General features: G+C 40.0%; 6 protein-coding genes across 18 annotated transcripts; 2 read left to right on the top strand and 4 right to left on the bottom strand.

Moving 5' to 3' along the window:
• Positions 1 to 3,816: 3,816 nt before the first annotated feature.
• Positions 3,817 to 18,980, bottom strand: RNMT (RNA guanine-7 methyltransferase). 3 transcript variants are annotated; one of them, XM_038163218.1, is made up of 11 exons: positions 18,889 to 18,980; positions 17,308 to 17,571; positions 14,984 to 15,116; positions 13,380 to 13,502; positions 12,230 to 12,345; positions 11,120 to 11,301; positions 10,359 to 10,523; positions 9,105 to 9,222; positions 7,293 to 7,394; positions 5,785 to 5,818; positions 3,817 to 4,519 (listed from the first exon to the last, which is right to left on the bottom strand). In XM_038163218.1, exons 2-11 carry the CDS (start codon positions 17,539 to 17,541, stop codon positions 4,482 to 4,484), a joined length of 1,245 nt encoding a protein of 414 aa, XP_038019146.1. In that variant the 5' UTR covers positions 17,542 to 17,571; positions 18,889 to 18,980; the 3' UTR covers positions 3,817 to 4,481. The 3 variants fall into 3 exon arrangements, with proteins under 3 accessions (XP_038019146.1, XP_038019163.1, XP_038019155.1); XM_038163235.1 differs by having other exon boundaries at positions 4,057 to 4,519; positions 17,311 to 17,571; XM_038163227.1 differs by lacking the exon at positions 18,889 to 18,980 and adding an exon at positions 18,518 to 18,654 and having other exon boundaries at positions 4,057 to 4,519.
• A 458-nt stretch (positions 18,981 to 19,438) lies between these two features.
• On the top strand, positions 19,439 to 39,010 carry FAM210A (family with sequence similarity 210 member A). Of its 4 annotated transcripts, none has more exons than XM_038163258.1 (5): positions 19,439 to 19,476; positions 31,940 to 32,045; positions 33,260 to 33,732; positions 35,846 to 35,957; positions 37,000 to 39,010. In XM_038163258.1, exons 3-5 carry the CDS (start codon positions 33,284 to 33,286, stop codon positions 37,396 to 37,398), a joined length of 960 nt encoding a protein of 319 aa, XP_038019186.1. In that variant the 5' UTR covers positions 19,439 to 19,476; positions 31,940 to 32,045; positions 33,260 to 33,283; the 3' UTR covers positions 37,399 to 39,010. The 4 variants fall into 4 exon arrangements, with proteins under 4 accessions (XP_038019186.1, XP_038019195.1, XP_038019177.1 ...); XM_038163267.1 differs by having other exon boundaries at positions 19,444 to 19,476; positions 31,943 to 32,045; XM_038163249.1 differs by lacking the exon at positions 19,439 to 19,476 and adding an exon at positions 19,494 to 19,621.
• A 9,659-nt stretch (positions 39,011 to 48,669) lies between these two features.
• LDLRAD4 (low density lipoprotein receptor class A domain containing 4) lies at positions 48,670 to 333,400 on the bottom strand. Of its 4 annotated transcripts, XM_038163288.1 has the most exons (7): positions 333,256 to 333,400; positions 289,714 to 289,844; positions 231,543 to 232,001; positions 197,897 to 198,037; positions 71,279 to 71,433; positions 60,617 to 60,670; positions 48,670 to 59,364 (listed from the first exon to the last, which is right to left on the bottom strand). In XM_038163288.1, the coding sequence occupies exons 3-7, from the start codon at positions 231,580 to 231,582 to the stop codon at positions 58,822 to 58,824; spliced, it is 933 nt and encodes a 310-aa protein (XP_038019216.1). In that variant the 5' UTR covers positions 231,583 to 232,001; positions 289,714 to 289,844; positions 333,256 to 333,400; the 3' UTR covers positions 48,670 to 58,821. The 4 variants fall into 4 exon arrangements, with proteins under 4 accessions (XP_038019216.1, XP_038019225.1, XP_038019237.1 ...); XM_038163297.1 differs by lacking the exon at positions 289,714 to 289,844 and having other exon boundaries at positions 333,256 to 333,380; XM_038163309.1 differs by lacking the exons at positions 197,897 to 198,037; positions 231,543 to 232,001; positions 289,714 to 289,844; positions 333,256 to 333,400 and adding an exon at positions 74,963 to 75,038.
• Positions 333,401 to 357,361: 23,961 nt separating this feature from the next.
• On the bottom strand, positions 357,362 to 414,665 carry CEP192 (centrosomal protein 192). Its single transcript, XM_038128665.1, has 44 exons — positions 414,425 to 414,665; positions 413,824 to 414,044; positions 412,935 to 413,057; positions 411,237 to 411,391; positions 409,671 to 409,717; positions 408,177 to 408,309; positions 406,953 to 407,101; positions 405,780 to 405,920; positions 405,189 to 405,525; positions 404,714 to 404,854; positions 402,205 to 402,269; positions 401,932 to 402,123; positions 400,259 to 400,382; positions 400,003 to 400,133; positions 397,373 to 398,390; positions 397,140 to 397,263; positions 395,884 to 396,055; positions 393,679 to 394,576; positions 392,337 to 392,485; positions 390,433 to 390,663; positions 388,855 to 388,980; positions 387,717 to 387,851; positions 387,461 to 387,524; positions 386,674 to 386,813; positions 386,458 to 386,550; positions 385,529 to 385,644; positions 383,839 to 384,015; positions 381,952 to 382,042; positions 381,062 to 381,238; positions 380,293 to 380,553; positions 379,934 to 380,049; positions 377,772 to 377,881; positions 376,360 to 376,501; positions 375,606 to 375,778; positions 375,169 to 375,292; positions 373,293 to 373,398; positions 371,723 to 371,927; positions 370,323 to 370,402; positions 369,341 to 369,436; positions 367,787 to 367,906; positions 363,956 to 364,077; positions 362,941 to 363,064; positions 362,411 to 362,469; positions 357,362 to 357,865 (listed from the first exon to the last, which is right to left on the bottom strand). The coding sequence occupies exons 2-44, from the start codon at positions 413,991 to 413,993 to the stop codon at positions 357,727 to 357,729; spliced, it is 7,596 nt and encodes a 2,531-aa protein (XP_037984593.1). The 5' UTR covers positions 413,994 to 414,044; positions 414,425 to 414,665; the 3' UTR covers positions 357,362 to 357,726.
• Positions 414,666 to 418,231: 3,566 nt separating this feature from the next.
• On the bottom strand, positions 418,232 to 429,493 carry SEH1L (SEH1 like nucleoporin). 4 transcript variants are annotated; one of them, XR_005256004.1, is made up of 10 exons: positions 429,335 to 429,493; positions 427,597 to 427,647; positions 426,437 to 426,583; positions 425,816 to 426,027; positions 425,004 to 425,102; positions 423,821 to 423,961; positions 423,389 to 423,546; positions 422,547 to 422,697; positions 422,350 to 422,448; positions 420,282 to 420,637 (listed from the first exon to the last, which is right to left on the bottom strand). XR_005256004.1 is itself a non-coding variant. In XM_038129326.1 (9 exons), exons 1-9 carry the CDS (start codon positions 429,443 to 429,445, stop codon positions 418,792 to 418,794), a joined length of 1,260 nt encoding a protein of 419 aa, XP_037985254.1. In that variant the 5' UTR covers positions 429,446 to 429,493; the 3' UTR covers positions 418,232 to 418,791. The 4 variants fall into 4 exon arrangements, 3 of the variants coding, with proteins under 3 accessions (XP_037985254.1, XP_037985256.1, XP_037985255.1); XM_038129326.1 differs by lacking the exons at positions 420,282 to 420,637; positions 422,350 to 422,448 and adding an exon at positions 418,232 to 418,981; XM_038129328.1 differs by lacking the exon at positions 422,350 to 422,448.
• Positions 429,494 to 449,658: 20,165 nt separating this feature from the next.
• Positions 449,659 to 480,205, top strand: PTPN2 (protein tyrosine phosphatase non-receptor type 2). Of its 2 annotated transcripts, XM_038126977.1 has the most exons (10): positions 449,832 to 449,900; positions 452,423 to 452,513; positions 460,003 to 460,103; positions 460,738 to 460,836; positions 461,997 to 462,134; positions 468,824 to 469,033; positions 470,383 to 470,541; positions 473,009 to 473,199; positions 474,736 to 474,837; positions 479,370 to 480,205. In XM_038126977.1, exons 1-10 carry the CDS (start codon positions 449,832 to 449,834, stop codon positions 479,389 to 479,391), a joined length of 1,182 nt encoding a protein of 393 aa, XP_037982905.1. In that variant the 3' UTR covers positions 479,392 to 480,205. The 2 variants fall into 2 exon arrangements, with proteins under 2 accessions (XP_037982906.1, XP_037982905.1); XM_038126978.1 differs by lacking the exon at positions 479,370 to 480,205 and having other exon boundaries at positions 449,659 to 449,900; positions 474,736 to 475,513.
• The last annotated feature ends 2,611 nt before the right edge of the window (positions 480,206 to 482,816 follow it).

Here is a 482,816-nt window from a genome sequence, read left to right on the forward strand (position 1 = left end):
AAAGTGTTTTGCAGCAATTTCTACCACTCTGGTGTGTAAGTCACAAAAGCAAACTACTACAATATAGCACTGATATAACACATTTCCTCCACAAATACAGTATCTCATTTCATTGTTTTTGCTATAAGGTTTCAGAATATTTAAACAAGGAACAATTACCTCTTTTTTAATACAGGATTTTCATACCTACATTTTCATGGCAAGCTGAGGTGTTTCCTGCAGCAAGGAATCTACTTAACCTAAGCACAAAACATTTTCTCAGATCTGCTGCTCTCCGCCCCAACAACTACATGCTGACCCACTCAGTTACAGTTCTCACACAGTTCTGAACTGTTTGCCATTAGGGAAGAAACTAGAGGAAAAGGTGGCATGTTTTCTAGCTCCTATTCCCAACTCATACATCTCACCACCTAGTAGAGGGAGGACAAAATGACCTACAAAGTTCAGTTGCCATTTCTGATTTCCTTTATAGTGTAGAGTGATTTTGAAAATTGAACCACTTAACTGGTGCAGCACCAGGTATCACTCCTACAACTTCTTAATTCAGAAGATTACCAAATGCCTTCCATTGCAAAAAATCATCCAGCTCAGATGACCTTAGAACTCCCTCATCTTCAATGTCTCATCAGCAGTCCTGAGAACCTAAATGCTCTGCTCACCTCTAATTGCTTCTCTAAAGTCATACAGTTCTACTGGGAAGATATGTATTGATCAGGAAATGTTGCAGGGTTATGATCTCGCTGAAATCATGGAGAAATGGTGAGATGACCTGCATGACTGGAGCCCTGCAATGAAGATTTTTTTACAGAGTAAGGACTGAAGAGATGACAAGTACAGGTGACATTATAGTGGTTGTTTCCTACAAGACACCTGAACAGAGTGAAGTAGATGAGGTTCTTCATGGCTGGAAGCAGCTTCAAATCTACAGCCCTGATCCTCAACAGCTACAGGAGGGATAACACAGCAAGATAAAAGCAAGTAAGAAGGTTCCTGAAGAGCATCAATGACTTCCTGGCCCAAGTGATAGAGGAACCAAAGTGATGCTCTGCTGGACCTCATACCACCAACAAGGAGCTTGTTGAGGATGTGAAGGTCAGAGGCTACCTTGGCTGCAGTAAGCATGAGATACTGGAGTTTAGGATCCTGAGATGCGTTAGCAGTGCAAAAACCAAGCAGAACATTGGTCCTCAGAAGAGCAGAGGTTTGCCTCTTCAAAGGTCTGCATTGTAGAAGCTGATGGGATAATATCCTAAAGAGGTTCAATAAAGCTGATTACTATTTAAAGGTCACCTCCTCCAAGATCAAGAGAGGTCTATCCCCATGAATTGGAAGTCAGTCAAAAATGCCAGGAGACCTGTGTGGATGAACAAGGAGCTCCTGACTAAGTTCAGACACAAGAGGAAAGTATACAGAGGGTGGAAGGACAGACAGGTAACCTACTCAGACTACGCAGTCAGGAGAGCCAAAAGCCCACCTGGAATTAAATCAGGCCAGAGATTTCCAAGGCAACAAGGGCTTCTACAAGTGTATGGATAAAAAAAGGAAGTCTGGGATAAAAGTGCAGAATGGGGCAGGGCACTTGTGACACAGAGCATCACCTCTGTCTCTGCAAGGAACAATGGCCTTTCAGGAATCTCAGATGCAAAGAGCAGAACGAAAGGTTGGAACATGTGAGATGTGTTCTTGGTTGAAAAGGATCAGGTCAGGAAATACTTAAGCAAGTTAGACATGTGCAAGTCCATAAACCCTGATGGGATACACCCACAAGTATGGAGGGAGATGACAGGTATCAACATGAGTCCACTCTTGAGGATCTTTGAATACTCATAGGTGAAGTGTTCAAAGACTGGAGGAAAGCAAATGCTGCTCCTATCCTCAAGAAGGTCAAGGAAAATGATCCAGGGAATGACAGTACCATCCTCACCTCAATGAGGTGATTGAACAAGAGATACTGGAAATTATTTCCAGGCACATGAAGGACAAGAAAATTACCAGGAACAGTCAGCATGGATTCATCACAGGGAAGTCATGCTTAACCAACAGTACAAACTTCTACAAGAAAATAAATGTCTGGCTTGATGATGGAAAAGCAGTGGATAGTCTACTTTGATATTAAAAAGGGGGTTTTTGTGCATCCACCATCTTGGATGCACAGTGAGGGGGATTGCAAACTGAGTAGCCAGTCCACAGAATGGTGATCACTGAAACAAAGCCTAGTTGGAGGTCACCAACAGTGTATGCCAGGAGTTGATACTGGGTCTAATTACATTCAAAATCCTGGAACATCTCTCATACAAGGAAAGGCTGGGAGATCTGGAGCCAGGAGAAGGCTCAGGGCAGTAATCTTATCAATGCATTCAAATACCCAAAGGGAGTTTGTAAAGATGGGTCTAGGGCCTTTTCTGTGTGCCCAGTGACAGGGCAAGAGGCAGTGGGCTGAAACACAGGAAATTCCCTCTGAATACCAAGAGACTTTTACTGTGAGAGTGACCAAGCACTGGCACAGGCTGCCCAATGAGGTTGTGGAGTACCCACCACTGGAGCTGTTCAAAAGCTGTCTGGACAAGGTCCTGGCAACCAGCTCTGGGTGAACATGCTTGGGCAGGGGTGAGGGGTGGACCAAATGACCTCCAGAAGTCCCTTCTGAACGCAACCATTATGTCATTATGTGATTGATATGTTAAGATTCACTTAAAAGAGGAAAGACACTTCACTGTACTCCCTCTGTTTTTATTATTCTTATTTCTTCCAAAAATAGCATAACAATGTATTTTCAAATGAAATTTGATACAAGAAATCCAGCAAAACTAGCTTTGACGCACACAAATTTCAAAGAAACATTTCAGCACTTCTAAAGTGTCATCATTTTTAGCTAGTTTCATGAGTACTAATTCTAGCAAACAAGAACATCTTATTGTCTTAATTTCAGCAGCAGAACTAACAGATTCTACTGCTTCAGTGAAGGTTACAAGTGTTCTTCTAGACAACAAAAAAAATAGGAGTCATAGAGGAAAGAGTACAACCTAATTACAGGGGGAAAGCAACACAACTAAAAACTCTTTTAATTTGAACATTTAAGTCTTAACAGAAATGTTCTCTTCTAGGTTTGCTATAACTTTTCAAAATACTCATGGTACCACCATCATTTCATCTCTATGTTAAATCTATTGGCCAACAGCAGCCATCAGCTACTGTTAGCCCAAAATTGGAGAGAAGAAACATGAAGTATTCAGGCCTTCTAAGTAATGGGTGGCTACAAGCACATGGAAAGTCGAGCTAACACCATATAGAAACCCCTAAGCCAGCTCTAAGAGACTAACAAACAGTTATGACAGTAGTTAGGCACAGTTCTGCCTACTGGTATCATTTGATTACGTGCCCAAACAAAATATGTGTCTCCAATTTGGGGATTGTTACCCACAGGTACCAGAGTGTGTATGCACATACACAGCCCTCCCTTACAGAGAGAACTGCTGGTATCTTAAACAATACACAGGCTCCCCTTTTGGTTCATGATCCATGACGTGACCATGTTTTTTATGCCTTAAGATTGCGATGAGGTCCCCATCACCACCAACAGCTCATTCTACTGCCAAGCCCATTTGGAATTTTATGAAACAAGAAAGAAAGGCATCCTAAGATCTGTCTAGCAAGCTTCAAGAAACACTAAAACTATTGAAAAGTCAAGAGAGTCTTTAATACAATAAAAAATGTTCAGTAATCTAACTTGAGCAGTTGTTAGTGATTACCGCACAGCCATATTTGGAAAACAAAGTCGAGATTTAAAACGTTAGAAATTGAGTACTTTCAGAGCAGTTTTGTATAGAACAAACTCATTTAATCTTAAAAGCACCATGAAGTGACACTACGTATCAGCAAGCAGGAAAAACAAGAACATCATGGTTTTTTACCATGTAAAATACACCATGAATACCACTAAGGTAGATTTACAATGCAGGCTTGAGCACAGCACAGAGGTTCTCAAACTGACTGGGGTATTTTTTGCTTTGCATGCTATGTAGGCATACCCTCTATGCTGAATAGATCTCATTATGAATTAACTGAGCTCTGCAGAACAGTATTTAGGCCCTCATTCTGCATTATCAAAGTCAATGTTCTTCCATCAACTTCAGAAAGTGCAGGGTCAGGCTCATATCACAAACATACTTCTACAAACAAAACATTTGTTCCTAACAAAGTTATGTGAATTCAAACACAGGTTTTGAGAGCATGCAGATTGCTTACAAATGCTTAAAAAGACTGGTTCAGAATCTTTCTTATATATACACACACAAGTCCATCTGTCACAGACAGGCAATGTAACTCTGAATCACGAGCTTGCTCTAGTTTTTGGTAGTGTCCTGCACACGTCTGATAATTAAAAAATAAAAAATAAAAAAATAGTTGCCACGATGGATTTCTGATCATTCCAACTTGCACATGGGTATGATCCCTTCTTGCTGCATCCAGTATGTGAAGTTTCATGGCTGCTTCTCAAATGCAAATACCAAGTAAATACCTAAAAAAGAAAATGGGAGTATTTAAAGTTTCAGCTTTCTTGGTGATTTAATTAAGTTTTCAAAATGTAACCAGGTTGATATGATGCCCAAACAACCTGTTAGCAGGTTATTGAAATGACAAAAGATCTTATGATTTTCCAGTGAATAACTCTAGCATTCCACTCCAGCATAGTTTTACATGCTTTCAGAAATGTGAATCAAATTCATAAATTACTGTGCCATTCTACATATAATGAACATTCACTAGAACCCAAAAGGTCATGCAAGTTAAGTTTAAAGGAGTCTTTAAACTTAACTTGAACTCTAAACTTCATATTTGCAGTAATGGACAATCAGGGTTGAGATTATTAACTTCATTTTTAATTTAAAAGTGAATGAACTTGTGATACATATTGTCAATTTTGATGGACAAAGATGGAATTATAGCATTTTTTCAAGTCCAGAACAGTATGATTCTATTAATGGATAGAATAATTCATACAATCCACACCAGCACCCTTGGAAAACTTAGCTGGCATCTATTCAATGCCAGGTATGCCAAATATTCCTGTGCTCCACACCAGACAAATATGTTAAACCAGTTACTTGAGACCACATTTATAGATTTCCACTTCATTCCAACTTTTATTTTAATCAATGAGGTGCCATAGCTACTTCCAAATCTTTCAAGACAAGCTTATCAGACACTCCTCAGCAACAATGCAAAGTTCCATGTAAGGAACAAGCTGTGCTTATACTCTTATCAGAAGCTCAATACTCCACATGTTTCTGGAAAAACAGACTTCTTAAGAAACACAGTAATCACTGAACTTCTAAAGGTATAAATTTTTTTTTTAGGTATGAAAAGGTAAAAAATTATATAAAAAGCCCCTCTCAAATAGCTAATTGAGATAATACTTCCAGATTGCAGGAAATTTATGTCTACTTTATAATTAATAGATTCAAAAATTAGATAATAATTTAATAAAGCAGAGTAAAGATTCTTCTCACCTGTGAAGTAAACAGCATTTTTTGGTTTTAAACTACTAACACAACCAGTATAATGGCCTGCAAAAATACAAATCCTGGTTGGCTGCACTTATGCATTTCCCTCACAATTTCTTGAGATGTGCACACTACATAATCTATACACAGACATTTTGAATTACACAAATAACGTCTTATTCTATTTAAAATCTGGAGTTTCTTCCATGACTAACAAGCTATTTTACACACTTTTCAAAGCAGTCATTCAGTCAATAGTGTTTCCAAAACCATTACTTACTTGTTGCTTCCCATTCAGATTTACTCAAGGTTCCCTAGAGGGGACAAAAAAACCACACAGTTTCAACAAAAAATAAGGAAACAATAAAACACTGATTAAGCTCCATTTTTCAATGACCAAGGTCTAACCACCCACACTGACTGGCTATTTAGGGGCAAGAAAAGCATTACTGTAGACCACAGATATTTACAACTCCACTAACTACGATGGCTGGGAACTGGAAGATCCAGATAATGGAACACACCTAAATGAAACAGGTACAGGAGAATGGGTCAACAGTCTGTTGGTCTGGATGCCTCTGCAATGCAGAGCATGCCTCATGGGTCCATCACCACACACCAGTGTGACCTGACCTGGATCCAGGTGCTGTTCAGACTGAGATGCCCAGTATTTTTGCAGAAGTCAGGAAAAGGCGTTATACCACGGTGCTGCCACCTTCCTCAGGAACACTGCCTGCCTCCACCCAACAACACCCCACAATCCACAGAAACTCTATTTGCAAGAGACTAACTCTCACCCTTACTCACACACTCTGGAAAAACAGCCTGCCTTCCAACCTAGGAAATTCCCAGCTCAGCTGATCAGATGAAAGCAGGGCAAGTTCACAAGTAAAAAGCTGCTGCCATTTACCCCACCACTTAAGAAACAATGCGACAACAAGAAGCTGATTTTCTGCTCTGCCCACTCCATCCCCATGCAAAGAGTCCATACTGGGGCCATAATTTAGTTCATATGCTACCCACAGACCAAACCTTCACCTTTTAAAATAGCATTTGGCAACAGATGATTTTGGTCTGATTTGGCCGTTCTTGTGTTCTTAAGCCTATTTCTTAAAAAAAGCATTTTTCTTTTTAAAAATTTTTGATTTTCAAATGTGGAGAGCAGGTTTCTTTTCTTCCTTGATGCAGGATTTTTATATGTGCAGTAAGAGGACTACATCTTCAAGAATTCAGAACATGAACAGTAGATGAATCAATGATTAAAAAAAAAAACCCAAACAACAAAACCAATTGGAAAAACTTTAAAGCTGACCACCTTCATGCTGTACTGATGAAAATTGAAAGAATTATTTCAAATATATAGATATTCAAATATATAAGTATTATGAAGAAAGCTTTGAAGTCTCCCATCAGAGGATTGGAATTAATGCTTTAAATCAGTATTGTGAAGATCCAGACATGTAAGAAGATTCCTCAAATTAAGAATAGTTAGAAGGAAGAGCTGTCAAGTAAGAAGGAAAAAATATCCTTTCCCTTCTGCATTATTACAAATTTCTTAACAGCTACCAAATAAGGTGAATTTGATTCTTTTGAGTATGGGATATAGGTTAGATGAACCCTGCAGCTCTAGAGCTGCAGATGAGCCCTGCAGCTCTACAATTTTTCATATGCAAAGAGACACTCATACCAACTTCACTGCAGCTGAAATGAAGAAGGCAGCAGAGTTTGAAAGATCAGGACCTCAATTTTAAGACACCATTATCTCCAATGAAGTATAAAGCAACTTACCAATGGTAACTTTGCCTTGCCATCTTTGATAAACTCTTTTGCATGCTCATAATCATCAGGTTTATCAGAAACAAGCCTGGAATCACCATGTGTAGAATATGGCTGGAAAACATAGAATAGTTTGATTACATTAATCACATCAAGTAAAGGGTTTGTCACAACACAGACCACAACAGAAGTCAGTAAGTCTTAAAAATATTTTAAATTTATGTCTCTCCTTTATAGCACCCTCAGGAACAGGTCTGATGTTCCCTACTTACCAGAAAATCTGACACCCAAGAATTATAAATTAAGTTTTATCTTTATGTCTCTAAAGCAGGGGAAACAGAATAACTACAAACTCTCTTATAATTATAACTTATACTCTTATAACTCTCTTTCATGTACAGCTCATTATAAGCATTACCCAGATATACCTTCTTTTAGAAGAGCAACTATACCAGCAACTCTTCAGCAGCAGTGCTAAGAAATGGGCAAGTACAATTTCAAGCAGAACAATTAAAATGCTTCAATAACACACAAGCTGTAACAGAAGAATACAACAGGTTCTTCAAAACTAAGACGTATTTATTAAGGATCCCAGTTACTAGTGATCTGTGTAAATAAATCTAATCATATAAATGCAATCCTCAGTGGTAAGTGGCCACTACCTTAAGATAACTCTCTCTTTCCTAAGAAGGAAGATGCTAAGTCAAAGGCTATGTCTCTGTGCTACTGCCAGTGTGAGCCCTTACACAGCACCATCACTTTTAGAGTCAACAAATGCAGTCAAGTTGCAGTCTGACTCAGCTGAGTAAGTCACCAATTAGTTGATCTGAGAGTTTTCTGCAGGGGAATCCTACTGTTTGAGGGAGAAGCACAGATAACTGCAAGTAAAACCAAAGCCTCAGAGGTGGCCTGGAAAACCTTCTCTGAAGCTGCTAAAGTTATCCAGGGTAGGAGTTGGAAGATAAAAAAACACATACAAAAACATTGGGCAAAAACATATGCTCAGTTACAGTTAAGTACTATTTTCTTCTATGAACACAGACTGTCCTTTTCTTCCTACAAAGATTCCTTTCTGTCTTTTCAGTCAATGTTCCTTGCACAAATATCCAGCTTTCAGTCCCTCTGCTGAGGAAGAAATGGATTACAGACACCACTATCTGACACTTGGCATGATTTTTGGGCTTCTGTTTCCTACTTCACAAGAACAGAAACTTGCCTCAATATTGAAATATTATCTTCAAAACTTGAATCATCTATTGGGTGGGACCTGTGCTGGACCAAGAGAAGAGTATGAGAAAGAAGGAGAGGCAGAAACAAAGTGTTATGAACAGACTACAATCCCCCTTCCCACGAAGAGGAAGGAAGAGGAGGTAGAAAGGTCCGGAGTGAACAAATGAAGCTGAGCCTGGGAACAAGCAGTGGGTGGGACAAAGGTGGTTTTAGATTTTCATGTTTCTCACCTTTCTACTTTTTTTTTTTTTTGTAATTAATTAAATTAATCTTCTCTAAGTTCAGTCTGTTTTGTCTGTGACAGTAATTGCTGAGCAATCTCCTTGAATTTATCTTGACCCACAAGTTTTTTTTTTTCTATTTTCTCCCCCCATCCTGTTGGGAAGAGGGAACAAGAGTGCAGGTCAGTGGGTGTCTGGCAGCCAGTCAAGATCAACAACCAGAGTCACATATTTTAGCCCCAGGAACTAAATGCTTTCTATTGGTGGCCCTTAATTAACTGTAAAATGTTCACAAAGGGAATTTCAATTATTGTGCAAAAATTAACAAAATGTAAAATGCTATTAAAATCAAACAAGTCAACCCCAAATTTACCTCCAAGGCCTGCATTCTCCTTAACAGCATTTTATGCTCCTCGTTCTTGATTTTTTCTTCATAGAATTCCCGAAATGTCATTTTGTAGACTAATTTCATACCATGCTTCTTTGCCATTCTGTCAAAATAACAAGCTTAATTAGGGAAGCCACAAAAATATTGTAGCTTTATTTTCAAAGGAACAATTTTAAGCCATAGTGACATCTTATGGTATTCACTAGAATAACACTTCTTTACAACTTTTTTTCTTAGTAAAGACATTTAGATGAAAAAAGCTGCAGGTCCACCACAAATTGCACAGTTTTGTTTTTTTTTAATTAGGAAAACAAAAATCTACACAGAGGTAATTTACAAACATTTTAATAGAAAAGATCTCTCTCTCCTGAAACATGTAAGTTCCATGTGGACTTCCAGAAAGACTACACTTTTCCCTGCAGCATCTATCATGTCAGATATTATCAATATATTTAGAAAACTTCTTTCTATTGTATTTAGTGGCTTACATCTCAATTATATGTAGACACTGTGGACATGCAACACTGAAGTTACAGCTGTCAGTGACAGATGCTGTTATTTTTCATAGACTACAAATGAAGCTCTTGAACAGGCTTGAAGGGAAAGCTTAATACTGTTTAACCATACTGAGCTTGAATAGCAGGAAAAAACCCAGTATGGAAAGATTTGTCTGTACCTCAGGATACAGCTGGGAAAACCAAATCCGAGGTCACACAGAGGTAACAGCAAAATATATGCTCACAGGTGAAGAACATTTAGAGAAAGAAAAAAATTCCTCATAGGAAAAATCCTATGCACATCTAAGAAAAGGTGGAGAAGACAAGAAAGAGGCACCATGATGGAAAAGATGCACAAGAAAGCTTACTGAAAGACTAAAAAAGGGGTAGAAAGAAACACCTCAAAAAGTTACAATTAAAGAAGAAAAAGCTGACAGTTTTAAAGGTTTGCTGACAGATCCAATATATCAGATCAGATGGTCCCTTGTGAGACATAGTTTAAGTCCTCACAGCTTCTGACCAGAGCACCTTCAACAGAGTTCAATGGACAGATTACAATTGTGGATGGAAATGCAAGAAACCTCTGTATTTAAAGCAATAACAAAAAAATAAGAACTGAAAAATAAAGTAAGAAAGCCAAAACATAATTTTCTTCAAGCATTATGCAATGACACATAAACTAAACAAATGTTTATTCTTTTCCACAGCTTTTATTGTATCATAAATTTAAAACTTAACTTACTCTTCCAATAAGGGAAAGTAAACCAAAAACTCAGGGACATCAACCACTTCTTCCAAGTGAAAATCATATTTGCAGCCAAATAAGGGATAGTCTCCCTTCTTTTCAAATTTTACATTGTACACATCATTCCCAAATGAATTTGTTTCTGAAGCTTCGAGTCTCTTTCTATAGAAGGAGATATAAACAAACATTTATTGACCAGTATTGAACAGACAGAGAAAACTACACATAAGAAGCCTGAAAGTATTTCTCCCAGTAATACTCAGTGATCTCTCTAGTTTCCCCCTTCCCTTATCTCATAAGGCAATGAAACAATGAAATGAAGCAGCATACTGGGCTTTAACACGTTATTATTCCCATACAACACACCAAGGACAAAATGGATCTAAAAGATGAACCTTTAGCCTGGACACACAGACAATCTACATAGACAAGACAGGCTTCTAGAAACAATCACAAAACCTTGACAGTTTTTCCCCAGGCTGTGGGAATTTTGACACTATTAAAGTCATGACAGAGGTATGAAGTATATGAAGACCTGTACTCTCTAACAGAAGAGCCATGAGGACATGAGACAAGGTTAAGTATCGCTTTACCTGTTTGAGTCAAGTTAATGAATGAGATTCTTTTTTATTAGAATCCGAAATTGTTGCAAAAATTGCTTTTGTTTGCACAAACATATTGGAGCACTGTAAGAACATCTATCACTTAACAACATTTCACAGAGTTTTGGAAGGCTAACAGGATATAAGAGTACTTACACAAGTTCAAAGCTGTTTGGAGTTGTGCCAATGAAATAACCTCCAGGAGAGAGGTTCCCACAAGCATTTTTAAGCATCATGTCAGCCTGCTCATATGTCTCAAATGAATAGTGGTAAACAAATTGACAACTGCAAATGTCAAAGCGCATATCTGGATCATTGTACTTGGAAGATAAGAGATCCTGCAACGGATAAAAAAGAAAAAAAAAACTACAGAAACAAGCATGATTCACTTAAGCCTTCTAACAAATGTACTACATTCATGGTAGAGATCCAAAGTCAGGGAAATTTAACTTTTGTGTACAAGGACAGACAGAACAAAGCATGCAACAGAAAATACATATGCACCTAAGACTGAGCTGCAAGAGCAACATGAAAATATCCCTATCTTTCCTGGCCAAGTCTCTCTTTCCTCTCCCTAAGTTGAGAGAGATGACATCAACTTGTAACAGACTATTTCTCAGAAGAAGGAAAGGCAATCAAGAATTCAAGCAAACCCTTCATGCAAGGCTGAGAACAGGTTCAGCTTTTCCACAGATATGCTGGAACCAGGTAGGTTCTGTCTCACCCTCTACCAGCAGGGCACTCTCAGCCTGCACTTCTAGGAAGCAAAAGCAGTTCTGCTTACAAGACTGTCTCCTAAGCCTCAGTCATGCATTCACCACTGCCTCCAGACAGCCTAAGAAACCTGCTCTACCACATTATAGTAACCAAAATGCCACTAGAAAGAAAAAATTCTAAGTGTTAAATCAGTTTAGTTAAATCAGAAAAGGTCCTTTATATATTCCAGCATTCACCAAAATAGTTTCCAACATCCCATGCTGTCCCACATAATTCCTAAGATAAATTCTGCTCCCCTTGTTGAGTAAAAGATAGTGAAAGTACCAGATTAACTATCTGGAAAAGAAATTCAGGCTTCAGGAATGTTACACTGTACAACAGCAGCAAAATGCACCAAAGTACATCTTAAGCAACCTTCCAGTAACCCCTATGGCTGATTCTCCTGGCAGTACAATAATCCAACCTTAAAAATGTATATACCCAAATTGTTACAACACCACCACAGAGAATATTAAATCTCCAAAATATTACAAAGCACAGGCACTGTACCTTGGTACTATCTGCTTGTATGAATTCTGCATCAAAAATATGTTCATTATACCGACATCGGGATTTCATTTCTTCATAGCGGTGCTTGCACTGTTGCACAGAAATGTCAGCAATGTCTATATACAGAAAGATAATAAATATAATAAATGAATTCTTTAAAAGCATGTACACTGCTCCAGACAAGAAAGCAGGAATGATTACTGGAACACAAAAGGTACAATACAGCAGGATAAAAAAATCAACTTCAGTTCCATTAAAACAGCTCAGCTCCCTGGGATTCTTAATACTCTTAAAAATATAAAAGATGTTGAAATGCATTTCTGATATGTCACATTATGGGAACCTTTTTAAATTCTAAGACTGCTTCTTTCTCAGTCACTGAGTTTCTGACAATACGCAATAAATTTACCTAATAACTTTGTAAGTAAATTAATTAAGTGTATTTGAATACTGAATAATGCAAGAAAGAACTGTAAAATGTGAAGTACAAAAAATAATTCCCACTGAAAGACTTTTAGGGAATTTTAGTACCTAATTAAATTTGGAGTTAAGCAATTCTTTCTCTGATTATCCTTGGGATACTTTCTGAGAAAAGGGAAGATGGTATCACTCTCCCAACATCTAAGCCAATTATTCAAACCAGAAACTTTTTTTAATCAGCTTTTAGCTCTTCCCCATTTCTGAGGGGAAAATCTTTAGTTGATTGTAACGCCCAAGACCATTTTTTCTCACAACATTGCAGGGATTGTTTTTTCAAATGCAACTCTCCTGTATGTGTTTCAGAACAATTAAAAATACTACGAGACTAGATGTGGAAGAAAAACCATAAAATAAAAAAGTTGGTCTTTTCCCCAGGGCCACATTTTCCCTAAGGCAACCTGTGGCAATGGTGTTTTTCTTTAGTGATACCAGTTTTTATTTAGGAGTTGAACTGAAAGCTAAACATTGATGATTCTTATATTTCTGCTGGCAATCAAGTAATATCTTCAGATTAAAAGACAAAACAGAACTTTTTGCACAAAAGGTGTACATTACATTCTTTGATGGACCGGAAAAAAAGAAATAATAAAATACTGGAGGTGTTTTATTATTTCTTGGTTTCCCATAAAAGCTGATGTACTTTCCCTAGAAAGTTATTGTGTCTCCTTACCAGTACAGACGAGTTTTTTAATTCTGCCTTTTTTCCATTTCAGTAAGTCTCCACCTTTCCCACATCCTAGATCCAAAACAGTTATGTCACTCTTCTTCTGTCGTACCCGGTCTATAAATTCACCTAGAAAAATAAAAACCAGGAGCATATAAACACATCTCTGCACCTAATCTCTGCATGTGTATTGCACCTAAAAGCCTAAAGAATCAAAAGGAGTTGAGAATTTTAAAACACCTCAGACCTTACTTTGCCTATAAGTCTTCTTAATAGTACAAACTTAAATCCCTTTTCTTTCTAGAAGGATGAAAGGAACCACAAACTTTTAAAACTGTGGAGAAGACTAATATTTTCTGTGCTTAATGTGCTCTGCATGTAACTTGACTGAGGCTCTGAACTGTTTCCCTGGCCAAGACAAAACTGCACATGGCTAAACAACCACCCTGGACACATGGAGGGAAACAGGGTTCCCTTTCATTAGCATTATAATGAATGCAGATGTTATTTGAAAGTATGGGAAAGCCTTTTGCAAAAAGAAAAAGCCAATTAAATGCATCAGCCACAACATCTCCTCCCAGTCACCTTACAAAAATGCATAATGTTTTTCACTCACTCTCCCAGGCTTTGCAATAACAGTAGCTACTCCTTAGTTGTTTTTCTACCCTACATATACCAGTCACATTTTTTCTTCCCCCTTGAGGCTGCCGAGATTCTCTCTGCTCTGACTGATGTTGGCATATTATGTAAAACATATCAGCATGCTAGCAACTTTTCTTCACAGTAGGAGACATGAAATATGTTTTGATACAACTGCTATAAAGCCACACTGCTGAAATTCTTTATGACAGAAAGGCTTCAACACAGGCTTGAGAAACAGCTTTGTAGAAATCTAAATATTGCTTCTAACTGCTCTGATATAACACAACAAAAAGCAGCATGCTAAGACAAATGGTGCCAACATCTTCTGGCACAGATCCCTCTTCATGAACCTGTGGTGCTGTGCTGATGATTCCTTTGTTGGCAGATATTTGATGGCTTTGTTTCCTCAATTTGGAATTAATTTGTGGAACAGCAGACTTTGCCTTTAAATAAAAACCTGCTGATTCTTAAAGAACTACATCCTTTAGCTTTCCATCTTTTCAACCACTGACTATGGGTAATATAGAAAATATTTATGTGTTCAAGCTTCCTGCAGAACTGCTTAACCAGGATCTGAACAGAGAGTGCTTTGAGAAAATGCCTAAGAAATTATTTCAGATAGATTCGAACAAGAACAGCTCAATCTAAGAACACTTATATTCTTTATGATTTAAAGCTGTACTTTTCTCTCTAAAAATGCCATGGAGAAGAATAGTTTCCAGTATGAACTTTGTAAGCCAGTTGACCTTCAAAACTTAAGCATATGCTTGGCTCTCCAACAATACAAAACACTATCACAAAGATTCAAATTAAACATAAATATAGACATTTTATTGCAGCTGAAAAATTTACTATGTATTATGAGACAAAGTGTCACACTCAACACCAGAAAACAGAAAAGGTTACATTTTGATACAAAAATTAGTTACATTTCCATAATGTCTAAGCAGTCAGTTTAGGAAACTTACCAATGAGGACACTCTTCGTCCAATTATTAAAGTTTCGGAGGTAGAATATGCGAGACTGGCTACGTTTTTCCAAACCAACTTCTTGGAGTTCATTATAATGTGCAGCTACAGCCTGCCCATGGCCAATCACAGGCTGCAGAAAGGAAATCACACCACAGAAGGAACAGACTCAAACAGTGAATTCTTTTTATTACTTAGTCATTTAATCAAAAGACACATGAGTTCACTTCAAGGATTTAAGAAGGCAAACAAGCAATACTATGAAGAGCACCATCATTATAAAGAGATTTCCCATATCTGTCCTGGTACTGATGACAGTACTTCACTTATCACAGTAACACTCACAAACCTAATCCCCTTTTCAATTCATTCAAGCAGTTTCTGGATGACAGATATTGCCCAGTATCTTTCCTTCACAGAAATACTTAATTTTCTGTTCTCTAATACTCTCTACCACTCTCAAAGAGCACATTTCATTCTTCTTAAATCTGGGACAGAAGAAGATGATGTTCCTTCCCAAGGAACTTTGAGCCTCTTCAAAGAGCCCGTTTCAGAAATTCAATGTTTTCATCTGACAGAAGTGTATAAACTGCCAATTTAACCAAAAGGCCAATTGGCTGATGTCACATTAAGGTCCAAGTGGATGACCCCACTGCCAGAGATTTACACAGACCTTGATAAAGGAATGAGAGGAATAATTTGACAACATATTCCATATAATGCTTACAAGATAGCTGTAGAAATGTCTCTGATTTTGCCTTAACTCAAAATACTCCAAGAGATTTCTGTCCAGCCTTAGCTTTAAGTACTACAAGACACTTCTCTCCCCTGTTATGCAGAGAAGCATCCTATCTACATCCAGATATTATGCTCCCAACACTTCTTCACCTTGAAAATAATCTTCAACTATATACATAAAGTGAAAATAAATTATAAATTAAATCCAAAGTAACAGAACAGACACAACCAGCATCAACTCTATGAGGTACAAAAGCATTTGAAATAACAGTACAAACCAGAATGAAGCCATTAAAAGCATTCCTAACAGTTTACTACAGAAGTCAATATCCCTGCATCTTACTATTCAAATAGTAGTTCCTCAAGGGAAAAGAAGGTTTGGCTGATTCATGTGAACTCTTCAGTGTTTCACATACTTTTGGAAACATTCAGAATGAACACAGCCTTGTCTGAAATCTTTATTACCTCATCATCTGTTTGTTACCACACTGGGCTGACCGATACTAACAAGTATTTTGACAGCTTCTATTCTTTTCCAGGGTAAGCACAGATGGCTCCCTGAATGGCCACTGAAGGTGACAGAAGCTAGAACAGCAGACTCAGACAAGTGTGGTGGACATACTGATACAAAGCATTAACACATCTCAGCTGCAAACAGCCATCAGCAACAACACCTAGATGGTGGCAGCTACGCTCAGTCACCTCTCTCCACCCTTAGGCTACACAAACCCGACGTAGTTCTTGCTCATTTAAGCCTTATCCACCCTTATTAAAAGGATGAAAGGGTTAATAATGTTTCTACCACAACAAAGGACACCCTTTATTTTGCCAGACTGCTAAGCCATATATTAACATACTGAGAAAATTCTGGGTAGATAAACAAAAACATCAGGTCAGACATTTTCAAATTATATTTAAATATCCCAAAAGGATGACCTAGAGTGGATATTAAAGCATCAGCTTCTACAAGCTCATACATAATAAAGGACAGCATCGTGTAAAACATTACCCTTTCACCCTCCCAGGTGGACATATAAAAGGACATACATTTCCTGCTGCTTTTGTAGCCTTAAAATACAAAGAAGCACCTGTAAGTCTTTCACTGCTTCACTTTGCCAAAAAATCATACTGAAACTGCATCACAGAGGATGCAGCCTGTTGAGTTTTGCAAACTATACAGTACCTCACCAAGGAAATAAAAGGACAAAATTGCCTTATTGAAGAACCTCCCAAGCACAGGTAACTATACAGATAAGCAACATACATGAGAAATGAGCTCAAGATATGGAACTTGGAATAATGCCAGTACACCCTACACTACACTAACAGATTGCTACCACATGGAGGATGGAACAGTCTTAGAATTAGACTAAGTATGTGCTCAGATCATCATTCTAATTGCCAGCCGTCTTTCTCCTCTGTGAAGCCCAACATCACTTGTGCATCTGTTACTTCCCTAAGAAACATTTCCATACTTGGTGTTTTGTGTTGACTCACACGTTTCTAGCATAAATATTTTCAATCTTTTCTTGAACTAAGGCTTTGAAACAAGGATTTGAAAACAGCTCAAAATAAATGATACTCACTACCTTCTTAGAAGGTTCATCTTCAGAATCTAAATTCTTCCTCTTTGCTCTGCCATCCTGATCACCACTATCAACTTCTTTGTCATTCTCAGTGGACTGCTCTGCACCTGAAGCAGAACTATTGCCTTCACACCCAACACCTGAAGCTGACTCTAAAGCATGAGGCGTTTTCTCCACTTCTTCATTCAAATTCTTCTCTACTTGCTGTTCTTCTGTCTTGGTTACTTCAGCCATTTTGACTGGTCCCCTGATCAGAATGGAAACCTGGAGGGAAAAGAAACAAACCACCAAGAATTTTCAGTGCTGAAAATTTCACTTACTTGTGATTACGATCATGACTTTCAAACATAATGTTGGCATTTCACCCTAGGCAACATATAGACTTCAAATTTGACCAGTTGTTTAATAAAGACAGCTCAATAAAACATGGGGAACTTTAAAGTACTCATTAAATAAGTTCAAATTAAGGTAAATTGTTACTTTTCATTTTAGAGTTATTCTTACATATCTTTATTGACTCAACTGCCAAATGTTATTAGTTTTTTTCTTTCCCTACCCATAAAAGGTAACCTACAAATCAGTTTATGTTTAGAAACACAGAGAGATTCTCTCAAATTAGTAAATTTGTTATTTAAACTGATATGCTTTGAAATGGATGTCTTCAAATAAAAGATCAAGATGAGTTTTTACGAGCAAATTTTCTTACCAGTCGTGGATTTTCCAGTTTGCCAAGAATACCCACTATGCTCTGAGCTTAACTAATGTGTGGAATACTCAGTTGCACCTGTATTTCTACATCTTCACCTCACAAGTATCAACAGGGGCTGCAGGACTGCAAACAATTCCTACAAAGCTCATTTGGTCTCCAGCACATCCCAGCCTTCTTTACACCAGCACTGGAAAGCAGAGCACCTACTTTTTAACAAGGCATGGGAGAGGGCAATAGGGCACCTCCTGTTCTGAAACAGTGGCCTAAAGCACCAAAAGAAAAAAAAATTAAAATATTACATTTAAATCCACCGTATCCAGGCTCACCTCCTAATGAGGCTAGAACACATCCACTGAGTAGGCCACTACACAGAGGCACCAGAGCAGCTTTCCTCAAAACAAATGGCCTCAAAGTACGACTTACAAAAATAATTCTTCCACTACTGCACAGCACCATAGCGCTTGGTTTGCGAAGCAGCAGCAGACCCTTCGTTATCCTCACCCGGCTATTCCAAGATGTTTTGAAAGCCCAAATCGTGAAACGATCCGACTTTCACAACTAGCGATGTCAACCAGAGGAAGCAGCAGCTCCTTCAGCCAGAGCGCTCAAAACGCCGGGAGTGATGTGGGAACGGCCCCGCCGGCCTCGAGACGCTCCCGCCCCCTCCTTTCTCCCTTCCCTCCTTCCCTTCCCCCACGACGCGGCTGGGAGGCCTCAGGGCCTCCGCTCCCGTTAACCGGGCGGCGGCGCCCGTGGCTTCCCTGCGGCCCGCCCGGCCCCGCCGTCCGGCGAGGCCGAGGGCCCCGGGCCCCGCCGCCGGTCCGCCCGCGGGCAGGGAGGGCAGCCCTGCACCGACCCGGCCCGGCACTCACCCGGCTCAGCGCCCCGCCATCCCTGTTTGCGGAACTGACGAACTCCCACGGTGGCGTCACGTCCTGGGAGGGACCACGGGGAAAGGGAGCGGGAGGAGACGGCGGCGCGCGGTGTCCTGTGAGGGGAGGCTGGGGAGCTGGGGCTGTTTAGCCTGGAGACGAGGAGGTCTCGGGGGTGACCTTATCGCTCTCTGCAACTGCCAGACAGGAGGGTGTCGTGAGCTGGGACCAGTTTCTTCCAACGTGCCTGCTCTGAGAGAGGGGAGATTCCGATTACGTACTAGAACAACTTTTTCACTGTCGGGATGCTGAAGCGTTGGAATAGGTTGGCCAGGGAGGTGGTGGAGTCACCCTCCCTGGAGGTGTTTAAGAGACGCCCGGACGTGGCGCCGGGTGATTTGGGTTAGGGGGTCGCAGTGGCAGTGCCGCATTGTCGATTGGACAGGATGCTCTTAAAGGTCCAAACTTGGTTCTGTGGAAGGCGGCGGAGTCCCAGCCGGGGCAGAGGGACTACGAGTCCCAGGGGGCTGTGCGAGAGGGAGGCGGTGCTCGCGCCTGCGCAGTGGGAGGGCGCCGCCGGGCCTGAAGGTGATGGTGGGGACGGGCGCCGCCGCACGTTGCGCGGGGCGGGGGGGAAGGCGGGGGGGGCGTGTGACGAGAGCGGCCGTTGGTGACAGCGGCGCGTGCCCGAGGCTCGCGGGGCCCCTGAGGAGCGGCGCGGGCCCGGCACGAGGTACCCGCGCGGCGGGGGCGGGAGCGGGAGCGGCGGGACCCGCGGGATCGGGACGGAGCCCCCACCGCCCCGGCTTGTGGGGGGATTGGGCTGCTGGCGCCCCTTCCTCCCGGCTGCCTTCCCTTTGACGAGTCCGCCTTGCCCGGCGTGGAAGGATGTCGGCCGCGCCCCAGGAAAGTGGGGTGGAAAGAAAGATTTCTTGGCAGGGAGATGACGCTGGATGGGCCTGGATGTTCCGTGGTGGGCTGCTGCTGCAGCATCTGGGTGGAAAGGAAGGGATTTGGGGATGGGAGCTCAGGCTGTGGAAGGGCAGCGGCGATCCCGGCTCCCCGGTGCCCAGTGACAGGAGCCAAGGAAACGGCACGAAACTGTGTCGGGAAGTTTAGGCTGGGTATTAGGCGAAGGCTCTTCACCCAGAGGATGGTTGGGCACTGGAGCGGACTCCCCAGGGAAGTGGTCACAGCACCAGCCTGGCAGAGCTCAAGCGTTTGGCCATAGTCTCAATCACAAGGTGTGATTCTTGGGATGTCCTGTGCAGGGCCAACTCCTGGCCGTGCGCAGGACATCGATGATCCTCATGGATCCCTTCCAAGTCAGCATATTCCATGGTTCTGTGTTACCACTGAAGGACCGCGGGTGGCTTATGTCCCTTAAGGGGGTTCTTTTCCTAGACCTGCCTATGTCTTGCCTTTTCAGAAAGCTTGAAGTGGTTGTACAAGTGTTTTATTGTCCATGTTATGTTTCTCATTGCTCCTGTTAATTAAGTATATCCTGGGAGTCAGACAGAGAAGTCATCAGAATTTTTGTTAAGGCTGTTTAGTGAAACATGGATCTATGTCATCTATTACAAACTACTTCAGCCTCACTAATGTCTATTTCCAAACCTCCCTCTACCAACTTTCCTGAAAGAGAAAACCTTACTTTGGACAGCAGTACACGAAGTGTCCTAGAATTCCTTACCAAAGCCAGTTCTTAAACTGAAAGTGTTCTTCAGCTTAACCCCAAGGTGTGATTGCTGTTAGAAGTATAAACATTAAATGGTTTGCCAAAGTTTTGCTGCTTTGGGAGGAGATAGGGCGCAGGTTCCTCGTTTGGAATGTGTTCTGCTGCCTGTGCTTATATGACTTGCAGCTGCTTCAGTGTGGGTATTGCATGCCCAGAGGATAGTATGTCACCACCATCTATCTCCTGTGGGGGGTGACAGCAGGTGTTTGTCTCCTTTGCTGTTTAATGGCTGTTTGAGGTAAAAAGCTCAAAAACGCTGACCCTTGTGGCAGCGTTACTGAATTGCACTCACTGCCTAAGAGGCACTTCCATCAGGGAATGAAAAAAAAAATTGTTGATTTGGGCAGGTGGATATCAGGTGGCTTCCTCATGGCAAAAACTGAATAGATAAATTCAGACTGTTAAAGAGTATGTTAGGAATGAAGTTTTGATCTGGTTTGGTTTTTAAAAGTTTCTGTGTAATTCTCCTGCTGTAGATGGTCTTTTCTGCAGGTAAACTACATCTTGTGTATGCTCATAGGTATCACTTGGAAACTGAAGTGTGTTTTTGCAAGACAGGGAGTTCTTGATGTCCCCTAATGTCAGATAAGGGCGCTCAGTTTGCATCTTGGCACATTTCTGGACCTGTAGGGAGTTTTTCCTCGTCTGGAAGACAAGGGCATGAGAAATTCAACAACAAGAGCAGGAAGAGCACTGATTTTAAAAAATGTAAAACTGTTAATGGAATCTCAGCAAATTCCTTGTAATCAGTTTAGTCCTGCAGGTTGGAAAGACAATCCAACATAGTTCTTTTTGGTGTTGAATGAGACAGTTGAAGATGAACTTATTTTCAAAATTAGATGCTGAAGCAAATTCATAATCATCAATATTTCAGTATTAGGAATGGAATAAAATCACTGAAAAGACTGAGACCTGGGCCCAAAACCTGATGGAAATCTTCCTGGACAGCCAGGTGTCATCAGAATGGATCATAAGGATTTTACTTTGATATGCTGAAAGGTAACTACCTAGTTCCATTACTTTATCAAAGTCGGGGTCAGAAATTCTTAATGACTCTTATGTGCCCCTGGTAGATTTTTTTACTTGAGATTAATGAATTGTGCCATGTGACAAGAACAACAATAAAAAAAGAGCACTGTTTAAGTTACAGAACTTTTTCTTAATTTTTGAGTCTTGAGTCATGACACCTCTAAAAAACATACATAATTCTTCATGTCCCTGTCGCTATAATAAAATTCCAGTGAGAGTAAAATGTTATTATTCAGTTTAAAAATCCTGATGATCTATTCTGATGGCACCAGTGATTCTATTTTCATAAATTTAGTTGAGTCCTGAAGGTACCAGTACAAGTGTGTTAAGTCCAACACACTTTGTCCATTGTAAATTTTGTCCAGAAAATTGTGATTTCAACAGGTACTGACAAGCCAGAGTGGTGTGCCTACTTAGGACTTTTTGTCTGGTAAGGACTGAAGCCACATCTTCTTTTAGGCATTGGCATTATACAGTAGGATTTACTCTGTTTGGAACTTTGTGCTTCCTCTAAAAATCTCCAACCCTTTGTAGACCAGTGCCTTCCATCACTCAGTTTTCTTCTCATCCTCTTCAAAAGAGCCACGTTTTTTGTTATGTTTCCAGACATGACCCTGCCCCTTCAAAATAAATTCATCTGAATGGTTAAGCTCTGTTTGTTCCCATCAGGAAATGAAAGGGACACTTAGATGGGCTATAAATTTAAATTCCCTGCATCTACTGTTTTATCTTGTCCCGAGAATTGACCTTGATCCCGTGTAACAGTTCTTATGTAAACCAAACAAGTTGTGGCTGTGATTGTGGCTTTGTAGAACATTGCAGCAGATGATCCCCTGCAGCTCTTTAGGACTTGCCATGTCCTTGAGGAGGGAGATGGAGGAAGGGAATGGTTGTTAATACAGTCAGATGCCCATAAACAAATTATAAAACAAATCAATAGCTTTCCAATGGATGAATTTTGTCAGTTGGAAATAAAAATGCATGAGTGGCTTCACAAGAAATCAGTGAGTCTCTTCCAAAAGTGGCTGGTGAAAGATTTTAGTAAAATGTGACAGCACTTAACTTTATCTGCAGTGGTAGTGCTTAGCCCCAGCATGTACCAGGCAGTTAACTGTTCACTCTTAATATTTTGTGAATTTAAAAACTGGCTTTACTGATGTTAAAATTAGATGGCATCATTTGCTTCCTGCTGTCTCAGACCATAGGATAGTACTTTCTGATGAGAGATGTTTCTGTGCTGAACCACAAGCCTTGGCCCTTGCTGATGACATCGGGCAGAAAGCAGTGTGCTTGCAAAGGTTGCAGTGTTGCAGTCACAGGATTCCTTTCCCAGTCTGAATACAGCAGTGTTGCAATGCTGCTGCTTCAGACTGTGAATAGGAATGTTATTAGGGTTCTAATACTGAAGTCTCATCAGAGCTCCTTCTGGTGTAAAGACAGCTCTCTGAATCTGATGCACTTTCAAACGCTTGTAGATGGTGTAATTTTGTTGTTTGCATGTGTTCTGTGCATGAAATGCCGTGAAAGGCATTAAACTGAATAATGGGCAAGAAGGTGTAGCCACTCAAGTATCGAGACCTTAATAAAAATAATACTCTCTTGTAAGAACTGTTCACGTTCATTTGTAGAGATGTTGGGAATAGCGTTTACTGAAAATTAGATGAAGACTGTGGTTTTGAGTGTGTGTGTGTTCTGTAAATGTTATGATCAGCCTCTTCACACATAATTTTTCAAGATATTCTGATTGATACTGCACATATTTCCCCATATGGAGAAATTTGAATTCACAACAGAGAATTCAGCACTTACTTTGAATATTTAGAAAAGATTTGTACTGGAAGTGAATGTCTGCCAACAGTAATTCTGCTGAAAGATGAACGTTCTGTATTTTTTGCTGGGAAAAATGACAGCTTTTCAGTGTTTGAAAGTGTGAAATAAATGTGGTGAGAGAATAAAAGAAAAAATCTTGAACCCAATGCTTCCACTGTGAATTCTGTTTTTATGGAAGCTGGGATTTTTTTCCAGTTTCACATTGGTTTACTTTTATTTCTACTTTGTTTCTAATTGTAAAGCTTCAGAGTTCTTCCTTGAGAATGTTTTTTGGACATCTTTAGAAGCATTTTGGGTGAATTTGATGAGTAAGAGACTTGGTACTTCAAGGTTGTTGTTTTAAGTGTCTTATAAAATTATTATATAATATAATTTGCACTTAATGTATTATTACAGATAGTACTGTTGCTGCTGTTGGGTTATGGAGAGAAGAAACAACAATGAGGCAAGACCTGTAAAGATCCAAAGTGGCAAAAATGGCATTTATCAAGGCTAGAAAGGAAACAGGTTTGGCAGTCACTGTGGAAGGTGGGGCAGAAGGCTGTAGAAAGCTGATTCTAAGATCGAAGTTTAAGCATATTCCTAATAAATGCCTTTTATAAGTAGTCAAGATAAAGTATTTGAATATCTAAGGTTGTATTGTGTAGTTTGGTGTGGTGGTTTGACTCTGGCTGGATGTCACTTGCCCACCAAAGCTGCTCTACCCCTCCCCTCCTCAGCTGGGCAGGGAAAAGAAAATACAATGAAAGGCTCTTGAGTTGAGGTAAGGGCAGGGAGAGATCAGTCATTGCTTGCTGTCATGGGCAAAACAGACTCAATGTGGGGAAATTGATGGAATTTATTACCAATCAAATCAGAGTATGGAAGTGAGAGGTAAAACAAACACTAAACATTTCTTCCTGGCACTCCTCCTTCCTTACCAGGCTTAACTGTACTCCCAGTTCACTCCCTACTCTTCCTCTCAGTGGCACAGAAGGACAGGGAAGGGGGGTTACAATCAGTTCATCACACCCTGTCTCTGCCACTGCTTCCTCCATAGGAGGAGGATTCCTTCCCCTGCAGCCGGGGATCTGTCCCATGGCAGACAGTCTTCCACAAACCTCTCCAACATGAATCCTTCCCATGAGCTGTAGTTCTTCATGAACTGCTCTAGTGTGGGTCATTTTCCACTGTGCTCTTTGCTTCAGGAGTAGTCTATTCCAGCATGGATCCCCCATAGAATCACAAGTCCTCCCAGCAAACCTGCTCTAGCATGGACTCCTCTTGCCCCAGGTCCTTACAAGACCTTCTCCAGTGTGGATTTCCTACAGGGTCACAGCCTCCTCTTGGCATCCACCTGCTCTGGCGTGGGGTCCTCCACAGGCTGCCGGTGGATCTCTGTTCCTCTCTGGACCTCCGTGGGCTGCAGGGACACAGCTCCCTCACCGTGGTCTGCATCACAGGCTGCTGGCTTGTCTCAGCTCCTGTGCCTGGAGCACCTCTCCCTCCTCCTTCACTGACCTTGGTGTCTGCAGGCCTGTTCCTCTCACATGTTCTCTCACTCTGCTCTTCCCTGGCCTCATTTACATCTCTGCTACAGTTTTTTTTTCCCTTCTTAGCTGTTTTATCCCATGGCTCTACCACCATCACCGATGGTCTCAGCCTTGGCCAGTGGTGAGTCTCTCTTGAAGCTGGCTGGCATTGGCTCTCTCAAACACGGGAGAAGCTTTGGCAGCTTCTCAAAGAAACCGCCCCTATAGCCCAGCCTCCACCAGAACCTTGCTGCACAAACCCAAGAGATCTGGGCAAAAAGGCTGAACTTTATTTGTGTCAGCACCATCTGTTTTTGTAAAAGTCACTGTATCTGCAGTGTGTCTCTAATTGTTTTGTTACATTTTTCATTAATAAATATTTTATTGCAATTCCAGAGACTTTAAAAATTAATTATTATAATCCACATTGTCTATATCAGTGAAGTGTTGAGTGACCAGAAAAACTATGAATTAAAAAATGAGCTTGGCTACGGGAATCCAAGTTGCAAGTAGCAGCAAATCTTGAGCAAGAGTTCAGTTTTTGGCAGCAACCTTTTGATTCATTGATGACTATTAGTGAAAATTAGTATGCACTGCAGCTCTGAATTTCATCGTAAAAGAAATATCTGAGCTCTGAACATAGAACTAATAACCATATTTCCAATGCATTTCAGCGTGTGTTAAAGTGTAGAGTCAAAACACGAGATGCTTAGTGAGTTGAAAGGGGCGAGGAATTTGTCAAATGAAATACAGTGCACTATTGAGAGGGAAGATCTTAAGAGATTCTCAAATAATGTTTTAATGAAGTGTAGAAAACTGATCTGTGTATTTTTTTGTTCATGTTTTAGCATCTAACCCCTCATCAGTTCAGTTGTGGGTTGTTTTTTTTTTCTGAGGGAGTTCAGAGTCATATGCAGGAAACTGCAGATCTGAGGCTTGCTTATGTGAAGTCCCTTTCCACCCCCTGTTATCCAATAGAAGCTTTCCACTGCTTTGTAAACCAGACCACTACACACATGCCCCATCAGCTACCTGCATGTCAAGGGCCCTGTGGCTGAAAACCCTCTGAGAGACAACCACAAGTGTTTTAGGAGGAATCACAAGTGTTTTAGGAGGAATCAACTAATGATACCTTGGGAGATACAAGGACGGAAGAAGCTATTAGGATTCAGAAAGTTACTACCTAAGTGGAATAGAAAGAGAATCAGATCTTATTTTGATCATTAGCCTAAAGTGGAAGGTAGTGTTAAGAAGCAGATGAATACAGCCCTGCTTTTAACTAACATAAGACTTTCTTTGACCTTTTTTAGCATAGATATATAATATGCCTATTTTTAAGTTTAGTTGCAATCTCTAGGCATAATTTCTCTGCCTTGCTTGTTGCAGACATGTCTGTAGAGTGACAAATGGACCAAAAGTAATCAAACCAGATAGCACTTTAAAAGCCAGATTTTTCCTTGACATCTGCCTATAATCTGAGAGGCTCTGGAACTGATACAGAGGATGATCCAGCAACACTTGTTGGACAGAATCATACACAGCAGAAACCTTTTGTGTTAGTAGTATGAGTTGTACTTACACAAAAATTCAGTAGAGGGCAGAACGAAACTTGTGAAAGAAGGAACCAGCGCTAACAGATGGAATAGCACCAGTTATTAAAAAAACAGAAACCACTACAGCTGATTGTGATCCTTTCTTTTAGAAGCATTTGAGAGAGAGCATTCACATTTTCATACAATGGTCAGCTACATGCAGTCTTAAGATCCAGTACTTCCCATCACAGAGGAAAATGGAGTTACCATGGACATATTGACTGTGCTGTTAAGGCTCCTGTTAAGCATTCCAGATGTATAATTCAACACACAGGCATTACATTACGTTCTCCTGCTTTATTTTTCTTCTGAATCCAGTGTGCAGACTTTACACGTGTCTGCAATATCTTTTGTTCTTCCTAAACTACTTCTTGTTCTTTTTAATATTTGAGTATTAGAAGATTGTAGCAGTGAAGATTACTCGGTGTGTAAGGACCGTGGAAAAGTTTATTTTACTTTTTTGATTTTGCTCAGGGTGTTTTAGCAAGAAGAGTAGTTTAGGTAAAATAAGAGTAATGAAGTTGTTGGCTTATCTCCACTTAGCATTATTGAGTTGTAATAATACGATCAATTAAAAAATTTATAGCATAGCATTTGCTAAGTGAAAATAGTGTAGAGGTAGGGTGGGGCTAATGCTTTGGGGTCATCTGTCTGCAAAGGTTTAGTCTTTTATTTGTTTAGTCTTTTATTTTAGTCTTTTATTTGTATTTTCATAATTCTACCAAGTTTTAAATAAATTCCATTGTGACTTATTTTGCATTACTCTCTTTAACCTAAAATGTGGTGTTATATTTTTAGACAGTCCTGAGTGGTAGACAAAACTACACAGCTAGTGATGCCCAAACTTCAAATTATAAGCAAGTTTCATAGTTTAGAATGAATAACAGTTTGAGTGGTACTGCAAAAGTAGTAAAGGTCAAAATAGAAATTCTAAATGTTCATTCGTGCACTCAAGGTATTAATACAAAGCATAAAAAATACCTGTGCACTGCCACTTTCCCATCTGTGGTTAGTGACTCCATGCTGTACCAACCCTTTGCAGTTACCAAGAGGTTTATAGTTTTATTTTACATTGAATTTAAGAAAAACAATGCTTTGCATGTATTGCATTAGTCTTAAAATGATTTTAAAATATGTACCCAGATTTTTAGGACACACATATATGTTTTCAGTTCAGTTGTGGTTTTCTTATTTTCTTGTTTTGGTTTATAAGCTTGACAAAATTAGTTTTGGGTTTTTTTGTATATACCATCAATGAGTTCTTGAAAAGAACAAGTTAAATCTGAAAACAAGTTTTGGGGGTTTTTTATTATGTTTAATAAAAATGTAAGCAACATGGTGGTGTTGTTTATTAAACTGAGCTGCTTGGATGAAATCTCTGTATTTGCTTTTTATGCAATCTGAAAGATGAGTTGAAAAGGATTTCTGAAAACTTGGTTTGTTTCCTTTCTAAATTCTACTCTGTCTGCCACACACAATTCTCAAAGTTTTCCAGATTTTACACTAAATATGACAAGAATGTAAATTAATTCTCTGTTTCCATAGAAAGGTGCCTTGGGAGTAGAAAAAGCTCATGGATTTTCATGGGGAACTCTCCTGTGGTATAATTAATGTTCTTTTTTTAAACAGTAACAGAACAAGCGAAAATGCTTTAAAGTCATCCATATTTACATATTGTGTCCAGAGTGTTTCTGGTATAACTGAGAAAATGATCCAGTGTTCTCTGCATATAGTATATGTATATACTATACTTATACAATTCCCTCAGATGCTTTCTGACCTCTTTTACAAACCAACTTAACACTAAAGTTTTTGCCATCTTTATGCACCCCCACCTTCTTATATTTTAATTTTTCTGGTAACTCAAAAAACTGAAAATAATTGTATTAGGGTAACCATATTTATACAAATTATCCTGATAAAAATTTCATCTGACAGTATCTCTGATGTGTTTTCTCTTTCCAACAGTATATATCCACAGCAGCCTTTGCCATACCTGTATTGGCCAGGCTTGTTACTTCTGCATTTTCTAAAGATTTCCTGGAGTTTTTTTTGCATAGAATGTGTTAGCACACATCCAAAGCTTTGTGACTTTGTGACAGTCACATAAACCAGCTCTGTGGCATTTAAAATTCCTGAACTTTTGTTGTCCTTGGGAACAAAAAGCAAATCTAATATCTACTTCCTAATTATCATGGGAAAGTAGAGCAAATGCAAGAGCTAGGATGCTCTTGTAGTATATCAGATTTATGCCAAAGCTGACCTGAATTGTAACACAAGTACAGAAGTTCCCTAAACAAAACCTCCAGCACTGCAATGAGAAGCTGATCTATACTTTTCCTTAAGAGGCCCCTAGGGTACTCCCTTTATGTCAGAGGCCTTGTTAACAGCTCACCATGAGACAGGGGTGCCTTCAGGAATTAAATGGATATCCAAGAAACCCAACCAGGAGTTTGTTTTGAACAGCCAATATCTCTACAGTTCAATTTACAGTCTGCTGGAGATCCTACTAAATTGTTAGCTGGGATGTGACACTGCTGAAGAGGAGACCATATCACAAGTGTTTGTACAGCATGTCATGGTTTCTGTAGCTAATATCTATTCTGTCACTGACCACATGGAATTCTTGGAGCAGAGAACTTTAGTTATTTTTATCCTTAGACAGATTTTTTTTCTTTGTGGCATTTTTTAGAGATGCTAATAAAGTAATCTAAGATGTTTTAAAACACCTTTCGCCCTGCTCCCACCCCACAGACAAGAGCTTTTTCACCTTGGTATCTGGAGCTTGTACCTCCTTGTCCTTTTCTGTACCTTTGCAGCATGATGTAAGAGCAGGAAAAATGTTAAACACGCTAAAATGAAGAAGCAACTTTTGAAAAGTCACTAGGTGCAATTGTGGATAACATTCAGGTAACTGTCCTGACTTCCTTAGAATCTGAGTGTTTTTAACAACGTAAAGTTACAGGGGCAATTGTATAGCTTGTGTAGCTCCAGTAATTCCTTTGAGAAGTATTATGCTAAGAGATGAAATTAGTGTCTCAAATCCACAGGCTGACACACTTCCTGCTGCCTGTTGAGTGCATAGGGTTTTAGGAAGTTCCGCTCACTAATAGTTTTAAAGGACAGGTTTCTCTGTATTCATCTCATGTTTTAGAGGGATGAAACAGTTAGTTTCATATTTATTTGGATCTCCAACCATAATTATTGTGCATTTTATATATCCTGATAAAAATTTGTTTGCATTGTTGAGCCAAGTAACTAATGTATAACAGTTGAGCGGCTGCACCCATTACCCCTGTAAAAATATTTGTTTCTTTAAAATGAATTTACAAAGTGCATGCAGTATTAATCTGTTACTTTATTCATGTGCCTTTCCTACATCATGCTGTAATCTTTATCACAGTTCCCTCATGCCAGTGCTTTTGGATAGCAGTGTAATACTCAATGTACCGACACTTCAAAAGGTCTCTCCTTTGTTCATTTAAATAAGCAAAGCACTTCCCTGTGAAACACAGTAAGGTCATTAGGAAAATTTTTACCTTGTTTCAAAAAATATTTTCATTTATCCTCTCAAACATAAGCACTGTCATATCTTACCCTTTCCTTATCTATCAAGCTATTGTGCTTCTCCACATTTTAAAGTGGAGAAACAAACAGTAAGCCGTTATGCAGAATATCAGCTAGAACCATACTATCTGCTTATAAGGTGCAAAACCTTTTTAGGTTCTACTGTAAATGTTTAATAACATTCCTTTTGACCTGCCAGGGCATGCATCATGGAGAAAAAAAGCCTTTAATTAATGACCTCCAAGTCCATCTGAGAATATAGGAATAAAAAATGGCAGGGAAAGTCTTGTAATAGCCCCAAAACTTTCTCTGCTCTAAAGCCATTGGTGACATTCTGTTTTTTAGTTTTACATGGTGCATGTAACTCAGTGAGCAAAGACCTTGAAACTCATTTACTGATCACAGCAGTGTTATGTGTTGCCTGACAAGCATTGGACACAGTGGTGACCTACACTCAGGAGAATGGAACCATTTCCTCCCCCAGTGTTCTGCAGCCACTGTACTGGGTCAGAGGTATTTGGACAGTGCTGGAATGCAAAACCTAGAAGCAGTGTTCTGAGAAGTGCTACTGTAAATACACTACAAGGAATGGAAAAATTCAGAAATGCTTGTTCAGCTTCTCAGTCCTGTGCTGAAGAATGATCTCTTCCCACGGCTGCTAGAATACAGTGTCGTGTTAATAACATAAATGACTCAAAATTATGGTTTCCCTCATGCTGTATGGTGGCAATTTGCAAAGCTTGTTTAACCCAGGTATTTTTCAATAGGGTACTGGTGAACAGTAGAAGTCTGACTCAAGAGCCTCCAGATTCCCATAGGTGGATGCCTTTTGCTGAGTCTGCTGGCTGGATATTGAGAAAATCTACTTAGGGCAGACGCTCAGTGCTGTGTACTATTAGTGAGAGGGGAAAACTGTTCTCTGTGGAGAATGTTATCCCTCAGGAAAGAACTGTAAGTGGCAGTAGGCAAGGAATGCAGTTGTCATGTTCCAAGTTTGTTGTTACAATTTCTATAAATCAGTTAAGTAGTTGGCATATGATAGAGTGCCATCTGAACACTTGAGTTTTACTGAGTGTTTTCACTACTTCTTGTTTTGAGAAGCAATTGCATTTGGATTTCAGAAGTAAGCAAGAATCTCTGCTTCTGGTAAAACTAGAGCTACCACAAGCGATTGCTGCTTCCAGTGAAGTCTTACAGAAAACTGAGTCGTGGAGGGCCAGTACCTGTAGCTGATTTACTGCTCCATGAGCAGCAGCAGCAGCACTTCTTGACTCCCACCGAGTTCATAACTCAATAGGACAGAGTAACTGCTTCTTTGTATAAAGATACAAGTTCCTTTTTCCCTGTTGATGCAGTACCTCCTGTTAGCAGGAGTTCAACAAAAGTGTGTGTCTGTGTGTCACAAGCAATGCAGATGTTCCCAGGGAGTTTGAAACCTGGGAATTCGTCTTCTCCCCACATCAAACATTGTAATTCTAGTAATTTCCATTAATTCAAGTACAGCAGTAGCATAAAACTACCGAGAAAACACACAGGCAGGACTGTTCCAACAGATCAATTTGGATTATGAAACTTTGCTCTCTTGGAGGAGAAGAGTGATTCAAAGTTGAAGAACTCCTAAAATTACACAGAAGAAATCTCCCCTTAGCATCTCAGTATTCTAAAGGGAATTAACACCTATAACTTCTTCAATTTCAAGGTTTCAGGCTGACCAGAAATAAATCTTCATAGGATTAATTTGCTCTTGTTGCTATCTCTCTAAATGTGCCCTTTTTTCACTTTAGCAGGGTCCTCAATGTGTTCAAGACATATTTGAAAGGTGGGGAACTAGTGGAAGAGTTGCAACTTTTTGAAGACACACACCTTACCATATCTAGAAAGTAATAAAGGGTATGTATGGTTTCACTTTTTTTCTTTTTTTAACTTCTTCCTGTGTTAGGAAGTATTGATCATTTTCTGCAGCCTAGAAGAATTCACTGCTAAAGCACCTGGTATATATCTAAGGTGAAGGGAAAGCAGATATGATGTTTAAATTACATTTCAATGATTTCTAGTTTGGATAAAGAATTGTTGTGACAATTAAAAATGGGAAAGCGTTAGTAATGTACAAAACTTGTAATGTCACTGACTTAAGGGGCATTTGTTACATCATTTAGCGTCACTTTTTTTTTTTTGAAGGGAAGGAATGTTAGTTCTGTAACTTGCAGCCATTGAATAAAGGAAAGGAAAGTATTTCACAATTTCAAAGCATGCATTTCGGGGGGTGAAATTATTTCTTGATGTCTATGCATGCAAAACTAAATTCCTTTCTTCTTTGTGGGGAAGCTCTCAATAGTCATTTCAGACTTTCAGGAGTAACTGTTAAGTATTCAAAATCATAAAATTAACTGGGTTATTCCACAGTTTTAAAATATTCTTTGCATTGCAGTGTTTGGAAAATTGCAATTCAGTTTTGCTCATGTTAATATATGACATTCAACAGTACCTTCCCCATTCCTGATAGTTGTTACTGGCAGGGTTTTACAGTTACATTTGTTACTATTTAAGCTATTGCTTGATTATTAATAATTATTTCTATTGGGGTTTTTTTTCAAATTTTATGAACCTCTACTGAAAATAGTATAGAACATGAAAAATTTTACCAAAACTAAGAATGCACTGACACCAAAAATAAATGTTAATTGCAATTACTTCAGTGAATTTGTAATGCATTTATGTAGGCTCAAAGTATCACTCAAGTTATCGGATGCTACTGTAAGTGAAGTTTAAGGGTAACTTTGCAATGGCTGTGCCAGGTTTTATAGATAAAATCAGTAGATAGTACTAAACTCCTAAGAATGTTTTTTGCGAGTAGAGTGATGATTTTAGCAGTGGGGAGCAGAGTATTTTAAGTGAAGGGGCTATTTTAGTTCATAATGCTGAAGAAATTAGAAAACTATTTCCTTAATTCTGGAAGGTAACCATTTCTGCAAAGAAAGATAAGGAAAACCTTTTTAAAGTAGAATAGAAAGCCATTTAAAATTTGAGAATTTTAAGTGGCATTGGAGCAAGTTGAAATCACACCATTGAAATGCAGTTTGTTTACTCTTGTTTCTTCTTTATAGAAACTTCATCCACACTTCACCAAAATGCAGCGGAGTCTGTTACACTCTGCATCTCAGCTGGTGCATGGGACGTGCTGGTTTTTCCCTCGCACTGGTGTCTTTCAGTGCTTAAAAGGACAGTCTGTGTTGCCTGATGTGAGATGCAAAGTGATTCTGGCACTGGACCCTCCTAAACGATGTCTTCATGCAGGTGCAGCTCACTTTGCCTCAAAGAAAACTGCTTTTTCATCACAGCCAGCAGACACTTCTCACAAAGTACCAGAAGAGAGAAATCCTTTGCCTTTGGCCACTGATGCACCCAAGCAGAGCCCTGCAGAGTCAGATTCTTCAGAACCTGATCCATTACAAGATAAATCAATTAGTCTTGTTCAGAGATTCAAGAAAACTTTTAAGCAGTATGGGAAAGTCATGATTCCAGTGCACATTGTGACTTCCACTGTATGGTTTGGATCCTTTTACTATGCAGCCATGAAGTAAGTTGGTATTTTGTTGCAGTGCCCAATACCATGGTTGAATTGAGATCTACTAGTGAAAGGACATGTAAATTATTATTGCGTGTTTAAAAGTGCCTTTATATTTAAAAGAGAAATGTGGCTACATTTTTGACTAAAGCATAAGGTTAATATTGAAAGTATATAGGATTCATGAGAGTGTCATGTACATACTATTACCATGCAGTTACTCTGTGTACCAGGTATGGTGCTGACATTTAAAGGAATGCCCATCTCTCCAAAATGATGAATGGATGTAAACAGCATTGAAATTATTAGTAATCTCTCAAAAGCTAAAGATAGGGATTTGGAATCCTGATTACGAATGGCTAGTTGAGATCTTTGTAAACCTTTTCTTTTTTTTGCCCTTGGATTTCAGATTACCACTTTCTCCCTGCTTCATCCCCAGTCCCTCCTCATAACTGGATTTCCATTTCATGTATTTACCTCACTTAGTTGCTCACAATGTGTATCCCCTCCTTTTTTTTGTTTCTGTTTCCTGTCTTTCCTGCAATCCAGTGAAAAAAATGCTGCTGTAGACCATACTTTTTAACTGGAAATTAAATATTTGTGTGATTTAAAAAAAAAAAAAAAGCTTAAGTATTCTAATTTTAGTTTCTTTTAGTTACAGCATGTATTAGATACCTTCTGGAAAACGGCATTTATCAGAAAAAACTACTACATCATTATGAGCTGGTAGTTTGCTAGTTCAGATGAAAGAGGTTTTATTTATCTGGAAATAGTTTGCTAAATATAAGCAAATGTTTGTCTCTGGACTGCTGGTGTTGTATATTTAATAATAGAAAGCATGAAACAACGAGGTTTGTGGTGGCAAGGATGGAACTCTGACATCAGAATGCCTTACTGCACAAGTGTTTGTTTTAGTTACTCTAACCAGCTGGCATAATTGCCCTTTCTGGGAGCTATAGATCCAAATGTCATTCTAAATTTAGCTCATGTCAGAGGAATAAAGGTCTTGAACTATAAAAATATTTTGCTTTGAATAAATTCAGGTTGATGCTTATGTCCAGACATTTCACACTGAGTGAAGATTACTTTTCTTGAAGCTCTAAAGCCTGCTGCTAAAGTAGGTATTTGGCAGATGAAAACAACTGAAATATTCAACTAGAAACTAATTAAACTAATTATAACAAAGCTTCAGTTTGTTATGCCACAGGAGCAGTGCCCTCTTGAAGTGGAAAAATAACTCTCAGAATGACTGGTCACACAAGACTGAGCAGCAGTGGTTTATGAAATGGCACAGTTAGAGCTGTCTTTCAGCTCCTACTAGATCTCCTATCCCTGCTCTGGGAATAGGCCTTCAGACTGTAGGTTCTAGCAACTGTCGGTAAATTACTGCCTGTTACTGTTCCTGATGCTGAAGTGAATGCATGCTCAGAAGAATGCTTAAAATGTTAGATAGAAATGGATAACGGTACTAATAATATAAAATCTCTAAATATTGGAAACTCAGGTCTTCTATAAATGTGTGTAGCTTTCTTCTATAATATAAAGATGAGGTTTCCTTTCTCTTTTGGTGTTTTCCTGGATGTCAAAGAGAAAGAAATTGTGATAGGAGCTCCCTCCACCATCTTGACACCTTATATTGACACAGTAGAACAACTGAGCACAAAGCCCCTGAAGCCCTTGTCCATGTAACATGTTGTTTCCTTTTCTTTTGCCACATTCCATGTTTGATATATTTAGAAGTTAATGGAGAACACTGTCTGAAATTTTAATAGAAACAAAAGGTAATTTTAGACAAAACAGAGCGTGAAATTGAACGTGCACAGCTGGAACCTGAGTAGCTGTCTTACCACCATTACATCTACTTACCTCAAACACAAACTGGGACACAGGTAAGTTAGAAACCATTCCACTCAACAGAGATAATATAAATGGGTCACCTTCTGTAATGCTGAAAAAACATTAATTTTTCCTATGGTCAGAAACATAAATCCTGTAAGTTTATTGCTTAGATAAAAAAAAATTTGTTTTCAAATTATGAAGTTTGTGTAATAAAGAAATAGTACTCTAAATTACAGTTCAGGTTTCAAATTCCCATTCAAGTTACCAATGTTTTTCTCTTTTATAGTGGGGTGAATGTTGTTCCATTCCTAGAGTTGATTGGCTTACCAGACAGTGTAGTAGACATCCTGAAAAATTCCCAGAGTGGAAATGCACTAACTGCATATGCACTGTATAAAGTAAGTATAATTATAGTTTGTAAATAAGCTCTAAGTCTTGCCTGGTGAACTAAACAGGGTTTACTTGTTTACAGCAGAAAGAATTAATTAGTTTTCTTCGATAGCTACATGTACTTTAGCATGCATTTTGTGGTAAAAATAGTCCCATGCAAGTTGATATGTGTTCTGTGTTCCTTCAAGGAGTCTATCTGTATTTCTAAAATAACTTCTTTGCTGCAGAAGTATTGCAGCCTTCTGAGATGACAATTAAGTTATTCTTCTGTATCTCTGATGTAATTAGCAGAGACAAAGAGGTTAAGTCTAAACACCTCATTGAAATTCAGATAAAAGGACAGTTATTTTTATCCTAGATGATTTTTTGTCTTCCCCTTAGATGTCCATCACTCTCAAGTATTTTCATTGCCATTTGAATCAATTACTTACATTCAGGTTTGGGTTTCCTTTTATTGCTTTATGTGTGCAAAGTCTGTGTTTGGGAAATTTGAAACAATTCAGACCATTCAAAAACAAGGTACAGTATTTGCAGTACATGCAACTCAATTTGTTTTGTTTCTATAAGTGATGTCCTTCTTGCCTGTTTTCAAAGGGGTCACTTTTCCAAACAAAATGTGAAAGTACGATTCTTTCCAATTTTTCCTGTGCCTAAAAGAGACCAATAAATAAATATGGTTAAATATAAAGATGTTGTTGTAGCTGGGAGATCTGGAAGTGTTGGAAGAAACTCGGTGTTCACATGCAGTCTGTTTTGAATTGCATCAAGATGCCGAATGATTGTCCTACAAGCTGCACAGGGAGAGTTTGTGTGTTGATGAATTTTTTTAAGGGAAGTCTAATGTCCTTGCTGGCTCTGACAAAATGATACTTTAAGTAAAAGGTATGCATTTCTAGGGGATGCACTGTAAACTGGCTTATTTCCTTATAAATTGAAGATATCTTTAGAATCTGACACTGGTCAAAATAAATTTTCAACATAAAGAAATACCTTTTGCTGGATGTTATTTTCTTGTTTTATCTATGTGGTATATTCTCTGGTTTCTTTAAGATTGCAACTCCTGCCAGATACACTGTGACTTTGGGAGGAACATCTGTCACTGTTAAATACCTACGTAAGCATGGCTACATGTCCACACCACCACCAGTAAAGGAATACCTACAAGACAGGATGGAGGAAACAAAGGATAAAATTACGGAGAAGATGGGGGAAACAAAGGATAAAATTACGGAGAAGATGGAGGAAACAAAGGATAAAATTACGGAGAAGATGGGGGAAACAAAGGATAAAATTACGGAGAAGATGGGGGAAACAAAGGATAAAATTACAGAGAAGATGGGGGAAACAAAGGATAAAATTACTGAGAAGATGGGGGAAACAAAGGATAAAATTACTGAGAAGATACAAGAAACCAAAGATAAAGTTTCATTTAAAAAAATAAAGGAATAGGAGAGATGCTTAATTTTTGGATATATCAAACTTAGCACTTTAACCCTTTGTGAGGCAGGATATGCAAAGTGCACTTCTGAGCTTTTTTTTCTTTTATATTTTTTACCCTTTGTCTGGAGACGACAATTGCTACGTGGATTTAAAGGTTAAAGTTCCTTGGGGAAGAGGTTGTGACCTAAAAGTTTCAATTTTCAGAAGGAAAAGTGAATCTCAAATTAGAAGTTAACACGTCCCTTGGTAATAATGTTAAGAATTACTCTTCCCTCTTTTGTTCCCACACTCTCCTCCTCAAAATGAAGGCGATTTCTGCCAAGAGCCACTACTCTGTTCTTCTCCCATCATAGTGCACAGCCATGGTTCCACTAGACTGAGTCTTCCATTAAATAAGAATGAAGATTTCTCTGTTGGGAAGATCAGCATGTTTAGGTTTTTAGAGAACGTGGACTCAAGCTTCTTCAGTCGTGATCATCTCTCAGTTTGGAGCAGACCATTGTCACTGATACTGCACATGAAGGAATTGATGGATCAGCTACTCAGCAGGAATTCATTACAATGGCTTCCTTGGCTTCAGCCAGGCTGCTGTGGTTTACAGGCTGAGACTATGAATCTTTCTTGAACAGTGCATCTCTTCAGAAATCTCAACTGAAAGCTATAAGAAGATGAGTTAATCACAGTAGCCATACTGTCAAGTATACTTTGTTTCCTGAAGCTGATTTACAGTACAAAGTCATTAAAATCAATAATTGTATATTAAACACTAGGATTTTGTTCATTGTGTTAAAGTTTAAAAACCTGCCCTATTTCTTTTTTGAAACAAAAAAATTTGAAAGAAAGTTTATTTGAGAAATTGCTATACTAAGGGGCTTTTTAAACACATGGAAAGTTAGTGTTAAACCCCAAAGTTCCTCCTCCTCCCTCAGTAAAACAATTTTACTAAAATGAGCATGATTTCTGAGACAGCGATCACAGTCTACCAAACTTTTTTCCCCTAGATTAATTCAAGCAAACACTTATTCATACCTGAAGGCTGAAATGCTGTCTCAGATGTCATAAAGGACTAAAGTTGAAACTGTTCTATTTGGCTGGGCAGGCAAACTTCTCTCAGTTTTATTCAAATGTAGGCAGAATTGGAGTATTTTTTTCCTATTTCTACTGCAGATCTCACTTTGTAGCAACTCAGCATGTGTAAGTTGTTTAACAAAGGTGCTTTTTTCAGGGGGATATGGGGAAGCAATAGAATTGGACCCTGAGCATTCCAATTGACTGGAGTGAAAAAAAATATAGCTGCTGAAGTATCAGCTCTGCCCTACTGTCCTGTTCTCATTCAAGTCACTGAGGGCTTCTCCATGTTTAAGTGAGTTGAACTTCATTAACTTAATTGTGCAGGATTCATTACATACTTCTCTGCCTCTGCCCACATGTTAAATAGTGACTGCAATCTAATGCCTACCTCACAGGGATGTTGTGAGGAATAATCATTGTATATTCAGTGACCTGAAGATGTAAAGTGCCATGTTTCTGATAAAAATTATTTTAAAAAAATTCTGTGAACTCTCACACTGCTAAGTACTACTGTTAAGGACTAGAGTTAATAGATGCTATTTTGTTTCTCGCTTTTAGTGTGCTTTTCCTTACTGTCCCCCTGTACACATTCTTCTGATATTGGCATTTCTTCTGATTTCCCACTTTTGGGGGCAGTATTACCCACATCATGCAGGACCCTGCAAAGCCCAAAGTGTGCCCCAGTAACATTGCATGGTCACTCTCAGTCTGGGGCCACATTTGGGACCCTTTCAGTGCAACTCACATGATCCAGCTCTTTACACATGGCAGGGATTGCCCAGGGGCACCTTGGTGTCCTAGGATGAGGTTTTAGCCCTTGGACAAGTTCATTACACCATCTCTTCTTGCCCTTCCCCTTGCCCAGCTGGCCTGGGACTACTCCAGTGTTTACATGCTCTATCTCTACTAATGCTAAGTACAAAAGCTGATTGACTTGAAGTTGACTGTCCTGTGTGATCATTTCTGTGGCTGCAGGAACAACTCACAGGGACTCTTACCAAGTGCCTTCTCTGTGTAGGTGGTCAATTTTGCAACATGGAGAAGCTTGAGGACTTTCTGGGACAACCACTTCCTCCACCCAGCATGTCAATTGACAAAGCACGTGGCTCCATTTATACAAAGTTAGAGGGGAAATCTTCAAGACTTTGGAAGTCTGACCTGGACAGCTTTTGTGACAATTAGTCACCTGCTTGGTTGTACCGGTGACCTTGTCTCAAATTGGCTTTATATGGAACCTCTGCCTCATTAGTGGCATTAGAGAGCACCTGGGGAGTTTCCTGGGCTGCCCAGGGAATGAATGTAAGGCCGCCTGGTGCCCAGCAGGTACCCAGGCTATGCTGCAGTTTTAACTAGGCTAAAGTTGACTTTCATCCTGTATCTCACTTATAAATTATCTTGCCATGACACTAAGGTGCAGTTCTTGTTAGTGACAGTCAGCCTTAGCATGAGTCGGCATGGCTGGCAGCCAGGGGCCACCACCCTTTGAAGAGGCAGTGTGCCTGCACTCTGCTGGCAGGCTGGGGCAAGCAAGGGGCACCTGGGGACAGCACAGGGTCTCCTGGTACCCAGGCCAGCACAGTTGGCACACGCATGTGGCAGCAGTGTCCCTTAAGGTGGAACAGCATCAGTGAGTGCCTTCAGCAGCAGAGAAGGACAGGGGAGCAGGTGCCATGGCCTGGGAAAACAGTTTGGCCACAGCACCAAGAAGCCCTGAGGCAGCCCACTAGTGACCCAAGCAAGGGAGTGCCCAGCGAGTGCCAGGAGTCCTTGGTGAGGTGAAAAGCCCAGACAGAAGCCCAGCAGCAGCTTTGATTGCCTGTAGGACCATTCAGTCAGTGCTACCAGGGCTTGCCTTTTTACCTCTTGCTGATCAGCATCCTCGTGGGAAAGGGTTCTCCCTTCAGGCTCTAGAGGGTGGGTGGAGGTGTGGGTCCCTCCACCTCTGCAAAGCTTCAGAAATCTGGTGAGACCAGGACTGAGACATCCATCACTATGTGTACAGCAGGGAAATGGCTGCTTTGGCAACCTCTCCCACTGCTGTCTGCTCTCTGCCTCACATGTAACACCGCTGCACAGCATCACCAAGACACAACCTGCAACGAGGCTGGACCTGAAACTGGGACACTGCTCAACTGTAAGCCTGAGCAGGCTGGGCCTGCAATTGGGCATCCCAAGATGAGTCCAGAGTACATGCTGCGATCAAAGCAGGGAATCTGTGTCAAAACTGGGGCCACAGGATGGAAGTGGAGTAGATGTTAAGGTCCAAGCAGGGGCCAGACCTGAAATCACAATCCAAGATGTGACTGGACCTGAAGCTGCAAACCAGTGCAGAGCCAGAGCCAACATCACAACTCACTACTTGGCTCAGGCCTAAGTTGCTGCTCAAGGTGGGGAAGAGACAAAATCAAAGCCCAAGTACTGTCCAGAGCCAAAATTGCAGCTAAAAGTGGGCCCAGAGTCAAGATAACATCCCTGCTGGGACTGGAACAAAAGCCAGTATCAGGACAGAACAGCAATCACCACCTGAGGTAGTGCCAGAGCCAAAAAATTCATAACCCAAGATGGGCTGGAACCAAAGCCATGGCCAGAGATAGGAGCCAGAGCCGACACTGCTGCCCAGACTGCTGTGGCACTCACTGTCTGAGCATGGGCCAGAGCCAAATTTGAGTTGGAGGCAAGTAGTGGTCCAAGACAGGGCAGGAACTGAAGATGATGAAGTTTTAGCTCTCATATTTTTCAGATTCTGTACTGCATTAATATATAACTCTGAACTTCATATGAAGTGTTAGCAAGTGCTCTTCACAGCTGATACAAAACAATCCTTTTCCAGCCTGTGAACCAAGGTCACCAGGCTCTTGTACTGCCCAAGGTGTTACCTTTGAGAGCCTTTTTAATAAATACCTACTTTATTTCTCTTCCTCTGTCTAGCTTCTGATCTAGGTAACCTCTCTAGCCATCCAAGTCACAGCCGAATATTGGGCCAGAGCTGAAATTGTGCCCAGAAATGCCACTGAGATGAAGCCACAGCTCAGTATGGGGCTACAGCCACTGCCACAACCTGCTATCCAGCCCTAGCCACAGTCACAGACCAAATAGGTACTGAAACTAAAGTAGCAACCTGTTATTGGGCCGGACCTGTCTTAGAGGTCCAAGATGTGTCTGGAACAGAAATCATGGCCTGAAATTACAATGGAGCTAAAGTCACATCTAGAGATGCAGCCAGAGCTGAAGCCATGGCCCAAGATTTCCCCTAGAGGCAGAAAACAGCCCAAGATATGACAAGGAACATATAGCAACCCAAATAGGGGCCAGAGTCATAGACATGATCTGAGATTGAGCAACAGCCAAAGATACAGCAAAAATGGCACCACCACTGATGTTACAGCTCAGGGTGGGGTTGGAGCTAAAATCACAGTCTGATATAGGGCTGGAGCCAAACTTGTGCCTTGAAATGAGGTCAGAGCCAAAGTCACAGCTCAATATGGAACTGGAGCAGAAGCCATGATATTCACCAGGGATGGAGCAGGGACCAGAGCTGAAGCCCTGATCCAAAAACTGAGCCAAACTCATGGCCTCACAGTGGACAGGAGCTGAAGACGTGGCTCGAAAATAGCCACCAGTCATTGAACAGGGAACAGGGCTGAAATCACTGCCCAAGAAGCAAAAGTTGCAGCCTGAAATGGGCTAAAGCAGAAGTCATGAACCAAGCAGGGACCAAAGGCAAAGTTGCAACTGAATATCAAAGTAGAGACAAAGATGGCCAGGTGGCCAGAGTCTTGGTCACAGCTTGACACAGGACTGAAGCTGAAGTAGTGGCCCAAATAAGAGCTGCAGTAGCCTCCCAATCGGGGCCAGAGCCAAAGCTGTGATCTACCATCAAGCTGATGGCAAAGCATCTGGCCAATATCAGGCCAGAGATTAAGTCACAGCCCAATACCAATCCAGAATCAAAACTGCAATCAGAGCCAAAGCAGGAGCAAAAGCAGGAGCCCAAGATGGAAATGAAGCCAAATTTGTGGCCTGAGCAATAGCAAGCCAAAATTGCAGATGAAGATGTGGCTGGAGACAAAGTCACAAGCCAAGACGGGGCCAGAGCCAAAGCCAGGGCCCAAACAGTGGCCAAGTCACAGCAGCCTTCTGAGATCCATAGCCTGGGCAAATCCAAAGCAGCCACCTGAACAATAGCCAGAGCCAAAGTTACGGCCAAAGATGGGGCTGATGCAAAAATCTCAACCCAGTGTTGAGCCAGAGCTGCAGTAGCAGCCTGAGGTGAGCCAGAGCTCAAACTGCTGCCACAGATGGGAGCAAATAAAGTCTCACTCCAGTATCTCTACAAAGCTGAGGTTAATAGCTCAATTTGGCACCAGTCACAGCCCAAGCAGGGACCAGAGCCAAAGTTGCTGCCCCATGTCAGGCCAGACCCAAAGTCATAAACCAAGAAGGGCAGAGCAGAGTCAAAGACCAAGCAGGGGCAGAGCAGGCATGGGAGCCTGAGCTGGAGCTGGAGTTAGAGCCCTGTATCAGGCTGGGGACAAGCCTGTGAGCCAAGATGGTACCAGAATCAAAGCTGTGGCTCAGGATGGGTCCTGGAGCTGCGACCATTGCCAAAGACAGGGCTGGAGACATGGTAGAGGCCCAAGGTGGCTCTTGATCTCTACTCACAGCCTGAACAGAGGTCAGACTTGCAGTCACAGCCTGATGGGACCAAAGCCAAAATCATAGCCCAGCCACGGGCCAGAGCTGAAGCCTGATACTAAATTGGAGATGAAGATACAGGGCCAAGGAGCAGGGGCTGGAGCCCAGCTCAAAGAGTGATATACAGCCAGAGCCAAACCTATGACCAACTCTGGGCTGGCACTCAAGTATTGGCCTGAAACAGTCAGGAGAATAAGTTGCAGACCAAGATGGAGCTGAGTGGAAACAGCAGCTCAATATAGGGCCCAAGCTGAATTCACACCCTGAGCAGGACCCAGAGTCAAAATCATGGCCCAAGATGGGCTCAGAACCAAAGTCAGAGCCTGACAGGGGAACAGCTGAAGTCTCAGCTCAAGAGGAGCTGAAATCTTGGCCTAAACAAAGGCTGGAGCTGAAGGAATCGTGAAAATGGGACCAGTCAAAATAATGGCCTGAACAAAGACCAGAGCCAGTCACAGTTGAAATTAGTGCCCAAGATGAAGGTGCAGCTGAGCCTTTTGAGCAGGGTTGGTGCCAAAGCTGTGACCCGGTAACAGGCTAGAGCAAAAATAGTGACTCAAGATGCTGCTGGAGCCAAAGTTGAAAAAAATTCCTCTGATTGTGTCCCCTTCGGGGTGTCAGCTTAGGGCATTGCATCACATTCATCCTTGTTCATCACTTACCATCAGCAACAATAATAATTAGAGAATTGTAATTATCCCCTGGCAATTAGCTGCCTATTTTTATGATCTTCTCAAGTAGAAAGAATACATCTTGATTTCAAAAGCCCGCAGGGTAACATGTAGTGTTAAGTTTGGGCTTGAGTTTGATGAATTGATTGGACAATCAGAGAGGAGGGAACACAGGGGAGGATATTCAGGCTTGTTTAGGAATAATGCCCAAACATGCTGCTCGAGTCAACTCCATTGCCAGTCAAGTATTGAATAGTTTGTGTCCTCCTCTCAAACTCATGCTGAATCAAGAATCTTATGTACTCTTGCAGTCAGAATAAAGTCATAAAACTGATGTAATTTTCACCTGAAATGCTATGCTGAATCCATCAGAAATGCAATTGGCATCCTACATTTAATATGAATCAGAACTGTACTGCTGGGAGGCTGGTAGTAGAACAGATCTAGCACTGGTAATTTCAATGGGCTGCCTTGGTGACCTAAAGCAGGCATGGAGAGCACAGGCTCCTTGTGAACACTGCCGTGACCTGGCCCTTGTGCTTACTGATGACCTCCCACCTGGGGTCACAAAGCAGGTGGAGACAAAATCCAGCTCCACCATCAGGTTCTAAAAACACAGGCTGCAAGTTTACCTCACATCCTTTCTTAGTTATCATTTCACATGGATTTGTTCATAGGCACAAAAAGAGTTGCCAGACCTTGTAAGGATGTGGATGTGAGCATGAGAGAAGGCAGAGATGAGCAGTGATGCTGTACTTGCCCTTCAGCTGAACAGACTCTGCAGTAAGTGGTGCCGAGTCCCCTCAGCTGGCACTGTCAAGCACTTCCACCAGCGCATTTGCACCAGCTCTTTATCCAGCCACTGCCTGAGAGCTGCCTTGGAGCACCTTTCCCCCAAAAACAGGTGCCTGCACACAGCTATCTCCAGCTACCTCCCAGATGTGGCAGCTGTGTTTTAATGCAGAAAGAGACCTTTGGATGAATTGTAGTGGAGAAAGAAAAATTTCTCAGCCTTGGCTAACCTACGACTAATGATATAGCTAAATACCTGAATAAAGTTTTTATCCTGGATTAGATTAGAAAAGCCATGAGAATAAAGAGAAGACAGTGTAATTTTATAGAAGTGAACTCAAAGTCCTGCCTAATGTACTAACAGTGTATTTTCTATTGCTGGATTGCTGTGCACTAGCCCTCACACCTCTACACAGATGTACCCACATACAATCTTCTTCAAAAAAAAAAGGAGTGCCAGTGCACAAGCAGCACTCAAGCTACAGCTGCACAGTTTACTCTTGAGTACAGTTTTACTGCAGACAGGCACTTTACTTCTGTGCCCCTGTCAGGTGGCGATTTTAGTGCACCTGATGCCATTTCCCTGACAGAGCACAATTTTCCAGTAAAGTGTCTGATTGCCCTAGCATATGGCTGGAGAGAGCAGCATGCATATTATCTACAGGTATAATAATATGAGAGGGCTTGCATGCTGAGTATTTAATGCAGTTATCACTCAGCCACAGGGCTTTTCATGTTTGCCAATGCACCTCTTGCTGAAAAGCTGTGACACCCAGTACTGCACCTGTAACTTCCCAAAACAAACACAGTCAGTCACTATCAGCACCTTTGATCTGCAGAAGGAGGGGGGGGGGGGGTCAAAGAAACCAGACTGACTCTGCAGTGCCTCAGTCAAGCCTTACCTGTTAGGCTTTTCCTGACAGTACATTAGTTGAAGTTACCAGCTCATCAACTTTTCCCCCAAGAGATATAAAGTTTGCAGCATAAGCAAATTTTATAGCACTTACAGTCCTAACCCCATTGTCAGGAAAGAACTAGCTCCTATCCTTTTTGCTGTTGCCATAAACCCTACTGAGTGGTTATGCAAGCACACTTGTGCTTTTATATTTGACTTACATGTCTTCTTCACCAAGTAAAGCCAACCAGGGCAAACTTGGCTCAGCTCATGAAATATTCACAGCACTGTAACACAATTACATGTGTATGCATATACACTGGGACATGTAATAAGGAGGAATGTTCTCACTGCTTTGAGATGAAAACCACTTTTTTCTTTTCCCCTAAGAATTTCTTGCTGCCCAGGGTTAAATGTAGGTCAAGCTGTCTGAGCCCATGTCTGTGGCACACAGAGCAGGATTAAACTGGAATTTTCCACTCAACTCAACTGTCAATCACTATAATGTCTGCAAATGTTAAATTAAGCTGGAATGATCTGGTGTTGGCACTGACGGGGGCTCAAGGGTGGCATTTTGGCCTCCATGAAAAAGATGCCCTCTTTCTCTGAACAAGGGGTGGCTATGTCCTGGCTGCTTGCTCAAAGCCCTGCCAAACAGAAAATAGCTCTGTACAAGACAGAGGGATGTGTTGGAAGCCAGCAGAGAGAAACTATACCTCGCAAGTAGAGGGACTGGGAATGGTGGCAAGGGAAAGGTTATTCCCTGTATTGCCCCAGGCTGCGCTGAGACCTGGCATGTACTCCTTCATGTGTGCTTCCTCATCTTCAAAATACTTTTGGCACCTTTCTGCTGCTGTTCTGCAACACACTTCAGAGTGGAAACCACTAAAGGATATAAAATATTTTGTCTGATTTACAGATTAGCCCCTTTATTAAGGAGAGCCAGCCTTCACACGTCCCCCTCTAGCCACAGCAGAGCATCCACAGGCTTAGCATGTGCCGGGTATCCCTGGGACGGATCACGCAGTCCTGCCAAAATAAATAAAGTATTCAAGGCAACTTGGAACACCTAAGGCAAGCAGAAATTTGCAGTTACATAGTAAAAACTGCAGCATATAGCTTCCCCCTTATGTTTTGGAACATTCTAGGAACAAGTAGGGTTACTGTCTATACAGGACACTGAGAAACTCAGCTCATCAATTTTACCACATGAAAAGAATTCAGTGTTTCAGCTCTAATCCCCATTCTCAGGCTCTCAGGAGCAATCATTTGGCAGCCAGTCTGGAAAAAAAAATGTAGAAAACAAGCAAAAAGAAAAAAATCATGCAAGTTTTTAGTTTTCTTAATCAATGCTAGAGTTCTGCAAAAGCAGCACAATGCAAACTGCACAAAAAGCAGGGCATCGCCGCAGTAGAAGCGAGCTATTAGAAGAGGATTCAGCAGTAAGGGTTTTAAAATGTGCATTTTAATTAGAACTCACTTAAAGCACAACCGATCAAAACAGTGATAATGAGAGAAGCCTAATTAATTTTTGTCTAAGTAACGAAGTCTCATTACAGAGGGGTCTTTGGAAGAAAAGGGTTTGGGATGTTAAAAACAGGGTGTTTGTAATGAGACACAATACTGCTGGGAGCCTGGAAGCCAGACCTAGAGGTTTCACAGGACTGCAGCAGCCACTATATTAATCTTTCAGCAGAAAAAAAGTAACCCTACTGAGATGAGACATCCCATTTACAGCTGAGTTGCAACCATTGGCAGTGATATTAAAACACAATCAAACAGAATGGCATATTATAAACTAAATATAAATACAATTAAAACCAGATTAAGTAAAAGATCAAAGCAGGCTCAAAAAATGCAGTTTCCAGGGAGTTCAGGGTTCAGACAGTAGAGGAGGAGCAGAAGCTTGGAGATTTAGAGTACTTCTAAGAGGAACTAGCAATCTTCTAAATACTAAAGAAGAATTAAAATGCTGAAAATGGAGGAGAGCAAACTCAGGGTGGTTATACGAAAAAATATGATTACTTTTGACTCAAAAATAAGTACTGTAACATTCAAAGAACTAAGACGTTTTAAAAGAACAGCAGCAAGGGGAATCCCCCTGGCCCCTTTCTGAATGGAATGTAAAGGCAGCTCCACAGCAGGCTGTCAGAAGTGGGACGGACCATGGCTCCCACAGCAGACCTCTTCCTGGAAAAGACCTGCAAGAAAGCCCTAGGTTTGAAGTATCAAACTCAGCATCACATCACAGCAACACAGACATCGAACTCCAGCAAGCACAGGTACAAAATATAAACCAAGATGACTATGCTATTAATAATCATGCTAAATAAAACATCACTTTATACACAGAATGAACAGAAATTATCTGCTCTTTCCCAGTTTTGTTAAGCTTTAGTATGGCAAAGTGGCAGGTGCCAGCCAGGGATAATTTGATCTACCTTGCAAAGATCTGTATCGCCACAGACAAATCTTTGTGTGTTTCACAGGACCCTTTCATCTGGTTTCTTACTAAGAGCATCATCCCTCTCTTCACCCCAATACTGGATCACAACTGCTCTTTTTTGTAAGCACTGGCCAAATCATGTCTCAGCCTTCTTAAACCAGGTAGTGAATCTCCCTCCCAACTAGCCATATTTTGCACCTTCATTTTTTAAAGAATTTTTGCAACTCAATGCTTCGGGGGCATTGCTCATCCCCCCCGCTGGTCAGTCAGCACTGCTGTGCCAGAGGCCAGCACCACCAGCAGGGCTTTAAATGAGATTGAGGCGGGGTTGTTATCTTAAAGGAATTGAAAGCACGAGCTGGCTTAGATTAAGTGCCTAGACTGAACGCCAGTGTGTGACAGGCTGTCTCCTGCTCCAGCCCATCCAGTGGCAGAGGCAGGGCAGGAACTGTCCCAGCATTAATCACCAGGGTGTGAGGGTCAGAAGGCTGATCTTAAACCCTCATTAGACACCCACTTCCCAGGGCCCTCACAGAATGCTGCAAGGATTGAGTCCTCTCTCTTTCCTTAATGATCTGCTACCTGGTTGCCAGCAGCAAAACAATAAGGGAAAGAGACAAGTACTTACTTTTACCAAAGCCACTCTTGTGTTCCATGCTTTTTTTGGGTTTTTTCACTTCAAAGGGAAAATAAATCCAACAGGAGACAAATGCATTTAATAATTTTTAATAATTTTGTGCCATGGTTTAACCACAGCATATTAAGAACAAGCATAAAATCTGTATTTAAAACTAACAACAGCACTTAGAGCAACATCTTCCTTTAAAAGTATTGCAATAAACAGACCTTAGGTCTAAAAACTAGGACATCACCATTTGCTCAATTAAAAGAGTCAGATACACAACAGTTGAAATCTTTTTCTGTATATAACTGGGAGTTACGGTGGAAAATAAGCAACAAATTAATTGTGTTAAACACAAAATAAAATTTAAAAAAATAAAAAGTAAAGCAAGCCAGGTTTGTCATAGCATCACATGAACAGCTATTGAAAAATTCCAATACAGTTGTAAAAAGACTTACTGTTCTTAATAGCTTTGTTTTACAACAATAAATTTTAAAAGAAAGATTAAATATTGTTGATAGTGCTGTACATATTTCAGAATAGCTTGAAAGAAAATGGACAAAATAATAGATGTGTTGAAAATGTGATCTTGAAAGCCACAATGTTGGAAATACAAAAAAAAAATTAAAATCCATACAGCAATAAAGCATTTTACACTGTAAATTAACTAGCAAGAAACAACAAAGAAAGGGTAACACTCTAAAAACAGGCATTTGATGGTTAATTTTGAGTGTAACAGCCTGACTGATGTACATACCATTGTGAAATGCTCTGAGCACAGCAGCATTGGGCAGTTGAGTTATACAAAGATAAAACCCCTATTCGACGCTTATGTAGTCTTCATACTATGAGTAGAAAAGCTTTGTTAAAGAATACTAAAGTGATTTTTAAAAAATTATTAGTATTATTTTTGCTGTCCAGGTCTATGATGCCTGAGGCTCTCGTAACTTCTGCTCATAGTCCTTTTGAAATCTTGGCTGCCTGCTGTGCTTTGTGGTAAATGGAAAAGCGTGAACACAGCTGTGAATACACTTGATAGATAGATAGTCTGCTCTTTCCACTGCAGCTTCAAAGCAAATTAGTGCCTCTAAAAGAAGACATGCTCGTGTTTGGTCCACTCAATATGCATGTTTTGTTATAATAAGTCCTACTCTAGATTCCTCCAGCAGGAGGTTTGCTCTGTACAGTCTTCCTAGTGAAGGCCCGGGGTTTTTTGTTTGCTTCTCTTCCTTCATGCACAGAAGTGGTTCTGCAGTGCAAACAGAAACATGAAGATGGCCAGGCAAGGCACACTTCCAAAACAATTACTCCAAGCCCTGACAAACAATAAATGAATGAACAAGTGACAATCACAAAATATGAGTATTTACCTATGGTACATGCTTACTGACAGAACAGCCCAACATAGAGAAAGAAGGATGTGATGATACAAGCTACCTATAAGGGCATGATGATGCAGAACTGGCCGTAAGAAACTTAACACACTTTTTTAAAACAAAAAAAAAAGCCAAAACAACATTCAGATACAGGACTCCTGGGAGGGCTTTTAAAAAGATATTTACAGACAAAGGTGTAGATGCTTCAGGTTGACAGAGAAGCAGCAAAGGACTGTGCCCCAAGGCACCATCCTCCAGCGTGACGGACCGGGTTGAAAGCCCACTCAAACCAGAGGAAGCCCCACCACTGACTTCACTGGCCCTGGGTAAGGCCCCCTGAGTTTTAGCACAGCGCTTTGCTAATCATCTGAAAAACCCAACCAAAATGCCATCTCAAACATCGCCCAACACCTTGTTACCCCACATCTGTGGTTAAAGCCTGGCAAGTATAAAAAAAGCTACATACAGACAGGAGAATCTATGAAAGATTAGTTGGTATCCATCTGTGAGAGGACGAGTCTGTCTCGGACCGATAAACTTTTCTATCACCTACTGTCCTGGGATAGTTAGAACAAACAGTTTAGAAAAATAAGTACAGCATCTTCAAGTCCCTACACTAGAACTTCATGTTGAGTTTTCCTGAGGTATTTGCTTTACCGAAGAGCGTGCAGGGGCACGGGAACGGAGCGCCAAACACGGGGAGACGCCAGGGGAGAACCAAACTGCCAAAGGAGCCTGGCAGGAAGCTGAAGCGTAACATTGCTTCCCACACCACTTCCCCTATCGGGTTTGAACAGCTCTAAGCATTTCTCTGTAATCTTAAATATGAACCTGTGTAAGCCATTGCTGTCAGAAGCCAACACGGCAGCAGAGCTGCCAACTCAAAGCTCCCACTCAAACCTTGCATTCAGCTCGCTACCAGCTGGGGCCACTCTTGTCCACCCTGCAAGAGCAAAGGTCAGCAGGGTCCACACCCTAAGCCCAAGGACAGTCTGTAGTGGCAGCATGGTGCACCAGCAGTGGGCACAGAGCAACGGTTGGCTGTTGTCACAGAACTCTCATTGGCCTGGTTTTGATTTTGCAGGGATGGTTTGGGTCAGTTCCCACTTGTCTGAGCTTCATTTCAAATCTAGGATGTGATTTAAAAGGTTTGAAAAGTTTTAGCCCACTTCTAAGTTAAAAAAAAGTAATCAAGGATAGTAATAAATAATGTATCTGCTGGAGAAGTAGTAACTAATACTGGTCCAACCTAGCAATAGCAAGGCAACAATCAATACGTGAAGCATTTAGTTGCAAGGTTAAAGCTGTGGAGGTTTTGCTTGTTTTGTGGTTTTTTCCTTTTTTTAAAGTGACACATTTAAAAAAAAAAAGAAATCTTCACAGCAAAGATGCATCAAACGACTAATTGCTATACACAGGCTTGTCAAAAAGGATTTGTTTAACCTTCTTCCCTTATGATATTATATTGATATTTAATAGGAAAATAAAATACATAGACTTTTTGTCATTTGTATGCATTCATTTGCAAACTTTCTTACAAAAAAGGACCAAGCACAGATTGGCATTCACAAAGTCTATGCCATTTTTTTGTGTTAAAATTGGTATCATCTGTACACTATCTTACAGTATTAACAACATCTATTTGTTTTCGTATGTTTGTTTGTTCTACCCATTGGGTAGGATATGTGCATAATATATTCAAGTTATACACAGCACCATACAAAGAAAAAAAACCAAACCAGAAAAAAAGACAGACAACTGAAAAAGCACCATTTTAAGTGAGGCACAACAAAGGTGGGAGTGTAAGGCCAGATGCAAAGCCCCCTGAAGTTGGCAAGAGTCTTCCTACCAACTTCAGCAGGCTTTGGATCAGGCCCTCTTGAGTGCAAGGGGATTCCTATCTGCTCAGACCTGAACATGAGGCACCTTAGTTGCTTACAAACTACGGACATGCAAACCTCCTCAAAATTATATCTAATAAGGACGTATTTAATTTATTAGTAAACCTACCACAGCAGACAGACGAGCACAAACCAAGGAGAGAAAGGAAGAAGAAAAGAGACAGCTTTGTCACACACGAGATCCTACACACACCGTGTTGTTTCAGAAAGCTCACACACCAAACCACTTAAAACAGCAGCAGCAATATAGCAAAGAAAATAGCATCATCTCCGGCAGCAAATCACACATCTGTCAGAGGGAAGGAGAAGTACATCTAAGTTACAGTTTTGTTTTTCTATCATTAATCAACATAAAAAGGTAAGCTCTTTTATAGCAAGAAAGCAACACCAGCAATACCCAGGTTGCTTGTGTTCAGTCTAAAAACAGAAGAGACACCAGCAAGGCAGAAGTAAGAGCCAGGAGACTTTGTGACACAAAATGGTCCTTGATCTTCCCTTTCAAAAGCAGAATTGTACTGGGTGGTTACCAAAACAGCATTAGCATCCTTGAAATACATTTAATGCCAATGACAATTTCAAGAAAACATCAGTAGGCCCCTCCACTGCATGTCTGTGGTACTAAATAGTGCAGCAAAGCACTTCATCAAAACACCTACACTTCAGTTTGCTGGGAAGAGGCAATGCAGGTCTCAGGTTGGTTTTGGAGGATGAACTTAGTGGTGCAGTTTCTGTTTATTCCCCAGAGCTGTACCAAGAAAACTACTCTTTTTTTTTTTTTTTTTTTTTGCTGGTGCCAAGTGTGCCCAATGGGGCTTTTGCCAGCCCAAAAATGCAATCAGAGGTGGCTCAAAAGGTAATTTACATCCCTGATTAGTGAGGACAGGCTGGCAAACAATATATTAACTACAAAAAATATCCTGCCAACATTTTCAGTCAGCATACTCTCAAAACCTTAAACTTGAATTTCCTAACAAAACATTGAGACCAGTTTTTGGACGGGAAACCTCTCTGAGTTCAACACATCCTCACAAGGGACTATTCCGTGTTCTAAAAGGCCTCAGACAACTCAGTAAAACTGCCTCTTTCCAGGGACTGAAATGATTGACATATTTGGGGCTAGTGCAGGAGAAAAGTTGTAACTGTACTGGTCGGCAAGCAGGTGACACAGCGCAGAGAAAGACCAGATATGTGTAATTAAATTATGTGCAACAGCCTTTATCTAAAAAGCAAGGATGTAATCAAAAGCCAGACTTCATCTGAACCCACTGCACAGAAGGATCACTTGGTTCTCACCATCAGCTAAGTCTGGAAAACATGCTTATGAGATTGAGGGTACACTACGTGTTACTTTCTTCCTGTACATCAATACATGAGGTCTGCATTGGAGTTATCCCAAAGAACAAAGATTTTTCAAAGCTCACCCAAAAGGAGAGAGAGCTGTTGGATGGGAAGATGCATGAGCACACCAGGTCACAGGCAAGAACTGGTGCAGCAAGAAAGCCCCCTACTGATAAAAACATAGGTCATGACATTTACAGGACTGAAAAGCAAATATTCCTCAGGCTTCCTGCTGTTTGACAAATGACCTGCCATTGTTACTGAGAGCACAACACAGAGCCATTTAGCACTTCTGGAAAGTGACCATGGAATAGAAACTGATTCAGACAGAATCAAGGGGACAAGTCTGCAAGCAGGTCTGTATGTGCATGGACATGAACTATCTGCAATGACCAGAGAGAACCTGTGAATAATCCTAAATACTTTCAAATGTGCCAGCAAGCCTATTGTTTATCCTTGGGAAGGACGGGGGGAGGGGGGGAAAGGGGCAAAGAAAAATATTTACATATATCTATTTTTTACCAACTTACTATTTTAGTTTTTCTTCGCCTACAAAATCAGGTTACCTTAGCTACCGTGAGCGTTCAGGGATAGAGTCAGAGAAAGGTTAGCAATCAGACTTCTCCAAAGCATTCAAACATTGCTTACAGATTAGAGTGTCAGTTCTAAGGCCCAATATCTCACTACCTGGCAGGGTTAGAAATGACCACCTCAGATAGCCTCTGCAGGGGGCTCTTCAGCAGGACAAGGATTTCTTCTCTACTGCAAAGAAATGCATTCCTTAATAAACAATGCAATTCTGCTCCTTACCCTTCCCTGCACCTCATTCACAGAAAAAACGCCAAGAACTCTCAATGACACTTTTTAAAAAAATGTATCTGCAACAAGAACTTTCTGGGAGTTGGCATAACAGAAGCAGCTTCCAGCTGGGACAAACTGGTGTAAGAAGTGGGCAAGCAGTAATAAAAGGCCAAACGAAGCACAGCTTAACTCATGGCTCCTGCAGATTCCATGAGCTCAGGAAAGCAATCATCTTCCTCACTAGCCATCAGGAATTTGTACATGGGGTGTATGCTTGAGCTATCATACTCCCAAGGGAAATTCATGCTGTAATAAAGTCCCATCAGCCCGAGACTGGCCTACATGCAGAGTTCATCAGTGACAAGACTAGGAGTAGCATAATTAGATCCTCCCTGATGAAAACACCCTATTATGCAAACTCCTGTGAATTCTGCACGTGCCACACATGCCAGGAAAAGGATCTGAACACTGCACTGTTTGCTGGTACCCCTCTTCCTGTCCCTCACTCACACCTTTTAAGCAACACCCCACTCAGTCTGCCTGTCCAGCACTGAGAGGAGCCCAACCACAATTGTTCTAGACATAGGTACAGAATTAGAGCTAAGTGCTCCACTGGTAAACTGGGAGAGAAACTGGTTTTTGCCTTTGCTAAACCCCCTGCCTTTCCTAGCCCTGAAAGATCATGCAAAAACATCAAAGATGGGACATATTCAACATCAAGAGAGCCATGCCAGGGAAAAATTAGTCTCTGCAGTAGGACAGAGGTCACAAAACCTTATTTCATAAAGGTGCATTTAAAATAAAAAATAATCTTTTAACCTGAAAATTTCTAAAGTAGGGACAACACTATACTGAATTTTGGGAACATGAGTTACTGGGCAAAGTCAGAAGATGCAACCAGAATTCAGGCAAATATGATCCATCACATAGAGAACACCACACACGTAATTATGTGGGTTTTGTGCATGAGACACATACACCAGAAGATCAGTATGGAGGCAAAATCTAGACAATTAATGCTACAGTGTTTGCAAAAATCTTTTATAATTTATACAAAGTTTCATTGAGTGGTTCTGGAATACAGTCTATCAATTCTGGATATTTTCAAAGCTGGTCTTCCATAGATGCTTCACAGAATTACCCATCTTCAGAGCTCACCAATTTCTAAGCCTACAAAGATTGACAGTGCTATCTAATTCTGGTATTTCTTTTATCATTCTGTTCTGTTATCAAAAGCAGATTTTCTACCAAGTCAACGGAAGAAAAAATAGAAAAAAACAAAGCAAAAACAAAGCGTTTCCATGTTACACTGTTGACTGCCTTTCCACTGGAGAGCACTAATATCCATCAGAAAACATCCCATTCACTGCTAAAGGAGGCCCCAAAACAGAAGATTGCAAGCTGACCTATAGCAAGTAAACTAGTCACTACACTCCCAGAGCTGAGTCAGCACATGACATGTGGGAAAGCAGAGCATGGCATTAAAGCCATCAGAGAGTGTCCAAAGGAGGGCCATGAGGATGATGAAGGGTCCCAAGGGGACTCCATATGAGGAGTGGCTGAGGTTACCTTCTTTGGCCAGCCCAGAGGAGACCTCAGTGTAGTTACTACTTCCTCGTGGGGAAAAGAAGAGGGGCAGGCACTGATCTCCTCACCCTGTTGACCAGTGACAGGATGCAAGGAAATGGCTGGAAGCTGTGCCAGGGGCAGTTTAGGTTGGGTATTAGGAAAAGATTTTTCCCCCAGAGGGTGGCTGGGAATTGGAACAGGCTCCCCCACAGCACCAAGCCTGACAGAGTTCAAGAAGCATTTGGACAGTGCTCTCAGGCACATGGTGTGACTCCTGGGGAGGATTCTGTGCAGGGTTGGGAGATGGATTCAGTGATCCTGATGGGTCCCTTCCAGCTCAGCTTGTCCTATGATTCTAGGATGAGAAGACAAAGATGCAAGAGGAGAAGCAACTATTAGGTGAACAAATATTAGGCGAGTTATTTTTAAACGAATCTCTTCTAAAGAACTGGAAAAGGCTGCATTTTCCAGACAGAAAAATTTTCTCAGCCAAGAAAAATTAAGAGACAGCATACTGGATAATGTTAGTGAGAAATGCATAAATCCACTTGCATGCAGAGAGGGTAAAAGATGGCTAAGGGCAGTTTTCAAAGAAAGAATGTTCCAAAGAGGCGACTTTGAAGGCAACTTCAAGGTTCACTTTGCAGAGATCCACACAGGGTAAAGTCAGTCATCAACCAGCCCAAGCCCAGGGGCCCAGTCCAGGTGTGCTCTGCCATGACAACTGAGTTCCAGCTGTTCTCTCCTGAAGGCTTCTCAGCTAAACAAACCTCATTTAGGCAACAGCACAGTATCAGTGTAGGCACACACATTGTCTGGCTTATAGGCTCACTCCTCAAGTGACAAAAGTCACTGAAGACCAAAATCAACATTTGCTGGCTTTGTCCTCTGGTTGGGTTTGTTTGTAGTTTTTAATTAAGAATTACGTTCATAGGTTCTTTGCAAAAATCTAATTTCACAGGTTTTATTCCCAGGAACCAGACAGTGATGAGAGCCCCAGCTGACTGAAAGCCACCTAGTCATCTTCTAAACACCTGTCCTGCGGGTCTGAGAGGAAAAAATATAAGTGAACCCCACCATACAATCTCTATCTCTCCCTTCAATTAATACATACAATAAAAGGCAGCTTTACTCTACATTACCAGCATGACTCAGACCAAAATAACAATTACAGAGACAAATGGGGCTGTGTATTCAGACTAACAGTTATACAAATGTTTTCTAAACTAGAATAAAATCAAATTAACTTATGAAGAAAACAAATCTACACTGAGGCCCAAAAGACAACACACGCGCAGACACACACACACACACGGTTTTGGCATTAAAACTCTGCATAGATCAAAGATGCACTTCAGTTATCAGAGTCCCTCGTGTACAGAAGTCCTGCAGAAATCCAGCCTCCAGCCATGGGACCAGGGCATCGGTGCCCTTGGGGCACTCAGCGGCTGCTGCCCGCAACCAAGCACAAGGCTCAGGAAAACAGAAAAAAGTGAAAGATCTTAAAGTGAAGAGGTCTATGACACACTCATACACCTATATATTAGAAACTATTCAAGCTAAGACTCTAAAGATTCTTACTTTTAAGTCCATTTCCAAAATGCATTTTAAGTGCAATTTGTGCTTTTTCATGTGCTTGTGATGCCACTATCACCTTCTGTCAACTGAGTTCCGGCACCACGCGTGCTTCCACATGGGAACAGCCAGTGGAGAAACACCCCACGTGCTACGACACAGGCAGGGAACACTTCCCAACTACTCTCCAGGCCAGTATAGCAAAAACCAGGGCTTACAGACACTTGGTGAACGCACGAGCCACCCCTACCCATGAGCACAGTCCTGCTGGTGTCATGCAGACCTCATGCAGCCAGAAGGGTTTCTGCAACAGGGCCCAGAGCAAAATGGTTTTTGGAGAGAGAATGGTTTGCAGGGAGAATTCCTGGTGCTCCCATGACCCTGCCAGGGATGCGGCAGGAGCCAGCACCAACGCCATGAGTGCTCTTGGTACTGCTGCAAAAACACCACCGGGGGGAGGTTTAGCCACAAGGGCCCCCTTCTCTTCAACAGGACAGACCTCCAGGACTGAACTTCAGCATCTGAAAGGATGAAACGGAGAGCGAAAACCACAACAGCCTCACATACTTGAACAGCGGAGCAGGGGAAAAAAATCCCACCCTGCATTTTCAAACTATTTATTGCATAATGTCATGATATGTGACTAAATACATTTCAGGCTACAGTGAGGACAGAAATCTCTAGAACGGTAAGTACTGGTGATACTGCATTATGACAAGGAAAAGAATGGCAGCACTTAGAATCAATATAAATCAATGCATCTGGGAATTGCAGTTTTGCCATTTATGAAAGAAATAGTCCACACTGCAAAATAGCTAAACCTTAAGTGATGGAAAATGCTGCGATTTCATATTTGCCTTCTTCCATCCAAAAGTCTCCAAGACACTTCATTGATACACTGTTATTTGAATGCAAATTATTGCAAAGACAAGTGTCCCTGTATTTTTTTAATTGTAAAAGTCAAGAGATGTTAGCCTAAGTCCTGTCCCCATCTTTTAGCAAACCCGGGGGGAGGGGGCAAACTCCTCCAGATTACTTCTAGGGGTCTATCATTATTCCACAGGTGAAACGACAACATATAGAAGAACTTCACATAAAACAGTTCCCTCATATATATTTTTTAAAACAGTAAGATAGTGCAACTTTTTAAAACACATTTATCACAACACAAATTAATTCCTTGCATTCATCTAAGTTCTCAACTTTATACCTTGGCACACAGAACAGGAATTTTGTTTCATATTTAAAAAAAATTCACATCCCGGGAGAAAAAAAAAAGCAAACTGGCCAATTCTTCCCCCATTTATCTAGCAAAACCACCTTCTTCCTTCTGCCATTCAGTGAGTATAAAACAGGCTGTACGAGCCTCATTTCTGTGCTAAGTTAACTTTTAGAATTAAATAATTGAAATAGTTTATTAAAAAAAAATAATATATCCCCCCCCCCTTCCCCTAAAACACTGCTCATAGACAAACCGAATGGAAGTTTGTATTTCTTTCAATCTGCTTTGCATGCAATTCCCCTGAAAGGAATCAGAAACAAAGAACTGGTTTGCACGTTTGGTTTTACTCAGTTGTACCACGTGAAACGTAACAACACTGTGCACCGGAGCACGGGGTCTTCCTCCACCGCCCTGCTTGGGTCTCCCGTCTTCAATCCAAACGCACCTGGGCAGGTAACTTACACCAGGTTTCCTGGCTTCCGGTCCTGGCCTTTGCTGGGGACTATTGTGCTCTCTGAATTGTTCTGCTGAAACTGAAGTCTGCTCCCCCTCTGCGAGGAAGGAGGCATGTTGCTGTGCTGGTGATGGAAAAAAGAGGAGCCTGGGTAATGCCCCATGACCTCGCTGTACGTCGGGGGTGGTCCTTCCATCCTTCCATTACTGCTATAGTTGGTTGCACTTATGCCCGAATTGCTGCTGGGTGGGCAGGGACCCCCATTGTACATGGAGATGTCTATCAAGTCGCTATCAAAAATGGTTCGGTTGGGCGGCGCCCTGACGGATTCCCGGTTGAGCTCCATCTGCTGCTCGGGGTCCCGGAGCTGCAGGGTGCACGGGCCCTGGTACGGCGGTGGCTCTTCGCCGTCGGAGAGTGAGATGGTCGGAGGAAGGTCAATCTCATGCTGCATGTAAGGGTAAGTGGGCTGGAAGCGACTGAAACGGTCCCGCTGCATAAAAGATGGGGTGGTAAACCTGTCCCTGGACCTTGGGGCGTACATGATCTGAAACGGGAAGAGAGACACACGTGACTCCACCTCTGCGCAAAGCACTGCAGGAGCTCCAATCCTCACAAAGCATTGATAAAACACAGAATGCTTCTTTTTGCCACCTGTCTTGGAGGTTAAACCCAGCAGATACCGTGCACACGTGCAGCCAGATGCCTGCAGGTGAAGAGGCAGGAGGTGCAAGAAGGATCCAGCACACTCGAGAACAGCTGCACAAAGGAAGTACAAGACCCCACACAGCTCCTTATGACATTAAAACATTCCAAGCAAAAACAAATGATTCTGTTTCTGAAACCAGGAAATTAGTTCTAGCTCTACAACAATGCCCCAATACTGAATTTCAGATGCAGTCTGAACTTCCCCTTCCTACTCAGAGTTAATGCACCCCCAAAGAATTCAGATGGTCATTTTAGTACAACGTGTAAAGGCTCAGCATATCTAACGCCTTCACCATCAGAGTGTATCAGGTGTCCTCCTCCCCCTTAGCTCTCAGCCAGAACTCAGCCTCTGGGGAAAGTCTACAAAGCTTCTGCATTGTGATGGAAAGTATGTCCCTGGTATATTAAAACCCTGGAGAAGGACAGGCTTTGCAAAAGGAAGCGTTAAAGATACTTTGTGAGGTGCTGTTGCTCCTCACTTGGTCTATCCCACATCTGGACAGACACAGCAGCTTCTCAGATCTAGAGTTATCAAACTGCTCTTCTCTTTTCTGGAACCCTGCAGGGCCTTCAACCCCTGACTTTCACAGATGCAGGGCCAACCACCAGGAAGTTCTGCTGCTTGTCAAAGGACAGCTGGACCACTCAGCAACACACCCACAAATTATTACATAGACAAGGAATCTGTGCTAGCTGGAAGAAGGGAGACAGTGGTGACAGGATATGTGTTGTAAATCCAAGAGAAGTTTAGAGACAAGAGGAACTGGTCTCCCAGCTTCCAATGAATACTCAAATTACTGAGCCACTGTGGCAAAGGGACACACCTCCATCACTTACTTGTGAATGCCTACTATGACACAGGGAGTTGCTGGTGGAGATGAGGTGTCAGGTAGGCAGAATTTCATTCTTTTATGAAAAGGTCTCAGGAATTTATGAAATGCATGTTAAGACGGGCTTAGATGATGGTGTGAACTACACTGAAAAAGCTTCCTTTACAAAAAATAGATGCATGTTTTTGAAAGGAACCAAATATACATTACAGGAAAAAGAAAGAAAGCACTTGGTGAAGATAGTCAGAAATCTGTCAGTACCTCTGAAGCACCCTGGCGTGAAACCGAGCTTTCTGAAGGCCACAAGCACCCCTCCTGAAATGTGGAAAAACAAAAAAAGAAAAATTAATAAATCACATCACTATTCTGCCTCATTATCACAGCTCTTACCAGCAGTCATCTTCTAAGGACTGGCTGTCTCCAGGAGCTAAACAAGCACCCCTTTCTTTCATCAGCAAAGAGCAGTTCTGCTCCCAGGCAAGTCAAGCTTGGTCCATTTTACAAGTGCCAAGATGTCATCCACAGCACCCAGCCCCACAGGCCATAAGGATGCAGCAAGCTGGTGGCATCTGAGAGAGTGTGGCAACTCATGGAGATGACAGGTGACACCTCAGCACCTGTGTGCTGAGCAGGTACATGTCACCTCCCAAACCAGCAAGGGTGGCAGGTCTGACAAAGGTCTGCCAGCCAGGATCCCGATTTTGCCAGCACAGGCAAAACAGTTCACAACAAAACCTGGCGTCTGTAATCTCAGTGAAGTGACAGACATACTAAACCCAGGGATAATCTGGTCAAAACTGCCAGTTGCCCAATTCCCACCATAAACAGTAGTTAAAGCAGCTGAAGTTTCAGCCTTCAGTTTTTCAAGCACTGCTCCAACCACCTTCTCAGGTCAAAATATTTTCTCTCTCATGCCTTGAAATGCTGTTCTGACATCGTACCAGCACACAGGGCAGAATAAAGGGATGAAGAACAGTATGTCAATAAGGGAAAATAGCTTAGGGTGTATTATTATTTTTCTTCTCAATTAATTGTTTAGGGTAGCAGTAACTCCCACAATGAACTTATTTTATTGAAAAATTTTGAAGCTGAAAAGGACATATCAGAGCAGCTATAAAGCACAAAAGTTCAATTTCAGTGCACAAAGAGAAAATCAAAATATTGATAGTCACGACTATTTTCTTGATGCTAATTCAAGTTTTGCATACATAAGAAATTTCAGGAACTGGAAGGAAAATGCATACTGTCCCCAAAAGCATTACCATGTATAGACTGCTTCCAAATCCTACTGTACTGCTTCTTCTCACCATAGCATCTTTCAACATATTTCAGAAGTAAAAATAGACCCAACTAGATGTTCATCATGACACTCAGAGACCAAATGCTGTCTGTGATCTTGTCAGGAGAGTCCACTGCAGAGAAAAGCTGCTCTAAGAGGACTCTCCCACAGGATTCAGCTGCTAAGGGAAATGCTCTGAATAGCAAAGCTGGTACACTTCTCTTCCGTAGCTTTAGAGAGCAAAGACAGAGAGAGGCTGACAACTGCAATTATTTACAACTTCCCCAAGTATTCCCCTTTGCAAAGGCATGAAAGACCAATCTTACGCAGATTCATGTATTTCAGCGCCTAGATGTGGTTCTGTCAGTTGAAGAAACTGTAACTGTGGAACTATACACATACGTGTATATGCATACTTGTGTACACATTTCTTGCCCTTCCTTCAGCATCCAAGTGCCCTCATTTTGAAATATCTGAGGCTATGTTTGCACAATTAAAGGCAATCAGGTGATCAGCAGTTGACCAAATGGGCTCCAAACCCATTGCAACTGTTTGCAAAACGTATCAGTCAAAGCTACAGTTCTCAACTGCTCCTGAGTTACAGGCTCAGAAGAGAGGAAAAAAAAAGGCAAAACCAACAAGCCAACCCAGAAAGAAATAAAATCTACCTCCAACACTCACATTACTTAAACTCCCTTATGAAAAGGAGCTGCTGATGACGATGTGGAAATGACTTCCATTTAGGGCCCATCTCCCCAAAGGCAAGAGGGTAAGATGAGCTGAGAGAGATGGTGCAGCATATGGAGAAAAACTCCTCACATGGAGATGGAACAGGACGTGCTCACTGAGCCAAGACTCCCAGATCTGCTACCAGCCATGCCTAACAGAAATAACTTGTTAGAAGAGAGGAGTTGCCTGTTATTTCTACCACTGATGCCTGAATTGCAGAACAGGCAAAGGCCCTGCCTGGAGCACTGCAGCTGCTACACACTGAGTGTAACCAGGGCACTGGGATAATCACACCTAGATGAGACCAAAGGAGCCCAAAGCTCTCCCCACTCTGGGACAGGTACTTGAGGAGGTAAACAGCTTGGGATGCAGTTGAACTCCGAGGCTGTGAGATCCTTAGAATGTGAGGATATGTAACCATGTTGTTCCTGTGACAGTATGTCCTACACTTCACCTGTAGCTCCTCCCTTCCCTAAGGTTTCCCCCAGAGAGAGCAGCAGACTGAATAAATGACTTGGCAGCAGCCAACCCCCAGCAAGATCTCTATCCCAGGAGCCAGAAGAACTCCCCAAGCAGATGGCTGGGTAACATGTGCTCAGCATGCCCACACTTGGAAAATACCAGGCTCAAACACGTGCAGACCAACCTCATGGTTGGTCCAATGACACAGCACTGAATCCTCTCCTTACCGAGGCCAGACTAAGTGATCCAGCACAAAATTTCTGCCCTCCTGAAACCACTGCATCTACCACAGGAGACTTACTACCTACCTTTCTGAGTCTTTATTTAAGGGAAATTCCCCTTTCCCTGTATTGAGTAGATACCACCTAACCCTAGGATTGGTGCCCACCAACTCCACTAATCTTGGGGTGATGGAAAGAAGTGGAGATGAGAAGAAAGGGCTACAAAAGAAAAATAGCCCCATGAATACACCCCGAGACACAGATTTAGGAAATAATGTGCTGGGACCACCCTGACCAATCTGGAGTAACTTATTCAGAGGGAAAGCATTAATTCTTGCTCCCTGCTTGTCCCTGTGCTTACAGACTTTCCTTTGAAAGCTAAAATGCTTCCCCTGTGCTCATATCTGTGAAAATCAGATGAGAGCTGACAGGATTTGTATTTATATTAGGGATTTGTACGAGTAGTTATCAGGTATGTGCAAACAAGGCTAAACCTGAGCAAATGCAATTTACCCGTATTTTGATGAGGGCAGTACCTCATTTACCTGCTTCTTATAGACTGCCAATAGCTAGGCCACCTCAATGTGCTCCTTGTTCAAGGAACTTCAGGCATGAGCTTCAATACTTAAAAGTAACAAGGAGAGAAAGCTTACGCATTCACTCCCTGCAGTGTATTAATTTTTAACATTGTTGGGCTTTGGAATGAAGATCCTAGCACCAAGCAAGAAAAATCTTAGGGATCCACCTATGTCTTTTGCTGACCATTGTCATTTTTGGGTTTCACCATAATTTACAGAAATTAACTTTGTGATTAGGTTTTGAAATAGCAGCATCATTTAATAAATCCAGCTGAGTGATTACTTAATTATCTCATGGTGATGATTATTTAACTCAGTATTTAGAGCTTAGGAGACTCCATAAGCCTAGGATAATTTGCTATTTCATATTTTACAAAGCTTTAGAGCCTCCAGAATTAAACAGTGTAAGAAGATGACTTTTTGAGGACATTTTTAAACACTGGAGCACACACTGTCATCCAACTGCCTCAGCTAAGCATCAGCCCATTGACAGCCAGCAGGAAAGACATTTACCAGAAGAATGATTTTTAACTCAGGAGAAATTATAGATAAAAAATTTACACTCAGCAAAAAGTTTTCCTCAAGCTGTAATAAAGCAAAAGGAGCCCTGTGCTTGTTAAATCTGCGATAGAGTTAATTTCCTTCACAGTAGCAAGTATGGGGCCATGTCTTGGATTTGTGAGGGAAACAGTGTTGATAACCCAGGAATATTTTCATTATTGTCTTTACACATAGTCAGGGCCTTTTCTGCTCCACACCTCACCCCACCAGCAAGGAGGCTGGAGGTGCACAGGGAGCTGGGAGGGGACACAGCCCAGACAGCTGACCCCACGGACCAAAGGGACATTCCAGACCATATGGCATCATGACCAGTACGTAAAGCCTGGGGAAGAAGGAGGAAAGGGGGACTTTGGGAGCAAGAACATTTGTCTTTGCAAGTCACTGTTACACACCATGGAGCACTAGTGCCCTGGAAATGGATGGACACGTGCCTGTCCCTGGGCAGTGGGGAATGAACTCCTTGTTTTGCTCTCCCTATGAAACTCTCTTGATCTCAGCCCAAGAGTTCTCACTTTTACTCTCCCAATTCTCTCCTCCAGTCTGCTGGGAGCAAGTGGCTGTGTGGTGCTTAGTTGCCAGCTGGGGTTAAACCATGACAATCCCATATAATCCAAACTTTTCTTTTTTTGCTGACTGTTAAGGAGATTTACAGGCTTTCTCCACTATTAAGTTTCTGCGAAATAGAACTTTGCCTGAAATGATGTTTTCTGAGAAACAAAAGTTTGTCTTTCACTTTCTAAAATGCATTACAATTATTAAGAAGGTCCTTCTTTTCCCCTTAACACAGATTTTTAGTCTATTTTTATACAAAAATTTACACACACACACAAATACACTCATTTCTTTTGCAAGTGAAATGTTCCAGATAGCAGTGTAGTTTCCGATTTTGGCCCTAGGTGGTACATTACACCACATTAAAGCAGTGGCTTGCTGAAAACCCTCCAGGAAGGCACAGCAGCTCATTCCTCCCCGGATCTTCCTGGGTGATATAGACCACCACAGCTTTGAAGATAGCAACAAACACAAGCAAAACAAACTACTGTGTCGTCCCCAACAGCATGATGAGTATTCCAGCAGGATTGCTTGCTCCTTTAAAAGCAATTCCTCAAGGGCAGGAGAGGTGACACTGTCTAACAGAGCAGTGCATGGTACCAAGCAGGAGTACTAGAGAATTACAGAGAGTGCCAAATCTCTCACACGTAATCTGCCTCCCTACACTTACTGCAATTATTCCTGTTACTTAATGCTTTAAAACTTTTATTTCCCCAACTTCACAGCACTTCATCACTTTAAGTAATCTTCATTTCATTCAACTGAAGGGAGTAAGTACTATTATCCTTCCTCCTTTGTTTGGAGATGAAGCAAGTTGCCCAAGGTGACACACTGAGTCAGGTGCCACCCAAAGCCAGCGCTCCTCACTTCTAGTCCTACCTGCAGATTTCCTGGACAATCCTGCCCTTATTAGACATATAATGACTTTACTGTGGGAGATTTCAAAGAGTAGCAGCCGAGCTCGCTGTCCCTCTTGGCAGCACTCCCTGAGGAGAGTCAAGCCCATGTCCCTCAAGGAGACAGCAGGAGAATACAGTGCACATCCAGCCCTTGCCAAATGATGACTGGTACAAACAAAAAGATTTGGCAAAGCAGGGTGGTCTACAGCACTCACACTCTCTACTGGCTGTAGAGTGGGTTCTTGTTCCCAATAGGATTTTCTTTCTTTTGCACATGTCAGTAAGAAAATGAGAATGAGTGGCCTAGGGACACCAGCAGGGAACAGACCGAATAATGCCAATGCCAGTAGGAAATCATTTAGAAGACCAGCAGGAAAGACTAACATTTGAAATAATGACAAATCCCTGAGCTGTCAATATTATTGAGTATTTTCTGTCATCTTCCTGACATTCCCCTTTTATTCTGAAATAGCTGGTACAGGACAGAGGGGAATATTTTTTACAACTGTGCTCCAGGAGCTTGGCATCCAAGACTGGCATTCCCAAGGCAGGTTCTAATGCAAGCTGAGCAGCAATGCTGCCCTCGGTGCTGGGAGGCAGGGGCTGGTCAGGGTGAGCATCTTGTGTGATGGATGCAAGGATTTGCTGCCAGGAGTAGGCCTGGGGCAGTACAAGTGTTCAGCACTCATTCAACATCTACTTTATAAAAGAAGACAATGCAAAGACACCAGGATAGGGAAAAGGAATGAAATTAGGAACATCAGAAGCTCATTAAGTACCTCTCTGTAAGTCAGTTAATCTCTTTCCCCTCAATGTCCCAGTGGAAATCACTGGTGATGACATTAAGAGTTATTCACTGGGAAGCAAGATTTATATTTGGTTTGTCCCAGCAAACAGCAGAGCGCCACAACAGCAGCTCAGCTGCAGCTACCTACATTCCAGCAGGACACTTTTGGTTACCAGCAACAGTGCCCTCCTGATCACAGGTCAACAAAGGCACAGCCAGCAACGCTGCAACACGGATCTCCCTCCCCTGGGGTATCAGACACACACACCCTGTGCACACATGTGCCCTACCAGGGCTGCCACATGGCTCTGCTCCAAAATCCCCCAGCACTGCCACTAGCATCACTTGCTCCCACACCAGAGGTTCTGCTGTTTCAAAGTGAAGCAGCCCCTGGGCAAGCTCCTGGTGTACTCCACATCCTACAGCTTCTGTATCCCTCTCAGGTGTTCTGCAATCCTTGGCTTGCTCCCAGCTGTGAAGCCAAACACTGCTGATGGATAAGCCAGCAGCAGGAAACGTTCAATATTTTATCCATTGTGATACAGACACTGTTCAGCACCTTGCAGGCTCACTCCAGGCTACTGCTCATGCCAACATGGTTATCGCTCAGCATCTTTCCACCTCTCATAATTAGGACCCCAAAACTCTTCTTTCTGCTAATGTAAAACCAGGGCTGGAATGCCTAATGGCCTCACTAGGAGAGGGCAGGCAGCATCCTCAGCACTGCAGCAGAAGCGCCCACTGCTCCCGGGCACTCAGTGTTTGTCCTGCCCTTGGCTGTGATCTGCTTAGGGCTTGGCCCAATAACCAAGGTAATGAAATACCAAAGATCAGGGAAAAGACGAGAAGATGATACTTCAGAGGAATGAAAAAAAAAAAAAAAGAAAAAAGATAAAGATGAACAGAAATCTGTATTTTCAGAACAGGCACGTAAAAACAATATTCAGCGTGCACTAGCCAAAGAGCTGCTTTTTTTTTCTGTGACTGGTCCTTTTTCTGCCCTTCAAATATTACTTCAAATGCTAACACTTCTGATCACAGTGATTCCATCTTTTTAGTATTCTAATTTCTGACTTGGCCTGGAAGTTGAAATTCTCATTATCATCCTCTTTTATTTTTGTTTTATTTAAGGGTGTTTTTTCAGGGTTTTTTTTTGTTGTGGCTTTGTTTGTTTGGGTTTTTTAATTTGTTTGTTTTTGTGTAACCATGAAGAAGTCCGACCAGAGAAAGAAATCCACTAATATCTCTCATTTCATTACTTCTGATGCCTAACCCATGAGTTTTATAGGTGTGAGGCTGGTAATAAAGGCAGTTGGTAATTTAGCTGATCACTCCCATTATATTCTGCAGAAGAACCAGAATAAGAGAGATCATTTGTTCAACAGTTGGTCTTTATGAGCCCAGAAACTTGTGCAGTTCAGCCACCACTTAGCTGGTGGAAGGCATGATTATCTAGAAACAGGACAGGCTTAAAGAAAAAAAAAACTGAAGGTAACAAAAGGATAAAAAATAAAAAAAGTCCCATCTGAACAGGAAAGGCTGGATTGTACATTTTGATACACCTCTGCTACCTCAGTTACATAAAAGGGCATTCACTTCAGAGTTCACTACAGAACTAGCCAACAGTCAAATAATTTGCTTCACCATTTTCTTTCAAGAAACATGTCTGAATTTCCTCTATTTCCATTCACTATTTCTCTACCAATAAAAGACTTAAGTCACAATAATATTTTCTTCAGGCATTAGTGGTTAACAAACATTTATATCTGTTTTCAGAGTCTATATACCATTTTAAAAAATTGCCTGGCAAGAAAATCCACTTGGATAGCATGTGCACACAGAACAAGGTGTGCCTGGCACAAAAAATGAATTTTAGAAGTGTATAACCTGCATCTCACCACTCACACTATCTATTATCTTGTGCAAGCCACTCCACTGTGGACAATGAGAATAGACTGGTCATTTGCAGTTTCTCACCACAGAGCATTTACTTTAGTTTTCTGACCCTCATTCTCTGCACATTGCTTTTAAGGTTTGCACTGCACAGCCAGTTTCTATCAGAATTTCCTTCTAACACTGGACACAAAAGAAAATTCAAAGTTTTTGACATCTGAATTCAGAGACCTGTAAATCCCCATTCCCCACAAGTATGACCTTCTTCTAAGAAGAGCTGCAGCTTATCAGAAATTCAGATGAGTAACAGTGATGACAAATCTATACCAAAGGCTTTCAGAGGAATTAGTAACTGGTTCTTGCCATCCCCTCATCAATTCCCATGAAGTGCTCACTTGGCTGTGATTATCATTACTTATAATGGTGACATCAAACTAAAACTGAGTCAGTGTTTTAAAAATGATTTAAGATCAGTTCTGGTACTAAAGCAGCTCCCAGGTCCCTGCTGCCAAACTGCATGTTCTTCTTCACAAAAAGGCAAAGTTTTTTCCCTTGTGCCCAAGAGAAAAAAATACCAATAAAAATCACTGGCTCTGATAACAGACAATAGTAATGAACCATACAAAGGAAATAATAGGTTGTTTCATGCATTTGACAGCTTACTACAGTTTAAAAAGATTTGTGAAGATGAAAATGCCTTTCATTTATCTCAAACTATTTCATTTTAAGCATCTGTAGCAATTATAGCTAACATTTTTCAGACAGAATTGTGGTTCTTGAATTACAATGTCCATTTCAAAGCAACATTCAAATTAATCTAGTCAATTTTTCCAGTCCTCAAGTCCACGAGGTTAAGGTTTGACAAGTTCCAGTTTCATCTGTAACCAAATTACAGCTAAGCATTTGTACACTACCGAAGTACCAGGCAATGAGGCAGACTCTCTTTGAGGAGGCAGCTCCTTTCCTCCCCCTGCAGCCTCCAAGGAAAGAGCAATTCACCCCAGCAAAACGGCACAGGTGATGCACTGAGAGAGGGCTTTGGGAACCCTGCATTGTCTCATTGTACAGCTGACTTTCAGGAGGGAGCTGCCAATTGCCAGTGGGGCAGCTCCACAGCAGCCCTGGGGCATCTCTGCCACCCCTGCTGAAATCTAACCATAACAAAAAAAGCAAAAGCAAAAAGCTAGCAATTAGTGTTCAGCCAGAGCAGTCCCCTGAGGCCTCTCACTATTACCTTGGCAGCTCCATAAGGAGCACAAAGAGGGAAGAAACATAAGACCGGAATGGATAACAAGGTGAGACTGTGGTGTTAGAACTGGTGTAAACCATTATGATCACATCTCTCAGTTACAATCTGACTTTTTTTGACAGCAAGGGGAAGCTGTGAGCTCAGCACTGCTAGCAGGAATTCAATGCATCAAAAGGTGACTTCATAAATGGCCTCTTGGGCATCGCTGTCAGCAAAGAGGCCAAGGGCACCTCTCTGGGAAAAGCACATCAGAAGGAAGGACCTCCCTGCCACACCACAGGACACTTTGTGGCTTGTGGGGGATATCCCAAGGTCAGGGACACACTGTGCTTAATCCTCACAAGGGAGCAGAGCATCCCACCCAGCAAACTCCTAGCTCACAAGGCAAATTAGGTGCTCATTTACTGCTGGGTTGACTAAACACACTCTTAACAAGTACTGACTGAGATTCCATCTTAAGCCTTTGACTCAGTAACAACACATCTTAAGCACGCCAGGTCCTTGAAGAGATCCTTTTTCTAGTCTCTTCTTGTTGTTTTAGTGAAACAAACATAACATTTTCCTGGACCTGTCGGAACTCAGAATGTCCCACAGACATTCTCAGACGTTCCAGACCCAGGTCAAAAGCATCTGAGACCCTGGCATGCAGCCAGAGACCCCTGTGGCTTTGAACCTGACCCATGGAACAGTTTACCAACTTTGCAGGAAGAACAAGAAGTCACAAAAGTTTAGATATTGCAGTAGAAGTAGTCACGAAGTAAAGGGTAGGATTTCTGAGTGCTGTACAGGGGGGTTTTAGGCCTTGTACGCAGGGGTCCAAGTTTTGTACAGGGGGGTTAGGAGATCTAAGATGGAGGGACTTGGGTGTGCCCTGTCCTCCTTTCTTTCTCCTTCCTAGCCTCCATGTCTTTGGTGATGTTGGCACTCACAGATTGGTTTAGAGTAGAAAGTCACTATTCAATATAGATAGTAGGTATTGGGGAAAAAGTATAAACATGTAGTACGTAATATATGATATAAAAGATGGCACCAGCCCCCTGGGAGGGCAGTGTGCCTTTGTCTGACCTGCTGAACGGGCCACAGCAGTTCAGGAGAAGAATCTTGTAGATAACCAACAATAAACAACCTTGAGACCGGACAACAGAAGACTACTGAGTCTTTCTTCGAAGGCACGGGTTGGAGGAGGGACTTTTCCATCTTTTGGGGTCACCCCAATCCGGGGGTGAAACCCCACATGGACCCTTACTGGGACAGTGGTTGTGATCCACCAAACAGCCGTGGCAGCTTCACAAAACAGTAACAGAAATAAAACCCCAGGATATCGGACAATATATGTAAAGTCATAACAACATGCATTTCAAATCTTTGCAGCCCAGCTAATCACCATTCATTCCCCTTCCACACTCCCCTCTCAAATTACAGCAGCAGCAAACAAGATGTCCCATCTAAGCCTCCAAATGCAAAATGAATAGAGGCTACATAAAACATAGCAGGGTCTGAAAATAACTAAAGACAGTGTACCTTACGTTTGCGTTCCAAATTTGTTTGCTACTGACAAATACAACTTTGGCAAAAGATCTAACTGTAGGAAGTATTAAAAGTGTTATCAGAAGTTTTTCCAGCAGCTTCCCGTACCAGAGCTCTTTGGGAGGCTTTGCTGCAGCCCCATACAGCCCAAGGAAAATGAGTTTGGTGCAAGGGGCTCACACTCACCGTCTGCAGAGTTTCCTCCTGTCTTCTGCTTTGGCTCTGTCGGTTGATAAAGGAGCGTGTCGAGAGTTTGTAATGGTTCAACAAGCAGATGATCACTACCACCATAACAGTTATAACCACGATTATAATGATGATTTGAACAAACTCCAGTTCAGCTAAAACAAAGAAAAAAAGAGGAAAATTTGTCATTAACACACAGAAGGTTAACCATCAAAGCAACAACCTGAAAAGACCCTCAATATTTCTCTGAGACTGATCTGGCTTGAGATACTCTTGCTGTCCATTCTGCAAAGTTTTGCGACGAAAACTGTTCTAAAAAGTATGAAAACTATTTCATTTTTGCCAGAGCAAACAGATCAGCATCAGTGGCTGTAGATCAAACTAAGAAGCTTCTTGGTGATTCTTCTCTGCAGCCTCCACAGGAAATAAACTTTTCAACATAAACACCACAGATTAACCTTTTGGACAAAACAATTTCACTGAACAAAAAAACCGAAGAAACCTCATACACACAAACCCCATTCTATTTTAGTAGCCACCTGTAGTACCAATAGAAACCAGAGGGCTCCATGAGCTTCAAAGCCCAAGAGGAATCAGGAAAGTGATTATTTAGTACACTACCCTTAATTTTTTTATCAAGTAAATAGCATGGGAGCTATTTAATTAGAGTGGAAAACCTTAAGCCAATTGAATCTACATGCAGTGTCTTTTTCAATTACCATCCTCTCTCCAACTAGTGTAATGCTAACTTTTCTAGGCCTTTCCCAGGCAGGTAAAAATCTAAAAAGAGCTCTGGTACTCTAAAACAAGAGATGTTCCACCACGGATAAAAATGAAACCAGGGCCCTGGTTGTTGCAAGAGATACAATTACAATGAACTCTGTCAGAACCCATCATCTTATCTGAAGCCCTGCCTATACCACAAATATTAAGTATATTTAGAAATGAGTCACTCTTGCACCCTTTTGGCTACACTGGAGCAGCAAGGATGAGCAACGTAAGGGGAAAAATTGCCCTTTGCAGTTACCTAGTTGATGATATTTCTATGGAAACTGCATTGCTAACTGGGGATGCTCTCATCTTGAAAGACAACTCCAGTAAATGGGGGGAGGTCTTTGGTTGCTAGGCTGGTAGAAAAAGCAAAGAAGCAGCTCAAGTTGCTCAGTTTCAGTTCTTTCCAAAAAGGGCACTACTTTCTGGATGCAAAAACATGAACTTTGGGGAACCGATACTAAATTTCTGTTTTAAAAAGTTAATGAGGAAGGAGAGATGCCATACGAAAATGAAAGGACAGAACAAATATCAGAAAATAAGCCCTTTTTCCCCCCCCCATCTCTAATTTGTAGCCATGCTCAGCTTTCTGTGTGACAGCCGAAGACTTGTGCAGACACAACACAACTGTGAAGCTGAGCTAGAAAAACACCACTCTAACATAAAACCCAAGATGAACCTGCAGTGGACCTAAAGAAAACCCAAGGCTGTTTCATTATTCTAAAATCTCTTGCAAACAAAATGTCAGACTACAGGAGCTGCAAGCATGCTGGTGTCCAGTGGGGGCTGGTGCCAAGGTCCGGGCGTCTGTCACAAGCTACCGGCAGGCACAGCCACAGCACCAAAGTGCTGAGGGTCTGCAAACGTCTCCTGAGGAGTAACTAAGCCTACTTAAGGCTAAGGAAAGGGTAAAGGGCAAAAATATGTCTATCACTTTATCACTCTTTGCTGTTAAGTACTTTCCACTCATCATTAAGACCACCAGCATTTTCAAATGGTTAGTCAGTGCTTTGTGCTCTGCATTTGCTATCAACCCCACACGCAGGGCAGCGATCTTTCTTTTTCCCCTCTCTTGCATCCCTGGAAGCTAACAATGTCAGCACCAGAAGATCAAAAAGCCGGAAGAACAGAATTAATTAAAAAATAAACCCACCCAAACCACAGTTAAGTTAAAAGTCTTGTCTTTTCTTGGCTCAGCAACACAGAGCACAGACATTACACAGCTGACAACTTCTGCAATTCACGTTCTGTGGCTACTGAAGTACTAAAGGGTTTCTTTATCCAAACTTTCTTTTGGTCCATGTCACACTTTAGACTGGAAACTGAGAGACTGTTGCTAAAGGGCAACATGCAAAACAACCAATGTTTATTTAGGCTTTCCTAGAATGCACAGTTCACTAGAATGACATGTTACTTCTCTATCTGCCAAGGACAGAGTCTTCTAAAATTATCAAGACCCCTACATTCCAGTGGCGAGAGACAGTACCTCTCCCTTAGAAGTGATTGATTTGGTCTGTGAGCACTTCCCATGGGAGGGAACAATTTGAAAAGGTTTGATTAAAATATGGCCATACAATAAAGAAAATAAAAATCACAGCACACAGCTGTGAGCACATGGGATTTCCCACATTCAGTTTATATTGTAAACACCAAACTGCAACAGAACACCTTACTGATGTTCAAGAAGATTTCCTCAATGGAAAGCACGGGGAAAAGAAAGATAATTTTAAATCCCTTCTTCCTCCTGAGTGACATTCCTGCTGCTCATTAGGTTATTAGCAGTAAAAAGCAAAGGCAGGCTGCAGCAGCAGCAGTCTGTATTTGCTGGCACTGATCAAGGCCATTTAAATAGTTCCTAGAGGCTGCTGACAGGCATTGGGTCACCCCGGCCCCCATCACGTCCCCTGCCCAACACCTGCCAGGCGAGAAGGGCCACCGCCTTCCAGACAGGCATCTCCTCCTCCGCACTCTTCCTATAAATTGACTGGGAAAGAAACCGGGCAAAGCTTCAGGAAGAGAAATGCATTGGTTTTACTACCCTGAGCCTGTCACACTCACATACATCCTTACGCGCAAGAAACAACATTTCTAAAAAAAAAAAAATCCAGTGGAAAAAAACCTAAAACCAAACACAACGTTTCAGGGTAAACGCCCAACACGGAAAAGGCGACACGCGGAATCAAATTACCTTCTCAGAAGAGCTCGAAAAAGAGAGACATAATTTACAACCCTACCAGCAATCACACCAGACCGTCACCCCGAACCTCCCCCCGCAGCTCCGCCGGCGAGCGCTCCCGGGCTCTGCGGTGCCCCGGGCCGCATCCCGCGGTCCCTGCCCCTGCGGACGCGCCGGTACCTCTTTCCAACAACAGGTCTTTTAACCGCGCATCCTTCACCGCTGTCTTGTTAAGCCGCTCACTGGACATGCTCGCCTCCGCCGGGCGGGGGGCTCAAGCCGCTCCGCCAGCCCCCGCGGCGGGCACCGCATCCCCGGCAGCCCCGGGCTCCATCCAGCGAGGGGACACGGTCAGGGAGGCTGCCAGGGAGCCTCCCGCCCGCGCCTGTCCCGGCGCCCGGAGCGCGGCTGCCTCCCCGCAGCCGCCGCCGCCGGAGCGGGCGGGCACGGCCGGCACCGGCCGCTCCCGCCCCGCCGTGCCCCGGCCGCGCGTGTGCGCGCACGCACGGACACCAGGGTCCCGCCGGGCTCCGCGCCCGGGGCGAAACGAGTTAAAAAAAAAAAAAAAATCCCAAACCAGAATAACAACAAAAAGAAAATTAAAAAAAAAATTAAAAAAACAGTCGACCGGCGAGAACAAGAAGAACGGAAAGGCGCTGCCCCGCTGGTGGGCGAGCCCCGCGGGGAGGCACGGAGCGCAGACAGGGAGGGAAGGAGGGATGCAGGAAGGTCCGTACCTGGCCCGCGCCGCCGCCGCTCTTTAAGCCCGGCCCGGCGCGGCGCGCTCGGGGCGCCCCGGCTCCGCCGCCTGCCCCGGCCCGCCCGCGCCTGCGCCGCGCCCGCGCCGCCCCCGCGCACGTGCCCGCGCCCCGCCCCGCCCCGCCCGCCGCGACGGGACCGCGCGGGGCCGGGCGCGCTCCCGGCCCTGGGCGCTCCAAAGGGCGCCGGCAAGCGAAGCTCGGCCCCAGCCTCTCACCGGCAGCGAGAGTGATCCCGGGATCCTCCCAGCTGCGCGGCCGCCGCTTCCTTATTGAGAGTTTCACGGGCAGTCGTGTGTGTGCGCGTGTGCGTCAAATATTAGGGAGCCGCATCCTGGAGCTATACCGTAAAACCATAGCCATCAGAAGGAACAATGCCTGTAACCTCAAGTTAAAAAATCAAATACAACCTAAAGAAGGAGGGGAAAGAAGACCACGGGGCTCCAGCCGCATGTGTGTTTCTTTGGCAGAACTCCCAGCTCCAGCAGTGCTGCCTTCCTCTGAAGCCCTGTGCCTGCCCCTAAACTCCTCTGCCTACCCCAGAGCCCCAGTGCTTATCCCTGCACCCCTGTGCCTGCCCCAGCCCAGCCACTGAGCCAGCCTTTGTGGTGCCTTTCTGGCTGAGGAACGCTGCCAGATGGGTTCCTCATCCCGCTCCCCACCTGTACTCGCCCTCAGCACCACAATGGAGGCCAGCAGCAGTGACTGAGGGCTGTCCCTGCTGCCGCTGTGCAGAGGAGCAGCACAGTCCCACAGCGTCTCTGCCGTGTTAGGAAGCACCATTAGCACCGTGTCCCTCAATTCCCAGGATATTCGTTCTACACTGGCTTCACCATCATGGCCAAGACTCCTCCCATTCCTAGTTATTTCTCGGATTATGGTGGCATCCCCGAAGCATTGAATGAGGCCAGTGTGTTTACGTGAACAAGAAAAGTGAGTTCACCCTCTGGTCCACACTTGGCCAAGGCCTTGGAGCTCCTGGAAGCAGAGGAGATGGGCTGCAGCACTGGGGGGCTCCATGCCCCTCTCCCAGCTGGCTGTGGCTGGCTCAGCTCAGCTCACAGCAGCATTGCTCTCCCCCACACCCAGCACAGGCCCCCAGGACACGCTGGCACTGACTGTGGAGGGAGACCCACTGCTGCCCACCCCTCTCATGTTTGTCAATCCCATGCACCAGCCTCAAATAAAAAGATGCCCTAACTCAAAGTCAAAGAGCAAAAGCCAGGAGGGGAAAGAGGCTGAGAGGAGTGGGCCTGCTTGCAGTCACCTATCAAGCTAGCACTATGAAGAGCCAGGGGGTTAAAAATATTAGGGAGACATATCCTGCTATATATATCCACAGCACACAGCAGGGCCCCTCTCCTGGTTACAGGCTATCCCCACTGTCTGGATTTATTAAACTGTTGTTGACGTTTAGCTTGATACTGCAAGGTCTAAGGCCTCAATCCAAACACAACAATCAAGCTGGGGGACAGTGATTGTGGACTGTAAGTAAATATCCTATGAGAGTTCCTAGAAGAGCAGAATGAGTTTAAATTATCTGTCAATAGATTGCTTTTGTGCAAGTGGAGTATTAACCAAGTACAGCACTGTTACCAGCAGAGATAAGTAATTCAGTACAGATAGCAGATGTGGAGCACCTTCAAAATTACAATCTGATTGTCCTTAAACTACTTTGAAGACAATTAATTCAACAGACCAGACTTCTGAACATGGCTGTTGTGTGGGCATATCCATTCAATGTGTACAGAGCTGCTGCTGAGGCCAATTACCTTTCTGTTGCAAACTCTTTGTTTTCAAGGACTTTGTAAGGTAAAGTTTCTGAGCCAAAGACTGACCTACATACATCATTCCCCAACCTCATGTTTAAAATGAGAAGCTGGTTTCAGATGAGTGCAGTTTAAAGACTACAAAGAAAGCAGAAAACAAACCAAATTAACATATTGGCATTAATGGTTCTCCTTTACTTTACTCATACAATTGAACTGTAGATGTTTAGAGTCTTCAGTTTCTGACGAGCATTAATCCATGACATAAAATTGCTTTGGCAAGACTGGGGACTCAGCTCATAGACTGGTAACTAACACCCGTTACTCCCTCTCTAGCCCAATACCCACCAACTATTATTGTACAAGTGCAAGCACAATGACTGCAAAATGGTTACAGACTTCTGTATCCGTAAGTAGCACACCTGATAATCATCCTCAAGAACGTCCTCACAACAATATTTGGCTCATCACCTATTTATTAAGAATTTATCACAAACCTTTTAATGTGAATCAAGCCCTGTGCCAGAGAGCCCATATAAGCTTCTCTGTCAACAAGAATGGGGGAGCAGCTTCCAGCTAATATTCCAAGTAGCAGGTTCCACCATGACCTCTGAGCAGGACGGCTGCTCTGGCGTCAGGGTTGAAGCTCCTTAAGCAGGTTCTGGCACAAAGTCATAATGCTTCTCCACAGGCCATTACAAGTCTAGCATATTAATGATAAAACCAAGGGCTAGTTAAACTTGGTAACAGGTGAAATTTTATGAAGGACATGTTCACTGATCTGTCTCCTCAGATCATTACTGAGAAAACTAAAGACTCATTCTGGAACCCACAAGAACAAAATCTGAATTTTTTATTTTACTGCTAGTAAAGATGTTAATCTCAAGTGTAAAGAAACAGTCATGCTTTGGTGACCAAAACTGCACAGATACTGCTTTCTCAATATGACTTTTGCATTTCTGCTACTTCTCCCTTTTTTTTCTCTGATTCTCTAAAGACATTACTGACTGTGGGCAGGTTCTTGGCCAGTTGTGATACTTTGAAAAGTAAGAGAAAACCCGCAGTCTTCAAACTGGACAATAAGGGGGTGTTTCCTCCTGCCTGCAGCCAGCCCCTTGGGGTCACTCACTTGGGGAGCCTGGACAGTGGCTGTGTGTGCAGAGGTGCTTCCTCCTCCCTGCACTGTCAAGCAACTTCAAGGCTTCAGGCAACTGCAGATGCACACATTGAATGCCCCATGCCCCCACCTCTCAAACTGCCTCCACCTGGGGGAAATTTTCACCTTTCTGATTAAATCTGAAGTTTGTCAGAAAAAAGACAGAAGAACAGCACCAACCGTGGGAAAGAAAAAGTGCTTTTTTCATAGGCAGTGAACTCAAGTAACCGATTTGCCAGCAGTATGTATCCAGATGTATTATGTTGTATTTAATGTGATTAGGTGCAAGGAACAAGCAGATGGGAGCACTGTGGAGAGATTAGCAACGCAACCCAAAAGAAGTAAAGTTGGTGGAGAGAAGAAGACAGTATTTAAGGCCTCTAAATTAACTCCCAGTTAAAGCTGTTCTTTACTCTGCAGTAATAAGGATTAGGAAATTCAAGCGGTCCTTCATATGCATAGTTAGTTGCACAGCCTGAGTGATCCCTGTGCTGGCCACGCATGCAGTGGTTTGTTTTCCTCTGCTGGAAGGAGGGTTCAACCAGGGACACTGAATTATAACATGCTGATTTAAAAGTAATCACCGTTTCAGACCTGACTAGCACTGGCTCTGTTTACACTGGCGAGTGAGAAAATCTACTTATGAATTATCCCCACTGCAGTTCTATTAGTCCTCACGTGTTGGCTTGACATAGGCAATTTACAGTCGTCTGTTCCAGCAGGGTTAAATGGTACAGTGAGCATAATGCCCTGGCCCTGCTTACCCTGGAGATCACACTGCTGGTAACTTGGATGCTCCCCTGCCACTGCTGAAAAACAGGTACAGAATTTCCTGATGCTGATGCTTGAGGAATGAGAAGCTCTGGGCAGGGAAAGGCAGCTGTAAATATGAGGAAGATAATCAACCCGGATTATTCAGACCAGGAAAACATCTCCAAGGGGACAAAGTCACCGGATGTCTGAGAACCAAAATTTCCCACCATTAGGGTGAATATTGTGATACAGCGGCTTCCTTGTGTTTTCGTCATTGGCTGCTTCAACCCTCCACTTAGTTCTGTCCAAAATTAGTGAACAAAATCAGCTGCACTGAAAATACTGCACCTCCTTCCACCCTTAGTTTTGATCACATTCCACAGCTTTTGTCACATTTTGAGCTCAAATCAACTAAGTGTAAAAATGAGCTATTTAAGTAGGAGAAAAGACAAGAAAGGATGACAATATTGTTTGTTTAGGGTTTTTAAAATTCTGTTATTATTCAGAGCTCTCCCAGCAGTACTTGCAGTTAGTACCTGGTACTGGATTCTGTGGAGTCTCTGGTTGCAGCACGACTACCCTGCCTAAGCTCCCTGTGGTTTCCAGGCAATTCCCAGCAAGTACAGGAAAGAATCATCCCTCAGTATTAATTTTTTTTTTCTGTTCAAGCAGGAGCTAGAAGAAATGCACTAAGGACCACATTAAAAAGCTGAGAGATCACATCATGCATTATCCTGCCATAGGAATGGATGAAAGTTAAATGAGGGATAGAATTAGCATTGATGCTAGAATTAAGCATATGCAAAAATCCACCTCCAACACAAAACTGAAAGCCCTGTTGTAGAAGTACAGGTTGCTAAATAAGCTATTAGTGGTATTTTAGACACACAAAGAACGTTCATTCTTCCACTAAAGAAAATACTTCAGTTACAGAGAGTCTCCTGCCAGGTGGATTATTCGCTCCATAAATCTCAATTGCCAGCAAACTCCCTGGCAGCCAGGAAAAGAAAACAATGGGCACTCGACTGCAGGTTAAAAGACTATCAAATATTTTTGTACTTTCTGACTAAGGTGTATGCAAAGACTTCAAAAAGCTGGACAGTGCAGAAAGATCACAAGGAAACCCAGTAACCCTGGTCTAAAATAAAAATAATTTCAGGGCAAGACCGAACAGAGATAAGAAGGGAAAGCAGAACTAGGATTACAATACAGTACTAAAAATAAAAGTAGAATGTGAAGAGCAGTATTTTATTTCTGACATTAATATAATCAGCTAGTTTAGAGATACAAAGTTCTGCCTCACTGATGGTGCTGTCTTGTACCTGAAAGTAAAGGATGAAGAGAGAACCTGGAAAAAGTATCTGAAGACATATGGGGAACAAAGGGAATCAACAGAATGCAAAATTTGAGGTCAGCGATGACATAAAAATAATGCTTTTAAAGAACTACAATGCCAATATAAGCTAGTGTTAACATTTAAAAGTGAGCAAAGGAAAGACTTCAATACTGGTAAATGAATCTACATGCAAAACAAAGGAATTTGTTTTCTTTCATCCTGCAGTTTTCTTATCATTTGTCTTGCAGCATTTACATACATGCTGTCTGGATGTGTAATCATAAGGGAAATTAACCCTGGATAACCCCATGCTGCAGCACGTTTACAGAAATTGCTCTAGAGAAAACAACTCTAGGAATAAAATGAGGGATGTTCAAACCATCGGAAATCAAGTGAGTCACAGACACGATAGGTCTGAAGGATGGGAAAAATCTCTTTATGAGAACATGCCATTAAACATTACAATCAAGCATAAAATTGCTCTGCCACAGTATTTTGTTTTATTTGCATTGTTAAATTTCTTCTCCTAACAATAATGGATAGTTTATAGCACTAATGATTTATACAAAAGGAGCTGTGTAAATGCATCCCAAATGGGCGCCTTCTTTCTTAAGAACCACAGACTCAGTTTCCTTCAGCTTGATCGCAGATCAGTGACTCACACAGATTTCACATCTGCCTCAGGATACAATGGCGCAGCTTCTAACGAGGTTTCATGATGGATTAAGCTCCTATGGTGCAAGAGAGGTGTAAAAACTTATGCCAGTTTAGAAAAGCGCACTGCATTTCCACGAATTGCCATGGTGCAAGAACTACAGAGGCTCTGCCATTAACAACTGTTATCACATTGCTAAGTTCATTATTTCTGGCTTCTGCAAGCCCACTTAAAATAAAATACAGGACTGGCATACAATTCGCGTATGTCCATGCACAGAAACACAAATTTTCCCCAATAAATCAATGTCATTGATCACATTGTATGAGAATCTAAATGTGTCTGCAAAACACATTCACCTCATTTGCAGTGCACCCTCAAAAGAGGTGAGGATTGAGATTTTTGGTGGGCAAAATGATTTGGATTTGCTCTTGTTTATAACCCTCTTTATGATATAACAGAGTAATCTATTCCCAATGCACAGCATTCCAAAACAGTAAGTCAGGCTCCCTCAAATCAGAAATCGGAAGAGTGGCATAAAACATCCCTGTGGGATCCACCTAGATCTTATCTTTCCAGAGTGTCCTTGACCTTTATGTCAAAATTAAGGTATTCATTCATGCTTGATTCCAGCAGCTGAAGCATTAAGAAAATCATTTAATTTAAGGCAAAATCTTGAGAAAGGACAACACTGGGAATAAGAATCAGAATCTAGTCAAGATTTCTTATGCCAGCAAGAACGAGAATAACTGCAGATAAAAAGTACTCAGGTCATGGGGAAGTATCAGGAAGTTTGTAATGCACTTCTTTTCTGACTAATGGTCTAAGTGAGTGTGTGGACAATAATCCTCAAACAGGAGATGTGAGGAGGAATTAGGAGAAGTCCACAGAGAATGTCAGTTTTCAGATGCTTCCTGCAGTTTTTCCATAACCGCTTATCGGGAGCCAGTTTTAACGCATCATCACAGGCATTCCTCAGCAAGCAGCAGCGTTTCTGTCACTTCCTTCAGACTGGAAAAGGAGTAAGACTTCCCAAAAATATATCTTCTAGAAAAGAGGAAATTAAGCTCAGCACTCAATGGGAATGGGATACCTCACTGTTACTTGTGAAAAGCAGACCTCTGAGTAAACCACCAGCGAAACGACAACCACACTGCAGAAGCTACCAGGATATTTTTACCACAGCAGAATATGTTATCTTTTCATTTTGTAGAAAGGCAATAAAAATTCATAAGATTCATGCTCTGCATTTAAAGAGAAAAGCTTGGTAATACAGCATTCAGACCACATGGTTTTTAACATTACCATGAATGGTCTAAGTTCTTCAGTCTTCTGACATGTTCACAGGGATGGTGTTTACATTGACTTGTTCATAGTACATCATATCACATTTTAATGATTCAGTTCACTCTGACAAAAGGAAACATCTGCCATAATTTTTTTCTTTCGTGAACTTTATCACAATTAAAAATCTGACGTTTCACCAGCCTGTGTGCCAACTGAGAAGAACGCCAAGTTCGGCACTTCCCGATACATACAAATGAGTGCGGCATGAACAGCTAGTACCAACAGCACCAAGCCATCACTGACTTGTCAGTTCTCACCACAAAAGAGGAGAAAGATCACAGTTTGTGGGCAATAGTTTTATAATCTTGATCTGGTTTCCATATGACAGAGTGCAAGAGAGAGAAAGCAAAAAAAAAAAAAAAAAAAAAAAAAAGATAAAAAGAACGTTTTGCAGCTCTGTGTGGTGACAACATAAGATTTCTATGTCTTGCCCTATTGCAGCCAGAAAAATATTAAAACAGCATGTCAAAACTGGCATCGCTTCTAAAAATGATTTCCAAACATTGCTTGATGGACAGCACCCTAGCAACTCAATACAAAGCTTAAATCTGCATCTATTTTACATAAAATGAGACCATTCCCACCCAACGCAATGACAGTATTCTCATTTTCAGCAGAATTAATGGTATTGACAAACTCAAGCCACTTCTGAGACACTAAACGTGACAGGAAGGCAGCCTGACCATTTACCATGAGTATCCTGTGTAAGGGCAGGCTAACTTCTGTATTTTTAGGCAGTTTAAATTACACTGTCATTTCAGGATGGAAGCCAAGAGCCAGAAGCAAAACCAGCAGCCATGCAGTGCTAGCTCATACATGGAGTAGCTGAGTCCCACTCTACCGTGATGTTACTGAGCGCAGGCAGTCAGAAGGATGGATGTTTCTGAACAGAATCCAGGACAGAGCTGGGGTCTCAGTGATGGTTGAGAGGTGTTTTCTAACACTGCTGCTCCATCCATTCTTTCTCTGTAGCCCTAACATAATATTGGATCAGGTAGGATACAATTAAACTTGAAGTGTCTCATAGGAGGTACCAAGACAGGAAAAATGACCCTGTATACAGAATATACAAGATTGCATACAAAGTATGGCATAGATGTTCAGGGAGATGCATCATCTACTACCTGAGAGATCAGACTGAGACTGAGTTTCTCTCCTAAACTCCATCACAGACCTGTTAGTGACCTAAGGCAAGTCTTTCAGCTCTTCCTGCCTGTCATCTCCATTCTTCTCTCTCTTGGTATCACAGCAACACCTACACAGCGCTTCCACAGAGCACGGCCTCACTCACCTCAGCCTTCACACGCTGTCCACTGCCAGTGCCATATGTCATTTGGGCTGGTAAGCTGCTTTTGAAGATGACATGTGAGCATCATAATCACAAAGATGCATTTTCAAAATCTGCCCAGTGGTAAGTGGATGGGTACCTTTTCCCAGTTAGCAAAAACTGGTCCCAAGGGGCCGCAATGGTATTTTCCTGTGTGTGACAGCAAAAAAACCCAAAATTTGCTTGAAATCTTACCAGATGCACTGGGAAATGATAGCTAATCCATCTTACAGTTGGTTGGCTGGTATTTTTGGATGGGAGGCTGCATTGCAAACTACTTCATCCTGTATTCCCACTCTGTACAACTGCACATCCGACGTTGTACTGACTCACCGGTAGCATTTTTGTGCAGCCCACTAAAGAGATAACACTACACCCCATTTGGGTGGGGCAAGGCTTTCTGGGTGAACTGACTTGTTGGAGAGGAAGTTTTGAGAGTAAGATACTTGTTTTCAGGGTCATAGAGAAACCGTGATCTCCTGTCCATGCATGCAGAGCAGGAAAAACACATCCACTCCCTCTCACTTCTCCATGGTACCCCATTGGGGCAGCAAAACTTCTGATGCTTCACATTTGGTACAGCCCTAATTTTTAATATAAAATGTGGTTTTTCATTAGGATTAAGGTAAAGGGTTAAAACCAAATAAATCCAAGTTCTTATGCAGCCTTCAGGGAGAGGGCTAAGCTTTGTGCCCAGCCTAGGAGGGGATGCTGCCCACACAGCACACCTTCCAGACTGCCTCCAGGCAAACCCAGGGCAGACAAAGCCTTCTGGAGAAGCAAAGGGCAGAGAGATCTCTCCATCATCTTTTCCACTCTGGGATCAGGGGTCTCTGCCACACTTCTGATCCACTGAGTTTTAAGTCAAAGCTGCAGAGAATTGGCCTGAGCCAGGCAAGCGTTTTACAGCGCTGCTCTGTGATCCCCTGCCACCGGCGCCGCTTCACGCATTCGTGCAGTGACTCCAGAAACAGCCTTGACTGCTCACCCATTAACTGTGAGGTGCAAGTCAGGTTTGCACTGCTGGGAGACAGGCTATTTTTACCACACTTAGGATGTGCTGTCACAACGTTAAATCCCAGTTGCAGATTTACCAAAAGCGCTAAGGGGATTTGTCCGGGATTTCAAGATGCCGGCATCCTGATCTGCATAGCAGCTCAGACCAGGCTTTTTGCCATTCATAAGTCCCAGACAAATGACTCGTGAGAGTGTGCAGCTTGCCAGCACAGCACATACCCAGCGAGCACGCGGGGTCTGGGATGCGTCTGACACTGGAGGCATGTGCTGGCCACCTGCACACGGCGTCCCAGCCCCCCCACGCGCGGCGTGCCAGACTTCACCCAACACCTGGCTGCAGGTGTGCACCCTCTCTTCCGTGCACCATGCATGGGCACACCACACCACCAGGACCACACATGTGGCATGTGGGAAAGGCCTGGCCACACAGCCCCTGCCCTCAGGCAGGGCAGTATTTACTCCCTGTACATCCCACGCCATTCCTGCTTTCTCTAGTCTCGACCAAGTGCAGCACAAACTTGCAGTTTCTTCCCTTATAAAGTTTACACCCCTGCAGCGAGAGCTTCCCAGCCACTTCTGCCCTCAGGGATCCAATGCCCTGGGTGTAGTAGGTACTCAAAAGGGTCTCCTGGGAGAGACCATTGATGGCTCATGGATAAAGTCTGAGAAATATTGCTGTATGACACTCAGGATGGTGAGGCTGAGATGCTGCCAATACCTTACCTGCCGTATTTCCTGCCTTGAAAGCTGCCTGTCATCATATCAGCACAGTTTTGCTAAGTGAATTAGAAAAGGCACACCCTTTGCAGACTTTATCCTGGAATTTTTTTAGACACACCAAATACCTTGCTGTTAATGCATCTGTTCTCTGGTTTACACACCTAAGGCAGGAAGAAGGGAATTGCTCAAGCCAAAGTTGTGCATATAAGAAGCATGAATCGGTCATACAACCCAAACTGGCTCTCACTTCAATCTGTCCTTTTTTGAGCAGAAACAGCTTAGACATTTTGAATTTAAAAAGACTGTGCTATTTTTTTCCTTATTTCCTCTCATATTTCTTGCTCTGAAGGCTCAGACTATGACTTTTTGTTCATTGTAAGTGCCTCACCGAAAGCCAACTTAAATGTGAAGATATCTAAAAATTTTCAGGAAGGTGGTTTTTCTGTTTGGCTTTGGGGTTTGGTTTTTTTTTTGTATTTTTGATTTTGAGGTTTGGGGAATGGGAGGGAGAGGGTGGGGGGGAGGGAAGGTTTAAGAGTCTTAGAGTTATGATTTGTGGTTCCCAGTTTAAATCACAAAATTTTGAGGGTCTGGTCTTCTGCTAAAAAAAAAAAAAATTGCTCTTTTTTTTTAGCCCAGTGTGAATTTTTGTCACCTAAAGAACTGAGTCCCAGTTTCCAAAATGTTCATATTTTATCTTTTCTGCTATATTCCGCTGTTTCTTCAGTTAATACTTTAACATCCTGCCTGAAACTGAAGCAGATTTAGGTTCTCCATTGCCTACACATTTTGTCATTTCTAACACGACAGTTCTGTAACCCGTTTGTTTTCTCAGTGCGTCTTTGAGCATTGCTTGTACTTCACAGTGCAGATGTCTAATGCAGATCAAGGCGGGTGCTGCAGCATATTCTGTTCCAAAAGACATCCCCACCTCCTCATTTGTTTTGCAACATGGCTATCAAAGCACCAAATAAATAACATAATAGTTAGCATATATCCATTGTCTTACATATTCTGCATGGTTTATACATGTTACCTAATTTCTTTACTCCTGTGGAATAGATACAGAGGTGATATCTTTTTATAAATTGTGGATACAAAACAAGTTAATAGCTAAACTAAATAATCAGATCAAAGCCCTTTCTCAAATCCCATTTATAAGAAAGAACACCAAAAAAATTGTAGACCACCTCTTGCAAACAAATGAAATGTAGGCTAAAGTTTGATTGCAGCTTTTTCTCTGTGAGCCTCTAGCCCAAATCTGACACCTAAGTTCTCTCCTGTAAAGCTCACACCCAGAGGCATGGCTCACTGGTCAATGCAATCTTCAGAATTTCCCATCTTGAACAATTTATTTTCAGGAACAAAGCCTGGAAGAGATCCAAACCCCCCCGTGTGGATTGGCAGCAGCTCAGGATGCTGTCTAGGTGTGTCTGGCTTGCCCAACTAACAACTCTTTCCAGTTCCTCCATGCAGAGCACACTTGTGTTTCACTGTACTGCAGAAAGCCACCCATAAACTTCTATTTCCTCTTTTCTAAAAAGGACACCAGTTTCTCCCACTAGATCCCCAGCATTTGGGGCTGTCAGACACTTTGGGGTTTATTTGGTGGCTTCGAATTCAACAGCAAATGTACGGTTTAGAATTTACAGCTGGGAAAACAATTTCCCAAAATATCTGTATGAATGCAATGCAGAAATATGCCACATTATAACAGTGAGTATTCTTTCTCAAAATGGAAGTGTTAAATTTCAAGCACAGCCCTATGCCTCAGATGAGCCAAGAAACTTTTGAAATGAGTAGCAGGCCTTGCTCAGCGCCCTGTGTGCAAAGCAGCCTCTTCCTTCCTGCTCCTCTTGCCCCTCCAGGTAGCCCTGGCACGGCAAAGCAAAGTTTCTCAGCTGTGCTGTTAAGCCAAACTCCCCTCAACATTGTTATCAGGACAGCGTTTCCTAGCTGTTACCATCAAACTGTTAAATCCTGAAATGGGTCCATCTGAAGGTTATTTGTATCATAAAATCATTTAGGCTGGAAAAGACCTTTAAGATTATTGATTCCAAACACAAACCAATTTTTCATCTGCAGGAACACATAGGGAAACAAACACTAATATTAATCTGTTCAAACAGCAAGAAGTCCCCCCCCTCCCCTTCCCCCATGCACGAAGCTGCAAAAATTAAATCCATAAGGACATTTATAAAGCATATCTTATTTCGGGGAGAAAACAAAAGTGACTGACACAGTTATTTGTCAGCGCTGGTAAATAAATTTGCACGGCTTACAGTGTTTACCCTGGAGTACAGCTGAAAGATCCATTCGTGCTGCATTAGAAACCCGCCTCAATGACAAACTTCAGCTCCCCGCTCTAGCAAAGCTGATGTATTGACTAGACAGGTAGATATTAGGTGCTCCGACTGTCTGGATGCTATGGAAATCATGCCGCATGCATCTGACCGTTGTCAGCGGCAGAAGACAAGCGCCGGCCTCATTCTTATTCTAGCCAGGAAAAAGGCCTCGTCTGCATTAGCCTTTTTACTGAAAGGCTGCCATATTTGTCAGTTCAGACGCATGTAAGATAAGCTCTTTCCCCGTTATCTAATATTTCACCAGGCAGTGGAAACGAAGGATAAGCAGAACCTAATAGTCTATGTGGGCAGGAGATCTTGAATGCTGTCAAGCTCAGCACAAGGCCTGGATGCCCTAGACAAGGGGAAGTTTACAGCAGGAGTTAATCACTTCATTTTGAAGAAAAACTCACAGGGATTTGGAGAAATGGCTAGGACTTATCCTGGCTATGCAGCAAGCTAGGAGACAAGCGTAAAACCCTTAGTGCAGCATTATACTCAAGGCCTCTCCCCTCTTGTAATGTAGGTACTGCTTGGTGAGAATTCCTGCCCAGTCAAAGGGGATTAGAGAAGGCAGCTGGAAAACCGCTGCTTTTCCTAAGCAGCTGGACAAAACAGAAAGGCAGGCAGGGAGAAGCAAACTAAAAAACAAAACTCTGCATTCTTGAAATGTCCTGGGCCAATCAGTCCCTTGTACGGCAGCTAGCAGAGATGCCAAAAGTACTGCTGCAGTCTGATTTACCTATACTTCTACACTCCAAAACTGCCCAAATTGCATGCAGAGTTGGTTACAGCCTGGCAAAGAGATCAGAAAGGCTTTTGCTCAGTCGCAGGACTCCCTGGCAAGCACATATCTTAACAGGCTTTTCTGCTGCATAATGTGAACACAACCGCGCTAAGTGAATTCCGAATAAAATTAAGATAGCCTGTTTCAGAGCTCACAGAGTAAGTCTGGTTTAGCAGCATGTATTCTTAAGAGATACACCATTTCAAATAGCAGTGACTATATGGTCACACTGCTCCCTTTTAATGCGCTGACATGAGAATCCAACCATATTTGGTGCAGCCCCAAGTGTAAGCTTTACACGCTGTTCTGGCTCATCCTGAATGTCCAAGCTCTAACGAAACAATTTTGTGGGTTTTTTTTTCCATCTGGCAAAAGTGGAGCTTTTGGGCATAAACTGTTCAGAGGTGCCCTGCCAAAATGTATGCGACAGCCTTTAAGGGAAAGGTTATAACACACGTGTGGGATGTGGTATCCAGCATCCCTCTGCTGCCTGTTCCCAATCCACTATGCACTCTTTAAACCACCACCTAAGTGACACGGTGAGCTGTGCTCTGTGCAGGGACTCCTAACGTCAATGCTGCACTTAATACCTCATGTGGTCACCAATAATAATTTTGACCCTCCCTGGAGTCAACAACGCTTTGGCTGTCAACAGCAACAGTCCCAGGATAGCTGCTGTCAGCAGCGCCACACCACGTGTGCCCGCACGTGACAGCAGCTCTGCCGTGTCGCCCACCTGCTCCCACTGTGTGATGATGGGGACTACACAAAGTCACAAGAAACCTATTCCCAGGGAGTCAAGTGCTCCTTGGCGTCAGCACTCATCGTCCTCAGCGAGTAGGCCAACTGGGGGAAGACGCATGTGGCATGTGAGCCTGCTAGGAAAACAAAGCCTAGCCTGCGTCTAATTTTAGGTTTGGCAGCCCTAAGGATGTTCTGGGCTGTCTTTATCTTTGGCTTTTCCAACTCCTCTTCCTTTAAGGTCATACCCTTAAAAGCTGTTGTGCTGCCTCTTGCCCCAGGTCTCTTTCCTTCCCCACATCAGCCCAGTCAGAAGGTACAGCAGCTTGAAAGCCCTGACCCCCTGGAAAGCCTTCCTTTCAGCGAGCTGGCAGGACAGCCATCCAGGAAAAACCTTCCAGCCTGCCGGCTCAGCTGGGATAAAGAAGGGACGATCCCTCATGCTTTATTTCATCACCAGCTGGCTGCAAGGCTTTCTGAATCGCCCTTGTCCTCGGGTCAGTCCAAAGTTTCTCTGCCTTTTTTCACGTGAACCTTGCAGTGTACTTTTTCTTTTTTTTCAATCATGTACTTCAATTAAGTACTTCAATGGAGGTGAATGAATCCCAGTTTCATGTTAATGGGAAAGGAATGGGAAGGTACCAGGAGCTGATGCCATATGGCCAAGCTCCATTTCCCTCCATTTCCCTTTAACCCCTGTCCAACCAGGCTCAGATTCCCCCATTCCCCACATAGGAACAAGATGCCATAGGCTAGCTCCGCAGAATTTGCCAGGAGGGACAGGTAGCATGACACCAAGTATCCTCCTGCTCTATGCAAGCTGCAAGCTCCCTGCTGCAGCATTTTGGGGGAGGAAAGTGATGCTGGACCACCCTCCCCACATGGGAAGGCTGCTCATTCCCCAGGAGCCTCAGCCCAAGACTGATCCCACCATCTAGGGCCAGCTCCAAATGCCAGCTGCAAGGAGCATGTACACAGCAGCAATGCTGCCAAGCCTGCACTCGCAGCACCAACATCCAGCAAAGCAGTGCTCCATTTTCAGGGAGTCTAGAAATGCAAAGCAGAGAGAAAGGCTAAGGTGGCTTTCCAAAATATTTTTGTTTCACTCCTAATTCCCTAAAATGGTGCAGGGATTTATTTAAAACCTGGAAGAAAAATATAACCTAAAGGTATTCCTTTATCCTTTACAGTATTCCACCTGTGGCAGTGTTTTCCACCCATGCTCAGAGAATGCAGCAGATTACCCAGCCTGACACCAGCACTGCATCCCAGCCCCAGGAGCGCTGCACAACCTCCTGCCCACCTCTCGTAGGGCTGAACAAAAATACCAGCTTCTGGAGGAAAGTGTCTATGGTGCAGCCATACACCATGACCTCTTACTTCACATCCCAGCTGCCACTCTGAAGCTTGCACAGAAATGAATAATCTTATTTTCTCTGCTTTTTAATTTTTTTTTTTTCCAGGGGGAAGGGAGAAACCTTGATTAGATACATGTGGCTACTTAAAAGCAGTCTCTATAGTAAGTCCTTTCTCGGCTGGAACAACTGGGGCAGAATGGGTCTCTGTTAATGTTACATTTAGTCATTAAAAATGTGCATTTGTGATTCTAAAAGCTGCTAGAGGCAAAACACAAGAGAGAGATACATACTCAGATTTACATTCAGTTTCCAGCCGGGAAGACTCAGTGAAACTAAAATTAACATCTCTACCTTTCATATGCATTTCTGGACAAACATATATTGAGTAATAACCACCACTGCTGTACACATTTGAATCCTCTTTCAGCAAAAGCCTAAATGCCTTTTGAAAAACTTAAATAATTTAGCACTGTGATAGTGTGAAGTGTGTTAAGACACTTTTATATACTACTGCATCTAGCTCTGGGGTACATCACAGGAGACGTCATCTTAAAGGAGCAACACACAATGGCTTTGGGCAGAAAATCAGTTAACAGATAAAAGGAACAAAAGTACTTGCACTGGATGGGAAAATATCACACAGGAATAACAGATAATCAAATAAAAATAGTACAAACTATAGAGTGGAATCTTTAATTATGACTCACCAAAGACTTTGGTTTCACATTTGACCTATGCCGGTTAAACAACATCTTGGTAAAACTAGTGCTCTTTCACCTTCATTTGTATTACTGGAACATAAAGATCCTTCAGTCAAGGATCACAACTTTAGTGGCCTGAGCACTGCACAATTAAAAAAAGACAGCCCTAGGATTTTGAGGTCTGGAACTATGACAAAGAAGATGACTTGCTTATGAAAAAGGAGGTGAGATTAAGGCGTAAAATGTTCACATCCACTGCAAAAAATTCTGGATATTCTTAGCTCAACAGCTGCCTAGCCAAAAAAAAAACCAAAAAAAAACCCTAAAAAAACCCACAAAAAAACCCCAAAAAGTGAAAAAAAAACCAACAAAACACTCCAAGGAAAGCCTTTTCAGGACTTTGACATCAAGTAGTCTTTCCCAGGGATCAGTGTAGGGGCCATTTACTGAATCACCAAGACAGTTTTCTGTTGCACTGGGTCAATCCCCCACAAAGCCACATCCAGTAAATGCACAAGCAGACCAAGGGGATTAGAAGAAGAAATTGGCATTGTATTTCTGTATTCCAAATTATTTCTATCCTCTGTTTTCCTGAGCAGTAAAAGAAACTGTAAAAACAAGGTCCAGACACTACCTGAAATAAAGCTATTTCCTATTGTCCTATTACGTAACTTTTAATAGTATTGGTGTCTCAAAAAACAACACACGCTAGGAAATAAGTGAGGGTTTAAAAACCCAGAAAGACCAACTAGAAGTAAATTAATTAGATGGACACACAGTTCAAATTCTGTGCCCTCAGGCTGGACCCAAGTCTCTCCTTCATCACCAGCAACTGGAAGAAAAAAGATCTTAAAGCTGTTGCCTTTTTGTTCTATCACCCAAATTTTGCTTTGTTTCTAGGTTATGGGGATCAGAAACAGAAAACTATACCTGCTTTTCCTGTAACAGTTTGCAAATTTCACAGCCCATTTCAAATAAATTCTGGCAGATTTTTCTTTTCTTCCCAGAGCTCCTTGGAGCAGGGAAGCTTTAATAATTTGTTCATGCAATACCAAGCAGAATACAATGATGAAAAAAGAAAGGAAAAAAAAAATCACCAACAAATAAGCTTCAATGTTAAAAAGTGGAAAAATAAATAAGGTGAAAGTAAGGGGGTGAGATGAAACAGGCACCCACACAGGTGCTCAGAAGCGATGATCCAATGGTCTCTCCTCTGATTTCACAGTTCAGGAGTTCCTGGTACACCCCTGCCCTATCTGCAGCATCTCCATGCTAGAAAGAAAAATCCCATCTACAACTCATTTATTAAAAAGTGGCTCTTTAGGCTATCATAATACACTAATTTACAGTGCTTAGGTTTACTCTGTGCTTTGTTGCTGAGGAGAGCAGAAACAAACTTACTGTTCTTCTACAGTGGTTAAAAGCACAGTGCAATTTCAAGGGCAGATCAAAGTTAGACTAATTACTTCCTTTCTGTATATCACACAACTAAATGTAACAGGTCACTAGGGAAGGGGGAAACAAAAGATGAATGTATTTGCACACACCAACAGCAAACACCGAGAAACAAGGACATTATTTATATAATAAAAAGATGCATAAGGGAAAACATCAAAGCCTATATTAAATAATACAAACCCACAAATATATCACCAATGGTGCCTAAATAACTAGGGAAATGAACTGGCTGCTCTCTTCTCCACACTTCACATTAAACATAACTGCTGAGGTGGTTATATCCTTCAAGAGCCTTTAGCACTACTGATGATGAAGGTTTGATAATTCTAGTATTGCCCACTTAATGTTAATCCCAATACTAAAAAAATACATTGTTTTTTGTTGTTTAGAAACATTTGAGTTTACTCAGGCCATACCCAAAAGATTTGGTCTGCAGTCAGGAAGGCTAGAAACATGTTTTACTATATTTTTTTACTGTATTTTTTTAATGAGACTTGACATTCTTATTATACAGTTCCAGGAATCAGAGTTTTAAAATACTTCAGCTATCATGTGAACTGAAGAGTGGTCAAGAAAATAATTTGCCTGTAGAAACTTGCAGAAGCAAATAGCTTCTGCTCTGCATTAATTCCTCTCTAGGAAACTTTATATTCCACTTATGGCATATTCCACCTATGCTACCGTTCCTTTGTCCTTTTCCCAGGTTACTTCATCTGCTAGTTGAGAGACTGCAAGCTTTGAGGTAAAAAACCCCAGTGTGTAACTCCAGTGTGTTGCCTACCTGTCAGCAACTGCACAAGCAGTCTCCATGGCCTATCCTCAGCATTCCTACTTCCACCACAGCTTCAAAGTACCAACAAAAAGTATGATGGCCCCAGCATACAGCGACTCCTCCAGACAGAACACAACACACAGTGGCATCTGTCAGGAGTCAGGCACTGTCCAGCTTCTGTTAAGACTAGTTAAATTTTCTACTACTCAGGACAACTTTTGGTATAGGAGCAATACTGCTCCTTGTTTTGAGATCTTCCCATGAAAACCATGTTCTTGGACAGTATGTTTTTCAGCTCTCAGTGGATGAAGAGGTTCACTGGAATAGGAGGAGAAAATGATAGGGGCCTTTTCAAGGCATGGAACTGGGGCTCTTCAGGGAAAGCTCTTCTGAACCGAAAGGTGGCACACAGGGAAGGTCCCTGACCTGGACACGGGTATGGTCACAGCTGCATGGAGCACAGGGCCACATCCAGCAGCTGGGCCTCCAGGAGTGTCAAAGTGTGCAGTGCTGCAGGAATAATACTTTGATATTTATTGGTCTTTTCTTTCACTCCTGGAGCATCGGGAAGGTTGTTGCCTGGCTCACCTCCAGAGAAGGTTGCATGGATCAGGCCGAATGCAGAGAACTACAGCCTGGCATGCAGAGATCTGAGTGGCACACCTAAGTTTCCACAGTTAAAACCACGAACAACCCTGGGCTCCATCTCTACACACAAATAAAAGGCCTTTTATTTGCTTGACAGTGCTCTTTATTTTTTCAGTGTGTGCCCTTTACTGTTCTTTGACTAAGAGTACAGATACAGGCATTTCTCGCCCACACAGTACTCAAATGACTTTCAAACCTTTGTGTTAGCTTGTCATTTTTTTTGGTAGCTTTCACACCCCTATTGAAACAAAACTTAGACAAACCCTGAAAACTAAGGATCTCTCCAGACATGTCTAGACTCTCTGTTCAACCAGGCACAATATTTCTGAACTCTCTAACCTTTATGGGAGGTGACCAAAGCCAGCTCAGACAGACTAAACTGACACACTGCCAGCTAATACCCTGAACACCTTAAAATGCAAATAGCTCTAATCGTATTAGAAATGATGCAATTCACTCTACCACAACAGTAAGAGGGGGTAGGGAAGCAAAAATACCGTTCTTAGCACAAGCTACAGTTCTCATCAGACAAACAAAATGGTAAAATTTATGAATTACAGCCATTTACAGTTAAAAGAGCCAAAGAATTAGGATTTTTTTTTTAATCCATTTCGAGCCTGGTAAAAGACTATATCTAGGCTATGCGTGGGAGGTGAAGAACTGCCGCCATCTCCCAAAGACATGACTAATACAAGATTTGGTAAGTCAGGATGACAATGCCATCTTTCCTCATACTGTACAACTTGGATGAAAGCAAGTATGTAGGAATGCAGCTAGAACATGCCAGAGGAGGCTGAAGCTGTACCCAGCTACTATAAGACAGGCATCTCACTAACTCAGATGGAGCAAACAACATAGAAACAGAAAAAAGTAGCTCTTTGCAAGGCAGAGCTGCCATGCTCTCCTCCCTCCTACCTCCACTGTGGGACAGCAGGAAAACTGCACCGTGCAACGGAGGAGCTGGGCAGCTGTGAGCCAGTTCTACTTGGAAGAGGCATTGTGCCACTGATGTGGTGAGCCTTGCACACCACCTGATTCAAATTGCCTAAACCCTGCTCATTTACAACCTGTTAAAGTACAGTCTTGATTTCTGAACATAAGGTAAATGACGACTGGTGAAAAGTTCCTTTTTTCTGACGGGCTACTTGTATCCAGTACCCTGGAAAAGTAATGCTGCCTTGGATTTCTGTATGCTCTTCTGGCAAAGAATTTCCAAATTCCTCCCAAAGACTTCCAAGTCCTGAATCTGTTCCTCAGTGGAAATACCTCAAGTGAGGCTCATGAAGCTCATGATGGAACACATTTCCAGATACTGAATTCACTTCTTTTCCAGGAGCAGAAATGTATGACCAGCCAGGGTAATTAAAGTATAAAAAAGGACACTGATAATGAATTGGTTTCTATCTTGCCATATCAGCCAACAAGCTGTGCTGCAGTAGCACGAGAGCCTTTCAGCCATGCTAACAAGCAAAGGCACATGGGAGAAAAGACTGCTGGAGTTTTGGAAGCTATTTGCTGTGGTAATCTGCAACTGGTGTAGAGCAGCATGTACAGAAGGAGTGTGGCAACTTGACAGAAAGTGAGTAGCAAGCTGCTTCTCTTTTATTGCGGCTTTGCTCAGCTGGGTTGCCTTATGCAACCACCACAGGAGCAAATTCACCATGGGAAGCAAGAGAAAAAAGATTGATTTATCTTAGGCCCTGTAGAGCTCCATTCTCAGTTTTGCAAAGAGTGCAGCCCCAAAGCATAGATCCTATCACATGAAAGACCCGCCAAAAATAAAAACCCTAATAATTCTCTAAACTCTAGGGCATCATCAAACATAAGTTTGTCTCTAGATTGTGGATTACTGTTAAATTAGGACAAATCTCTTTTCAAGTGACATCTCAAAGTAAAACAAAACCAGCCACACCACCGAAACCCAAATCAACCAAAAGCCCTACAGCCTCCTCTCACAACCAGACACATATATATCCATGTTTCTGTCTGTTTTGGATCATAAGAGCATAAATATGAACCTATTGTCAGACAAGCATTCCTATGGCATTAAAAAATTTGCTAACCAATTTTCCACACTGAAACCCCTGGTATAAGTCAGGTCACAAAAGGATGGAACAGTCTTTGTAAGCGAGGTGGGTTTAGCTACTCCTTTGATGGATTTGCGATTAGGGATCTGGTGACAGTCTGGCAGTCATCAAATAAAAGGCCAGCAGGAATGTCAGCAATTAAGGGAGACCTGTGAGGAACAGGCAGGATCTAGAAAAAATCCTCAGTAATGAGAGTAAAGTTTTCCTGTGCCATGCTAGCTGGAAAGCAATTCTCTCCAGTGGCTGGTGATCTTGTAAAGGGAGTTTCAAAAACTGTGGACAGCACAACGAGCACTGTCTCTCAAGTTGCACTAGGTCACAAAATTCATCAGTTCCAATAATAAAAAATGAAATTTTGCCGATGTGGGGCACTTCGAGCAAACTCCACTCCATGGCTTGTTATTCCTCCTTACATAAGGGTCCAGCTGACCAGAACTGCAGCTCTGCAGAGAAACTTGCATGGCTTCTGCTAGTTCAGTGCTAGCGATCTCAGTCTCCAAATTACTGCTGAGTGTCATTAAAGTCCCAAAATAAGCCATCATTCCCATTACCATTTGGATTGCTTAACTTTTTCCTACAGGATCTGAGCATTGACTTGGAACATGCTGGGTCTTTATGTTGGTTTTAGTCTCAGAATGAGTTGGGCAAACAAAATGTGAAATCTGAGTGAACAGTGGATCACCGGGACAGCAAGAAAGGAGTTTCAGGATTTTCTTCACAGCCTTGCAGACTCCACAGAATTCAAGGACTCAAATGGCAACAATGTTGGAACAGGATAGTGTAAAAAAGAGGGGCAGGAGGGCTTCCAGTTACAAGCCCCACCTTCAAATTGCTAGAAGGACTTAGGTCAGTCATTCCAAGTCAATAACCTAAGACCCCAAGTGTGGAGCTTCTCCCAAGGAAAGCATTTTGCTCACGTCTTTTGCTCCTGTTCCTTGGCTCTGGCCCCAGTGCAGCACTGCTGACTGTCTAACTCCCATAATCTGGCATGTAGAGACAGGAAATTGGAGAGGCACCACACTATTGGGAACAGAAGTTGTGCCAGCACAGCGACAAAGAAGTAGGATGAGAGATCTCTTCTGTAACACCCCATGAACACGTTCAGCAAATCCATGTGGACTACCACCTCTGTGCCACAGAGAAGGAAAAATATCACCCCCCCAAAAAAAAAAAATAAAAACAATCTGAGCACTGAAAGAGGAATTGGGAAATTCTGTATAACTTTCCTTCATGCTGCTAGCTCATTGAGGTTACTGAGTGCAAGGGAGGGATGGTGGATGGAGCACAACTGTTCTGCATGGCATGCACTGCTGCATGTCAAAGACACAGCATCAGAAAAACAACAGGAACCATAACAACCTTTAAGAGTTTAACAGTGCTTCAGCAGTTAGACATCCACCTTTGAAACCTGCCAGGGATGGCAAAATGCAGAGGAACCACAGTGATCACAACATGAGGCAGAAGAGTGATCCAGGCCCTTAGAAGACATCTGTGATACAAAATAACTTTTTTCACCCATTCAGGCCATTTTCTTGGCTCACCTTGCCAGCACCTATGAAAGCTACACAAGTCATCTGATGCATACAGCACACACTGCAGCATTTACTGCCCATGAACTGGCAGAGCCCTGCCCAGAGCCACGGAATCCTTCAGGCTGGAGCGGTCCTGGGAGGTGCCGCATACGATGCTATGCCCAAAGCCAGGTCAGCACTAGTGTCCAGATCAGGTTGCAATTTATATTCTGCAGATCGACTGTTAAAAAATACCCTTTAATTCATCAGGACAAGAAGAGAACTCCACTAACTTAAATGAGTCCACTTTTTAAAAGGTATTCAGTTGGTATTGTTTGGGTCTAAGTAAGGCTGGCAAGGGTTTCTGAAAACAGGACATCTTGGTCACTGAAAATACCTCTAGCATGAGAGCACTTTGACAGAGTTCATGAAGTTATGTGAGTGACTGTCTCTTACCCTTACACAGACTACATGTGCAAGGAAGCCCTCAGACAGTACACTTTAGACCTGTCTCTTGGAAGAAACAAGCTACACCAGCAGAATTTTTTTTTTTCAAATAATTTCATTTATCTTCCAGGTTCTGCTGGCACAGCTGAATGTGCTAGGAGAGTGATTTACGCACAACCCTTGCTGATGTACCATTTTCTAGTGCAAACTAAGCTGCAGTCATTAACTGAGAGAACTTCAGAGTACAACAAGTTTAAAGGAGCTTCCCAAATAGTTCAAGCATACATGCCAAGCAATTAATTTTTAGAAGTGTAGGAAACAAGTTACTGATAAACACACAGTGTGGGTATTACGACTACAAGCTGATCTGACAACTTAAAAACTCTCCAGGTAATATGAATTCATGTTTTCAAGTGCACCAGTACAGCAACAGCTCTGCTTACAGCTTACAACCTTCTAGGGACAAAACAGTAAATAGGAAAATTTTCTCTTTATTTAATTTAAACAGAAAAGTTCTCAGATCTGTCAAGGAGTTATGTTTGTGCTACCAAGGTAAGCGACTCTCCAAACACACTAGGTTCAAAGCTGCAGCTTCCTCCTACACGTGGGATTCCTGAAACCTCACTGGAGTGCTACATTTTTTTAGGAAATAATTACATATGCTTTCATTATTTTACTTACTCTGCTCTGTTCTGCTTTCCAGAGGGTTTGTTTTCCATTGCCCCGAATGATCCATTGCCACTTGCACAGGCTAAAATTACACATAGCTGGCACATACACTGAGAAATATGAAGAATAATTTTTAAAGTGATTTGCTTTTAAAGGCAAACCAGCAGTTACTAATCGGTTGACCTATTTCTACTCTAATTTACCACACTTAAAACACACAACCCAAAAAACCCTCTACAGAAATGAAAAACCACCTCAAAACTTAACTGGGCTAGAGAAAGAGGTAAAGATGCCATTACCTATTAAATTTCCTAGGGGAAAGAAAATTGGTATTTAGAAATAAGACTAACTATAATAAAAAAGAAGAAAAGAAAAGCTTAGGGAAACTATCCAGGTCATGAGGATGGTATTTCCAATTTTTTTAAAGCTGCAATGCAACATTCCCAAGTTGAGAAAAACCTGCTCCCTGCCCTCATGGCAACCCCACCACAGAAATGCCAGTGGCCATCTATCTCCTGTTCCAGTTCTTCGTGTCCCACACCTTCAAACGCAGGGACTGACTCTTCCAACTAAGCACAAAGCTTCCCACATGTCTGAAGGAAGACTAGCAGGACTAAAGACATTCCTTACAAAACACATCCCTATGGGTATTAGCCAGACTATGTTTTACTGGTATCATTATTTTCACCTATTTGTTCCTTTCCTTCTTTTTTTTTTCTTTTTTTTTTTTTTTTTTTTTTTTTTTTTTGTTTTGGTGTGTGTGTGTTTTGGATTTTGTTGGTGGTGATGGTTTTGGGTAGTTTTGTTGTCTTTTTTTTTAATTCTTCCTCTTTGGGTAGGCCATAGCAAATGCCTGATCAGTTTCCCTCTTCTTTGCTGGCACAGATCCTGGTCCCAGTACTGGGGCTGGCGAAATGCCTGTTGCTCCCAGTGGGAAGAGGATCAGGCCCAGTCCTGCAGATGTTACTCATGCAAGTAACTCCAGCTCCACCCTTCATTTCTCACATCACTCCATGCTCTGCTGCTTAAAAAAACAGGGACAAAAAAACCCAGGGCCTCTTATGCCTTCTTGTCATTGTTAGGTGATGCCCCTCAAAGCTCTCTGTCCTGCTGATGACATCCAGCATTTCACACCTGGGACTGCCAACACGAGGCCATTTGCAAGCGGATTTTGGTAGGAGCCACACACCATCATCTTTATTTGTCAAGCACCATCTTCTCCTGGTCTGTGGGAAAGCAGAAAGTCAACAAAACCATCTCGAATGCTGCAGCATTTGCTCACTCTTAGAAGTCCCAGTCCCTGCAGTCATGTTTCTTCTCGAGAAACTTGGATTTCTTTTAAAAATGGAACTTTCCGGATTACCATAATTGCAGAGAATAGCCTGAAAATCTGGCTTCAGAGTTTCCCAAGAGAAAATAAAAAGCCAGTAAACAAATAAAAAGAACTGGAAGTTTCTCTTGGTCAAATGCAATTTGTTGATTTTTCTTAACATCACTATTTTAAACAATTCTCTCTTTTTTTTTTCTTTTAAATGTCTTGGCAATTTATTTTTTAATGCTTTAGAATGGCAATTTGCTCTGACCTAAATCCTGATTCAGACTGTCATCACTGAATAGTAAAAAAATGTTTCTTCACCTATTTGTCAGCACTATCCAACAATAATTAATTATATTTTTATATAAATTCTTTAATAGTAATGATTTAAACTGCTTTATGGGATTAGAGACATACTTGGGAAACAAAGTCCATTCCCAGTCTAGAATGCCCTCAAGGCAACTTAGAGACTTGGATCTTATTTTATGCTTATGAAGCTGGTGTAGGAATTGTAAATATATACCTGTGAGACATTCTACATTGGGAAAGAAAAGCTGACTGCCGCCCCTTCACAACTGCACAATCTACAAATCACTATGTAATTGGGCTCTAGTTGCTGACCTGTGAAATGTGCATTATTTCACTATTTCCAACTCAAATAAAATGATGCTCATTAGAAAAATGTTTGGCTTGCATTATTTGAATACTTGAAAGTGCTCTTCCCTAAGCAGAACTGAAAAAGCAACAGAGATATATTTTATTTTCATATGTATATCTACACATACAAGCAGGGTTGTTTTTTTTCTAACCACACTTTGTGCCTTTAGGAGAGCAAGAAATGCAGCTTGGACAACTGCAGATGTCTAAGAAACTCTTACAATCCTTAAGGAAAGAAAGAAGTGAATTGTATTTGCCTAATGTCTATGTATTTTATGCACGTGGGTGCAAGAACACATTAGCTATGACCCCCACTTTGCATTGTTGATCTACAAAAAAAAAAAATACAGAGAGAAGAATGAGACTTTCAGTGCAGCTGGGTCAGCCCGTACCATGGGACTGGTATCTGGCACTGGCATGGCCCAGCTGCACAAAGTATCTCATGCCAGTGTCACAACCCAGCTGCTACAAGCGAGGGCTATTGTGCAGTGGTCACAATCTTGAGCAACAGCCTGCTGGGGCTGGACACATGCAGCCCTGTCCTGCCCCCCACCACCTGGAACCATGCCTGCCTGCGAGAAGCTCCTGCTCACAGACTGGCACTGACTAGGACTTCCATGCTCCCAGAGTTTATGGCCTCTACACTCTGTATGCTTACAGCAGCACAAGAGGTGCTAGCTGGCTGTGCCCAGCTCAGCAGGGCAGAAATGCTTCCCCCACCCCTCAAAAGAAACCCTCTGTGTTCTCTCCTGTGCCCAGCCCTGACAGCCATGCTTCTCCATGATCCACCATCATAAAACAAGCTGCATTCTGAGAAAAAATCAGGAGCAATTTCATATGATTTTTGGTTTTACCAGAATCTGAGCATGGGGTTCCCAAAACACACCCATGAAGATCTCTGGATTGGCCTCTTGACAAAGTATATCATCATAGCAAAATGAACATGCCATTGATTTAAATTTTTTGATGCCAGAAGTGAGAAGCAGGAGGTTGCAGAAAAGACTTTCAGGAGCAAGGAATTAAACAAACTTATGAAAACCACTCATAACAACAGTGCAGTAAGCTTTGAGACAACTTTAATATAATACATTTGATTCCAGACCTAGTCCTGACAGGCAAATATGAAAACTTGAAGATATGTTGGGAAAGTCAGGCTTGAAAAACTAAGCTGGAGAGTTCTGACCACCCCACCAAGCCTTCTGGGTTTTTGGTGTAGTTTTTTAAGGGAAAAGTTAGGAAGTTGTTCTCCTGGACCTTTATGTGAAAAGTAGAGATGCCTGAAGAAGACTGCTCTGGCTTTGGTGTACAGACAAGCGAGTGAGACTCAAGGACATATTTCTGATAAAAATAATAGCAATGTATACTGCTCTAGCCCATCAGGTGATGGAAAAAACAGCAAGTGAGTTTATGGAACTGCCACTGCCATGCAAATAATAAGGTGTTGCAGACAGGGGAAAAGATGGGACAAGATAAAAGTACCAGGACAACATGGTGCTTTCAGGACTGACTCCAAGTTTCTACACATGCAAAACATTCTCACATTCTCATGGATTAACATTAACACACAGACTTTTACTTAGGATTTTAATTCAGAGCAAATAAACTCAAGAGTAAACCATGTAGAAATTAAAAATTATCAAGGTCTTTCCTTTTCAACTCTCCCCCAATGACTTCAGGTCTAATTTAAGCATAAAAGACATTTAATGCATTGAGACGATTTCTTAGTGGTGAACTATAATTTGGGGGCAAAACAAAGACATTTGATTCTTCTGGAAAATACATATTCCCTTTTAAAATGGTTGCAAAAAGCACCTGTTTGGAATGTGCACAGACTCAGAATACTGCTTGTGTTTACAACACAAAAAAGTAACATATCAGGCCGTGCTGAGATGTCAGGAACTGTCGCCAACTGACCTCACCATGACTGCACATGGAGGAATTTTCCAAGGAAAAACTCCAAAGAATTTTCACATACTGAATGTAAGGTACAGTTTTGAGTGGGTTTTTTTTGTCCAGGAAGATTCAAATAATCTTTTTCTGGTTTGTTCCTGAATTTTAAATTAGATCAGTGTATGTTGTATATGTTCTCTCAGAAATGCTTACATTTAATCAAGTAAGCCAAACACTCCCCAAGATTAGGCCAGTATTTACAACTACACAGAGAAAATTTTGCAGTGCATGCAAATCCTTCCTCCACTAAACTGCTCAGCCATTAGTATGTTCAAGTAGTAACAGTCTTGAGGACCTGAGGAACTGCAGTTCTGTAAAAACCAGCAAAAAGCCCCAACCAAACATATGACAAAACTCTTTAACCTGATTCCCACATTTTGTTTTTCTCCTGTTATACGTGTTTGTTTCACATCATCCAGATTTTTTTTTTATGCAGAGAAATCTGAAAGTGTCTTATTCCATATATTCTTTTACTTTTTTTTTTTTTTTTCTGTTTCTCTTTGTTTTTCTGAGAATATGGGCTAAGGAGAGGAGAATTCTTTACATCCACATTGAAACTGGACCCCAATTTTGGTTTCTCCCATAATGGCTGGAATCAATAACAAGCTCAGTGATAACAACTGAGTTATTTTGGTGGAAACTTCAGAAAAAAAAAAGAACTAGGCTATTGCTCCACTACAGAAATAGATCAGTGATGTGTGTTTATGCAGTGGCATTTTTCAACCATGAACTAATAAGAACATTTAGCTTGAATATTCCACAAATTCCTTAAGATCCTGCTGCCTCTTCCTGGCACTAGCTCTTTGTTAAATTTAATGACTTCTTAAAAGAGAAAAGAGAAAATGTCCGTACCACCTGCTAGCAGGAGTGAAAGCTACCTAGGTAGCCCTGGTCAAAAAAAAATTATACTGGAAAGTTCCTTGCATTCAGTGGGATAATGAGTATTTTCTTGAACACATGAAGAGAAAAAAAAAAAAAAACCAACCTGTTTCAAGATAAATTCCTGTCTTCTCCTTATGATCATCCCAACCCCCAGCCCAACCCAAAAATGTGATTTACCAGAAGGAGCTCACAATGCTGCTCTGGCTGAGAAAGTACACTGAGAACTTCACAGGAAGCCCAAAATAGCCTGAAAAGAGGAAATGGGTGGGGGTGAGGTTCTTTCTTCTGCTCACAAAGGACTTCGCCAGCCGATATAGATCAAGTAAAAACAGTCCTGACATGCGGAGCACACTTGGTGACAGTCCTCCCCTCTTTTCCCAGTCTGGTCTATTTTAAGATCACATCACAGGAAACTTGGCAGCTACATGCTTCCGAAAGTTGCCCCTGCCACTTCCACAAGTTCAAATCGTTTGTAAGGGCACAGCTCACAGCACAGAACATTCTGAGGGGACACAAATGGTACTATCGAGCTACCGAAGGCGAGTCATTCAAAGAAAGAAGACAACAATTGATAATTAAATGAAGCTGAATACACCCTCGCTCTCCTGTTCTGTATTACTGGCTTTTAAAGAAATATAACATTGACATGAGCCATCCAAGTGCTGGCAGTACTTGTGGTGGATGCTGTCTGTGTGTGTCTGTTCAAAGAAAGAAGTCCTCTGCACCAAGACATTCAGTTGTGTGGGCTGTGTCCCCGTTATTTTTATGAAGGACTTACTCTCGCCTTCTTATCGTTTTTTCAGAAAATTTTAACACTGTTAGTTGCAAATTTTAAAAGGACACGTGTGTGTATGTGTGTGAGATTTCATGCAGACACATAACCAGGAACAAAGAACAATACGGTTGTTTCGTGTCAAACTTCAACTCCGATTCCCATTAAGCATTGAGTAGGAGGAATGTTAATGGCATGGTCTGGTTGGAGAAACTGATGATAATTAGAATACTAACAAAAAATGCAAAAGTACACAAACATTGCCAGAGCCTTCACCCTACATTATAAAACCAAAAGCAGCAATGGTAGATTTTCTGAAATTAGGAAAATGAGCAGCAATTATAACTAATAATGAGCTCCTATGCTTCTATTATTTTATAACCATATTTTTTACAAATGCCAAAGTTTCCCAGTCTCCCTTGTTCAGATAACTAGGTTTCTGAGTAAACAGAGCTCACAAAAACTGTTGGGAAAAAATATTCTGCAGAAGAAAGATATACTACTTAAGCTTATTGGGTAAAAAAAAGTCAAATAGATGTTTATCTCCATTTCTCAAAGTAATTTATTTCTGGATATGGGAAGAGCATTCTCATCCCCAAAAGTCAATTTTAAGATATCTGTAAATACAAAATACAGGTTCTGAAGTTCAGTCTTTACACTAACATGACTATTGGAACACCATAAATCTTGAGTGGCAATCTAAATCCATTTAAAAAAAAACAACTGAAAACTAACACTGTCTGTGAAGAAAAAGAGCACAGCCTTGCTGCTTTATGATGAGTAAACATACACAAAAGCTTTCAGGGAATTTCATGTGGTTGGTATTTTGTCTTTCAGTGACATCTGCCTCAAAAAGAAGGCCACCAGAGGACAGGAGTATTAGATCTCCTCTTCAAAGCTCACTCACTGCTCCCATGCTGAATATCACTGCCCCCTCATGCAAGGGCTCTCTGCTCAGCTTCCACACGCAGACAGATTATCTTAAATTGCTCTAAATAACTCCTAGTTGCTATTCTTGAGCCCTTTATTCCAGGCTACTCTGTATTCTTAAACTGTACCTGAGTCACCTTCATGTGTTATCCTTGTTGCTCTGGGAAGCTCAGGGTTTAGTAAACAGGTTAAGCAAATGAAAAGATTAGTCAGTATCCATTCAAATGGATGCAAGATGAGATTACACTGAAAGCAAGTATAGGAACAAAGAAAGTTTTCCAGAATCTAAATAGCATGTACTGCACAAAAAGAAACCACGTGCAAGTTTTATGCTTGAGCCTTCTTGACTTGGTATTAAAGACCATTACCAACACTGCCAGCTTAATGGGCAAACTGGGATCTTTGGTTGCCATACAGGCTAGACAACATGGATGTTATGAGTTCCCTGTGATTGAAATGAAATAAATTGGAAGGAACTGAGATTAAGGTGGAAACTAGTATTATTTATGGAAGACAGAATAGCACAGTGTACTTACATTTACTCCTCACCATGTGTTAATGTGTATTGCTACATCAAACAGTGTGAACTTCAATATACTGAAGTACTCTTCACTAAACAAAAGAACAACTAAGGCAAGTTAAAGCAAAGCTATTTAAGAATGAATACTGACATTTAAGAAAGGCTTAAGATAACACTTCATTGTTTTTCAGGTTTCCCTCCCCTCAAACAAACATGCTAGTGACACTAAGGCATGACAAGTCACCACCAGTTCAAACTCAAAGCATGCCAGGGACAAAAACAGTAGGTGGGAAGCAACATGATCCAACCAGTACGGCAATGAACAGGAAATCTACAGAGGCATGGAAGCAATCCAGTCTCTTCCATTCTTCTCGGTACCTCTGTCACAGTGAGTCCAACCCTCACCTCTCCACTTTCCACTGGCCAAGAGCTAGGCCATAATAGTTATTTATCTATAAAAGCACTTCATAGGCAATGTAGAGAAATTCTAAAAAAGACGCTTGTATTCCTATGTCCTAAAAATAACTCTTCACATGAGCTGGTTTACAGTCTTAGTTTGTCCATGTTATATGGTCTCTCAGCATGAACATGTTCAAGTTCTGGTAATGAGGCCACCATCTCTATAGAGGGATCATCCATCATCTTGAATTGCTAACAAATCAGCATCCTCAAAACTGAGAAGGGCAAAGGAAAGGCTAGAATGATTTCTCCCCTGAAAATTATCTGTTTGGAACAGATGAAATATCTTGGATGTAAATCTGATCAAGCAGAACTTAAACTGGCTAAGTTTTCAGACTGAGGAACTGCAAACTGACAGGAAATGTTTGGTGCAAATAACCCAGCCCTCTTAACAGTTTTCTCCTGCAGTCCTTCAGCTGTGAGATAAGGTGACTATTACAATCACTCTTTACACAAGCAGAACCCACACAGAGCTGAAGAACGTTTTCCAATTCAGTGAAATCAAAGAAAGGAAACCCCCACACTGACACCACTGCATGTAGCAGCACTGCACCCACGAGCTGCTGCGGTGCCGCACGCAGCCCACGCACACCGTGTGGCCATAACTAATTAAAGTTTCGGTGGGTGATAAAGGCAAAGGCTGGGTTGAGAAATAGGCACAGCAAGATGAACCCACTGCCCTGAGCACCAGCTGAAGGCACATGGAAAAGCCAAGGGAAAAAAAACGGCTGTGTCTATACAGTTGTAAAATCTGACTCGTGGAGAAGCCGTAAGCATGACGCATTCCTTGCCTTCGATATACAACTCTCACTCCGTGCTTGTCCTTACTCCCATGCCATGCAGAACACCATTTTATCTTCTGAGTTATCTGGACTGCCACTTTCTCTCTTTTTTTTTTTTTTATTTTTATGACATACAGTAATTTCATCTAGTGGGCCACATTTTCAGAAGTTCTCAGCATCCAGAAATGTTGAGCTTTAGAAGACCTCAGCACATGCATTTTCTGAATATGTAATGACATATCTACAGATCTGTCTTGCTCAAAAACCTAACCTAACCTTGGTAACCTCCCTGGAGATTACATCAACAGACACAATAAGAAGAGCTGCTGAAACCCCTCCTCCTCCCCACCCTCCCCCCGCCGCAATTAAAAGAAAAAAAAAAAAAAGTTTAACATTACATTCTAGTTTTTAATAACAGCTAAAAGTTAAACCCCAGATCTCTCCTGGAACTCAAATGCCCCTTTCACAGCAAGTTGCAGTGAAATTCTTGCAAGGGTGCCACCAGCTCTGTATAACAACTTCTATGGTGGCTCTAACCTTTTGAGCCTCTTGGTTAGCTCGAGGCACAGTTACAGCCATGTACCCTACCAGTATAGTGTTCACACATGTACACTTTTTTTTTTTTTTAACAATTTTTCTATAGATTTTCAGAGATGCCCTGTTTCCCATCACTCTGTTTCCTGTTAGCTACTCAAGATCCTCCTCAGGAGCTATTCATGGATCCTCAAAAACCCAGAAACTAGGCCACAGACACTTCAGCACTGACCCAGTGCTCCCTGGGGTGACATCTTCTGCTCATTTACAAAAGTCAAAGTCTTCCAAAACCAAAGAATGCATGAGGATGGAACTGTGTACACAGAGGTACTGTGTCTACACACAAACATTAAAAAAACCCCCAAAAATCCTAAAAAATCTGTCTACTTTTAATACGTTGGCAATCATATTTAAAAATGCAGCCTATCAGAGATATGTCTCATGAAGTGAAGGATCTGTTCTGCACCTAGGAAGGATTTTCAAGAAGAGAACGGCCACTGTGGTAAATGCTAAAGAACATGGCATTCACCCCACCAGCTCAGCCCCAGGTGTGTTGGCAGGCTCAGCAGAGGGGCTGTCAGCTGGGGAGAGATGCCTGGGGCACCACTTGGAGAGGGGCAAAGGCAGGTCCCGGAGGACACCTGCATCCGTAGTTCTTGGAAGGGATGAGAACGTGCTCCAGGCAACCTGGTAGGCTGGGACACACTGTGCTGAGCAGGGACTGAAATGTTGAAACGTGATGCCAGCAGACAAGGGGTGAAGAAGAAAATCTGGCAAGCTAGGATAGATACCGCCAGCATTTCAGATAGGTGATGTCTGTCCACTCCTCTTTAGCCTCCCCTGTTTGGATTACAGGATGTCTGTCTCCTGCTGATGGAAAATGATTGGTGAAACCGAGTCCGCACTGCAGGCTCCACAGCTGGGAGCTTTCTCTACCATTTTCCCTCAAGTTCTCTGGGTGGGGTGAGCATGTCCATGGTTCAGACAGCTTTGAGGAGCTGGCTGGAAGCCTTCAAATGGGATGGGGGGGGGCAGAGAAAGGGACTAAACAACCGTTTAGTTATGAAATATCTCCGTTTAAATCCTATCATTAATTATTAAACAGTACGAGGAATTTGATTCATGCTTATTTATTGCCAGTAGGTGACGGTTCAGGGTCGCCCCCACCTCTTTCCCCGAGCCCGGAACACTGCTGTGCTGCTTCCCGGCTGGATGAGGAGGGAGGGAGCCCTGGCGGGCCGGGGCGCGGGAGCCCCGCGGTGGCGAGAGCCGCTCCCGGCCGGCGCCGGGGACACCTGCCGGGCACGGGCAGCGCCCCGCAGCCCCGGGGCCGGCTTTTTCTGGAAACATGACAGCCGGCCCCGGCGAGCCGGGAAAGGGAGGGGGACGGGGGTGCCCGGCAGGACGCGAAGGCGCGACGTGGCGACGGTCGCTAAGGGAGTGACAACAGAGCCATCAACAGAGGGGCTGGTGCGCGGGGAGCGCGGCTGCGAGAGCCCGCGCTGCCCGCCAGCCCTGCCCGCCGGCCCCGCACGGAAATAGCCGGGCCCGGCCAACGCGGCCGCCCCTCCGCCGGCAGCCCACCGCCACGGGCTATTTTTGATCGGTCCGAGCAAGATAAAACTTGAATGAGGGAAGCGCGGCTAATTTACGGCCGCTGCGAGAGCTGCGTGCTCGGCTGCGGACGAGCTGAAGGCTTCGCAGCCTGCGCAGGAACATCTCCCGCGATGCCAGCGTCGGCAGAGCGGAGCGGCTCCGGCTGCCCAGCCGCCCCCAGCAGCCCCGGCCATGCCCGGAGCTGGCAGCGCTTTTGCCCCACGGCCACGTTTCCGTCCCGCAGCCTGCGTGCCCGCCACGGCTTGCCAGCCCTTTTAGGAGAGGAGCGGATAGGTGTCCGGGCCACAAAACCGGCTGTGGGATTGCCATCCTCCCTCCTGGAGTTCAGAGCTGCATCCGCTCCGAAAGCTGCTGTGCCGGTTCGAATCTAAGCCTCTGCACCTGGACAGTGGGGATGGGCGACTAAACCCAGCTTGCTTAAGCTCACGCTGCCACACCGTACCTTAGAAAACAAGGAAGATGTGGAATCCTCTCATGACAAAATTGATGTTCTGAACTGCAGCAAATGTCTTGACAGTCAAAGTTATGTTCCAGCAAAGCACTAGCAATCATCTTCACTGCTGTGGCAAGGCCCTGAGTTGTGTTACATACACTCTTTTTTTTTTTTTTTTTTCTTGTTGAAAAGGAGAGGAGAGAATTAGGCTCATTTACTAAGCTTCCATAACAGCAAAGGATTGGGTACCTTTAAAAAAATAACAGTATTTCGATGCAAATATAAACTTATCACAAGCTTCCTGAGGCACATGCAGCATAAAGGCAGTATCACTGCAGAGAAGGTATCTGCTTTCAAGGGGATTTGCATTCTCATTGAATGCTGGACCAGGTCCAGACCAGCCGGAGGATAACCACCCTCCAACCTCCCTGCGGAGACTTACAGAGACGAGACTGAAGCAGTATCATTTCTGACAGAAATCAAATCCTGGCTACTGCACTGCTGGGAACACTACAGACAGGAAGAAAAAAAAAATAGGGAGGAATTGGAATTAAAACAATTCTGTGAAGCACATTTAGGTAGTACCTTGTCAAAGGACCTGAAAAGGGAACGCACTGCATATTTACTGAATGAATGCAGAAGTTAAGCGTCTCCTAGCATAAAATACGATTTTAACAAATGGAACATGCAAATGTTAAAGCTGACCAGTTATAGAACATGGGCTCAGTTGCATGCCTAGGTTAACCAAGCTAAATAATACATCTGGTCAAATCATACATGAAACAACAAAGAGTATTCAAAAACCACAATTTTGTTCAAATTCCCATCAGTCCCTGTCACAGTACTAGCGTTCTGGAGGACAGGATAATTCCTAGTGATGTGTCTCCAAAGATTCAAAGACAAGTGACCTTAATGGAAGCTTATGAATATTAGGATATTGCATTATGGGTGCTGGGCACATATTCAGTACCTCCTTCTCGATGTAATGCACCCAGAGACATAGATAAGAAAATCCCAGGACAGACTGATGAGCAGCTTCCAGGAATTCCCTATCTTGCTGTACTCATTCTGATGTAGTGGTAGAAACCTTGGAGCAGCCACACAGAACAAACTGGATCATAGAAATTGTAAGCAATTTTGGAGTGCCAGCAAAGCACAGGAGGCAGCACAGGAATGGGAGCAAAATGACTGCACAAGGCAGCAACCACTCAGTTCTGTCAATCTGGCCAATAAATGAGTAATGTTCATATATTGTGTTCAGGGTCAGTAAGCTCTAAGACTGTCCCAAAAGAAGAAGCATCTGAATTGTATTAAACCTACAGAGACCCTTAGCTGTGGCTGGACTGTCTGTGAAAATATGTCTAGACTACAAGAAAATGCAATGTTTTAGAATGTCCCAGATGGCTTGTTTAAGCTGTAATACCAGCAACCCAAATTACAGATATGCTAAACCCAAAAGACAGACAGATATAAAACCATTACCAAAACATTATATGCAATTTATTTTTCAACTGATGCTTAAATGTGTACTTCTTTAAGCCACAGTTTAAAATACTTCTAACTAGAATATTGTTTTTATAGTTTTATAGCATTTGTAGCAGAAATCTTAATATTGGTCTGAATGCATGAACAGAAACAGTCTGTCAGTAAAAGCAACAGCAAGGGCAATAGAGCAAAGTCATGGGAAAAACCCCAAAACATTTTGAGAACCATAGACACACTGATAGCAATCTAACAGAGAAGAACTGAGGAATGTGGTGTTTGCACCACCAAAAATTTGTGCCCTAGGAAGCCCACAGCATGGATTAGCTGAAGACCTGTGCCCTGACAGGGGGAGGATAGCAGAGAGGTTGCACCACGCTCTATGTGCCCCTTCTTTTCCTCTTCACCCGAAAGGGAAGATGACTGTAGCCAGGAAGACACCCACAGCAGGCAAACCCAGGAAACAGCCTGCAAGCTGAGATTCACCTAGGGTGAGGTAAGCAAGAACAAGAGGTGAAAGGATAACAGTGTGTTTGATTGCCAAAAGGTAGAGCAGGCTACAGAGAAAAAAACAAGGCATCACAGATGCACAAGTGAAGCAATGTGGTGACAACTTGGTGGGTGTCCTCCAGGGACAAAACTGATGCTGGCCAGATCACTTCTTGGGCACACATCCCTTAGGCCCCTTCTTAAAAGCATGGGGGTTGTGAGAGTGGGAATGAAAATGGTAAGAAGGAAGTGTGGGACAAACCAGTTTTGTTTAAAACAGATACCACCTTCTCTTTCCATAACGTCTCTCTGAGGGTTTTTTTGCATTAATTTTCTTGTGTTAACAAGTAACATGAGCTTCTCAGATAATTATTAGAACTTCAGAGTTGAAACTTGCAGAAAATGGCGGAATATACAATAAAATCACAAGAACTAGCAAGCAATACTGCGAACAATTGAACACACTAGCACATAAAAAGGCCAAGTGATGGAGAACCCCACTGCTGTTTATTTTACCTAGTTAATGATTTTTAAAATACAATTTTCTCTATCAGAGTGTTTAAAGAATGTTTGCTTAAAAATACCTCACTTTCTTCCCTGTTTTTAAATGGCACATTTAAATGGGCTCTATGCAAACCTCCATCAGCAGTGCAGTTAGACAATGTTTAGGGTCTGATTGTATGTTAATTATTTGCAGAAAGACATTTTCTGAAGAGACAGGAGAAGGAATATACAGTAATTGTGGCCTGCATCTAAAAATGGGACAGATTTACCAGAGGGGACAGTACTTATAACATCAAGAGACCTGTCAGTGTTAGTGCTTTGCCATCACATGTCTGTGTGGGTTCTTTCTCTGCCTCCACATCCACAGAAATCTGGGGATGTTTGCCCAGGGAAGGCAGTTCTACATCTGACACAGAATTCAGGAGCTAATGCAGTTTGCTGTTACTTGAGCCGAACATTAGGAAAGGCAAAAACAAACAAAAAAAAGGAACAGGGCAATCTTGTAGGAAAGAAAACCTGGAACAATTCTAGATTAACAATTTCCTCACAGAATTAAACTGAAACTTACCTGAAAATAAATTGACTTTTATGCTGAAATGAATTGGTCCCAAGGATTTGGGGGGAGAGAGAGGGTGCAGGGGGTGAGTGTCACATCAATATAGCTACAGCTGGGTAACCACTCTGCTAATGCTGCAGTGCAGATCCTCACAGTACAAACTAGCTCTAAGATATGGTCTGTTGTTTCTGCACAAGAACACTTGGTTCATTTACAGGTGTGAGTCCTACCTAAGCGGTTTCCACCAGCACACCTGTAATACAGACACCTCTACAGCTGTACGGAAGTTTCTCTGAGATGCTACATCTCTTCCCATATGGGAATACTCTGATAGTGGACAGAGAGAATCAGCACTGAAATCAAACTGGCTCACATTATTTTCAAAATAATTTGTTGCTGTAGAATGCCTGCTTCCAAATGCTGGTTGCTCTTCAAGCACCGGTTGCTGTTTTCTGGGGTTTTTGACTGAAAGAATTAAAACCAAAGAAAACTAAAATAGATCTTCAAAGGATACTAATAACTCCTTCAAGATCTGACACATTCTAGATCTTATTATTACAGTAAAATATTCTTAAGGTAATAGATATGGCTCTCTAAATTTAAACATTTTTTACCAAAATGTAAATTCTAATTCATTATACAAATATCCCATATCCCAAACAACAATCCACGCAAATGTTAACTAGGTGATCATTTGCTCCATTTGTACATATATTTAAAGAGCAGCTGAAAATTTGGGCCAGTGTAAATGTATGTGCATGTCATTGTTTTGTAAACGTAGGACTAATGCCCTGGAAACACTGAAATGCCCAATGGCATCAGTGGGAATTGAGGGATTTCAGCATTTGGCAGAACTGAGCTTTTTCTACATGTGGGTATAAACGCGTTTGCTTGCACATTGAGACATTTTGAATGAAAGGCAGATGGACAATAATTTCCTATTCATCTGGACACTCTCAGAGATTACATTCCTGACCACAGTTTTAATGTTATAAATTAAGATTTGGTAGTGCCTTTAAACATAGTTCATTTATTTTCTAAGGATTCTGGATTGTGGTTCTTAGCAAATTAAGAAAACATATTTCCAGCCAGCAGACCAATCACAATATTAACTCTCTCACACTTGCCGATAACCTTTAAGGAAGCTTTACTATTTATATCACAGCCATGCGAAAACATCCAAGAAGCGCATTAATTAATAGTGATAATAAAAAATAAAGCCTTCAGTCACGCATTCCATTCAGTCACTTGTACCCATATATTTTTAAAATGAACAAAATACATTTGCAGTTTGACAGGGAATTATTTTAAGGCCCTGGTATCCCTTAGAATCTCTTCTCACGTCTTTAGATGTCTGCCTTTCGCTCGCGCGGCCTGAAATGTCTAGACATCCAAATTAAGGAGTGACCAATCACTGACAGACTGATCTCTCTGCCTACAAGGTCAGCACTACAGAGGCACACACGCTCGCACACGCACACATGCTGGCAGCAGGCACCGCGCAGCAGACCTTTATTTGTGCACAAAAATATTGATGTTGCTAAGTGATACGCAGGCAGCCACTGGCCCTAAGTCTTTGTGTTTGTTTGTTTATCACTGTGACTTCTTCCCCGAGTAAACAATGCAACGGTGATGCCGAGATGGAAGAACCTGTCTAAATTAAAACAGCTATGGAACCTAATTTATTACGTCTGCATGGTATCAACCTATTGCCTTTTTTTTTTTTTTCCCTGATTTTGTTCTGTTAAGTCAGAAGGAAAAAATTTAGGAGGAACTTCAAAGCACACATGTCCCGAATGGTCCCAATCATCCTCCATCAGTTAACCAATAAAAACAATTCATTTGCAAAGGTCCCTCCGCATCTTAAGTTTGCTGACACCACATTTAAGGAAAATTTTTGTTATTAAAATAAAGGCCCTGTATTAAATTCATATGTCTAGTCAGTGGAATAAAGGGCAACCTGACAATAGTATCTCATCATACCTCATAATAAGTGTGGATAGACTTTCCTTATCTAAAAATTCAGTCCAGTTTCATCCAGTTCAATCCTCCCAAATGGAACGCACACACACGCACGCACACACACAACTTTTTTGAGTCATCCCTAATTTGAAAAACTATATTTTGTGGTACTAAGAGTAGGTTTTCAGAAGCACAGCTGTCCACGACAGGGGTCCTGTTCAGAGTTTTCAAAGTAAGTTAGCTTTCTTGACTTCAAGAGAGTCAGACTATGGAGAAGCTGGGTTTCCTTAATCACCTCCCCTGGCTGTCTTGCAAAGCTTCTAGGGCATCCCCAAGCTTGTGAGCCTCCTGATCCAATGGAGCTCCTCAAGGGAGGTACCCAGGTGAGATCCTGGGGAGCTCTGCAAATGCAGGTCCCAGACTTCACTGCACTGTCCGCAAGCATGTTGGGAGGGAATTGGCCTGGTCTCCTCCTGGAAGCTTCCAGATTCCCAGAAATTTTTACAGTCAACATGGTAGATAGACCATTAGATTGCAAATCCTTTTTTTCAACAGAAAAATATTTCACAGAGCTTTGGCATAGCAGTGGTGCCAATGAAGCCAGGCCCCTCTCCCTCTCACCTAGAGCAGTGCTACTGACACCTGGAACGACACAGAACTTAATATTAAGAAAACAGTGAGTGTATTTTAACTTAGATTTTATTTTAGGAGCAAGTTACGAAGATGACTACCAATGGCAACTGGCTGTGGGAAGCACACCTTGAGGAACACTTCAAAACTTCTTACATCCTACTGGAACAGCAAAAGCCTGCCCAGCAATATAAAGATGAAAATGAGCTGAGAACTAATGTAAAGCAATCATTCAAGTAACTTGGTTTTGGTTTTATACTAGCTTCCTACAAGTCCTGTAATAAATCACAAGACACCCGAAAACTTCTGGGTTTAATTGTCGTGCACATACCAGTTTCTCTCTCTCCCAGTAAAGCAACAGCCAGTCTACAAACCCAGTATTCTGCTGAGTGACTACATTTTGGATGTCTTGATACGCAACCATACCAAAAGCAGTGCTGCTCCAAACCATCTTCCTTCCATTCAGCCACCTGAACCATACACGGCAGCCATCAGTCCAGCAGGGACAGGACAGCTCGGTCCCTTTCTCCCAACATCCGTAATTTGCTGGATGAGTCACCAGTCCTTCTTTGTCCCAGTTTGTCCATCTGTACAATGTAAACTGTAACAATACCTTCCAAGCAAAAAGCACTGCTTTAGATTCCATAGATGAAAGATAAAAATGCCCCTGTTCTGGACAAAAGCAATTCTTTACATTACTCATGAGCTGCGTGCATGGCCAGCACTGGGAGCAGCCCATTCCTTCAGGAATCATGAGGTAAGTGTACTAATCCTTAATCACCCAATCAATACTTTCCATTAAAACATTATTTCTGAAGATGTGCTCTGGACAAATACTTCAGTTGTGGGGTGTGCCCTGAACCAGGACAAATACAAATGAGAACATAAATAAGACAGGTTTTCATCAGAAAAGATGTATCTTAATTAGAAATGTTCTTTTTTAAGAGACTTCTATTTGTAGTAAGAATGGGATGCTGCAAAGAGCAGGCACTACATCGAAGGGCCTGACTTACCTGAAATTACAATATAACCACACAGGCAATCAACACAAACTGAAGAGCACATAATCACATGTGAACTTATTTATATTGCTCTTCTTCCTCTTTTCTTAAAAAGCATTTCACATCTCACTAAAATTCTAATTGTCCTACTGAAAGTTCATGCTTCTGATTTTGTGCAGAGGAGAAAGCTTATTCACAAATAAACCTTTCAGGATGGAAAAGTGACAAGGAAGAAAAGATCAAGTCAGACAAGTGTAACTGGACACTCAGATGTAAAGATTTCAAATATTTCAAAAGATGCCTTGATAGGTATATTCCCACCTCATTCCAAGCAAATAAGATTAGCATGTATTACAGAGAATTTTATGCCTCAGTAGAAGGCCCTAATTATATTTCACACTGCTCTGAAGATTCCTGTAATATACACACATCTTTAATGTGGAATTTTATACCCTATTTATAGCATATAGGCTCTTTTTGATATTATTACTTTTCTATGAAAGTTCCTTTGAAGTCAGGTAATTACCTTAAGCGAAATATTTAGCCTGTTGTGAGAACTGAACCATAAGATTTGTGTAGAACAAGTAAGTCATCCTGTAGCTAAATATAAAGGTTTCCGAGCCACAAGTGGGGATGGAAACATTAATTATGAAGACAAAGACAAGCATGCATTTTAGAAGTAATTTAAAGTGAAAGCTGATAAATCTGTATGGTGCTATACCATGCTTCATTCACATCCCTAAAAATTATTTGAGCTAAGAACTAAAGAGAGAAAGCATTTATTTACTAGTTACCATCCTTAGTAAAGCCACAGACCTGGCCAGAGTCAGGCTGTAACTGTGAAGAGCTCAGGGGGAGTTGCTATGATGGCTAATAATGATCTGCAGAATCTTATCCCTAACCAGAAATGGTGCATCATTTAAGACTTGTAAATCTCAATTGTTCCATACTAGATGAACATGTGTCACTTTCTCTGCAAAGCTATGAATCTCTTTAGTGGGAAAAATCATAGAACCAAATTATGGATGGCTACCATATATCAAGATACAAAGTTATGTCACTTTTGTATTGCATATGATCTAGGACTGAATAATGACCATTTTTATTTGAGCAGTGCTTTAAAGAGACATCACTTGTAGTGAGAAGTCACCAGCAGATTCCCCTCTTCACCTCCTCAGGCATAGTTCCTTGAAAATACCTAAAAGTACAGGATGTTAAAAAACGATGCCATATGGGTTTGCAATTTGTCATGCGAACGTTGTCCCTCATAAGCAATGCATAGCATAACACATGAAACCAAAACTTCAAGATGTAACAGAACCATACATACTGTGCATACACTCACACTTACACAAACACACAACACAAAAAGCCAGTCAGGCAATGCAGGACCACAAAACCAATTTATTATCATTTTTTACAGGGAGAAAAATTCACCTAATCTGCTGCATCCAGACAGGTTTTCCCAATTGCATGCACTTCAGTAATCTGAGAATTAAACCCACTGTTTCTCTTAAATTTTTTGCCGAAGCAAAAGTCTAGCTTCATATTAAGAATGCTTAATAAAACCAACACACATTAAAAACAGTCAGCAGGGAGTGCTGCAATTAGATGCTTGCACAGTGCTTCCCTCTGTGCCTACATGCAAATAATTTTCATCTTATATGGACTTTCAGAATCTTCATCATGGTGCTGCAGTGAGAGAGACCTCCTCCCTTTTTTGTTCATGTGAGGTGTAAATGTAAGGCCGCTGATGCTTATCACCATTAGTTTATAGAATATAATTACTTGGAAATTGGCTAAAAATATAAAGCTCCCCACTCCCCGTGGGATCTTGTTATAGTGTAATTGAAGACACTGATACTGTGGTTTCATCCCCCAAAACTTAGGGGTAGAGAACTACAATTAAAAAGGGAGATGAGCTATGGGTCCATAAGAATACAAAAGGCTGGAAGAAACACTTAAAATGACAGAAGTATCTGCATAGATTATATGAAACGTTTTCCTTTACGGAATATAAAAATGCTATTGAGTATGTTCTTCTCGGGAGGGGGTGGGAGGGGAATGTTTGGACTAATAAGGGCAAGATAGGGAAGCCAGGCATAGAATATCCTCTCTATTGAGCTAGTCAGATGCAAAATTCACTCTGATTGCTGTGGGATTCTCTATATAAAGCTGGAGTCTACTGAGTCTACGGAATGCTTCGTGTTCTCAGAGTAATTCCTTCCATCTGAGCGAACGACGCTCAGCATTTTATGGGAGGCACTCTTCCATCGTGTGAAATTGGCTGCACATAACTTTGTTACAATGTCTGCAATTCTCTGTATTCGTATTCTTCCTTCCCAGAGTGACCTGCTGAAGGGACTGCAGCACGTACATGAAAGAAACTGAACTGTCAGGAGGCAACTTTAGGAGAGAATAGGAGAAAGGCTCTGAACTGCAGCCTCACAGAAGGGTTGAGGGAAGGAGGGACCTCTGGAGGTCATCTCGTCCAACTTCCCCCTGCTCAAGCAGGGCCACCCAGAGCCAATTGCTCAGAGCTGTGTCTGGCTTCTTCTAGCCTTGCTCTGGCAAATGAGGGGCTCAGTTTGAGGGGAATAATTGCAGCTGTCTCACCTCACCCCAGGGATGCTGCAGGACACAGTCCTTTCCTAAACCATTTCTACAGTATATCTTTTCTGAAAAGTTCAACCTTTCTTTAAAGGCTTCCAGTCAGAGCCTGGTGGCATTTGACGTCAGCTTTTCTGATGCCACAGTCTGACAAAGGAGAATTCCATTTTGTCAGAGCTTTGTTCCCAACTGCCGTATCCTGGCCTGCAAACATAGCAAAATGTCTCTACCGGGAGCGAGTATGCAAACAAACAAAAAAATGCTGCAAAAATATTCAGTGTGAAAGAAAGCCACACCCACCATCTAGGTCTGTCCAAGTCCATCTTTTCAATGTATTTATATCCTCATGTTGCAGGTTTGTCGGTTTATTAATTGAAAAATTTGTCTGTGAGAGTCTCTTGCACGTTTGTTACAGTCTTTATAAAGATATTCCTTGCAAATGCCTTGAGGTCACACTTAAAACCGTGGTGTGAACTATGCCAGACATCGAATTTGTGAAGGAGCTTCTCCCAGGCCCGTGCGTGCCGTCTGCCTCTCCGCGCAGAGCGCTTCCGAGGGGAGCTGCAATCACAGCAGGGCCTTCCCTGACGCCCGGCAGCCGCCACGTCTGCTCTCGGTCACGGCTGATTCCCACGAGATGCCAGGGCACCATTTAATCTGAGTTTAATCTGAGATTTTTAACGATGACTCCTGCACTGACGCAAAAGTCTGCCGGCGCGCTGCCTCGCTGCACATCTCTCACGATTCACTTCCCTCACGGAGTGTCTGCAATTTTCCCCGGATCAAAACACTGCCGGTCTCTCCCTGCTGACAGCAGAGCACTTGTTTCTTAAGAGCTCTTCTGCAAAACAAAGTTGCAGTAACTTGGAAATAAAGGTAGTTTTAGGTTGTGTGATCTACCTGAACCACCACTCAGGCAGTGAAACATTGAAATGGTAAAGAGTTGAAAAAAAAAAGGGGAAGAAAAGACAAAAAAAAAAGAGTGTGGTTTTGGTTTGCTTTAAGGTTTTTCAGCTTTGATTCTTGTCAGTGCTACTAGTGCTTTGATTTAAATCAGTCTCAAAACAGTCTTGAAATCTTTAGTAAGAAATTTAAACTGAAATGGAAAATTAACACTGGCTCATCAGTACAGCTCCTCAGATACACAAAATCTCCAATAATAAGTTGGAAAAAGAAGAATACAATGCCATTTCTTGTAGCCATGCGTGAAGTTGGAGAGAAAAACAACCTTTTGCCAAAAGCTAAGTAAAGATTTCCCCTTCTTTTCACTACCTTTATGGTTTCTACCCCTTTTTCTGCCTGAGACAATACTTCAGCTGGGAGCATTCTGCAGAGAAGCTCCCGCACGGCTGGATGTGTCCCTGCCTGTCCATGGCTGGGGAGAAAACAGTTAAGTTCAGCAGCAAAGTGACAAGAGAGGCAGCAGCCTCTGGCAGCCATGGGAACAACAATTTCTACAGACTAGAGGCTGAAATTTCAGAGGGAAATAATCCCAACTGTCATAGCCAGGTCAGAGAGCAGGGCCCCAATGGCACTGGCTTGAGTTTTAAGGCAAAATGTTACCAGAGACATGTGTGGACCTGACTTTACCATCCTCTGAAGGGCCATAATAATGACATCCACATACCTGCAAGAGGTAATAAAACAAAGCAGGAATTTTGCCTGCACAAAATGTAAACATCAAAACAGATGGCGCAGTTATGTTAATCAGTTAATGTTTGCAGAGTGCTTTGAAGATGCAAAGCTCTGTAAAGGTACTAAATACTTACAGTCTTGTCTAGACATCATCAAGCTCATTTTTAGACTGCAACCTTTCCAGGCCAAACAAAGCCTCTCTGTATATGGTTGCACTGTTCCTTCTGTAGCAGCCTCCAATCTCAGGAGGTATTTGCAAGAGAGGAGTAACAGAGGAGCAGCTCCTGCAGATGGAAAGCCCAAGCCAACAGTTCCTGCTAAAGCAACATGAAGTAGCACAGCAGAGGGTAGGGCTGAATATCATCAGGGAATCAGATGGAAGTCAAAATGTACTGTACCAGATTTCACCAGAGAAACAGGTAAAGATTGAGGCTGTCACAACAGATAATCCCTTAAAAAACAGTTTGCCACAATGGTGAGAACTGTGTACTTGTACTAACAAGCTCTGATGAGAGACACCCATCTTTGACAGAATAAACTATGTATGTAGACCTAACAGAGCTGTGAGAAGTGCAGAGGCAATCTTCATCACCCATAGTCCAAGTATGGAATTTAACAAAGTGACTTAAGAAAAATGAGATCACAGATTTTTTTGAGGCTTGGGAAAAATCCATCTAAACCATTTCAAAACTCACACTTTTTATTTGCTCGAAGGAATGTGGAATGCAAATAAAATTAAACTCCAGGGGCTTATTCTGCAATAAGCAAGCCTTCTGTGTCAGACTGCCCTGCAACCTAACCCAAACCTTACTATTCTGACATTAGGAAACCACAGATCTCAGAAACCTTTTCCACTCACATTTCCTCATCAGCTTAGACTTTAAATGGGGAAAGAAGTCTGGTGTTACACAAAAGGTGCAGACAGCCGAAACACGTAATCCTTATTCATGCCCTAAAAATAGACCCTAACTGACCACCCAGTGCATAACCAGTGCTACTGAGCATTGAATTGGAGATTTCAGTTCAGCTGCTAGCTTAGGGCTAGGTGAGGAGCTGGCACGTGGAGCCAGCTTCCAATCCCTCTGAAACAGCCCCTTTGACCCATTCTGAAATAAAATTTACAAGATCCACAGGGGAATAGTATCCCTTTGCCTTGAACAAGAAGCTCAGCTCTGGTCAGAGGGCTTGGAATCAGGATAGAAAGGAAGAGAGGTGTGTTTGTGTTGAGGAAATTGATCTTTTTTACCCTAAAAATAAAACTTGGGGGTATTTTAACCTTTTTTGTCTGTAATTTCCATACTGGGGAGAAAGATGGCTTTATTCTTGTTCACACTTTTGAACCATTCCCCAAAATCTACTTTCTTACTCTGCTGGGGGAGTATGCCAGGGGTCTGCAACTAAGTCACTATTCCCATAAACAGCTGTATAACAAAGGTCCTGTGCTGTCAACTCACTTGAATCCTAATGACAGGTAAGGTTATTCTCCTGCTTTTGAGGTTTTTGCCTATTTCCCAGCCTCTTCACTTCAGTTGTTAAACATTAATTTCTAAGCAGAAAAAAGCTTTATTATCATTATAGCTCTTATTTATCAATTTCAAGTTCTCAAATAATTTCTGTCACCTTCACCAAAAGAAAACTTTAATTGGAAATGGATTAAATTAATAAAAAAAAAAAACTTGAGTCCTTTGTACTGGTAGAGCACATTAAAAAGCAATTCCAATGCCATACCGACTTCTTTCTTTCCAGGGAAAGCACTGCTTCTCCCTCTTTGTCTCAAATAGCAGGTATATATAATAAGTCAAATTTTCAGTCTCATCTTAACTGGGTTACCAACTTTCCTTGCCCATAATTTTGCATATGCTCAGATAATTATGTCCTGAAATTTGCAAACACAATTACTTGCTGACACACTTTGTTATCTGAATGATGAAGTATTTGATTGTATCCAATGAAAACAATATTAAGATGGGGAAGCAAACGTGTTTTAGCAAACCTAATGCACCAACTTAAGCTTCTGTTGTTTTATGGAAACATGATCCTCTACCAGCATGTCTACACCCTGTAGAGAAGTATTGTCTGGAGACCTTACATTAAAAGCAGGAAAGCCACATGGCTGCATTACCACATTTACACTTGCCTGGTAAGAAATAGAGCTACTCAGGAACAATCACCTTTTCATTCTTTCAAAACAGAGAAGTTGGCTTGCACAAAAATCATCAAGTTAATAATGACATATTAATGGAGTCACAAAACAACTAACAAAAAGGTGCTGCCAAGTTAAACTACTTTAGCATTCATATTGCACCTTGGTATCTGTAGATTCCCTACATGTAATAGAACTTCTTGATTTCTCTCCCTAAGAGAAAATTTGCAAAAAGTGTTAAATAAGAACCCCTGATCAGGAGAGCAATTGTCAAGATACTGGGATACAGTTTAGCAGAACTAAGAGGTTTGTGACTGAGTTTAGTAAGATTTGTCAGTAACTTCTGAAATTACATTTATTTCTCATCAGTTCAAATTTAGCAAATATGCTATTATTAAAATGGAATAGGAAATCCTTAAAACTGTACACTGGGTCTCTGAGAGGGCTGGCCCTCTCTCACCAGTTTCACAGAGCTCCTGCTGGATTTCCTAGTTTCCTAAATGCAAACAAGTAACTGGAAAATCCAGATGGGGTTCAACTGTATTTCAAGAACAGTTATGACATAAGACTTTCTTGATACAGAGCTCAGATGTGATGCTGAGGAGATTACACTAACAACTCTTTTTGGTTAGCAATTTACAGGAGAGACTGTGAAGCAGGGGTAAGCAGCCTGTCAATTATGTTTAAAGATACTATAAAGAAAAACCCAATTAATTAAAAAATACTGGTGTACTTACATGCTTTATCAGTAAGATCATGAAGAAAAAAACTTTTCATTAACAATATCATTCTCTGTGATTGAACATACTGTCATCAATGGAAAAACAACTACTTAGAGCCTGAAGTCATTTGTTTTAGGTCTTGAAAGTGGCACTGAATAAAAACACAGCCAAACACAGTGAGAGCTGTTTAACAAATTAATATTATATGGAATCAATCAACAGAACATGAGTTACCACTTCAAACTACTCAGAAATTGTGGCAGCACTTCTATCAGCAGAGCTTAAATATTCTTTTTTCTTTAATTTTATCTAGTTTCAAAGCCTTCAGGGATCATATGTTTAAGCTTTTCTTTGCAACTGAGAGAGCTGGAAATTAACCTTTTTTTACAGTGAGACCAAAATTCGTAAGTATTCCTATAATCAGTAGCCTTGAAAAGCAGGTTTTGAAGAAAATGCAAATCAATGCGTGACTACAGAGGAGGACAGTAAGAGTTGGTAACTATAATCCAGCAATGACAACACACCATAAATTGGATATTAACTTCAGGAAGAATCAAACAGTGACATTTCAGTGGAGTCTTGAACAGTGTCAGCCTCCAGCTGTAATCCAGAGTGTCAGCACCATGCTGGCCAAACCAGAGTGCACAGTCAGAGGACAGGTAGCCACTGGAAGCTGCTCAGTATTTACAGCTCCACTGGACACCAGTGTTAATTTTACAAGGGTCAAGACTCCTTTGTCCCCATAGCCCCTCGGTGACCATACTCAGCCATCCACATCTAAATGCTCCAGCAGCTCAGGAGGAAGCCTGCACTTCAGCAGAACCCTTCATGGGACACATCCTACCAGCGCTCAGTCCTTGGCCTCCAGGGACAAGCACAACACTCTTCCCCATGGGCTGCCAAGTGTTGCTCCTAAAATCAACCTAAACTCGTGTTTGTGTTCCAGACTTTTGTTCCCATTGGAGCTATGCAGGATCAAAAGGTGTTTACTCCTTTGCTTTAGTAGGTTCTACACCAAGGAGATTTGAGGAAAATGTGCCAAGACCGCCAATCAGGGCTTTCATGTTGTTGTTAGAGCCTAGGGAGGGATGACACAGTGTTTACAGCTCATGCAGCTCTGAACTCTCCAGTTCCCTGGGCAGGAGAAAGACAGTCATGATCACAGTCCCCCGACTGCAGCTTGCATTTTGTTCAAATGTTCAAATCTTTGCAACCTTTCTGCAGTATTCAATGCATTTTGACCAAAAAACTGCTCCAGAGTGCAAGCAAAAACACTTGGGAAAATATTAAGCCTCTCCTTATGCAGTGAGAATAAAAATAAGAAAATACAGGCTGCATTAAATATAATAAATGTCTAAGAAATTCATCTTTGAGTTGATACTTTGACTCTACTAACTACATTCACAGGATACAAATTATTTTGGCATACAGAGATAAAAAACTGTGTCAACTCAAGTTAACATTGTACCACTTATTATCAGAAAATTATATTTTGACCTTTAAAAAAATACAGTATTTTCAGCCTTTCACCCACTCTTAATTCTAAGCTCTATGCAACAAATCTTGCAAATTAGACACATATTTTTATTTTGCAGACAAGGAAACCGGATAAAATTTTTAAGTGGCTTCTCCAAACCATAACTAGATTTGAAGAAAACTTCAGAAGACCCCATCCTGTGACTTGCATTATCCATTAATTAACATTCCTGACAGAGTATGTAAGTATTACCTATCACCCCTATAAATATTTACATTACATCTACAGAATGGCTACATAAGTTGAATAAATTGCAGTAAACTAATCTCTTACTGGGCTGCTTTCCTGTTGGGTCAGCATTACAGTCTAGGTCACCACACAGCTGTAGGAGAACTGTCACAAGGAAGTGGGCAAGAACATGTGGCCGGAGGTAGAGAGCAAGACCAAGTGCAGACAGAGATAAAATTAGACACAGAGAACAGACAGTGATCTAACAAAGTCCTCTGGTTAAGCCACAGGGTGCTGTAAGGGCTTTTTAATTCATGCATAAAAACACAGAAATATGGGGCTGAAGAATTCACATATTAACTAGGCCAGCCCTCCTAGTCTAAGGTAAGAACAAGCACATGCACATTGCCCATGGCTGATGGTTGTCCAAGCTGTTCTCTCCTCTTGTGAGGATACTGCATTGAGCAACCCTCAGGTGACCACTGATGATGTTTTATCATCTCAGTAATGGAAAGATCTAATAGACTTTTAGCCAAAATCATCTCTGTGGCACATTAAATTGATTTCTTTGCTTCCTCTGGAAATTACGGCAAGCCATTGATTGCTGACACTTAAATACTGACATTTTTCATATCAAGGACTTCTGTCCTTTCTGGTCTCCTTTTTTCCCAATCTTTTCTCTGTGGACACCTATTTGAAATCTCTTATAATTCAGAACTTTGTCCCCTTCAGTTTTGTCTCTTGAAGGGAGGGAACTAAAACCAAACACAGTATCCCACTGATGAGGATCAGTGCCAAACATAGCAGCAAAAGACTTCCATTGTCTGATAGTTGATTTATCCTTACATGCAACAGTAAAGGCTGAGTGAATTCCAACAATGTATTTTTATGTGGAGAATAAAATTAAACGTGATGCAAGGAAAGTCCCTGCTCTACTTTTGAAACAACATAATTACACACACATTCTCACACACATTATAATCTGGCTAGCTACCTGTCTGACCTACAAATTTCATTTCTTGTTTTGTGCTTTTATTTATTCAACATTCTTCATTGTTCAGAAATGCTGTGTGCCATGACCTTGTCACTACAGTCAGGAGACTGAGTAGGAACATCCTGGATGAGACAAAAGCTGCACCTGTCAATAACTGCAAGGACTTTCCTTTCAGACGTGGCCTCTCCGGCCACTTCAGAGGAAAGAAATGAAAAAGGAGAGCAAGGCTCCCAGCAGCAAGGCTTCCAGTGAACACAAAAGAAGTGGACCGAGTGTCAAAGGTTCACTACTGCCATGAGCCAACATAAGCAGGTGTTTGGGAGCAGGTCTTTCTGCTTTCATAGGGCTACCCATATTGCACACTGCCAGTGGTCAAAGGGACTTGCATACACAGGTTTCTTTGCCAACTTCATATCTTTCTTTCAAAGATGGACCTGAAAGAACTGAGTACTGCAAGCTGCCAGAAAAACAGGAATGTGGAGAAGTGTCTGCTTAAACTGGTATGTGGACTGATCAGCACTGGCTCTAATGCTCTTTGCTTTTTTCCTAATTATTTTTCTGACAAATAAGTTCCCGGAAATACTTGACTGTAGTGGAAAACACCTGCATTTGCACAGCTCAGGACAGGAAAGAGTGGCTGAACAGCACAAGCTGAAGTCACCACCACTGACTCAAATGTGGAACCAGAGTCTTCAGTCCCTTTGGTTAGGCCTGAGAAATACCAAAGAAAATCAGGAAATCAGTTGAAACAAAACTATTTTTATATCTTAAAACCTGCAGATCCATTCATATTGATTATCTGAATATTGCAAACTACATGTTTTCTCATGACATGCTACACGTGTTGGGCTTCACTCAAATTGCCTCTCATATCTCATCATAGCACAAGCAATCTATCATGTTTTTGCAAATCAAGGCAATGGATTTCCTTTAATTTCAGCCAGCAGCTGTTGAAGCAGACCAATAAACAACAGCGCAGTTCCCACTGAGCTCCAAAAAAAGGCTGTAAATACATTTAACAACCTGCAGCATAAACACATCTTCTGCTTTTAACCCCCACTGAATACCTTTCAGAAAGTGTTTTTATTATGTGTGTATTTGAAGAGAAGAAAGGCTTTAAAGGACACAAATGAAATGCCTCTTTTTCCAACGGACACATCCACGCTCCCTGCTGCATTGCATCTCCCAGATGAATCAGCAATCCACAAATACCAGCAGCTAACCAACATTCTGAAAATGAATTCAGTAATCAGCCTGATTAATTTAACATTTACGTATTTTAACGTGGAAACTTTAACTTGGGGAATACGTGACAACTGGTGGAAGTCACAGCAGCCTATAATTGTGTCTTGGTCGGTTGAAGGTATTTCCATAACACACTCCCACTGTCAGCACTTACACTAACTCAGACGTCTGAGTAGCGTGTGGCGTTTGACACGTCGCTGGCTATGGCACCGAGCTGCTGAGGTTCCAAGGGTGCCCCTCACGTGGACTCACACCACAGCTAGCCACCACAACTCTTTGTGCCCCCATCCTGCAGAACGCATTGTTGAGTCGGTCCAGAATAACAATATCCAGCTTGTTTTTTTCTTGCAGAGCTGTTTTTCCAGACACATCTCTCCAGCAATGGCTCGGCAGCTCGGCCTTGCCAGCAGCCCTTCTGCCAACACCTCGGTGGTGGCAGGCAGATGCAGAGCCAGAAGGCTCTGGCGCTGCCTTTGCCAAGGAAGCCACCGTCTTACCGAGTTACACTCTCAGGAGCCAGCAACCCGAAAACACCCCTTGAGCTAGCTAAGAGATGCTGCCACAGCAGCATCTACAACGTGCTGAGGCAGCTTCCAACTTAAAAAAATGCACAAATAAAAAAAAAGAGACAGAAAAATCAACCTGAAATACTAAAAAAGAATGAAACTTGAATCAAAAATTAAATTGTGTTTCTTTATAGCACTGAGGTACCTGGTGCTTCACCAAAGATGCAGTTCATCCAAGAAGCACTAAATTCGTGAAAAATTAAACTAATTATAGTCTTTGCCATCTTTACTAAAAGTGATGGGCTTCAGGAAACTATAACCCGCTGCCTGGGAGAAGAGTCCTTGAGGAGACATCTCAAACCAAGAGATGCAAGCCAAGAGAGCTGGTGATGCAAGCCCCAGTGCCTCCTTGCCCCTGAGACCAGTCTGTCGCAAAGTCTGGAGAAATTAAATCAAAGCCAAACGTTCCCTGTTGCTGGTGCAGAATGTCACACATTCATACCAAGTGAAAACTGTGCCTTAGATTAAATCTCGGAAAAAACAGGATATGCTGGGGAAGGGCTGGTGTACATCTGCTTGCCATTTCAACTCCACCTCCAGCTGGGGTAAGCAGGAGTCACTGGGAAGGTATTAACACAGTACTTCAGCCAGGACCATCCCACCAAGGATACATAAGGAATGACTAACAAAGGAGACATCTGTTTATGCAGCGTGGAGTGTCTCTGGGAAAATCATAGTTTTGGCTGTGTACAAATCCACTCTTCAGTGTAAGATTGTAGATCTTGGTATGGTGCTGGACTCAGGAGAGAGTGAAAGTCAGGGGTTGGATCAGGTGGCAGAGTCTGGCATTAATGGTCAGGCAGTTAGTGAGAAAATCACTTTGCTTTCTATCTCTGTTTCCTTCCCTTGCTCTGTTCCTCATCTATTTTTCTTTTGTTTTGCTTTGGTTTTTTTTGTTTTTTTTTTTTTATTTCAACACGTTGAGGCAAAGATTGAAGACTTCTGTGCAGCTGTTTAGCACTGAGGTTGCCTGGCCATTTTATGACTTGTTTTCTGTTCTACCTTGCTGTTTCAGTTTTTTACTGTTGCACAGCGTTCCAGTCTCCAGAGAGTTTCTGTCCCTGTTCCTAATTGCAGTGCATGTAAAAGGTGCTAAATTTTCAATAAGAACAATAAATCACTAACAAACCCAGAAAGAAGAATTTGAAAATGTTTTTCCTTTAAGCAGAAATTAAATTACTTAAGGGGGGAGTGAGGGAGAAGCAAAGGCTGATCAGAGAAGGCTTACAAAATCCCCTTCCAAAACAGAGAGCACTTACCTGAGCAAGGAAAACTGCCTCTGGCCAGCTTTAAAGAAAACACTCGACCTTGGGCTCCCCAAGAATCCTTGTCAGGATACAGAAGGCTCTGCTGACACCTGTACCTGCTCTAAGTGGCAACTTCCACCAAGCAAGAACAAGACACACTATTTGGCGCAGGCAGTGACTCCCCATGTGAGGCTCTGCTGGGGTATGCAGGAGATCTAAGGAACTAGGAATAACCTGATTCATCTCCAGTTCTACCTCCATCTACAAAAAGATCTTCAGGTAGGCACTGCACTGCAGCTCTTGTGTTTCCTTGGTTTTCCTAAGAGTTTTCTGTAGGTTCAACTACCCTTGACTCCAACCCAACGCACAGAAAGCACATGGTAATGAACTACAGCAGAATACCTTGTTCCATTGTAAATGTTTAACCTGCTCAGAAAACGCCACGCAGAGAGTAATGAATCATGCAGTCACTATTGTTACATTGCAACTGAGGAAAAGATAGCTGCAAAGACAAGATTTTGCTACTGTTTGATAAAGGGGATGAGAAGTGCCTTAAAACACGGCAGTGTGATTTGAAATGGTATTTGTGCAGTAACTAACACTATTTTCAATGCAAGTGAGTGGAAACACAACCATGCTCAGCTGCAAAAACAAAAACAAACAAACAAACAAAAAAGTAATGTGCTTTGCTGCTGTCAGAAAACCTTCAAGCAAATTCTTTGTACACTGGAAGTCCTTTGGTTCTGCTTCAGTCAAAGGAAAAAAGTCAGTTCTACACTGTGAAACAGCCCAAATTAATGCTCCTAAAGCACTGACAGAAGAAAACATGGGGGGGGGGGGAAGAATTTGTGACAGTTTCTTGATTTTATTAGCTTAGGCATTCAGCTTCTGGAAAAGATGTACAAATTACTATCTACAGTGACATTACCTCAGCTACATACTTGTTAGAGAGGCTGAGCAGCAGAGTCTGGGAAAAGTGTGAACTATTTCTCAAAGTAACCTCTTGTCCGTCTGGCACATTTCAGGGGACAGAACGTCTGGGTCACATAGGAAAGAAGCTGGAGTCCCTGTGAACATTGACAGAGCCATGTTGCAAGCTGCACGAGCTGCTTCAAATGAGGCGGCTGTGGGGGGAAGGGGAGTGCCACCCTAGATGTCTCACAAAAGCAATTAAAATACTGTAAAGCTTCTAGGATAAGAGACTCAGCATTGCCGGCCCTTGAAATTTTATTGCAAGTCTCATGATCCTCTATTTAAAGTCATAACTTTTGAAAACAACTGATTACCTTGGAATCAGCTGACATTAAAGAAGGCCTCCAGCAGAGCTGACACAGAAGAGCCTGAAAAGCCCGAGCAGGCTACAAAGACTCAAGAAAATAACCTGTTTATTAAAGGCTCGTGATCTTTAAGCTGATCATGATTTTGACAGACTGGCTCATGACTTTAACAGTTGGTCTAAGCCGTATCAGAGAGGTGAAAAAGCCCCAACAAACCCAGCCTAAAAACTAAGCCTAAATGAATTCCTCAACAGCATGAGAAAATTGGCAGCAGGAATGGAAAGCTATCTCCACATTGGCTTGCCTTTGAAAGTCTCTGAACCGAACAAAAGAACATAAATCTCATACTTCTCTAAATCAAAGGGTAATAATTAAAATCAGCAGAACTCCAGAACTACGTTGGGTTTATGGAGCCATGCCCAGAAGGAAAGGTAATAAAAAAGTGGAAGAGAATCTCTGACTTGTTGGTTCCAGCACGATAGCTGGAGCCCGGCAGTCAGCTGCAAAATAGGTGCAGCAACTTCAGAAACAGGAGATGTGGGAGCTGGTGGAAAACAGATGGATGGTTTGCCTACTATGCCAGGGAAGGTTATTTTTTGCTGCTTCTGCTTCCATCCACACAAATTATAATATACATCCTGTGGATGTTGACTGTGAGGGAAGTGGGGCGAGAGGATCAGGCTGCGGCCACAGCAGTGGGAGAGAACCATCAACACTCATCAAAGGAGCCTGGATGGGGAAAAAAAAACAGTCTTCAAGTAGGCCAGATCAAGATAACAGAGATGTAACGCCATGAATAAACTATCACTTCCACCTTTGCTACATTTATCTCTTCCTTCATCATTATTTCTCCACTCCCCCCCACCACTCCTTCAGATTTTCAAGTAAGACAGAACATCGAGATGTGCACTTTAATTTAAAAGGGAAGGCAAAGAGGAAGACACAAAGAGATTAAAGCAATCAGACTTACTTCTAGCTTGAAAGTTTTGTTTTTACAAAAGGGAGGAGGCTGGTTTGATTTAAGTCAACCGTGTTTTGTCAGGGTATCATTGCTGCAAGCACTGGAGCACCTCTAGCCAAGAGCAGCTGAGCCTGCTGGCGAGAGCCACACCAGAGACAGGAGCAAACAGGGCAGGAAAGTTCTTCCCATCCAGCCCATTTGGCACATCACCACGAAAGAATAAGAACGGTGCTTTTCCCGCAGGAAAAGGGTCTGTTTATCTCTATTAGACACTGATAGGTATATCCTTTTCATAGTCCTCATCTCTGTAAAGCTGCTAGCATGCCAAAAAACTGTTAACAATAAAAAAGCACACTTTTTTCTAAGATGGAAATTAAAAATAGTTACAATCATACAAAGAATTCCTGGCAACTCTCAATGCCTGTTAGGTCTATCCCTGCTTAACTTGCTGCATGGAAATAATTTAGAGGTGGAAAACCAGCCAGGCAACTCACAGGAGACTTGTAGCCCATATTTTTCTAGATTTTGGTCAATGTCTTATTTCCCATTTGTTTTTAATATACCCAGGATTCCTCTCAGACCTGCTAAGCTCTGCATCGCTTTTGTTCATTCAGTTTAAAATCTGTTCCACGCATACCAGAAAAAAAAACGAACAGGAAAAAAAACTTTGGGGAATGAAGCACAGCTGCCATTTAAACTGCATTAAGCTTTACCAAAGGCAGTTTCCCTGGCCCAAACCACCTCTGGATAATGACCACAAAGCAGAAGGTTAGCAAGCCTTCCTCATATAAGTGACCATACATCAAAATGGTTAGAGGGAAACACAGATGTTGTCCTTAAAATGAGCCCATGGACACGTATCAGCCCTGCACGCAACAGCAGGGCCCAGCTTCAGCAGGGAGAAGGGACTAGGAAGGAGCAGTGGGATCTAGTCCAACCTTTCATCCACCTGTCCTGCGGTGAGCAAACCAGAGCGGCTCAGTTGAAAAGGGCTTGTGCCCCTACAAAACCTGTGTGAGGCAGCTACTGCCTTGTACTGGTGTTGATAACCACCCCTGAAGCTCCGGCAGATGTTTTTACTTTGGGCCATCCTTGTCACAGGTCCTGCCCCATCACCCTCTGAGAGCTGAGCTGGTCAGGGCTGGAGGGAAGGATGCAGTGGTTTCCAGGAGCAGCTTCTGCAGAGCCGGCAGTTGCTCTGCCCCAGCTGCAGAGATGGGTCTGCTGTTTGAACGCAGCTTAGCAAGGCTTTTGAAAGATGTTTTTGCTTCACTTGCAACTGTTTGAGTCAGTCACTGATCAGGCACCGGGAACTTTCCACTGTGGAGACACCAGATAAATTGCTAGTTTACTGGACCCTGTAACCATTTGGAAAACTGGGATGGTTCCAGGCCCAAGCTCCAAAGTCAGGTAGATGTGTTGCTTGCATAGTGTATGCTCACGCAATAACACTGTATAGACTGATAAATCACTGCATGGAATCTATTTATATGTTCCTGCTGAGATATATACTACCAGGTCGAAACCTTGCATAAATGTAAATATTTAACAGCAAAACAGGGGTAAGATTGTGCCTGTATCAAAATATTTTCAACCCAGGCCTTTGCATAAAACCTATAACAGGCCAAATAAATGCTACTGCCTGCTTTACAGAATCTGCGTTCTGTTGGTGATTATTATTTGTTTACTAAAAGACTCCGTGTGCTGTTTGAAGCTGACAATTTGCTACATACAACAGTCCTCAGAGGAATGTGCTACCCTCTTTAATATTTCCTGAAGAGTCCCAGCTCTGCCCTGTGCTACAGAGGAGCGAAGATGAGGCAGAGGTAGGATGGTGCCATCACACACGGTACACACAGACATGTCATGCCTTACCAGGAACTGATAAGGCCGAAAGCAATTTTCATGTAAGCAGCTCGGTGCTACAGATAAAAGTACACAAGCGCCTGTGTTGCATAAAACTTTTCAAAGACTGTGTGTAGTAAGATATGAAATCAAATTAATGGCCAACACGATATTGTGTAAGCATAATTATCAAGATGATGGGATGTATTAAGATAATTTAAGGAATAGTAACAGGTTCGTAAATCTTGCCAGATATATTTATCAGATTGGAATATTTTGAAAACCTCACCAAACAAGCTCTGACTTTAGAAAGAGGAAGATTAGACTCTGCTGTTGCACATCTCAAACAAAAACAAAACAGAAAGGTCAAAGCAGTGTGCCTAACATAAATTGCACTTGGAAATTTCATTACGGATTGGCACGCACTCTATTCACAGCATCATCTAAAGTTACCTTCAGCCAGGAAACGAAAGATAAAAGCTTCCTCAATATTCAAGAAGTATAAAAAAAAGGAAAACAGTATCTCAAGTGTAAGCTGTCCAAAATGCTCAGTAAAACACATTCCATCTATGAAAATTAGGTTCTAGTCAAAGGAATATTTAAGGACTGTTCTGCTTCCTAGCCTTCCCACAGGACCCAGCCATGCTTCCCAGGCTCAGATCATGTCCTAACTCAGCACATAGTTTTAGCTCTAATAACACAACTGCAACTCCTTTTAGCCTGAGCTACACAGACAAAATTAAGCATGCCATAACTTAAGATTTAACAGTATCAAATTAATTCTTTAGCATAATTGTAACTGTAGTTGATATAAGATTCAATTTTGCCCATAAAGTACTAAAGGAATTTTAGCATATTTTGGGCAATGATTCAACCACTGAGTAAGAAGAGAGTTTATGTCATATATAGTTTAGGTTAACATCCACACATACCATACCAGGACCTCTCTGATGCAACAGATTTTATTCCATTCCATGCTATGCTGTCAACAATAATGTTTCAAGGCTTATTGTTTACAACATTTTAAGCCAAAAATAACTAAGTGCGTCATAGGTGCTTAGAGAATCATGGAAGTTAGGAGGAATATCTACACCAATGCTTTTCTCCTCTAACAAAGCAGAAGAATGTGCTTTCTTCTGTGCTGATTAATGTGAAACAATAGGATGTCCATAACATCTTAGGTGAAACTTCTGCAGTCAGGGTTAGGGACTTTCTCTTGACTTAATTCTTGGAATCAGTTTTACTTCCAACCATGTACTTTTGTTCATCTAAGACATTCAATAGCTCAGTAATAATTTTAAAACCATTCCTCTGTGCAATAGCTTGAGTCAGGTGTTTCACATGGTTTTAAAGAGTCGTCTAATTTGAAATCTGGCCACATCATTTAACAGACCACCAACTCTAACTGAAAGGTGGAACTCTCTTCCAGGTTCTGTGAATTCCCCCTGCCCTTCCTCAGCTTCACAGATTCAAAACAGATGCCTTTCCATATGTTGTGAGGATTAGTATTTGTTTGCTATTTTGGGCACGAAAAATACCATAAAGCATGTGTCTTTATTCTAGGTGCACAGAGCCATACCATTCTAGGACTCTGCAATCACTACAAAGCCTGACACTGGGCAATCTGCAACTTGACCAAATCTAAACTAAAACAAGGCTTACTGGGCCTTGAGAAATACTACTGACTACTTTCATGAAAGGAAACACTTTTCCCTGCAATATGCAGATGATGGTAGAATTGGCTGCTGAAGGCTGTTGAGGGTAAGAATTTCACAAAGTGTATGATGACATCTGCACAGATCAAAAGGCTGTCCAGAGTTGCAACAGTTAAAAATTCAGCAAGAATATTAAGTATCTGACTTCTGGGTTTAAGCCAATCATGATGAGAAATCAAGATGAAGCTCAATATGGAGCACTTTTTTTTTTTTTTTTTCCTTAAACATTCCTCTAAAACCTAATGATTCACTCATGGACAATTAAGGCAGATTTTCATTAGGGGGGATTTTCATTCCTATCCAGCTGTTTTATTGAGCCAAGGGTGTTCCAGAAAGAACATTCATCTCAGTCCCAGCCATGGTGAAGGAAAGTATGACACAGGCTTCATCACCTCTCCAGCAACAGGACAACAGGACGAGCTCTCAGTGGGAACATGACACCCTGTGGCTCTGGCACCCAAGAAAGAGGCTCCCAGTAAACTCACATTGGGAAAAGGTGGAGCACACAACACGGATCATGCTGGGCTGTCAGGCCTTACCAGCTCCTGCTCAGCATAAGCTCTTTGGGACACTATGGTGCAATCTAAGGGAAAGGGCAGCCCAGTTCAGGCACAGAGGCAAGCCCTGAGCTATCTGTGTCTTATGGTACCTAAGGCACCAGAGCTTGAGGAGATCAGTGCACCACCCATGTTCCTCTGCAAGGAGTCAGCCCAATGGCCACCAGGCCGTACATAGCTCAGTGCTGATGACAAATGATGGCATTGCTGAAATAATCTGGAAAAGATGTTAGCTAAAGAAATCCTTTCAAGCCAGAAGGGGCTCTGCAGGGGGAAAAGGGTCTATTCCTGATTCCTCTTAATGTGCCACACAGGTAGTTGAGGTTGACTGAGTGCAGGACTCCGGTGTTCCTTATCCATAACCTATTCACCCTGCCTCATTGCGTAACATCTCCTCCTGCATCCTCTGACTCTACTATGTGCTGAAATCTCCATCTTTTGTCTTTCTTTATGTGCTTATGAAAGAGCTGTACACAAGCAGGGAGCTAAATGATTTACATGACTCACCGGGGATGAAGAGGGATTTGCAAGTAAAAAAGTATCATTGAGCTAGACAGATGGCTGTACTGCAAGGGGTTATGGCCAACGAAGAGGCAGCAGAGGCTGATCAGAAAAGGGAGGTCCAGACGAACAAATTGCCAAGCACAGGTTTGGCAAAGAATGCTTGACTGGGGCAAGATTTATGTAGGAGGCCATCCAGGTAATTTTAAGGCTGGATCCCTAGGCAAAAACATAGGCAAAGGACTGGAGAGGCTGCTTGTTAGATAAGGGTTAAGTATGCCAGTTTTGCCAGTATGCAAAGTCTGATGAATAAGCCGTGTTGCAGAGAGGGCTGCTAGCAAAAACTCCTTTCTCCAGCTGTGTAAGCCCTGCAGTCTCTGAGAAGACAAAAGATGAACACTGAAAGAGAGCAAGAATGCAAGGAAGCCATCCAGTGATGTAAGACAGAAGAACACCCTGACCTCATCACAGCCAAGTTTCTGCAGACACAACAGCAAGGGAGACTTCTGAGAAGGAAGGCTTCTGTAGTGCTCAGGGGATGTGCCCCTACAAAGGGGCTTCCAGAAAAGAGCACTGGTGCTGAAAGGACAAAGCTAAGGAAAGTTTGCTCATGTCACTCTTCTTCTAATCCTTCCACCAATTCCTCTTCCTCCATAGCAAAACTCCAGCACATAAATTGCTTGCTTTTGCTTTCAAGACCTATTCATTTCCTACCTATCACATCTCATTTCTCACTGAAATATCAGCTCCTGTCTCTGATCAACCAGTGATGCCAACATTCATCACCAACTTCAGTGACAAGCTGGGACAACAATCTTTGCAGGAGAATTTGCCATGGATATGAGCAAGACTGTGTTTGTCAGGGCAAGAGAAAGTACACAGCAGTAGTTGAAACATGAAAGTGAATTTTAGTTAGATGAGAAGGTGGATAGAAACAGAAGATGTTTTGAGAAAATTCTAATTTGTCTGAGACTCTTCTCAGACTCTTCCTGCAGCTGTAATTCCACATACTCTCTTCCAAAATCAAAACAAGTTTGTGTTCTAAGATTCTCATTACTTTTGTAGTCTTTCCTTGCTTTTGCTTTATTGCAAAAAAATTCCATTGTTTTCTAAAGGAAGACTCGGCTACCCAAACAAGTATAATGAAAGGTAGTAAAACAATCATATAGAAAAAAACAGAGAATCCAAAAATCTTAACAGAGACAGTAAAATTACTGTAGTAGATGCAGGACTCAATGAGCTACGGACACACAGCATGGAAACAAACATCAGAAGACTTTCAACTTCGGATTAAATTTCAGGTTTAAATCCCAGCTTGAGTTGGAACTTGACAAATACTTGAGACATCCAGAAAGCATTTAATGTTGAAGAAGACAAATATCAAGTATTCTGCTGTAGCACTCTGCAAGGACTAAGTATTAATCTATCCTTTTGCCAAAATGTTCTAATTTACACTAAGAAGAGATAGTGTGAGGAGCAAGCAAAAAAATTATCATTGGCTCAGCACAAACCACACTAGGCCAACAGAAGTATTTCACTTGAAGATGAGAAATTATTTGCTGAAATTCTTCATACAGTTAGCACTTGACAGGGGATTTTTTTTGCCCCCGAAATCATACACATCCGATGATAATAATCTGCCAGCAGATCTGCCAGAATGGACCTGACATAGCAGCTATTGCCAATGAAGCACAAAGCCTTTACAAGATGAGAACCAGCAAAGCTATCTCGTCCTTCAGGACTGGCAAGGGGCCAGCTGATGATGAGTTGCCGCCTTAGTACTGCACAGCCCACCAAGACCACGTAGGTCCAATCTAACAGGCAGCATTTCAGCAAATAGAGCAAAAGAAACTTCTGCAATCCATCTCATTAAAATATCAGTTCTTTGATGGGCAGAAACCCTCAGACAGGCAATGAGGTGCCAAGGATAATGGATACAATGCAAGAATTCAAGTGGAGTAATCACTGCAAGAATGATCATCCAATTTTATAACCCAGTCTGTATTTGAGCACTGTGTTGAAGTACAAGAGAAGGCTTTAATACCACATTAACTGCAAGAAAGTAAATAATGTAAATGTAAATGTAAAATAATGTCTTCTTTGGCAGAGGAAGTAGGGGATCTGTTCCACATCATGGAAGAGTTGCTGGTTACCAAAAGGGCTTTTGACTGTGTGGAGTGAAAGAACTTTTCAAAACTCCTGAAGGATATATACTGCTATTTAACTGTGAGTATGCTTTTCTTTTAGATATACAAATATAAAAAAAAACAAAAAACCAACAACTTTTTGTGGAATAGTTCTATTTCTCTACCATTTGAAGTACTTGAAAATATTGCTCACACTACTATTTCAACTTGAAATTTCTCCTGGGAGCAAATGAGAAAAATAAAAAAAAAAAAAGCAATAATATGAACAATCAAGTCTATAAAAATTGTACGATGCCAAAAGAATGCTGCAGCCACTCCAACATTCTGTTATTGATATTTAGAGGTTGGTTTGCTGAATCTTAAGATATTCAAATTAACCAAGTATTTGATGTCACTATTCTGCATTCCTGGGTCAACCAAATCTGAATGATAATTTAAAGTGAACAAAATAAAGCATGCCCTGATTAGGTAATGGATGATGAAGTACAATTAACATCACTATTCCAAAAAATGGTTCAGGTTCTCTTTGCTATAGAATTTCTGCTTGGTTCAGCAGGAAGGAGGGTTAGAAAAACATTTACAGCTCCCTACTTATTTGTCCAGCCTTGAAATGCAGACAAGCCTCAAATTTGCTTTAACATGCAGCAGAAAGAAAAACTCAAAACATCCTCTCTCAGCTAAAAAGAGATGAAGTACTTAACCACAGCTTCTCCCTGTCTCCACCATGCTGCCTGAAAATACTCCTGTCCTAGGATTTGGTGAGGATGGCATCAAGAGTAACCACCTTAGAACAAATCTCCAAGATATATCTGAACAGAGCCCTGTATAGGTAGCTGTGAGGACAGGAAAGATGAACAAATAGAAAAATATAATGCATTACACTAACAAAAATTATATTAACAGAAATAACTGGATTTTGTAGTGCTGCAACTACATTGCAATACAACAGCAAAAATCCCTGGAAGAAATTATACAGAGATTATTAACAAAATAAAATTCCAAGTAATTTGAATTCAATACAAAGGAAGTAGCTGCCTAGGAAAATATTAAAAGCAGGATTAAAAACATGAAAGTGCAAGCTTTTATATATTTTGTCTTTTTTCTAGTTCCAAAACCAGACAGCATTACCCTTACAGAAAAGACAGACACATTAGGATATAAGCAGGCATTGCACCAGACACCATACAGCTGTGGCTGCTGAATCAGAGGGTTCAACAGCCCATGGACAGGTAACACAGATCTGTGCTCCTTTCCTCCTCAACAAGTCTCCATATATCACCAGCAATAGTTTTATCTGCTACGCAACCCAAACCCAAGATGTGGCTTTAATAAAGCTTTTTCTGTTAGTTTGGTGTTTTATTGTTTTGTTTTGTTGTATTTTCTCTCTAATACCACATAAGCACTGCCTTGCTTCTCAGTGATCTAATACAATGTACTGGGCACTTCTAATTTGTAAAGAGAGCTTGTTTAAATGGAAGAAAAAATAATTTATACACACATACACAAAGCTACTTTAGACTTCTTTTGGGAGTTTCTATTTGTACAAAAGAAAATGTACAGGATAAGATCTTGAAAAAAATCAAAAGATTACACAACTTACATTTGAATAAGGTTTAGACTTTCAAAGCAGACCATTTTGTAAATTATTGTAATGACATAAACACACACACTTTGCCCCTCTTCCTCTCTCTACCATTTAGCTTTCATAATATACACATCAGATGCATTTCTAGAACAGTGCCATTCATTCTCCAAACAAAAGGAAGACATTTGACTTAGAGTTATGGTTGAGAAGACATAACTACAGTTTAGGAGAAGGAAACAAAAACAAAAACAAAAAAAGAGAAAGGATTCTAAGGCATTGCAAAAAGAAGCAACTTTAGAAAGCAGAAAAATTCAGAGATCAAGCTTGATGTGAAATCTGTATGTTTAAAGGCTGTGAAGATGCATAGCTGACAGAATAGAAACACCTTAACTCTGTTCTCTAGGGAGGCCATTTACCCCACCCCTTTCTCCTCTAAAAATCTCTAGAGAAAATGTAATAACCTCAAGAAACTGTTACGGAGGGTGGAAAGTGGTAAAGCTACTTCATTCATAGCAAATTCATTAAATGCTTTATAGAAAGAGGGCATGTCAAGAAGGAAATCACAAAACCGGTCAAAAAACTGTTTGATGCTATCCCACTTCTCCTTCTTTTAAAAAGATGAGGCTGAATACAATATATAATTAAGACGTGGTAAAGTGTTAACCAGATAAATACTTTGGTATCTACTGTTGGAGGTAACAGAAAATAAATCATGCCAATAATTTGTATTCATTCTCGGCACAGAGCTTCCCTGCCCCAAAGGTTCCATCTCAGAATTAAAGGTGGAGGCATAAGATGCTGCAATTGCCACTCTCTTATACTTTCTAAGAGTACCCATTTTTAATATAAATGCTCTGTGTGACACTGGATGAAAGCCAAGAGGTTTTTTTGAAAAAACAAAGTTTATCATGCAGGGTAATTGGGTAGGACTGCACTTCAATTACCTTCTTAGGTAGCAGTGGAAACCAAACACAGGAACTCAACATTCCAAGAGATGTTTTGCATGCCCCAACTTAATACCAAACATTTCATTTGTTTACTAACAGGAACCATCTGAACAAAGCTGCAGTGCAGTAAGTTACATGGGAAGTTTGACGAAGGTCAGGAGATTGCTTGATGTTTCACTTCTACTTGGCAACAACCCTGCTGCTGCTACTCCTGCAAAAAGAGTGCCCTGGAAGGGAACTCCGTGCTGAACTGCTTCTCAGCTTCCCCAGCTAATTTATACCTGAAAGGTCTTAACCAGTAGTTACTGAATTGTTCCTGATGCAATTTACTCAATTTCTCTTTTCTCAGATTTGTTTCCAACATTATAATGAAGAGTTTCAGCCCTTGATTTGCTAACAGGAACTCATATCTTTAAGGTTTCAAGTATTAAGAACACTTCCAAAGAAACTCAACAAATATGTTTCTAAACAACTCATCCATTTCATATTGTGTATTGATTTAGATTTGCAAGGGCCTGGAACTCAGCAGGAATTTCAAATGCACAGGAACCAAGTGTGCTCCCATCAGCCTGCTGGTACCTACATATGTTGCTTCTGAAGAAGCTGATGATCCTGAACTGGCATCAAACAATTCTCTGGCAAAGAGATATTATCCACAACATTAGATACCAACCACCAGCCACCCAGAGCTGCCTCATCATCACTCCTTGCAGGAAATGTCTGGTCTCAGAAAAGACCAGCAAGGCACTGGCGCTACCCCTGCAGTGACTCAGGAGGGGTTATCAGCTGCTGGCTCCTTTTGAAGGACTTAATACAGTCTGAGCCGTTCTTCTGTATATATAACATTGACGTATATCAGTACCATCATCAGTTGATTTCAAAATTTCATTTTGATGACTGTTTTTACTCTCATCTTCTCAGTAAATAAATACCTAATAATTGAAAAGAAATATCAAGAACAGACAGACATTGTTTATTTATGTGGAGAAACATTTCAAGCTAGAAAATCTCAGAAGAAATGTTTAGTCTTATCTGCTGTTTATAGACTCACATCTTACCCCCTCTCTCCTGCTTTACTAATCTCCGGTGCACATGCCACACCTCTGGACGTGTGGTAGCATGATCCTTACAATGATGTGAACCCCTCTAAAGTCACATGTCTTACTATGACTCAAAACCTGTCAGAACCACAAAATCTGGCAACAAAATTTCTAAGGCATTCTGTTCCCTTTCCTTCTGAAAAGGGAAATGCTTCCAGTCAGTCAGCAACGTCTCCACCATTCCCAATGCGTTTAGCCCTCCTGGATTGCTTTCATTGCTAAGGTGCTTTTTGCCCAGCATGGAGTGACTGCATCATACTGAGCAAAATGACACATCACAGATTCCATGGGGGACTGCAGACTAGTACTTGTGACACTGTGCCCAAGTGACGTAATTTTTGTGCAGTATTGCTTTGATAAGCAAATAAAAAAGAAAAGACATAGGATATAAAGGTCTGCTAAACAGCTTCAATCCTTCCCTGGAACTTCAGCAATAAAAATAATTCACCATTTCACTGCTTTAGTCATCAAATTTTATTGCATTTTTGCTAGCATGAATGTTTTTTTCTTTCTAACACTCTGGGACTCAGTGATTTGTAAGGTCTCCATGTTCAGCTTTGAGCAAAAAAAAGGTGCAAATGTTAATACCTATTACAGTCATTCCTCTCTACTCCCTCTTTCCCTGTGCCTGAGACATTCAGAGCCTAAAATACATTTAACAAACTGCAGAAAAGCATTTGCAAGACACGGGGTGCTCTGAAGAGCCATGCACTAAAAACATCACGTACATAAACATGGGGCTACAGTCCCAGCACTTTGCCTCTACAGTAATGGCACCAGTTTTCTGTTTTCAGAAGCAGAGTGTTTGTCTTTGGGGTTTTTGTCCCTCCCCAACATGAAGCTTCTTCCAATTGCACTTGAGTGGATATTTTCTTTGGGATTTTTATTTTTTTCCAGGAGACTTTTTTCACTTCCAGAGAGCATCAGAGGAGTCATAAGATCTGGTATTCAAACCTGGAACTACTGAAGTGATGGCAGTGTGAACCCAATTGCATATACAGCCACACATTTTTAATTTCATATGTATGATCACACACCACTGTCTTTGTATAAAGCAGAGAACAGACATTTTGAGAGTAAATTTAAGATGTGGCCCTTCAGTTAAGTGGATGTGCCAAGCCAAAAGTCAGGTTGGAAAGTAGCAGGCCAATGTGATGTGACATTTCACCTTTCTCTCTATGCAATCTTCCCCTATTCATGCATTAAAGGTTTATGTAACTGGATTTCAACATTACATAACACGTATGAACACATAATTCAGTGTTCACAGCTGAATCAAGTGAGTGCATGCATTACCAATGGTCTAACAGTAATTTTCTAATGGTTTTAGAGTTAAAAGCTCTGGAGTCCAACTTTAATGATGATTACCTCCAGAACACAGAAAAACACAATCTCTTTATGTATCACTCCATCTGCCATTTATAAAAGGGGGGTGATATGATGTCAACCCCACTTTAAGTGTTTTCATGGCAGTTAAATTGCTATTTGTGAATTATATTAAGAGCTTCAAGATAAGATGTTTCAATTAAACTTGTTAAACTGCCACATTCAACACATTATCATTTGTCTGTATATCTGCTCTGTTACTCATTAAACGAGCAGTGATTTGCACAAGTTCACAGTGCATAAAAGCTCTTGGCATGAGATCCAAGAAACCTCAGAAGGCAGGAGGTGACTCTTATTCAAGATACACCAAGTGTAAGGTTTGTATGACCATCAAAATACAAGCACATAGCTGTATCTATTCACATCTGCCTTTTTACTACATCCCTAGGATCACACAAGCTCTCTTACCTACTCTCAAACACTGCACAATCCAGAAAAAAAAATTACTACAGGAAGCAGCTTCATCTTCCACTGATGCAAAACCATATGACCCTGGTCTTTGGGGAATTCATTAAATCTTTTTGTAAGCAGTGTTTTATTTGAGCAAGGGTAGTAGAGGGCATCCCACACACAGCTCTGTGTACATGGGGACAGATGCACACTGAGTGAGATCTATGAACACTTTTAGAATTGGAAAATTATTGTCATTATTTTCAGATAGATCAGAAAACTTTATGAAAAGTATGTTCTTCTCCTTAACTAACCTCCTACTCAACATTCACCTCTTAATTCAATTTATACTATTTTAAGCATCGTTCATAGTACCTTCCATGGCATCTTGAAAGATCAGAAAATGTAGACTAAAAAATGTAATGAATCAACAGACTTGAAAGAGGCCAGTGAGAAAAATAAAATCAACATTTGGGGCTGCCCCCTAGCAGAGGAAAGCTCCCAAAGGGTGATGCATTTTCTTTCGTACCATATTTTTACCACTTTGGAAAAATACTGCCCACCTTTGGTTATGGCCAAGGCTAACTCCTGTTTCAGTAACTAAACTGGGCTTTCAGAATTCTCCTATAAATGGCAACTAAAAAGAAAAACAGGCCCTAAACCCCCCTAAATTCTTACTAACCGCACCACCATGTTAATGATTAGTAAAAGCTAAAGCACTTAGTACATGTTTTTTGTCTCCTCTTTAGAACATCTAAGTACATAGGATATTGCAAAACCATTTCAATTAAACCCTGGTTTCACTACCGTAATATAATTTATTTAGCCATCCTTTCTGCCAATTTTTAAAGCTTAAGAAAAAACCCACTAATAAAACTTTAACCTATTGTCCTTCAGTATCTGAGATACTTAAAAATCCAATCTCTGTTTTCAACAAGATACAGAAATGTGAAGAAAAAGGAAAATCTACAATAGATGTTGTGAATTGAAAATCAGTTATATCAGAACCACACCTGAAGCATGTTAGTAAGAAAAAAGTACCCATGGACTCTCATATCACTCCTCCCTCCTTCTGCCCCCAAATCCAATGTGGCCAGAACACAGTTTTTCGCTCCTAAATTGCCAATTCAAATCCATCTTTAATTGGTAATAACTGAAATGAATTGTCACCTTGAAGGCTTTTTAGATTATATTAAAGAAATCTGAGGTCCAAGTCTAGCTCCTGGAGCAAAAGTGACCACAATGTGCCTGTTGACAAGTGATTCAACTTGGCAAGTTCCTTTCCTGGCTGATTCACAAATACAAGAATAAATGGATATGGAAGGGGAAGCACCTTCGAGCTTTTGCAGGCAGCAGCAATTGTGCCTTTTGAAGAGCTCTGATGAAACGTGCAGGCAAGGCACGTAGGCTGTTACTCAAACTCCTTTGCTATCGGAGAACACGCAACTCTGAAGATACAAACATGGCAGTATTCATTCACCCTACATGTTCTTCAAAGATGTTAAAATCACACAGGAGTCTGTGAACAGCTGAACTAATGACATCTGATTTGACCCAGAGCTTTTTGGTTCAGTAAGACACGAGCACTAAACAAGAGTTCTTCCAGTACCTGAAGCATCCATGTCATCCCCTTCTTGCCCACACGCTGGTGCTGACTGGGCATGGGGCTCTTCCAATGGGCTTACTAGCAAGGACACTCTTTCACCTGCTTCTCACTTTTGAAGAAACCATTCCATCTCTAAGACCTGCTCCTCTTTCAGGGAATTCTTGGTTCCAAAATACTTGAGAAGGGTGTGAAGCAGGCAAACAAACAGGTAAATGAATGTCTACGTATGCATACACACACACATGTACATATGAACACAGGGTTCACAGACTGTCACCAAATTCTTATTTCTTTGGGAATTTAAAGCAGTGAAGAAATTTTTTGTACTGGGTTAAGTACATAATTTTAGTTTACTTTTAAGTGTCTGGAACATTATCAGAAGGAAATATCCAGAGCTTAGCAGCATCTGGTAAACACAGCACTGCGTTAAAAAAGCAGTTTGAGCTTTGTGAAGAATGAAAGTCAGCCAGAGCTCCTGGCTCAGTGGAGATGAGTGCTCAGTTTCCCTGTCCCCCAAGATAGCAACTGAGCATCTCTCCATGCAGCTGCAGGAGCCTCCTGACACTTGCTCCCTGTCTGTGCTGGACTGCAGATAACACTGCTGAGCACACAGCGCACCCTCCCACCGCAAATACCAGGAGCACAGCAGCTGGGAATCAGCTGAAAATTCAGGATGTTGAAGATACTCTCTTCCCATCCAGCCCTCCCAGAGATCTGGATGCCACTGATGGAGTATGGTAAACAAAGACTCAACAGGCTCTTCTCAGATCTGAGCTCTGTCTATTCCACTTCTGTCTGCAAAGCACACGACAGTATTTAAATTCCTGCTATTTAACCTTATGCAAAAACCTCTTCTCTTACAAAAGGCATGAAGGAAACTCTTTAGTTTTGTGTTCTAGTGCAATGTGCCAAATGACTTTATTTGGAGTTGCAGTTTTATCACTAAAACGATAAGGAACTGACAAAATCAGATTATCAATATCCGAAGTAGAGTATGATCTGAAATGCTGATAAGTGAATGAAAACAATAATCTAAGGAATTGAAGCTACATCGCACATGGACATTGCATATCCATTTGACAGCTGCTAATGATACTGCTATTTAAAAAAAACAAGCTCTGTATTTTATTTATTTGTTCCTTATTTATTGATTGATTGATTGATTGTCTATTACCTATTTATGAAGGTAAAACAGGATAGCTGTTACTTTTTAATGGCACGACGTCCTAGGGTAAATATCACTATGTAGTGAGCTCATAGGATTTGTAAGGAAGTGGTAAAATAAAAGAAAACATTTAAGTCAAAAAAATATAGAGAGATACAGTTCAGGAAGGGGGTGGAGGCTGATGAGCTGATAATCATCAGGTGAAAGGATAGATCAGCTTAATGCAAAGGTGCCACCCCTTAGTCAATGAATCTAGGAATCCACAGCCACAAAGGATATATATTTAAGAGGAAGTAACTTACTCAGTGCCAGCCCTGTTTTGTCATATTGACGCAGGCAGAGATTGCTGATAACCATGCCATGCTGTTGGCAACCTGCTGCATGTCCAATTTAGATGGAGATGTAAATTGTCAGGTCAAAAGATAAGCCACAGGACAACTTCTACATGCATCAAATTTTTGAGTAGAAGCAAAAGTGCATGCCAAAAAGAAATGTGTAACCAGTACCTTACACATTTTTTGGTCTGAGCCCTAAAATTGAAAACTTTTGTTTGGAATATACTGAAAAAAAAATTTGTTCACTTTTGGACGATCACTGGCCAAAAAGCAGCACAGGTTGTGCTGGCACTGTACATCACTTCTGAAATAACATAATATTTTCTGTCACGTCTTAAGCAATGCTGTTCTTTCTTTTGCCTTAAGTGAGGAAATATTGTTAAAAAAACTCGAAGATTATGTTCCGCCACTGTTTTCCCCTGAGAAAGATTTAGAGAGCAGTGTCATAACTCAATGTCCATTCTTCTCATCTGCAGATGACAGAATGGAAAATGCCACTTTATTTCAGAAATAAGCTACTTTTTTCGTCTTCTGTTAGTCACTCCTGCCTGCAGGCACAAGGGTTATGGAGATGACGCCTTTAAACTCATGTTTAGAGTACTAGTGCTTTTCCCATCTGACAAGATAATGCTTGTATACTCTGATTACTTACACAGCTCAATCTTCCAACAAACCAGCTGGCCCCAATGCTATGGAAAATTTATTTCTTAAATCAGAAAGCCAAATTACTTTTATAATTTAGGTACAAACTAACATCCAGAAATATCTTTGCAGTCTACTGGTACTTTCATAGAGAGGGCAATCTGACTTTGCCAGTCTTTTATCACTTCAATAACCTGTCACAAACATGTTCGATTGAGGTCTTCTGCCTACATCAACCTAGTTTGAATCACTTGTAACAGGAGAGTGCCCTTTGTTTGACTATGAAGTATTGGAAATACAGGAACAATAACAGACTTTGATTATCTTTTATATTGCAGAGGAAAGAAAAACAATTAGGTCAGAGACTTCCCTCAGATACTTTGGTGAAATACAGAGCTTTGACATAATTTACTGAGATCAAGCAAACATCTTTTTCCTTCTCTGCTCCAGAGGCCTATAACCTTCCACGATTCTCTTGAGGAATGTCAGGGCATAGCTCTCCTTTTGCTGATGGCATGTCTTTTACACTACTGCCTCTTAAACCATCACTATAAAATGGTGCTGTTGTCTCTGAAAATGATAACAAAATCCTCATAACCAAGGTTGAACGTTAGGTTCCCTATTCCTTTTGTGACCTTTCTTTAACATTTCTGATGGAAATCTTAAGTGCTGCCTAACCAAAATGATAGCATTACAAATTAAAACATTCAGTTCTAGCAATAACTGGAGAGTGGAAAACCAATTTCCACTTCTGTGTTTTTGTAGTGTCTTTAACCCTGCAGCTGAAAGACAAAGGATTTGTTTTTCTTTAAAAAGGTTTTCTCCTCCTTTAAGGCACTCAGGAGACAGCAACTTGCTGCTATTTACCAACAGAAAACTCCCCTCCTGAAAATAACTCAGCCATTATATGGGTCTATTTGTCCTGGACTGTACATCTCCAGTTCCCACACCATTTCCAGGAGAGTGATGCATGTTTTGGCATACACTTTCTCAGAATTAGGACCAGTAAGTGTGAGGAGAAAAGTTACTTCCAGAGTTTGGCCACCCAGTAGAGCAGCTCAGGTAGAAGCCACATCTGTCCTGGCAGGACAGAAGAAGGTGGAAGAGGCCAATCAGCCCAAACCTTTTCTCCATTGGGTAAGTTCCTCATCCTTTTCAACAGCTGAGCAGACTGACCTTTAAAAATACATCCACTGATCGAAACAGATAGGAAATCTACTGTATAAATACTACTTCAGATTTATGATCATCAAACCAGAAAAACAAGAGGCTTCATTTCACTGTGACTTTGCTGCATGTTTTCTTGATAGTGCAAGCAATGGAGCCAAGTCAAGAAAAAGCACAAAGGTAGTGGAGTGTGGGAAAACGCTGGCATGCCAACACCAAGGGAGAGTGACCTATGGACATCTGCAGCTCTTGAATTCACAAAGGCATTACTGTAAGGACTTGGACAAATCAGTAACAGTGATACTGTATCCTGGAGTCCTTGAACCTTGCTATGGAAAAAAGAATAGTGGTAGCCAAGCAGGTGGATGCAAGAGTACGATGCTCTTTTAAAGGTGTTGCAACAAAAGCAACTGTTGTTTTTGCTGGAGGTTTTTTTCCCTCCACTTTGTTTTTTTCCTACTACTATTTTTATTACTACTTGTCAGACTACTTGTCTGAAATACATTATGAGGCTTAATTTTTTAAGGAATATACAGCATGCTGGGAGTCTGTGATAGAAGACACTCTACACAGGCCAACTATCATAATTATGCTATGATTTTACACCCAGCAGGAAACTTATGATTTACCACCCAGGAACAAAGCTAAAGAAATGATCTAAGGTAGCCAATTAAAGTTTTCATAAAGAAACCCTCATCTATTCTCAAAACCCCAAAATCTCCTTTTATAGCACAATCCTCTTAGCACTTATCTCTCCCTTCCTCATTAATCCAGTTTCACCTAGCTGGCACCGACACATGCAGACACGAGGAGGCAGATACACATATATACACACACTTTTTTTCTTCTGTTCTTCTTGACCTTTCTGATTTGGTTCAGCATTTATACTAGCCCACCTGTCTGGCCAACCTCCCCTGCAACGTGCCCTTCAAGATGAAAAACATCGCTTGATAAGGCACGGTGACAAACCTTGCAGAGAGCAAGCGTGAGAGCAAAAGGGAGAGAAAGCACTGAGGGAAATCGCTTCTAACCAGGATCTGCTGCTGCACAGCTAATCAGGCAGGTATTCAGTTGTTCACTCCTGCAGACTTGCTTAGCATAGAAATAGGCTGTCTGCCCAGGAAGATGAGGTAATGTCTAGGTTTAATGCCAATCTCTGTAACTGGCAGGACACATCGGGTAAATATTTCTGCTGCAGGAGACCACATTAATTTGATTTTGCTACCAATTTTCATTATTGTTATTATTTCTATTGATATGAATATGCATGAGTTTACCTGCTAACACTGAGGATAGAGGGGGCACAGGGCTCCAGGTGAGGCAGCCTTCACGCTGCAGCACTGTTCTCCCCCCTCACACTCCTCCCCACACTCATTGCTGAACACTTTGTCCTTTCATCTTCTTTATGAAGGACCAGGTATTTGTCTGCTCAATTATCTCCTCTAGTGCATTTATGCAGTATTAGATCCCCTTTTCCACTCACAGCAGATGTTTTTTCACTCCTTATTGTAACACAGAAGCCACCTTCCATTCAGTACTGCAATACTGTGGTCATCCACAAGTGCTTCTGCTCTACCTGCATATTGACACAGCCAGCTCTTCTCTCAAACTGTCAAACATGAACAAACCTCCATCAAACAAAACTTCTCACAAAACACTGCCCAGCAAATAGGCTGAGAGATCTTTCAACCCTCTTTGCTCTCTTCCCAAGCAGAAAAGATCTTGAAAGGGTAAAGTGAAAACATAAATAAGAAGTGAGGGTCAGTCTGTCTGCCCCAGAACTTCAAAAACGTAGCCAGAGCTCTAAAACTTAAGAGATGTTTGAATTAAGTCAGCAGCATGAAAGCCTGCAAACAGAAGCAAGAGAGAAGTGGAATAATCCTGCAGGAACAACACTATGAATGATTTCTCCATGACATGGTGGCTCCAAAATGAGCAGAGTTGTTGGGGAAAGGTTTCATGATAGAAGAGAACATCAACTTATGGTCTGAGCAGAGGGCTGCAAACTAAGAATTGCCCAAAGTGACTCATTCTTGGCCTTAATCATGCTCTCATTTCACGATCAGTTAGACCAAAAACAACTATCTGTGACTTAAAAAAAAAAATCCCCCAAACTCTGCCCAATATACCACATTTTCCATTTCTAGATCATTTGCTTTTGAGCTCTACAATCTACTTGAAAACAATATCCTGAGGATACAACAGTGCTTGTTGTAGGTTCATATTTGCTTAGGAACAGAGACAAAGGCAAAAATTTGGTTTTGGCAACTGTAAAAATATTCAAAGTCTTAATGTTGCCTTTATTCAATTGTAAAAGCCTCAAATATAAATAAAAACAAGTATATTCCTCCCTTTTCATGAGGTCTCTCCAGAGGAGCAGATTCCAACCACCTAAATACTCTCCATATCAATTTTAAATCGGGTTTCTCAGCATAATGGGTACAATCACACTTCTGAATGATACCACACTTGGACACCACACTCCAAGACAGTTCCACGCAAACTTGTTCCAGTCAGGAGAGACTGTGTCAGCATGGAGCTCAGGCAGAACACCCCTCTCCTCCAAGGGGGTCTGCCAGCTCCAGCGGTGGAACGCGCTCACATTGTGACCAGTTCCCTGGTCAGAACCCATCTGCAAGTCCCCAGTTCAGACCCACCATGCAGGTGTTTGCATCCCACCTTTCAAAACACTCATTTATATTTCTTAATATAATTTCTTAATAATTCTTAAATTTCTTATATATTAATTGTTGTGCACAATTATATGAATTTGGGGTAAAATCAAACGTGGTTATTTTCTTCTTTTCAGAAATTTACTGTGTTTAAAACAATCTTCTCAGTAATAAAACTGACCAAAATATTTGAAAGCTGCTAGCAAACCTTATGCATTAAAACTACATTTTTTCCTTGTCCTACCTTTCATGTCTTGAATGTCAGCACATATTTTAAATCATATAACATCAAAGAGGGCGAGAATATGTTTGAGTTCATTCTTTTACCTTTGATACCTGTATATAGACCGTATTTCAGTTTTAAATCTGTTACCACTTGTGATCAGCATCCAGACACTGAAAACAGCACTCCAGTTCCTCCCTCCATTCCTTTGTGCTTCAGGACATGCCCTCCCTTCAAACCATGCTGTTCCACTTGGTTCCACCATAACCACTCCTTGCACCAGATTTAATTTAAAATACATGCTCTACCAGATGAATTGCTTCTGTGGGGAATCTAGGGCAGATATAATACAGACTTACTCACTTTTACCAGATACATGTATTTCAAACAAGTTCTTAGTAGCTACTGCTGAAGAAACTGCTCAGGCATCACACTTCTATTACAAATTTGTTTCTGGTTCATCACTACCAGCAATTCAAACACATGACAGGAACATTTTATGTAGAGGAAGGCTAAAATCTTCATGAAGATGAGAGGCAGAAAGTGTCACCATTTCTTCCAGACAACTTTTTGTGGCAAACAACAAAAACTGAAATGGAGGAAACTTATAGAAATTGTCCGACCAAGGCGAGGCATGTGTTCTTTCCTCTCACGTGCGCTGGATACCAGAGATGTTTGACAAACCTGAGACAGAGAATGAACCAGGGACCTTTGTCAGAACTAGAAAGAAACGTGACTCTGTTTGGCAAGAATGTGGTGACTATTCCCAAGCTGACTGCAAGCCAGAGCATGAAGTGAGAAGCCCATTTTCAGTATTAGGGATGGGCAGGCACAGAAATCCAGCTTGAAAGGGAAAACATCTCCCCCCACTATGAAGCACAGCTAAAATAAAATCTGCAGGCTTCGTGGTACTGGGACCAAGACTCTTTGCCCAGCAAGCCTCAGCTACTTGAGCTGACAAGACAAAGGTAATAAATGTGCCCTACAAACTGCTTTTCCTGATAGGATTATGTTTTCATATCACGTATTCAACTGAGGCCATGCCCTGGCAAAAAAAGACCAGCACAGATTTGACAGGTGACATATTAAAATAAATTTTCAATATTTTGTAGCAGAAGAATGTGTCTGTTTAGAGAAAGGCTGGATGTGCTGGCTGCAAAACAGTAATGGTATCCAAGTTTTGGACATTACCAGATTGCACTGTACACCAAAGTGCTAACACACGTCCTCGCCTGCTTCTATTTGCTGCCAAAAACCCAACAAAACAGGTTCTCATCTCTAGGTCCCTCAAGGTAGCATGTTTATAAGGGACAATTTCATTTTAAAAGACTGGAATTATCTTCAGCAACTCCAATTTTAAGCCATGATGTCACTGATAGACAGTAATCAAGGAGAGCTGCTTTTGAGCACCAGTACCCTGACAGGTTGATGATACCTCAGTTTTATGCCCTTAAGTCCCTCATTCTCTCCTGTATGAAAGCTCCCTGGAGAGCTTCTTAGCAGAGACTTTCAGTTCCTACGCTTGAGACAAACTCCCATGACAAGATAAAAAGAAGACACAACTCTGACAAGATTCCTGTTGCAACACTTGGACTTCCCAAGGATGCCCAGGCTCAATAAATTTTCATAATTATGTCAACAAGAGAGCACGTTCCTATGAGTGTTTCTGAATTTATTTATTAAAATGACAGCAGCTTTGCAAAAAACAAGGAGAAAGAGGTGGGAAAAGGAGTGTCCCAGCCAAAACACAGCTCTGTGTGGAGAGTTAACACTCTGCACTGAATAGGCCAAGTTTGAGACAAAACCCTGCCCCAGGGTGTCCTGCCAGGCTGAGGAAAGGGAGCAGGGCAGGTGGTGGGCATGCCCCGTTCTCTGTGACACTTGGTGGGTGCAAGCAGCCAGAGCAGGAAAGCCATGGCCAGGTCTCTGTGATCACTGGGGTAGCTGAGACAATCAGATGAGGTGGCAGACAGCAGGGTACCTTCAGGATGTAGGAAAAACAAACGGGTCTCTTCTTTGGCACTGCATGGGAACGCACAGCAGAGCTGCACAGCTGGAAAACAGGGATCAGGCAACTTTACTGAGCAAAGGTTTTGATAACTGGAAAAGAGGTATGGTGGATACAACAGGGGCACAAGGAGAATTTAGTTTACAAAAAAAAAAAATTAAAAAACCGAAAACAAACAAACAAAAAAAAACCAGACAAAAAACCCAAACAAACAAAAAAACACCCCAAAAACCAAAAGCAAAAACCTAAAAAAAACCCAAAAAACGAAACTGAAACAAAACACCCTCCCCCCAAAAAAACCCCAAAAACAGGGAAGAAAAAAAAAAAAAAAGATGAACCAAACAAAAACCCCACACCCAACCAAAAATCCCCACCAAACCAAAATCAAGAGGATTTTGACAACAGGGTGCACTAAGGGCATCTACCACTAAACAAATCTCACACATACCTCTAGGCTGATGTGAACTTTACACTCTCCCCTCCAATCTGCTGAAGAAATTCTCCCAAACCCCCTCAAAGTGGTGACAAGTACTCTTATTCCTGCTGGCTGCCAAACTTCCTTCCTCCCCCAACCTGTTAGAGCAGCAATGCAGGAAGAAGATAAAAGAGGAGGAAATAAAAGAGCCTCTAACATGGCTTTCCTAAAACAAAATCACTGAAGACCAGGTGGATGGATCTTTCCTGAGAAGCTTCTTATTTGCCATGTTCTAACTGTGCATCATAACCATGGGACTACAAAAAAAAAATTCAGCTTCCTTCAACTCAAACAGAAATCAAGCAGCTGAAGATAGTGAATTAAGTAAATAGCAAACAAAGAAAAGCTCTTTTTTATTTAGTATTTAAATATTTTCCAACATATGTTGTCTTGTAAAAAATATGTGAAATTTAAAACTTAAAAAATTCTGAAATGAAATGTTTTGACAACTTAAAAATTGAAATACTGGAATACTTCCCTAAAAAAATTATTTACCAAGTGTGACAGAAATTTTTGACAAGACTGAATTAGCTGTAAACTCTTTTTCTCAGCAAGCTTACACCTCACCTTTTCTGTGGTTCACACTCCTGTGAAGTTTAGCTTCTCAGTCCATCTTCAAAATCAATTTTTCACCAGCAGGTCAGACTACATAGAAGTCCAGAGATCCATGAGAAAACTTGTATTGAGATTGGCCTGTTGCCTTTCAGAGCATCAAGACATTGTTCAATTCCCACTGATGTTAGCACAGAAAGTCCAAAATTCAAATTGTTTCTTAATTTGTTAACTAACTTTGTGGCAACTTCAAATACCAAACAAGATATTTCCTAATTACTTCCTTCACATAAAGCCACACGTTTTGTTTAATGCTGAGGTTTTGTGAAAGCAATCAAACTGGTTTTCTACCCTTGTTAAAAATCCTACTACACCTGATTTATCACCACGTATCCTTCGTGACAAACTTGTAAGGGGGTTTCTCTGAGATGCCCCTGAAGCAGGAATGAGATTCAGATTTCAGAAGGCTTCTTCACATGTCTCTACTATGTGGATTTCCAGGACTTTTAGAATTACAATTTATTACTTCTTAAAAAAAAATGCCTTGATTGCTTTCTCACCATGTACTCCCAGCCCCTCTTTTGTGTTCCTCTGTTGTACCCTCTGGGTAGCAGCCAAGCAAGAAAAAGCATTGCAGACATTTTCACATAGCTAATCTTTATGAACCATCAGTGTTTCTGACAAGCCATTACCTACAAACTATGGCTATTACCAGAGGAAAGACATTTTTCAACTACTTACAAGGATACAGCAACAGCTCAAAAAACCCCTGACAAGAACATTGTATGCATCACTCCAAAACTTTACACAAGCCTGTATCATCCCCCAGCAATCCTAAGTCTACAGGGAATAATTTTTCTTTTTGTTCTGCTTAAAGGCTTCAGGTATGCACACACAGGCAGTAAAATCAGGCTCTTGCCAGAAGGTGAACAAGTTAATTCATTGGAAGCAGCAAACCTAAAGTTGTTCATTAGGCTGATGGAGAGAAGACATTTGTTTTCTGAAACCAGTAAAAAAACAGTAATTTTTTGATAGCGGGAAGCTCTAATTTTCAAAAGGCTGTTGACAGCTATACCTCAAATTCATTATCTTTGAACTAATGAATTAACTTTAAAAGTGTGATAGAAATGAATAGTAGATTATATTAGCCCTTTCTCCAATTCCTTTTGTCCTTCCACAGATCTGTGTGATCCCCTTGCCCACCGCCTGAAGGTAACATGCGTAGCAAAGGATGGACACAGTGGCGAGTCACCACCAGGAAAATAATGGCTCCCATAGAACCAGCCCGACTGATTTGGCACCATTTCAGCTCAGACAAGATCATATGAAGAAAAAATGTGAATGATGCTTTCAACCACCCACCCGTGCCCACTCGTGACACTGTTTGCTCACACTACCCACGCCGCAGCGCGCGGATCGGTTCCAAATTGCCACCTCTGAGAGAAAGCGCCAAGTGGAAAGTTCCCCAACTGTTCCAGAACAGTGTGGTTTAACATCAAAATACCTCAGCATACAACAGTACCTTCCTCACTGCTGACCACATTTCTTTCCTACATGGTTATAGACTATCACATTTTACACTCCCATTTTCCATAACAGCTCATGACACCACCCCTTCTCTAGAATCTTTAGTGGAACTCAGCATACGACAGGAGGATCACAGACATCTGTTGTATCAAGGTCTAACTCAGCCTTGTGAAGCTATTGCCATTGAGCTGAGATGGCTGAAGCAAAGTCAGGCTTTCATCAGGGGGAAACGCACCAAAATTTACTCTTTAAATAGAGCACGTTGTAGGCTGCTGTTAAGTCTCAGGTCTTTCACTACTACGATATGTTTATTAAAACCATTTTTTAATATGGCAAGCTCATCAAAGTTTTAATTTATAACAAAATGGTTTCCACTGACAACAACCTACCCTTTATTCTTGACAATCAAACTGCTGTAAGCCCTTAGGACCAGAACGGAAGTCTCTTCCGCCTCTCAGATTTTGAAGGCTACATCTGCAACATCCCCAAATAACAGATCACTGTTATTTGGGGGGTTTATTTCACTTTGTTGTATCCAGGGGAACACAGACAAGGGTTTTTATTTCCCTTTTTCACTGAATATACATTCTCATGTCAGCCAGAGTGAAAGCTAACACAGTTGGAATAGACTAAATGTCAATATTTAATCTGGCCTTTCCTTTTCAATTTTTTTTTAAACCACAATGCATCATCTCAGCATGATTAATAACAACTCTTCTGTTGCTTTCCCCAAACCAACCTGAGGCATTTTAGTTGCTAGGTAATGTTTTGTTGCAAGCTGTCCTCCCAACTGTAGGAAAGATTAAGAGATCTCAGATGGAACCAAAGACAGCATGCCAGTAATCACAGCTGAAAGACACTTGCACTTGACATCTTGAGATGGGAACAACATGTCTATTGTTTGGAGCCATCAGTCCTTTGCTATAATGCATGACAGACAAAACCACTTACCTTGTCAAGAATTGGGAACCTTGTCAAGAAGTTATTTGTACTGATTGGATAAACAAAAAGGGGAATCTGGAGAAGCAGGTTCATAAAAGCAACAGAATGTCCTAGAAATGGCCCACATTCACCGTTACATTCCAGAGAAAAAAGGAGCTCTCCATCTACTTTAACTGCTCCTAGGAGGATCCAATACTCATAACGAAATCTTGCATTGGCCTCAAGCTTCCACAGCAGCTTTTATAAGAATACAATGCATCACTGCCAAGGGAGTGGGTTTAGCCAGAGAAAAGAGAGTTTTGGCCAAGACATTCCTCCATCTGACTAATCCTTGGCTTTCCAAGAGCCTGTCAGAGCCACTGGCAGCTGATTCAAAAAGCCTAACACCTTCTTAGTCCCAACCTATATGAGATAATATTTCAGCAGCCCCAAATCAGACAAACATGGAGTCATGCTGCATACTTCCTCCAGACTTTAACTATTCCTATTCCTTTGCCTGCCCAGGAAATTTATTTGAAAACACTTTGATTTTTTTTCTTTTTTTTTCTTTCTTTTTTACTTTTTTGCAAGGATCAACATTCTTATTAGCATATTTACAAAAATAAAATACATAGCCATATCTCCAAGTTTCCCAGCAATACCCTTGGCAGAAATAAAGGAAGCCAGACTGATAGAAGAGTTATACTCCAAAATTACTATGCTGTGTTCTTTGCCAAAGGGTAATTTGTCAATGCAGTTGACAAATTGAAAAAGGGGAACATTTTTAGTGCCAGCCCCAGAAAACAGCAGAATTGAAAAACAATGCTCAATCCCTCACTGAAAATATCATCACATAGCTTCTAAGATAAGGAGAGGAAATATAAGGGAAGAAAAGGAAATCACTGCACTGAGGAACCTAACTCCCTAATCTTATATTCTCTAAGACTATCCAAGTGAAGAGAAACACAGTTTGCTTTTTCCATTTAACAAGTTATTTGTGCATTCTGGTGGCACCAAGGCTCCCATAAGAGATCTTTTTGTACTAGGCACTGTAAAAACACTTACTAAAAGGACAGACACCCCCAATGGCTTTATTATCTAGAATAAATAAATTACCATGACTTACAAATGAATTCTCTAGTAGGGTGGGTAATTAAAACCTGGAAAGGTTGCCACATGGTACTGACCATCATGTGGAGTCTTGAAGACTATGTTTCTCTCTAAAAAATATGCTTTCAAGTAACTTAGAGGAAAAACTAAATGCCTAGCTCCTAACAGGGAAGGTCAAGCTGAATAATTACAGTGATCAGTTCTGCTCTTTGAACCCATGAATCCCCTCGATTCAACCTCTTACTGTATTAAACCAAAGGCAGATAATTAACAGTACCACACTCAGCTGCTACTAATACCCACGGTTCTGCATAAGGCAACAATGACAAACACAGCTCAGACCCTTGGCCACCAGGCAGGAGTGCACCCCAGTTTTATTTTCTTCTGCACATTAGACCAAAGGGTTATGCCACAGCAAGTTACTGCATTGGATGGAATGATATTCCACAGTAACACGATATTCCACAGTAATTTTACTTTTTCAGTCCTTAATCTCACAGGTGTTATGGCTGTACCTGGTTATGTTGGCAGCATCTCCCAGATCTAGAACACTACAGGAATTTTCCTGCAGTGGTCTAATGACACATTTGCTTCCTTTTTTAGCAAAGTCTGTGAATCACTCGGTTCAAGCCTGTATCTCAGCTTATCCAGATGGGCATATGAAAGTTTTGATGTGATCTCTGTTCTGACTTCTTTTCTGAATGTGGCATGCAACAATTTATTCCAAGTAACACCTCTGGAGTCAATATTATGAACACTATATACAGGGAATTCCACAGCCTTTTACATCCTCAAACTAGTCAGTGTAATGTAGTCCTTCAGGCTCCAAACTCTCTGGGGTTGATAAAATGGCTTCTCCATGAGCGAAGGGCACCAAACCCTTCTTTTCTACCATCTATAACTCTTACTTTCAGTTTAATTAATACTAAACCGCTTAATCTTCATTATATATCTCACTGTGTCTATGCAACTGCCTTGGCTACTTGGAAGCACTAAGCTGCTTGTCCCTAGTGACTTATTAATGAACTGCATTCTCCTATTGCATGTCTGAGAGCTTCTCTCCCTTTATTATTTACAGACCCACGTGCACAGGTGGTCATAAACAATGTGCTACATCTATACATTATTCATATGGTGACACAATATTAACAAAACTCATAAACGCAGAGCAACCTTAAAATAAAATTGATTTCTTCACAACAATGTCCTCATGATTTAATACAAATCTCTGTGAGACATTTTGCTCCCTTAGGCCCTCAAAACCTTCCTGGACCAAAGCAGAGAAAAAGCTTCAATATGACCTTCAAGATTATACTGGGTTTTGTTATTGCAGCTTTAAGAAAGCTGGCAGACTTGCTTGCCACATCCCACACCCTTCCCACAGCCCTGCCAGTTGTCTTGAAGAGTGAAGTCAAATTAACCTTAAAAACCTGAAGTAGTTGGCCAGCAGCTGTGGAAATACTAAAAACAAGGAGTGGTTGAGCCAGCCAAATCACTTCATTTCCTCCGGCAACAGCAAAGAGAAAATGGAATAGGTAAAAACCCTTTAGGACCTGATGGACTTTGGGTATATGTATTTGTACTGGAGAGTGAAGTCCTCCCTTCCTGAATCAGAGAAGGGAAATAGATAAGAGAAGTTGGTGTTTCAGGTTAAAGGAACGTCAAAACCTCAAGTAAACCACCACACTCAAAATTCAGCAGTTCTTCCATCTTCGCTTGAAAGTCATTGACCAAGTATGACTTTTATTATGTTCCTATTCTAGTTTGAATTCCAGACACGATACAAAGCACAGAGAACACAAACTCACCCCCATCAAAGAAAAACAAAACCAAAACCCAACAAATCACATAACCACCACTTTTTAAAACAGGTCTGCTTATACAACATTAAGGGAAGAATCATTTGTGTCCAAATGCCATTTGAACTGGCATTGCCACCCAGGAACACTGCCCAGTATAATCAATGAGACAGATTCTAACCTTCAGGGATATTTTAATCATCACAACCATCCATGGTTATCAGTTCAAATTATGTGTCCACCCCTAAAACATTCTTCAAGGAGCTTTCAGTGTTCTGGCACTAGTTTTAGGGCATGTATTTTATGACACAACAAGTAGATACAAGTCTAAGACGACCATAACATTTGCAAAATGGCATAAGCATGCCACCCTCCTATAAAATATAATAAAAATCTATGTCAGATCAGTGCAGGGGCTAAAGTTTTATGCAGAGCAGACATCTGCTGGCAATCACCACCAGCAGAGATCCTGGTTGAACACTGCAGCAGGAACATCTTAGGTGCTATTTGTCCCACAGGGGTAATGCTGGTTTCAAGCCTAAGGAGGCTCCATCAGGGCAAATAGCAGCTTTCCCTCAAAAACAAAAAACCAACCCAATGCAGTCCACCCTACAGTGATACTCATGACAGCTGCACCAGAGTTATTCAGCCTCTCTCACTGGTCCAGAGAGGAGCAAGGAGCAAGACCAGACAGCTCTAGAGAGGGAACATCCAGGACAGCCCAGGCACTCTCTACAGGAGTGCAATTATCCAGATCTACTCATCTCATGTCTGCAGTTCAGCCGCTTGCACTGCACTTTACTGTAACTGCCATCTTAAAAAAACCCACCAAAGCAAACCAAACCAAACCAACCCCCTTTCAGCTGCAGATAGGCATCATCTGCTTAATATAATCATATCACTCCTTTCCAAACTCGAGAGATGAAAGGCTTCTCCTTCCAAAAGCTGTGAGACAGCAAATTAAACATTGTGATAAAAGAAGTTTCCGATCAGCAGGTGCCTCCTGTGCTGGCAGCAGGCAAAGATACTCCTGTCTGTCAGCAAACACGGCGGCCCCCAGACAATGAGGGCTCCCACCTTGGGGCCCCTGCCAGAAGCTTGATCACCGCCAGTATCAAGTAGCTGACAGCAAAGTGTATGAGCACAGATTGCCCCAAGGTCACCGAACATTTACCTTATGGTTAAAAGCCAAAATGAGATTATCCCCATGGATGCCACCTAATAAACACACACACCAAGCTGTAAGGGATGCCAGCGTGTCTGGAGCGATAACCACCCACAGTGCTCGCACCGGCTGGCAGCAGGGAAGCACGAAGAAGGAGCCTGCCATGCCTGCTCAGCCCCTTTTGGGAGGAACTCTAGACAGCCCCACAACACACCTATGGCCCGTGCATTGTGCTTTGCTTTTTAAAGCCTTGTCCTGTGCACAGGCCGAGTGGCATCGCCTGAGCTGCCTCAGCGTACCCAGAGCAGCGCTGTTTCTTTTCAGCAGGAACTTTGTTAGCTGGGTATTTCAGCTGAGGTCTACAGATTGGCACGTGAGTTATTACACAGAAAACCCATGCAGCAGACACCTGAAGTGTGGGAAGTCTTCAGAAAAACAACTTTGCTGTTAGAATGAGCACTGCAGAAAAGATCACTTTGCATAGACTCCAAAGGTATTATTTTTTATAATAAAGAGAAAGGAAAAAAAAAACTCAAAGTAAGAGGAAAAGCATACAAAAACTATGGAGAAAGGGGTGAATTAGATTGTTTGTTATTTTTCTTATTTTTCAGTTGCAAATATAATTTCTATAACGATGCATGAATGTAAATAAATAAATAACAAGTGGATGCCATGCCAGGAAGAGATATTACTTCACAGCAATTCAGTAAGTTACTATCATAGACAAAACCATCCAGCACAGGCCAGATGCTAAAAAGTACAGATTACAAAATCTCCCCATTTCTGAATAAGGCACCATTTTGTCCTGAAACCTCCTCTGCCATCCCAATGTGTTGACAACTGAAATTCTCAGGTAGCTCCACTGCCAACAAGGAGCAGAGTTTGCAGCTTGTCCTCTGCCAGCTCCTCTCGCTGTCCCTTCCCATCCCCTCAGGAATGGCCCACACCAGCACCCCCACCTGCTGCATCCCCATTGGTAGGTGGGACACCAGCAGCACACCTCACACACATCTAACAGCTTCTACAGCCAGTCTGGGGAAGTACCAGCAGAAAAATAAATAATCTTGCTCTGGCAGCTCAGGATTAGATCAGTTAAACATGTCTAACTGCCCCTGGGAAACACTCTCTCTACTAATTATTGAGAGGTAGGTTTGAGTTGTCTAAATAATTTTAGGTGCAGCCACTCAGGTTCTCAACAGCAATTAAAGGCAGAGAGTACTGGTCAAAAAAAAAAAAAAGGTTAAAACTTTTTAGGATCATGCCCATATTTTTAGCAAATGCCTTTTTAAAACAATTGGCAGTTTGAATTTGTTGCCTCACAACATCAGGAAAACAAACGTCACACCTCACCCCAACTAATAATGAGCTGACTTCACCTAGTCAGTGGACAGACATTTGTGTGGCCCCAAGAATATCCCACTGTTCACCCTACACCAGCAAAAAGCACCATATGGCCTACTATATTGGTGTCATATCTAATTTCTGAAATTATGTAGGGCACTCTTTCAGAGAAGTAGGTCGCTGTGATATTTTGGATGCAAAGGTCTTCCACTCTTGGAGACCTGAATCAAACTTTCATGTAAGCACAGTGCTTGTTGCTATGACATAATTGCAGGCTTGTTTATGTTATGAATACTGTGTAATGAAGTCTGCATGCAGTCTCCTCTATTCTGGGATTGAAAGTACTTTGACTTATGAATTATGGCAAACATTTTCAGTCTGGGTATCTGCTGTCACAGAACTATTTGGAACGCAGTAGGGCAGAAAGGCGTGCACAAGGGGAAGGTGCTCAAGGACGTGATCAAAGGAACAAGAGTACTACTCAAAAAGCAAACTCACCAAAATAAAAAAGTGCATGAGGTAGAATGTTCCTTACATTGCTCTCTGCTGAAGCCAGGGTTATTCCTAGTAGCCCCCTGCCCCTCTCCAAACAAAACTGCTAACTGTGCCTAGGAGTCACTGATCTGACTCATGCATACATCAGTCTCTAAATACACATTAATTTAATTTGAGGCAATACACCAAGTCATCACTATTACTTCCCTTCCCTGTGGCTGGCACAGCCCTCTAGCCCTCCCAAAGGAGTGGGGTATTACCAGAGCAGGAAACATTGGCATAACCTTTCACAGTTAATTTGCTCTTAGATCTCAGTGCAGGAAAGAAATATTTGGGCATATATTATTATAACGATAATTCCCCCACCCAAGGTGGCAAAGGGAACAGCTCTGCTCTCACAAATGCTTTTGAGTACTGATCTGAAGCTTAGAGACATTGAGATAGGTTAACATTTTCTTTTCCAACTTGCATGCTCCCATTCCCAGAATACATAAGGGGAAAAGCATTATTGTCCTTCTCCAGCTGACTCCCTCACAAGGACAGTAAATACCTCAACAGGGTAACTTCACCTGCAGAGTCATGGGTGAGTCTTGGCACAGTTAGCATCCTCCTCTGACCAAACCAGTATTTTTACTCTTCACAGAGATGTCTGCAACTTCATTTTAAATGAAGTTTCAAAAATTGTGAACTACTTCAAGTGGGTAATGGAGAAGGGAAAAAAAGAAAGGAGAGAGAAAAAGAGACACAGCAAGATAAAGGCGATTTAAAAATCATTCTATAGCTTTAAGAAATAATTCTTCAGGAACATGGAAAGAACATTACTTTGGAGTGGAGTATTCAGCATCACAGCATTAATTGCTGTACCTGAGAGCATAAAAATAATTTAGCCAGGCTTCTGCTCTCAGTGTGGAGCCAAAAAACTTGATTTCATAAAACTGAGTCGCAGTACGAATTTATTTTCACAAGGAAAAAGTACCGATTTTCTTTTCCTCCAGAAAGTTATATTTTCCTTGAGTTTGTAATAAAAGGCAGTGGAATTAAATATCTAGTCTGTCTAGGAAGAAAAAAATCCAGGTGTCAGGAAGGCCACAAAACTGTATAAAACTGTTTTCAAAATGGAAGTTATGAAGAGATTAACTATATGGCATGCTCTAGTAGGGAAAAATAACGGAGAGACTAAAGCTACATTCAATGAGGAAAGAAAAAACGTCAGATTATCAAAGGGCAAACCATTACTCAGATCTACTTCAGGGTTTGGAAACCAGATTGAAACACTGCTGAAGGACTGTCTCCCAGGTGCAGACAACAACCCAGAATGGCCAAACTCCAGTCACTACTTTCTCTCTCACATTACACACAACCACACACATCCCACCACTGCCTGATTCTCCAAAAGCCCACCTTCCCAAAGATGCTTTTTCGGGAGAAATCTGTCTGTTTTTCTGGGCATTCAAAGTAGGGAGCCAAAATGGTGGGAAGGCTTTGAAGGATCATTGATCCTCAAGTTACTTGGCCTATGTCCTCACTGCAAGGTGGCTGTAATACTGGCCTTGGTGAACAGAAGGAGCTGAGCTCTTGGCTCTCAATCCTGCTTCCAAGAAATCAGTCTGCCTGAGGACAAAGCACCAACAAACTACATTGAGAAAATTTTATGCATAGATAAGAGCAAAGCTAAGGGCAACACCTGAGAAACCAAGTTAAGCCAGAACATGGAGTGCTGAAGAGGTTGTATCCAAATCAAAAGGAAAAAACATTTCCTCCTGGTATTCACATTTTTAAGGCAGAAATAAACACGCAGAGCACCTTTAACAATAGCTCCAAAATCAAGAGAGAATAGTTATGAGAGGGTGAGTAAACCAGAAAGCACTCATTGGCAGAGATTTGCATTCAGCTGGAGGAAAATCAAAACAAAATGTAAGTGCAGGGTAAGCTGAGCGCTAGAGGGGTGCCAGAGGTCCCCATAAGGTACTGAGGTACGCTGACTGAAGCACTTAATAGAATACCACGAGCTCAATATTACACTATCATGCTTTTTCAAAGTCAAACTAGAAAGCCACCTTACAGCAGAATTTATCTTCCTGAACAAGACTCTGTGCCGCCTCTGGTGATTTGCATATTGTCTGCATTGTTTGCCAAATGCCATCAACAACCTCTCAGGGCCATTTAAAATTGGTAACTTGCTATATCTGTTTTAAATTAGCTGTGCAGGTGTATATGGGTTCTTTGGAAAAGTGGTTCACCTTAAGGGGGAAGAGTAAAGCCTTTAGTAAAATGGTAATAACTGGAAGATAGCCATGCATTTGAAAAAAACGCCAAGGCAAGAGAATGACCTCCAGCTGCAAGTCCGAGCAAGCTAAGTACAAAAAAGCACCAAAGTGCATTTTGCTGTCAGCCTCTATGGGCCAAATCATGAGAGGTACTGTAGGGAGTGTTTATTTGCCAGGGACAGCAGTTACACAAGGCCCCCTTCCTTTCCTGCTGCCTTACGTAAGCTTCCCTGTCTAGACACAAGCTTGACTTTGACAGAACATGCTGGTCCTACATTTTTCCTGGGACTTTCCTCACCATCTGGAAGCTACAGGGGAACAACAATGCGACTCTGCCTCCCCTGAGCTGCTTATATAAAAAGTCTGGGCTCTTAAGGCACTCAGTGGAGGATGTAAAGAGTAAAAATCTAACTGCTTGGATTTAATTTCTTACTTCAGTGAAATTTCCAAGAGGTTGAGCTGTCATGCCCACATAGACAAGAATCAATATTCCTCAGTTACTTCTGCAAATAAAAACCAGAATCTGCCTAAAAAATAAACAAAGAACAAAGGGAAAAAAGAAAAGAGGGGTAATAAAGGACAAGGAAACTACACATAAGCAGGTTATATATAAACTGTTTTATATAAAACACCTTTTATACCCCACACACTTTTTCAATGCTTCCTGGCAATAACAAATGGCATTTTGTTCTCTGGAAAATAACATAGCCTAAATCAATGACATGCTGAACTCTAATACAAGAATGCACTGAAAGTAACATACAGGTTTGGTTGAGGTCACAATAATACCTTTGCTATACAAGCTAAAATACCACCTTTTACTGGAGTTCCAGGAGAATCTGGCATCTTAATAACTCTTAAGGCAAAATTGGGGTAGAAGAGCATCTGTGAGACATCAGAAATTGGTTGGAGTTCATGTCCCAAGTTCTGTTGTCCTTTGACTCAAAACACAGACAGACAAAAACAAAAACAAAAAACGACACAGCCAATATTCATAGCTACTGAAAATTTGTTTTTTGATAGGAAGCAAACAAACAAAAAAAAAAAAAGATAACAAAGTTGATCTCTTAGTTGAAAACACTTGGGCATCACTTCGACTGTTGTCTGGGCATTGTTTGCCCATCCTGAACCAGTGGTCTGACATGAGCCAGCCTGTGCTCAAACAGGTGCAGCTGGACTACCAACAGAAAATATAATTTTGCATACCTTAACAAATTTCTAAATGCTAGCCAAAAACTCAAATCCAAATAGGATTCTGAAAAGTATCCTCTGGATCCTGTGCAAAGCAAGGCAAATATCATTTGAGACAGGCCATAAAATTTAAAAAAAAAAAAAAAAGCTGTAATAGTAAGTGCCTTGTTAGTGGAGCTCAGCAGCAACGAGGAATTGATCAAGTTGGCTGTCACCAGTGGGAACCACTATAAAGGTTTTTGGCAGAGGGACTAGGATGGGATGATGAAGTATTTACTTAACTAAGGAAAAGAAAAATAGTAATGTTTAATAAAATATATATTAAAAGATATTCACAAACATGTTTCATGGCAACTCTATAAACGTGAGAATTTTCTGCCGTGACACAGGAGGACTGAAGGATCTGATGAAAGGTGGAACAAAAAGTATTTTATTCTTATGCATATATAATAAATAACACCCTTGGCTTTTGTAAGAAGCCAGTTAAAAATTGTGTGGCATCTCTCAAGATTCCTCCTCTTTGATCTCTCTGCCAACATGATCCATACTAAATGAAGAAGCAGAGCTTACACTATATATCTGTCAGTAAGATTTGGGAGAGGCGTTGGGAGAGGCATCAGGAAGGCACATCACGACATTTTCACCTATGTCATTTTTGCAAATTAAGGCAGAGCTTGCTATACAAGGAAGAGGAGGACAAAAAGCCATCACCTCTGTGTGCAAGAGCTGTTAAGTAATGGATGAATAATGCAGAACAATATGATTAAACAAAACGCCATTGTTCACTTACACATGTGGAAGAAGGGGGTACATGAACACATTTATGCAACTGTCCTGGTCACAAAGAAGAAGAAAAGGGTGCAAGTGTTTTGAATGCCAACATGAAACTTCCATCATCCTCCCCAAACTGACAGTGTTCATATCAGATGTGATTCTCAGTTCTTATAATCCCTCCATTAAAGACTGATAGTCTCAGCACAGCAGTCTCAGGACAATAAGGAAATCAAGGAAAGAAGAGTACAAGTGACCCTGTAACAGGAATGTAAACCAGCCAGATGTGGACACACTGGCCCATTTATTCTCACTGGCAACTTCACAGCTGAACAGTGGCCGGGGACAGTCGGTACATGCCACCATAAGAAAATGCAGAGAAACTTATTTAAGGAACAATAAAAGTGAAGTTAAATAAATGATGGACAGACCTTAATTATTCTCCATACAGCCAAAGAAAATGTCTGGCCATATAGTTGTTAAAAAAAAAAAAGTGATGAACTAGTGAGATCTGAATGTTTGTAAGAATTAGGAGAGGAAAGTGAAAAGCCAAATATATCCTGTATCAGCATCGGCTTGAACAGTGTTAAAATTGTTGCGAGTGGATAGCTTTTGAACAGCCTGCATGAGATCTCACCTCTCTGTGCATTGTACAAGTGTCCACAGTACAAAGCCATCAGCCCAGCTGGCACCCTGACTGTTACAGCAAAGAAGTCAATAGTTGTACCTGACCCGAGGACCAAAGACATAAAAGGTGTTTGCTGCCGAGACACTAATGCTGGGCAAGCTCGTAGTAGCAGTGTCCATATGTTCTACCCGCTGAAGTACTGCCAACAACAAATACTCAAGAATATGAGTCAGATGTCATAAAATTCCACATTTGGCATAAAAACAGACATTTCTTTTAACAAATAATGGACTTTGACATTTTATTTCCTTCTAATCTCTGAGCACTTACAGCTTCTAAGCATTTTTCAGGAATGTAAGGAATGCACTCTTCAAAAGCAAGAGCTGAAATCTTCCTGAAATCCCAGGATGCTAGCAGACAGGCTTTCCAATAGAAAAGAAACATATACCATGAGAAAAGATGCAAATCAGAAAGTTAACAAGACTTTTACATAAGCAACATCATCATCCACAGAAAGTCAAGAGGACAGGAGTGCATATCTTCCTTGCCTGAAGTCCAGAGTTCAGAGCCAACAGCCCATTTTAATTAAGGCTACTTCAGCTCTTGTACAATAAGTGATTTACTTGCCCTTCTTGAACAATTTGTGATTTTGACACTAAAATTTAACAATGCCACTGTAGGTTTAGAACGAGGCTTGCAGCTCTGCATACAAGCACACAAGTGAGTGCTTCCCTGCTCTCACTGGGGGAAAAGAAAAACGAAGAAATTTTTATTTTAAAGGGAACTGTAGCTCAAACAGTTTGGAAACTGTTTAGTTTTGGAAACACATTCCTTATGAAAGCACTAAATGATCAGAAAGCAGCACACCACACCCAGGTGAGCACCATCATTCTGGGAATCACCAGATCTCTCTCTGCCAGCCCCACTGCACAACCCCAGCTTTCCTTTGTGGACCAAAAGCAGTTCATTCTTCACTCTCAACACTTCTTCAGCCTGATAAACTCAAAACTTGTAAAACTCAGTTAAATATCCTGTTATTGAAGAGAGCTGATGTCTCCTCTGAAGTGAAAATGTGCTACGACTTGGCTACCTTAGATCTCTGTGACTCAGACCTGGGAAATCTGCAGTTTCACATGATAGTGTCCCTTTAAATAACTTTTTCTCGGTTTCATTAATTTGTGTATTTACTTTAAGGAACATTTCTTCACATCAGAGTCAACAGAGTACTGTGAATTATTCCTCAGTGACTTCTCATCATACAGACAGAAGTGCTTCCACAAAGAGGCAGTGGGTGGGCAGCAAGTCAGCTGATTATCACCCTCCCGTGGGAGCTGCTCTCCTGGAAGCTCCCCGCCCAGCAGAGCGGACGCTGAGGACCTCCCAAGCAGTGACCCAGGGGCTCTCTGTTGCTCCACAGTTGATGCCACTGACTTAATTCACAAAGGATCCACTGAGACAGAACAATTTGGTTCTCTTCATCCTTGTACGAGCAGTGTTACCACTGTGTAGTGAACAAAAGCCAAACTATGACTATGTCTGATCAGTTATTAGCAAGTCCACTTCTCCCCTCCTCTCCTCACCCAACAGAAGCTGTTCCCTCTATTATTCATTACCACTATTCTCTGTGGTCAGGCCCAGGCATAGAGGGGACAGAAGGAGAGAAGAAACAAACTTGGGGAAAAGCAATGGTAAGAGTGGCCACTTGTGGACTATATAAAAGCCTGAGGGACTGGCAGGGTCCAGGTACCCTGTGCTTGCTGTCTCTTACAGACCATCTTGAAGGCACTTCCCATTTGCCACCCTGAGGTTCCCCTCAAGTGCTGCCCACCTCAGCATCCACCAGCTGCAGGAGTTCTGCCCTCCCAAGGCTTCTCTGGTGGCCAGCTACCCCTGGCAGCTTGGGTTCTGCAGGGATGGCCATGGGGGTGACCACAGCACATCCCTGCAAGCTACAACCCCAACAACCCCACGGATCTGAGATTTAACATGACTGCAGTCACAGAATCAGGTCTGAGTCTGAGCTGGATTCACATCTTCAAGCAGCTGGGCAGAAGCTCATCTTCTCCAATCTCCTCTCTTTCCAGAGCCTCAGCCCACGCAGGTATCTCTGTGCCCGTCGCAATTAGAACTCCAAATTGCCAAGCAGGCATGGCAGTGACAAATCTCTCTCCGTGCCTTTACACTCCCCTCAGCCTTTGCCAGATCCAGCAGAGCCTGTGAGATGCAAATGCTTTCACACCTACGTGTTTTGTTTAATCAACCACAGATGCTCAGATTGATTGAGCAGTGATTTGCATAGATTAGCGTGATGTCAGTATTTATAATACAGCAGGAATATTATGCCAAAATCCACCCCTGAGGAGGTATCTACTCACCAACTAAACTAATAATTGGATGCAGTTAATATCAGAAAAAGAGACTAAAATTAAAAACTGGGAATCTTCAAGTCAGATTGATCCGATTTCCCCAATCTTCTTCCCTCTTGTGGGTTCCTTTCTTCTTATCTGTCTGGTGACATTGGAGATTTTCCTCCACACCTTCCCTAGAACAATTACAACAGCTGTCAAGGCTGTCGTTGTGACCATATCTACTTTAAGTAAAGAAGATATACAGCGCAAAGTGGGTGTTTCTACACATCATAATTATTACCATCCTTGGAGCTAGTTGTGGGTGAAGATCATAAATGTTCCTATTAAAATATCTATGTTTTAACAAGAGTGAAAAATAAAATGGAATTTATTTCCAAATTCAGTCTACAATCAGCAAGAGTTGGCCAAAATAGGTCTGAAATCTGTAAGAGTTTTTTGCAAATAAAAACTCGGTGTTTAAGCAAGACTTAATTTCAGAAAAAAAAGAAATTGTTAACATTTCTAAGCAGCACTAATCCTTTTTCTCCTGGCCTAAAATACAGATAGCTACAAGATTCACTTCTGTAATCCAGTAATTTGCATGGTGACTACCTTTATTAAAAAAAACCAATAAAATTAAATTCCTAGAATATATTACTCAAGAAGATGAACAAGAAACACCTATCAAAACAGCAGGGTAGAGAACTTCACTTGCAATGTGAAGCAGTTACCATGACCAAAGGAGGAAAGTATAGTCAGCTGTCAGGAGATGCAAGTTGTACAAACAACCCAAACCCCAGGTACTTCAAAGACTAGATCAGATGTCGTTTTGCAGAGCTTCAGAGCAACTGGCAGCATTACTACCACTGTACTGACATAGAAAACTAAAGGGTTTTGTTCCCCCACCAGAGTTTCAAAATAAGATTTGGCACTGACTTATCTATTTTACTGTGTGTTGCCAATGACCAATCTATTTTTTCCCTTCTTTTTTTCCCCTCCTTTTCAAAAGAACAGCCCAGGAGGAGCACATTTCAAACATTATACCACCAATAGGCACCAAAATCCAGAACCACACAACGTAGCCCAGGCATTAATGTCATGGCACATTACCTACACTTTGTCTTCTTTTTCTTTCTTGGTTTACCTCCTCAGAGGATGACAAATGATTTCCAGAACACTAAAAACTAGCTTGGGGTTTAAAAACCCTTGTAACTTGTTTTGAAACCCAAAGGTATTCTGGTAAGGCTGAATAGGACTCTCAATTTTGCATTTGAAGGTTCTTGTAATATTCAGAGTAGTACAGGGACATTTTGTTTTCTAAACTCTTCTTTCTTTTATTTATTTAATAGTAAACATAGTGAATCAACAATTAAGTCAGAGTGTATTTTATCTATATCTATTTAGGTTTTACTGTAAGATGCTGCCCAGTTCAATGCCCTAGCACTCACCTAACATAACCATTCCTGGCAGCAACAGTTATTACTGACTGATTTTACTGCCCTCTTGTAGAGGCTTTGTACCAAAAAGTGTGTTTTACCCTTGTTTTCACATGAAAGTTGTAGTATTTCTAAGAGTAGCAAAATTTTAAATGGGATTTTAGCTGGAAATTTAAATGCACCTTTTGCTCCCATTAATTTTCATTGAGCATCGGCATGCACTGATGAATCTGCCCGTACTTCCCCTAGAGAAAGCAAAGTTGTTAATAAACCAAAAGAATATATGAACGAAAAAATGAAATGGGAAAAATATCCCCAAATACACAATCCTGTCCCCAAACATCAGGATAACACTTAAAAAGTGCACAAATTCTTGAGGATAACAGGCAGAGTAGGACAGGACTCTGTGTACAGTGATGCCAGCAGAAAAAGCATGCATTCACTCACTGTTTCTGAAGTACATGAATATGCACTTTCCTGGCTATAAATTGACCAATTTACCATTCAGAAAAGGGAGAGTGATAATTAATGTACAAGGTTAAAGAGAAAGGAAAGAAAAACAAACTCTTTCAAGAATGCAGCAAGAGAATTTTCTGCCTGCGGCTACATTAGCCCAAATAAGAACGTCCACTGTACAAGATCTCATTTCATGCATGAATGCAGCTCTGGGTCACAGCTCTACACTCTCTCCCTCTGAAGCTTCCCCATTCACGCCTCTACCCCAGCCTAAAATACTGCTATTTATAAATGGCTTGGAAAACTGGTATCCCATCAGCCTCACAGGCTTTATAAACAAATGTGTCTGTCTAATCTGATACTGAATTTGTAGCATTTTTCAACCAGGAGCGGTAAACAAGATGATGCAGAAGGCCATTACTTCCAGATTCGGGCAGAATGTTATTGACAGATGAAAAACTGCTCCTATTTTTGCCTGCAGAATTAGGAACTCTGCTGGAACAAAATGAAAACTCCTTCCAATTTCCATTAACAATCTTTTTTCGTTTAATGTCAGAACTCAGGTACGTTTTTGGGAAACCATCCTCCTCAAAGCCAATTAAGATATGGTTTATCAGGAAAAACAGTGTTATTTCTTCTATTTCAGTTTAGGAACAGCAAAATTATTCAAATACGTCCTACATCACATCCTGGGGAGTTGAAGTCTGTTGAAGTAAAATGAGGGCAGATACCAGACTCCAGAACAACAACTGCAGGGCTGACTTACACAGGACAGCGCAGTAACATGCATGAGCAACTAATTACGTTGGACTTTTTTATCCACATTAGCACAGCATTTTCCTAGACTAATGCAATTATGCTTCTGATACTTAACAAGTTTTCCGAGGTATCTCAGCAATCTTGACTGCGTCCACGTGGATACATCTTCTGATGTTAGGCTGTATAAACAAACTGATTCACAAGTTTCAGCCATCAGTGGACAGTCTGCATATGCAAATCAGGCACAAGCCAAGAGGGAAGGCAAAATGAATCCAGTATGAACTTGCTCTGTGCACCTGTGGAATTGCTATGACTGCAAGTCAGATAAGCTGCAAATAACAGTTTTATCTGTCTAGACTAAAGGTTTAGATTGGCTTGCAATCAACTGCTTCAAATAAGGCAAATCTTTGGAAAAGAAAGATGAAAAAGAAGAGGGGGAAATTAGTATAGAAGAACTCCTTTAAAGACACGGAATCACAGAAGGGTTGAGGCTGGAAGAGACCTCTGGAGGCTGGTCCAAATCACCCTATTAAGCATGGCCACCCAGAGCTAGTGGCCTGGGCTGTATCCAGGCAGCTTCTGAATAATCCCAAGGACACAGACTCCCCAGCCTCCTTGGACAGCCTGTGCCAGTGCACAGTCACAGTGAAAAAAAGCATTTTCTTATGTTCAGAGGGAAACCCCTTCATTTCAGTTTGTGCCCACTGCTTCTGGTCCTGTCACTGGGAAGCACCTGGCTGCATCTCCTGTACACCCTTCCTTCACTGTATTAATATACACTGATGACACCTCCTGAGCCTTCTCCTCTCCAGGCTGAGCAGCCTCAGCTCTCTCAGCCTTTCCTCAGAAGAGAAATGTCCGTCATCATCTTCACAGTCCTTTGCTCGATTCTGCCTGGTAGCTCCACATCTCGCTTCTACAGGGGATTGCTAAAAGACACTTTTTTCCAAAAGACATTTTAAAACTCTGAAAGTAGTAGATGTTTCCAAATTCAAACCAGCAAAGAGTAAAGATTTACTTGGGATGGTTAATACAATTCACTTTCTCACCCAAAGATATTAAGCTTTTTTTTTTATAAGGGGTCAGTACTACTATTAGACCTACAAAAACCCAAAAAAGTCTCTAAACAAAATTGTTGATGCATACCAGAGACATAATTTATATGTCTTTTTCACACAATTTATAACTGTCTTCTAGAAAAGGCTTGAAAATGACTAAAAAGGAAAGTTTATTAAATTGTTTACTGTTCAAATACATTCTGAGGCAAAAATAAATGCCTTGCCAGCTGGTGTTCCTGTGCTCTGTGCAAAGAAGCAGTGTTCGACACTTATCTCATAGGACCCAAAATTCTTCCTTCTGACTTTTTTTCCCCCTAAAGCATCAGTTGTTTTTTTCCTTCCATTTCCTCTTTTAAAAAGCAAGATCAATAAATAAATTCTTGATGTAGCTGTTTGCATAATGTCATCAACACTGTGGGAGAACACAAAGTGATCCTTGAACTATCCCTTGCTGCCCAGGGCAGCTGGGGCTGGGAGCAGTGCCACAGGAGGGAGCAGACCCTGTTGTGTCCCAGACCTGAAGCCTCAGGTGCCCATGTTCTTCAAATAGGGAGCTTTCCTAAGCCTTTCCAAGTCCTGGTTCTTGAAGCCTGAAAGAAGGGGGAGAGGGGAAATAGCAGGGAAAACACATATGCTTGAGTCCTCTATCTGAAAGGAAGTAACTTGATAAAGGGTTGTTAAAAAACAGCATTTTAATGAAACCAGAGACAGGATATCAACTTTTAAACTACTCTGTGCACAAACTTTTCCAGTCTATGTTGGGGAAAAGTAACAGCAAAAACATGCTAATCTTGTTCTGACTTACTAGGAAGTTATTTATAACACACTTCAAAATTTTGGAAGGTTATGTTACGGAGGAGTTGTATTGTCTATTGTTTTACAGGCAGGTGCAGGAAACTCTAGCAGAGCCAACATGCTTACTAAAAAAACCAAAACAACCAAAAACCAGAAACCTCTGGGTTGTTGAACTTGCTTTTGGTACTTAATCTCACATATTTAGCAAATGTAGATATGCCATAAGTTAATATTTACTAAACAGAAATGGAGACACCATGCCATTGTCCTTATGTTTTTTGGGAAGCTCCAAACTTACCTTAAAATTGTTCCTTCTAGATGACTTAAGGTGATTGAAGACATGTAATTTAAAGCAGCTTTGATAGGGAAAGGCAATTTTTTTTTTGCAATAGTCTGCTCTCTGCACACCAAAGCAGAGACTAGAAATCTTCTTGATTTTCTGAAAAGACAAGCAATAGAAAATTGTGGGGGTTCTTTCTTTCTTACTCAGTTCTTGCTACCCAGGAACAGGAGTCACCTATTGAACACACCTCATCTCACTGGGGAGGGCATTCCCCAGGTCCTATAAAGCAGAGAAATCCAAGCACAAACAATCCAACAGCACAAACACTATGAAAGGAGGCTGTATTTTAGTCTAGGTGAAAAAACACTGACTTCAAGAAACAGATATTGAACAACCACAAGATAATTATCAGACAGCTGACAATTCTGAATGGGATGCTTCTCTGATCTTGCACATTAGCAGCCAGAACTTTGTTTAATTTTAGTGTTAGGTCAGGTAGTTGAACACAAAGCCTGTCTGGGGAATCTATATTTATGTACCACTTATCTGTCCTTCCCCACAGAAAATTCATTACCCAGTCTTCCTTCCTGCTTAACCTTAACCTCGACTTCCAAAAAAGTACCAAATTCTGCTTACCTAGTGTTCTTTATAATTAGACACAAATTGTTCAAGATGTTCAATTATAAAGTTTTCTGCTCTAGCATCTAAAAATTCTGGATACTAATAAAGTTTTAATCATCTTGAAAAAATACTATGCTATCACAATTCTGTTCTGTGTTTTAAATTCCTCTGAGCAGACAGAAATATGAAGACTGATATATTAATTATTACTACTCACATAGCCATCATTCTGTGAATTTTAGAAGCTGGATTACAACAGTCTTACAGTGTTTAGAATACCTCTGTCAATTGAGTTTTCATCTATGGTGTTAGATATAGTAGAGCTTATTTTGTACTATACTGTATTTTTTATTATTTTATATATTAATTCAAAAATTTAATACTCTCTATTACATTCTTTTGTGTTGTTATTACTTTTTGTAGACATGTATTATAAAACACCATACAATAAACCTGTGCATATGTGAATGCACATCCATATATGCATGTGAAACAGGCAAATGAGGCATTCATATCTTTAGTAGCCTTTGATAGGTAAGGCACACACAAGACCAGTGAAATTCCTTAAATTATCCAGCCTCAGTGTTTAAGTACTTAAGAACCAGGTAAGGCCAAAACAACCTACCAAACCATACACTGTGGCTAACAGAGATTCTAAGACATACAAACTGTCCAAAAACTGTTCTTTAATTTCTGAAGATTTTTTCATATTAATACACATTATGTATTATAATATAGGCATTGAGGGAGTTTATATTTAAGTACATATTGCCTTGATTTTTTCTCTCGCGTCTCAAACCTCTCTCCTTCAAATCTGCTGTTTGCTAGCAGGTCAGTCTCCCATTCCCAGTTTCCACATTTTATTTCTTTGGTCACTGGCATTCCTCAAAAAAATTTATTTCACTGGCACTCGTCAACAAAATTTACCCACTAACCTGCTTGCTGATGTTGACCTTTTCCAGGAATATGTGCGTCACTGTATGAGGAACTTAAATAAAATGGAAAAAAAAATGCAGATTTCCTGGAAGATGCTAAATTAGTTTGTCCCTCATGCAAAGTCCCTTCAGTTACACAAAGACTGGGCACCCAGTGTAAAGTCCTGCCAGATAAACTCAACCTCTGCCCTTTGCTCTTTCACATCAAGTGGCTTTTTCCCTCACCAGCTTCTGCTTCCCCAGGCCTGGGCTTGGGAGTTATATATGGCACTGCTGATATTCTGGAGGATGTTTTGCTTTGTGTCTTGGTTTAGGGTAAATTTTGGGAGGAAACTTTTGAAGGGGTTTGGTAATCAGTTACAACGGGTAAATACAGGAATGGATCACTGAATGCTGGAGAACCCTCTTGTTCCCTGTTTAAGGGAAGCCTTGCTCCCTGTTTTTTTACATTTACTTCAGGAGCTTCTGGGCTTTTCCCCCTTTTATTTCTTTGCTGTACAGCTGGCTCTGATCATTAACAAGGGCAGACAGTAGCAGCTGTTCAAGGGCCAGCTATGTTTTCTTGCTTTTCAACATACCTCTCTGCAGTTTTCCTCCTACCTATAAGTTTTAGGTTGGAGAAAATGGTTTTCATGATGGCTTCCTTAGGAGAGGATTCCAAACCTAAACCAGAAGGTTTCTAATTTAACATATGCTCTTTGTTTCCTTTCCATGGAGAAAAAAAAAAGGTGTTAGAACTACAACTGGACAGTCAGTGGTTGATGAGGCGTAGGATAGTCACATATCCAAAAGACAGAGTGCCCCTTTCCCCGGCACCAAGAACATCACACCCGATCTGAAGATACTCAGTGTTTCTGAAAATAGTTGGAACACATGCATGACCCAATGAAAATGAGGGGTGCAGTGACATCATGTGACTGGACACATTTCTATTTCCAGCAAAGAACTTTACATCCCAACTAGCACTGTTGCACTCACTCTATAGATCATAATCACACCTCCAACATGAAAACATTTGCACTGCTATGTGATGAACATATCACAATTTACCATTTTAGGTAATTTGGATATTTTTTGTCAATACAGGCTTCACAAACATAAACAAAAAGTTTTTAGTCTTCCCGTTTACTCAGAATACATACAGACTTAAAAAACAACCTATTTTACAAGTTTATATCATAGGTCACATTTTCTTTTAACAAACGTTTACCCGACCAGAACATTATTTTTTTCAAACAATAGAGAATTAGGACAAATAGTCTGAGCCTGAGGACACAACAAAACGATAAAAAACAAGGACCCAAGACAAGCCAACAAGAATTTTGGGGCACTTCACATGGAAGGCTCTTTGGGAGAAGATGAGTTTCATTATAATAATTCTTCGTTTCAAAAGCTTTTTTTTTTCCAGTACTCTTGTATGCAATTTGTTCTAAAGTGTAAATTTGACCTTCTTGAAGTCAGTAATGAAAAACAAACAAACAAACAAACCCACAGAAGAAAATATAACCTGCAAATACTTAAGTACAGCTACACCAGCAAGAGGTGAAAGATTACACTTTCCTCAGGCAGCAAAACTAGTCTGTGCTAAGTCGACTTAGCAAAAAAACACCATGCCATATCTCCTTGTAATCAGTTGAAGGAGGCAGATCTAAAGAGATAAATGAAATCCAAACAACACAGATCCAATGGCGTTTTCCAAGAAAAAAAAAACAAAAACAAAAATAACAAAAATATTTTAAAATTAAAAAAACACAAAACCAAAAAAAAACCCAAACAAACAAAACGAAAAACACAAAACAAAAAGAAAAAATAAAGGAAGAAATCAGCTGTGCGTAATTTATTGAAAAGCATTAAGAAGTATTCCAAAAAGCCAGTTTCCAGGTTGTTTTTTTCTGGACTGAATGACTAAAACTACCAAACAGGAACACTCTGATGGAGGCATGGTGTAGAGAGTACAAATGCACTTCTTCAAGAGCAATGAGGAGGACCTAAATCCAATCACACTTAATTTTAATTAAAATTAGTTTATTAGTTTGTTTATAGTAGTATTTCGATTGTCTTGTCTTTTTGTGTAAATGAACTTCAGCTGACATGCTCTAAATTTTTTTATTACTCTTTTCCTCTCATGCCCTTTTCAACTTAGCAGTTTAGTTAGTATCTATTTCTCAGAATACGTGCCATCTTTGAGAATTTAGCTAAACATGCTGAATGAAGCCTGTTTCTGAGAAGACCTTTAACAACACACCAAGCTTCAGTGGAGTTTCATTTCCCAGAGCACAAATCTCTCCTTGAGCTTGCTGTAACATCTGACTTATCACTGGGAATGTACAAAGTTTACATTATGTTTTGTGGAAAAAAAATATAGAAGTCAGGTCAAGTTAATACAGACCCAAACGACCTTCACAAAAAAAAAAAAAAAAAAAAATAAAAAGAAATCTTAAGCTTCCAGAAAATAGCTCTTTGTGATGAACTGGGTACTTTTTCAGCAGATTCCAGCTCTATAGAGCCTTTCAGTAAACACTAAACACTCTGCACTCCCTTCCAGCACACTGTGGAGACTGCCTCTTACTAAGGAGATAATATAAATAACTTTAAATAACATAAATATATTGATAAATAAGATATAAACTTTTAAAGCTGGAACTGCTCCTTACACAGTGGCAAATTCACACAAAGCAAACCTGTGACCTGACATGGGTCTATGAAATCCAGACTTTGACCCTGAACTGATTCCTGAAGACTCCTCCTACCATGGTCATGTGGGATGATGTTAAAGAACAGGAGAGTGGAAAGGGAAGAGAGAAAGGAGAATGGAGGAGGGACCCAAACTTCCAGTTAATTTTCTTCATTAAAATCCACATGGTTCAAAAACCTGGTGTACAACACAGGACAGGGTTACAATTCAGCAGATACAGTATGAATACTTCTTTGTTCACTTTATTCTTATATATTATGCCCCAAAGAACAGAAGCCATACTGTTAGACTGGAATATGTCACCAAACTTGATTCTTTCATCTGAAACTGAAGTCTAAATGACTCCTTTTATCTTCCTTGCTGCCTCATTGTCCCTTTCCAAGGGCCTGAATGAAAGCAAGGAACCTCAAAGCTGTCATTGGACACTGTAACACCCACACTTTGACCAGAAGGAGTTGGATTGATTTGGCAAAAAGGATTTTAGGAGGCAAAACATCAAAGGATGGCAGGATACAGGAAGAAAGAGTAGAGATCACTGGCTAGTTCCATCCTTGGCATCAACTGAATCAAAGGGAGACGAAGCCATATTTCATGAGTTCCTTTCACTTCTTTCCTGAGCAATGGGCAGCTGAAAAAAGTAGGTAGGATTCAGTGAAAGGAAGCATTTTACCTAAGTTTAGTACTTTTACCTACAATCATGAATTCAAGTTCTCACAACCAGTACCAGCATACCACCTACCACCATCCATGTTTTGTACATGTTTCTTTTCTGCACCAGTTCCAGTTGGCAGTGTATCTGTTCACTAGGAGAACCACTGTCCTACAATCAGCAAGTCCTCACACCCTTCTCTTCTAACCCAGAATTTGCTGAAGCTTACCCAATATATAGATTTGCTGTGACATGAATTAACTACACCAAGCAATGCTTCAAGAGAGCCCCCTTTATGCTACCAGGTCCCAGTTTTGCTACTCTGGTATGTCCATATTAAATAGGCCTCCCTGGATGTGTTCTGTGTGTCTAGTTCCCAACTTCTTTTGAAATTAAAATGAAAAAGTAGCAAGCCCTTGTACTATATTTGCTGAAGTAACTGAAGACATGAAGGAATTTACACTACAAACACAAATACTATTAAAACACAGGTTCCTCCAAAGTCACGCTTTTTAACCCTCCCCACCAGCAATGGTGGCAATCTCTAACTCGTCTTTTTCCTACTCCTTAGGCCCATCAGCTTGGTCAAAGGAGCTGCAGCTGAACCACAGCCATGCACACACTGCCAGGTCCCTGGTATTTAATCTGCCAGTCACTCATAGGTCTGAAATACTTTCAACACTTGAAGCATTTTATTTTTTTTTCTTTTGTTTTTTTTATATTTAAGCATATTTACTACATTTAGTACTTATGAAATTAACAGTCAGGATGAATCATTAGATATCCAGCACAACTAAATCAACAAAGCTTCTTTCATTGTGAGGTTCTTCCCACCCAGCCCGATCAAAGGGCCCCAGACAACTTCAGTTATAGATCTTTTTAATCACTGCCTAATTTAGGAGTGTAAGGAATGATGCCACGAAAGAAAGAACAAGGTCTATTTTCACCAACCTGAGCTGAGACACTATATATGAGCAATTAGGACCCTAATCCTGCAGCACTTAATTTCCCAATTGCTTTTACAGGGTTTTTAAAATGATGGATTATTGCTTGGTGTTTCTTCATGAAACACCGACAGTACAATTAGGTGTTCCAAATGCCCCAAATCGGAATAAACGAGGATTTGCAGTGCTCCACCTGGAGCAGCATCCTCACTACCAAGATGCTCATGCAGAGTGGCTGACTACAAACCCAGGACCATGAGCCCCACCGCTGCCTGCTATTGTTCCTGCAGAAACAGCAGGACCCAAAACCCCAGGGAGTTACAATGAACTGACTTCGGGACAAGCGGCAGGAAAGGCACACACGCGCACACTGCGGGTTTTGGATGGCAATTGCCAGGCAAGGCAGGGCGATGTCTTTGGGAACTCCAGCAACTTTTTCTTCCCACAACCTGCCACACCTCCTGCTTTCTTCCCACCTACTGACTTGTCAGGCAGCCTCACTCTGCCTACCACAAGTTATCCATCTTCCAGTCTCCCAAATCTCACCCAATCTGTTCACTCTCGGACTAGTGCTGTCCCTGTTTCTCCATCCTTCATGGACACACCTAGAAAGCCCAGGTGTTTGTTTTTTGAGGATTGTCACTGTTTAAACAAGTCAATGTAGCATTTTGCAGAAGTCTCAACTCTTTTAAGCCAATGTACACTACAGACATGTAATCCAACAAATTACAAGCTCTGACAGAATACAATTACTCCTATAAGCAGCAGAAATACTGTGCAAAACTGCAGTGCATCATAAGGGCTTCATGTCCATGAAACATGTTTTATCCATGCCTAACTTCAACACACTGCCAAAGGCCAGCAATTAGGCTGTGAAGGAATCAAATGGAGGCTACAAAGTCAAGACGGGGCTTTAATTCCTGTTGAAAAAATAAAATATTGACAAGATTCAAAGGCCAGCAGGAGGATTTAGAGACCAGGGCTGATGCCTTCAGGAGAGCAAGTGATTCAGTCACGTAGAAAACAAACACCCCTGCAACTAAAAGGATCAGATGCTTGCTCCTGTTTGTATTCAAGAACCTTTAAAAGACCATCTTCTACCCCAGCCCTCTACCAAAGATATGAAAAACCCCCAAAACACTATTCTACCATCTTCAAACACTCATGTATTTGTAGCTGTTTTCATTTTTGTTTCCCAGTGTTCATGCTCAGCCAGCTCTCCTTCACAAACACTGTACTTCAGTACAGAGAGCGAGGCACTGTTGGCAAGGAACTATAATGCCATGTGAAATAGAAGGTGTTTTTTTTTTAAAGATTAACTGTTTAGGAATGTAGGTGATGTGGTATCATCACCTATACCTGTCCATTTGGAAGTAGCACTTTAAACCCTGATTTCTAACACACAGTGCCTTGCCTTCACTGTGTTTCCCACAGAGTAACATTTTGTCACTGTGGATCATGGATAGATGCAGCTTCATGCATAACATGAGGCTGAGAAACCAAAGTCTTTTTCTGATATTTTCTTTTGGTTTTAACTGACATAAGTAGATCACTAAGAAAATCCCAATAACTGCATTTCTTTTTCATATTCATGTGATGTTCAAAGATTTTTAAACCTCAAAAACCTATTTCACATCTGCAGATTTCTAGCAGTGGCCCCACTCTGGAATCAGATTTTCTCTGGAAAATCACCTCTGGAGTTGTTTTTTTTTCCTCCTCCACTGGTAGACAACTAAAATTAATTAGAAGAGAGGTGTGTGTGCGTGTGTATGTGTCTGTCTGTCTGTCTGAATAATGGAATGAGACACAGCTGGTAAAACTAGCAAAGCATAAATGTAATGTCTTGACCACTTGCTGCTATTACAAAATCCTATGGCATTTTTCCCTTGTGTATTAGTCTTGCAATGGGGATAATTACATTCTGTCTGCTTAAATCCTTAGCTTAAATAGCTACTATGGTCACATATAGAACACATTTGTGTGTCTAGCTCCTACTTAAATGACTTAACTGCCGTTGAAATCAGGGACAAATATACCTTTTGACTGGGGCTTATATATGACATAATTAAAGAAAACAATTTCTATAAAAAGCCTACGCAGTCTGTAGTTTACTAACGTAATTTTTCTATTTAGCTGGGAAAAAAAAAACCCCAACACATTCCCTATAATAACCAGTTATCCACCTAGTTAAAAATATGCTATAAAGTCTGTGATTGCTCTTTTTCAGTCAGAGACCACCAGTGTAATGAAAACGCACTCTGCAAGCAAGATTTTAATATTTAAATAATATTTCATCTTTTTCACTAGAGAGGCCAAAAATTAGAACTATTCAAAACAAAAAACCCTGATATGCTTCAAAGCACTAAGTTTAGTTAGCCCTGCAGAATGGAGAGAGGAATCCTATTTATTATTATTATTACTATAATTTAATCCAGCTCAGTATATTGAAAAGCACTGCAAAATTTTCTATCTGTGGGTGCAATTCAAAGGTCTCTGAAATCCATTTTTATTGTGCATAAACATTTTTGTACAAAATTATTATCATGGCAGATGATGTGTTTGTAGAATCCATACTAGAAAGTATGGCCAGGTATGTAACTGAAGTGTTCCAGGCAATATGGAGAAACAGTTTTGCTCACACAGAAATTAGGCTCTCCAATAGAGATCTCTAAAGCCCCATTTGTACTTGAAAGACACGTCTCTTGTTTTGCTTTATTCTTTGCTAGCCAACAATCATCTCATCTGTATTCTGCAAAATAAACCTTTCAACTGTGGGAGGAAAAACAATGTTTTAGCATTCTGTGGGGAGGGAAGATAAGCAGGGAGAGAAGGGGAGGGGGGGATGAGGGATTATTCCCCCAGTTACCTGGAAGTTTAGAAACAGTCTTCTAATTCACAGGCTTTTTCAATGGATAAAGAAGGAAGTTGTTCCAGGAAAGCATGAGAAGCATTTTACAAACGCAGAAACCGGATCAGAGAAAAATCATCTCTGTATTTATGTTCTGGCATCACATTCAGAGTCACTCTTTCTGATCTACAGATGTGCCTTGTACCTGGAATACAGCACAGTATAGAGCAGTAGATAATTTATAACCCCAGTGTGGCAACACTAATTGTGCTGTCTGCTACTGCCTGTTCCTATAATGATGTGCAGGACTGAAACATATCTCGGTTCTGGACTTCACAAAAGAAAAAAGTCTGTTCTAAGAATATATGCTCATGTGTGTGCAAGCATGCATGGTTTTTTTAGGACATATACAGCTGGAAATACTAATACTTTGCATCAAAATTCTTCAGAGATAATACAGCAAAACACAAGATAAATTGCAGTAGGTTTCCTAAGGAGCTGCTTGTCACACAGGTAATATTATCCCATAATTTCCCCAGCTATGGCAGCTCAGAAATTGGCTCCTCTTTGCTGTCTCATCACTGAAAGGGGTACAGTGAGAATCACCAAGGGGGTAGTTTAAAGTTGAGATGGCACACACTGGGTTCATTAGCATGACAGGAAGCAAAATGGATGAGTCAGATTTCCCCTCCAGTGTTAACCCAAATGCTAGCCCTTCAAGGGCACAGAAAGCTGACGGCCCTATACTTACAGCAATCTACACCAAGAAATGAATCTGTTGTAACAAGGAAGTTCTACATACATCACTTTCAAAACAATTTTAATTGAAGCATGTTACTTATGGGACTGCACAGCGATTGAGACAAGTGTGAAAACCAGATGCAGGACTGCACTCAAGCAATCACACAAACACCAATGTTATTCAGCATTCCAGGCACTAATTAGCAGGAGGATGGTATCTGAGTAATAGCTGGCTGGTGCATATATGACCACACAACTGTTTCCCACCTCTCTGCATCACTCTGCATGCTCACAGCCTACACACATTTCTCTCCCAAAGTCCTAATTAATGGAGAGCTCGTGTTGCAATAGGCAAAGAAACTGTTATCACCTCCTACAAGAAGAGACCAACAAGTGCTGTCCACTAATGTTGGGCATTTATATATGGAGTTCAGTACATCATGTTTAAGGAGTAGACATTTCTGAGAATCTGGTTTATTAACTGCATGAGTTGAATGGACAGAAGGGCTGCAGGAAACTTCAAAGAATCAAATACCAATCCATATTGCGACACATTTCATTCTAATTCTTGCTTGCTTAAACCAGCTTCCTTTGCAATTCCTAGTAAACTCTTCCCAACAGCGTGCTCTCCTGTGCTGAAGATGTGCTCAACACCCCTCCCAGGGCTATATCATGGTGTGCAGTAGGAATCCAGCACAGGCTGGCAGAGATACCACAGTTTTCACTTGTTGAGCAACTCAGTTTGCCAGCCTCACTAGATAACCACCTTCTATGAAAGATGGATACACAAGACAGTCGAGATTTCTGTGTTGAAATATAACAGAGGGTTGTTACATGCAATATCAGTAAGTACTTAAGTCAGGGAAGCTGCACATAAGGATTTTGATCACAGCTGCCCTAAGGAGTATTACAAGCCACTTATTATGGACTTCAGTTTCACACCAAATTTAGGAGCCCACATGTAGTCTTCCTGGATAAGGATGCTCAGTTCTCCAAAAGAATGAGAAAATGTCCTCCCAAGCTCTCAACATGATCTTGTAGCTAGAAATTACCTGAATGCCTGAAAGGTCAGCCTTATACATTTCTTAATGACTGGATAAATTACACACAAGTGGACTTGGTTTTGAGAGGCTTCCTTTCTTTAAGTATTGCTAAATCCTGGCCTCAAAAGCATTGCATGGTAATGAGGTATACAGCCTGAAGACAGTGAAAAGATTTCTTTTGTATCAGCTTTGAATTGCACTGAATGATCTTGTATTGTACAACGTATCTTGAATTGTACTTTTAATCTTACCACACACACCAAGTGCCTGAGCCACCTCTGTTCCACACCCATAGTTCTCTATGGGAGCCTTTTTATTTCCCCACCCTTTACCTAGACTCAAAAGCAAATTATTCCAAACTATTTGGGCTCTATACATATCCAGGTCTGTTCACAGCTTCTTTCTGTTTTTTTTTTTCTTTCTATGTTTTCTACATCCACAGTATGTTTCTGTGCTGCAGCAACACAGCATTCTAAATAAAGGTTAAATGTTGATTTATGTAGCAGCATCATAACATTTCACATCCTATTTTTATTGACCCAAAATACTTTATCTGACCACAACTCTATTCTCCAAAGAGATCTTCATTCAGCCTTTCATAGTGATGCTTTTTAGTGGTCCTTTTCCTTAAATTACACAATTAATTAGGACCTAATAAAATATATAATACTTTGCCCTCCAGTATGAATTACTTGCATTAATCAAGATTGAATTTCATTCATCATTCTGTTGACTGGTGACCTCATTTGATTAAATCCTTCCAAAGTTCTTTTTCAAACTTCACTAACACACCACCAAACATCATTATATTGCATTACATTCACCACATTTTAGGATATCCTGCTTCAATTGTGGAGATACAGTTGACTGATAAAACTCTCTCCTCATCTTTTGCCTCTACTCACATTTTAATACAAATTATGTACCAAATTTTTATGTACCTACTTAGAAACTATCTAGCATATCCATTTCTTTGTTGCCACACAAATGAAAAATTAAATATACATGTATTAATAATGTTCAGAATGTGTCAATGTTAATGTACAACACAAAGCACATACTTTCAGTTTTTTTCATTCTCTCTGTCAGCTTATAATTGCACTTTTTTCCAGTACATAATACCCATTTTCTGAGACTGTTACAGCCTAACGTTTCTTTTAGTGTTTTTCAACCACATAAAAATTTCATCTTCTTTTATTACTTCTGCAAAGCAGATGAACATCATTATCTCCCTTTTTAAATAAGGAAATTCAGAAAGAAAACAAAGAATTATTTCATCAGGATTGCACAGGAAGTTGGTGGCAGAGATGTCAAGCAAACTTGGAACTGGTGGCAAGCCCTATTCACTAATTGACAAGTCTTCCATTCCTCATATCATTTCAGTCCTTCCTTTAGTTTTCTAACATCAGTGAAATTTCTTTTTCTTGCACATTATCTAAGATGCTTGTCAAAAGGGGATATGGTTAGAAACCTGTGCTCTATACTGCAGCAAATTTATTTGCTGGAGGAGCACAACCAGCCCTGAATACTCAGGGCCAGTTGACTGATCACCTCCATTGTAACAGCCTATCAAAAGTGACAGGTATTCACAGCGAGAGATGCATCTTATTACAAACAAAAGCCACGTGCTCCTTTCCTGCTGGTAATTAAACAAGCCAATACTTTTGTTAGAGAGGGAAAAAAAAAAAAAAGGAGAGGTTTGCAACATAATGATCCCCATCAACGTCCAGCAAATCTTTGAGTGGTACAAAAGGTAATTTCTTCAGGAATATCTGAATCTGCTGGAAGTAAGTCAAGATCATTTCCTATTGAAAGAGCTGAAAGGTTCCACAGGATAGCAGCATTATTCTCATTAGCTGCAAAGCCCTGAACACGAAGGAGGAGTATGACCATTTGAAATGCCATGAGGTGGGTGGTGAGGCTGAGGCACTGGAGTGGAATACAGGCCATTGTGACTGTTCTCCAGGAGACTAATGACTCTTCCCTGGGAAAAACTGGGGGTTGAGCTTTATATCAGACTGTGGCTCTACAGTTTCTCAAATCAAATGGTTTATTCTGGCTAGATGAGCTCGGTTTTGAAACCAGCAACAATAAAACAATCTGAAATTTAGTAGGAGATGTGGAACATGAACTATCCAAGACCTGGAACAGCAATCCCCATCACCAAACACAGGAGTACACCGATTCTTACAGAACCCCTATTTGAATAAATATGGCTCTAGCCCAACCAGCCTTAGTCATACCAATTTGTTTATACATTTGTTATTTTAGACCACAAAAAAGAACATTCTAACTCTTAGTAAAATATCAAGGAAAGGAAGATTGTTTTGGAGGACTGTGCTGCCAAGAACAAAGTAATATCACCATCAGCCACCACACATTTGTTGTTGCATTCAGCACAAGTGCTGGATTAACATCTGCACTGTAAAAATTAAGCCCATTAGCTCCTTCAGCTTGTTAGCATATTTTAATACTGTGATCACAGCTTTCTATTTCTATCAAGGTGCTACTAGGTGTCAGACTCAGTATTCACATAATGCATCACTATTATCTCTACCCCCCCAGATCCCTCATGTGTTTTGGTTTCATGAAACTATTACACAGTGATACTGAACAGAAGGAAAGAAGGAGGAAACTAAGAAGGAAGGAAGAAATTATCAGTGTAGCAATACTGCTGGAAAGATAAGTAGACCCGTGATCTTATCAGGTATGGTTGGACAATGCTGTGTTTGATAAATCTCTAGCACCTTAGACTGCATTGTTAAGTCAGAAAAGTCATCTAACACACAGAAAACACAATTGATTTAGCAACTCACTGTCCTGATCTGTTTTCTGTTAGCTCCTAACAGTAACTCAGTATAAAGAATTGGTTCCGCTGTCTCATTTATGGTCTAAATAGAATGTGAAATTCTCTTTTAGTCATGATTTTAAGCCTTAACCTGTAATTAAAAGAACAGTTGTTTTTAAACAAAGAAGAAATACCAATTTGTGTTTTCAAAGAGGCTGATTATAGATATTTCTATGTTGCTGGTATTTTTCTTAACTCTAACCAGTCTGTATTCACTCCTTAGGTTTGCACACAACATGCATGTATAGAAAACAAAAATAAACCCAAGTCTGCTCTAAGATACACGTGTACTCCCACGGTATCTGATGCCTGTGCGCTACACGGTCACAGGTGACAACTGTGTTTTCTATGTGCAGTAGGCTTTGTGAGTGCATTTGTTTTCTTAAACAGCCAAGACAAATTTAAGCCTGCAAGATGAACTTGGTTCACCATTAACTATAAAGCTGGCACACAGTCCACAAATCCTGACTAAAACAACCCACAACATGACTCAGAAAAAAACAGTAAACTTAGAGAAACTCAAAGTCCATGTTCCTCACAAATAAGTGAAAAGACCCAGGCAAATAGTCTTTCCAGCTGACATGAATTCAGCACTTTCTAGCTCATGCCCTACATTCAGAGTGCCTTAACATGAAAAGTATGCTCTGCATACAGAAGAAGCCAACGGTGCCCACACATCTACTGGTTAGCGAAGGGTTGGTGGATCTTCACTTATTCTCACACTTCAGAAATGAGATGCTTTCTCTTTACCCCAATTCTGCCCTTTCTAAATGCTAAATTCTCTCCAGAGGACATAAACCCCATGCTCTTCATGCAAAGCACTGAAGCATTTCTCCAACGAATCAGGTTTACTGGGAAAAGCAAAACTGTTTATCTAATTTGCTTTTACTCTTTCACTTAGCATCTGCAGTGCTAGATTTGATGGTGAGCTAGCTGGGCCTTTGACCTGACCCAGGAGAGCTGTTCCTATGTAGTAATTTAACTAGCTAGCATTATTCCAATAAAGCCCCATGACTTAAGCCAAGCTGCACTTGGATAACCAAGTAATGTACAAAAATGGTATATTACATTGTACTAAACTGGGTTTAGTCCAAAAGAGCCCAAGCCCATGGATGGTCTTGAGAGACCCAGTCTGATGCTTCACTCTTCTGTTTCATTTTTCTATTACAAAGAGTGACAAATAATGAGATTTTCAGAGTTATGGAAAAGGGAGAAAGCAACTGTTAGCTCTTAATTCCCAAACTCTTTTGTATTCAGGGAAATGTCTATCAGCATGTACTTTAGAGGGGCAGGGACTAAGGCACAGAAACCTTAAACCAGTCAAGGATAAGCCACCACTAAACAGAGCCACTTGTATCCCCCTCTGCTTTTGTGCAGGCACAAGAGCCTGCACAGCTGAGCTGAGAACAGAATCAAGGACGTGACACCAGCCAAAACAAAGTGGAAGTTTCTCAGAGCTCATCAGAACCAGACCAGTCTCCAACCCAACCCCTGTGTGCCTGCACTAACACTTGCCCAGGAGAAAGTGAAGGAGCAACCACAGGAGGCAACAGTGGCTTGTGCCACTTTCAAGCACTTGCAAAACTAAGGAGAGCATAAGGGTTTCTCAGGCTTTCCAGTCTGAGAAAAATAGCTCCACACTAATGACCAAAGCAACATGCTTTGGTTAAACACTACATGATATGGAAAATCATCATTTTACTCACAATACAGACCATTTTACAGATCATTGAAAAGCATGGATTTCTTTGAGCATGATGCTGTTAATTTACATAGAAACTTCAGTCAGAAATATTTAAGTGTGCATGTATTCTTATCAGAACTTACAAGCAAACTCCCAATTCACCTTGATCTCTAAAGTTGTTACTTTACAGCAGAAGTAGAAGATGAGCCTGCTCAAGAAAAGGTAAAGTGGTTCATTTCATCAGGGAGAGGAAGAGTTTCTGGAGATAAATGGTCAGATACACATCTGCAGAATGAAAAGCAATCAAATATCACAGTCTGCAACATTCTTAGAGAAGGACGGTGATCTAGTCTGACTTCATGTCCCCTTCTTGTGAAGGTTTATTTTTTATTAAACCTTAACAAAAACACTTTCAACTAAGAAAATACTAGTTCTCTTCATTCTGCCTAAACACCTGAACAGCTGCCAATGCTGTATAGAAGAAATAGTTCCCAGTGGCTCCTACAGGCTTGTAGTAGCCAAGTGCAAACAGTACAAATGCAGTGCTCCTCCTAAGGAGTATTTACCAGCAATAACCAACGTGGCTTGAATGAATAATGGTGAAAGCTGTGGCTGCAAAATTCACACAGCAAGATTTCAGAACTGCATCTAAAACTTACAGAGGTTTAGCTAGGCAAACCTAGCTGTCTAGTGCACAGTACAGTGTGACCCCTGCAAATGAAAACGTAGCAGGGAAGGGCAGCAATGGACAACACTTACTAATGAGGACTGAAAATAAAAGCAACAAAAGTTGCTCAGTTACAACCTAAATGATTTCTGATGCCATGTTCAAGCACCTACTAGGTGTATGTGAAATAATGTCTGAAACTAATTGTCTCACAGTTTATTCTCTTTCCAGGGGAAGATCTTGCCTGTGGTATGAGACTGCACTATGGCTTTCATGCTTGAGTTTTACACCCACATTGATGAAATGTTTATGGCACCATGCGCTTCTGGTGGAAAACCACTGTGTAAAAAGAGTGCCCTTAGAGTGTGTGGGAGGTGATCTCCCAGGCTCACAAAGGTCCAGGAGGAGCTCTGGTGACTTTAAGAGCCAAGTGTATCTGTAAGATACAAAGTCTCATTGTGCCTGGCAGTACTGCTCTGAGATTTCCAACCTGAAGCTTAATCACTTTCTAAGATACATAAAAATCAGTCTTTGAATGAAGACTTTATTACACAGCACACTTTGAGAGGTTACAACTTGCATTTGTAAGAAATCAGTAGCCAAAAAAGGGACAGGAGAAATCACACCCAACAAGATCCTTCTGAGAAGTAATGTTTAGTAATGGATGAAGTTTCCTAGAACTTGACAGCAATTGAAGGAAGGGTGAATGAAATGTGCATGAAGAGCAAAAACAAACAACTTTGAAGAACACTTTTTTTCTATATCTTGATTAAATGTGGTACAACTGACTTACATACTTTGAGAATGAACAGAAAGCATTTCAGAGCTACTGAGATTCCCACATTTTCATCTGCACAGTATTGTGAGTTTTTTCTTTCTCTCTTTAACCGTAAATATGTTATTAATGTTCAGCTGTAAACTGTGTGAAATAGAAATTCCTTACCAGGAGCCCAGTTGAGCCCTGTTCATAAGCAGATGCAAACACCTAATTTTGTACCAGCACATTTCATGGTTGTTATTGACCATATATATGTGTGGGTGTGTCTGGCTTGTCCAAGTCACTCACAGTGTAAGGCCTTTGAGGAAGAATAGATAAACTCCAACATTACTGACTTCCACTGCAGTTTTGTTACAGCATTCGTGGGACCAGGATTCTATTCCTTTTATTAAAAGCCAGGGAATACAGTATTTTTTAAAATACAAAATTTTAAGAAAATAATATACAAAAGTCACTTTAATGTTTTGCTCTTTTTCAAATTTTCAAGATCATATAATTGCTAACGTTCCATAATGTGCTTTAAAAATATGCAAGGAGGAAACTATTTCAGAACAAAGCACAGAACCTGATTATAGCACTTCAAGAAACAGGACTGCACTATGGGCTGAAAACCAATTGGATTTTCTAAGTAAAAATATCTATCTAGTATTTAGTGACATACACACAGAACTAAAATCCAAAGTAGTATGATTTATTCTGCAATCTGAACCCCAGAGATTTTTAGATAACTTAGCCTGCTTTTTAGATAAGTTAGCATATGTATCAAACTGAGTTTTTGTTAAAACTCTGCTGGTCAAAAAATATTTATCACTCCATCGACATTAGAAATTTCCCTATCATTAATTGTGCTTGGTGACAGAGAAGGGACAAGTAACAGCATGAGAGATCACTAAATAGCACAAGATGTGCCCTAGGCTGTGGGTCTCACCTGGTTACCACAGCTTCTCCTTTCCAAAGGCAGCCTCATCAAACCTCATCTTAACAGCCGGGAACACTGGGAGCCCCGGGTAGGGAAACAGATGAATCCTTCTGAGCAAGCGGCCAAATAAAGAAAACATAAGCAAGTAAGTAAGCATTTTCCAGCGTACACTGTGAGAAAGCAGCTGATAAATACAGGTGAGCACGCAGTCTTTGACGGCGTGCGCCTTTATGGCCAGATGATGACTGTCCCGATCCACCCCCTCCCGGGATCTATACTCCCCGCTAAATCAGCCCGCAGTCCCTGGGCAGATGCGGCTGAAATCAATAGTATCGTAACAGCATCCCTCTCCTTTCCCCCCCACAGCCCCGGAACAGCCAAGTTTCAGCTGAGCTGGGTATTGAGCGGCTCGCAGCCCCGGCGGGCAGGCTCAGCCCGGCTCGCTCTCTGCCGAGAGGGGAGCACGTCCTGCCTTTCCCTAGTCACTTAAGCCGGCGTCTCACTGCTTGTCCTTAGAGACCACAGCTCCACTCAGGCAGAGAGCGTCTAGACAGTATTCATGATCCATCTGTCTGGCACAGCCAGGCTGATGACAAACTCTATTAGAGCCGAAACAATTTTTTTTTTTTCCTGCTCTTCCCTCCTCCCATCTCCCTTTTCCTCCGAGAAGCAGTAATCTGACACTGAAAATTACTATCATTGTTGCAATGCTCAAAATAGCAGTGCCAGACTTTCATTAACATCAACGCTAGACTGCTAAATATTTAAAGAAATGGATAAATTTCACCTGAAGTGGGACAGCCCGGCACACATGAAAGCAGAAGCACAATCAAAATGTAAATCTAAGCTCTTGTTTTTATCTGCACAAATTCGGTGTCACAGTCAGAGGGGGATGCCAAAGGTCTCTTTAAACAAAATATTTTCCTTTGATTGAGCTTTTTGTTTTTAAAACAGAATCATTCTCCTACCCCCTGCAGATCCCTACAAAGCTCAGAGCTGACAGCAGTAGGTGGGGGTGGTGAAAGGGAGAACTATATATTTGATTTGTTTGGGTTTTTTTACCTTGCAGAGGAAAATGAACTCCTACAGCAAACTCTTCTATGCCAAAACAGCCATGACACATCACCTCCATCAATGCTGACAACTTGAAATTTGATGTAGACATAATTTGCACATGACAAGAAGGATTTGTTCTCACTTATTTTATTCTTCTGTAAATTCTCAAGCATGTCAATATTTGTGTTTGATATGCCCACAAACACATACAGATCACAGCAAAGGCAACTACCTGTACTGTTTTCCACCAAACAATTAAAAACCCTGAAATCTCCACCCCACAACCCTTCTCAGTAAGACATGACTTGGACACTGCAGTCTGCAGACAACAGACTACACTTCCCATTTCAAAATCTAATTACTTTTAGCAGGACAAGGCAGGCTGATCATTTGTTGTGAAACAAAGGGAAATGCTCAAACAAATGAACTGTGTCCTTCTAGATGCAGGCACATTGTTTCAGTTCTTTGGAGTCCAGATTCTCCAGCTCACATGGAGTGGCAAGCTGCTGCCAAGGCCAAGTCTGCAATGTTTAAAATCCTACTCTTTGCCTCATTTTTCCTATCATGGCTTTATGCTGTTAAATACACCCTTGACCTCCAAGTAGTCTTAAAAGAACAGTCATCTCCATTATCTCAATCAATAAGTCTTTACAGCTGATGAAAACAAAAACAAGTAGCCCTACTGAATGCTGCCATGGGCTCTGCACAAGGCGAGCTGCAGGGAGAGATGCAGTAGCACTGGGTGTCCTCACAGAAGAGGGGAGGTGTGCTTCAACATGCATCACCAAACCTGCACCCCGGTGTAAACCAAGCAAGCTGTCACCTTAACATGTTCAGCTTAAATGCCTTAGCATGTATTTTGATCAACTTGCTGGACTGCAGCTTGTGTCATCTAAAATCAGACTCTAACACACCTTGGATTTTCCCAGCTGTCCTCCCATTTCTCTGTGTTATACAGACTGAATCGCCCACACAGCAGCCTAAGGCAGCCCTACGTATAAATCAGCAAAGGAAAATTAAGACAACCAAAGGGCTTCAGGGATACACTTTTTGTTTTCCTTTGCACACACTGAGACATTGAGTTCAGTAGCAACATTTTTACAAGGGCATGTAGTGATAGGACAAGGGGGAATGGCCTGAAGGAGAATAGGTTTTACATTAGGTAGCAGGAAGAAATCCTGTACTGTGAGAGTGGTAAGACACTGGAAAAGGTTGCCCAGAGAAATTGTGGGTGCCCCATCCTTTGGAGCGTTCAAGGCCAGGTTGTATGGGGCTTTAAAGCAACCTGTTCCAGTCCCTGCCCGTGGCAGAAGGGTTGCAACTAGATGATCTTTAGTATCCCTTCCAACCTCAACCATTCTATGATTTAAAAGACTGAATTAACAGTGAGCACACTGGAGCCATATAAGAATGGCAAGGAGAGAGGAACACCAGATCTGGGAGATGTGAACTCCTCTAACAGTAAGATAGCATCTCCTATAATCATGAGATCCAGGGAGAAGGTCATCCACAAAAAAAAAAAAAAAAATCATTCTATGCCATTGCCCATGCAACTTCACTAAACTGAACAAGAAGCTCCAAAAAGACATTCTGGATTTGGCTGCTGGCAAGAACACAAATGAGAAATGCTTCAGCAGCTGGGAAATATGGGGTACCACTAACACGGCACATACTGCTTAAATAAACTAAAGCAGAACTTTCATATGAAAATTTATTTATTTAGACATTGAATATTTTTTCCATCACAGGAGGACAGAAGGTTCTAATACAGCCTGACAAAGGGATTCTTTGAACAAACAGCAGAGGGGAAGGCATATTGCTCGTAGTGATGATGTGCTGTAGGTAAAGACAAGGGCAGTCCCAGGGAGAAACAGGATACCCTGCTTGGATGTTAACCAGCACAAACTAAGAAGTGGCTCCTTTCAACAGTTTCTTTCCCACTTAAGAACTGCACAAAAGCAAGAAGAGGCAAGAACAAAGCTTATATGTAACACTGACCAGAAAGAAATACCTGGTTTAACATTCCTCAAGTGATTTTTTTTTAAATACTAATTTTCTTCTTATTGAGCAGTATTACTGTCTTGTTACTAATGAGACAGCAATGAATGTATGTACTTCTGCGTTGAAAGGCAGCCTGCTCAGCTGGGACATTTCAAGAGCATACACTGTGGTGTACTCTGGTAGGGATCCCCATTAAAATCATTGAGCAAAAGCATGCACACATTTCTTAATTCAACGTGTCATCCCTCTAAGGCCTGGGGACCTCACTTCAGCAAGTATTCTAAAAACATTTTTTCAAAGCTGGAATAAACCAACACAACTGACGTGTCCATAGTAATCTTGTTTCCTATTACCAACTGGCACTGATTTCTACCATGTAGCAGTCTGTTTAATAGCCAGAACATAGTAAATATAATTTAAATACAGTTTATGGTTGTATTATTTTTCTGTCTGGCTTTGATATTTTTCTCTTTGTTTCACCATTAGGATCCTGTTTCACTGGGATTTGGTTGGGTTTTTTTATACTTAAAACCAAAGTCCCTTTATTTAACAGCACTTTTCACACAGTCTCTATTGCAGCCAAACAGTACAGTCCCTGTCAATACCCCCAAATGCAACAAATCATGAACTGCTGTATCTGCCACAAGGTGAGCAAAAAATTAAACATTTCCAAATGCTCCTAGCAATGCATCCAGTATTTCCTCTACAAACTCCTCATTTCCAATGTTATTGCAAAACCAGCAAATACGGTTCTTGAAAGACTTAATAATTAGACTGTTTATGTAAATACCCCTCTTCCACTTGGACTCCACTTGGGAGGTCTCAAGTAGCAGGCCTGTTGGACACCATATTTCAGAAGCAGTCAGAGAAAATGAACAACTCTAACAGATTTATGGAAACATAATTCATACGAATGAACTTGGGGGGTTTTGTTTGTTGGGGGTATTTTTAACACCCATGGATGGGTGGTAACGGCCCTCACAGCTGTAAAAGGCTGATTAGAGGAGGAAGCTGACTGTCTTTCTCCAAGTCCACTGAAAAGTAAGAAAACTGCTGCCAACTTGCATGACTTTCCAGAGACAGGATCATGAAACGCACCAACCGCAATTCTCAGGAAAGCAGTAGGGAACCTTGTGCTGAAGGTTTTTCAGAGACACATTTTGTTTGGTTTGGTCAGCACAAACTTCATGTCGCTGGAGGCTAGGGGGATGACTCACCAGCTGACCAGGCAGGCCTGTCTTCATGATCTACAGCAGGACCAGAGGGGACAGATGTGACTTAGGGGAAGACCAGGAAGTCTGCAGATGCTGGGTCAAGCAAGTAACCATTTATAGAGTCCAAAGGGCTTTTGAGGAGAAGGTGCCAAGCTGATACCTGATTACTGCAAGACTGCCACCAGCACAGAGGGATACTGCAAAACCACCAGCACCCTCGTTGTCAGACCTCAGGATGAGGAAGGGTTTGGGAGATCCACCTAAGAGGCTCCACCTGTGAACTCACAGGGTGCCACCATTGCACTGCAGCTGTGCAGGGCAGCCACCTGCAATGCCACAGCCGCTGCTCATCACCAAAGCGCTTCCCTCCATCTGCTGCCACTGCTGGTTTTGTGGCCACTTTTGGACAAACAGTTGTGCTAGCTTGGTTTAAGAGAAGAGCTGTACGGTAACCCAGTCAAAAAAAAAATCCTCTGTTTGAACTTTACAGATATGCTTGCAAGTTTGCATGAATAAATAGTAAAATGTAACTTTTTTAAAACTCAAAAGCCAACATTATAGGCAAACGTGACATTTTGATTTGGATGCATCACCAAAACCTATGTCTTGTCTAGGACTTGGGAGAAAGTTCCACTCAAAACCAAACAAAACAAAAATAAAATGAAATAGCCTAAAAGAATACACAGATCATTATTGTTTCAAAGCCCCTGAAATCACTGCAGAGGTACCAAAGTAACAGAAAGTACAAGATTTAAACAATTTAGAGTAAAGCATTTAGGAACATGTCCACTTGGAGGTTAGAGGATACAGGAGGACAGATACCCAGCACCTGACTCCATCTTCTGTCCTGCTTATAGCCCCATACATTAATTAGAAAAATTACAGATACATGCTGCTTATAATTGCTATTACTAATAACAACATGACAAAACAGATATTCCTAAGACTTAGTCACAACCAGAAATGAAAGAGAATACTGAGGGATGTCAGTATGGGCTGAACAAAACCATCTGGAAAGCAAAAGTAACATAACATATGTCTATTGTACCTGTGTATAAGAAACCTTATTGGAAAATTTATCACCCATCCAGAAAGCTAAATTGTGGTTTAAAAATAGGTTATTGAACAAAAAACAAAAGCAAAAGCAAAGTCTGATTTCAGTGTACATGACTGAGGACAAAGCACTAAGAAAGCAATTCCTGTGACAAACTCTCTTACTCTGAGTGCAATATTTATGCACTGAAGAATAGCAACTAAAGATATTTCAAATATATACATGCAAAGGTCAGTAATCTACCAAATGATGCTGATATCAGCACCAATAAAACTAACAGGAATTATGAACAGGAAATTATAATTTTCTTGGTAGTCTTAATAGCATTTAAAGACTTTTACACAGACAGAGCATAGAATATTTTGTAGAATCTTGGAAAACAAATATTTAATTGTGCTTTCTCAGAGACCACATATGATCCATATGATTATAACCACAATGCCCATAGCACAAACTCCCTTGGAATAACTCAAAATTTGCATGTTTAGAATCCTGGGGAAAGTGTGTCACAAATCCCTGTAAGTTCCGAGAAAAATATTATTTACTTTCTCTGTCTCATACTCTCTTGATATCATACTGCAGATCAAGTTTCCACAAAGACTGATTTCTGAGGTAACCAGACATATTTGACATACATGGATGCACACAAGGAGCCAATACTCACAGCTAAAGATGCCTGGAGGTGGATGCTCTGTTACAAGCAGGCAGTTCTCCTCATCACTGTTATCCCCACAGTCATTCTGTTGGTTACAAATCAGTGAACCAAGATACAAGCATTTACCACTGGCGCAGGTGAATTTGCACTCTGAAAGGCAAAAACAAAAAAAAAACCAAAAAATTTGTGAGAAAATTGATGCCTACCCTTCTTCAGTGCTAAAATGACAATCTTTTTCAAGTAGATGCTATAATGGTGGGTGGGTCTTTGGCATTTCAACACCAACACAAACAATTTTGTCCTTACAGCAAATTTTGTCCTTACAGCATTACATGTATAAATATATACATGACACATTTCTGATCACCAGAATCAAACCATTAGTAAACCAGATTTGCCACTTGGGAAAATACACCTTTTTCACTAATATGTGATATTTTTTGCAGTTCATGTTGATTATAGTTCACTTTGGACAAAGACCATGTTCTCATATATGTTTGTGTGGCACCTAGCATATCTGGGGCAAGACAACACTATTAATAAAAATAATAATTGTCCCACATTAAAAAAAAAAAAATCTTGCATCAGCTGTAAGGCAACAGTATAGTTTGTAGCTGTGAACAGTCCTGTTCAGACACAGACAATTATTCCTTAACTACCTTCCCAAAGCCAGTTTGCCAGTCTCCCACCTAATTACAGTCAAGCACTTGGTGTCTGCACATTAAAATCCCACATGTTAGTGTTCTTTAAAAGTTAGTAAACTTCTAAAATGCCTATAAGATGTCTGAATGCTAAATGCAGGCATGCTGTAGCTTTTACACTTCGTTTTTACCAAAAAAAAAAAGGAGAACAGTTTCCCCTAAATATGATTCTGTCATGAGAACAATTCCTATGAGACCAAGTATACTTTATAGCAAGTACTGGAGATGTAATTAGGAAATGTTCACAAAAATATACACACAAATATGAAAAGCTTTCTCACTAGGATTGCTCCAAAGTAAAATACATATACAGAACAAAGAACATACTATATCTAGACAAACTAAAATTTAATGATTACACTACTAGTATGTTGACAAATTCTGGTGATTGTCATTCACAAACAGAGGAAAAGCAGACAGAACTAGAAACTCTCACAGGTAGTTTACTAAAGGAGTGCCCATTCCCTGAACACTGGGCTTCCCTAAGATACAGTATGGGTTAGCTGATTCTGCTTCAGAGAGATGATTTCTGGTCCTTCCCAGCAAAGAGGTAGAATTTGTTCATCTTCAACAGTATCAGCAAAATACTTTGCTTCAATCTTAACTTAGTCTGAACTGAGACAACAGGACCTCCAATGCTAAAAAGTCCCTAAATCAGTTACCAAGGTGTGACACTTCCTCACATGTGTCTGTTATGTAATGCAAGCATGGTAAGAGCAAAGGAGAGGGAAAAGAAATTGAGAAAGGGAGAAAATTCATTCTCATTTTTCATTTGCTTTATAGGTAAAAGCAATTTTCAGACTTCACTCTGAACACTTTTCAAGAGTATTAATGATATTTTGGTACACATACCGGCAAGAACCTGCAATAAAAAATTGTATGCATAAATATGTGTAACATATAAAATGTTTCCTTAGGAATATAAATAGAAGGTATGAAAAACAATGAAAACAAGCATTTCCTGTGGGGAAAAAAACTAATCTATTTTGCTTGGTGGAAGTGTACTTATAAAATAAGTATTTGCCTAAGTGAGGTCCTCAAATTTAAGCTTTTTGTCAGTCCAACCCTGCAGTCCCATACCTATTAAAATTGTAGAATAAAATACTGTACAAACAAATTATTTTCTTCTTTTTGTTACTCTGTTTTTCTCTGCAACAACAAAGAACTGAAGAGGCATTGAAGAGCTTAGATTCATTCTGAGTATAGACTATAAAAAAATCATAACCAAATGAAGTAAGCCTTTGAAACCCATGGAACTGAAAAGGTCATTAACAATTACTTCTGGAAAGGAGACTTAAAAAACAGGCTCAATATTAGCAATCTGATAATTACAATGCTTTAGGACTCATTTCTGCAATTTCATGAACAAAGTGGAACAAAAAATGAACAAAGCTGTCTTGGAAGGTTAGAAAAGTCACCTTGAAAGGATTCAAAGTTCCCAGGTATCTTAAAGGAAGAATATCACACAGAGTTAAGTTAGAGTGGTAAAGAACATAATGCTTCTATTAGAAAGAAGCAATCACCATATTGCAGTTAGAATATGTTGCAGGCTACTTTGGCTAGCTTTTACTGCTTTCCTGTAATGTAATGTTTTCCATGCTTCCCCCATGGCTGATATAAAAGGCTCAAGCAAGATGTCAAGTCAAAAGCAGTTAAAGCTAAGAGCTCAAGGTGTCTGCCACCAGATTATATGGTTTTCACACAAAAGACTAGACGAAGCATTACATTTTTCATAGCTATATTAAAGTCTTAAAAGTTCTGGGGTTTAACTAACATTATCATAAGAGGGCTAAGCAGAAGAAAGGATTTGTGATTTAAGGTGATGGGGGGGTTGTCATAGATAACAGACCACACTGAAATTTAGAATCAAAAAGCAGACTCAATCAACTTTTCTTGTAGAATATTAAGGCGACTTCCTCATTCCCTCACACATGTGAAAATAGCCATTGTGAAGGTGCATTAAAAAAAAGAATCATGAGGCCTCTTGTCCCCTTTTTGATGTGCCCACATTGACTGGAAGATTGCTCTCAATACCATGGGAATTCTGTGTTGATTTAAAAATGGGGCGTGTTGTCAAAAATCATGTCGTCTTCTGATCTCCCACCAAATCTATTTGCCAAGGAAGCAGACATCCTCCACTGGCCCCGGCTGGGATGGAGTTAACCTTCTTCCCAACAGACCCTGTGGGGGCTATTTGGATTTGTGATCCAAATAATTAGTGTTAGACAGTGCTGTAGGACAGTGTTGACGTCACAAGGATATTTTGGTTGGTGCTGAGCAGTGCCTGCATATCAATGGGGCTTCCTCTTTTTCTCACTCACACATCTGCAAAAGTAACATCTATTTTAACAAAATGTAATATCTAATGGAGGACACAAATTTGCAAAAATTATTCTGCCTAACCACATTCTGTTGAAGTCTGAAAGAAATATTCCAAGAAAAAATGTATTGCAGGAAGAGGATAAATTAATTAAACAGATTATCCAATGAGAATACAGATACTTCTGATCATAGAATATACTTAGCATCTGGTATTTGCAACTTGTGAACAAAAATTCAGTACCTTAAATTAGTCTGCTTAGTGAATGCATTCAAGCAGTGTTTTTACTAAAACCAGAGAAGAACCATTCCTTGTAAAGCAAAATGGATCAAAGTCAGGTTGAGGGAGGGAGTAGAAAGCAAATATTAGAGTATTTTCAAACTGAAATAAACCTGCAGAGGTCTGTACCAAAATACAAGGAGTGACCTCAAAACACTCTGACCAGGGAATCCAGACCAGTCCAGACTAAACCACTGTGCCTAATGACACACCAGAGAGCCCTTTTCAGTACAAAGTCTTGTACTTGGCCTGTCTAGACAAGACGGGGGGAAGGATCCTGTTCTGAAAACATGCCAGCATGATCCTTCTTTCATGAATAATGTTTCAAAGCTAGACAGTTTCCCTTTTCATTTTCAAGTGGCAATTAGTGAAACATCAGTCAGTTGGGCAGCAAGGCTCTGACTACTCAGGCTCAGCTAAACCTGAAGCAAGATGACAGGTACAGGAGGTTGAAAAATATCAACCCTTCTTATAATTATGTCTTACTATGTTCATAATTATGTCTGGGGCACACTTAAAAAAAAATCTGTATGATACAGTGGTTCTTCAACATAAAATTTTAATGAACGTACTTCCAGGTAGAACTTGGCTATCTTGAAGAAAAGGGAATTCTAAGAATACTATCATGAACTTTTCATGTTTTTAGAAACTGAATGCAAGTAGTATAAATAAGCATATTGCACACATGTTCAAGGTAAATGCTTGTATGCATAAAACTCTCTACAATTACCAATATACAACTGCATTTCAAATCGTTTCAAATAGTTGATTGAAGGTTATGTTTCTGTTGCTACAGCAAAAGGTGGATTTGCCTCGTGATACAAAAAAAATACCCTGATGAGATTTTTTTACTGTGAAATGCAAGACCTGATGTATTGGGTAGGCTTATTTTATACTTTCTGTGCCTAGCCAACAAGATAATTTTATCCTTGCATTCAACTTAATTCTTTTAGACTTCATTTACACTTGACTTCATCCATATGAACAGCATTCCCATTGTTTTGTCATCCCACTTACCGTAGGGCATTTTTAATTATAGCTAAGTGCTGTTTGTTTTTCTAATGTAAGCCCAACCACGGGCCAAGGAAAAAAAGCAACAAAGTGTCATATTGAAAAAATATGGTGGTTTAGGCCACTGTTATGATGCATGTCACAGCTGCTTGTTTAACGGGTCTGAGATGATTATCTGACCCAGGGGCAGAATTCTCTTCCATCCATTTGAATAAAAAATAAAACACTCTATATGCAGACAGTGACTCCAAACTGTTGTGACTAAACTGCAGGAGCATGGTTCAGATGCACAAAGTGAAACCCCAAGTGATGGCTGGGACTCCACCGGAGCGGAAAGGCACTCTCCCAAAATCCAGCAGACTGGCAGCTGCCCGGGCAGCTCAGCCAGCAGAGGGTGATCAAATACCCTACTGAAGCCATGTAAATGGAAGGTAAGGATCTCTTTGCCTCCAGGTAGGTAGACCTAGATCTCCAGAATAAAAGCCTAATTTCTAATTTCTTACGTAAAGACACCATTTTAAGTGCATCATCATAGTTCCTCATACTCCTGCTCATATTGCAGCATGTAAGAGCCTGAAAGAAAATCTGTTTAAAGGGCACCATCACCTGTTATAAGGATAATAAGAGGCAGAAGCAGTAAATTGGGGAGGGCGGGAGGAACCACACTTCACTAGAGATTAAAGAAATATAAACCACAAATACTAGAGTCAGTACAATAAAACCCTGTTCAGCCTCTCATAAACATCTGTCTGTGTATTATTTTTAATATTATAGATTGTAGCTTTATAATGGGAAGTAAATCATAAATAGGAGACATGCACACAAGGAGCATGTTTATTTGGGAAAAAGCTCAGTTAATAAGGAAGATGGCAGGCTGCCATGCGATGTAATAAACCTCCATTGGTGCAGGGAAGGGAGGGATAAATAGGTCTCTACAAAACAAAAAAGCACTTCACAAAAAGAATGCCAAGCAGAACACCAACAAAAATGAAAGCGGATCAGCTTATGCAGGGTAAGAAGCAGAGCTGTAAGCCACAGTCAGTGGCCTGCCCTCAGTGCCCACAGCCTCACGCAGGACCAAGGAGCGAGGCTGCTCTCAGAGCCATGCAACGTGGAGACAGAGACCTTCTCTGCCCAGGGAAGATTACAGCCTTAAAACCAGCCTGATTGAAAGAAGATTGTTACTGCTTCACAACCAGTCTCATTTACTCTTACAGTCCCCCGTGCTTGCTTGCTTATCCAGCAATTATCTTTTCATCTACTTCTTAAGGCAAAGCCTGGAGCTATGCCCTTTAACGAGTTACTATTTATGTCAGTAGCTAAAGGAAGCAAACACAGTATTCTTGCACACAGGTAGTGAAATCCCCTGCTCAGTTCACCAGTTCAGGGCATTAGGACTTATCACAAAGCTCACCTTAATTAATAGCCTGAATAAAATTACCCTAGACATCGTGGGGGTAACCAAAAGAGCTCCTTTATTTTGAGAGTGGTCAGTGAGGCTAGTTTTTGCCTGTGATCTTTCTTCACAGTATATACCTGTCTCTAGCGTGAAAATAAAGAGAAAAATCTCATCCTGATGGCCACTGGGGCATTGAGAAAAGATTTTTTATCAACACTGGAAACTAAATTCAGGAGACTCACTGTCACTGAGCCACCATCCTGCCCACACAGCAATTCTCCACAGCTTCACCTTGGGGACCAGCAGCAGCCCTGAGCACGTCCCCTCAGGAGCAAGACAACAGTTCCCATCACAGCACTCATCACTAATGGACAAAGCTTCTCCAAGGTGATCTCAAAGACTGTCAAGCTCACACAAATTGCCGATTCTGCCAGCATAGAGAAAAGCCAAAAAAGGAAAGGCTCTTCTATTGCCCCCTTCATAAATGATTGTTTCGATTTATCACTTACCTTCCCATAAAACAGCAAGGCAGTAAAAATATGAGGTTCCATTTTCTGCCCTTCTACCCACTTGCTTTTCCTGGACTGGCAGTGTTCTGCCTGCTTATGCCCACAAAGAACTGAAATGCCAGGACTTCTCAACAGAAGTGGAGAACTGTGTCTCCTTCTCCTCATTCACGTGAAGATCCTTTACATCCCCACTAAAGGCCCCTGACCCCCTCTCCAGCCACAAAGCTTCTACAGAAATCTCCTTCCAGCAGCGTGCCTGGCACTCCCCAGCACAGGGACAGGTGCCAGTGCCAACAACTCCACCAAGTCACAGTCTTGACACTGCCCCAGGACTCCACCTGGGTCAGAGCCCACAGACAGAAGGACACAGCACCATGGCAGACACTCACTCAACCTGATAGGAAGAAATGACCTGTGAGGAGGGATGGGTTTCCAGAAGCCATGGGGAAAGCCTCGTGTCTGTCCTGACAGACCCCACAGGAGCTGGCTGTACTTCTCCATATGCACCAGCAAAGTTTTCTAAGTCAAGTACAGGGAAGGGGGGAAGGAGCACTGGTGACTCAACTAATGACACTCTCATTTTCAGTTGAGAAATTACATGAGGAGACAATTAAAGATACATTAAGCATGTACCTTATAATTTTTGTCAAGCAAAATGTCATTATCATGGGCAAGTGCAGGTAAGAAGGGTATATGCAAATGAGATTTTCTTAACATCTCATCCTCCTTAATCATAATTCAAAGAATTCTTGAATTATGGTAAATATTTTAAAATTATCTTAGTTGGTGTTCATCTTAAGAAATCTCTAATAATCACAAGCAGTGCCACTTACCAGATTTGTAGAGTACTGCATATGTAGAGGAATATAAAATAAAAATAATCACATTACTGTAGCAGCTTGTTGTTTTTCCTTCAGAATACTGTTTGCCTAACAAACAGCTCAAGACAAGACCATTTTATCAGGCAACTTCGTAAACTTTGAATCCACAGAAATACAGACTAAACCATGTCCCTTCACAGATGCCTTGCCAAGTTTTGACTAAAACCAGGCCCAGATGAAGACACACAACAGTCACTGCAACACCCAAGGTTATGTGGGGTTGGGGAATATGGTTTGATTGGTGGGAAAAAGTGTTGTCCTTATGTATTTTGTTGTTAAATTAGGTCACATTAAGACCGTGACCCCTGTAGGGCAGGAGCTGTTTTAAGTTAGCTCTCCTGGGAGGTACTGAAGTACAGAACAAATACCATTCTCATCTGAAACGGTGTAATGGAACTGAATCAAGGAAGGGTCTGAGAACAGACCTGAGAACTGGACTTTTCATAAAAGCAATGCATAATGCAGGCAAGTGTGGTTGTGTTCAAGGGTCCCCAGGATGAGGGAAGAGATGAGAATCTTGACTCCATGTTTCAGAAGGCTGATTTATTATATTATATTAAAAATGCTATACTAAAACTATGCTAAAAGAAATAGAGAAAGGATACATCCGGAAGCTAGAAAGGAATAGAATGGAATGAACAACAAAAACCCGTGACTGCTCAGAGCCTCGACAGAGCTGGATCAATGATTGGTCATCAAGTAGAAACAATTCATGGGAGACCAATCAAAGATGCACTTGTTGGTAAACTATCTCTAGATCACAATCCACAGCTATTAGATAGCTATTGTTTATATTTCTTTTCTGAAGCTTCTTAAGAGAAAAAATCCTGAAGAAAGGATTTTCATAAAATATCACCATAACAGGCAAGAGTATACTGTGTTTCAGGTGGCTCTTCAGATATCAACCTAATACTGATGACAGTATTTTTTTTAATATGTCTCCCTGAGCACAATGTGCAGAAAATATAAGAGAAATTAATGTATTTACTGTGTGTCAAGATACAGGACAGTTATGGAGTTTCCACTGTAACTGGAGTTCCAGATTCCAATGGACAACAGCATTCTTCTTTCATTTCTCAGTGGCATTTGAATTGGGCAATGCACACTAATGTGAGTAATGAAAAGTCTGTTATCATCTGGATCATGTTCTCTGATCCACACCTGCAAAGATTTGCATGTTCCTGCAGTAAATACCTTGTCACTGTTAGATTTTGTACTTTAAAAGCAATTTTAACTAAAGTCCAATTATCTAAGTGTGTAACTCAGTTCACTGTGCCTCAGGGTTCACATAAAAATATTAATAAAATAATACCTAGATTACAGGGAAACAGATTGCTCTCAGTGGTTTGCACCATACAGCATGGACAAAGTTTTTTACAAACTAGTACTGTCTTGTATCAGTTCTACTAAACTCTTCCCTCCTTATTCATCTCTATCTAAAAAATGAGTCACACATTCTATTCACCTGAGTATTCTTCCCACAAGTCCGGGGGTTTTTGGCTAAGCATTTTAAAGAAAATAAACAAAATAATTCCTTTCTACCTTTCTTTAATTCTTCCTCTTTACCAATTGCCATGAACACTTCCTCTCAGGTATGTACTGTACTGCAAATGTATACAGACTCATACATTTATGCATTTCCATATAGTGGAGCTGGTATTTATTTGGTTTGCCTAATATTTCCCACAATAAATACCTTGGAGAATCCCTCCTATGTTCACTGCACGCAGCAAGTCTGTGATGCTGAGCTGGAAAAATACCCCTAGCCTACAGAAGTGCCTCTTCTATGCCCCAAGAAATTCTCTTCTGCTTTTACAGAAATAAAAACTGTTTAAATTTAAAAAAAATAAAAATAAAAAAAAACAGTTATCTTCTTATTGTCTGAATCAGGGGAGTCTCTAGCAGCACTCCAGCAACACCACTGGCAGAGCAACAGCCCAAGCCATACTGGGACAGCAGGGGAAGAGGCAGATGAACTGCAGCGGGGAAGGAAGGTGAGCTCGGCTTCCCCTCACTTTCACACAAGATTTCCACTTCACTTCCAGGTACAGCCAAGTTCAGCCATTACTACAACCACCAGGTGCTTCTCTTCCCTCCCCAAGTGCTCCCAACATCAAGTGCACGAGACAGACAGACACAAAGAAGAAATGTGAACAGAGAGGCAGTATTTTATGCTTTGAGAATGCCTCATTTAGCAACCTGTGCAACATAGTTTTAATAAAGATAATTTCAAACTACAATTATGAGATTTTCTTTAAGCATCAGCAACATATTTGACCACTATGCAGGTATTTAACCAAGATTATTTAACTATTTCCATGGCCAAAGTGCTTACAAAGCAGACTGTGCAGACAACACTGATACAGGCATCACAAAGAAATCTCTACCACTTAGATCTTTCTGTTGCTGCAACAGTATCATTTAAAAATGGACAGTGTGTTTAGGACAGTGCATTTCAGGCTGTGAACGTGAACACACTATTAACATGATACTGGATGGTGCTGAGTCTCTCCCTGCACCGTGCATTGTCTTGGGTAACTTCACAGCAGAGAAAATCAAAGCAGATTACTTCCCTTCCCTAATCTGTACTCAACTTTGCAGATACACTGAGTGTTTAAGTGAAAAAGTAACTAATAAGTAGGCCCAAGCCTAACACAATGCAAAACTTGAATATAAACAGAGGCTCTACCTCACAAGCTCAGGCCACAGCTACACTGCAAGTGAAAACCAACAAAAACAAACACAGGCTGGAGCACCATGTCCCCATAAGAGAGTGCTTTTGGCTGGCACTGCTGCCTGGGGACAGCTGGGGGGACATGGCACAGACTATCCCCCACATCGGCTGCAGTTCACATCCACGTGCAGCCGCTCCTCTAGAAAGAGATAGAGAAACTAAGGAGGTTTCTGACAGGTCTGCTTGAATCAGGAGGACCACCTGACCCAAGCTAAGTGTTGGCATGGTGAGGAGGAAAAGACCGGAGTGGGGCAGCCAGGGAGGATTGATGGTGCCTGGGTGTCCAGGTGTGACAGTAAAGGCTTGTCTTCACATCTACACATCTGGCTTGGGTGAAGCCACACGGCCTGGAACCCTCTTGACAGAGCTGGCTTTGAGAAGTTAACCATGCTTGTCCCTTCCTAAACACAGCTTTGCAAAAGGAGCTCAGTCTAGTGGCCACCTGGTATGCACTGAACCAACACACCTGAGCAGTGCCCACCTGCAGGCACACATCCATCTGTGACCTGGCCTTGGGGTACCACTGATGGTTGAAGCTGGCTTTTCTGATAAAACGTGCTTTGCATCTGAGATCCAAGTAGCACTTGATCTACAAACCACACTCCAAAACCCTGACACATTACCTCACGCCTACGGCTGTTCTGGACACAATTTCTGTCTGTGGTTTATCTTAATACTGGATTAGAAACTACTGTGGTTGACATGCAGATCAGTCATGCCAGCCTTGAGACAGCAACGTCTGTCAGAGAGGCAGTGTAGGCAACCAATAGCAATAACCATTTCAGACATCTAATTTAAACCTGCCACTGTAGATCTGTCAGAAGCCCCACAGGATTTTTTGGGTGGGGACAAGAGAGTGGCCTAGGATAAATCTCCAGTTACAGCACAAGCTATCAGTGGATCGATGACAAGTTAAAGCACGTTAAAAATTGTACAAATGATGTGCTGAACACAGAGAACCTCCCAGCCATGAAAGAGAATAAACAGCCAGAACACTGGAAACTCAAGAGCAACTCACTGTGTTTTAACTCTAGGCAAGGTAGTTTGTAATACTGTACCAGCTCATTATTCATAATCTGTTCAAAGATGGTGATAATTTTCTGTGTTTTTATAAGTCAAGATAATTGAACTGAGGTCAGTTTCATAGAACTGTTCCCTCCTCAGAATACTTCAAATAAGAAGCTCATAGTAAAGCAAAAATCCAGTTAATACCACACTGCTCATTTTCTAGCAACAACAAAGGAACAAAGTATTTGTAAGAGCTTCCTAATAACCCTCTAATTTACAGTCCTTATGCTTAAAAAATTATTGAGACACTAAGAAACACCATCTAAATGGATCCATTTTCCTTGGCACTAGGAGGTATTTCTATAAAACATAACATGTCTTACTACTGAATGTGACACTAACATACAAAAAATACTCCTCCAGAGAAGAGCCCAGTCTAAAATCCAGGATACAAATTAAGAATATTTTATAATCTGCAGGCACTGGTTTCAGATACATGAATATAAAAAGAATGATCTTCAAGAAAGAAAAAGGAAGTCCAACAGCTACCAGTACTAGGCAAAAAACAATCTAGCACACGAATCTTTGGAAATCAAATTCAAAGGTGAGTGAAATTCTACAGCAGTGTAATATAGGGGTCCCTGATTTTTTCCTAGTGCAGTTCTCAGATACTTACTGAGACATAACAAAGGCTACAATTAAATGAACACATTAGCACATTCTAATGTTTGTGCATCTAATCTGTTGTTTTTAAGGCCTGAGCTGAGATGTGGTTTCCAGCGTGCAAATGTCATCTGTTGTACACAATATTAAACAAAAAACATTCACCTAAAGTACTTCAGCAAAAGTATTTTGTGTTACAGTGGATTAGAAACTACCTAGAAATGTTGCAATTAACAACAGCAGGGAAATAACAGTGAAATATGTCTTTTTATACTTCATGAAGTAACTGTCTTTGAGTTGACAGTAAAATATTTAAATGTGCTCTACTGCTTATAAGACAGAAGCAGTGATGGCAGGACAACACACCCTGATAAAAGGTCATTTTAAAGGGTAGGAAGTCCCCTTCATAATGGATTAGCATGATAAAAAATGTAAGAAAAATTTCCTTAAATGACCTATGCATAAGGGGATTTTGTGAAGTTCACCTATTTTGAATAGCAAACAAACACTTTAATACTTATTGGTATATGACATGCAGTCATCAAAGCCTTCAAAATGGGATTAACCATTTTAAAAAGATGAGCATGTTTGTAACAGATAGGCACATATAACAGTAATAACTTACAGTCTTCTGAACATATTGCTCTTGTTAAACTCATAGCTGACACGGTAGAACATTTGAGAGAAGAATATGGTTTGGGTTTAATCATGCTTTCTAGAGTTCCAAATGTGACCTCACACACCCAGTTTTATTTTTGTCAAAGCTTAAAATACGGAACGAAACAATCTTACTCTTCAAGCACATACTAAGCAGACCATTAATAAAAGAAAAATTACATTCTCTTGTGAGTAAAACACTAACATTCACATGATGTGATGCAGCAGAGTATCTGATTACTCTTCTTGAAAGGCAAAATTTTGGCAGAGCTGCTGTAAGCTGAGATGGACTCAGTTTGCTTTGAGGAACACTGCTCCTCAATGTTATTCCTCAGGATGCAATCTTTGATTTCCATGGCAATTTTTTGGGAATACAGCTGTAGGGTGCTGTTCCTTGAAAACCTTAATTAACTAAGTCAGGGCAAACCTAAATGGCAGGTATTTGAGAGATACAAAGGAATAGCTGAAGAAAAGAATTCACTCTATTTCAGATTTCCGAATAGAACGTTAGGATCCTTCAGAAAATCATCAGATTACAGCTTTTAAGAAGCATAATTCCATCAGACAAAAAACTGGGTAAAAATTAATTCTCTTTGATGACATCAGTGATGGAAGAAATTCACATACTAAGCATCAAAGAAATGGGCAGTGGGTATGGAAGGCTAGGCATCTTTCTAATAGTGTGCTGATGTTTGGTAGGTCTGTCTTGTTTTTGACATTTTGGGGGCTAATCACATGTATTTTAATGAGAACTCGCTTCACTGAATTCCTCCCCTAAACATGTATTTTAAATAACTTGCTCACTATTTGACACTAAAGGTGACCTATATATGTTAAGATTGTGAAAAGATACTGTGAATATATAGAGAGAGATATAGGAACGTGGAAATGGAAGATTAAAAAAGAGAGAGGAATGTTTTGCCCCTTCTTATTTTTTTAGAACATTAAGTATTTCATTCTCTCATATTACAAGTACCTAGAGATGAGAGAGGACTACTCCTTAAATCACTTTAAAACTCTCTAGATAATATCTTCAACTTTAATGGGGCTTCACATATTTATTTCACTTAAAGCTTATTTATATCACATGCCTAGCAATCAGCAGCCTACATCTTGTCTTTTGCATAAAGATTTCTCCAAGTATCTTCTAAATATTTTTTCTCTCTCAAGCCACATATCAACAGCAAAACAAGGAAAGAATAACCTGATTTTAAAAAGAATCTTATCAGTGTTCTTTTCTTATAAAATAATTTCATTTTTTACAACATATAGGCAAGTACCTTGCAAAGAAATAAAATCAAAGAACAAAAAAATCCAATCTTTCCATATCCTTTCCTTACAAAGTTCACCTTTGATTCATGTACCATTATATAAAGAAACATGTACTTTCACATGAATATATCTATCAGCAAACACAAAGCACAGGCATTGTAGGCCAAGGTTTGAAGCAAAATTTGGCCTAAGATGTATTGACCTGGGGATTCCTTCACAAAGTACTCAGCCTGTGAATTATTTCATAATTCTTAAACGCAAGGACAACCTAGTGTTCAAAATCTCAATGGAGAACCATCTTAAAAAAAGCACTGGCTTGCTTTGTATGGAAATTTCCATGAGTCAGTAGGATATGCATTTTTTATTTTAAACGCAGTATCAACTGACTTTGAATCCATGTATCAACAACATATTATATAACCTATGATGCGATTAGGCAACGCAGGTTGCAAAAGCACATTCCAAAAACACATGGAACAGTCCTGCCAGACTGTGCTACCATTTCCCAGCTTCCGTTTTAATACTTGATGCCTGCATACAAAACCAGCAGGCCAAACAAGAAGACTGGCCTGAACTATTTTCATATAATATTCAGGAGAAAAGAGATTTGCTGGCTGCTGTACAAGGCAGCTGCCTGCAGTACTGCACTATTACCATGTACGCAAGTATGCAAGACTCAAGTCCTGAAGAACATGGAGCAGCAGGAAAGGAATGCATAACACTGTGTACCAAAAGATCCAGGGGGAAAACTATTATGCTGTCTTAAGTAATAGTTGTAGAAATTTTTCTTTCAGTAAAGTCACAGAAGGTTTTGTAAGATCTTGAAACAAAAACGTTACGATTCTTTTCTTAGCTGCAGTTTTCCCACAGTTTATATGACACTGGGCAAGCTGCTTGGATCTTCCCAAAATACCTAGAGCTGTAGTAGTAATAATAATATTAATATTAATATTAATATTAATAATAATAATAATAATAATAATTTTAATTTTTTTTTGCCACTACTGCTGCTGCGAAATGATGTAGACATGTAAAGCTTGTGATGACTGTAAGAAGGAAAGTATTGAGGCAAACTGAGCAACATTACCATGTGTCACACTGTAAAGGAGAATTTCTATTGATTAATAATTTTAATAATTTTCTAGTTCCATTCGTTTTTTTAAATCTCATCAACTATTAAGAAATGTCTGTTATCTGCACAGATTTTCTCAATGGAAACTGTTTTAGTTGGGCCACCCAGACAGCTATAAGATGAGACATAATGCTCTTGCTCACTTCCATTTAACCCAAACATTTATCTCTAAAGACAAAGTAAACCAAAACAGTTTTATGTCCCATCTTGCATGACAAGCCACTTTTGTTTTTGTTCAGACATAGTTTCAAGCACCTCTTTTCAGCCAGCTACAGAGAACAATTAAATCAGTACATAACTATAGTACATAACTACTGCTGCAGTGCTCAGTGGAGTTTTACCTTGTTTATCTTTCATTTCCTGAGGCAGATACAACACCTGAAGAAGAAACTCTAAGCAATATACTCTTAGAAGACTAATCCATATTCTTGCTTCCCAGGACCTACTTACTCTCTGTTGTCCGTGAAGGCAATAATAAAGCAGAACTTCACTACAAGACTACAAAGATCAGGATTTCAATGAGGAAGACTGATTAGAAATTTCTTGCACCAATATACAACAATGTCTTTGTCCCTGATGACATCTCCCCTAAATATTTCAAACTGAAGTAGTCAGAAATATGAAAATGCTTTCTCTCTGTATGAAGGACATGAATACTAGCAGGGTATATGAGGCATCCTAAGGATAGAAAGCTGCCATAAGCTCTGTCTAAAATACTGTGCATCACAGTCTGTGTCAATTGTCCATGACCCTGTCACCCCTCCACCCTGGAGGCCATGAAATTGGGCCTGTCTGAGACAGCCATCATTTCGTGATAGATCGGGGACAGTTCAGAACATAAAAAATTATTGCAATGTTAAATTACTAATTTATTAGAAAGGTGCGAAGGTTTGAAAGAACTGCTCAGGGATTTCTGTTGAACCTGAAAAAGGTTTTGAACAGGAATAAAAATAAAGCACAGTTAGTGAACAACTGAATCTAGCTACAGATTGCCTTTGTTTTATTCCTTGCCTTGGTTCATTAGTCCACTCCACAGTATCTTAGGGAAGGATAATTTTAAGAAGAACTACAGATGAACAGAGACCAGTAATTCTTGTCTTAACTGCTACTAAAACCTGAACAGCAATTTTATTTTATTTCCAGTTCAGCCATTAGTACCAGTGGGTCAAGGGCTCAAGTTCACTTCCCTTTGACACTGTGTCTTCAGTCACAAACTCAGTCATGATAAAACTTCTCACCTGTTTCTCTCAAGAGCCCAAGCTGTAGGATCATAACAGGAATTTCAACAGGTTATAGGATTACACGTCAAAAGAGGGACCATACTTTTCTGTGACTGCTTGCAGCCCTACACCCTACTGATACTCTCTAACTCCAGTGAACAAGAAGTGCCCAATGCTGATGGAAAGGAGTCTCCTCTGTGGCAGCAGTCGCAGTTGTGCAGATGTACTTGCAGCACATGACAGATCCAGGTGCTTCTCCCAGTTCTCCTATTCCAGAAAAATGAACAGGATAATTAAGCATGTTGGGATTTACTGAGCTGGCAGATTTAGTACTGAAGGAGAACACCTTGTGCAGTAAGCAAAGTCCTGATGCATGGTACATTACCTGCAGGGCAAAAGGAGACAGCCTTATTTGCGTGTCAGCTTCCCCTCCATCTTGCATCCAGTGATTTCTCTACTTTCTCCTGCCATGCAGAAAACACCCTTATAATACACAAGTTCTCAGTCTAATCTAATATTGATAAGGTCACAGTTTTGCTGGCAACGCCAGTTAGCTTCTGAAAGTGAGCTTCATGTAGGTGTTTTGCTTTCCCTCTTACTACAGACAGCAAACAGGCACTGGTCCTTCAGAATCAAAACTAATTCAATCTTTAAAATATTAACAACTGTTTTTTTAAGGAATCCCATGCGCACACAAATCAGTGCCAAATATAATGAAAAGGCAAAAGTCAGAAGATTTTGTGAGCTGTGGAATTGCCATGTCTGGTTTTTTGCCATGACAGAAATAATGCACATTATATACAAATGTCATAGAGGAACTGCCTCCACTGCATTCAGTGGAGCAAACATTTTAAAAATTGATGAAAAGCCTATTATTGATATTAGCGTATTATTTGACAATGTCATAAATTATTAGAGGTAAAATTACACAGAAAGGTAAGCTTTGAGTTTCTTAGAAGTGCTCAGTCTATCTGCACTTAGCACCTTAGATGTAGCTTTCTTATAATTGACATTTCTAGGGTTTTTTAGGTATCTCCTTCCTTCCTCACGAAACGTAAAATCTACCATATGCTTTCTGTAAAACTCTAGTTTCAGAAAATTTTCTAAGGTTTCAGGCTACTGCTTCAATAATAAAAGCAAAAAGTTACTACAGAAACAAACAAAAAAACCCACCTATTTTAGCATTAAAACTGCCTTTCTTAGAAAATTTTACAGTTTTATGGGGTAATTGTGAGAAAATTTTAAATGCCAAATATGCTTAAGTAGTTGCAAAAAGCCACCACCAACAAAAGTGTCTTACATGATAGCTCATGCAAGGTCTCCATGTACTCTTAAAAAAAAAAATTAAGTTAATGAGTAACACATAATGTCAAAGCCCAGAATCCTGGATTTCAAGAACTACAACCCATTTCTGCTCCTACTGGTGCTAAGTTTTCATCATTTTACACACATTTGAATCACAAATACTTGCATACCTTGTAGCTGCACAAGGGAAAGTGTTAGATGGCATAAGCAGAGCCCCTCTGGACAGTCTGATGGCAGAAAGCTTCTAACTAAAGCTTACAAATCCCAATTTTGTAGGAAGGCTCCTTACACATGATCATCTCTCCTAGATGACGAAAAACGGTGGTCTTAAAAAAAGATAAAAATTTTGCTCTTCCTCAAAATGTGTTGTAACTCAACACACACACACCCACCAGTCCATGCCCTGCTAGAAGGGATCTCTCAATCACTTACTCCTTAGCATAGCTCATCCACAGAAACTGCTGCAGATGGCTTGGTCAGGTCTTCGCAAGACCACTAAAGCCAGCAGAAGCCAATCTCTCGGGCTGTAAGCTGGAACAAGAGGGTTGTGATGGCTTCCAGTAGAGCCTGCTGTTAGACTGCTGGTCCCTCTCCACGAAGAAGAGGGAAAAACACACACAGTCAGGCTCCCAAGCTACCAGCTGGACCACAACCCCTGAGAGGAGATGGTGAGTCCTAGCCAAAGGCTCTTCTCCTTTGGAGCAATCACCAGGAAGAGGTGAGAGATGAGCACATGCACAGGGCAGCTGCCCGGGAACTTCTGGTCCATGTATTGAATCCCTTGTGTGCCCTTCTGTTGGTCCCAAAAAATCTTCCTGAGGCAAAGGAACATACAAGTGGAATGTAGGCAGACCTCTGAGAGGAGCCAGGGATCAGAAAGTAGGAGGAACATTCAAACTGACAGAAAACTGCAAATGCTACAAAGAAGAAAGTGACTAACCTGCTCTAGGAAAACTCCCCTCGCAAGGACGCAAAGCTGTGTGGTGTGTCCCTGAAGCCAAGGTGATTTGACTGAGGAGCATGAAACCAAGCTTTAAATAGACTGCTTGCATCACATATGACAGGCCACAAAATAAATACTGTGGCTACCAATAAGGTCTGTAGTAAAGTCTGAGGGATGGGAACAACATAAAAAAACTGAAAAGCAAATCACAGGCTCAACTGCTTCGTCGGGTTTTTAGCACAACTTGATTTGAGCTTAGGTAAAAGAGTCAGCCCTTCTGGCTATACTCAGAGTGAGAAAAAGTGAAGGGAGAACAAAGCAAAATGGCTGAAAGTAACTTTAATTCAGGCACTTCAAAGAAAATAAGGATATGTGTCCTGAATAGCAAAGGCTGAAATTACTAAGCTGTGGTTTATTGTAGACATGGCAGTTTAATCAAGGTAAGCTTTATAAAGAGACAGGTTATCTTTTAATTGATCAACAGATACCAGGGGAAAAACAGGCCAAGTTTAGAGCTTGCAGACCTGTCATTCAGGATCTGTCTCAAAGACCTGAAGAAGGAGTTGCAATGCACTCAGATTGTCTATTTTCTCCAACTAAATCAGATGCTCTAATAAAAGAAACTACCACCTCCTATAATTTATGCCTTGTAGAAAGTACTGATATAGGGATGTATAGCTCCACATGATATATTTCACAGCAAATGGAACAGCTCTTCTCAGTAACAAGAACACCCATGAGATCATCAGACTTGCAATGTCTTCCAAAGTCAGCCTAAGTCATTACGGGGAAACTGAACCTCCAGATATCTAACAACAAAGTCCAGCAGAATAAATCTAAGAATGAACATTTCATTTGACACACTATGCAGACACACACCTGCTAATACCAATATCTAAACTCTAAATCACATGCAATCGACTCTTCATGACACCTACAACAGTCAGTCAGGAGGAGACACAGGGCCATTAAGAAAGTCAGCATTGCAAATTCCAATTATACTATCACAGGAAGTAAAAAACACAGTCATTTTTTTTTTCCCCAGAGAAAACACACTGAAATAAGGCAACTGTTATTATTACTGAGAACCAAAAACCAATGTTATGTCCTATCTCCAGAATGACAATTGTCATAGTTTTCCAATCACCTTTAGTTTAGTCTTTGTTCCTTCAATTTTTATTCTTTTAATTTCTTGTTTTAATATAAAACTATTTGCTATCTTAAGGTGCAGTTTGAATTCTCTGTAATTCTAATATACAAACTCAGACAGCTAAATTTAATTGATTATTACTTGTTCAGAATACAGAAATCTATTAAGTGACCCAAGTAACATCTTGTGGAGTCTTCTTTTGTTGCAAAACTTTACAGAAGAAAGAAAAAACCCCAACAGTATTATTAATTAGTATTATTTCAATCAAACTGCAGAACAAACTTAAAGTAAGGAGGGAAGCGTTATTGTCTCACTTCACACTAAACTATTTAGTCATTCTTAAGCAACAATGGTATCAGTGGCAGGTAAGAATATTCTCACTACATTAGACCTATCTGCACAGTGCTGAGAGAGTACATTTCCACAGTGGACCACAGCAGTAATGCATCTTCCCCTGTATATCTGAATCTTTATAACACTATGAAACTTGAAATGTTCTTTTCTAAATCGACATATTTTTCAATTTTGTCTCTTCTGCTAGACGCATTTAGCAAAACTAAGTGTTCTTAACTGTTCAAGTTTTATTAAAATGGGATTTCTTGTACCATTTACTTGAAGATTACCTTGTTCTTTATTTCATTTCTAGTTTCTGAAGAACGGTCTTGAAAGATTAGAGTACAATAAAGGCATGAGGGTCTGCAGATATTCTACACATCACCCTCACAGTTTAAGTTGCACTTTGGAAACCTCGTAACAGTCAGAAGATATTGACAATATTACATAATATTAATCAAAAAAAGAATTCACTTTGGAATGCCTTTGTAAAATTATTTCTATTTTTATATCTCAAGGATTATTGCTGCACTCAATTTAACGATTCATTACTACCACAAAAGTAAAATGAACTTGTGAGGTTAACAGCTATAGCTATTAGGTGTAACCTAACCAGCATTATACTGCATAATTGATCTACTTTCTTCAAGAATAATATTCAGGAAAAGGGAATTACTACTACCATCTCTATAAATAGTACAGAAAGCCTGGGGCAAGTGTGTGGGATAATAGCAAAGATGAGAGACAGGAAAATGGGAGCGCACCAAGAGTTTATTTATAAATATCTGGGAACTCATTGCTTGGCATCATGTAATGTCTACACAGTCTCACATTGATGGAACTTTTAGACTGTGGCTCTATATTTAAGAACATAAAAACTAAGAATGAGCACACGAGAACTTCTGACACTCTTCCCCAAAATGAACGTAGCTCTTTCCCAGTTGAAACTGTTTCAAGACTGTCACTACAGGGATAAGATTTCCAGACTTTGTTCACTGTACAAGTATTTAAGTTTGTTCCCTGTACAAGTATTTTTCTGATCCAGTGTTGGCAGAACTTCAGTGCAGTTGAAATGACAGCAATCACTGTTAAAAGAATCACCATAAGCACTGTGCGCACATCTCATTTTATCTTCAGCTTCACCTTCTGCAACCATCCCAAGTCAGGCTTTGATGTTCCTCTGCCTCCCCAAGAGCACTATATCCAGGTGGCAGGCTCAAGCACATATTTCTTTCAGGATGGAACTCCACAAGTCCAGTTCAGTTTTAGATATCGTCCCTAGGTCTCACTCCTCTTGCCTTCTATCTCGCATTAACATATCCAGCATCCCATTGCCTCTTCATAAGGTACTGAACAGCTGGAAAAAAGCAATTTCACTTTCTCTAACCTCCTGTTAGCAGGAGGCTACTGCCTACTCTGGTAATAATAAAGCTGTCTTGTGGGCTGAACCACAGTGCCATGAATGGGGACAACTGGGGGATTTTGTTCACAATCACAATACTAATTGAAAGCAAAATGCTAATATGGCAACAGCTGATTTTACTTGCATGAGGATTTTCTCCTTGTTGCTTGTCCATTTCTGGATTTAATGCTGTTTGGTCTATGTAGCACAAGATGTCCCTTAGCAAACTGAGGAATCTTGAATGCTTATTAAGAGATTTCCTGGAGATGAAGAGCTCACACGCCTGAATACTTGTGGGGTTTGGCATCTTGTTTGTTTGCCTTTCAAACAGACCACTAGTTGTGGTGTGAAACAGAATCTTTCCACAAAGCTTGCCTTTTTGTCCTTCAGATAAAGCCCATAAAACCCAGGACTTTCTGAGGCTCTTCAAATGATGTCTTGAGATACCGCATCAAGTCTGATCCATAAGTTTATAAAGCAACAAACCAATGAGCCCGCCTGCATTGCATTAATGAAATTATATTTTGCATTTAAAGACCTTTGAAAAAGAAGTGACACTAATATGGACAGCTTTATTTGTATTCATCTCACTAAATTTTGTTCTCATAAATTTCAATAATCCTACTCTGGAGTTAGCAATTCAATGACAGAGTTTTTTTAAGCCTTTTAGTAATAATACCCCATATACTTTAAGCAGTCTGGTATCCCAGCACCCTCTTCTTCCCAATGCACAATTAATACTTGCAGATGAGAAGGGCTGTTTGTGTCACATATTTTATGGGCAGCTGTAATTCTTCTTCAGAGAACTTCTTTCCAGCACTGCTGGCATAAAGCAAGCCTGCAGTTTCCACAAGAAATCTTACCAGCTTACATTCTTCTCCTCATGGCAGAAGGTAAAAAGTACAGAAAATACAACAGAGAAAATATGAGAAAATAGTGCACTAGGTACATTAGTACTTTTTGTTATAACCTCACCCTTCATACCGGGTTTAAATTCAGAGGCTGTAGCCTTAGTCCTCAGGTCTGCTAAGCTCCCAACTCGCCTCACATCAATACTGCATCAGTGTCTCAGGTGCCTGTCTGCAAACACTGGACAGCAATACTTTTTCTTTCTGCTTCTATCTTGTCTTTTTTAGATACTGAGGTTTTAAAAAGAGCTGTCCTTCACTGTTTTGGCACAGCAGGGTCTTCATCTCAGCTGAAGGCTCTTTGGTGCAGCACTGATCACGACAAGTAGGAGTCATGCCTGAGAGAACATTATCTTGTTTATCTCAAAAACTAGAATAACATGGTTTTAAAGCAGTGACATACTTGAAAGATTGTACAAAAGCCACTAAGTCAATGCTATGGCACTTTCTCCACGCATATGCTGCAGAAGCCACTGAATAAAAAAATCTTCAAGAACCCTACTTGTTGCCTTTCTTGTTTGGGCTTTCTTTTATTTCGCAGAAACTGTCCCACAATTTATATAAACAGTCATGGTTTGGGCACAAAGGTTACGATTGCTACAGAAAAAGAAAAAAAAGAAAAAAGTAAGTATCTTCAGTTTACAGATGTCACCTACTTCTTGAGTTAAAAAGAGTGAGGCTTTTCTGAACTTCAGCATTGTTGTGGCAGGTCATGTGTCTCTTCAAATTCTCGCTCTGAGCAACTGGAAGCAGATATTATCCTGAAAGTATTTCTTTTGAGATAAACAAATCAAGAATAATAAAGATCAGAAAGAGGAAAAATGGAGACTCATGCCCAAATTCCAATTTTTTCGTTTAAATCAAGGACTGACTGAGTGCACAGCCAGGCTGTGAATCCATCTTCAGCCAGTATAAATTACTGGTTTGTATAGTCTGAGCCTCCAGGATAAACAGACAATTCTTAAACAATCCCTGTCCAAGCCAGTCTTCCAGGCTTTTCTGAAGCCATTACCTTGTCCTGAGTCTACCTACCACCACCTCAGCATATGTACACCTACAACACAGGCATCCAGCACTGTCAGCCATCAAATGGCATTGAACAAAGTCATTTTACCCACTAACAACACAGACAAATTTATCCTCAGAGGCGTGGATTGAAGGCGCTGCTTAGATGCTGGCTGTAGAGTAGGATTCTTCTTGGGCTTTTTCATCATGAAAACTCTTCATTGTTAACTTCTCAAAACTCAAACAAAGCTTCCTCTACTCTTGCCCTTAAATCAGAAGGGAGTGGCTTTCTAGTGAAGAAAGTGAGAAAGTTAAGAACACAACAGGATAGAATTTTTTAAGGAAAAAAATCAAACTCTACAGAATATGAGAGACATACTGCTCAGTCTGTTCTCCATTGCTAACAGTTTGTTAATCCTGGCATCAGAGAGAGCATGGAGACAGACCTGTGGCTCTGAAGAACAGGGAGAGCGTCCCAACTTGCCATCCACGTACCAATACATCTGCTCAAACCCCTGGGAAACTCATCTTCATGGCTTTCAAAGTTTAAGGATTCAGCAGGCCAACTACTGGGTAAGTTTCATAGGCAAATGATAGTGGTGTGATCATAATAAAGGATTCAACTATGATACAAAGGAATTTTGGTTTGCTATCAAACTCCAAGTCCCTGGGCTCCAGATACTGTCAAAGCCTTCCTGCTTGAAGCCCCCCTTGGCTGAGAAATCAGCACAAGCACAGCCTTGGAAAAGCAGCATTGTTACTACAGCTATATCATGGTGATGTATTCTCACAGGGAAAAGAGTCTCTTTGGGTGTTTGTAAGAGGCTAGAAGGGCTTGAAGGCTACACCATATTAACAAGTAATGATCTTACCAGAAACTGAACATGTTGGTTATTCACTGTTGCCGAGGGCTGAGCAGAAATTAAAAAGGGTGTGAGTATCCCTCTAGAAAGGTTTTGGAGCAGAGGTTGGGCAGCCCGCAGGGAGAAAACCTGGGAGAGGCACAGCGTGGGGTGCACGCCTGGGTGGATCCATGCTGCTCCCTAATGAAGTGCTTCTGCTAAGAAAGGCAAGCCCCAGGACGAGAGGTGCAGCCGATACGGGCACCGGAACATGCGCGTTCACAGAGAGGCTCAGAGCCAGGACTGTGCCCACCCAAACCAAAGAGCAACAAAAAAAGGCCTAGCAAGAAGTTAATACCCATGAGTCCTGGCTTCTTCTGCTAAAAAGCAAAAGGTTGTAAATATCAGAGAAGTGAATGTAGCATTTAATCTGTATACAGGGTATTACCTTCTCCTCAGTAACTTTTAGGCTTTTCCACCACATTTACCCTGTAATGTCAACTTTCACTTCTCTGCTTATCCAGACTGCAGTCTCTGATTTGTAAAGGCAGTACTACAGCACAGAGCAAAGAAACATAACACTAATCTATACTATTTTTTTTTGGCGGTAAAAGAAAACTGAGAAAATATCAAGTCAAATGGGACTGCTTGACATTACAGAAAAACCAAACAGCAAAACATTAGACCAGAACTTCACCTCACCTCAAGACAAGTGCTTGGGAATATCCCGCATCCTTTTTACATTAATAAAATTCCATTTTTTCTATCAACGTTTATGTTTCTAATTAGCCACTGTATCTCTTCAGCTTCCAACACAGCAACGTCAAGTGCTTCTGTATCTTTGCACTGATTTGGGGCTTAGGCTTCCACTTTTAGCACTTTTAAGTCTGTAACAAAATGCATGTCGAGCCTGCCTCACACTGGTGCTCCAACACAAGGAGGCAGCCCTGCTCCCACTGCTGGAGACCACCAGCAGCAAAAGGTAAAAGGCCTTTTCAGCAGTAAAAATGCACTCAGCCAGCCATGGGCACAGCCAGACTGCCTCTTTTGCCCTAAAAATAAATTAAAAAAAAAAAAACCAAACCAAAAGTAGCCCATCTAATTAATTAGAAGGAATTAACAGAAAGCATACACTGCTAATTTAACAATCGATTTTCACCACTTTTAAATTTCTGAGCTTTACTTGAGGGACGATGTGTGCATATTGTCCTTTCAAAAAGTCTGCCTTTTTATTATGATTAAGCACTGAAACATAGCATATTTACAGCTGAATTTATTGTCATGTTCAGTCTGGAATTGGCCATTTGGGTGACTAAGTTGTACCACATGAAGGCACCGTGACATGTACTATTAAGAAACCAGAAATGGCAGATGGGCATTTCCAAAGAATCATCAGCTTTGCAAATGGCAGTGCTACAGCTGAATATCATCTGCTAAAAATAGTTATCAAAGGTGAGGATCCAGGCTTCACATCCTCCCTGAACATGCTGGAGCACTTCCTCCCACTTTGGGAAGAAGTTTGCCATTTCCAGCAAAACATTACTTCATAAAATAATTTTAATAATAGCATTGGCCAAGATATTTCTCTCAATTTGAACCTTCTTTTGCTCTGGTGTGCCCAAACCACTGCTTTTCATTTGGCTCTGGACTGTCAGAACAAGCAGCCCACACACATGTACCCAAAACTACACCTAGACTGAAAACTAAAGGATGTCTAAATGGAATTTAAATTAAATCAAAAATGAATGAAATTCAATTTAAAATATTTTTAAAATATTCCTATATCAGAGTAAGTAGGATGTTGCTTGATATGAATGGTGTTATATCATGCAGTAGTCTGCAATTCCAGGTCCGTGGAGAATCCTTTTCCAAGTCCAGGGACTCTCAAGTTGCTTCACAGGGCACCACACCACTGAGCTTCCTCTGGAGTCTCATTGGCTTCTTTTCTGCCTTTTTTTCATTGAGCTGCTTCACTGCTATTCATTGAGCTGCAGGTGGTTTCCCATGGCAAGGCCTCCTTCTGGTAGTGACTGCCACCCAAATTGCTCCCCTTGCAAGTGCAAAAGGATGTAGTACTTCACTGAAACAAGCAAACAGGGAAGGAGGTCTTGCACCCCAGTTAAATACAAATTTGAAAGGAGAAGCATTTGAAATGTGAAATCCTTGGCCTGTGTGACATGTCCTTCTGTTTCCATAAGGACTGCCACAGTTCAGGAAGCAAAGGTAGTATCTGCCCAGTTGGAGATTAAACAGTTCTCCAACCAGACATTTTGAGAATTACCCATTTTCTTGAGGTGAAAGGAAACAAAGAAGAAAACACAGTGTTTCACCTACATAACATTTAGGATCAAAACTTAAAAGCCAGCCTTCTAGGCTTGAAGAAAAACCTAAAGCAGAAAGCATTCTTGTTCGAATCACTGATCATGAGGACAACAGAAGAAGTGTGTTGTGGCCAAAAGCTATCACTCTCAGGTGCCAACAGTGCTCTCAAATTCATTTTCACAGTTTCCCATTCTTCTATAATTCCAATAAAGTTTTTAACCCTGAAGAGGAGACTTCCAAACAATGCAATACTATATTTAAAGTACTGCTGAATGCTACTGAATGTCACATATTTAGATGGCTAACTCTTAGAGATCATGGTTATATCTTCTTCATGTACTTTTGCTGAGAATACTATCTGTACTCCAAACATGGCTTATCCTAAATAAAATACCTAAGGAATACAATGGAATATGATCTGTTACTATCTGTGTGCTGAGTAAGGGGCATTGCAAAAAAGCAATCTGTTTCTCACAAGAACTAAGACACGGTCAGAGTTTTCTCTGAGTGACACAGTAACCTTGAAAATTCCTAAAATAAGAATGCATTTTTAAGAAAATTGCAGACATTTTAGTAACGCCAGACCAGTTTCATGAAGCAGATGAAAACAAAACTGGAACAGAGAGGGGTGAGAATTCTCTGCTACATATTCAAGCTGAATTTTTAAATTAAATGTTTATCTGTACTTGAAAATCATGCAAATAATGACAGCAGCAATGTGGGAGATCTGTATTAATGTATAAATTAATTTTCAACTGTTTTCAATATTAATTACACTATATACTTAATATAAGACATTTCAAACCTGTTTTTCTATTTTACATTGAGCCTCAATTATAATTCTGAGGAAGAAGGCTACCTTCAGCAGCAGATATACCAGTTACAGATCAGTTTTGCTTACAATAAAGAAAACAACCTCAGGGGATTGTTGATTTGGCTTTGCCCTATTTTTGGTTATTCTTTAAAATTACCTTTTAAATATGCTTACTATCTAAGAGTGGCAAAAGTGTTTCTTAAAATACTTGCATATTGTGAAATGGAAGAATGGATGCAGCATTTCTGTAACATTAAAATATTTCTATACAAGTTGCACAGACATAGAAATATGTCACACCCCCAAAAATAAGACATCTAAACAAGGCCAAGCTATAAGGAAAGCAATGGAGTAATATTCCAGCAAAAGGAGAGTTAATACTTTAAACACCCACAACTCCTAATCTATTTTTTATCAATTATTCCAAGAGCTCAACAGAATCTACTTAAACACTGAGATGATAGAGTAGTACAGGTGGGTTACTAACTTTAAAAATGTACATTTATTATCCAGGGAACCAGCAATAAGAGCATCATTTTTACAGAAAAGTAAGGCTGGAAGTGCTCTCATGAAGTCCATTCCACTGCCCCAGGGCAAAATCAACTATACATAAACCATTCCTGACAGATATTTGTCTAACTTGCTCTTAAAAACCTTCAGTGACAGAGGCTTTGCAACCTCCCTAGGCAATCAGCTGCAGTCCTTAACTATCCTTACCATTAGAAAGATTTTCCTAATGTCTAACCTCAATCTCTCCACTACAGTAAACCTGACTGTTACTTTGTGCTCTATCCCCAGCAGAACTGGAAAACAGTTTCTATTACTTTACTCTTTACATGAAATTTCCATATATTTTTAAATGGTTATCACATCTTCCCTCACTCTCCCATTCCCTAAATGCATAATGACCAACTAGGTCATATGCAACCTGCTGGAGCAATTTATCTGGTCTCCCATGTAGTCCCCTCAAGGAGCCTCCCTGTTCTGGCACTGCCACCCCTGTACCACAGACATCTCCACCCAAAACGCAGGCAGGTAAGCAAAACAAGATGCAGGGAGAGAAGCCAAACTGGATGGCAGCTTCTCAGATTGCCTTCCTGCAAAGAAAGGTCCCACACAAACCAGGAGAATCCACTGTGGAAGAGATGCGAAGTGGGGAAAGGTACTCACCCCAGAGAAGGGCAGATGAAGAGAGGAAGGGTTCAGTCTAGAAAAGAGGGAGAGGGTCTCTTATAGAACCTGGAAATAGGTTGCACTTAGTTGTCTGGAAGTGGGAAAGGTCTGGAAACAAAGGTGAAGGAAAGCAGTGGAAAGCAGGAAGATTACCAGAAGAGTAGGGAATTTGGAAGAGAAGTGAAACCAAATGTACAAATGGGGAGGGATGAAGGAGCCTCAATACAGAGAGAGGGGAGAGAGGGGATGTTGGCACTGATGGGAGAAGAGGCAAAGAGAGGTTGGGATAACATGAAACACAGGAAGAGATGCAGCAGAAGTCCTGTGTGCCAGGAAATATAGCACAGAGGTGGGGACACTGGAGAAGCTTCACCAAGTTGTGTTCTATGAGCATGAGGATCTTCTTACAGATGAATTCTCTTTCTCTGCTACAGCAGGGCCTGCGGGAGTGCCAGCCAAGCTGAGGAGCTGCTCCTTGGGAGTAACCTGGTCTCTCTGGATATGGCCCAAGGTCAAGCTTCAGTGACAATGACTTTGAGACATAAGGCTGCAAAGGATTACGGAAAGATTTGAGGGTGCCATCACTTTCCCAGGGAAAGGTGTGAGGGAGAAGATATGCAGCTATGACAGAATGGGATCAGGAGATGACAGGGAAAGTCAGTGCTAGATTGAAGGGCAGAAGCACAGAGCCTCTTACTATTTATTCTGGTTTCCATAGTGCCAGAACTAATAATCCCTCCAGCACTGCTGAGGGTCACAGGGCAGGAATGCCTCTGAGTCAGCCCAGGTCTGACAGAGCTTGTGCTGAGATGGAGTTAATAAAATCCTGATGAACCTAGGCTGACCTTGCAAGGTCAGGAGGCTTCATACACGGATTCCTAACCCATCCCACAGTGTTCCCATTATCCTTTGATCATCCTGGATGTCTCTGTGCCACACACTCCCCAGTGATGGAGGGCAGACTTCAGAATCACACTGTTCTCCTAAATGAGGACTCAAAACACACACTAGTGAAGAAATTGGCTGATTTTAAAAACAGACCTTGGCTGTCCAGAGTTGCCACCACTGTTATCCCAGCACTGGCATGGCAATGGGAATGGCCAGTGCAGAAGGTACAGAACTTCACGTGCAAGCGAGAAGGTCCTTCTGACCATCACCCCAAAGCAGTGCTGTGTCACAGCCACATCTTGTCATGCCCCTCAGTGCATCAGACATGCCTTGACACAAATCTGCACTGCTTCTGGGAAACAAGGAAAAAATCCTCAGACAGTTTGGGAGTTACTGCTCTAGTCTGAAAAAGACCCTTTTTGCAGTACCCAGGGGTCATGTTGTCTAGACCTCTGGCCACTCATTCTGCTCTTCTCTGGATGCTTCCAACAACCCCACAGAGCACTCACTGCTCAGAGCAGAAATAGTACATCAGCCACACAAATGCCAAGTAGAGTGGAAAAATCATTTTGCAGGCAGACTCCTATCCATATATTCTAGAACAATATTCATGGTATAGAATTGTTAATTCATAGCCATTTTCTGAGCTCTTGCAACTGCCTGTTTTCTGCAGACCTGGTGTCTCACCAGTTATTCTACATTTTGATTTGCACAGCTGATTATTCCTGTTGAACCACAATTTAGAACTTGTCCTTGATGAACTGCATCATATTTATTTCAGATCAGTTCTCCAATATATCACATTAATTTTGAATTCTAATCCTGTGCTCAGAGGGTTTACATCCTCCCCCTGGTTGGTGTCATCTGGAAATTTTGCATGCAGATTCTATCGTCTAAATCATTAATTAAAATATTGAATATTTTCTGGCAATCCAGGGCAGAATCCCACTTGACAGATCCTTCTGGTTTGACTGTGAATCACTAGTAATTATTCTGAGAAGAGCTTTCCAGCCAACTGTGTACCCACCTTGTAGCCCATTGTGCCACCTTGTTTATGAGAAGCTGAAAAGACTTCCAAAAATCAAAATATATTATTTCTCTGCTTACAGGAAAATTAGGCTCTACTGACAAGGTACCTTCTGGGGGAAAAAAATCCATGCAAATTAATTTATTATATTATTATCTACAGGCTAATTATTAAAAAATTCAGTTGACTATATGATTCAAACTTTTTTTTCCCCAAGAATATAAGATAAGCTAGCTACACCAGTGGGGATATGGAAGGACCAGGAAGAGTTTATACATAGATGCAGTACTTGTTCTTTCACAGATTTTTTGAACCTAAACTGTCCTCCAAATGTTCTCCAGTGTAGCCACTAATTGTTCAGAGATTGCTTCAGCTATTTCACCCAATGTTGAAGAGATAATTTAATAAAATCCATCTTGTTCTAAAACACCCATTATCCTATCTCATTAGTTTATAATCTGTTCTTTTCTTGCTTTAGCTGGAATTCTCACCTTTCTCAAGGTCGCAGTTCTTTTCCTGCCACTTGATTCCAGATCACTGTTTTAGGCGAAGAATGATACAAAAGCTTACATGAACTACTCAGTCCTCTCTGCACCATCAGATTATGAGGTTTTTAACTGACATTTTGTAATTCCCTGTCAACTAGTAGCCCAGAAACTCAGTCTTCCCCTCATTACTACTGAGGATGTAGTATGTTTCTTTGTTATCATACCCTTTATTAGTTGTACCTTGTTCTGTGAACTGGCCTACCTGATTTGACCCTTGCATTTCACTCATCTTCTTTTACACTCATCTCCAGTAACATACTGAATTTCCACCTTAGGTATGAGTCAGATTATCAGACCATATAATTTTGTCTCTTCCTACCTTTTTTTACTGGAATGCCTTTCATCTGGCCTTTTTTTACTCTTTATTTTGACCGGGAAAGAAAAAGTTATTTCCTTTAAAAATTGCCAGAATCTCTCAGGTTTGTATCCCAAGAAACATTACCTATCAGTTCTATGAGCTCAATGCAATATATTTTCTTGCATACTATTGCTTTTATTTTCAAATTCTCTCTTCTCACCTTCTGAAGAATGGCAGGCTCACTCTTTCCTGATTGCTACCACTCAAATTGCTTTTTACCATCATAGGCTCACCATCTCTTTCCTAATCAAGCCTAGGAGAGCTTCCCTTCCACTGCTCTTTCTACATTCTGTAATCCTGAGCCTGCTATACTCCCATGATCTACTGAATTCAGTACTTAGCACGTAAAGTGGAAATATTCTAAACATTTGCTATTGTTTGGTAATAGAACATAAAATGATTGGGTGAGCCCATCTCTTGGGACAAGAACCATCTGCAAAAAAAAGGGGATCTTTGGCATCAGTGCCAGTAAAATGAGCATACAGACAGGATCAAAATATCTCCTAGCCATAACTGCAAACCTTTCCAGGTAACAGCAAATAGCAAAGTGGAAAGGAAGTTTAGGAAATACTCTGACCATGGCTGCACAGAGGCACTGTCCTCCCAAGCTTCTTTTGCCAGCACTCTGGTTAGCTGTAAATTGAAATTATTACTCTGGTTGTTGCAATAGCTGCAATCACTTAGCATGTCTAGATTCAGTGTTGACACCACACAGGCTTCAGATATCAAAGCTTTTTTGTACAAATTAGTTCCCTCCTCATGTGGCCATGCCCCCTCTGCTGCTAGCAGATATTGCTCTCTCCTGCAGCTAAACTGGCACTCCAACAAAACAAAAGGAGCACTACGGCAAGGATCAGAGGAGCAACCATATGCACCTGCCATTACATTCTTACTGCAACTGTTAAATTAGCATAACACAGTCCAGTGGATTTCTCTGAGAAATACGTACCTACCTGCTGTTTATTATTGCTGAGTACATCATATAAATCTAATAAGGAACAAGAAAGATCTCCAAAAAGTAAATATAGATATCAATTTGATACAAGTTGGAAGTTTTCTCCTCATACAAAGGAAATATAATTCAACTTGTTTCTTTAACAAGTCTCCTGAATGTTTGGTGCACCTTAATGTTTAATAATTCTTTAATACAACTGCCAAGATTTGAATATGTTTATTAACATCTTTACCTAAGGGCAATCCCAAAGGAATATAAGAATTTCTTACAGGAGACTAAGCAATCTTCATGCCATTAAGTCTCCAGAATAGGTCTGAATCTGCTGGGTGGCACCACTGTCTGACTGTTGTCCTGGGCTTCCAGGGACCCCAGTTTCATCTCTCTGAATTTTATGCAGCTCTGCTTGCCAGGTGTTTTCCATCCAGCAGCAACCATGAAACCTCAGCTTTCCGACACACCCCTGCCCAAGCACCCTGGTCACAGTGCCAACTTCTGGGAGCTAAGGGGCAGCAAACACAGTGGCAGAAGAGTGTAAAACTGGACAGAAAATAATATAGTAATGCAAGGGTGTTAGAAGTAATAGGGTTTCCAGCAAAGGAGAGAGGCAGGCTAAGGAAGAGAGGAGATATCCTCACAGTTGGGAATTTTGGTGGAAAGCAGAAGAGTGACAAAAACTCCTAGCAAAGAGCTGAGGACTAGCAGAGAGCAGCAAGGACAAGAACAGCAGTGGGGAGCTTTAGGAGTGTGCTGCTGGCTAGACAGAGGAAGGAAAGCCCTGTGGTTGTCCCAGACTTCACCTCTCCCATTAGCACTGGAGCACATATGGAGGAGAGCTTCCTGTTTCCTCTCCTTCAGGACACGTCCCACTGGCACGCACAGAAACCAGGCTGTAAATCAAAGCAAGGCAACACAGACAGTTCAGAGCTGCACCACCACTCCAAACTGCTCTGCTGGTGCAGACAGCTGGACACAGAATCACACCCATTGCAGCCAAAACTCCTTCTAAAGGCAAATATTTTACATTAGAAAAATAAATGTCTCACACATCACTAGTTTACACTGTAGTACTAATCCCTTATCTAGACCTACCTAAACAAGAGCAATATCCAGTTGATTTTCTATGCATTTTTTGCTGCATCTCAGCTGGCTGGCAGACATAGAAACAAAGCAGCAGGATCTGCTCATCCTCTTTTCCTCCTCCTGCCTCAGAAACTATCCCATACAGGGAAAGCAGGAAACGAACTCCAGCAGACTTTACACTAGAGGGAGCTTTCCTCAGAAAGTCACACCACCGTGGCATCCTCTTTCTCATTACATTATTTTTAATCCATCTACAGAGAAATACACCGGACTGAGGTGAAACAGTTCCCATTCAAACTCTCCAGTTTAGACAGTCCAAGCACTGCAGCAGGCCAGTGGTGCAGAGGGGGGAGTACAGAGAGAGTGCCTGGCAAGTTCTGCCCAGGGATGTGCTCCAGCAGACAAGATAAAACTCAATACTGACATGTTGCTGAGAAGCCTCCTGATATGAACCATGTCCATCTTGCAGCCCCACCAAACTCCTGTGTTGAGCACAAAGAGCAACTTTACAGACTACATTTTATACTGACCCAAGAGACCACTTATGGTTAAGCTGTTAATGAGCACTTTAACGAGAAAAGCTGAGATAAACTTTCCCCAAGGCTCATGGCCCTCCATTTCTGAAGGCAGAAACATGGATAACTGTGTTCCTCACTGCTAATACAAGTGTTGAACTGGTCTTCAGGTGAATTGTTTTAAAATACTATTTAAGCTGAAAGTACTACAAGGTGCTAACAACAGTCAGGACCTATTCATTTTCTAAACTCCAGTAAACCATCCCAAGAATATGAGTGGAACTAGAACAGAAATCCTTACCTGTGAAAGCATTTGTGGCCTGAAAACCAGCTTCCTGCATACTGCTCTTCCAGAGAAGCTTGAGATTCCCGTCTCAACCTGACCTTACTGGAGACAACTGCTGAGCTTGTTGCTGTCAAGTCACTTCCATCTTAGCTCGTCAGAGTCCATTTCTCTTTCCATTCCTGTATCTGGCACCATCCAGTTCCCACCTGTTCCCAGGTCTTTCGATGTGTAAGCAGAAGGGATCTGCACTGAAACTAAGGAGAAGTGTTGGACAGTCCCATCAACCAGCCAGCCAGAGGATTTGTGCCATGATGAATGTGAAAATGAAGCAAATCTCCTGTCAAGACTTCCCTTCCCTTTTACAATTAAGTTCTAATCCTCTGTTCATCCAGCACCATTTTTTTCAGGTCTCGGCCAATGGTGATGTTCAATTGTCTCTCCTCTCTTGTGCTCCTCTCCCCTCAGGCACGCTCACTGAGAAATTAAAAAAGAAGAGATTATGTTTCCTGATGACCTGTAGCAACACTAAAATTAACAGACTCCAGGGAACAAAAACCCAAAATACATTATCAGGGATTGATTGTACACATTAAAGGAGATCTTCAGAAGGCAAATCTTGCGATTTTGCTGAGATGCAAAGTGTGACCACACAGCTCTTTGAAGTGCAAAGAGGAACAGTGCTGAGGGTGTCATATGCATCTCTGAGAACATGATATGATTTACATTTCAAAAGCCATATTTAGCAGAGATGGGGGCAGCAATACAATAACAAAATTGCAGTTAAAAGAGAAAAGGAAAAATACTCAAGGCCCTCAAGTCTAGTCTATTCAAAACCACAGTGAAACTATTAGCATTTCATATAGCTGCTTCCCTCCTTTTCTGGAGCAGGAAAAGAGCTGTGTGCCAACACTATATATGCCATTCTTACAGTCTTCTGCAGTTAAAACCTCTGCATTTCTTCCTGTCAATTACCAAACTTTGTTTGTCTTGCTGTAGATTATTTTATAAAAATCTCAGTTGTAACACAGATGATACAATTCAGATGCCTTCAGACATTCAACCAGGTTGGTTAAAAACACCCACAGGCTACACAGGCAGAAAGGTGGTTACATTTTACTTGATACTGCTACTTCTATATAGCATGGCTACTTACAGCTCACTGAAAACTACAGCTTGTTCCAGGTCCAGCTTTTAAAAACTAGGATAAAATTACTTTAATGGGGTGAAGGTGAACAGCAGACAGGCACATGCTTAAGGAGAAGATTATTTTAGAAAACAAGGGAAAAAGAAAAGAGGACTTGGAGGAGAACCCACTCCCTCTCCAGCCATCCCATTCCTTGTGTAATGATGCTCAGCTCACTATCTCTCAGCTCAGTGGCACAGGCAGGTTGAAAATATATCTGTGATGATCTCATGACCTGATTTTAGATGATGAGTCCAGCCAGGGCTTGCAGTACTCGACTGGACCCAAGGTCTACCTGCTGGAGCAGCCCCTGTCAGAGTATGGCAGTCCCAGCAGCTGCTGCTTTGCAGAGCAGTGCAAGAGCCAGCTCAGAGAGCAGGTGGCAATAACACACTGCTTGCTCCCCAGCCCCACGTCATCCTTCGCCCTGACCTGCAAGATCTGGAGATGAGCTTATATCTGAAGCACAAGCCTGAATCCCAGAGAGCCCAAAACTGCAGAGAAGATTCTCATGCTCCTTGGGGTGCATCAGCCAGCCCCTGAGGGCTTCAGTAGGCACTCACCTTGGGTGAGGGACAAAAAGGATCTCTCCTCAAGTGTGCCACTGAAACCAAGTGAGCCTGACACCTGATGAGCATCATTTCCCTTGCAACACAATGTATGAAAGCTAGCTGCTAGCAAAGATGAATCTCAATGGTATTGCTTTTTCCCCCAATTTTGTAATGCCACTATTACTGAAGAACACATGTTTTTGTCTCAACACACAGCACAGGAACGACTGATTAGTTACTTGTATTCAAATCTACTCATTTGCATTCAGATCAAATAAGGTTACAAAACAGATTTTAAATGTTTTCCCCATTTCTTACCCAAACATCTCAACCTAATAGAGAAGAAAGTGGAAATTAAGGGAGAAAGAAAAAAATTATGTGTAGTATCTTTTATCAGAAAACATTGCATAAAAATTTTTAGAATAGTGTTTAAAAAGCCATTATTTCTGAATAGTATATAGGTCCTTGAAATACTTTTCCAACCCTTTGAAGTGCTCTATGCAACTAATAACAATTTCATATGAGGCTATTTTATTCTAAAATATATATAACTGAGCAAGTATATATACATACACAGCAGCATATAGTTCTTTTGGGTCTTAACATTGTGCTAATTATTCTATAATGACTATAGGTGGATGCTGCACTCATTTCCCGAGCTTTCTCTCTAGAGGCCTGAGTTTCCTTTATATTTATAAGAGGACATCCATATTTGCATTTACATTTTCAGTCTCAAAAACTTTCGATTTTGGTTTATAAATCCAAAATTTTGATGCTTCTATTTTCAACATTTTCATTTCACATCTTAGAGATGCTCAAGAGATGTGCAGTAATATGTTAGCATCCAGGGAAATTCTCCTTTTTTTTTTAGTTTCTATATATTAGATATAATAAACTTCTAATTCTTAAAAGAATAGAGTATTTTCACTTTACTGAAAATTAATATTTTATTAAAAGAAGAATAATTGCTCTCCACCTCTTCAACAGTTCTGCTAAACTAGTTACGAACGCAGTAGTGCTGAAGAAACACTACAGCACAGGCACATTCAGTAACCATTGCTTATTCACATGGAAAGATGAATTTTAACAACATTAAAAGAAACTGAAACATTTCAAGAGTCTATTCAGACCTTAATATTTAAAGGATAGTGCATTGCATCAGGTTTAAGTCCTTCCTTAAGGACTCATGTGAAAGCAGATGCTGGTATCTCTTGATTGCCCTAAGTGAGCGTTTTCTATCACTGCCAAAGTGCTCTTCTCCAGTGCCAGATAAATTCAGAGGTGGCTGGCAGGATCAGGATGGAAGGAACAGGAGTAGGATGTTGGGGCAAGCCTGTGCAGTGCTCAGCACTTGCTGAGCCTTGTCACAATTCAAAACCAAGTTCAGTACTTACAAAATGCTTCTCCCTTACAGCTATGTGGCCTATTTGGTGATCCTTTTCATTAGTCAGACTTTAATCAGTCACATTTGCACAATTTCAGGTTTCCCAGATTACAAATGCATCCAGGTGAAGATGACAAAGCAGCTCAAATGATACCACAGCAAATAAGGAAAACTGAAAATTCTATTTAAAACAGCATATATAACTACAACCTTTCTATTGTACGTCACGTTATCCAGAAATTTTCCACTAAAGCTGAGCTTATGTTTAAAGAGAGGAGGTTTTTGTTTGTTTCCCAACACAATGCACGTATGGAAAGGGTCAGGACTTCTGCTGACACATTTCAGTATGGCTCAGCCAACTCCAGGGAAGCCACGTGTTTATCCTTTTCTACCAGAGTGCTGCAGAAATGCTGAACCAACCTGCTTAAGGGCCCAAAAAGTGAAAATACCTATCTAAAAAAGAAAGAATAAACAATACTGATAGACCTATAAGAAGATGTGATCTTTGATGTAACTTTTTTGCAACCTGCAGAAACACCAGTGGGAACTGATTAGATGGCAAGAGAAAATGTGGACTAGAAAGAACAGAGATTTTCTCTTTGCTCATCTGTTGCCTTCTTTCCAGTAGCAACAAGAACCCTGCTTCCACTTCTGGTTTCATTCATCTACTCTGCAGTGTTATGTGAGTCTCAGAAGCAAACCAGAGCAAACCATTGTGCTGTATTAATATGTAGCTGTGCTCTAAGGATTTTTGGCTACTATGCACTTACACAATGGAATATCTAGAAAAAAAATCAAATCCACTTGTTTTCATCCTCTCCACTTTTCTCAGATTTGGTCCTGAGAAAGACACCACCATCTAAACCTCACATGAATTGCAAACAGAAAGTATTTTGACTATTTACCACCTTATGTGTCTTACACATTCTCATGTTGTATTTAGCTAATAAACATGTTATTTCCTTTTTCTAAACATTCAAAGATGCAAAAGAGTCACGGTAAAAAACAATCGGAGGGAGAAAAGTAAGCAAAGAGTGTAATTAAATTCTGCATTAATATCTACATTTTACGAAGTATTATGCAACCATCAGCCAGGACAAGACTGGAGGAACTTGTTCTGAAAGAAGAAGTGAAATATTGCTTTTTCCAAGACTGATATTTCTGTAACATCTTGAAAAACTCAAAAGCACGGGCTGACACGTAAATGCTGCAAATTACTTTTTTTGTTTGGAGAGGGGATTTTTCCATTTCCTTTCACTATATAAAGTTTGCTTCTCTGGCTCATGCTTTGGTTCCCACACAGGCTTGAAAAACTCAGTGTGTTGCCAGAAGAGCTACATCCATAGGAAACACTTCCTGTGATAGCCCTTGGCATCCTTTGGGATGCTAAAGGACAGCATTTCACTAAGGTGTACAACACATTTCCTAACAGGAATATCTGTACAGGGAGCCCACGCATTCATATTTTTAAGAAAGTTACGGGACAACTTGTGAGCAGTGCTTTAAATTAAATTAATCAAGGGAGGACTCACGCTTGGATTTCTTGCTTTCAGATGAAAGAGTGTAAAAGGGGAGAGAGCTGGAGCTATCCTGCCCTGCTCTCACAGGGACCACTGGAGCTACCTGTCCCTGCAGAAGGTGGGTGCAACAGGGGCAGCCCCCACTGGGAGCTCGGATGCTGCCGGCACCAGCACTAGCTCAAGGGGAGATGGAAGCACATCTCCAAGGAAAAACATCTTCTGAATGAAACCCACACAAGTACTGAACTATCAGCATGCTTAAACACTTTGCTGAAGTAAGGCCTATACTTCCTATAGGTTAAGGCAGCATATACTTGGATATTTCTCTAAGAAGTTTCTGTGTAGAAAAACACTTGCAACATTTTTTTAAATTGAACTGGTTTTTTTCAAAATATCTTCTAAAGTTTGCTAAAGCCATTTAAAATGAAGCTCTTATGCACACATACAGCTTACTTCTCCAGCTCTTTTTGGATTTACCAAGTTTTCCAGACTTTGGTTTTGCTTCTCACAGAGATTCAAAACTAGATAAATTAATAGCAACCAATTATACCTGACCTTTTTTCAGTGGTAAGGCCTGCATTTTACTATGTGATCCTCATTTATTTTATTTTATTTACTTCTATCTATAATTTGTCTTCCTTCCAAGATAGCATTGCACCAATGCTAAGTAAATCCTACTTGGGAAATACTGTGTTCCATAACTCAAAGAGCACTTAAAAAACTCAAGGCGACTTTCACAGGAGACCATACACAAATCAAGCAGAAAACCAGATGTTCAAAATATGTGTATCTAAGCACATCTTTCTCACACACATGCATGCACATATATAATTTGTTTTTACTTTCATTCTTCAATATTTGCATAGGTCAGATGGGACTTTTTAAACAGCTGCTGTAATTTACTTTTTTGGTGCATTTCAGTGACACACAAAATGAGTTAGTATATTATGTTATACACTTCTGTATTCCTACAGATATTATCAGATACTCGTAGGCTTGTCAAGGAATTGTGTCCAAGCTTCTTCTTACTTCTTTTTTGTTACAGCACTCCCTAAGTTGGGGGAAATGGAGAACAAGCAAAGCAAGGTGGTCTTTTTTTATTAGCTGAAGCAGGAAACTGGTCTTGAGAAGAGGGCTTATGGCCAAATCCCAGTAGTGTTTTTCCTAGCCTGTTAAGAAAATGTTCTATAAAGCAAAATATATCCCAAACACCAGCACCCAGTGCAGAAAACATTGCAGACAAGATCCAGTTAAAAAGGAAAAGGATAACTGTTTCAGTACAGTACTTCTCCTCCTCTTCCTCCTGTTTATTTCTTTCTGGAGTGAAGCAACAAACAAGCAATAGCAAAAAATTTGTCTGTCTGGTAACTTCATGCTGAAGTAAGTAGCCTCTGGTAGCCATGTAGAAAGTATTATTTTCCAGAATCACAGAATATGCCAAGTTGGAAGAAGAATTATCGAGTCCAACTCCAGGCCCTGCACAGCACCATCCCCAAGAGTCACACCATGTGTCTGAGAGCACTGTCCAAACAGTTCTTGAACTCAGGCAGCCTTGGTGCTATTACCACTTCCTTGGGAAGCTCTTTCACATGGGAAGAAATCCTATAAATAACCAATAACGCAAACGAACATGCCACATTCCCTTCCATTCATCTTGTTAAGAGAAATAATTGAATCGTCTATTTGTTATCTCTGCAAAAAAACTAAGCCATACATTTTATTATAGCTGTCCTGACAGAATGCAGTCAGTGGAAATCTTTACTAAGATCTCCATGGCAAACTACTGGATTTGGATGAGATAATTATTGGGAGAAATTGTACAAGCTGTGTTACGCAGTGCAAGTAAGAAGATGGTATTGTTTATTTTTGCAACTTAATAAAACTATAATTATCAGAATCTGTCACAAGAAATTATTAATCATGCTGCTCTATAAACCTGACCAGTCAAAGAAAAACCTGACCTCTGAATTTTATTTGCCAAAATTACAAAAAAAGGTAGTAAGAGCAGAATCCAGTCTCAGTATTTTTCCAGAAGGGTCACTATTTGAATTTGCAGAAGGCTGGTAAAAGCAAAAATTACACTGAACAGTAATTGAACAGATTGAGAAAAAGATGACAAACTTTTGACTGGTGTTTCTGTGACTTGTTTGGGAAATGAGCAGTAGATAGAAACCATGGGAATCCTGCATATCTCAAGACTTGGAGTATCCAACATCCAGCTACAATCCAAAAGGCATTTAGCAACACTGCACACCACTGGAAAAACTGGTTGTTAGTCACAGCTGCAGAACCTGACCATCCTGACAAGCAGCAGTAGGACAAGGAAGTGACTCATTTAACCCTGTCATGCCACAATGGATGTATGAGCAAGGAGGGGACACCTTAGGAGAACACAACACAGCCACTGCTGATCTGCTGTCAGACCATCATCAATGCAGAGCTGAGCATATGATGAGACACATTTGTCTCCTTCTCCACTCCCACAGAAACCCATGGCTGCTTCAACAAAATCTTTCTTCAGGCTCCCTTTCACCTCATCCTGAGAACCCACCACACAGACTCACTCACTGTATGTTGTTTACAAGCTCTCCATTTGCCAAGTTTCTGGTTTTCTATCAGCCAACACAAGCTCCTCAAGCTCTTTATTTAGACTTTTAGGTGGAACAGGAGCACATGGTTATTTGCCATCTCCGTGCATTTCTGTAGCACAATAAAAGCAAACGGGCAGTGCTTCTTTTCTGGAGCAAATTACGTCATACATGCCCATCATCCCAGAAGATCCAATGTCAGGCTTCCCCTCTCCAGTGACAGCATTTTCTGGGCAAGGGCATCACATCCACCAAAAAAAAGGTGCACACATGATAGCAGCTTCTCCCACTGTATGGATAAGAGCAGCCAAAACCCCTATTACACACAATGAAGATACAGACACACACACACCTACTTGGCTCAAAAAAGTCAGACTTGTGTGGATCTAGCCAAGCTGCACTTTGTTTCTGAAGGCAGAAATATCTGCACATTGTTCTGGAAAGAAAATGTAGAAGACAGTATCTCTCATGTGAAAATCTCAAGCATCTTAAGGACACACAATGGCAGAGTCCTCCCACAGTACAGGGGACCATGGAAGTAAAAATATATGGGAACCTAAAAATTTAGGAGTTAATAAGAGTTACCCAAAATTATTCCAATTTCTGTCAAAACACAGGGTACAACTGAAAAAGCACAAAACTATGCTCATTTTGACAAATGCAAAATGCAGAAGAGAACAGTTCTAACTGTAATGAAAAAAGAACTGATGCTGAAGAGACACTCAGGGACGAGGAAGCTGCTGGAGAATGAAACTACTGTCTTGGAGTACAAAGCTACTACTTGCACAGCACCGGGGTTTGCTATGCACGACTTGGGAAGTGAGTGTGCTCAGCACAGCCTCATAGCGTCCAGTGCACCTAGGCCATGACCAAAGCAAATCCTCTTCTGCTAAGGAGTCAAATATGAATTATACAATTGAATTAGCATAAACTGACATCATACTATTTGAAGAAACACTGATAAGAATGGCCTAACTTTCTGGAATGCTCTATCAGTCAATGCAATTAACGCCCATCTGCTGTGATCAGCAGCTGTTCAGGACGGCAAGGAAAGAAAGAGGAAAGTCCACCAGTATTTTATGCACATTACTACACAAAACTAGTTCTAGCTTCCTGTGAATCAAGCCATACCACAAAACTTCATTTGGTTTACTGACAGTGTCTCAGGAGCCAGCATCATCTGCATGCTGCGTGAAGAAATGCAAATGGAACATTATCCAGACAAGAAAAACCCAATTTGAAGAAAATGTTGACAGCACTGAGCACATCAGCTACAGGGTGTTCCCAGCACTACTTGGAGCAGCACAGGAGACACAGGCAGTCTGTGCAGTACAGACTCATGTGTATGCCTCTCCCAGCCTAAAGAAGGCGTGCAACCATTTCTGACTCCACAGATCCACTTTACTTCCAGTACCACAAAAAACTTAAAAGATGTATGACTGCATCCAAAGGGACCCTTGTTATAACAAATACCTAAATCTTCTCCTATAGCATGGCACCAGATTTTAGATGACTGAAAATCCATTATGTTTGCTGTTACATACTCTACCAGCCTTTTCACACTAAACTACAACCATCTACATGAAGTAGTAAGAGTTTTAAATTCCTGTTGTTTGCCTCCATTAAGACCAGGTCTCCATTTTGACCAGTATCTAACCAAACTGGTATGTTTAAATTGCATCTCCATCATTATATTGTGGCTGAGCTCTGAAATTAATGGAACAATCCATATGGATCCAAACCATTGCCTCAACATGGTCTCCTGCTGCTATGCTTTCCAGAGCATCCACTTGAATGTTAGCCTCTGAATGACACTAGATATCAATGATATTAATATGTATCAGAAGCCATACCTAAGCAAAACTTTCTCCTGTGTCCATGGTGGTTTTGTCCATGACAGACTAAGGAAAATGAACTTTGCCCTATTACTCAATAATCCAGATAACACTGAAAAAAGTGCTCTTTCAGCATTTTGAAGGTGTGTCCTTTTGACCCCTACAGAAAATTGGGCATAAGTAATTGCCTCAGCAAGTCTTAGCTACAAGTAACAACACAATTTTACTCCAACTTTCAACACGTAAATGAGAAAAGGAACAAAATAACGGGTTAGCATTTCTTGTATTTTTCTTGGACTTGGTACATTGGACTTCGTATTTCTGGGCATGCTATCTGATCTCTCTGGGCTTCAGATCAAGTCACTAAAGTACATATAACTTCTACCTGTGGATTAAGGAGCTATAAAAAGCTTAGGGAACAGAAGTGTTACTGGTAAAACAGACAGAAAATGCTAAAGCAGAGCTTTGATTAATTTGATTTTGTTCTCAAGAGAGTATATCATTCTGCCAAAATCCAAACCAACTCTATTAACACTGTAAAATCATGACAAAGAAAGAGTTTTAACTAAGGTAGAGTCAATGATTCTTTATTTCCAGGTAATACCAACATACATACTCTGCTTCAAGTCTGGCCTTCTTAAAAAAATCTACTGGAAAACTGCTCCAAAAACTTACAAAAATTCACATGAAAAGCACATCAGGGAAGCAGTATCCTGAAGTGATCAGTTAAATCTCATGTCGCAGAAAACCACAGTTCATTCTCTCCAATTCCCCATTACTCAAGATACAAAAAGCAAAGAGGTTTTTTTCTTCCTGTGCTTGAAGAACAGCTTTTCACATAAACAAACTGCATAAAGACATGGGTAGCAATGCTGTTACCAGTTAAATCTGTGAAATTCCCGAGAAGTTCTTGCTTAGCACAAATAAAAGAGAATCTCAGCTCACTCACTTCAGCTTTAATTCATGAAGCATTCCTAATCCTAACTGGCAAAACCAAACAACTCATTAAGAACACCATGTTTGTGTTTATGTAATCTAGTGCCTTATCTATTTTCTGCCAATGTTTTTTTTTAATAATAGATATATTTTAACATGCCCTTGTTGTATTTTAAAATCATTCTTGCTATGCTCACGTACAGTGTCTGGATGCAGCTGAGGCCTGTGACTGCATGGAACTAAAGAAGAGTGTTACTAACACAACACTGACAGCACTTCCCTTAGTAACAGCGAGGGGAGGTTGACCAAAAAACTCAGAAATTTGCATTATTATGAAGGAAAATTGGGCTAATTTGTTTTTTTCAAGCAAACATCCCATTCAGCTATTCTCTTCTCATACTCTCCATGCATACCATCCCTTAGCTTTGTTTTGTGTTTTACAACAGCCTTTAAAGTACAAACCCACAACTTTTACTTTCAAATGCCCATGAGATTACATGTCAATATTTCAAGCCTACCTGTCAGTCCTCTCCCCCACAACCATAACCCTCTGCAATAAAGACAGATTCCTATAGGAAGGGCCTGCATAGTCGTAATTTATCAATAATTGCAAACTGTAATTAAAGCTTCACAGCCCCAAACAGAAACACTGCAATCTCATATTAGAAGAAAATAATGATCTCTGTAGATGAACAATCATTATCTTCCTTGTTCAGTCATGGAGCTGCAGCTTTGTATTTCCCAGCTGTTAACCTATCCTCAGTCTTACCATTAAAAAATAATACTTTTTGCCTTTCAACCCCACCCCCCCCACACACCCCCCTTTAAAACAAGTGGAAAATTTAATGAGAGTCTGACTTTGTGCCTTTGATACTTAAGCTTCCAATATCATGGAATTTGTTCTAACAGGAGCATCTGCTTGCTCATTGCAGCCCTACAGCTAAGAAAGCATTGGACTTATTAATAAAATACAATAAAGAGCTGAACATCTGGGTGGGAGAGATTCACAGAAAGGGAGAAGCTTGTTTTCCTCTCAAAATATTTAGGAGACAGCAAAGCTCATCCAGATAAAATGTAGTTTTTCTGTTGAGGAAGCAGCTGGAATCAATGATGCTGATTATTCTTATTGCACTATATCCCGCTGTAAGAAACAAACCTATTTAAAGGAAACAGAGGGGAAAGCAGGAAAATCCCTCCTGTAATAATCTACCACATAGTTAAAAGCTCCTGGTAGTGCAACCCATTCCCATGCCCAAGGAACAGGCAGATGGGTATACATAAGTTCTTTCTGCTAACAGCGCTGGCAGTAAAGGGCTTCGTATCAACACTTCAAATACTGAAAAGAGAAAACAGGACAAAAATAAAACAAGAAACACTAAGATCCCAGAAGAGTTAAATAGCTAGAATTTTGGATCAACAATTTGAGCATCTTATATAACACAGTTCATCATATGGTACCCAGTCACTCATGCATCAAGAGCAGAAACTGGGTTAACTACAAAATTTCTCAGAAACAAATTGAAACCTTGATTTTAAAACACTTCTAAATGTGCCAGATACTTCAGTACACTGTTCAAAGTTAATTACCATCAAACTAAATATCTGTGCCTCACATTCTTTTTAAATGCAAAATCCGTGGGGCTGCATGCAGATCCTGCAAATGGCACTCACTTTCTGTAAGGCTATGCAGTATTTCTTTGCACCCCTGAGCTAAGGGAACGTGAAGGTGTCAAAAAACCCTTCTGAAGGACAATGGTCATCCCAGAACCCACAGGTAAACTGGAATCTTCTGTTCAGCAGTGATGCACACACTTGACAGCATTGCCCCACCTCTGGCTGAAAGGGATACACCCCATGCCCTGGGGACCACTGCCTGCCCTCCTGTCTTCTGGGACAGCAGAAAAACATTAAGGGCTACTGTCACTGAGGGGACAACCACAGAGGAGCTGCATCACGTCTGTCTTCCTATGGCAAATAGAAGAATTACTTTCCTGAGTCCCATTTTTTGGAAGGAGTTGTACTGGTTGCTACCCAGTACATGCATAAGCTAGCAAGACTGATCCTGATTTATCTAGACATTTTTCTGCCTCTTCTTATCTCTTCTAGCTTAAAACTCCTTGTCTGGTGTTTGTTGGTGTTCTTTGTTCTTAAACAAGATGCAAGAAAAAGCAACCAAAACGATGTGTAATATCTGTTCCCTACCATGTTGACAGAACGAAAACCAAATCAACCAACCCCGGCATGTTAATTCAGTGCACATTATGGATTGGCAATGGGCCATTTTTAGTCACATATATCTTCACAATTTTAAAAGTCAAAGGTTTTGCTACTGTTTGCATCATCTTATACATAAAAATATGTCAACGTAAACCCTATTTTTTATCTGTTGAGACTTTGTTATATGACTGAAGCTCCACATTTATTTTAGAGTTCAGAAAAGGCTCTGGGCTTTTTTATGAAAATCATACAGAACTCACAAGGAAAAAAAATCAAATATGCATTTGCAGAGAGAGCTGTGTGGATTTTTAACAAATAACCAAACCAAATTTACATTGTAGCCAGAAGCAAACATCAAAAACTCCAGTTCAGAGGGGTACTTTTTTAGTAACACAATCACTTCAGGAAACTATTAAAATAGCACAAACTTAAAAGCAGCATAGGCAAAAACTCAATGTAGTTCAATTCCAGTTTCCAACTCAATACCTTCTTTTGCATACATATGCTTTGCCTTCCATTCTCCACTGCATATTATAAACCACCAAACGGCACTTATAACAAGTATGAATTGACAATGCCAAATTTTAATTGAAACAAATGAGAGAAGTTGGGCAACACATAAGCATTTTACAGGGAACTTAGCAGCAGTCACAGCTGGGATAAACCTCCACCCCTACAAGTGAGAAAGGGATCTAGTTTCCTCCTTTTATTTTAATCCTTCCTTCAAAAACCCAGACAAATCTGCTAAATTAAAAAAAAAAACTGCAAAAGAACAGTCTGACAAGTAGTGACTTCAATAAAAAGTTATCTTCTCCCTCTTAATGAATGAAAATACATTCTCCCAATTCAGAGGCACTTTCTTGCAGCCTTTTTATGTCAGCAACTTGCAACAACCTCTTGTCACTGTTAAGTGCTACGCAAAATGTCTCTGAAAACTGTTGGTGTATCTGTGTACACACTTGTGTGGAAATTTCTTTGTACAAAGCCCTGGATGCAAACCATGCCTGCTGTAAATGCTCTTTTAGAGCACTTCATGGCACCACTGCAGACATTTTTCTGCTTAAAGAGAAGACTAATTTACACTAAAAGAAAAAATCACCTCACAAGAATACAAACCAATCTTCCTCCAGGTGTTTTTGCTGCAATTAATAAAGCAATTTTGTCGTGAAAGTGAATGGAATAGAGGCAAAAGAGACTAACAAAAATATCAGGAAGTAAACACACAGCATTCAAATTGAAATCTATTAGCAACACCTCAAATCTAACTTATAAAATCCAGACTTCTCTCTGTTATTCCAGTTAGGTGGATGAAAAATTCCCTGCTTCACTATTATACCTGCTCCTTAGGAAAGCATGCCCATGGATGACAAGGCTGGGTGGAGACAGCCCAAGGTGGCTGTCAGCCATAGAACTGTCAAAAACGTTTGCTTATACTTGGTTTTGGGAAAGCAAAAAGATCATCTGAGAGGGAGGAGGGTAAATCTGTCTCTCTTTCCAACTGGTTCTTGACTCCTTGGGTGAGCTCATCAATAAAACATCACTGCTTATAATAGTCATGCAGTCCACAGAGAACTACACTACGATTATGGATGTCACTAAAAAGTCACAGCCCTAAATTATTTTACAAATGTATTTTGCAAATGTAAGTAAATGTATTTATTTCTGCAATCAGCTGAATCATAGCAGAAGTAAACTTCCAGTTTTGTTTCCTTACCGAATTTTTAAACGTCAAATTTCACATGCAATCTATGCAATACATTATAATACAGCTGCACAGAAAAGCACCTCTATAATGACAGTGACACCATAAAATGTAACTGCTGCACCTGCTCCCCTTGGGAATGCTGAAGATGCTGGGCAAATGCCCTTTGCTCACATCATTAAAACAAACAAAGCCATTGTCATGAAATCATTCACTGTGCAGAAATTTTATAAGTTCTTCTATTATCTTTTATAGCTTAATTTGAGCACTGAGAATCTCTAGAGTGCTTTGCAGCACATTAATAAGAGACTTGCTTTATAAAGTTTATCATTATTACTGTACAGCCTATGTCAGCTCATTACACTAAAGTTTGGGGGTTTTATTTTAAAAAAATTTTCCTCACCCCAAGACTTGACTTTTTCACTGAATGGTAAAGGCGGTGGTGGTTCCAGAGGTCTCTTTCAAAGAACTGCTGCTAGTTCATTTTCTATACTGCTTTAAGAGCCCATTATATCTAAAACTGCTGGAAGGATCTTCTCTGAAGTCATGAGGCACCAGACCTTGACTGCACTGCTATTTCCCTCACTAAAATCAGGGACTACTAGAAGTGCTACTGGAAATGAAGAAAACAATACCGGACGTGGCAGCCGGCAAACAAGGGAATGTTTCAGGTTTTAAACAAACTCCAGTGTTTCATACAGCATTCTGGCTACTTAAATACTTCAGAGCTGACATCAATCTTTATCCCATAAGTAAAGCTGAACCTGATCTGGAGTCAGTCATTTGAGGGGTTTGAAGACAGACATGGAGGAACACAGAGGCAGCAGAGGCCAGACCGACACCAGCAGCTTTCACCAGCCCCACAACAATCCCTCAGGGCCTTTCCTGCTTCTCTGCCAAACTCTGTGTGCAGGTGGATGCCCTAACACAGCAGTAACAGTACAAAAACCCACAAGCGGCATGGCTTGGTTCAGCCCCTGAGGGCTGAACAACCCCTTGCCCTGCAATCAGTTCCATGTCGGCGTTCCCAAGGCTGGTGCAGCTCAGCCGTACTGGTGAGCCCTTCCTGGCTCAGTGCCCAGGTGGGAAACACAGGTGAGGTGCAGCACTGGCTCACCCAGCTCCACCCAGCTCCCACTGGGAAGGATCCATTGGGGTATCATCAGTGGGGACCTCGTGTTTCTGGAGCCCTCCCCAAAGATGGCAACATCTTTGTTGTGGAGCACAAGCCGTAGCTCAGCACAAGGCATTTAGTGAAGCCTTCACGTGGTGACTTACAGGTATCATCAGTGGGGACCTCGTGCTTCTAGAGCCCCCCCAAAGATGGAAACATCCACCTGGATGTGCAGCACAAGCTGTAGCTCAGCACAAGGCACTTAGTGAAGCCCTCACGTGATGACTACAGCACATCAGAAGCGCCGCTGCAGTGCTGCAGTGCTTTTGGCAGAACTTTCCTGATGTCTGATGCTGTGCATGGCTGGTGTATTCCTGTAGGACGCCCAGCAAGCAGAGCTTGGCCTAAATCTGCAAACAAACTATTTCAAACAAATCAACCACACAAAGTGTTTTCCAAATCATGCTTCACTTTCTTAACAAATACTGGCTGTCAACACTCTTTAGTGGGTTTTTTTTCCTTAATGCTGCATCCCAACACATTAACCATGTTGGACTTCTCCCAAAAGGGGTACGAGACGGGACAGAAAGCACATGCAGTTTTGCTGGACCATCAAAGACATATAACATTTTTCATTTTTCTTACACAATAAAAAGCATTATTTAAACTCCCATTTCTTCATTGAACTTCTTTGAACAGAATTTATTTACTCAATTAGTTCTAAAACCCAACTCCCAAAGCAAATAAATGATTGCTTAAATATGATGATGTTTAATTAATATTGCCAGAATATTAACTCCTTTTTAACTATGAAATCTCACTGAATCATTTTAGAGACACATAAAGGCAAAGAAATTTTTCCTCCATTTCTACCCAGATCCTTGTGTACTCAAGAGAGTGCAGTTAATTGATTCTAAAAAATTAAGAAATCTTAAATCTCTTTATGATCAAGAAATATAAAAAAAAAAAACTTAAAAAGTGGCCTTTTTCTAGTTCTGGTCTGATAAGGCTTGCAAAATTTCTCCATGAGCTCTGATACTCTCAAACAGTGGAGTCACATCAGTCTCATGTTGATGAAAGCATCATGAAACATTTCTCTTTCTGATCAAACCCTTGAAGGCACAGTATAGAGAACATTATTAAGATGTTCAAATCATGTACCTAAAAATGATCATGTCGTCCCTAGTCTATTTGGGAATATGCATTAAGCTAATCAAACTGACAGGTGTTGCAGCAGAACCCAAAACAACCCAAATCCTGCTGTTCCTGGAGCTCAGCAGTCCAGAAGCTCAGATCTTTTCATATTGACTATGTCTTCCCAGTATTCCCCAGCACAGCATTTACTTTAACACAATTTGTGCTTTCCTCAGAGTCCAGGACAAAAATGCTTTCAGAAATGAAATATGAATGCCTGATACTGCTTTTTTTTTGTTGTCCTCAGAACACTGCCTCAGTCTAACAACTCTGTTCAAACCCTGCTTTGACAGGAGAACCATGTACCCCCTGAGGGGCTTTTAACAGAGTTTCTTTATTGCATCAGTTAGATGTGGGTACACTTAGGTGAGACAAGGAACACTTTACTAGTATTTATTGGTAGCACTGGAAAGTTAAGAAGCAAAAACCAAATTTCTGCCCAAATTTCTAAATAAGCAAGGACCATAAGGTGCTCAAAAAAAAGTTTGCCAGAGTATTTCCTTTTCACAAATGCAGGACATGCTTTATATTAATCCCATTATTGTAAACCATGGAGCCATTCTGACTAAAATAAAACACACCGGAATGCAGGCAGCCAGCATGGAAAACTTCAGTCCAAAAGTTAAAGACATGTGAATTAATGTGCAGCTGAAAACAATCATACAATAGCAAATATTTAATAAAGAGCAGTAGTTAGATTACACACAGTTGTTTTACAGTATGTGCATGTGTATAATTCACACACATTCCCTTCTCACTTTGGAACCCTGAAGATTACCAAAGCTTCCCTGGAAAACTTCTACAAGAGGTGTTTCCCCGAATAGCAAAAATTTTCATTAATAATACAGAAAAAGGAATGCCAAGAGTATGAGTGTAAATCCTTTGACAGTAAGCAAGGTGGTTACCAAGACATTATTCTTATATGAACACACAGAGCCCATCCAAACACGTACCAAGAGTCCATGAACTGTTTACAATTAAATCTGATGCATTTCCTTGTATGTGTAAAATATGTATGTGAAAGATTCTAAACTCTGAGTTTAAAAGCCTGTTCCTGTCTAGTTGGGACGTTCAAGGAGATCTTCAAATCTCCGAAGAGAAGGCTTCCCTAAAGATGTTTCCAAGAAGAAAAAAACACACAAGGAACAACACTAACGTATTGTAACACTAATGTAATCTATTACAAGGCCATGCAAAAGAATTTTTAAAACTAATTTAATGTGGTAAGAGGGTAGCTCTTTGCTCCCAGTGGATGTGGATGTAAAACAATCTCCAGAGTACTGTCAGAGCACTTTCAGGAGCTATCACCAAGAGTACTGTAGTTACCAACCACCTTGCAGGCACTGCATCTTCCACTCTCCCAGAACAGGAGTAGGAGATAATGCAGGCTTGACAGCTTCTGCCTGCTTGTAGGGTGAAGGCAGATGTAGATGCTGTCATGATTCCATGGTGTCAGCATGACAACAAAATTAATGCAGAGTCCACTGACCAAAGACAACAAATTTTAAAATTTCAACATGCGAATTTGTTCTACTTAGAAAAAGTGGGGGAAACAGGATCCTCCGCAGCTTGCCAAAAGAAAGGGCAAATATTTTTCTCTCTCCTCGAGCTGTTTTCTCATGAGGTTAGTCAGAAGAGAGCTCTGCTATACTAAAACGCAGAAGTTGCCTTGTTAGCTAGTCCTCTTCAGGGCCAAAAATAAACTTTAGCACACAGAAAACAAACAAAAAAAAAATCCCTACTTTATGAGGCATATTTTTAACAAACTAATTGGTCAGGCTTTTAGAGTTCATAGCCAAGCAATTCTTGGCAAATATGAGGGATAAAAACTAAAGAATCTCAAACAGATCAATTTGTCAACCAGGAAAGTCATAACCAGACATTCAATAGAAGACTCTACTAAATCCAGATGCTAACTGCCTAATGCTACCTCCTAAATTTGACTTGTTAATCGTGCCCTTGTTTTAAGCCAGAGGTCTGATTAACAACTTTCAGGTTAGTGTTTAAGCTCATGACATAAAGTCAAATGTAGTTAACGAAGCAAGTTTTTTCATGTTAAGGAGGATGAAAATATTTTTCTTTTAGAAGGTACAGCCTCTGGCTATCTCCAAATTATAGAAAAACTACAAATAACAATTTAAAATAAAACATACTAGTGAGTATGTTACTAAAGACAAAGTAGAGACCATCTGAAATTGCCTAGAGGCAACTAAAAATACGTGCTGAGGTGAAACAAGCCATCTTTGCTCCAAATGTAAAACCACCTCCTGACAGCTCTGCAGGAGGAGTAGGAGAGGTAAGAAATACAATTCAGCTTTGAAGGATATGATCTCTTAGGGTTTGTGGAGAGCTGTTTTAGATAAATTATGAAAGAAGTGAGAGTAGCAGAGATGAAGGTAAGGCAAGAATGGAGAGAAAGAACCAAGCCAAAATGGTTTCCAACAGCCAAGGCAAATGCCTTTTGCCAGAAACTACAGGACAATCCCCAGTAAGAGCTATTTCCCCAAGCAGCGACGAACAACAGAAATTATCATAATAAGCATTGCTTTATAACCTTCTTAGCTGATCAAGCTGCTGGATTTTCCTTGGGAAGCTTCAGCCTCTCTAGTTTCTCTGTATGGGATGAGAAATGATTTTAAGCCTTTCAGTAAGAAAACAGAGGGAAAATCCATGTCCTCTTTCTCACCCGGCCCTCGCAGCAGCTGTGCACTCAGCAGAGGGGACAGGGAGTCAGGGACTCTTCCCACACCTACCATCCACAGAGTGGGTTTGTGCCCTTCACTCCTCTTCATGAACTCACAAAGGTCTCTCTGCAGATTTGGTCCAGGAACCACTGGGAGAATTTTTGGGACAGTTTTTCCTTTCCCCAGCATGTGTTCCAGCTATGCTAGTAACTCTGTCCCAGCTGGACACAGCACTCCCCACTGCTCTGTTGTCCCTAAGAGCGATAAGGATTGATGATTTTCAGACTCAAAGCACCTTTCTCAGGTAGTGGTGACTGTGAAAGTGAAGGTCCCACAAGCAGACTACTCCTCCCTGGCAGCGAGCAGGGCTTGTGTTTTGTCCCAGTTTTAAGTCCAGAGCTTAGGAACAAGATGTAAGGGATTTCTTTCAGGGCTGCAGGCTTCATGATGGGTTTGCTTCCGCTCCTCAATAACCCCTCCATACAAAGTATGAGAGCTGATAGCTCTGCTTTCATCAAAACAGGAAAACAATGAAGGCAGCACCTCCACTTTGGTTTTATAAGGCTTTTTTATGAGTCATCATACAGCATGAACTAAAACTAAAAATCTATGTTGCCTAGTCACTTAAAGACAAAACACAAGAAAGGCCTTTGTTTTACAAAATCTGGTTACTTGAATAGGGATAATATGAAGAGCTCCTCTATTTAGGATTAACACTTCTAATACTTTGTGCCAAGAGGCTGATGCTTTTAAAGGAAACGTAAATGGACATAAAAAGGTCATCAAACGAGGGGTGTTTATTAGTGCATCATCAATAAAAACAATCGATAATGGAACACAGTGAGCATTCATTTCTATAAAACTCACTCAACTTAGTAGTATTGTCTGGAGAGAGATGTGACTTAGTTTGAAGAAGAGTAAATACTTCTTTTTTTAATAAGGATGTAAAGTTTATGAGACAGACGTACCATATACTTTTCAAACATCAATTAGGGGTTTGGTTTATTTTTTAACCTTGCACTGGATTTTAAGTGTCCCGTGTGTAAGTGAAATTCTGCCCTCACCTCATTCATTGGGAATTTTACTAATAACTTCACTCTGAGCAAAATTTTACCTAGGGGACCCACATTCATTTCATAATTTTATAGGTAAACCCAAGAGCATTATGCCTTAAACAATGAGGAGAGAGCTTGAAGAAATCAGTAGATCTTCCATTTTATGCATTTTCCAAGCACGGATACTTAAATACACGAAGACTTAGGGTAGCACTGTGTATATTTACTTTAGTTTTCAGACAAGGATCAGAATGAACTCCTAAGCTTTATTTTCTCATAATCAGATGCAAACCTTTCTAAAACATTTGGCATGTTTCATCTGAGCATAAAAAGGTTTGCACAACTACATTACTTCAAAATCCTATCACAAATTACAACTTCATATTCACTATGGAAACAGACTTTGAGTTCACTTGAGAAATAACTAAGTCATAAGGATTTAAGTCCCCGTGCTATTCATTAAAAATTATTATTCACTGCATAAAGGCTTGGTGCTGAGCGAGTGAAGGGTCAGGCTGGAGAATTCCCTTCAGACATGGAACAGACATCTCAGATGCACCAAAGGTGCCTTTCCTCATGCAGCCCCCTTTATTGCTCAGCTGGAAAGACTATTTGTAGAATAAGATGAGACTTCAGACACCCATTTAGTTCCCCACTCCTATATTGGCTTTGCCGACAGGAGCACTGATTACCAGTAGACAATAATGATTTTTGCAATGCGAACATCTGTGCAACAGAAAACAGACTGAGATCAAATTAATGGCCTGTATCTCACTATTAAGCAGGTACCAAATAGTAAAGATTTTTTAAATTGCTAATAAACCTCAATTCTTACTGAAAATTTAGCCGATAGAAACACCAAAAGCTTTATAAATCTACAAGTGAGATGCTCTTCAATACCCTTGTGAAATAAAAGAAAAAATATTTTTTAAAAGTAAATAATCAAACTACTCTTTGGCAAAGCTCTAACTAAGGTCTGAACATATAGAAATCCAAATTATGTTAGTTATTGGTCTCACTGTAACAATAACTCAGCCATATTGCCCACGAGCAGCAATTAATTAAGTTTAATAAGGAATGGTATGAGTTCTTCCTGTTTTTAAAATCCCAGTCAGGGCCCTAAACAATGCTGCCTTTCTTATTCCAATTTTCAAATGTTTAAAAATCCAGTTGAACAAAATCATCTTCAATGTTGGAGAAAATCCCAATACATAAAAAGTCACTTAAGTGCTCTATTAAACAAACCAACCAAATCTACGTGGCAGAGGAAATGTCAGTTTTTAGCAGGTTACTGAACACCTCCTTTCAATAATAGAAATATAATTTATCTGTAATGACACACAGGAAGTTTTTCCCCATCACTAAACTCTGAATCAGGAATTCACTGAGGATTAAAAAGCAAACATTAGAAAATAGGAACCTGGTGTGCTGAAAATTCTCTAGTCACTTCAATGCATGCAGAAGATTTTTCCCTTTCTCTTTCCAATGAACAGGAGGGTGATCTTAAAAAGCCTGGAATTATCTTCCTCTCTACTATTTGAATATGAAACATCATCATACAACAGAAAGCCAAGGGAAAAAAATCAAGCATTATACAAGTCCATAGTACCCATCTAATTTCCTGGCTACTACAGCACAAGTGATAAATGGAAAACCAGAAAAAAATTTCCAACTGCCTTTTAGAAAAGCACATTACCTGAAAAGACAGTGTGAAAAATAGTGCCAAATGCTCTCTCAAAAAGTGATCAGAGACAGCCTTTAAAGGAGTAACATTACAAATTACTGCCTCGTGAGTAAAAAACCGTAAAACTACCAAGACAGGGACCAGGGTATCCCATCTACATTTGGAAGACAGGTTAATGTAATCAACACAAAAAATCCATCACACTGGAAAATCACTTGATTAATCCAGTGCATTACATGTTTATATTGTGATTTCTATAATCTGATTTTGTAAAACTCTCATCTTCTTCCTCATTTATGTTTATTATCAATGCCATCAACATTATGCTAAGATAGAAAAGTTTAACTAGCTTTGCAGAATTAGTACAGAAAATACTATAGCAGCATAAATTCCATCTGCTCCAGATTGGGGGGAAAAAAAAAAGCCTGAAATAAATAGGTAAAAATCGCCAATGGTAAGCACTTTGAGAGCGGGATTTATAAGTGCCGACAACTATCTCTCCTGAGAAATTCCTGTGTTTGCTACAAACTGGGGTCAAATTCTGAGGACTTTCAAGCCATATTCCACCAGGAAATTCTACATCAGATTCAAAGTCTCTTTTCCAAATTCCAGGTGCAGCTTTAGCACTTTTTACTTGTTCTTTGAGGAAAAATGTCTACAATGCTAGTTAGGACCTATACTTCCAAAATCTGCTTATGAAGGCAATCATTCCTATTCAAGCCTATGGCAGAGTTCCAGATGCTTAGAGTATGAAACAGGAACTCCACTGAAATGAAAGGTCAACAAGCCCTGCATTCCCACCAGGAACCAAAGACTGGAAGGGCTTTATAGCAGCAAATACCTCAGGGAGGATGCCCTTGCTGTCAAATGCCCTTGCAGACAGGTGGAGAACTCTTCCCAGCACTGTCAAAGGCCACAGGTTCCTTTAGACTCTGAGTTCCCTTGCCATGCCACCAAACAAGGATACTTACCCTAAAGGAATTACTTGTTAAAGGAAGCACCTCACAGACAACCTCTTTCAATCAGGAAGGCTGAGAAGAAAATAAAGAAGAAGAAAGCAGACGAGTATTTTCTGGCCATATTTCCCTTTGCTGGAAGCTTGTGTGCTCCCCTCAGTGCAGACCCCCTCTTGCCTACTCAGCCTGGGGACCAGCATGCCAGCAGCCATCAGTAAATAAAAAAACTGACTCCCAACTGCACATGTTATTTGCAGCTCAATAAAAAATAATGCTGGGTCTTTGACACGTGTTTATATAACACCTAATATAAAAGGCTTGTTTCTCATGAATAAATATGTGGCGCAGGCCGAAGTCTGGAAGCATTTTCTTACTAAGAAAATAAAATCTGTGAAGTCTAAACTCCAATTCAAATTTCTCCTAAGCTTTTTAGACCTAGGGTTCAAGTTTGAGACCATATGCAATTAAAACGAAGTAGACTTGCCAAAATAAAGCATATTTTGTGATGCAGTGATCTTGACTGATTGGGTTTGTTTATTTCTGCTTACACAGAATTTGGTAAACTGCGACAAGTGTCTCTGCTAATGCAAGACAGATTCATCCACCTGGAAACAACCAGTATTTTAATATATATTAATGAAAACGCTCTAAGAGTAAATAGTAGTCTTTCCTACTGGTTGTACTAGTTATTGTAGAGCTTTACATAGCTTAATCTCATCATGCAGCTTCTTCTTATCACACACTACACTTGGAAAATTAATATTATAGCACTTTAATCTTTATTATTCTCTACAGTTTGGAGTGACCTGCCTCTTCAACTTTATAAATAACCGATATACTCTGTATGCCTAATTTGCTATCACCATAGTAATTTTTTCAAAGGATGACTCAAATTCTTACGCCAAAATTAAACGCATTTTTTCAATCAAGTCTCTTCTTGCAGCACTAAAGCGCTGGACAAAATTTTTATTCAAAAAGCCCTTTCTTCTTCATGAAAATGTCATTACAGCAATCACAATAATCCTTTCTTTAACATGAAACACTAAGTCTTATATAAGATGTGTTTACAACATTTACTACCTTGTTAATTCTTTTATTCATGGAGCAGGCATTTGCTATGACACAGAGTCTGTCATTCTCAGCAACTCAGTGATTCATCTGCCTTTCCTACACTTATCTTCCAACCTGTCTTTCCTAATTTTTTGTTTCACTTATCACTGTTTTGGTACTGCTCTCCCTCTTTAGGTTCTGAACCAAGCTTTTTCCTTTTCACTTTATAAGGTCTAATGTCTGAAAAGCTTTTGAACTCTGCCAGTTGTGGTACTGTGACTCATTTCTGTAATGACTACTGTTTTCTGCAAAAGAAAACTAGCGTTACTTGCCAAATAATTATAAAGAGTTAACTTATCCAGGTGTTATCCAGGGTCACTGTAGTCACTGGAAGTCACAGCTACCAAAGTAAAGATACATGCAACTAAAGCCCAGGTCTGGAACAGGGTGAATTCCCTGATACAAGGGAAGGAGCTCTAGAAAGTTTAGTTAGGTCTGACCTCATCCTGACCATTTTGGATAAATACGAATACACTGGTTTAATTAATCATCCTATATATAGGTGTTTGCTTTGTTCAGCTGCTAGAGGATCTCTATAATAAACGTTTTTTCTTTTCCAGAAATTTGGATTTTTTTCATGGCTGTTGCTCTTACATGAGATGAAAATGGAGAGCTGTAGCACCCACATTATTTTCTTTCTTCTCTCCCTCACAGACACTGAACTTTCAACATTCAGAAACTACAGACATTTCCAATCTCATATTCATTTTCATATGCTAACATAAAAATAATACCACACCCCTGTTCTCACTCTGCCATTGTATATGGTCCCATTTTTTCAGTTTTAAATTAAAAGACCTCTGAAAGATAACAGAGTTCGAAAACTCTAAGTTTTCAAACCCCAAAATGGTTCAGAAACACTTCCCACATGGCTGGCTGGCACTCTTGATCCGTGACAAACTGATGATTGCACAAGAGGTCAGTTGCAGGACACTTTATTTTTTTCTTTAAAATAATCCTGGCATCACAGAACTTCACGCTTTTCAGACAAATTTGCCAGCCAAAACCCAGTGGACAAGCCTACACTACCTTCAGCTTCATTACTTCTTCAATCTGAAATGCAGGCTCACACACATACTTAACTAAAGACACTGCTGCAGATCATCTCATTAAAAGTAATACTATACTTATTTTATCTTACCCTTTTTTTATTGAGACAATTTATCTACAAGACCATCTTTGCTTTATCAAACAGTATCTCTTAGAAGTTGAGAATCAGTTCAGTGGGATTCTGTCATGCACTGCATTCACTCAATTTATATCTGCTCAAAAAACTACTGTCAGAGCAGTCACCTGCAGAGCATCTACTCTGACAAGCATGGAACAATCCAGGCTCTATCCCAGAAACACAAGCACCTTCCCACAGGTAATTTTTCCACATCCTTCAGATGGCATTAAACCCCCATCTAACACTAAATTCCCAGGGTTAAGGTAAATCAAAGAGAAGTACAGACGAACTGAAGTCTCAGGGCTTTTAGAGAACATCACAGTGGTATGCATCACCACAAGCCACCATAAAGTCAGAAGAGACTTTCCACTTCCCACACAGATGAGTGCTACTAGACTTTCTACTGGATTATGGATTACAAAGCAATGCATCTTGACATTTTTGAAGCTAAATTTCAAAGATACACTTAAAATACCAAAGATAATTGTTTGCCTCTTTCATACTTTCAATAAACATTTTGCAAAGAAAATTATAAACACTGAATCCCCTGAACATGTTACTACTTTTTTTCGTTCTAATATTAAAGCTGTTGAAAGAGTTGAGGCAAGGAAGAAAACAAAAAATACATTTCTGTTTCATAAACTGCAGCTAGAACAGACCTTAGGAGGACACGGTCTTGGCCCATCTGCCTCCCTGATGCTCCAGCAGAATATAAAAATAGTTGAAGAGCTCAGGAGAAAAGTCAAAATTATCCAAATGCCTGAGGCTGTAAGATGCTCTGCAGTAGAACTAATACCATCCAAAACCACAACTAACATTACCTTGCTAGCCACAGAAGATTTTTTTGCTATTCTTTCGTCTCCTGAAATGACAACTGAGAACCACAACCTTTCTGGCAAGCAACACAAAAGACAGATAACTGTAACAACATTAGAAGAGCTTTGAAAGACAGATGGAAAGAACGAACAGATGTAGAGCAGGTGCCTGCTCTCTGCTTATAAAATTATGGCTTCTTGGGGTCACTACTGAAATAACAGAAACCTGAAGCAGAATACAAATCCTGAGAAGGTTCCCCTCTTGAGCTTTCAGATATCAAAAGTGAGATTTCAAGCATTCACTGTTACTAGGTAAAGTCCAAGGGCCAGTGATTTTCTTACTAATTCAGGGAATGACCAAAAATAGGAGACAGCTGTTGGCATTCTTGTTAGAGTCAACCTATGGAGATCACAAATCCCAAGAAGGGTTCTTGCTTCTTCTCTCACTGCGGAGTGTCTGACATGACAATTCCCTAAAATTCCTACCAGGCACCATAATCCCATATCCTCCCTTCCTGGCAGGCCCATGAAAGACCAGCACCAAGCTCTGAGCCGCAGGCTGTCCTGACTCAGATGTGCTCAGTAACAACTGTATTAATTAGAAACTAATGAGGATTGAGCCACTTGACACTTCTTCATCACAAAATCTTGGTTCAACATCTTCACATACCCAATAATGATTTGCCTCATATTTGAGTTTCTCTAAATCACATGAGATGCTTTAAGCTGCATGAGAGGACACGTGAAGAAGCAAAATAGCTCTTGGTCCCATCAACTCTGCAAAGACATTCCCTTCAGATGGAATTTTGTGCCATGAAAGCAACTGTTTTGGGGATCTAGGATCTAACTTAGACATTGTTAGTGACTCTATCTCTGGTCTGCCCAAGGAAGCCGGGAGAGTTGTATCTCCTGAAGAAACAGAGAGCATCTGCTGGCACACTGCACCTATCACTAAGTGTTGATGTACCTCTTGACTAGTTACACAATGCAGGACACAAAACACCACAGCTGGGGCTGCAATGCTTGCCCCATCGCCCAGGGCCAGGAGATGCTGCAGCGTGTCATTAGATGCTGCCTGGTGTTGCAATGAAAATCCTGGGGCTTACACAGTCATTGTACACTGACCCACATAAAGATCCCATGGACCTCCTAGAAACCCTTTTTTTTTTTAATTAACCTTATGTTTCTGATAGATCATCTCTAAATGCATATGCACAAATTCACTTATTCTTCAACTTTCTTCAGCTGATACGCAAGAAGGAAGCCTCCAGTGTCCCTGGCAGAAATTGCCTAGCAGAGAATCCCCATAAGCTTTTAGCAGCCTCTTTCACCTGCTGAAAAGACTCTCTCCTCCTTGAACTGACACCAGGCTACCAGAGGACAAAAATCTTTGAAGTCTTCAACAGCTGCTTTTCACTGTAAGTCAACAAGGGGAATGTGTAAGCAAGAGAAAGAGTTTTCAAAAGAAATGGATACTATTTTATAATACTTTTCAGTCAGTGGTGGTAAGAATGACTAACGCCTTCCCAATGCTTAAACAAAACCTGTGTTTCATCTAGATTTTCCCTAGCACAAAGCTGTGTTCTTACACACATGGCAGAGGTGTGTGGTGAGATCCTGGGCTCTGATGACTAAGAACAACAATACCCAATCAAGGAGCAGAGAAGTATTTTTTTGGAGCTGAAAGCTTATGCAGAGAAGTTTCAGCAGCTCAGCAACTTCCTAGTATCTGGCTGGCCTCACTAAGCACAGCAAGATGAATCACCATGTTCTGCAGAAGAGATCTTCATCCCCTCCCCAGACGAGATTAAGACCATTCTCTAAGTCTTTTTTAGAGGAATGTGTTGTGTGGTAATATAGAACGGCTGCCTGTAACTTTACAGAACTACTATTGGCAAAAAAGGGAAAACCACTTGTATCAATGTTCAAGTGGCATAGAAATGTGCATATGATGATATCCACTAGCAAATATGCCTACAGAATCATAGTATCAGAAAATACCCTGAGCTGGAAGGGACCCAAAAGGATCATCCAGTCCAGCTCCTGGCCCTGCACAGGACAACCCCAAAAATCACACCTTGAGCCTGAAAGCATGATATTTCTTGGCTGTGAAATGTATTTTTAAAGGCAGTCATAAAGCATTCGTCTCTGTGAATATTTCTGCATAAAAACTTGTGGATACCTATGGGTGATGTGATAAAAGGGTTTCTAGAGAAGTTGTGAGCAGAAAATCATCACAGCCAGCATCTAACCAGCCAATAATACTGACCTCAAACACTCCTGCCACCACATACAGCAAGACCTAAAATAATTTTCCCCATTCCCTCCTGTTATTTTTCTCCCTGCTAAAATATCAGTTCTCTATTCCTGCAGCAAACAGCAAGAGCAAACAACTGGCTTCTTCATCAAAACACAACAGTGCCAGGTAGCTAAAAGCACCCACATTTTCAGACATTTCACGTTTTCAGACTACAATAATAAAACTGTACTTGACTGTTACCTGCTGTCAGAATTCAAGCCTACAACACAACACATGGTCACATACCCATTAGTTAAAGTACGAAACATATTTTTTTCTTCTAATCTTGCTATTTATTTGCTAGTGATGTCCCCAGTTCTCAGGTCATGTCTCCTTATCATTACTACAACAACAAAAAAAGCTGCCAGCAAACAAGTACAAAGATTTCAAAACTAAAACTGACTACAGGGAAGTGAAAGCTTCCTGCAGCTGCTTAAACGGAGGTTTTGTTTCATACTGTGGTCATACACCAGGACACTGTCACTCAACTCTGCTAAATTCAGTAATTTGAAATTAATTTTTTGGTGGTTTTTGGTGGGGTTTGTTTTGTTTTCTTTTGGGTTTGGTTTTTGTTTTTTTTTTTTTTTTTGGGGGGGGGAAGGGAGGAGTTTCCCGGTCTGTTTGTTTTAATATCCACCCCCAGTCCAACTAATTTTCATATATAACTTGTCAGGAGCAAAGAATTTAGTCACATGTGAATGGAAAAGCATCTAGCAATTGAAAACAAATTAACCTGTTTCCAACTGTGCCCAAGTTGAATTACTCCATTTGCACAGAAAATCTTTACAATAAGCACAGAAATCCCAGTAACATTTAGGGCAGGGATGGGAGAACAAAATTGGAAAAAGATTTAGCATCACTTGGCTGCTGTACTTAGGTAGGTTGACATCATAAGTGCCAGGATGGAAATTCTTGTATGCAGAGGAAACTACACTTGGAGGACTGACATTTGAAATATCAACAAGCTACCTTTCCCTTGAGAATAACATAGCTGCGTTTTGCTGGCATTGCAAATTCCTTGAGCAATTATCTGATCAGGGATTAACAAAGAAAAAAATGTAAAAATTAAGCATGCTGATCAGTCACTGCTGTCCATTACCATGCAATGGAAATATTTGCATTCAGCTTCATGAAAGTATCATCCACTTTGTAGATGAATCATGGAAGTCCATCAGTTGTCCTGTGAACTCAGTAATCCTGATTGAGTTATTCCTCACTTGTGATAGAAACACTTAATTGATTAGAAACACATTGGCATTAACATGCAATCATGGATACAAAATTATCCATGTTTTGTAAGTACTCTGCATTTTACCTCCTTATTTTTCAAATACTAACTTGCGTTGAATAAATGAGACAAAAAACAAAAAAGGCATTAAATTTAAGAAGCCCACGCATTTAAAGATTACTGTTAGTCTGGAAAGCATTAAAAAGGGGGACATAAACATTTAGTTCAGGTCTGGTTAAAAGATTTCCTGGCTTGTCATTAAAGAAGAGATTTTCTGAGAGGCCCAAGAAGACAGTCTTGAAAGTTAAGCACAAAACTGGGCATTCAGACAAGTCTTTTTCTTGCCTGATTCTGGGTGGGTTCATTTGACCTCTGGCAGCCCACATAAGTCAGTTTATCAAAAAGAGTAACTAAAATTGGGGTACTCCGTCTGAAAGATTTAAAGCCTGACAGAGGTGCTGAATCCTGTAGTTCAAACCTGAGTGAGCACAAGGTAAGAGCACAGGATTTCTCTTTAAGTCAAAGCCTCCCTCTGAAGTTTGGCACCCAGAGCTGATGCCCAAAATAGATTCTGTGAAAAATGTTAGCCTGAATTTCCCTTTCCCTTAGCCTGAGCACTTCAAACTGTCATCTGATGTGAAGTAAAAATGAAAATTATAAAGTATATTATTAAATACTTTAGAAGTTGCCTGGAAAGAATAAAGTTATATTTTGTGAAAAGCTATAGCTCCTATACCAGCGTGGCTGTGGAGGGGGGAAAGTTAAATGAAGCAAAAAGTAAACTGACTGCTGAAACAGAAGTAGGAGAACATCCTGACCATTTGCACTGGACTCCATCTATTCTGTGACAGACAGACAGACAGCTTTTCACCACTGTATGATATGTCCGGCAACTTGAATGTGCCAACCTGCTGTGATTATTATTGGGGTGTCAGGCAACAATGCAGAGACAATTGTCTAAATCAAGGCATTTTCCTTTTGTTTACTTCCCTCTAAATTCTTGCTCCAAAAAAATTAAGAACAAATTAATGACTCCTACTTTTAATAAGGCATTTTCATTTTTCCTTATAGCATGGCAATAATTTCACTAAATCAGTGGTCATTCAGAAATGGTACAAACAGCTCTGGATACTAAAACACAGCTTAAAAATAACTCCACATGAATTTTTAAAAAAACTGTATTGCTATATTCATCCATGCTCAAGATAATTCAACTTTACAGTTTTGACATCTGTAGCTTATTAGGCTCTTAAGTATGTAAAAACACCATTGGCATTTTTCATATTGCAAGTGTCTGGAGATAATGGCCGTGCAGATTTTGTACAGAACGGTGCAAATAAACTTGCCAAACTTTCATCATCACTCCTTCGGAAACTCTGAGGGGGCCGATTAAATTGGCATTTTGTTTGACATGTACACAGAATGTGCTTAGCATGCAGAAAAAGTATGGCAATAAACCTTGTCTTAACAGCTGTGTTATTTTAGCTAATGATAAACATGTATCCACATATCACCACAACTTAAATTGGTGAGAAAAGCTTAGTCACCCCATGGAAAGAGAGGCCATCACAACAGAGGAAGGGTTGGGTTTTTTTTTATTTCTTACTATGCAATTAATTGTCTCACCAATAAACACAAATACACAAACAGTTGTTCGAAATTAAGTAAAATTTATTATCATTGGAGCTTATACTCTGTCTCTGACCCTGCTGCATCTATTCTTTACAGACTCACTCCTACCCACGGGCACATGTGTGCAATTACCACTGATCTCAGTGGAAGCTGTGATTGCATAACTGAGCAAAGTTTATTTTCCAGAAAGTTTCCTTACAGTCAGAGGGCTTTGGAGGGCCAAAAGGCTCTTTTTGTAATCATTGTGGCTCATTCCATTGTGACTGCATTCAAAATGCAAAATACCTTGACATGTGAAATGCAGACGTTACCAAGCAAGACAGCATATTGATTTGGTTAAGCCATTTAATTTTGACAAACTGCCAAAACAACAATAAAAGAATCGCAAACCTGAAATATTGGAGATTTCAGCAGCAGCCTATAATGAACAGGGAGACAATGAGTACCCAGCAACCTCTAGGAAGGGATCGATGCTCTCCATGGAACTGCAATGACTGGGAATTTCAGACAGTACCCTTCGATTTTCTCTGAAATCTTATCTTTACAAAGTAAACAAACACAGGATAATAACCTTTAAAGTTTCCGCAGCCATTCATAAGGGGATTGGTCACTGCAGAACAGCAGCAGACATTCTATATCACACTCTCTGTTCACTGCATGGTACCCCCTGCATCACAAAACTCCCTCTTTTAAAAGGCACAAGCTGCAATTCCCAAAATCATGGCATTTAATAAAATAATCAGGGTGCCTCAGAACAATTTTCCAGTTTTTCTCTGGATTAAATTTATCATATAATGCACTGAGTCTGCAATTTGAAGTCTTAAAAATACACTAAATACTACCAAAAACACTGCAAAAACCAATGCCTAAGTTTCAAAATGGGAAAAATTACCATTATTGTAATCATTAAAAAAAAAAAAAGACAAAACTTGGGTCAGATTTTAAGATACTTACTTTTTTATGTAACTGCAATCAATCTTATTTTGGCTCCTATGTTCATAAATACCTGAAGCAAACTACCTATGACAGAGCTTTTAAAGAACACGTGCTTAAATATTACTGGACTCTATAGATATGTTAACTAAATATTTTAGAACATCCTCAAAATTAGGTTAATAGCTACATAAAGGCAGAATTTTTCAAACCCAACTTTACATGTCCATCTTCACTACATTAAAAAAAAAGAAGTATTTTACTGTAAAGGTTGGCAAATGCCTTCTAATTCCTTGGAAACAACAGCATTTAGACTACATTACCTCCGTATCTTCTTCAATCATAATTGTATAATTTTATTACATTGGATATAGACAAAGAATAAGGGGTAAGTGCTGCTACATTACTCCCTGTATTATTTTTACAGGAATTTGCAGGACATCAAGAATAAACACAGCAGTTTACAAACCCCATAAGAAAGGTCATTTACTCCAGAGAGCTTACAACTACAGGAAACAAAGCCAGTACAATAAACCTTCCATTCGAAGGAGATATGAGGACATTCCTCTTTAACATATTAGTGTATCATCATTAAAGGGATCCCTAAACCAAGCAGCGCCAAAACAGCACCAAAAATTGACAAAAAGGGGCATGTTTTTCTCCTTGCCCTTCCTTACTCACAATGTGGATCTTGTAAACAGCAGGCAGATGCATGTCAACTCACTTCTCCATCACAGGCCCAGAAGGGAAGGCATGGAAACATTGTGCCAGAGACACAAGTGACACCTTTCAAAAGAAGTCCTTTTTTTATTTCTAAAAGTCCTTTTTTTTTTTATTTCTTGGATTAAAAAATCTAGTCCTTAATGCTCACTGCTGAGGTGCATCCTCCTTTCAATTGAAAGAATCCATTCCTCCATAATCCAGGAAATTTCATTTCCGGCTTATGCAGCATCATCAAACTCCTCCTGCTACTTTTGAGGGACACACTTCATAAATCCTCACCTGCTACAGGCTACATGTTACCAGAATTTTCCCAGCACTGAAGAAAGCAAGGACACTTGGGAAAAACTGTGAGGGGACAAATACAACCTCCCATAAGCAGGACGCATTTAAACCTCTAGGTATCAGTGGTGAAGGGTGTCCAGGGAGGTCATCAGGGCCTTGAGCAGAGCCCTCCAGGAAGAAAAAGGATGGAGAAAGTAGGTGTGGCAACTTAATGTATGAGACAAAATAATGTTCTGTCTTAAAATAAAATACTTCCTCAAAATTATTATTGAATCCTAATCCTTTCCACCACCACCTCCAAACTCAACCCTACTTTCCACTCAAAAAACCATGGGAGAAATCTACCATTTAGCTAAGTGAAAAAAAATGGGAAAAAAAAAAGAGGCAGTGCAAACACCAGTAAAGAGAAGGTAAAAATGCTCAATATCTTTAGCATCAGTTAATTCCCAACAGTAATGATTAAGAAAAAATAATTACTGAAAAAGATGTTCCTTTTAAGAAATTATTTCCAGAGATCACTGTCAGACTCACCAAATATTAAGGTTTCATTTATAATTGATTAACATGGATCATCTCTTTCTATACCCATTGCAGACAATTAATTTTATATTATTAATCATTATAAACAAAATGTGGCTATCAATTAGCATGGTGTATTCTTTAAAAGATGTATAGCTGATAATGAATAAGGTATGAATACAACAAGGTCTCAATTGGAACTGTCAATTGCTTGCCCATTCATTAAAAAATCATTCCTGTGTTACTTGTGCATGACCATAAACCTGAATATAAAGTGGCACATTATTGTCTGACCTCCTGCCAATCCAACTGCCCAGCCTGCTCTGCTAGAAAAAAATTACTAAAGGTGTTTTTTGTGGCTAAGTCAGGAAAATGTCTGGAAAAGTTAATACTGAGGTTGGCTTTTGTTTAACAAAAGCAAATAGAGATATATTGCATTTCCCCAGTAAGCCCCCACCCTAATGCTTAGAGAAGAGGGAAGATAATTTACCAGGTGTACACATAATCTATGCTGAACTACAAAAACACTGGAATGAAAAGAGGAAGCTGTTGAAACGCAAGGGAAAGAAAACCAACCCACATGTAAGTAAGGAATCGAATAGCTTAGCTTGATTGTATGGGAGACCAATTAAGAGCCTGGATCAGTCAATAACTTCAGGGAGTAAAGTTCTCCTGGACCACATTCAAGCTGACCAAATGGCCTACGCTGGCCAGAAGTGTCTTACTTTCAGTACACCCAAATATTCTTTTTTGGACTTGCCACCTAGTCAAGTGTACACCCATCACGGTAACTTCCACCCCATATGTACCCACACTACCTTAGACTATATTTGCAACTTACTTCTGTAAATTCAAATTATTTTCAGGATCTTTGTCCCATTATCTGGTCTGTACTACATTTGTAAGGTTTTGGGTTTTAAAGCAAATTTATTCCCATTAGACAGCATTCTTCAAACACTGAGCAAGTGAAACAAAGTAGCACGGTTTATTGATTTTTCCAACGAAGCATATAACAAGAATTTAGGGGAAAAAATATATTTAGCCACATGGGATACTATTAGGAAGATACTTCATTTACTTTTACTATGAACCAATGTCAGGTTTTATTTTGCTGCTGTTCTAAATTTGTAAACATTTTTAAATGCCATGTTTAACTAATTGTCATGGGATCAAAAGCTATGGTCAAACACAGTCATGTGTCATACACCATTCTTGGTGTACCAAGCAACAAGTAATGTGAATTATCTGTCTTTATGCCCCAGTGCACTCAATGAGACATCAAGTCCTAGGAGAAAGAGGAGGTTTGGTTCTACTTGATTTTTAAATTGTATTCTTAGACAAAAAGAAAATTTTAAAAGTTGACAAAATCAAGCCTCTCCCTTGCCCTCATAATCTCAACCTTTCAGAACAGCTGAGGCTGGATGAGGCCCAAGCCATCCATGACCCAGCACTGCTCCCCACAAATGCCAGAGAACAGATGTTTTAGAGCAGTGGAAAATAAGAGCACTGGAGATGCTGGTGGCTCTTCCACTGGGTTTTCTAATAACAGAAGACTTCAAAGACAGAGCATTTAGAGCATTTAGCATTTAGACAAATGCTAAACAAGCACCCAAGTGTGTTTGAAACAGCATCTGGCAGCTGAAGCTAGACAAGTATCGTAAGAATGACCTTGTGCAGCACAGACCTAACCGAACTGCAAGGTGCTGCAAGTTTAAGCAGTTGCACCAGAGGAGGTTTAGATTTGGTATTAGGAAAAATTTCTTCACTAAAAGGGTAGTCAGGCACTGGAACAGGCTCCCCAGAGAAGTGGTTAAATCACCATCCCAGGAAGTATTCAAAAAATGTGTAGATGCTGTGCTTAAGGATATGATTTAGCGGTGGACTTGTCAGTGCTGAGTTAATGGTTGGATTATATGATCTTAGAGGTGTTTCCTAACCTTAACAATTCTCTTCGGTGGAGGGAGATCCCTACATTTTACATACACAAAGAAGGACTGTCCTATAAGAACCCAGGCACCTTGCAGTTTGCATGGTACATAAATCATATGGTACCTACTCTGTGAGTGTTTGAGAATAAACTTCATTTCATCAGTGCAGCAGCAGCAGTGACCTCAGCCACAGCCTCAAAGAGAAACAGACAAGAAAATATAAAGGTAAGATACCAAACTTGGAATTACCCAACCTACCAGTCTTTGACAGACATCAGGAATGGAAAAATCAAAGCCAAACAAAACACTGTGATGCTGGGCAGTGGCTTGCCTAACTTAAATAAGCAACAACTGTGGTGCATAGAAACAATCAGCAAAGGATTTGCTTGAAAGATGAACTCTCATCTATCCTTTAAATGCCTTGCAATGAAAACACTGGCTCAACAGAAGAACGAACATTACTTAAATATACTCCTAAAAGCAGGCTCAGAATGCTTTTCCTTTTCAAGCAAACATTAGGAGAAGAGACCATTCTGGTGAATCAGAACTTCTAAGCTAACCAAGTGGGGTGAAGGAACAGTTATTCATGGAGAAACAAAACGGGAAACAAAAGGAGGAAGAGCATTTCCTCTTTGCAGAGTTCGCTTCAGACTGTAGTCCCATAACTTCCTCACTAATTAGGAAACGTCTCTTTCTCACAACAGAAAAAATGCCAGATCATCAGGAACTCAGATATTTACATCTAAAATGACACAGTCTGCATGATGGACAGATGCTTTTGTAAATAATTAAGTCCAGGATGAGAGGTTATCTATGAACACAAATGCCCTGCAAGACACTAGAAATAGTTGACAAGTCTGATATATTGCATTACGGCTCAAAGTTGTTGAATGATATTCTTCTTTTTTAGAGATATTAACATGTGTAAGTTTTACATGTACATGTTTTATGGAAAGTATTTAAGAATAACCAGGACCCAAATAAAATTGCAAGAGCATAACTGACATTATACTTTAGTTGCACCTATTTTATTATTTAATGTTACATACACAAATTGTACACCATGCTCACAATATTTTATAAACTATATTAAATATTAAAAGCCTTAGAGGAATAAAGGCATAAAGCTTTAAGTAAGAGGGGAGAGTCAAATGCTACTGTAAAATGTAACAATACAAAAAATTATAAGGTAGATGTGTTTTGTTTTGTTTTTAAATGTGTTCATCCAGTGAGAGTAACTAGTGAAAGTAACTTCTAACTTTGCTTGGCAAATGGTCCTAGGTAACTATCAGGAAACATTGCAAGAAGTGGAAGAGTTTTTCTCATTAGAAGGTAAAGAAACACAGAAAGCCTGGAAATGAGAATACGGCAATTCCAGAACAGGTAACAAACTTCAGGGAACACTGCAGTAGGCAAGAGCTGAAATCAGACAACCATCCTAACTGAAAGAGCCAGTTAAGTAAGGCTTTAAAGCTTTCAGAGTTTGCTTTTCTTTCCCACTGTCTAATCTAAGACGCTTTAGCAGCCCTATTGATTCTACCCATTAAACTGTGGATTTTGAGACTGCAAAGAACAACAGAACTTTTCCAGGTGGAGTCCAGCCCCACGCGAGAAGGACGCAGCAGCTAACTCCAGCAGACGTGACCTTTCCAAAGCAGTATTATTCACCCTCTGCTCGCGGGCGCTCTGACACATTAGCACTTGGTGAGATCTCCGGGCAGTATTTTATCAGCAGGGCCCATCCAGGCATGATGCGCACTTTCACAGTGCATTAGCATATCCACAGGAGGAGGAACACTGCGGACTGCAATGGCCTTTCCTTGTAGGGCAGAGTTGAAGTGTGAAACAACATCACTGACATTCTCACTGACATCCAGGATCTCCTCTGCATATCCAAAATTCATAAGCATGTAAAACCTAGCACTGTATAGGGAAGAGACTAATTTCTAGAGCACCTCACCTGTTAGTACATTCATCTTTGACCTGCTTATAGTATTATATGCTGAAAAGTTCATCATCTTAACTTTTCCTCCTTACCTTGCATGCTAAGCAAGTACTGGTGTGTATTCTACATACAAGCTGAATGCTGAAATTTAAAAAGAAATCAAATGTCGTTGACAATGTAAACAGAAACCTTGCTTCTCACCTTACATCTGTACTGACCAGAAGTAACCCTGGTGAAATCAGTCAGCACAGGTATACAAAGAGAGGGAATCTGGTCCAAAGAGTAACATAACCCTTCTTGCACACAGATGCAACTCAGCAGAAGGAACTCAGCTGAGGAACTGATCTGAGGTCACACAGAAAGATGGCAGAGCAGTCTGTAAGAGATTTCTCCTCCTTAAGGAGAAATCTTTGTCTCTGAAAGCGTGGCCACTGAATCCTGGTCACCTAAGCAGGGGATTCCTGCAATGCCAAAATTCCCCACATTGCTCAAATCGCAAACAGCAATCTACAGTTACTCCAAAGCAGTTTGGGGCACAAGAGCTTCAGGTGTAAAACTACACTCAGACTGAGCTCATTATTATTAAAAATGTTTCAAGCTGCTTCAAAATAGAACTTCCAAATTTTAGTAGCGAAAAATTGTCTTTTCTCTTCCCTGTTTTATTAAATCTAGCAAATGAGCAGAAACGTGGGCTACAAGCCCTTGGATCTGAGCACTTTTGCCAATGTCTGACTGCCTTCACCGCTTTCTGAAACACACTGAAGGCGCTCCTGAGGAAAGACTAGTTTTGACTTCACTGTCACACCTTGGTTAACTTGAAGACACAACATAACTCACTGCTTGAAAAGGCAGGACAACAGGCATTCTTTAAAGTATTAGGATAAGAAATTTGGTTTAATGGTTACAATATTGCGACACTCTTGTGGATCTGGATGTGACTTTTTCAGGAGTAGGCATTACTAGGAACCCAAGAGGTTCTTCTTAAGTAACGGATGCTAAACAAGGCAGAAGAATTTCATCTTACAAACAGAGGCAAACTGACTGTATCCCAAGTGTTACTGTGCTTCCCAAAGGATTTGCACCAAAAATTTACCTACTTAGTTTAACATTTTTATAACCAACCCTCCTATTATAAAATCTAAATTTTCTTAAAAGGCATTTATATCACCATATCACAGTATGATACATTTCACTCAATTCTGCAGTCAGAAAGAATCACATTTATATTATAAAATTTTGGCTAATGTTATATAGAGAAAGCAACTTTAATCTGCATAAATCAATTTCAAAATAAATATTGCAAGCTAATGTTCCATTTTCTTTTTTCTGCATCTTTGTCTTTAGGCTTGAGCACTAAGTGATGAAGAAGTTTATCTCATACATAAGACACTAACACCAATCTACTCCCTCCCCAAAACATCAACAAAAGGAGCTATGGGTCATTGAGCCAAAAAATTAAATGCTGAAATGTACATCCAACAACGTTACCCTTCACTAGCAGATATCCTGTGGAGAAAAAAAAAGTCAAACAAATACAATTCTAATGTCTAGCCAAAAGAAAACACTCAGAAAAGAACAGGCTGAAATTCAGTCCCCCTCTTCAAGGATGAAAGGTATCTTGTTTGTTACAGCTTCAAATCTTTTGTATTGTCTGCTTAAACACAGCTAGAACATGCGGAGAAAATTTATGGGACTTTATCATGGTTGGCTTGGGGGAACGAAGAGGTTTCTCTGTGAGGTCAGGCACAGGAAATTATTCGCTTTTTTCCTCCAGCTTTTCCACACATATTCTCTTCCACAGCTAACAGGGCAGTCATTTTGCCCATAGAAAACTGACCGGCCAAAGCAGTTCTAAATTAAGGTTAACCCCTACTATAAAAAGGCTTCCACTTCAGAGAAAGGTATGCTATTTTCCACTCAAATTCCAGTCCATATTTCAGCTGTAGGTTTGCACCTGATGAGCTTCATATTTGACAAAGTGCTGCAGTCTAAAGAAAAATACAAAAAACTTGTAATTGTTACCCCTACTACTATTTTACTTTGCAGGCCTTCTCCTTAAACGGGGGGAAGGGAGACTGGGGCACAGAGGAAAAAGCTTAATTAAATAAGATAAAAATTAATTACTCTCCCAATCAAATTCATCACAATTTTATCAATGGAAAAGAGACTGAATTTTAAAAATATGTCTTTTCTAAAAGCTGTCTCTGCAGTGTTCTCAGTTCAGCAGTTATTCATCCAGCAACTCTAGCCAAAGCTCAAGGCAGATGTCCTAAGAACAGGACATCGCCAACCTCACAGGAAAACAGAACTGGAAAACATTTTGAGGAAACGGTGAGGAAAAAATAACATTTACTAACTAAAATGAAAACAGAAAGATCAAACACAGCCACCATACAGTTCATCCTTTTCCTAAGCCCAGTAGGGATTTAGGAGAATTTAAAAGAATTTCTTCATATTGAGTTGGACAAAGCTGCGAGCAACTTCATTGTAGTTTGAAGTGGATTTAGGATAATTGCTGTCCAGAAAATTGATAGTTGGAATGGCTCTAAGCACAAAACCACAAGTGTTCTGTAGTCCCAGAAAACGAAAGAGCTAAAAGACATCACATGACATTTCAGATAGCTACAGAGAAAAAGAGGGAAAAATAGGTACAAATGCTTGTAACTAAAATACATTTACTAAAAATATATATCTAGGCCTGGAGCCATTAAAAGGATGCAGTAATGAGAATATTTATAAGATATTAAAACAACTTTCAAGTAATGCACTGAAGAAAACCAGAGAACAATAATCAAGAAATGATGAAAGAAAACACGCATATACTCAGCATCATTTAAACAGCTATGATAAATGAAATAAAATTTTGCTAGGCAATACTGCAAGATATGCTATCAAACTTACAGTTCTACTGCCCACACTGGAATATTTTTAATCACTAGCAGGATAAATCCTGGGCACAACATAGGAAAAGAGAAAGCAGAAGATCCAACATTTGAAATGAAAAAAAAATTTATCATCCAGTCTATTTTCCTCATTAGTATTTCAGTATCTAATGCACTTGAGTTCAGGCTGGAGAGAAGCAATTCTCATTGCCTGCCTTCCAAAATAATCAAATCTGTACATTTCTTTTTCTTAGAATTCCCTTTTAAATATGAATTCCTTCTGATAAATTTCCCCTAGTACATAGTAATATTGTAATGTGCTTCTATATAATGTTTACTCTACAAGTTTGACATGAATTCTTTAAATTAGAGTGGTATTTTAGGGGAAAAAAAACCAGCTTTGAAAGACGCATCATTTTTCCAGAGAATTCCACCAGATACAAACTTTGGACCTGATGATTAACAAGACCAAACTTCAGCCGTATTAAGATGAAATCCAAACCCAGTATTTCATATTCCATCAAGAAGATGGAAAGGAAGAAGGACCACTAGAAACAACCCTCTGCATGCATGAAAGCCACCCAGCACCGCTACCAATCTCCTTTGGTCACATTAACTGCCAAGCAGCTGCACCCTCACCAAAAAATCTCAGCCAGACTGATCTCAGTTTACTAGAATTTTTCAGAGGACAAGATCTTTGGTAGCAGTCTGTCATAGCTCATACAAATACTTTAATTTTCCAAAAGAAAAGGAAAATGAAAACATCTCTCTGGTAATTAATACACAGTTCAATATAAAATATTAATATACCTTCAAACGCTGATTATTCAGAATTCCTTTTTGTAAGTGCTTTGAAATTTGAAGTTCATTTTGCACTAAATGTGCTTATTTCAGTTTCAGCAAGAAGACTGGTTATAAGCCAGCAACTGAAAAATGAAAACTAAAAAAATGGAACTAAACCAAAAACTTGTATTATTATTTTTAAGTTCTCTATTTTAAGTGTATCTCTGTCTCTCCCTTAACTTAATCCCCAAAATTATAACTAGGCATTTTAGAACAAAGACCTTATGCTGAAACACAAGTTCTTCATCTTCCAAGGTTGTTCCTCGGTGTCACATTTGCATAAATACTGTTAATGTCACACAGCGTCAGTGCATGGCAAAGGCTGCTATTACTGGGAACACTTCCCCAGTGAATGCAAGCCCAGTGAGCCCCCAAGAACTGCCCAGCAGCTACAGCTTAATAAAGCAAGAGTCATGCCCTGATGACCAAGGCTTCACTTAAGAAACAGTAAAACACATGAGCAAGACTTTCTCTGAGTTTTGAGTTAAGAGGGAAAAAACCAAACCCTTTCTTTTGAAAAGACAGAATGTCTAAAGCACAAATAAAAACTAGAAAGCTGGCAACAGAATGAGTTTTTAGAGCAGAAGTGTAGAATTAAAGCAAGAGCATTCAAATTTGCCTGCATCTAAAAGAGCCTCCTCAGAACCATGAAAACTCTATCAAGTGATAATTTGTTGAGTGTGCTTTAGCACTGCAATTTGTATTTAATTACAGTTCCACAGTTATTCCTTATTTAAGCGATAATGCTCTCCAGGCAGAATGCATCTCACAAGGTTTATTGCATACCAAGGGAAGAAAACCTTGCTTCTTTAATCACCAGAAGGGCAGCAAAATTTCCCATGTAGTCACTACTACGTTACAGAAATGGCATTTTTAAATATTACTTTCATATACTTGGACTGAAATTCATACATCACCTGAAATCAATGAAGATTTAATCAAAAGTTTAATTTGCATCTAGAGTCTAAGCCTGCAATATTAATTTAATATCACTGAAAATGTAATCAATTTCAAAGGTGATAAACAAGGGGGCAAAGGGTAATATTATCATAAAAACAGAGCAACTGCCATATTCAATCCTTTGGGATTCTTTAGATCCTGCTATACTAGACACTTATCTTTTATTTAATCAAGAACTTCAGGCAACAGCCATAACTGCATGTTTCAGAAACAAATCAAGGCCCATCAGTCTGCACATGTATAAAAAACTTGCCCCACTTCCCTGATCTGTGTATTAGGCATTTGTTAAGCCTCGAAGCACAAGATTTAGTGTCTCTTCCAATGAAAACTCTCAGCATTTCTGCAGTAATTAGTATTAATGTTAATATTTTCTATTCCAATGACATCTCTTGTTTGTTAGTGAGGAGAACATGATCCACACAGCAGCACATACGAGGCAAAGAAGATACACAGTGTTCCCACAAACACATTCAAGTGATGAGCTGCCCAAAAATTAAAATAACTATTAACAATGAGGAAAAATTCCAAGCTCAGAAAAATCTCAAATTACATTTTTCAGTTCTGCAAGACTGCATTTCTTTTCCAGATAACAAAAAAAAAAATAAAAAAAAAAAATAAAAAAATAAAAAAAAAAAAAAAAAAAAAAAAAGCTAATGAATGTGCACTGAACTGAATTACTGAATTTGACACAAAACTACCACTTTGAACTTAGGAAGTGAAGCACATCTTCAGCAATACAGAGAAAAACACAGATAAAACCAAGAAAAATTAGGGAAAACAGAAGGTCTCCTAACAATACAGGAGAAATATTCCTCGTTCCTTCATCACATTTCCCTTACAAGACCACATCAGTCCTTCCTGCTCTAAACCAAACCCCATTTCAAAGCAAACTTTTCTATCATTAGGCTGTCATCAGTCAAGCTGTGCTCTGCTACAAAGAGTACTGTGTTTTAAAAAAAAAATTCAAGTCAAAATACCAGGTCCTGTGAATTTTCCTTAAAAAAGAGATCAAACTCATGAGGTCTCATGAGCCACATCAAAGCCACTCAAAGCCACATCGCCAAATAAAAATAAAACCTAAAGCAGGTAAAAGAAACAACTAGTTCATGAGACAATAATAAGCTACTATAAGCACACTAGGTGCAGACCTATGTCTGGACATAGTTGTCAGCTACAGGACTTCCATTTTGTACTGAAGTTCAAAACAGAACTTCCCTCATCTGTGTGCCAAGCTGTATAGGAAAACCAGAAATCTTTGGTTGTCTCTGATATGCATTTGCCATAACTAAAAAATTGTGCAGCTAAAATATCACAGATGCTGCAACAAAGTTGTTTTTCATGTGTAGGCAGTGAGGGTCTAGTCATGTCAATACCTCTACCCACCTACATCTGGGAGACCTCTCAGCACTCCTAGAGGAGATGCCATCATGCCTAACACACATGCTATATGGAAGGCCCTGGACAAGTCTAATCACTGTATGACTGTATGGGTGAGGAGCTGTAAAATGAGGTCAAAATTAAAGGTAAACAGAAAAGATTTATTATTCTTTCTTATTTAAAGTATTTTTTTAAACTGAAGTCTTTGTAAGGTTTGCCTGTTAAACCTCAAAAATCTCACTGCTCTACAACACTGCTGACCCACTGTGGACCGCTGGGTATTTATGGAAGAAATCCTTTCTTTTGTCATGTTTTGGATACTGGCTTTCCTCACATGTGTGCAAACACATGTTCTTCTGAATTAGCCTAGACAAAAAGGCAGACTAGCTTGCAAGAGTGAAGGAGTCTAAGTGGTGCTGACTTTTTCACATTTCAAATGCAAATTATTTATTCAACTACACAATGCCAAATCATTTAAAAAAAAACCTCTATAAAACACATTCACACAGCTAACCCTATTGTAAGTACAGAATGGAGCAACTAAATTAAATTGCTACCTTAAAATGTTATTTTCTTAGTGCTTAAGGCAATTAAATTAAGGTTTATACAAGGTCATTTGCATAATAAATATAAAACCAGTATTGAATAGCAATAGCTTCTTCAAAAATGGCTTTTGACACCTCTTCCTCTGATTCAATGAACATGATACAAATACATGCACATAATTCTAAATTAGCTATAAAATCCTAAACACTCTTTCCATCAGAATAGTCCCCATAATAACTATAAAGACAACATTTAAGAAGCAATAATAATACATGCAGAAACTGTGCTTATCTATGCTTTCTAAGCTTTTATACTAAGATTTGACCTAAAAGTTACATAAATTAAGATAGTAGATATTCAAATGCTTCATATAAACAACAAAACCAGTGTCATGCCCAGAATTTTGGAAAGAAAACAGAAATTATCATTATGTAGGAGAGACAACCTGGCTGCAGTACCCTAACACACACTTTCAATAAAGACTGGAGAGGAGGAGAAACTGGAAACACCCCAAGCTATCACAATATTATAGAGTCATTGCTTTATAAGTAAATAAACTGCATTTCCAAAGACAGAACAAAAACTACACAAACTTTGTCAGAAGTTATTAAATGACAACACAACACAGTAAGTTAGTTAAGCTTCATGACATCATGAATCTTCAGTATTTTGTCCCTGCTGCTTTTCCTCTTCCCAGAACCAAACTGAGAAATGTGTGGATATGAATGAATAGTTCACATTTTCATATGTATTACCTGAGGACCAGGTAATACCTATGAAAATTTAATTCAAGAGGAATTCAAGAGAGCCTGCAATTTGCTGGGACGACTGCAGGAAATGTGGTTTTCAGCCACACATATTCAACCCACTGCTTTCTTTATAAACATTAATAGAAGTGTTGATGCATCTAAGACCTTTACACAAGAAGATACAAGCTGACAGCAGTAGCAGAAACACAAGAGGTATGGCTGGTATTAGAAACATGGATGTGAATTTGATTTTTCAAGATGATCCTTCGTTAAAAGCCAATTTCAGTTTTGCAATCCAGCAAGGAACACCATGCCTCATACCAAATTCAGGGGATAAACTCTGCAATACAGCTGAACAACATTTGTCTTCTCTAATCATGATGCCTTGCACTTTTAAGATTTACACTAATTAAACTAGAAAAGGTCACACAACTGAAAATGTTCATGATTTGGGAAAGACTTCATAACAAAATCTTTCCTGTCTATCACTAATCTTCTGTACACAATAACTGTCACTTTGATAAAGTGTCTCTGTCAGCCTGCTTGTGATTATACACAAGAAGCTTCAGCCTTTATCCGCTGCAAGAGTTCATGAGCTTTTTCTTGCAAACCTCAGTGAGACAGAGCCACAAAAGAGAGGAAGAGGAAGCAAAACCCAGCACTCCACAGGATTACTCTGTCATCTGTTCAGGAAACAATTTCTTTATAGTTTAAGAACTTCAGATTTTACTTAAGGATTTCAGTAGTGAAATTCCAGAATAAAAATATGTCTATATTTACACAGATAGGAAAAAGAGGAGACAGAAAATACCACCTCGGTTCTAATCCCGATCTTTGAAGATCAGCTCCAGCTTGATCTGCAGTTCTTATGTCTCTCTTTCCTCATGGGTTAACTAATAATACTGTTATTCTTCCAATGTTTGAAACCCTAAAATCCTCTATAGAGGGTCCAATCCTTCCCCATCCCACATAGCGCCTTGAAAAAAATTGGACCAGAAAGCATTAATTATGCCTTAGAGTCTGACATCAACCAGAGAAAATGCCCTTAAAATGCTTCTGCATTTACAGATAACTGGTGAGAAATATATCTGTCTTTAGTTTAGTTAGGAATCTGAAAAGATGTTGGGGTTGAGCCCGGTGCTCTGAAGTCCTTCCTCCATCTGAATAATCTTCCAGGTATAACCTAGAAAGCTGCTTCCTCTCTGAATCTCGTCTTCTCCAACTTTTCTTATTATGTAGAAAACTTTTTTCCCCAACATCCTGCTTTTTCTCAGGTATTTAATGGGTGATTTGAAAAAAAATAAAAGGATGAAGAGAAAAAGGTTCCTACCCTTCACATCACAGTGACTCCACAGGATCAGGAGGAAAGCCTTCATTGCAGCTCAATTCTATCAAACCTTTGGGCCTTTCAAAGGCTGCAGTAATGCCTTCCTATTGCTGAAGGAGGTGAAAAAAAATAAAAATCACACAATCTCACCAGCCTGAGAACAGTGGGCTTAAGAGTAAGTGTTCATTCAGCACAGATGCTGACAGAGCAGGTGAAAATAAAATGCTTTCAGAACCTTTCACAATCTATTTCTGGATCAAGTTTCCACCTTCATATGGTTTCCTGCCACTTTGAACTACACCTTAATGTAGCTGCCTCTTCAAACAGTATTCAGTATAGCAGGCACAAAGAAAACTAGAGAATGTACAAAAAAAAAAAAAAAAAAAAAAAAAAAAAAACAAACAAAAACCCACAACTACATAAGAACCCAAGTACACGTGTTGTTGCCATTCAGCCCAGCCCCAGGAAGTTTTTCCAAGGGAAAAAAACTTTGACTTAAACAACTCTTACATGCTGCACAACATAAAAAGGAAATCCCAACAGTCCAGCACCTTGTGTAAGGAAACCACATCCTCAAGTGGAGGAACTAAAATACATGTATCAGAATATACTAGAAATCTCCAATAAACTCACTTCCAAGACAGCCATGCCATAGCTCTATTTCAACAAAGCCCAAGAATCAGACTACAGCTACATTTATTTCCCTTCTCATATGCAGGCTTTCAGGATATATTCCTCTTTTGTCCTGGTCCTCATCTTTTCCTTTTTCCATTAGGACACTACAGATTGCAAAGGCTAAGAGGAAGCATGCCTGAGCCAAAAGAATTTTCAGTCTAAAGAAAACTGGTACAAAATGAACTTCAGAACTGCAAGTTAAGAGGAAGTTGGTCAAATTCAGTGTTCAGAAAATAGAGCATAAGCTTTTCTGTGGGAAAGCTTCTCCATAGTAACTAAAACTGCAATCTGAGCATTGACTCCCTGTCAAAAATACCCTCAACATAAAAACAAAGTACAAAAGCCTCTGAAGAGCGAGAGATTTCAATGACCTAAAAAAGAGGACAAGAGGAGGATCCTCTAAGCATATACAATTTCTCTGCTGCTGATCTATTTTACTAGTAAAGAAAGACAGAAAAAAATGTAACAAAAGATTAAACAGGCATTTAACGTGTTCCACATAACATTATTATGGCAATTAGTAAATTGGTGGTAGTGCTTCTCCAACAAGAGGTAGGATAAATCCAGCTGACTCTCAGCATTACAAACAGAGATCAGAGAACTGTTCATCCCTTAAAACTGCTAAGCTTTAAAAACTGGTCTGTATTTTTTCATGCCAAGTCTCTGCCTTAATTTTTAAAGTATTTTAATTTTAGTCAGAACAACTCAGTTGTTTCACAAAGCAAGAGAGAAAAATATCTTGTTTAGTCCTTGTTAAAAAGACAGACTTTATAAGAAAAGTTTCAAAGACGGATGTTTCCAATAAAGGGTCTGGGGTAGTTTTGGATAAAGAAGATACCTTCTGTGACCCTCAGGATTATTTCTAAATACATCTCACACCTTTTTCAAAAGATCCAGATTGCTCATATTTTTTAAAATACAGCTGAGGTCCTAAAAGGGTCTGATCTGACCAACCAATCCTTCTTTCCCATCCCAGAAGGAAAAACCCCTGAAGAAACATATACCACCACGGAGCCAAAGCAGTCCAAGGAAGCAGTCGTTGTCACAACTACGGCTGCCTCCTGTAAGTGACAGAGCAAGGTATCATCAGAATGTAAATTTTTGCAAATATACATAGTAAGGAATCTGCTTTTCAAGAAGAGGGGAATGTTTCTAACACTGGAGACCAAAATTCTAGTTGAACAATATTTCAACGTTTAGGCGTGCAAACAGTTTCAGGCACTAAAGCATTGCACCCTGATGAAGTGTACCTCTATCCAAAGTGATCACATTGAGCTTTGAAGTTTTTCTTAGGATTCACAGCATAATGGAAACACCACACATATGCCAGTCACCAGGCCACCACAGGAGTGAGAGGCACAGCCACTACCCTTAACCTGGCACATCCTACAGGACACTCCCCAGTAACAAGGACAGCAGGGAGAGTAAGCTTGCGGCGCCTCCAACTTGCCTTTGCCTCCCTTCTGTAGGGAGGTGATGAGCATGAAAAAACCTGTTACTGTCATTTTCCCCACCATAAAAACCATAGTAAATGATAGGGACAAATGAACTATGGCCAAGAACACTCCATTAAGTCGGCACTCTAAAAGTCTCATGTTTTCTTTTTGCTTAATATTTTGTACATTACAGCAAGTTTCCCTAATAACACACAGCTCAGATTCCTACATTTTCAAGGGCTTATTAAATTAGCATGGGTAAATAGGAAAATTTTCATATGGAATTAAAGACAAATATTCAAAATTGCAAGTGAAAACAAAATAACATCTGACCCTGTATTTAAAATACAGTACAAGGAATAGTACAAGGAATTTGTATTAAAAAACAAATACAAGGAATAATATACTTGATTTATTAATATCACTGAAAAATAAATTAGATGTTAATAAATTAGATAACTCCCAAACAATCAGGAATTTTCATCCAAAAAGTTGGGGGATAATGTGGAGAGAAATTCTTTCCATTTATTATGAAATTGAAAACAAACAAAAAAAAAAAAAAAAAACCACACCACAGGCCACTGTGTTTTTCCCAAGATCATTAAACACAATTTTGAAACAACTATCCAACCTTCAAAGAATTTCTCTACCCTAGCTGAAATCAGGACAGAAACTTTGCTATTTTTTCTTGAAGTAATCCTTGCAACTGATTTGAGAACTTACTAATTGAAAACATTAGCAGAGCCAAGAAGAAAACGTGATGCAACATAAAATCATGCAAAATCAATAAAATTTATATAACTGTCAATACATCCATTTTTTGAACAATAAATTGTTCAAAATTTCAAGAAACTACAAAATAAACTCTTGATGAATTTTCCTTAAAAATCCATGATCTTTTCCCGCTCTGTAGAATTTGCAATAAATTACCCTCAGCTTCAAAATAGTTCATCCCTGTGAGACTGGTTTCAGTTTCAGGATTGCAACTGTGTGGTAACTGCTTCTCTTTCTGTTGTTTTCCATTTCCAAACGTAGGCTTTGATCCCCTCAGCCTTGCTGGTAGAGCAGTCGCCTCACACACACAGTCTCTCTTTGAAGCCTTCCAACAGTGCCAAGAAAGAAGCAGGCTATGGCAGCAGGCTCAGTATTCTCTGGTTATGCAACAGATTAGATCATTATCAACAAAACTGGATGCCTCCAGCAGAGAAAAGAAATGGGGAATTTGAGAGCAAGTTTTTCTTTGCTTTTTGTATTAAGGGTGGCTGCTTGGTCAGTTTAAAAGCAGGAAAAAGTTACCTGCAATTAAGAGCTGGTCATGTCAGATAAGATTATAGTGAAAAACTCCATTATAAATATTACTGTCACATTTACCACTCAGTTCTGTTCCTTCCTTGGCACCAAAGTTTTCCCATTCCTTGTGTAATGCAAAAGAAATATTTGGCTCAAACTAATGCCAATAATTTAAGAAGTCTGATTTAGCCACATGGATTTCATTCCCCATAGATGAACGACCATGTGCCAACAGGATGCAGGAGAAGCGTCTGGATTCTCACATACCTGCAGAGAGAATCTGTGTTTCTTATCTATGATATATACATTTGCCCACAGCCTGTCCATGGGGATAGCCTACACATCTGTCACATTTCTGTCTTCTCTAGTTGCTCCAACAACATTTAAATCATCAATTAAAGACATTTCAGTTCACAATTCCACTTCAGTTAAAGGATAAAGCACCTACTGATTGGGCATGCAGTGAAGACAGGGATTTTGAGTCTTCATATACAGCAGAAAAATACATACTTAGTAATTTCTTAAGGGAGTTCCTTGTATAGCTGCATCTTACAGATAATTTAGTGAAGTGCCACCCTGCATGAAACAAATCCCCTGAGACAAGTTCTGACAATGAATGTACAGTGAAGAGGAGAGATTAGAGAATATCGAATAGATTAAACAATTTACTGTTTGTATGTAAGAATTCAGCCACTGAGGCTTACAAATGCATGCAAATGAAACCAAAAGGCTTTGAGAATCCTAACTAAAAGCTTTTACAGCTTCTACAAAAGACATTAAGGGTATTTAGATACTGGTTATAGGAAAGAAAGCAAGTACAAAACAGTTTAATATAGAAAAAAACCTACATGGTTGCTCTTAATAAGAGAGAATATTCTTATAGTGTTTCAATGTGTTAATTCTAGATCATTATAAATTTTTAAACTTAGAAAGCACTACAGAAGTTGAGTTTTGCTTTTCAAGTTCCTACAAAACAAGCACTAAAAGTACTGTGCATCTGGTTATGTTACAAAATGAATGTAACACTTAAAATGACATTATCCAATAAAACAAGTACTATTAAGAATGGCAGAAGTTACATGACCAGTGTAATTTGTGTACAAATGCATATTATCATGAGATCATCAGTAGCTTAAAGAAAATCTAGGAATCAGAAGCTCTGTGTTCTGGCCTTTATTTGCAGGAGATACTTTCCAGACATGAGATTACTTTTTTTTTTTTTCCATTTCTTTTACAGCTTACAAATTTTGGGCCAAATAAATTATGAGCATAATAATGAGCCTTAGTCCTCACCTGTTACTGCCCTTGTTTGATATTATCACTGAAGGATCAGAAAACCATATCCCCCTGCCTCTCTTAAGCAATCATACAATACTTTATTGTATGATATGACTCTTTAGAAAGACAGACCTAAATAAAATCAGGTGTTTAGCTGGACTGCCTTCATCTCTATTTTTATCCTGCAGTCAATAATAATTAAAAACTACATATTAAAAAAATAACTGGCATTTCCCCCAAATCATGCCAGAAGAAAAATCACTGATGAGTCAAGCTAGTCTGTAAGTGGGACACAAAGTATGATTCATAAGTCATTGCTTTGGGTTTAATTCTTGAGAGAGAAAAAGCTCCATCAATAACATCAGACAGAAACTCAACCTCTCATTACAAAAACATAGCATTAAATTCAGTGTGTCTTTTCATTCTGAGTATTTCTGTTATGTGTGCTCACCACAAGGGCTTGAAGCCACCAGTAGCAACCTTCAGCAGCTCCTGCAGGCAGTGAAATCTTGCAGAGGACACTGAGTGTGCTGGGCCACATTCCTGAGCTGTCTTCTACACAGCTGCGGGGCACAAGCTCTGGGTCCACCACTGGGGCAAAGGGAATGGGACCTTTCTGACTGAAACCACAACAGAACACTAATTATGGTTCAACTCAGTCATTGCCAGCATCAAGTTTATCAAAGCGGATGAGATTCACTAAAGCTGCTTAATTTGCCTTTTTTTTCCCCGAATGTAATATTTAGGCAAACTGCCCTACAACACTAAAGAAAAGAGATGAGTCCAATGAGATGATGGCAGAGGAATCAAGAGGAACAAGGAGCACCACCACTACTTTCAGACAACTAATCAGACACTAAGCACTATGTCAAAATTACCTCTGGGCCACAGCTTTTGTAGCAAATTGGGTTTTCAAGGGCATTCCCCCTCCTCTGCACTGCATATTTATCTCATGTCTTTCTTTTAGCCCACACCCAAAAGCAGAGGCTTTGTACAGTAATTCCATATTAGATCCAAGGGATATTTATGACAAGAATATCTTTAATATTTAAAGTATAGTATAATATATACAGAATTCTAGATCAATAAAGAAATAAACAAACAAAAAAAAAGGACCAGGGAGCCTTTTTCATTAAGGAGGTAATAATACAGTCAAAGGATCTATAAAAACCCTCTTTCAAAACCCTGTATGAACCTTGCTTTTCACTCACATCCTTCAAGCTGACCACTGAAAGAAATATAAAGTAATATTCATTTCCCACATGTTCATGGCAGTCCAAACGACAGCTCTGACATTGGAAACAGACTGGCAAAATATTTTATTTATCTTTAACCTCAGCCATGAAAAACATGAGAAATAAAAAATTAAAAAGCCATGCTGCTATTGGACATTTCACAATTCAATCACACATCATACCTGTACAGCAGAAAACATGCAAGAAGACTAAAATTCTAAAATGTAGCTGGATAGAAATGTGTGCTGCTTTCCCTGTACTGTCAGCTAGCAGGCCTTTAAAGGAAGATTATCAAAGGCACTCCAGTCACCGTGATGTGAAGACAGAATAAGTGAGCACGACCTTGAGTTCTCCCTTTGTGTTTCATAGCGTTTTTTCTTAAGTATTTTTAAATCATCCAAACAGTAAGTACTCACATGGCCACTACTGAATACACATGCTTTTGAATAGGATGATGAAAATTACTTGAATGAACGTCTTTTGGCTTATGTGCTCATTTACATTCCCCTCAGGAATAATGTATTAGCAATGTCACTGCTATGAACAAGTAGGTGACATATCAATAACTATCATCTATTAATAAATACTTTACTCATTCCATGAGGTTAATCTTCATGTGCACCCATGAGGCAGGAAATTATAGTCAGTATTTCCCTTGGGGATGCTAAAGTCATATTATAGTCTGTCCTGGTCCATGTGGGGATTCAGGTATCAAAGCCATAAGTAACAGAGTGTCAGAGACCCTGCCTCCTAATCCTACATTCTAATCACTGAATTTTGCCCATTTGATGAAAGAAACTATAAGAATCATGCTGTCTTATCATAACTGAAATTTAAAACTGACATTTATTAAAAGCTGTTAGAAGCTAAAAGATAAACTTGCCATTAAAAGGGGAAACAATGAAACTCCCATGATTTATCAACTGGTCTCTCCTTCATCTTCCAAGGACATATGTGTGATAACTGCTATAGAACTACTGCTCCCTCAGATTAACACAGACCTGTATTTGGAATAAACATCTTTTATAAGGAACTTGAGAATGTTTTCTCTGTCTAAATTTATTGACTTCTCTTTACCTGGCTCCTAGTCCTGAAATACACCCTGGAATGTGAACAGAACACTTATGATACGAGATACTGCTACTGTTGCCAAGCAAAGCAGGAGAAATATTGAGTTAAAGAAAAAAAAAAAGGTTTTGCTGCACAACACAAATTCACTGCTCATTTCCCTAGTTTGTTTCTAATAAAATTAATAAAGCAGTGAGTAGGTAGGCACTCCTCTACTTCTTCAAGAGTCTAGTGATTGCCTTCAGGAAGGGAAAACTCTTGTGGCACTCACAAGCTGCAAGAGCATTATAGAAGTAAGATTCTATCCATATGTTAAATGTTTATTTCCAGCACAACTGTCTTAGCTCAGTAAATGTTTATAAACTTAGCAGGACACTGACCTGGAGAACTCCCTTTAAAACTAGTAGGAAGTGCATGAACAAATCCCTTAACAAGTTTTCAGATCTCTACCCATGAGTTAAAAGAAAAATTAGGTAGGAAATCTTTCAAGATTTGAAGGAATCTGGAATGCCACTTGTCCAACACGCTCTCCCCCCACAACATCTACCCTTAATGTCTGCAGCAATGCATTTCTGTTATCACCCAGAATCCAGGAGGTGAGAATATGAGAAATAGTGAAGTTCTAATAAATTTTTAAAAATCAGTTAGGAGCTCAGCATGGAGATTTGAATGGGTTCAGGGGTTTGTAAAGATTCCTTCCATCTCAATTGTCAACCGCCTGCTCATGCTGAACGCACTGATGAGGAAATCCTCGGAGCATGCAGCAGCAGCCCACTGCAGGGACCTACGTCACTGGAAATGTTCCAAAAAAAACTTTTGTGCCTGAAGAGTTCTTTCCTTTCCACAAGTTCCTTAAGATAGAAGGAAATTAATGTGGCAGATTCTGGTAAGCACAGACAATGCCACTTTTTTGGGTGGGTATTACCTCACCCAAGAACACCCACTTGCTCTTTTTCAGCTGACTGAAGACCAGCTTCTTCTAGTACAGCTATTTCCTCCTACAGGGAACACTCATTTCTACTGTTGCTCTAACAATTAGAAGATAACACTAATCACTGCAAGTACTACAGGCCTCTATACCTCATCACACACACGCAAAACACTGCTCATTTCTACCATGAATTTCCAGCTTAAAGGGCAGTAGACAGATCAACCTCCACAAAGTCTTGAACACAGCTCTCAAAGCATATTCCTCCATAAGAGCTGGGCCAATACAAATGTTATTAAAAGCAAAGGGAAGGGGCTGGATTACCCATGGAATTATATAAATTATGAAAACCATACAAGCAAACGTCAGTCTTGAAACCAAACACCATTTTAACTGTCCTCCATGTAGGCAAAAAAGCAACAAGTAACATATTCCTTGATGAAAAACACTCCATCTAAGCCTGAAAGCAAGACTAAGCTGAAAATACAGGATTAAGCACTTCACCTTGCTTTGTGGGGAGTTTCACTGAGCACAAAAAGAATAGTCCTGTGTGCTTTATGCAAGGGTGTTTACAGGACAAGACTGAATTGCTGAGCTATTATTTTACTTGTGGCTCAGGAATCATTCCAAAGCAAACATGAGAGAGAATACAGCAACATATATTTTCAAAATTAATCAAATGCATAATAAACTTTAAGCTATGAAATTTTGAATTTTGTCAAGGTTGCCAAAGTTCAGCCCTAGCCCTTCAGTCGATCATCAAGATTATTTACTGCCTCGCTACTAGTCAGTACTGACAGACAAGTAACCCCAAAGTCACTATCACCCAGCTCAGGAACTAAATACTTCTTCCAAAAGTAAATATTTCCAGAAAGAAAACAAAATCCTGTATGTTGCTGATAGTACAAATAAGCAAACAATACAGGAAGTCCATGGTTTTCTGTTCTAAATACAACATTTTTCCATAAAGGGATATGTTTGCTCATATGTGAGAAAGGAGAATGAAAGTAAAGGTCCCTTACCTTTATTTCCACATGGTGGTAGCTAATCCAGTGTATACAACAAAATGGGATACAACAAATCTTATCTACTAAAGTGAATGTTCTGGAATCTCACAGTCATTCACCTATCACAGGAGACAAAATTATTTTTATCTTCTAAACAAAAAATTATTCTATGCTTATGAGAGCGCACAACATTTAAGACTGTCTCCTCATATTTTGAATTCTTGATTAAAAACTACCTCTTAATATTTTCCACAGTATCTCTTGCTCTGTAGATAAACAGTTTCTCTTGTGTCAATGTCAATAGGGCAGTATTTGATACGACTTCTCCCAAAAGCAAGCCAATCACAAAAGAAGTTTAATATTCAGAAGATGCATGTGTTCATGATGCTTTACCTTCTCTTCATTTATGAGAAATTCTGGAATTTGAGCCATCCACTATACGAAAAGAAACAACCTCTAACAACAAGAATTTAATCTACCCAAAATCCTCCTCAAGGGTCTCCAGAGAACCAGGACAACCCAGTGTTTCATGGCACTGACTCCAAACCACTGAAGCAAGCACAAGCCACATCGGAAGAGTTAAATAAAGCAGCTAAAATTCAGCAGCATTGTGAGCTATTCCAGACTACGGTTACTGTAACCTACACTGGGTGTCCTCTGCATAAGCACCTGTGTGACTTTGTGGACTGCTGAGACTCAGTCTGTTGCAACTGGCATAAGTTGCCACAGGCGAGTAATCACAAGAAACTGACCTTGGCAAAAGCACATTTTACACTTCACTGCTGTTCAACTGTGTTATACTAAAGAGAGAGCAAGTGAGCACAAGCAGAAGGGGGAGGGAGAGAGAACAAAGGGGACAGACAGCATAAAAGTAAATGTAGCCATTTTCAGCTTTACCTGCTTTTAAGATTTTAGGAGAGGTACATCACACCTCCAATGCACATCACAACCTACACATAGTTACATCAATTCTGCATGGTATCATTTTTAAACCATCAGGGTCTGAGGAGATTTTTGGAGGGGGAGGGAAAAGAAAGGAGACTAAGTACTAAAATAGAAATTAATATCTAAAAAAAAATTCTCCCAACAAGGAGGAGGAAAGTATAGAAGACAATTACAACTTCACATTTTCTTACCACTGGATTAATGCATAAATGAGGATTTTTAAATTGTTCCTTCCTCCTGTTTGGCTACACCTGTTGAGAGTGCCTTTTTGAATCAGTTGCAGCTAATAAAGCCTAAATGCATTCCTTGAGGTGTGCAGTAAGATGTCTTAGTCCTAGTTTTTAATGTTTCAGCTCAACCTTAACTTCAGCTCTCTACAGCCCGGCAGCAATTTGCAGGAACTGGTATGGTAAATTCCCCACTGCTGCACATGCAGCTGTGTCTGGCTTTTCTCAACCATCTTTGGTCTCCAACAGTTTGAATCAGTTATTTCCTGCTAAATAATTTTCTTAGTTTCTGCATTACTTTTCTTTGGTATTGATTACTGCATCTCCAAAGAAAAAGGATCTGGCAGAGCAAGATGGCACAGGATCCCATCATTAGCGCTAACCCACATCTTGCCCATATTTTACAGCAAGTTTAACACAAGGATCTAACCTTGAGGGTATGCTGGGTTTCCAGGACATTCGCTGGTTGAAGCAAAACATGCAGAAGCTTTGTACAAGTTCCAAAATACCGAATCACTCTCCACTTGGGAAATGTACAAGGTATGCAAGTCTAGACAAAGTAAAACGAGACCACATGCACTTTGTATCTGCTTCCTTACCGCTCTTAGGTCAATGGCCTAAGAACTCGATGCAGCTTCTCTTCCAGATCTTGAAGTCTGCTTTTCTCCTGTGCAGACAGTTTCTTTATTCCTCATCTGGTACCATAAATAACTCAAAACCCTGCTACAAAAGCCAGCCTTTGTTCCTCTCAAACAAGCAAACCCTTCATATCTCTGTCTTCACAAAGTCTCCATTCCTCTATGAAAACTCCTTGTCCTCCGTCTCAGTCCTCCAAATGTCATTACTACCAGTAAGCAGAAGTGACTTGTTTGGACACAGCCATGTTGTTACCTTGAACCATTCCCATCTGACATGGTATAATGACCTCCCCTGTCACTGGCCAGGGAGATGCAAGGCTCAGCCCTGACAGCAGATGGCTGATTCACACACACTGACGCTCAGCGACTCAACAATGATACCATCACGCTTAGCCTATAAATTATGAAAACAGCAATTCTATGAAGCATGACCTAAAATTCCAAGGGACTGAAGTATTTCCAAGTCTGAACTTCAGATCTGGGTCAAAAAGGTGTCAGCTGTGGATCTGCAGAATTTTAATCATCTCATCAGACTGTAGCTCTGTCTCTCACAAATACATGATGTTGGTAAGGCCCACAGGCATGCTTCCTTACACTGAGGCAGGACTCTGTCACAGAGGGATGGATGGGCCACAAAAATCCTCACTGCTTCTGTGAAGTGTGTGAGAAACTCTTGCAGGGTCTTGACAGAGAGTAAACTGATGTCTGCCACATTTTTCTGACTGCACTTGGGCACAAAATAGACTTATTAAAATTTTTATTTACTAAGTCCTATAGTAATTAGTTATAGTAGATAGAAAAAGATAAAGTAAAAAGGGCACAGTAGTTCTGCAACAATTCCTGTGATCCATCAGGCTTGGCTGCCTGTGATTAGCATTTCTCACAATGACAAACAGCAAAAGAGAGAAAAGGGTGACAAAAAAAAATCCCTTATAGGTACTCATATCCACAGGAAGAACAAATCTTTGCTTATACTAGGCCAAAAGTTAGCGGATATTACACAAGAGCACCCTCAGCTGAATGTAAGGATTTGTCATCTCTTACTTCTTCAATACATATCCTAAACAACAGGTTATTGAATTAGTCTCTCTCTTTGCAGCTCCCTCTGGGTCTCCCAAACCACAGCATATTTCAAATATATGTGTCAACCAGTACTGCTTGAGTCATTTGACTTGATAGTTCACTAGCTAAGATCTCATTTTCAAGTAATTTTACTCATTAGGCAGAACAGAAACATTAACTGGGTCTTCCCCATCCATACAAGTAATTACCAATAGGCTGGCTACTGCAGGCATCTCCCTTCTCTTTCCTCTTCCTTCACCATCTCTTTCATGTTAGAGAATTGCTTGAAACTCATACATTTCCACAAAATATACAAGGGCTGGCAAATCAAAATCTTTTAACATCTAAAAATTACTAGGAAGGTTTAGCTATAGAAAGAGATATATATGGGTATCTATATCTATACAAAGTATCCAAAAGACGATGATTCTGTGGTGTAGTGTGGTTGAAATGTTACTAGAATGGGATTAATTTGACCTAACTATTCCTCTACTGGGAAAAGATTACATTTATTTGAATTACATTTACCTTTCTCAAAGTGTTTAAGAAAGAAGTCTTGTCTAGTTTAAACTCATCCAATACAACATCATGATATCCTTGAAGTCCAGAGAGTCAGGAGAGTCTTGCTTTTCCTTCTAGTTGTGAATATTGAGTGTGATCTACAAGAAAAAAGAAAGTGGGGGGAAAAAAGTTTGGCAGGCAATCCTTTATCATTTCAATGGGTCAGTATTTTCAAAATCCTGACAGAAAATAGCCCTGACTCCAGAAGTTCAACCAATCAATCAATCAAACAAAAAACCACTACTAGGTTTCCAGAAAGAATTCAAAGCAGATTTATTTTTCCATGTCAAATATTCTGTCTCTCTCTTCACTGTGTTAAACATGAAGATATTAGAGTGAAAGGTGTCATTTCCCTTCCTTATTAAAAAAAAAAAAAAAACAACAAAACAAAAAAAAAACCTTGTAATTCTTTGCATATTCTGCTATAAATTTAAAATGACCATAATGGAATTTATAACTTTTTGTTAGAACCTACAGAAGAGAAAGCAACAGTTTCTCTGATGTGAAATGCTAATACACTTCATAAAGCCAGTAGCAACTCCTGAAACAGAAATAAAACTATGAAAAACATAAAATACCCTTTTCTCCTACTAGACACTTCAATTAATCAACAGCTATTGGTGAATAAATTAAGTACTCAGCAGCTTTGTTGAATAAGCATATTTTAGTCTGGAAACAGCTGTGAGAAGTTCACCAAATTTTATTCTCTGCATTGTCCTGCTGCCTCTGGAGTTTCCAGTTTTCTAAGGAACATCACTTTTTCTGGAGAGCACATTGAGCCCACAATTTTGCAGATACTCATTTGGTATAGTATCAGCTCAGTCTTTCTAGTTCTCTCAGTGACAGCAAGCAAACTCACAAAAGCTTTGCCTCAGATTTCACAGGCATGTGTGTGCCTCTCTCTCAGTACCCAGGCCGACGTGCCAATATGTAGGATTAAACTTTTTCCAAGGTTGAATAAGCCACCATCTGTCTATCTTGTGTGGTGCTGTGCGCCATCCGGGAGACTTGTCCCTTAGAGCATGTTTCTACCATATGTCACTCCTGAGTGATCAGTTATGCCAAGACATTTGGGAAAAAATGACTAAGTCGAGCTGGAAAACCCTTTCCGAATTCCAGAGGAGGTTTGCCAAGCCTGTATTTGCAAATAACTTCACATCAACTGGTTTTTGCATATATTGTGCATAACAATAAATAATAACCTTTACTCAAACAGACATGAGGTACGTGCCCTCCACTGTCCAGAACTCAGGGACTTTTTAATAAGCCAAGGGATTCAAGTATGACACAGCTCCAGGAAAAATACAAGAAACTTTTACAGCGATTTTTACAATCGCGAACTTAATAAAGGAAAAAAAAAAAGCAGATGATAAGAATATATTTCAAGAAAGACTCAGCCTGTTGTTTCAAAGCCACAACAAACCAGTAATTTCTTTCAGAATACTCAACTAGAAATACCTTAGGCAACTGCATATAAGAATTTTTCCTAATAGTAACCATCCAACAATGACCATCTAAAGTGCTCACCTGCACGCAAAGTGATCACCGAAACTACACGTTAAACTGCTGATACAGTCCATGCAACTAGAATTTGTCTAATAAAGAATATTACTCTATCCTATTTTAGATTTAAAGAACCATTTTATGTTCCAATTCCTCAATTATTAAATTAAAACTCAAGCCAACATCATTCTTATGGCCAGCTGAAGGCTGCTCATTTACATAACTGACTTTCAAGGGCACTTCCTTACACAGCAATTAATACCAGCAAAAAATCCACCAGATTCTGCTCCCTAATGTTAAGGAAGACATTCTTGAGAACATTAAAAGAAGAAAGAAATTAGTAAGTCGTGATTACAGCCTCCCTGAGTAAGATTAACATTGAAAGAAAATCTACTCCTAAGGGCAACAGGAGAAATATTAAATATGAGAAGACAAATTATAGGAATTATTACATTTAGTGACAAAAGTGAGATGAGGAGCAGTACTAAAGTCCAAGAGAGAACATCAACCTTTGTGGTTTGCCTTCAGAATTTGGACAATCATTGAAAAAGAGGGAAGACATGAAACAAGGATTCACTACAGCCCACTGAGATTTGTAGAACAAAACACATCAAAAAGCAGAAAAAGTTCATGTTAGACAAAGAAAACCACTTCTCTAAAAAGGTCATTTTTAAAGGAAAATTAGGTAAATTATCACCTCAGAATGGATTAGGATTTTTTTTTCTATGTATCTAAATTAAACTGTCTCCTTAGGCACAAAGAGTGAAACTTACAAAGGTGAGGATGTTGATAACAAATTAGACTACCAAGGAAAGAAAGCCTCCTACTGCAACATGGACTTGCTGAATGGAAAGAAGAGAGGAAAATAAATATAGACCAGCTAGGCAAATCTGGACTACTTACCTACATAAGACACCTAATGATACTGAAGCCAGCATATTTTTTGAAAGGCTCAGCTCCTTCCTGGCCCACTCTGACAGCCTGAGGCATTCACACTGTTGAGCCAAGAGAGACTGGAGAGGCTGGTTCTACAGCACCAACTTTCTGCTAACTCTTCTTATTCCAACAAGAAACCTTTAGGGTAGCATGCACCTGCCCTAATGTCCTCCTTGCTTCTTGCATCCACCTACAGGTCCAAATAATCTTCCCTTCAGGATGAAACACGATTTGCACATGAGACTGACCAACTCAGAGGGTTGCAAATGGGGACAAGAGGGGAGGAGGGAAATACATCAAAGCTGCCAATTAAGACAACTCTTATTCTGGAAAAAATTTCTGCTATGAAGCCGGTCAACAGCTTCCTCACAGAAGGAGCAGCCATGCAGCTTCTGCACTGTCATCTCTTGCCAGAACTACAGCAGAAACAAGAGTTTCTCTTGAGCTTCTCAACAAGCATTGTGGAGATCCACACATATCAGTAAGGAAATCTATGGAGCAACATAAAGGGAGAAAACATTGAAACGTGGACAAAGATTAAATTTTTTCTTTCCCTTTATTTTTGCCTTGGGGAGGCTCAGGATCCATCATCCATTTGTCTCATGCCAGCGCAGACATCCAAACAGGAATCTTATCACTCTTTGGAAATATGACGCTTTTTAATTTGGTTTAATCACTAGGAGTTCCTTGGAAATTCTTGGCACACACAGGCTGTTTTCTTTGTCTTCCACTTAGCGTGTACTAAGCCTCAACTCTCTGTTGTTCTCACAAACTTTTTAGGGAACTCTCAAGTCTCCTGGAATTCAAAAGTTCAGGATTCCAATAATCACATGCAAACCCATTCTTCTAGAAATAAATTCACTCTTGTGGCACAACTAAATGTTTCTGTTACATAAATGAAAGACTTAACTGAAACATCTGCTGATAAATACAAGACTGAGACACCTCAAAGGCAGCAACAGTGAAATTTATTTCCACAGGAAACCTCATTTAGCGGGTATGAGTACAGAGAGTGTTTAGAGACAAGAAGGGCTCTTCAAGCACAAGGCCAAACCCAAAGACTAGTTATGTCCTCTGAGCCACCCATCTGCAGGGTATTTCATATATTCCCACAATCATTCATCACAATTCGCTCCCCAGTGGAGACTCTGGCCCCTACTTGGCAAGACTGTTTTATTTCAGTGACCATGAAGTAATGGAGAAAATGCTGTTGATGGGAAGCTATGAAATGTCTCTAAAAGCAGCCAGTCCTCTAACATGAAGTCCATTCTGCAAGGACTATAGTAATGCAACATAAAAAGAGTTTGTTTTTCAAAAATGTTAATGCAATATTAAAACAATACACATTCTCTTTTCTTAAGAACAATCAATACTCATAAAGTAACACGAACAAAGACAATCTCCACATGCCATGTGAAAGTAGCTTGGAGTTACCTTTACTAGGGGTGCAAAAAGAGGGATTGTCGAGGCAGAGATAAGCCTTGCTTTTTCCAATCACAGAGATAAAGCAGTTTTCCTCACGTAGCTTTCCTCTTCCTCACTTCCCCCTTCCTCCACACAAAACCCAAGAAAAGCTGCCATTGCTTTAGGTCAAAGGAAAAACAGGCCCAGCTGCCGTAAGCCAAACAACGTACAGGTTTGCTATCTCCCCTGCTGTTTTGGCTCGAGCTCTTCAGACTGGAAAATTCAGAAGCACGATCTCCCAAGCTCTATAAATGCCAGAACCATCTAAGAGGAAAATAGGACAAGGCCACCCCCAGGCAAATTTGTACTAAAATCTGTTGGCTGCAAGGCAAAAATACAGTAAACATCACATAGGGACAGACTGCTCCTCAGAAAATATTCCACAAGAACAATATAGCCTCCAAAGAAAGGCTGCACTAAGGGGACTTCTGGAGGGAAAAAAATGCAATGTTTTAAAATCCTTGTGAGGAGTTAGCAAGCTAATGGCACACTCAACGACAAATTGTTTGACAGGCAATATGCTTTTGACATTAATCCAAAGAAGAAATGTAAAAGCAACATTGAATATTCTCTACGAAGTGGTAACAAATTGGGTATCCTAGAATAGTTCTGCAGTTCACTAAGGAAATTTTGCTTTTGTCTGAACAAGTGATTACATAGAATAAAACAAGTAATAAAAGCAATTAATCATCAATATCACCACCCTGTATTTTCAGGAAGGACAATTTTAGTTACATTTTTGCAGTCCTTGAGATATGAACTTTGCAACTGATTACAGTATGTTTTAACGTGCTCTACACTGACTCAACCTTGAAAAACAAGCCAAAAACAGAAGTTGAAACATCCTTTTTCCTGTGTAGCTCCAATTTGCAGTAGCAAGAAGCTAAACAACATGCTCTCCACCAGATGGCTGAAATAAAAAGAACACTCCTTCTGATTAATTAGGAAACAAATGAATCTGCTGTTAGCACAACAAGTTACCATCAGGAAACCTGGGTTCCCATTAAACTTTGATATTTGTGCTTTCTCTGCAACTGTGTTCAAGACCATCCTCAGATTTGTCTCTCCTTTAAGAAGCAAAGTATTACACACCAGTCCATCACACACAAGTGTCACACCAGACACTGCACAACCAAAACGGGTACAGGCCCTTTTCACAGACAAGTAACACCATAGTTTTCCTAAAAGAGAATGCATCCATCACAGCAGAAACTAATTAAGGTCTCCCAGTGTTGTGAGGAGAACTGATGGGCAAAACCACACATCCCTTGCCAGGGTTCAGTGAGCAGTGGAGGCTCATGCATGCACACCCAAGCTCTCCAGCTGGTCCTGGAAACCAAAATCCCCAGAGCAGATATAGTACAAGGAGCAAAGATGTGACAGCCCAAGCAGCAGAGGCCAGCCCATGGTTCCCTGCCAAGGGAGGCTGCCAAGGATGACTCTGAACATCTCAAGTGAAGGCTCAGGATCCAGTGCAGGCACTGGGATGGAGAGGGGTGGTGGCATAAAGCACGTGGAACTTGCACAGAAGATGTGTGAGTGCATGCACTTAGAACATGAATATAATGTTTGCTGCTACTGAGCTGAGTGCTCTGGGAAGAAGGAAACTGAGCTAACCTGACCCAGGAAGGTGCAGATAAAAGTTCTTGGTATTGTCATTATTCCTCTGGTTTCTTTGCATGAACAACTGCTTTATTACACCAAACCTTAACAAAGGACCATTTCAGAAGCTGGCTATGGGAAAGAACCTACCATGTTTCAGGCATAAAGGACAATTTTGCCTTCTTTACTGATAACATGTGTGTCTAAAGAGGCACAATGCCTTAGTGAGAATCCAGGACTGCCAACTAACCCACACCTCTATTATTTAGAGTATTCTACTTCGTGCACAACTGAAGTTCTCAAACATGTCGAGTGTGTTATTTTCTAGGGCCAAAGGGACTGGTGGAGACATTTATTACAAACTAAATCTAAGTCTCCTTTTTAAAATCCAAGTAAAGGTATTATATCTTATTAAGGAATTGAGAAAGCTCAGAGGCTTGAATAAGAAAACCCAAAAACACTTCCTCACACATTAAAGAAGGATTTCAACAATTTATATATCTAGGAAGGCCACTGAATTACGCTAAATGACTGTATCTCATTTTTCCTTACAGGCTGCTGGTAGTTAGGTACTCTGGGAAATACAAGCATACACAAATGCAAAAGAGCATGGAAGACACTAATATTTCAAAGTGCACCTATCCATTACATCACACATACAATTACAGGAGAGAAAACTACTATTTTTTGAACCTTTACAGTCAGAAAATGGACCTATGTAAAACTTCAATAAATACAATATTCTTTGGCACAGTGTTTTTAGAAGACCCACTTCTCTTTCTTTCTCTTCTCTTCGTTTGCTTACAATTTACTTGATGCTTTCTCTAAGACTGGTGTTGGCAGAGACAGTGAACAATTAAACCTGTGTACCCTCTCCCCACCACTCACAACACTGAAGTTCTCAAGAATATCTTCCAATGTGTCTCCTTCTCAGGACAAAAAATCCCTGCTTCCTGTGGACATAAGCCTTTCCATACCTCTTAAAAATGTTTTTTCCAAAATTTTCTCATCCGGTTATATTGTTTCTGAGCTGAGGGACCTGAACTGCACATGATACAAGACGTTGGTGAGCCATGAACATACAAAGTGGCAAAAGGATGCCATCTCTTTTAATTCTCTATTCCTTTATTAATATTTCCTACCCTTTGCTTTTCTGATCAGTGTGGAGTAGTGAGCTCTAGTTTTACACTGCTGTTTATCATAACCTGGTAACTGACTCACACATGGTAACAGCTCATAACTCACCATTTTTTTTTCCTATGTAGACCACTTTATCCACACTGAATTCCACCTGCCTTTCCACTACTCAGCCACACAGCCATGTCAGTCAGTCCTCCAGTTCTTGATGGTCCACTTCAACCTTACAACGACGAGCAAGTTACTATCATCAGCACACTTTCTCACTTCATCAACCAGGTCCTTTCCAGTGTACAATTTATGGGCTGAATGCACCAACCATTCCAACTACTCTGGTGACCGAGAACCACTTATTCCTACCTTATTCCTCCCATCTTCTACTGACTCTTCCCACAGAGCTTGTATTCAATTCATCTTGGTAACATGTCTGTGAATACTGCATTATGAAGTAGATAGTGTCCTTGTTATTGACAAATTCTACATCTTTGCAGATAAGATGTAGGGGAACAAAGTAATGTCATTTTCTGCCTTTTGATTAAAAAAAAAAAAATCCCTAAGCGTTTGCATATTTTGAACCCAAATATCCAGGGAATATTAAGTAACATCTCTCTCCTTTATATATGCCATAATTAAGAGGTGGCACAAGCAAAACAACAGCTTGTGCCACCTCTTGTGGTGGCAAAAATTTCTCCTCTTGTAACTCTTCCACGAAGACAAGACTTTATTAAATATTCTAACAATTTTTAACCTGAGGATCAAAAAGAAAGCAAATATTTTATAAAAATAAATAAATATTGTCCTGGTGCCTGCCAGCTGTGTGGGAGTGCCAGCAACTGCATAGCAACAGAAAATTTTCTGAGTCAGCAAATTACAGCTTCCCCCGAGTTTTCTCCTTGATCTTAAGCAAATTGCTACTATTCTTTACTAGGTAAATTGATTAATATTCATCCCCCTAGTGGCCCATTTTTGCTGACCATTAAGTTAATGGTACAGGGAATAATGTCTTTCCAGCCTTCTAACCTGACTGTTTCCTACTAGCCTACCACAAAGGGCACCTGAATTCTGAAAAGATACCACTATGATTTGTAGGACTCAGCCATGGGAAACTGATTCCACTTGCTCCCATGTGTTCCTGCATTAACAGTAGCCACAGCCTAACCCTTAAATTATTCTCTGAAACCTGCAATGACTCCTCTCATCAAAGTTCTCTCCTAACATTGATCCTAGTACTATTTGTGGCACCCTCAGCCTCTTTGATATCACCAATTCCAGACTCTTTGTACCTGGCTCATTAGCATGAAGAGTGGCCAGAAGCTCTGAAGAGCACAAGACACAAGATGGGCGCTGGCACCCTCAATTTACATTACACCTCACACCAAATAACTATGTCGTCATCAAGCTAAAAAGACCAAGAAAACAGCGCAATGGAAAATTTCAACTAAGTGTGGCTTCGTCATTAAAATCTCTATTTGAGTTTTTTTGTTGGTTTCATTATATGGAGAGGCAGAAAGCTCTCTAAATAGATTTGCTTAGTTTCCGTGTCTGTTGCCAAATTTCCATCCTGTGGAACCAATCTTAAATAGAAAAAAGTGTCTCTTCCCATCCTCTGCTCCTTGGTGTCATTCTTATTAAGGATACAGAGTAAAAAGTGAATGGAAATTAACTAGTCACAGTGGGGTTCAAATCCAAATATTAACTTTTTTAATTGCCAAAAAAAATTCAGATCACTTTGATCCATAAGTCTGTCTTTCTTGCAGCTATGGAAAGTTTTTAAACGGAAGGCTGCCAACAATGACTTTGTTATAAACTAGAGTTCACAGTTGTTTTTATGGAATTTTGTCTCAGTAACTTTTAGCTCAGCAGTTCTCATGAAAATATTTCCAAACCACCAACTTGGCTAAATATTTCCAGTAAAGCAAAATAATCCCTAGCTCCTAAATACAACTCTACTTCTTTTTTTAACTTCACTTTATCCTTCAGAAAACTAGTATAGCTTTAAACATGGGAATGACAGAGAGGAAAGAAAGGAGACAAAAAAAATCTAAGAACTTCAAGCAGCCTCTCATATCTCTGGGTCATAGCAGATGCAGGTCTGGAAATGGAGATGAGATTTGGGAAATAATCTCCCACATATACACAGGTATTAATAGCAATAGCAAATAAAACCAGAATGAACACTGCAATTTGAAATAGTGCAGTACGTGCCTAACAGAAAGCTCTCAAATAGATTTAGCCATTGTTAGCCCATGCTCACTTACAGAATTTCCACACTAACATAAAAACATTATAAATGCGAAAGAAAATCTGATGGGCTTTGTATTGTCATTCTGTTTAGCTCTTTCAAAGAGGAAGCGTAGAGGAATCATTTATTATAACCCTTTTCGTATCCATCAGATGTTGCATGTTTTATGTAACTGTAACACATTTGGCAAACTCTTCCTACCTACCCATATGCTAAGGAAAAGCTCACACTGTGCAAAGAAACCTTTCTTCACAAAGTAAATTTCCTCGTAGAGAGGAACTGCAAGTTGGACCTAGGGCTCCAAGATCTCCAGGCCCTCCTCCTTCTACAAGGACTTATACTTCCACACAGCCTAGAACTCCTGTATCTGCCTCCCTGGGAAGCAGAGCTATCCGTCCTGCGCTCTACACATGCCAAAACAGCAGTTGCACTGGGTCATTCCGCACACCAGACCACAACACAGATGCAGTACAACCAAGGCAAGCCCTCATCCGTGCCCCTACAACGGCTCTTTCAGAATGCGACTGCCAGATGTGCTGGCCAGTGCCCTCCATCACCAGCGACCAGGCCCATTCCCCAAAGCACAATAAAAGGACCCTGACATCCATGACTCCACCATAGACTCCAGGGCAGCCAGCTGGGCATGAGAGTTGACCCCAGGGGCCAGTCCACATGGGATGCACTGTTCTGCATGCAACATCCCTTGGTCTTTCACCTCAAGCACAAGAGGCCCCTACCCCTGATCTTGAACCCAAACTTCATTCGTCATATGTATGAGACTAAAATTTGCAAGCTCCAGGGGTAGTCCTGAAACTTCTATCTTCCAGCTTTTCTCTACAGTACATGGGGAAAATGGCAGCAGCTGTGATGGGTGGGAGCTGCCACCAGAATACCCCAGCAGAAGAAGAAGAGGAGTGTATGGAGAACACGTAGGAAGCTATGGAGAAACAGAAGAGGGTATGCCACAAAGCACTTACAGCACAACTTGAGAGTAAAACAAACCACCCTCAAACAATGGGGCTAAAAAAGAAATGGCAGTGAGGAAGAAGATGATGAGAAGAGTCCAGGTGCAGAAGAATGAGGGAAGCTGTTCCAGGCAACCAAAAAGGATATTCCTTCTTGGTTCATCCTTAAAACATTCTTTAAAATCTAGAATTTTAGAAACAGATTTGCAGAGCAAACTGATAATGCATTTCACTCACCAGAGCTTTCACCTGCAACCTATCTGTGCAATTTTAAAATGCTTTCAAGTGAAAACATTTGCTAATTAAATATTTCACATAAATGTCAAACAGTTGTGTTTTCTTGGCAAATAACTGCCAAAAAAAGCAACCTCACCATAAGATACATAGTGAGGTTCATATTTTTTACTAGGTTCTACAGTGAGACTAAGCAGGAAATATCCTTTGCCTTCAAACTTGCGTGGGACTTTTCAAACTGCAGAGAGACCAATTGCTTTATCTAGCGGGATCATCCTGTCAAGTTTTGTTGCTGGCTTTGCTTGGAAAGCTGCATCACTACCCTTTAGAGACTCTTGAGTTGCAGACAAAAATGTCTGTAACTCAAGCATATGGGCAGAATTTAAAACTGTGATGCACTGGTGTTAACAAGAACTCAGGCAGCCTTTGATTGCAGCAATCGCGGCAGGGTTTCTGCAAGAGAAGATCGGAGGTCACTGTTTTGAATGCAGGAAGTGAGCAGCCAAGTGACCAAAGGGGGAGGCTGCAACAGGGCTCATTGCATCTGTAGAAAATAGTGCTAAGCTCATCCATGAAACAAGAACAGAAAAGGGATCTAAGAGATTAAAAGACACAGCATTTGTTTTTTAATCTAGGAAATGAACCCTGCAAGGAAGTATGATGGACGGGACAGACAGAAGGATAAGAGTAGGCTGCATGAGAGATCTGCAGGACAGAAGCTGTCCTGACTGAATAGGTTTTGACCAGTCCTACCAGGGCTTTACATTGTAACTGCAAAGAAATTGGGAAGCAAATCCTTGTACCACCCTTCTGACCCACCTGAATGTAGCTGCAGCACTAGATCTGAACCCGATGGGCAAAAACAATCTTCTGTTGACAGGACAGGGAGAAATGCATTCATTTGTCTGCTAAAAGGGACTGTAACTGCCTATCACCTTGAAGTCTTGCCTGTTCTTTCTAAAAGGGTACCAAGGCACTGGATATTAACATTTAGAAACCAAACCAGGTAGACAAGCCCACAGGAAAGAAGATTAGGTTTTCTGAGTGCTAAGAGATGTCATACTAAGCAAAGCATGGGTTTTATTTTACAAAATGTAAACTTACATATCAAATTGTTTCAAACAGCTAATAAATGCCTCCAGAATTGCAAAGTGGTTTATACACCCAAAAAATTATGGAAATTAATGGACACTACTGGATATCAATTTTCTGAGATACCGTTTTTTTGGCCCACTGCTCTACAAACAAAATGCACATTGATAGAAATGCACAGATGGCCAAAAATACTCCTGCTTCACAAATATACCAGTACACTAGATGGATTACATAAAATTCTTAAACTTTCTAGATCTCTCAAGTACACTGTGTGAATTATGCTTGCTTAGAATAGAGATAATGCAACAAGTAACTCCAGAGTAGTCTTATACAAGCAAAGAAAACAAGTGTAACAACTCACCACTGATTTTCAAACAGGCAACCATTTAATCCTTGCTAAAGTAAGCATGAAGAATATCAATTAAGGTATCTTTATACACACACTGAATCTCTTCTCCAACCAGTTTATGATCCTGTTCCCAATTAGGCTTAAAGCTACTGATGTTTTTTAAGGTCTGTTTTGGGTTTCTGTGGCAAGGTTTTCATAGCAGAGGAGCTACAGGGGAGGCTCCTCTGAGAAGCTGCCAGAAGCTTCCCCTGTGTCTGACAGAGCCAATGCCAGCTGGCTCCAAGAAAGACCCACCACTGGCCAAGGCCAAGCTCAGCAGTGATGGTGTAGCACCTTTGCAGGAGTGTATTCAAGAAGGGAGGAAACCGTGTCATTTCAGCCAGAGTGAGGAGTGAGAAGATGTGAGAGAAGCATCCCTGCAGACACCAAGGTCAGTGAAGGAGGAGGGAGAGGTGCTCCGGGCACAGGAGGTGAGACAAGCCAGCAGCCTGTGATGCAGACCACGGTGAGGGAGCTGTGTCCCTGCAGCCCATGCAGGACCACAGTGGAGCAAGAGCCACCTGCAGCCCATGGTGGAACCTCAGCTCAGAGCAAGTGGATGCCCAAAAGAAAAAGGGAAGCTGTGGGAAGCCCACCCTGCAGCAGGCTGCTGGCAGGACCTGTCGATACATGGACAGAGGAGTCTACACTGGAGGAGCAGAAGAAGAGTGTGAGGAGTCCTCCCTGAGGAGGAAGGAGCAGCAGAAACAACATGCGATGAATGGACCACAACCCCCATTCCATCTTCTCCTGTGCCACTGAGGAAGAGGAGGAGGAGGAGAAGGAGGAAGAAGTAGAGAATACAGGAGTGAAACTGAGCATAGAAGAAGGGAGGGGTAAGGGTGAAAGACTCAGTTTTTATTTCTCATTACCTTTCTCTGATTTGATTAGTAATTAATTACTTCCCCCAGTCAGATCTGTTGTGCCCATGAGGGAAGCTGCTGAACCATCTCACTCCACTTTTATCTCAACCCATGAGCCTTTCACCATATTTCCTCTCCCCTCTCCAGCCAAGGTGGGGAGCTGTAAAGCAGTTTTGTGAGCACCTGGCATCCAGCCAGGGTCAATCCCCCCCAAAAAGTCACAAATTATTTCAGAAACAAAGGTCTCAACTCTATAGACTGAGGTCAGTCGTGATGAGAATCACATTCTCCTGTGTCTTGACCAGGCTGGATGGGATTTTGAGCAACCTGGTCTAGCAACAGACATCCCTGCCCACAGCAGGGGGGTCAGAACTAGATGATATTCAAGGTCATTTTCAATCCAAACCATTCCATGATTCTATGACTTAACAAGTTTTTCTTCCAAGAGTCCTCACTGTAGATGTGTAGGAGTCTGTGCTTTGAACGCCTTCTACAAGCAACCAACTTTACCCAAAAGAACTCAGAATATGTCCAAGAGCTATGCAATGTACTCAGGGATAGAAACGCTGACAACAAATCATTTCACATGTGTATTGTACACTTCTAACTAAATATTGCTAAATAAAAAGGCAAAAGCAGAGAAAGCAAAATGCTCAACCAAAAATATTTTTAAAGAAAATAGGGAAAAAAAAATATATATACTGTCTGCACCAACTAGATTTTTCCCACATGCACCTATTATGAAAATTTCTAACACAACTGTATCTCAACACATAAAAAATACTCCCGTTACACTTGACATACTATATTAGTTTTTTGATATGCATATATTACCAATATTCTGCATAGTACATCACGTATATTGTACGCTTCCTCCTACTCTGCTCCCAAACACCTTTTCCAATAAGGCTGTCACAGCACCATCTCATGACTTGTACACTTTATTAATCTGTAGCGAAACAAGCTGAATGCAAACTCAATTGTTTTAACCATCCACATTTCTAAAATTTTGGCAGTGCGTATCCTAATTTGACTCCATGCATCCCTTTAAAACATCAGAAGTGTATTCATGCTTCCTTAAAACCTATGTGTCGAATCATTTTAGTTATGGTACTCAGTATGTAGGTAATGCTACACATGCATGCAGAATGTCACATATGACTTAGTGGCGACTGTCATGTGTCACACGTTGCAACTTCCACCCTCCAAAGAAGAAAGGAACATGTATTTACAGTTGCATCCAGAGCTGAACTCTTTTTTGAGACAGAGAAGAAAAATTACACAGTCTACTAAAAAAAGTAAAATAAAAGAAATTTACCAATTATGTGCCTAATCTTCCCCTTTGTGGCTGCATCAAGGCAGCTTCAGGCGCAGGGAGCACAGTGTGCTGTGACAACCCCATCCACTATGTCACGATACTCCACCACGTTTCTAAGTTCTGCAGCTTATGCAAGCTCCCAAATCTTCCGCATAATACTTACTCATCCAGCTGGAGAAAACACAAATAATCTAAAGAACCAATAATATACACGATTTACATAACACACCCTGCAAAACAGAACTGTGGGACCAGCCTAATGAATTACAGCAAGACGGAGGCTGCGAGGGCTCTGAGCGCCCAGCTGGCTGTGCCGGGCACTTTGCACCGCGTGTGCTCCTGGATCAATGCCTCCTCTGAGACACGGACACAGCATCTGCACAGGCGGTACCTGCTCCACTTGTAAGGGCTCAGGTTTAGCTAAAGGCACACCATTTACACTGTTTTCTAGTATTTGCCTCACAGCAGGTGCTATCACAGGAAAAACCTACCGTCTATTGCCACTGACTGCCGGGAAATGGTAACTCCATTTGACGGAGAGATAGTGAGTGAGCCAACTCAACAGAGTCACCTGTGTCAGTGAGGGTGTGACAATCACTAGGAATAGAGGGAATCAAACCACATGGGTGAAAAGAAGTAGTTTTATGTACGTGGAGTGTCTTTTCATAACCAGCTTCATCTCAAAGAGCTCCACTTTTAAAACCACCTCAAAATGAAAAGTGATTCACTGGTAACCGCATCTGAGTTTTTCAGTATCTTATAAAAATCTAAACAATAGATCTTAAAAGGATACCAGCTTCTAGAAGATCAGAGTTCCATCTGAATTGTTTTAACCTACTAGTAAGACTTTATTTTCTCTTATCACATCATTTTCACATTTGCCTTTTCTGATGTTCATTTAACAACTTGCATTATTTTGATGTTCATTTAACAAACAGGTCCAGACAGCTACTTTCCTTTTCGTGTCAGCAGGCTTCTGCTAGGCAGCAGGGGTAAAATCATTACAATACAATAAGGAAGCAGAAGTTACTAGACAGATTTCAGCAGCTTTAGTATACAGAACTGCTTGCAATTTAGTCAGTAGTTAGGACTGATTATGATAATTTAACTGTTGATGTTATACCAACACAACTCCCAGTGACAGAAACATCTATGACATGGAGAATCAAGTGAGGGAGAAGGGGCAAGAACAGAAGAAATGTGAAAATCCCAAGAAAAAGGGAAAATAGCAGATTCAAAAAGCTTTGGAAACTGCAAATGAAGGCAGTGAACTGAAAACGTATTTTATAAAAACACAGACTGTTTTTCCAGACAGCTAAATATTTTTGCTAATGGATAGCACTTCCTTAATATGTAATTTCTACATGGTAACACTGAAGTAAGGAAATGGGGGAAAAAAAAAAAAGCAAGCATCATACACAAAAATTGCCAATTCTGTACCTAGCCATCTTTTCCTTCTCTGGTCTGTTTTGGAGCAACCACAGCATTAAACAGAAAGAAGGCTGTAACTAGAAGCTTAAATATGACAGGATACAGACACTTGCCTTCCATGCACACTGTCACTGTGAATTAGGCATGAGCTGACAAGCTAAAGACCTGGCTTGCAGTCTCATCATTCAATCATCCATCCAATCTCATCAATTGAGCAAGGCAGTAACACATGTCCCCTCCAGCTTAAATGACAGCAAAACTGTGGGTTGTAATCACAGGTCATCTTCAAACGACACTTACCATTAAGGATGGTTTTGTTCCGAATCAATTTTTATTGAGAATTACTGTAATACAATACTTCTCTTTGCTTCTCCTAACTCCCGAATTTAACACTGTTTAGAAGAACATTTCAAAATTATAATTTCATCATTTTCTAGGAATAAGGTAACAGCAAATGACTTTAAGCAGAAGTCAAAACTAGCCATTTGCAATCCAAAAACTCTGACAAAAATAAGGTCACCTAGATGAACATCCACAACTGAATTTTTAGCTATTACTAATCTATGGTGTCTTAGCTACAGTCTAGACTATTTTAACCATGTAGAAGCTGTCTCAAATTACCTGGAAAATAAAAATACCATAAAAATTTAAAAAAAAATCAAAATGTAAATGACAACATTAAGTATCCTTAAAATAAAGTTCCAGATTTACACATAGCCTCTAATGTTTTTCCAACACTTAAAATGCATCCTTTTTCTAAATTTGTCAGATTGATATTTTATTCTTTATTTCTCTTCTACAGAGGAGTGTTCCTCTCTTTTTCTGGACCTTGAGCAGCAATTCTGTACTAAGTCAGCTGAGTGTGACCTGAAAGGATGATGATGGAGCCAATGGGAAAGCCAATGAGAAAAAGAACAGGAGGTATTATTTCTGTATAGGGTATAGAAAGGGTAGAAGTAAAGTGAGAATCACTACTTCAGAGAGAGGATAGGCTCATCTGGAACTCATTTACCAGTTTTTAAACACCAAGAATTCCTTAATAAAAAAGGGTCAAATCCAACAGACACCAGAGCAGCATCTCTGATTTTCAACTAGTCAGAGAAATATAATCAAATCTCTATTAACATAATTTGCTTTGTGATAGTTTACAACAGCTGAGGATCTGCCTTGCAGATAACTGGAAATTTATTTGTTTGTTTTCCCACATCACTAGACAGGATGTGCACATATCCCAAATTTTACCAAGCTTAAATGAAGTTCTAACCACCCGGCACAGATATTTCTTCACAATTTTATTTTTCTCTATGGCACCCTCACCACCTTCTCCAGCATATTAATCTCAAACATTTGATAACAGCTACAGGAAATATGAGAATAGGCTTCTGTGACTGCATATAAACACTACCAAAAATACACTTTATTATCAGAAAATTTATTTTTAAATTATTGCACCTAGTATTGCACAGCTAAACATACAATTTTTCCATCACTCTGACAGAAATGTGTTTATCCAAGCCAAAATTAAGGAACACCTTTCATGATATAAGGATATATCATAGGCTCACAGAATAGCTTGTATTTGAGGGGACCTTTAGAGGTCATCTGGTCCCATTCCCCGGCCATGGGCAGGGACATCTTCAGCCTGATCAGGTTGCTCAGAATCCCATCCAGCCTGACTCCAGATGTTTTAAGGGCTGGAGCATCCACCACCCTCTTTCAGCAACCTCTGCCAGTGTTTTACCAGCCTCAGAAATAAAAAACTTCTTCCTTATATCTGATCTAAACTGTCCCTCCTTCCATTAAAAGCCATTCCCCCTTGTCCTGTCACTACAGACCCTTGTAAAAGGTCCCTCTCCAGCTCTCTTGCAGGCCCCCTTCAAGTACTGGAAGGCTGCTCTAAGGCCTTCCTGGAGTCTTCTCTTCTCCAGGTGGAACAGCCCCAGCCCTATCAGCCTGTCTCCACAGGAGAGGAGCTCCAGCCCTCTGAGCATCGTCGTGGCCTCCTCTGGACTCACTCCACAGGTCCGTGTTCTTATGCTGGGGACCCCAAAGCTGAACCCAGTACTGCAGGTGGCGTCTCACAAGAGCAGAGTAGAGTACATCTACCTATGTGTATAAACACACACAGAGTTTTCCAAATAACTGTAATTTCAAAAAAAATTGCTATTGTATTTTAAACAATTCATATTTTCACTTCAGTGATGTTGTAAGTGATCCAATATTTCCCAAAAATTAGAGTACCAGAACTGATGGAGATCCTGAACTGACCATGCAATCTGGCCCCTCTGCTAGCTCTCCCATCCTGCCTGGATGCATCCCTTGCAGCTGATCTTTAAGCAAAAAGCCTAAATTTCAAAGGATTTTCAAGAAAATATTTATGTTGTTTCCACAACTGAGCGTTGGGAGATGCAACATGCAGGTAATTAATTATTCTCTAGGTTTATATCAAGTACAATTAGCTCCAGTTTGTACAGAAAGATCAGTGTGACAAACAGTTCAGTCAAGGAAGAGTTCCTATACCAAAAATCATACTAAAAATTGTTTTAAATAATAAAAATTAGAAGATAAGGAACAGCTTAAAGCTCAACTTCCTTTGTGTTAGAAGAGTTTTAGGCTGCAACTTAATTATTCCAAAAGCTTTTTTTTAAAAAAAGAGAAGAGGCTTAGTACATACAGACCAAATCAAGTATGTTGGGATAAGCACAACAGACTTGACCATTTGTATTTTTTTTTTCAAGCTCTATCTCCTACCACATATCCTCAAGTTATCTTTTTATTTAATCTTTGGCCAAATACACTTTCTTTCCTCACAGAGATAAAATATTTTCATTACAGTTTTCGAACTGGGAAAAAGAGTACTAAAACTTGATATTGATATTATCAAAAAAGGAAACTTCTAAACCAGGATTTACAAAACAACTTGGAAAATTAATCCAGATGTCCAACAAGAACAGTAAATCTAACAAAGGGAGTGTCCATGAAAAATGAGCAATCAGAAGAATATTATCTTTGGCATACTCTTGATGACAACAAACTTCACGAAAGCCCCGCGGAATGGCAGATATTCTGTGATTTCTTTTCAGTCACTTCTTTATAATTAACTTTAAATGTGAATGGGAGGCTTCCACTGTCAGAGCTGCACTGCTTCTGTGTAAACAGCATGTATCCAACCAAGGATACCAAAAATGGTTGTGCTCTCCAAAGTTATTAATATAATCACCACTTTGGCTACACTGGCATGGAAGCCCTCACACTGGTGGTTCTTGTGGTGTAACACTTCTTGTAAGTAGCAAAAGATCTGCTGAGCATCAGGTAAAAAGAAGACTGTTACCCTTAACAGCTCCAGCCACACATGAGACACAGTCTCCCCCTATGACAAAGCAAATCCAAAAGTCAGAAGGCACACAAGGTATGTCATAGGCAGGTCTTTGTATGACCTTTCAACAGGTGAGGATCCTGTAGCAATATTAAAAAAAAAAAAAAAGGAAACTCAGCTTTTGCAACTGACTAAAGAAAGAGTAACCTTGAACCTACATACCACACCCACTAACTTCTTTTTCTGAGACAGTGCTTAGCTAGAAGGACTTCATGTTCACGGTGACAGAATGGCAGTAACGAAATGTGAACTTTTCTACTTCTCTTCAAAATCTCAAGCAACAACACAGGGAACTTCTCACACTGTCCAGTTCAATTTCCTTCTCACTTAATTATAGATCAGGAGTAATTCCACTACAATTAATTAAGTTACATCAGAGACAAGAGATGTAGCAGTCTGTCTACAGCATGACACAGGGGAAAGACGGCTGTTCTCCCATCACGGCCATTCATTTTTAGCCTCAAAGAACATTAGCCCATTACAATTGCACTAATGACCAAAGCCATTCAATCAAAGAGCAATTAAAGTTCTGCAAAATTAAAGTCCTGAAGTCCAGTCCTATGTTTTAGGAAAGTACCTTAATGAACAATGTAAAGACAAGCCTCAGAGCAGAGCTCTCCAGCCTTCCTGTTTAAACTGACACAAGAACCACCAGCAGAGAAAATGAGGGACACCAGTGTGGTCCTTCTCACCAGGGCTCCTGCTTTTAGCATTCCATTTGGCAAACACCCAATATTTGCTGGACAAAGTAAGAATACTCCCTCCCTTTTATTTTTTTTTTTTTAATTTAGTCCTCCACAGTCCTAGTACTGACTTCAAAATTTATTCCCCATTTTCATTGCAGAAAAACAAAATACTCTGGTGAATGCTCTTGTACACCCAGTGTACAACATCCACTCCAGAACCAAGCAAGACATCCAACCCAAGTGAGAGTTTTCAGGTCTGGACTGAGTGTGAATAACTGCAGGTGAAAATCACCTATAACCAAGATTCATTTCTGAATATTTTTCAATAGTATCTATACCTTTTCAGTCATTTGCCACTCCTGTCTTCAGGATTTGGTTTGTCCACCATTTGGTTTCTCCACATCCACCTCAGACCTTCAGCATTCTCAGTTAGTTTCTTCCTTGCTCTGCTCTGTTTATTTTCCTGTCACTGCTTCTCTTTAGTTCTTCACTACACAGAGCAGCTCCATGGTCCCTCTCTCTAGCGAGTCACCACCTCGCTCTCGTTTTACCAACAGCAGAACAAACCTAACTCTCACCCAGCCATGTATCAGTCACTGCAGAGTATCTCAGAGGCTGATCACAGTTTTACAAGCAGAGTGCAGACTGGCACTAGGACAACAGACCCGGAGCACGGGAGAAGAAGAGAAGCAAGCCAAGACGAGCAGGGAGGCAGACACAACTCATATTCTTTTGGGGGCTTTCTCTGTACTGCACAGATGTTGCCTTATGCAGCTCATCATAGAAAGCAGAGTGTGAACAAAATCCTGGTGCTTCAGAGACTTCCAGGGAAAGGCTAACCAACCACAGGAATGCAGCTGAATAAAATAACAGAATGCACAGGAGAACAACTTTTAATGGAAATACCGATTACATGTCAGAGGGCTAAGAAAATTGCATGAGCTGCAATACAGAAGACTTAGTTTTAATACTTAAAAATTAGTTCACTGTCATTTGGAAAAATAAATTTGAGGCGACCCGCACATGACTGAGTATGATTAAGGACAAAAAGCTGAGCTGCACAAATCTGAACAAGCCACCTTTACAGAGTGGTGGCTGCTGCAAACTTGAGCTGCAGAGTAGGTTGGCACTTTCCAAGGAAACTCAGGGACAGTCAGCTCCTCCCTGCAATGCATTCACATCAAAAAGTCACAACCTCAACATGAGACTGTATTTTAAGTGCCCAAAAGGCACTGTGAAACCTTCTGTTTGTACTTGAGTATTCCTTCTCCCTTTGTTACAATCACAGAAGATGGAGACACACCCCTGGATCTGATCCATCCAAAACCTCATGGATCCTCTACATTCCTAACAATGTTTATTGACATTTTGATGGGGCCACCCTTAATAAACACATGAATAAAGACAAATAATTTATTACCCCATGTGAAAAATGCACAGAAGTCTGCTTTAACCAACCACCCCAGATCCACGTCCACTTTTTGTATGACAGCATGTGTTCTTGTTATTTACTGGGAATAATCACACAGGTTACTGGATAACTTTACAGCAACATGTTTGCATTTTTCTTTCTTGGTCTAACTCCGGCAATGCTTCTTTCTGCATTTATCCTGATGACTTGAAGTGAAATAATTCTACTAGCCTAGCCGTTTCCTTTGTTAAACAGCAGAAATCCAAGTGTTTCTGGATTCAGCAAGTCTGAAAACCACAGGCACTGGCAAATCACAGTTCCCTGCAGCATAAAGTTGACAAATAGCATGGGAAGAAGAGTTAGAAGCTATGTATCTTTTCAGCTGTATCCCAAGTACCTTACATGGAAGACTGGCCTCATTGAACTCACTGACAAGCATTTTACAGAACAACTCAAACAAAAGGGGATGTATTTACACCTATTTTAAGTCAGTAATAAAAAAATGCCATCCATTACTGACAGGCAGTATGGCATGGAAAATTATTTTTTCCATAGCTATTCTTGACACCACTCTTCCCTCAAGTTACTCCCAAACCCAGGTACTTGCAATTGTTGACACAATTAAAGAACCATTTTTATAGAACTGGTCCCAGAGTGGGTAATCTGTAAAGGCTCCTTGTTTCTAAATAGGAGTTTTTATTGTTATTTTTCTTATAAATTCCTCCTGCTACCTCCTGCAGGTTTTTTACATGCAGACAGGACCTAGGATCCTTGGAGGGACATTTTCCCCAAACAACTGAGAGCTCTGTGCTCGCACACATCTGGGGCAGATTGAGATCACAGAACACACACATAGGTGCTCCTCGAGAAACCATCCTTTAGGTATAGTTACACTTTATTCTCTTAAACAAGAGGCTTCCAAGTGAAACATACCATGGTAGCCCTGCTGGATCGAAGACTGGCTTCAGCAGCAGAGCTTGTCTGAGAGATTCCCACCCCAGCTGGCCCCTCCATTCCCAGCCCACAGACTGCTGACCATTCCTCCTCTTCCCGCACTCCAGTCCTGCCTCCACAACTGCTTGCAGGGCTGCAGTCAAATTGCATGGCTGGAATGATCTGCATCAGCAGTAACCTCCTTCCTATTCCCACTGAGAGGTTTAGTCTAAATCCAGACCCTTTCAGTAACCCACTTTGAAGTGCAGCACTGCAACATCTGTCCTGGCACAGCCCCAGCAATGGTCAACCACCACATGTCATCTCTTCCCTCTAAGACAGTCATGAATGGGTGAGTCCTCACCACTGAGACAGCAGTGATCATCTTCTTTCCTAAATTCCTGCTCAGAAATACTTCCAGCTGGTTCACTACATCTGAAAAGCTTTCCAGACCAAATAACCAGTCCAAAGCAGATAACCAGCATGGAAAAATTCCAGTCCAATTTCCAGCTCCTATTTGAAAAAGCTACAAACAACTGAAAGAGTCTTAATTAACTGAAAACCACTGAAAACCTCAGCTATGGATACTCTGTCTTTTATAATTTGAACATATGATACTAATTTTTATTCAACAGCATTTTACTTTTTGCACTTTTTTTCTCCTGAAGATCACTAGAAAGGGTTTTGTGCAAGTTAATATTATAGACACCTTTTATCTAGAAAGTATTCTCTCAAACTAATTTATATCAGTCCTAAGGGCACAGAAAGTAAAGTACTAAGCACAAGCAGAAGATTCAAGTTCTTTTTCCACACAACCTGGTTGTTTTTATTAAAGCACAAAGGTCTTACGTATCGTCACAGCCCAAAGAGTGATCTACAAAAATGAAAGATGAGAAATTCAATTCAAGAGACTAACTTGCTCCTCTTGTTGAATGCATACTTTTACAACTGTTCAAACAAAAGGGAAAGCAAGCATTCAAATCTTCTTTCCTGGTTCATTTCAAATCTTTTGCAGGGGAGAAATAAATAACATTATGGTTATCCTCAGAAATAAAAAAATGGAAACTCAAAACCTCCACCTCTTACCATCAGTTTCACAGTCTTGACTACTGCCTTCCTCTCCATAACATCTCCAGATTTAAGACAAGTATTTCAAGAAAATACAAGAAAATCTGTTACCTTTCTACCATGAATTCAGCATCCCCAAAGCAACTCATGCCTCTGCAAATTTATGCAAAATAATTTCCAGGGATTATTCATGTTGCTGTAGATTAGAACACTGCACTAATACGCTTTTGGACTACTTCTCTGGACAACAGTAGTTTTGCAGAAGAGTCTTCCATTGCAGGTTCAAAAGAACACACACAAAAGAAGTTTATCACATTACATCCTAGCTTTCAATCAGCTCTTCAGCAAACAGGGACACACAGCAAGTGGGGGCTGCCAGTCTGAGACAAACAGCAGCAGAGTCACACCACACCCCAATCACCTCCAGTGTTACATGGTAGATGAATGATGTCCTTCTGAACAAAGGCATTTTGCAATAAAAGGGACTCTCTCAGAGCTCATCTTTCACAGTTCCAGCAGAATAGTGATATTTCCAGCATATGTGATTTTAAATACAATGTCCATTCTTTCAAAAATAGTTTTAAAAATAGATCTCACTGTTAAATCTTCCTTTAAAACCACAGATGGAACCAGAAAAAGTGAGCTTGTCCAAACTCATTTACACTAACTCCCACTCCACTCCAAAATGCAGCCCACAGAGGATGTCTTTAATGCTGTGTATCAGTTCCTCCTCTCCACTCCAGCAAAATTCTGCAGGTAACCGAAGGGTTTTTGTGCCTTAACTGAACGTGACATTTACACATGATTTCTGCTACAAATTCTTCATGCTACCTCCTCTAAAGCACCCTATATGCAGAGGAACAACTTAATGCTGAGCCAGAACTGAGCCAGTTCCTCTTCAGAATGAGGATCAGAACCTGAGTTCCATGTTTCAAGGTCTATTCACACCCTGCTTTGGTAAGAAGCATTATTAGCACAGCAGAAATGCTGAGGAGCGATTTGGCTCTTCCGGGGAAAAAACAGAGATAAAAACCTAATATTCTGTATAATAAAAGTTTGTGTATTGTTCATATTGTTGTCACATATTACAGCGCAAATAAAGAGTCATCTTTGCAGCAAACTAGCACAAAAAACCACGTTTTATCACAGAAAAAAGTAGCATCTAAAACAGATACAGATGAAGCCTACTATAAAAATGTTGTGCCATGGTGAAGCCTGAGCTTCTCATGCTACAGATCTAAAACAAACGTATTTGTGTTTGAGGTCAGCTCTCAAACTCAGAAATAAGTTTGAATTTTGTAAGAATTATTATATATTTGGACTTTTGGATTCTTTAGTTATCTATTATTAGGTGGAGCTTAGTTGTCAAGACAACAGTTTCCATTTCTAGGAAATGCTTGAACTGTCGGCAAAATGTACCAGTCAATATCAAAAGGTCACCAGATTGGTCATGTCTGTAGCCAGGAAATAAGAATATCTCCTGAGGGAAAGGCCAGGCTGCCTCCAGAACAATGGCAATCAACCACAAGGAGACTGGATGTTTCTGAATGATCCATCCAGTAGAAACAGAAGGATTCAAGAAGCAATCTACCCCACACAAGATCTACTGCCCTGCCGGGCCTTTGTGCAGTGCATTACTACAATGGCCACTCCAAAGCAGAGTACGGTGTGTGAAATATAACTGATGAAAGTACATGTTTCAATAGAGAAAAACTGGATTTTACATACCAGAGATATCTTAGGATACAGAAAAAAACACTCCAAAATACATCATAATGCAATGAAATCCTGTTATCCAAGAATTGACAGTCACAGGAACACAGCAGTTAGGTACTGAACATATTCCATTGCAGAAATGTGGGGGAGAAAGGAACATGCTCCCAAAATTAGGTCAAGCCTGATATCAAGAAAGAATGTGATTAGACACTTAATATTCTTTTTTTTTTTAACTATGAGATGTAAGCATGATAGCAATAAACATATGTCAACATGAGCCACATCCAAAATCTATAACTCAGAATGTTCCTGTGTGCCCACCAGTCACCACTGGGAAACCCTACCAATATGCAATTTAGTTTTTGTAAAACCAAGTACCTTAGGATCACATCTATTTTCCTTATACTTTATTTTTCTTCCCTCACAATAAGTATTTTGCATGAAGACAAATAAAACAACGAACAGACAAAGCAGACCAACATGATGAAACAATGTGACATCCTCCTAGAAGTCCCAGACTCCGGCTCTTCACTGTGTGACTGTGTGTACACAGACAAAACAACACACGACCCCTTGGCAGGCAGGTGCAATGTGCTCCTTCTTACTACTCACCTGCAGCTTTACATGAGCCATAGGTTGAGACAAGAGCAAAATCATCTTCCAAAAGCATTTTTTCACCCCAACTGATGTTCATTCAGCACAGGGGAAAAGGACAGAGGGAAGGGTACTCAAGGGCAACTGTGCACAGAACACTCTAAAGGACTGAGAACCAGCTAGCATTAGTCTCTTCACTTTAAAGATGCACGTGAGTAATTTTTTTCTTTATATATAATGTATGTCTCCATGCACACACAGCTCCCCTACGCAGTCATCTCCTGCCTTTTCTCTCCTTGTCTCTCTAAATAGACACTTGTGTTAACTTAAGAGAAAGCAACTGCACCCTCACCCCAATCTCAGAAGCAATCCCTGCCCTCTGATGGGATGCTTCATAAATACTTGCAGGACTCATTCAGAACATTTATTTTGTTGCAAGAACAGCTGGGAATAAACTACCTGAAAGTATCAATATTAGCTCTTGTTAACTCAAGTTTGCAGGGAACCAGAATAGCTCACAGGCAGAAAAACTCAGTGGAGAGGGAAAGGCAAGGAGAGAAAGGAAGAACAGAACATCAATATACAAATAACCTCCTGAGTGTGTCATCCTGATGGATATGTGGGGAAGTTGTCTGGCAAATTTGAAAACAGTCCTCTTGGACAACAGGCACTTTTGTCAAATTAGCATTTCCTGGGATGTGAGAGTGTTGTTGCCTCCACACCTAAGTTGAAACAGCTCCTCAGCTCAGTGAAGGCATCAGACACTCCTTTGCCAGATTTAAATATTCTGACCTTTCTTTTTTAGGCACTATGCTTTTATTTTTGTGGCACAGGTTATCTTCAACATATGGAAAACTAACCTCTCTAATTTCTTCTTTCAATCATATCTTTGCATTAAACTGGGCCAGAGATAATCTATTCAGAAATGTTTCTTTTCCTTTAGGTTTCAATATTTACTTCCAACCACAGGCTGAAACCTACACATCATAAGGAAGGTTACATTCACCTGGGTTGTTGTTCTTAATTATAATTTCATATTAAGACTTACAGGATATATTTTTCTTTTTTATTGTTGTTAATGGTCATTGCTTCTTTCAATATCTTCGATAATACACTATAAATATCATACAAAAACTCAGCATTTCAACTTTTGACACTGCATTGGTTTTGATACCTAACAATAAAACAAGGTTCTCAGATTGCTCAGTATATACCAATTCCTAAGTCTGAGCAATAAACAATGTTGTCATGCAACACATCCCTGTAGTCCTGGTTTTAGATGAGAACATTTTTTTTCTCCTCAAAAGTTAATCATCTTGTTTTGTATCTGGCATAACATACAAGAAAATCAACAAGGTCTGTGAACACTGCTAAAATTACACTGCTAACATTTCCCTTTCAAATAGCCACAATCAAAATATTACCTATATGCTGGGATCCTTCTACTAACCTTAAGTTAAAGCAGGTTTTTTTTTCTTACACACACCCCAAATCCTAAAGTACTGAGATGAGCATTCCTAAAGCTTTGTACGGCACGAATCTCGATGTGTTCAATAGCTCTCCTCACATCAAGAGGACCTATATTTGCACAGACACAATATGCAGTCACTTAAAACATAAGGACATTTTCCCCCTCACAGACACGAACAGAAGTTCAAATTTGAATATATCCCACACTTTCAGTTACAAACACAGACTTGGGTATAAAAGGAGAATCCGTATTGAGAGTAGTCAACACGTTTTCTTGGTTATAATCTCATTTGAGAACCGTTCTCTTGCCAATGAACACAGCCAGCTATCAATATCAGCACAGGGCTCCTGCAGAGCTAGTACCAGTAAATTTGCTTTCCTGAAAATCATATCTGGGAAGTACTTAATTTAACCTCAGTCATCTGGTAAGCTAGAAAGAACGGGGAAAGGAGGAAAATCATGTTTTATAAAAAATTCATATAAAATACATAGAAGTACTGATCAGGGAAAACACTTTACTGTGTATCTGTTGATAATCACATTTCCATCTTTTCTACTCTCTCTGTTTTCTTGACAACTCTTAACCTGGAGTTAGGAATAGGGAGAGGCCACTGGAGAGTATTTTGTTCTTTTTTTTAATGCAGAATTCAAACCACAGGACCAAACCATTCTCTTGCAATGAAATAAGCATTGCCTGTTAACAATTCATGTCTGACACCTTCTGCAGTTTTTAATGAAAATGAGAGCAAAGTTGGTGGCAAACAAGTGGCAAAGTTTGCCACTTTTCTGCCATCATGGCAAAATTTCTTGCAGTGGGAGGATGACAAAACTTCCACCCCATACAGACCCCATAAATTACCTACTCAAGAAGGCTATTTATTCACAAAGTCAAATTCAAACCCAGGAAACTCTTACTAAACTAAGATTCCCAAAGTTCGTAGAAATGGATCGAGAAATAGTCTGAACAACAGTGACAAGAAGACCTAGAAGTCATCTTGGTGGTTCTGGATGACAGATGATAGTCAAGAACAGTGCGCTGGTTTTGGCTGGGGTAGAGCTGATTTTCTTCACAGTGGTTGGTATGGGGCTGTGGTTTCATGTTGAACACAGGGTTGGTAATACAGAGATGCTTCTGTTACTGCTGAGCAGGGCTTACACAGAGCCAAGGCCTTTTCTGCTTTTTGTACTGCCAGGCTAGCGAGGAAACTGGGGGTGCTTGGGAGGAGACACAGCTGGGACTGGTGACCCAAACCGACCAAAGGGATATTCCAGCCCACAGTCCATGCTCAATATAGAAAGCAGGAGAATAAGGGAGGAAGATATTTGCAGTGATGGTGTTTGTCTTCCCCAGTCACCAGTGCACGTGAGGGGGCCCCGCTGTGCTGGAGGTGGCTGAACACCTGCCTGCCCATGGGAAGCAGTGAAATCATTCCAGGTTTTGCTTTGCTTGTAGGGACAGCTTTCATTTTCCCCATTTAAACTGTCTTGATTTCAACCCATGAGTTCTTCAGCTTTTACCCTTCTGATTCTCTCCCCAGTCCCACTGGTGGGTGAGCCAGCAAGGGGCTTTTTGGAGTTCAACCATGACCACCAGCCAGTTTAATTAAAAACTAAGGGACAGGAAACAGAGTCTTATTCCTTCCTTAAACTTTTGACATAGCATGAATCTAACAGCTGCTCATGCAAAAAGAAAAACAGCAAGTAAGTTTTTTTGTAAAATTATTAGAAGCCTCTGCAATATATACTTCAGGTCGGGTTGTTTGTTGGGGTTTTTGTAAGTCCTTGCCACAGTTCATAGTGGATTTTAAATATTCATGAACTTTCACTTCAACTTTTTTATATGCCAATTAACATAATTATATGTATCATAAGCATATTTGGGTTTTGCATTATCCATATTTCTCTACCCCATTTTAGCAGTAATTTTCAATTATATGGGATATTGTATTTAGTCTCTCTAAAAAGACGATGGAAAACATGAATAAAATGTGTAACTTTTTTATTTAACGTTAACAGACAAAATTATGTTTTCAGGCAGGTATCATCATGAATAATTGCTCAACAATTATTCTTAATTACAAACAATACAAAAAAATATTTAATGGCCAGCTCTTTGCAGGACTGTTTGACACTACAAAGGGAATACAGAGTTCACAGCATAGCTACAAAACCAGTACAGAGGAGACTGCACAAGAGTACTCATTCCCCTTTAATCAAACTCTAATCTGAGGGTTTTACATTCTGACATAGTTTTGGTGAACACAGACATACCTAATTAAAACATGACTTGTTTATCCAGCAGCACATAAGGTTTTGACTGTAAAAGTGATGTTCACAAAACAAATGCACTCTGTAGTATGTAATTTGCTTTGATATGAAAAACCTTGAACAAAAAAATTATACTGTGCCAGCAATCAGACAGCTAAAATGAAATGTAAAAGGTGGCTAATTGCTTCAGCAATAAATAGCAAGTACTTGAAAAGAAAGTCAGTGTTTTGGTATCATCTACCATGTCTAGTAGATCAGACTTTGATGTGATAACTCACCATTGAAGTTAGACCTTGTGTCCATCCTTAGTTGTGTATTCGAGGTTTAGCCCCTGCTGATCCAAGTTGAAATGAGCCTGCTGGATTTGACAGCATTCAGGCCTGTCACATGCTCAAGCTCACCAAAGAAACTTTCCAGGCAGAAGTCAAAGTCACTCTTTTCCATTTATTTTCTGAGCCTTTTTTTTTTCTTTAAATTTAAGTAGCATAAAGGCTATACCACAAAACAGTGCCAAACAGAAACCGCTCAGCATAAGGACTTTCCGATATCTATGTAGATCCCTTTTTTCCCCCTTATTCTGAGTATCCAAATAAAAAGACAGGACTTAAAACTCTATCACTGTGAGATCCAAGCAACAGGCATTCCAGAAATTATTCCAGAAAGATGTACCACCATTCTACATTCCCTTTTTTATCATTATGTGTTAAAACACTACTTTAGCATACATAAACCAAATTGGTTAAGACAGTTCAACTTTATGTTAATTACTTCCATAGCTGTCAAGCACATAATCTTCTTTCGAAAGACAGCAGCTCTGTGTCACTGGACAAGAACATTTAACAAGGAAAACATACTCATCCACATATATGAAGTGCTGGAAGAAGGAAAACACTTGGGTAACAGGACAAAGACCTGACACAGCCAGTGCTATGCCCTTCAGAAGCAAAACCTCGTTTAGTTTTCTCTTAGTCTCAATTCTAAGTGTGTTCAAAATTATTTTATATAAATCTCCTTCCATTAAGCTACACAGGATTAGCAGCAGGTAAACAGAACTGGGAAATCAGCAGCAGGAGATACAAAAAAAATAGTTAAGATCTTGCACATGTAAGTATCTCCACATGTAAGAAATTAAGAAAAGATGATGAATATTTCTGGCTATAGAGTTAGACAAAACATATCCAACACACAAGATAAATCAGGAAGATGCCCTATCATTTCTACACATTAATATATTTTCTTACATGGTAAAACAAATACAAAGAGGAGTAAAGCAATGAAACAAAATGAAGCTTCAAATCAACTGAGTTTTAGTAATATCCCTAATCAAGTTCCAGATTGGCAGCGGAAATGCAAAGAAAGTTAAAGCACTTAAAAAAATTCAAGTCCAAAACAAATAAATGTAACTAAGAAAAAGAAGTTCTTCCCAAACAAGAAGTTGTCAGAAATACTCCTGCAGATCTCTTTTCCATCAGAAAATCCAATGCATCAAAACAGAAATACTTCCCTTTGATGACACCAATAGTAAAATAAAAACAGAAGCAGGCACTTTTAAAGGTAGAAATTTATAAAACTTCATGACTTCTATTTTTTTTTAATTTTATTATGCATGGCATCATACAAGACTGAAGAATGCATCAATCCAATGCAAATGTAACTTTTGTGGAAAACTACAAAAATGCTCTTTTCATTCTGTTTTACTCAAGTTTTGATCCTGTATGCTTTACAGCAAGATGTAAACTCCCCTTTTCTCAAAAAGTTTAATCAAAGTTACTCTGACGAATCGGTCACCACTAAGAGGATTTCTATGGTTTTATACAGTAATATGGAAAAGACACTTTTATCTTATTTAACAATGGATAGTAGCCCTGTGACAAAAGGAATACAAATAAATATATATAAGTTCATATCAGTGAATAATTGTCAGCTGTTTTCCTTCTCAGAAGGGAAACTATAACATTCTTTAATTATTTAGAACATCTCAAGGAAATAAACCTTAATTTAAACACATGCAACAGTTTTCAGATACTCTTAACATGGTCACTCCCTCCCATCTGCAGCTAGAGTTGTGTCAACTTTGCTGGTTTTGGCACTTACTCTTTTCTCACACTTTTTTTCTTCCACTTGACCTTTTCTGCACTTCTGCCCAAACAGAAGCAATTCAAAATGTATGAAAAAAACCACCGAGTTTTGAAAGTTAAGATCTAAATAACAATTTATAGATTCAAAAGTATTTCTTTAGAAAAGCCTTAGTCCTGTTACTGCAGCTTGGACTAGAACTGTAGAATGTTCCATCTGACCTGAATTATTCTACAATTCTCTTTGTAGCATTAGAGGATGAAGCACACGTGAGTACAGTTCACCCCTTCAATCTCTACACTCCTCCATGGAATTGTCCTGATTTCACTTTCACCTACTTTTTCAGCTTAGAACTGCTAATATGCTCACACACACACACCAAAAACAAAACAAACAAACAAAAAAAACCACACACACACACAAAAAAAAAAAAAAAAGAGAGGCCTCTAGTGTGCAAGAAAGCACTTTTTTTTCTGTGCCTTACTTATGATCTGTTTCTTACCTGTATTTAGGACTGACATTGACTACTGATTATTTTTTCCTTGAAGTTCACTAAGTATTTGTATCCATGTCTGCTACTTTAAACAACATCTGTCAGGTAAAATTTACCAACCTCAGCAGACAGCCCCATGTTGGCTTCAGTCCATTGAATCCACTGAAATCCATGTGAAGCTGCATGTAAACACCCTTGCAACACGTGGATGAAGATTTGCTGGATCCAACTGCACAGTGGTCTGAATATACATCTGTATTTTTCCACATCAAATTCACTAGATTGCCTCAACATAGATTAATATAATTGCCATTAACACAAAACATTCTTTTCATCTAAATTTGCATTTCTCCTGTTGTTTTGTCCCCTTCTCAACTTAAGTCTGACTCACAGACAGATTAGAAAGATCAACCTAGAATTTGCAATAAGAGTGACTTGGCCTCTTTGGACTACAAAAAAGACCAAAACAGCGGGATAGAGTGACTGGAAAGTTAAGAAATCAATGACAATCAGTCCCAATGTGCCCTATTTTACCTCAGTATGAATGTGGAGTTTCTGAAGTTTACAGAGCTGGTCTTCCCACAGTATATTTCCAGCACAATTCCTGGAGCTCTGAATTTTTGCAGAGCCAGCTGAGATTACAAATACATGTATGTGGAAGACTGTGAGCCCCTTAATCCCAAACAAGCACTTCCACGCGAGTCACTGAATGCAATAATCACCTGGTTTATTCCATGCAGCCGGGTAAAATGTTTACTGTGACACTTCCAGCTCTGCCCACGGCAGGAGGAAATCCTCCCACAGCCCCGTGTGCTAAAATAATACCCTAAAGCAGTAGCAGCATGATTGGATTTCCCCATGCAGCTCAGGTCACCCGGGCCCTGTGTCTGGTCTGCGGATCCCCAGCTCCCCGGACACCTGCCCTGCACAGGCTGCCCACTCGGAGAGGCTGGAGCCGCCTCCCAGCAACGCGCTCACTCCCAATTCTGCATCACCCGGGACTGCAGCATCCCCAGGCAGATAAACAGATCAAACCCACCGAGCCACAGACTTCCTGACCTTCAGGTTTTTCTTCTCCGGAGCAGGGAGGTTTTGGTATTAATTTGAGCAGGGAGGAAAGCTGGATTCTGCTCTGCAGAAACATCGAGTCAAATAAATACGTCATTAAGCTAACTAGCTACAGGATTGTCTAGCAGATGGATGACATCTTGGTTGCTAGTGGAACACTTTTCTATAGCCTTGTTTGAGGCAGACACATATGGCTCTCCCAAGCATTGATGCAAGCTCCCAGATGGACTAGATCATTGCTGACACCTTATTATAAATCCTAGAGATGAAAGAAGGGAGCACAATTTTTGAATCACAACACAGGACTCTAAAATATTCAGGCTCCCTAAAAATCAAATTTACAACAGAATATCTTAACTTCTTTATGTTGAAAGAAGCTATTTCTAACCAGGAACAGAAAATAGGGCAAAATGCTGCATCAAGAAAGACTAGAAGAGCCTTGAGGAAGCTTAAAAAACCAGAAGATCCTTAATGTAAATGTATATCATAGCTACATATATGGAGTTACAAATATTACAGTTTTAAGGATTGCAAAAAATTACCTGCTGTGCAGCTGTTACTGACACCAAAGAGCTTCCATCTGGCATTTCTTGATTGGGGTGGAAGGGAAAAGGAAAGAAAAGGAAGCCACTTAGACATTACAGATGCATCTCTGAAATGTCTGTACCCTAAAGGACTATCAAGGGGAAAAAAAGAGTGAGAGAGAGGTGTCTAGATGGCCACAGGAGCAATAGGAGAACTACCAGAACTAGGTGGGAGATTGGGAGATAACAGAACCAGCACACAGCATTTGGCTTTTTATAGGTGTCAGGGATACCCGAGAACATCTCAAGTACACAAGGGTACTACAATACATTCTACACATCAAGGTCAGAGGCAGGAAAGAAATATTCTTTTGACACTTTTACACTGTGAAAAGAGACAATCCTTAGCATCCATAAGAATTTGACTCTTCAACTTACCCAAACAGGAGACTCAAAGTGTGGGGAAGATGACTTACAACATATTTTCTCCCTAATGTCTGCTACACCTGTCTGCAGGTACACTAAGATATAATGTCCGCAACGTACACTAAGAAAGTTACATCTTGAGCATGTTATAACTCTGTGACAAAACTTTTCCATTTCAAAAGCAAATCAACTTGTTGACTCGGGGAATAGGTCAAGAACTCTGTACAATCATAAGAGAGATTCTTAAGGTGCTAAAATTTATCTGCCTCTACTGCAGTGGCCATAATCTTAATAAGGATGCAAACATCTTGGAACAATGAGCTAAATGTGGGACAGCTAATATAGCATAACAGTGCCTCATTTTTTCAGACACACCACTGTACTTTCAGTATCTTCAATCATAAAATAATTCCAATGTATTGAACTCAGAGTGGCTCCCAAGTTTTCCTTCACAGCTTTTATTGTGGCTGTTATCTTCTTGACAACCTGAAAGTTCAGAAGATTATTTTTTACAGGGAGAATACAACAATGCTTGAATTACTTCATAAAATATAATATTTAATTTAAAAAAAAAATAAAGAGAGAGACCTTTTCCTAATCTCTACCTCCATCACATCATGCGGCTCAAGAGAAATGTTCAAGAAAAGTCTTGATTTTTAAGGGTCACTTACAAAAGAATGTCCAGCTATGCACACTGCATCTGCAACTACTTCAGTTGGTCAATTCCTCTTCTCTGTAGCACAGATCCTTCTGAGAGGCTAGTTCAGCTCCTTTCTTTCTCAGGTCCCTGAAGAATATATGCTTCACTGTTCATTTTAATATTTTGGAATATAGAAGCTTCAGGATATTCCTTCCTGTATGTAAGTCTTCCTATGCAAAACACAGGAAACTACAACTTGCAAACCTCTGTGGTAAAGGCTGACATGAAAAGGGGGAAATTAAAGACTTTACACAACAGAGGTCTGGGTTCTCCTGAGGTGCTCCCATCAGATGAACTCCAGATTGAAAATAAAGGGGAAGAGAGATATTAATTGGCATCCACAAAAGCATGATAAAACACAGCTCCAACTAGAACCAGACAGTTTCTGGGCTCTCAAAGCAGACAAACCCCATAAAGCTCCAAATTTCCCACCAGTGAAGTCTTCAGTTTTAAAACTGTCAAATAGAACTTTTTTCCTTAGTTTTAACATTTAAAAGACTGACAGCTTCAAAAGACAGATACAGAGGATTATTGCAGGTCTCCAAATATGAGGCAAGTCCATGAGAGATTTCTTCAGCCCCTGACTTTGCAGCAGACTTCACTTGCAGGCTATCCAATGAAACCACGTATTCCTAGAAACACAGCACCCCTGGTCACAAGGCAGGATCCTCAGCAGTTTGTCTCTGTGACAAGGACCACGAAAGCACCAGGCCTCTGGTCAAAACAAGTTCACCAGGAACCAAAGAGAGGTTGTGTCTCATTTTGATTTGGGCAAAGTCTGTCAGGTCTAAAATATTTGCAATGAAACTTAGCAATTTCAATGAACTGCCATTTTCTGTGAAAATTACATCCACTAGAAAGTTAGGCCCATCTAAGACACCTCTAAATAGCAGCATCATGAAAACTGATCAATAATAAGCAATATGGAGGAAAGTTGCGATAAATTAAGTATAGCATAAAACACTGAAGTTACAGAGTGGTAAACATCTATGTCAAGAGCCTCTCAGTCATACACAGATAGATCAGTATAATTTAACTTACATTCTGAATTATGTTCTCCATCAGATGAGAATATTAAATGACCTCTGATTGATTCAAGTTAAATATATAAGGCTGTTCTGTATTCAACAGAGCATTCACACACAAGTTTAACATACTCTAACATACACATCCTGACTCAACACTTCAAGTGATTTGCTCTGGTGTCTCCATGTAGACATGATTAAAGGCTCTTATCTCCAATTGCTAACAATACCCAGGGGAGAACAGGGAATGGGAAAAGGCAGAGTCTGTTACTGGTTGCATATTCAACTGAAGAGAGGACTCAACATTTCAAAAGACACTTCCAGAATACCTTGGACACCTAACTCCCACTCTGCAAACTAAAGAGGTCCTCTTATTCCTCTCCATACTTCTTTTAATTCCTTTTGCCTTGCTCCGCTTTTAGGTAATTTCAAACAAAATTATGAATCATTAATCAAATGCTTGTTTAACTCATTACTGTGCATTATCAGCACTAATACATTAGCACTGTGATATTTCTTTCTTGAATTTTACCTATTTGCCCAGCCACTCCCTATGAGAAAAAGGAGACTGGGCTACATAGGTTGTTGGAGCTTTCTTCTGTAGAAACTTTACATTATTCTAGCTGTTTTCTTCAAAAGACTGTAAAGGTCATTAGAACAGAACAGTGACTTCCACCTACAGCTGCAAGTTAGAGTCATCATCTCTGTAGTCACTGCAGGTGACTTCTTCTTGCAACTGAAGAAAGATTTGTCTCCCTAATCCTTGGTAAATGAATCCCTGCACTAAAAAGTTAAGACTAGTGCTGTTACCAATCTAATAAGGCACTGTAAGAACAAAAATATTTGTAAAATGTTTGATGAGAAAGTTTTGCCATAAGGTGCTAAGTAGAACAGGTCAGATAAAGCACACATTTGACAAACACTGGCAGTATTTCTGTTCATCAACAGATGGTTGCTTTAAAAAAAATATATTATTATAAGCTATGTGAAAGTAGCCACCGAACAGTACCTGTATTCAACATTATCCAAGCTGCTTTAATTGGACAGATGGATCACATGTTAGAGGCTTCCCAATTAAATAAGGATAACTCATACTTCAAGACATTTTAAGTGAAAATAGGGTACTTGCAACAAGCTAATCTCAGATGTGCTGTTTTAAAAGCCTGCTAGAAAGGTTATTACAACAGCAAGAGGAACATGAGAGGGTCACAAAACCTGAAAACATCAGTGTTGGAAATACCCACAGAAGAGTGAGTTCCTCACTCACTTCTAGTATCTATGTCAGTTTGATGAGGAATTATAGTCAACACAAACCTTTTGTAAAACAAATCATCTACACATTAACTGCACTGGCCAACAGATGCCATTAGTCAGCCCAAGCCTAACTTTTATACGACCAGGTGCAATCCCTAATTTAGGAGTACTGAACCTTATCCGCATGCATTCCTACAAACATTCAATTTAATTTTGCTTAGCACTAGTTAAGGAAAACCTAAAAAACCAGTCATCCATTGAGGTGAAATTTTAAGGGAAGAACCCACACCAATGTGGTATCTCACCAAAGATGCCAGTTCCACAACTATGGAGATTGAGATTAAATTGGGTTATTTATAAGAGTTCCTTACACTTTCTCTCCCACATCTTCTGCTGTGCTCCTCAACTCTGACCCATGGGGCAGAAGCCAGAGAACTCACTTTTGTCTTTTGAAAATCCCAGGAAACCAAGGCAGACATCCAGCTGTCATTCTGTACGGTACAGGCCCAAATGGGCTCTGTGGATTAGCATCACTTCACTCAGTAACTACGGGTTGAGCAGAAGCACAAAGTGAAGCAACGCCATTTACACCCAACAGTTTAAGAAATACTGTTTCATCCAGGCAATTACATATACTAACCACATCCCAACTAGATACAAGACTAACAGATTCATATTAATTCTTGCTTCATGTGTCATTAACACCTAATGGAATGTTCCGAGGTGTTTACAAGTCCAAAGTAATAATGGATCACTTTTAATTAACGCACAGGAAAAATTTCATGAAAGTCTCAGTGGAAGAAGGCAGCTGTTAAAGAGATTGCTTCATAGCTCAGTCACAGACTGCCCCCTCCTTTCCCTCTGTAAAATGGAGAACAAGCAGGTTACAGGTGTGAGAAACCAAAATAATAGGCTCAGCCACACAACACGAAGAGATAATTAAGAAAGTGTCACACATTTTCTCTCCTATAATTCTTTGAAAAGTTGAAGAGGGGAACTTGTGTTTAAAAAACAGAATACTGTACTGTTTGAAGATGCTTCAAGTACTGGTGCTGAAAACTGAAGACAAAAGGCAGTACCCTTATAATGGCATATGCTAGATAATATGAGTCAACGCTCAACACTTATTTTAGAACTCTGAGTACATTTCAGAATTTATCCAGAAGAAAACACTATTTTCCAGTGTCTTCTCAATATGAGAGAGATTCTAGATCTTATTTTATTAAGCATTAACATTTGTTTTAACAGAAACCCTAAGAGAATTCTGTCCTGTCCTCTAAAATCACAACTTAAATACACTCAGAGGGTCCAAGGTTATGACAGAATCATTCAAACCTCAAGGTATTTCTCATACAAACATGCAAAAAAAGCACATCTTCCCCAAAGGTCAGTACATCTTTTACAAATTCTGAACATAGACTCTAAATTAAATACTGAGTTTAAAAATAATTGAAATCTCCAAACCCATCTTTTACAGGCAATACAAATTCACTATCATGACTACATTTTTTCAGAAGCAGATTTATTACCATTTTTTAACAAAAAAGGGCACCAGGGTGGTTAGCATGGAAGAAACCAAGAACACCAGCAGATGGAAAGACAAGGACATGCCAACAGACACTTCATCAACCTGCTCCATTCTCATGTGCAGCATTTCAGCACTGTATTTTTCTAGGCAGTACTGTCCTGCCTTTTAGAACTAATCCTAAACACATGCTAGATTAAAAACATGGGTACAATGTCCAACACTCTCTTTTTGTTTTCCCTGTCCTATAGACAGCCAGGAGTCAATGTCAACACAGAGAAAACTTTACAAAGATCCCCACGCAACTGGCAAAATACACTTGTCCTTTTATCCACTGCAACCAGCATTGAAGTCCAGTGAAGTCCAATATTTTCATTTCTCAACCCACCTTAGTGAAAGCAAACAAAATGAAACAGGAGCATCTGGATTTCGATTTAGTCCTACCCAACCACACTCATCAAGTAGGTTCCTATAGTGAGTAGAATTCCTCTAAAGAAGAATAGCTCTCCAAAATGGTGAAATACACAACTGAAAGCTGTACTGAAAAGCAGGCAACAAGCATAAATATTTCCAAATTCAGCCATGAGCAAAAAATACTCCTATCAGAATTATTTTGGACTTAAAAATTATTTTCAGTCATGCCTACCAACCAAATGTCTATTTATAAATTTGTCTATAGAGGACGAATGCTTTTTGGGGTAGGTAAGGGAAAGACTAAAGCCTGGGAAAAATGCTGAAAATTTTCACGCCTTAAATGTCTGAAATAATGTTCAGTTCAGAATATAACTAAGTTTGCTCAGCCAACCTTTAAGACTAAATATCTGATTCAACACAAATCAACATATTCTGGTTTTAATGGCACTCGTATGGAAAAATACCTCATCTGGGTGAATGACTGATTCTTTTAACAGTTATCCAGCCATCACAGAATCTATTACACCTGCAATTCCACCTAACATGCAGCAAATCCTAAGCTCAGCAGAATCAGGCAGAGCCCCCACCACAGGTTTACATGAGCAGAGGTGTCCCAGCAGCAGTAATTTATCTATTTTGCCATGTAACTTTAACAGCTTTTCGGTGTGGATGCTGGCAATCGCTGACTTCCACTGTCCCCCAAAATTTTCTAACAACTTTTTCAAATGCTTTTCAGTTTTAGCATATAATAAAACATTAAATCACTATCATATCCATTCCCTTTTGGTGCTCTCCTCAAAAAAACTAACCCCCCTAACTCATAAACTGCTCTTCTAATGAAACTGTATTTCTATGAGAACACAGCTCTCCCAATTTGAAGGATCCAGACTTCTGCTCCCAGCAAGTTTTCAAAATCCCGTGGTAAGGACTTCTGATCAGTTTCTCTGCAAATTGCAGACATTAAAAATAAATTATGGGTGTGTATGTGTCGCCTTCCCAGCCCTTTCCCCACCGCATGCACTTCCACCCCCAGCTCCTTTGCTGGTTTTCATGCAGATTTGTGCCAGACATTCTGCATCCTCATTAAGTGGTGTCTGGCAACCTGCCTAAGCTTTAGTGGGTTCTGGGAATGCCAATATATTAACCAGAGGACTTTTTGCATACCCTGGAGGGATTTTTATTCTAGAAAAGTCAACCACTTGGCAATAAGAAAACTTCCTTCAAATCTAGGAAAGCTCTCCATTGGCAATAAGAAGAAAAAATGCATTTACATTCCTCTTAATTTCTGTCTCATACCTGAAAGAAAAGTTTGATGTAGAGCAAGATCTTTCAAACACAGTTTAAAAGGTCAGTTTGTTCTCTGTAGTAGGATTTTAGAGAAAAGAACAGATACGAGCAACACAGACACAGCACAACATCACGAAAATTACTCATTTTCAGTCCCTTGTCTCTTGTGACCAAAATAATCTTAATCAGGAGGATTAAATTTACCAATTATTATGCTGAGTGATAATGAATGGTGATATTGGTGCTTGAAAATTTCCATTGCTTAACTAAACAATAAGAAAAAGCATTTAGTAAAATGCATCTACATTTAGCATACTGCAAATATGCTAAATCAGAGCATGCACTCCAGAAATGCATATATTAAAGAAATATAGATGATGAATACCAACACATTCTGCCAGCATGAAATACAGGACACACTGTAATGTCATGCTCCTATTCACCTGCAAGCATTCTTTCTACTGCTGTCCCCTTAGAGTTACTATTATTCAACTGGCAGTCTCGGAACTAAGCAAATAAAACTCTCTAAGAGGAAAAAAAAAATCACATTTCTTTTTCAAATATGAGATTCAAAAGAACACAATGGAAAAAAGAAAGGCCCATGGCTTTCCTTCACTTGAATATTTTGCCCATGCAGCACATAGAGAAATTTGAAGTACAGTGGACAAATGTGTCATTTCAAGATCATTTCTTCAGGCTTGTGTACCCAGAGAATCCAATTCATTTCAAGAAGTCAGTCAAGTAATCTGCTACCATACAGATATCACTGCCCATTACTATTGTAAGTTTCTTCAAACTGACATCTACTTCAAACTCATCATCTTTCTTTGTGCAAAAAATTGCCAACTTCCTGACACCAGTTCCAAAACACCACGATCCCTTTATACTGGCCAATTAGAACCAGAGATTCAGCAAGAATCAATTAAAATCAATTCCATTTAAGTGGTTTAGTGTACTAAGATTATGTTTGGTGTGAAAGAAATTTTTAGCTATCTAGGCTGCCTTTGCTTAGATATCAACCTTCTAGGCAAGACAGCTATTCTTAAAAATAGCTGTCAACTGAGAAAAGAAAATGTATATGCATGAATCATTTCACTACAGGGTTGGATTCCCAGCAACTGATGCACCACTGTTCTGGCACCAGCGCCTTTAACGAGCAGCTGATACTAGATTGGTGCCATTGAAGAATTTCACGGTTACCACAGAACCAATCTGCAGAAAAATTCATCTCCAAACTCCTAGAAGTATTTGCATTCTGTAGCTGGCAATGCACTTGTAGGGAGCCGTTTTGAACCATGAAAAACCAGACAGGGAAAAAAAAAAAAAAAACAAAAACACTTTTCCAAGACCACTCACAAGCTAAATGCAATAACCTTGACTCCCGATGCAGGAGTAGTTGGACAGGCAGGCACTTTTAAACACTTCATTTCTCTTAGAGACTGGGCTAAGTTAAAATACTTTTAAGGTATTTCTCTATTATTTCAATAATTATTTACTTTATTCTGGCATGTCATATCACATTTGGAAAGTATTCCAAATTATTTCAGACAGTGTCATTGACATAAAACTAGTTTTTGGTGGAAGGGCAGCACTAGACAGAGTACTGCAGGGCAGCTGAAAAAGAACTAAACTTTGCTCAAGATAATCAGAGAGAAAACTTTCAATCCCCTCTTCCCCACAATTCCCTCTTGCAAAGATGTTCCTTCAATGCAAGGAAAACCAACAACTCCTCATTTCAGGTCTCACTTTAATGTTCTGTGCAGAGAAAATACCATTTTATCTACTTAAAAATAATAAAAGGCCAGGTTAGTTCTGAATTCCTAGGTTAAGCTACTGCCCAATGGCTGTAATCTTACCACACTTAATACAACTGTGCCTCAATCTTGAATCTCAACTTCCTTCTTCTTCCATAAATTTTCTTGTAACAAGTCTAAGGTCCTGAAGACTAAAAACTGCATCAGTCAAATGCTGCCGGGTGCCTGTAATGTTTCAGTTAACAAGAACCAATGATCTGAAACATTGTGTCTCACACTGTTAACTCATTCTGTGCTACTCATTGATCACCGTTTAGGCCCACTCTGGCATTTGAATTTACTGGAGAATATTAATATGCCTTACGTGTATGCAACAATGATCCTCACATACCTGAGATGGAACTAACTGTGCTGGTATAAACACTGATTATACAAAAAGTTGTGCTTCTACTTCTAAATGTAACTGTAGAGAGTTGACACATTCCAATTTGAGTTCTCCTCATGCTGCTCACTTTGTGTGTCACAGTAACTTAATACCTGGTGCTAAAACTCCAGTACAGATATAGATGTTCAGATTATCATCTCTATCTCAGCTAATATGGACAAGGGGATGTTGATTAGGCTGCTTCCCACCAGTGCATTGGTTTTCCAGCAAAATTTCCCCTTCCATTTACAGCCACTAAGCCATAATATCTGTAGATTCATTAGTGGAATCAAATACGTGTGCACCATGCACAGTACTTTAATTCTACTCAAGGATGCATCGTATGTTAGGGAGCTCTGGATCACTGCAAAGAATAGGTTTCCCAAAACATTTTCCTAGCAATGAAACTGGAGTTCTCTCTAACCAACATACCCAGGTGTTGAAGGACCAGCAAGAACACTGTCCCTGCTTAGGCAGCATTTATGTTCTTACCTCATCTATGACTACTGGTAATTGTCCCTTAGGCTTTCTTACTGGCAAAAACTCTCTCCCCCTTTTGGCCAGCTTCAATTCATGATGCTGGAGACACTTCACTCCTCATGCTATGTGATGCACCTTTCCAATCCACAAATATTTTAATGCAGGATGTTTTTAGTTCAGAAGCACAGACAAATCTCCTAAAGGAGCCTTCCATCCTGACCAGAAGATGTCTGTGGTTTTAGATGAACAAACTTTTATAACACCAAACAGTATTTTTAACACCACACAAAACTATTCACCTGATTTTTGTTCTCCTGCACAACCATCATTTGCTATTCAGAAAAGGTTCTGAATCCCACTAAAATCTGTACCAGTCTAGGTGTTAAGATCGCCCAAGAAAACAGAAGTTACTTTTCATTTTGCCTGCTTCCTGTTTGCTCTTTACTGAACTTAAACCTACACACAGCGGTGTGTTTGCCTCTTCAGCAAGCATCGAACCATAGCCTACGCATAACTACCTACCCACCTACATGACAGGAAACCTGGCGCACCATTCAGAAATTTGGGATGCGCATATTCACTGCGAACAACGCAGGCAGGCATCTGATACAGGCAGGCAAAGCTAGACTTCTGCTAATAAACTTTTCTCTAAGAGAAAAAAAGGCACTTCATCAAATATAGGTCACTGGTGCGTGAGCCCGGCAGCCGCACTGCCGCTTTGCCTTCCTGCGAAAGTTGTCCGCCCGGCGCTGGGCGCGCACCGCGGCCGGGCATCCCCGGGAGGGTCACCCGCGGGGCCGGGCATGTCCCCGGCAGCCGGGCTGCGACACCGGCCCTGACCGAGCGGCCGCACGGAGCTGCGCTCCTTGCTCCGGAGCAGCCGGAGAGGACGTGCCGCGCACTCCGTGCTCCCCAGCGCCCTGCCCGCCGCGGCTCCGCAGCCCCGTTCGCCTCCGCCTCTCCTGCGGAGCCCCGGGGCTCTCCCGTCCGGGCTGCCGCTCCGGCTGCCTCCCGGGCCAGCCGGGGCAGGACGCCGGCGGGCGGCAGCGGGGCTCCCCGGAGCCCCAGCCGACCCCCGCTATCGGCGGTACCTGTCACGCTGCCCTCGCCCCGGCCGGCACCCCCACCTGCCCCCAGGTGCCGCGGACGGACGCGCTCAGCCCGGCCCCGGCGGGGCCAGGCAGTGCCCCCGCCGCGGCAGGGAGGGTGGGCGAGCGCCGCCGGAGCGCCACGGCAGCCGCCGCCTCGTCCCCCGCACGCTCACAGACCTTCAACTCGGGCCTCCCGCACTTTCTCGGGCACTTTCTGACGCGGCTCCCCCCGGCCGCCCCCGGCCCCGCCGCCGCGGGCAGCACTCACCTCCCGCCGGCCCCCGCCGCTCGCCCCCGCGCCGCGCTGGCCTCCTCCGGAGCGCCTCGCCTCCTCCCCCTGCCTGTCTCCGGCAGCCGCTCTCCCTGCGCTGAGGCTGTGCCTGCCTCCAACTCATCCCCAGCCTCTCCTCCTCCTCCTCCTCTCCTCCCCCCGCCCTGCCCGCCCCGCTGGCTGCCGCCTGTCTGCAGCGAGTCTGGCTCCGGCGGGCGGGCGGGCGCGGGGGCCGCCGGCGGGGGGGCGGGCGGAGCGGGGGAGGGGAGGCGGCGCTCCCGCCCGGCCCCGCAGCCCACACTGACACCTGCCGGGTGGATGTGCGCGGCTCCGGCTCCGCGGGACCGGCCCCCGACAGCGGCGGGGGGCGCCCGAAATGCCGCCCGGGACTGGCCTTCGAGGAGAGAAACCTAATGAGGTTCAACAAGGGCAAGTGCAGGGTCCGGCACCTGGGGAGGGACAGCCCCAAGGGCCAGCACAGGTTGGGCCTTACCTTCTAGAGGGCAGCACTGTGGAGAAGGACCTGAGAGTCGCGGTGGATGACAAGTTGACCATGAGGCAGCAGTGCCCTTGCAGCTAAAGAGAGCCGATGGGATCCTGGGGTGCATCGGGAAAAGTGTGGCCTGCAGGTTGAAAGAGGTTATCCTCCCCCCCTACTTGGCCCCAGTGAGGCCACATCTGGAGTACTGTGTCCAGTTCTGGGCTCCTCAGTACAAGAAAGACAAGGAGCTACTGCAGAGGGTCCAGCAGAGGCCACAAAGACATCTTTCTTATGAGGAGAGACTGGGAGCTGGGCCTGTTCAGTCTAGAGAAAAGACTGAGAGGGGATCTCATTAATGGTGGTAAATGTCTCACAGGCAGGTAAGAAGAACATGGTGCCAGACTCTTTTCACTGGTGTCCAGCACCAGGACAAGGAGCAGTGGCCATAACCTAAAAAAGAAGTTTCACTTCAACATGAGGAAGAACTTCTTGACCTTGAGGGTGGCAGAGCGCTGGAACAGGCTGCCCAGGGAAGTCGTAGTCTCCTTCTGGAGACATTCAGAACCCACCTGGATATGTTCCTGTGTCACCTGCTCTAGGTGACACTGCCTTGGCAGGGGGGGTTGGACCAGGTGATCTCCAGAGCTCCCTTCCAACCCTGACGATTCTGTGAGCTGCTCCACTCCATTAGTGTGGGAATGGCCCTGCTCAGACTCGTGGCAAGGAGGCAGTGCCAGTACCCACGGGGCAGCCCTGCCACACACCCACCAGCCCTCAGGCAGTCCCTGTAAAGGTCACAGGGTGCAGAAAAGACACAGGGTGCAGAAAACAAAAAAAAAGTACATTTTGTCCCATGCAGAATGAGAAAATTTTTAACTTTTCCAAAAATGTTGCAAGACAGGAAAACCCAGTTTACGTCACAGCCCAGCAGGCATGAACCCAAGGCAGCTTCTGCCTTGCCTGTGTTCACTTGCAGGTACTGTCCATTCCAGGCTCAGTAATGCAGTCCCTCACAGAACATTCACTAGCCCTTGGCCTCCCCCTATCCCTGTTAATATCCTTTGGGATGCAGGCTTGTGGTATGGATTGGTAAAAATGCCACCTTAATCTCAACTGTGCCCAAACCACTTGGGTACAAGTATAGCAACCAAAGTTGCTATTACATGTTTAAATGCAGGAATATTTACGCATGCCATTCTCACAGAAATAAAGAAATCCCTGTTTCTGGGAGCACCAGAACAGGTTACCCGGAGAGGTTGTGAAGTCTCTCTCACTGGAAATATTCACAAACCATCTGGACACAATCCTGCGCCGTGTGCTCTGGGATGACCCTGCTCGAACAGGGAGGCTGGAACAGATGACCCTTTCCAAACAGTGATCCTTTCCAAACTTGCCCATTCTGTGATTTGTGTTAATTTAGAGAATCAGCCTCCGTTCACATTCCCATCCACAATGTACCCTGATAACTTTTCCCAGTTATACCTGTGAGCATAAGAATGAAGAGGGTAAGTAGCAGGGATGAGGTAACATAAAGAAGTGTAAACGTTGCTGACCTTAAGCACGTGCATGTTTGATTCAAATGTGCTTGTTTCACTTTTTGCCTCACCTCTCCCAAATTGCAGGTTGGGAGGAAGATGTAAATCTGCTTGAAGGAGCCAGGAATCTGCCAACCCAGAACCCAGAGCACCAAGCTATGAAGATTGTGGAGGTGATGGCCTCAAGTTGGTGCTGTGGGTCACCATATGACTGGAAAAGGGGGGATTACCAGATTACTTCTAAAACAGAGAAACAGTCAGAACAGCAGTGAAAGATTATTTTAGCAAACATAGTTTGGATTAAGCCACAAGAAACCAAAGAAACATCAAACGCTACGAAAGGAAGAGCTTCCAGTAGTATGGATAATTATTGGAGCTACTTGTCCTGAAAGTTGCAAAAATCATCAAGAGGTCATAGGGTTAATCCATAACTTGGTATTTATAATTCATTTATTTATAATCTAACAAATTGGAAGAAATTTGATTTTAAGTTTGCTCTGTAGTTAGCCACCAAAACTCAAGTGCTCCATTTCCAAAAGTGCCCTGTGAATCTGTATATACTTCATAACAAATTAGTCTGACACACTTCAGCTGTATTCCCTTCAATGATTTCTCAAGGAATACCAGTCATTCACTTCCATCAAGAGAGTCTTCCCATGTGCAGAGGAGTTTCCTAACCCATAGAAAACCTTGTAAAGCATAACAAAATCACCTACCAAGTAACAAATTATTCCTATACAATACCTTTTGAGTGAAAAGATTCGCCTGGCAGCAATTTGGGATATTTTGGGCACGTAGGAGGAGGAGGACAGCAAAATCTGATGGAAATGCACAGACATACTCAGAAAGCATTGTGATGGATGCACGTCTGGAAAGTGAAATGCCAAGAGCATTCCATGCTGCTGATAATCTTGTTCCTATCCAAGATGTCTCTGGAGGAGAGAGCCTGCAGCCTAACATACTGGCACCTGCCAGGGGACAACATTTCCTCAGAAATAAAGATTCCTTTACCTTTTCATCACCAAAATTTCCATTTAAAGCTCTGTTCAGTGTCTTGCTCCACTTAAACATGTCTGAAGAATGTCAATATTTCTGAAGTTTAGAGACAGTTAAAGGGGAGTGTTAACATTTTTTCCCTGACAAAGTTATAAATCACAGGAGAACTTGGAGTTGTGTAGAGGTTTCACTATAAAGAGAATCCCAGGGAGAGTTTGGTTATATGAAGAAACTTATCTTAAAAATAATTTTAAAACCCCCAACATCTCTTAAGTGAAAGCCATATTCACAGTATCATGATATTGGGTTCTCATATCCATAAGGCTGCACAGACATCCTGACTCTTTGTTTCCTGGATAAAAAAGTGAAAATTCTTATAACTGATTTAAGGTGTAGGTAGATCTCTGTGTGATTTTCTTTTTTTTTTTTTTTCTTTATCCTCCTCTCTAAACACAGCAATGCTATAGTTAATATTTGGACTGTTGTTGGTTTTGTTGGGGTTTTTTACTGCTTTATTGTTCATCTGATGGTAACAGTGACTTCAATATTACTGGCAGACAGCAAGGTGCTGTGTTCCTAAGTGTGTGGCTTAACAACAGAAGCACCACTTACCCCTGCCGTGTCCAGAACCCCAGGGCAAGAACCAAGGAAACCTGGCAGACAGAATCTCTGCTATCCTATAATAAATACTTGGCCCAATCATGCTATTAGATAGGGTAGGAGATACAGTCTGCTGAAGCACTTAGGCCTGAGTGTCCATATCCATCCCTGGTGGGCCCCTTTTCTGGGCTTGTTACACATGCTGTAACTGCTATCACTTCTTCCTTCCAGTCTGGCAGTCTGCTGCACTGCTAGGGAGAAGTCAGTAGGGAAAGCAAGTATTTGAACAATTGTACTGAGAAGAACAAATTTGAATCCAGGGACATAAAGGCTGTTGGTTTTAGTTACTGGTGACTCATCTTGTATCCCACCAGGAAGCCACAGATCAGTGTATTTCAAGTATTGCTGATTCCTGTTATCTGTTACGCTGAGAGAACAAGGAGGAAGAAATTAAAAACACTCAAACCACAGTAAGGACACAGCTAAATAACATATGGGCACATCATAAACCAGCCTTGATAAACTACGCATAAAAGCATGCTACAAATAAAATACCTAAAGCTAGTCAGATGAGTGTTTGGTAGGGATTGTTGCAGGTCATCCAGATTCCTCTCCCAGTTGTCCACCACGAGCAGATAAGCACTGCTTAAAATTCTAAACCTGGAGCTGTTTTGTCAAAAAAGAAAAAGACTGTAGCCTTATGGGAACCCTGCAGCACACAGGACAGAAACACCTTCAATATGCCGTCCTCCAAAAATCCCCACTCAATCTAGCCTCTGGAACGGGGAGCAGGGCTTGGTTTTTGTGGGTTGGTGGTTTTTTGGTGGTTTGTTATCATGGCAGAGTCTGGTGAGGAAAGCATTACAACAGAGAAAAACATGACAATTCTCTCTTAGTAAAGCCAGGAAGTTATATTCTTTCTCTTGGATGATTCCCAAAAAGGTCATTCATTCCAAGGGCTTCCACTCTCCTTCCTGACTGGACTAACCATAGTACACCAGGGGAGAAAATTTCTGTATTAGGCAATTTATGGAACTAATGGCAATCAAGCAATCAAATCTCTTCAAAACTTTAAAAATCAGTAACCATGCCACAGGCTTGCCATTATGGTTTTGGCCATTTTGAAGGAAAAAGGTCCATTAAACATTTTAGGAAAATACTTTGAAATTTTCCAAAATGGTTCAAGATCTTAATTCAAATTCTAATGTTTCAGTTGTGGAGGGATGGAGGCCTCAGTCTGCACCGGGCTTCAGTGAGGTGCAAGGCCTCGACAGGCACCTCAGTGCCCCTGCAGATGTGTGCAGATGGGCTTAATGTAGAGCCCCTTGACCAGACACAGGACCCAGACTGTATTTCCAACGTGTCACTGTGGTGTGAAATTGTGTCACCCCAGTGAGTGCACCTGTATGCCTTGTTAAGCAGGTGCTAGGTAGGAAAGCAATGACGGGGCGGGGAAATGGATGTAAGGATGGCAGCACAAGAAATGTTATGGTTTTATTACTTTTAATATTTTCATGTTGTAGAAAATTCTCTGCCTGTTCTAGTCATTCACTGAAGTGAGACTCTGGCTTGTTTGCTGTTCCTGGGTGCACACACATGCAGCTCATTCTGCAACGCGTTGTTCATCTGCCATTTCCACCCACACACCTGCAGACCCCATCACTAGATGTCAATCTCAGTTTTAGATAATCCCACATATCTTGAGATGTTTTGGTTTTCTTATCATGATGGACATAACTAAAAATGGTTTTCCTGCTAAATAAAATGTAATGTCAGACTGTAAACTTAGTGATCACTATCAATATCAGAAGCACCCCAGGACTCTCCAAACTGTAACAGCAGAAACTTCACCCTTTTTCTCCTAAAAGGAGGGCTGAAATAAAAAAGTTCACAATGAGCAAGCACAGATCAGGCAGCCAGGTCTACCTTCAGCTTCTGATAGATCAGCCATGAAAGTTATGATGCCAAAACTCTCTGCAAGGAACCAAGAAAAAAGGGCTGGAATCAATTTGTGTCTCATAAGATAAGACCATGTACATTACCATAACAAACAGAGAAATTACATGTCCTGTGTAAGAGGAGCTGGACTACATCTTATTATACAGAGTCAATGATGTATGTAGCAATTAGACAATATTTGATCAATAAATAAGAAACTAATTCTTGTCTTAACCTGGATGTTCTACAGGATGTACTCTGCTGTCGTGAATTTACAATTTACAAATAGGTATATTTTCAGTTTTGCAAAATAAAGTCTTTGCCACATGAAAGGTACAAAATTTTTGTTTATAATACCATTTCCCAAATATATTTTTAATATCTTTCCCAAGTCTCAGACTGATTTGTGTTGGAGGATAAGTCTCAATTCTCAGCTATGTAGACAGAGAATTTAAGTTGTAAAAGAAATATGATTTGCTTTAAGAATGTACTGTGAGAAGAGGCATAATTGGGAACTGATCCAAGTTCTCCTGGTTTATTCTATGGCGTTCTGTCTACTGGATCACAAAGCAGCTATTCACTGCTTGTGTTTCTACACTTTTTGATTTAATGTATTACCAAAACCCCCTTTTTCTCCAAAAACATTTCCAGAATTACTTTCTTAGCTACCAGTCCTACTGAATGTGAGGTAAGTAATTAGTTCGCAAAAGACTTGCAAATGAAAGAATTGACAAATATTGTTGGAAAATATCCTCTTTTCAGGTTCCCATCAGAAATCCTACTGACTTCAGTAGAATAGAAATGATCAGACTCATTTGTCACACGCACACACACACAGAGAAAACTGACAGAAAAAATATTCAATAAATAATGTGTTGTCCACCTACTACATCAAATGAAGCCATGAGACAAAAACTCCAAAGCCTTGGAAAGTCTTGCATGAAGAAAGGGATATCGTATGAGGGGAATGTATAACTGATAAACAAGAACTGATAACCAAGAACAGCAGCATCATCTTATGTTTAACTGTGCTACAATTTTTAACCTTCTGGTTTTATGTTCACTGACATCATAACTCCTATTCAGCTGCCCATCTTCCTACCCTTCATAACCTTCCCAATAACTGGACACATCCACATGTGTTTAAAACCTGCTCAATTCTTCTTCAGGTCTTCTTAGAATATTTCTATCTTTCTATTTAAGCACTCAAAAAAATCCCTCATTTTTGGAAATAAGGACCATTTTCACTCTTTCCCTGGTACAGTACAGAGGCATCTGTTCAACGCTTAAACTTTAAAATATAACTACCATCATTTTAAGAACCCTTCCCTTCTGGTAAAGTACTTCTGGTCCTGCCCTTTAACTCTCCCAAAAGATAAAGCTGCAGAGCTCTGAGAACTTCCCAGTGTCCCCTTACTACAACTCTTCCTTTTCTCTTTCTTGGGTTTGGGGTGGGTTTTTTTGTTTGTTTGTTTGGGGTTTTTTTGTGGTTTTTTTTTGGGGGGGGGGGGGTTTGTTTGTTTGGTTTGTTTTTTGTTTTGGTTTTTGGTTTTATCTTCTACTTTTGGACTTCTTTTCAATTAAAACCTTTGCATTAATGCAGGATTGAAAAAATCTGAAGGTTTTACCATCAGAGAAGACAACTAAATTAAAGCAAATAGGTTGGACAGAGTGCCCTAATCAAATTGCATGTATTGTCATATGGTATAGTAGATGAGTGGTTTTCATGCCTAATAGGAACATCACCTTCAGGGATCCCAGGCTAGCACTGACCACTGAATCAGATATCCATATTGTCCATAACAAGCACAAGTGGAACCTGCTGCTGACCACATGCCTGCTTTGCTTCATCTGCTGCTCTAAGCAAATGCATTTTTTCATGTCTGGAAAAATGTTTTCACAACAGATTACAGAAATACTTCAAATTAGAAATTCCCTTCTAGGTAACTCCTCCCAAAGGGATTTTAGGAACTGTTCTCTATGCTCTTTCTTGTTCAATGAATCCCAGTGACTTTTTTTTATCCTCCCCACTATTTTTGCATATCACCTATAATATATTTCTAATATTGAAAATCTGCATGGCATGCAGTTGTTTAGTGCCTTCCATTAAAGGCTCTCAAAGCATTTTGTTGTCACTAATCAGTTCAATCTCACCAAGCCAGGCATACACAAGCATTATTCCTATTCTGTAGGCAAGAAAACAGCTACAGAGAGGGCTGAGTGGCAGAATTCATTCCTGCATTCAAACTCCAACCACTAGATCACAAAATGATTGCAAAAAGACAAACTGTTCTCTAATGCTGAGATCTGTAGAACTTCATTAACAGGAGTTCCTCCAATAACTTGCTGTGTCTTCTCTCAGATACTTCCTTAGCAACTCATTTATTGTCAGGTTACCTACAGATGCTAACATACCATACAGGCACCAAGAACAGAGGCCAATACAAAATAAGCTATTAAAAGGCACGTTCAGTTATTTTAGCATCAGTTCAACAAGTTGCAAAAGTGCAAAATACATAAAAGCTACAGACTTTTACATGTTTTTCCTTTAACACACTGTTTACTCCTTGGGCCACCATCTCCAGCATTCTTCACCGTCAGCTGAATTACTTTAAACAAGACGCTACTGGGAAAAAATATTCAGAACATGTGAAAAGAAAAAAGAGTTTCTACATCTCAAAATCTTTATTTCAAAGCTCTATTTTATCTTTATAGGTACCATCCTAACAGGTCATACATATATCTCTCAAGTGAGTGTTAGAAGTACTGAGATGTGCCCTGTCATGTTGTGAAAATAATACCTCAGTTCAGATGTTTAACATAATGAGATGCACGAAACCCCCCTGTTTTTCTCTCTCAAATCCATGGAGTGGGAAACTACAATGTTCCAGGATAGTCTTCTGCAAGTGATTAGAAATTATACGGATTATACACTGTGTAATACAGACTTTCACAAGTGAACCAGTTTTCCTAGGTTAGGAATTTATGCAATAGGCAGCGATGCCATATACTAGGGGTTTGGAGGTTTTTTTAAATGTTAAGTGACATGATGGATTGTAATCCTAACACTGAAAAATAAAAATCCTATTCCAGAGTAATGCAACTTTGGAAATTATTCTGATATAATATTAACATTTGCAGAAATATAAGTCAAATTACACTGTAAAATTAACCTCTACTTTTGTTGATTTTCTGTTACTATGTTATCATTTCTAGAGTAGCTTGACCTTCACTGCATAGAATGGAAGCTGCTTAAAGGATGAATCAGCAATACGTGTGGAAAGAAGTTCCCCTTGGTAGAAACTTTGCCCCATTTTTGCAGATCAACATCTTGCTCTTGTTCAGTATCATAGTCACTACACCACACTCTAACAGTAGGGATTCATGAAGGAATTGTCACAAGTTAAGATAGGATGTCAAATTTACTATAAATCAGTTCATCTTCAGTTGTTTTCTATAAAATGTATACTGTGCCCCAGCAGCGCTTGTAAAAGAAGTTGGTCCTTAACCAAGAAAATAAATGGCTTAGAATTGGCTCATACTGACCTGACAATAACAATTTGCATGCAGGCAGTTAATGCAAAACAGCTGACTTGGAGTAATTTCCTTAGAATGAGGAGTTAGAGACCGAGCAGGTTATTCGTGTATGTGCACTCTCGATATAGATGCACTTACATTATGTCAGACAGTCTGGCAATATTTTGATAAAATGCAGCTACTCCTGGAGCTTATGCCAATCTAAGTTACCTTGTTTCCAGAAATTTTCACTTCTTCAAGCCAGGTCTTTCTGGCAAGGTGAAAATGTGTGAAATAATGTCCTTGTTCCTCAAACTTGAGACTTTTCACCATTGTGCAAACTAGGGCACATAAATACCTGCTTAGGTTTATTTGTGGCTATGCCATTCACAGTCTTTTAGCACATAACTATCCTAAACTTCAAAACTCAACAACTCTATGACAATAAAGCCTGTTCCCACTCTCAGGGTTTAGACCTAATTTCTTAAGGTTTATTTGTTTATTCTTTGTAGCTTTTACAGTGCTATTTATTTATTTCTCTGCTGTACACTGTTACTCTGAAAGCGTGAAAGATGAGCAACAACACAACTTGAATTACACCCCATGCAGCGAGGCCACGCAAAGACCTCAGAGCCTCCCCAGGCAAACAGGCACAATGTTATCTCCAAGCCCTTTCTCCCTCCAAATATCTGCCCTTCTGCTGGGGGCAAGGCAGCAGAGCAAAGAAGATATTGTTCTGTTCCACCCCATTCCTGGCACCGCAGCCCAACAGCAGCATGGAAATCTTGGCAGGGAACACTGATGCCAGGGCCACTTGAGCAGTTGCATGGGGCACACAGCCAGAAGCTGCCCAGCTGCTGCTGGAAGGGGCTCCAAGTCACCCTCTCACCTACAGGGCCTCTCTGGTTCCACAAACCACTCACTCAAATGCTGAAAACTGGAGCAATATCAAGGAGACTTCTCCCCATCCACCAGCCCTTCTATTAACTGGCTCTGCTTGGTGGATAACTGCAATGATCCAGGCACAGGCTAGATGCTGAATTCATTTAAACAGGCCTCAGAATCACGTCTGCTACCAGAAATAAAACCACTTCGGAGTCAGTATAGCTGTGATTTGTCTGTTCCTAAAGAGAATTACATGAGCAGAGGAATTTATTTGTCAGTGGGCAGTCTCAGCTTTGTACTAGACATATGATTTTATATGAAATCCAGATGTCATTTAGAACAGTGTCAAAAGTCAGACTAAAATTAGTATTCACTGAATGAGTTTTTAAAAGAAAAAATATGCCTTGCAGCTTAAAGAAGGAACTGTAAAAATATCTCAGGCTCATGTATTTCTCTTAGCAATGTCAATGGGGTTTCTCTTGTACAAATATATAAGTCTAAAGAATCAAGAATGAAAATACTTTCCATGTTTCTGTTCAGATATGGCTCATAACTTGTGATCAAATTAGGAGTCACAGTAGTTCCCCCAGAGCACAGATCTGTCCACTGCTGCTCTTTGATTTACATGCACAAAATCTACCTACATGGAAAGTCTTCAAAGGACCAAGATGGGTTCTCTACATTTATTTAGCAAACAAACAAAATTACTTTTAACAGTCTGAGGTTTACCTAGGCAATACCAGAACTCTCTGCACTAGTCTACTAGTCAGTGTAAGCAGGGAAAAAAGCCCAAAATACTGCTCATTTTGTTTTGAGAGAGCCACACCAAAGCTCTACCTACCACTCTACAGAGTGAGTTCACCTTCATGCCATGCTGTGCCTACCCAAATTGTAGCAGTCACCCACTTTCACTGAATAAAATGGTGCTTTATTTGTAAAGATGTAAATAAAGCTCTCTTTGTTAATGAAAGATCCCTATTCTTTTCAGCAAAAGGCATGATCTCATCATTCTGATATAATTGTCCCATTAGTTGCATGAAAAGAAACTTTGCATTGCCACAGCTGAGACAGATCACTCCAGCAGGTGAATCTGAGAGTCTAGAGGGATGTTTACAATTTACCTCATCAGCAGGAAGAAGAATATGTGTCATTTAGCTGTTCCCTAAGAGTGAGAAAGAAAGCGAAATCAGCATGGGGCTAGGCTGACATCGAGATGCCATTCAAAGAGTATCCAGACCCAACAATGTCTCAGCCTCATAATAAGCCTTTTACGATCAGTTGGCCCTCAGCTGCATTGCAAACTTCCATTTCAGAAAGGGATTAAAGATATCTTTTAGTCAGGAGCATTCCATTGCACCTTCAGGAACACTCATTTACGTTAATGGTTGGCGTTGGTATTTTCTGCTGCATGGTCTTCTCTAAGTTCTGCAAAGACATACTTCATGTAGCTTTTTTTATTAATTGCAGGTTTCTGGTTAAAAAATGTTTAGATTTGTGAGTTACAGCAAGGACAATTTCGGAAAGAAAATATTATTATAGTTTGGGGTTTGTTTTTTTTTAAGAAGAAAACATTATGATCATGCAATACATAAATTTCTCTGTTGTAATAGCGAGAACCATTCAATACAAATTTTGAGCTACAGACTTTTTTCACATCACTCTTCCTTCCAGAGTTCTAAACAAAGTGAATAAAAGGTGATCAGACACAATAGCTGTATTAAATAAAAATCCTTTCTTTCAGATGCATCTCAGTATGTAGTCTCAGCAACTTAACACTCACTCTTGAACTGACACAGTACTTCAGTAGTTTCTGAAACAAACATTGCGAGAGTCAACTACAATAGACACAATGTTACCCTGCAGTGCTTTGAGAGTTTCAGTTTATTGAGACTGACAATTACAGAAGCTTGATGCTGAAATAGCAGTACTGATCCAGGGAGGTGGTGGAGTCACCATCCCTGGATGTGTTTTTAAAAAGACTGGATGTGGCACGTGGTGCCAGGTTTAGTTGAGGTGTTAGGGCATGGGTTGGACTCGATGACCTTTAAGATCTCTACCAACCTAGTGATTCTGTGATATCTGGATGCAAGAATGCTGCATTAAGATGCCAGCATGTTCCCTAAGTCCCTCTAGGAAAACCAAAAGTCCTTATAAGACTATACTGTTCTTGATGATTAAAGCCAGAAATTCAGGAATGTGGAGTTACAAGATCAGACCTGTAGCCTAAGCACTACAGAAGGCAAGACCAAGTCAAACAATCTCCACTACAGGTCCTTCTACTTCTCCCAGTTATTCCAAAACTTGGATACAGTGGTGCACATTGACACCATGCCAGAACAGGTCAACAGGCCTCACCTTTCCTCCAGCTCATCCTCTCATGGCCCTAGGATTGCAGTTCCACCCTTGTACTCACATCACTGCTACTTGGATTTCACTTCAAATATCCCATTTGCCTTTTTTGTTTCAGAGTTTGTGTCTGACTTCACATGTATGGCTGTTTTGTCTGCTTAAGACCGTGACCTCTTGGATTTTGGGACTGAGGACAAATACATCTTCATCTTCACCAGGAAGCTCCATTTGACAGACCATATATGTCTGACCTGCTAGCGATTAGGCCTATCATATTCACATACAAAATGGACCTCATCCTATCCCCAGAAAAACAAGTAAGGCAAATTCTTGGCAAGAGGAACTATAAATTGCCTATTTAGATATCATTTATTTATAAAGTTTCATATCCTGAGATATATAAACTAGGCTGAGCACTGTGGAGTTCTTCCTCTGCAGAGAGGAAGTTTGGCCTCCCACACTAATAAGTCCTCAACTCATGCATCTCAATGAACAAATGCTTTAGCAACCCCCACATTACCACACTAACTCAAAAGCATCTTAGGACAACCTTCACGTTAGCATTTAAACATATATGAATGGGATTCCTGAGAAAGCAGGTTTTCAAGAACTGCAGTGTGCTCCAGGGCATTGACAGACCCCCACAGTCTCTGCTGTTGCTTCTGCAGCATTTGTTCCCCATTTTGTTGCTGTTACAGGATGAGAACATCTGGATTTCAACCCAATTTCATCAAAGAATGGCACCACCCCTGTAGGTGGGCTGATCCTTAGTCAAGCTGACAAAGGCATCCTCATACTCAGCTTCACTGTTCCAAGCTGGCCTGCTTTCCATTCCAGCATGTCTTTTTGACTCGAACAGGCTCTAAATCCTGACACCCTGCTCTAAGTCACATGCCTGTAGAAGGGAGCAGATCAGCAGCATGGGTGGCTCCTGGCTGTGGAAGTGTCAGAAGCAGCTTTTGCAGGGTGAGGGGTGTCTACAAGACCCCCGCCCCTGCAGCAGATACGCCTGCTTCCACCCAAGTTTTGGAATAACTAATTTATCTCAAGAAACTCCTCCAGCTCAGAAGAGGTTACAACCTCCAGCCGCCTGTCATCACCCTTCTGCTTGAGATTATCTGCTGGAGGGGCTTTTATTACAAATGTTCCACAATCTGTTGCCTTCAAAGAGAACCAAGTTAACTTGAAAAAAAAATAAAAAGTCTTTTCAACCTAACTCATTTTGACAGACAAGTTAGAAAATGACAACATGCACAACGAACTGATCTGAGATGATGATAATCACCAGCTGAAAAGATGGTGACAAGCAGCTGAAGGGCAGTTACCTCTTCTGAAAACATAGCAAAATTCAAGATTTCATTAAACTACAGTTTTGTCTTCTGAAACACAGCTTATTTTCTATACATTGCTAGAATAGTTCTCATCTGTGTAGCTAAAGCTAACTTCTACTTAATCTACCAACAGCATTCCTGCACAGCCAAGTGTTAAAGTATACAAAGTCTCTTCCCAAATCTTTTTTTTAATGACCTGTCAACTTCCTTACCTTCAATGAAACAACATTTTTCTATTTGTCTCATTCTATACCCCACCAAAAAAAAGCTGTTCCATTTTTCATGTTACAAATGCAAGTTCCATGTTAGTACACAAATTTCTCTTTTATTCTATACTCATATATGCTTTTGGAATGACACAAAATAAATTTCATCTTTCTACAAAGAGTGGATAAGGAACTCCATGCCATTAAAAAAAAACCCCACGATAACCCCCTTGCTGAAGCAGTCCAGGAGAATCTCACTTAGACCTTTCCCAAGAGAGTAACACCATACTGCAGCATAGCTGCTTTCATGTCTGGTGATGCTAGTGATTATTCTTCCTGTGAGTAATCATCTAGTAGTTCCAGAAAGCCTCAGCTCTTCTGGGGGAGGTTCCTGTTTGTTTGGAGTTTGGAGGAGATTTTTTTTTTAATTCAAACATCTTTTCATGTTGGCAGCAGTACTGACAAGCCTAACAGACTAGTTCCATACAGGCCACACAGGGATGCCTGGAGCTTTGGCAGTAATTCCTCTAGGATTCCAAGGGTGATCACAGTGGACAGTTTCTGATCACAGAAACTATAGAGCCTATGCAAGAAATAGGTAGCATATGCAAGAGGCTTTGAAATAACTTCCTAACATACACCAGCTGCCCAACATGGATTGACTGACCCCAGAAAAAGCTATGCAGTTGTGAAGGAGCAGCAAATGAGTTTTGGGAAACCAAAAATTTGCCTGCATTAAATGGTTTATACAAGCAAATGGTGAAAATAAGCACCAACTGTTGCTCTAGGTATGCAAGTGCTTTCAAAATTTCATTCCATCATTTAATTTACTTGATTTCTAAAAATGCCAAACCCCTTCAATTAGTACTCAACAACACAATGGGTTGATAGTCTGTAAACCAGCATTATTTCCAGATGTAAGTTTTAGGCTCACAGTTGTGTTTTCATAGTTAAAACCAGGTAAGGATCTTTATCTCATTATCTCAGTTTATGCTCACATCCTGTTCACACACATCTTGCTTTCTGGTTTGTCACAAGGACACTACAGCTCAGACACTTTTTACTACCACTTCTGTACTTTCATTTAATTCTTTTAGTTTTTTAATTCTCGTAATATTTATTCAATTTTCAGCTATTGTCAACAACCAAGGGCATCAACATTTTCCTTTCTGCTTTTTGACTCCCTAGAGAAAAAACTAAGGGGCTGGTGAATACATAGTTTTAAATTTTAAAACTAAAACTATTAAAAGTTAATGCAGTGAGACCTTTTTCTCTATAGTTATTCCACATATGTTCCATAAATATGCCACATTTACAAGACCATGAAGAACGTAAGGTAAGCCTTCAAAAGGCATGATTTTGTGAGAGCTTCCTAGAGGTGATATCTGTTTAAACCATGAGAAAATTAACTTATACAGTTCATTAAAGTTTGTTTTGTCAAGTAATTTCTAGATTTCATTAAATGAATCTTTCCTAACAATTTCTTTCCCTAACATTCAGCAATACAATTTAGAAAGGAAAGCATATTTGTTCAAGAGCAGCTTGGAACAGAACACAAGGTCCAAGTATTCTGGAATTTTGGGAAGTCTACTCCACACTACTGTCTTTATTTACACTGGAAGAGAGAAAACTGTGAGTAGCTGTAGCAATATCAAAATGAGGAGGACATTTTAATACTTTGCCTTTGTGCCCAGTGTTTCCCATAGAGCAAATAAATCAAGAAACTACTCCAGTACCAAATACTGCAATGAGAATGGAAAACCCACAATGCAATACTTAAATGTCCTAAAACCTACTGTACAGACTGTCAGACAATCCACAGGGTGACATACCATGATTTACCAGAAAGGTGAGTTAAATTACAAGCCTTCATTGTTTTGGCATTACCTTCCTTTTCTGTGGCCGTCCTGGTCTCCAAACATTGATAAATAACATCCACAGGAACAAACTGAAGCTCTGAGCTGATTTTCACACAGTTGCTGAAAACCTGTAAGATAAAGGTGAAGAACCACTGAAGAACAGATTACTGAGACAGAAAAAAAATCTGCAATATGAGGACACAAGATATTTCTTTCTGAATACAGAAATTCCACTTGCCTATCTATCATCCTTTACTATGAACCAACTTTCAAAGACTATTTCTCTCTAGTACTCATGAGTCATTTTCTAGCATCACGTCTTTGGCAGCTTGAAGCATTTTGAAAGTGAAAGCAAATAAAATTGCTTTTAATGCACTTATAAGAGGGTACTTCAGGTTTTTTAAAAGCCATTTTTTCTCTATCTTTTAGCTGCTAGGAGGCTTTAAATGGGACCCCTGTAGGTTTTTGTCTGTAAACCGTACGAGAGCATAAAAGCTTGGAAAACTTGCAGAGATTCTGAAGCAGGTTCACACAGCTTCATTGAAACTGTGTGTGGTTTTGAAGCTCACCAGGACTCTACTCACCAGGAACCATTTAAAATTGCCAACTTATGAAGTAGATTTAAAACTCAAAAGATTATGATGAAAACCTAAGACTTATTTTGTAGGCTTCCAGATTGAAAGAAAAAAAAACTTTCTGTAAATAGGGAGGAATGGGTTTTCATTCTCTATAGGTTTGGGGGTACTGTTTCTTTGAAAACACATAGAGGCACCTGAAAAAGGGATCAGAATAACCTCTGTAAACACAGCCTGAATTAACCTGCATCAAAGTAATTTACCTGTATCAAAAGAATCAAACTGATCAATCCATTATAGCAACACATGGTGGCTCAACTATCCTAAAAGCACTTGCAGGATGGTTACAATTGAAATGCATCAAATCTTTCCATCTTCGGAGATGACTCTGCTCAACCCACTTTACTATCAATCAGAACAGCCAGCAAGAAAAGAAGGCTTGGAAAACCACCATAAATACCATGACAAATGAGAAGCTACTTTCATTTATACGAAGAATCAGTCAAAGAAGATTTCATGACTCATACCATTCTCTCTCTATTTTGTATTGTAAGGTTTATTAGGACTTGGTGCTGCAAAAGAAAATGGAAAAATGTTGGTTTGAATGGCAAGGAAGAAATGAAAATTTATCACAATAGAGTCTAAAATAGTATTTTCTTATTTCTGTACAAATACAGTCATCTTTGAAGGCTCTGAAAGTTCTGTGAGCAAAGATTGGGTTTTTACTTCAGTCAACCCAGAAACTCTAGTTAATGGACAGAAATGAAACTGCTTTTCATGATTTCTGATGGCAAGCAGTACAGTGGAGGATGTTTGCTACTGTTTCAATTTGTTGTGGGACTGATTTTTCCACTAGTGGTTGCTTTTGACTTTTATACTCATCACTTTAAATATTTTAAAATTTTATATTCGTTGATAATAAAGAATACTCAACAGTCCTGTTGATTTCAGATTAAACATTCAACACAAAAGCAGCTGTGCAGTGCCAAGAAATCAATGTCGCTGTTCACTAGGGTCATAAAGAACATGGGGTTGGTCATAGAAGCTTATTTTTCCACAATCACAATCAGCCATGGAATTAATTCCCAACTTGGGAAGCTCTATGTAACAACTCTTCTGCTATAATACACCAAAAGCTGTTGATATTTTTCTCCTATTTGGCTTGGAATCCATCGGCCCACACCAAATGACCAAAATCTGTAATGTATGAGCCCTTGCACAACAGCAGGAGGAAGTAAAGATCAGCAGTTTGCAAAGTCCTTACACTAGCTGAGGTTTTTAAGAGCTTCCAGAGGTACAAAGGAGAATGTTCAAACCTTGAAGAGGATGCCAAAACATTTATCCCTGCCTGTTTGGAGGGGAGAGAGGTCCTGACCTCAAATGTAGGGACAGGAAGCAAAATAAATTGACTAAGTGCTTAAAAGATGAGTGCCAAAGGAAGTTCCAGTGAACACCTTATGTGTATATTTTTAGCAACCTTCAGTGCTTCAAAAGAAGGCAGAGGGGGAAGGGAAGGGAAGGGAAGGGAAGGGAAGGGAAGGGAAGGGAAGGGAAGGGAAGGGAAGGGAAGGGAAGGGAAGGGAAGGGAAGGGAAGGGAAGGGAAGGGAAGGGAAGGGAAGGGAAGGGAAGGGAAGGGAAGGGAAGGGAAGGGAAGGGAAGGGAAGGGAAGGGAAGGGAAGGGAAGGGAAGGGAAGGGAAGGGAAGGGAAGGGAAGGGGAGATTTCTTCCTGAAGCTTAAGGGTAAGTAGCGATTCTGAAGCATGTTATCAATACAGCAAAAGTGTAATGTAAACAGATACTCAAGTAGTCTGTTAAAAATAAAAAAGTGAGAGAGAGGAGGGGGAGAGGTACTATTCAAGTACTACTCAAAGAGAGCAAAGTCTGGAAGAGCACAGCCCATGGCTGGCATCTCGGCATTTCTTTTCCACTAGACCAATTTGAAGTAAATCCCTGCAAAGAAGCTTTCATAAGATGGCATTTTTGTGATTCAGTATAGCACCAATATTCCTTTTGAGTTTTATAACTGTTCCTAGAACATTCTTGGCAATGAATTTAAACTTTTTGAAAGAGGTCGCATTTCACTGTAAATGGTTATCTGGTATTCACAACACAAAATAAGCATTTGAATATTTATTGTGAGCACATTGCATTTTAGGGAGAACACACAAAGATTCTAACCACAATTATCTTGTTCCAGCTTTAATATATTAGCTGTCACCTCTTTAATGGATCTTGTGAGAAAGGAAAGTTTCTTTCTTTAACTCTCTTTTCCCCCTGAACGCAATTACCACCTCATTCAGAGCTCTTTGTGTCCACCTAATCTCTCTGATTATGTCTCTGACACCACCACAATACTCCATGACTGACATACCTGACAGCTGTGACTGGTGACAGAACACTCACAATGCAAACCAGCTCTATGCAGGATGAGTATTACCTACCGCCAGCCTCCCAGAACAAACATGGAAGGAAGGTAAAAGGGGTGGGGGCATTTCACGACCAGCCTAACCCCTACCGATTTTGCCTCCTTTTAGAGCCAAACAGCATTGACAAGCAGAGCCTCTTTGTACATACCTACCTAATGAACCAATTGTTGGATGAATACAAAAGAACACCCATTAGTATTTTAATTTTTAATTTATAGAGTGGAAAATGCATGTTTGGAGACCTGACTTACAAGCAGGACTTGATGGATCACTTTGTCTCTCTCCAGCCCTTTTATGCCTCTCTCTCTCTTATGGGTCATAACTCCCAGCTGGTGCTCAACTGGCAGATTTAGGCAGGTGGCTATGGATGAGAGTCTGTGAGGAAAGACATACCTGAAAATGTCATTCCCAGACAACAAACTGCCCCTGGAATCAAGGACAAACCGTCTCAGAATTCAGCATTTTGAGCCATAAAGACATGAATTTGTGTTACAAATAGTCGCCAAGTACAATGGCAGTAATGAACAGACTAATCAGGAAAAATATTAGAGTGCTTTATAAAGAAAATTCCATGGTTTTCAGTAGTACTTATACTTTAAAAACTTCAGCTTGTCAGCACTGACTACCTTTTTTCCCCCATGGAAAAAAAACCAAAAAAAACCAAAAAACAACTATGAGAATTTTGAGAATAGGAATAAAGCTGATTATTCAGAACAATTTTGTTGCATCTTTCGGAGCTTTTGAGCAACTCCAGAAACTACATTTTCCTAGAATGAGAGAAAAGGTGCAGAAATAAAAAAAAAAACAAAACAAAACACCATGTAGGCAATGTCTAGAGCCAAAAAGTACCACCCAAGCATCCAGTTTTCAAAGATGATCAGATAATATTTACAGAAAATCAATCCCAGTGCATTATATCAATTAAATTTTACATCCAAAAACTGCTCATGTAAGACTGTCCTCCAACAATCATACAGCAAAAATAAAACATCCCAAAACATTGAGGGATATGCTCAGGAAAGCTTTGAGGTCAAACAGTATGTTATTGAAAGCAGAATTTTCATTTTCTATCTTAACTTTCTTATGCTGCAAGTTAGGTGTTTAGGTTATTACTACAGATTCAGCACATTGCATTAAGTTTGAAAAGACTTCAGGAGCAGTTTTAGCAAATGAATACAATGTCTAAAGAAAATCCTCTTTTTAATCCACCATGGTCCAGCTTGCAATACCTCTTTATCCTGTACTTGAAGTTATCACTCCATAGGAACCTGTAAGGTGGAGTCCACATTACTTGATGTGTAGAACATTGAGGAAAATCTTTTCTACTGTTAATGCCAACTCAAATTTTTGAATGGGAAGCTAAAAACAATATTCTACTTAACTGGCAAATTTGGTGAGAATATTGGTATGATGCAAACAGTACCGCTTAAAAATTATTAACAGTCACCTTTCTTACTGAATATGAGGCATCATGGCAGGCAGGTGGATCCTTCACCCAAATACTTGATGTTTGTCATTCTGATAAAAAGATGCATATTCTTCACTTATGCTATACAATGAAAGCAGTAAGGCATGAACTTCTGTTACCTGGAGGTGTTTTTGAAACAAGGTAGAACAAGACAGCTTCACATACATAAGACACATAACCTACTAACCTCACAGTGAACTTTGTTACCCCCCAACTCCTCCACAAATCATAGGAGCAAGAACACACCAGCATCTTACCTATCAGGCATTCCTACAACAGAAATGCCCAGAGTATTAAGTATTCTATTTCACTGCCCCCAGTAATTTACTTTATGCATCAAAAAGCACTCATAAAATTCTCTTTACCATTTTAAGCTTTTATATAATCAAAATAATCTTCTAGACAGCCAGGCCTTGATATGCACCTAGACAAGGTTTTCTGAACACTAATTAGTTTCAGATGCCAGGGCAACCATCTCCAAAACACACCGAAGCACGTGTACAGAATGTATTACAACCCCATTTGTAGCCAATGATGTGAAAACTTTACAAAGCTCTTGAATAATTATGATTACTAATATCCCAATTAGGTTGAACAGGTACACAGACATCCTCAGTGCTAGACACTTAATGAATTTTTAAAAATAATTTATTGCTGCATTTCCTCTCTGACTGGTCTTAAAATCAACAAGTTAAGATGACTGTAATTAAAAAGATATAGTTTCAGGTTTGTTTGGGATTTTTTTAAGTTTGCTGCTTGGGGCATTTTAGCCAATCTTGCCAGTCTGAGACAAAAGATTGCAGCCAGCAACATGAGAAAATGAAAAAATGTTTCAAAGCTGTCAAATATAAAAATGAGAAAAGAATTATACCTAAAGTTAATTCTGCTTACTTTATTAAAAGTATTACAGTTTAAAATCTTAATCAAATCAAATTCTGGACAGAATTGTTCTATTTTTCTGCATCTCTAAAAGAAGTAGACATAAATCAGGACTTCTTCACTGTAAGCACTGGACAAATCAAAGCAAGATCATCTTGACTACAAAAGTTTGTTTTATAAAAAAAGCAGCCATGGGGAAAGGAAGCAATCCCGTTTTGTGGAGTAGGAATGGGACCAGTTTGAAGTGACTGCAAAGAAAGTGAAAGTCATTATGAGGAGTGAAACAAGCACAGTGGGCTGCAAACAGGTACCAAAATAATTCACATCACCTGCAAATCAGGATTCCCTTGGATTATGAGGACAGGTCATTTGCTCATACTTAGACATATTTCACCTGTAAATATTTACATATTTATGCACACATGCATAGTTCACCAGAGTATTCACAGCAGCACATTCTGCATCCTTTTCCTCCCTTACATCCAAACGAGGAGAAAACATAGGAAAAAAATGCATAACCATTCTTCCCAATTCTTCTCATCTCAAGAACTCAAGAAAAGCCCAAAGCAGAAGCGTGAACAGAGCCCCAGACAGCAGGCCTAGCACAGGAGTAGAACACAAAGACAATTCTGAATTTACACCAAATACTTAATTATCCAAAGTCAGGGCTTCTTATTGTAATTCAAAGGCAGCTTAGTCTTTTTTCCAGCTCTGGAAGAGACTTCCAATCGTGCTTCTAAAACTGATCAGACATAGGCTTTTGTACACTAAGGTCTTCTCAGATGCAGCAGCCAAGCCTGTAGAGCTAAGGCAGCAGGCAGAAGATTGCCTCCATTCCAATTCTGTACTCAGAAGTACACAAGGCATCACAGCAATTAAGGAAACATGAAACATCTGGCAGAAAGAGGGCAAAAAGAACATGGTCACAGTATCTCACAGACATGAACGTACATGTTGGGAGAATAAGGAGGTGACGAGACGTCTCATCTCTAGTTTAATTTCTTTTAATAGATCTGCCCTTCCTGGTTTCCAGACTGCTGAGAAACAGCAGCTTTAGTATATTTTTACTTAACACTGATCATATGTACCAAAGGCAATGCAGAGAGTACTTCCAGTTTTTCCACCCTGCTTTTTCACATTTCAGTTGTTTTAAAATGCTGCTAAACCAACAACCTCCTACTAAAACAAATTTCACTCACACTCCTACCAACCTGAAGAAGGGAATAACGTACATATGCTATGACAGAACAATGCTGTCAAAAACATGCACTTCTATCTTAAAGCAACTTTGCCCATACATGCTACAAAAACAGAAGACAGAGCCAAAGGCTACAAGCAATACATTTGAAAAGTCATGATGGTGAAGTCCCAGGTGACTGAAAAAAGGCAAATATTACACCCATTTTTTTAAAGGGTCAAAAGGAGGAGCCCAGGAACTACTGATCCATCGGCCTCACATCTGTGCCTGGCAAAATTATGGAGCAGCTCCTCCTAGAAGCTATGCTGAAACACATGGAGGACAGGGAGGCAACTTGAGAGAGGCAGCACTCTTCACCAAAGGGAAATCCTGTCTAACCAACCTGATGGCCTACTAAGTGGAGTGACTACATCAGGGAAAAAGGGAATGGTTACAAACGTTATCTCGACTCTTTAAAGCCTTTGACACAGTCCTGCACAACATCCTTCTCTCTAAACTGGAGAGAGATGGATTTGATGGGTGGACTAACTGGCTAAGAAATTGGTTGGATGGTCACATGCAGAGGGTAGTGATCAATGGCTCAAGAGTCCCAACGGGCACCAATGACAAGTGCTGTCCCTCAAAGGTCCATACTGGGACCAGTGTTATTTAATATCTTCATTAATGATACAGAAAAAGGCATCGAGTGCACCCTCAGCAAGTTTGCAGACACCAAGCTGAGCAGGGAAGGACGCACCTGAAGGATGGGATAGCATCCAGAGGAACCCAGACAAGCTCCAGAAGTGGGCACATGGGAGTCTCTTGGGGTTTAACAAGACCCAGTGCAAGGGGCTGCACCTGGGTCAGGGCAAGCCCCAGCACCACTCACGGAAATGAACAGACAAGAGCAGCCCTGCCCAGGCCAGCCTGGGGGTGCTGCATGAGCTGGCAATGAGCACTTGGAGCCCAGAAAGCCAATTATACCCTGGGAACAGCTTGCCCAGAGCAGTGGAAGACATCCTATCCATGGAAACAAAACTTCAGGTCAGACTGAACTGGGCTCTGAACAACCTGGTCTAGTTAAAGTTGCTCCTGTCCATGGCAGGGGTGGTGGACAAGATTACTTTTATAGTTCTCTTCTAACCCAAACTATTCTATGATTCTATGACATGGCAACAATGGGTAAGGGGATGGTGAAAGTGTTGTTCAGTGATTCTTACAATATAAGAATTGGAGAGTACTCAAATCAGAAATAATCCAGTTTATCACAGAAAAAAAGCAAGTTTTGTTAAAAGAATAGACAGTGAACTTTTAGAATTTGCTAACACATGGAGTAAACAGTATCAAATGGTTATAAATGTGAACAGGTGAATTCACAAACAGCCCAATAAACGCAAAGAAAAGGCATAGGTGGGATTCTACCTCCCATCCTTGCTCATCCGGTGGCAGATACTGAGGAAATGGAATCGAACCAGTAAGCAGCCAGGCTTACATCATTTCTCAAAGTTACATCTTCTTTGTGTGACCTTCAGAGACAGAATACTGGGTAAGACACATAATTCTGGAGGGCTGAGGGCACTATTGGTCATTGTTAAAATGACCAATATTGTTAAAATTGACCACTATTGTTAAAATTTACATTGTTTTCACACTGTTAGAGTTAAAAACAATGCTTATGCCTGCCACTGAACTGTGTAAAAAGATAGGAGCTGATTGTCAGATCCTAGTATGACCTCATGGAAATGTGATATTAACAGGTCAGCTTCTGGACCGCAATGCCTACCCATGTTCCCTCACAGCCTCCCAAAAATTTAGCATTGTCTAAGAGAAGGCAGTTTGATCCCTTATCTACTGCAAAGAATCCTCCGAAACAGACAGAAATCAGGTAGAATCAACTGTTTACAAATAGATTTTATTTCTGAATTTACAATGTTTAAAATAAAATATATCAGTATCTAGCTATTTCTAATAAATTCAAAAATACAAAACTTCCATTTGCTTTAAAAGTGCAGAAACATAAATTATAAAATGGTAACTTTACAACATACAATGTTATTTCTCAATGTTTTCATCAAAACAGATTTGTGAAACAAGCACCATAATTTATCTTACAGAAGACTTTTCATCAAAGCAGCATCACAGGGCAAAACAAGTAGGACATTAGTATGGAAATGCAATAGCAAATCTTTCAGTATTTTAAATTATATTAACTGTTATAAATTCTTATGAACAGTTTAAAAACTGTTCTATTTTTTTGCAATAGCTTTAGCATATAGCCGAATATTAATGGGGCCATATTTGCTTGTCACCACAACGAAGACATCTTCAAACATTCCTTCTGCTTTTGGCTTGAACTGGACTGGCACAGCAATGTAATGACAGGATCTAAAAAGGCAAATGTGGGCATAATCATTGTTAATAAACAAGCAAATACTACCTGGTTGACAAATTCTTGTCTAGTTTGGATCTTCACCAAAATGGTACGCTGGATGTGCAGCAGATCATCAAGTGTAGTTGTGTAGATTAGATTATCTATTTTTCTTCTGAAGGACTTTGATCTTCAAGGTCATTTTTTCCTTCTGATTATACAAAGTAATACAACACTTTATTGCTGCTAGTTTACCTGGGTAAGCTTGGTCTGCCTCTTGGCAATACTGACAGTGCATAAACTTTATTTAGAGAAAAATCACTACAATTATTCCCTTCAAACATCACACAAGTACACTAAAATTTCCAACTTTTTTCTGAAATCCATGCATTTGAAGCTACTAAATTATATTACCTCTAATTGTCTCCACATTAAGAAATATTTTGCTGAATTATTGTAAATCAGTACATCCATCCTCAAACAGCATTTTAGAAATTTTACACTGTTTTTACATAATTCCTCTTCTATTTGGATTACATAAAACATACCAAATGTAGTGGGTATCTGTGTTAATTGCCAAAAACCTAGACTGAATTACTTAAAAACACAAGCTGTAAAAGCAATAGCTGAAAATTCTGAGTGGCAGTCTTTTGGATTCCATGGCATCCAATAGAAACATCCAGAACTGAAACAGGTGGCAGTAACAGGCACAAACTGAAATAAGGAATGATGAACATCACCTCTTAGTAGAAAAAGAAAAGACAGTTTTGTTTGCTTTTACTATACCTTCAATTTTCTTTCCTCAACAGTGTAGAGTATTATCCAAAGTCCTCTGGAATGTGCTTATTTCTCCTACATTTTCTCACAGTGTTCCTACATTTTCGTACTTCTTTTCTCCACACTAATCCAAGCTATCATAATCAGTCTGTGATTTTACCCTTTTACCCTATCCCTTACCTACATCTGAAATCATAATTCCTGCCCTACACACAATTCTCATTTGCTAGTATCATCCTTAGTGCTGAAGCAACCACACCAGCACCTTTTTTTTTTTTAAACAACATCCTGGTCAATCAAATAAAAGCACACACATTTAGAATAAACACTGGGATGGTACTGCATTTTTTTCATCAGGTGAATACAAAAATCAAGTACTAATTGTACCAAAGTGAACTACAATCAACAGTGCACCAAAGGAGTACAACCAAATCAGTTTCATACCTCATACTTGACTGCCAAGTGTTGTATAACAAATCTGGCAGTGTCTGTCTTTTTAACCATCTATGATATACAGGCTGAAGATATTAGCTCATTTAAAAACAAATCAATTTTTAAAAGTGAAGGACATCAGTATGACTATTTAATCTGTAACATGCATTATGTTAGAAAACATAAGTTTTAGCAGGAATAGAATATGAAGCTGCATATAACTAGGCCACCTGAGAATTTACAGAAGTAAATGCAGTAGAAAGCCAGAAGAGATGCAGAAGTCTGTATGATCTCCAAAATAATGTATGTATGCTCCCTGATTTACTACGTAACACTTACTCAAAAAGAAAAATATGACCACACTCAAACTTACAAATATCAAAAACTTAACAGTAAGTTAGGTATTGCTCTTTCAAAAAGATGGCCACATCAGGCTGGAAAATTTTAATTTCCAGAATATGTACCGTATGACCTCAATGGTACTGAGGCAGAGCAGTTTCTTAGCAAACGACAGCCATATTAAATTTCTCTTGATCTCTAAATTCAGGTGTCCATTGGGTGGGTGCTGAACACATTATTGCTCTTCCCTAAAAGCAGACTAAGTCAGACATTATGTAGTCTGTTTTGTAACAGTCAGTTGATTCTCACAATCGAGATAAGACTCATCACACTTGTTTCCTAACACAAAGGGAAAGATGCTATTTTCATTTTCTCAGCTACAAGACTGGAAAGTTCAGACTCCAGATGTAGTAGCTCTTTGGGCTACTCCATAACATAAATGTTCTCAGAAATTAAGCAACCTAGAAGATTTTTCTCAAGCACAGTAATCAAAAATTATAGTTTCAGGACAAGTAGAATTCTGCTGCAGTTAACTCTTTTTCTCTTTAAAAACCCTTTTATTTCAAACTTTCACTATGCCTGCACCTCAATTAGTCTCTGAATAGTGTATGGCCTTTACAGCTTGTTGCACCAGTTTCAAGTGGTATTTCTAAAAAGTCAGGCATGTCTGAAGCCTGCTTCATAGACAAACTAATCCTCTAATCCTCAAAAACAACACTGCAATAAGTTGAAAAAGAAGAGTATGGGCAGTTAGCCCAGTTTAAGCCATAGTAACCAGATGGCTCATCAATGAACAGTGACCACTGACACCCAGAAGGGTGGAAACAAAAATAATTAGTGAAGGGAACAACTCAACAAACAGCTTTACCTTTTAGTAGTATCTGGAACATATACTACCCTGTAATCAGATGGCTTCTGAAAGCAATAAAATTGGGACACTAGTTTGCAAGCTTTAAGTAGGCACAGCAACCTGGTAGTCCTTCCAGAAACAGAAAATTGCCATTTTTTTAATGCTTTATTCTTATGTTTGATTCACTTAAGATTCAATTGTTAAAAGTATTCTCCTTGCAGTAAAAGAAATTCTAGTCTGTCAACAAATAGAACTCTTTTGGGGTGCAAACTGCAGACAGAATTCCACAGCAGTGCTGTGTACTGGTACTTGGGATTGCATAACCAATTGAAGAACTGGCAAAATCACTACATCAAATTCTGAAGGACAAGACTCTTGATATAAGATACAAAGTTTCACTTTCTTTATCTAGATTTAAAACTTGATTACACAGGATTACTTTTAAATTTGGCCCTCAAAATTAAGAGCATGGAATAGACCATGTTTAGTACATTACACTTTTTTGGCAAATAACATAAAGGTAGATGGTACTTTCTACTCTTATACTCTTATTTACAGACTAATATTCCAAGCTCCTGCAAAGAGTCTTCTCAACCAATTAGTTTTAAACATTATTTCTCAGATGCCCAAGTTTAGAAGGAAACAGTTACCAGTGGCTTTATTGATAACCTCCTTGATTCCATTCTCAAATAAAAGCCATTTAAAACACTTTTAACACTTTTTAAAAAGCATCTATCCAAGTCAAGCAAATCTCCTGTACTTCATGCTCATAAATGGGAGAGCACTACGTTGACTTCAGAGAAATTATTTTTTTAAAAGATAGGAAAAGCTGGTATTTACAACCAAAGAAAAAATGGCCAAAGTTACTAGAAAAAAAAGGTAGACTGACTTTTAAACTTGTTAAGTTTACTTTAGATAAATGCAGCACAAGTTCATAAACTCATGCAGAAAATATACCAAACAGTTTTTACAGCATTCCTCAAAATATCCTTGAAATATCAAAGTGTCTTCTAGTGAAGTTACGAATTTTTTTGTCAAGGATGACTAAATCAAGTCATCCTGTCCTTTGTGTGCTGCTGTACAGCCTCAGACAGTTCTAGCTAGTTGTCTTTATTTGGATACATGTTACCCTGGTCACTACCCCCCAAATAAACCTTTCTGTGCCTTCTCACGTGAAATTTTAAATAAAAGGATGACATTTAAATTGAAGCACTAACACAAGCCTAAGAGGAGTTACAACACTTTGCACTGAAAAGTGGCCTTAAGAATACCTTGAATACCTCTGGCTAACACCACTTCAGCCCTGTCTCTGTGATAAATGTGGAGCAGATTAGGAGGCAGAATATCTAACTCCATTTAGGATTTGCTCACAATTTCTGTTCTCTACAGCCTTAGCTTTCCTGTGCTTAAAATGAGAACCTGTTTAAACACTGAGAATGTATGCTGTACCATTTCTAATGAAACAGTTGCATTTCTGCTTCTTGACAATCCCACTGTTGCAGATGAGCATGTGAGATGCTGTACTTCTTGAAGAGATGACTAATACTACTGTCACATACTCGTAATGAACTCCACAGATGACTGGGTTTATTTTCAGGGATTGCTATCACTAACTCAAAAATTTCTTTTATGCAGGTAAAACGCTGAAATAGTCAGTATGATCAGACAATTCCAGTGGCTGCTGAAACCTTGTGTTTGCAGAGAATCTTTGATGCAGCTCTGCAGGTTTGTCAAATTAGAAGCGTGATGAAGGCAATTTGCTTGGTCTGTTGTGCAGAAAGTATAAATGGAAGGAATGACTTGATTGTGCACAGCATGCCAAATGGTTACATGAAGCATTAGGCTTAACATTAAAAGCAGCAGCACTGTTAGAAACAATTTGCAGGGAAGAAATTGGCAGATGCAGAAATAACTGTGTGGGCTCATTCTGTTTTGAACAGAGATTAGAGAGTACAGTTTAACAAAAAAAAAAAAAACCGAAAAAAACCCCCCCCAAAAAATCAAAAAAGCCTCACAACCCCCCCAACCAGTAACCATAAACAAAAGCATCCAGAATATTTATGTGTAAATTTTAGCACAGTACATATGTAGAAGATATTTATCTTAGTGAATTACTTGGTTAATTTTTTTGTTAGGAGAAAATGTTAGCATATGCACTACTCACCTTAGAGAGTATTTCAAGTGCTTGATGTAGAAAGGCTCCCTGGGATTTACAAATTTCAGCTGTAATTTAATACAAAAGGCTTAAAAGTGCACTATATTTAAGCCCATTATATTCCATTTATGACATGTGTAAGATAAATCAGGTCACTTACAAATACAGCTCTACACAGACCCAGGGTTGAAAAATACAGAATGCCCAGAACTTGTGAACAGTAAAGAAAAAAAACTTACTTCAATATTTTGAATTAATTAAAAAAATTAAAATCAGCAAATCAGAATAATAACAAGCCTATGCAAACTATGATCTACCATACTTTACTATTAATATATTACAAATACACTCAGTTATTTAGTCAGACAAAACAGAAAAATTACACATCAAAGCTCTTCAAATATTTGTTTTTGGTACTAACAAACTAAGAAATGTACTATTGCAATCTTTGTCAAAAGTAAAAGAGAAAAAACCAGTGCAGTTGAGCAATTGAAAGAACTTAACAAGTATCTCTTGAAGATGAAGCCTGTCAGACTTACTATGTGTGTTGCACGGGAGTTATTCCGCAAGTGAACCTTCAATGTGCTTGTTTCCCCAACTCTGGTTAGAGGAAAAACGTAGATGTCCTCGGGTGCATATACTCCTTGAATGACCTCTTTTTGTCTGATTTGAAAAAGGAATTTAAGATATTAACACTTCTGACCTGTATGATCAGTGTATATTGATTGCATACTTGAAGTAACAAGTGTGTTTTCTGAGAATATATCAGAAATAATTGAAAGATCTAGAAAACATTGACTCTCTCACCTTAAGTTTTTTAGGCAAGATATTTTAGCCAGAAAGAATAACGAAAGCATCACTCTGGCATAAATACACAGGAAATTACTTATATGCACTTTCACAGTCTGAATTTTTCCCCATATGCTTTACCAGAGACTTACAGTCTTATCAAAGATTGCAGGTTCGACCAAACATTTTACTCTCCTGCCATATTCACATCATCCCAAAGCAAAAGAACTGACAATTAACTTAAGACTGAACAGCAAGGTTAAGACATGCGGTACTGTGATTTTCTCACAATTGACTTCATAGTCAATTGGGGTGTCCAAAAGGCAAATATAAAAAAGTATACACAAAATTCTACTGCCAATACCAGTTCATTTACCACAGCATATCATAGTTAGACAACTTAGAAACTCAACTGAAAACAAAAAGCATGGAAGATTGAGCAATACAAAGCCACTAAGAGGTTTTGGCAAGTCTGTTTTTCACAGCCGCTTACTCTAACATACAATCATAGAAGCATTCACATCAGAAGATACTCAGACAGTCTGTAGTTCAACCTCTTGCTCCAGTCAGGGTCAGATGCCAGGTCAGAGCAAGCTGACCAGTTAAATCCCAAAAACATTTGAGGACAGAGACTGCACAGACTCTCTGTGTTCCAGCACACACATGTCCCAATAGTAAAAAAGGTTTTGGTTATGGAGTTGGGTTCTACTCCCACACCGTTTTACCTAGCCACAGACACAATCATCAGGTTTTGTCCATACATACCTTGTTCTTTTTGGTTGTCCTTCAGAGTAAGCTTTCCTTTCTGGTGTAACTGCAAGCTCAGTTTTTTTAAGGGCACTTGGAGAAGATTTCACAACTGGTGTTTCATTTTCTGCTTTAGTACTCTGTTGGCACAACCAGAGAAGACTGTAAATTTCAAGTTCAAAAGTACTTAAGTCTTCAGGAATGTAAGTCATTGCCCTTACCCAGTCCAAGACTTTTTATTTAAAGAATAATCTTTCAGGAGCATGAGAGTATGGATCATTGAGATGGAAGCAATTAGTTAGGAGGACTACATCAGCAGGCTTCTGTGCTTTACAAATACTTATTTATTACAAGACAGTTTACAACAAACTAGCAGCGCAGGTGGAATCTCAAAAAGGCTGCAAGCAACCAAGATTTTACTAAAAGCCAAAAAAACCCTCACTTCCTCTGCAGATATTATGCCCACATGCCTCAAGAACAACCAAGTTGGCTAAACAACTGCTCAGAAAGAAGGAAGACATAAGTCAGCATTATAATCTGAACTCACAAAACAGCAAAAAGCTTGGTAATTATTTTGTACTACGAATAATATATCCTTCTCAAAGAAAGGAGACATCCTTCTCTAGAGCGGCAGAAGCAGATAATGCACTATATGGTATTTTCTGCATTCGGAAATTAGGCCAAAATATTTACCATCACCAAGACCCCCATTTAGGGTATTCTAACACAAGGAGACCAGATCACCCAATGGGAATAATTGGACAAATAACCAATTTCAAATTCTGCGTTGCTTAGTGCAACTTACCAGATATTATTTGGAGTCCCCTTGGGTCACAACATCTTAAACAAAGTTAAAGAACCAAAAGAACCTCCTACACTTATGGTTGTACAACATTATGTCAATTTTTGAAATGGTGCTGACGTTTTAGACAAGCAGTTGATTCCCTGACGCAGGGAAGATGAAAAAAATAGATTCATCTTCAATAGAGCTGCTATGACAAACTTGTCTTTTAGACATTCATTTCTTCTATTGAAAGAGCTGCTAATCAGTCTGTCAGAAATAGCAGCAGCCATAAAAAAAATTAATCTTATTTTAAAGAATATATTTTTCAGTTGCAAATAACCCATGAACCCCAGTAGAACCTAATAAAGACAAGAAGGGATTTGCACATGTGTCTAGTTTCAAGAGCTTTTATTTTTCCATAGTGAAAAACAGTGGGCATCATGCCTCTGTCATCATTCAAATTCTGATTTATCAAAAGGGAACTTGGCTGCATGAGAATAAGGTACATTATGGAAAATGATCAGAAGTTACCCCAGTCTTTATAAGGGCATCTTGAAATATTGCTTGCTTTACCGCAGCCCATACTGACTTCTGCTGTTTCCAATGAGAGCAGTACATTAACACTCCAAATGGTTACAATTGAGTGCTGCTGTTCCAAAGACACCTCAGGAAGACAGAAATTTGTATAGCTTGAAAATTGGAATTATTTTGCTCACAGAGTATAAAAAGGTTTTCTGTCTTCTGACTTCTGAGATACACAAAGATGATGAAGCTCTGTGTTGCTGATACTTTCAAACTTATTTAATGTTACTTATGTACATTACTTAACTTCTTAAAGTACATAAACCATGTAAATTAAAAAATTGCATTTGTAGTATCCTCAAAAAGTAGCAGGGGTTCATTTAGAAAGTCCTCAACTTTCTACCTGCTAAAGAGAAGTCAGGACTTTGATGCTGTCTCAGCCTTGTGGCAGGTGCTCGCTAATTCACCCAGAAGGGACCAATAGTTAGACCCAAACACCAGTCCAAGGCTCCTGTGCACAATACTCATTTTCAGCTCAATGATCTTCAAAGAGCCCCCAGCAGCAGCTCCCAGCAGCAGGAGCAAATGTTCCTCAGGAAAAGAGAAAACTAAGTTTGAATGACCAGCACTGAGAGGCTGGGGCTGCAGAGCACACAGAGAACCCCTCCTTCCTCTGTCTCTCAGACTGGTTTTGGAGACATGATGATCTGAACTCCTGACTACAGTTTCCAGTGGTGAGGACTGCAAACCCATGTAGAGCATAATCAAAACTACAGTTAATTCATTTGTTAGGAAAAAGATTAAAGTGGTATGTGCCACTGATTTTCCTAACTTAATGTTGTTCTTTTAGTTCCTCCCTGAGCTCTTTCAAATTTTTTTTTCTTCTCAAGTGGCGCTATAAATAAACATCACTCAGTCACTCTGAATGACAGTCAGTCACTCTTCCCACTTCCTTCTCTCAGAAGTCACATTAACCACAGCTGTAGCCCCCTGCCTCAGCAAAGCCACCAGATTCCAAATCCTTTTCAAAGTTTCAGTAACACTGCCCAAACTCTTGATCCCGAGAAGATAACAGATTATGATTCCCTTGTCTTGCCTTCTCAACTAAAAGCTGTAACATTCTAAATGTTCTGTGTTGATCCCTCTTCTGAACAGATGTATGGTTCCCTACCTAGTTGATAAATACAGTACTTCCCTTTCAAATCTTTCTGAAAATGATCATGGCATGCATTTCAAGTATTTTCTACGAACTTTTTTCCCATGTGCAAAGATGCTATCAAGATCTAATTGTTAACAGCTCTGAAAAAAATCAAGAACAAATCTGACACAGTAGTTCAGAAACATTAATATCAAGTCATGCTGCTCAAAGATTTACACAACTCTGATAACAAGTCACGTTTTATGAAGAAACTTCTTTAAAACTCTAGAGTTCTGTTAAAGAATTAATCTTCTCCACATTTCAACTAGCTTTAAAAAGACAAATGATTTAGATGTTTTCCTCATTTTCAGGAAAATTATGAAAGCTTAATAAAAAACCCTCTAAAACCAAATATTATACAGGACAAAAATCAAAAGTTATTTAAATATGAACCTTTTTACAAGTACTCTTTCAACACAATTAATTTGGAAAGAACGAGGAACCTACAAAACAAATGTAAGGTACCTCAGCAAGAAGGGTAAGGTTCCTACTAATAAAGCATGCTTAATACTCCAAAGAAAGATCCCAAATCTTTGAGTGGACTTCTTAAAAAAATCAAGTCAAACCTCCTAAAGAGGACAGCAAAGCATATATAGCAATCATGCCATAATGAATGTACAAAGCTCTTCACATTCAGCTTATTTAACTAATCATTATAATTAATTCTTCCTTATGGTAATAAATCCTCTGTCCTATGTAAATTCCTCTTGTATAGATGGGATAAAAAGCAAGGTAACAAGAGAGCACAGAAAACCAGCTGGAACTCTCAGCCCACTTCTTCCAAGCCTTACCACAAAGTTTGACCTGAAGAAAAACAGGGAAGCAGAGGGGAGCTCAAAGCCAATTGCTCCCATGAATAAATTCACAATTACCCCCACCTACATTGTTACTCTGATAAACTACTGAAGCAGGTTTTATTAGAGACACAAATAACCATCTCCAAGATGTATATATGAAAACCCCAAAACTGCATTGAGTTATGTATTATAGCAAAGGTCAGTTACTTGACTACTTATTTACAAAAATAAAACCATCAAGCAAAAAAACAAACAAAAAAAAAATTGGTAGAAACACCTTTGTCTACAGAAACAATTCCCCTAGAATATAAATTTGCCTCTACTCTCTTTAAGCTAAATAAAGTTTTATATCATAAACGGCAAAAGATAATGCATATCACATAAGGAAGAGGAACATAAGGAAAAAATACAATTTAACCCAGTAAAAATACTAGCAGGGTTTTTTTCCAGAATATACCAATGTATATATGAAAGAGTAATGTATAGTAAAATCAAGATGTTATCAAAAATTTGTGCTCAAACAGTGTTTATAGCTTTTATATACTCACATTTCCAGAAAGCTGAAATTTTAATTTGTGTTTCCTACTCGGATTTCCAACTGAGTAATACTCAAGGTCCCAGAACTGGGAGTAATCTCCTTTATCTCTAGGTGAAAAAATTACAGCAACCTGGAAAAAAAAAAAAAAAAAAGGAGGAAAATTTTGCAGAACACTAATAATCTTCAGAATCTTCACAATTTTACCTGTACAAAGTTATGGTTCAGCCAGGACGAAATTTACACACTACAGAACACACATGGCACACACAGGTGATCTTGCAGAAAACTATACAACTAGCTAGTCTTCCTCTGCCAGCAAGTGGAAAAAAATGGATGAAGTATGTTGTGCAAACAATTTTGAACAAAACTTGAGTTCACATAATCTGCATTAACCAAAGCCAGCAAGTGCTGGCACAATTACTTCTGTCAGTAAAATGGAGAGAAAGGGGACCAGGAAGGGAAATATGTGCACCTGAAAAAACTTCCTTCATCTGGCAACTAAGTTGTGAACAACTCCTCCAGCTCCAAATCTGTATGTACACAGCACTACAATTATTAGAAGGCCTAAAATTTAAACCAGCTTATGAATTTGATCATCCTTAAAGGTCACCTATGTAACAAAGGCTTGTCTCCATATAGTGCTGTACCAGGTTAATTCAAGAATAAACTTCAGAACTGAGGTTGAGAGAAGAAGAGAAAGAGAGCAGCAGATTAGAATAGACCACTACAACTATATCTAATTAGCCAATCATAATATCCACTGCAAAAAACCAGCTAGTCATGATAGCAGTGTACCTTATCAGCTCCAGCCCACAGCCCAGCATGCCAATGATGTCAATGTTATTCAAATAAACCTGAACTAGGATTGCTAAGGCAAATACAATTGTTTAAATTCAAATAATGGCTCGCAATATTATGAAATTACGATGAAACTGGACAGGAACAAATTGCATCTCTATGGAAATAATGTCATAATTATCCCTAACAATGAAAAGATAGGTGTTAATAAAGATGAAAAGATAAAACTCAAGTAGCATTGTGAGAGAAGATAAGGGAGAAAAGACCATTACAAACTCATTGAGTCTACCCTTGGATGTGCTTTATAATTGTGGTTATGAAACCCTCTACTGGGCAGTAGATAAAATTGCAAGTCAAATGAAACCAACTTTAGGAGCAGACAGCTGTTCCTGAACAAGTACAGCAAGAATGCTTCAAGGAAGGAAATCTGGTGCTTACACCAGTTTTGTAAGAACTCAGAATTATTTGCTATTTTCTTCAGGAATTTCACAAAACATTTAAAATAATTTTCTCTTCTAAAATAATTTATTGTTAAAAACCCCCAAACAGTAACACAAACACACCACCACTTTGAACTACTTTGATTGCATGAATTCTTAGAATCAACTCTGCTAAATTAAGCTGCTGCAGAATATCTGACACACTCCAGAACCTACTACTGAAAGGCCAACATTTTATCATTATGAAATAACATTTATTTCTCATTTAAGATCTAATTTTGCAATTGAGATACACTAATATGCCTGAAATATTTCTAAATGTTTACCTTCTCTTGTCCGTGAACTTCGAGAGTACCAGAAACATGGGAAAATCCAAAAGCAGAGTAAGGAACCCTATAAACAGTGCCACTTCCATCCACACCCTGCAAATTAATTTGTGAGTCAGATTCAAAGGGAAAGGAAAAAAATAGCCTGAAACCACACAATACACCCCCCCACACACCCCCCTTGCAGGAGACTGAGGAAAATACACCCAAATTAAAGTACTTTAAGAATTGAAGCTGACTCCCTAAAAGCAAATTCATAAAAACTGAAATTACTAAATACAGTCAGCACTACTAGTGACTTACAGTTCAGAGGTGGGGCACTGGCTGGAACACGACATACTCAGTCCCATGGGTACTGTCCCCATGCTACATAACCATTTTTCATCATTTCCCAACAACAGAGCATAATAATAATTCTAGCATAAAATCAAAAATCATCACGGCATTTCAGACTATCCAAAAATAGGGAAGAATTTACAAATATCAACAGCTAGGCACAGGCAACAGCACTGTAATTAAAATATCCTTGACCTAACTCAAATTTCTACAGAGATACCACGTACAGTGCAATTTCAGCAGCACGAGTCTGGAACAAGACAAGTCTGGCATTCTGCAGCCAAAAAGAGGCACCTATCTTTCATTTATGCTTGATCCCTTAATGCAATCTGGATGATGGTACTGGATGAGCACAAGAAAACTCTGTAAAGCAGTAAGTGAAGCAGAAACTGTACCACTGAGCACTGATTTATTCATAGTCAGGGAGCACATTAGGGATGAAAAAAAGGAGCAAAACACTTCCCTGATATGGAAAGAGGAAAAAAACCATTATAACTGAGGTCAAAAACCTTTATAACTGAGGTCATGCTCAAATACATATTCTTCCTTGAGAGACAGCAGGGAGAGAGAGCATAGCAGGAAGAGAGAAGTTAAAATAAAATCCAGGGATTGGCAGAAAATTCTCCCAATGCAAGCATTCACTCACTTTAATATAGGGTGGTGCAAAAGATGACAATTTCCACTTGAGATTTTCATTCCCTTTATTCTCTATTTCCAGGTAATTCTCTAAAAGAGAAATATCAGACCAGTATACTAAACATCTTTGTTCAAGTATCCCTCGTGTAAAGAGTTAAGCAGAAATTGTGTTTCTAGATGAACACAGGTTTAGTAGAAACAGTTTTAATTTTAACAAATCTCAAGAGCAGACTCAAAGCAAAAGCATACTGTCATAAAATTTGTAGAAGCTTATACATAAGAAATTTAGACTCCACCAAAACAATCCCCAAAAGATATCCAACTCCTTCCCAAGATATTATTTGATCATTCAGAGACAAAACACAGTATTCCAGTTTGGGACCAAATAAACTTGTATCAAATAATGTGTTTTGTTATTCAGCATGCATATAAATATATGTTTCTTGGCAAGAATCAATAGGACAAGAACATCTCAGTCTAGAATAGCACTTTAAAAAGTTCAACTGCAGACATAAATTATAGAGAAAACATATAAGCATTAAAGTGTTCTATTACAATTCTTTCATAATTTTAGCAAAAAAACTCCAGATATAATTGATAAATTAAGTCTTGAACGTCCTCAAGTCTGCTGGAAAAAAATTATGGCAATGGATCATTTAAAAAAACCTTCATTACCTAAAAAAGTAAGTACTACAAAACAACCTGATATCTAGATAACAGAATGAGAGTCCCATAGAATTACTTTAAGAATTTTAAGCATTACTGGAACTAAAAGTACAGACCAAGCATTTCAGACTCCATTATCTACCCTGTCCTCCTCAATCACTATGTACCAAGACAAGGACAGCCAGCCTTATAGCTGACACTCCTATTGTCTTTAGGAAGAGCATTTATTTCAGACAGATTGCTCTCATGTCTTATGGGCATAAGTGCAGATGAGAAGGGATCTACTGCAAAGGTGCCTGAGCCAGAAGAGTTTGAAGTAGACACAATAATCTTTTAACACTCTCTTTTCCCAGGCACAGTGTAGCTGCATTCATCATAGTGGCAACTGATTTGCCTGTGTGCAAACCTAACTGTGGAAAAAAAGGTGTGACTATACTGTATAAGGAGAACTGGGGAAAAAAAACCCCCACAATAACAACAAAACCAAACAACAACAAAAACCCCCAAACAAACAAACAAAAAATCAAAACCCCCCAAAAAACAATGTACAACCCAAAAAAACCCAAAACCCCAAAGAGCATTTCAAACTGAAGGCAGAAGTGGGGAACTGGTCATTCACACTTATTAGACTAAGAGAACAAAACCGAAGTCAAGGCACTAAAATTCCCAAACATGCAATATAGTACCAAAGCCTCTGAACACAAGATACTACAGATGCTACATTTAATAACTAATTCGTCTTACCTGAGCTTTGACCAGGTCTTGTTTTAGGAAAAACAATGTTTCTGTTCTTTATGTCCATTTCTGCTAGAGGGAACCTGGGGAGAGGCTTTGGCACATCAACAGTGGGATTTTCAGACTGTGCAGTAATGATGTCACATCTTCTACATGGAAAGTCTGATCCAGACAGGCTCTGTGTGACAGCCTCTTGAATAAGCACTTTAATAAACTATTGCACAAATTGGAGAAAAGCAAAGTTTTAAACAGTGAACACTGATATATCAACAAGTCAAACTATTTAGCTTACATACAAAAGCTTATATTCAACTTTACATTTCAACAAAGGAAAGCTCTCATACATTACATCACCAGATCTTCTCCAACCTGAAAAGTTTAAAGATTCTACGACAAGTTTAATTTAAGAGAAAAGGAACACTCACTGAAAATTTGCTATCTAGACATTTTAATTCAACAGGAATAATAATTTCAACTAGTTTAACTGACAATTCCTACAGCATTCTCTGTTGCAGATAATGGAAACAGAGCTGCCTCATTCAGAAGGAGCTTTGTGTTCCCTTTTGCTACATAATTAGAAATTTTAAAAGGTTCAATTAATGCTAGTAAAATCTTAGCATACTTTTTGCTGATTTGGAAAAGTAGCAAATAAATGACAAAAGCATTATTAACTACCAGATTTCTTATAATTTGATGGGTTTTGCTACATTCTCTGCACTTGTCCCAGTAGATTTCTTAAATCCTTATCTCATATTATAAAACATAACATAGTTAACTATATGCAGTTATCATCTCCTTCTCAACAACTTCCCTGTTTATTTGGGTTTTTTGAAGGCAGTTTCCAATTCCGTATCGTACCTCATACTTCCCTCCATGCAAAAGGAAAGTAGATACAGTTTTATCCTTTCAGTGTCTACTTCTCCCTCCATGCATTGTTACAAATAGCCCAAAACATACACTGACTGTAAAAATAAGAAAAAAAGTCTCTTTATTGAGGAGAGATTAGCAAGTAGTCCTTCTGCTCTTACATAGAAAAAAGAAAAATTGTTGGCTTCATAAATTTTATTTCTATGCCCCAATTTTATCAGGGAAATGTCTTGGATTAAAATCCATGAAGGGGCAGAACCTGTTCTAGGCATTCTTTATCACAGACCTGTCATCCAGAAAGTCAAGTTTACCTTAAGGGAGCTCAAAAGGAGCTATGGTGACTTGTCCAATACCCTCTTTTAACTTCTTTTATTTTACAATATGATACAAACTAATTTTATGTGTCCACATCTACATATATTTATATATCTATTTAGTGTTTTAGAAAATAATGCATAAGGCAGTGGTGGGTGCAATTTTGTTAGAAATTCAGTTAGTGTTCACATCATAGTATTTCTTCAGCGATGAATGAACCAAGAATCAGTTTACAAAATGGCATCTTGACTATTCTTTATGAAAACTTTACAAATTAAAAAGAATAATGGAAGTTGACAGAGCTTCTGACTCAAATCTAAAAGGTTTTAGCAACTTTATTAGAAATGACAAAGTAAAATAAAAAGTTGGAATCTGAAGTCTCAAGTAAACCACGTACCTTTAGTCCATTATCACAATGGATATAGATTAGGCCACTCCAAGGAATTAATGTGGGCCTTGTGGCAAGTGATGGATTAGGACTCACCAGAATTACTGTACCGCCCCTAAAAAAAATTTTTAAAAAAATCAATTAGCATGACTCTTATACTAGAATCAGTATCTACAACATTTGTCACTAGCCCACCCAAAAAATGGATGCACCTTTAAGATAGCAGATAAGTGAAAATGCTCTACAGATAGTTAAATCTAAGGTATTCTGACATGCTATATATTAAGCTTTAAAAGCCATGATCCCAGGATCTACTTTCACCACCACTGAGAAATCAGATCACCTCTTTTTGTGGCCTAACTCAGTTCAAGAATTCTGCAGGCTCCAGCCCTCACAGTGCAGAGTATAAAATATTCTGGCTGGCTCCTATTCTGACAGGTTGACTGCCCTTGGCACTGCGAGGAGATGGTCATGAAAAATAGAAAACTGGGCAAGTGCAGCTTGCTGCGCTTAAATCAGCTGTTCCCACGGGTCTGCTTCCTACTTGCAGACCTCTGTTCTTGATCCAAACTACTTACTTGGACCCAAAATGTGAGGATTCTGCCCACTCTTTTCCAGTGAACACATTTTAAAATTCTACACTGCAAGAAAATTGCTTGCAGAAGGCCTTCAATACCCTCTTTTTAAGAAATCATCCAGACAATCTTGAATTTGGGGTATGAGACACTCAGTGTGTCCTTACTTTTACAGCTACTGGAAAGTCATTCATTGTTACTGCTTTTTGAGACTATTTTTCTTGGCACTGACTGAATCTGCAATGAGTGGCAGATATCCTAGCCTTTCCATGCAACTCTATTCTGTTCTCACTAGTGATGAAAGTTTCCCAGAAATTTACATCTCCATGAATATGAAATTAAGTGTTTAAAATGCAATCAGTGAGGCAGAACTGAAGAGAAAGTATTTTGGGTAAACATCTTAAAAGTTAAAGCAACTACTGAAATATAATTCTGAAAGCAAAACCTATTTTTTGGTGGGAGACTTGTTTTTTGGAAGATGAGAATAGTTTAATGACAGGGTCTTAAAACTGTTCTGAACTGAATCTTAAAAACACCAGAAATTTAGAAGGCAGAGGTGAGCAGACCTTTTAAGCATAAATTGTGGAAGTCTTTGCTGCCATATGTGAAAAGTCTCATACACATATACAATGATATTATGACTACTTTTCCAAGAATACCATAATTAAGGCATGGGCAAGCTGACACTGGCTTGTCATTATTTTCATACCTACATATACTGAGAAGCCAAAGGTTGAATGGCAAAGCCCAGTTTTCTCAAAATAAAAAGAATCCCAAAATCAAGTTGTGAGGAATATCAGCACATTTGCTAAAGAACATGCTAAGTCCCCAAAAGAGAAGCCTTCTATAAGAACTGTTATTTTGGGGGTTGTTTCTTGGTTGTGGGAAGGGTGGAAGAGTTTTTGTTTCTAAATGCACAGCTAAATTTTAACAAAAAACTACCGCAAAAACAGATTTTTAAAGCTTCAGCTTCACTGGCCATTCAGTTCCTTGAAAACTATGCAATAATAATAATACTTCCAGGCACAGAAAACTCCTGGCATCAAGGTAATTATACTTGTGACAGAAGAACATTCCCATAACACACAACTGTAAAAGAATAAGGTCCTAAAAAAAGCTAGATTTGCATGTTAGTTGATAAAAAGTCTATACCCTGGAACTAAAATAGTTTCAGGGGGCAGTCTAAGCAAACTAAATTCCTAAAAACCAACTAAAATTCCTAACCTAGTCACACACTTAAACTAAAAATAAATTCCTCCAAAACCTCGGTACACTTTCACACATAAAGGAACTTATGGAAATACACTTACCCTGGTTCAACATCTCCATGTTGTGGGGTTACAGTAAGGCAGTGAGCTGGCCATGAAAGTTCAAATGTCAACATACGATTGGAATTGTTGAGAATTTGTACACGTCTAGTATCTGCTGTTTCACCTGTAACACGAAAAAAAAAAACCAAAACAAGCTAACACATACAAAAATTCACAAAAATGCCCAAGATACAGAGGTGCACCAATGAAAATAAAGTATTTTCTGCCCCAACTTTACCTTCACATTACTTTAAAACCTTCATGGGTATGCAGTGCATTCTGTATGTATACACAGAGCACATAATCTCTGATGATTTATCCAAAACTGTGCTTAAATTAAGTCTGCATAAAGATTACTGGCCAATCCACACTTACAAACATCTTATGCAGTACAGTTATCTTAAGTGGCTATTTCATTGACTTCAAAAAGTACTTACCAAGAGAAGGAGATGTCAAAGTCAAATACTCAGGTGTAACAGCCCAAGTCTGTTGAGCATCTGATTTAATCTGAGCTAGATCATTAGTTTTTGCAGATAAAGAAGTACCCTGAGGCCCTTTAACAGGAAGAACGTCCAAAGTTGCAGCAGTATGTGTGACAAAGTTCTCCAACCTGAAAGTAAGACTGCATTAAGCAAAAGCAGTAAAAAAAAATCTGAAGTAATTATAACAGCCTACTCTTAGTATTTCTCAAATTTTTTTTATTGAAGTACAATACTTTTTACACGGGCCCTCAATTTAATTCAATTCTCCATTAAGTATAAAACAATCCAGCAGCTATACCAGGACACAGCTTTCTGAGAGAATGTTTGGAAGTGGAAGGTACCATTTAGAATGAGAGGAACTAAAACAATTATCTTCAGAAGACAGTAATATAAAATAATTTAAAAACATATACAGAGAAAACAAGTACCGCATAGAGAACTAAGGCAATGCAAGTTGAGTTTCACAGCATGCCGTGCAACACATTCTGGAGAGCAGGAGGGACCTGTGAAGATCACCAGCCCAACACCCCTGCACAAAGGAGGGTCAGCTACAGCACGTAATTCAGGACATTGCCCAGCCAGGTTTTTAATTTCTTCAGAGATGAAAACTTCACAGCCACTCTGGGCAACCTGCTCCAATGTCTAACCACCCTCATAAGAAAAAAAACCATAATTACATAAATATAATTATTCATTATGGTTCCAGTACCTGTCCAATTCCAATTGGGGTCCAAGAGGTTGCTGAAAGCCATCCTGATCACAAGTGAAATATCCGACCACAGAAAGGAGAACCTTTTGCATATTTGCATAGAAAAGATGGATATCATTCGTCTCTCGTGGGATATCACATACTAAAAATGAGAGTAATAGAGCAATTCTAGTAAGAAAAATTATATAATACTCAAAAATTATACAGCAGAGATTTAAGACATAGACCTAGCTAATAATCCATCAGCTAAGAAATCCTAGATCATTCCAAAACTACTTCCTAAAACTTCCAAAACTACTACATTCCAAAACTACTTCCTACTACTTCCAAAACTACTAAGTTTAGTTACCAGGTGTAGCTCAACACTAACATCAAATACAATATATAAATCTGAATACACACCAATTTAAAACTTTTTATTATAAAATATAGTAAATATTACATATAAGAATTAAAATAAGAATATAAATATAAATATAAATATAAATATAAATATAAATATAGTTTCCACCTTTACACAAATGCTATATACTAATTTGATTCTATGCCAAATTAGAGTTAGCTTTTACTTTTTTCTCCAACACTGGCTTAACAACTTCAAAGGATACTCCAGAACCCAAGTATCTAATGTTCACTAGGATTTCACCTCAACTAAGATGAATGATAAAAAAAATCTTTACTTTTCCAAGTAAAGACAATATACAATTCATAGGGAAAGAAATAGACCATATTTATTCAGGTGTAGCAGCCTTAGGACAGTAAGTAATTCCATATGTGACTATAACTAGCTCAAGAATAGGGTTTAACAGCAAATTATTTCATTGCACTAATGGGATTGAACACTTGGGGGGTGCTTTAAGGAGCCCTTTACAATATACTGTATTCTTATTAATGCATTTCTTACTAACAAGCAGAAGAAAAAGCTATTAAATTTAGGAAGGAAAATAAATATACATTTTGGTGTCAGCCAAGTTGCCTACCTCTCAATTTTCAAATATATCTGTGTACAACAGGCTGAGTCTTTCCCAATAATTAATAAGGCAAATACTTTCCAAATAAACTCAGCATTTTTAATGCTTTAATATTTACAGACTGGGTGTTCATGTTGCTAGGAGAAAAGTACAGAAAATCATTTAAATAAATAAATACTGAATGAAAAAAGGCACATTCTGTTGTGATGGGTTGACCCTGGCTGAATGCCAGGTGCCCACCAAAGCCATTCTATCACACTCCTCCTCAGCTGGACTGGGGAAAGAAAACACAACTTTGCCTAGTACAACTGTCCCAATTCAGAATTTTTCTTCTACATTTATAAAAAAAATAGTGAAAAAGTAACTAGGATTCAAGCCAAAAGCACATTTGCCACACAGAAACAAGTATTATATTTTTCTTTTAAGAAGTCATAGTCTTACCTTCTGTCACAAGCTGCTCCCCTCTAAACTCTTCATCAAACACAGCATTTCTCGCTAAGTTGTTTTCTGGGATTATGCGGTTTTCTACCTCAGGTTTATACACCACAGCTCTGTTAGAGGAAAACAGGAGTCATTAAATTAAACAAAATACTAGAAACAACAAATGGAAATATTGATACAAAACCTAAGAATCCAGCATAATTTTCACTTCATCCTTTCTTGACTACACCAAGCTCAAATCTGGGAGCATCCATTTAAAACTGAAGTCTTTCCACGATCTTAAAATGGTTTAAAAAATACCTGCTCTATTGCTGCAGAGTAAAAGGAAACACTGAAATAATGGTTACCATATGTTTGTCTTTCCATACTTGTTCTCTGCTGTCAGTCACACCTACCTAGATTTTTGATAAGTACATCAGGCATCTGAGTGATGTTTCAATCACCACAGGAAGAAGGAGAATGCTATTTTGGTTACAAGTGAAAGTTTTTTGAGAGGAAAAATTGACTAGTCAATGTCAGAGTGGCAGCAGGTGCCAGCCAACAGCAGGAACACAGAGCCAAGGAGCATGACTGCCAACAGAATAGAAAAGACTGGGAGGCAGGGATATAAATAGTCCTGGGAAAAATGGGAAGCTACAGGTCAGCAAGAGGAAATCTGGCACTCAGGAAAGGTCAGGGCCATGGAGGAGGAAAGAATACCTGAGCACTACTAACTCTCAGGTCTAAGCTACTTACTGGGCTGCTGACTATATGTAATTTCGGAGTAAGGAACTTGGGGCACAAGCTGGCAGATGAGGCAGAGTACTCATTTCACATTCCTGCCCCTAAGTCCCAAATCATGCTCTCATTCCAGTGCACAATTACAGAATGGGGTTTGACTGGCTTGGAGAACTCAGTCATTGCAAGATGTACAAATCTCCAAAGTTATCAAGGGAGATTTCAGAAAAACTCCCACCAAGAAACAACCAGCTAGACCACTACTTTCAAGAACAATATGTCAGTCTGCTGACTAATAAAATCAACAAGTCATTTTGCATACATAACATCCAGAATCAGAATTTAAAAAATAAAAAGCTTCCAATAATACCTATGTAGTTGCACTCAGCTTCTAGATGGGTTGTCTGTTGATCTGTAGACCAAAACTGCTTCCTAAGTACTTCCTCCCTTTAAGGAGGATTCCAAGATAGCGAGCATTGCCTCACACAAACCAATTCATACAAAAAAAACAGGAACAAGCATCTTCTAAGATATCTAAAATAAGCCAGTTTCCTATCAAGGTCAGGAATTCAGCTATTCCATGAGCTTTTTATTCAAAGTCATGCAGTTAAACTCAGCTGTGTTTAACACTTCATTTGGATAAGAATATACACAATGACTTTCACACATTGTCAGGCAATGACATTTAAAAGCAATAATGAAATAATGCTGTTTTGAAGTTTGCAGTGAATTATGATTATCAGCACCTTAGTGCTCTCTCTACCTAGTCTTAACATTCTGTATTACACTGAACCCCATGGACAGCACAAGTCACAAGTGCCACTTATGACACTGAAGGCAGAATATGCCATTTCTCTGTGTTTGAGTTATACAAACTGAAATGCAGAATAACATGGCCACTATTTAAGATCAGCAAGGTGTTCTCAACAAGTTTCCTTAGTGTGTCATGAGCATATGTGGATGTTATTTTTCTCATATACTCATCTACTCAAACACATTCTTGGTCAACAGAATTCAGCAAACCTTGTTCGAAACTTAATACTCCTGGATTTCAGTACTATTCTTTCAATGAGCCTTTTCTTTAAAAATTAAAGTTACATACACATTAGAAAGAGAGATACCAAGACAGAACACAGATCTCTTTCAATACAAAAAAGAAAACATCTCCCCAACACTCAACATACTTGAATTTAAGTAAGTTAAAATAGAATAAAATCCTTAACTAGGATTCTAGCTACAGTATGTAAGCAAAGCCATAAATGATCAAACCCCAATCAGCAACATACATGTGCAAAGCTTAATAGATCTCTACATATCATCATCGTCTTTTAGCTTGTTCTTGCTCTTTTTGGAAACACGCTAAAACCATACTTGTGACAGCACATACCCCTAGCTATAACTTTTTATTAAACACCTGACTGTTACAAGAGCAAAGCACATCTCACCTGCGATACTGCTGCCTAGAAACTTCATCTCCCCAAAACAGACACAGTGTCGACACCAACATGCTTGGATGGAAGTTCTTTTCCATGGAAGTTGGATTCCATGTAACAGTAATCACCTGATAAAATAAATAGACAACACACTGAGGAAAAAAACCTTAATGTTAATTAATTAACCTTAATGTTAATTAATGTTTGGAATATGAGCCAACAGATTACTACAATACAAGTGAAACAGGACATAACAGAAATAGGTGAGATTTTAATAAAGAACTAGTCCACACTAAAGAACTAGAACATTTTCACTGATGATATTTAATTTAAATTCATAAAATTTGCTCAGAACAAAGCACTGTACTTACTTCATGTGTTCCTTCTCTTAGTACAAACTTCTCTGGAGACACTGTCATAACCTGAGGATCCATCACTGTTTTTGTCTGCAGGTTTCCCAAGCACAGTGCTTTAACATAGGCGGCCCGGGAACCTGTGTTTCTCACGTGGAAGGAAGCTTTCTGTAATCTTGCAGACAATGACCCTTCCAGAGTCACCATGAAGCTATCTGACAGTTTTTTAACGTTTTCTAAAATTATATTGCTTGTTCCTCCATATCCAGATAATGGTATCTGGGAGAGAAAAGAAACCCGCCATCAAAAACAAAAAAGTAAAAAGCTTCAAATGAAAAAAGTTTCTTAGTAAAACACATTTATGTACAACTATAGTAAACTATATAGAGTTACAGAAAAACAAATGAAAATGTTAAAAATGTGAAATGAAAAGCCTAAATTTACTCATTCTTTTTGAAGTTCTACTTCCAAGTTTGTTTAAGACCTACCTATAGAACAAGACAAGTTCAGATTTTTTTAACACTTCTAGAGTTAAAATCTTAGGCTACTTTTAATATAGTACATAAAATATTTCATTATTCTCACAGGAAAGAATTACATGCAAAATTGATATGACTGTTCAAAGCATAAAATTTAGTGCCCATATGACTCTTAGAAGTATACAGATATCCATAATAAGTATCTTGAATTTTCAGGTTTTAGACAGAAACACCTATTCAAAGCTAATTTTCAATAATTACAAAAAAAGTACATTTAAAATTTTTAGAAGTTATGTTGGGACTCTTACAGTAAACTTAATTCCTGGCTTTGATCGAATCCCCAGCTGTTTGATTTCCAGCTTTGCAAAGCAGCATGTTACTCGAGTGGGTGTAAAGATCAGGTATATGTTAGTATCTTCTTTGGGACGCATTTTGAGTTCCCAATTACTGGTTAAGCGTTGTTCTGATCCAAATATACTTTGCAGCTATAAAAAAGAAGACACCAGAACTGAGAGACTATAATAGAAAAAAAAACATAGAAGAAAAACTTACTACATTTGGAAGAATTAACTTCTTTGAACTCTACATTAACTTCTTTGACAATGGCATATTTAAAGTTTCAATGCCTAATAGGCAATGAAAAAGACAAGTCCAAGATACTTTATATTCCCATAATGAACACCTTGATGCCTCTCAGTTTAGACAGACTTTTTTGTCTTCAATCCCCAACCCGTCAATGCTGAACTTTACCAGCAGTACATTATTTCTCTGTCAGTATAAGATTTCAGATTAAAAAAATCCGAACATCTGAAGAAAAAAGGGGATATAAGTCAATGCAGGTTACATAACAAAAAGACCCATTAGCCAGGGTAATTCCTAAAGGCTATTTCCAGTTTTTCTATCCTCGTCTATACTCCCTCCTGCAAGAAGGGCCACTGATGGACCACTCCACCAGGTACTGACTCTGTTGTGAAACAGCAGCTTAGAGAGCTGTAAATTGAGCTCCAGTTTGCTGCAGCACTCCTATTTCAGCGGCTCCCAAGGATACCAGTGTAGATTAAGCTCTGCTACCACATTCTTCTTGGCAGTCTCAAAACAAATACACAGCCTGCTAACACTCCAGGGCAAAAACATTTTCATTACAAACACAGCCTGGTAACAGTCATAAACACTAAAGAGAAATTTTAATGGCAGGCACCTGAAAGGAGTCTTGATCCTGGCCTCTTATCAACAACCTTAAATGCTGGGTCACAGACGGAGAGTCATTTCTTAGAATTAACTTCTTCTGTCTGAAAAATACATTTGGTTAGATTTTACAGCAAATACAAATTAACTGCATATATTAATTCATGGAAACAATTGATCTTGGACAGTCAATTTTGAAGTAATTTAATGGAAAAAAATCACCTCTTAGAGCAATAGAATATGTTAAATAGAAAGTTATTTCTGTATTATCAAACTTACATACTCTACACTGTTATACACCACAACACACAAATACTCATAGCAAACAATCCCCAAATATACATATATATATTAAATACATATATATAGCTTTTCTGAAGTTCAAGTACTGTACTTAACAGCCTGAACCTTCAAAGAAACCAGCACTTGTATCAATACAAAACTCCTTAAAAATCCCCACTTCAGAACACAGTTATGATGGGATTATCCAGAGAGACTTAGTTATGCAGAAACAAAGTCTTGTGAGTAGGCTGGCCCAGATTCACAGGAACAGTTGTAAAGAACTAAATTCAGGATACCTTTTCCTTCTCATGTACTTCTCAATGTAATAGCAACACAGCAAGTTACGGTCACTTAACAGAATCAGGTTGATTGAAACATTTTTTTTTCTCTGTGATACATCCTAGCATTGACCAGGCTCCTGATACTCAGAGCTTTCCTCAGCAGAGGTAGGAAACATCTCCAGCAAGAGCAAGTGCCTTGGTCATTTTAACAAGTCAAAAAACATTGACAGATGAATTTGACAAGCTCTAGAACTGCTACAACATAGGAGAATAGATCATGCAGTTGGAATTGAAGAGGAGGACAGAGAGCAAAACCTCTATCAACACTGGCAGACACTCTTTCGTACTCTGTTGAAATAAAATTACAGAAATAATTTCAGCTTCCTATAACCAAGGGTTCCTCAACACTGTTTTACAGGAGGAACAGAAAATAAAAAGATAGCAGCATACAGGAAAGAAGCAGTAATTCCCAAACACCAAATCACCAAAACTACTGTTAGAAGCACACTACACCTTAACAAACCAGAAAAACAGAAATGCAGCTATCAGAAACAGTTCTTGGATACAAACATGGATTGATTTTAAACTACCAGGAACATCATTAGAATCCTCAAAAGGTTCATTATCAACCAATGTGGACTAATCCTTCAAGAAATAATTACTAGAAGTTCAGAGATCTGCAAAACTTGCAGACTTTACATATAAAAGAAGCAAAGAACATCCTAACAATTACGAACAGTTTCACCAAAGCATAGAATACTGAACCTGTAAACTTGAAACTAAAAAAGTGTGGACAAAAAGTAATCTGAAGGATAAAATAATTGATAATTAAGGGCAAAACAGATTCTCCACACTAGAAGTTTTAACCCTGAAACACATTCAAATCAATTAAGGAATGTTCAACAGTTTATGCTATTCAGATGGTCAAATAACATTACACAGACTGGATTCTGTTCATTGTAATGGATGAGATGAAGCATAATTAATCTTTAGCAAGCACTAGGTATCAAACGAACCAATAGAATTTTTCTATCAACTTAATTGAAAAATACTTTTCTTCTCAATTCTACTTACATGACACACTAAACTTACAGAAACCGATATTCCAATCATAACTAAAGAGTCCTTGAGAATACACAAAGCTCAAACAAGATCAGTTTGTTTCCAAAACTTACTTGCACAAGAAAAATAATTGCAATATACTGCTTCTTCCACTTGAGGCACAGAACAAATTACTGCCAATTATCAATGTGAATAAGAAATTTTACTTGAAATAAGTGCAATATAAAATACTTAACATGATATTCTATATGAACAGCAGTCCAGCTTATACTTACACTGATGATCCAAGTGATACTGCTCCCCAGGCAATGAACTGCTTGTTGGAGAGGATGGGTGGAATGTCTGAGCACCCAGCAGGTGTACACACAGGTCTGTTTTTCCCAGATTCTACCTCACCTTTTATCATCACTTCAAACTGAGGCCCAGATGGCAGCACAAGGATTTTCAAAATACTTGAAAAATAAATGCATAAATTTAAATCCCACAATAGAACAAAATTAGTTGATGAAATCAAAACATAACTGAAAAAATATTACAGATAGGCATTTTTAAAACTACCTTCTTAAGGCAAAAAATACAAATACTTATTTTTCTTTTATGACAAAGGCCAGCTTTAGGTATAGCCCTACATTTAAATCCTTTGGGCTGTAAGTATATATGCCACACGTACCTCACACAGTCTTCTGAAGTACTTCATCTGATAATGATTCAGATAAATATTTCAGAGACTACAGCTCAAAGTATTTTTCATCCATACTAATTTCTAATTATTTTGACAGACTAATTTTAGAAAGAAACAAAGTCTGGCTGTAGATTAAAGAGATGCCTTTTGAATGCCATGAGAAACTCCACTGAATTTTTACAGGTGTGAGATATCCAGGAGCACCAAGGAAGGAAATCTAGCTTTTAAATAATAGCCCGAATAATTTGTTATAGCACAGAGAGACTTCAAGTCAAGAAAAAAAACTCAAGAACCTCCATTCTAGCTGTCAGTGAATCCCTATGATGCCCGCCGACAAAGCCCTGAATCCCACCAGCAGGGAACATGGACCCTGGTTACTGCCTCAGTTAGTTTATTAGTCTTTAGGCAGCACTTAGATGTAGTTTACAAACTTTCCAATCCTCCTGAGTGCCTCAAGCCTGGAAAAATTCAACCTATCCGATAGGATCATACTGTCACTAACACAGAACTTCATTGTTTAATTTAAATGCACTGGGAAGGCCTGGTTAAGCTAGCTAGTGAAGTTGAACATATTTTGAGAGACAAACATAATGGACAAACATAACTTCGTCCATTCTTGCAGAAACTGGAAATCATCTAGCAAGAGAGGAAAAGCTGCTCTGGAGAAGTGAGTCATTGCCAAAAACTCTCACGTGACATCTTGTCACTTGAACCAATCAAGTTTTTTTTGCAGAATGAAGTTCAACAGGAGCTAATAAGAGAAACTATGAATGCTTCATCCATCTGCAAAAGGAACTTGCACATTAGTGTTATACAGAACAAACTTTTATCGGATTACAGCAGACAAATGAATACTTAGGATCCTGATCTGTTGTTGACATTTTTCACATGTAAAACAGAAATAACATTTCCTTTGCCTCAGCAGAGAGAGAAAGAGGGAAGCAACTGCAGGGGCTGCTGAAGGTAAGTATTTTGAAGCTTTGCTGTACTTTTGAAATAACTACCATATAAAGGGCCTCAGGGATTTACTCTATTTACACTAAACAATCTTAGAATATTTCTTGATAGGAAATGTTCTGCTCTTTCTGCTATACACACCTGAAGAGGCAGATATTCTATAGAAAAGGTGAACCTTAACAAAAATTCCTTTTGCAATGGATGAAAACTCTCATGAAAACAAGTGAAGTCTAAAACTGATATGGGTGAAATGTTCAACTGGTTCTTTACCTTAAGGTCAAAAGTAGTTCAGTTTAACACATGCAGCACAGAATCAGTTACATTACCTTTCTGTAGTTGTTGTGCTTTCTGGAAAAAACTGGACAGTGACTACTTGTTCTTCTCCAGGAAAAAGGAAAAGGTCCTCAGGTTTAACAGCAAAGCAGCTGTCCTGACCTGATGTCTGAAAGCAAGCAAGGGCAAAAGGGAGGGTTAGTTACCTATTTTAAGGGATTAAACACTACTACAAAATGTAATACAATTTGGTTGTGTACCTGTTTTACATGCAATTCAGACAATTTGAATACACCTGGAGTCTTCAACGCTTTATCAATTAGCACCCAGTATCACCACTTAATGTGGCATTTGTGATAAGGGTCAGAGATCTTATCTCCATGCCCTCTGATCTTAGAAATGATGGGCTAACAAATCTCTTTGTAAAATGGAACCAACTGCTCCTTCTGTTGAATTTGAAATGTAAGTTTCAAATGTGGTTAGTTATCTTTCAGTCTGGAACCATTCTTTCCATGGATTCTCAAAAAGGTCAAGTAAAGGCATTGCATATCTGAAAAGAACTCACTTTGAGTTGGCAAGATGTACACTAAAAACTAATGCAGTTTTGTTAGAAAACACAGATGTTTCCCAATGCTAATATTCATCTTTGCCTCAAGCAGGCTTTACTCTACCAGCTAACACCTGCTGTGCAGCACAGGCTTCACTACTTTTACACATAACAAATATTTTAGTTAAAATTTAGTAAAAATTATAAAGGTACGCTTGTTATAACAAATAAAACTGAAGCTGAGCAAAAGAACACCCATGTGCTTTTTCAAAAAAAGTAAGCAAATCTCTTTGCCATCTTTCATTCCCTATACATGAACTTTTAAAGCTTTCATCAAACCATAGAGCTGAGCTAAAATCCCAAGGCTCAGTTCTAGCTTCAGTACAATGTGAACAGTACAAAAATCATGATTTCAAGAGGGAAAAGCCAACCCACCTTAACTTTCAAATGTACACTAATGTTTCCAGTATTTACCAATGGCAGCTGCTGCTTGACTGTTGAACCCACACTAGTAGACAGATGTATTTTCTGTAAAAATAAAGTAATTGCATGTTTGTATATATACATACATAATAAAACCAAACATTACAAAAGTAGGAGGCTAGAAGAGGCAAACTGTTCTTGAAACACAGTTTGTAAATACACACAAACCTCTAAGTCCTGGGGAATATGTATCCTTGCTGTTCCAGTTCTTGCTCTGAGAAAAATACTTTTAATTACAGTGCTAGGTCCTGGACTATCCACTTCCACATCCACTCTTGCCAGGAACTCCTCTGCTGGACCCAAGGAATCTAGGAACAATTTCATCAGTAGCAAAAGCAAGCAAGTCTGCCACCAGCAAAGGCCATTCCTATGGATGCATGTCTCACTTTAGCTACTCTTCAATATTAACACATTCATGGGGTGATAATAAGAGCTCTCCCATCACTCCTGCAACATTTTTTTTCCTCTTTTAAATAAAGTCTCACAGGACCTTATTTAAGAGTTTTACCTTTTTGTCATATGTGACTGAAATTGTCACTAATGCAAACAAAAATCCCATCCTACGACACCAGCCAAACTAGCTGATATATATACTATTTTCTATTCAACAAGTCAGAACAATTCAGATTGATTATCTGTTTTGCAATTAATGCAATGTTTTCTTAAGTGATGGTTTAATTCCCTCAGTAAAAACAGGTAACACAAATTCCAGGCATCTTGCTGTACAAACTTAGTACAGCTTCATACTTAAGTAAAAATGTCCCTGGTAATATATAAAGGATTAAGACACAAAGGCATTCTGTCTCCTACAGTTACTAAAAATATGACACCTGAAATATCAGCACACACAAGCCAAACATGGTTTCAAGTTTGCAGCCTGTTCCTGCAATTCTAACACACATATACATTAAAAGTCAAATCTGTTTCAGCAGAAATGAAAATCACGTTACTTTACCTGAAGAAGAAATTTGTTTCTTAGGTGCATGGAACAGAACCCAAACTGTTAAAGCTTCAGGATCCTGAAAAAAGAAATTGGTTGACTCACCTTATGGAAGGGAGAAAATTATTGAGAGGAGAAAACAAAACACCCACAAAACCTAAACATGCAAAAAGTGAGCTGCCCAAAAATCATAACAATGAACTCCAATATTCAGCACTGTCATTTCAGACAGCAAGTAAAAAGAAGAATCGACCAACTACAAACCACTCACTTGCCCATCATAGCTTGCATGGATCACATGATTTACAACTGATGGAGCTGTTGCCTGAGAAACTGCATCCATTTGTTCATTAGAAGTATTAACAGGTTCCTTGGAAAAGGTGAAGCACCTCCAGGCTACTGCATTCTGTCAAAAGAAAAAGCATTACAAGTATTAAATCTCTTATTGTCAGTAACAGCAATGCTGACAAAGCTGAGAAATCCAAGACAAGTTTTGAATGATCCAAGTAGTTTGGAAAAAAATGAATCAAAAATTAGGCTGTGGTTTTGCTAAGTATATGATAGTCCAGCAAACCCTCTAAAAACAATAGAAAATCCTTTTGCAGTAAAAGGGGACCAGCAGAGTCTGGTTAGCTGAAGTCCTCAAGAAGTTTGGCTGTTCAAGACCAAACATCACTTGTCCCCAAGACAACCTGATCCACCTTAATATAAGGCCAGTCCTTTCTTGTTCCCCTGCATAAGAAAGCAAGGCCAGCTCTCCCCATAGCACAAATCAGCAGTCAGCCCAGCCTAGACAAAAACATGAAAACAATGAAAATTGCATTGCCAGAGATGCAGAGAACCACACTGTAACCTCTCAGACAGGCTATTATATAGTGGGAGACAAAGCAGATAGAGAGAAGAGTCCTGCTCTTGCTCCTGCAGAGGAAGAGGGAGTGTGTTAAACTTGCTAGCAGCAAGCTTGGCTGCTTGTTTGAACAGTCAACTGTTCCATGTGAACAGTGGAATATGTCTTCAGCTTTTCAGAGAGAAGAGGGAAGCTTCCAGCTTCCTCAGCTTCTCAAAGGGAAGGCTTAGGCAACACAAGCCTTTTCCTATCTGCTGTCCTGTGCTATCAAAGCAAGCAGCAGAGGCAGAATCCCATGGCTAAGCTACAAAAAGTAACCAACAGACATGAAACACAATACACCTATCCCAAAAGCATTTTTGTTGGTACCATTACAGCAGAATCAAATTCCCACCCTGCAAAAACTATTTTGTTCCTGACTAACAAAAGACTTCTTGGGAAGTCTTACATTGAGTGTCCAAGGTATATTTCTTAATTATATGGGTACAAACAAAGTGTATGGGTACTAAAATTCAGTATCACCAGATGTTAACTCCCACATAAAGAAGTTTACTGTACTTACTGCGTTAATAATAAGTCTAATTGGCATAAAAGCATGGGTTTTGTTGATAAGTTTTAGGGGAAGAGCCTTCAAATTGCCAAAAGGCAGGTCACCAAAATCCAGGCAATTTCCTTTTCCTGTTTCCACCTGGTTTTAAAACAAAGCAGAACTTAGAAGAAAGGAAAACCTTCAAAACACACTGCCCTACAAAAGTACCAGGAAAGAAAGGATGTTACTCACTTATTCCACCCTCTTAACCCTATATCCACATATAATACAAACCTCCTACCAGGGGTAGGAGGAGTCTAAGAATCATGTTTTCTTTGACATTAGAAGGGGGTACAGCCAACTGGCTATCTCCCATGCATTTTGCCTCAATCAATTAAGTCAATCTTAGTGCAATGTTTATCCACCAAAATCCAGCACATAATCAAGTTATTTTGGATAATTCAAACTAGAAGTAAGTTTAAAGCATGATTATTGCTAGCAAGTAAGAAATGTCAGTTTTAGATAGCTAAAAACTCATTTCAGCAAGTTAAAAGTTAAGAAAATAAGGGGCAGGGGGTTTTTTTTTGCTAGCTTAAAAATACTCAAGTGTCATGATCTGCAGCAAAATGCAGCTTTTACTTGGTACTTTTTCCAATCTGAAGAATGTAACAACGTGCAGGGATTGAGCACAGGGTTTAAATTTTATGTAGACATGACACAAGTTCAAACAATATACTATGAAGGACATGGAGAATGGACTGCATGTGAAAGAATAAAAAATACATTAAAAACAAATAAAAATTTATCAAAGAAGCATTAAAAATTATACCCATTACTGTGCATTCACTACTTCAAAACACATAATTAGCCCAAAGCAAGTTAAAAGACCACCATAAATGAAAAGAAATGTTAGCTGTGTCTGATGGCTGAAAATTTTACTTTTCTCAAACATGTCACAGACTACCATGTACTTTGTTCAGGCACCTCCAGAAATATCATCAAGCCTTTTTATGCCTGTCCATACTCTTAAATCTAGAACTATATGAAGCAGATTTAATTACTAATGTCACACTGTCTCCCACCTGGTTGTTCTTCATGATAAGACACAAGACAAAAGCACTTTACACGTGTACTTACTTTCAATTTTTAATTAGTCCAAAAAAAGAAAATATTCTCTACAATCATAAACAAGCTAGAGGTAGTAAGAAACCAAGACAAAGCCTAGTTGATGCCAAAAATAAAGAAATCCATACAAGTGGAGATAAATGCTTTTTGTTACATTAAATGCCCAATCCAACACAGCAAATACCTAGTAAGCATCAGATGTTTAAGGTCTTAACAACAAAAAATGCCCAGTCTTTTAACAACAAAAAGTAATTTTAAATTTATTCTTTTCACACTGAATCCTTCAATTCCAGTTAGCTGCTTTTGCACAACTGGAACTTCCCAGATAATATTATGCTTCTCAAAAATTTTCTTCTATTCCCACTCAAAACATATGAAATTCCAGGTTTCTTTGACGAGCAACCTTGCAATCCTATTATTTTCCAGTGTCATTAAATTATTCATAAAACTGCAACAACAAAAGACCCACAATAGGCAGCAACTTACTTCTAAATTCGGATTTTCAGCCACTGCTGTCAGAACTACCCTGCTTGCCAAAGCTTCTGACTGAACGATTGTCTCAGCATCTGCAGAAACTGGCCAAGATGAAACATTGAGGATACACTGGAAGATCCCCGAACGGGAAGGTAAGAAAAGTATTTTCAGGTCGTTGGTAGAGTAGGGTCCTACAATGGTTTTGTTCTTGAAAACCAGACATTGATATTTCATAGGATCCATCTGAAAAACAAAATAGCTGTCATTTTCAAACAGGCCTTTTACCAGAAGCCATTTCCTTTCCAAATACCACGTTTATCTGGCACCACTGCTTAACACAGACATTTTGTATATGTTTCTCCTCCATTCAATTAATGCATCTTCATATCCATGGCCCATTTGCATCCTGAACTGCAGGCCTTTTCTTTTAATTTAAACAGACAAGTTTAAATTGCTGTTTAAAAATTGCTGAGGTTTCTTTCTACCATCTAGTGAAAGACAGACAGTGGGAAAATTATTAAGTAAAACCCTGATTTTTGAGAAAGAACAGCAGTGGATCTCAAAGTTGACTGAAAAAACATCAGGTTTAATCACCCATCACAAAAAATTGCATGTATTTATTAATGAAAACAACTGTAAAGCAATTTCATTTTAAAAAATCACCTCTTGATCCAACAGAATCACTGGTTACAGGAGCTGCATAAAAGCTCTATGGAGCTGATTAGAAAATTATGCAACAAATCCTTATTCTCATATACACACACACACACACGTATATGTGTATATATGTGTATATATGTATATATGTATATATATATATATATGTATATATACACACATACACGAGCACACAGAATTGTGGCCTGATGTTCCTTAAAGAGGAAGCATTATAAGAGAAAACAAGATCAAAACCAGAAATCATACCCCTGGAAAGACACATGTACATCCTATATCTGCTGGAAGAATATACCTGAGGGATGTGATCAGGATTTCTAAGACTTATAAGAAGCAATATTTAAAGTAAATAATTGTCTGCTATTCCTCAGTAATATGGACTAAATAAAAACAGCATGAATCATATTTTAAAAAAGAAAAAAGCATTACTCCATATAACCTACAGCTGAACTGGACTGTGGACAACACTGCATAGTTTCAACAGATTAACTAGATAAAGATCACTATACCAAAAACTAGTAAGGACAGAAATAACATCTACCTGAAGTTACCAGGTATCAAACTTGCAGAAGCTCAGAGTATCCTATGCTTGTCCTGTTGTTATATTCTTCTCTATTAAGTGTATTCATCAATAAAAGAAATTAAATCCTTCTGGTGGACCTTGAATCTAACTCATTCTCAAGTTCTCAAGATATTTTACTTCTGGAACTATTAGTATGATAACAGAATTATTAGAATTTAACAAAATTGAAGTGCAAGACAGCCAATGTATGGCCTACAAGCTACCTACAACCCACAGAACAACTCACCTAGCTTGAAGCCTGCTCTAAAAATTTCTCATTTTCCATCACTCAAGATCTCCTGATTTCAAGAAAATGAGGAGCAAACTGCCAAAAATGTTTTTGCAGTAACAGTCCTCAGCATGGGTGTTTTCTGGCCTAGGGCTGACTTTTCTTGCATACACAAAGGTGGGAATGAATAACCCATAAACTCAAACGTTCCACACTTCATGCACACAATACAATTCTACAGATCAATCATCTCATGTGGTGTTTACCTCACAAAGTCTACTAGCTGGAGGAAATCAGGCTGCCTGGCTAAAGAAAGTAGCACTGCTTTTGTGCATATTAACTATAAAACAGGGAGAAAAATCACAGATCTGTAAAGAAGGCCTTGATTTTACATATATCTGGTAAGATTACAGCATTATTCAGTTTTATGAAAAAAAAAAAATCTCTTACCCTTTCCCCATTAACTGAAACACTGAGTATTCCAATGTTGACCTGCAACCATCGGTCAGTTGGATTATAAATACTAAGAACCGTCTGAGATGCAATTCCCACACAACAGGCATTAGGGAACTTCAGTTCTTCTGGTACCTTTATATGTCCTTTGGAAGAAAATATGCTCCTGTTAGTTACAAGTACTCAGAAGCAAATCAGCACTCAGGCTGCCACCAAGTTTATGAACTCATCTGACAAATGTTTCATTATGACAAGGAAATGTTTGACTCCTACAGTTCTTATAAGAATGTTTTCTATAAGCATGTAATTTGAAATTTCCATCATTTCTAATTTGCATTTTCAAGTTCTACTGTCACAAAAACAAACACTTATGGAAATGGCACATTCCATACAGACTCAAAAAGTATATATATATATATATATATCTATATATATATATATATATATATATATCTACATACCTGATATAAAACACTTAATGGTCACAATTTAATCAGTGCTAGCCCAACTCAGAAAATTTGAACATTACTGTTACAAAGTCTTGTTAGTATAAAAATAGGTAAGGAGTATTTCACTATTTTAAAATGCACTAAGATCAATGATTTGGAACAATCAATAAACAAACTCTAAACTCTCACAGATTCAAATCTTCAACCCCACTAGCTTGACATTTAGGCTGAAGGAATTAGCCAGAAAAAAAATGTCTAGCAAAAAACAATCAACAAGTCCGTAGGTTAAAATAAGTTTTTAAAATTAAATAGTGATTTTTAAAGTTAAATAATCATCGCTTAGGTTTAGAGCTAAGTCTAGATACCAAGAGCAGAAAGGACAGAGGACACTTGACAGCTTGTCTTTCCCTTCATAATCAGCAAACAGTTTCAACCTGTCTTGGGGTTCAAACTTCTTATGAGTTTTGGCCCTCACTGACTGCTAATACCAAATTAGGATGGAAATAGAAATGTCCTCTGCTTTCCAGATAAAATACAGTGGAATTTCAAGAGCATGACTTGTCTTGCCTAGTTTGAACTGCAGCTAGGATTTCTCTTCCTCCTATGAAATGTAGCTCTAGATTCTTTACACAAACACAAAACTACTTAATATACAAGAATGCTGAAATTCTGAGAAACATTTTTTAAGACCATTAGTGGAGCTGTAAGAATAGACACTAAATTCAGAGAACAACATTAAACAAGGAAAACTAGTAATAGGGTTTGCATAAACAGTAATTGCAGTTACACTTAGTAGCATCCTAATTTTATTTACTATAACATAAGTAACATCACTACCACCATTGCTGTCCACAGCTGTATTTCAAACACACTGTAAAAATCACACTCACCAATACCAGGTGACTTTGACAACTCCCACTCCCTTCCCCCAGCTCCAAGAGGTTGTCCAGTACATGGTTTTATATTTAAGATATTATTATTCCATGAAGTACTCTGTGGATTATAAAGTGAAGCTGCACCCAAAAAGCCAGGACCAATATTTGGACCTAAAGGAATTCCTAACATAAGTGGATTCTCAACATGTCCTGCTGGGATACCAGAACAAGGAAGCCCCGCTGGAAGGCCAAAACCTGCAGCGCTGCAGCCGTGAAACTGGGACAGAACTGCATTTCCTGCAGGTTGTTTAGTTCCCAGATGCTGTTGCGCAAATGGAGTTGTTGCAAGACAATGTCCTGCAAGCAAGGTGGGGACAGAAGAAGAAATTGCTTGACTCTCAGAGGTAGTGACATGGGATTTAACAGTTGATATATGAACATGCTGTTCACCAGATGAGTTTTGTTTGCACGGCAAACAGGTGTTTAATCCAGAATAAACAGGTAACAGATTCCGAGACGCCAATCCTTGTCTCTGTGCTTTGTTTGTTTGATCCTGACACACTTCTTGTGCATCAGCGTTGACAGAAAGTGGCGGAAAGGTGCAGAGTTTACTTGGTAAAGCTGATTTAACATGGTCTAGCTCTTCATGATTTGCTGGTACATTTGAAGGAATAAATGGAAGCTGATTCATCCTCAGAAAACCTTCTTTGGCCAGTTCTTGGTCCAGTATATTATGAGGTTTTGTTTGAAGACCAGCAAGTTCATTTTCTCCTTGTTCCTGGTCAATACTAAGTACTGCTTTTTTTCTATTTCTTTGACATGAGCGGTCTCCGAGATGTTCTTTTCTATCCTCCTGCGGAGGAACCGGGCTGGCCTGAATTATTGTTGTGCTCAGTTCACCAGCATCTTCACCCTAGCAAACATATGTAACACACAGTATTACATATTTAACAAAAGCAATAGGGTACATAAGACACACCTAATTCTTGTACTGCCTATTCAGGAAACTTTCCTGTCCAATCATTATTGGGACTGCCATCCAATACAAATAATCAAGTTTGTCTTGTCTGAAGTTTTACTTTTTTAATAGACTCTTCACCTGGAAAAAGAAAACCTGCAGCTTCAGGTCTGCTACCTGTCTGCTATCCTTAAGAAACATTCTATTGGGTGTGGTGGAGATGGAGTTGATTTTTTTCACAGTGGTCTCTGTGATGCTGTATTTTTAGATTTGTGTTCAAAACTGCCTTAATAACACACCAGACATACTAGCCAGATTAAAAAAAATATAAACTGAATGGCCTTGAACTAAATCACTAACTGAAAAGGATTTGAGATGCATGAAAATGCACTGATACAAACATTTTCTATGTGTGCTCACACAAAGAAATCATTGAGAGACCTGCCATTTTGAGAGGTATGGTATAGCTGGAATGAGCACTCATATTTACACAGACATGCATGTAAGTTAGAAAGGTTCTTCAGGTTTTATCTGTCTGTTTTTTAAAGTTCCATCCATGATTACACACATTTTGGAAAGGGGGAGACATAACAGATTCCAGATTCCAAGGAATGCACAAATTCAGATAAAAGATTGCCAATTATTTTAATCAGGGTAAGACTGCAAGTCTGAACACGCATTTTACCCTCAGTGCACATTCTCTTCTAAACCAGTAAAAATAGTCAGAATGACTGTCAGAGGTAGAAAATTATAGTTTCAGTCCTGAAAAGAGTAGTACAAGCTACATTATGTATTTATAAATATTTCTTCAGAAAAAAAAACAAACCAGGAAAATTATTCTCCCAACAGTTGAAGCTGAACAGCAAGGGAGCCTCAGGTATGATGAAAGCAATACAGATCCTGCAAAATACTACTGGAATACTGCACATTCCAAGAACTGAATGACTTCATGAGAAACTATCGAAAAAAATTAAAGGAAAAAATAAATCAACTCTATCTTTTTTCAGAAGTTCCTAGTTCTTTGATTGTTTTACTATGTTTGTATTTATTAGAGTGTGCACATTTAGCACAGTTGATACCAAAACTCAAATTTCCAAATAACTCAGAAGGGAAAGAAGAATACCTTTTCCCTACGCACAGCATATCCTACACTGTTTGTAAACCCTTAAAGCTTTTCTAATTTGGAATTACTTTGACCTATACATTTTGGTTTAGGGGCAAAGGTGAGGTGCTGTTTTGTTTTTTTTTTTTATTTTCCTTACCCAGTATGTCCCTGGACTGTGTAGCACTGCTGAGTTCTTACAGGTACTGCCAGATGCAGAAACATAGGTTAATCTGCTCATGCTTGGACTCGAGTAAACAGACTGAGGTACCACATTCTCTTTGCAAGGAGATTCCTGACAATGGGATGGGCAAGTGAAGTCCACTTCAGATCTGAAAAAGAAGATTCAAAATATGCCAGTATATATTTTTAATGCTGCCATCAAAAAAAATCAATGTTACCCATTACCTACACTACTCTCTAAAAGTCAACTTAATTAGCTGTTCTGTTAAACGCAGTCGGTAGAAATGAGAAATCAGCTCTCAATTAACCTTTATAAGTTTTCATTCTATATAAATCCATATAGGTAAAGCATCAGAATTCCAAAACTGAACTCAGATGCTAAGGCCACAGAAGCAACACAACTTATTAAAAGAGGTGACTCAATATACTTGTATCTAATTAGATTAAAAAGTCAAATGAAATCATTTAACCTCCCATCATATCAGTAGTTTATCACATTCCTTTACTCACATGAATAGCTGCCTATTCTCTGCTGAGATTCTCTTAATTTCAAATTAGCTGAAAACACAGGATCTCTCAGCACTTTGTTCAACAAAAAAGGTAACATGACAACAATTGAAGTCACTGACAATTTTAACTGCAAATCCTAATAGCTGTGTAACATGCCTGCAAAAATACATCTTCTCCTGCACATAGTAATTTCTGAGAAATGCCTGTAATTCTAATAACACATACAAACACAAACAGTAGTTAAATACCAAACAATGGAGTTAAAAGTTAAGTCAGGGAAATCAGTTGCCTCATCTTATGAGACTGCACACACCCATTAGCTACTGGACATGTTTGTGTTTGAGATTACAGAATTCATTTAGTTGCAATCTTATGACACTTATTGTTACAGGAGCTCATTTAAGAAATCATGTTCTTTCAGTTGCTAAGGAAACCTTAAACCCTGGACACAAGTATGTATCAAAATACAAAATAGTCAAAAGCCATACAAATATTTCTACCCACCCTCTCCCACAATAAGCAATGATACAAATCAGAGAACCACATGGAGCAAAATACTTCTAAGTTTAAAAACCACATCTCCATTGGTCAATCCAATGTCCAGCTTAGTGTATAACGAAGTCTTCGCCTAATAAAGATCACAGTCAACATTCAAACTATCACATGATCTCTCAACAATCCTCATGAAGCACTAATTCTTGTAACCTGCACCAAGAAATTTACCCTGAAAACGCTGTTCCAGAAGTCTCACTAGGAGAAGAGTGAATCAGAGGTGAAGTTGAAGGTCTGAAGCTACACTGCTCACCCTCCAGAGTTAAGTCACATTCAGGTAGAATGGGTTTATTCTCTGGCAAATAAACAAAATTTAGCACCATATTTATTTATGGACAGGAAACAAGTTTACCGACAAAAAAAGCTTTTTCAACAACTAATTGTATTTATATAGGTTTACTTACCAGTAGCATTCTGGAAAGTTGGGGAGAGCTTCTCAAAAGTTACATGTTTTGCATTCCCCCTATGAGGAGTACTGGCATCCTTGTTTCTCTTCTCTATATTTTGCTTCCTCTCATCATTGTTCAATTTCTGCACAGGCTTGGCAGTTGTAGGACTTACTGAGACATATTTACTAGATTGCTTGGCAGATTTTAAGTTGCTGAGGGACAGAGTATTTCCTGCACTTCCCTCCACCAAATCATTAGGCATTTCAGGAACAGCATTTGCTGTTTGATATACCGTTTCTCTATCTTCCCCTATACTACATGCATTAGTGAGATTGCTGTTCTTGCAAGCAAGCAGATTTCGCTGTGCCACTTCTATTTTTGCTGCTGAGAGAATTCCACATGTATGGGCTTCATTTCCATTAAGTGTCTCTGGTCTAATATCAGCATCCATTGACTGTAAATGTTTACCATTTACCAAATCTGACAACTTTTCTGAACATCGAACATTATCTGCACCTACATCTCCGCGGCTGGGAACATCAGACAGACTAGAAAAATTCTGACTGTCACCTTCTTCATTAAGATAATCAAGCAATCGCTTCTCTATTCCTTGCTGTTTGCTATAATTATTCATCCAGTATTCTGCAAAAGCATCCTTATGTTTATCTTTACCCAGTAAAAAGGTATCAGATGTAAGGTTCGGGACAGATGCTTCATGTTTCATGACACTCTCATATTCACTTTCACATCCATTCTCGTCTGTTTTTTTGAGGTATTTTTCCATATCAAATGCACTATTCTCCTCATTGCTGGATAATGCCTCATTAGCAGAGAGTTCAGCCTCTTTAACAGCTCCAGGAAGGACACGTGTTCTCTTACTTTTATTGGAAAGTGCCATCATCATAGCAGCTAGCTGGGAGGGTTCAGCACTGGAGGAAGCATTAGCAATAGCATTTGCAATTGTGCTGATACTCAAGACAGAGTCAGAATGATTAGACAAGCTATCCTCAAACTTGCCTTTATGAATTCCATCCTACAACAAAACAAAATGAGTTAAGCACCACAGTAAGAAAATTTTAGTTTAGTGTTTTGTTTTGTGTTTGCATTTCAGGATAAGGCAATATATTAACATTCTTCATTGATGCATTTTTAAACACCTGTCTAGAAGGAACACTGCAATAGACATTCTCATTCTCCTGATTTTTCAAGTCTACTTTACAAAGGCTTTTCTAGATTAAATAAGTATTGCCTACTAGGAAGCCTTAGTTCCTGTGAAACTTTTAAAATGCTAAAGTGCTTTATTTAGTTCAGTTGAAAGAACTGGGAGTAAAATCCTATCAGGGACAAACAGCAGAGAAGTTACCATGACCAAATATACAGTAACTTCCCAATTAACTTGAAATCATCTGCCTCTACAGGGAGAAGACACAGCTATTCCTACAGCTTTTTCTATTACTCAAGTCTGATTTCTTCTTTAGTTTTCACATTGGCTATTCTTAGCAAAGGGCACAGAGTAGGTACACAGTTAGGTCCAGAGCCCAGCTTCTTTCTGTCTCTCTCAGATGGACACAGACTCAGGAAGAATTGAAAACACCTGTCCTCCTGTAGATACACAAGCATGACTTAAAAACACCCTCATCGAAAGACAGACAACACATGGAGCAGACACGTACACCATGACTGGACTGAAAACAAAAGCTGAACTGCCAGGCTCAAAGGGCAGATCAGCAGCACCACGTCCCTCAGGAGGCCAGTCACTCACTGGTAGAGTATCCTGGGGATCAAGGCAGGGGCCAGTACTGTTCAATAATGACGTGGATGATCGGGCAGAGGGCACCTCCAGCAAGTTCCATCATCATACAAAACTGGGAGGTGTGGCTCATATGCCAGGAGAGTCAGCTGTCATTCACAGGGATCTCAACAGGATGGAAAGGTTGGCTGAGAAGTTCAAAGGGAAATGCCAAGACCAGCACCTAAGGAGGAATAACCCCAGGCCCCTGTACAAGCCCTGGGTCAACCAGCTGGAAAGCGGTTTGGCAGAAAAGGACTTGAGGATCCTAGCAGACAGGAAGCTGACCACAAGCCAAGCAAAGAAGCTCAATAGCATCCTGGCCTGCATCAGGAGGACCATTGACAGCAGGCTTAGGGAGGTGACACAGGCAGGGAAGGTAGGTATCAAGGACTACCAAACTAAAAAGACATTTTTTTCAGACTTGCACCATGCTTATATTCTTAAATTCTATCAACTAAAAGATTTTATTCCAATGCTAAAGGTAAGCTGTTCCATTTAAAAAACAGAAGAAGACACAGCTGAAATTCAGAAACTTGATCACAGAACATCAACAGCCTATGAGTCTCTGAAAAACTATGGGCTGACAGACTGAGCAATTCCTAAAGGAAGAAAAAGGAAAATGAGATGGTGATAATATCACCTGACTTACTACTACTAACGGATCATGCCATTCTAATGAAACTATCCTAAGAAGTAGGGGCACCTACTAGGATTCCAATGATCAATATAAAAAGCAGTGAGGTGATGTGAAAGTCAAAAATTAGCTGTATTCAAAGAAACAATAATAATTGGAATCATTTGAATATTGTTTCAGTTCACAGTTGCACTTTAAAGAAAAATACAAGAGAAATACCTTTGCTTTACTTTTGGTAGCAGCTTCTGTATTAATATTTTCATGTATTCCAGCAGCAGTATCCACCTTATGCCCTGAATCTTCAGAGCTGGTAAAATTTGCATGTTTTTTTGTTTGTGCTTCTAAGTCATCTAACAACAACAACATCAAAAAAAAGGAATTAATTTACAGTAAGGAAATTGTCTAAAAACCTGCATTCTTGGATATACATGCTCCCTTAATGCCCCATGGAAAAAAAGAGCTGTTCCATAAGTACCTGAAAACACCTCAGACAACTGTGAAATCTCTTGGCCGATGTCCCCTCCTGATGAATCAGATCTCATCAGCAAAGGAACAGGCTGTCTTTTCTTCGGGGACGTAATAAAGTAACCAAAAGATGGCTATAAAAATATCCCAGAATACAGCATGAGTAAATTTAACAATTAACAAACAGGTTCAATACACTCACAAAGCAGTTTTGGCCCACAGTATACCTCTCAGTATACCATGGGATACGTCCCATACCAGTAAGAAACAACACATGCCTCCTAGCATTGCAAATGCCCAATCTGAACACATACACTGCACTTCCCATACATACATAAAATAAACTAACAACTGGCATGGCTGAACCCCAGCTAGTGACTAAGAACCACACAACTGTTTGCTCACTCCCCACCTCCTCCCAACAGAAAGAATTGGAAAGAACAGGCAAACCTTGTGGGCTGAGATAAGAACAGTTTAATAACTGACACAAGAATAAATTACAACTATAAAACTGGTAATGAAAAGGAAGGAGAGGGGAGTAACACTCAAGAGAAACAAGTGGTGCACAACAAAATTGCCTACTGGCCACAGACCAATACCCAGCCTGTCCCTAAACAGTGATCCATGGCTGCCAGCCAACTCCCTCCAGTTTACAGACTGAGTAGGATGCTCTGTGATACAGAATATCCGTTTGGTCAGATTGGGTCAGGTGTCCTGGCTGTGCTCCCTCCGAGCTTCTGGTGCACCTGCTTCACTGGCAGAGCATGAGACACCCCCAAGTCCTTGATTTAGAGTAAGCACTACTTAGCAACAACCAAAATATCAGTGTGCTATCGACATTATTCTCATACTAAATCCAAAGCACAGCACTGCACTAACTGCTACAAAAAAAAACTTAACTCTATTCCAACTGAAACCAGGACACAACTTACTTATACCAGTTACTCAAAATAAAGAAATAAAGTACACGTTCACATCATCTCTTCCTGAAGGCATGGTCTGCCACTAAGCCTTGGAATGCTTAGGACAGACTCTAACTCTGCCAACTCCAAAAATTCCTCATGATACAAGTGAATTACACAAGCGTGTGTGACTACTTGTTCCCATTGTACACATTTCTCCACCTTTGTTCTTTGGGGTTTTTTTTGCAAGAAACACAGATGAGATCCTGTTTACCAACAGCAGAAAAGAGAAGTGCCAGGTACCCACCAGATGCAAGAAGTATACAGATGTTGGTAAGTCAGAATCTAAATGATTACATTTTTACTGAAGTTGGGCACTGCCCAGATAGCCCATCAACTACCAACAGCCACTCAGAGATGTCCTCACTGTTTAAATACCCTTGTCTGACCAGCATTTCACTCATCTGTGTGGGTAATTTGCTGGGACCTCCAACATGCCTCCTGTATATGGTGTACTTTTCTCCCTCTAATCCTACACATAACTAGTTCCCGACCAAAAGGCAAAGATCAACATTCAACAATAACACCAGGCAGCACTTCACATCAGAAATTCCAGTAGGAAACCAGTCAACCCACACCTGTAACACACAGAATTTCCTTCCTAAATCAACTTAGAAAATTAGATCTGATAAAGAACTGTTTATAAAATAACAAAACCAGCACTAGCTGTTGTTTGTCTTGTCTTTTCCTTGTTTCTCAATACTAACATTTAGATACATACCCGTTTCACATCACTGCCTCCACCGAGACATCCAAGAGCTTCAGATCTCTGACCAAAGAACTCCCCCAAAGACAAACGTAAATAGCTGGCATCTTTATGAAGATCAGACGTTCTTGGCAGAATGAAGCTATTAGCAGATTTCCATGAAGTATTTGCTAATTCAGATGCATTTGGACTGCCTACCTTTCCTGCCTGCAGACAAAGAGATTTCAGAAGTTGCAACTTGTAAATCAATTAGAAAAGTACTTTGTTTACATCGAGGTCATTAGTTACCTGCATAAGCCTGTGTGCTTTCTCAAATTCTTCCTGGTCTTGTGCAATCATAGCTGCTGCTTCAGCTTAAAACCAAAGAGAACATTTATTAAAATAAGGCAAAAGTTACTAAATACCATCATTCCTATTTGTCATCATTAAACTCAATTCGATGGAAAGTTATTGCATATACAATTCTAGATGTGAGACAGTCTGGGGCACACTAGGAGTAATTCAATCCCAGTTCAGTGAGAAAAGTGATAGGAAATTAGTTTTAAAGAAGTATTTGCTGGATCTCTAGAAGCCAAAGCAAAATCAGCATTTAGCTAATCAACTTAGTGGTGAATAAATAAAGTTTCTAACAGCCTTAGCCCCAAGCTAAACTATAACTTTGTATAGGTTATGATACCCATACTAGCAAAAACCAAACATCATACGGCTAATTCAGACCAAACCTTTACTATATTTGGGGCTGAAAATTTTTTCCATCAAGGTGGTACCTTTGAATTAGAGCAAAAGAAAGATACAGGCTTGTACCTATTAATGAAAAATCCATGCAATTTAACAGGTCAAATAACTCAATCTTACTTTTGAATTCAAATGCCTGTACTATTTTCACAATTACCATCTACAGAACAACTAACACTTAAGATTTCCTTCACCAAAATGTTGTGAAAAACTGATCAAGAGATATTACTCTACCACCTGACAGCAATGTTAATGTATCACTAAGCTCATCAAAACTTCAAAAATACATGTCCTTGTACACAGAGCATCCCTAGGCATCGAGGGCACAGGGCAAAAGCTGAGAATGGATGCAAACTTGCAAGGTGAATACAGCTGTTGTCCGTAAAATTACCCATGGGAAGTCACAACACATACTCTGAGGAAAAAATTAAAGTTGACAATGTTGGAATACATCTTCATTGAGCAATCCAAGTTCTTCTCCTAAAGGCGCTATCAATGACACGTTGTTACATTTAGTTGAACTCTCAAACAGCAGTTCTTTATCTGCTAAATGAGCCCTACAGCCTCCAGAGACTTTCTGAAGCACCCAACACTGTCAAGTGAGCACTCCTGCACTACTCCATACAAGAACACACTGTGTGCACAGTTTGCTGACAGAGAGACATGTCATAAATGAGACTCCAAAGAATCAGATGTAATGTTCCTTTCTGTCCTTACAAATAAAATTTCTTCAGCTTTCAAACACCACTGCAGACAGACAAGCAGACTAGCAACCACAAAAATGCCATCCACATGGAATCTGTCAGTGTGTTATTATCTACCACACAAAGAGGTAAGCTCATTGACTTGAAAGCAGAAGTGTTTAAAAATCTATCAGGTGGAAAAACCCAAGTAGCCTTGGAAACATTTACAACAGTCAAATATTCTAATCACCTGACAACTCAAGTCTAAGATACAGAAGGTGTCTGAAATACAATGGCTTCTGAAACATCATGGAAGAGTTCTACATTTCTGACATTGTAGATGGGAAAGTGTCTCCCAAATGATATGATATTTACTTGAACCATCAGAAAACCACTACAGTGTTGAAAAACATTATTTCAACCAGTCAACCCTGTTTGATCACCCATTCAAAATAAACAGCATTAGACATAATTCGCTTCGAAAGAAAGAACCACCTTGAGTGGACCATGGGCATCTTGAGAATGCATTAGCCCACCTACAGGTCAGCTTCAGAAACAGAGATTAGGAGAAAAGTTGCTGCACACATTACTTGAATCTTTTATGAAACAGATGAGCAGATGACATTTTGGTGCTAAGAAATCAATTTGCCTATTGCATTGCATGTGTATTACCCAAGCCTGTATGACAAATATATAGACTCTCATGAACATCAGTCTAACATGGCTTAAGGATAGTAAACAACTTTTTAAATAAACAGAGGTTCAAAAAGCCTGGAATTCAAGGGAAGATGAGAGCCCCAAAGTCCCTCAAAATGCTCCAATATTTTTCAGTACCAGTACCATTTTTCAGCATCAAGACATTCCTAAGGGACTTCACAAAAAATCAGCAGCTTAGCCAATTCAACACTTTCAAGTCTCTCAAATTTTGACACTGTGGTTGCATTCTATTTGATTCTGTAGTAATTCCTCATTGATAATTATTTCCTCTCTCATAAGCATCACTCAAAACAAAATTACTCCTCTTTTCCTCGCAAGAAAGGAAAACAATCATTAAAGTCCACAGGAAAAACTGTGGAAGTGAGAGGAGTTGCCTTAGCTCATACAATAGGTACCAATGGCAAATATTAGAATGCTTTCTGTTTTGTTTTAAAACACACTTCATGGGAAAAGTAGGAAACATAGAAAGAAGCTATGTACCATAAATAATGATACAAAATCACTACAGACTACTATCAGCATCAGCTTCCAAATAATTTGTAGTATCTAAAACCTGGAGGCTTTGAAACACCAAATACTGATTTGTTGAAGTGGGAAAAAAAAAAAGGTTTACTTAACATTATTGCAGACAACAAGAGTTAACTAAAAAGATCATTACATACAGCCAGTAATGAACTCCTCATTTCTTTTATCATCTTCAGACATATTTAAATCTTGTTCTTCATCAAATGCAGTATAATATGCAAGATCAGTCACCCATTTGCCCTCCTCATTTTGATAGACAATGCTGTGTGGTAAATCACCTAAAAGATACATCAAATGCTACATTATGGATTAAAATAAAAAAGAGATATGACAAAAGTAGCTGCAAGCAAGCTCAAGTTGCTGCAACTGCAAGCTTAAACTAATTTCATCAGCAAATAAGTAACAGTTAAGTACAACATACAACAATCAGTGTTTCTGAAAACAACAGCAAGTCAGAATTAATTCATGCTATATTGGTTTTTATTACCAACTCCTACAACTAAAGAAAAATGCCTAGCTTAAAATTTTATTTCTTCTTCCATGCAACAGAATATGGTCACAATTGCACAAACAGGTTTAATGTAAGGATAGGTTGTATATAAAGCATCCTACCTTTGTCTGTTGTAGCTAAACTTAAGTTCTCACAGCTGTCCCCAGCTGGAGACAGGTAAGTATCAGGAAGACCAGCTTTACATTGAGTTGCATCTGCCTGAGGTGTATTTGCACTAAGAACCTCAGGAGTGGTGTCACATCCCAAAAATCCTCTTGCTGTGTGTAGCACTTCTGCATCAGAAGAAGCAGCCTTACAGACAGAGGACTCCTCTTCTTGCTTTGGAAGGACACGTGAGACATCAGCCTTATGGCTGTCCATGCACTGGAGATACAGGGAATCTAATCGCAACTCAGCAGATTTGCGGGAATCCAGCACATCCCCAGCAGCCATGGAATTCTTTGAAAACAATAATCATTTGAAAAGTGTCAGAAGCACAGTTATTAACTGCATGTATTAAATTCTTAGATATAAAACAGTCCAAGCTGACTATATTCGAAAAACAGGCCTAGAACCAAAGTGCTATTAATAATTTTTTGTACAGGAAGGTTGGGTGGCTAGCTAAAGATTTAACAAGTTTTTAAACATACTGCCATCTTCTACTACAATCTTACTCTACATGAATAATAGGAATTTAAATGGCAATTTCATACCATTTGCTGCACTGCTCTGGGCAGCACTTCTCTTTGCACAGGACATCCAGTTATCCCTTCATTTTGTGAATCTTCATCACTAGTACTTCCAGAGTCTCTTCCAGTCACAGCCCCATACCCAGCAGAATCCTTAAAGTTCTCCTTTAGATAAAAATTATACAATCTTTAGGTAGAAAGGTATGAAAAAACAAAAACAAACAAACAAAACAAACAAACAAACAAAACCCACCAAACACTATAGGGCCTTTTAGAATGCTAAAAAATTCTCTAGAAGAAAAGAGATTAATGATACTTTGTTCAGACATATGACACTGCCATAGCCAGCACCTCTAGTTTGCCTCTGCCACCAAGAACAGTTCTTGGCTATGCTAATCCATAGATGTACCTGCAAGAGCATACACAGCAAGAAGATGGGAAGATCTCTTCTTATTCCTACTACATCTTCTCATTCCCTTTAACACGGCTTCTGTGTTATTCCCCTTTCCCTTCTGGCCAACCCATTGTTGGATGAGGGCTCCAAATCAGACTCGGAGCCTTTTGTACCTACCCTACTGTCTACCTACAAGGCAGTGAAGCAGGGACGTCTTGCACAGAGAAGCCTTGAGAGCAGAGTTGTTATTCTTACTCTTAAAACCACTTATCCCTTCCTTCATGCACTGCTGTAACAAATTGCAGCCTATCCAGAACTCCTGTACAGAGTTAACATCACCTCCCAAAAAGGGAAGTGCCAGGATCACATTGATTGTTGCAAAGCCAGGAAAATGGAAAGGCACTTAATCCCTGGTAACCTGTTTGGAATGGAGCTAACTGTTGCTCAAAAGCAATCCACAAGCCAGCCCGTTGCTGCCCTACATTTAACTTCCACATATATATCAGCTATTTAAGAGAATTACTGACTCTCCTGGAAAGACAAGTCTCTGTGTCACTATACACTTTATAAGACCTTGGACATTGCTATGCAAGATGGGGAAAAAAGTGATTAAAACAATTATTTATCAACTTCTTGTATAATAAAAAAGTGCCAGCATGCTGCCTTAATACCTATAGCAACAAAAAAATGAAACAAAAAACCCCCTTAAAACTAACTGTTTAGAATACCAACAAATATAATCACTGAAACTTTAACATGTTTAAGAGCCATTTGGCATGCTGAGCTTTGAACTTTAAACCTACTTGTAGTAAGACATTTTCAGAAAGCTTCAGTGCTGCACAGCATTCTGAGAGGTTTTGCAGGTTGGTGTCTCTTCTTATTTCTGGTTGTATCAGCTGCTCAAAATATGCTTCTAGTTTGCTATCAAATTCTTCATCATCAATATCATCACCTACAAAAAGGGAAGAAAATATCCTTTTCACTTTTAACAGACATTTTATATCACCTGACATACTATCAAAACAATTCCATAATTTACACTGAATACTGAATTGCCTGATAAAAATAAAAAGAGCAGTTAGCTTCACCAGTACTGGAGCACTGAACAGGCAAATATTTCCAGCTACCAACTCCTCAGAGGGCAATCAAAAGTAACTTAATCCTCCTGAGTGTAAAAAAAACCCAACAGTATTTCTACTCAGCAAACTATTAACTTAATTCTTATATGCTTAACTCTCAAGTGAAGTTATGCAACAAGAAAGAACAAAACAACCTCAAAAGACAGTCATGACGTATGTAGATGCCATGGGAGAAACGCCGTAACCCTATTTTACTGCAAGGGTACTTCATCTCACAACAGTAAACCTACTGATCACTCTGCCCTCCCCATTGGGACATCCAAGAACATGCCCTGTCATTCTTCATGCCATGGGCAAGGTCAGCTGCATTAATGAAGAAGAGCATGTTTCTCCTTCTGCAGCAGCCACTGGAAGGGCACAGTAAGTTTAAAATTCTTAGTGATATAGAACTCATGCTATCACTTTTATGCCTGCAGGTAAATTAGACTTAAAACTCAGGTGTCACCCCACACATGCAGCATCTCAAGAGAGCTGAACTCAAACTCAAGTAAAAGTCCTTTTTAACTGCACAGGTGTGCTCGTCACCACAGAATTTTATCTCTACTAAACTGAACTGAAAATGTAGGTAGGATTACCACTTTATTAAATCGATGCCAACATTGCCACTTACATCTTTGATTCACAGTAACTGGGGACTATCGTTTAAATTTTTAGATTAAAATTCCAACTGTGATCTTCTGTAACAAATTCCATAGCCACCTACTCCTGTTACAATTTTAAAATACTCAGTTTTCCAAAGAACAATTTTCTTTAATACTGTTATACTACTTTTTTATCAAGCACAATCTGATATTAAATACTTAAATAAAATAGAATCTTTCTTCTCAAGTATGCAATAACATTGAGTCAGAATTAGACTCAGCTACCAAGAGTTATAAACACACCTACCAGTGGAATCTTCATCTGTGCTTAGAAAAGATGAGAGTTTCTCATTCTCCAAAAAACTTGAAAGGCTATTGCTAAGATGAACACTTGAGATGGCACCTTCCATCAGCTTTTCAGAAGGTTCAGATGGACCAGCCTGTGAAAAGCACCCATAAAGAAATGTTTCTAGAAATTACTAACTATTGTATTAATTCAGTTAATAAAAAATAATTACTGAGGTGAATAACAGTTCAAAACTCCACATGCATTTCTTTTACTTATCCCAGGAAGCACTCTAGTTTTAATTATTCCAGGAAACACTCTAGTTCCAATGGACTTTGCCTGCTAGCTTCCAGAATGGATGCATGCAAGAAGCATGGGAAGCATAAAAGGGGAAGAGCAAAAAAGCAACTGAAGGACACCAAACTTAAGAGACCTCAAAATAAAAAACTGAAACATTGCATTAAAGACTTTACACTTGAAAAAACTGTCCTCCATCACTCACTGAGCTGCAATCCCAACTTAAATGTACAAAGACATCTCTCAATAGTTTCCTGTGCTGTTAAAACAGAGCCTCTTCAGAAATGGCACACACAGATCCAACCTTTGTTGGAAATTTCTCCAAATGAGCACACTGAATTACTCAAAAAGTAATATTTCAGCTGAATCTAGCTAACAGCAAATACTCTATCTTTTCTATAGCTGAATGATTTTTAAAACCAGCATGATGTAATGTCTGCTATGGATTTAGTCTCATATTATTTGTGATGAACAGACCATCTTTGACACACAGCAAAGATAGTCCAAGTTCATAAAGTAAAGAATTTGAAAGGAAAAGGAATTATGGTTTTCAGAAGACAGCCAGCAAGCATTCAACTACAACTCACTGACCACTGTGGCCCCTACAAAATTCAATTGACAGAAAACTAAATCAAAATACTAGGTGACACATTAAGGAGTAAGTATTTGATAGCATTTGGTTGCAGCCCGATGTGTTTTCTAAAAGGAATGGGAGATCTCCCATTCCTGTCTGCATTGGATCTCTGTGCCCAAAACTCTTAGCATCTCTACCACAGTAGATAAAAACAGGTGAAGCATAACCCTACCTGTCAATACCAGGAGCTATTTGCTAGCTCTGGATTGCCTACTTCAATTTCCAAAAGCACTACAAAAAATTCCTCAAAAGATGCTTCAATAAGATAGACTACAGCTGGGATAAAATGCAAGGTCCTTACTGTGACAAAGAACTACCAGACAGTGGAAGCTAGGAACAAACAACAGTTTTCACAACTGAGGAAGACTGAGTCATGCTCACACAGTACTAATTAAGTGATCTGCAAAATGATCACAAAATGAAGGCAAAGTGAGTCATGCCAGCACCTTTATAAACTTAAGGTATACACAATATATGACAATAAACACAGTTCCACACCTGCCTCTTCCTCTCACAAAATTAAATCTATTAGAAGATTAATATTGGAAGTAATTTAATTTCACTGCATTCGGAAAAGCTTTTACCTTGCTGTTCTTAATGTCTGGGAGAAAACACATTCCAGTTGGCAAATCTGAAACGTAAGAAAGTGGTGTAAGCAGTATTTTAGTAGTAAAACATGAGAACATAACAGAAGTGTTGACTGTCATCTAAGATTAAACTGAGCCTCTGGAAGGTCTTGGCATACACCATAGAAATAACCCAAACATACAGATTACCACAACACTAAACCTTGTACATTCTTATGACAATGATCTAAAGGATCTTGTTGAATAGGCAGAGTTTCATCAGGGCTAGAACTCTAAAAATGATGAAAGATATTTACTGCCTGAAGGATTTTGACAAGGCAGCACAAGAAAGTAAGGAGTCCCAGTTTGTACTAGCAGAAGGAGGAACAAGTGTTCTGTTCCACTGTTGCATTTCACCTACTGGACCAATTCTTGTTTTGGATCATTTTAAGCAGCTTCCACTTGTCTGTTATATCCACACATGAATCCAGCTGGAAGTCCCACACGACTGAGAACAGTTTAGACTTGTACACACCGATTTTAGCAAAAAAAAATCTAATTCTTCAGTAATAGGTATGAATAAAAGACAACTTCCAAAAACAATTTCCAAGTTAAAATCAAGTAACTAAATCTGATTGGCCACTATCAAGCCCAAACACTGGGCAGTCTCAGCTTTCCGAAGCATCACCATTTTGATGCCAGTTACTGCCACTTCCTCAAGACTACAGCAACAAATGACTGGAGCCAAGACTTCCCTGTTAGAAGTGTTTTTTATACGGAGCTATTTATATTACAGGTCATGATACTTTGTAATTGAACATGTTATCTGTCAAAATTATTAATACTTCACAAAAACCTATACAAATACTCAAAGCTTGGAAAAGGATAATGTCTAAAAGTATATACTTACTAACTGTATTTACTGAATTTTAAGAGACAAGTAGAATTTATTCACAGAACTGGCATTAGCAAAAACACCAGACAAGCTTAATATCAGTAGCCATGCTATTAAAACTAATTTGGGAATATTCTTTGGCTTCCAGTATTCTACCCAGACTTGAGAAAAAGTATAGTTTTCACAGCAAGTATTCAAAACTATTTTTTCATGCATAACCTCACTAGAAGGGTATGCCTCCAAAACCTACAGCAGCAATTAAAGACATCTATTACAGGTTGGAATAGGTCAAGAGAATAGATGCTAGTTAAAAGTGTAACCTTGCAGCCTTACACTTACTGAAATAGAAGGGGTAGAGAACAAGCTACATACACTTCTTCCATAAAGTTCCTGAACTAAGTCAGATTGCTACTGCCATTCTATTTATGGTTATATAGCTATATAACCATAACTATATAGCTAACACGTTTTTCAACAACTTGCTGTATAGCTTTGTACTTTGAGGAGAACTCCAAGAACATGTCAACCACAAACTTTCTGTTTTCAATTTGCTCAAGTCCAAGAGATTTTTTTTCAAAACCCATTTATAATCTGCCATAAAACAGTGAAAGGGTCAAACGAAGACATCTGTAGCATAAAAAGCTAATTACACTGACAATGAGTACACAATTTTTCTCATAATTTAATACCTTCCAATTGTTCAAGAGGCAAAACTTCACGTAAGGTACTTTGACTGCGATTTGAATGTTCAATGACATTCTGAGGTTGCTCTCCATATATTGAGTGGGATTCTTTCAAATTAACACAAGGCAGCTGAGGCTCTTCAATTTGTGTAGCAATTTCCCTAGAAAGAGAATTATTTAAATGAAAAATCAGTTACCTATACAGACCATCATCTCTCGCGATAAAGATTTGATAAATTCTCCAATTGCTTTGTCTCAGTCTGTTCTTTCCAATACAGGACAGATTCTAGAGAACTGTCATTTTACAATAAAAGAATACATATCAAAATTACAAGTACTTCAGTTCCACAATCTAAACTGTGAAACAAACAGTGAAATTTCATGCAAAATATGCCTGTCTACCTATTTGTTCCTCTCTTTGATTGCCATAAAAAGAGGGAAATGTATAAGGACAAAAGGGCCTACTCTGGCCAAGTTCCACGATCCATTTGAGACCAAGACAAACACTAGACAAGATTTTGCCAAGTTCACAATATCACCGTTTTTGTTACACTAAATAAAGGACCAAATTACAAAGAACATGAGTTACTGAAATTGCATGTAGTTAAATAACAGATTTTGCAATTATGCAGGAAAGTTATCCTTCACTTCAGGTTTTACAGAACATCCACAAAGGCTTATAAACTAATCATCCCAGATGTTAAAATTTCATACTTTTGCTTCAATATTTTAGATAAATAAAAGAAATTAACATTTGAAAGTCTAAAACACAACTAGTCCATGTTCTGCGTTTTGTTTTCTTACTTGAGTACAATCAAGACACTGACTCCCTCTCAAATTTTATGTTCTTTGTATTGATAGGGGCACACTGCCTGGGGCTCAATTTTATCAGTGAGAAAGGCACACAGTGCAGTTTCTGTCACAACAGGAGCACATCTGGCCTTGGTTAGAATAACCTATGCAACAGCTTCCAACACTTCTACCACTCAGCAATGCTTTCCCAAGTGTATCACTGTTTCCTAAGAAATACCAATCGCTGAGGCCACAAGGAAGGCAAATTTAATAGAAACTGTTGCTCCTTTCTGTATGCAAGCTGCCTGATACTTACTCAAAACATATTTATATCAGGGCAAAATGCTATTCACACACGACATGAACTAGAAACACCAGCTTAATTCTAGATTATGTAAAGTGAATTAGATAAATACAGGCCAAATTCAGGTAAGTCAATTAAATAATCATGCTTAGGACATTTTAAATTACTATGACAACAAAACAAAACCTCACAGTCTAGGAAATATCCCTTCTGAAGACTTCATTTCTGTCACATATATGAAGTCAAATTAATCAATCAAACAGCAGAGTGCTGCTCATGTAGGGCTGTACAGGTTAAGTGGCATCAACCACTGAGTGGCAGGCCGCTGTGTGCTTTCATGTGGCCTAGCACTATCCCCCTTCAGAAAACACGGAGGAGCTGGCTTTGTAGGAAAAGCTGCCCAGGCTGCCAAACACTGTAAACTAAGAGGCCAATGCACAGCTGAGCTCTCCAGTTACTGCAGGCCAGTAGTAAAAGCTGCTGTTTTCAACTCCACAACCCAATCCTGAAGTAGCCCATAATTAGCCATATAGTACATACAAATCTACATACCAACTTAGCGGTATCTGCATTTTAGAACAGAATTAGATTTTAACTACCTCACTTACATGTCATCACGAAAGCAGAGGGCAAATCTTTCCACTGGCTCAGGATGTGACTGGCTGCTGTGAGAAGATCCTGATAAAGGTGAATGTTTTCCTTCCAAATAGGATGCACAATCATCACGAAGCCTGTAAATGTGGGGCAAAAAAACCACATCAGAGTCATTCCAATATGCACTGCTCCTGTTTTCCAAAACACTGGGGGGGAAAACTCATATTTGTGACTACTTATTTCCTGTAAGTCAAGTTATTTCCATATTTTAGCTAATCTGCATGTATAGATACACATATGTATCCTGAATGCTCCTCCCCAGTCTTCTGTAGCTCTTTAAAGAAATACCACATTACAGTTTTTAGTGGCTAGTGGTGTCCTTCTGCAACACACACTTCTGGAAGGACAGGGTATTAAAGTCTCATCTTACTTGTTGTTAAGTAACAGGACAGCAGTTAAGGACAAAGGCTTCAAATTGTTACTCTTTGCTTTTCTTGCTGAGAAAGTTTTAGTTCTTATACATAACACTCTTACAGTTTCTAAAAGGAGCTAAATTCAGGTAAGTTCAGTGAACAGTTAACAGAGAACATACATGCAAAAAATACATTATTCTCTACACAACTTCAAACTCGAGTCAAGTAAGCTGAAGAGACGAGTTAAAAGAGACTTGACAGTTACAGTCTAAAAATTAAATTACTTTTGAAGGGCAGCTATTGTAAATAGTAAGTATTGTACTAGTTACAAATTAAACGCAAATTTTACACTGGTAATACACACAATCCTATGTTTGCTGATACTGATTGGTAAATAGTTTTATCACTGACCAAGTAAATTTTTGCTCTCCAGAGTTAGACGCTTCAACTGTTTTTTTATATTTCTGAACGGCACTTACTGAGACCTCACCTGTTGTCACCACCCTCTTGGCTCCTGGCAACAGTGGAGGCCGCCACAGGTAACCCTGGGTTGGAGGAGACGGTGACATTCTCAAAGAGCACACTCGCGCTGCTGTTCAAGGAATGGCTCAGGTAGCTCGGGAACGTCTCGTCGGCGATATTCCTGAAGTCTTCCATCATCCAGGAAGAGCACTCGGCCCGGCAGCACCATCAGCCCCGCTCGGGCAGCATCTGCAAGCAGGAGCCAAACAGCTCCACACTTACACAGGGCAACGCACTTCACTCACACATCATCACTGCAAGCATTCCTGAGCAACCACCCCGCTTTATCCACAAACGTGCTCAAGAACCATTCCCAGCCCTCTCCCACCAAGACTTCAGGGGGACAGACACACTTCCACCCCTCTCGGAGCGCCGAAACAGAGCGGTGCTCCTGCGACTCACACAAGCGCCGCTGCCAGACGTGCCAGCCTATATTTAGCCTGTAAAGCCGCCCGGACCGAGGCAGTCCCAGCCTGCCTTCCTCCCTCCGCGGCCCCACCAGGGAGCACCTGAGGCGACACCAACTCCGTGTGACCACGGGCCGCGGCGGGAAGGCTCCCGCTGCTCACCGGCCACGCTCCGCCGCGCAGCTCGGCGACGGCTAGCGGCTGGAAGCCGGCGACGGCCTTTTTGTCCAAACAGGAGGGAGAGAGGCTCCCAGGCGCAGCAGGAGCGCCGGCGGACAGACGGACCGACCGCCAAAACTCGGGATCCGCCCCGCGCCGCCGCCGCCGCCGCAGCGCCCCCCAGCGGCCGGGCGGGCGCCGCTCGCTCCCCTGGCGCGCAACGGAAACGGCCGCGCGACCGACCCGCCCCCCGCGCGGGCGGCGGCGCGTGCGCAGAGGCGCAGCGCAGCGCGCGCCGCCCGAACTTCGGCGCTCCCTCCCGCGCGGCCAATGGCGGCAGCGCCCCGAGCGGAGCGGAGCCGGCCATTGGCGGGCGCGCCCCCGGCGGCAGGCGGGGAGGCGGCGGCGCTGATTGGGCGATGCGCGCGCGGCACCGCCCAGCCCCGCCCCCGGCGGCCGTTAGGCGGGAACGGGGGCGGGTGTTGCCTGAGGGAACGGGATGGGCGGGGCAGCCGCGGGCGGTGTGGGGAAGGGGATGATGGTGTATTTTGCCTCAGGTATTTGCTTTCAGGCCGGCCAGGCTTGAATCCCATACCAGTGAGTAGCTCGGGGTCTTCCAAGGAAAGGGCCTCTAAACATCCCGCCCTGTCCTCCGCCCTACCTGAAAATTTAAAAAAAAAAAAAAAAAAAAAAAAAAAAGTCCATTCGGATTTTCGGATTAACTCATGTGGCGTTGTTTTTTATATTCCCGGCTTTGTTTTCTGTCCCGTTTTTGCCATCTGAATCGGTTAGATGAGGCTGAGAAGTAGAATCGTTAAGGGTGGAAGGATGGAAGGAACCTCTGGAGATCGCCCAGTGCCACCCCCAGGGCTGGGCAGGGCAGGGTCACCCAGAGCAGGTGACTCGCTCCGGTTGGGGTTTGAATGTCTCCGGAGAGGGAGGATCCGCGACCTCCCTGGACAGCCTGTGCTCTGCCACAGTGCAGCCACAGTGCTCTGCCGCCCTCAGAGTAAAGAAATTCTTTCTCATGTTGAGGTGGAATTCCTTGTGTTCTAGTTTATGTACAGAATGTCAAAAACGCCAGTCACTTGGTTTTAAAATTTTACAAGTTTAATAGTAATAAAATGGTTATAAAAATAGCAATATAATTAGAGTAATAAAATATTGAACAATTAAGATGAGGACAATACGAGACAATAAGGACAAAGAGTTACGGACGGTCCAGGTACCTTTTCTGGGCAAAATAAGCCCGAAAAACGACACACGTTAACAGAGGATTAACCCTTAAAAGCAATTGCCTGTTGCATATTCATACACCTCATATTTAATGCATAAATTCCATTCAAACAAAGGATTCTGGCTGGTCAGTGTCAACTTCTTCCTCTAATCCTAACAGCGTCTTCATGTCTGAGCGAGGCGGGAAGAAGTTAGTTTTCAGCTGAAAAGGGAGCAATAAATTCTCTGAAAGATTTAGGTGTCCTGCGGCTGCCATCTGGTGCGAGTCCTTTCTTTAAAAATAAGTATCTTACATAGCATAGTTTCTATTAACATTATGTTATAACCTAAAACTCTATTTAACCCACTACTTAAGAAAGTTAATACACCGTAACTTTCTAACATAACACATACAATATTCATCTTAATATTTGCAGAAAGCCAATCATAAAATATGCATTTTTCACAAGAACATGGAAAATTTCATTTCCATGCTGAAGCGTACATGTCACAGGGTTTTTTTTTTAAGTTGAGGATGTGAGCAGATGCTTTCCCAAACACTTGTGTCTGTGTGTGTGAGTGTGTGTGTGTGTGTGTGTGTTTGCATGAAAACTTCTACAGATCTACATCAAATTCATTGCTGTCCAGGAGATTTTCACAATGCGTTTCTACAGTTATATTCCTGGTATGGAGAGTGCAAAAATCTACAGGAGTGAAAATCCACATTTGTTGTAATCAGAAATTCATACTGGTTCAAATATCTTCAAAACAAAACCAAACAATGAAAGCAAAACCACCACAGGTACAAAAAACACAGGCACACAAAACCAAAGAAAAACAAAGAAAACCGCCAATGCCATCTCATGGCTTCTACAAGACCCAAAAACTTCAATCCTGGCAGCTCAAACTAAGATGTGCTCCAAGCACAGAAGCAGTAGAAGGGCTATTGCAGGTATTCTTTCAGAAGAAAAAGGACGGTAGCCTTAAAAAGTGCTGCATAAATTTAAAATATTGTGTGTACCTGCTGTAAATGATCCCTGTCAAAGCCCTTCTATAATCATCCCTTCTAGAGTTCCACTGCCTATGTCCAAGGCTCCAGATCCTGCACAGGCTTGAGTCAAGGGAATAGAGGGAAGCATGAGTTTCAGGAAGCAGAGGGAGAAAGTCAGGGATGTGGATCAAAGGCTCCTTGTTTGGAGAGAGGTCAATCCAAAAGAGCAGGTAGGGGGCAAGGCAGGCATCGGCCATAAAACCAGCCTGAGTTCATTTGCTGAGGTTAAAGTACTTTGCCACTGTGTTCTAACATGACTTGTTTGCACTGAAACGTACAGCATGTTTCCATTAGTAAGAAGTGTGATTGGAATTAGGATATCTAATGATAACACATGTTCATCACAGAGGAAAATAAGGTGACCATGCTGAATAAACTATTAATAATGCATTACTAGAAGCTGCAAAAAATTGTCATTACTCTAACTGGTTAATCTTTGATCTCTTTGAGGGTTAAGCCATGAATTCTGCAAATGGTTTAACACTTCAAAAATATGTTCTGTTGCTTGCATACTGAGAAACAGTTTGTTCTGGTTTAGGAATATATCCCAGTGTAATAGTGGTGGGGTTTTTTTTTCAATTATTCATTCTCCCTTAGAGGAACAGTTACTTTCCACCCACCATTTAAGCATTATCTTTTAATCATGTAACATTTCTGTTTACCATACAAAGTTGGCATGGTTTTGTGTTAACTTTTTCTAGTAAAGGTATAAAACTTTCTTTTTCTTGTGTTCACTTCTGTTCCATTGGCTGGAAAGTATCAGCAACCTCCCTCCACACATGTTCAGCAAGCACATTCTAACACCAGTGTACCTCATGGGTTTTTAAATTAAAACTTGATCCCTCAGAGAGAAATAAAGAAACAAATGTGGTGGATCTGAGCACATGAAGTTTTCAGAATACAAGTAAAGGTCACAGGAACATGTCATTTTGGAAAAATACAAGTTGCCCTCTCCCTTACCTCACAGCAGTGGTCGAGTCTATTACGAAACAGGGTACATTCATTTTGAAGCACATTGAAATATACAATTACACTTTGGGTTTCTGCAGCACAGAGGCCTCCTCTTTCATTCCTTCCCCCAGGATCTGCCCAAAAAACTCAGCAATCCCATTCTGTGCAGCAATGCTACTCCTGGGCAATACCATGCATTCTTTGTCCAGCATTATATTCCTGCCTGTCTTGCACCAGTCTGAGTCAGTGCCATCATGCTGATCCACAGCAGTGATGCTCCTGCGCTGACACAGCACAAAAGACATTTGACATTTTTCAAGCTAGCACTCTTTCTTCAAAATATCCTGATTGAATTCAATCACTGGAAAAGAACTGAGAGGTAATGTGAAATCCAACAGCTCTAGCAGTCTCCACAGACCTCCAGCACAGCCATGGGAAAAGTCAGAGCACACCTTGTGGCACAGACCGGGAATATGCAGCTGCACATCAAGAATGGCACAAAAGCAGAGCTAGGAGAGTGGACACCTGAATCAAAAAACCACCTTCATCAGGAACCTATTAAAAATCATTACAAGGAAAAACATACAAATACAGACCTTTCAGAAGAAGTTTATTAGTCAACCACAATTATAAAATTTAAATATTTATATAGCAAGATGGAAAAATCTTAAGAAACCAAACACTTCAAGTTATTTTGCTGCAGTATACACAGGAATGGTTTTGTTTCTTTAACAAGCTGATCCAACATCATTCTTCACTCACAAGTGTCTTGAAGGCATGTCTAATTTCGAGAATGTGTTTCACACATAAATGCAGTATACAAAAAAAAAAAAATTAAAGACCATACTAAATTGATTTTAAAAAGATTAAAAAAAAAAAAGAAAAAAAACCCCAAGCAAATTGAAGTCATCTACTCCATAAAGAGCTCGTGGCTGTTTATGTATGTTGCCAAAATTCAAAGGGTACAAATTAAAATGGTCTTTGATACACAAGTAACATGTTCTAAATGTTTTTTGTTTCGCAAAACATGCACAATGTTCTCACATTTTTTAAAAAGTCTTTTGTACCAGAGAAGGAATACAAAGGCAGCCAGAAATGGAAGCATTCACAAACACCAGAATAAGGCCCTTCAAAATTTATTTAAAATAACATATTAAACCCCTTCATTCTCAGGTAAAAGATTAAGAGGCCGAGATACACATCGTCTGCGAGGGTGAGGATACTGGAGGTTGGCAGTGTCAGCATCACAAGACTGCTCTATCAGAGGAGGAGGAGGAAGGAGCTGGGCATGACTGGACCATCTCGATCCAGCCCGTGGGGAATCCAGAGGGGGAAAGAAATACCTGAAACAATTAAGAAAGGAACAAAACACCAAAACAAAACAAAACAACAAACAAAAAACGAACAAACAAAAAAAAACCAACAAAACAAGAAAAGAAGAGAAAGGTAGTAAATACAAGGAGAACCAAAGGGGAGAAAAGACATGCTGGAAAAAAAAAGGCTTTAGTATATCCATGCCAAAACCAATAGAACATAATAGCGGAAATCAAGGCTTGTAATGCAAAACAAGACAAATCTGGAAACTCTTCTTTAAAGCAAAATAATAGTCTTTTCCACTGAAATTCATTGAAAATAATACCATAGTCATAGTCCTAGCGTACATTTTTACAAAAAAATGGATTGCTTTAGAAGTTAAAAGGGTGGTGTAGTACAGCTATTAACAGGCTTTTGTTCTCCCAGAATTTGTGATTTGTTAACAGCTTTCAGTAATGCTTTGTTTGTGACACCAAATATACATTAAATATTATCAAAGTACATTTGCTGCATGTGTCTAATTCAGATTAACCTTACAGCATTTCTAGAATAGACGTAAAAACACCACTTTTTACATTAATGTAAAATGCTTTACATTTACAGAGAATAACTACTTTGAATGAAATACAGTCTTTGTATCTATTTACATATTTCTGCAAAATCCTCAGTGTAAATTCAAGATTCCTGGTAAATGCAAGATTCAGAATTATGCCACTCCATGTCATTTTGCTGCTGTTTTTATTAGAACTTACCCGTAACACTTGTGCATTTTAGTATAACTATATTATGTTTTCTGTCTTGTTTACAATTCTGTGGACTTACAACAAAGAACAGCTATCAGTTTATTAAGGAAATTATGGGACAATTAACAACAAACTGCATTTTGGTTTTTATCTCTGTATGACTAAAGTGTTTGCATTTTTCAAGGATATTACGTTTAGAGAATTTAAGTACTCCATGTAATTATAACTATTACCATAGGAATGTACAAATACATAACAGAAGATAAAGTCTTCTTTTAGGATGAAGGAAGTATGACAGTACTTACAAAACATTTATTTGAAGTCATACTAAAGAATATAAATGAAGCAATAACAAACCACTAAAAGCCATCATCTGTACAATTGTCAAAACAGTTTTCTTACTCCTTTAGATCTAACAATTGCATATATTACAAAGCAGTTACAACCTTGTAATGTTTAGGGAATGTTAATCAAATGCTGAACACTCTGAAATGCAAAACAAATTGGTTCTCAAAACAATTTTAATGGAAGTTATTGTAATGGTCGTTTCCCTCCTCCCATCCCAATCAAGGACAAAAATTCTTGGTTTTAATCATGAACTATCTTTTAATTTTACAAACTTTCAAAAATACGTTCTGATGGAAGTTTTGGGGTTTGGGTGGGTTGTTTATGTTTTTTCCAAACAAGATGCCTCTCCAAATATTTTTCTATCGGGCGTTCCATCAGTATCAAACTGTGCAGGCTAGTACAAAAAATGCACACAACGTGTTTTAAAAAGGCTTTTTGAACAGTATTTAGTAGTTAGCAGGCTGCTGGTGTCTTGGGAGAGCTCAAACGGCGCTGGGGAAGGGGAAAAAGGAGTTCGTTTTCCATTCCTGTGTGCATGCAACAAGCAGCAAAACACCCAAGTTACTCCAGTTAGCTTGGAATCAGCTCTGCTTTCTGTTAAAAAGGACATAATACAAATGGAGAATGGAAATTGTATCATAAATCTAGACACACAATTATATCAACATAATAATACAGCCCTAGTGGTTTATTTCCTAACAATCTACATCACATGTTCTGATATTTATTTCAAGTACAAATCCAGTTTGGCCATAGTGCTTCTACAGCCTTTTCCAGATCTGCCTGTGCTATAGCTGTTTTAAGTGTTTAAACACATAGACATGAAACACAGCATGTACAGTCAGAGGCAAAATACGTTATGTGTAAGATACCTATTTAGTCAAATGTCAATGCATAAATCTTTATCAGCATGTTGACACTAACACAAGTTAGTGACTGTGCTTACACAACTCAAGCCAGTATCACTACTGAAGAAAGCACATAGTAAAGTGTGTATCTTTTAATATAAGGCTCAATCCTAGGACAAGACATCGTATGTTCCGAAATTCCACAGCCCCTGACTTAATTCTGGAAGTAACATTGTCTTACAAATCGGAGGCAAGAATAATTTATTGAAAGTCAAAACAAAACACCTTCCAAAATACAGAGCAATGAAGGGAATAGAAATAACGCTAGAAGTTTCAGTTGCACAATGGCTTAGCACCAAGTTTAGGGACAGGAGAGGAGCCACCAGAGGGGTGGGGATAGTTAGTCTTGGTGGCAGCACAGTCTGAGATAAGGACATTGTGAAACCACACCCTATGCTAAAGAGCTGTAAGTCAGCCTGCATTTCCCCACAGCACCCCAAGCATATACAGCTACACGGCTCTGGATAAACCATTTCCAAGTCAGGGCTGCATTTCATTTGCTACACTGCAAGTAGAACCTGGAACCATGATCGACATCCTTTTGCTGCCCTTTCTTGTAGGGAACGGGCCCATTCCCACCTCTGGTGTTCACATTTATCTCGTGAGGAAAATGTGAAACCTGTTCTCTATTCAACAAGGCAAGGGATCTTGAATTGCCACTCAGGATTGACTGCTGAAAGGGCAAGAGGGGGCAGGCTGGTGCTACTCTCCAAAAGCAAATTTTGCCAATAAGCTTTCCAAACTGAAAAAACCCCACATGAGTAGCTGCACATGGAGGGAAAGTATCCCAAGGCATTTCAAAGAAAGGTGGCCACAAAACTTGGAAACTGCTGTAGAATCTGGCCACATCTCATCCTTAGATAGGACTTACAATTCTGTAAAACTGATTATACACAAAGCACCATATATGTGCAAGACTCAGCATATTTCTACATTTCAGTGTGCACAAATGTAAATGTTTTTTCAGAAGAGGCAGTAAAATTTACCCACTAAAAAGCAACTATTACAGAATAAAAACCTAACGGACATTGAGGCAAATTATTTGCAATATGAATACCATATGAGGAAAATTTAAAACCCACAAAACTTTTATTCAATTGATGCTACACACCTGCAAAAACCAAGTAAACTAACACTAACATTTGACTATTGAAACTGTTATGAAGTAACTTTTCTTCCTTCCTTTTTGCTATATTATCCCAGAGAAAAACAAAATTTATTGCTGGCATTTTTGCTTCACTTTTAAACATGTATCTAAATCAAAAGGGCAGTTACACGCCACTAGGATGAAGCTTCTCCTTTGAAACTATTTCAGAAATGTTGTTTTTAATAATATGAAAGGAGTAAAAATGAAAATAATTATTTACATTGCTTATTTATACAGACAGTATGACTTACTGTTTTGTTCATTTTCCTCTTAACACTTGCATAACAGACGAACCACAGAGCAAAACCAGAGGAGCTTATAGAAGTACTCATGCAATAAATGACACTGCACTTTAAAAACATGTAAAACAAGTATGAGAGCTAAATGAAATGAAGATTCAGAGAAAAGACTATTTACTGAAAATCAGTCTCTCTACTATTTAACTTACCTGCCGGCAGATGATCCATTTAGTGAATTCTGCAGACTTGTATTGGCTGAACCTAGAGAGGCATTAAAAATTCCCTGCTGAGAACTACCATTCACCGGACTCCCATTACCTTTCAGTATACCAGTACACTTCCAGTTGTCCATGTAATTAGCTGCAAACACAGATACATAGAAACTGTTAGGTTCTCTTCTGAAGCTCAGTTTCTCTACAAATATGTTTCAACTGCCACACACCTGGCGTGAATCACAAATGAACTTCAATACCTATATATAAGTTCCTAACAGCTGAGGATCTGGCCCTTGAGCTGCCTGATATTCTCTGCCTGTCCATAATCTAAAACTCAGTTTCCACCATTATAATACTGAGGAACAAACGAGAATGTGTAAGGTAACTGCCAGTTGATTTTTGTTGTAGTTGTGGGGGTTTTGGTTTGGTTTATTGATTAAGGGGGTGCATGTATTTGTTTGTTCGTTTTCTCATAAAATGTAAACAGAAAAAAGCGATTTGCCTGGACATTGTGACTGAATGTAGATTTTCTAGGTTTAGCAGCAGGAAAAGATCTATCTTACATTTTAAAATGACAACTTATGTAGCTCTAGTCAGGTGAAACAATTTCAGGGTAGAGGAACAACTATTCACAGCAGCCTAAATCATGCAAGTATTTCAGCACAGAAAGTTATCTCTGAATCCTGTTTTTCTTAAACATAAACAGAAATATAGGAAAAATATCTATCTTTCACAAATTTAAAATGGACAATCGCTCCAAAATTATGTTTTGAGTAAAATTTCTCAATATATTCAGCAGAATAAAAAGTTAATGTGTTTCAAGTGGGTGACCTTACCCTTCCAGAGCCTAACACAGCCATCATCACCAGAGGAGGCAAGCACTGTGCCTGTAATATTCCAGCTCACTCGCCACACCTGGGAGTTGTGGTTATCAAACTGTGCCACAATATGAATTTCAAATTTTGTTAATCCTCCTGATGAAGTCAATTCTTTCCTGTTAAGGAGAAAAGTGACAGTTCTGCACACAACTGTTCAAAGGTCTGAGCTTGAACATGATGTCAGAGAGAACTACATCTTTCTAATAAGAACTGTTATTAGATGAGGTATTCAGACAAAATTATAGACTTGCTCACAATCTTGTCACCATAAAAATCAGGTTGCTAAAAACAATCCTGCATAGATTATTACTTCTGCTTTGCAGACACAATTTGAACAAGCTTGCACAGTATGCATCACATCACACCGAACTGTCTTCCTCTTAAGCTCACCTTAGAGGTTTTAGTGTGAAAATTCGTACGTCTTTGGTTGCTACAGCCAAGATGTGGAAGGATCTTCCCAGATTTGGAGCAAACGCAATATCATGTACAGGATCGGTGACTGTCATCAGAGCTTCTGCTTTTGCATATTTCCTGTATAGTGCAGGAAATTAACTTTTAATGCCATGAAAATTGCCAGTGATGCAAATTATATAAACCAGATATATTGGAAACAGGAAAAAGGGTTAAGTATACACTGTAAGACTTGCAAAACTAATTTTTTAAACATAAATTTAGGCAATAATTTCAAGAAAATTTCTTCAGAAATTGAATCTATCAGATACAGTAGCCACTAAGTAGAGTATGCTACAGTATTGCGAGTCACACAACAAAGTAAGAATTGCAGTACAAAGAACATTTTTGTCTGCAATGTGAAAAGGGAAATAAAAAGAAATATTCCATTCACAAATTTAAAGGGAATTTGCATCTCAGTAACTTACTAAATTTTCCATGCTTTTAAGCAGACCACTCTCTGCCTCCTATGCTGTATAATAAACACATATTCCACTTTCTTAGTAAGTTACAGTAACTATATTGTTAATGCATGGAGAGCATTGCCTGAAGCTGGGCATAAAATCCACAGAACACTCTGGCTCCTTTCCCACAATCGGTCACTCCCAATCAAAAACAACTTCTCCGTTATCATTTAATTGGAAGTGGTGGCGCACAAACTTACTAGCCTCTTCTGGTTCTGTCAACTCTTGACTGTACAACCTGAACTTTGACAGACCATGAGCAATTCACAGTGCTTTCTGTCATTGTAATCATGCCTTTAAAATCATTGTAAGGTGGCTTTGAACAAAACAGTGCCTGGTGCAACACAGTTCAAACTTCAACTATTAACTCCTTGTGCAAAATTAAACATATAATTTACTAGACACAGGACAACAACTCTACCTTTAAAATGCTGGTAAGAACACTGACATTTCTGCACTAAGAGAGAATAAAATTATCAATATCATTTCTCTTAACATCAGTTAGCATTCCGAGGTGTCCCTCTTTTCCTACACAATGATCAGAGACAAAATTAAGGTATTATTATTCACTACACCACATCTAATGATAGGAATAAAAGGTCATATATTATAAACAACTTCATGATCCTACAAATGTTGTATATTGTTATTTAGCATACCTGGTATTTTCATTATATTCATAAATTTGAACCTTAGCCAGTATATTTGGACTGTTGTCATCACTTCCTACAGCGATCATTGGAGAATGTGCTCGAGAGCTAAAAGGTGAGAACAAATACTGCTATATTTACATATTATATCTATATATCTATATATATGTAATATTTATATATAAGATTTCCCACAGAAAGTACACCAAGCCGTTTGTTGAATTTCAAACACATTATCTACAGAGAAAACAAAACAACACCACAAAATAACACAAGGAAAAAATCAGAAAGAAACAGGAGTTAAATGCTATTCAGTTACCACTATCTTCACTCTGTTGTCTCGAAAGCCCACCTTATACACTCACTAAGGTGAAATCATTAGACAACATTATTTAGCAATTCAAGATGATGTTCTCAGAGAGAAGAATTGACTTTCTATAATAGAAACTGCATCAACAGTCTAGTATTTGCCACAAGTTTCATGGCAGAGTCTGCATTCTTTGCAGTGCTCTTAATTATTGATTTAGTGATATTTCATTCAGGTTTCAGAAGATAAATCACATAAGTTAAATGTACATGAATTCTCATTTTTAAATCAACTTTTATCCTATCCCATGCATTAAAGTGAATTCCTGTACACTGAACCTTCAGCACGGACTACTGCTAATGAATAGAAGAGTAACTGGATCAGCAGGACACAATGCTGTGTCCACAGGGAAAACCATTAAGTGCTTCTGGACAAACAGAAATCAAAGCAGTTCAGCTTTGAATGGTTTTTCCCTTCCTGTTACAGTCATAAAGCAAATGTTTTAGTAACATACCTTGAAGGATTCCAAGAAATACAACTGCAGCTGAGCTTACATGAGATTTCATGCTGCAGTGACCACTGGCTGAGATTCATCACATCTGGAGCTTCATAGATCCTTACAACTCCATCTGCCGAACAGGTTGCTAACATAAGACCCATGTGCTTGGGAGCGAACTTCACATCTGTAACAGATGTTCTACTGTCTACTAGAGTGGTCCTCTTGACCTGCAAAGAAATTTCCAACAAAAATTTATTCCCTAAGGAAGGCTAATCAAAGTCTGACACCACCATTTCATAGCATTGCTTACATCTTCCACCAAAAAAATTCCCCTCCCAACTTTTCTATTGTTTGAAAGAGGAGCAAGAACAGCCAGCATTTTTCCAATTATCTCTTGTCAGAGAAAAACCCAACTTTAACTCTACTGTAGGTGGGAATTCATGTCTGCCAGTTGTTTGCCAGGGAACATCTTATTATGAAACACCAATAATAGTGACACAAACTGACCTGAATGCAGCCAGTTAGCTGTTTTCCTCAAATGTTTTAAAAATACTTACTTTGTGTTGGAATGTTGCCACAAATGAACAAAGCATAGCCAAAATCAGAAACTTTATAGCTACAGAAAAGAAGTCTCACCCAGTGACTCTGACCTCGGAGTTTATCATTTGACTCTCCCACTATTTCTTCCCATACAGCTGCTGTTCTATCAAAGGAGCAGGAAGCCAGGACCTGCCCAAATTCAGGATGGGCCCATGTCACACGCCACACTGATCCACTATGTGTCTGCAAGACAACATCAGAACACTGTAGAGAAGCAAACTTACTGCATTAGGCCAAGGAACCATATATTTTCATGACCTTCTGAAGAAGAGAAGTTTAGGAAGTAGTAATACTGTTCCTCTGAAACCTAAGTTCTTTTACACAAAGTTACATATCAGCTGTTGCAGTTCTTTATTCCAACCCAGCATTGCAAAGTTGTTGCTCTTAGTGTTTAAAATGCAATTATTGCAAGCGTATTTCAAGGTATCATTTATTACTACTTTAAGTTCCAAACTATGCTTCTGCCTTGATGCAAAAAGTAGAGTTTTGTTCTCAAATTTCAGCCATTACCATGCTCACTTCTTGCTTGCCTGTCCTTTTCAAAAGCACTTGCAAAGCATTAATAATCTTCTTTTTAATATGAAGTTTGTCTTTCATACCTCGTCAACATTCCTGTCTTAGAGAAGGGGAATTCAAAAGCCTCCCTTGCATTGCCAGTTACAGGGATGAATGCATTGTGGTCCTATTAAACACAAGTTTAAGAACAATTCAGAAGCTGAACGCACTAATTATCCAGGTGAAGCAGATTCTCCACAGGACACAGTTCTCAGAAAGGTTTTGGAGAACAAAAAGCAGAAGTCAGATGTTGCAACATTTAATAGCCAGGTATCTTCCTTTTAATTTTTCCCACTTTTTTTTTTTTTAAGTCTTACTATACGCAGAAGGAAATATTGAATTAAAACTTAAGGTACTGTTTTCTACTCCATGAACACCAGTCACTGATAATGTTTACTAATACTAGTCTGCCAACATAACTCGGTACTATCAAGAGCAGACTGCAGGTTAGTGTTTGCTTTAAGCGAGAGGCACTAGAGACGTTTTACAAAAGCAAAGAAAAAGTATTTTACACAAGACATACAAAATCTACATCAAACCAAAAGCATTTGTGCTCTAAAATTCAGCAGAAATGAAGCATATTTCTCCAAAAATAAAGGAGAAATGATGATTATGTCTGTGTAATTTTTACAAATACAAACCTTCCAGCTGGCAGTGCAATGCCAATCTCCATTTTCACTTTTGTCCCAGACCTATTGAGAAATCAAAACACAATTATACAATTTGTAAATAAACCTTATTGACTAGTACTTTAAAGACACAACCATCCATATATATAAAACAAAAACAGACAAAAACATACACACACATCCCCACTAAACGTTTTCATCCAGGACACTGTATCTGGCTCAGTACAAAATTGCACTTTACTCCACCATGAAACAATCCCTATTAAAAGTAGGGAGAAGAGGCACCGCCTGCAAAACCCACTACTGTATGACTTCTATCTCTTTTTAAACGGTAACTTAGATAGAAGAGAAATTATTACAATTCCCAAGAGTTCATTCACTTTATTCCGAGAGTACACTGTTCTGTTTCATTCTAGAGCCCCCAGCATCCTCACGTGCTCAGCTCTGGCTGCAAAACCCAAATGCAGCTCCCAGCACTCATCCCAAAAGCAGAGTAGGACAGTAAAATAGACACCAGGGTAGTGGGGGAACAGATCTTTTTCTTTTTATGAGATTTCTGCCTTGATTTTTAACTACATGCAAGTCACTGAACCTTCCCCTCTCTTGATTTCCCATACATCTTTGTACTTTTGAGTTTTTTACTGAATGATTATATATAAAGTAATGAACATAACCAAATGAAAGACCACCCGACACTCAGTCCTATTTGTCACTCATTCACTGTAAAGCTGTACTGAAAGTCACCTCACGTCTGTCACTCTGGCTCTCTAACACAGCCTGGGGGTCATGCTGTCCCTCTGGTTGGAGGAAAACTTCTGAACAGTCTCATAAAGGATTCAGTTATGACTGGTAAGTAACATTACACTGCTAAAGAACAGTTTCTGTGTTCAACCCAACTCGTGGCATCTTTCTTGAGAACTGCACACTCTAGGTAGTCAGCCCAAATCAAAGATCCCCATGGCTTTGGCTTACTTTCTGGGGGGGACCATTTTATTGTGGTTGGTTATTTGCTTTTTAGTCTATGGTCAGGGAAAACAGGCTGCTTCCTTGTTTTGAAGCCTCATCTACATATGACACAGCTTTCTACCAAAAAAAAGTGACTTTTTCAAGCATTTATCTGGTTTTAGTAACAAACATGTCTGGTCTCTGCAAATTAGATTTCTTAAATCTATCCACATGACTCCCAAATATTCGCCCATCTTCTCACTATGCACAAAAAAAAGCAATCAACTTTTCGTTTAAGTAAATATAAAATGCTACTTTAATTCCTCTAAAGGAACATGAAGGCTTCTAGTATTCCACACTTTCCCCAGTCTGCCAGGGCACACAAAGGACATTCCGGCTTTTTGCTTACAGGCACTTCACCTTCCTCCCACAATACATACATATTATTGGCACTACATTACGAAACAACAGTTTTATCCGTAAGCATTCTTTAACAAGCACAGATTTTCAGCTGAACAAACTCCACCAGCGGCACGGCTGCAGGCACAGCGGTCGGGAATGTGTTCCCTGCCGCAGCGCTGGGTCGGAAGCGGAGCTCCCGTGTCTACACGCGTTAGCACACACACACACACACACAACGCGCACCGTGTGCTAGAGCCTCCCGCCCCCCGGCCCGACACCGCACCGGGACCTCCGGCGGACCGAGCCCTCGGCTGCGCCCCGGCCCGGCCCGCAGCCCGGTAGGCCGCGCCCGCCCGGCGCCGCCACACTCGCCCAGCGCCAGGCCGGGCGGCTCCCCGCTCACCTTGACGCTCTGGTCGCTGGAGCAGGTGGCCATGCGGCGCCCGTGGAAGTCGAAGGAGACATCGTGGATGAGGTCGCGGTGATCCGCGGCGATGCTGCGCGCCACGAACATCCCGCCGCGGCCGCCACGCGCGCGCGCGCACGCCTCCAGAGGCGGGGAGGGGCGGGGCGGGGGGCGGGGCCGCCGCCGCGCGCGCAGCCGCCAGAGCCCGCCCCGTGCGTAGGGGGCTGCTCCGCGCGTGCGCACTCCTTCCCACCGCCGGGAAACGCGGGGCCGGGCGGGCCAGGAACCGGATCGGTCCCGTCCCGACCTGACCCGATCCGACCTGACCCGATCCGACCCGACCCGACCCGGAGTCGGCCGCTGAGGTCGGGGTGGTGCGGGAGTTACCCTGCTGCGCGCCTGACTGCGACATGTACCCTCGCGAAGTGACAGGACGAGAGGACGCAACCTCAAGCTGCACCAGGGGAGGTTTAGGTTGGACATTAGGAGGAATTTCTTCTCAGGAGAGGTGGTTAGGTATTGAAATGGGCTGGCCAGAGGGGTGGTGGAGTCACCGTCCCCGGAGGTGTTCGAGGAAGGACTGGACGCGGCGCTTGGTGACATGGTGATGTTCGCTCTCGATGAGCTCGGAGGTCTTTTCCAGCCGAGCTGGTTCTGGGATTCGGTGTGGCTGCTGTGCCCGCAGCGCCGTGTGTGCGGCGCCCTTGGAGCGCGCCGAAATCGCGGATTCACAGCGGATCCGAAAAGCTGCGCAGGTCGCTGTGCTAATGCAGATCAATAAACAAACAGCGCGGCGCTGTGGGATGTAGTGCATTTGCTTCGTTAATGATTTACGGTGCTAATGAGCCCTGTCAGATGAGCCTTGTGGTGCGAAAGAATGTGAGACCTGCCTCCGTGTCGGGGAAAGATTTGGGAGGATGAAGTGCGTGACCGACAGTGCGGGCAGGGGAGGAGTCCGCGGACAGGTTGAGAAGCTCCTATGAGGAAAGGCTAAGAAAATTGAGATTGTTCAGTCTGGGAAAGAGATGGCTTAGGGGTGACCTTAATGTGGCCTTCTAGTACCTGAAAGGAGCCTACAAGGAAAGATGGAGAAACATTTTTTACAAGGGTGTGCAGTGACAGAACAAGGGGGAATAGATTCGAACTGAGAATAGGTTCAGATTAGATGCTAGGGATAAATTCTTTACTGTGAGGGTGATGAAGCACTAGAACAGGTTGCCCAGGGAAGCTGTAGATTCCCCATCCCTGGAAGTGTTCAAGACCAGGCTGGCTGGGGCTTTGAGCAAGCGGGTCTAGGAAAGATGTCCCTGTCCGTGGCAGGGGGGTTGGAAGTGGATGGTCTTTAAGGCTTTAAGGTCCTTTCCAAGCCAGGCTATCCAATGATTCAAAGTGAGACACGGTGGGTGCTGGATAAGATCCAGACTATGAAATAAAGGAAGCAGAATAGAGCCTGGCATGTGGTCGAAAACGCATCATGAGTGACTGAGCTCTGGGCGGGAGCTATAGAGCAGTGATGACTGGGCTGTAGTCAGAGGGCTGTGCAAAATAAATGAACCACAGCCGATGGAGACTCTTGAGGGCTCCATACTCTTACCCCTGACCTCACACCTTTCAAGGAGCTCCTCACTAGAAGAAGTACTTTCTTCCAGTTTGTGTCCTGCATTATCTGCTCACAAACTGGGTCACGCAGCTCACATGCCAATACCTTTTAAATGCCAGTCATTTGTTGTAACACTGAGCACAAGACCATTACAGCATCTTGTTTTTAAGGAAAGTTTCATCTGCAAGCTGTTATTTACTGACTATTAGTTATTTACTGACTATTCTGAAGATAACTACAACAGTGGACAAGTATTAGCAAAGAGAAAATAATTTATGCACTGTATTCCAAATAGCAATTATGCAGCCAGTAGATTTAAGAGAAAAGGTAATAATAAAATAATTATCGTGGCAATAGGCAACAAAAGCAAATACATTTGTATTTAACCGGTTTATATTTCAGGTCCAAAACAGTACTGAAGTCATCAGAACACCTCCAGTGCCCTAAAGCTATGATCCAGTTTTCCAATCATCTATTAAAGGGGAAAGGCTGAAATTCCCTGATACCAGATATATTCAAATTCTCTGTGTTCAAGTCAGATTCAGACCTTTTCTAGAGGGTTTTTGGTAACTGCAGCTTTAACAGAAAATTAGATTTGACATTTTCAAAAAGACTTTTGCTTCTCACCATCTCATTTAAAATGTTCATGTTCATGGCAATGAGAAGTCAATTTCTGTTCACTCAGTGAATGGAATTTGTTCAGAGATGTCCAAATTCTTCACAGAATTACAAAGAAACTGTTACGTGCTTGTGAAATAAACCTGACAGTTTTATATTTAATGCATTTATTTTTACAAACTGCAGACTACACTCAGTAGGGACTGATGGAGGTGCTGTTATCACATGCCAGAGGGATACTTTCACTCCTTTTGCATAACCTGCATGCAAAATAGGCAAGTATTTAGCACCCTAATGCATGAGTTTCATTTGCAGGCCTTATATTAAAGAGTAGATATGGTGGTACCCAAATGTGATAAGGAATTATAATAGATAGAGAATAATAGATTAAGGTAAATTACAATAAACTTGGACTTGAAGGTACACCATGGCTATAAAATGCTAGGATTCAATTATTTTAGTGATACTGGGTAAGGGAAAGTTAACATGTTGAAAAATATATTTTTGCCCAAGTAGAGCAAATATAAAAAGTTTTAAATTACAGAGGGTCGAAAATGTGGAAGAATTTGGAAGAAAAATCACCAGCTGATTTTACATTCTTGTCCAAGTTGGCCAATATTAGTTTTAAAATATGTATTTTTTAAATACTACAGAACCGAATCTCAATAGATAACAACATCTGGAGCTGAAAAGAGGAATTTGCAAGAAAATTTACATATTGAAGCTTTACCTGTTTAAATTAGTGGAGAAATTTAGTTGGCATTTATAAATAAGAGAAAACTTGCAAAGCATTTTTAAAAATGAGAAGTTAATGAAAGGAAGAGGTTAATATTTTCTCATTTCTGAAGATGAACTGGTATTGCACAATTCCTCTCCTAGAGGGAACCTCACTCTGGGCTCAAGGGCTGTAGTACAGATACCCTTTTTTTTCCCCCTGCGATCATATGCCATCACTTTGGAAGTTGAAATTTCAGTATTTTCTAAACAATGGCTAAATTTTAGGTAATGCAGTAGAAGAAGCAAGCAAATGTGATTGTGACTGTTTCAGTGCTGTGATGAGAAAGAGTAAATTTTTCATGCTATCCTCATATATAAGAAAAACAAAAAAAGGGGAAAAAATACCCAAACAAATAGTAGTAATGCATGTATTTAGATTGCCAAGGAGGAAGATTTTATTTTTTAAATCTTTCAGCATAATTAGAGACGTGTACTTTGAAACTTCAGTAACTGCTTCATTCAAACAGCTGGAGAGACAGTGCCTAATAAAAACATGAAAGCTGACTTGTAAGTTCTTTAGTCTGTGACAGTGTTTCTAAACGGTCGATTTTTTTAGCTATTTGGGGAAATGTCTTTTACTGTAAACCACTGACTATGTTTATAAAAAACTGCTTTTTTTTCAGACCAATTGTTTCCAGTCAGTGATTCAGCTGTCAAAACCCAATTCTTTTGCAATTTTAGTAATGTAATGGTTTTGTTGAGACTTGAGTACATTTCAACTAGTGAATATCTTTCACCTGCTCAAATTCAGTTTATTTCTTCAGCCAGTAATATTGGTACAGTTGGAGCAGGGCAAAATTGTCAGATTCGCAAATAATTAGCATCAATCATTTTCATTTGAACATTATATAAATATGGTAATGTATCACAAAGGCATATTATGACCTAAAATGTTTGTTTTCTCTGACAAGACACAAAAATTGTACACTTCAAGTCAAGATTAGGCTTCATTTCTGACATTTTAGTTTGGTCGGTAAGCAAAAAATAGAAAGTCAAACCCAAATAACTTTTTTTTTTTTTAATACATGTACACATAAACAAATATTTGTCCATTTTAAAATACAACCAGCCCCTGACCTGATTCCCTAGATTCAAAGCAAGTTAGGTCAATTTAGATTTATTTAGAAACTGGGTCCAGAATCATCACTTACTTAAAAAAATCCAGGAAATGTGGATGATTGTTGTCCCAGAATCTTCGTTGAATGTGGTGTCTGGTTTTAGTCAGTGCCCAGGAATGAGATAAATACATTTACCTCATGCAGACAATTGTATCTGGTGTTTTCAGTTTGTAGAAAGACTGACACAGAATGAAGGTTCAATAGAGGAAACACTTCATAGTGAAACACCAGAATTAGCCAAGGGATGAGAGGACAAGATGCAGCCTTTGTTAGGGAAGCAGTCATTAAATAGACAGCCAATTAGGATGGAAGGCATCCAGTCTAATGAAGAGGCATTCACATTTTTCTGGGAAATGAAACAACACTTGTTGAAATTCTTTCAAATGGCCAGAGTACCTCTTGCATTAAAAGTAAAACAAAATTTGTTGAATAAGATGAAATCTCTCTGGGCCTCTTCAGGAAGATTTCAAATGTTACCAAAAATTTGCTATAAAAGCTAACATGCTACATCAAAAGAGGGATTTTCCAATGATGTAACATGAACACAAATTATCTTGGACCACAGAAGTCTTGACATTTGGGGCAGTATGGTAAATCAGATGGAAATAGTATGAACAGTATGTGAGCACTTTCCTTTTGCTTTCTGACCTAGGTCTAATAGAAGCCTTTGTTATGAAGCAATACTTCAATTTCTTTTTATCTTAATCTTGGTGAAATTAATAACAAATTCAAGACTACTGCCTAGTGAGACATTCCCCTTTGAATGGTATAACAAATCCAGAAAGCAAGACTCTTAGTGCTGGAAAGTTGCAGCAGCTCCCTGCTGCATTTCTAGAGTATCCAGAGGGTTGTAATGTTGGTGCACAAAGGGACAGTCCCCACTGCAGAGCAGTGGTTGGCAACAACCATGGCCAGGTCAGGGGGGCACAAGCATCTGCTGCTGATGGTAACCAGAACACTTCCTGCCACATAGCAAGATAATGGGAAGCATGCTGGAACTCAGGGAAACCACAGGAAGTTTGCAGGTTCCAGTTAGCTGAGGCATGAATCAGGATTCAGCTACCCGCTAACCTTGGAGACTTCCTCTTACAGCTGAATAGTAAGCAAAGACATTCTGTTTGTGGTGATGGTGTGCATGAGGTGGAAAAGACAGTTGTATTTTAACATTACTATTTGCATAATGATGTGCAGAGGAAGATCACACAACTATGACAATGCTGGTACATATATTTTAACATTTTGATTCAGTATTATACCTTGATTAAATTAAATTGAACAACAGCACAGAAGAAGAAGAAGTAAAAGCATCTATAATAAGGTTAGTTTTTCACTTTTGACAGAGTAGGCCAATTTTGTTCTCAATTTGACTTTATAAAACCATATAACTTAATTTATTTCTGCTGGAAGTCCAGTGTAAGTGTATTAGCATTGGTAGAGATATTCACATTCAAAATTACTTTAACTGGCATTGCTTTGAATTAAAAAAAATACAGTTAGTACTTTCCTTTTCTCCCTTTTTGACTGCCTTTTTCAAGTAAAAGATGCTTTTGCTTGTAGAGTGGTCTTATAAAATGCAAAGACTTACCAAAAAGAAAGTAAATAATGAACTGTACTCATTGAGAACGTTTGTATCAGCATGGGATAGAGGGTGAGGAAGCCTGCTTAAAATGGCTACTACTGTTACATGCTTCAGTCATGTCTGCACTGGAAGCTGGTCTGTTACAGGCACTCATGGATTATCATGCTAACAGCAAACAGCTTTCAGCAGAGTTAAAGGTTCCATTCCTGACAACCTTTAAAAAATATTATTTTTGGCAAGGAAGACCTGCCTGACCCTGTGAAATCCACACAGTTTTTTGTACCATGTTTTCCTTAACTTAAAAACTGGGTTCACAACAATTAATAATATTTCACAGAGAGTAAAGTTATATCTATTATTATATGTTCTGGATTAAGGCAATGTAGAAATACAAGCTGGTGTTATTGAGCACTTAGATTTGGGGAAAAAAATCTGGTAAACCCAGTCATTTAAGAGTTTGCTCAGCTTTGGGAATCTGAGGCTTAAAACTTGGAAAGAGTTTGAAAATGTTAGCAAGTGGTCTTGTAAGTGTAACAAAAGTGTCATACAAACTGGAAATCTAAAGGTGGGTGTTTCAGAGGAAAGCACACATAATCACAGCAGTGTGTGCAAGATGTGGGATGAATTCCTGTTCAGAAAAAAGAATACCAGCAATTACTGTTATGAAGAGTAAGACAGATTAAGAGGATCACTTCCCAGGCATGACTGGCCTATCATGGCAAGAAATTAATAGCAAAATATTGTTTTGTGGGCAAAAATGAGGGTGAAGTCCCCAAGCCTTTATGTGAGTAACCTGAGAGTAAAATAGGCACCTAAAGTGGAACGGTGAACCTTTATGTATCACCCTGCTGCAGAGTTCCACTTGGAACCTGTTATTTATTTTGCTAGGAACTCAATAGAATGTCTCAAACTGGATTTAAAACTTACTGGTTTATCTAAAAAAAAGGACTATTAGATTCTCAAACTGGATTTAAAACTTACTGGTTTATCTAAAACAAAAGGACTATTAGAAAGATGCAAGAAAAAAATATAAGTTCCAAGTCTATAAAATTAGGTTTAACCACTTAATGTAAAAAAAAGAGTACAGGAAGACAAAGTAAGCAAAATAATTATTAGAAATTACAGTCAAGCAAAGCAGTTACTCAGTCGTGACCAAGTATAGCTGTGGCACACATAAAGTTGAGTTAAGGAGAAACAGAAGTGGTGTTATATGTAAGTAAGTGGCTTATGGATGGGAAACTATTCTGAGTCATATAAATGTGCAAAGAAATGTGAGGAACGACAAGTTGACAAGCAACATAACTGACAGCTAGGAAGGGAATACTGATGGCTTCATAACAGATGAATATGAAGGTTGATCTCAGATGGTATAATTACATCAGAGCTATCTTTAAACTAGTGCTCTTAAGTTGGGAAATAGAAACAGCTTGTAGGAGAAAAAGTAGAAAATAGCTGGCCCTGAGAGTTTTCACAGTAAGAACAGACAGAAAAGTCTAAACTTAGCAGCGGTGGCTTTCCTCCGTCTGTTCTGGAGTGTGGAAAGAAACATCAGAAGTAGAAAACAGGGTATAAATGCTGACAAAGTTACCAGTTAAATCATTTTTGCAGACTACAATTATGATAGAATATCAAATGCATTACTATAGCTGTTGCTTACAGAATGGTTGTGTATGCTTGTTTATGGGCTGAGGAAGCCTTTAATGTCTTTACTGTTGGATGCTAACACAAATCTTTCACCTCCTTATGAAAAGATTTCCCAGCACCACCAGTTACCACAGTCATATTTAATGATTTGGACAGTGAGGTCAGGCAGAGTTTGGAGAGCTGGGTTTGAAGAAGGACTTCTGCCTTCTAGATTCCATAGCCTCTCAGTGACCTCAGAGATGAGCCAGCTCCCATTTCCTTCAGCAGTTTGCTCATGAAGGGGGAGAGCGGTGCTGAGGGAAGGAGCACGTGCTGCAGCCTTTCCTCTTCAGCCTCTCACCATGGATGGAGCTGCAGGATGGAAGTCCTCCTGCTCTGTGGGAACAGAGGCAGAGGCACAGCTGTGGTGAGCCACAGAAAGCAGGGCTGCACCACAGTACACACAGTGTTTGATGCCAAATACACATCATAATGCCATCCATTCTGAATGCGACTATTTCATTTACTACAACTATATCTTAAGATTATTTTTTCCTTTATTTGGAGTTTTTCTTTCTCACATATTTGAAGAGAACGTACAACTTAATGTGATCTGCTTAATAGATTGGAAAATTTTAAGTAGCTGGTTCCTGGAGCTGACTCAAGGCTTCTCCACATACAGGAAAAATTGAATTTTGCAGTAGTACTAGACTCTACAGAAAAGAACGTGAAGGTTGTAGAAGGTGGATTTGCCTGAAGAAGAGCATGGAGGAAAGAGGAGAGGGAGGTGAAAGGCGATCCATTGTCAAGACCATTCAGCAAGTTTTGGGATGACCAGGAGTAGAATTAAGACGCCTACTTCATCAGTCACTGGATCCCAGCTCTCCAGTCTCTAGTTTCAGGAGATTGTTCCTCTCCTTGCCCACACTCCTCACCTCTCAAGCAGCAAACATCTCATCATTTACACCTCCTCCACTGCTTCCAGGGCTCAGCTGCTCTGGCAAAGGAAGGGGCAGAAATAGGATTGGCTCAGAAGGTCAGGTTTGCTACTGCTGCAGATGCATACTCACTCTTAGAGTGAGTATAAAGCACACACACATACAATGTAACACATTTATCCTTACAGTATAAAAGTATAAATTACCCAGGCTGAGCGAGTTTGCTGTCAGAAGGTAGAGATCAGTTGCTCACATGATATGAACAGCTCAAATGCATGATCTTCCTATCCATAGGAGAAAGGCCTTGGCAGAGAAAAGAGCAGAACTTGGCTGTTCTTTATTGGGGCTCTTGTGCCACCCTGAACAGTGCCATCCATAGGTAACCTGCCTACATTGCCTATGTATACCTGCTGTTTTCTGTTCATATGAAATAAAAACTCTACATTTAAAATGGAAAGCTCAGCAATAATTTTCTTTAAGAATTTACTTTTCATTTGGAAAAAAGAAGAATAAATATTTATATTAGGGTGTAATATCCAAATGTTTGTCTGATACTAATCTGAGTTTATAATGCAGCAGAGCTGGTACAATGCAGTTTGAAGGATGATAACAACATGGTGAAGTAACTTGCTTATTACTCATTACATGATTGATACTTTTGTTGTTGGTAAGTGTAACAAACATGCTTCATTAAAATGCTATTTAGCTATAATAGGCTAAAGAGCTTTTGAAATCAGCGTTTTAGGAAAACCACATATTCCCCAAACACAACTGGATTACCCATTCTAAAAACAAAAAATTACTTAAGCAGCTATACAGAACATTAACATATCTTTGCATCTACAAGCAGAGCAGCTTAACAAACTCAGGGTCCATCCCAAAACCATCTTTATACTTCTGTCTTCCAGCAAAATAATAATTCTTGGAGCCATTTTAGTGTATCTAAAGAAGATGCATAGGAATGTGCTTTGGGGGTAACAGGAATCTCAGCTGAGGCAAGTGGCAGTACCTACAGGCAGCTTCAGACTTAAGGAATATTTATGAAAGGGCATAGTCAAGATTTTCAAACTGTTAGATGATTCTTCAGTCTCTTCCTATGGAGAATAGACTCCATCTCTCTGTCTCAGATTTCAAATTAAATTTCTGCAAGTGTTATAAATACGGAATCACATATTTAAGGGATGTCATATGCTATATACAGCTTATATATAATCATGAGGCATAACAAGACAGAGTAAATTTGACTAAGGAACAGTCTGGGGATATAGTCCAGATAATATATATCAGCAAATTTTAAATGGGCAGTGCTAGAGTAATTTTCTGCTTTGACCACCATTAGGAGAAGCTAAACATATTTGTCTAGGGACGTTTCAGACTCCAGTAGAGAGAACACCAAAAGGCTCTCTAGAGATGTGCTAAGCACTCCTCTCTCTGACTCTTCTAAAAGGAAATGTGATTAATTTATTCTGACAATAATAATAGTTCATTGTTTCCAAAGCATTTGAAACATCTGGATTAAGAACATGTAATGAAATCCCAGACAAGATTCCAGGGGAAGCATACTGAATTTCTGGAAAACACATGACTACAAAAGCTAATTTCCCATTCACTGGAAATTTTGAAAATATTTTGTTGTGCTCAACTGTGCTCTCCTCTGCCCATGTAATTCTCACTAGCAGAAATGCTGCCTTACTGACAGATGTGAGGGTGCACTCCCTTTAAAGAGAAAATGTACTGTGACTTCATACTAATCACCAGCCACTTTATTCATCTTATGTCTCAACTCAGCAATGCTGTTAGATCACAATCATAAGAAGGAGAGCTTCCCAACAGGAACTGTTATGAGGACAGGTTACTCAATCATTAGAATCATTAAAAGCAGCAAAGAATTTATATGATTTGTAAATGTTATTGTGTAAACTGTATGGTCATAGTTTACACTAACATATTTTTTAATTAAATCATTTCTAAATCTTGAAATTTCACTGTTGCAAGAGAAGAATCAAGTCTGCATGTTGTTACGTCTCTTTTCTACAGTCTTGTACAAATTAGCATGGTTAGTTGGTCTTACAGGAATAAGAGATTTTGTGTTGTGACAGAAAGCTAAACTGAAAACTCAAGGCGCATGCCGAAGCAAACACAGCCCAAATCTGAGAGAGCATCCACCATACGAACATGCTGAAAAAAGTACTTGGGTATTTTAAGAAATGTTCATATCGTGCCGCAGGATTAATGGCTGCTGCTTTAAGCATTCCCACACAGCTCTACTGTGGAGGCGTACAGCAACTGCTGCACAGGGGATGCTCCTTTCAACCAAGGTCAAGTCAGTGACAGTGATTGCCAGCGACTGCTTTCTGCCCAAGGTAACCCATTGCTGCATTGTGGAGGAAACAGTGTATGCCTAAAAGACATCATTTTTACCCACAAAGCTTTTTCGGTGTTTCCCCCACAGTTTTGCTTTTGAACAGGATGAAATACAACTATTTCAGATACATGTATCATTGGTGAGTGGCTTATGTACCATCCCTGAGTGCTGAGCATCTCTTCTGAACCCCTGCCCTTGAGATATCTGAAATATAAAGAAAATACCCAGTACATTGAAGCGCTCTGTGGGAGGACAGCAGGAGCAGATGATATTTATATACACAAGTATCATGCACAAAGTATAAGCAGACAAATGGAACACTGAACAGTGTTCAGAGACTACTTAACCACCATCTGCTGACTTGCACAGATTAGTGAAAGCAAAAATATTATTTCCATTTTTCCCCCAATAATGGTATACTCATGATTAACTTCCAAGAGTTAATCATGCAGTTACCTGCATAATCATTAAAAGTATCTGCCTTACTTCTCATAGAAATATTTTTAAATTATCAAGAAAAATATAATTCAGCACTTGATGATTTTAGCTAATTTAATTTCTATCACGTTGTGTTAGAATGGTAGATTTAAAGGTATACATCTATGAAACTCCCATTAGAAAAGCAATTGTATAAAATGCTGTGGATATAAGTTTCCAGTTAGAGTAACCAGAGGGCTATAACTTGCAGCATAGATTTCATTAATCTGATTAATTATCAAACCTATTAATGACTCATTCCTCTGTGTGAACAAAACACCTCTACTTCGTCCTCTCTGAGAGAAGTGAGAGGTAAAAGAAAGAGAAGGGAAAGTTTCAATATCACCCTGAGAAGCATATATATTTATGTTCTAGAAACATAATCCTTGCATTATTTCATTGGAACCTCCTGTCCAAAGAAATTCAGGATTTATGCCACTTGCTGTGACAGAATTGTGTAAATTCAGTAGTAATATTGCACACTGTTGATGTGTATTTGACAGCAGAATTAGCTGTAATGGCTGATGCAGTCACCTCCTTCAGTTGTCTGCCTCATCCTGCTTTCAAAGGTTGCTGCAACTCTGGAAATTAGGTGAGAGTTATCCTTACCACTTTTTCTGAGACAAAGAAATACTGTCATCACATGATTTGTGATGTTCCCCAGAGAAAACCCCAGGACAAAGACCGCACATGTGGCAGAGTTTCACAAATAATACATCCCACTTCTCATTCACCATTGCTGCTGGCATATTGTTCATTATATGGCATTTACCAGCCAAAATATTTTCTGAATCTAGAAATTAGATTGTGCATCTGTAACTTCTGGTAACAGTATCCATAAGGTATTACCAGTGTGCTGAGAAGCAATAGGAATTCCGAACTGTTCTAGTTATGACACACATGTTAATGTAACAACTTAGGGAACGCAGATATAGGCTTGTGGCAGTTGTATCTCCTAATCCCCTCCCCACAGTATCATTTTCAGGAATCTAGTCACCAGATTCAATTAAATGTTCTTTCTTAAGTAAGAAAAATAAAAGGGAAAACCGAAGTGGTCTTGGATGAGCACAAAACAAATTAAAAACTCCAAACATCTTTGGTTTTACTCTGCACCTTACCTTTCCTGCTCAGTGCTTCAGAGGGGGCTGGTATGAAGAAAGCAGCCATCTTGGACAACGAAAATTAATTTCAAGTGAATAGAGCTTCCAAAATTATTGTTAGAGAATGGGAGCTAGAAGCTCAACTTGAGATGAAGTGACCATGTGGGATATTTCTTGACAAATGCAATCTTAATGACATACTTTGTTTCTTTATTTCTTTGTAACATTTTTCCCTACTGCAAATCTGTGTTAGAAAGTCTGCCACTAAAGAACTTGCAGAGGTCTGCTTGAGGAGGGGTATCATACGGTTTTTAAAAGGAAAATAGTGTCTTTTAGTGATGTCTCTTTGTAAGCAGTGAGAAAGTAGGAGAAAAAAAAATTAAATGTATAACGTGTAAAAGATCCAGAGAGTTTCATATACGCAATTTGATACTGGACACGTTCTGCACAAGGGCACTTTTCTCCCTGGGTTGTTAATTCCAGTAAGTGGTCATGTCATGACTTGAACTGCTGGAACTGTTCCACTGGCTAAAATAAGATGTTAAAGACCTTGACAGCATTCCAATTGGAAAACACGTGTTATGGATCCTTCTTTGAGTACATTACATTCAGTTTTTCTTTTCTTTGAGATAGCAAACAAATTGGCTTAGCAGTTGTAGCCCATTTGTATGCCACAAGGGTATGAATTAGAGGTTTAAAATGTCTGGACCAAAGGAAACATAGCATACATTCAAAAGCTCTATTATACTGGTTATGCAAAACAGATTTTTAAGACTCCTTACCTTAGTAGATTAATTTCAAAGACATTTTTATAAGAGACATTATCAAATTAAAAAAGGAAAGGTAAATTTTACATGCCCTACTAATTTGTTTTTGTTAGGAAATCATACTGCCTGAAAAATTAACAATTTCTTCATGGCTCTTTGCCACCCACAGGCAAAATCTATTTTCCTCCTTGCTTTTTGATTTATTTTAGAGGTAAAAAGAGAGGTGCATTGATTATTGCAGTCCTGCCTTGCCAAGTAAGTGCAGCATTGTGAATTTTGCTGTGGTGTTCCATGGCCCTTACAAGATACAGTGCCCAAGTTTCCACAGTGACACAAGTGTGAACACCTTGTTCTCTATAACATACCGAAGGACATCTCAGCAGGCAAAATGAGCCACACACTCATGGAACTCTGCCATCAAAACAGTGACTCAGAGAATGTGGCTCCTACAGGGCTGCTCATTATCTCAAGAGGACAAGCTTCTACGGGAAATTGTATGAAATTCGATATATTAACGTCAACTTAAAAACAGGCAAAGATATCACAAATCCTGTACAGACCTACCTCTGCTATCAGAGGAAAGACAGAAGTAATTATTGTAATAAATGCTAAAGGCTCACCACCACATGGTAAATTCTAGTATATATGAAGTTGGTAACAATAAGATATTTTAAATCCCTGTTACAGCAAGTAGTACAAGAAAATCCTTTCCTGTTATTGGCACATCAGGTTGTCTAATGCAGAAGCATAAATTACAAACATGGATTACAATCTGAAGACTCTTATTTTGAACAATGGGGGCAAAAAAAAAAGTAGCAAAAACAATTCAGAGATTGTTAGACCCGTGAAAATAGTCACAATTGCTTTGTTCTGATGCTGGGAAACCCAAAGGAAAACCGGAACATAAAACTGAGAATACAAGTTTATAATAGAAACGTTTACTGTTACTCCTCAGGAGAAAGTCTTCTGCTAAAACAGTATTTTCTTACCAGAACTTCTCCTAGCAAACAACAGTGGTCTGGTGCATCACAATCCTTCCTGCTATAATTCAGAAAATTACCTTAATTTTGTAATTTGGAAGATAAGATTGAATATAGATGAAGATACATATAATCAAGCATGGAAACCACTAAAATACAGAATCTGTGCTGGAAACAAGTTACAAGGTCATGATACTGTGACTTCACAATTAAGAGAACAGTTCTCATCACAATAAGAGAACTTGAGTGAAAGACTCACTGGTCAGCATAAAGAACTACTCCAGAACTGTTTCCAGAACTGCTTGTTAACCATTATGCCATCATACAAAGTAATGCTTTGAAATAACAGCTGTGAGATTAGAAATGCTCTAAGCAAGGAAAAGCCCTATTCAGTCTGTGAGGCAATTTTGAAGTCTAATAAACCCATGATCTTCAAGCAAACTTTCAACGTGATAACTATGTCAGCTCTAGGCAGTTTAGGCACTATAGATGCCATTTCTAGCAAAAATTGACCTTCTGACAAGGACCATGGAATGACACTAAGCCACACTCACAGAATTTAGAGTTTCTCATTTGCAAAAGATGATTTCCATAAATGTCTCTGTAGCTAGGGGTGAAAAGGAAAGAGAGATAGAAAGTCAAGTAATGTACACAAACCATCCCCAGCAAGCAATATCCTCTCTACAAGCAAGAAAAATAATAACTCAGAGTCATCTTTCTCTTGGCAACTGGCTCTTTTCTTCTTCCCGTAGCTGTACCCAACACCCCCTGCATTGACTCATAGGCATTAGGCTTTGTGGCTGACTGCACACCCCAGCTTAGGTTGCTGGAAGGGCTGTTTCACAAAGCCACAGCAGAGCCTAAAGTTGTTCTATTCCTCAGACATCCTGGCTGGCTGCCTTTTCTGCCAGCTGGTGTGTCCATTCACTCGTGACAGCACTTCTGCCAGTTACCCTTTCTTTTCATACTCCACAATTATTTCAGCTTCACCATGGGAGTCCAGTGCCATACAGACTGGCACAAATCACTAGACTGTGAAACAGATTTCCTTAATAGTTCTTAATATTTCCTTTCTTCCTTGGCCATGATTTTCTTTTACATGGAACTCCAGACAAGAGTTTGGGCAGTTGTATAGTCTGGGCACAGCTGCATTGTCCTTCTCTTCCATAATCCCATCACCTTTACTATAGAGCTGGTTTTTATCAGACACTGGACACTAGGATCCCACTGTTGTGGATTTCTGACTGATGTGAAAGACCTCCTCAGCTAAAAGCAAATCTGTTTGAGGCCCTTGAACTTCTACTTTTGTTGCTGCTTCAAGGATTTGTATTTTGCTACACACATTTTGAAGGGTTTGCAATGGGCATCTGGGTGTTGTCTTTCTTTTTTTCCCCCCCTTCTTGTTGTATGCTAGAATGCAATTTTGGGAAGGGGAAGGAAAGCAATAATATAGTTGAGAGAAAGTATTTGCACCAACACCCACTTTCAGTAATGAGAATTTTAATGTTCACTTGAGCAAGGAATACAACTTCCAGAAGTCTGAAATATGAATGCACTGTAAATGCACACAAAAAAAATGAAACCTGTTTTATCCTGACCACTGGACCTTTTCATTCAGCTTCTCCTACTCCCCACCAGATGCCAGAAGAGCGGCCACCCCTTCTGGGTTTCAAGTCCTATCCAGTTCATCAGGGAAGGAGGATCCTCTTCTCCTTTAGGCCTTGGGCTATAAGACTTAAATCAGGAATTATATGTTCTCCTCCTTTCACATCGTGGCTAGCTCAAGCACATTACAGCTCTCTTCCTTAACAATTAAAATTGATGAGGAGTGTATTTGTGAATAAAACTACCTCAGGGAAGAATTTGTTCTTCATCTACCAATATCTAAAATGGTTCTCAGAAAAGCAGCACAAACCAGATCATTTCCAATAAATGGTGCTTAAGTAGTTCCAGTGAATGACCCAAAAAAGTACACACAGAGGAACAAACACTTAGTCTGTTCCAGACTGGTACTAAAATAATTGTTCAGCCAAGGTCACTGGACAAAAACACTTTAAATTAACTCAATTGGTCTTCATGGGCACCAAAGTCAATTTTGAAATCAAAACTGCTGCGGATACCAATTACTTTGGGGTGACTGCTTTGTCAGTACAGCAATGGGCTTCTCAAATTATCAGGGATTTTAATTAGAAAAAATTGCTTGCTTGTGTTTATACTGAGACAGAAAACACTACAATATACTAGACTTTCCAGCAACTATGTTGTCCCTCTTTGCATGTCTCACATGGTCTCAAGGGCATAAGACTTTATGTAGTAGTTCATCTGGGCTTGGCTGCACAACTAATACAGAACGGGAGATTACTATTGGCAGAATAAATTTGCTAATGAGTGTACTTGGTTTATGTTGTATATACAGTTCTCCTTCACAGACCATTAGAAATGTAATCTTGGGCCTATCCTGGGCTCAGATACTAAAAGCCAGAGAACTGGTGCTGTATTTGCAGCATATTTGCAGTAAAGATAAAGCAACCCAAATATGGTCAGTAGCAATTTCTTCAGAAAACCCTGGTTTACAAATTATTGCTTTTCTAAGCCAGCTCCAAATCCCAACTAATAAACATTTTTAGCTTTCCATGAGATGTCTCTGGGCACTGATCTGCATTAGAGATTCTAGATGGAGCTGCTACCATAAAACTCCTTTTCCTAACCACAAAATTACATTGCTGACCCAGTATTAACTACATCCCCAAATATCACAAGCACAAGTGAAAAGCACATCATGTCATAAATGCTATAAACCCAGACCAATCAGCAAGCTTATATACAGGGAAAAGCATACAAAGAATAAAATCAGTCAAGATGTCTATTTTAATTTCTTTGTTAAAGTACATTATTTGCCAGATATCCTCCATGTACCTATTTACTTTCTTACACCCAGCTTGTGCAACATAAATTTTCTGATGTAAAGAACAATTTTATTCATTGAATTAAAAGAAATCTATTTCAAATGAAAATCAATCATTACCTTGAGGATGGGCACTTGGACTCTCCTGTACTCTTAAATCACAAACATAATTCACAAATGTTTTCTTATTTGCTTGTTTCATAACTGATCATACATAAAACACTGATTAACTAGAGAGCACCTGCAGAACTACAGACGTGACCAGTGCCTCAGTCGTGCAGGCAGAAAAATCCAAGAAAGCCATTCCCTATATTGATTTCAAAGCTTGGACCCATAGTTCAAGAAAATCTTGTGCAATATTTCCTTGAGTTACTTGGAAAAACTTGTTATGAACTTAGTGATCTGTGCTGTCCCATCTGCTGTACTTCAAAGGCATCACACAGTCCAATGGTGTCCAGGACTCCAGCTTTTCTTCCAGGACTTGTGGGAACACGTAAGCCAGTGGACTTGGAGCGCTGTGTGGCAGAAAGGAAATGCAGCAGCATTCAGTGACAGGTATTCAAAATCAAAAGTCTGTTTCAAAAAAAAAAAAAAAAGCTTGTTGTTGTTGTTGTTGTTGTTGTGCTTAAACATCAGGTGAGGCCCACAGGAGGCAGGGGGCTGTGGCGGGGCTGCAGTGACAGCACACAAGGAGCCACAGCGATGGCACAGCCACACTCAGCATTGTGACACTGGTTATCACAGGGGCTGTAGATCATAGAATCATATGGTCTGGAAGGGATCTTAAAGATCCTCTAGTTCCAACCCCTTTGCATTCCTCTAGAGCAGGTTGCTTAAAGCTCCATCCAACCTGGCTGTGAACACTTCCAGGGATGGGGCATCCACAACTTCTCTGCACAACCTGTTCCAGTGTCTCACCATCATCTGAGCAAAGAACTTCCTCCTAATACCTAATTAAAACCTACTCTCAATTTAAGGCCATTCACCCTTGTCTTATGACTACATGCCTTTCTACAAAGTGTCTGTCCATCTCTTCTTGTAGGCTTCTTTCAGATACTGGAAGGCCATGAGTAGATCACCCCTGAGCCTTCTCTTTTTCAGGCTGAATAATCCCAATTTTTTCAGCCTTCAGCCTTTCCTTATAAGAGAGGAACTGCATCCATCTGATCAACTTGTTGGCCCTTCTCTGGACTGGCTCCAACAGGTTGATGTCCTTTCTGTGCTGGGGACTCCAAAGCTGGATGCAGCTCTCCAGGTGGGGGCTGACAAGAGCAGAGCAGAGGGGCAGAATCCCAGGATGTGGTTGGCTTTCTGGGCTGCAAGCTCTCACCGCTAGCTCGTGTCCTGCCTCTCACCCACCAGCACCTCCAAGTGCTTCTTGGTAGGGCTGCTCTCATGTATTTAGACCCCAGTCTGTATTGGGGTTTGACCTGACCACTGGGCCTTGTTAAACCTCATCAGGTTCCTACGGGTACACTTCTCGAGCTTGTCCAGATCCATGCCATCCCTCGGGATGGCATCGCGTCCTTCAGCTGTCAGCCACACGCCCAGCCCCTGCCCGTGTGTCCGCGCCTGGTGTCGGGCACTCTGAGGGGCCCGGGGCAGCGGGGCCGGGGCGGCCGAGCAGGGAAGCCGACGGGAGCGGCTGAGGCGCCCAGCAGGGCGGAGGCCCCTCGGGCGTGGGAGAGGGCAAATACAAACGTTTCCACGGAAACCTCCCAGCCCGTGACAGGCTGCGTTGAGGGCGGGGGAGAGCCTGCGGCAGGGAAAGGGTGTGCCAGGAGTTAAGGTTCAGGACAGGAACCCGTGTGAGGGGAGGCGGCGGCGGGGCCGAGGGCAGGACTGTCATCCGGGGTGCGGGGAGGCGCTGTAACCTCTCACAAAATATGGAAGATTGGGAGAGATCATCCGATCCAGCCTCCCTGCTCAAGCGGGGTCACCCTAGAACACCTTGCCCAGAATTACGTCCAAACGGTTCTTGAGTATTTCCAGTGAGGGAAACGTCACAACCTCTCTGGGCAATCTGTTCCAGTGCGCGGGCACCCGCACAGTGAAGAAGCTCCTGCTCATATCCAGGTGGAACTTCCTGTGCATCAGTTTCTGCCGTGGCCTCTTGTGCACCACCGAGAAGAGCCTGGCTCTTGGCACCCTCCCTTCAGACACTTACACACGCGGATGGCACATAGTTCCCCTTTGTGGCACTAATTCACACGTTTTTAAGGCGCCGGGCGTTACCCAGGGACCTTGTGCTCAGGCATGAGGCGTCTCCCGCCTGCCCGGGGGCCCCAGGCCGGTGTCCCCCAGCTCGCAGCTCTCTCTTGACCCGGCACGACCCTTGGCTTTGCCCTGCGTCTGCCGGAGCCGCCCCTTAAAGGACTTTCTATCCCAGCGAGGCAATCGCTGTGGGACACGGCGTTTCTGCTTTCGGGACGGCGAGCCCCGCCGAGATTTGTCTGTCCGACACGTCCGTGCCTCTGCACTTCTGCTTTTCGGAACCAGCGGCTGCCGGCGGGGCACATCGCCGGGGATGCGTCGCTGAGCCGGGCTGGGGACTCGCCAGCGGCTGGAAGAGCTCATGCACACTCCCTTCGGGGCCGCTCAGTGACATCGGCACAGCGATGCAGCGCTACAGGCTGAGGGCGGAGTGGCTGCAAAATGGCCCAGTGGAAAAGGACCAGTGGTCAACACCAGCTGTGAGAGAGCCAGCAGAGTGTGAAGGTGGCCGAGAAGGCCAATGGCATCCTGGCTTGTATCAGCAATAGTCCTGCCAGCAGGACCAAGGCAGTGATTGTCCCCTGCATGCACTTTGGTGAGGCTGCACCTCGAATACTGAGGTCAGTTCTGGGGCCCTCAGTTCAAGGACATGGAGGTTCTGTAGCGTCTCCCGACCTGGTCTCAGTGAAGCTGGTGAAGGGTCTGGAGCACATGTCCTGTGAGGAGCAGCTGAGGGAGCTGGGATGTTCTCCAGGGATGTTTAGCCTGGAGAAGAGGCGGCTTGGGGGGTGACCTTCTCCCTCTCTACAACTGCATGAAAAGAGATTTTGGCTAGGTGGGGGGGGTCGGTCTCTTCTCCCAGGCAACCAGCGACATGACGAGAAAACATGTCCTCAGGCTGCGCCAGGGGAGAACCAGGTTGGACATTAAGAATAAATTCTTCACAGAAAGGGCGGTTAAATACTGTGACAGACTGCCCAGGGAGGCGATGGAGTCACCGTGCCTGGAGGTGTTTAAAGAAGGATGTGGCACTTAGTGCCATGGTCTAGTTGACTCGATGATCTCGATCTTTTCCAACCGAACTGAGTCAGTGATTTTTGTGACAACAAACGCTCGGTGGCTGTTTGGCGACCGAAGCCCGCGGCGCTGCCGAGCCCCCGCGGCACCTGGGCGCGGCCCCACCCCCCGCCGGGCCAGTGACGTCACCCCAGGTGCTTCCCGCCTCCTCGTCCCGGGGAGGCGTGGTCTCCACGGCCCTCGGAGGGCGGGGCGAGGGTCGCGCATGCGCCCGGCGCCGGCTGCGGGACACCCGGTCGCGAGCGTATGTGCGCGCTCGCCGCTCCCGTGAGGCTGGGGGCTGCGCGCGGGCGGTCGCGGGCTCGCCGCTCGGCCTCCTGCGGACAGGCTCGCGCGCCCTGGCGGCCGCCGCCATCATGTCCGCCGCCATCGAGCAGGAGTTCCAGGAGATCGACGCCACGAACGACTGGCAGGCGCGTTATCTGGTGAGCCGAGCGGCGTGGTCGGCTCTAGCCGGAGAGCAACAGGGAGAGAGGAAGGGCGGGGGGAGAGAGACCCGCGGGCCGGCAGCGCCCGTGCTTGTGGCGTGCGGCTCCGCCGCCGCCGCCGCCTCAGCAGCGGGGAGAGCGGAAGTCGCTGGGCCAACACGACTCTCGCCCTCAGGTGCGAGCAGCGGAGCCGTGGGCAAGCGCTACGCATGCGCGCTCGGGGCGGACTCGGGAGGGGGGCGGTGGCGCGCAGGCGCGAGGCGAGGCGCGTGCGCGGGCCCGGCGGCGGCTCTGGGTCCGCGCTGCCCCCGGGGCTCAGCGGAGCGGGGCCCGCTCCGGGCCGGGACAGCCGCCGGGGCACTCCCGCTGCACTCCCGCGGCTTGCGGGCGCTGTGGGAGGCTGTGCCCTATAGTACGGATTCGCCCAAGGCTTGGGTGCCCCCCTCCCCCCCCCCATCCCCCCCGCTGGGGGGTTCGTGCGGCTCCTCAGGCACCCGTGCTCCCTCCTCAGCCCCCGTTCCCGCTGCCTTGGCCAGCTCGGCGTCTGCTGCGGGGCCTCTGCGCGAGTGCCGGTGAATAAAATGCAGTATTTGCATTTTTATTTTAAACGAGATTAAAGACTTCCAAGAATAGTCAGTTCCATAAAACAGGCGTTATATATCAGCTGGTGTCACTCGAGCAGTTAATTAAGCCCGCAGTATTTTATAGCACTCTTTCACAAATGAGGAAAGAGAACCAACCCCCGAAGTTTTCATTACTGACTTCAAATTATGCCTTGTCTCTGTTAAATTAGTAATTTATTTGCTTTTATATGTGATTCGAATACAGTATCTCTACTGCAGTATCTCAGATGTTGCAGTTTTGGATATATCTGTATTACAAATAAGTAGGATCTAGCACCAAGCCGGCCAGAGTTCAGGAAGGGTTTGGACAATGCTTTCAGGCACATGGTGTGGTTCTTCGGGTTATTCTGTGCAGAGTCCAGAGTTGGACTTGATGCTGTGTGATGGCTGGATATCATGTGGGAAAACCGATTTCCGAATTAGCCATTAAATTTCTTTAAATTCAGTTCTTTTCAGCAAGCCTACCCTCCCACACCATCACTGCAGAAGTGTTTCTAGCTATTTTAATGTTTCTTTGCCAAAGCATGGATCTGTTTCTGTGCACTGGTGGTGCAGGTGCTTTAAGAAACAGAATATGTTGTATCCTGTTACTGAGTAATACAAAATCTACCTTTCATGCAAACTTGGGTATGAATGCCTGCCAGATCCACGAGCAAGTTCCCAAAGCTTGTCAGCCATGTAAACAAGATAAGTTCCAGTGTGCTGTATCAAAATAGAAAACCTAATGGATCAAGAGGTTTTTATACAAATATGTGGAGTATTGGTGCTTGGCAGTTGCTGCTCCACATTGTGGTTTATGTTCTTTGCCAGTTGGCAGCACATTTTAAAGAAAGGTCATGCAACCAGGGCTAAAAATTAGAGCTTTCTTTTGTACGTTATAGTTCTGCTGATGCCCTTTCTGGCTGTGTTCATTGTCTGGGAATAGACTAGACTGTTTAGGAAGTTTGAAGACAAAGATAGTGGGAACATTGAGAAGACCAAAGAATGCTCAGTTGTAATAGGAAGTTTAAATGCCCTTTGGGACACAATGATCAAATGTAGCAACATAATCTAAAAACAGAAAGAGAAGTCAAAGTAAAATATTGTTAATTCTGTACTGAACAACATTTCTGCTGGGATGGCATCAGTACAGAGATATAAATACAGGGTAGAATACGTTGAAGGCCATTTTCAGTTTTCTACATAAGGTAATTCTGTATGCCTTAGTGAGGTTGTAGAAAAGGTGCACTCAGGGAAGAAATCAATAAAGCAGAACATTCAGAATGTGTGAACAGTAGGGTCCTTAAAATAGTGTGTGAGTCTGAGTATCTCGCAGATTATTAGAAGGTTTGTGTTAATGCGTGGGGAGAACAGACTTTGATTCACATTGATATTTGTGACTCCAGAATTCTTCATATTGGATCACATTTAACTACAGCTGTATGGGATGAGCCATCAAACCACCAAGCATAATCCTATGGCCCTTAATAGTAGCCATAAAATAATTACCTGGTTCACTGTTGTTTGTGGGGTTTTATGCTGCCAATTGCTTTAAAGGAGCCAGCAGAATGCTGCTGTTGCATCTGAGTCCCTTACTGCTTTGGAAGATAATGTGCAGCTCTGAGGTAAACTGCAAGCATAATAAATATCTGGGATTAGGGGTTTTCACTCTTTGATCCTGATGCATCAGTTGCTTGTCAAATGGTGCTTACATTGGTAGTTTTAGCCAAATGTAGGAAGATCGAAGTGGTGGCAGTTTGGCCATGAATGAAATGCATCTTCCGACACTAGGGGCAGTAAAATTTGGTTTAAAAAATGTTAGTTATTAGTAATGTTGCTTAATTAATAGTATGTGTAGAACATTAATCTTAATCAGGGTGCTGGCTATAAGTCAATTATTTATTTTGTCTTTTTAAGGAAATCCGACATAAATCCAGTGACTACCCTCACAGAGTTGCAAAATATCCAGAAAACAGAAATCGAAACAGATACAGAGATGTTAGTCCATGTGAGTATCTTTTCTACAATCATTGCAGTAAACTTACTAGACCTTCTCTTACCCTGTTGACACTGGAGGGGATAAATCATGGTCATTGCAAATTTTGCTTTTTGTTTATTTCTGTAAGCATGTATCCTGTGATAAATGTGGGATTTTTGGTAACACATGCACAAATGTGTATAACAGGAGGGAGAGGAGTCTGCATGTTAAGCTCATTGTGCTGAATGGTGAATGAGAGATGGTTGCAAATCACAGGTATTAGCGTATAGGTAAATTTTGCTGCAGAGTAATGTTTCAGAGGTATTGTTCTCATAGGGAAATTATTTGTTTAATAGTGCTTTATCTGTTATAAAAAATGAGTATGGAGGTGAAGTTAGTACACCTTGACTAAAAGAAATGTTTTCTTTTTGGACTGAGTGATTCTGCGCATTTTTAAGGTGGTGTGGATAAATGCCACTCAGTTTCTACTGTTGCTTTAAAAAATGCTTGAAATTTTGTTGGTTTTGCCCGTGTAGTAAATAAGGTATGGAGTGCTTTGTACTTCTACTAATTGCCATTATATGGTCTTTTTGACATAATCTTGTGTCTCACGTGAAAAAAACTTTTTAGACCAGCTTCTCTGCTACAGAGATGCTGTGGGCTTCTTTTCATCAGCATTTTACTTCCGAAATTGGAAGCCAAAATTATTGCAAAAAGATATGTGAGCTACAGATAGGGGGAAAATTATACAGCTTTTATTTTTTTCCCAGTATATTAAAGCTGGGACAGATAACATGTTTATGTATTCCTTATGAAGTTTCCCAGAATTCTGAAGGGTCCTGGATCTAGGGTTTTTGGAGGGTTGCTGGTGTATTGGGGCTTTTTGTTTGAGAGCCTGATCTGAATACCTATTCTAAAATTTGGAGAAGTGCTGAGCTCCTTGTCTCCAGTTGAAAGTTGTGGTGACAGCATGTGCATAGCACTTCTCAAAATGGCACAGAAAGGGTCTTGGATTGAGTCACCCTGGTCAGATGCAGTGCTGCTCCTTAGGCTGCTGCCAGGATGCTCCACTGGCACCCTGAATTTGTACCAAACGGGTCCAGTCTGGTGTGGTGCTGAACCCCCCTGAAATTTTCTGTAAATCCATTTCTCACACACTGATGGGACTCAGCCTAGGAATTCAGTGCATTGCCTCCGTGCTGTGTCTGCATGGCATTCCATGGGAGGAGTGTCCAGCGCTGAGGAAGATGCCTCAGGTGAGACAAGGCTGACTGACTTTCCCCACAGGCTCAGGAAATGGAGCCAGGCCTCTGGTGGACACGTGTTGGTCTGTGCAGAGGCACTTGGGTGTCTCAGCTTTGCTGTAGTGTTGCAGCACAGCATTAGCATTTTACCAGTGCTGAAAGAGATGTTTTATTCAATTTCTGTTTCATACCAGTGTTGCAATGGGGGTTTAAGATGAGAAGGCAGGAAATAAGATTTGAGCCCAGAAGTCCTGGGTCTAACATGCTATATAATGTCCATGTCAGCTGCTGTATTCGTGCATTTACCTACTGTTTCTCCCATACATGAATGTAATTTATGTAAGGAGAGTGAAAATTTACTTTCAAACTGTTTGTGCTTTTTCTTTTTAAAAATAGTGTTTCTAAAAGAAATAAAAATACATGATATTAGTTAAGTAGTATCTAATAACACCTCCAGTAATACCTTAGGGATGTGATTTGTATTCATCTCCTGCAGTTATGTGAAGCTCAATATTTTCCTTAATCGTAGCATGCCTTTTACAGTAGTAAGTAGCATCAAATGCCTTTGCTTTAGTCATGGCAAAACCTGCTTCTGAAATGCATATTTAGCCAGTAGAAAAAAATATGAATGATTGTATTAATTCCTGGACCCAGTGCAAAAGCAGAGAGACAGATAAAATCTAGTATTGAAGTAGTGGTTGGGCTTAGGAAAAGGCTAGAGCTTTTCTGTTACACTCTGACATAGATTATTACATGATGGTGAATAAGATGGTGAATTTTATGAAGAATGTGTCAGTTTCTGGCATTTATGAAAGAAGGATGGTTTGAATTGGTCCACCAAGATAGCTTGCAGAGCTGGGCACTAGAAACAAAGCTGCATCAGGAGAACAGAGCAAAGCACTGTATTTGAACTAGCTAATTCCTCCTGAATTTTACTTCTGTATTTTTAAATATGACTCAATTGCTTGAGTAAAGTAAGAGTAGGAACGATGAGAGTCAGGAGCAGAAAGAGGCCTGGAAGGGGAGTGTATGATAAACAAGATTTCAAGGTAGCAGTGCCTAAATTTCAAAGCAGCTGGGATAAAAGCTGCATGGTTTGGTCACTGTGGTGAACACATCTAATTGGGGTGCATGTATGCAAGGACTCGGTGTTGCAGAAATACAGGACAGCTCAGTCTCACACAATCTTGACGTCTCAGTCCTTCACTTTGCAAATTTCGCTGCTTTTTAGCAGTGTTTAGATGAAACACCGGTGATACTCGTATTCTCAAATAGTCAAAGGCCTTCAGAACCAGCTGTTGGACTTTTAAGATCTAGCTACTTAATCATACTGAAAGACATACTTTAAAGAAAGAGTTTTATTTCTCCAAAAGTAACAAGAAAATGGTTTGTTAACCGTGGTGGCTGCCAAGCCTGTCTAAAATCTAAGGTGGTGTGTCTGCAAGAGGAAGTGCAAAGGTTGTTCAGTTTTACGGGAAATATGTCAATTACGAGTCCAGGAAAAAATGTTTTGGGTTGGTTTGCCCCATTTCAACTGTGATACCTGGGACAAGTACACTGAAACAAAGTTGTGTCTGTTACATACATTGCTAGATAAAAATTGATTTCTGTTTGCTGGGAAAGGCTAAGCATCTCTGCCCATTATGGTTGAGTTTCACAGCGTTTCCTGTTTCATAAGTATTTTTGTTAGTGTCCGTTTTTGTTGGCTAAAGATCTGTAGCATATGTAAGTTTGGTTTGGTAAAAGCTGTCAAGAATTACTGCCTAGATGAAAAAAATAGCAGTCAAATAGTTTGGTATTAGTCTGTAACAGGCAGAGGAGTGTTTTGGCTTCATAGTACTGAAACAGGAAGTTAATCTGAAATAGGTTTGGTTTGACAGCCAGTCATTTCCGGACAGATGAAACCATTTCTCAGAAAACGTTGTTAACAGAGGAAAGTAACTTGTGAGGTTGTTATTCTTTATTAATAATTTTAATGAAACTCCAAAGATTTCTGTAATTAACTTGCGTTCTAAATCTTAACCTTGGTTCTTATCAGAGGAGTCTAGTGTCTCAGATTGACTGCAAACACCTCTAGAGCTGAGGTTCCAGATTTACAGGCAAGAAGGAAATCCCCTCAGCAAAATTGGCAGGATTTTTTTTTTTGCCTTTTGCTTTTGAAGGGTAGATGGGGGTTTACACAATTTTCTCTTCAGCCTTCCTTTGTAATAGGGTGTGTTGCTCAAGAACCTGGGTCATCTGAGCATATTTGCTGATCATGTTGCTTTTGGAAGATCTTATAAGGTAGTGATTTCTCATGTTTTCTTCCTGTGGCTTTGAGTAGATTTTGTGTCAGATCTTTCAACCATAGGCTTAGAGTTGGCATAGTGTACAGGAGAGGAACATGAAGAGAGTTGTGCTTTATAGGGAACAGAGTTGGAGCTGATTTGAAAGGTTTTACACATGGTGCTGATTAATTATCATTGCAGGAATGTTTGTTCCCTTTCTGTCCTGTGGTTCAAGTGTATGTGCTGAGAACAGGGAGGTGTTCAGCCCAGAATAAGCCTGCTGCATTTCTTGTCCACATTAGAAGCTGAGATTGGTGATTTTTATGACATCATGTGAAACATTGTAAAATAAACTCAACTTGCTGTTGAGTTTAGAGATACTTCTTCCTTTGGGGATGGGGAAGAGGGGAATTTTTATAGCACATGCTGATCTAAACTGTATTGTGCCTTAGGATTTTTTCCTGTAATCCTGCTTACAATTGTAAGGATGCTATGCAGTAGTGACATGTATATTTTGGTATGAATGCATTTCAGTGGTGAGCTAGGCTATGACTGATATGATGGCATTCATTGTGTACAACCAGTGACAGGGTGGTGAGGAAAAGTCATTTTGCCTTTACATTGCCTTAGGCTACCTCTGAAACTTGAGACTGTAAAGTCTAGTGACAGAGTATTGCAATTTTAATAATTTAGCAGCTCAGATAGACTAGATTTAGATTAGTGAAATGGAAGGGATTTGTTGGTAGGTGGGAAAGGTTAGGCAGGGTCACTGGGATGGCTTGCGGCTGCATGTTTTATTTATGACTTTCTTTAATCCACTAAGTAGCATTTCTCCTTCCTCTGTTGATAATAGCTTTATATTTGGGGGACCAGAGACATCTCTTGGATAAAAGATAATTTTGAACTTACGCATTCAAGAAACACATTTGTTTTATAATGAAAACCTTTAATTAACCAACTGCAGGAACTGCAGTTGTGTACTGTGATGTACAATGCCAAACATTTTTTATTGTGATTTTAACTGGATCTGTGATTTTCTGTTAAGCTGGAGGTGAGCAGAGTGAAGTTTTGGCATTATTTGATGCATGGGAAGTAATGTCAGTGCGGCGGGGTTCCACTGGAAATGGGTTATCAGCATTTGCTTACTCAGATAGGGTCGTTCTGGGAGTGTTTTTTCTCAGTGAGGAGCCAGAATGAGAGTAAATTTTAAGGTTTCCACTTCCTTTTCAGGCTACATAGTTTGTTGAAATAGAGGAATTAGCGCTTCAGAAAAGCAGTACTGACTGTATTTTAGCTGCTGTGGGCATGGCAACACATAAGCTAAATCTTATCTTAAAGATAGGTTTATCATTCATATAAATCTAAGTACTTTGTAACTGGAAGTTATATACATACGGGAAGTGCATTACAGCTAACTCACTGTCAAAAGCTGGCTTGCTTCAGTTAATTCAGAAGAGCAAGCCAGGGTTTGAATGAGGTTTCTAGGTCATTGTGTCCTTTAAGAACCTCATCCCTTGAAAGAAGAGAAATCAATATATTCTAGTGGTTTGTTTTTTTTTTTCCGTCCTGTGGACTGTCTGCCAGAGTACTTGCAGGATCTCTTCTGTTTTAGTTGGGGAGGGAGAGGGAGGCTGTCTGTGCATAGAATGAGTTATTAAAGGGACTTAAAAAAACAACTTGCAGAACTTTATATGTCATGTTTACAAAGCAAAATTTGTAAGAAGGGAAAAAATGAATCTGAGAATGTAAGGATTAAAGTAGGAAACCTCCTTAGAGGCTGCAGTTATTTGTCCCTGGCAGCAGTACAGCAGCTGCCGCTGGGTGATTAAACTGTTAACAGTGCTTGCTTGCGTCACCTTTCCGAGAACACTGGTACCGGTATGTGTGATTTACTATAACAAGATCTTAAGTTTTTCCTGTTGGCAAATGACATGTAATATTTACAGAGGTCTTGGTTTCTTTCCAGTAGAAACACTTCAGATAAAGTGATACATGAAAGGAAAAAGTAATGCTTTCCTATCCTGGCAAATTAATACAAAGAGATATATTTTACTTTAAAATGCACATGTGTCTTAATTTTGCTGTGTCTTGGCTTTGATAATATTTTTTTTTCTTCACACAGGGGTATCATAAATCTTTTAAGATTCCTGAAAGTTAAGATGGTGTTACCTTACAGCTGGAATGCTAATGAAAACAGGCTAACCCAGTATATTTTTCATGCTTTTATATCAAAAATAAATTTTCAGCATTTTTCTGTTCTCTGCACGTTCATATGTGACTGTATATAATATCTAGGAGCTAAGGGAGGTGGGGCAACAGCCCCAAATTTGAGTGCTTCAGCAGCAGCAAAACAGTTCTACTTTACTGTTGACTTCTTTACTCAAATCGAACACGATCATCTTTGGTGGTTGCCAATAGCAGATAGATGAGAGAGAATGTAAAGGCAGATCAAGACCTCGTAAATGTACTTTTCCCAGGTTTCCAAACACATGGAAAGTATTAATATTAAATCATACAAGCAGTCTGTAGAACAAGAGTCTATCTAATTCATTAACTGTTTTTTGACTGCCATCAGCTTTTTGCCTATCCAGGTTTATATTTATGGATGTCTGAGATAAGCTTGGTGCTGCACAGGCTGGCTGTGAGTTCATCTATTGCAGTTGTGCTGAATTTGATACTTGGTAGTTGCTAATATCTTTGTGTGTTTCCCAAAAGGAAGTGAGCCTTTTGGTGCAAGGATGGGTGGGCTGGCATTTTAACACCAGTCTGGGCACTAATTGAGTTTTTTGGGTCAGACTAGGTGAATTTAGTTTTAAAAACTGGTATTGCATTATAGTTCACTCTGCTGTCAGTTTCCTTATGGGATCTCTCCCATCTCTTTCTTAGATATGTTGAAGTTTCTTCAAGTAATTTTAGTTTGCTATTTTTTATTTACTCTTCTTATTCTGCTAGGTGTTGAGCTTCAGGAGGTTAACAGTCAGTTGAATCCCATTTTCTGGCATATAGTTGTGTACAAATTTTAAACTGAAAGTTTATTTAATACAGTGACCGATAAATGGCTGAAGGATTACTTACTGCGAACAAGTCTGACTACCTAAATGTCTCCTAGAGGTTCATAAACCTCCTAGAGGTTCATAAATCACATACTAAAAGGTTCTAGAAACAATCACAGTGATTTTTTATTATGCAGTTTTTTAGTTTGACAGTATGATAATCTTTCTCATATTAATGGTAGAATTTTAAACAGAGTCATTTGCTTGCCTCTGCCATAAAAAGGGGAATTGTCAGTCTTGCTTATATAATTTTGAGATGAAACCAGGTTGTTAGATTAGACTTCATTTAATTGGATGATTTGTTGACTATTTTTGGTTTTGCATGTGCCTTTTTAGTATTTTTATGTTGTATAATATCAGACAATAGCAACAGGGAAAATGAAATTGATCAAATTCAAGTCTGGCTTGAATTACTGCCAGTAGATTTTACTGGAGTTTTTTTTTAGCTGCGTGAGCTTAACTTTATGATTCTACACCAACCTTTGAAACTTCAGTTCACCAAAAATCTCGTAATTTAGGAAATAATGAACTTAGGAAATAGTGCCGTGGAGTGATCTGGTGTGATAGGACAGTGTTGTCTGCTGTGAGTTGTGGTGCTGTTGTATTAAGGAAATGTAACTGTTGAGGGATGACTGTGAGAACCTTTAGGCTTGTGTGGGAGGATTATTTTGTTTGCTTGGGTTTTTTAAAAGAAAAATAAGTATTCCAGTTTTCTGAGTAGCTTCTATTAATAGCTGCCTGAAATTACTCTGATGAAATGCTGATGGGAGAATGGGACAGTTATCAAAGTTATGTGAGAAATTAATTTCTCTTTTATTTGTAGTTTGCTGTTTGGGTCATAGAGCAGAATTTAGTTCTAGTTGCTTGTAAACTAGACCTAAACCTAAACTTGCCTGTTAGAGAGTATCCATTGAGATGGATGCATCATTAATTCTTAATTTTCTTTGAATTTTAGATGATCACAGTCGTGTAAAGCTCCAGAACACCGAAAATGATTATATCAATGCCAGCCTAGTGGTCATAGAAGAAGCCCAGAGATACTATATTTTAACACAGGTAAGCAGTACAATTACTGGGTTATTGCAGGGATTGAGAGTCTAGGGAAGGGGATTTGTACAGTTGTAATTTGTATTTGGATTGCTTCTTGTCTCCATGAATTAAAAGTATCTCATTATTACATGAAGTACAATATCTCAGTGTGATGTAGTTGCTAAAGGATTATTTTATGTTTTAAGAAAAGCTAAAGGGCATATTGAAGTATGAGTAATTTACTGCATGTGAAGCTTCTCAAATACTTCTTGCACTTTTCTTCAGTTCTTTTGTAAATATGTTGCAACAATACTTCTACCCCTTAAGCCATCTTGTACCTTCTGAGCATGCCTGCAGTAGCTTTTCTTCTAACAGCACAATAGTAGTAATGCTTAAACCAAAATAACCATTCCCTGAGTTCTTACGGTTTTGTTGTTTGGTTTTGTTTGGTATTCTTTTCCTTAAAAAACCCCCAGCCTTTTTAAGTCCTGGAACGATCTGTGGCTACTTTCTTGCCTGCCATTTCTGTAATTCTATTAATAATTTGTTTAAACTTGAGGGGTAAACTCTTTCCTGTTTCCCACAGTGAACTATTAGCTGTGCTCAAACCCTGCTTTGCCTATACATTCTCATGCCTATTTTTGTATTTTTTACTACACAGGGTCCACTACCTAATACATGCTGTCATTTTTGGCTAATGGTATGGCAACAACAAACCAAAGCAGTTGTCATGTTGAACAGGATTGTTGAAAAAGAATCGGTAAGTGACATTAGGCCTAAAGTTGTAAAATAAGCCACACAATTTTAATACAGTTGAGCAGTGTTTGATTGTTACATTAGAAGAACTAATAAACATTCTCACTGGTGTGCAGTATAATGTGTATTTAATGTCATGATGAAGTGAGGGAGCTAAGACATACAGTTCAGTTTTTGAAAATAGCATCTATCAAACCTACGTCCAGAAAGGTGAAAGTAGCATTCTGAGAAAGGATGTACAGATAGAACTGGTGAGGAGTAGAGGCAGTGTAAGATGTTCCCAGGACCAAATGGAAGGTGGGGGAAAATAAGTATCTTTAGATTAATTCTTCGAAACATAACAGAGTAGTGTATCTGTTATGTAGAGATGTTAGCTGTAACAATGAAGGCAGACTGCTGCCCAAGAACTGTTGAATTGATATAGTTATTTTTGATTCTTTAGAACCAGTGGCATATGTGCAGAATACACAAATCTTCTGTTATGATGTAGTTTTTCTGCTGTGGTGCCTAAAAGCATTGCAGGTTTTTGTTATAAATGCATGTCATTTGAGGTTTATGTTTATGCTTATTCAATGTAGATTTGTGAAAAAAAAAATGGTTTGTTAAAAAGTCACCCATTTTCTTGTGCAAAAATTTTCCTACAGAAAGTTTGAGTGCGGAGCAAGAGGAATACAAGACAAAGAATAGTTTTGCATTGGTTTGTTAGTTCATTCTTCTGTTTAACCAGAGCCTTCCAGTATTCAGTAAGCCTGGGTAGAACTGGGTGTGACAGATGAGTTCTGTGAATGTGCAGGTGTGCAAGTTAGAAACAAAGGGGGGAAATGCTGAAATAACCGAGCAGAGATCTCAGTTCCCTGTAGAGAACTGGAGGGGGGAGAGGGAAGGCTTAAGATGTATCTCAAAGCTTGTTAGCCATGTGATGGAAGAAAGCATAAACACATAAAACTGGAATGCATAATAGCTACTGAAACAGTTGCAGTAACTTAGCTGTGAACATTATGGACTTCAGGAATTCCTCAAAGTGGGAGCAGGCACTTGAGTCTGCTGTATTGAACAATGTGGACTCAGAGTCTGCACATGCAAAGCCTAAGGTACTAGGATATTTAACAAGGTTTTTCTTTTTTTCTTTTCCCTTCTTTTTCTTTCTCTTAAAAAATCCATTAGGTGAAGTGTGCACAATACTGGCCAACGAAAAAAGATGAAGTTATGACATTCAACGAAACAGGTTTCCGTGTGAGACTAGTGTCTGAAGACGTCAAATCCTATTACACAGTGCATCTACTGCAGTTAGAAAATACCAACGTAAGCTTTTCTCAGTCTGTACAGCTCCAATTCATGGGCTTAAGTGTATCATGAGAACAATGATGTCACTTCAGGTTTGAGTGAGCTTTTACACTGGAAATTTTAATGCACTTTGCTTCTGAGAATGTTGAAGATGTTTGTGTGGAAATAAGCAGGTGATTTAGATCTCAGCCTATACATTAGGAGAGATAACATCTTTGGCATTGATATACTTGTATTTTCCATCTGGCAGTACCTTAACATGCTGAATTCTACATGGTGGTAGTGGTGATTCTAAGAGGAGCTGTAAGAATTAGCTTAAGGGAGGAACACAAGAGTGGAAAATTCTGATTTCCTTTTAATATCAGATACCTGACTAAGTAATTACTGATTTTGTACTGGAGCTTGAGTTTTCTTTGTAATTTAGTCCAGCTGTCTTAGTTTTTGGGGGGGAGGAGTGATTACCACCCGTAGGTACGTAACTTTATTTTCTCTTGCTCCACCTCCCCTTTTGCTCCACAGGACCAACCATCCTTTTCTCTTAAAAATTAAGCTCTTTTAACTGAGTTAAGCTCAAAATAATTGTTTCTGGCCTGAGCTCAGGTTGGAATTTACTGCTTCTGTTTCAGAGTGGAAGACAGGATTGAAGAGCTTGTCTGTTTGTTCTAGCTAGGGTCTTGTAAGATATTCTCTCTTCCTATAAATCTTGCCTTATTTTAATTGAGAGTGCTAGTATGGCAAGTTTTCAAGGTCATCTTTGTCAGAGAACTTGGGAAAGGAAAGCTTGAACGTGTTCTGCATGTTGTTTTATACAACTATTGATATATTTGTTCCCAAATATTTGAATTTGTAGTAACTGTTGATGGTATTCTGAGATAATATTTGTTAATTCATAACCTCCCTCATGAGATCAACTTGATAAAACTTGGCATGTTGTTGCTTGGTTTTCTCCATGTTAGAAGAGGTTTATGAAATATTGTCCTGCTGACCTGAAGAATTTCTCTTTAGTAGTTTGTTTATTGACAGCAAAGGCAAAAGAAAGATGAGTAATGCTGGCTAGCTAGTGCCTAAAAAAGAACAGCTCTGCCTTTTGGAAAGCTGAGACAAGTTTTTCTAACTACCAAAAAGGCTTCTTCATGGAACTGTTTGGCTGATGTTGGGCCTTACTTTTAAACTTCTTTTTTTCAAATGATGCAGTTTTCTTTACATGTATATGTTTGAACATAACATTAACTGGAAAATGCAAAAATGCCTCAGGGAACTGCACAGTGTATACTTTAAAAGACTTTTAAGTTGGAGCTATTGAGCACTTAAATTTCTGGGTTTGTTTTGGACCAGCAGTGCAGGCCTGTCAGCACTGTACAGAGTTTCTTGTAATGTCATTGTCCTGGTTTAAGATGGTAAACTCAGGACAGTCATATAAATCAGTTTCACAAATACCAATCTTTCTGTAATGAATTTTTATTTTATCTCTCTAGCACTCTGGTAAGGCTCCATGAATATTAACTACAGTGCATGATTTTTGTAGAAGAAGCAGAACGTACTTGGTTACTCAAGCAAAAAAAGCTGCATAGGTTCATATAACACTGTCAATGTTATATGCAGCCTTTTGTAAGAATTTGATAATTATACCATAAAACTTGTGGGAACTGAGTATTCACAGTAACTTGAAATGTGAGCTTAATTGTGTTTACGTAAGTTATTCTGCAGGGGCCTTCGGTGGAGGCTGAGTGTAAGACATTTAGCCACTCAATGCCTGGAATATAGGATGACTCATGAACAAAATATACTCTGAATGCCAAGAATACTTTAAATTTAGTATTTCCTTGAAAACAGAGAGAACCAAGGTTGTCTTTATAAAGCAAGCATTCTGAGCTCAATTAAGTTTGTCTTACTGCAGCAAATTTCTTTAAGACATAAACAAAATATGTGTATATGAGGGGTAAGGTGTTTGTCTTGTTACCAATGAAACAACCTCTGAGTATTTAGTTGGTTGGTTTTGATGCTTGTGTTAAAAAGATTACTTAGAAATACAGGTGGGATTTGGGGCTGTTCTTTTTCAGGATTGTATCAAGGTATTTGTTGGTTTGATTTTTTATTTTATATCTGTTCTAGGAAAAATTTGTTTTTGAGGCTAGCACAGAGAAAATAGAGAGAAAATGGTGTTTATTGGTATCTTTCCAAAAGTTTTGAAAAGATGCCTAATGTTCTTTGTTTTGTTGGTGATTATTTTTGAATCTCCTTATTTTTTTGCCTGACCCAATCTGCATTTTAGAATACAGATATTTGAAGCTGCTTTTCCACCATGGTTCATTTTGTATCTTCCATGGGTTTGGTGGCGTCAGTTGTCAGCTTACTGAAAGTTGAGTGCTGCTTTCTACTGTAATAGCTCAGGTACCAAACGTGTCACTTAATAGAGACTTAACTGTGAAGGCTTCCATCACCCAGTGCTTCTTGGAAAATAAAGAGAGAAGGAAGATATTGTGCTCATGTTAAAATTTTATAGTAATTTATGACTGAAGCTGTTGAATGGCTGTGGTTTGAAGCAAAGTCTCCCAGCTTATTGGAGAAGTGATAGTGAGGTGTACGAGAACCTATTAAATCTATAAAATTACCTTTGCAAAATGCTGCAGGAGAATTGTTAGATCTTGACATCTAACCTGGGAAAGACTCCACCTTGTGTTGAATATGTATTTTTATATTATTCTTTATTGTTGCTTTTAGCTATTTTATTCCTTAATGTCACAACTTTTTGTATTGATCTTTAGAGAAAGAAAACTTTGTTTTCAGTAATTTCAGGTACAGAGGAATTCAGACAAACTGTGCAAGGGCAAATAAGCATCAGATCTTCAGGGAAACCAGGAATTGCTTGGACGAGGAAATGGAGCAGTGGAATTTGATATTGCAGAAGGAACCTTTCTGAATGTATCTCAGACTAGGTTTCTGGTAGTAAGAATACAGCAGTAGAAGGAGAGGTTTGTGAAGAAAATACTTGTTGGTGGAGAAAGGACTAGAACAAATAAACTAAATTTGATGTGACACTGGTGGTGTGATACTTTGGAGTGAGGACCATTAATAAATCTCTATTGGAATCTTGAGTCCTCTACAAATAGCAAATATTTGGAAAAACCCATTAGTAAAATGGATTCTCAACTTAGTACCAAGCTTCTTTGTGGCTGTGACTGTCAGATTAAGGTAATGCAAGACTGCTTAGGGGCCCTCACTAGCTGATCCTGTGGATGAACCAGAATGTTTTTGATAATTATTTGGCCCCCTTATCCTCAAGGCCATTTTTATGTAAATTTTGGAAAACATTTTGGCCATCATGAATGAGCAAATAGAGGAGGCTCTGTTAGAAGTTGATTTATTATTTTGAATTTCAGTTTGTAGAATACTGCCATTATAGGATGCCTTTTCATTTTTATATGATCAAGTTAGTTGTTAATGAACTTAAGGCGTGTTCATTAAATATGGAACCACTGTGTGGTTGTAGGTGTTTCATGTCTCCATATATTTGACCATTTCAGTAGCACTTTGATTATGGCTTTTATAAGCAGTGTGTGAAACTTGACAGACCAGCATTGTTTTGTTATCCCCTGTTTTACTTGACCCTGAAGGCACCAGCTTAACTTTTGAGCATTTTGGTAGTGTTTTATTCATGTTTAAACTCTCACGTGACTGAACGACCTGAAGTTACTCTTAAGATTTTTGCTCCTTTTTGTTTTGAGTGATTGGATAGTCACTGTAAGAAGGTTATGGCAAAAGGTTTTGCTGGGAGTTAATCTAATGGGATAGTCCTTTTCTGCTCAAGTCCTCCTAGGGATCTCTGTAACTTGGAGCTTGTCCTTTGATTGTCCATTGATTATACTGTTGATGTTCCCAGTAGTCAGTCCAGAGCTGTGCAGTGCGGTGTCTGCTTTACAAGTTCATCAGATTTAGCTGTCTTGGTTATTTATGGAAAGCTTATCCCAGTGGTTTGTAAAACTTTCACAGTTTGAGTATTTTAAAACCAAAATAGTCGTTTAAGTTTTGTCCCATGATCATTCAAGGATTTTTTTTTTTTTTTGGTAGCTAGTTTTAGGGAATAAATCTTGGAAAATTGTATTGTGGTTACCACAGAACTAGCTGGTTTTCAGTTACCATGCAGAAATATATAATATTTCTATGTTACATCCCTTGTATATTACATAGAAAATTTTATAGTGCCCCTTGAGTCTTGGAAGTCCAGGGGTTTTTATTTGAAAAGATTAGCTAGTTTCCTGGTAACACTTCAAATTAAATTAGTTGTTATTTAAATTTGAATTTTTGTCCATCAAGAGTTGTGAATCAAAAAGCCAGACCTCTTCTCGTAACAGTCCCACGTCACTTCATGTAAGTGCTGCATGGCTCAGTGACTGGGAGTTGTTCAAGAAAGGGTGGTACAGATCCTCACAAAGGCAGTGTTTCAGCTGTACAGCTGGGCTGCCAAGCACCACTTGAAAGAGCCATTCTGTTTAAGAGAGCAGTGTGGGAGGTTTGAAATACTCAAATGGGATTTGGCTGTAGGATTAGAGACTGCGAATTCAAAGATGACCAGCTGGTTCCAGTGCCTTGCAATGGGACTCTTGTAGAGAGATGAAGCGACTAGGTATTTCTAGAATGAGCTGAAGGGATGGAAAATCATGGGATGGATAAAGCCTTCATACAAGAAAGGAAAGAAAAATGTAGTTTTGTGGGTTAGAGCAGAGTGACATGTACAACAGTACTGCTTCATCTCTCTTTTAGAAATAACTATTTCAGATTAGTGTGTGAGTAGGGTGGCACTTAGCCATACTTTGTTCTTTTTCTTTAGGAAGAAGATGACAGTGAATGTTATGGGATTGGGGTAAAAAAACCCACACAAAAGAACCCCCCAACCAAACAAAATCCCACACAAACAAACCCCACAGGTCACCTTTTTTGAGGTGACAGAAAAAGGCAATTTTGCCTTCTTGAGGTGTAAGGGATGCTTTCATCTGGAATGCTCTTTCAGAATATTGAAGTAGAGAGTATCAATCACTACCTACAGAGACCGTCCAGATTCGCAAGAAACAACTTCAGCCTTTACTTAGCATGTGCATTTAGCTCACCTCCCTAGTTTTTTTCTTAGTTTTGTTTCTAAAGTGATGAATTGTTTTTCTTAGAAGTGGAGGAAATTGCTTAAGTGTTACTTACAGATTTCTTATGAAAAATGTGCCTCCTTCATAATTTTTAAACAAACAGGTCATGCAGTTCATTTGTGAGTTAACTTGCTACTTGAAAAACTAGGTACAGAAGAGCGGTGGGAGAGCAAATGCAAACTCTTTAATGCTTTGCTGCAGACTTTGCTCCAGTATATCTATACAATTTTGGGCCTGATACTCTTTTTTTCCTCTATGAAATCTTAATGTAAACTTGTTTTCCCAATATTGTAGATCACACTTTGTTGTCCTTGTTGAGCACCTAGCCAAAAGACAAAATATTTCTGGAAGATAGCTGTGCATCTGAGAGTGACTGGACTCATGTTAATATCCACTGTTTCCTGTAAAAGTATTGGCAGTCTTGCAGTATTGGGCATTGAAGGCAAAAGACAAGTTGGGAGGCTTGTTTTTGTTACTGCAGAAACCATGAAATGGATTCCTTTAGTTTCACAAAGGAATTTCATAAGTTGTCTCTCATAAGAAGTAAAAACAGACTGAGCAGATGAAGAACAGTAGAATTTATTTTATTTCATGGCTGTATTTTACTGTTGCTGAAGAAGAGTAGCTTTTCTGGAATGCATTGATTTTAAATCCTTTTGTGTTCAAACTTTGCCAAGGTTTATGTAGGTGTCAGTCTATGTGAAAAATTAAATAACTGAAACAATAAATTATAACTGAATTAATTAAAAATTAATAACAGAATTAATAAATTTTAAAAAATAACTGAACATGTATAAAATTCCTGAGCTAAAATCAGAATCACTATGGCAAGGAGTAGCATTTAGCAGCAGGTCTGAAGTGAGTTCCATTAAAATGTGATCCAAATTTCATGTACATACTCTCTTGCTGTCATTTCAGTACTTGCAGTTAGTTGGTTGTGTTAGGAGAGGAACTCTAACCGAGTGGTTCTAAAGCAGCTGCATTATTTTGGAATCCTCCTTTTATATTTAAAAAAGATAGAAGATGTCCAGCAGAAGTCTTGCTAGACATCCTGCTGTATGGGTTTTATAGTCTTTTCCAGGAAGGAACACTTCCTGCTCCTCTCAGTAATGTGGTTAGTATAAAGGAGATGTAATACCTCTTGGCATTAGAACTTGCTTGAAGCAAGAATGCAGAGTGTGTACAATGCTGACATGGGTTTTTCAGTCATGTTAATTCTAGCTGTCTAGTAACTGCTGTCAGACATTGAACTGCATTCTTGGTAGACAAAAGAAAGACATTTGGGAGTAAATAGTAAAGCAAACCAAACATAGTATTGGAAGTTTGAGAAGAAGAAGAAAAAAAACCCACGTGTGGTAATAATTGCAAAGGAGAAAATTACCCAGCTCAGATAAAACTGCTTCAGCATGCACTGTTGGTTGTCATCCAGCTTGAAGCAAGTTACTGCGTTGTTTGTCTTAATGGGAGGTTTAAAATGGAAGAGAGCTGTTGATTGAGATTGGGGAAATGTGTGCTAACTGAGCCAAAGAGGAATGCTTACTAGTTCTCGTGTTTATTTGTTTTCACTTCTAGAGTGGTGAGTCCAGGATGATCTCTCATTTTCATTATACTACGTGGCCAGACTTTGGAGTTCCTGAATCCCCAGCTTCATTCCTGAACTTCCTGTTTAAAGTCAGAGAATCTGGTTCACTGAGTCCCGAACACGGACCTGCAGTAGTTCACTGCAGTGCGGGAATAGGACGTTCCGGCACATTTTCATTAGTAGATACTTGTCTTGTTCTGGTAAGTGTTTGCATTTTCTCTGTCGCCCCTTCCCTTGTCCTGACACCCTGCCAACCTTCCCAATATAGGCTTTTTGGTCAGAAGGCTATAAAAACATTGACGTTAATGACATTCCAGTGGAAACTTAATTTAAGACATCATGCTTTTTTTTTCCTTCACATATTTTGATGACAAAAACACAGCTCTTGAAATGCATTTAAAAATTCCTCTTGAAGTACCCCAGGACAATGATATATTCTCAAAGCTTCCTGGAAAGTAAATTGTAAACATTCTTTTCCTTTTACATAAGATGTGCTTAGAAAAGGTTGAGGATTGGTTGTTTTTTCCATATGAAAAAAGCTTGTGAATATATGTTGAGATGATTGAATCTGTCTTTTTCTCCAGAGCCCTTTTCTTAAGCATGCAGAAAATGGTTGTTATCTGAACTAGGATGAGAACTCAGGCATGCTCCTAATTCTCCTGCCGTGTGTAATATAGATGCAGAAGTTCCCCTGGTGTGCAGCCCTCTGGGTAGTGGGGCTTGGCAGCCAGTTCCAGTGCCATGTGGATGTATAGATTGTTTGCTTATAGTGAACTATATCATCTATAATTGTTAATGACAGAAGTGAACCTTGAATGTTAAATAATATTTTAAATAAACAAAAATTTTTGTTGGACTTGAAAAGTCCAGGCACAGAGTTTTCTCTTTGTGCTTGGTAATAGTGAAAAAGACAGGGCAGGTTTAACTGAAATAATTTCAATTGAATTAGAAGAGACACATTTTCTGGTTTGGTTAGATCCTCTCAACTTACTTTTTTGTTTTTTTTTTTTTTTTTTTTTTTACTTCAATTTTTCTTTGGTTATATGCATTTTGAAAAGCATAGGGGTATATTTTGATGGAAATATACTTCAGAAACACCCTGTGAATGTTATGTGGGGACAAGTGTGTGCATTACTTGGGTTTGGGGCTCTGCTTTACATAAGGAAACTTCTGCCATAGTCAGTCTAAATTGCTGTTCTATTCAGAAGCAGTAGGAAATATTACTTTACAGCTCTGATTCTTATAGTCCTATTTCGAAGTCCAAATACAAGCCTGAATAAAATTGAGCATCCCTGTCTTAATTTTAAGACTTAATGTTAGGGTACTAATTTGTTTGTTTCATACATCATCCTTGATTTGTTCATAGTAAATTTTCATTACATGATTTGCATTTTTCCTTCAAAAACAAATTAGAAATAATTTGAGATGTTAATCTTCCTTATAACTAATAGAAGCATAATATGGACAAATTAGATTGTATTTTTTGACTAATTTTTACTTGTAATTATTTTATATACCATTGACACTTTCAATGTAACTTGCTTTACAGATGGAGAAAAAAGACCCATTTTCTGTAGATATCAAGAAGGTATTACTGGATATGAGAAAATATCGAATGGGACTTATTCAGACTCCTGATCAACTAAGATTTTCATATATGGCTGTAATAGAAGGAGCAAAATTTATAATGGGGGATTCAACTATACAGGTAAATGTTTAGCTCCATGTATTTGAACAGCAGATTGCAACAGTAGTAAAAAATAAGCTCCAGATTATTTTAAAACATGTAATTTTGTAAGATTTAAATGATTAATCTTTTTCAGTAGATGCCTAGGATGTATCAAAGGGTATCTGTTCAGTGCCTTCTATCAAACTAAACTTTTAACCCTGTGTGTATGTCCCCTCTTAGATAAAATATGAAAATAATTTGTCTGTCCAAATGTTTAAAGAAAAAAAATGGTTCAATTGATATTTTCAATACTAAAAAGGGAAGATAATGCCCGTTATCACATTGAAGATAGCAAGGATCTGTTTTAAAATTTCTTTGCTGTTTACCTGGCAGATAAGTTGCCTGATGCTACAGATAATATTTATTGGTAAAGTTGCCTTGTTTCTTCATAGCCTTTAAAATTTGTGTTACAGATGGTACAATCTAGCCAAGTATAATCATGCAAGGGCCCAAGGAGATTACCGAATCTCACTGTTCTATCAGTGTGGCTTGCAGACATAACAGCTCACAGCTTTATTAAGTGGCTGGGCCTAGGTGGGAGGGAGAACTGCGAGGAGAGGCTTTGAAACACATTTAATTTTGCTTTCATATGCTAGGGCTCTTTTATTTTGTTGATTTCTTGAAATCACGAATAGAGCAGATAAGCTAAAACATTTCCTTTGTGGTATTGGTGGTGGTCTGATTCTTCCCCTTAAATGTTTCTTGACTTGCTGTGTAAAGAAAGAAATAATTTTACACAACTGCTAATCAACACCTAGATAGTGTGCTGTTGGTCTGATACCTGTGTCATATATCTAGAAGACTTCATGATTCATCCTAATGCTAACAGCAGTTTAGTCTCTTCACTTTGTGGAAGCTGTTTCTGGTGGTATAAGGTATTGTGTCTAGTAATATTTTTCTGCTTTGCTTTTTTTAAAAGCCATGCTCCAAAGTGAGCAGCTCTGGCTCCAACACTTACCCACCTAGGCCACAGGATTTCTTACTTCAGGATTCAAGGGAGCATTGTCAACTCAGAATACTGCTTGTAAGGTTCAAGTGTTATTTAGGTTCAAGTGTTGTTTGTAAGGTTATTTATTTGTAGTAAGAGAAAGCCTAGGAAGGCACACTTCTCATTTATTCTCTTTTTCTTGTTACGATTGTTCAGATGATCTTCCTTAAATCACTGTTTCCTGCAGTGCAAGGCATTTGTCCTGATGCTTCTCTCTTTAGGCCTTGGCATTAAGTGCAGAAAATCAATTGGCAGGGCCCAAAAAAGCATATTTCTCTTTCAAGGTCAGCTAGGTCATTTTTATTCCATAAGGAATGGTTGACTCTTCAGAGTGTGAGAGGCATTCACTTCTCACTGCTAGCGATGGAGAGAGCCTGAAGTTATTGAACACCTCTTTTATTTAACATTAGCCAGATGTTCATCTCTCATGTCTCCTTGGATTTTGGAAGGCAGTAAACTGTGCAAACACCACTTTAACTCTTAATGGAGGAGTCAGTTCATTGTTAAAACTCATTTTGCCAGCAGTCCATTTATAAGTAGCTGGTTTTTTATATCACTTTCTGAGTTTAATATTTAGTGTAGGCCAGCAATCTTGAAATCGTTCCACGGACAGGAGTCTATTACTTGGTTTGAGAAGATTAAATTTTCAGTTCATCTACCTTATCACAGACTTTTAAAAGTTACTGATTTTCTTCCTACAAGGTATTCTATGTCTCTATAGGCACTGGCTGATTTGTGTGAGAAAAGTAATTGTTTTTTAGGACTGATTCTTCTCCTTCCTGTGCACCTTCTAGGGTTCTTTCCTGCATGAAATTTTGTTGTAGCAATTAGTTCTTCAGACTATTTATCATTAGGACAGAGATCTAGCAAAGCAGGTTTACTTCCAATTTCTTTTTTTATTCCATCTCATTTCAGATTACTTCTCAAAACAAGGTGAATAACTGTTTTATGATGCAGTAGATCTTTGGGCTAATGGGCCACTAAGTGAAATAGTAGGCCAAGACTCTGGCATAGGTAACTCTTTGTTAAATTTTCCCAGTTCTCTCTTTTTAGGCAGTTCTTGTATACAGGGTCCTGTTGTATTTTGAAGCCATAAAAGGTAAGAGCACAGCACAGGCCTGTAGCAAGTAGAGGGAGATGCGAAGTGTGGGACAGTGCAGGATTTTATAAGACACAATGCTTCCTAATTGTGGAGTTGCTGTGGACAGTACAAACCCTGAAGGTAGAGGCCTCATGCCTTTTCAGTGGCACTATCCTGGGAAAATAGAAAAAAGGATCATTGATGGTTGTTGGAGAAGACACATCTTGACCTAACTTTATTTCTTCATCTAGCAATTTTTTTTCTTGATCTGGTAGTTCCTTTAATCTCTTTCTGTGATTGTTCTTTTGGAAGACATCTTGGCAAAGGGGCCCTTTAATTTTAGGGGAATGTTTGAAATGTGTTCTCCTTGTTTTCAGAAACGGTGGAAGGAGCTCTCTAAGGAGGACCAAGCGCCAAGTTCCGAGCAGTCTCCTCCACGCCCAACCAAAATAACCACAGAGAAGTACAATGGGAACAGCATAGGCCTGGAGAACAATGATCAGATGGAGAAAATAAACACTGACCTGTCCACTAAGGTTCAAGATATCACAGATGGGAACATTGAAAAGTAGGCAAGATAAAGAAACTTCTAAAAGGCAGATACACTCTCTTGAAAGGCTGAATTATTAGGCTGCTTTTCTTATTATGAAAACATTCAAGATCTTTCTTCAGTAGCAAGGGAGAACAGGCAGTATTTGACTGCCTTATTTAATGATTTTAAAAATACCACCTCAATGATTCCTTGTGATTTGGTTTTACTATTCAGAAGTCAAGAGAAGAAGAGCAAGTGTCTCTAACTGAAGCAGCTAGACCTCACACTTTGAAAGCATTTTCTTAACAGATTGTCAGTGAACTCCACTGTGAAGTGTGAATGAGGTCCTAAAATTGTCCAGCATTTCATACTGAGTTTTAAATACAATGCTAACTTATGTTTCAAAAATTACATGGTTCCTCAGAAACACAAAGGTTTTATCACATACCACTTTCTGAGTCATGGTTGAAATTGTATCACTGGAGCCATGTATTTACCCTCTGTTCATGTCAAATCTACCTGCTGTGAGTAGGTTCCTGTGGTTTAGCCATGTCGGGTGAATTTGCCTTTCCCTCAGGAGTGTTGATGCCTCAGCTGGGAGGCACGGTGTCACTTGGGCCTTCCCACATGTGGGTTGCCAAATGTTGATCCATAGCCGGAGATCCAGAAACTGGTCCAGGGCTGTGCCAAGCTGAGCCATGTGGTGCGCAGAAGGAGGCAGGGTGTGTCCCAAAGGGCTGCAGCCCGAGGTGAGACACAGCAGTCCAGTGTAGATAGGCTGGAATTGCAGAATAGCAGCTAGCTCACCAAATGCCCCCATTAATTTCCTTCTGTGTCTTCATGAGTGTTTTGAGAGAGAATGACAGCAATTCTGTAGTTGTTTGAAGGAGCCCTTCACAAGAAGGAGTGAGGCTGTGGGGTTGTGTGTTAGAAGTCACTCAAAGCTGATTTTTGTGTCAGAGTTATGATGTCTTAGAGATTTTGAGGGCACTTTTGGAGACACAAATTACAAGGTTGTCCTGCTAACACACAGAGCTCGGGTTTATCGTGTGTCCTTTATCAAGATATGGTTTGCATCCTGAGATGAGTACTGTTAATCCTGCATGCAGCTGTGAGTAGGAGCTGGAGTTGGTGTATCAGTGAGGCTGGTGTGAACGCTGCAGTAGAGGCACCCGTGTAAATACTGTGACACTTGCACGTGGTACCTGGCACTGCATGTAAAGGCAACCTCCACACAAAACATCTCAGCCACCAAATGGGGCACAGACAGGGGTGAAAGACCCAGCTCAGATAATTTAACTAATTCTGTTCTCTGTCAAACTTGTAGATGAAGTACCATGTACATCTTTACATCTGTCATTTACTTATTTGTGGGGCTTCACTATCTGAAACTCTCTACATGAAGGTGGTTAAAACATAATAAAAGATTGCTTGGTTTGGATTTTATATACTGCTGCTATATGGTACTGGTGGGTTGACTATTGGGATCGTTGGAAAGAGGTTAGTTTTAATATTATAATAGCCTTTTTCCCCTGTTCTTCAGTGTAAGAGTCACCTTTTTTTCTTTTTAAGTTCTGTCCGGAAACGACTACGGGAGGATAGAAGAGCGCAAACAGCACAGAAGCTGCAGCAGATGAAGCAGAAGCTAAATGAGACTGAAAGAAAAAGAAAAAGGTGGTTATACTGGAAACCTATTCTCACTAAGATTGGGTTTGGTACACTGATTTTAGTTGGTGCTTATTTTTGCTGGAAAATGTATTTTCAAAAACATTCCTTGTAAGTGAACAGTAAGTGTGACTGCTCCAACAGCTGATTTTGCTGGAAGGTAATGAGTAGGGGTGTGACTTTAAGCATAAACTCCTTATTCCTGGAATGGGTACAGACTGTTACATACAGTAGAGAAGTGATGTAAACTTGATCTCATGTCGACATCTCAGGACTTTCCACTGCAGGTACTTAGAAAAATGAACCGCTGCCCCCCACAGAATTGATGGTTTTTGTTTAATATGAGCAGGTACAAACTTGCTGCAACTGTTTATACACTTTTTAAAACGGTGTTCTACCAGATCTTGAACAAATGCTGAACCATGGAGGTTTAGCTACTGAAGGCTGTCTGGATTTAAATTTACATGCCTGACATAAGCAATAAACAGTGTTGTATCATTTACATTATTAATGCAAAGAAGTTATCCTTAAGTATGTGTAATGTGTAATGTACTAGTGACATGAACATAAACATTTTATATTCTTATGACCTAGGATAAATATATTTTATAATTGCATATTTAATCTTTTTGTAGTTCACTGTACTTTTAAAAGCTCAGTTTGTACAGATTTCTGACCAAAAGAATTTCATTTTGAAACTAAATGTAATTATAATTTGTGCATGAAAAGAATAGTGCAACCATTCCCCACATTTGATTCTCCAGTTTGAAATGAGCAGCTAGGGGTCTGATGAAGCACTTGCCAATTTCTACTCTGTTAATTTGCATTCCTTATTTATTTTTTGTAGTTTTCATTATTTAAGACTTGGAATTTTTTTAAGGCTTTTGAGAACTTAGCCCCCACTGATAGTAATACTGTTGACTAATGTATTCAGACTTCAGCTACTGTTTGAAGGCCAACATTGTTCAAGTTCTGACATTCCATGAAATGTAAAACATAATGTTTTGTATGTCTATAGATTTCAATTGCTAGAACGAATAAAATTAATTCTTCAGTAATAGTTGTAGGAAACACATCAAAGGAAACGGTAGCTGAACTTCCAAGGGTGGCTCTAACAGAAAGGAAATGTTGGTAGTGTTCTGCCATACCCAGTGTTTTCAGCTGTATGAGCCACTTTCATGAAGTCTAGAACTGCTTTTCAGGTTCCCCAGCACTGTGTTAGACATGCTAGTAAAACACTTAAAGACTAATATTTTGGGAGTATCTGTTCCACAGCCCCTTCAGAATTATTGAGCACTCCCTTTCCATTACTTGAGTAGTAACACTTTCTAAATAGTAATTCAACACAAACCACTTTCTGCCCTTTGAATACAGAGATGGTATATGGCTGAATGTAGCTTGTTGTTCAAGCTAGGATCTAGTAATTTGTAGGATTGGATTGTACTTTGAAATGGGAATTTTATTTATTCAAGCATTGCCTTGTTGGGTAACTTCAGAGAAGTTATGTTTTCTCCTTCCGTTTTCTAAGCTTGGTTGTTTTCTGTTGGGTGTGGGGTCTTGGGGTTTTCTTCCACTCCCCTCCCCGATTTTGTAAAGCACTGCTTGGATTTATTGCTGAAAAATACTCTAAAGAGTTGGATGATTTATTTGCTCCTTATTCAAAGGAATTGACTTCAAAGTTTCCCAGTACGTCCAAGCTTGGTGGTCACATATGATGCATGGGGCCCAATTATTCTGACATTTACTACACAAAGCTAAGTACAGTTTACTCTTTAAAATTCTCATTTCGCAATAGCTAATACTATTCTGGACTATGCTGTTTGTATAGTAAACAAATGCTGAAGGGTCCAGATGAGGAAAACAAGTGTAGTTCCATGGAGTACTGGATTTGGGAAGTTGTGCGTCAGTAGAACAAGACAATTTGTTCCATGGCATTGCTGACCAACTATGCAGCTCGAATAGCAAAATGACTGCTGGGACAGCTAACTGCTGGGACATAGCACAGGCAGGCAGCTCACGTATTTTAACACATTTCACAATTTTTACAACCACAGTAACTTTTAGCCAGCAAGAAGACTGTCAAAAGTTTTTTTTTTTTCCCTTTAAATTGAGGATAGGTTTTTCAGTATCAGCTGTAACTGATAGTAGGTGTAAATGTATGTGCCTTATAAAGATATTTTGGTTATGGAAAAATACATGGAATGTAATTTAAATGCTTTTGTAACAGAAATATTCCAGATTTTATTCTAGATACTTAAAAGCAGCTAAGGAAAAAGTGCAGGCGAAACTTGGACTGATACCACACTGTTATTTATTGCCTTTCTTTTGGCATGAGGAGGATTTCCTGGGCTACCAGTATCCTACAGGCACTGAGCTCTCACTGCAGCTTGTCACTTGATTTTTTTTCCTGATTCCATCTTCTAAATTCTGGCTTTTCAGTTTTCTTTATCCTGAGTAAGCATTCCTCAGTTCAGGGTGGGGCAGGGCAGGGGGCAGCCCATTCAGATCACCTCATACTCTGTTACCTTCTTGATGCAATAAAGCAGGACTTGCACATTCTGCAGTTGTTCTGTAAAAGTTTGGTTCTGTGATTGCAAGTACCTTGGGAGTCTTAAGTGTTAGTAATTTAAAGAGGATGAACCAGTACAAGCCTTGGAACAGAACTGTTTTGAACACTGAATTGTTCATGATAGTCTGAGAATAGTAAGGAAAATCAAATGATTGGTCTCTTTTTACATTCCAGGAAATAATTTGGATAAAAATCTTCTTTCTGGTCCATCACTAATCCTTAAAACCCAAAATCTGGAGGATTGTTTTCCTTGCTGCACACTAAGCCCTTGTGACACTTTGTTATTCTGGAGGATTTAAATTTGCAGCATTTTTGCACAGCTTGGATGTTAAATAGGAACAAATATGGGCCAAAATGAAGAACTGTCAATCCCAGTCATCTCTATCATAGGAAATGCTTAAAGAGTGAAATTGAAGGACATGCCTTTTGACCCCTCTTCTCTCCCCATCCCCGAGTTCTGGCAAACTGCTGCCTGGTCCCATGCTACTTCTAAAATGTCATTGGGCTCAATTCAAAATTGGTTTTGGTTTGGTTGGTGTTGGTTTTCCCCCTCTTCTCTGGAAATGCATCAGTCAAAATATTTGATGCATAGTGTGCATCTCTGATTTAGCATTTGGCTCTCAGATGAACACTTGCGTACGAATCCCACACGTTTTCATAAAGAAGTACCTAGCAAACATTCGGACCTCCACTGCAAGGGGTTTGCAAGATTGGAATTAATCCTCTAGGTTTCCTATTTGTGTTCTTGGTGCAGGGACAGTCCACTTAGTGACGGTACATCTGTATTTTCTTTGAAATGTATTAAGTAAAATAATTCAGTGTGAAATAGCAATTTGGAAAAAAACTCTGGATTTGTTATGGAAGTGAGATGTTGCCAGTGAAATGTGGCTTATTCTGTTAAACCTCGAGTAATATGGTTTACTGACAGCAGTTTATGTCCCTCTGAAAAGGGAAGAGGCGTAAATGTGTATGCATGTATGTGTGACTGGATCATGCAGGCAATGAAAAAGCCTGGTTAGCTTTATGTTCAATGAATGTAAACCAAATAATTTAGTTTGCTGTTTGGCATTACAGTAAAACCTGAGACACTTGAGGAGTGCATGAGAAACTAAATTAACAATGACAAAAGAGAAAGTCTTCTGCAGGGCCGAGTGGCTTAAGCTAGAGGACGGTATTTGCAAAGGTGATGTGACACACAGTAGTCTTCCTGGGCCTTTTTGTTTGCCCCCGAAGTTTTAAGTCAGTCTTTCATTTTTATGTACAAAAAATAAACGTGTTCAAAATTGCATCTCTCTCTGAGTCTTTATTTAAATTGGAAGGATAAATACTTAGAAGCCCTCTTTCAATGTGTCCTAACTGGTGGAGGAAAGCTGCTTCATGAAACAGTGTAGTGCTTGCAGAACTCAGACGCATTTTACCTGCAGTAGCTTGGGGGTGTGGTGCTGTGAACACCAAGGTCTCTTTCTGTAGACTCTTGGAGTAGAGTCTTCCCTTGCCTAAAAACAAAATGTTCAGTGCTGGGACAGTCCAGTCTTTCTCGCTACAGGAAATCTTTGCCTAGAAACAGTTACTTTCCAGCCTCTGTAGCACGATTGGCCTCCAAAGCTGTGAGAGGTGATGTGTTTTGAGATGCAGCCTGCCATAGTCCCTCTGAGGCCTAAGGAGACTTCTGCAGTGCTTGTGGTTACATGTGTGAGGAAGTGGTTTGCTGGACTGAGACCTGTACTTGAAACTCTACAGCAAGGATGTGCCTTGTACTGTAACATGGAAATACCTTCTGGAAAAGCAACAGCTTTCCAAGAGTACTTGCTCAGAGGCAGTAGTTGCTCCAGGGAACACATGAGAAGCTGTTTGGTGTTGACAGTGAGCTGCAAACCTGCTGTCAGTTCTTAGCTCTTTTTTTTTTTCTTGTTGTTTTTTATCCCCGTACTCTGTACTGAATCGGTGACTTTCTTTTGGTTGTATGTCGCAGGCCGAGACTGAGTGACACCTAAGCCTTCGAGACTTGTGAATATTCTGCAGCTATAAACTGCAAATTATTGACATGCAAAGCGAGACATGACCCCCCCCCTCTTCGGGAACAAAAAGTGAGGTCTGTTAAGTACCAAGAAGACCTCAGTTATCTGTTTACAGCGTAAACTGCACCGAGGGGATGAAGACCACCAGCAGCGTGTGCTACTTTGCAAAACGAAATAATTTGCCACCTTGTGTTTTTATAATGCTTGTATTAATGTGGAAAGATGTAAAAGAACTAAATTAGGAAGTATTTTGTTTTGTACTGCCATTCTTAATGTATTTTTATACTTTTTGGCAGCATTAAATATTTTTTTAAATTGATGATGTGCTGTTGTGTGCGCGTTATGTTAGGGAGAACCTGTTAAGAGCGTGTGTTGTGGAAAAAGAAGGGTTTTGCCTTAAGGTTTCCTGATACCTGTCTTAACTGGAAAATGGCAAAATTATTAGAGTGTGCTTTTTGCAAGTATTTTCATTAATGCTAAGTATTGTAGTTTGATTTAGGAGGAATTCTTGTACATTTCTTTTGTAATAACCACTAAGAATATTATTTTAATAATCTGACCAGTTGGTTTGGTAATTCTTTTTATGTTTGCTATAAAATATGCACAAAATATTCAGAGTAACTTCATGACGGGAAAGTGTTCTGTTGGTGATTGCTTTAAAGGGAAGAAAGAGGTTGAACCTGACCTCTCTTGACCCAGAGTCCTGTGTTGTTAATGGGAGCCGAGGAACAAAAACAAAGTGCACAGAAGTCAATGGTGTCTGTAATTAAACAGGTTTTGGATTGTGCCATTGCCGTGTGTTCTATGTACGGTATTTTCCTCACATCTCCCACCTTCTGTCAGTCTTCTCCGTGACATAGTCAGGATGGATTGAAAATGGGTAAGCCAGAGTGCTGCTTAAAAGAGTTCTTCCAACGAAGTCAGCAGGGTTTCCAGCCGTGTGCGCCTTCTGTAACAGAGTTGATCTCAATTCTGCACATGTTCTCTGATGGTTTTGGATAAACCTTAACTCACAACATCATATATTTACTGTGACTGTCTAAACAGGCATGTGGTGGGGTTTTACATGGTTGCAGCCTGAAATCTTGTCAGAACTTGGTCTTGAGGTCTGTTCATGAAAGCAGTGATATTCAGAGTTCTGTTGAACTTGAAGGGGAGGCTGAAGCAGGGGAGTACTTCATGCTATTAGTTGAGCTAAAGACCCCCTTGACACTATCCTGAAATAGTCTAAATTTCCAGTCTGGTTTGTCCAATTTTTTTTTTCTTTACATCATTACCATTGTTCAGAGCCTATGCTGGAGGAGAAAACAACATTGTGACTTGATTCAGTTTTCATTTTCAAGTTGGTGCAGCTGTGAAACCAGGAGTGTTTATAGCAAGAGATTAAGCTCTGCCAAAACCACTGCAACAAACCCTGCTATTGTTGATTACAGGAACAGGGCCTGTTTATACCACTTGGGACATCTTTGGATAAGGCTTTCAGCTGTTCATGCCTTTTACCTTTAGCTATGGTTTAGGTTTTCATTATTTTCCCCCTCTTGGAGTTCTGAGTAAGCATGCAGTGCACGAATGCTGGAATCGTGTGAGTGCCGCCTTTTTCTACCTCCTGCTATCACATGCAACTAGTTTGTCTTGTGGGGCATAAACAGCTGAATATCCTAATAAAAATGCTGATTGCCCTTAGTTTTTAAATGGTTTTCAGCTATTGAGATGCTGGAATAAAGTCAATGTCAGCCAACTTGATGAATCGGCAAAGGCGATCAAGATAGAGTAGTTCCAAAACCAGGGCTTTGTTGTGTTTTGTTGAATGCTGTCTTGTGACAGGAGTTTTGCTTTCCGACCTCCATACTTGTTTGGTTATTTCTACACAGGCCCCAATTCTTGACTATTGAGAAAGTGTATTTAAAAAGATGAAGGAAGGGGAGAGAAAGGACCAAGTGAGTGTGAAATTATAGCCTTTAAAGAAATGGTGTTAAAATGATCAGACTTGTGAAAGGCATTTCATTCCAAATGAAGAAGCTGTGATTTACTGACTGCCATTTCTTTTCTCCTTGCTCAAGGGCGGTGTTGCAGAGGTGTTTTTATTTTTGCTGGTCATCTAAGGCGCAGCCTTAGTCCTGCAGGACGGTTTTGCTGCCTGCAGGGCTGTGCTTGCCTGTCCTGGGCACTGGAGGCAGGAGTGGCTCAGGGCCAAGAGCAGAGCCGCCCGCCGAACTGCCGGCCTTGGAGAATCTGCGTCCTCGTTCCTCCCACAAGGATCCGACTGCCCTCTACCTTCTTCACAGGGAACAGGAAAGCCCTGAGGATTTTCTCTTTCAGAAAGTGCACCCAGTTCTCCTTTTCCCTTCTTGAGGTTTCACTCGGCCGTGCCTCTTGAGGAGGTAGTGAACATCTTTGGCTCACTTAAGAAAAATACTGGGAAGGAAATAACACCCCTTTCATTGCTTCTGTCTGCTCCTTCAGTCCTCAAGACTTCATTTGCTCACCTGCTCTATATACACCTTGTAGTCACTTGGCTCAATTTGAATATGGTTATTTTTCCAACTAGCTTTAGGCTTATCAGATTTGCCTTGTGCTACACATGGCCTTTTGTCTGTATCTGCATTTTGATTCACCATCTTACCAGTCTGGACACCTGTGGGAGCTCCTAAAAATATATATTGGTTAATTCTCACTTTTCAGCTCTAGAACTGACCATCTTGCATCTACAATTTAAAGTTGTTTTTAAATCAGCTGATGTGACCAAGCACTTCCAAAAGATGAAAACTGAACACATAGTGCAACAGGTACCATGACAAACATGAACCATGAACATCATCTCAGACTAAGCCTGTAAAATACACAGATACCAGACTGCCTGATAGCAGACAAGGTTTCCTGATTCCTTTCTATTTCAGGGCACTGTATTAATTTTCAGTCTAAGAAGGCTCATTGACTTATAAAGCTTTAGTTTCAGCATCTTAGCAGCTTCTGGAAATGGAACAGAAGCCTGGAAAAGAGAAGGCTTAGGGGTAACCTGATTGTGGCCTCCCAGTTCCCAGAGGGACCCTACAAGAGAGCTGGAGAGGGACTTTTTACAAGGGCATGTAGTGAAAGGATAGAGGGAAATGGTTTCAAACTAAGAGTAGGTTTAGGTTGGGTATTAGGAAGAAATTTTTTACTTTCAGGGTGGTGAGGCACAGGGTCAAGTTGCCCAGAAAAGTTGTGGATGCCTCATCCTTGGAAGTGTTTAAGCCCCAGGTTGGCTCGGGCTCTGCGAATCCTGGTCTAGTGGAGGGTGTCCATGCCTTCAGCAGTGGGGTTGGAACTAGAGGATCTTCAGGATCCTTTCCAACCCACACCATTCTACAACTCTACACAGACAGAAAAGTCAGAGCAGGCTGTTACACTGCTTGCAGTCC

This window comes from Motacilla alba, chromosome 2 (genome assembly GCF_015832195.1).
Source record: "Motacilla alba alba isolate MOTALB_02 chromosome 2, Motacilla_alba_V1.0_pri, whole genome shotgun sequence".
NCBI lineage: Eukaryota > Metazoa > Chordata > Aves > Passeriformes > Motacillidae > Motacilla > Motacilla alba.

Excerpts from the sequence above, each read along its gene's own strand:
- SEH1L (XM_038129326.1), bottom strand. The coding sequence starts at position 429,445 with ATGTTCGTGGCGCGCAGCATCGCCGCGGATCACCGCGACCTCATCCAC. Across the intron at positions 426,584-427,596 it reads ATTGCACTGCCAGCTGGAAG|ACACATAGTGGATCAGTGTG; the intron begins GTTTGTATTTGT and ends GTTGTCTTGCAG. Across the intron at positions 418,982-422,546 it reads AATGGATCATCTGCCGGCAG|GTATTTCTTTCCCCCTCTGG; the intron begins GTAAGTTAAATA and ends TAATTGTTTCAG.
- CEP192 (XM_038128665.1), bottom strand. The coding sequence starts at position 413,993 with ATGATGGAAGACTTCAGGAATATCGCCGACGAGACGTTCCCGAGCTAC. Across the intron at positions 400,134-400,258 it reads GTTGTCTGAGGTGTTTTCAG|ATGACTTAGAAGCACAAACA; the intron begins GTACTTATGGAA and ends TGTTGTTGTTAG. Across the intron at positions 380,050-380,292 it reads TAAGAGAAGGAACACATGAA|GTGATTACTGTTACATGGAA; the intron begins GTAAGTACAGTG and ends TTATTTTATCAG.
- PTPN2 (XM_038126978.1), top strand. The coding sequence starts at position 449,832 with ATGTCCGCCGCCATCGAGCAGGAGTTCCAGGAGATCGACGCCACGAAC. Across the intron at positions 452,514-460,002 it reads ATACAGAGATGTTAGTCCAT|ATGATCACAGTCGTGTAAAG; the intron begins GTGAGTATCTTT and ends TTTGAATTTTAG. Across the intron at positions 460,837-461,996 it reads GGATTGTTGAAAAAGAATCG|GTGAAGTGTGCACAATACTG; the intron begins GTAAGTGACATT and ends AAAATCCATTAG.
- LDLRAD4 (XM_038163288.1), bottom strand. The coding sequence starts at position 231,582 with ATGCAGGAAGCTGGTTTTCAGGCCACAAATGCTTTCACAG. Across the intron at positions 71,434-197,896 it reads ACCTCCAGGCATCTTTAGCT|CTGAACTGGAGTTTGTTCAA; the intron begins GTGAGTATTGGC and ends TCTTTGTTTTAG. Across the intron at positions 60,671-71,278 it reads AGGAGGAAACTCTGCAGACG|GAGGGGTGCTTGTGGCCTTC; the intron begins GTGAGTGTGAGC and ends TCCACATTTCAG.
- RNMT (XM_038163218.1), bottom strand. The coding sequence starts at position 17,541 with ATGGCTGAAGTAACCAAGACAGAAGAACAGCAAGTAGAGAAGAATTTG. Across the intron at positions 12,346-13,379 it reads TAAAAAACTCGTCTGTACTG|ACATTGCTGACATTTCTGTG; the intron begins GTAAGGAGACAC and ends TTCTGTATATAG. Across the intron at positions 10,524-11,119 it reads CCAAACAGCTTTGAACTTGT|AAAGAGACTCGAAGCTTCAG; the intron begins GTAAGTACTCTT and ends CTCCTTCTATAG.
- FAM210A (XM_038163258.1), top strand. The coding sequence starts at position 33,284 with ATGCAGCGGAGTCTGTTACACTCTGCATCTCAGCTGGTGCATGGGACG. Across the intron at positions 33,733-35,845 it reads TTTTACTATGCAGCCATGAA|TGGGGTGAATGTTGTTCCAT; the intron begins GTAAGTTGGTAT and ends TCTCTTTTATAG. Across the intron at positions 35,958-36,999 it reads CTGCATATGCACTGTATAAA|ATTGCAACTCCTGCCAGATA; the intron begins GTAAGTATAATT and ends GGTTTCTTTAAG.